Source organism: Papio anubis, chromosome 7 (genome assembly GCF_008728515.1).
Source record: "Papio anubis isolate 15944 chromosome 7, Panubis1.0, whole genome shotgun sequence".
Taxonomy (NCBI): Eukaryota; Metazoa; Chordata; class Mammalia; order Primates; family Cercopithecidae; genus Papio; species Papio anubis.
The window spans coordinates 116875220-117451935 of NC_044982.1; the positions used below are offsets into that span (position 1 = coordinate 116875220).

Here is a 576716-nt window from a genome sequence, read left to right on the forward strand (position 1 = left end):
CTGGCAGCCCAACTTGGCGGCAACAGGTGGCCCGGCGCCCAGGGGTCTAGGAGGGAAGTCGCTCTAGGGGCGGGCTCCGCTGCCCCGCCGCGTTCCCATTGGCCGTCAGGTTCCTTAAACTGTGACTCTGAATCTGTGTCCTTCCGCCGCAGAATTTAGTCCCCCCGAAAGGGCAACCTGCCCGCGCTTTCTGCCGCCGCCACCGCGCTTCCTCCTGAAGGTGACTGCGCCCGCAAAGACGCAGGGGGCGGGGCCCGGGTCGCCGGGAGCCGAGATTGGACAGAGGGCGGGGCGGCGGAGGGATTGCGGCGTCCCGCAGCGGGATAACCTTGAGGCTGAGGCTCCTGCTACTCGCACAGCAGCTGCACGTCCCTGGGATCCACATCTCTTCCAATTTGCAGCGTAGCCCGAGTCGGTCAGCGCCAGAGGTGAGCGGTGCAAGAGGCTGCGCCATCTGTCCCCACCAAGGGTCCGTGCACCCGGCTAGTGCGGAATCCCGGCGCGCCGGCCGGCCCCGGGCACGCAGGCGGGGCAGCGCAGGATCCGGGGCATGTGGGACGCGGTGGAGCTCAGAGACTGGAGAACGGCTCCTCAGAAGTCCCCAGCGCCGTTCCTTCCAGATCAGGCGGGTCCGCCGGCTCCTTTCCCGTCCCAGCCCTACCCCCTCATTCTGGTCCCATCCTCCTGCCCCAATCCTCAATGCGCCTCCATCCTTGCCTGCCTTCTCTCGGTCCCTCGTGATTGATTCCACCCTTGCCTCCCCTTTCTCCGCGCCCTCTGTTCCGTGCTCGTTTGTTCCACTTCCTCCTTAAGTCCGGTCCTTCCACCCACTCCTCTTAAACCTGTGCGTGCCCCTTCGTTCTAATGGCTTCCGTGTAACTTACTGAAACTCGGTTCTGGTTCCCCTCCCGGGTCCATGCTCCATTCATGCGCGACCGCCCTTCCTGCGCCCCAGTCCCCTCTTGCCGCCCCTCCCCCTGCTCGCTGGTCACGTCCGCTCTCCCGCATCCCCCTCCTCGCCTGGCATGTCGCCTCCCTCCCTCTCTGCGCTGGTCGCGCCCGCCCACTTGCTCCGGTCTCCGAGCGCGGTCCCGCGCCCCTTTTCCATCACCGCCTCCCAACTCCCAGCAGGCTCGGGCGGTGCTGGGGCCCCGTGTCCGGGGCGGGCGGGCGGAGGGCTGGGCTGGGCGCCCCGCGCGGCGGGCGGGATGCGGCGGCCCGGGAGCAGCTGGAGGCTTACGTAACGTTGGCCTGCCCCGCTGCCGGGAGGCAGGGCGGCTGCCCCTGCGGCGCGGTGCTGTCCCATGCGACCGGGATTAGATGGGTGGCTTGCGAGGGTCTGGGAATGGCTCGGGACCCGCGAGCTCTCCCGGCCCTTGCCGGGTGGCCACCAGGGACCACGCTCCATCTCGCCGCGGCCGGGCTGCACGTAGCGGCCGCGCCCAGGGTCCACCCCGCTTCACCGGGCGGTGGCCTTGGGCCGCGTAACGGGCCGTAGAAACGTCTGCAGGCTTCGCTGGGGCCTGCCGGCCCTCGCCCGCTCCGCGCCTCTCCGGCACGTTTTTTTTTTTTTTTTTTTTTCGTTTTTTCTTTTTTCTTTTTTTTTTTTTTTCGGTGGTCTCAATTATCCAGCAGGTTTTTTTTTTAACACATGCGCCCTGATTGTGGAACGCGGAGGCCGCGGGGTGGGGTGGGGGTGGGCTCTGGTTACGGAGGGGGCAGGAAATCTGTGGCGTTCACTCAACGCAAACGGTGTGGGTCAAGGGCTCTTTGGGGGTCGGAGTTAGAGACCAGAATGACTGGACGAGTCATAGCCCACCGAGCTCACAATCTTAAAATGTATACCCGGTAATGCTGGGAGTGGGGCACGAGCTTCCTGCTGTGGGAGGGAGGGGGACAGGAAGCCTCGTAAGGTCTCACCAGGTGGCAAGCACACTGGATTAGAAGATGCAGGAAAGCACCTTCCAGTCTGAAGGTCATTTAAAGACTAGTCATGGAAAGGCATCCCTGGGCTTCTTAATCTGCATACTCCAGACCCAGGGCTTGGACCTTTGCTGGTACGGGTTTAAAGTGAGGCCGACAGTGAAGGTCCACGTGGAGAGAGACATCGGGAAGTTGTCAGAAAGGCTTTTAGAATCAGGTTTGACTCATTAATTTCCTGAGACTGATTGAAGGAGTTCAGCCGCTACACCTCAGTTTCCCCTGGGAAAACTGGGAGTAACATTTTCCTCATGATGGTTGAAAGGATTCATGCCTACGTGGATGTTGCACACTCAGTTAAGTGTCTAATCTCTGGCGAAATACCCAGAAGAAAAGCCTGTGAATGAATATATTATTTTCGAGCACAATTACTTAGTCCAGAATTGAGCATAAGGGCCTTGATTCATTATCTTACTGCTGTCCGCAAACGCCTGCAGCTAATCGTGGGGAATCAGGCTCTCTAACCACGTGTCTCCTGGAAACCAGTCCCCCCAGGGATCTGGTTTAATATTGACAAAGTCACTGATAATGTAACTTTCCAACTCTCTGCTTGGAGCAGATGCTCTTTGATCATCTGAGATTGGGACCTCTAGACAAAGGCAGGCAAGGAAGGGCTGAGTTAAGCCTTCGGTGTTCCCCTGTAAGTGGAATACCTCTTAACAGGGGAACATTCCAGCCCTTGACTTGCTCTGCCTGCTGGTGAGATTAGGATTGGAGCCAGGATCAGTAACCCCCAGTTGGCCATCTTGAGGGCGTGGCTACTCCCGAGGCCACAGAGGAGATAGAGGTCAGGACTCCCCGGCTGCAGCATTGTTAGCAAATAATTTGCCCTTTGGTGGCCTGAGGTGCTGTGGGGGCAGGAGTGGGCTGTCTTGTGGGGAAGGGAAATGTAACGCATCACCAAATCTGTGGGGGAGTGGGGCTCTGTGGGGAAGATGACTCAACCTGTCAATTATTCTGCTTTTGAGAGAATTATCTTCGCTGGGTGAGTGGGGAAACTACGTAGTGGTTCTTGCAGGCTTAAAAAGTCCCTTCTCCCCTTTCAGTGAGTCAAATAATGAAGCATGCATTTCCCCTAATTAAAAATGCCTCAACTTCGGAGCTTGCGGTGAGCCGAGATCGCGCCACTGCACTCCAGCCTGGGCGACAGAGCTAGATTCCGTCTCAAAAAAAAAAAAAAAGTGCCTCAACTAAGTGAAAAATGATTGGTCCGGGTCACCTGGTTCTCTGTACTGCCTTAAGAACTTAGGTGCAGAGTGGCAGAGCCCGGTGCCCAGCTAATGCAGTCTGTGCAGCTTCATTCCTGGCCCTTTTGTAGCGGGCACAGCAGCCTCTCCTGGGACATGATTAATGATGACTTAAAGAAGGTTCTTGAACTCATTTCTCAGTTACTGACTTGAGCCAAAATGTATGGATGTTGGTCTCCTGTCTAGCACAGCTGCTTTCATTGTAAGCATTGCGTTAGAAATAATGTATTCATATTTTAGCAAAGAGCATCATTAGCTCTTTAAGAACTGTACCCCCAGTGACTTAGCAAATTTGGTGGCTGTGACTCTAAACAGCTAGCACTTTATGGGAGTTGCTTCTGTGCCTTGAATGTTGTGACACTGATGTGGGGTCACAGGAAAAACCATTTTATTTCTTAAAGCTGTTTGTTTCTTAATATTGAAGCAATGGAAGAAATGAGGAAATGGCCATGGGCAGGAAGATAGAAAAAAATGCAGCACTTACATTACAAACTCACTTTACTTGGGTTTTAGTTCATTTTAAAGCTTCAGGGTTTTTTTTTTTTTTTTTTTGAGACAGTTTTGCTCTTGTTGCTCAGTCTGGAGTGCAATGGTGCGATCTTGGCTCACTGCAACCTCCGCCTCCTGGGTTCAAGCGATTCTCCTGCCTCAGCCTCCTGAAGTAGCTGGAATTACAGGCACCTGCCACCACGCCCAGCTAATATTTTTGTATTTTTTAGTAGAGATGGGGTTTCACCATGTTAGCCAGCCTGGTCTTGAACTCCTGACTTAGGTGATCCACTGGCCTGAGCCTCCCAAAGTGCTGGGATTACAGGCATGAGCCACCACGCCTGGCCTGCTTCAGCTTTTATGAAGGCAAATCCGGATGTGTTATCTTGGCCAAGAGCTAAGACTGAGACCAGAGTACAGGAAAATGACTCATTTGACATTACCCTTCTTTCTGAATCACTCCAAAAGCCCACAGTCAAATCCCAATTTAACTGGTATACCACAAGAATGCATTGCCCCTGTGAGCTGAGTTTTATTGCAACTTCGAGGGTCTTTGTGAGATTGGTTTATTTGGTATGAGGTCTTAAGGATTTTAAGTTGTCCCTTTAAGCATCAGTTCTGATACAGATGGGAATAGAGCTAGACAACCAGATATATGAAGACCATTTGTGATACCACCTTACTTTTGGGGAGCTTGCATTTTTTTTTACCAAGGGGCAGACTGAATAATTGAGTAATTTGAATACTTGGGGCATTGTTAAAGAAGCTGTTGGGGGAAGGTGAGCCTGGGTGAGTGGTGGAGGGTGGCGTGCAGCATCTGCTGGGCTTTCCGGCCTCTTGGTATGTATGACTGCTCAGCTCAGGAGTTGGGGGCTTTAGGGCCCCCACCACCCAGTGCGGCGAAGCCCCGCCCCTGCAGTGGTTTGTGCTTGTCTGCACGTAGGAGGGAGCAAGTCGGCTGCAGTACCTTCGGTGGCCTCTGAGACTCACCTCCCCCACTTCTGTCCGTAGACAAAGCTCCTGGGGAGCTCTAAGCCTCTTTCCTCATGCCAGCAAGCAGTCTTGGAAGCAGGCTGGGGCTGCGGTGGGAGAGATGCCAAGACCAGTTATTCAAGGGCAGTGAGGTTGCCAGTCCTAGCATTTCAGACTGTGGACCAGCACAGCTGCTGGCTGAACACTGCAGTCAAGATTCTCTGAAGGGAGTCCTATCCCTTCCAAACATCTTCAGTTTACTTACAGATAATGTTTCTTCATATTTTATTTTTTTGAGATAGAGTCTTGCACTGTAACCCAGGGTAGAGTGCAGTGGCATGATCTCAGCTCACTGCAAGCTCCGCCTCCCAGGTTCACGCCATTCTCCTGCCTCAGCCTCCTGAGTAGCTGGGACTATAGGCGCCCACCACCACGCCAGGCTAATTTTTTTGTATTTTTTAGTAGAGACTGGGTTTCACCATGTTAGCCAGGATGGTCTCGGTCTGCTGACCTCGTGATCCGCCTGTCTTGGCCTCCCAAAGTGCTGGGATTACAGGCATGAGCCACCGCGCCCAGCCATGTTACTTCAGTTTTAAACAACTGATGTCTCCCTTGGCAATGAATAAAAAAGAACTACTCATCAATGGAATCAGTCAGGGCACATAAGACCCAGTGTGTCCACCATGCCATTTCAGAGGAGATTTGATTGAATTAAGCAGGGAAATAGAGATGTTGTAAACATTGAAACTATCTCGGTATCCCTCTTTGGTTATTAACATTAGATGAGCAGAAAAACAAATGTCACCCATCAGATGGGCAAACATTTAAAAAGTCTGGCAGTACCAAGGGAAAAAAGTGTGGAATGCAGCAACTCAACGTTGATTGATACAGCCACTTTGGAGAGCAAATCAGCCATATTTAGTAAAAATAGAAATAAACATACCCCATGACCTAAGACTTCAATTTCTGGATATATAGAAACTCATACAGTACAGGGAGACATGTACTACAAGAGTAAAGTATTGATTAATAGAGGAAAACTAGTTTAATGGGGAGGGGGAGTGGCCACCAGTAAGGGAGTCCATAAATAAAATTGTCTGTTGTACAGTGGACTAGTGTAACAGTTCAAATGAATTAGCTAGATCCATATACCCACTGGATGGATCTTGAATGTGCTGCTGAGTGAAAAACAAGTTACTCAGTGATATATACAGTGTACCACTTAGGGCATTAAGAAAACCACAATATTATAGGGTTTCAGTATAGATATAGATACACTGTACATAGACTTCAGTGAACTGGAAGGATACAGAGTTCATGACAGTGATTGGGTGTCAAAATGCATGATGTGGCTGGGTGCAGTGGCTCACGCCTGTAATCCCAGCACTTTGGGAGGCTGATGCAGGAGGATCACTTGAGGCCAGGAGATCGAGACCAGCCTGGGCAACATCACAAGATTCCCATCTCTATTTAAATAAATAAAATAGAAAAAAGAGTTCATGATGGAGGTGGAAAGGGTTGGAGGAGCTTGGGGATGGGGAAAAAATGAACTGTATAAAATTATAATTTTTTTTTTTTTTTTTAGAAAGTAAAAAGGGCCAGGCGCAGTGGCTGACGCCTATAATCCCAGCACTTTGGGAGGCTGAGGCAGGCGGATCACGAGGTCAGGAGATTGAGACCATCCTGGCTAACACGGTGAAACCCCGTCTGTACTAAAAATACACACACACACAAAAATTAGCCAGGCGTGGTGGCAGGCGCCTGTAGTTCCAGCTACTCAGGAGGCTGAGGCAGGAGAATGGCATGAACCTGGGAGGTGGAGCTTGCAGTGAGCTGAGGTCATGCCACTGCACTCCAGCCTGGGCAACAGAGTGAGACTCCATCTCAACAAAAAAAAAAAAAAAGAAGAAGAAGAAAGTAAAGAAAATACAGCTCAGCCTTTATTTGTGTTTTTTTTTTTTTTTCCTTTTTTTTCTGAGACAGAGTTTTTCACTCTGTTGCACAGGCTGGAGTGCGGTGGTGCGATCTCTGTTCACTGCAATCTGCACTTCTTGAATTCAAGCAACTCTGTGCCTCAGCCACCCAAGTAGCTGGGATTACAGGTGCGCGCCAGGCTAATTTTTGTATGTTTAGTAGTGACAGTGTTTCGCCATATTAGCCAGGCTGGTCTCGAACTCCTAGTCCCAAGTGATCTGCCCACCTCAGCCTTTCAAACTGTTGGGATTACAGGCATGAGCCACCACAGGCGGCCATGGCTCAGTGTTAATGGTCAGTTCTGGGTGGTAGAGATGCAGATGTTAAAACTTTTTTTTTCTTTAATTCCTAACAAAATAGAAGCAAACCTATAAAGGCTATTGTAGGAAGACCAGTCATACTAACTAGTTCAGTGCTCTTGGAGAGTTGGCACTGCCTTTCCTCCTTTATTGCCCCAACTAGAATGCAGGGCAGCCCTTCCATTAAATGCTGAGCCAGTGCCTCACTTTGCTGAGGCCATAACCCACCTTAGTTGCACTTAAGAGGACCCTAAATCAGGATTCCTGGTTCTAGAGTGTGGATATACCCAGAAACACCACCCTACTTTTAATCCTAGTAAGGAGGCACCATGTCCCAAGGCAACTAACACTTCCCCCAAACCACCTCCTTCAGGCTGAAACCAGTTGTCTGCACCGAGCAGCTGGGATAGAGCCAGGAAATATTCGGCATCTGAGGATACTGAGGGTTCTCTGACTTAGGACTTCTTCACCTGAAGTTGAGTGGTCTTTTGGGGAAGTAGGCCTGTTTAGCATCAGCTGCTCTTCCCTATTCCACACTGTAGCTGGAAATAGGACCTTAGGTTCCTGTTGACAAGTCATTTACTTTTAGCCCTGAAGAAATAAAAGAGCCAAGTGTTTTGTGTGTGTTTTTTTTTTTTTTTTTAAAGCAAGGGAATTTTACTAGAACCTGTAAGTGGGCTCATTTTGTTCTGTGTAGCTTGGTAACACCATACTGCTTTCTGCTGTGGCGCCTGCTGGGGTTAAAGTGTGGGCTTCAGACCCAGGTCTCTTAGCTAGAAGATATCTCATCCTCTGTATCCTGCACCTATATGCAAATATGCTATTGTCATTATCCTTAACTGTGTATGAAGACGGACAGTGCCTACTCCAGACCTTACTAGGTTCTGCTGGCCCATCACCCATTTTGATCATGTTGCTGGCCTAGTTTGATTAGGGCAAATCTTAGAAATTCCATTTCCATTGTTGAGGAAGAGAGCTAGAGAGCAGGCTGACCCGAATGCCAGAATATCATGATGCAAACTTTCTAATGGATGCTGGTGTTCTGAAGAGTTGAGGGTTGAAAGGCCTTCATGATGGCTTGAAGATGTAGGTAGCAAACTGACGTCACAGCAAGGAACGCAATCTTGTGTACCTACTGGCAACGTTGGAGAGAGAAAGTGAGCATCAGGTGCCACCATTTTACAGTTGATCTGTGTGAGGTTGGTATCGGAGCATAATTGGTACAAAGTAAAAATGACTTAGGCAGATGCAGACTCACGGGCCAGGCTGGTTTATTAGGGCAGAATGATTTGGTCCTTTGTGAAAGAATTGGTGGAGTGAAGCGTGAATCTTTCCCAGCGCAACCCAACAACAGTCCTGGCCCTAAGAAGTGGAGCATGGGAGCTGGGTGTGGTTCGTGCCTGTAGTCCCAGCTACTCGGGGTGCTGAGGCTGGAGGATCGTTTTGAGGGTGCAGTGAGCTATAATATATAATGTAATGTAATATAATATAATCATACCACTGCACTCCAGCCTGAGTGACAGAGTGAAAGCCTGTCTCAAAAAAAAAAAAAGGTTGGAGTGGGGAGTGTTGGGTATTTTTTATGATTTTTGTCTCCTGGTTTCTGAAGAATGGCCGAAAAATTGTGTCTGACACAAAGGAAACTAATACAAAGAGCCAGGAACTGTCTGAGATGAGAAAGGAAAGGGAGAATAGGGCACCTGGAGCTGAGCTGTGATTGTGCCTGTTCCAACCTGTAACTCCAGACTAGGGCCTCTTAGAGATGGTGTCTCCTTTCTCACAGAGGAGACATGGCTCTGAGGAAGATCTTACTGCAGGGGCTCGGGCTCAAGAATAAGGCTCCTGGACCTGGGCACTGTGTGTGCTGCTATCAGTGGATACGCCAGGCTTCCACTGCTGGCTGGAGGTTGGCTCTGCATGTCTGTGCCTTCCTAGGAGGAGGATGCAGTAGTGAGTCAGACTGGCATGGGTGGGGCCACATGTCCTGGCAGGCACTGTCCGGGCAACTGGCATGAGGGAGAGGAGTCTTTCCCAGAAGCCCGCCCTGAGAAACCAAGACTGGGCTGCTTTCCTGGAGCCAAGGGAGAGTCCAGTGAGTGTTTTACATACAACTCTAAGTAGGTGGTTGGTGGTGTGGGCAGCTTGTGCTGGGAAGAGGATTTTGGAGAAAGCAGGAGAGCTCTGGCCCTCCCTGCAAGGGAGGCTTCAGGTCAGAGCCTGAGGAAAGACCTGGGCTTGAGGTATGGGGTCTCTGGCTCAAAGAGAGAATTAAGGATGCATGAGATCTGAAGTCTGAATGAACTTGCTGACAGGCAAGCTTTTTTTTTTGACTGCTAGTGTGTAAATCCACTATAGAAATTTTCATTTGTCATTCTTGTACTTATTGGCAAAAAATTAGAGCTTGTAGGCATCAGATTTAATTTGAGATAGTTGAAATAGGGTTTGTGTTTGAGGCCAATATAATTTTATCTGCTAATGGCATCTTCTGGACTTGGAGGCAGCCCTTCTGTACCAGAACATTGTCACAAAGCTTTTACTGTAAAGCTTGAGAACAGACTAGTTTGCTGGATTTGGGCATGTAACTAACAGATTTGAGGCATGGGATTATCCTATGGACTTTTTTTTTTTTTTTGCTTTGAGGTTCTGACTATATTAAGGTTGACCACTTTAAGCCATTGAAACTCTCCTATAATACATTTGTGATGTAGGGCCTAAGACATGTTTGTTTGGTTTTTTTTTTTTGAGACATGTATCTTTGCTACCTTTTAAAAGCAGATTATTCTTGAAGTGCATAGAGCAGCAACCGATTAATGAATTGGTATCTTCACATTTCATTTACTTCCTCCCAACAATTTTATAGGATGCATATAAATATTTCCAAGAAAGGTATACATAATTTCTTACTATAAAAGTATTTTTATTTTATATCAGTAAATTTGTTAATAAAGAGGAATTTTTGTTGTTGTTGTTGTAATCCTACCACCCCAATGACATCCTATTAAAATTTCAGTATATATCCTCCCAGGTCTTTTAGGTATGTTTAATTTGGTGTCCCTTCCCCACTCCCAAAAGGGGAGGGACCAGGTTCTTGTATAGAATAGTGGAATGTTAGTAAATCACGTGTTTAAAGAGACATAACAGCTGAATCTGTAGAGCAGCTGCCACCTGGATACCTGGTTATTAAGGTAATTTTTCCATTACCCCAAAGAGCTTTAGTTACACTCAGCTTTTACCTTAATCCTTGTACAGCTCTCCAGGGCACACTTTATTCAGCTCTGAGCGGTCTTTGCAAGTGAGGCCAAGGAGCCAACCTGAGCCAAAAGGAGAGCATTATGTCACCGGAAGCCCAAGCCCAGAGAACCAAAGGTATGACCTGATATTCAGTGGCCCCAGCCAGGTCTTTACAAGAAGACCCTGATATCTCAGGTCTAAGAAGAGCCAGCTGATGGTTTTTAAAAAGAGTGGAATTAGTTACTCTGACCCACTTATTCAGATCTTATTTTGTTCACAATGTAGTCCCCAGATTGTAGGCCCATTGGAGGCCACAGCAAGACCTTTGTGTTCCACCTGGCCTGCTGTGCCATCTTTCAGTAATGTTCCCTTAACAGCCAGACTTCCCTAAGCCCAGCTGGGAGCTCTGAAGGTATGCGAGCCCCCCCTTAACCATGAGTGTAGGGAGAGGGACCAGGGCGCCCCAGGCTTTCCTGTCAGTAATGCAGAAGTTTCTCAGATTTAGGGACAGGGGAGCAGAGGCATAACTTTGATTCTGACAAAGAGGCATTCAGAGAGACTGAAAGGTCATTTAACAAACACTAGAATGCTTCCACTTACTAGGTGCTAGGAAATACAAAACCATATAGGTCCTGGAAGAGAGGATACATAGTAGATATTAGAGGCTTAGGAAATACAGTTGAAATGAAGAATGGATTTGCCACGTTGAATAGTTAGTTGGTATCTTATTTCCCCATTTTAAAAGTTTTAGAATCTGTGGTTGAGGACTTGTGGCCATCAGTTTTCCATAGCCGACAGACTGTTCACTATTGCCTTCAGAGCTCTTTGGACCTTAACAGGCCTTCTTTGGAGATGGCAGAGATGGGTTTAGATGCATACTCTGCTGGAGCCACCCAGAGAGCCCACAAAGTCAGGGATGAAACAGGGTAAAGGAGTAAGGGTCATATGTGTGAGATGCCTTGATTTGGAACTTTGAGATTTAGGAAGAGATGGGGAAGGGCTAAAGAGGGACTTGTTTCTGAGCCTTGCTTGGCTGAAGCATTTAGGCTAAAGCGTTTTAGAAAGAGTAGCCCTTGGTCTGAGAACTCAAGGAAACAACTTTCTGATGAGAAATGTAGCAAGCTTCTGGTTTACATCCTTACCTGATAGTTCTTCAAACACTGCCTGGAAGCTTCTCCTGAGCCTTTGTCTCTAATCAGCTAACTAAGAGGCTGAGCCAGTTTAGTTGTAAGTCATTAATGAAGAAAGCAAAGGTCAGGGCCATTGTCAGGATTGTGACCTGGGCTAGTTAATTACCTGGAACTGATGGTCTGTGTTACAGAGTGGTGGTATACTTGTCAGGCTTAGAAAAGAAAACAGGATGTGTATCAAAAATCTTTTGGGGAAAAGATTTGACCAGCAACTTTAATTTCTCTATGTTGCAGCTATCCTGTTAATGTAGTTGTGATAATTTTAGAATTATACCAGTGCCCTTATGTTATCCTTGCTTTGCAAATTGCAAATTGCTTTACGTGTCCTAACGTCCTTCTGGCCAACAGTAGATGTGGTTTTAGGTTTAGCCTCCTAGGATGGAAGCTTTTGCATTCAGGGGAATGACTTTGGGTTGGGTGAGGATTGTAAAGAGGCAATGTGGGTGCCCCACGACAAAGCAGCTATTTGTAGCTTTGTGACAACTTGACATACAGAGATCTAGGCTTATCTAGGCACTAAGCTAGGAGTTAGTTGTTTGTATCACTGGAAGATTGGTTATAACTTCCTTCGTTGGAAGCTCCTTCATTGCATGTTAAATGATGTTATTTATAGATAGGGTGGTGGGAAAGCTGTCTAAGTAGATGTCAGCCTAGTGTAAGAGAGACCTGCTTACTGTGGGTGCTTGGGACTGTCAGCAGTAGGTGGGAGGTTTTAACTTGTTCAGTAAGGTCCATTTCCATTGTTCACCATCTTGTGAACCCTTTGTCTAACATGAGGAGCAACCACATAACCACAGCATGTCTGGCTTCCCTGTGGCTTGTGTACAAAGTGTGCTTATTGAGTTAATGTATAAGCAGGAGACACCCTCCTGTGATAAATGGTATATTAACCACTTCTCAGTCTTACCACTCTCTTTCAATTTGTCTGGACCCAGGACCTCAGCAGCCATGTCGAAGCCCCATAGTGAAGCCGGGACTGCCTTCATTCAGACCCAGCAGCTGCACGCAGCCATGGCTGACACATTCCTGGAGCACATGTGCCGCCTGGACATTGACTCACCACCCATCACAGCCCGGAACACTGGCATCATCTGTACCATTGGTGAGTGGGTGTGCCCCTTTCCCAAAAAAAGGGCTTCATGGAAAGTGACCCTTTCTCTCCTGAAAAGACTTAACTAAATGTCCTAACAAACCTAGGTGCTACATGGGATGCTACACAGATTCTTATAAAAGGACTCAGGTCATAGGAAGTTGCAGTAAAGAATTAGTATGTGCACAGGATGGCAAATACAGTTAATAAGAGAGTATTAGACATTTCAAAATTGCTAAGATGGCCAGGTATGGTGGCTCCCAGCACTTTGGGAGGCCAAGGTGGGAGGATTGTCTGAGGCTAGAAATTTGAGACCAGCCTGAGCAACTTAGACCCTATCTCTCCAAAAAGTAAAAACAAAAGAAAAAAAAAAATTAGCTGGGCATGGTGGCATGCACCTGTAGTTCTGACTACATGGGAGGCTGAGAAAAAGATCACCTGAGTCCAGGAGATTGAAGTTGCAGTGAGTCATGATCACACCACTGCACTCCAGTCTGGGAAACAGAGCGAGATCCTGTCTTAGGAAAAAAAAAAATTGTCTGGGTGTGGTGGCACATGCCTGTAATCCCGGCACTTTGGGAGGCTGAGGTGGGCGGATCACCTGAGGTCAGGAGAACCAGCCTGGCCAACATAGTGAAATCCCATCTCTACTAAAAATAAAAAAAAATAGCCGGGCGTGGTGGCAGGTGTCTATAATCCCAGCTACTTGTGAGGCTGAGGCAGGAGAATCGCTTGAACCTGGGAGGTGGAGGTTGCAGTGAACCGAGACCTGACCATTGCACTCCAGCCTTGGCAACAAGAATGAAACTCTGTCTCAAAAAAAAAGAAAGAAAGAAAAAAGAAAAAAACATTGCTAAGAGTAAATTTCAAATGTTCTCACCACAAAAATGTTAAGTACTTGAAGTCATGGATATGTTAACTAACCTGATTTAATTATTCCACATTGTATCCAAACTGTATGTATTGGATTACATAACTTTGTAACCCAAATTATAAATTACCAGTTTATAATAAAAAACAATTTGTTGCAAAAAGAATCCATATGCTTTAGGTTTTATGCTATAGGCAAAATTTAGAGGGTGTTTTCCTTAGCAGGTCTTTGTAGGAGCAACTTACAGACCCAGGAAAGATCTTTTTAATATGTTCTGTGCAACCAAGATTCTGTGGTTGGACATCTGGCTGGGTTTCAGTGAGGGCGGAGAAGGCTGGCCAAATCTTAACCTAGGCTTTTCTGATACAGTGGGAGCCTGCAGAATTTGAAGGAAATGGTCGAAGTGTCCCAGTAAATCAAAAAAGTAAGCTGGCACGGTGGTAGCCTTCCATACACTTTTTAAAGACTTTTGAGCTATTTGGGAGAGGAAAAGTTTTCAGGGAAAAAAAATTCTTTAAACTTAAGCAAACTTAAATGTTTTTCCTTTTTTGAATAATTAATACTTGTGGCTTTAAAACTTTTCCTAATAGGCCCAGCTTCCCGATCAGTGGAGACGTTGAAGGAGATGATTAAGTCTGGAATGAATGTGGCTCGTCTGAACTTCTCTCATGGAACTCATGAGGTGAGCTGTAGCTGGACCCTGTGGCCATTGTGATGGCCTGTAGGAAACAGGGAGGGGGTGCAGTGTTCATTTAGCCACAACGGATTAGGCAGGGATGAGTCTGAGTTTCACAGCCAGTGTGAAGTTTGTCTTTACTAGCCCATCCCTACTCTCCTTCCCTCTTGTCCTGGCGAAGAAACTGGCTAAGTCTCTTTTAGCAAAGAAGACCCCTTTTGTCGCTGGCCATGTTTCTCTCACACACCTCTCCTACCGTTAGCTTTCACAAAGGAAGATATGGAAAGGTTCTCCTGGAAAACCCTCTAAGCCTTAGATGTCCTGGCCACAGCGCTTGACTCTCCTGTCCCCGGGTTTCTGCTACAGCTTGTATTGCCATGGTAAACCATCTAGCAGATCGATTCTGGCCTATCTTATAACCAAAATAACTGGGCAGGTCCATGAGAAGAGTTTCCATTATTCTAAGTTTTGAATGACTGAGCCTAATGCACAAGCACTCGCTGGCGTATAATACCCCTCTTCCTCAGCACTATATTCCCAGCCTGTGCCTTCCCAGGAGTTCTGTACATTAAAATAACACCAGTTAGCACTCTTCCTCAGGAGCCTAGTAGGACTGTATTTGTGATGGGCTCTTTATTACCTGGCTTTACCTATGGACAGAGGCCTTGCCCAGGAGCCAGGTAGCAGCTGTCAGGATGGCTCCATTCCTGCTTCTGTTGCCAGATTTAGAATAAACCCATTCTGAGGAGTTTGGGGTTCCCTGAGGTACCATGACTTATTTATTTTTTTATTTTATAAGACAAAATTTTGCTCTGTCATCCAGGCTGGAGTACAGTGGTATGATCATGGCTCACTGGATCCTTGACCTCCCAGGTTCATGTGATCCTCTTGCCTCAGCCTCCCACGTAACTGGTAATACAGGCATCCACCACCGTACCTGGCTAATTTAAAAAAAAATTTTTGTGTAAATGAGGTCTCACTACATTGCCTAGGCTGGTCTCAAACTCCTGGGCTCAAGTGATTCTCTCAAATGTTGGAATTAGAGGAGTGAGCTACTACCCCCAGCCTGGGATTGTGCCTTTTTAAAACCTTCAGACTTAACCATAGATTTCCCATAGATCATGGGATTTCGTAATGGCATTGATAAGAGGAATCACAGAAGAGGCAGACTTTGTCCCTGTCTTGGCTTCTGTATTTCCTGTTGAGAGTAAAGAAAATGCTACCCTGTAAGGCCAAGTGCCTTATAGAGGTTGCCCTCTGGCATTTGGAAGTTGGTATTAAGTTTGGACTAAAAATAAAGCCTCAGGAAATGCAGTCCAAGAGTGAATTCCTCCTTTTGGGAAACTTGAGACTCTTCATCATAGGTTCCCTAACCTGTGTTCATAAACAGCCTATGGCCTGGCTAGTGGCTGGCCCCTAAATGTCATGGGGACCTGACCAAGTCCAGCAGGCATACCACGCAGGTTAAGACATGTCCCTGTACCTTTTGGAAAATTCTGTAGTTTTCCAAAAGCAAGGGGTCCTTAGCAGGAGTCACCGAGAATTACTACACGTGTTAGCTTAGCTTAAAGAGAGAGAGCTGAAGACAATGGTGGAGGTCTGTTCACTGTTGATCCCTGCTGCTGTAGTCTGCCGTGGGCTCCTGCGTTCGGGGAAAGGAGCAGAAATAGATTTTTAAGAAGTTGACCTTTAAGTAGGCTTTGTGGTTCCTTCATCCAGTAAAATAACACCACATAGCTCTTACATGGCAAGGGGGAGTGATATCTGCTGCACCTGATGGATGAGAGCTGGCTCCGATTTTGGTTTTTTAAACTTTAAGAGGCTTTTTGGAGATTATCTCTGCTTTCACTCCTACTCCCAGATTATAATTAAGATTTTTTTTTTAATTAATTATTTAATTTTTTAAAGATGTCCCTCTTGTGGGTTTATTTTGAAGTTTTAGACTAAGATGAGGTTGTCTCTGGGCTCAATTTGGAAACTGATTTGAAGTTATTCTAATTCGTATAATGTAACATAAACAGTTTCAACCTTACCGTTTGTCAGGGCTGTTGTTTCATATGCACCTTTGACTAGGGGCTGGGATGTACTTTTCTAGTTTCTGACTATTTTAAATGCTCTTCTGAGCAGAACGTTGAGATTACTGTCTTCCCTCTCACTCTGACAGAGGAACATCAAATGTCTGCATCTGATCTTTTAACAGCTTTCTTTTTTTGAGACAGAGTCTTGCTCTGTTGCCCAGGCTGGAGTGCACTGGCACGATCTCGGCTCACCACAACCTCTGCCTCCCAGGTTCAAGCAATTCTCATGCTTCAGCCTCCTGAATAGCTGGGATTACAGACCTGTGCCACCATGCCCAGCTAATTTTTAAATAGTAGAGACAGGGTTTCGCCATGTTGGCCAGGCTGGTCTTGAACTCGTGACCTCGGGTGATCCAACTGCCTTGGCCTCCCAAAGTACTGGGATTACAGGCGTGAGCCGCACGCCCAGCTCTCTTTTGACAGCTTTGGCAACTAGTCTTCAGCCCTCACTTTTGGCAGTTCACATGGGCAAGATGCATTCTTGCTGAACATGTGGTTCCATATGCCGTGTTTTCCAGATTTATTTATTTATTTATTTAGAGAGGGAGTCTTGCTGTGTCACCCAGGCTGGAGTGCAGTGGCACGATCTTGGCTCACTGCAACCTCCACCTCCTGGGTTCAAGAGATTCTTCTGTCTCAGCCTCCTAAGTAGCTGAGATTACAGGCATCTGCTACCATGTCCGGCTAATTTTTGTATTTTAGTAGAGATGGGGTTTCACCTTGTTGGCGAGGCTGATCTCGAATTCCTGACCTCAAGTGATATGTCTGCCTTGGCCTCCCAAAGTGCTGGGATTACAGGTGTGAGCCACTGTGCCTGGCCTAGAAAAAATGACTTTCAGACAACCTAAATGTAGAGCCTTCCACAGGACAGCATTGATGGATGAAACTCTTTACCATGTAACATCCCAACAAAGCCACAGCTGTAGTAGAAGACTCAGTACACCTCCCAGAAATGCTCTAAGAGATTATAATATATAACATAGATTTGAATAATACACCTAATAATTGGTATGTTTATAATATATAGTTTTACATCCCCAAGACCAAAAATGCATGTTTGTGTGAAACACTCATGGTTACAAATATATATTAGGCCACCAAAAAAAACCCCAAGTTTCATAAAGTAGAAATTATACAGACACATTCTCTGATAAAAATTTTTTAATGGAAATTAAGAACAAAGTCAAGAAAACTAAAGTGTGCTTACTTTAGAAAGCAAAGATCTCGGCCGGGCGCGGTGGCTCAAGCCTGTAATCCCAGCACTTTGGGAGGCCGAGACGGGCGGATCACGAGGTCAGGAGATCGAGACCATCCTGGCTAACACAGTGAAACCCCGTCTCTATTAAGAAATACAAAAATAGCCGGGCGAGGTGGCAGGCGCCTGTAGTCCCAGCTACTCGGGAGGCTGAGGCCGGAGAATGGCGTGAACCCGGGAGGCGGAGCTTGCAGTGAGCTGAGATCCGGCCACTGCACTCCAGCCTGGGTGACAGAGTGAGACTCCGTCTCAAAAAAGAAAAAAAAAAAAAAAAGAAAGCAAAGATCTCAAGGTAGATGGAATAAATATTTAACTCAGAACACTAGGGGAGGAAAACCCTAAAAAGGGTGAAGAAAAATAATTTTGTAAGATTATAGCTCAATGAAATGAAAATAAATTTGACAAATTAAGCTAAGAGCTGATTATTTGTGGGTAAAAAATAGTAAAATAGAAAGTTCTGGGAAGCCAGGTGAAGAATGCAAGGATGTACAAATAAGAGTATGAATAGAAAAGGGAATATTTCCTACACATTGGAGATTTTAAAAGTCAAGAAAGACTTATAACTTAATTCCTATAGAGAGAGATGACACTGGCTATTTTCCAAGAAAAGATTAAATAGCCAAAAAGATAGAAAATATGAATAGACCAGTGGCCATAAGAAGTTGAAAAAGTGGGCTGGGCTCACACCTGCAATCCCAGCACTTTGGGAGGCCAAGGAAGAGGGATCACTTGAGGTCAGGAGTTCGAGACCAGCCTGGCCAACATGGTGAAACCCTGTCTCTACTAAAAATACAAAACTGGCGGGGCATGGTGGCACATGCCTGCAGTCCCAGCTACTCAGGAGCCTGAGGCAGGAGAATTGCTAGAACCTGGGGAGGTGGAGGCTGCAGTGAACTGAGATTGCACCACTGCACTCCAGCCAAAAAGTTGAAAAAGTGGCTAAGATCTGGTTCACCTCAGAACATTTAAGTCCAAATGATTTTAGTGGCTGAATTGTCTCCCCTTCAAAATTCAGTTACATTGTTAAACTGTTCCAGAGCCTAGAGAAATACAGAAATCTTCCCACTGTGTTCTTTGAAACCAACATACTCTGATACTGAGATCAGACAAGGACAGTACCAAAACCAGGCAGGTACTAACAGCGTGCTAGACCAGTCTCACTTAGATGCAGAAAACAAATAAAATTTAATAATCCAAATCCAGTAGTGATTGAAAGGAATGTCTTGATCCATGACCAAGTAGATTTTATTCTAGGAGCACAAAATTCTACATTAAGATTAAGTAGAGTTAAGGTTGACTTTTTTTTTTTTTTAAGACGGAGTCTCACTCTGTCAACCAGGCTGGAATGCAGTGGCACGATCTCGGCTCACTGCAAGCTGTGCCTCCCGGGTTCACACCATTCTCTGCCTCAGGCTCCCGAGTAGCTGGGACTAAAGGCGCCTGCCACCAACGCCTAGCTAATTTTGTTTTTGTATTTTTAGTAGAGATTGGGTTTCACCGTGTTAGCCAGGATGGTCTCGATCTCCTGACCTTGTGATCCCCCCTACCTCGGCCTCCCAAAGTGCTGGGATTATAGGCGTGAGCCACTGCGCCCGGCCTGAGTTAAGGATGACTTTTAAACAACCTAAATGTAGCTAAATATAGAGCCTTCTGCAGGACAGCATTGATGGGTGGAACTCTTTACCACATGATAACATCCCAACAAAGCCACAGTTATGGTGGAACTCAGTCCACCTGAGTCTTACCATTATAAGATGATAATAATAGGTAACATTTATTAAATAATTACCATGTACTTTGTCCTAATACTTAATGTATTCTTTTACTGCTCACATCAACTCTGAAGGAAAGGTACCACATCCCCTTAAAAGAAAACAACTATTTCTTTCTTTTTTTTTTTTTTTTTTGAGATGGAGTCTGGCTCTGTCGCTCAGGCTGGAGTGCAGTGGCCGGATCTCAGCTCACTGCAAGCTCCGCCTCCCGGGTTTACGCCATTCTCCTGCCTCAGCCTCCGGAGTAGCTGGGACTACAGGCGCCCGCCACCTCGCCCGGCTAGTTTTTTGTATTTTTTAGTAGAGACGAGGTTTCACCGTGTTAGCCAGGATGGTCTCGATCTCCTGACCTTGTGATCCGCCCGTCTCGGCCTCCCAAAGTGCTGGGATTACAGGCTTGAGCCACCGCGCCCGGCCGAAAACAACTATTTCTATTCTATTCTTTTATTTTTTTTAGAGACAGAATCTCCCTTTGTCGCCCAGGCTGGAGTGCAGTGGCACGATCTCGGCTCACTGCAACTTCTGTCTCCTAGGTTCAAGTGGTTCTCTTGCCTCAGCCTCCCGAGTAGCTGGGTCTACAGGTGCGCGCCACCATTCCCAGCTAATTTTTGTATTTTAAGTCAAGATGGGGTTTCACCATATTGGCCTGGATGGTCTTGATCTCTTGATGTCATGATCCGCCCGCCTCGGCCTCCCGAAGTGTTGGGATTACAGGCGTGAGCCACCGCACCCAGCCTCTATTCAATTCTATTTTGTTCTATTTCTGTTACAAGCCAGTAAGCAAGAAAATATGATAATTTATAAGGAACCCTATAAAAAACAAACAAGCCAACGGTCCCTCATTAGGGAGTATGCCTGAATAAGAAGCTGAAGATTTTCAGATACACGCTTTAGGCAACATTGTCTTTAGAGGCTAAGCTCTGGCTCCAGCTCCCTCCAGCATCCTGTGAATAACAGGCAGGCTTACTTGCAGGTGCCGCTTTCCTGGACAGTGGGGGTTAAAGGACAAGGCCCAGAAAGTGCTGAATTAGGTGCCCTTGTTATCAGCAATATCATATTGATCATGCTGTCTTAGAGCTCTTTCGACATCTTGGCTCTGCATCTTTTTTTTTTTTTTTTTTTTAATCTTTTTTCTTGAGATAGGGTGTTGCTTTGGATAGTAGGGTATCCAGGCCAGAGTGCAGTGGTATGATCATGGCTCACTGTAGCCTTGACCTCCTAGACATAAGTGATCCTCCCACCTCAGCCTCACAAGTAGCTGGGACCCCATGCACCCACCATCATGCACAGTTAATTTTTGTGTTTTTTGTAGAGATGGGGTTTCGCCATGTTGCCCAGGCTCTTCTCAAACTCCTGGGCCCAAGCTGTCCTCCCACCTTAGCCTCCCAAAGTGTTTGGTTTACAGGCATGAGCCACTGTGCTTAGCCTGAGTCCCTCTTTTAAACAAACAAAATGGTAAATGGAAAGGAGGAAAGGCTTAAGAAAAAAGATTGAAGCACAGATTTGTTGCAAGCAAGGAATAATAAAGGGCAGTTCATTTAGAGAAAGGCATATGACCACCTTTCCCCGTCTCCAGTCAGAATCTAGAAAGTGATTGAGGCTGGGCGCAGTGGCTCACCCCTGTAATCCCAGCACTTTTGGGAGGCCAAGGTGGGCGGATCACGAGGTCAGGAGATCGAGACCATCCTGGATAACATGGTGAAACCCAGTCCCTACTAAAAATCCAAAAAATTAGCCAGGCCTGCTGGTGGGCGCCTGCAGTCCCAGACTGAGGCAGGAGAATGGTGTGAACCTGGGAGGCGGAGCTTGCAGTGAGCTGAGATTGTGCCATTGCACTCCAGCCTGGGCGGCACAGTGAGACTGTATTCCCCCCAAAAAAAAGTGATTGAGAAAATCAGGTCTGTGTGACCTTAGCAATGAGTTGTTTAGCTTGGGCCACTGTTAGCTTAAGTCAATAACTTCAAGTTTGCGTTGTAGTTGGAATCAATAGAGGAAAAGCTCTCAGCATTACCACATATATCAGAATGTGACATTGATTGCCAGATCAGCCTTATCCAAACACAAGTTCTAGGCTTTTTGCCCTGTTTATCAGCTTTATTTGCTGAGGGTATTTGATGAGTCTTAGGGAAAAAAGAACAGCCCTGGGGACACAGCTGCTTTTATGATGAGACATGTTTGCACCCATACCTTAATGGGTTTTCGTGGCAATATTCTGAAATTTGCCACCAACGTTTCAAAGATTTGCCCTTAGGGTGAATTACTGCTGTAGTAGAAGTGGGTGGAGGCTGAGGAGATTGGATTAAGCAGGTAGAGGAGTTCTCAGTGCATGGATCGTTCTGAGGATGGAGATAGAGCTCTCAGACATCCACAGGCCTTTCCTGAGTGATCAGCTTTGGCTCCTGGGCAGGGAAATTGAGCTGGATCCTAGTGTGGGAGCACACTTGTCATCTTCCTTCTTTTTCCCCAGTACCACGCGGAGACCATCAAGAATGTGCGCACAGCCACGGAAAGCTTTGCTTCTGACCCCATCCTCTACCGGCCCGTTGCTGTGGCTCTGGACACTAAAGGACCTGAGATCCGAACTGGGCTCATCAAGGGCGTGAGTATTCTGTGGAGAGCGAGGGAAAGACTCAGTAGGCAATATGCCCCAGAGACATGTCCTCCAAAGCGTTGAGATGCCGTGTTTCATCCCAGCACTATGAAGGACTGCAGAGGAGTTGAGGTCTACAAATGAGGATTTATTCATCACTGTAAACAATGTTGATTTGATTTACTTTGCTAGGAAATGGTACCACAGAGGAACCCTTTTTTTACCCCAAAAACCTAAACTTGAGGCTTTCTAACTTGGGGAACCATCTCTTTGTATCTTTTTCCCCATCATTAAGTAGCATAACTGAAACATTATATTGTATTTTCTTAGATTATTTCTGTGAAGTGTACTGAGTTAGAGAATAAGAGCAAAAAACTGTATTATTTTTAGCGGTGACTTGAGCATTGTTCCCTGGAGGAAAGAGCTTTTCCATTGCTTCTGCGGTGATGCTGCTACTGGTGTCTCCAGTTTGGACTCTGGCTTACTCTCTCGCTTACTCCCTAGAGCGGCACTGCAGAGGTGGAGCTGAAGAAGGGAGCCACTCTCAAAATCACGCTGGATAACGCCTACATGGAAAAGTGTGACGAGAACATCTTATGGCTGGACTACAAGAACATCTGCAAGGTGGTGGAAGTGGGCAGCAAGATCTACGTGGATGATGGGCTTATTTCTCTCCAGGTGAAGCAGAAAGGTACGTATGGGAGTTGGAATCCAATTGTCTAAAACCCATCTTTTGTCTCTAAAGTTCCTTGACACAAGGAAGATGGGAAGGTTGGTTGCCTGGCAGTGAGATTGAGTCTGTGTGTTCTCAGGAATCCCTTTTATAACTCATTTATCCTCAAAGACAGGCTTTAATCCAGCATAGTTACATTCTTCTGGTTCCGGAGAACATAGGAACATATATATACACACACATATATTTCTTTTTTGAGACAGAGTCTCGCTCTGTTGCCCAGGCTGGAGTGCAGTGGCACGATCTTGGCTCACTGCAACCTCTGCCCCCAGGGTTCTAGCGATTCTCCTACCTCAGCCTCCCGAGTAGCTGGGTTTACAGGCACCCGCCACCACGCCTGGATAGTTTTTTTGTATTTTTAGTAGAGACGGGGTTTCACCATGTTGGCCAGGCTGGTCTCAAACTCCTGACCTCAAGTGATCTGCCTGCCTCGGCCTCCCAAAGTCAAAACAATCTTAATTCTCCTTTTTTATGGGTGTGGAAAGTGAGGTACAGAGAGGTTAAATGGCTTGCCTAGGATTACACAGTTAGTTGTAGTAGGGTTTCAACTCTGGTAAAACAGCTCCAGCACCCATAATGCACCACTTCCCAGCTCACTGTACTTGGGGGAGAGGTGCCTGCTTCCTGTTGAGCTGTGCCCTCGGTGCTCTGCCTCCCCTGCTTACCCCTTTTCAAAACACAGGTGCTGACTTCCTGGTGACGGAGGTGGAAAATGGTGGCTCCTTGGGCAGCAAGAAGGGTGTGAACCTTCCTGGGGCTGCTGTGGACTTGCCTGCTGTGTCGGAAAAGGACATCCAGGATCTGAAGTTTGGGGTCGAGCAGGATGTCGATATGGTGTTTGCGTCGTTCATCCGCAAGGCAGCTGATGTCCATGAAGTTAGGAAGGTCCTGGGAGAGAAGGGAAAGAACATCAAGATAATCAGCAAAATCGAGAATCATGAGGGGGTTCGGAGGCAAGTCCTCATTGTCCCTGCTCCAGTCCCAGCGCAGCTCTCTAAAGGGCATGGTGTATCCTGTGAATATCTGATTCCCAGTCCCCTAGCCCATCAGAATGTAGACTCCCAAACCTGTTCCAAACCTGCTGAATCACAATATCTTAGTAGAGTAGAAGGCATTGTGTGTGTGTGGGTTTTGTTTTTTTGTTTTGTTTTGTTTTGTTTTTAAAAAGCTTCCTAGGTAATTGAGATGCTGGCAGCTTGACATTGTTCCCTGGGCCTGGGGACCAATATTTGAGAGAACAGGGTCACTGCTCATAGTACCGGGGGCCATGATGCTCTGTTCCTGATCAGAAACACTACCAGTGTTTCCTGGAATGTGGGGACCAGGGGGAAAGATGACAGCAGACACTTAAGAAGGGGCTCGTTTTGGCCCTTCCTGGGGAGCCATGTGGAATTTCAGGGGCTGGTGTCCATGCTAAAACTTATGGCCTCCTGGTCTTCACTTAGAACGCAGCTGGCTCAGTGATCATGCTAACTCTGGTATGGTCCATTCCACTCTCAGAGTAAGATGTGTGGTTCTTCTCCAGGGTCAGATTGCCTCAACTTAGCTTACCCGCTCCACAGTGCTCACGACGTAGAGCCCAGTGGGCATGGCCACCATTTTTGGCATCCTGCTAGGAATACAACTTAGCACTACTAAGATGCTAGACCTACGCTTGTGGATTAGGAGTGTGTTTGGGGAGGGTGGGGGAACAACCCTCTGCACCCACTGTTGTGGCCTTACCGTCTTAGCTTTGTGTAGATATCCTCTGTACCAGGCAATTTGGGGCCCTCCCCTTTGCCATCCTGATAAGCTGAACTTGGCGCTAGGCCAGGCAAAGCCACATTCCCTCTTGCCTTCAGCAGGTTGGAGTGGGCCACCTCACAGGGCAGTCTTCAAGTGTCCTTGACTAGATAAGGCCATGGGTCTTTGTGGTGGAAGCAGTCAGCAGGCCTTGGGTTCCCTGTCTTGAAGTGCTGATTGGAGAATGGAGGCCCTAGAGAGACACCTAACATGCATGGGATTTGGAGAGAAGACCTTGGGAATGAGCCCATTTGGATTTGCCCTCTCCCATTTCTTCTGTCAGTGAAGCATCCATATTGGTGTTGAAGCCCAGCAGGCAGAATTGTTGGCCCGCTCTGGGGGACTAGGGTAGCTGGACTGCCTTGCCATCTGTGTGCATCCATGATGATGTCATGGATGTCTGTCCTGGTACGAGGACATCTAAGTTAGGGAATCCCAGGGAAACTTCTTGTCTACCGGCATACTTGTGGCCCCTGTCTGTATAACCTCTCTCCCCCCAACTTTGTCCATCAGGTTTGATGAAATCCTGGAGGCCAGTGATGGGATCATGGTGGCTCGTGGTGATCTAGGCATTGAGATTCCTGCGGAGAAGGTCTTCCTTGCTCAGAAGATGATGATTGGGCGGTGCAACCGAGCTGGGAAGCCTGTCATCTGTGCTACTCAGGCATGTGACCACCCTTCCCCACATTCTCCTGGGCACACTCACATGTGTGTATGGGAAAGCTCTGGAGGCTGTCTGATCTTTTCCCATGGAATTGTCCCATGTAACACACAGATAATCCCCTTCCCCCATGCACCTACACAAAGCCATGCTCTGTGCACCTACTCACTATCCAGAGGATCAGCATGCTGTCATTTGTCTCTGAAAACAGCCCAAGCCACATCTCACTAATGCTCTGTTCCTCCCAGATGCTGGAGAGCATGATCAAGAAGCCCCGCCCCACCCGGGCTGAAGGCAGTGATGTGGCCAATGCAGTTCTGGATGGAGCCGACTGCATCATGCTGTCTGGAGAAACAGCCAAAGGGGACTATCCTCTGGAGGCTGTGCGCATGCAGCACCTGGTGAGTTCTGGGGCCTGCCCCATCCCCTGGGCTTTGGACTGGGCCTGGGTTGGATGCAAGCTCTGGTGCAGAGCTTTTTAGGTTTCCATATCCTCTTAGGCACAGCCGTTCATTATCCTCCAAGTTACAGCAGCAAGAGGGTGGGGGTGGAGGTGGAGGTGGCTTTCTTTTTTTTTTTTATTCTCCTGTTTTTCATTCCTGCCGACACCCCCACCCCTCCATTTCCTTCTGCTCTGGAGGCATCCTCCTTCACTGGACACCATACAGTTCATTTCACTTCTGACTTCAAGGTGGTGAATCCTTCCCATGGCTTAAGTCCTGGGATACTTCCGCAGTGAAGGGAGGTCTTGTCCCTCTTCCTCAGAGTCAGAAGTTTTGAGTACCTTTGCCCTATTCTGAAAAGGGCTCGGGGCTCCTGCTCCCAACTGCCCTCTTCCTTTGGCTTCCAATTCAGTCCCCCGACCCCCCCATCCCGCAGACAGGCGCTTCCCCAGGGAGCCCCTGTGGACCTGCACTGGAGTCTGTTGCCTGCACTGAGCTGCCTGTGCTGGCCTTGCATGGTGCCTATAGGAGGATTTGCTTTGCTGTGCCATTGGGGTACAGCTGCTGCTCTTACAACAGATCAAAAAGTCAGGTTGAGTGACTGGTGGCAGGGCCACAGATAGAGACAGCAGGGAGGGTGGCTGACCCTGGTGGCCCTGGACTGAGCGTCTGGAGGAGTCGTGGAGGCTCTTTCCCTTCTTTCTCCTCTGAGAGCTCATTCTTCAGGCTCTTCCAGCTTGTCATGTTGAGTGCCTGGCCACTGCTCAGGGTTGGAGACTCAGTCCCTTTGCCCTGTCTATTCCAGCTCTGGAGCTAACTTGGGGATCCCTGATCAGGGTTACATAGGTTTGGTAAAATGAGTGCTGGAAATTAACTTTCTCCCAGTAGTCTTAGGTCAGGCTCAGTGAACTTCAACTTTATCCAGATATGGTTTTTCTTCAGCCATTCTATTCCCTTTCTAGCCAGTGAAAGACCCGCTGCCCTTTGACCTCAGCCCCTCCAAGCCCCCAAGTTTAAAACGCCACCCCCCGCCACCAAAAAAAAACAAACAAACAACTAAAACACCCACCTCGTCTGGGCATCTTCCTTTCCTTTTTCACTATGTGTCCTGTTACTGGGCTTAAACAGCTTTCAGAGAAGAGATGTCATTTCTCTTAAATGCTCTTTCAGTAGCGAACTGAGTTCATACTTGACTAAGGATATTTTCTGGGCTGTCATCAGCATCCTTAGTGGGTTTCCCCATATTGGAATTGGTAGAGGCCAGGGACGGTGGCTCACACCTGTAATCTCAGTACTTTGGGAGGCCAAGGTAGGCGGATCGCTTGAGCTCAGAAGACCAGCCTAGGCAACATGGCGAAACCCTATCTCTACTAAAAATTCAAAAGTTAGCTAGCTGGGCGTGGTGATACACTTCTGTAGTCCCAGCTACTTGGAGAGGGGGTGGTGCTGGGGCAGGAGGATCACTGAACCCAGGAGGTTGAGGTTGCAGTGAGCCAAGATGGTAGCAGCCTAGGTGACAAAGTGACACCCTCTCTCAAAAAAGAAACCAAACAATCATAAAAAAAGGAAACACAAAAAAATCAGTAGAGAGTGATTTCTCTCCCAGGCCCACTTAACGTAGCCTGGGCCTGGCTGACACCTCACCGTTTGTGCGATGTGATTGCTGTTCTGACGCTGAGATCCTCTTGGCGCAGTCTCACAATTGCCCCATGGTAGGAAGGTGTCCCAGGAGACAGTGCCCCTTCAACCACTCACCACTAAAGTGAGTGCCTTTCTGGGTCTCTCCACACGTCCCCTCTCTCTAATTCCCTTACTTAATTGTGTAACTTCATGGCCTCAAAGGTGGGACAGAGGCTGATCTTGACTTAGATTTACTGAACCATGAAATCACTGCATAGAATGTGGAGACCTGAATGTGTTTTTTGGCAAGTCATTTAACTTCTCAAGACCTTATCTGTAAAATGGATTAGATATGTTTAATTATAGCCTTAGCATTAAATATTCATTGCTCTTATTATTAAGTGTCTGATAAGTCTCTGTGTATATGGATGTAATCTTCCTAACTCCCATTACCTCCATTTATAGCTGAGGGTTATATGGCCAATAAAGCCTGGGTTTGAATCTAGGTCTGCTGACTCCAAAGCCAGTCTTCTCTCCTGCAACATCATGCTCTTAGGTCTAGCAGGAGATGAAAACAGGTCTCCATTTGGAGCCTGTCAGTGGGGTCAGAGACTAAGAATCAGGCTCAGCTTCTAAATTTCATGTCCTTTCCTCCATACCCTAGTGTTTCCTATGAACAGACAGATACCTTAGAGCTGCAAGGCTTGGATTGCATGGCAGTGCTCAGAAGATAAGTTACAGGTCTGGGCCAGGCTGTAGCTGCCCCTCCAGGTGGCTAGACCTTTCCTTTCTGTGTCACCAGTTAACACTGGCGAACAGTTCCTTCCCTTCACTGTTGATTGCTTTCTCCTGTGTCTAACTGATGCAGTTAATGACGCATAACTAAGAGCAGTAGCAGGTATGGCTCTGTTTCCTGTTCCTGTTCCCTGTCCTCTGGGTTGCATGCATTCCATTCTGATAAAAAGAATACCTTTAACCTAGTACATCCTGCCACACATCTGCTTCTACTGTGAAATTCATGAGGGGCTATTACCGATTCCTCCCTCACCCATCATTTACTTAGATGCTGGTGATTGCATTATAATCCTCTAAAGCTTACATTGTCTTTCTGATTCTTGGTCTTATCTGAGCAAGTGATCTGTAAATAACTCAGTGGCTTTCTCATGACTGTTTTAATCATTAGATTTTAATCAAGTGTCTTATTAAACGTATCTGCATGCTTCCACAGACATCTGTCTCTTCACATGGCTGTTCAGTGTGTCTCTCACAAGTTAGCCCAAGTTTTCTGTTCTCCTGCTTCAAACTCAGTTGAGCTGCCTTGCTTTGGCTTGGATCCCAGCTTTCCAGCGCTGCTCAATCTGTTTCCATGGCAGGCCATTGGAAAGGCTCAGTGCATCCCTGTGCCTGAAGCCAAGTGAGCGCTCACTGCGTGCATGCATGGAGGCTGGGCAGGAGTCTGCCTAACCAGACAGCCATGTGAGGAGGGAGGGCCTGTTCCTTTCTGTAAGCTATGTCGTGAGGCAGCGTGATCAAGTCCTCTGCCAGGGAGTGGTGTGGGCCCAGCCTGGGCATGTTTTCATGCCACAGTGCTAGAGCCTACTGCCAGATTGTCTCCCTCCATCCCCAATCAAATCCTTCCAGAACGGAAGAGCCAATTTCCCCTGTGTTGGAGGGGAAGTGGCAGCACCTCCTGAAGCAGTTGGACTTTCATCACCCTACCTCCGCATCTGCCTGAAGGACAGATTTAGCCGATTAACCTAAGGTTACCTTCCTCTCTGATTAATTCCCCATTCTGTCTTCCCATGTGTTGTGTCTTGTTTTTTTCCTCCTCCTTCCCTCTTCCTTGTCCCCTCTTCCCCTAAACCTTACAGATAGCTCGTGAGGCTGAGGCAGCCATGTTCCACCGCAAGCTGTTTGAAGAACTTGTGCGAGCCTCAAGTCACTCCACAGACCTCATGGAAGCCATGGCCATGGGCAGCGTGGAGGCTTCTTATAAGTGTTTAGCAGCAGCTTTGATAGTTCTGACGGAGTCTGGCAGGTAGGGCCCTAAGGGCAGGTAACACTGCTAGGATAACCAGCCTCTTGCTTCAGCTGTTCTAGGAGAAGACAGCCAGGCCCAACCTGGCATCTGGGCACAGAGCCTCTTCTTGTCTATAGGAACACCGCCAGGGAGGTCATGGCAGGGCAAGATCAAAGGGTCCTGTGGCTCAGTAGGCACAGCAGATGTCACAGGCACTTGGTGAAGGACTGGTTTCTGTGGAGTCTTGAAATTGGCTCAGCTCAGCATCTCCAGTGACTGGGCTACTCTTGGCCTTTGTCCCTAGGAACATGTTCCTCACCAGCTGTCCGGGTGACTCTTCCCCTCCCTCTCCTTCTGTGACAAAGCTCTGACAAAGCTCTGTCCCCCTCTCGTCCCTCTGGACGGATGTTGCTCCCCTAGATTGCCCGTGAGGCAGAGGCCGCCATCTACCACTTGCAATTATTTGAGGAACTCCGCCGCCTGGCGCCCATTACCAGCGACCCCACAGAAGCCACCGCCGTGGGTGCCGTGGAGGCCTCCTTCAAGTGCTGCAGTGGGGCCATAATCGTCCTCACCAAGTCTGGCAGGTAGGAGGTGGCAGCGGCTCCCTGGGATGCCCCGCTCAGTGGCACCTCTCCTTGGGGGTCCTGGGAGCAGTGCATTGAACAATGCTCAGGTGGCACTGAGCCAAGGTAAGACCCCTCTGCCTGCCACCTTGGGCCTGCAGGGAAGGATTGAGCAGAGCCCCTTCCCTGGGCCCAGAGGACTCTAGGCAGCACACATAAGGAATATCAGAACATTTGGATCAAAAGCAAGTTTATGCTGGAGATTTATTACATAATAGTGCACAGGCTGACTACAAATGGTTATTTGATGTTGAAAATTTAGTAGCCAGGCGCTGTGGCTCACTCCTGTAGGCCGGGCGCGGTGACTCGTGCCTGTAATCCCAGCATTTTGGGAGGCCGAGGTGGGCGGATCACGAGGTCAGGAGATTGAGACCATCCTGGCTAACACGGTGAAACCCCATCTCTACTAACAATACAAAAAGTTAGCCGGGCGAGGTGGCGGGCGCCTGTAGTCCCAGCTACTCTGGAGGCTGAGGCAGGAGAATGGCGTGAACCCATGAGGTGGAGCTTGCAGTGAGCCGAGATCAGGCCACTGCACTCTAGCCTGGGCGACAGAGTGAGATTCCGTCTCAAAAAAAAACAAAAAACAAAAATTTAGTCCTCTTATTTAAAATAGTAAAAGATAACCACTTTTGCTTATTCCAGTTACTATGTGCTCTTTAAAAATTTCAGTTGGGAAAATGAATTTATTTAAATGCTGTTTACTGTGCCTCCATTTGGCGCACTAGTCCCTGCTGTTTTCGAGCCCTAAAGACAAATTGGTTTCCAGCTCAGGAGAGGTTGCTGTGCTATCTTGGCTGACATTCTGTGGGGCCAGGCAGCCAGGCTGAGGACTGTGTGGCCTATGCTGAGCCTCCAACTTGGGATCCCTTCCTTAGCCCAGGACATTGAGTTAATGTCCTTCACTCTCCTAGTTAGGGATTATGCTCCTTGTCCCTGCCCACAGGGCAGCGAGGGTTTCCTGGAGGAGAAGAGCAAACAGGCAGTGCCCACGCACTGAGGAGCAGCAGGTGGGCATGGGCAGACCAGAGAACCAGGACACAAGCTCTGTGCAGATGCCCTCAGCAGAGGGCTGCAGCCTCCCACTCTTGGCTGAACAGCTTCAACCAGTAGGGTTGACCTTTCTTAAAAGGTCCAGTTCTTGCTGTTTGGCTATTTTAAGCTCTAGTCTTCTGGGGTTTCACTCAGCTGGTCCTAGCTTCAGCAGTTGCTTCCCTCTGATGGCCTTGCATATAGGCCAAGCATGAAGTGCAGGGACTTCTCTGCTATGATATGGCTTAAGTTTCCCTGACACCTGTTGAGTGTCCTCATAACTTCCCTTCTGGTGCCCCTCCCCAGCTCCTGAGACACAGCTGCAGCTACAAGTGTGCAGTGTCAGTGTTCAAGAAAGCGCCTGGCACAGGGGCTTCAGAAGGGTCCCCTGCCTTCCAAAGGAGCTTTGGCAGGCAGAGCTGCTCCTGCACCAACACTCCCATTTCCTGTTCTTGCCTGCTGAGTAGCACTTAGATTTCTAAGCCTCACCTAGATACTCAGATTTGACTCTGGGCCTTTATAGCCCAGTTGCTGGACTGTTTCAGGAGCCAGGGGCCATGTGGGACAGGGAAGAGGGCACAAAAGTAGAGAAGCCTGATGTTGATTCCCATGGGGCTGGTCAGCTCTGCTACTGCTCTACATGCTACTTGGCTTGTAGGTGTCACCGGCAGCGAGAGGAATGGGTGCTGGTGACACTGGGCCAGGGCTGCCTGTCTGTGTCAGAGTGTAGGAGGGGTTGTGCCAACCATGGGCTGTGTGAGATAAGTGGGTGAGGCTGACCTTGGGTCAAGATAATCCTGGGTCAAGATAATCCTGGGCCCTTGGCCTGTGGAGTCGGGGTAGAGGGCAGATGGTAGCCTAGCCTGCTATGGAGGATATAGGATGAGGGGCTGCCCTAGCCTTGGGAGGGGTCCTAGGGAGCAGATGTTGAAGAGGCCAGAGCCATCAGTGAGCTGGGTGAGAGGATGAGCTGTTTGAATGCCCTGAGGTACTTCCTGGGGCCTTGTGTAATGGCCTCTTCTGTATGTCCCCCACCCCATCTCAGGTCTGCTCATCAGGTGGCCAGATACCGCCCACGTGCCCCCATCATTGCTGTGACCCGGAATCCCCAGACAGCTCGTCAGGCCCACCTGTACCGTGGCATCTTCCCTGTGCTGTGCAAGGACCCAGTCCAGGAGGCCTGGGCTGAGGACGTGGACCTCCGGGTGAACTTTGCCATGAATGTTGGTACGTGGCTGGAGCAGGGGCTAGAGCCTCGAGGGGTTTAGGGATGCTTGAGCATTGGCTTCTGTGGGACCCTGAAAGTTTGGGGAATAGAAAGGGAAACATAGAGGGGCAAAAGGCCCAGCTGACTGTTCCTCTCCCTCATTGGGAATGTTCTTTCTGAATCTGTCATTCCCGGAAGTCCTAAGCTGAGCCCAGGAGGGAAAAGGGTCCTTTGAGTTGTAGGGTTGAGCAGTTCCTTTCCTCTTCTCTTCTAGTCTGGGACTCAAAGCAAAATTGTCCATTCTTTGGCATCTGCTCATTACTGAGGGTTTTGTTTTTGTTTTTTAAATAAAATTGGCTACAGCTCCTGTGCTGTGGGGTGGCATACACAGATTATGTACTGATGTGGCCATTGTCCCTGTATAAGGTAGGGTATCACCGGATGACAGGAAGCAGCTAGCTCTTGACCCTGGGCAAGGCTTTGCACCCTCTGGAGGATGAAGTGAAAGATGTCCAAAGGTCCCTGCCAACCCTGCCAACCCTGCCATCTGAGTGATAAGGACATTTCAGGGCCTCCCTCCTGTTTGCCTGGGCTGTAAGTTTGGTGCCACCTTGTGGTGTGAGGAAGTAGTGGTCAGCCAGCCTAGTTCAGTGCTCAGGCTATGGGGCAGCTGCCCAGGTGCACACCTGCCTGGCTTGGCTTTTACTTACCAATCTCCCTTCTCTTCCTCCAGGCAAGGCCCGAGGCTTCTTCAAGAAGGGAGATGTGGTAATTGTGCTGACCGGATGGCGCCCTGGCTCCGGCTTCACCAACACCATGCGTGTTGTTCCTGTGCCATGATGAACCTGAGAGCCCTTCCTCCAGCCCCTGTCCCACCCCCTTCCCCCAACCCATCCATTAGGCCAGCAACGCTTGTAGAACTCACTCTGGGCTGTAATGTGGCACTGGTGGGCTGGGACACCAGGGAAGATGATTAGTGCCTCGCTGAAACATGGCTGTGTTTGCAGCCTGCTCTAGTGGGACAGCCCAGAGCCTGGCTGCCCATCATGTGGCCCCACCCAATCAAGGGAAGAAGGAGGAATGCTGGACTGGAGGCCCCTGGAGCCAGATGGCAAGAGGGTGACAGCTTTCTTTCCTGTGTATACTCCGTCCAGTTCCTTGAGAAAAAAATGGATGCCCAGAGGACTCCCAACCCTGGCCTGGGGTCAAGAAACAGCTAGAGAGTTAGGGGCCTTAGGGCAAGGGGCTGTTGTTCCCTTGAAGCTGACTCTGGCCCTGGCCCTTACTTGCTTCCCCAGCCCCCTGGGCCTCCCCAGTTCGCACCTGTCCCCGCCCTCCACTCAGCTGTCCTGCAGCAAACACTCCACCTCCACCCTCCACCTTCCATTTTCCCCCACTACTGCAGCGCCTCCAGGCCTGTTGCTATAGAGCCTACCTGTATGTCAATAAACAACAGCTGAAGCACCTGTTTCTTCTCTTTTCTGCTGGGGAGGGGGAGGTGGTTGAACCCTGGCCTCTGAGCAGGCTGGGAATGGCTGCAGCCTCATGCCCTGCAGTGGAGCTATGGTGGTGTCACCTGCCATCCTGCCCACCTCCTGGTGCAGAGACGCTGGGAAAGCAGTAGCTGATTATCTTAGGGTTACAGGTTGCCCTCTTCAGTGCTGCGGGGAGACCTTAATGGCTTATGTGAACCAAAGATGGGAAAGAGCAGGGACAAGGCCTCCTCCCTCCCACTCTGGTAGGTAAATTTAAATAGCAAAGTGGCCCTGGCCGTGGTTCTTCCACTTCGGTCTCCCTGCAATAGCATATCCCTTATGGAGGCTGTAGGAGAAGTCAGCTCTGGGCGCCTGAGACTGGGTTCTGCTCCCAGGTCCTCAGTTGTGGACCTAGGCTCCCCTTGTGACCCCTCCTGTTTGCTGGTGCTCTCCCACCGTGATGCCGTAGTGCCAAGGGGTTGGGGGAGAGAGTTGGAAATGGGACCAAATCTGGCCTGTGCCTTTTCCCTCTCCTGATCACACTCCCAAGGATCAAGTGACCTGGTGGGGATGGAAGAGGAAAGGGCCTGCAGGCCAGGCAAGTTGGGGAATAGGACCTGTGGGCCCATTATCACTGCTCAATTCAGCCCAGCTCATTGTCACACACTGAGCTGTGCCTCTGCTTCCCTGCCTTTGATTTGTGTCCACCTTCATCCCCTTCAGACTCCTCCAAAAGTGCATTTCCTTAGAGACTGCAATGTTAACTCCAGCAAGAGTGCGTGGGAGCATCCTGGCTCCCGGGCTCGTGGTGGTGACTTGGCTGTCAGACGGTGGTGTTCAATATCCCCTTTGGTGTTCCCCACTCATGGTAAAATTGAAACTTACCCTGGAGCTCGATGTTGGGAAGGGTTAGGTTGGAGAGGGGCCGGAATTGGTTCCTGCAGAGGGACCCAAACTCCAAGACTAGGAGGACAGAAGCGTCCAGAGGGGACACAATACCCTCGACGTGAGGGACAGGAGGTACCGCGCCAGGCCCTGGCCTCCGGGACCTTCCAGTCCCGGACCTTCCAGTCTCGGGGACCGAGCGCTAGGATCTGCTCAGAGCTTGGGGCCCTACCTGGGGAAGGTGGGGAAGGAGGGAAGCTGGGGAAGCTGTGGAAGGAGAGGGAGGAACGACCAATGGGCTGGGCCCGGCCCGCGCGACCCGCCAATGGGCGGGCGGGGCGGGCTCTCGACGGGGCGGGCGGGGTCCGGCGGGCGCTGGGTCAGGGCGCGCGGTCAGGGCCGCTGGGTGCAGGCGTCACGATGACCGCTCTGAGCCGGAGCGAGGCCGCCGAGGCGGGCAGGTAAGGGGTTGCGGCCCGGGGGCCGGTCTCGGGGTTCCGGGGGCCGGTCTCGGGGTTCCGGAGGCCGCCGCGAGGGGCTGCTGCCGCGCGGGGCAGGACGGCTCCTGGGGCTGCGGCAACTCGGCGCGTTCTGCCCACGGGGCAGGCACTTCCCGGCCGCCGGAATGCGGGCTCCGGGCCAGAGCTGCGCCGCGCGCCCAGGCACCTCCCGGGGCCCGCGAGGTGTTCGCGCCAGGACCGGGTGTCCTGCTGCGACCTGGGGGATAAGGGACGGTCCCGGCGGCATCCGGGCAGGGAAAGGCACCCTCCTCGCGACGCCCCGCATGGCCCATCTCCGCCTCGCCACTCTTCATCCTTTCATTTATTCATTCATCATTCGTTCCCCGCGATATCGACTTCCAGTCCTGATTGTCCCCGACCCAAAGGTTGACTTTCCCTGCGGCCCCTGGAGGGCCAGACTCTTTCCTCTCGCCGCCGAATCCGCACTTGTAGCGGCCCGCGGCTGCGGGGAGGCAGCTCGGAGCTGTCTCAGCACGACGCAGCCTCCCCCGGGCGCCAGGCCCATCCCGGTCGGGCGGGCTGGGGCCGGTCTCCTGGCCTCGAGACCTGGTCCAAAGTCGCCTTGGGAGGAAGGGATAAAGAGGCAGGGCAGACAGGAGATGGCGCTGCACACATAACATCCAGAATTGTGGTGTCTGCTCCTTGAGGTCTTGGGGTTCTAGGGGTGACACTATTTGGGGGAACCTGTCAGTTCCTGCCCCGGTCCAGGTTCCAAGCCGCACAGCCTGAGGTCAGGTACAGCCTGGCATCCTCAGCCAGCTAGCACTGGAGCAGGTAGGGTGAATGTGTGAGCCTTGTGTCCAAATCAGCCCGAGAGACACAGGGGTGTGGACCCCAGCGGGGGTCCCTCTGCCGTATCCTCAGAGGGACTGGTGGGGCTCCACCGCGCTGTCATTTGTGTCTCTGCTCTGCTTGCCGCCCCACTCACTAGGCTTGATTGTTTCAAGGTGCCCCTCCTTGCAGGGGGCCAGGCTCCTAGGGAACGAGAGAGGGTGCCCTGGCAACCTGGTGTCTTCACCCCATGTCCACCTGTAGCGGGCTCTAAAGTCTGGCTCCTTTCAGAGCAAAGACTTATGGCCTTGCTAGGAGAGGTAGAATAAAGGGTGTCCATCCCATTCTTCAGTGAGGAGTCAGTGTGCCCCTCCTTCTTTTTTCTTTTTCTTTTCTTTTTTTTTTTTTTGAGACAGAGTCTCACTCTGTCACCCAGGCTGGAGTGCTGTGGTGCAATCTTGGCTCACTGCAACCTCTGCCTCCCAGGTTCAAGTGATCCTCCTGCCTCAGCCTCCCGAGTAGCTGGGATTACAGGCATCCACCACCATGCCCAGCTAATTTTTGTATTTTTAGTAGAGATGGGGTTTCACCATGTTGGCCAGGCTGGTCTTGAACTCCTGACCTCATGTGATCCACCCACCTCAGCCTCCCAAAGTGCTAGGATTATAGGGAATATGGTGTGAGCCACTGTGCCTGGCCCCCTCCATAGTCTTCTGATCAGGCTGGCTGGAGACCATGCTGCAGACACTTAGGTTTAAGTTTTAGTTTGGCAGGCATTGAGTGGGCACCTCTGGGGCAAATGGGCAGGTCCAGAGGGGAAAGCTGACAGAGGCCCCACCGAGCTTCCAGGAGAGTTTAGGCTGGGGCCAAATAGAAGTTCTCCTTCCCAACTTCCCCTTGGGAGAATTTTCTGAATAGCCTGGAGAGGGTAGCTCAAACTCCATCTGTGCCTTGATGTTGCTGGCTGCTTTCAAATTTCTTTCTTTTGTTTTGAGATGGAGTTTTGCTCTTGTTACCCAGGCTGGAGTGCAATGGCGTGATCTCGGCTCACTACAAACTCCGCCTCCCAGGTTCAAGTGATTCTCCTGCGTCAGCCTCCCGAGTAGCTGGGATTACAGGCATGCACCACCACCCCTGGCTAATTTTGTATTTTTTAGTAGAGACAGGGTTTTTCCATGTTGCTCAGGCTGGTCTCCAACTCTCGACCTCAGGTGATCTGCCTGCCTTGGCCTCTCAAAGTGCTGGGATTACAGGTGTGAGCCACCGCACCTGGCCTCAAATTTCTAAATTTAGCAAGTCCCCAAAGCTTCGGCACAGACCAGAGAGACTTGCATTGCTAATTCATCCACCTAGGGTGTTCCTGTGATCCCCTGAGGTTGAGGTCAGCAGTACCCAAGGTAGGTTGCTGCCAACTGGCCTCTTGGAAGCTCTCCCATGAGCTGCTGAGCTGTTAGTGCCTCCTGGGGGGCTCCACCCTGCCCCTAACCTGCTTAGGGTCGCTCTGGTCCTTGCCTGCCACGGACCATGTTTATCAGCTGGAGGGAAGAGCCTTACTCAGAATCAGAAGTGAGTTCTAAGCCTCAGGCTGTTCCTGTTTTGCTGCGACTTGGGACAAATCACTTCCGCTTTCTGGGCCTGCTTTATACCATAAGGTAAGGAGATTGGACTGTACGTTCCCTAAAGGCCTTCTGCATGCAGTCATCCAGTGATTATGCTAACTAGAGACTTCTAGCAACTTCTGGGGAAGTTTGTCTACACTCAGGCTACAGTATTTTCAGCAAACGTGATTGGACAAGTGGGCCTGTGCCTTATATTTTGGTGGAGTGAAAAAATTTGAGCCAGTGAAGCCAAATCCTTATAGCAAGCAGCATGCAGCATACCTGGCTCTTTGCTGATTGCAAATAGGCATTTAAAATATGAATTTGAGCCAGGCACATTGGCTCACACCTCTAATCCCAACGCTTTGGGAGGCCGAGGCGGGTGGATCATCTGAGGTTAGGAGTTCAAGACCAGCCTGGCCAACATGGTGAAACCTCATCTCTACTAAAAATACAAAAATTAGCCAGGTGTGGTGGTGCATGCCTGTAATCCCAGCTACCTGGGAGGTTGACGCTGGAGAATCTCTGGAACCTGGGAGGCAGAGGCTGTAGTGAGCTGAGATCACGCCACTGCATTCCAGCCTGGGTGACAGAGTAAGACTCTGTCTCAAAAAAAAAAAAAAAAAATATATATATATATATATATATATATATATATATAAAATAAAGAAAAATAAAATATGAATTTGGAATCAGAAGTCCCCATTACTTCCAACTAAAGTGGCATCATAGGTATTTCCTAAGTTTTAAGTTCTGGATAAAAACTCCACCAGTGTCTATGATCTCCACCATGAACTCTGTTAAGGAACCTTCACTTTTGTGTATTCCCGCTCTTTTCTCTCCATTTCCCTGTCTTCTGCATAAGCATGTCCTCTTGCTAAGTAATTCAAGCATAAGGACTTGGAATACTAAAATCACAAGCTTAGGAGAAATAATAAAATAAAACTGTTATTTTCCCAAAACAAAAATTTCCCTCCAATTTCCTTCCCAGTTTCGGAAGATGTTTCATTTCCTTTCATAATTTCTCCTTTGCTGTGGCTACCCATGGAAAGCCCTTGAAGTCAAGAACGGTGTAGCGTTCCACTCTAATATCTGGTGTGAGCCTGAACACCAGAAAATAATTTTTCTCCCAGGAAAGTGAAAATCATTTCCCGCAATTCTGCAGCCATCTCTGATGCAAGTATGAGTTTCAAATGAGGTTGACCTTGGCCACTGTGCTGCTATTCACCTGGACTTCAGGATATCAGTCTGTCACCACCTGTCATCACCAACCTTTGAAGCTTTAATTCCCCAGCTATTTGCTGATGTAGGAAAGGAAGGAGAAGGGGGAGGGCAGAAACACCTGAGAATGGAGCTTCCTGTGTAATTAAGAAGTAACAAGCTCCCCAAGGTGCACCTGCCTGCTCCGGGACAGATTCCAAAAGGCAGGCATTGTCCTCAGGGATATAAGCCACTGTAGGAGAAAGTGATTCCTCACCCCTCCTTCCCATGACTATACATTTTTATTAGTTTAGAAATGCACAAGCCGGGCGTGGTGGCTCACGCTTGTAATCTCAGTACTTTGGGGGGCTGAGGCGAGTGGATCACCTGAGGTCAGGAGTTTGAGACCAGCCTGGCCAACATAGTGAAACCCCGTCTCTACTAAAAATACAAAAAATTAGCTGGGCGTGGTGGCGGGTACCTGTAATTCCAGCTACTAGGGAGGCTGAGGCAGGAGAATCACTTGAACCCGGAGGCAGAGGTTGCAGTGAGCCAAGATCATGCCATTGCACTCCAGCCTGGGCAACAAGAGTGAAAAAAAAAAAAAGAAAAAGAAATGCTCCTTCATTGTTTAGGACTGGAGGCGTGTTTTAATAACCTGTGGCGACTGAACCAATCTTTAAAGCCTTGTCCTAAATTAGTGTTTCTTCAGTGATGTTTGAAATTACATTGTTAATTTTTAAAGCAGTTTTTGGCTGGCTGTATTTCTTTTTAACCTGAAGTAAAGATCACATGAAGAATTAGTTTAAATCAAACATGAATCGCTTTTCCTCCTAACATCTATACATGGCACATCAATGGTATAGTAGTTAATTGTAGAGATCCTATTGGTATTTCATTTCATTGGCTCACCGAGCGCACAGCAGCCTGGGCGGTATGCCTGACCAAACAACTGTGATTGATTATTAGAACTTTTTTTTTCTCTCTTCTGTAGAAAAAAAGTTTAGATATTTCTAATTTGTGTTGCAATTAACCGGATTACTCAAAACCTGCCAGTAATCACTCGGGCCACACAAAATGCTATTTTAAAATAAATTTTGAATTTTTGAAGGATTACTTAGAAATTTTATTTTAAAATAACCCAGTGACAATACTTAGAATTGGCATTCCTACTGCGCTTCCTTCATTATTAAACAAGTTGAAACATGTTTATATTCTGAATTGCTAACTTTTTATTGTGGAAAATTTCAAACATATACAAAAGGAGAGAGAATAGTGTAATAAGTGGCATGTACCCATTTCCCAGTTTTAGCAATAATTAAGTCATGGGTAAAGTTTGTTTCATATATATCTCCCTGTCTCCTGGATTATTCTGAAACAAATTGTAGCTATTATTTTATCCAAAAATATTTCAGTATATATCTATAAAAGAGCCTTTAAAAAATATTTCTACAATATCATTATTACATCTAAAAGATGACAGTAACTCCTTAATCTGATAGCTGGTCAGCATTTACATTCCCTCCATTGTCTCATAAATGTCTTTGTACCATTTATTTTAATAAGGATTCAGATGAAGTTTATACTTTAAAGTCAAAGAGTTGACTTTTTTTTTTTTTTGAGATAGAGTCTTGCTCTGTCACCCAGGCTAGAGTGCAGTGGCCAGATCTCGGCTCACTGCAAGCTCCGCCTCCCGGGTTCACGCCATTCTCCTGCCTCAGCCTCCTGAGTAGCTGGGACTACAGGCACCCGCCACCTCGCCCGGCTAGTTTTTTGTAATTTTTAGTAGAGACGGGGTTTCACCGTGTTAGCCAGGATGGTCTTGATCTCCTGACCTCGTGATCCGCCCGTCTCGGCCTCCCAAAGTGCTGGGATTACAGGCGTGAGCCACCGCGCCCAGCCAAGAGTTGACATTTTGAATCTATATATCTTTATCTCTGTAATCTCTTTACATCTGTGGTTTCCTCTTTTCTTCCCTTTCTTTTTCCCTTGCAAATTATTTGTTGAAAAAACCAGGCTATGTTTTCTATAACTTCTTCTGATTTGTTGATGTTGTTTAAACCATTCCTTTGATTTATGTATTTCCTATACATTGGGAGTTGAACCTAGAGTCTTGGTCAGATTCTGATGGTATTGTGTGCGTCAAGAAGCGTATAGTATCAGTTATTTCTCTTTGAAGAATGTTAGCAGCCATTGATGATTATTTCATTCTGACCCATTATTTCATTAGGGACTGGAAAATGGTTATTAGTCTAATCCTACCAGTTTTTCATCATTTATTAGGAGACTCTTTCTATAAAAAGATGTGTTCCCGGCCAGGTGTAGTGGCTCCTGCTGTAATCCCAGCACATTGGGAGGCCAAGGTGGGCGGGTCACCTGTGGTTAGGAGTTCAAGACCAGCCTGGCCAACATGGTGAAACTCCGTCTCTACTAAAAAAAATACAAAAATTAGCTGGGCGTGGTGGCAGGCACCTGTAATCCCAGCTGCTAGGGAGGCTGAGGCAGGAGAATGGCCTGAACCCGGGGGGCGGAGCTTGCAGTGAGCCGAGATCACGCCACTGCACTCCAGTCTGGGTGACAGAGCGAGACTCCATCTGGGAAAAAAAAAAAAAAAAAGGTGTGTTCCCTTTTCAACTATTTGCTTATCCTGAGTTATAGCCAGTACTAGAAAGGCAGAACAAATACTTGACTCTTATTTCTTAGTTTTCAAAATTGTGGTATGGGCTCTAGTATCCACCAAGGTGGCCAGTGAGTCATTTCGGTGTTATTATAATCTCATGGATTTGAACATATTTGATGTGTTTTAATCCATTCTTATTGATGCTCAAATGGTCCCATCTTTAAGTTGGTTCCTGAGTTCTTGAGCCATGACTCCAGGCTTCGATGACTTCCTTAGTTTCTGGTATGATTAGACGTTTTAGGCTCCTTTTTGCATTTCCTCAGTTCTGGAATCAGCCATTTCCCCAAGGAGCTGCCTAATTAGAGGAGTATCTGCTATCATTTGGGGGTCATAGCCTACACTGGGAATCTAATAAAAGTGAAATGCTCTCTTTCCAGAAACATACCCCTTTGTTCAGACCCAGCAATTCTGCCCAAAGTTCTAGGAGTTCACAGATCCGCTCTCCAACTCTTGCCTGGACCTCAGAGGCATGTAATTTACATTAGATTGTCAATCTGCGTCCATAATGATGGAAGACTTGGGAGAATGGGAAATAACCAATTGTCCCCATGTGAAAACAGAAACTGGAAAAGTTAATGAATCTTGCAATACAAGACGATGCAAGAGAAGAGAGAGTTGTGGTGCAGACTTTGCCCTGGTCACACCAGCAGTGGAGATCCAGTTCTATCAAGGAAGGAACATGAGGACAAAGGTTTGTTCCTTGGTGAAGGATTATTAGCTAGAAGGAGGTCCATTCAGGTACTGGGAAGAACTTTTAAAAAAAATTTTTTTGAGACAGAGTCTCACTGTGTTGCCCAGGCTGGAGTGCAGTGGCGCGATCTCGGCTCACTGCAAGCTCCACCTCCCGGGTTCACACCATTCTCCTGCCTCAGCCTCCCGAGTAGCTGGGACTACAGGCACCCGCCACCACGCCCGGCTAATTTTTTGTATTTTTTTAGTAGAGACGGGGTTTCACCGTGTTAGCCAGGATGATCTCGATCTCCTGACCTCATGATCCACCCGCCTTGGCCTCCCAAAGTGCTGGGATTACAGGCATGAGCCACAGCGCCGAGCCAGGAAGAACTTTCTAATAGTCAGGGCTGTAGTGACAGATCTAATAGATGATATTCATGTATAGGCACACATTTTGAAATTCCTGTTGCCTAGTTATAATGTGCCTTTTTTCCCCCACCCACTTGAATATTTATTTCTTTACATGGAGTTTCTTGATATGGAGAACACTGAATAAGGGTTTGATTTGGTTTTTGTCTTTTAAGCCATTCCCAGCCCTGTAGTCAGTGTGATGTGATAGGGCAGCCTAAGCTTTCAGACAGACCTGGGTTCACACTCTTGCTCCACAAGTTACTGCTGAGTTACTACTGGCTCTGAGCCTCCCATTATCCGTCTATAAAACAGACTCACAGCTAACCTGCTTCAGAGGTACTCTGGCTGTGTAATGGCCTGGTACCCAGTAGGTGCTCACTAAAACGTACTTTCCTTTCAGTGCCTCTAACTTTGAGAACCTGAAATGGGGCTTCTTAGTGATAATTCAGCTACAACTCTAAGAAAAGCTACCTCTGTTTTACTTTTCCAGGCACAAAGTTCACTTTTTAAAATAAACTTTTTGTTTCGAGAGAATTGTAAATTCACGTTCAATATTATAAAGTACTACAGAGAGATCTCATGTATTCTTCACCCAGTTTCCCCCAATGGTAACATCCTGAATAGCAATAGAACGTATCACAACCAGAAAATTGACACTGATATAATCCATCTACCTTAGTCAGAGTTCACTAGTTTTACATGCACTCGTTTGTGTCTGTGCATGTGTGTGGAACTATATTTAGTCTTGTGTAATTTTTATCACATGTCGATTTGGCAAAGTTCATTTTTATTTTTATTTATTTATTTATTTATTTATTTATTTAGAGACGGAGTCTCGCTCTGTCGCCCAGGCTGGAGTGCAGTCGCCGGATCTCAGCTCACTGCAAGCTCCGCCTCCTGGGTTTACACCATTCTCCTGCCTCAGCCTCCCGAGTAGCTGGGACTACAGGCGCCCGCCACCTCGCCCAGCTAGTTTTTTTGTATTTTTTAGTAGAGACGGGGTTTCACCGTGTTAGCCAGGATAGTCTCGATCTCCTGACCTCGTGATCCGCCCGTCTCGGCCTCCCAAAGTGCTGGGATTACAGGCTTGAGCCACCGCGCCCGGCCCAAAGTTCATTTTTAAAACCAAGCTTTATTTTTCTGTTGGTTCTGAAAGTTTGCATGTAGTGAAGAATGAGATTTTAGGAATTTTGAATTTCAGAGGTGTCTATTCATTAATAATATCGCAGTGCCTTTGGAACAATTCTTTTTCCTGCCTTCTCCTTCTCCTCCTTTAAAAAAATTCTTTTACTAAATGAAAATAGTTTGTTTATTCTAATTATAAAAATCAGGCAAAGTGGCCTGAATACTTTGTTTTGTTTGAACTTATTCTAACAGGTGTGTAATACTTTTAACATCCAAACCAATAAAGCACTTAAAGGCTGGGCATGGTGGCTCACACCTGTAATCCTAGCACTTCAGGAGGCCAAGGTGGGCAGATCACCTGAGGTCAGGAGTTCGAGACCAGCCTGGCCAACATGGTGAAACCCTGTCTCTACTAAAAATACAAAAATTTAGCTAGCTGAGGTAGCAGGCACCTGTAATCCCAGCTACTGGGGAGGCTGAGGCAGGAGAATCGCTTGAACCTGGGGATCGGAGGTTGCAGTGAGCCAAGATCATGCCACTGCACTCCACCCTGGGCGACAGAGCAAGACTCCATCTCAAAAAAAAATTTAGGCAAAGTATACCAAAAATACAGAAAAGTATAAAGACGAAAACAAAAAACATGTAAAATCCCAATTCGTGGAGGAAAATGTTGGAATTTTAGTGAGCATCTTTCTACATGTATTTTATTAGGCACACTGTTCTACAGAACGCTTTTCCAATGTTATATAATCCTTTCTTTCATGTTCATATAAACTTTTTAATAAGTTTTAATAAATATTGATAAATATTTTTAATGGTTACATAGCCTTCTAGTCTACAAATAAAACACAATTTGTGCCTTATTGATGGACATTTATAGTACCTCCTTTTTTCTCCTCGAACTACACTTTAATGAGCTTTTTTTTTTTTTTTTTTTTTTGAGATGGAGTCTAGCTCTGTTGTCCAGGCTGGGGTGCAGTGGGAGGATCTCAGCTCACTGCAGCCTCCGCCTCCTGGGTTCAAGTGATTCTCCTGCCTTAGCCTCCTGAGTAGCTGGGATTATAGGCACACACCACCATACCCAGCTAATTTTTGTATTTTTAGTAAAGACAGGGTTTCACCACATTGGTCAGGCTGATCTGGAACTCCTGACCTCATGATCTGCCTGCCTGGGCCTCCCAAAGTGCTGGGATTACAGGCGTGAGCCACCATGCCTGGCCAGTGAACATTCTTACTATACATTGTAATTTGTGCTCAATTATTTCCTAGCAATAAATTGTTAGAAATGGAATTTATGGGTGTGACAGGTGTCTACATATAAAATTTATGTACATTTTTCTTTTTTTTTTTTTTTTTTTTTGAGACGGAGTCTCGCTCTGTTGCCCAGGTTGGAGTGCAGTGGCCAGATCTCAGCTCACTACAAGCTCCGCCTCCCGGGTTTACGCCATTCTCCTGCCTCAGCCTCCCGAGTAGCTGGGACTACAGGCGCCTGCCACCTCGCCCGGCTGGTTTTTTGTACTTTTTTAGTAGAGACGGGGTTTCACCGGGTTAGCCAGGATGGTCTCGATCTCCTGACCTTGTGATTCGCCCGTCTCGGCCTCCCAAAGTGCTGGGATTACAGGCTTGAGCCACCGCGCCCGGCCTATGTACATTTTTCATACTGTCCTACCATACAGATATGTGAGACTGTTCATTCACCAATATGTTGATCAACATTAGATAGTATTAACTTTAAAGCTTTAAAATCTAAAAAGTTAAAAAAAAAAAAAAAAAGGCACAGTGCCTCACTCACACCCTGTAATCCCAGCACTTTCAGAGGCTAGCTGAGGCTGGCAGATCACTTGAGCCCAGGAGTTTGAGACTAGCCTGGCCAACACAGCGAGACCCTGTTTCTATAAAAAATACAAAAATTAGCCAGTCTTGATGGCACATGCCTGTAGTCCCAGCGACTTTGGAGGCTGAGGTGGGAGAATTGCTTGAGCCCAGCAAGCAGAGGTTGCAGTGAGTTTTTATTGCACCACTGCACTCAAGCCTGGGTAACAGAGTGAGACCCTGTCTTAAAATGTGTATATCACTTATATCTTTAATTTACTTTACTTTTTTTTTTTTTTTTTAGTTTTTCTCTCCTTTCTTTTCTCTTTTGAGACAGGGTCTTGCTCTGTTGCCCAGGCTGGAGTGCAGTGACATGATCGCAGCTCACTGCAGCCTCAACATTCCAGGCTCAAGTGATCCTCCCACCTCAGCCTCCCAAGTAGCAGATGGGACTACAGACACATGCTACCACACCTGGCTGATTTTCATTTTTTTTATAGAGATGGGGTCTCACCGTGTTGCCCAGGTTGGTCTCAAACTCCTGGGCTCAAGCGATCCTCCTGCCTCAGCCTCCCAGTGTTGGGATTACAGGCATGAGCCACCATGCCCAGCCTTTAATTTACTTTAAGAGCTTTACTGGTTTTGATTTTAAAAGTATTACAAACCTGTTAGTATAAGTTCAAACAAAACAAAGTATATAAAGAGTGAACATTTCCTTTATTCTCCTGGATGTAGTCATGATTGTTTGATGTATGTCTTCAGTATAGTTTTTTTATGTTATAGATTGGCATCATACTGATCTGTATCTACTTTTCTTTTCTTTTCTTTTTTTTTTTTTTTGAGACGGAGTTCGCTTCTGTCACCCAGGCTGGAGTGCAGGGCTGGATCTCAGCTCACTGCAAGCTCAGCCCCGGTTTACGCCATTCTCCTGCCTCAGCCTCCCCGAGTAGCTGACTATAGGCGCTCGCCACTCCTCGGCCTCAAGCAGCTTTGTATTTTTAGTAGAGACGGGTTTCATCAGGGTTAGCCAGGGATGGTTCATCTCCTGACTCGTGGATCCGCCTGCCTCCTGCCTCTCCTAAAGTGCTGGGATTACAGGCTTGAGCCAATCACACCGGGCCTTCTTTCTTTCTTTTTTTGAGATGGAGTTTTGCTCTTGTTGCCCAGACTGGAGTGTAGTGGCACGATCTCAGCTCACTCTACCTCTACCTCTGGGGTTCAAGCAATTTTCCTGCCTCAGCCTTCCAAGTAGCTGGGATTACAGGAGCCTACCACCACAGCCAGCTGTTTGTATTTTAGTAGAGAGGGGTTTCACTATGTTGGCCAGGCTGGTCTTGAACTCCTGAGCTCACGTGATCCATCTGCCTTGGCTTCTCAAAAGTTCTGGGATTATAGGCATGAGCCACTGCATTCAGTCTGTACCTACTTATCACTTACAATACATGTTGGACTTTTTTTTCCATATTAGCACATATAAGAGCTCTAACTTATTCTTTTTTTTTTTTTTTTTGAGACGGAGTCTTGCTCTGTCGCCCAGGCTGGAGTGCAGTGGCGCCTTCTCGGCTCACTGCAAGCTCCGCCTCCCGGGTTCAGGTCATTCTCCTGCCTCAGCCTCCCCAGTAGCTGGGACTAAAGGCGCCTGCCACCGCGCCCAGCTAATTTTTTTTTTTGTATTTTTAGTAGAGACAGGGTTTCACCATGTTAGCCAGGATGGTCTCGATCTCCTGACCTCGTGATCCACCCTTCTCGGCCTCCCAAAGTGCTGGGATTACAGGCGTGAGCCACCGCGCCCGGCCTAACTTACTCTTTTTTATCAATTGCTTAGGAATCCATTATATTGATAAAATACCATTTTGGTATTTCTACATTTTTCCCCATAATTGTTAATCATATGAATATACATTTTTGTCCATTTATTTCCTTACATCAAGTGTCTTAAAAGGAATTGTTGGGTTAAAGAATTTGTATTTCTTGGCTGGGCACGGTAGCTCACGCCTGTAATCCCAGCACTTTGGGAGGCTGAGGTGGGCAGATCATGAGGTCAGGAGATTGAGACCATCCTGGCTAACACAGTGAAACCCCGTTCTCTACTAAAAATACAATAATTAGCCGGGTGTGGTGGCAGGCTTCTGTAGTCCCAGCCACTCGGAGGGCTGAGGCAGGAGAATCGCTTGAACCCAGGAGGCTGAGGTTGCAGTGAGCAGAGATTGCCACTGCACTCCAGCCTGGGTGAGGATGATCATGTCTCCAAAAAAGATTTTGTATTTCTTTTTTTTTAAGAGACGGAGTCTCAAGGCTGTCAGCCCAGGCTGGAGTGCAGTGGCGCCATCCTCGCTCACTGCAAGCCCCGGGTTCACTTATCTTCTCCTGCTCCCAGCCTCCTGAGTAGCTGGGACTACAGGCGCCCACCACCCCGCCTTCCCTCGCTAATTTTTGTATTTTTAGTAGAGACGGTGGGGTTTCACTGTGGTCTCGACCTCCTGACTTTGTGATCTCACGCTCGGGCCTCCCAAAGTGCTGCTACAGGCCGAACACCGCCTGATTTTGTATTTCTTAAGGCATTTGATGTATATTAGAAAGGTTAACTCAGTCTTTAGTCTTATAATGGGGAATAATAAATGACTATTTTCACATCCTTGGTAATACTGAGCACTATAATTTTAGGGTTTACCGATAAGATAGGTAAGATAGTTTTGTAAATTGCATGTTCATATTCTTTGCTCACTTTTCTATTAGTTTGTTTACCTTTTTTTATTGACTTGGATGAGCTCCCTACATATGAAGAATACCCATCCTTTGTCCACTTAAATTTTGATATACAGAAATTTTAAATGTTTATGCAATTAAATCTTTTATGTGTTCTGGGTTTTATATCTTGCTTAGAAAAACTTTTCCTGATATTTAAAAATATTCTCTTTTATTCTAGCTATTTACAGATTTAGAAAATATTTAGGTGTTTTATCTCCCTGGATTATCTTTTTGTGAATGGTGGGAGGTAGCCCCAATACCATTTATTGGACAACTCATTCTTTCCTTACTTGTATGAAACACGTTCTTCGTGATGTGCTAAATTCTCATATACTCATAGGTCATTTTCTGAACTGTCTTATGTTCCATTGATCTAGTAGTCTTTCCTAGGCCAGTTAATACCTCACTACTTAATTAATCTACCTTTGTAATTTGTTCTACATCTGGTAAGGCAAAGCCTTTGCATCATTTTCTTTTTCAAAATTTTCTTACTCTCTTTCACATGTGTGCACACGCACGTGCACCCTGTTGGAACATTTACAAATTAATTTGGGGTAAATTTGCTCCTTTAAAACTTTGACTCAGGCCAGGAGTAGTGGCTCACACCCATAATCCCAGCACTTTGGGAGGCTGAGGCAGGTGGATCACCTGAGGTTGGGAGTTGAAGACCTGCCTGGCCAACATGGTGAAACCCCGTCTCTACTAAAAATACAAAAATTAGCCAGGTGTGGTGGCATGTGCCTGTAGTCCTAGCTACTCAGGAGGCTGAGGCAGGAGAATTGCTTGAACCTGGGAGGTGGAGGTTGCAGTAAGCCAAGATCGTGCTATTGCACTCTAGCCTGGGTGACAGAGCAAGACTCCGTCTCAAAAAAAACAAAAACAAAACCCGGAACAAAATATACTTTTTGTTGTCATATGAATATATATTATTTTCCCACATATACTTTATAACTGTATTGTAGGTCTACAGGAAAACGATTGATTTTGACAAGTTAAAGAATCAGTCATTTGGGAGGTAGCCAATTGCCCCAATACCATTTACTGGACAAGATCTATTGATCTTGTAACCGTTAAAGTAGTAATTAATTCCATGAGTTAATTATGTGTCTACCCCATCACAGTTCTGCCTACTTCAGTGCCCAAATATAAAAATATCTGCGCCACTTTTTTATGATTTGTCGGTTGATTACGTATTGTTCAGATAGTTTATCTGACCATCTTCAAACAATAATTGTCCCTTTTTAACATGTAAGTGAACCTTTTATTTATTTTTCTCGCCTGCGTGCGGTGGCTGGAAGCTCCAGGACAAGGCTGAATAACAGTGGCGAGAGCAGGCATTCCTAGGAGCGCTCCCGCAGTTAGACAATCTGGGGTTCTCCCTGGAGGAGGAGGTCCCAGGACCCAGCAAGCTCCTCAAGACGGGGTCATTGATCAGGAATCTGGGCCCTTGGCCAGAGCCCAGCCTGGGGGAGCCGAGTTGGGAGGAGCCTGGGCAGGGCTCGCGGCCAGTCCCCGTGCGGGCATCCTCAGTCGGGCCAGTTACCATGCGTGGTGCAGGCACCGCACCAGGAAGGCGCTCGGAGGAGGCGCGCGCTCCTTTTCCCGGGGGCCCAGCAGGTGGGGGCACGGCTGCGGCACTCCCGACAGCTCCCCGGCCTGCGCAAGCTTTGGCTGTGACCACCAGCCTCCTGCAAATGGTCAGCTGGGGCCAGCCGGGCGGGATCAGTGCCGCCGCGGGCGCCGCTTTGGAGCCACTAAGTGTGGCGCTGGAATGCTGGGTGCGGCTGCCTTACCAGCTTCCCAGCCCTTTCCAAGGCAGGCGCAGAAAATAGACTTGTGGTTCGTGCCTGTGCTAGCCGAGGGGTGGAGGTGCTGCGGGTGAAGGTGGCTTGGGGAACTGGGGAACCGGGCAGTGAGGCCGTGGCAAGGGCTGTCCCTCTCCCTCCCTGACGGCAAACAACCCCCTCAGGGAACCAGGAGAGAAAGATGCAATCCTATCTACCTGTTCCCAGTATCTCCGTGGTCTTTTCCTGCAAGGGAAGGCAGAGGGCAGTTTCCGAGGGGATGTGGACTGAGCTGGGCTGGGACCAGGTTTCCAGCTGTGCTCAGCAGCATCCTTGCTGGTGGACAGAGACCTGTGCTCACCGGACCATCCCTGGGATGCAGTCACCGGCCTAGGAGAAAAGGAGGAGGAGCAGACCCCACTACTGCACCAAAGTTGTCCTGACCAAAGTTACTCATCTGCAGTGGTAAATTCAGGGGCTGCCTTTGCGTCCTGCTCTTACTTGGCCTCTCAGCAGACTTCAGCTCTGCGTTCCCCTCCATCTTTTGAAACACTCCTTTGGCTTCCATAACAGCCTTACACCTGGTTTTCTACTTTCTGTTGTTTTGTATTTATGTATTTGTTTGTTTATTTTAATAGAGACAGGATTTCACCATGTTGGCCAGGCTGGTCTCAAACTGTCGATCTCAGGTGATCCCCAAACTGCTGGGATTACAGGCATGAGCCAACACACCCGGGTTTTTTTTTTGTTTTTTTTTAAATGGAGGCATGGTCTCGCTCTGTCACCTGGGCTGGAGTGCAGGGCACAATCATAGCTCACTGCAGCCTTGAACTCCCCTGGCTCAGGTGATCCTCCCACCTCAGTCTCCTGAGTAGCTGGGACTACAGGTGTTCGCCACCACAGCCAGCTATTTATTTATTTGTATTTTTTTGTAGAGACAAGGTCTTCCCCTGTTGCTCAGGCTGGTCTCAAACTCCTAGGTTCAAGAGATCCACCAGCCTAGGCCTCTCAAAGTGCTGGGGTTACAGGCATGAACCATTGCGCCCAGCCTCTCTTTCTTGGGCCACTCTCTCAGAATCTCTTTGGAGGACTTCCCCTCTTCCTTCTCCACACAATCTTTAAGATTGTAGTTCCACAGATCCCAGACTTCTCCCTTTCTTCTCTCCTTTTCCCTCTCCACCTCTTTGTCTTCATTGAAATATCATTCACACACCATAAAATTCACTTTTTTACATGTACAAATTAGTAGTGTTTAGTATATTCACAAAGTTGTGCAACCATCATCCCCAAAAGACACTCTGTCTATACCATTAGAAGTCACCCCTCATTTCCTCCTTCCTCTAACCCTAGGCAACTACTAATCTACTTTCCGTCTGTATGGATTTCCTATTTTAGACATTTCCTATACATGGAATTGTACAATATGTGGTCTTTTGTGACTGGCTTCTTTCACTTAGCTTTTTTTTGGGGGGGGGGGATGGTGTCTCACTCTGTCGCCCAGGCTGGAGTGCAGTGGCACGATCTCAGCTCATTACATGCTCCGCCTCCTGGGTTCATGCCATTCTCCTGCCTCAGCCTCCTTGGTAGCTGGGACTACAGGCACATACCACCATGCCTGGCTAATTTTTGCATTTTTAGTAGAGATGGGATTTCACCCTATTGGCCAGGCTTGTCTCAATCTGCTGACCTTGTGATCTTCCCGCCTTGGCCTCCTAAAGTGCTGGGATTACAGGCGTGAGCCACCGCGCCTGGCCAAGAGTTCTTTTAGAACAATTTTAAATTGTAGTTAAGAAAAAGGAAAAAAAAACAACCTACCATCTGGGCATAGTGGCTCACACCTGTAATCCCAACACTTTGGGAGGCTGAGGCAGAAGGATCCCTTGAGGCCAGAAGTTTGAGACCAGCCTGGGCAACATAGAGAGACCCTGTCTCTACAAAAAATACAAAAAATAGCTGGGCATGGTAGCATGTACTTGTAATCCCAGCTACTCAGGAGGCTGAGGTGGGAGGATCACCTAAGCCCTGGGAGGTTGAGGCTGCAGTGAGCCATGCTTGCGCCACTGTACTCCAGCCTGAGCAACAGAGTGCACATTTCAGTAGTGTTAAGTATATTCACATTGTTGTGCAATCTTCAGAACTTTTCTTCTTGCAAAACTGAAACTCTATACCCAAAGAACAACAACTCATTATCCCCTCTGCCCCCAGGCCCTGGCAACCACCATTCTACTTTGTTTCTATGAATTCAACTACTCTAGATACCTAATTTAAATGGATTCATATGTTTTTTTGTGACTGTCTTATTTCACTTAACATAATGTCCTCAAGGTTATAAGGGTTCTCTATATATTTGGGATACTAATCCCTTATCAGACAGATGATTTGCAAATATTCTCTCCCATTCTGTGGATTGTCTTTTCACTTTCTTGACGATATTAACAGCATAAACATTTCTATTTTTGATACGATCTAATTTATCTGTTTTTTCCTTCTGTTTCTTGTGCTTTCGGTGTCATATCTAAGAGATCATTGCCTGATAGGTCATAAAGATTTACGCCTATGTTTTTTTTAAGAGTTTCCTAGTTTTAGCAGATTTTGGCTTTTTTTTTTTTTTTTTTTTTTTGAGACTGTCTCACTCTGTCACCCAGGCTGGAGTGCAGTGGCGTGATCTCAGCTCACTGCAACCTCCGCCTCCCGGCCTCAAACAATTCTCTTGCCTCAGCCTCCTGAGTAGCTGGGATTACAGACATGCTTCCCCACGCCCGGCGGATTTTTGTATTTTTAGTAGAGACAGGGTTTCACTGTGTTGGCCAGGCTGGTCTCAAACTCCTGACCTCAAGTGATCCACCCTCCCCGGCCTCCCAAAGTGCTGGGATTACAGGCATGAGCCACCGCGCCCAGCTGAATTTTGACTAATTTTTGTATACAGTGTGAGCTAAAGGTCATGTTATTCTTTTCCATGTGGATATTCAGTTGTCCCAGCATGATTTGTTGAAAAGACTTTTATTTCCCCCTAAGTCTTGGCATTCTTGTTGATAGCTTCTGTTCTTTGTGTACCCACTTTCTCTGGTGCAGTCTTACTAGCTCGTCTTCTCACTTATAGGCCAGTAACTCAGAAATTTATCCCTCCTGCCTAACCCTTTCTTCTGAGCTTCTTAGTCATATATAGTTTGACATCTCCACTTCAATGTCTCTCACACACGTTCAAGGCTGAACTCGTGACTGTTTCTTCCAACTAGGCTTTTCTTCTAGTCCATTTTTACCTCGTTTAGTCTCAGCATAACAGCCCACTATCCTACTCACTTAAGCCAGAAATCTAGAGTCATACTTGACACCTTCTTCTTTTTACCTCTCATCCAATTCATCACCACGTCAGATCGATTCTACTTGGAAATACATATTCCGAATCCATCCCTGCCCCTCCATCACTACTGCCACCCAGTCCAAGACATCATCTGTCTGCTGAGTTACAGCCTTTCACCTGATCTCTCTCCATGGAAAATTGTAAACACAACAAAGGACGAGAGAGTTGTCCAGTGGATCCCCATGTATCCATCGCCCAGCTACAATAACCAACAACACGAGTCATTCCTGTTTCGTCAATATGCACCCTCCACTCCCTTGCCCCACTTCCTTGGGATTACTTTGAAGCAATTAACACACAAAGTTGATAATATACTTTCCTGTTTAAATCTCCACATTGGTTTCCCATTGCTTTTAAGATAATGACCAAAACCATTATAGAGGCCCATGGGCCCTGCATAATCTGGCCCTGCCAGCCCCTCCAGCCTTGTTGCTTACTACTTCACTGCTCACCTCTGCCCTCCAGACCCAAGGCTCTATTTAGCTTCCTCACACATGCTGTGCACTTCTGGCCTTGGGGCCTTTGTATATGGCAACCCCCCTACAGTGACCCTCTCCACCCAGCATCCCCCTTCTCCATTTTGCTAGCATCCCTTGGAGCTCCAATGCTGTTTATCTTCAGAAAAGTCTTCCTTGCCCTCCATGGTTGAGTCAGGACGCCCTGATAGAGGTCCCTCCTGGGATGGGGGTTCATCTGACCACAGAGGGCCAGTGGCCATCTGCAGTTTATACAGTTCCTGGCCTCTGCTTTTTTCCCTCAGACAACATTTGTTGTCCCTCCTGGGCTGTGACTTTCTCACCCCTTTGCAGAGGAGTCACTGAGGCCCAGAAAGGAAGAGTGGCTTACTCAAGGCCCCTCAGCAATGAGAAGCAGTTTCAGGCCTGCATCCCTGTCTTCCTGTCCCCAGCCCCAGGCTCTTTCAGGACCCCAAGACCCTTCACACTTGCCTATGGTCCTGAGAAGAGCCTGATGGATCCACAAAGCCACAGTGATTCTGAGGTGGGTGTCCCAGGGTGGTTGGGGTGGGCTATCTGTACAGTATCCACGTTGGACAGAACTGACTTGTCTCCAGAGTAGCCACAGCCCCTGGCAGCCCTGAGTGGGGGCGTCTGAGCGGCTCAGCCTGTCTGTGGCCCCCCCACTCAGCAGGCCTGGCCGGAGGGTGGCCAGCAAGAGCACAGGGGCACTCTGTTCCTTAATGAATGCAAGTCTGTTTTTAGACCTGAATGACCAGCTTTTTGTCTGGAAATGGCCAAGCCCCAAGTGGCCTGCCAAGAAAAAGTGGTCTATGAACAGACCCGGGGGTGCCAGCTCAAATAGATGCCGCTGCAGCAGCGGGCATGATGGGATGGAGCCAGCAGCCAGCAGGGCACTCTTTGCAGGGCTGGCTCTGTGATCTGGCTTGTGCTTTGTAGGAAATCCTGGATATCCCCAAGAGGAAAGCTTCCCGGTTTCAGCTGTTTGTCACTGTCTGTCTCCGTGGCGACTGTTCTCACTGCACAGGCCTTTGAGCTCTGGGCAGGAGCAGGCAGCGATTGCTGGCCTCTAACCTCTGGTGGAGGGAGGAGAGGAAAGGGAGGGACCCTGAGCATGGCTGGGCCAGAGCTGCGATCGGGTCGTGCCCCCCAGCCCATGGCGGTGGGAGGCAGTCACTGGGTGTGGCCCAGGTGTAGAGAGGGCCTTGCCGCAGCTGGTGCCTTGGACTGTAGTCCCAGTGGAAAGATTCAGGCATGGAGGACACGTATGGAGCTTTCTGGGTGCCTCTGAGGCCCAGTGGTGCCCCCATCTTCACTTGCGTGGGTAGAGGCCCCTCTAGGTATCCTCCAAGGATGTGATGGGACAGAGGCTAACACAGTGCTCAGTGGCGCTAGTGGGGGATGTGCTGCTCAGTGGGCAGGGCTGTGAGTGTCCCCAGCCCCACCCCAGACAGAGTCAAGACCTCTTGCAGATCCTTACAGTAGCCCTGATGATCTGCAGGTCACAGAGGGGATTATTTTTTTCTCTGTGTGCCATTTTGTAGAGACACAAACACAGAAGGAGTTAATGGGCATCCTAGGGGAGCAGATCCTCTTCGTGCTTTCCTAGACTGGAGGCCTGGCCCGTGGCCCCCTGCTTCTCTTTCTCCGCCTCCTGCCCCCTCTTCCCTCGCTCTAGAGCCAGTCTCCGTGGCCACCCAGAGGTTCTGCTCTAGTGTAGCTGCAGCGTGCACCTGCCTGCTCTCTCTCGCCTGTTTCCTCCTGGCTGCACACCCCCACATCACGGATTTCCCAGTTAGGATTCCTTAGGAAGGGAATCTGACAGGCTGGCTCATCTTTTCACTCTAAAGAGGCTGCTGGTCAGCTTGCGATGGCTTTTCCTGGGCCTGGAGCACACCATGGTTCCACTGCCTGTGGCCAGAGTCACTTGGTAGGTCTTGGGAAGATAGGCCTTTGGCCCTCCACATCCCCGCTTCGTCTCAAAGCTGCTACAGGCAGTGATGGGAGAGCAAGCCTGTTCCTGTCCTGGGTGTTCTCAGAACCCTTCCTGGAAGAAGGGATCGTGACGAGGTTGAGTTCCTGCCCCTCTGGAGCGCGCTGCCAGGAGAGCTGAGTGGAACCCCAACTCACTAAGCCTCACCCCCTTACAGTCAGTATGAGACTCAATTATGGGATTTTTCTCCCCTCCTCCAGTCAGTGGAAAGGACAAAGCAGTCGTCCTAGATATGGAATGTCACCTGAGAAAATAAAAAGGGAGGTGCAGCTTCTATGAAAGTGCAAGACAGCAATAATAACATTATTTTTGCAAAAGAGGGAAATTACCTTTTATCTTCAAGTTTCAGCACGTTGACGATGAGCCTACCTCTCTCCACAGAATCCTAGTTTGCTATCAGGAAAGGTCTTGTCACCCAGTTTCTGACTGTGTGTGGGGACTGTGGCCCTGAGAGCACATAGGGAGTCTCTTGGGAAGGACACAGTGTGGTTCAGAGCTGGCCTCTGCCACCTGGAAAAGCTGGTCTTGTGACTTCCATGGTATAGCCTAGGAAATGGGCCCTCAGGCCTTAAACAGATGAAGGGAATCTTATTGACAGTGGGGTCCCCTGCCTTGCCAAGGAAGTTCCTAAAACTCAAGAGGGCCAGGGTGAAGAAGGCTCAGGAGGGTCAGGACCCCAGTTTCAGAGCCCAGGCAGGCAGATTGGCCTCGGAGAGAAGCCACAAAGAAAGGAGGGGTGGGGGCAGGGTTCTTCCTGTGCTTTCTTAGTTGGCTGGGGGTTTACAATCACTTGGGAACCCTTAAAAGCTAAAGCCGGCCAGGTGCGGTGACTCACGCCTATAATCCCAACACTTTGGGAGGCTGAGGCGGGTGGATCACCTGAGGTCAGGAGTTCGAGACCAGCCTGGCCAACATGGTGAAACCTCGTCTTTGCTAAAAATACAATAATTAGCTGGGCATGCTGGCACACGCCTGTAATCCCAGCTACTCACGGGGTTGAGACATGAGAATCTCTTGAACCTGGGAGGTTGAGGCTGCAGTGACCCAAGATTATGCCACTGCCCTCCAACCTGGGTGACAGAATGAGACTCTGTCTCAAAAAGAAAAAAAAGAAGCTGAACATACACCTGCCTTATGACCTAGCACTTCTAATCCTAAGTGTTTACATACAGAAGTGAATATTTGCGTGCACAAGACTGGTAATAGAATTTTCATAGCACTTTCATAAGAGGCAAAAACTGGAAACTGCCCAAATGTCCATCAATAGTAAAATGAATAAATAAATTGTGGTATATCCATATTTCAAATGCATTGCTGAGTAAAAGCAGACAAGTATGTATGGTATGATTCCATTCATGTAAAGTCCCAAAATAAGCAAAAGCACTCTGGTGCTGGAAGTCAGGATGACGGTTATCCATGGCCAGGAGGGTGTGGCCAATGAAAGTAGAAGCAGCAGCGGGTGGTTCTGGGGGCCTTGTTCCCAGGTGTGTACTCATTTGTGAAATGCATTGAATTGTACATTTACTTAACATGTGCTTTTCTGTATGTAAATAATACTTCAACAACAATTTAATAAATCTATAATTATTTAAATGCTATTCCCAGATATTCTGATTTAACTGGTTTGAGACAGAGCTCAGGCATCATTTTTTTTTTTTAAAAGGACTGCAGGCTGAGCACAGTGGCTCATGCCTGTAATCTCAGCACTTTGGAAGGCTGAGGTGGGAGAATTGCTTGAGGCCAGGAGTTCCAGACCAGCCTGGGCAACATAGCAACACCTTATCTCTATAAAAATAAAAAATAAAAAAAAAATAGCTGGGCATGGTGGCATACACCTGTAGTTTCAGCTACTTTGGGAGGCTTAGGCAGGAGGATCACTTGAGCCCCAGGAAGTTGAGGCTGTGGTGAGCTGTGATTGCACCACTGTGTTCCAGCCTGGGCAACAGAGCAAGACTCCATCTTTTTTTTTAAAAAAAAAAAAAAAAAAAAAAAAGCACTGCAGGTGATTCTAATATGCACCCAGCCGGCTACACTTTAGAGCTAAAAGGAGAGTGTCCTTTTGCCCTGAAGTAGGAGGTGAGCTGAGTGAGAGGTGAGGGTGGCGTGAGGAGACCTTGTCGGGGAGATCTGGAGCAGCCAGTCGGGGGAAGAGTCCCAGGTCCAGCCTACTGAGCTCCAGTTTGCAAAGTTCTATCCAGGACAGATGTCCACAAAGCTTCCTGTCCTTGGATGGCTATTTCCCTGGTTTCTGGGTTTGTACTGTCGGGGCCTGTTGCCATGATGTGTTTTTGTTTGGAAGAGAACAGTGTTGTTTTCAGGTCTCTGCTTGGAGCTCGCTGGGGCCGAGCGTCCTGGCTGGCTGCACAAGAGGGTGGAGCTGTCTTTGGCCTGGCCTTGAGAAGAGTTGGCAGGACCCACAGGGTCCACAAGAAGTCAGCTTGGGAGAGTGCGGTTACCTCCTTGGAGGAGTAGATGCCCAAGGGGACCACCCCACCCCAGCTGTGGGGAAGGCCCTGCCTGTGACCACGCAGGCCCGGCTGAGGTTTGTGCTTCAGCATCAGCCACAGGCTTGGCCACTGCCAGAGGCTTGGATGAGTACTGGAGGGAGGTTTCCCCTGTGGTTAGGAAGGGCTGGGAAGTCTGGGGGAGTGTTGCCAGGGCATGGCCCGCCCAGGGGCGTGCAGCCCACTGGAGACAGGAGGGACCCAGCCTGTGCTTTCACCCAAATACCCCATCCTGCCCAGGCCCTTTATTCTTTCCTTGCACCTCATACCTCCCACCTGAGTTCCTCTTTGATCAGTCAACCACCCAGGGCTGAGTGCCTTGAGGTACCGGACCAGAGCTCCTGGAGGGAAGGGCCCTGCTGTGGGGGACCCCGTCAGCTCCTGTCCAGCCTCTCCCCTCCTTTCCTGCTGGGTGTGTCATTCTCTGTGCTCCCTCAGTCTTATGCCTTGCTTTTTCCTCTCCTTCTCCCTTTTGGGGTGTTCTCTCTCTTTCCCTGTCTCTCCTTCATTCAGCAAACACTGGGTGCTGGCTGTATGCTGGGGATACAGAGATGTACGGGACATGCCCTTGCTGGAGCTCAGAGTCAACTGGGGGACACAGATGTGTAAACAGACAGGCACACTCTGGTGTGGTAAGTGCTGGGGCAGCAGCCTGCAAGAAGCGACAGTGGACCACAGAAGAGGGAGTGAGCCCCTCTGCTGGGGCAAACCAGGGAAGGCTTCACAGAGGTGGTGACATTTCACCTGGGGCTTGAAAGATGACCGGGAACTCCCCAGGTATATAAGCATGAGAAGGGTAAGCAGGTAAGCAGGCAAAGCACATAGGTGTGAAGGGCTGCTGTGGCATGGAAGTGAAGGTGCTGGGCTGCACTGCAGGTGAGGGGATGACTGGGGTGAGGTTGGAAAGCAGGAAGGTCTGGGAGACCAGCTGAAGAAGTGACGGGAAGTGAAGAAGGAGCATCAGCAGGAGAGTGGCAGGATCAGACCCGGGCCCTAGCTGGCCCTCTGGGCAGTGTGCATGTGGGAGAGAGGCAGGCACATGTGCGGTGTACCCGCACAGCTGGAGGCAGGTTCGGTCAGGGAGCTGTTGCCAGCATCTGGGAAAAGGATCGTGGACTGGGCTTGCGTGGTGTAGCAGGAATGAGAAAAGAGATGGTTTCATGGGTTATCTCGGGGGTCGGCGGGGAGGACCCGAGGGCTTGATTGGCTGTGGAGGTGGGGAGAAGAATGAGTGGAGTATTCTGGCCTGGGTAACTGTAGGGAGGATAGAGCCTTTCACAGACATTGGATGCCAAGGAGGAAGCAGGCTTGGGGGGCTGCTGCTGAGCTTACATGCATGGATGCATCTAGATGGCAGGGTGTGAAGCTTGGGAGGGTGTGGGTGTCAAGGTTACAGAGTTAGACTTGGGAGTGACTGCCTGGTGTGGGTATTTGGAGCCCGGGGGAGGTGTGCAGAGCAGAGTGCCTGTATCAGGTGCACCACGAGGCCCCTAGACTCCTGTGTATCTGGGCTCCCACTCATTGCCCTCTCCTCTCCTGCCCTGTCTCCCCATTCTTGACATCTCCCTGTGCTGGTGCCATTCTTGCCCTCTGGCAGCTTCTCAGGCTGAGGAGCTCCCTACCTGCCTCATGATGTGAAAAGGGAGTATTTTTGCTGCCTGGGGCTGGAGAGCAGGCAGACACCTGCTGTGCCCCCTAGGGAGGGGCCTTCCTGCCTTCAGACCAGGCTTAGCTGGGGGAAGGGGCCTCATCAGACGATTTCCAATCTTTTGTACCCCCTTTAATGTCAAAATACTGCCACTCCCCTGCTCCACACCTCTCCTGACAGAAATTAGAGTTTTTTGTGGCTTCTAGGACTCCTGACATGAACTCCACAGCTGGGGCGTGGGGACGGGACGGGATGGGACAGAGCGGGAGGAGATGTGGTTCACGACCCACAGGGCATGAACACCTAGCGTGAGAAAAAGTCTATGAGTAGAGTCTACAGTGGCTGCCCGCAGGGTGGGCGACCAGGCTGAGCCCTGTGCTCTTAAAGCCTCCTCCTTTGCCCTCTGGGTTGGGGCCCAGCTGGTCACTGGCTGTCCCCTGCCTGACTGGTTCTGCTGGTGCGTGCTCAGTGACCACTCTGCCCTGTACTTCTTCAAGTGGCACTGCTCCCATTTCTTTTCTTTTCTTTTTCTTTTTTTTTTTTGTGAGGCGGAGTTTCACTCTTGTTGTCCAGGCTGGAGTGCAATGGCACGATCTCAGCTCACCGCAACCTCCGCCTCCCAGGTTCAAGCAATTGTCCTGCCTCAGCCTCCCTAGTAGCTGGGATTATAGGCATGTGCCACCAGGCCCAGCTAATTTTGTATTTTTAGTAAAGACGGGGTTTCTCCATGTTGGTCAGGCTGGTCTCGAACTCCCAACCTCAGGTGATCCACCCGTCTCGGCCTCCCAAAGTGCTGGGATTACAGGCGTGAGCCACTGCGCCCGGCCTCTTTATTTTCATTTGTCAAAATAAACACTACAGAGGAGAAGATACAACTATTTAGTGGAAAGTGAATGAAGATTGTTTTGCGAGCACTGCAGGTTTCCTCATTTTGGCCATAGGAAGGGTCTCTGAGCCAAGAGCATTATCAGCAGAGAGACAGGAGGAACTGGCTTCAATGGATAAACATAAAGGAGTGGCTTGTAACCATCCCCTTGATCACGTGTAAAGGAGTTGGCTTTTTTTTTTTTTTTTAAGACAATTTCACTCTGGTTGCCTAGGCTGGACTAGAGTGCAATGGTGCAATCTCGGCTCACTGCAAGCTCCGTCTCCTGGCTTCAAGTGATTTTCCTGCCTCAGCCCCTTGAGTAGGTGAGATTACAGGTGCCCGCCACCATGCCCAGCTAATCGTTGTATTTTTAGTAGAGATGGGTTTTCACCATGTTGGCCAGACTGGTCTTGAACTCCTGACCTCGGGTGATCCGCCTGCCTCAGCCTCTCAAAGTGCTGGGAGCCTGCCTTCAGATCAGGCTCAGCCACCACGCCCAGCCAGGAGTTGGCTTTTAATTTAAAGAGACTTGAGAGTTGGCCGGGCTTGGTGGCTGAGCCTGGTCTGAAGGCAGGAAAGCCCCTCCCCAGAGTTGTTGTGAGCGCCTGCTGCATGCTCAGCACTGGACTCAGGGGATTCAGTGAAGGACTAGGCGGAGTCTGTACATCTCCAGGGGCTCACAGACTCTGAAACAGTGTGACAGATGCTGAGAGGAGACTTCCCATCAGGGTGCTGTGAGTGTCTGAAGCAAAGACTCCTCACCTAGGCTGGGGGAGGGCTGAGGGAAAGCTTCTCTCCCTGAGAAAGTCACATTTGAACCTAAGGATGTGTTTGGTTTGGAATCCATGCAAAGACATGATTATCTATGCAAGATTAGATAATCCATACAAGATTATAATTATACCAGTTTCTAAGGCTCAGCTTCCTTTTCTCTAGGAACCCCACTGTGAATATTTCAGATCTGTGCATCCTCTGAGCTCCTGCTGTCCTGAGAACTTGAGTCACACTCTCAAGCAACAGGCTCCCTGCCTCTGAAAGCACTGTCTAAGCTCCTTCCCATTGTCATCCCATTCTATCCCTCGTCCATCCTTTAGGCTAGAGTGCAGGTTCTTTAGAGCTGAGCCTACAGGATTTTTCCCTGGCGGCCCCATGGGTTGACTGCCAGGCTCACGCTGTAACGGCTCAGTGGTCTGACTTGTGTATGCTGCTCCTCCAAGGACTGTCCTGTGAGAGGACTTAGACCAAGCGAGAAACATACATGGAAGAAATAGATGGAATCTACCACACAGTAATTACACACAGACACAGCAGAAATACCACAGACAAAAGAGAAATGACAAATTGGGGAAAATATCACAAAAATGATAAACTAAGGATTAACATTCTCAATAAAGAATTTACAGGTCGGACATGGTGGCTTATGCCTGTAATCCCAGCACTTTGGGAGGCCAAGGCAGGTGAATCACCTGAGATCAGGAGTTCAAGACCAGACTGCCCAACATGGTGAAACCCCATCTCTACTAAAAAAACAAAAACAAAAACAAAAAAATATACACACACACACACACACATATATATACACATATATGTATACACACACACACACATATAAATTAGCCAGATGTGGTGGCAGGCTTCTGTAATCCCAGCTACTCAGGAGACTGAGGCATGAGAATCGCTTGAACCTGGGAGGTGGAGGTTGCAGTGAGCTGAGATCACGCCATTGCACTCCAGCTTGGGTGTCAGAGTGAGAATCTGTCTCAAAAAAAAAAAAAAAAAGAAAGCTGGACATGGTGGCTCACACCTGTAATCCCAGCACTTTGGGAAGCTGAGGTGGGATGACTGAGCTTAGGAGTTTAGGACCAGCCTGGACAACACAGTGAGACCCCCCCCTACAAAAAAATGAAAACCAGCCTGGCGTGGTGGCGGAGGCCTATAGTCCCAGCTACTTGGGACGCTGAGGTGGGAGGATCACTTGAGGTCTGGAGGTTGAGGCTGCAGTGAGCCAAGATTGCGCCACTGTACTCTAGCCTGAGCGACAGAGTGAAACCCTGTCTCAAAAAAAAAAAAAAAGGCTGGACACGGTGGCTCATGCCTGTAATCCCAGCACTTTGGGAGGCCAAGGCAGGGGGATTACAAGGTCAGGAGTTCGAGACTAGCCTGGTCAATATGGTGAAACCCTGTCTCTACTAAAAAATACAAAATTAGTCGGGTGCAGTGACACACGCCTGTAGTCCCAGCTACTTGGGAGGCTGAGGCAGGAGAATCACTGGAACCCAGGAGGCAGAGGTTGCAGTGAGCCGAGATCCCGACACTGGACTCCAGCCTAGGCAACAGCAAGACACCATCTCAAAAAAAAAAAAAAAAAAAAGGCCAGTAACAATTTATACAAATGAAGAAAGAACTTCAATATAAACGAAGAAAGAATTTCACCTGTGAATTGTCTATAAGACAATGAAATTCTAGTGGTTAATAATTATTTGGAAAAAAGTGTTCAACCTACCAGTAAGCAGAAATACAAATGAAGACAACATATTTTCACCTATCAGATTTGCAAAGGTGAGTGAGAGACAATATCCAGAGAAGGGCCTGAATATCGGGAAACAGGCACGCTCATATCGTGCTGATGCCTGGGTTAACTGGAATAGTATCTGTTCATTCTTTTTTTTTTTTTTTTGAGATGGAGTCTCGCTCTATAGCCCAGGCTCGAGTGCAGTAGTGCCATCTTGGCTCACCGCAACCTCCGCCTCTTGGGTTCAAGCAGTTCTCTGTCTTAGCCTCCTGAGTAGCTGGGACCACAGACGCCCGCCACCACAACTGGCTACTTTTTTTGTATTTTTAGTAGAGACAGGGTTTCACTATCTTGGCCAGGCTGGTCTTGAACTCCTGACCTTGTGATCCGCCTGCCTCAGCTTCCCAAAGTGCTGGGATTACAGGCGTGAGCCACCGCGCCTGGCCTGCATCTGTTCATTCTCAATCCACTAATTTCACTTCTGAGAATCTATCCTAGGAATGGACAGTGAGTGACATGGGAAATTTCTCATGAAATCAGGTTAAGCCACAGAAGTAGGGTACACAAATTATAGATTATATAACCATTTATATAGGTTATATATTTATCATACATTTTTTCTTTGGGTGATTTTTGGGGAATCTTTCTTATAGGTGATTTTGATCTTATATTTTTCATATTTTCTATAATGAGCTTTAAAAATCAAGGGAAAAAAAAACCTCTGTGAAATGTGACGTGATGGAACCAAATAAATCCAGAAATCAACTTTGAGAGTCAAGTCTCTAACAAAATCTGTCACTTCACAAGATTGTTGTAGGTATATGTTGATATGTGTGGCAAAATCCTCTCTAAGGTGGAGGACAGAGGTAACCAGGCCACATGGCCATGGCTGGACTGATTTTGTGGGTGAGGTCACTGGCTGTTCACTGTAGTACCGGACACAGCCTGTCCCTCGGCAGGACTCAGTTTTGTAATCTGTACAATGGTATGGTGGGAGGGGGTGAGGCTAAATCAGTTTCTGAGGGTCCTGGCAGGTCTTAGGCTGATGCAATAACTCTGTTCTTGAAGAAGAGAACTTTGGCTGGCCTCAGTCACAGAGCGGAGTGTGACTGAGCACTGAGATTTGTAGGTTCCAGGCTCCAGCTCCTAATATGCTGTGGGACCACTGCACATGACCTTGTTACCTGTTCCTGACCACCATACTGCCCCAGTGTGGCCGTGTTTCTTGGCCATCCTCTCTCTCCGTCAGCCCCTGCGCCCACTCGGTTGGAGCTGGTTTGATGGCTCAGGCTTTATTGATGTGAAGCCTGGAGGAGCGTTTCTTTGGAGGAAGCCAGGGTAACGATTCTTTGGAGCATTTAGTGGAGGCAGGAACTCAAAGGCCATTGGAGAGCCCTACCTGCCCAGGGAGAAAGGATCTGTTCCCTCCCATGCTGTCCCTCAGGGACATTTTTGAGATGGTTTGGCTCTCATCACCAAGCTGTCCTGACTGTTGGAGGTGACTGAGGCCACTTCCTGGTATAAGACGGCTCCTCTCCTCCTGGCCACACTCACCTGCAGGCAGACGGGCGTCCACCTCCCACACCTTCAGCGCATTAGCTCCTGAGCTTCATTTGATAAGGCCTCCTGTGCTCAGCCTCCTTTCCTGGAACCTGATGGTTTACAGTCATGACGCGCGGGTACTTTGGACACTTTTGTTCTCGGCATAAGCAAGTCTCAGGGTCCTCCCTCTCAGTGTGCCTCCTCAAGGGTGGGGCTAGAGGCCTCATTCAGCCTGGCCTACGAGCTGCCTGGCACTGGAGATGAGGTAGACAGGTTGATTTTCCTCCCAGCCCAGGCATAAGCAGAACTTCTGGCTTTTGGGAAACATGCTGTGTGAGACCCCCAATTCCATCAGCCATCCCAGAACCTCTGCCTGTGCCGCTGCCTCTGAACTCTGACATCTTCAGTGTCACCCTCAATACCAGGGCCAGTCCTGGGTGGGGGACAGAGGCAGCGGCCCTGGGCATGGTGGGGCTGGTGGGGAAAGGTGTCCTCATGAAGCCCCCTTACTGATGTGGGCCTGTTTTTCCCTAGCAACCAACAAATGCACGGAAAGACAGCTTCTCTGAACAGTGCTGTGCCCTGCAAAGAGAAACCAGACAGAGTTGAGGAGCCCCCGGACTACAGGTAAGGACCCCTTTCCCAGTCGGAGATACACACAGACTTGGGGGTGGGAAGCCCTCAGGAGGTGACCTGTTTGTAAGAAGACCTCAAGGCTGAGCCGGGCCCCTTTGTAGGTCTGTGAGGTCAGGCACAGGCTGCCCCAGGCTTCTTCCTCCCACCCCTCAGGCCTGTCCCAGTGCACTGGGACCTAGCAGAGTCCATGCTTCTCGGGTTTCCAGCTTCCTCCCTGCTCACCTGTGCCCTGGGCCAACCCAGACAAGGCAAAGGTTTACCTTTTTTCTCAGCGCCATCCCCCTCTCCCAATGTGGTAGCCTCAGTCAGGTCAGGTGAGTCTGTGCCAAGCTTCCCGCAGCAGAGCTCAGGCCACAGGGAGGAGGCGGCAGGGAGGGCAGTCCTGCTGGCATCATGGCCTGCGGCCAGGCCCCGGAGCTGTGAGTCTGACACCTTCACCTCACCCACACCCCAAACTGGTCCCTATTCTGGCACTGCCTGCTCCCCTGCTTACCCCTTGGCCAGAGAAATGGGACAGGGTCTTTGACACCCAGGTGGGCAGCTCCTCAGCATCTCTGGGAGACTGGGCGCACCTCCTGGAGATGCTGCTCACTCGCATCGGGGAAGGTGGGCCCTTGGCGACCCCTCCCTGCCTCCCGCAGTGCCCTCCCCCAGGGATGAGCTGTATAGCTGTGTTCTTTCTGTACTTGTCATTTTGCTGTGTCCCCTAGAGAAGGGCCCTAGTCTCCGATCTCTGCCCCAAGCTTCTGGCTCAAGGCCAGGGCAGAATTGGCACTGAGTACGCATGGGCAGGACTGGGGTTCCTTGTCCCCAAAATGGAATGTCTCCTTTGCAGTCCGCACTGGCCAGAAGGCTTGAAGGGTGAAGAGGTAAAGAAGTGTGGCCGAGAAGGGGTAAGTCTGGAGGCTGACTTCTCACTATTCACCCAGGAAGGGGTCCTGGGCTGCCAGAATTCAGTGACTTTTGGCGCCTTGGCCACCAGGCTGGTCATCAGGAAATCAGGAAGCCTGAGTGGGTGTCCCTTCCTGGGTGGGAGTAGGGTGTCCCCTTCTGCTAATATAAGCTGCCTGTCAGGACCAGCAGCACCAGGAGACAAGCTGTGCTTGGCACACAGCCCTCCATACTCACTGGCTGCTTACTAGCTGCCTCATGCTAAGTCCCCAGCATGGGCCGGGGGGCTGTGGCATTTCCTGTTGGCTGGAGCAGGGCCCCTTTGGCGGTCTCACCTCCCAGGGCTTCTCAGACGCAGCCTGTGTGTTTGCAGATAACACTGAATAAATACAACCAGCAATACCACAAGCTGTTTAAGGATGTTCCCTTGGAGGAAATGGTTCTTAAAGGTGAGCTGTCTCCCTGGTATAGCTGGTTAGGCACCCAGAGTGCCTGGGGCCAGGGGCCTCTGCTCTGGAGCCTCCAAAGCATGACTTAGAAATGGGAACTGGCTGTCCTTTAGATGTGGACCACTCCCCCAGAATGTGAGAAGACAGGGCTGGTTTGGGACATAGCATTGCATTTTTGAAGGTTTTCTTGGGGAAACGTCAGGACTTCGGAATCTCGTGTCTGTTCTGCTCTTACCGGTGACTTCTTCCCTGCTCTGGCCTCTCACTGAGCATGTGGGGGCATTTGCACAATCAAGGCCCTCAGGGCAGAGCAGAGCAGGGAAAGGTCAGGGATTCTGCCTGAGGTTGTGAGATTGCAGGCTTGGAGATCAGGGCAGGAACTTGCCTGGACCCTCTGGAGCATGGGTGGAGAAGGAAGAAACATCCAGCAGGCTGGTGGAGTGGAGGGGCAGTCAGGAGAAGGACCCTTCGATGCTGGGGAATGGACTGTTTGGGGTTTGGGGTCTGTGGTGGGGAAGGGAGAGTCTGAGGAAGATGGGTCCTGAGGCTGGACTCTGGACTCCAGAGTGTGAGGACCCACGTCCTGGGGCTTCCTGGGCTGACCTTGCTTATGGCCATTTTCTCTCCTGTGACATCCTAGTGTGCTCCTGTGCCCTCCAGAGGGACCTCCTTCTCCAGGGCCGGCTCTACATCTCCCCCAACTGGCTCTGCTTCCATGCCAGCCTCTTTGGCAGGGATATCAAGGTAGTAATGAGTGGTAAGGGCTGCCATGATCCTATGAGGGGAGAGCCAGCCTCATGCCTCAAAGTCATGCCTATCTCTCTGCATGCTGGGCCCCGGGTGGAGCCCCTTGCTGGTTGGATGAGCAGCTTCGAGGCATCCCATCCAGTGTCCAGTAAAGTCCTGCCCCTTCTGAAACAGGGGCCCCAATGTGGACCCCACATCTGGCCTGAGCTGGCCTGAACAGTTCACAGCCAAATCATTCTGCCTCTGGGTATTTCAGAAATGCTTTGAGAATCAGAGCGGGATGTCACATTTAGGGGGAGCCATAGTTGTGGCCAAGAAGTAGCCTATGGAGCTCTGTTACTAGGGTATGAGATTTGCCAGAGCCACCATCCTTGGCCTCCTGGATAACAGGGATCATACCTATGTGACAGCCAAGAGTGACACGTCCTGCCAAGGCTGGGGCAGGGTGGCAGGCACAACCGGAAGGGGAGCCTGGATGAGAAGGTAGAAGGCTCAGACACTTCCCCACATGGGGCCAGGCTTCTCCATGTGGCCATGCTGGGCTCACAGCTGGGTCCCTATACAGGGAGCAAAGGGACCATGTCCTTGGGGGTTAGTCCTGAGAGAAGCATCCCTCTCCCTCTCAGGTGGTCATTCCTGTGGTGTCTGTGCAAATGATCAAAAAACACAAGATGGCACGGCTCCTTCCCAATGGACTGGCCATCACCACCAACACCAGCCAGAAGGTCAGTGCACTGGGCCGGCGCTTCCTTGTCAGTCTCCTGCTCCCACCCCCAGCAGCCCATAGTCTGACTTGGGCACATTCCCAGGTCTTTATTTCACCCCACCCTGCAGCTCTCCAGTACGTATTTCAGGCCATACAACAAGTTGGAAGAGAAGCTCCTAGGCAGAGCTCCTATTGGCTCTCACGGCCTGATACTCCTGTGGGCCTGTGCCCAATCCAGGAGGGGGCTGGCTGGCACAGCAAGGGGTCTCATCTCACCCTATCGCTGTCTGTTTTCTTTCCATATCCCAGTATATCTTTGTGTCACTGCTCTCCCGGGACAGTGTATATGACCTGCTGAGGAGAGTCTGCACCCACCTACAGGTATGGAGCTTGGGAGCAGGAAGGCCAGGGAGGTCTCTCAGGCCTGGATGCAGGTGGACAAGGGTGTTGGGGGAGGTTGCCCATCTCTCCAACATAGGGAACAGGGCAGGGAGAGGGGAGTTAAAGGCTCAGGCTCAATGTACAAGAGACAGTACTTGGATTGTGTGTCTATGCTTGCAAGCATGTCTTTGAGGCCAGTGGGCCCCCGTGTGTCCCCATATACAGATGCTCCTTGTACATGGGCTTATGTCCCATAAACCCATCAAAAGTTGAAAATATCATAAGTCAAAAATGCACTTAATAGAGGTACACATTACCTACGGAACATCATAGCTTAGCCTCACCTCAAACATCTCAGAATGTTTTCATTAGCCTAGAGCTGGGCAAAATCATCTCAGACAAAGCCTGTTTTATAATATAACTTATTGAATCCTGTACTGAATGTGAAAAACAGAATGGCTGTATGGTCCCAGCACTTTGGGAGGCCGAGGCAGGTGGATTACCTGAGGTCAAGAGTTCGAGACCAGCCTGGCCAACATAGTGAAACGCTGTCTTTACTAAAAATACAAAAATTAGCCGGGTGTGGTGGCAGGCACCTGTAATCCCAGCTACTTGGGAGGCTGAGGCAGGAGAATCACTCGAACCCGGGAGGAGGAGGTTGCAGTGAGCCGAGATTACGCCATTGCACTCCAGTCTGGGTGACAAGAGCAAGACTCTATCTCAAAAAAAAAAAAACCAACCAGAATGGCTATATAGGTACTTGAAGTACGGTTTCTACAGAAAGCGTATCACTTTTGTACCATCATGAAGTTGAAAAATCCTAAGTGGAACCATCGTAAGTCAGGGACCATCTGTATGTCCAGGCCCTCACTTGTGCTTCCTTAATGCACAGATAGGAACGCGTAGCTGCTTCCCAACATGCCCTGTGATTCTCTCTGGCCTATGGTGAGGAAGAGGGGAGGGGTGGGGCAGCAGGTGGGAGAGTAAGTTGCCTGGGGTTTGCCTTCTGCTCCAGCATTAAATAGGGGGCCCCCTATAGACCCTGGGAGCTGGGCTTCACCTGACACAAAGTGGCTTATCTGGAGGTAAAGCTCTCTTGGAGAGAGCTGATGCTTCCTCATGCCTGACCTTGCCTGTTCCAGATGGACACGTGACTGCTTTCCCTTTCCTCCTCAGCCTTCCAGCAAGAAGAGTCTGAGTGTAAGAGAATTTCCAGGGAAACCTGAGTCTCTGGTGAGAGCTGAAGCTGGGAGCAAAGACTGCTGGACTGACAGTGCCTGGAGCTCTGAGGCTTCTGGGCCTCCCAGGGGGGGCCCACAATGCAAATGCAGAACTGGGGCACCAGGCTCAAGAGCCAGTGGCTATATTATGCCAGGGCATCTCCTAAACTTCCTGCACCATAATGCAGACCCACCAGGGCCTCAGCAGATAGGCTTTCTTTTTTCTTCCTTTTTTTTTTTTTTTTTTGCGACAGAGTCTTGCTATGTCACCCATGCTACAGTGCAGTGGCAACATCTCAGCTCACTGCAACCTTCACCTCCTGGGTTCAAGTGATTCTCCTGCCTCACCCTCCCAAGTAGCTGGGATTACAGGCACTTGCCATCACACCCAGCTAATTTTTATATTTTTAGTAGAGATAAGGTTTCACCATGTTGGCCAGGCTGATCTTGAACTCCTGGCCTCAAGTGATACACTGGCCTCCACCTCCCAAAGTGCTGGGATTATAGGTGTGAGTCACCGTGCCTGGCCGATAGGCTGATTTTCTGAGTAGAACAGAAGTTCAAGCCCCAAAACACTGGCCAGGTTGGGTTGCACACCTGTACAGATGCAGGGCCAGTGGCCCATCCTCTTTTCTTCAGCTGAGTCAAGATGGCCTTCAAGGGGATAAAGATGTCCCTGGGAGCCGGGTGCAGTGGCTCATGCCTGTAATCCTAGCAATTTGGGAGGCCAAAGCAGGAGGATGGCTTGAGCCCAGAAGTTTAAGACCAGCCTGGGCAGCATAGTAAGACCCTGTCTCAATAAAAATACAACAAATAGCAGAGCATGGTGGCACACACCTGTAGTCCCAGCTTCCCAGGAGGCTGAGATAGGAGGATCACTTGAGCCTGGGAGGTTGAGGCTGCAGTGAGCCAAGATCACAACACTGTATTCCAGCCTGGGCAACAGAGAGAGACCCTGTCAAAAAAAAATAAAAGATGTCCCTAGGGCAGAACTCCAAAGACTATCCTTGTAGAACCCAGACAGACTTATTTTAGATTTGCCAAAGATCCAGAAGTTTCCTTTGGCAGCTGGGGCCCTGGGTAGGCAGAGCTGAGTTTCTAGGGCAGGGATGGGGTAGAAATGACCCTAGGGTGTTTGAAGACTCCTTCAGTAACTATTAGTGGTTAACCAAGCATGTGATACGCATAATACCATGTGCCGGATAGAAGGTGAAGTTCCCATTTTTGTGGATGGGGACCCTAAGTTCTTCCTGCTGAGGTTAGGGCTTGGGATAGAAGGAGCCAGAACTTATCCTACCTAAGACATGTTGTGCTGAGCTTTCTTGGCTCAGATCTGAGCATGTATCTGGGTTGCCTCACATCTAAGATCCCACTGTGGTTCTACACTAGCAGTGTTCAAGGACATCATTTCCTGGCAGAATAGCTAGTCACAGCAAGGGAGCAGAGAGGAGAGGCATATGGTTGCTGTAGCAACTGCCCTCCCCACTTGTACCTGCTTCCATCCCTGGCTAGGCATCTATATTTGGTAATATCTGGAGAAAACTCTGATAAACATGGTGTGGGCTCCTTAGGGCAAGTGAGTTCCCAAGGGCCATGGTAAGATAGCTTCTCCTGTCTTACTGCAGGAAGTCCTCATCCCTGAGATGAAGTGGAGAAAGGTATGCCCTTCCTCCAGGTCCCTGTCTCTACCAGACAACATCCCTTGTATCCCTCCAGCATCCGTGGACTCCACAGACAGTTTCTTCCCCTCCAGGAAGCCTTCAAGGTCTGGTAAGTTCGGGGGGCTTGTCCATGGCAACTACTTGCAAAGGCCAGACTTTCTGTCTTCCCAGTTCCATATAAAGGGCTCACCACAGCCAGCAGGGCTTCTGAGAGCTGATTTTTTTTTTTCTCCAAATCCATACAGAAAAATCAAGAACCCAAGTAGCTTCAGAAAACGATGGGAAGTGGGCATGGCCCATGCCGGGCTGGGGTCCTGCCTGCCCTAAGAAGATGCCAAACTGCTCTCCCACTGCAAAGAATGCTGTCTATGAGGAGGATGAGCTGGAGGAGGAGCCCAGGAGCACTGGGGAGCTGACGCTGTGGGATTACCGGCTCCTCAAGGTCTTCTTTGTGCTGTAGGTGACTATACTGGGGAGGGGGACAGACCCACCTGCATGTCTAGGTGTTTGGAACAAGGGCCTTGGAGTGTGGGGAGTTCACTATTCAGAACCGGGAGGAAGGTTCTGAGTCAAATTCAAGTTCTTGGGTGGTATTTGAAGGCCATGTGGCATGCCCTTCTGTAGCAAGAGAAAGGATCTCCAGTTTTTATTCTTGAAACCTTGTAATTTAGGGTTGAGACTATTTGGTGGAGAGGGGCAGGATATGGACATGTTGAAAAGAGGAAAAGCTGCATAGGATTTGGGAGAAGGAGGGCCAGGAAAATTGGAGAGAGAGAGGAAAAGCATGGCCCCTCCACTGCCCACCACTAGGGTAGCTTCTGGAACCCCTGACTTGTCTCTACCTCTGTCTAAGGACCAGTAGAGCAGTGAGCATTGTGGGAAGTGACGTGAACAGCCAGCCCCTGCTTTCCCTCACCTTAGCTCATCAGCCTCCTCTGGCTCTGCTAGCCGGGTTTTGACCATCAACATCAGCACCTGCTGGGGGGAATGGGCCCAACGCCTAGGGAGTCATCATCATGGCCTCCCAGAGGAGGCACAGGAAGGACCACGGTGGCTAGTGTTCTGGCTGTCTGGCCAGAGCTCCCTCCAGGGCTCAGCTGAAGGGCCCAGAGCTCTAGCTGGGCTGTGAGGACACTTCCATGGGGAAGTCTCAAGACCCTTACATGGCCTCTGGGAAGAAAGATGCTGAGGCCTGAACTGGCTGCAGGACAAAGGGCTCTTTAATTCTTCCAACTGCAGGGGTAGCTTGGTTCCCACTGTTTGTGGTGAACTTCCAGAAATGCTCTTTCTGTGGAAGAAATATTCAATTCCGTATTGTCCCTTTCTCCAGGATCTGCTTCCTGGTCATGTCCTCATCCTATCTGGCGTTCCGTATTTCTCGGCTAGAGCAGCAGTTATGCACCTTGAGTTGGAACGGCCCAGTCCCTGGGCACAGGTGAGGCCTTTTCTCTTCCTAATACTTTTGATATTGAGGGTTGAGGACAGGGGCCAAGAACCTCAGGCCAGGCTGCCTGGCTGGACTTGGTCCTGTTTTGAACTGGCTTCTGACCCTAAGCAAGGTTGGGCAGCATGCAGGGTACATCGGTCCCACCCAGGCCCACTCTTGGGGGAAATAAAGTTATCACTGGCCCTTCTGCCCATGTCCGTCTGCCTTCTGGGCCCTTTCCTTGATGTGGACATCTTTCCTGTGTGCAGGTAACAGCCACTTGGCCTTTGTCCCCATTCCTTCTTCAAGAAGAATGTTCTGGGTGCTAAGTCTCCACCAATGTGGTTTACAGTGCTGCTGCGCTAAGACTGCCTATGAAGGAAAACATTCCAGATCCCTCCTCCTCCCCGCAGCTCTTCTCCTCCCTCTATGAGGAAAGTAACTGGCTTCTACGATTTTTGGACTCAAACAAAAAGCCAGAGTTTTTGGAACCAACTGAGGAATTCTGTACACAAAGCTTCAGCAACCACTTAAATGAGAAAAAAAAAAACCACAACAAACTGGGTCCTTGGAAACAGTTCTGGCACACAGGCAGCACACTGGAGGCCACCTCAAGGGACAGAGGCCATGCTTTCATATTTGGAATGTGGCTCTGCCACACAGCTCACCCCCATGGTGAGGTCAGAGGTCAGAACACAAATCACCCATGTGGGCTCTGCTCTCTCCCAACACTCTGTGTTCCCACAGGGCTTCTCTGTGGGCAGCCAGGCACCTGTCAGGCTTGGGCAGGGGCCTGCTGAGAAGCCGTGAATGCAGAGGGGAGGGCTCACGGCCAGGATTCCAGCCAGAGATGAATTTCCATGCTCTGGGCCGGGGCTCTGTGCCGGCCCCTCATGAGGTGGCTGGCTGCATTACGGGGAGATGTTGCCTATGGCGGGGATGGTGGCAGGGGCTGTGAAGAACAGAGGTACCCAAATGCTGTGTCCTCAGCTGTCACTTTCTGGTGAGACAGGTGGAGCAGGGCCTTTGATCACTGTGGTCACAAACCTGGTACTGGGTTTTGCCCTTGTGTGTTCAAACATGTCTAAGGTGTCCCAAGCCCTGGAAATAGGGAAGGGGAGGGTGGAGGCTTGCATCTGAGGTCTTGCTGTCTACTCCCTGCCTGCCTGCCCAGATCTCAGGCATGGCCAACAGCAGCCCATTCGGGGGGCCTGTCTGGGCAGCTGCGTGTGATGGTGTTGAGCCATCACAGGGCAGAGGTCACTGTGTCACCCCTGTAGTCACTGGGTTGCAGGCCATGGAGGAGGGACCTCCAGTCCATGGGGCCTATTCTCCATTAAGGTGGAAGTATCCACTGTGGGCCTGGAACAGTGCAGGAACCAGGCCAGGGGGTCTATCTCATACCTCTGGGGACAGGAAAGGTAGAGGATGAGGAGCTTGGATATAGAGGCGGTTTTGCCTTGGATATTCCTCTTCCTCTATCATGGCCTTCTCTTCTTCTCTGTGCCCCACAACTCTGGCCTTATCACCCTGGGACTCCCATCTGCTAAGATAGTGGCTTTGGAGGTTCTGGAAGGGCCTTAGTGAGGAGGCCAGAAGTATCAGGGAAAGTTGCTGGAGATGGGGTGGGCAGTGTCAGAAACAGCCACTGTTTTCCCCTCTTCAGACACTGAGAGATTAATCAGGGAATGAAATCCAGGTGGAAATTATTTATTGTGGAGCAGACGACTGTCTGTCCTGTTTATGACAAACCCAAATGAGGACCGGAGGGACTACCAGTAAGTGGTCTCTTCATGCTCTCCCCATCCCAGTTTTTAGGATGAAACAGCCTGGCCTTTTGTGTTGCTTGCACCAAATCTGTATGTCTCAGGTGAAACTCACTCTTCCATGAATGGCCATCCTTTTTTTTTTTTTTTGGAAACAGCCCCTTTCACCCTTTCATCAGTCTTTTTTAGGAAAATAACCCTTCTTGCTTCAGCACTTCTCCCTGGTCCTTGCTGAAAGACAGAGATAAAAATCCATTCTCTGAGCCTTGCTAGGTTGTCAGAGGCCATGAGAGGTGCCATTTATAGGTGGATATGCCAAGATGCTGGCGAACTTGGTCTTCAGGTATACTCAGGCTCAGAAAGGGCAAGAGCCATGCTGCAGGGCAGGTGACTTTGGAGGTGCACTTGGGGCCCAGGGCTTTGAGTGGTGTGGGTGTGCCTGTCCTTCCAGATGGTGCTGTTTCTCCCTGTTGTCCCCCTACCTGGTCCTCTGGGGCCACCGTGCCTTCTGCTGTGTGCATTTACAAACGATGTGTATTTTATATAGACCTGCTTGCGATGGCTGATGGTCCTCTAATTCCCTGAATTTGGTTCAACCACCCTTGGGTTGTTTTGCTATGGCCTTTGCCTTTGAAAATATTTTAAAATAAAAAACTTGATTTTTCTAGTGTACGATGGTATGGAAAGTTCATTTTTATCCTCTCACTACTCACTACAGGTACTCTTACTAACATACTCAGCCCTCAGGAGACTGATGGAGCCCAAGTCATTCCTATAGTCCCAAGTACTCTGCAAATCTCAAAGGACTTTAGCTGAGCTGACTTATACCTCAGGTGTATGGTGAAGAGTGAGGGTGGCCACAGCAAACCCCCACAGCCCTCTGCCTCTGTCGGGTGGACACTGGGAATACTTACCCATTTTCTCTGAGCAACTCCAAAGCAATGTCCCTGGCTCAAACAGGACTATGCTTCTGATGCAGTAATTAACGTATGGAGTTCAGAGCCAGAAGACTCGTGCAGCGTTTTCTATGACCCAGAGTCTAGGTAAGGAGGTAAAATTCCAATTTGGGCCATATCACCTGTCTTCTTTCTCCCTGTAATGCCCCCTCTAGTAGTGATTCATTCATTCAATAAATATTATTGAGCCAAGACTACATGCCAGGTACTAAGCTGGGCACTGGAGCCATGAGCATGGCAGGCATGTCTTTGTCCCACGGAACTTAACTTACATTCCATGTACAGGTAGATTCCAAGTAAATATGTAAACAAACAAGATAATTGCAGATAGTGATTTTCTTTTTTTTTTTTTTTTTTTTTTTTTTTTTGAGACGGAGTCTCGCTGTGTCTCCCAGGCTGGAGTGCAGTGGCATGATCTCGGCTCACTGCAAGCTCCGCCTCCCGGGTTCACGCCATTCTCCCGCCTCAGCCTCCCAAGTAGCTGAGACTACAGGCGCCCGCCACCACGCCCAGCTAGTTTTTTGTATTTTTAGTAGAGACGGGGTTTCACCATGTTAGCCAGGATAGTCTCGATCTCCTGATCTCGTGATCCACCCGCCTCGGCCTCCCAAAGTGCTGGGATTACAGACTTGAGCCACCGCGCCCGGCCGCAGATAGTGATTTTCAAGAAGAAACAGCGACATGATGAAGTGTGATGAACAGTGGTACAGAGGGAGATGGCTTTAGATGACATGGTTAAGAAAGTTCTCCAAAGTGACAAGCTGGTGCTTAAAGCATCAGCAGTCAGTCATGAGAGGAGCTGGGAACAACACATTCCTGGAAGAGGGATCAGCAACTGCAAAAGTTAGGAAAGGACATGTTTGTCTCTGAGGAGCAGAGAGACTATCTGCATGTTAGAATCCTAGGATACTAAGTGGGAGAGTGACATGAAAAGAGGTTACAGAGGTCAACGCAAGAAAAAACCCAATGGAAAAATGAGCAAAAGGCTAGACCCAGTGGCTCATGCCTAATCCCAACACTTTGGGAGGCTGAGGCAGGTGGATCGCTTTGAACCCAGAAGTTCGAGACCAAAGTAGAGATGGGGAAACCCCGTCTCTACTAAAAATACAAAAATCAGGCCAGGCGTGGTGGTCATGCCTGTAATCCCAGCAGTCTGGGAGGCCGAGGTGGGTTGATCACGAGGTCAGGAGTTCAAGACCAGCCTGACCAACATGGTGAAACCCCGTCTCTACTAAAAATATAAAAATTAGCCGGGTGTGGTGGTGGGCGCCTGTAATCCCAGCTACTCAGGAGGCTGAGGCAGGAGAATTGCTTGAACACAGGAGGCAGAGGTTGCAGTGAGCCGAGATCGCGCCACTGCACTCCAACCTGGGTGACAGAGCAAGACTCCGTCTCAAAAAAAAAAAAAGAAAGTTAGCCAGGCATGGTGGTACGCACCTATAGTTCCAGCTACTCAAGGGTTGAGGTAGGAGGATAGCTTGAACCCAGGAGGTGGAGGTTGCAGTGAGCAGAGATCACGCCACTGCACTCCAACCTGGGTGACAGAGCAAGACTCCGTCTCAAAAAAAAAAAAAAGAAAGTTAGCCAGGCATGGTGGTACGCACCTATAGTTCCAGCTACTCAAGGGTTGAGGTAGGAGGATAGCTTGAACCCAGGAGGTGGAGGTTGCAGTGAGCAGAGATCACGCCACTGCACTCCAACCTGGGTAACAGAGCAAGACCGTCTTTAAAAAAAAAAAAAAAAAAAGGCAAAGGATTTGAATAGATATTTCTCTAAAGAAGATACACAGATGGCCAATAACCAATGAAAAGATGTTCAACATCACTAATCGTTAGGGAAATGCCAGTCAAAACCACAATGAAGTACCACTTCACACTCATTAGAATGGCCACTCTCAAAGAACAGAAAAGAAACAGAAAATAACAACTGTTGGTGAAGATGTGGAGAATTAGTAACTCTGGGAATGACTTGGGCTAGGTTGGTGAAGATATGGAGAACTGTACTGTTGGTGAGAATGTAAAGTGGCTTAACTACTGTGTGAAGCAGGACAGTGGCTACTCAAAAAATTAAAAATAGAATTACCATACGATCCAGCAATTCTACTTCTGAGTATATAGCCAAAAGAACTGGGAGAATAATCTTGAAGAAATTTTTCTTTTTTTTTTTCTTTAAAGACAGGGTCTCACTTTGTCACCCAGACTGAAGTACAGTGGTGTGATCACAGCTTACTGCAGCCTCGACCTCCAGGGCCCAACTTGAATAAATACTTGAACACACATGTTCATAGCAGCATTATATACAATAATCGAAAATTAGAAGCAACTCAAGTGTCCATCCATGGATGAATAAACACACACACACATATATATTATCTATATATACACACAATGAAACATATATGGATATTCATCTATCCATGGATATGTAAATATATATATACAAAAATATTCAGCCTTGAGAAGGAAAAAAAGTCTGACACATGCTCTAACATTGATGAACCTTGTGGACATTAAGCTAAGTGAAATAAGTCAGTTCAAAAAAAAAAAAAAAGATTCTGGAATCCAGGCTTGTAAAAAGAAAAAAATAAAAACAAAACCCCTCACAAATACTGGGCAGGGTGCAGTGGCTCATGCCTGTAATTCCAGCTACACAGGAGGGAGGATCACCTGAGGCCAGGAGTTTGACACCAGCCTCAGCAACACAGCGAGACCCCATCTCTTAAAAAAAAAAGACAAATACTGTATGGTTTAGCTTATAGGTGTTATGTGGAGTAGTCAAATTCATAGAGACAGAAAGTAGAATGGTGGCTGCCAGGGGCTGAGGGAAGGGGGAAATGGAGAACTGTTGTTTAATGGGTACAGAGTTGCAGTTTTGCAAGATGGAGAGTTCTGGAGATCGGTTGCACAATAGGGTAATGTACTTAACACTACTGAACTATATGCTAAATATGGTTAAGATGGTAAATTTTATGTCACTTTACCACAATTTTTTTAAAAGTTAAAAGAGTTTGGTGGGGTAGGCAGAAGAGTTTGGATTTTATATATTCCCTGGGTATTAGCTCAGATCGGAAAGTTTGGCAGGGCAGATCAGTGGTTGTTGAAACCAAGTGCTTTCCTTTGCTAGAGGAAATAAACACCTAGATATAATACACAGAAAAATATGGCTAATAATCTATAGGCTTTTCAGGGACTTAGAGAAACCAATCCAATAAAATTCTTTAAAGTATGCCCACTCCTCACTATTCCCAGGGACTGATTCATAGCAGCAGCATCACAGAGAAGGCATATAATCATATATTTATCATGGCAAGGAGCTAACTGTATCAGGGAGAAATAACTGCCTTAAATTTGGGGAAACAGAAGGGAAATATATATTATGCCAGAGCCTCAGTTTTGCAACATGGGCCTTAACAGAAAGGAAGGGTCATGGGAGGGGCAGGATTATTAGCGAAAAAGGCATTCAGGAATGAGGGGGACTCAGGGACAACTTCATCCCACTGAGATGTCCTGGGAATAAGAAACTACCCCCAGCCCCTCTCTCAGGTGCCCAGCCAGCCAGCCATGGCCCCTCTACCTGACTGCCAGACTGAATGAGGCCTGGAAGCCCGTGGTGCTCCTCTCTCCTAGCTGCTAGGCCACAGAACCAGGGAGTCCTAGAGCAGAGAAACTTCTCAGAGAAGGATCTCCAGGTTGCCTCAGGACTAGACTGAGAGGCCAGATCCTCAAACTCAATCCAGGGCTGGCTATCTCTCTGAGAAGTGATGACAACTGAGCCACCAGGCGGCAGCAAAGTCCAGCAAAGAGACCCAGAGGTATTGGGGTAAGACTTCATTCTCCCCGGTCAGAGAAAGCTACCCCTGTCCCCTTGCTGCGGAAAACGGGCCCAGAGCCCTTCCTGTCCAGGTCACCTACCTATCCAACAGAAGAAGGGAATCTTCAGGAAGGCTTGTGTGGCCATTTCCCCTGAAAAGAATGGCTCTATCTGCTTCCGCTTTGGTCCTCCTCTCCCTCTTCTCTCATCACCTGGGGAAGGGCCAGCGCCGATTGTGAAAGGACGTTTCAAGGGCTCTCCAGGCTTCCCCCAGCTCTGGCCACTAGGAAGACAGGCGTGGAGAACAAGTGTGTGTGTTTGTGTTTCTGGGCTGCAACGGTGGAGAGCGCAGCTTCTAGGGCATAGAAATCCCAGGCTCTTCTCCAACCTGCCCTTGTTTGGAGTAGCATTTTCTCTTAGACACAGAATTACCGAAATCTGGCTCCTGTGAAGTGTGATTTCATGATGGCAACAACACTCTTTCCGCTCCTGCCTTTATTTAGAGAGCATGGGCTGGACCCCAGAGCAGAGCGTTTTAATGTTTAACAGTTCCACATGCTCTGTCTGCTGACAGGGAGAGGGCGGGAGGCACTTAAGCCTCTCAAATGATATTCTAGAGAAACCTGAGTTCATCCCCCTGCATGCCTGACCTCCACAGAGCCAAGGAACACCTGGCACCCAGCAGGGCCCTGCTTTTGCTGCTGCCTTCGTGCTGGCAGGGCTCCTTGCCTTCCCGGAATGTGTTCCTTCTTGTTTGCCACTCAGTGCTTGGCCCAAAGCCAAACCTGGGCTGCTCGGAATGCCATGCCCCCACTCACTTTTCTCTCAGGATCTGAGACAAGGCTCTCTTCCGCCTGGGAAAAGGCCAGGCCCTCGCTGCAGCCTCACCCCACTGTGCAACTTCTCTAGGCACATCAGACTCTCCACCCACTGAAAGCAGAAGCACTTAGGGAGAGGACAGCAGGGTCTCCAAGAAAGCAGACAGTGTGGCATATTTATATCCTGTTGGTGGCCTTCTAAATTGAGCCAGAGTGGGCAAAGAGTTATTCACAAGCTGTTCATTAACTTGCTAAATGCAGAAAGGTTGGGTTGGGCACCACTCTGGGAAAACATGACACCCCTGCTCCTAGATTCAGTCTAGCATGAAGGCGTGTTAATTGGTGTAGGATTTCTATGGCAGTTTTTCTTTGCTGTTAGTTCCAAATACCAGACTAGTCTGTGTGGCGTGCTCTCTCCAATATATAACTACATTTAAACAATTTATTAAGCACCTTCTGTGGGGTCCCGAATTCATGCTTCTATAGATACTGACACTATAATTTTCTGAGCACTTAATTGTGTACCAGGCACTATATAGGGTGCTTTTTATACTCATTATCTCATTGAAGAGAATCTCAATACACCAATACACTTTTCACACTTTACGCTGTGTAAACTGAGATCAATAGGCCAGAAATACAATACGGACCCCTTCAGGGAGTAACTGAGGAGGCGAGGTAGACAGAATAGCAATGTAACAGTGTAAGACGGGTGAGCCCGTGTAACTACAAAAGGCAGTGGTACGGGCAGACTCAATGGTACAGGGGCATGCAGCATGCGTGGGCCTCAAAGAATGAGTAAGATTTGGATCTGAGGAGAGAGGTGGGGTGATCTTCCCAAAATGTGTGTTTGCGGGGTAACATGAGTTAAAAGTATGGTAGTGCCGAGGGTGGTGCAGATAAAAACTTGAAAGAAGCAGAGTCTGAATATGTATGTGGGCAAAATCCCCAGATCTAAATGCCAGGATGACAAGGACAGACTTAGTCTCTCCGGGGGATGAGGAGCTACTGGAGTTTAGGAGTGAAGGAGAAAAGTGATGGTTTAGCGATACTGGTTTCTCAGTAGAGTATGAGGTGGATTAAAAGTTCAGTAGAAGAGTCTAAATCATGGTTTCTCAACCTCAGCACTACTGATATTTTGGACTGGCTAATTCTTTGTTACAGGGGGTTATCTTGTGTATTGAAAGATTCTGGGTCACATCTTTGGACTCTGCTTACCTGATGCCAGTAGCACCCCCCTACTCCTGGTTACGACAACCAAGTGTCTCCAGAGCAAGCAAACTACCCCTAATTGAGTATTACTGCTTTAGATGGCAGGAAATTAGGGCCTGGACCTTATAATATTGGCAGTTATTTTAATAACTGCGTCAGTCTGTTGACTTTCAGAATAGCAGATAAAAGTAAAAAATGCCACAGGAAATTCATCGTCAGTGCCAAAGAACTTAATGGCATAGAGAAAAGAGGCTTCAGAAGTAGATCATTCTGCCTATTAGAAACCTCTAGAGGATACTCCAAAGCTACAGATAATGTGCTCAAGACTCATTAGCAAGACAGTGCCAGATAGCAGGATTTCTCTCTCTACCTCACCCGCGCAAATCACAACTTACTCAAGGGCCACATTGAGTAAGGAATGCCCCCAATGTACATGCAGGCAGAGAAGCTAATGATCTATAATTTTGCTAGGTTTGCATTCACTCTTCTAGAATTTTGTTTTTGGCAATTGGGAGAGGGGATGAATAGAGACTGGCCTATCAATGAAGAGAGCTGATTTACCAAGATGTGTCTTTGTCTAAAGCAGGAATCAGCTAAGTACAGACTGCTGTACAGCCTGGCCGGCTTTTTGTAAATACACAGTTTTACTGGAACTCAGCCATGCCCCTTTGTTTATGTATTGTCTCTGGCTGCTCTAGAGCTCCAATGGCAGGGGTGAGTAGTTACAACAAATATCATCTGACCATATCTGGCCCTTTAAGGAAAAGTTTGCTGATTCCTGGCCTAAAGGAAAATGCTTTTAGACTCCTAGCGGTGATGGCTTTTTTTTTTTTTTTTTAATGGAGTCTTGCTCTATCACCTAGGCTAGAGTGCAGTGGCGTGATCTCAGCTTACTGCAACCTCTGCCTCCCGGGTTCAAGTGATTCTCTTGCCTCAGCCTCCAAGTAGCTGGGATTACAGGCGCCCACCACCACACCCAGCTAATTTTTGTATTTCTTTCTTTCTTTTTTTTGAGATGGAGTCTCACTCTGTCGCCCAGGCTGGAGTGCAGTGGCGTGATCTCGGCTCACTGCAACCTCTGGCCCCTGGGTTCAAGCAATTCTCCTGCCTCAGCTTCCTGAGTAGCTGGGATTACAGGCACCTGCCACCGTGCCCAGCTAATTTTTGTATTTTTAGTAGCGATGCGGTTTCACCATCTTGGCCAGGCTAGTCTTGACTCCCGCCTCGGCCTCCCAAAGAGATGGGATTACAGGCATGAGCTACCACACTCGGTCTAATTTTTGTATTTTTTTTAGTAGAGATGGGGTTTCACCATGTTGGCCAGGCTAGTCTCGAACTCCTGACCTCAAGTGATCCTCCCACCTTGGCCTCCCAAAGTGCTGGGATTACAGGTGTGAGCCACCGCATCCGGCTTTTTTTTTTTTTTTGGATGGAGACTTGCTCTGTCACCCAGGGTGGAGTGCAGTGGTGTGATTTCGGCTCACTGCAACCTCTGCCTCCTGGGTTCAAGTGATTCTCCTGTGTTAGCCTCCCGAGTAGCTGGAATTCCAGATGCTCACACCTTGCCTAGCTAATTTTTGTATTTTTAGTAGAGATGGGGTTTTACCATGTTGGCCAGACTGGTTTCAGACTCCTGACCTCAAGTGATCCAACTATCTTGGCCTCCCAAAGTGCTGGGATTACAGGTGTGAGCTACTATGTCTGGCCCAGATTTTAATTTTTTTTTCATCAAAATAATTATCATTGAGTGCCTACAATGGGCTAGGCACTGTGGTAAGAGCTTGGGATATATTAGTGAACAAAGCAAATACAGGTCTTTGCCTTTGTGAAGTCTATATATTCTAGTGATGAGGGGAGAGAGACAATAAGCAACTAAGATAATAAAATATAGGCCTGGAGTGGTGGTTCATGCCTATAATCCCAGCACTTTGGGAGGCCAAGGCGGGTGGATCACCTGAAGTCAGGAGTTCGAGACCAACCTGACCAACATGGTGAAACCCTGTCTCTATTAAAAATACAAAAATTAGCTGGGCGTGGTGGAGGGCACTTGTAATCCCAGCTACTTGGGAGGCTGAAGCAGAAGAATCGCTTGAACCCGGGTGGTGGAGGTTGCAGTGAGCTGAGATGGCACCACTGCACTACAGCCTAGGTGACAGAGCAAGACTCTGTCTCAAAATAAATAAACGACATAAATAAAATGATATAGTATGTTAGAAGGTGATAAGTGATAAAGAAAAAAGAACAAATGTAGAACAAGAAAAGGGAGATTGGAAATGCTTATAGGGCATCACAATTAGATGATTATCAGGGAAGGTCCAATAGAGAAGTTGATATTTAAGTAGACTTATAAGAAATGAGACAGTAGGGCTGGGCACGGTGGCACATGTCTGTAATCCCAGCACTTTGGGAGGTTGAGGCGGGTGGATCGTTTGAAGTCAGGAGTTCCAGACCAGCCTGGCCAGCATGGTGAAACCTCGTCTCCACTAAACATAAAAAAGTTAGCTGGGCGGTAGTGGCACACTCCTATAATCCCAGCTACTCAGGAGGCTGAGGCAGGAGAATTGCTTGAGCCTGGGAGGTGTAGGTTGCGGTGAGTGGAGACTGCACCACTGCACTGCAGTCTGGGTGACAGAGTGAGATCCTGTCTCAAAAAAAAAAAAAAGAAAAAGAAAAAGAAAAAAGAAAAAAAGAGAAATGGGAGAATAAGCTTTGTGGAACATGCAACAAGTCTAAAGTGGAAGGGAGGGTGCCTGGCTGGCTTGTTCAGGAACAGCAAAGATGCAGATGTAGCTGGAAGAGAGAGAACAAGAAGGCAGAAGTAGATGAAGTCAAAGGGGAAGGGCTGGGAGATCCTCTAAGACCATTATAAGAACTTTGGCTTTGACTCCCAATGAAATGAGGAGCAGATGAGTGAATAATAATCTTTTGTTATTCAGATTTCAAAAGGATCAAACTTGACTGCTAGGGAGGGAAAGGTGGAAGCAGGGAGATCAGTTAGGAGACAGCCTCCCTTACAAGTTAGGGAGAACGATGACTCTGACTAGGGCGGTAGTAGAGATGGTGGAAACATGCAGATTCTGGATCTATTCTGAATGTACAGATGACAGGACTTCCTGTTAAACTGGATATGGGGTATAATAGAAAAGGAGTCATAAGGATGACTTCATGTTTTTTGGCTTGAAAGAATGGAGGTAGAGAAAACCATGAGTAAAGCTTTTGGAAGGAGACTCAAATGCAGTACTGGACATATTCAGTCTGAGATGAATTTTGGACATCCAAGTGGTGGGGATGTCAAGTGGGTAATAGGCTATATGAGTTTGGGGTTCAGTAGACAAGTCTGAAGTCTGGGAGATATAAATTTGGGAGCCGTTGGCCAGATGTGGTGGCTCACGCCTGTAATCCCAGCACTTTGGGAGGCCGAGGCAGGCAGATCACAAGGTCAGGAGATCAAGACAATCCTGGCGAACACAGCAAAACCCCGTTTCTACTAAAAATACAAAAAATTAGCTGGGCATAGTGGCACGTGCCTGTAGTCCCAGCTACTCGGGAGGCTGAGGGAGGAGAATTGCTTGAACCCGAGAGGCGGAGATTGCAGTGAGCCGAGATCGCACTACTGCACTCCAGCCTGGGTGACAGAGCAAGACTCTGTTTAAAAAAAAAAAAAAATTTGGGAGCTGTTGGCTGGGCATGGTGGCTCACATCTGTAATCCCAGCACTTTGGGAGGCTGAGGCAGGCAGTTCACGAGGTCAAGAGATTGAGGCCATCCTGGCCAACACAGTGAAACCCCGTCTCTACAAAAAATACAAAAATTAGCTGGGTGTGGTGACATGCGCCTATAGTACCAGCTACTCGGGAGGCTGAGGCAGGAGAATCACTCAAACCCAGGAGGCAGTGGTTGCAGTGAGCTGAGATTGTGCCACTGCACTCCAGCCTGGTGACAGAGCAAGACTGTGTCTCAAAAATAAATAAGTAAATAAATAAATAAAAATAAAAAGAATTAAAAAAATAAATTTGGGAGCTGTCAACATATGGATGGTATTTAAAAGCATCAGAGATCTTCAAGGGACTGAGTCTGTAGACAGAAGAAAGAGTGGACAAGTGAAGCCTGTCACACACTGTTAATAAAGATCAGGAAGAAAAGGAAGAACTAGGAAAAGGAAACTAAGGATGCCTGATGAGGAAGGAGGAAAACCAGAAGAGTTTGGTGTCCTGGAAGCTAATTATTTCTTTTCTTTTTTTTTTTTTTTTTGAGACGGAGTCTCACTCTGTCGCCTAGACTTGGAGTGGTGTGATCTTGGCTCACTGCAAGCTCCGCCTCCTGGGTTCACGTAATTCTCCTGCCTCAGCCTCCCCAGAAGCTGGAACTACAGGAGCCTGCCACCACGCCAGGCTAATTTTTTTTTTGTATTTTTAGTAGAGATGGGGTTTCACCGTGTTAGCCAGGATGGTCTTGATCTCCTGACCTCGTGATCTGCCTGCCTCGGCCTCCCAAAGTGCTGGGATTACAGGCGTAAGCCACTGCACCCAGCCAAAGCTAATTATTTCATACCCTACATCAAGGCACAGGCTCTGACAAATGCTGCTCATACATCAAATTTATTTTACTGTGGTTCAAGAAAAGCTCTTTCTCACTTCCGTGTAACCCAGACATTTCCAACTTGGACAACCCCAAATAATTTAGTGTTTAGGGTCATTCTTTCAATATGAAATGGCCTGAGACCCATTTCTAACCACTGTGAGAAGTCCTGAGACCTCAGTTTCTCCAAGAGTTTTTAAGTTTGCTTCTGGGTCTCCTGCAGATGTGATGCAGCCTGCTTGTCCCCTGTCCCCTGTTCCTTTGGCTATTTCCTTTTTGCCTTATCATGTGCCACTCCTCATCCTTCATTCCTCCGAATGATCCACCACCAACATGGTTGAGTGTATCCAAGTTGCATGAAAGGTTTAGTTAATGGAAGGCTGTATCACAAAGCAGAAAACTTCAAATTCAGTACACAGATGATTGCTTAAAGAAATTTAGCAGCCATTCTCTACTACAGTAGGGAGCTTCTCCATGGCCATGTCTTCTAGTAGGCCCCTGTCTCCTGCAATGTTTCTGGAATGCTTCTCGTCTCAGTTCTCTTCATTAACCTTTCCCTACTTCTTTCTTTCCCAGGCCTCATTCTCTTTCGCTAGGGCATCCAATGAAAATCCAAATTTATTTGATTTTATTATTTGGAGTAACTGATCTCTCTTGTATTGTCCTGGCCTACACATGTTAAACCCTGGGAGTTGACTTTTCTTAATCAAAAAGCTTCATCTGGATGTTTACCTCAATGAAACAAGCTCTCTAGCAATAAATTATACCACATTCCTGGAAATCAGAAAGGTTACAGATTTTATTAATAATTTTTCCTGTCTGTTAAGTAAAACAGAAAAAACACTGCCATTAACAACCAGGAGAGACAGTACAGCACAGTAGCTAAGAATATAGGTTCTGGAATCAGTACATGTACATTTAAACTCCTCCAATTTACCTGGACAACTCTAAGCCTTAGTTTCCTCATCTCTAAAAGAGGCATACTAATAGTACTTACAGGTTTATGGTGATTTATTAAATGGGAAACTTCATGTCAAATCCTTAAACTTTCTGACACACAGAAATAGCTCAATAGATATTAGTTTTCTGTTAAGTTTCAAGAAATAAATGTAGCAAATGCAAAATATAATGTTGGCCAGGTGTGGTGGCTCATGCCTGCAATCCCAGCACTCTGGGAAGCAGGAGGATCACTTGAGCCAGGAGCTCAAGACCAGCCTGGGCAACATGACAAGACCCTGTCTCTAAAAAAAAAAAAAAAAATTAGCCGGGTGTGGTGGTGTGTCCCTGTAGTCCAAGCTACTTGGGAGGCCGAGGCAGGAGGACTGCTTAAGCCCAGGAGTTCGAGGCTGCAGTGAGCTATGATTGTACTACTATACTCCAGCCTGGGTGACAGAGCAAGACCCTGTCTCTAAAAAAACTAAACAACCCACCCTCAGTGTTGGTAGGGCTATACAGAACTAGAGATAGGTTTGTATTACAGAATTTTAATGGTACTATATATTGATTCTTTCTTTTTAGACAAATCTCTGGCTATGTATATGATAGGATATAAACTGTTCATATGCTTTGAAATCTTAATCCCACTTGGTATTCAAGGAGAAGATGTGAAATAAGTTACTTACGAAGAATGTTTGTAGCACTGCTATTCATAACAATCTCAAATCAGAACTAACCAAAAAGCCCGGCAGTGGGGAAATGGCTAAGAAAATCACCATCTATAAATGTAATGTAACCCAATGTTACCTTTAAGCACAAGTAAACAGTGATTAGGGTGGGAATTTGTAAAAAGCAGAATTAAGATCGTGCTTAGACATGGCTTACAACTATGGAAAATGTGAAAACCTCTAAGAAGTCAGCAGATAAACTGAAGAGATGTCCACAGTTAGATGTACAAGTTTAGGGAGTTCCCTATTTTCTGCCAGGTTGCTTAAGTTCATCAACCTCTGAGCTTGGTCTTAAGCAAGCATGAACAGTTCTACTGATTAATGTTGCATTTTGACTTCTGCTGCTATGCCAGGGAGGATGATGGGCTGTTTTTTCTTTGATAAACAGCTTCTATGTTCTCATTTATCCATTCAACAAATAACAATGTTTATGTGCCAGGCACTATATGAAACTGCATGGATTCAATAGTGAACGAGTCAGACATGGTCCCTGGCCTCCATGGCTCTTGTGATTTAGTGAGAAGGAAGCACACAACACCAAAAATCGTATGTGATTTGGGCACACTGAAAGGATTCATGATTCTGAGGAATTAACAAGGAAAGCAAACTAGTCAGGTGAACTTCCTCTTTGAGGAAGAGATGACATAGAAGATTCTCTGTTGAGGACTGTGGGAAAGAGCACAGGAGGGAACAGCAAATGGGAAGGCTGGAAAGGGAGAAAAGAATGTGTGTGTTTGAGGAACTAAAAGAAGGCCTGCAGGGCTGGAACACAGAAAGCTAAGGCAAGAGTGGTATACACTGCAAAGAGGCAGGGAAAGTGGGAAGGGACCAGGTTATACAGAGCTTTCCTAAAGACACTGGCAGAATATAAAATGGAGTGGGGGTGAAGAGTATAAGTGAACACTGAAGAGTCCTTTAGAAGCTAGTCTAGCAACCCAGATGAGAGGGCATGATTGTCTCAACCAGAGTGGTAGCATTGGCAATAGAAATACATGGATTTAAAGGATACTTAAGATGTAGAGCAACAGGACTAGGAGGCTGATAAATGTGAAGTGAGAGGAAAGTCAAGGATGACTCCTAGATTTCTGGCTGGAGCTGGGTTGCACAGTGGGGCCATTTTCCGAGGTGGGGAACACTGATGGAGCAAGTTTGATAAGGCAAGAGCAGTTTGGGGGTTTGTTGGGTTTGAGGAGCCTAAGAAATATCTAAGTGAAGATGTCTAGCAGGCAGGTAAATGGATTACAAGTTGAAGTTCAGGAGAGAAGTGTACATGTGAAGTGCGTCAATCAGTCATTGACCTTGGTAGTGAATGGGAGAGCCTAGCAAGTATGTACAGGCTGAAGAGAAGAGGGCTTATGAGACAAAACCCTGAGAAGCTACAGCAAGTAAAGGAGAAACTGGCAAATAAGAGAGAGATCAAGCTGGGTGTGGTGGCATGTACCTAAGTCTCAGCTTCTCAGGAGGTTGAGGTGGGAGGATTGTTTACGCCTAGGAATTCAAGGCCGCAGTGAGCTATGATGGTGTCAGCCTGGGTGACAGACCCTGTCAAAAAAAAAAAAGTGATTTCAGAGAAAACTAGAAAGAGTGGTTTGAGAAGGAGGGTTTCATGTTGCTAAGAGGCCTAATAAAATAGAAACTACTAGTGATCTTAATGAGAATGTTTTGTGAAGTAGTTGGGGCAGAATCTAGATTAAATTGGGTAGAAAAGTGGGAGGGAAGTGAGGAACTGTGATTAACCACAGATACTTCAGAGCTGGCTGTGAGGCAAAAGGCCAATATCTAGAGGAAGACATGGGGTCATGTTTCTATTTATTTTTAAAGATGGGGGAGGCCGGGTGCCATGGCTCACGTCTGTGATCCTAGCACTTTGGGTGGCCGAGGCAGGTGGATTGCCTGAGCTCAGGAGTTTGAGATCAGCCTGGGCAGCATGGTGAAACCTTGCCTCTACTAAATACAAAAAATTAGCTGGGCATGGCGGTGTGCGCCTGTAGTCCCTGGTACTTGGGAGGCTGATGCAGGAGAATTGCTTGAACTTGGGAGGTGGAGATTGCAGTGAGTGGAAACTGCAGTGAGCCGAGATTGTGCCACTGCACTCCAGCCTGGGTGACACAGTGAGACTCCATTCCCTTCCACCAAAAAAAAAAAAAAAAAAAAAAAAAAAAAATTGGCTGGGCGTGGTGGCTCATGTCTGTAATCCCAGAGCTTTGGGAGGCTGAGTCAGGCAGATCACGTGAGGTCACGAGTTTGAGACCAGCCTGGTCAACATGGCAAAACTCCGCCTCTACTAAAAATATAAAAATTAGCTGGGTGTGGTGGCGCCTGCCTGTAATACCAGCTACTCGGGAGGCTGAGGTAGAAGAATCACTTGAACCCGGGAGGCAGAGGTTACAGTGAGCCGAGATAGTGCCATTGCGCTCCCACCTGGGAGACAGAGCAAGACTCCATCTCAAAAAATAAAAATAAAATAAAATAAAAAACAGTAAAGGTGGGGGAGATTTTACACACTTAAATGCTGATGGAAAGGAGGCAGTAGAGAGAAGCTGATGGTGATGATGTGTGTAAAGAAATTGTTTGCAGGATATCCCTGTGCACAGATGGAGGGATTAGCCTTACTCTGAGGTCCCTCTGTAACAGAAGAAGGCACCAAGATGGGCACAGATATAGGTAGGCTTGTAGACCTGGCGCCAGAGAAGTTGAAGGAGTTCATGTCTGACAGCTTCTATTTTCTCTCTAAAGTAGGAGTGAGGGTGGAGGTGAGCATTGTCCAGGTTTGAGGAATGAAGACTGAGATAGCAGCTGTGGGGAGCTGCAGCAGGAGCTGGCTAGGGAAGCAAAGCCTAGTATAGAAAACCTTGCCTGAGCCTGCATCATGGAGAAAGGGTTTTCTTCTAAATACAAGTTGCTTGGTTTTGGTACATGGAGGACAAAGATCCAGGAAACAGCCTTTGTCTTTTAATGCAAACTGCAGGTTCTAAGATTTTTTCCAGAGTAATGATAACTCTTCCCTATTACTGACACTGAAGATGACTATCACTTCGTTTGACACTCTGAGATGTTAATTTTTCCCTACATAAGAAAATTTAAGTGTATTCAGAACTTGATTTTTCCGCCGAGCGTGGTGGTTCACACCTCTAATCCCAGCACTTTGGGAGGCTGAGGCGGGCAGATCACTTGAGGCCTGGAGTTCAAGACCAGCCTGGCCAACATGGAGAAACCCCATCTCTACTGAAAATACAAAAATTAGCTGGGCGTGGTGGCAGGCACCTGTAGTCCCAGCTACTTGGGAGGCCGAGGCAGGAGAATTGGTTGATCCCTGGAGGCGGATGTTGCAGTGAGCTGAGATCACACCACTACACTCCAGCCTGGGTGATAGAGTGAGACTCCATCTCAAAGTGGAATTTCAGCCTCATAGTGGAACTTAGTGACCAATTTTCCCACTATTGTGCAGAGCATCTTTGCTTAGTCCCATTTACTTGATGCAATTCCTTTAAGCCCTCTTTTTTGGAGATTCCCCAGGCTGCTGCTCTTGTTCAACTTCCCATCTTTCATATACATGGAATATGAAAGGTGATTTAACACAGGACGTACAATGTAGGGTTTTTCTTTTTTTTTTTTTTTTTGAGATGGAGTCTTGCTGCGTCGCCCAGGCTGGAGTGCAGTGGCAGGATCTCAGCTCACTGCAAGCTCCACCTCCCGGGTTCACGCCATTTTCCTGCCTCGGCCTCCTGAGTAGCTGGGACTAGAAGGCGCCCACCACCACGCCCGGCTAATTTCCTTTTGTATTTTTAGTAGAGACAGGGTTTCACCGTGTTAGCCAGGCTGGTCTCAATCTCCTGACCTCGTGATCTGCCCACTTCGCCTCCCAAAGTGCTGGGATTACAGGCCTGAGCCACCGTGCCCGGCCAATGTAGGGCTTTTAAGGTGCCCTACACCAGCAGAGCAGTATAAGGAGCTGATCCAAATATGACAATATATAAAACGAGGCCAGTTATTATATAGGTCCTGCTGCCTAGCAGTTAATTCAGATGACAGTTTCTCACTATTAGTTTCTGTAACATACCAGCTGAATATATGAAGTTTAGAAACTGAGGCTAGACTACATTTAACATGTTCAAACGTGGAGTTCTTGCCATTTTCTAGGACAGGGAGAAAGGAATAGGTGGAAAAAGTGTGAGACGAGATGGAGGCCATGTGACTGAGCTTCTGAGTTTATTTATAAAATGAGAATAACAGTACCTGTTGAAACATAATAACATAATAATTAATGAGATTATATATTTCTATAGAACCTCAAAAATGTACAAGGTACTTTATATATATGGTGATATATATAATGATGCATATATAATATGCAAGGTACTTGCATAGTATGTGTGCATAAAGTACCCTGAACAGTATAGAGTGATAAAAAGGTTAGTTGTTGCTATTCACTGTCCTGGAATAAGTTTCTCTTTTGTATATAACAGTAATTATCAGCCATTTTTTACATAGCTGTTTAGCTGCATAGCAATATAGAACTAAGTTTTCAAATTTGTTGTTAGTCTTAAAATGGAACTGAGCAGGACAGAAGGAAGATAAGGTTTATTTTGCAGATGAGAGTACTGAATCTCACTGACAGAGCCTGGATTTGACATTCATGCTCTAACACCATAGCATGTACATTTTTGTAAATAATTTTTTTTTTTTTTTTTGAGATAGAGTCTCGCTGTGTTGCCTAGGCTGGAGTGCAGTGGCGCAATCTCGACTCACTGCAACCTCTGCCTCCCACGTTCAAGCGATTCTCCTGCCTCAGTCTGCCAAGTAGCTGGGATTAGAGGTGCCCGCCACCATGCCCGGCTAATTTTTGTATTTTTAGTAGAGACGGGGTTTCGCCATGTTAGCCAGGCTGGTCTTGAACTCCTGACCTCAGGTGATCTGCCCACGTTGGCCTCCCAAAGTCCTGGGATTACAGGCATGAACCATTGCGCCCGGCCTGCCCCATGTAACTGAGAAATTCTACTTTGTCATTTCAATGGGATGTGTTATTAAAACATATGGTTGATATGGATATAGTAAAATTATAGTCAAAATAATAAGGTACATATCAGAAACATAATCCACTTCATGTGATCTAGTTAGGACCAGTGCTTGTGAACTTCAACATATACCTGGCCAAATGGTTGAAATATTTGTGTTTTAAATACTATTACATAGGAAACCCACTGATACTTACATTTTCTACAACCATTTATAGCTGGGTTTACATATGGTAACCTTTCTTAATTCCATATTGATTCACGGGTTGGACAAGTGTGAGTAGACTTACCGGGCAATACAACAGGATATCTGAAAACAGGTTAGTTCAGTTTGATAATTGCTTAGCCCAGTTTTGAAAAACCTGCTTTCCTTTTGAATATTTTGATTAATTTTGCAGAATAGATCCTTTTGACTCTAAGAGAGAAGGGAATGCAATACCAGCAAAAGATTTTTTCCTATTTTGTGTCATGTAACATGAATGGTATGTGGTCAAGCAGGTGTGTAACCTACCGGGTACTATAGTATCCAGTGAAATACAAGTCAATTCTTAAATTCTCCTGTCATTTATAATGCTAACATTTACAAATGACATACTCAAAATTTCATGAGAAGACACTAATCTGTGGCACAGTCCAATCAGGCTAATGCATTTGGAAAAGGTAATTACACCTTTTTTATAATTATACATATATATATATATACATGTCTATACGTGTGTATATATATTTTTCTATATATATTTAAAAGACAACCTTAGTTAAAAAAAATTACTTATAAGATGAATCTTAGGGAGTTAGGAAAGATTGTTCTCATATGCTTTAACTCTCAGACTGAAGATACTCTGATATTTAAATAAACATACTTTGCATTGTCAGAAAGATAACTTTTCCCAGAGAGGATTTGACTTCAATAGTCCAGATTAGCTGCCTAAGTCAACAGTCACTGTAATAACATTGTTTTCTTATCTTTATCTACACTTGTGGCCTATCAGCGACCTTTGTCAATTCTCTTGCTGTCGCTCCCTCTGTATTTGACCTCTATGGATGACTGCCAGTTCCTAATCTTTTTCCTAGCCCCATCTTCCATTAGGATTGGTTTTTATCCAAAATGTACTGACTTGAAATGGAAACTTTTTTTGATAGCTTTCTCTTTGACTTTTAGTTTCAACTCCTGCTCACTCAGGCCTGCTATGTAACCTGTACTTATTTACCCTTACTGTGTTTTCCCTTCTTGGCTAAAAGGAACCAAGTTACTTTCTCTGTGGTCACTGAGTGGTGAGGTTATTTTGGGTCATGCGGGCTGGGGGCAGGGTTAGGCTGGAGAGGTAGCTGAAATAAGTTTCATGGCTGAAGCTAATCTTTGGTTTTCAAGTCTTATATGCCTTGCAATCTAATTCTCATTAGGAATAGAATTAATGTGTGTACCCAACATGTCATCTGGTTGTTTACTATTTGAAACAACTGAAACACATCAGTGTTTCTGGAGGCATAGCATTTTGTTTTACTCTTCGTTCCACATTTTAAAAATTACATTCCTTGCATTTTTAATTAAGTAAAAGGGCTGAGAAAGGTCACTTTTCTTCCTTTATGTTTAAAAAACAAACCAACTCTAAGTCTGTGAAGTTTCAGATACAAAATCATCCTGAAATTACCATGACATAATTAAAAACAATTCTGCCAGAATTAAGGATAGAGAGGAAAACCTGTAACTATCAGGAAGCACAACTATTTATCTGAAACAACAGGTAGCCTTGGGAAGGTATCAACTATGAATTTTAGAAGCAAATAACTTTGGATATAAGGAGGAAGTGTGTGCATGGCTAATAGAAAAGGCAGAGAAAAGCAGTTATTAATCTAGAGTAGCAAGTCTACCCAATCAGTGAGCAAACTGAGAGGTCCACCAGACATTAATTTTAATGAGGTTACTCGAGATTTCCCCTTTCTTCAAGCATTCCAGGAATCAGATGGAGGAAGATAGGGTAACATCATCTTTATCAAATATTTGCAAACGTTATGCAGATAGCTGGAAAAGCCTGTGCATGGTGAATGGAAGAGATATCACATAAAACCGAATAACTGTCTCATAATATTTAGGTCTTGAATGAAGTTAGCCCTTGATCTGCTTCCAGCCAGTTGATCTCTTAATTATGTAGGCTGTGCAACAAGTTTTTGGTTCTGTTTTATAGTTTTCTTCCCTGCATTCCTCTAGATTTAATATATTCTTGATTTGTTTTACAGATCACTGCTTTTCCTCCAGAAAAAGCCAATGTGGATAAGGGAGACTAAAGGAAATTAATTATATACCAATAAGAAAAGTCTTACTTGAACCTTGTGTGTAATAAATGTTCAAATAAGTTGGTTATAAGGTTTTGGTGTACAATTTCAAGGTATTTTCATAGAACATATTGCTCTCAAGTCAGGGTTAAAGTGAAACGTTCCATGGGGATAACACAGAGGATGATATTCTTTCAGGAAAAAGAGTATTACGCTTTCCTCTACCAGGCATCTTCCCTCAGGCACTGAGATTGCAGCCATCCAACAAATGGGGAAGGGCAGAAAGAGGAGCCTTCAAAAGTCGCAAATATACTTCAATAGTTACTTTTTAGCAAGTGTGGCAATGAGATCTTTCCATTCTCCCCTCTTCTTTGTGATGTATGTAGGGGTGAGTAGCTGTAGCAGTGATTCTGTCTGTTGCCTAAAGAAGTTCTGACACAAGGCCTCAGTGTTACATATCACGTACATCCCACAGTCATAGCTGTTTTGTTGGGCAGGGGCTTTCTCTTCCACAAAGGCCAGTTTGTCTCCTTTTCTGCCTAAGAAAGCTTCCAGTTTCTCTGCTACCTGCTTTGCGTGGACTGAGTTGCTCCTGCTATGGGAATCATAATGAAAAAAGCTATTTTTATCTCGGAGGTAGACCAATAAACTCCAGTGGGTTCCTCCGGCTGCCTGGTTGGAGTTATCATTGATGGCTAAAAATACAACTCTCTTGTGGGGGAGGTCCAGTGGTTCAAGGAACATGGCGATCTCTGCTGGGTTGCTAGTGCACTTGATGAACTGGGTGACTTCAGGGCTGATGAAACTGACATCATCAGAGCAGTCATGAAACTGACTGTTGGCAAAGTACTCAAAGGCAAACCCAATAATATGGTCATTGAGCCAGCTTGGCGGATCCAATAGTGAGACATCTGATTGCCGCAGCAGACTGTCCATGTAACTCAAGACTACGGGGTCCATCTTGTACTGACGAGGGCTGCTCAGAAATTCCAGAAGCTGAACAAGAGCCAGAAGACAATAATACTGTCAATAAATACCTGACTGTAAAATGGGGCTGGAAAATAGTAGTTACTTTTACAGGTTGTGGTAAAGAAATACACAGTTGACCCTTGGACAAGGTGGGTTTGATCTGTGCAGATCTACTTACACATGGATTTTCTTCCGCCTCTGCCACCCCTGAGACAGCAAGACAAATTGCTCCTCTTCCTCCTCCTCTTCAGCCTACTCAACATGAAGATGAGGAGGATGAAGACCTTTATGATGATCCATTTCCACTTAATGAATAGTAAATATATTTTCTTTTCTTCATGATTTTCTTAATATTTTCCCCTAGCTTACTTTATTGTAAGAATGCAGTATATAATACATTTACAAAACGTGTGTTAATTGGCTATGTTATTGATAAGGCTTCTGGTCAACAGTAGGCTACTAGTAGTTAGGTTTTTTTTTTTTCTTTTTTGAGACAGAGTCTCACTCTATTGCCCAGGTTGGAGTGCAGTGGCACGATCTCAGCTCCCTGCAACCTCTGCCTCCTGGGTTCAAGCAATTCTTCTGACTCAGCCTCCCGAATAGCTGGGATTACAGGCATGTGCCACCATGCCCGGCTAATTTTTTTTGTATTTTAAGTAGAGACAGGGTTTCATCATATCGGCCAGGCTGGTCTCGAACTCCTGACCTTATGGTCTGCCCGCCTCAGCCTCCCAAAGTGCTGGGATTACAGGTGTGAGCCACCACGCCCAGTGTATTTAAGTTTTTAGGGAGTCAAATCCTACACCTAGGCCGGGTGCGGTGGCTCATGCCTGAAATCCCAGCACTTTGGGAGGCCAAGGTGGGCAGATCACTTGAGGTCAGGAGTTTGAGACCAGCCTGGCCAGCACGGTGAAACCTCGTCTCTACTAAAAATACAAAAATTAGCCAGGTATGGTGGGACATGCCTGTAATCCCAGCTACTCGAGAGGCTGAGGTGGGAGAATTGCTTGAACCTGGAAGGCGGAGGTTGTAGTGAGCTGAGAGCATGCCACTGCGCTCCAGCCTGGGCAACAGAGCAAGACTACATCTCAAAAAAAAAAAAAAAGTTATATCTAGAATTTTGACTGCATAGGGGGTTGGCACTCCTAGCCCCTGTGTTGTTCAAGGGTCAACTGTAACTATAAGAAATTCTAGCTTATGTGCTGCATGTAAACAATTAGAATGAAAACTGGAAAATTGCCATGTACACAGTAAGCATGAATTTTAAATATCCTCTTGAAGCACAGAAATTGGTTAAAATTATAGCTAATGTTTTACCAAACAACATACCATTAACTGTATTATTTGGCTCCTTAATGAATATGCATAATAACAAATTATATTAAAGATAAATTCAAAGAATCTAAAGAAAAAAAGTTACTAATTATCAAGGGAAATAGTTTCCATTTCAACGTTAATTTTCTTCTTTTTTTTTTTTTTTGAGAAGGAGTCTCGCACTGTCAACCAGGCAGGAGTGCAGTGGCGCGATCCTGGCTCACTGCAAGCTCCACCTCCCGGGTTCACGCCATTCTCCTGCCTCAGTACCTCCCAAGCAGCTGGCACTACAGGGGCCCACCACAATGCCCAGCTAATTTTTTGTATTTTTAGTAGAGACAGGGTTTCACCATGTTAGCCAGGATGGTCTCAATCTCCTGACCTCGTGATCCACCCACTTCGGCCTCCCAGAGTGCTGGGATTACAGGCATGAGTCACTGTACCCGGCCTCAACATTAATTTTCGAAAGATAAGATAAAAATATTGCTTCTTCCTTCCATAATGGAACGTGACAGTGATTAGGACTGTAGTTAAAAGGAATTGTAACTTTAAAAACAGAAAATCATAAGACTAATATAAATGAAATTCATTCCCGATTCTGCCCTGCTATGAGCATGAGTGATATAACATGTGTTTGCCTGTTTCATAGCTTTAGCCTCAAGGGGTATGATAAAGATGACGTAATGTTTACAATATAAGTTAGAACTTCTTTTGACTTCTTTTAAAAGGTAGTATGGGATAAGATTCTGGAAACCTGGGTCTAGTCCTAGTTTTACCACTGATTTGCTGGTATCATCTTGAGCAGTCATTTAAATGACTTTGTCCTTGTTTTTCTAAAAAGGTATATGCCTTTTTTACAGATGGCATATAAAATCATTTAATCATTTTGTATGCCATCTGTAAAAAAGGCATATATCCACCTTACATACCCTAGAAAGTTGTAGAGAAGACCAAATAATTTTACTTGAAGGTACTAAAAGAGTTTAAAAAGTTGTATAGTAGTATTTATCAATTAGATGACATTAGTAAGATAATCAGAAAATCTAGATAGAGCTCCAAACCAATCAAAGCAAATGAGGTTTGAAAACAAATATCCGTTAACATTACCTTGTTTAAATAAAAGAATGACTAACTTAGAGCAGAAGCAAGACAAGTTGTGTGATGAAATTAATATGCTTGTGACCCAAAGTGAGACAAGTCTGATGGGTATGGGATATTTGAGCCTAACAGACTCAACAGAATTAACAGAGAGTTAGGTGTTATGCACTGACCTGGCAGCACAACAATATTTCTGAAAATCACACAGCAATAAACCGTCACATGCAGATTGAGAGTGCAAAACAAAGCCTATTATAAGAAAATGGTAATAATGCTGTAAAAGACAAGACTAGAATTATGACATCAATTTAATCAATTCTGACCATTAGACCAGTTATTTTACCACTTGACTACACTATTGAGCAATAATTTCGTGATATAACCATTTTCGTGTAACAAAATGCTGCAAAAACCTGTATGAAAAATCAATACACCCCTCAAGAAAAAAACCCAAAGTAAATGAAGGGACATCCAACATGGTTTAATGTAGACGCAGTACATCATAATCTGACTACTTGAGAAACAACATAAGGCTGCTTATGAGAAAAAAGAAAAAATATATAATAAGATGGCATGAATTAGGATCTTCTTAAGAAAAAAAGACTAATGGAGAGACATAAACTGGAGCCAAGAATGAAGTTAATGAGCCACAGAGCACATTTGTTATGAGTGGGCCACAAATTTGGCTCTAAGCTTTTTGGCATCTAACCAGACAAAGTTAAACATTCACAATGTCCATAAGATAAAAACAAAGCAATTGCTCAGGAGAGGTAAAATAATTCTTTGTATTATGGTCCGATAGTTTTTCCTCAAGAGATTTTCTTTTTTTTTTTTTTTTTTTTGGAGACGGAGTCTTGCTCTGTCACCCAGGCTGGAGTGCGGTGGCCGGATTTCAGCTCACTGCAAGCTCCGCCTCCTGATTCACGCCATTCTCCTGCCTCAGCCTCCCAAGTAGCTGGGACTACAGGCGCCCGCCACCTCGCCCGGCTAGTTTTTTGTATTTTTTAGTAGAGACGGGGTTTCATTGTGTTAGCCAGGATGGTCTCGATCTCCTGACCTCGTGATCCACCTGTCTCGGCCTCCCAAAGTGCTAGGATTACAGGCTTGAGCCACCGCGCCCGGCCAAGAGATTTTCATAAAAGACATGGTGCATCATAACAAATAGTGCCTCACAATATCCTTACAACAGATGAAACAGTTAGATAGGATTGTTTCCTATAATAAGCTTTACTATCTAGCCTTATGGCAAATGGGCACAGATCAATCAAATGAAAGCAATTTGACAGAGGTTAGGTAATCAGCTTGTCGATGTGACTTGATGTAAGAGTTTATGAATATAAACGCGGAATGACTGCTCCCTGGCTACAGTATCCGTCTCCCATGTCTTTAATAAACACTGCATAGTTGTGAGTGCCAGGTCATATAGCTTGGCAAAAACCCGGAGACTTACTCTCTACACTGCCTGCTGAAATCACACCCACTCTTCAACACCAACCCAACTAGGGAAAGGAGCCTACAAGAAGACTGCCTCAACAGTCAGTCATCTCTCACCTTGAAGGGAATGTCCACAGGCTGGGCTGAGATTTTCTTCAGAAATAGTTTTTGTGTTTTGTCTGTTTGATTTTTAAAATACCCAGTATATAGACAAAATGTTACTTAAGGCCCTAATTCTGTTCCATACAGCATGACAGCAACAGTTTAATTCCAAAAATTCTAATGCAAATATAACTCAACTAGCCTTTAGCCAAACCCATCCTTGGCCAAGAAAAATAACTCTAAACTTCATATTTGAAGACCTGAATTTTAGATTCAATTCTGTTACTCATTGGCTGTGTGATCATAAATAAATTAAATTTCCTTAACTCTCACTTTCCTTTTCTGTAAAGTGAAAATATTTTCTATTTTTATTTTTTATAGTCCATAGTTTTTTTTTTTTTTTTTTTTTTTTTTTAAACACCTACTATGTCATGAATTCAGCAGCCCAGGCTTCTTTCTATTATTTCTCACAAAGTGTGCTTCTCTGAGGCTGGGCACGGTGGGTCACGCCTGTAATCTCAGTACTTTGGGAGGCCGAGATGGGTGGAGCACTTGAGGCCAGGAGTTCGAAACCAGCCTGACCAACATGGCGAAACCTCGTCTCTACTAAAAATACAAAAATTAGCCAGGCGTGGTGGTGGGTGCCTGTAATCCCAACTACTCGGGAGACTGAGGCAGCAGAAATGCTTGAACGTGGGATGGGGAGCTTGCAGTGAGTTGAGATCACGCCATTGCACTCCAGCCTGGGCAACAGAGCAAGACTCTTACTCAAAAACAAACAAAAAACAAAAAAGTGTGCTTCTCTGGGTGGAGCAGGCTAGTGCTTCAGGTGAACCCAGGCACCTTTCTCTTTGGCTTCCTTCTTTTTCTGATCATTTTCCTTCACGATTTCAGGAAGCTATCTCTGTTCTCAGAGTGCTTAATGTGCTCAATATGCACGTTAATTATCTTGGCAAGAATCTTGCCCTTGTTTGTTTACAACAATGCCAACAGCATGCTGGGTATCACTGTAAGCTCTTCCAGTTTGCCATGGTAACACTTGTGGGGCATTCCTTTTTGAATAGTATCCATTCCCTTGATGTCTACAATATCATATTTCTTATAGATTCACATATATGTGGCCAAAGGAACAACTCCATGTTTTTTCCAAGGCCTAGAGAAGATATATTGGATGCCTCTCCTCTTTCCCTTTGTGTTAGTCATTTTGGCGAATTACTGGAAGATGGTGTTTTGGGCCAAAAGGCAGTATTTTTTATTTTTATATTAAAGACAGGGTTTCGCTCTGTTGATCAGGCTGGAGCACAGTGGTGCAATCATAGCTCGGAGCAGGCTCAAACTCCTAGGTTCAAGCGAGTTTCCTGCTTCTGCCTCCAGAGTAGCTAGGACTGCAGGTGCGTACCACCATGCCTGGCTAATTTTTAAATTTTTGTAGATACAGAGTCTCACTTTGTTGTCCAGACTAGTTTCAAACTCCCGAGCTCAAGTGATCCTCCTGCCTGTGCCCCACAAAATGTTGGGAATACAGGTGTGAGCCACTGTGCCCAGCTTAAAGTGAGAATAAGAATACATGACCTTTATCATGTGGTATTTGTCAATATAAAGTAAAGAAACATACATAACTAGGATTTTAAAATACAACATAAGGCCAAGGCAGGCAAATTGCCTGAGATTAGGAGTTCTAGAGCAGCCAGGGCAACATGGTGAAACCCTGTCTCTACTAAAATACAAAAAATAAGCCAGCATGGTGGTGGTGCCTGTAGTCCTAGCTACTAGGGAGACTAAGGCACAAGAACAGCTTGAACCCAGGAGGCAGAGGTTGTAGTGAGCCGAGACAGCGCCACTGCACTCCAGCCTGGGTGACCGAGTGAGACTCCATCCAAAAACAACAACAACAACAACAACAACAACAAAAACAGAAAAAAAACCCCAAGAACAAATAAACAAACAAAAAAAAGACAAAGTGTTCCTAGGTATAAATTATGGCATCAGTAATTTATAACCTAATGACTGATAACTGTAATGTACTTCACTTAACAAATGTTTACTGAGTGTTCTCCTTTGTGCCGGGGGTGGCAATACAGAATGAGAATGAAATAGTTTCTACCCTTACTGAGCTTAAACCTATTTTGTTATAATGAACATATACTGCATATGCAATTCTTTTAGTCAATAAATACCTACTGAGCACCTAATATTAGGTCCTATGGGAGATACAAAGATGTATAAGGTGGTTTGTAGTCAATAAGATAAGAAATCCATAAGAGGCACACATAGAATGTATGGGAATTCACAAAAAGAATAATCTGGCTAACAAGATGAAAAGGCATGAGTGCTTGGATCAGAAATGGCTTTGAGGAAAGGGGCATAAAAGTGGGCTCTTGAAGGGCAAGTGGAGTTGGATGCATGGGGAAGACAGAGAGGCAAAGAAAGTGCTTTCAAATGTGGAGAGAATCCTGAATAGTCTAGCATGGCTAGAATGAAGTGGGAGTAGTAGGGGTACAGGCAAATATTAGAGGATTCTTAGAAGCTAAGTGGTGACAGACTGAATTGCGGTGAAGGAGTTTGAAATTTATACTGGAGGAAATGGGAGCCATTAATGGCTGGGTCAATGCTTTGGGAAGGTAATAATTCAGCCATAATATATAGAACTAATTGGTAGGGGGAAAAATGGAAAGCAGAGCTCAATTAGATGTTTTCTTTTTTTTTTTGAGGTGGAGTCTCAGTCTGTCGCCCAGGCTGGAGTGCAGTGGCGCGATCTTGGCTCACTGCAACCTCTGCCTCCTGGGTTCAAGCAATTCTCCTGTCTCAACCTCCCGAGTAGCTGGGATTACAGGTGCCTGGCACCATGCCTGGCTAATTTTTGTATTTTTAGTAGAGATGGGGTTTCACCATGTTGGCCAGGCTGGTCTCGAATTCCTGACCTCAGATGATCCACCCGCCTCAGCCTCCCCAAGTGCTGGGATTACAGGCATGAGCCACTGTGCCCGGCCCAATTAGATTTTTATTGCAAGTAAAGGTAGGAGGTAATGACCTAAAGCAGGAGAAATGATAGTAGGAATGTGGAGGAATAGATATTGTAGACAGAGCATCAATAAGACTCAATAAGTGATCAGAGGAGGGTAGATAAAAAAGAATTATGAGGCCGGGAGGCGGAGGTTGCAATGAGCCGAGACTGTGCCACTTGCTTCCAGCCTGGGGGATAGAGTGAGACTCCGTTTCCAAAAAAAAAAAAAAAAAGAATTACGAAATGGTCTGAAGGTTTCAGTTGGGGTGAGTGAGACAATGATAATAATACTATCAATGAGGTGGGAGAAAAGGAGACGGAAGGGGACCTTAGCAAAAAACCAGGAGCCATCTAGAATCATTTATGAATATTTCTTTTCTATGTAGTGAGTACTGTGCCTGGCATATCAGAAGTGCAATAAATGTTTGCCAGATGAATGAAATATTTTTAAAGGGAAGTCAGAAAATCTAGATTATGGGAAAAAAAGAAATAAGGCCACTTAAGATTTCTGTATTCTTTGTAATATCCTTATTCTCTGGTTTTGTGTTTTGCCTGTTATCCTTTATTGTTCTGTTGTTACTAGTAAATTTGTTCAGAGTTAAAAGATCTGTGTACTTGGTCTTGGTGGATGGTAAGCAAGACTAGGGGAAGGGCAAGAAAGGTGAGTGAACTGGGGAGCCAATGACCTCCTCATAGTTCTATTTGTAAAATCTTACCAAATATATTATAGCTCTATGTTTTGGGGCTAGGAAGTCTTGGGTCTAGGCTCTGACTTTGCCACTTACTATTTAAGTGATCGTGGGCAAGTTATTCATCCTCTTTCTGGGCCTCATTTTCCTCATCTGTAAGATTAGGTAGTAATAACATAATCACAGGTTGTTACACGAATTAAAAACATGAGTGAAAACACTCAGCATGTTGTCTGGTCTACAGTAGACTCTCAAAAAAAGTTAGTTTCCTTCCCTGTTCCCTATATTTGAGGTGGCAATAATGGACCCCAAAGATTTCTTGAAAATAAAGCACTCGTCTCTTTACATAAAGCCACAAAGTGATCAAAGATGAAACTAGCCATGGCATGACTCTGCTCTTGTGCTTTATCTTTGGCATAAGGAGAGCAAATGTGAAATCCAGGGAAAATTGTTCTCTCAATCTGAGTGAAGCAATGATGTTAATGTATTGTCAGTATACACAAATCCTGTGATTACAGGGGTTAGTTTATTGTATCTTCCGACTTCTGTAACTAAATGAAGCTAATATTGAATTCACTAACTTTTTTTTCTTTTGAGATGGAGTTTTGCTCTTTTTGCCTAGCCTGGAGTGCAGTGGCATGATCTCAGGTCACTGTAACCTCTGCCTCCCAGGTTCAAGCAATTCTCCTGCCTGAGCCTCCCGAGTAGCTGGGATTACAGGCGCCCACCACCATGCTTGGCTAATTTTTTATATATTTTTTTTTAGTAGAGGCGGGGTTTCACCATGTTGGCCAGGCTGGTCTCGAACTCCTGACCTCGGGTGATCCACCACCTTGGCCTCCCAAAATGCTGGGGTTATAGGTGTGAGCTACGGCACATGGCCAGATTAACTTTTAACTGGAGGTGTTACTGCTGTTTCAGTCTGGATTTTTTTTTTTTTTCTTTTTTTGAGACAGGGTCTCACACTCTGTCACCCAGGCTGGAGTGCAGTGGTGCAATCATGGCCACTGCAGCCTCGACCTCCTGGGCTCAAGTGATCCTCCTGCCTTAGCCTCCTAAGTAGCGGGGACCACAGGTGCCTGTCACCACGCCTGGCTAATTAAAAAAAGGAAAAAATGTGGCCGGACGCAGAGGCTCATGCCTGTGATCCCAGCACTTTGAGAGGCCGAGGTGGGCAGATCACCTGAGGTCAGGAGGTCGACACCAGCCTGACCAACATGGAGAAAGCCGGTCTCTACTAAAGAAAAAAAAATACAAAATTAGCTGGGCGTGGTGGCGCATGCCTGTAATCCCAGCTACACGGGAGGCTGAGGCAGGAGAATCGCTTGAACCTGGGAGGTAGAGGCTGTGGTGAGCCAAGATCGCACCATTGCACTCCAGCCTGGGCATCAACAGCGAAATTGACTGAAAAAAAAAAAAAAAAAAAAAAAATTTGTAGAGATGAGGTCTCACTATGCTGCCCAGGCTGGTCTTGAACTCCTGGGCTCCAGTGATCCTCCTGTCTAGCCCTCCCAAAGTGCTGGGATGATAGGCGTGAGCTACCTCACCTGGACTCAATCTGGATTTTTAATGAATGGAAATGCTTAAAAATACTAATTTATAATGGCTATTAATGATAATTGTCTATTTTGTATAAGTATTTATTTTATGGGATTAAAATATATATTAGAGTCTTAAATTAACAAGCATTTTATATGGTATACAGCAATTTTCAAAACTTCAGGGAAAATAAGCCTGTTGGCTATTGAATTAAGTAGTGCTCCAGATAAATTTGTTTTACTGAAAACATACTTCTCCAGAATTGTGATCTTTATTCATTTTTCTCTAATTATTCAGTAAGCGTTCCTTAAAAAAAAGAGAGAGAAACAGCCTCATTCAAGTATGTTTTTTAAAAACATTACAAAGTAAGTGCAGATTATAAAAGTCAGTTGTTTCTAAATGCAATTGCCTTCCTCACTCCCTTTGGATACGATTTTAAGTTGTACCAAACTACAAATGCTCAGAGAGGCATCTATGCTTCTCTAAATGGATACATGCCCATGTGCCAGCAGATAGCAACAAAGTCCAAGAAACAAACACAAGTTAATCACAGAGCATCTTCCTAGAGCTTTAATTTGACCAACTTTAGGGGAAAGAGCTAAACAACTTAATCATTGACTTAAAACATTTAAATCAGCAACTAAAAATATTTTAATTATTAACATAAACTTGGGCATAAAATGCAAAATCAGCATGAAATTAAAAAATAAAATATGAGAGTCTCATAGAACTTTTGCAACTGTGGCAGGCAATTTTTTCTGTTTCATTCAGTTTCCTCTGTTGGCTTGGATACTTCAGGGGAACAGTCTAATAACTACTTACAGCTGATGTGTTTGTGACATAAACCTCAAATTCTTAGGAACCAGATTCCCTAATAATAAAGGAATGAGCACAAGCTTATGCTTTAGCAGCTTAAATGTGTACAGGAGAGAAACATTTATTAAAGCAAATTTATTCATTTGGTTAAAATATATTTACTGATATCTTATGTGTCCCAATTTTGCCTGCCATAATCAGACTGAAAACTGAACCTGGTTACTATATAATGGATTACAGACATCATTCAAGAGTTAGTTTTTTTCTTTCTCTCTCTCTCTCCTCTCTGTTTTTTCTTCCTACCTTCCCCTCCCCCTCTCCCCTCTCCCTCTTTCTTTCCTTCTTTGAAAACGTCTCACTCTGTTGCCCAGGATGGAGTGCAGTGGCACAGTCATAGCTCACTGCAGCCTTTAACTGATGGGCTCAAGTGATCCTCCCATCTTGACCTTCCAAGTAGCTATATGCACTATAGGTGCATACCACCATGTCTGGCTAAGTAAAAATTTTTTTAAAATAGAGGCAGGGTCTCCCTGTGTTGTCCAGGCTCATCCCAGAGTTTTCTACTGTCTTCACACCTCACATCCAATTGACAACAAGTCCTGTTGATTCTATAGCCTAAATGTTCTAAATCTGTCCAGTGCTTTCCATCTTCACTATTATTACCTTAGTCAAATCTATCACCATTTCTTTCCTGACCTAGCCTAAGAGGTCTCCTATTTATACTACTGACCCTGCCAATAAATTTTCCATCAAAATAATTGTTTAAACATTTAAATTAGGTCAGGTCTGTTTCCTGCTTAGGACTCTCTAGTAGCTCACTATCATACTCGGAAAAAAATGAAAATTCCGTACCCTAGTTTACAAAACCCTACATGAAAATGTGGCTTCAGCTATTTCTCCAACCTTATCTCCTCCTATCTCCCTGCTTGTGCACTAAGCCCCAGCCACAAAGACTTTCTTTTTTTTTTTTGAGATGGAGTCTGGCTCTGTCGCCCAAACTGGAGTGCAGTAGCCGGATCTCAGCTCACTGCAAGCTCCGCCTTTCAGATTCACGCCATTCTCCTGCCTCAGCCTCCCGAGTAGCTGGGACTACAGGCGCCCGCCACCTCGCCCGGCTAGTTTTTTGTATTTTTTAGTAGAGACGGGGTTTCACCGGGTTAGCCAGGATGGTCTCGATCTCCTGACCTTGTGATCCGCCCGTCTCAGCCTCCCAAAGTGCTGGGATTACAGGCTTGAGCCACCGCGCCCGGCCAAGACTTTCTTTTTATTCCTCAAATACACCAAGCTTTTTCCCTCCTGAGGGTGGTACAAGTTGTGCCTGGACCTTCTAGGAGTTAGCTCCTTCTGTTGGACAGATCTTAGTTTAAATGCCACTAAGTCACAGAGGTCTCAGGGCAGCCAAAATAAAGAGGCCACCAGTTACTATCACTCTAATTTCAATTCCTTGAATAGCACTGATGACTATGTGATAGTTTTTAATTTATTTATCGGTTCATATTCTTTTTTCCTCCCCCTGCCTCTTCTCTTTCCCTTTCCAAAACAAGAATGTAAACTCTATGAAAATAAGACGACAAGGGGCCCTGTCTGCCTTGTTTGCCATTTTAACCCCAGGGCCTAAAACAGTGCTTGCCAGGCAGGTACTCAATAAATAAATGTAGAGTAAATGAATACATGGGTATACAGCTCAACATAATATAAATCAAGTTCGGCAGAGAAATGTTTACATTTACAGAGTCTGGGAAGTGAAAGGGCCTTTACTATCACTTCTAATTTAATTTCCAACTCCATGCAAGAATTCATTTCTGCTCTCAGGGAGAAAGGTGCAGAACCTTGACTTAAAACTAGGGGTGTGGTATTGGAGCAGAAATAGATAAATCAATAGAATAAAAAAATTCATATGTAGATAAGAAATTTTAAATATGATGATGGAGTCTTTACAAATCAATGAGAGAGTCTGTTCTCGTAGTGTAGTAGAAATCATGTTTGCCTGACAAATCAACAGAGAAATTATGGATTATTCTAGTGTTTTCAGCGTGTTTGTGTGTTTCCCTGAACATTATGTTCCTATAGCAGTGCTGTCCAATAGGACTTCTTGTGACAGAAATTTTCTTCTTTTATTTTTTGAGATGGAGTCTCACTCCGTCGCTCAGGCTGGAGTGTAGTGGCGTGACCTTGGCTCACTGCAACCTCTGCCGCCCGGGTTCAAGTGATTCTCCTGCTTCAGCCTCCCGAGTAGCTGAGATTACAGGCGCCTGCCACTGCGCCTGGCTAATTTTTGTAGTTTTTTAGTAGACACAGGGTTTCACCAGCTTGAGCAGGCTAGTCTTGAATTCCTGACCTCGTGATCCACCCGCCTCGGCCTCTCAATGTGCTGGGATTATAGGCATGAGCCACAGTGCCTGGCCCAGAAATTTTCTTTGATCTGCAAAATGTTCAATACAGTAGCCACTAGCTCCTTGTGGCTATTGAGTTCTTGAAATATGGTCAGTGTGACTGAAGAATTGACTAATTTTAATTAACTAAAATTTAAATAGCCACACGTGGCTAGTGCTAGTATACTGGACAGCTCAGTTCCATAGGCTTTCATAAGTATTTCCTGAAATACCTATGAAGTGAGATTACATGGTTTAAAAAAATAGCTCACATCTGTAATCCCAGCACTTTGGGAGGCCGAGGCAGGCAGATCACCTGAGGTCAGGAGCTCGAGACCAGTCTGGCCAATATGGCAAGACCCTGTCTCTACTGAAAATACAAAAACAAATTAGGCATGATGGTGCGTGCTTGTAATTTCCGTTACTTGGGAGGTTGAGGCAGGAGAATTGCTCGAACCTGGGAGGCAGAGGTTGCAGTGAGCCGAGATCACCCCACTGCACTACAGCTTGGGTGACAGAGTGAGACTCCATCTCAAAATAAAGAAATAAAAAAGAAAAAAGATTACATGGTTAATTAAATTAGGGAATGCTAACTCCTAATGCACACACACACACACTAGAAGCTAATGAGACTTTGACGATAAAAAATTTTAACTTTTTTTGGTATGATCTTTTCCCAAACTTATTTGACCATGAAATCCTCTTTCTTTTTTTGGAGGAATATCTAACAGTACTTTTATTATCTGTGTATTGAAGTATGGGATATGCTTGCTGGATTTTTTAATAAGTAGCGTTGGCACAACTTGTTAACTATTTGATTAAAAAAGTAAAGAGTTTTACCTCATACCTTATATCAAATTACATTTTAGATAGAATACAAATTTAAATATTAAAAAGTTAAAAAATTGTTAGAAAATATTAGTTAATACACTTACATGGCTGGTCAATAAACACATGAAGAGACACTGGACATCAGAGTAGTAATCAAATAAATGCAAGTTAAAATTTCATGTTTTTACCTGTCGAGTTAGCAAAGATGAAGAAAACTAATAAAAACTAGCATTGCTGAGAGATTATGGGAAATGAGTAAATGATGCCTCATTTTGATAGGAGTGTCATACATGCAAGCTTTTTCAAGGGTAATTTGCCATTATATTGGAATTCTTAAGAAATTTATATATGTAGGTATTATACTTTCATACATTTATCTTAAGGGAAACATTAACAATGTGTGCAAAAATTCAACAAGTCACATGGCAGTATTTATAACAGAAAAACTGGAAACAACCTGGAGTTCAAAAAAGGACTGGTAAATTAAATAACAGGGTTTCCACATGATGGAACAGTTTTCAGCCATTACATATAATATTATCAATACAAATTTATTAACAGAAAAATGTTCATAATGTGCTTTGATATAAACATCTGTATATGATAAAAATACACACAAAAATAATCAAGAACGATATCCATCAAGTGTAAATATCATTTTAAGAAACAGGATTAATATTTTTTTGCCTTTTTCCTTCTACCTTTTGATACTGTGCTTTAATTTTTCCCCTTCTCTTAATAATGAACACATAATTAGTAAATACAGTGATTTCATTGAAGAGGAAGAAAAGATGTACCAGTTCCCACTCTTACAATGACATAAAGTATTTCCATTTTTTCAACTTCTGAGTCTTACTTCTGTCCTCTGGATAAAACAGGTACATCTAATCTCTTTTCCATAAATGTTCAAACACAAATATTTAAAAATAATTTGATGTTTACTAAAATTAGAAGATTATGTCCAACTTCTAATGTCTGATTCAACTTGCACTTTCACAAAAGGAATCACATCCAAGACCAAATATGCTTTTTATGGCAAAAATATTTTCAGGAAGGAAGTTCATGGCTTTTTTTTGGGGTTCCAATTTCCCCCAATTAAACATTTCCTTTTAAAACTAAGCCTAAGCCATCTGGAGATCTGTATAACGTGGCATGTAAGAATGACCATCAAGATTTATTATATTACCCTCTTGAGTACACAGATTAGATTTTACTCATCCTTCTACCTTCAGTGCCTGACAAACTAGAGTTTTAATAAATAAATATTTTTCCTGAGTGAGCAGAATACAGAAGTGAAACGTATCTTGAAAAACTCAGGAAAACACAACACTGTTATAAATGTAAGAAATATTCTCAATTGTATTAAACAACATTCCTATAACATCAATATTTCACAGAGGAATTCAGCTCTCAAAGTACAAAATCCACTTGGTGTGACGATGATGCTTGGTAACTCTATTGCTATAAATTCCACTTTATTCTGTCTGGGGCCAAGGGGATAAAACAGGTGACTTTTTAGGATTTCATCTAACACCAAGGCTCTCCATTTATTGCTCTGGAACTAGGCACAGCTATCAATGGCTAAGATGTCATTGACCATGAAAATAATTTTATTCCTGGTCTACCATTTCTACCTCAAGAGTTCCATTTGTAGGCCGGGTGCGGTGGCTCATGCCTATAATCTCTGCACTTTGGGAGGCCAAAGCGGCTGGATCACCTGAGATCGGGAGTTCTAGATCAGCCTGACCAACATGGAGAAACCGTGTCTCTACTAAAAATACAAAATTAGCCAAGCGTGGTAGTGCACAACTGTAAGCCTAGCTACTTGGGAGGCTGAGGCAGGAGAATCGCTTGAACCCGGGAGGTGGCGGTTGTGGTGAGCTGAGAGCACACCATTGCACTCCAGCCTGGGGAAGAAGAGCAAAACTCTATTTCAAAAAAAAAAAAAAAAAAAAGTTCCATTTGTAATTGTGTCACAGTGTTTGTCCTCAATATAAACCTGGTGGATACCAAGTTTTTCTTGTGGTGACTTAGTTTTTGCTTCAAATTTTCTGAGAAATGACTTTACACAATTGCAAACTTTGAAATGACTAGGAGTGAGGGCCAGGTGTGGAGAGGCCATTAGAATTAATAAGACGTCTGTGTAAGATAATATTTTATAAAGGTGTAGATAGAACTTTATTTTAGTACATGTGGTAACAAAGTCTGATAAGGAGTGGTTAAGCTAAAGCCACGATTTACCTCATTTCACAGATAATCACTGTGGTCAGCACACGGCAGCTCTATGCAAACACACTATTTGAAAGAACATAAAAAAAAATGATCTTTTAATCTCATTTGTTCTGAGGATTTCAAATCCTGGCAAGTTACTTTTCTCATAGATAGTTAAAAGGTAAATTGTCATTACAAATTGCTCATTAGTGGGTTTCAAAAATGTGCCTGGCACATAGTAGAGGTTCAATAAATATCTAATGAATGAATGAGTATTCACTGGCCATCAGGGAAAGCAAGCCTAAGGTTTTCAAACAATAATACAGATGCTCAAAATGGTAACTACAGTTGGGACACATTTTTTGGGATCAAGACAATGATCCAGTGCTTATATAAGTTGATTGTGGAGTAAGCCATTTAATTGGGAGCCAGAGAAAGGAACTCTCAGAAATTTTCTGTAAGTAATAAAAATTATTAAAAAGCCTCACAAAAGTATTATTTCTGATTTCAGATAGACCCACTCCTCTTCCTCCTGCAAAACGTATCAGATAGCTGAACCTCAAGTTCTGCATAAACTTGATTTTTCGTATCACCACCCAGATGGCCTCCAATTATTTGATGGACAGAAAGTCACTATAGGCTAGTCACGCTGAAGAAGGTGGTAATGGTGGCCTCTCTGAGAACCTAGTTCTGGAAATTAATTTTATAGGACTCATTTGGATCAGTAATACCTGAACCCCAAATTCAATTTTTTAGAATACGTTTAAAAAGTACATAATTTGGGTACTAGCTGGATTTGAGCAGTAAGTTTTTATAGTCTGGTATTGATCAGTTTCGAAGGAGATGGGCTGCCTGGGCCTTGAGGACTTTCCGTTCTTTGCTAATGTGTTTAAACTAAACTTCTTTCCCATCCAAGAAGTTTAAGGAATTGGCAGAGAGAGAGGAGTTCTGACTTTTAAGTCAGAAATGTAGGACTCACAGGTATAGATGGAATTTGACTGAGGAAGGCCTTGGCAAGATCTGTGAACTTATGGTAAGGCCATTGCTTTATTAGAAGTACTAACAATATCATTTATAATTCAAAAGACTGGGCTAGCCTCTTGACCACATAAAATGTTAACTGACTTCCACACTGGGGTATATATTCCTGTTGAAAGGTATGCAATTTATTCCAATGTGTGTTACTCTAGCCTGGTCAGCACATTGTGGAAATAAAGGAATTTAGCAGACTCTCTAGAGATCACCTCAAGATTTTTTTTTTGAGACAGGCTCTTTCTCTGTCACTCAGGCTGGAGTGCAGTGGCATGAACACTTCAGCCTCGACCTCCTGGGCTCATGTAATCCTCCTGCTTCAGTCTCCCATGTAGATGGGACCACAGGCAGGCACCACTATGTCTGGCTAATTTTCTTCTTCTTTTTTATATTTTTTTGGAGAGACAGGGTCTCACTTTGTTGCCCAGGCTGGTCTTGAACTCCTGGGCTCAAGTGATCCTCCTGCCTCAGCCTCCCCAAGTCCCGGGATTACAGGCCTGAGACACTGCACCTGGCCCAAGATTCCGTTTTTTAAAAATTAACTTATTGGTCTAGTCTCTTCATTCCTATCTTCTCTTTAGATGATCTAACCTGCACATTATTCTAGATTTTCAAACAGAACTCTAATCACATTATTCTACTCCAAAAATTTTAACAACCCTCCATTGTCTACCAAATTAACTACAAATTATAGCCTGGCATTCAATGATTTCCACAAAAATAGCCCCAATCTACCTTTCCTGATTTATTTTCTGGTATTGCTCTCACAGATATATACATCCACAAGCTTAGTCCCTCTGCAGGCCCCGGTTATTAGGAAACAGTGGGATAGTACTGGTTGCTGCCCCAGAGGTAAAGGAGACACAGAAGAAAACAGCCAGCTTCTCATCCCAGCAGAGAGGCTGGGAAGTGAACACTGCTTCATCATTTTTCTGAAACACAGATTTGATGTCATGCTCTAGATTAAAACCATTACACTGAGATATTTTTAAACTTAGGATCCATAGACCAGGATGTGGCTAGAATATCAGGGTTCTGTGAACTTAGACTGGGAAAACAATTTGTTTTCAATAATCAGTAGCTGAAATCTAGCATTTCTTCAATAAGTGTGGACCATAAACTACAGTATTAGCATTCTCTTTTTTTACCAATAGAAATCTGATATTTTCACATTACATTAAAGTTGCTGCAGGCATTTCAAAATACATAGTCATCATTACTTAGAAATTATATAATTAGACCTGCTGCCAGATTTTATTTGATGCATAAAGTGCATATATATCACACATTTAATATTTTAAAAACTTAAAATTAGTTTCCTTTATATTAGTATGTATTCTATTTTATACATTTAAGAACATTTTTCTGAGACTGAGTCTATAAGCTGGACTGCCAACGAGGTCCACTGGGTAAAAGAGGTTAAGAACCTTTTTTGTACTTATCAATTGTTTCTAGTATCATATATAATCTAAACTCTTCACCATGGAATTCAAGGCTCCTCATAATCTGTTCACACCCACTTTATCATCTTCATCTCTGTCCCACCTCTACTCTCCATGCTATGCTCTAGCTATACTAGACAACAATAACTCGTTCTTATCTGGGTCAGATAGACAAGTTTTTGGATTAACCCTAGTTAATAGATAGCAGCCATACACTGTCTTGGTCTTTACCTCATACAGCTTCTCTGCCTGCTAATTCTTTGTTTAAAGGCCTAGTTGTCCCTAATACGGTAATTTTCGATCCTAATAGAGCTGTATTTTAAATATCTTTATATCTCATTACTAATTTAAATGATAAATAACAGAAAAAGATTCTAAATTGGCAAGGCACTGTATGTAGTAATCTCACGGGAGTGGATGTTGGTCTTTGCATCTCATAAATTGGCTTAGCTCTGGATGTTGGTCTCTGCATCTCATAAATTGGCTTAGCTCTGATCATTTTTGGGGACAGATTTGGGGATGGCCTTTGAGCGGTAAGGCTGGAGACAACAGCTAATTCTGGATGGAAGGGAAAGGGAGAGCAGAGATGAGTAATTAAGTTGGACCTGATAAACACTGAGGAATGAACAGTGCTGAAGGGAAAGGCAAGAGTGGCTCCTTCTCCCATTTCCCAGACCAGTTATTCAAAACATAACGCCACTCAAGTTTCTCATTCCATCTCCAAGCCTCTCCATAGTTAAATGACCTCCATTTTAATGTTACAGAGCCAACTCCCTCAACTTCTCTCTAGTTTAGTGGGTCTCAATCTTTAGCATTAGAGTCACCTGTGGAGCTTTAAAACAGTACTGACACCTGGCAAAACACAGAATTTAATTGGTCTAGAGTGGGGCAACAGTATTGGTTTTAACAGTTTCCCAGGTGATTCAAATGCACATACAAGGTTGTTTTCCACTAGTGCTCTCGATCTTGTAAATTAGCCTCCCTCACCCTCGAAGAGTCCACTTCTCGGTTTCGTGTACACTTTTGAGTCTTCTACCTAAACAGAAAACATTCCTGAGGGCCATATTCTCGTTCCTCATTTCTCTCACTTTATAATGATGCTTCTTTAAAGGGAACTCTACAGTACGGTTTCCATCAGATTTTACTTTTCTTTTGACTCTTTCAAACCACCACTGTCACATGCTTTTGCACCCGTTATTCTTTTACCTCCTCTCTTATTTCTTTGACCAGGTACTGGATTACTAGTCTTTTAACACAGTCCTCTAAAAGTGACCCAAAAGTCACCTTGGAAAGGGCTTCCTCACGTTCTCCTCCTACACAACCTGGGACCCCTCTTCTGTGCGCAGACAGCATCCCGTGCATTTTTCTCAATTATCACTTTATTGTACTACTACTGCGGATTCTCTCACGGTCTCCTATATAAAAGCACTTTAAAAAGCTGAGACTATTTCATTCGCCTCTGACATTCTGGAACCCAAGACATGGAAACCACTCAGTGAAAAAGTCTGAGGAATGAATGGAAACGAAGACTTGGAAACGGAGGTCGGGGCGGGGACAATGAGGGTGGGTGGGAGGAGAAAGCGTGCGTGTTTGAAAGGGGGCGGGGGCTGTGACCGGCGGCGCTGAGAATCCAGGTCCAGAATCGGGAGGGAGCACGGATACGCCAGAATCTGAGTGAGTGGGGAAGCGATCCACTGCCGGGACAAACTGAGACAAACCAAAGTGGGGAGGAGGCTTCTTACCTGCCTCGGGCCTCACCACCCCAACCAGCCTTCAGACACCTCTGTATTGGCCGGAAATCGACAGCTACGGTCGCAAACCCAGAGGTTTCTTCCCCAACCTTGCGACATCCCTCTCCAGTACAGGGAGAATCTAAGGCAGAGTTCCCCGCTCTGCCGTAAGGTGAGGAAGAAAAATTTGGGCGGGGCGGCCTGGGGCCTAGGAAATGGGGCGTGTCCGCGCAAGCGCACGCTGTACTCTCCGGTGGCGTCACGTGCGGGGGCGGGACCGGGCGGGACCGGGCGGGGCCGACCCAGGCTGGCAGTAGGGGGCGTGGGAGGTAAGTGCGCGCGCGCCTGCTCGCCTGCAGCCGTGGAGTCGCGCGGGGCGGGGTTGCGTGCGCGGGGTCGGGGGCGCGCGGCCGAAGCGGACAAGGGACGCGGCGACGGTTGACTGTGGCTGTTGAGAGAGTACAGGACAGTCAGGACCGCAAGAGGCGGCGACGGAGGCAGTAGCTGCACCGGCAGAGGCGGCCGCTGGCAGCAGTTGAGGCGGCGGTCCAACGCGTGCTCTCTGGGCGGGGTGCAGCGGGGGATGTTCCTGCCCAGGCCGGGCGGAGTCTCTCTGACAGGGCGGGGGATGCGCAGCGGCCGCTCGCCCGGACCCTGAGGCTGCTGGGCCCACCCTCCCGAAACCGTCCGACCCTCGGTGGCCTCGGCCTCCTCTGCCATCTCCCGCCCGACCCTGGGGCGGAGGGTGGGAGGCAGCTTCCGCTGAAGAGGAGGGGGCTGCGGTGGCCACCGCGGCGGAGCCCGAGGTAAGACCCGCCCAAGCGCTCAGCGGCCCTGCAGCCCGTCCTGGCCCACGTCTCAGCCTTGCTATTTGGCTCCGGTCGGGCCGCCCCGCCCCGTCCCAGCGGAGACGCCCCGCGAGCGGGTCTGCGCCGAGCCTCCCAAACACCAGATCACGGCCCCGGATCCCCAGTAGACCCCACCCCCCGTATCTTCCATTGGCCGGACACCATTCCGGTCCTCCAGCCTTCCCGGAGATTCTGTCACGGTCCCCCCAATCCAGCAGACCCCATTAGAACCCCTCAGAGTCTCTCAGGACTCCTAATGGAGCTTCCAGACTCCGTTACATCCTCCCTTGGGCTGACCTCATTACAGTTCCTGAGACAAAGTCTCGACCGCCCCCTAACCCATTGCGTCCCCCAGCTGCCCCTCGCCCTACCCTTTTTAATAGACCCCCTCCCAGCTCGCTCATCACCAAGCCGACTAGCGCTAACCCTAGCCATCACGGCTTTCAGATAGCCGCTGTCATGGTGCTCTTACTCCCGGTAGATGTGGTGACAGCCGTCACAGACTTTGGCTTCTCTCCCACCACCGACTGTAGCCTCTCTCACAGATCTCTCCTCAAGCAAACCTTGTTATCTTTCTCTTCAGTCGCGATCCTTTCTTTGGTTGAAAGGGCTTTGCCATGAAATCCTGAGGGAATATTTGCTTAGCCTAGTGTATTCCCTCCATTGTGACTTAAGGGGACCGACCGAGACCCATGTTTGGAGGGGTTGGGCTGAAAAAAGCGGGAGGCAGAGTGAAGTTATGGAAGCATGGGGCCAGTTGTGTGTGTGCCATTATAAGGTCACAGAGCCTGCACCTCATCTTGTCTGTTCTGTGTAGAACTGTGAGGTTGTTCAGCTCTGGCGTTTTAGGGACTTCTGTAAGGATTAAATCATGTGGCACTAGTGGATATAACTATGTCGTCTTGTAGTATTACTTCACCTCCTTATCGATTGCTGCAGATACTAGAACTGTTTTTTATTTTTATTTTTAAAGGATGCCAGGGGACTTTTGGATTCACTGTTTTTGGATTTGCTAGAAAAATAAGACTTGTAGCTTTCCTTAATCCCTGAATACTTCGATGTCGGTTTAATAATAAACTTTTGCTGCCTGGTGCTGCTGTCTTGCTTCTCCAAGAAGCAAGTACAGAAATCATGCAGTGTTCACTGAGGTCATTACCAACAACAGCCTTCTCGATAGCAGTAAAATGTTGAATAAAATGTTTGTAGAAGTTGAGCTCCCGAGTTGTCAAGAAAGAAACGTAATGTTCCATCAAATGATCAGTACGTAATTTTAATATTGGTATAAAGATGAAATATAAAGAAGTCTTTGTAGTCATACACACACACACAGTAAAAAATGTTAAAGTAACAGAAGGAGAAAATCACATTAAAATTATAGATAATAACAAGACGTAAAAGCCAAAAGTTTCAGAAGAGTAATGTAGTAAAAAGTTTCTGTTCCGCCTTCATTCTCCAGCCACCCATTTTTCCTCTTTAGAGGCAACCACTATTTCCAGCTTCGTATGTATCCTTTCTGAGATATTTTCAATATATAAACCTATATACATTTATATTTTTAAGACACTATACACAAATGGTTGCCTACTTTACCCTCTATACATAGCCTGTTTTTTTCACTTAGTGCTACATCCTGGAGATCATTTATTAGCAATACATATGGAAGTGCCTCATTTACTGGCTGGATAGTATTCCATTTTTGTGGACTGGAGGTTATTTTTGGTGTTTTGCTTTTACCAACAATGCTACATGCTTTTCTTTTAAATGTATCTGCTGTTATATGTATGTTTAAATAATTTTGTGATTTGAAAAAAATTCCTCATGATTCTTTTAGGTTGAACCTACAGAAAGGATGTAACTAAATGTCTCATTGAACCTCTGAGCTTCCACAGTGTGACTAGCTGTGATAATTATATTTATTAAATTATTGAAGGATTTTAAAGCAGGGGACTGGAATGATCAGATTTGCATTAAAAAAAGTCATTCTGGCTGTAGTGAATTGAAGAGTAGAATAAGGCTAAAGGCAGGAATATTAGGGTTATCCAGGCAAATGGTGAGACTGGATCTGAACTTGGATATTGGGAGTTGAGTTGGTGATTTTATTGTATTTGGGGTTGCGGAGAAGTTGCATAGAGGATAAAATCTAGGATTCTGGCTTGTGCCTTTCACTGAGTTGGGGATTCCCATAAGGAGTGGGATTTTATTTTTATTTTGTCAAGGAAGAGGGATAGGGGGTTAATTTGTGACATGTTCAGTTTAGGTGACTATAGTTCTGTCAGATGTAGATGACCATTAGGCAGCTGGATTTGTGGCTGAAGCGCAGTGTCAGGTTCTGGGTTGATAGTAGTAGATTTTGGAGGCAAAATCATACAGAAGGAAGGAGAAAAGGTTTTAGGATGGAAACCCAACATTTAAATTACAGGTAGAGTTGAATATTTAAATTAGTAAATTACATGATTAAGCTCCTTAAAAAAAATCTGATTCTAGTTTAAGCATTAACAGTGAGATTCACTAATATATGAATTTTTAACAGTTATTTTCCCTTAGTTATTTTAGTACTATATAGTTCCTGAGGGAAATTGGGTAAACTTAGAGTTTGTACCTCAATAGAAGTTAGCAATATAAACTCCATCTTTCCTAATCATTTGGATTATACTATGTGGAAGTTTGTTCAATCTTTAATAACTGCAGAGAAGTGTAGGAGGTTTGAAAATATGATTTCCCAAGAATATTAAGGTTTTTAGTTGGAGTGATTTTTGTTTATATTAACTCAGTTTGAAATAAATATTAGTCAAAGACTTTTCAGACATTTTAAAAACCACAGTATTGACTTAATGTATTGATTCCTAAGTCTAGAACTGCTGTCTACAGTGCTTGCCTTTGCTCTAGACCCTTGTAAAAGCACTGCCACAGGACATCACCACTTTGATTCACATTTCACAAACACTTCAATCCAAACATTTAGGAAACAAAACTCTTCCTGCCTCTTTCCCCCCCAAAACGATGGGGAGAGATTCCTCATGAAACCTTCAGGAACCTGGGAATTGCCCTCAGCTTCACTCTGTAGTTCACTGCCAACATCCAGTTTGTTACTGTCTAGTACGTTTTCCCTCATGATATTTCAGGTCATTCCTTGTTACTTTTTGTTGCCTCTACCTTATTTTAACTAAAAATATCTGTTTATTGGGCTTCTGTAATGCTGAGTGGTCTTCTTACGTTCTGTCTTCTGCCTCTTGTTATGCCCTCCAGTTCATTCTCTTGACTGCTGTTGGATTAAGCGTTCTAAAATGCTCTTTTAGCCAAGCTCTTTCAATTGTGGGGAAGAGACTCAAGTTACCTTAAGTAATGAAGTGCTTATTGAAAGGAACCATACACTGGGGAACCCAGGAAAAGTTAAACAACTTGCTCTCAAGAACAAGAACCTAATAAAACTTACTCTCAAGAAGAATAAGAACCTAATAAAGCTGGAGACTTCACTCCAGTGCTGCATTGTTAACTTGTCCTAGATACCCTTTCTTTCTTCTCCAGTTTTTTCCACCATGTCATAGCTTCCATTTATTCCTAATTTCTGCTCCTTATAACTACTATGTGACCCCATGCCAGCATCTCACCTCTTGGCTGCAGTCATTTTAACTTCAGCTCCTGTTGCTAACCATTTCCTTTTCCCTAGGATTTTCTGATTTGAATTCCCAAGAAACAATTTCTTTGGCTCAGCTCTTTTTCTCATTGATTGCTAACAAGTGTGTGTACTTAGGTTATGTCACCATTCTTGGCCATTTATTGTTAGCTGTGTGCTTGTATGTATATATGGGTATGGGGAAAGATCTTAGTGGTAGAAAGTATGGGGCAGTGTGCAGGCTCATTTACCGCGAAATGGGGTTGTGAGCGTGGCCCACACCATAATTTTGACATGTATAGTAGAGATAAAAATCAAATCATGTTCTTCCCTATTGAAAAATCTTCAAAAAAACTGTCTCATTGCTTTCAGGATAGAGTTTAAACTGTAGCATGGCATGTATATGAGATCATTTATAATCTAACTCTTAATTCTCTAGCCTTTCTTCACTTGCTGTCTTCCTTAAATTCTTTAATCCACTCTTACTGACTTTAGGCTTCCTCTCAGGTAATGTGCTTTCTGTCTTATCTTTTACATTTGATGTTCTATTTCCCTGATTTCTGCTTTCCCCTTCCTTTGCTTGGCTAATTTCTGTCTGACCTTTAGGATTCAGTTCAGATGTATATTCTTCAGGAAGCGTTCCTTTACCCCTTTCAGATTAAGTTAGGTACCATTTTTATGTGCTCCTGTAGCACATAGTAATTACTTCTATCATAGCTATCTAATGAAATTGCTTCGTTACTTATCTGTTTTCTTCACTAGGGTTTGACTACTTTGGTAAGAGGGATGATATCAGTGCTTTTTAGTAGGACAAGTTTTTAGATTGAGCATTTTAAAAAATATAAGTTAAAAAAATAAAAAAATAGGTCTCACTATGTTGCCCAGACTGGTCTTAAACTCCTGGACTAGAGCCATCCTCCCGCCTCAGCCTTTGAAAGTGATAGGATTACAGGCGTGAGCCACTGTGCCCAGCCTAAAAATATAAGACTTTATAAATTATAAAATATACAAAAAGTACATAGCTGGTAAATACATAGCTCAGTGAATTTTCACTAAGAACATACCAGTGTAACCAGCACCTACATCAAGATACAGAATATCACTAGAACTCTACAAGCTGCCTCATGCCTTCTTCTAGTCACTAATCCAGCTCATAGAGGATTTAATTTACATGGGAAGTCCTTTAACATATAGGTTTCTGTACCTATTTTGTGTGTATCTTTAGATATACAAGGAATATAGGTATTGGAATTTTGATCCTGTAGAAAGAACATACATAATTTATGTTATAGAAACAATTATGTCATAGTTTCATACAATAGACAAGTTCAAAATAACATAATACTACTAAGGTTTATTTGTGAGATGTTATATTTAGGTAGGTGTTTTTGTTCATACATTTAATATGATTTTGGAGTAGCAGAAAATAGTATGATAGAACAAAGTATATTTGCTGAAAATGGCCTGTGAATTATGAGTGGTAAATATGCTTGGGATAGGTATAGTAAACACGTAAAGCGCTTTCCAAGTAGTGTTAGGCCTCTGGGTTTTAATGTGAATTATGTTGCTGGCATATTTTGGCAGTGGGGTCATCCAGCGGGCAACTGAAGTGTAATTTTACATGTACAGTGAGGAATGGACTAGCTGTCCTGTTATAGACAGCTGGCTTGCTAAAAATTGTGGTTTTTTTTTTTTTTTTAAACAATTAGCAATAATTTTAGAACATAGTAAACTCTAAGATTGTGTAGCTCTTTGAATATATAACTCTATTCTTTTAAATATTCTTTTTCCTTAGATAGGCTTTTATATCTGTGAATCTTAAATCCATTAAGTGGAGAGAATATGGATTTTCAAACCTAGATTTCTAACAGACCTAGATTCAAGTTCTAGCCTCATAACTTTTGAACTGTCATTTATGGGCAAGCCATTTAACATTTGTGAGCTTGTCAGAATTTTCATCTCTCAAATGGGGATGATTGGGAGATGGAGGTGGAGGCAGGAGGATCACTTGAGCCTAGGAGTTTGAGACCAGCCTGGGCAACATAGGAGACCCTGTCTCTACAGAAATGACAAAATTATTAAATAGCTGAGTGTGGTGGCATTCACCTATGGTCCCAGCTACTTGGGAGGCTGAGGTGGGAGGATTGCTTGAGCCTGGAAGGTCGAGGCTGCCTGGAATGGCACGATCTGTAATCATGCCATTGTCCTCCAGGCTGGGCAACAGAGTGAGACCCTGCCTCAAAAAAAAAAAAAAAAAAAAAATTGGGGATAATATTTGCCTCATAAGACTATCATTGGAGTTAAAAAAAAAATTTTATGTGAAGCACCGAGCATATAGTAGGTACTCAATAAGTCTTCCTTTTCCCTCTTGAATACATCTATTTCTTGTTTTATTTATTTATTAATTTTTCTTCTTCTTTTTTTTTTTTTATAAAGACAGTCTCGGCCTGGCGTGGTGGTTCACGCCTGTAATCCCAGCACTTTGGGAGAACGAGGTGGGTGGATCATGAGGTCAGGAGATCGAGACCATCCTGGCTAACACAGTGAAACCCCGTCTCTACTAAAAATACAAAAAAATTAGCCAGGCCTGATGGCGGGTGCCCGTAGTCCCAACTACTCGGGAGGCTGAGGCAGGAGAATGGCGTGAACCCAGGAGGCGAAGCTTGCAGTGAGCTGAGATCGCGCCACTGCACTCCAGCCTGGGCAATAGAGCGAGACTCCATCTCAAAAAATAAATAAATAAATAAAAATAAGACAGTCTCACTCTGTCACCCAGGCTGGAGTGCAGTGGTGCAATCTTGGCTCACTGCAACCTCTGCCTCCTGGGTTCAAGTGATTCTCGTGCCTCAGCCTCCCGAATAGGTGGGACTATAGGTGCGTGCCACCATGCCCGGCTAATTTTTGTATTTTTAGTAGAGACAGGGTTTCACCATATTGACCAAGCTGCTCTTGAACTCCTGACCTCAAGTGATCCTCCTGCCTTGGCCTCCCAAAGTGCTGAGATTATAGGTGTGAGCCACTGCGCCCAGCCTGTTTCTTGTTATGTTTAAATATGAAATCAGTAATTTTTTTTTTTTGAGACAGAGTCTCTCTCCGTTGCCCAGGCTGGAGTGCAGTGGCGCGATCTCTGCTCACTGCAAGCTCCGCCTCCTGGGTTCACGCCTTTTTCCTGCCTCAGCCTCCCGAGTAGCTGGGACTACGGGTGCCTGCCACCATGCCCGGCTAATTTTTTCTAGAGACGGGGTTTCACCGTGTTAGCCAGGATGGTCTCGATCTCCTGACCTTGTGATCCGCCCGCCTCAGCCTCCCAGAGTGCTGGGATTACCAGCGTGAGCCACCGTGCCCGGCCGAAATCAAGAATTTTAAGAATTTCATTGTGTGACTTTTAGAAAAAATGGCTAATCAAAGTTTGTTGCTAAACGAAGTAGATATTAGGACAGTCTGTCTGCTAGTTGTCTTTCAAGTGTGATATTTTTCAATTAAAATATTTCTTGTGGCATTGGGACATTAAAAAAATTTTTTTGAAAAAATATTGCAAAGAAATGCTGCTCTTGATGTCTTAGCATATAGGATTAATGGATTTTAGAATGTATTTGATTCAGTGTGAGTTATCATAACAAAATGTGTTCTGTTTGTTAATGACAAACATTCCTTAAATAATTGACAGATTTTAGTACTATTGCTGTTTGTAGTGTGTAAGTATTTGTTTGAAATCTGTTTGCTTTTATTGATCAGATGATAGTGGACTGAGTAATCTCTGGAATTTTCTTTCTTTTTTTTTTTTTTTTGAGATGGAGTCTTGCTCTGTCTCCCAGGCTGGAGGGCAGTGGTGCAGTTTCGGCTCACTGCAACCTCCGGCTCGTGGGTTCAAGCGATTCTCCTGCCTCAGCCTCCCAGGTAGCTGGGATTACAGGTGCCTGCCACCATGCCCAGCTAATTTTTGTGTTTTTAGTGGAGACGGGGTTTTGCCATTTTGACCAGGCAGGTCTTGAACTGCTGACCTCAGGTAATCTACCTGCCTTGGCCTCCCAAAGTGCTGGGATTACAGGTGTGAGCCACCACATTCCGTCTGGAATTTCCTTTTTGTTTTTCTTCGTGAGACAGTGTCTCACTGTATTGCCCAGGCTGGACTCAAACTCCTGGGCTCAAGCAGTCCTCCCACTTCAACCTCCTGAGTAGCTGGTACTACAGCTGTGTGCCACTACGCTGCCTGGCTAGATTTTTTTTTTTTTTTTTTTTGATGTAAGGGAGAAAGTTCTTAGGTGACTGTGTGGACATGTTTATAAATGATTTTTAGATTGTATTTTTTTGCCTTATTATTATTATTATTATTTTTGTGAGACAGAGTCTCTCTCTGTCGCCCAGGCTAGAGTGCAGTGGCACGATTTTGGCTCACTGCAACCTCTGCTTTCTGGGTTCAAGTGATTCTTAATTCTTGTGCCTCAGCCTCCCAAGTAGCTGGGATTACAGGTGTGTGCCACCACACTCAGTTAATTTTTGTATTTTTAGTAGAGACAGGGTTTCACCATGTTGGCCAGACTGGTCTCGAACTCCTAACCTCAAGCGATCTGCCTGCCTTGGCCTCCCAAAATGCTGGGATTACAGGCGTGAGCCACTTCACCCGACCAATATTTTTGTCTTATTTTGCTTTTGCAACTCTATTTTCTTTTAGTTCTCTTTCTTTCCTCTGCCATTTTATAAATAAGATCTTAAAGAAATAGAAAAGTTGGAAGGGAACACTAATATGTCTATCACTTGAACACTAATATGTCTAACTAGATTCAAAAGATAACGTTATGCCATCCCTATTTGCTTTATTGTTCCCTATGTGATTATGTGTGTGTGTGTGTGTGTATATATATGTGTGTGTATATATATATTTATTTATTTTTTTTTTTTTTAGAGGGAGCCTCCCTCTGTCGCCCAGGCTGGAGTGCAATGGCATGATCTCGGCTTACTACAAGCTCCACCTCCTGGGTTCATGTCATTCTCCTGCCTCAGCCTCCCGAGTAGCTGGGATTACAGGCGCCCGCCACCATGCCTGGCAAATTTTTTGTATGTTTAGTAGAGACGGGGTTTTCACTGTGTTAGCAAGGATGGTCTTAATCTCCTGACCTCGTGATCTGCCCGCTTTGGCCTTCCAAAATGCTGGGATTACAGGCGTGAGCAGCCACCGTGCCTGGTTGTGATTGTATATATTTTTGCAGAACCTTATGAAAGTAAGTTGTGCCTGCATGCCGTGACTCACATCTGTAACCCCAGCACTTTGGGAAGCCGAGGCAGGTGGATCACCTGAGGTCAGGAGTTTGAGACCAGCCTGGCCAACATGGTGAAACCCCGTGTGTACTAAAAGTACAAAAAATGACTGGGCGTGGTGGTGGGCACCTGTAATCCCAGCTACTCAGGGAGGCTGAGGCAGGAGAATCACTTCAGCCTGGGAGGTGGGGGTTGCAGTGAGCCGAGATTGTGCCTTTGCACTCCAGCCTGGGTGACAAGAGCGAAACTCTGTCTCAAAAAAAAGTTACACGTATCGTAACAAGTTTACTGCAAAATACTTAGTATATATTTCCTAAGAAATACATATTTTTCATGTCACCGGTGTACTGTTACCCACACCTAAGAAAAATAATACCCTAATTTAATATTGAATTTATTTATTTATTTATTTATTTATTTATTTATTTTTTTGAGACTGAGTCTGGCTCTGTCGCCCAGGCTGGAGTGCAGTGGCCGGATCTCAGCTCACTGCAAGCTCCGCCTCCCGGGTTTACGCCATTCTCCTGCCTCAGCCTCCCAAGTAGCTGGGACTACAGGCGCCCGCCACCTCGCCTGGCTAGTTTTTTTGTATTTTTTAGTAGAGACGGGGTTTCACCGTGTTAGCCAGGATGGTCTCGATCTCCTGACCTTGTGATCCGCCCGTCTCGGCCTCCCAAAGTGCTGGGATTACAGGCTTGAGCCACCGCGCCCGGCTAATATTGAATTTATATTTGAATTTTCCCAACTGTCCTGAAAAATGTTTTTTTCAAAAGAGAGCTCAGTTAAATTTTTGCATTTCATTTGATTATCTCTTTTTAGTCTCTCAATCTAGGAAGTTCCTTCCCACATTTCTCTTCCCTATGACATTGAAATGTCTTTGAAGAGACCAGTCATCTTGTAGAATGGCCTGTTTTCTAGAGTTTTCTGATTGTTTCTTGGATTGTTTAACTTGTTCTTCTGGTGCTTGTATATCCTGTAAACTGAAAGTTATATTGTAAAGGATTGAATAAATTCATGTTAAAAAGTTTTGGCAAGAACACTTCATAGGTGATGTTGTATATCATGTCGTGTATTATGGGAGGCACATAATATCAGCTGTTCTACTATCAGTGACGTAAGTTTGAAAGGTTTAAGGTGGTGTTTGCTTATGTCTCCATTTTAAAAGTAAATTTTTCCTCCTGTTTTTGTTTTTTTTTTTTTTTTTTGAGACAGAGTCTGGCTCTGCCGCCCAGGCTGGAGTGCAGTGGCCGGATCTCAGCTCACTGCAAGCTCCGCCTCCTAGGTTTACGCCATTCTCCTGCCTCAGCCTCCCGAGTAGCTGGGACTACAGGCGCCCGCCACCTCGCCCAGCTAGTTTTTTGTATTTTTTAGTAGAGACGGGGTTTCACCGTGTTAGCCAGGATAGTCTCGATCTCCTGACCTCGTGATCCGCCCGTCTCGGCCTCCCAAAGTGCTGGGATTACAGGCTTGAGCCACCGCGCCCGGCAAATTTTTCCTCCTGTTATGTACAGTAATCTGTGGGACTGATACTTTGGTAATACACAAATATTCCATTTCTCAGTATTCTTTCTCTAATAATTTTACCATCTTTTTTGATCCTTAGGTCTTTAATTAAGGATTGCAAAATGGTGATTTTTCTAATTCTGTAATTCTTTTTCATTTAATAGTTATTCAGTTAATAAGAGCTTTGTAACCGTTATCAACTGGGAGTGAACAACAGTTCCTATTAAAAGAGAACAGTAAACGCTTAATTTTTTCCTTTTTAGAGGGAGGATTTGTGCAATAGTCATCTATGATCGTAGCAAATGAGGTTTTTAATGGTCTCATGACTTTTGTTGTATTATAGTCATTTGGAGACTTTTTTTTTTGATGCTCAAATTGTCTCAAATAAGGACAATGGGAGCTTCTTCAAACAGGTTCCTGAATTATTTTTTCCTGAACCCATTAGTCTTTGGATGATTCCTTACTTTTGGGTACATGATATCTTGGCTCACCATGGATTTTTCCTGCTTTAGACTTGGAATCAGCAATTTCTCCAAGAAGCTTGGTCTTCTTACAGTGGAGGATTGTATTTATTTATACATTTATTTAATTAAAATTTTTTTTTTTGCGGGGGAGGGGCAAAGTCTTGCTCTGTCACCCAGGCTGGAGTGCAGTGGCATGATCTTGGCTCACTGCAACCTCTGTCTCCAGGGTTCAAGCAATTTTCCTGCCTCAGCCTCTGGAGTAGCTGGGATTACAGGCACGCGCTACCATACTTCACTAATTTTTGTATTTTTAGTAGAGACAGGGTTTCACTGTGTTGACCAGGCTGGTCTGGGACTCCTGACCTCAGGTGATCTGCCTGCCTCAGCCTCCCAAAGTGCTAGGATTACAGGCATGAGTCACTACACCCTGCCGAGATTGTGTTTAGAAACCACTATTTAGATGCTAAGTATGCTCCTTCTTATTGGGCTGTCATTGAGACTCTGACAGGAGGGAGTAAAAAGCATGATATCGTCTTGATAATTCCGATTCCAATTTAACATTATAGGTTTCTTCCTTCTCTTCTCCCTACTCCTCTTCCTCCTCCTCCTTTTGGTTTGTTAAATTATTTTTGTTTTAATCTCCTTTTCGTTGAAAATTGTAATTTTTATTAACATTGACTTATTTGTTTTTTGTAAGTGTTTATAAAATAGTTTCAAAAATAAACGAAAGTGCTCAGCGCGACTCAAAATTTCTTTGCATATCTTTTTGTCCTTAGACTGTGTCCTGCTAAGAATGTACCTATTTGTAAGTAGGACTATGTTTAAAAGTCACTTGAAATAATTATTTTTTCAGTTTGATTGTTACCAGTTTGATATGCAGTTAGGTCTACTTATTTCATTTTAGGATTTGCTTTTCCTGTTTTTAGACTTAATTTGGCTGTGTGCTATGGCGCATGCCTGTAATCCCAACACTTTGGGAGCCTAAGGTGGGAGGTTCGCTTGAGCCCAGGAGGTTGAGGCTGCAGTGACATGTGATTGTGCTGCTGCACTCCAACCTGAGTGACAGAGTGAAACAGTATTTCAAAAAAATAATTAAAAAAAACACCCTTGATTTTATTCTTTGAATATGTAAAGCATTTACATAGTTCAGAAAGAGAAACCATTTAAAAGTTATACTTAGGAATCTCATTTTCTTTGTTTTTAGAGATGAGATCTTGCTCTGTCACCCAGGTTGGAGTGATAGAGCAAGTGCAGTGGCACAATCATTATATCACTACAGCCTTGAACTCTTGGGTTCAAGCCATCCTCTTGCCTTAGTCTTCTGAGTAGCTAATACTATAGGTGCGTGCCACTGTGCTTTGCTAATTATTTTTTTAAATTACGTTTTATTTTAGTAGGGATGGGGTCTTGCTCTGTTGCCCAGGCTGGTTTTGAACTCCAGGCCTCAAACAGTCCTCCTGCCTCAGCCTCCCAAAATGCTGAGATTACAGGCATGAGCCATTGTGCCTGGCCAGGAATCTCATTTTCATCCCCATCTTTTTCATCCTGTTTTCTCACTTCTCTATACGTAACCATTTTTTTAAGTCTTTGATTAATCATTCTAATATTTTTCTTTCAAAAATAAAATGTATGTATTCTCTTTTCATATACCAAAGGTAGTATACCATGTATTCTGTTCTGTACCTCTTCTTTTTTTCCACTTACTATATGCTGGAGAGAACTTCGTATTGGTACATAAGATGTTTCTCATTCCTTTTTATGGAGACACAATATTCTATTATACGGATGTACCATAGTTTTATTCAGTGAGTTTGGTTCTGAAGGATATTTATGTTTAATCTTTTGAACTATGTATAAGTAATACATATTGAATAAATTGATTAAAAATTAAAGCTTTCCCAGCATTTCGGGAGGCTGAGGCAGTAAGATTGCTTGAGGCTAGAAGTTTGAAACCAGCTTGGGCAACATAATGAGACCCTGTCTTTACAAAAACAAACAAGAAAACTAGCCAAGCATTGTGGTGTGTGCCTGTGGTCCTATCTACTGGGAAGGCTGACATGGGAGGATCACTTGAGCCCAGGAGATCGAAGTTAAGGTGAGCCACGATGATCATGCCATGGTTGTAATCCAGCAGCCTGGGCAATAGAGCAAGACCCTGTCTCTTAAAAGAGAAAAAAGGAAAAAGAAAAAAGTTTCTTTCCCAAGTAACTGAGAAGGAGCTGATTTTTTCCAGAAGTGTATTGAAGCTTGCAGAGGTATCTTTGTTCTGTTTTGTTGTTGTTGAGATAATTTTCGGAAAAAAACAGTAGATATATTTTGGTATGGTGCCTAGGTCTGAAGGGACAGTAGATGATTTGCCTGCTTTGTTTCACTGTTTCCTGACTCCTTGAATCATTAGAACTAAAAAAAAGTCCATGTCTTGGATGTTTTCATGTAAGGATACATTCTGTCTTCACTGGTTTTTCCCCAAAATTCCCCTCTTATGTACATCTTACCTACCATTTCCCCTTAACTTTAACCTTTCTTCTGTCTCTTTTTTTGTCTTAAGTCTCAGATTATATATAGGATTCTAAGCATTTAATGTACAACTTCTTACAGTATAGTAGGGCAGAACAAATGTATCCTATGAATGAAAAGAGAAAGAGATCAGGAAAATGCTTAAGGCAGAGGGAAGAGTCTGTTGGGATATAAAGAATTCAATCTCTGGGCTTGTAAATGAGAATTGGTTTAGGGAATCATTCAGATCTAAATTGTCTTTTACTCCATTTAATCAGAATGGAAGTTGTTTCATTTATTGATCAAAATATTTGAGCATCTACCGTGACCAACTTCCTGATGTGTAGGCACTGTGGAGGATACAAAACATTTTGTCATTACGGTAGCTTTTAAAAAATGCACGCTAGGTACCAGACTTATATTACCATATATTAAATTGCCATAGTAGTTATAGGCAGTTGTTATTTTTCCTTTTCATTCATATACTGTTGCTCCCTGACTTACAATGGGGGTTACATCCTGATAAACTCATTATAAGTTGAAAATACTGTAAGTCGAAAATGCATTTATTATACCTAACCTACCGAATATAATAGCTTAGCCTAGCCTTCCTTAAATGTGCTCAGAACACATTAGCCTACAGTTGGACAGAATCATCTGGCAACACAGTATATACTCTTGAGGATCAGTTGTTTACCCTTGTGAGAGCTACTGCTTTCTGCTGCTGCCCAGCATTATGAGAAAGTATCATACTGCATATTGCTAGCCTGGGAAAAGATAAAAATTCAAAATTTGAAGTATGATTTCTACTGAATGCATATTGATTTCGCACTGTGCTAAAGTTGAAAAATTATAAGTTAAACCATCATAAGTTGTGGACCATCTGTATACAAGAGAAGGCATAAAATGTGCAGTTTAAGGGAAATAATAAAATGAATATTAGTGTTGTCATTGCCCAGGTCAACAAACCAGAAGTGCTTCCCTCCAGCCTCACCATCCTTGTCAACATATCCCCCTCAGTGGAGGTAGCTAGTATCCTGACCTTTGTGACTGTTTTTTGCTTTGCTTCATAATTTTAAGTCCTAGCTATACATCCTTAAACAATATAGTTTTCCTTGTTTTTGAACTTCATGTGAATATAATAATACTATGTGTATATTATGTAATCTAAAAAATTAGTTTAGTATTTATGAAATTCTTCTGCTTCCGCTGCTGCCGCTGCTGCTGCTTCTGTTTCTTATTCTGCTTCTTCTGTTTCTTCTGCTTCTTCTGTTTCTTCTTCTGCTTCCACTGCTTCCACTGCTTCTGCTTCTGCTGCTTCTTCTGCTTCTGCTGCTTCTGCTGCTGCTGCTGCTTGCTGTTTGCTGCTGCTTCTCCTTCTGCTTCTGCTGCTGCTTCTGCTCCTGCTGCTGCTTCTTCTGCTGCTGCTGCTTTTTTTTTTTTCTTGCAGTGCAGTGGCGCAATCTTGGCTCACTGCAACCTCCACCTGCCAGGCTCAAGTGATTGTCCTTCCTCAGCTGAGGAGAATCACTTGAACCTGGGAGGTGGAGGTTGCAGTGAACCGAGATCGCACCGCTGCACTCCAGCCTGGGTGACAGAGTGAGATTCCATCCCCAAAAAAGCAACGAACAAACAAAAAATAATTTGAATTTATCTGTAGAGTTCTTGATTTTCTATATATACAATTATGTCATATGCAAATAATGACAACTTTGTCTCTTGTTTCTAATCCTTATACCTTTTATTTTTTTCCTGCTTTCCTTTGCTGCCTGAGATCTCCAGCATAATGTTGATAGGACTTTATAGGGCCATCTTTGTTTCGTTCTTCCTCATCTCAAGGGAAAAATATTCAACCTTTCCTCATTAAGCATGGTGTAGGCTTTGTAGACACCTTTTATCAAATCAAGGAAGCTTCTGTTTTTCATTTGCCAAGACTCCATTAGAGACACGTATAACTACTGAATTGTCTTGGATTTTTTTGAGATGTGGTTGATTATATTGATTGGCTTTCTGATATATCTGTTATTTCTGGATTCAGAGTCTAGAGTGCTCACCATTACACCATGGAACCATCTAATCTGTTATTTCTGATGTTAGTTTTTATCCCTTTTTCCAATCCTGATCCTTTGCTTTTTTTTTTTTTTTTTTGAGACGGAGTCTTGCTCTGTCTCCCAAGCTGGAGTGCAGTGGCTCAGTCTCAGCTCACTGCAGCCTCAGCCTCCTGGGTTCAAGCAATTCTCCTGTCTCAGCCTCCTGAGTAGCTGGGACTACAGGTGCCTGCCACCACGCCCGGCCAATTTTTATATTTTTAGTAGAGACAGGGTTCTACCATGTTGGTCAGGCTGGTCTCAAACTCCTGGCCTCAGGTGATCCACCCGCCTTGGCCTCCCAAAATTCTGGGATTACAGGCATGAGCCACCGTGCCCAGCCTTGTTTTTTTTCTTTTTTTGAGACGAGGTCTCGCTCTTGCCTAGGCTGGAGTGCAGTGGTGTGACTGCGGCTGGCTGCAGTCTTGATCTCCCAGGTTTGAGTGAGTCTACCACCTCAGGATCCTGAGTAGCTGGGTTTGTGTCACTAGACCTGGCTAATTTTTTTTTTCTTTTTTTTTCTTTTTTTGAGATAGGGTCTTGCTCTGTCGCCCAGCGTCTCAGCTTACTGCCAACCTCTGCCTCCCAGGTTCAAGCAATTCTCGTGAATCAGCCTCCGGAGTAGCTGAGACCACAGGTGTGCACCACCACACCCAGCTGACTTTTATATTCTTCAGTAGAGTTGAGGTTTCATCATGTTGGCCAGACTGGTCTGGAACTTCTGGCCTCAATTGATCTGTCTGCCCAAAGTGCTGGATTACAGGTGTGAGGTCCTGGCCCAGACCTGGCTACTTTTTGAAAGTTTTTGTAGAGATGAGGTCTTGGCTGTGTTGCCAGGGTTGATCTCAAACTTCAGGGCTCAAGTGATCTTTCTGCCTCGGCCTCCTGGTATTGGAATTAGAGGTGTGAGCTACTGTGTCTGGCCTCTTTTTCTTTTTAATTTCTTAATTTTGCCGGAGGTTTGCCAATTTATAGTTTTTTTGTTTTAAAATACAACTTCTGGCTTTGATGGCCCTTACTATTTTGTTTTCTCTCTACTTATCACTTTCTCGTTTTTGTCATTTCTTTTCTAACCAATATATGATCACAGCAGTTTGTTTTGTTTTGTTTTTGAGATAGGGGTCTCATTATATCGCCCAGGCTGGTCTCAAACTCCTGGGCTCAAGTAATCCTCCTGCCTCAGTCTCCTGGCTAGCTGGGCCTATAGGTGTGTGGCACCACACACACCTGATCACTTCTGTTATTTCCTTCTACTTTCTTCAGGTTTATTTTGCTATTCTTTTTTATCTTCTTGAATAGATACTCTCTAAGTTTTGTTTTTTTTTCCTATTATACTTATTTAGGGTTATGCATTTTCCCATGAAGTATTGCTTTAATTGCATCTCACAAGTTTTGAAATGTAGTTTTGTTATTTATTTCAAAATATTTTTCATTTACTGGTCACATATATTATTTAGGAGTATATTTTAAAATTTCCAAATACGTGACAATTTTTAATATGTTAGTTATCTATTGTTGCATAACCAGTTAAGCCCAAAACTTAGTGGCTTATTATCCTTTACAGTTTTTGTGGGTCAGGAGTGGTTACACTTGGCATTTCTGCCTTAGTTCCTTTCCATGTGGGTTTTTCCATGAAACTTTTTAACTGTTGTCAGGGCATGGTCAGTGGAATTCCTGAGAGAGAGAGCATACCAGATAGAAGCCATGTTGTCATTTATGACCTAGCCTTACTTCTGCATTCTGGTGATCCAGAGTTACAGAGCTCCATTCATGTTTGAGGAGGAGGAAGCATAGGGAAAAGTGTCAACTCACATTGTAAAATTATATATAGGATGGGATATACACTGGTGTGGCCATCTTTGAAAAATACATTTGTTATGCCCACTCATCTTTTTTATACTGATTTCTATTTAATTGTTTTCAGAGGAAATGATCTTATGGTTTCAGTGGTTTTTTTCTGTTTCTTCTTTTTTTAAAAAATATTTTTATTTTATTTATTTATTTTTGAGATGGAGTTTTGCTCCGTCACCAGGCTGGAGTGCAGTGGCGTGATCTCGGCTCACGGCAACCTCCGTCTCCCTGGTTCAAGCGATTCTCCTGCCTCAGCCTCCTGAGTAGCTGGAATTACAGGCATGCGCCTCCACGCCCAACTCATTTTTGTATTTTTAGCAGAGACACGGGGTTACACCATGTTGGCCAGGATGGTCTCGATCTCTTGACCTGATGATCCGCCTACCTAGGCCTCCTAGTTTTTAAATATTTTTGTTTCACCATCTTAGTATTTCTTTTTCTGGATCTCCAGTTTATATACAGGCATACTTCTGATACATTTAGGTTCAGTTTCAGACCACTGCAGTAAAGCAAATATTGTAATAAAGTGAATATTGCAATAGAGCAAGTTATATGAAACTTCTGTTTTCCCATTGCATATAAGACTTATGTTTATACTGTACTATAGTCTATTTAAAGTGTGTAATAGGCCGGGCGCGGTGGCTCAAGCCTGTAATCCCAGCACTTTGGGAGGCCGAGGCGGGCGGATCACGAGGTCAGGAGATCGAGACCATCCTGGCTAACACGGTGAAACCCCGTCTCTACTAAAAAAATACAGAAAACTAGCCGGGCGAGGTGGCGGCGCCTGTAGTCCCAGCTACTCGGGAGGCTGAGGCAGGAGAATGGCGGGAACCCGGCAGGCGGAGCTTGCAGTGAGCTGAGATCCGGCCACTGCACTCCAGCCTGGGCGACAGAGCGAGACTCCGTCTCAAAAAAAAAAAAAAATAAATAAAGTGTGTAATAGCACCATGTCTACAAAAATATACATACCGTGATTAAAAAATACTTTATTAAAAAATGCTAATGGTCACCCGAGCCTTCACTGAATTGTAATCTTTTTGCTGGTGGAGGTTCTTTACTTCATGGTGATGGCTGCTGACTAATCAGGATAGTGGATGCTGAAAGTTGGAGTGGCTGTGGCAATTTCTTGAAATAAGACAATGAAGTTTGCTGCATCAGTGGACTATTCCTATAATGAAAGATTTCTCTGTAGCATGCAGTGTTGTTTGGTAGCATTTTACGCACAATAGAACTTTTTTCAAAATTGGAGTCAGTCCTCTCAAACCCTGCAGTTGCTTTATCAACTAAGTTTATGTAATATTATACATTCTTCGTTGTCATTTCAACAGTTTTCTCAGCATCTTTGCAAGGAGTAGATTCTATCTCAAGAAACCGCTTTCTTTGGTCATCAATAAGAAGCAACTCATCATCTGTTCATGTTTGATCATGAGATTGCTGCAGTTCAGTCATATCTTTAGGCTCCATTTTAAATTCTAGTTATTTTTGTTTCTACCACACCTGCAATTCCTTCTTCCACTGAAGTCTTGAACCCCTCAAAGTCATCCATGAGGGTTGGGATCAGCCTCTCCCAAACTCCTGTTAATGTTATGTTGACCTCTTTCCATGAGTCATGAATGTTCTTAATGGCATCCAGAAAGGTGAATTCTTTACAGAAGATTTTACGTTTACCTTGCGCAGATCCATCAGGGGAATCACTATCTATGGCAGCTAAAGCCTCATGAAATGTTTTAAATAATAAGACTTGAAAGTTGAAATTACTCCTTGATCCATGGGCTGCAGTGTGGATGTTGTGTTAGCAGGTGGGAAAACATTAATCGCCTTGTACATCTTTATCAGAGCCCTTGGGTAACTAGGTGCATTGTCAGTAAACAGTAGTATTTTAAAGGAATCTTATTTTTCTGAGCGGTAGGTCTCAACGGTGGGCTTAAAACATTCAGTAAACCTTACTGTCAACAGATGTGTTGTCATTTGGTCTTTGTTTTTCCATTCAGAGAGCACAGGCAAAGTAGATTTAGTGTAATTTTTTTGTTGTTCCCTGAGACAGGGTCTCATGGTTGCATAGTCTGGAGTGCAGTGGTGTGATCTCAACTCACTGCAACCTCCGCCTCCCAGGTTCAGATGATTCTCCCACCTCAGCCTCCTGAGTATCTGGGACTACAGGCCTGCACCACCATGCCTAGCTAATTTTTTCTTTTTTTTTTTTTGAGACAGAGTCTTGCTCTGTCACTCAGGCTGGAGAGTACAGTGGTGCAATCTCGGCTCACTGCAACCTCCGCCTCCTGGGTTCAAATGATTCTCCTGCCTCAGCCTCTCAAGTAGCTGGGATTACAGGTGCCCACCATCATGCCCAGCTAATTTTTGTATTTTTAGTAGAGACAGGATTTCTCCAAGTTGGCCAGGTTGGTCTCAAATGCTTGACCTCTGGTGTTCTACCCACCTTAATTTTTGTATTTTTTATAAACAAAGCCTGAGTTTGGCTTTGTCACTAGCTAACCTGGCTTCAGTGCTCTGCTTATCTCTCTGAATTCCTGCCCTATCTTATGTTTTGGGCTTATAGGTCTTTGACATTAGCTCTTTGCAAAGGCTTTTAAGAGTATATATTTTTGGCCGGGCATGGTGGCTAACGCCTGTAATCCCATCACTTTGGGAGGCCGGAGTGGGTGGATCATGAGGTCAGGAGATTGAGACCATCCTGGCTAACACAGTGAAACCCTGTCTCTACTAAAAAAATACAAAAAATTAGCCAGGTGTGGTGGTGGGCGCCTGTAGTCCCAGCTACTCTGGAGGCTGAGGCAGGGAGAATGGTGTGAACCTGGGAGGTGGAGCTTGCAGTGAGCTGAGATCGTGCCACTGCTCTCCATCCTGGGCGACAGAGCGAAACTCTATCTCAAAAAAAAAAAAAAAGAATATGTATTTTCTGATGTATTTAGTTTTAAAACTCTTAGTGGTAGTTGTGTTCTATGTAATTGGCCTTTTTTGAATGTGAAGAAATTAAGGTTCAGAGAGAGAGAGCAGTTCGGGTAAAGTTGTATTACTAATAAATAGCAGACAAGAGTTTGACTTTCAGAAGCTTATTTATGATCTAGGAGTGTGAGGCTTGCATATTCTTTCCCATATATGACTGTAGTCTTAAGGATTTCTACTGTTTCAGCCATGTGGAAATGTCTCAGTTACGGAGGACAAGAAAAGAAAAGAAAAACAAGAAAAGAATAAAGTGTTTAAAAGCTGTTTGGTATAGAAAGCTAGCACCCCATATACTCAAAAAACAAAAATGAAAAAGAAATGGTGAATTTTGTTTGCAAAATTCAGTAAATTTGTCATGTTAACTATATGTATCAATGATTAAAATAGGTATGAAAGTTGCCTTTTTTTTTTTTTTTTGAGACAGATCTTACTCTGTTATGCAGGCTGTGGTGCAGTGGTGAAGTCATAGCTTACTGCAGCCTTGAACTCCTAGGGTCCAGTGATCCTCCTGCCTCAGCCTCCCAAGTAGCTAGGACTATAGGTACGAGCCACCACACGTGGGTAGATGTTTAGATTTTTTTTGTGGAGTTGAAGTGTTGCTTTTTTTTTTTTTTTTTTGCTGAAACTGTTCTTGAACTCATGGGCTCAAGTGATTTTCCCACCTCAGCCTCCCAAAGTGCTGGGATTATAGGGGTGAACTACTGTGCCCAGCACCCAATCATTGTTTATTTATATACAGTATCACACTTAATCTCACAGCAACAATGAACTAAGTGATGGAGATTTTTTTGAAAAAGAATGTAAACATTTAGGGAAGGTCTTTCCAAGATTACACAGCTAGTAAGTATAATGGTAGGATCTGAACCCCTCACTGTGTGACTACAAAGTGCGTGTTTATTTTCAGATTACATTGCAAAAAACCCCAGAGTCTTTAAATGGTTAATGGAGATTATGAAAATATGTTTAACATTTCTATACTTATATGAGAGTCCCTCAGGCTTTTATTTAGGGGCTAGCTTTATTTCAGATAATTCAAGTAAGAATTTGGTTTCTAAGCTTACATAGTATAGAAGCAGTAAATGAGAACAGGGACATTTATAGGTTGTTAGGCTGATAGAATGAAACACTTGTCTGTAAAAGTAAAGCAATCGGGGAATATTGATAGGGACAGACAACCTTGTTTATATCAGTAGTTTTTAATAAATATTACTGTATCATATCAAAATTAACATTTGTTGTGCAATCTAAATTTTTAAGAAATGCATGGTATGTTTAATATACTCTGTTTAAAAAGATATAAAGTTAGTATGTTATAGAAATAATTAATCCAGAGTAAAACTTCTAAAGCTTAGTAGAGAAACTTAAAGAGCTGAAATTTCAGTTCATAGGAAAACTTGAATTTTTAGGATTTCTCTAAAACTTCAGAATAGCTGAAATTTTTACCAGTGGGCTAATTAGTAATTTGTGACTTGCTATCTATCTAATTCTAATGAGCATGCAGTACATAATTATTATTATTATTATTATTATTATTTTTTTTTTTGAGACGGAGTCTCGCTCTGTCGCCCAGGCTGGAGTGCAGTGGCCGGATCTCAGCTCACTGCAAGCTCCGCCTCCCGGGTTCACGCCATTCTCCTGCCTCAGCCTCCCGAGTAGCTGGGACTACAGGCGCCCGCCACCTCGCCCGGCTAGTTTTTTGTATTTTTTTAGTAGAGACGGGGTTTCACCGTGTTAGCCAGGATGGTCTCGATCTCCCGACCTCGTGATTCGCCCGTCTCGGCCTCCCAAAGTGCTGGGATTACAGGCTTGAGCCACCGCGCCCGGCCGCAGTACATAATTATTAATTTGCACTTTTATTTTACATAAAAGTAATTTCAATTCATGTATACTTAGTCTTAATAAGTTATTAATATAGCATTGTTATCTCACAGCTTAACAAAATAGAGGTGAGACTGTTTACTATCTCGCTTAAAGCCGTTGGCACAATACAGTTTTTGATACAGAGTGAATATGACACCTCTTAAAAAGGACCAAAACCCAGGAAAACTTAAGTTTGAACTTTTTAGTAAGTGGTATGACAACATTGCTGTTGATAAGTTGGTGTTTTTTTGCTTTTGTGTTTGAGAGGGGTCTCACACTGTTGTCCAAGCTAGAGTGCAGTAGTGAGATCATGGCTCACTATAGCCTTTGCTTTTGGGGCTCAAGCTTTCCTCTTACCTCAGCCTCCTGAAAGGCTAGGACCATAGCAGTTATGTCACCACACCCAGCTAATTTTTAAAATTTTTTGTAGAGACGAAGTCTTACTATATTGCCCAGACTGGCCTTGTACTCCTGGCCTCAAGTGATCCTCCTCCCTTCCTTTCCCAGAGTGCTGGGATTACAAGTGTGAGCCACTGTGGCCCAGCTCATAAGGTTCTTGAAGGAATAAAAATGACCCATCATGCCAGGCACAGTGGCTCATGCCTGTAATCCTAGCACTTTGGGAGGCTGAGGTGGGAGGATCACTTGAGCTCAGGAGTTCAAGACCAGCCTGGGCAACATAGTGAAACTCTGTCTCTACAAAAAATTTAAAAAATTAGCCAGGTGTGGTGTTGTGTGCCTGTAGTCTTAGCTACTAGGGTGGCTGAGGTGGAAGGATTGCTTGAGCCCAGGAGGTTGAGGCTGTGATGAGCTGTGATCAAGACATTGCACTCTAGTCGTAACAAAGTGAGACCCTATGTCAAAACAAAAACCCAAACCATTATTTTTCTACATTTTTTTGAGTCTTGAGGTAATAAGACAACATTTAATGAGTATTTTGAAGTGTTAACTTAGTTGTCCAGTGTCCCATTCTAGTGAGAACAAGATTTCAGGATTTATTCTTGATTGAGTTCATAAGGGATACTCTGTTTTCTGATCATACTCTTGCCTTTGGAATGTTGTATTGTTGCAAAAGTATACATCATTGACCAGAGAAGGGAGACTGGATGACTGTGGATAAATGAGCATAGACATACATGTAAGTAGAAAAATCAACCCTGGCATATATTTTGTTGATGGTGGGTTAGCTGGACTGTATTTAGATAGTATTTGAAGAGCAGTGTTTTTCAGTAGAGTAACATTTGAGTTTTCCAAACTCAGGGAATGTCTCCATTAGTTAGAACAAAATATTACTGGTAAGAGCAATAAGATAATCAGCAGAAACTAGCATTTTTTTTTTTTTTTTTTTTACTGACTATAGCGCTCTTTTTGGTTGTTGGTTCTTAATGCCTAATGTCAATATTAGCAAGGCTGAGAAGTATACATGAAACAGCTGGTAAAGGAGTGAGTCGAGGGAGGTGAGGGTGCGTATGTCACAGTGGCAAGTGAGGGTGCGTATGTCACAGTGGCAAGATTATAAATTTGATAATGTGTTGGAAAGTAGACCTCTGACAACGGTAGGTACTAAGAGCAGAGATCAGAGATGATCACAGAGGAGGAGATGGAGATGGAAGAGAAAGGAACTCTAGTAGAATATTTGAAGCACTATTAGAAAAAGAAAGGCAAAATAGGCACAGAGGGCATTGACCTATGACAGTAGGCCCAGAGGCTATTGCACTTTTTGGGCAATGACAGAAAACCAGTTAGTATTCTATAGAGTTTATTATAAAACAGTGTCAAGTTGAACATATTAATAATCGTGTGCCAAAGATTTCTGTACCGTTGTATTAATTTGCTGGGGCTGCCATAACAAAATACCACAGATTGAGTGGCTTAAAAAACAGAAATTTATTTTCCTACACTTCTGGTGACTAAAGTCCAACATGAAGGTGTTGTCAGGTTTGGTTTCTCCTGGAACCTCTTTTTTTTGGCTTGCAGGTAGCTGCTGTTTGCTGTATCCTTCCGTGACCTTTTTTTGTAGTGCACACATCCCTGGCATCTCTTGTTATAAGGACACCCATCCTATTGGAGTAGGACTTTTCCTTATGACCTCATTTAACTTCATTACTTCTTTAAAGATCCTATCTCCAAATACACTCACATTGCAGATTAGGGCTTTAACATACAAATTTTGGGAGAACAGCACAGTTCAGTACATAACAACAGTAGTATAAACCCAAACAGCAGAAAAGAATAGAAGGTAAATTTTCTCTAGAGAAAGGCATAATGGAAAAAAATATAAGAAAGAAAGGAGGAAGGTGGGCAAGATGGCTGACTAGACACAGCCAGCTGGAATGGCTGCCACTGAGGGACTGGGACAACTGGCACACTCCTAACAGATCTTCGGAGGGAAGGCACTGAGAGTAGACAGAGGGAAGACACAGATGTTGGGATGAAGTGGGAGGAACCTGGGAACCCTGCACAGGGCTACTATGCACCGGGACTTGTGACTCCAGGGAAACGGGTGAGTTGAACTGGCAAGGAACAATCTGCTCTTACCACAAACCTCGGAATCCTGGCAGGAGGAGCTCCCTCAACCATCAGGGACACTTGAGTTGGCAGGGAGAGCTGCTTGATTCTCAAGCACACTTGAGAAGTGATAGAGGCAGCACTCCAGTCAGTGCAGAGCACAGAGGGTTTGGTGCAGGAGTGTCTGTAGTGGAGCATGGCCAGGGATGCCCATCACCCTAGGCTCGACTTGCTCCCATAGGAGACTTTAGCCCTAGAGGAAGTCAGACCTGAACTCTGCAGGGCAGTCTTGTCCATCAACCTGAGCGTGCTTTGGTCCGCTGGCCTCTCCTGGGGACCCAGCCTGGTTGCGCCTGCTTGCTGTGAAGCCTTGGGTACCCTGAGGACCTGCATCATAGCTCCTGGGCTGGCTGACCTGACTACACTTTAATGCAGAGAGCTCCAGTAGAATAGCCCCTGTGGGCCGGGGCGGTAGCTCATGCCTGTAATCCCAACACTTTGGGAGGCCAAGGTGGGCGGATCACCTGAGGTCGGGAGTTTGAGACCAACCTGGCAAACATGAAGAAACCCCGTCTCTACTAAAAATACAAAATTAGCCGGGCATGTGATGTATGCCTGTAACCCCAGCTACTTGGGAGGCTGAGGCAGGAATATCGCTTGAACCTGGGAGGCGGAGGTTGTGGTGAGCTGAGATCGCGCCATTGCACTCCAGCCTGGGCAACAAGTGCGAAACTCCATCTGAAAAAAAAAAAAAAGAATAGCCCCTGTGAATATGCACCAGCCTGCCTCCCCCCCCCCCCCCCCCCCTTCCCCCTTCCCCCCCCCCCCCCTCCCTGACCACAGGCCCCCCACCACGCACATCACTTTGCTGGTGTGTGTGCACAGGCGGATCTTGCTTTCTCTTGCCTCGCCAGCACATGTGCATGTGCACACTACCCTCTGCCACTGCTGCCAGTGTGAGTGCACTCTGCCTTGCTTCCCCTGGTTGTACTGTAATTGTAGTCAGTGTCTTGGTGGGCACAGGTCCTTTCAGCCCTGCGCTGCCAGTGCCCCACCCCCTTGCTCCTGGAGTGAAACTAGGCACAGAGAACAATGAACCCTTCCCCTGTGAGTGGCCACCCCTGCCTTTGTAAATGTGCACAGAGTGTGCACACAGACTTGCCCCTACGAGCACTACCCGTGCTAACACCACCACCACTGTGACCACATGCATAGTTGCCAGTGGGGCCTGCTTAAGCCTTGCTGCCTCTACCACTGCTACAAACGCCCACACTGAGGCTGACACCCTGGCATCTGCTAGCACACTGCCACAGCTGACAAGTGTGCACCCCACTGTGCTGCCACTGGCACATAGAAACGAGGGCAGATCCCACTGCCACTGCCCTACAAAACTCTTTGGCACCACCCACCGGAGTCTAGTGACCAGTAGTCCAGGGGCACCTTGACACCCTTCTACCCCCAGTACAGTGGGTTCCTAACATTGAGAAGCCAGAGAACAAAATAGGATCCCAATACCAGTCCCCGAGATTTAGAGCATGTAATCCAGGAGTTAGGAGCTGAACCTTGGCCACCTAAAATCTTCCAGAAATGAAGCCAGTTGACTGAACCCACCTTATATACCACAGTCAAACCCTCAAGATCATCAAATAGGATGAAAGAAAAAAAAAAAACCCGTTCAAAGGACAGCATCTTCAAAGACTGAAGGAACATCTGCCCGCAAAGATGAGAAAGAACCAGCGTAAGAACCCTGATAACTTAAAAAGCCAGAGTGCCTTCTTTTCTCCAGACAACCACACTAGCTTTCCAGCAAGGGTTCTGAACTAGGCTGAGATGGGTGAAGTGACAGAAATAGAATTCAGACAATGGATAGGAACGAAGATCATAGAGATGCAGGAGTGCGTTGAAACCCAATCCAAGGAAGCTAAGAATCACAGCAAAATAATACAGGAGCTGACAGATGAAATAGCTGGTATAGAAAAGCATGTAACCAACCCGATTGAGCTGATAAACATGCTACAAGAATTTCATAATGCAGCTGCAGATTTTTATTTTTAATTTTTTAATTTTTTATTTTATTTTATTTATTTTTTTGAGACGGAGTCTCGCTCTGTCGCCCAGGCTGGAGTGCAGTGGCCGGATCTCAGCTCACTGCAAGCTCCGCCTCCCGGGTTTACGCTATTCTCCTGCCTCCGCCTCCCCAGTAGCTGGGACTACAGGCGCCCGCCACCTCGCCCAGCTAGTTTTTTGTATTTTTTAGTAAAGACGGGGTTTCACCGGGTTAGCCAGGATGGTCTCGATCTCCTGACCTAGTGATCCGCCCGTCTCGGTCTCGCAAGGTGCTGGGATTACAGGCTTGAGTCACCGCTCCCAGCCTATTTTTAAATTTTTTTAAAGATAGAATCTCACTCTGGCAGAATCTCACTCTGTCGCCAGGCTGGAGTGCAGTGGCTCAATCTTGGCTCACTGCAACATCCGCCTACTGGGTTGAAACGATTCTCCTGCCTCAGCTTCCTGAGAAGCTGGGGCTACAGGCCTGTGCCATCATGCCCAGCTAATGTTGGTATTTTTAGTAGAGACAGAGTTTTACCATGTTGGCCAGGCTGGTCTCGATCTCTTGACCTTATGATTCACCTGCCTTGGCCTCCCAAAGTGCTGGGATTACAGGCGTGAGCCACCGCGCCCGGCCACCTGTAGGTATTAATAGCAGAATAGGTCAAGCTGAGGAAAGAATCTCAGAGCTTGAAGACTGGCTTTCTGAAATAAGACAGTCAGACAGGAATATGGAAAAAAGAATGAAAATGAACAAACAAAACCTCCAAGAAATACAGGATTATGTAGAGACCAAATCCGTGATACCTGACTCATTGGTGTCCCTGAAAGAGTTGGGGAGAATGGAAGCAACTTGGAAAACATATTTCAGGATCTCATTCATGAGAACTACAAAGGGAAGCCCATCAGACTAACAGTGGACCTCTCAGCAGAAACCCTGCAAGCCGGAAGAGACTGGGAGTAAATATTCAAGATTCTTAAAGAAAAATTCCAACCAAGAATTTCTTATCCAGCCAAACTAAACTTCATAGCATAGGGGAAATAAAATCCTTTTCAAACATGCAGTTGCTGAGGAAATTTGATACCCTCAGACCTGTCTTACAAGAGCTCCTGAAGGAAGCACTAAATATGGAAAGACTGTTGTCAGCCACTACAAAAACACACTTAAGTACTCAAACCAGTGACACTATAAAGCAGCCACACACGTCTGCATAACAACCAGGTAACATCATGATGTCAGTATCAAATCCACACTTACCAGTACTAACCTTAAACATAAACAGGCTAAATGCTCCAATTAATAGGCACAGAGGTGTGTAGTGCATCTCCTATGCAGTGACACCCATGGGCTCAAAATAGAGGGATGGAGAAAAATTACCAAGCAAATAAATGGAAAACAAAAAAGCAAGGGTTGCAATCCAAATTTCAAACAAAACAATTTAAACCAACAAAGTTGAAGAAAGACAAAGAAGGGCATTACATGGTAGTAAAGGGTTCATTTCAACAAGAGAATTAACTATCCTAAATATATATGCACTCAACACAGGAGCACCCAGATTCATAAGGCAAGTTCTTAGAGACCTTCAAAGAGACGTAGACTCCTACACCATAATAGTGGGAGAGTTTAACACCCCACTGACAGTATTAGAAAGATCATCAAGGCAGAAAATTAACAGATATTCAGGACCTGAACTCAGCACTGGATCAGATGGACCTGATAGACATCTACAGAACTCTCCACCCCAAAACAACAGAATATACATTCTTCTCATCACCACATGGCACATACTCTAAAATTGACCACACAATTTGACATGTTTCTCTGCAAATGCAAAAGAACTGAAATCGTAGCAACCACTCTTTTGGGCTACAGCTCAATAAAATTAGAAATCACATCTAAGAAAATTGCTCAAAACCATACAATTACACGGAAATTAAACAACTTTCTTCTGACTTTTGGGTAAATCATGAAATTAAGGCAGAAACCAAGTTCTTTGAAACTAATGAGACCGAAGGTAGAATATACCAGAATCTCTGGAACACAGCTAATGCAGTGTAAAGAGGAAAATTTATAGCACTAAGTGCCCACATCAAAAAGTTAAAAAGATCTCAATTTAACAACTTAATATCACAACTAAAAGAACTAGAAAACCAAGAGCAAACCAACCCCCAAACTTGCAGAATACAAGAAATAACCAAAATCAAAGCTGAACAGAAGGAGATTGAGACACGAAAAACCATTCAAAACATCAGTGAATTTAGGATGTGGTTTTTTGAAAAAATTAATAAAATAGATTGCCTGCTAGACTAATAAGAAAAGAGAGAAGATCCAAATAAACACAATTAGAAACAACAGAGGGGCTATTACCACTGACCTCACAGAAATAGGAATAATCATCAGACTGTTATGAACACCTCTGCATACAGAAACTAGAAAATCTAGAAGAAATGTATAAATTTCTAGATATACCCTCCTAAGACTGAACCAGTAAGAAATTGGACCTCTGAACAGATCAATAATGAGTTCTGAAATTGAATCAGTAATAAATAGTCCTTCGAGCAAAAAAGCCCAAGACCAGATGGATTCAAAGCCGAATTCTACCAGATATACAAAGAAGAGCTGGTACTGTTCCTACTGAAACTATTCCTGAAAATTGAGGAGGAGGGACTCCTCCCTAACTCATTCTGTGAGGCCAGCATCATCCTGTTATCAAAACCTAGCAGAGAAACAACAACAAAAATTTCAGGCCAGCATGCTTGATGAATATCAGTGCAAAAATCCTTAACAGAATACTGGCAAACAAAATCCAGCAGCATGTCAAAAAACTTATCCACCATGATCAAGTAGGCTTTTATCCCTGGGATACAAGGTTGGTTCAACATATGCAAATCAGTAAATGTGATTCATCACATAAACAACTAAAAAACCACGTGATTATATCAATAGATGCAGAAAAGGCTTTTGATAAAATTCAACAGCCTTTCATGTTAAAAACTCTCAATAAACGAGGTATTGAAGGAATATACCTCAAAATAATAAGACAGACCCATAGCCAACATCATACTGAATGGGCCAAAACTGGAAGCATTTGTCTTAATCTGACACAAGACAAGGATGCCCTCCATCACCGCCTAATTCAACAGAGTATTGAAAGTCCTGGCCGGAGGAATCAGGCAAGGGAAAGAAATAAAGGGCATTTAAAGAGGAAGAGAGGAAGTCAAAATATCCCTGTCCATGTGCCTGTCCGTGTCCTTGGCAGATGACATGACTATATTTAGAAAACCTCATAATCTTGGCCCAAAAGCTCCTTAACCTGATAACATCAGCAAAGTCTCAGGATATAAAACCAACGTACAGAAATCACTAGCATTCCAATACACCAACAGTGAAGAAGCCAAGAACCAAATTAGGAACACAAATGCCATTCACAATCATCACAAAAGGAACAAAATACCTAGGAATACAGCTAACCAGGGAGGAGAAAGATACCTACAAGGAGAACTAGAAAACGCTGCTCAAAGAAATCAGTGATGACACGAACTAATAGAAACATTCCACATTCATAGGAAGAATCAGTTTTGTTAAAATGGCCATACTACACAAAGCAGTTTATAGATTCAGTGCTATTCCTATCGAACTACCAATGACATTCTTCATAGGTCTAGAAAAAAAAATATTTAAAAATTGATATGGAACCGAAAAAGAGCCCAAATAGTCAAGGCAATCCTAAGCAAAAACAACAAAGTTGGAGGCATCTACCAGACTTCAAACTATACTACAAGGGGCTACGGGAAACAAAACAGCATGGTACTGGGACAAAAACAGACACATAGACCAATGGAACAGAGGGCTCAGAAATAAGGCACACTCATAACCATCTGACCTTCAACAAAGCTGACAAAAACAAGCAATGGGCAAAGGATTCCCTACTCAATAAGTGGTGCTGGGATAACTGGCTAGCTGTATAAAGAAGATTGAAACTGGATACCTTCCTTTCACCGTGTACTAAAATTAACTCAAGATGGATTGAAGTCTCTAAAACCTGAAACTATAAAAACCATGGAAGACAACCTAGGCACTACCATTTTGGACTCAGGAATGGGCAAAGATTTTATGACGAAAACACCAAAAGCAATTGCAACAGAAGCAAAAATTGACAAATCAGAGAGCTTAGACAAATTGACTAAAAAGCTTCTGCACAGCAAAAGAAACTATTAGTCTACAGAATGGAAGAAAAGTTTTGCAAGCTGTGCATCTGACAAAGATCAAATGTCTAGTACCTATAAAGAATTTAAATTTACAAGAGGAAGACTCACTAAAAAGTGGGTAAGGGACATGAACACATACTTTTCAAATGAAGACATACCTGTGGCCAACAAGCATATGGAAAAACACTCAACATCGCTGATAATTAGAGAAATGCAAATCAGACCACAATGAGATACCATCTCGCACCAGTCAGAATGACTACTATTAAAAAGTCAAAAATAACAGATGCTGACGGGGTTGCAGACAAAAAGGAACACGTATACAGAATTGGTGGAAGTATAAATTAGTTCAACCATTGTAGAGAGCAGTGTGGTCATTCCTCAATGACCTAAAAAGAACTACCATTCAACCCAGCAATCTCATTACTGGGTGTATACCCAAAGGAATATAAATCATTCTATGCTAATAAGACATGTGCACATGCGAGTGTATTCATTGCAGCACTATTCATGATAACAAGGATGTGGAATCAACCTAAATGCCCATCAGTGGTAGCCCATCAGTGGCTAAAGGAAATGTGGTGTATATATACACCATCCAAAAGAACAAGATCATTTTCTTTGCAGGAACATGGATGAAGCTGGAGGCCATTATTCATAGTAAACTAATGTGGGAACAGAAAACCAAATACTGCATGTTCTTACTCATAAGTGGAAGCTAATTGATGAGGTGGAGGGTGGGAGCAGGGAGAGAATCAAGAAAAATAACTAATGGGTACTAGGCTTAATACCTGGGTGATGAAATAATCTGTACGACAGACCCCTGTGATGTGAGTTAACCTGTGTAAGAAACCTGCACATGTACCCTTGAACTTAAAAAAATAAAACCAAAAACCCTCCAAAGTATAATTTCACAATTTAGACCTCACTTTTTACATTTTTAAAGTAGCTTACTGGGGGGATCTTCACATTTTTGGGGTGACTGGTATTAACGCTTTCTGGCCCTTATTGTCTCCTTGAGCTGTGGAGACAGTCTTCATAGGTTAGTGGACACTTCTCTCCTAGGCTAAGTGCTGCATAACTTCCCACTCTCTGTAAGTGGCAGATTATGAAACCCCCAAAGAAACTTCTCATGGCCGTATTTGTCCTTATCAAGGAAAATTAAAATACCCACATTTACCAAAAAAAAAAAAAAAAAAAGCATGGTTAGTTTATTGATTGGTATATTGTTAGTTGATTTATATCATAATAGCACATCTCAGACCAGTTTTCTTCTATATTCTGATATAATGGATGCTGTTGGATTCTGTATTACAACTTCACTATTATATGAATTATATAATGTGAATTAAGGTGTCAGCATCTACACCAGGGAGTGTGTATGTGTTTTGGAGTGTAATCAGCTGAGTAATAAAAGGAGGGTGCAATGGAAATACAGTCTTTGTAGGGATGGCATTACAGACAAACTAAGAATCAGCAGGTAATACTTGTTCCTTGCCTGATCAATCACTATTGAGTGATTTAAAATTCCTTACAGGTGCAGAAATACTTACAGGTAAAAATCTATCTCCAGTGTTAATTTATGCTGAGGCTGTTTACTCTTAAAGGTTTATAAAACATTTTGAAATTCCTCTTCAGATTCTGAAGCCTACATTTTAAATGTTGTATAAAACCTAATAATAGCCAACTAGAAACATTAATGTAGATCCTCTTAAGAGAGATCAAGACATACGGATTAGGACACATTCCACATCACCCATCTTTTCCTTTTGTACCCTTCACAGTAGTGTTGGTTTTCCATAGTGTTCGCTTCCTAGTGTATTCATCTTCAGATAGAAGGCCTAAGATAGACTGTTGAGTATTACATTTTAAAAAATTAAGTTTTAATTTACAATAAAATGTCAAAATTTTATAGTATACAGGTTGATGACTTTGTAAGCAACTAAAAATTTGTTTTAATTGATACTTTTTTTAAAATTTAAAATTTTTATTTTATTTTTAATAGTGCTTATTTTTAGAGTAGTTTTAGGTTTACAGTGAAATGCAGCAGAAAATAGCAGTTTGCAGATATCACCTTGCTCCTCCCCCTGCCCCCCCAGTTTTCCCTGTTGTTTAGCATCTTGGTTAAGTGAGATCCATTTGTTGCAGTTGATAAGCCTTATTAATCCATCATTATTATTTGAAGTCTGTAGTTTACATTAGGATTCATTCTTTGTGTCCTACATCCTGTGGGTTTTGACAGTTGTGTATGACATGTCTGTACCATTACAGTATCATAGAAAATAGTTTCACTGCCTTAAAAATCTCTCATGCTTTACCTTTTCATCCCTTCACCTCCCACCACCCTTTTCAACCACTGTCTTTTTGCTGTTGCCATAGTTTTGCCTTTCCCAGAATGTCGCAGTTGGAATCATACAGTACATAGGCTTTTTGGATTTACTTAGCAATGTATATTTAAGATTCCTCTATCTTTTTGTGGTTTGATAGCTCTTTTGTCTTTATTGCTGAAATATATTCTGTTGTATGGATACTAGAGTTTGTTTATTCACCTTTTGAAGGATGTCTTGGTGGCTTTCAGTTTCTGACAATCAGAAATAAAGCTACCGTAAGCATCCATGTGCAGGTTTTTAAAGTTACTATTTTTTTAATTTTTAGCAACAGTTTCTCACCATGTTGCCCAGGCTGGCCCCAAACTCCTGGGCTCAAGCAATTCTCCCACCTCAGCCTCCTGAATAGTGAGGACTGTTGCCATGTGCCACTGTGTCTGACTTCTGTCTGCAGGTTTTTGGGTGGATGTAATTTTTGTTTGTCTTGCCTTTTGAGACAGTATCTCACAGGCTGGGGTGCAGTGGTATGATCTGGGCTCACTATAGCCTCTATCTTTCTGACTCAAGGGATCCTTTCACTGCAGCCTCCTGAGTAGCTAGGACCACAGGCATGTACGACCATGCCTGGATAATTTTATTTTTTTGTAGAGAAGGAGGTCTCATCACATTGCCCAGGCTGGTCTCGAACTCCTGGGCTCAAGCGTTCCTCCCATCTCAGCCTTCCAAAGTGCTGGGATTACAGGCATGAGCCACCTTGCCAAACCCTGTATTGATGTGAATTTTCAGCTCATTTGGGTAAATACCAGGGAGCATGGTTGATAGATTATATGGCAAAAGTATGTTTAGTTTTGTAAGAACTGCCAAACTGTCTTGAAACGTGAGTGTACTATTTTGCATCCCCACCAGCAATGAATGAGAGTTCCTGTAATTCCACATTCTAACCAGCATTTGGTTTTGTGATTGTTTCAGAATTTTGCCATTCTAATAGATGTGTAGTGCTATCTCATCGTGGTTTTGATTTTCAATTCCCTAATGACATAAGATTTTGAGTATCTTCATTTAGTTATTTGTTGTCTGTATATCTTCTTTGGTGGGATGTCTGTTTATATTTCCCACTTTGCCCATTTTAATTGGGTTATTCATTTCCTTATTATTGTGTTTTAGGAGTTATTGAAGGGGTGTGTGTGTGTGTGTGTGTGTGTGTGTGTGTGTGTATATATGTGTATATATATATAATTGTTTTTTTTTTCTTTGAGACAGAGTCTCACTCTGTCGCCCAGGCTGGAGTTCAATGGCATGATCTTGGCTCACTGCAACCTCTGTCTGCCCCTGCCCCTGCCACCCCAGTTCAAGTGATTCTCCTGCCTCAGCCTCCCGAATAGCTAGAATTACAGGCATGCACCACCACACTTGGCTAATTTTTGTATTTTTGGTAGAGATGGAGTTTCAGCATGTTGGCCAGGCTGGTCTTGAACTCCTGACCTCAAATGATCCACCCAATTCTGCCTCCCAAAGTGCTGGGATTACAGATGTGAGCCATGGCGCCTGGCGTCTTTAAGGTATATTTTGAATACTAGTCCTTTATCACATATGTGTTTTGCAAAGATTTTCTGTGAGTCTGTGGCTTGTCTTTTCATTCTCTTAACAGTGCCTTTTGCAGAGCAGAAGTTTTTATTTTTAATGAAGTCCAGCTTATCAATTATTTCTCTTATGGTTTGTGCTTTTGGTGTTGTATCTAAAATGTCATTGCCAAGTCTAAGATTACCAAGATTTTCTCCTGTACTGTCATCACCAAGCCTAAGTTTACCAAGATTTTCCCCCGTGCTGTCTTATAGGAGCTTGATAGTTTTGTGTTGTACACTCAGATATGCGATCCATTTTGAGTTAATTTTTGGTGAAAGGTGTAAGATCTGTGTTTAGTTTTTTTTTTTTTTTTTTCATGTAGCTGTCTAGTTTTTCGAGCACCATCTGTTGAAAAGACTACCCTTTTTCCATTGACTTGCTTTTGTTTCATTGTCAAAGATCAATTGACTGTATTTGTGTGGGTCTATTTCTGGACTCTCTTTTCTGTTTCACTGATCTATTTGTGCATTGTTTTGTGAGTCTTGATATACTGTAGTTTTATGGTAAGCTTGAAAAATCTTGTAGTGTCTGACCTTGTTTTTCTCCTTCAATATTATGTTGCCTATTCTTGGTCTTTTACTTTTCCATGTAAACGATGTAAGTTTGTCAGTATTCACCAAGTAACTTTGCTGGGATTTTGATTGGGATTGTGTTGAATCTATAGATGAGTTTTGGGAAATTCACATCTTAGTAATACTGAGTCTTCCTCTTCTTGAACATGGTATATCTGCATTCATTGAGATTTTAATTTCTTTTAGCAAAGTTTCATAGTTTTCACATTAGAGATTTTTCACGTATTCTGGTTAATTTTATTGCTGAGTGTTTGTTTTTTGATTAAATTATAAATGGTATTATTTTTAAAATGTCATTTTCCATTCTTTCATGGAGTATTTAGAAATATACTTGATTTGTGTAGATTGAACTTATATCTTTTGAACTTGCCAAATTCAATGATTAGTTTTACTAGTTTGTCTATTCCTTTGGATACTCTGTATATAAAGTCTGATTATCTGAGAATAAAAAATTTTTTTTTTCTTTTTTTGTGACAGAGTCTCGCTCTGGCCCCCATGCTGGAGTGCAGTGGCATGATCTCAGCTCACTGCAACCTCTGCCTCCCAGGTTTAAGCGATTCTCCTGCCTCAGCCGCCCTAGTAGCTGGTATTACAGACACATGGCACCATGCCTGGCTAATTTATGGCATTTTTAGTAGAGATGGGATTTTGCTGTGTTGGCCAGGCTGGTCTCAAACTCCTGACCTCAAGTGATCCGCCCACCTTAGCCTCCCAAAGTGCTGGGATTACAGATATAAGCCACCACTCCTGGCCCATAAAGATAGTTTTAATTCTTCCTCCAATCTTCATGCCTTCAGTTCTTTTTATTGCTTTATGGCACTTGCTGTTACCTCTGGTACAGTGTTGAATAGAAGTAGTAACAGTAGACATAGCTGTCTTGTTCACAGTATTTTCTAGTACTCTTCATTCCTTCTTGCAGATCTAGACTTCTATCTGAGATTATTTTCCTTCAGTCTGAAGAAATTACTTTAGTATTTCTTACTTTATTATTATTTTCATTATAAATTTTTTTTTGTAGGGACAGGGTCTTGCTATATTGCCCAGGCTGTTATTGAACTCCTGGACTCAAGCAGTTGTCCTGTCTCGGCCTCCTGAAGTGCTGGGATTACAGGCGTGAATCACTGTGCCTGGCCGCCTTTGTTTTAATTTGGATAGTTTGTGCTGATCTCTCTGAATTCATGGATCTTTTCTATGTCTCATCTGTTATTAAATCTATTTAGTGAACTTTTCAAATATTATGTTTTTTAATTTGAGAATTTCCATTTGGCTCTTTTTTCCCCAAAATTTCTTCTTCTCTGACAAAATATATTTAATCAATATTTTTCTCTCTATAAGATTATACATAATAATATCTTAATGTTTTTATAAGATTCATTTTAAAGTCTTTGCTCATTCCAATCTGCATCATCTGTGGGTTAGTTTTGGCTTTTTTCTCTTTCCTGTAAGTCACATTTTCACGACTCTTTGACTATCCTGTAATTTTTATTATATATGAATATTAAATGTAAAAAGAGCAATGAAGGCTGGGCGTGGTAGCTCATGCCTGTAATCTCAGCACTTCGGGAAGCCGAGGCGGGTGGATCACTTGAGGTCAGGAGTCTGAGACCAACCTGACCAACATGGTGAAACCCTGTCTGTACTAAATACAAAATTAGCTGGGCGTGGTGGCACACGCCTGTAATCCCAGCTACTTGGTAGGCTGAGGGAGGAGAATTGCTTGAACCTGGGAGGCAGAGGTTGCAGTGAGCCGAGATCGCGTCATTGCACTCCAGCGTGGGCAACAAGAGCAAAACTCTGTCTCAAGAAAAAAAAAAAAAGCAGTGAAAATGAAATTCCTAACTGCTTCTTCCTGAGAAAAGACATGCTAATTCCTCAGACAGATCAAAGGTTAGGGACTAAAATATTAATTCTGACATGGAATTGAGTTATGTATGGGCTGAGCTACAACTGTAGTTAATTTTGGTTTTAAGTGTTTTAAGGGAGGATTCTGTCTTCACTCTACAATAGATCTTGAAATTTAAGTATAGCTAATTTCCAGGGATCTCTCTGCTTTAGCACTGCACTTGACTTTCTACCCTGCAGATCATCTCACTTTGCCCTCCTAGTCTACCCCTAGATTAGTGCACATTGATGTATACTCTATTAAAGCTCCATGGGGAAGAATTTTTAGTTTGTTTTGATTAACTTTACTTGTGGGGTTTCTTTGGAATTTGGTCAGTCTATAGGATTATTCATTCCTGTATCAGTCTATAGGATTATTCATTCCTGTGTTCACCGTGATCTCAGAGTTGAAAGTAGTCACTTGTCTGTTAGCCTAGAAAGGGCTTTTCCCTTTCTGGAATGGTTGTGGGTTTTTTTTTTGTTTTTTTTTTTTTTTCAGACTTCTTTGTATTCTCAGCTCTCTGAGTTTTAAAATTTGGATTTTATAGTTTAGCTTTTTCTTTTTAATATAGTGGAGTGATTCTCCCTTGTGACTTTTTACATTCTAACTGAAAGAACTTTCAGTATTTCATTTTATTAGTTTCTTGTTTAGTACAGGTTGAAAAGGTGGTATTCTAGTAAGTTTTTAATAGCATGAACAAATTTGATGGAATCTGAGATGACTTAAGCCTTGGTTTTCTCATTTCCACTGAAAGCATGGTTAATTTATTATTATTATTATCACATAGTTGCCTAGTCAAATCTAAATTTCCATCAGTTAATTTTTTTCTAGACTTCAGTTTTTATGTGTAAAAGGCAGGCGATGTGAGGGTAAATTTTTGTTTATAGCTTCTTTAATTCTGCAAAAGAAGAGTTGAGTAGTTGGGACACAGACCATATGACCTGTAAAATCTAAAATACTTAGTCTGGCCCTTTGTAGAGAATAAGTTTGTGGACCCCAGAAGTAGACCATGATTAAATCCCAGTGAATAATATTTGAAGTTAAATAACTTGTCCCAGGTCACACAGCTACTTCTGTTTTTTCAGAAATTTGTGGAGAGTCTTTTAATTTTATTAGGCTGTGATACCTACCATATTTACATAATACTTATCATTGGTGGCCTTTCCTTTTGTTTCCTTTCTGTTAGTAGATACCTCAATTCTGTCTGTAAGAGTTGTCCAAATTACTGTATATCAAATTACTTTGTATCAGAAGATTACTGTGTATCAGTGCTAGGTTTCTGTTTTTATAACTCCCCAGGGACTTTTGCTATAAAATCATTGCCACGTTGAACCGTTGTTAAACAGCTAACCTCGGCTATAGGTATGTATTTGTTTGTTCAGTCAAAGTGTGGCTTTTTTAAATCTAAATTTCTTTCAGTTTTTAGGAGGTCATCCATGGAATATATTTTAAGTTAGATTCCTTGAGATGTGAATAAGAGTTATATGTTGACTCTATGGAACAAAGAGCAGGGGTATGCCTGGATATAATGGCTGTTGCAAGATGGTATTATTTTGTTGTAATTTTTTGATGTTCCATGGACCCTGACAATTGTGGTGGTAGTTGGTTGAAATAATGACCTCTTCTGATCCATTTTTATTACAGGAGCCAAGTGAATGATTTTTAAGTATTTGGGGCAAATGTTACACAAGTTGCTGATCTGAGTCTTAATGATATTTAGAGGTGAATGTATTAATGTAGTAATGGACGGTCACACTTGAAAGGTGATAAGTAATGGCTAAGTTTCAGCTGTGGGAACAAATTGTTAACATCTCCAGACTGTCCTAAATTATGTTCATATTATTAGAGGATGATTCAGTAAGAATTGATTACTAACCATGACTGGTCTTAAAGGGAAATATGTCTACTTATAGGGAGGTAAGAGAATAATAATGTCCATGATGGACACTTCAGTTGAGACCATGACTTGTGAACAACGCTATTTGTGACTAGTGCTGTAATAAACATATGAGTGAAGGTGTCTTTTCTTTTTTTTTAAATTTTAGATTCAGGGTGTATATGTGCGGGTTCCTTATAAGGGTATATTGTGTAGTGCTGGAGTTTGGGTTTCTATTGAACCCATCACCCGAATAATGAACATAATACCCAACAGGTAGTTTTTCAGCCTTTCCCTCCTCCCCTTCCCTTCCCACACTCCTTGGAGTCCCCAGTGTTTCATCCTTATGTCCATCTATACTCACTGTTTAGCTCGCACTTAAAAGTCAGAATATTTGGTATTTCATTTTGTTTCTGCATTGATTCACTTAGGATAATGGCCTCCAGCTGCATTCATATTGCTGCAAAGGAGATGATTTCATTATTTTTTATGGTAGTGTAATATTCTATGGTGTATATGTATCACATTTTCTTTACTCAATCTGCCATTGATGGGCACTTAGATTGATGATTGATTCCATAATTTTGCTATTTTGAATAGTGCTGTGATAAACATAAGAGTGTAGGTATCTTTTGGCTGGGCGCTGTGGCTCACGCCTGTAATCCCAGCACTTTGGGAGGCCGAGGTGGGTAGATCACGAGGTCAGGAGATGGAGACCATCTTGGCTAACATGGTGAAACCCCATCTCTACTAAAAATACAAAAAATTAGCCAGGTGTGGTGGCGGGCGTCTGTAGTCCCAGCTACCCGGGAGGCTGGAGCAGGAGAATGGCATGAACCTGGGAGGTGGAGCTTGCAGTGAGCCGAGATTATACTACTGCACTCCAGCCTGGGCAACAGAGCGAGACTGTTTCAAAAGAAAAAAAAAAGTGTAGGTATTTTTTTCTCTTTTATGTATGTTATATATACTACTTTTTTTTTTTTTTTTTTTGACATGGGGTTTCACTCTGTCACCCCAGGCTGGAGTGCAGTGGCATGATTTTGGCTCCCTGCAGCCTCTCTATCTCCTGAGCTCAAGTGATCCTCCCACCCCAGCCTCCCGAATAGCTGGGACTACAGGCATATACCACCACACCTGGCTAAGCAGGTATCTTTTTGATAGAAAACTTTAATTTCCTTTGGGTAGATAGTAGTGGGATTGCTGGGTCAAATGGTAGTTTAATTTTTAGTTCTTTGGGAAATATCCATACTGTTTACCATAAGGGTTGAACTAACTGACATTTCTTTTTTATTTTTGTTTTTTTTTTGAAATGGAGTCTTGCTCTGTCGCCCAGGCTGGAGTGTAGTGGTGGGATCATGGCTCACTGCAGCCTCTGCCTCCTGGGCTTAAGCGATTTTCCTGCCTCAGCCTCCTCTGTAACCTGCCTCTGTAACCTGGGATTATAGCCATGTGCTACTATGCCTGGCTAATTGTTGTATTTTTAGTAGAGACGGGGTTTCACCATGTTGACCAAGCTGATCTTGAACTCCTGATCTCAAGTGATCCACCTACCTTGGCCTCCCAAAGTGCTGGGATTACAGGCTTGAGCCACTGCTTCTGGCCCTAATTTATATTTCTACCAAATGTGTAAGTGTTCCCTTTTTTCCGCATCCTCGCCAACATCTGTTATTTTTTGACTTTTTAATAATAGCCATTCTGACTGGTTTGAGATGGTATCTCTGTGGTTTTCATTTGCACTTCCCTGATGATTAGTGATGCTGAGCCTTTTTTTTTCATATGTTTGTTGGCTGCTTGTATGTCACCTTTTGAGAAGTACCTGTTCATGTCCTTTGCCCACCTTTTAATTAGATGGTTTTGTTTTTTCTTGTTGATTTAAGTTCCTTATAGATTCTAGATGTTAGTCTTCTGTCAGATGCATAGTTTGCATATATTTTCTACCATTTTGTAGGTTGTCTGTTTACTCTGTGGATATTTTTATTTTGCTATGTAGAAGTTCTTTAGTTTAAGCCCTGATTGTCAATTTTTGGTTTTATTGCAGCTGTTTTTGAAGTCTTAGTCATAAATTCTTTGCCTAGGCCAATGTTCAGATGAGTTTTTTTCTAGTTTCCTCCTAGGACTTCTATAGTTTGAGGTCTTACATTTAAGTGTTTAATCCATCTTGAGTTAATTTTTGTGTATGGTGAGAGGTAGGTGTCCAGTTTTATTTTTTGCATATGGCTAGCCAGTATTTCCAGCAGCACTTATTGAATAGGGTGTCATCTCTCCAGTGTTTATTATTGTCAACTTTATTGAAGATCAGTTGATTGTAGGTATGTGGCTTTGTTTCTGGGTTCTCTATTCTGTTCCGTTGATCACTGTGTCTTTTTTTCATTTTTGAGATGGAATCTTACTTTATCGCGCAGCTGGAGTACAGTGGCGCGGTTTTGGTTCACTGCAGCTTCCACCTCCCGGGTTCAAGCAATTCTCCTGCCTAAGTCTCAGTATTTTGTTGTGTCATTGAGTATATCTGTCTTGTCAACAAGGCCTCCAAAATGTGCGGATATTTGTAGAGCTTATAAGTGGACCAACCCATAGATTGAGGCCTGCCCCTCATTCTTTTTTTTTTTTTTTTTTTTAAGACAGAGTCTCAATCTGTTGCCCAGACCGGAGTACAATGGCACAGTCTCTGCTCATTGCAACCTCTGCCTTCTGGTTCAAGTGATTCTCCTGCCTCAGCCTCCTGAGTAGCTGGGACTACAGGCATGTGCCACCATGTCTGGCTATTTTTTTTTTTTTTTTGTAGTTTTAGTAGGGATGGGGTTTCACCATGTTGGCCAGGCTGGTCTCGAACTCCTGGCCTTAGGTGATCCACCTGCCTCAGCCTCCGAAAGTGCCGGGATTACAGGCATGAGCCACCTCTCCAGGTCTACCTCCATTCTTTTTATTTTGAGATGTAGTGTTGCTCTGTTGCCCAGGCTGGAGTGCAGTGGTGATATCTCGGCTCACTGTAACCTCCACCTCCTGGGTTCAAGCAGTTCTCCTGCCTCAGCCTCCTGAGTAGCTGGGACTACGGGCACATGCCGCCATGCCCAGCTAATTTTTTTTTTTTTTTTGTATATTTAGTAGAGACAGGGTTTCACCGTGTTGCCTAGGCTGGTCGCGAACTCCTGAGCTCAGGCATTCCACCTGCCTCGGCCTCCCAAAGTGCTGGGATTACAGGCATGAGCCACCACACCTGGCCCCCTCGCCCTTCCTAGATTCTAATTGAAAGTCAAAAGAGGTACTCAACTGAAGGGTATTCTGAAAGAAAATGAAGGGATAAAAATTCGTGAGTATGCAAATTAAAGAAGAAAAAAGAGTCACCGTTTAACTTTACTTTGCTCCTATATTTACTGTTGGGCTTAAGTAATATATGTTTCTACCTTCTATCACTATCTTTCTCTATTCTCCTGTCTGCTTCCATAACCTTATAAGTGGTTTACCACAAATTACTTAATTGCTGTGAATCTCTTTTATCTAGAGATCGTGTATTGATTCTGTTGATAGTAGGGATTGTGAAGTATAACCCTCTGTAATAGAGTTTCACATGTTTATTCAACAAACATTTTTTGAATTTTTATTAATTTTTGAATGTTGTGTAGCAGATGGAAAGACAAAGAAATATTCTACCCTTAACAAGCCTATATACTAGTAGGGGAGACTATCAAATATATACTAAACAATTACATATACAATTGTAGAGTTCAGTGGCAAGGTTAACCTCAAGAGTCACTACTAAAAAGAAGCTTTCCAGGACCTCGTGCACCTTCTAGTTTCTTTTTATTATTTACCGGCCCCTGTGGTGGCAAAAGTCTAATGCTGATTAGGTTAGAAGTCTTGGTCTTTGCTACCTAAGAACTTGTGAGTTCATAAAGGAGATGTGATATGTACCTTATCAGCTATGAGGCAGTATAAGGCAGTTTGTGAAAGGCAAAGTGGCATAGTGGTTTAAAGCCCAGATTCTAGGGCTGAACTGCTGATGTCCACATCCTGGCTCTACCATGTACTGGCCGGCAACCTTAGACAAGTGGCAAAGTCTATGTACTTCAGTTTCTTGCTGTGTAAAACAAGACATAATAGTGTGCCTTTCCTTAGGGTTGTTATGAGGATGGAATGATTAAAACATATAGTAAATGCTCTGAGAGTGTTTGATGCAGTTATTATTCATTATCATTAATTATTGTCATGGCTCTTATTTGTGCTAAGAGTAGCATATTGGTAAAGAAATTGGGATATGGCTGGGTTTGGTGGCTCACACCTGTAATCCCAGCACTTTGTGGGGCCAAGGTGGGAGGATCACTTGATCCCAGGGCTTCAAGACTAGTCTGGGCAACATAGGGAGACCCTGTCTCTGCAAAAAAACAAAAAGTAATAAAAATTAAAAAATTAACCGGGCGTGGTGGCTCTCACTTGTAGTCCCAGCTACCTGGGGGGCTGAGGAGGGGGGATGGCTTGAGCCAGGAAGATCGAGGCTGCAGTGAGCCATGGGCAACAGAATGAGACCCTGTCCCAAAAAGGAAGAAAAAAAGAGAAATTGGGATCTAGTTTGTAATCATCAACGTAGTAGTTGTAGTATCTTGGGAACATCACATCTGTGGCTTTAGTATTTTAAATCTAGAAATGGGTATAGTATCACATATTTCTTGTTAAATGAAGTAATACATATTAAGCACACAGCACAGTGTCCAACTATATATTCTCAATAAAGAGGAGCTTTTTTTTTTTTTTTTTTTTTTTGTAGGGGAGTTGTTTTTTCCCCCCTGCCCGGCTGTGGTGGCCGGGCCGGATCTCAGCTCACTGCAAGCTCCGCCCCCCAGGTTTACGCCATTCTCCTGCCTCAGCCTCCCCAGTAGCTGGGGCTACAGGCGCCCGCCGCCTCGCCCGGCTAGTTTTTTGTATTTTTTAGTAAAGACGGGGTTTCACCGTGTTCGCCAGGATGGTCTCGATCTCCTGACCTCGTGATCCGCCCATCTCGGCCTCCCAAAGTGCTGGGATTACAGGCTTGAGCCACCGCGCCCGGCCAAGAGGAGCTTTTTTTTTAAAAAAAATGGTAAAATAAATATTACAGAATTTCAGAGAAATACTACTGAGGTGTAGGACATTCTTTATCTCATAGGAGTCACTAGATGCTTGCTTACTTAATATCTTTATGTTGAGAATGGAAGCCTAGTGAGAAAGCTGTTTCTTTTTTTCTGTAAGGACTATCGAAGGGTGATTTGATAGTCCTATAGGCAAATATGTTAAACTAGTAAAAGGAAATTTCAGAATAAATGACTTAGAAAAGAAAATCATTTATAATTGTAGTTTTAATGTCTTTTCACTAAGAATTCTAAGGTTTTTAGTTATTCTGTTAAACTGTGCTTTGTGTTGTACTTATGAGTAAACTTGAGGGGGTTTCTACAGAGTAGAAAATTTGCAGAGTAAAACAATATGAAGGTTTTTTTTATAGCCTTAAGAGATTTTTAATAGAATGAGTAAACATTTGAAGCTTCTGGAATTGTATTATTTAAATGCATAAAAGCACAGAAGCTTTCTAAGTTCTTTATATTACACTGTTTTATCAAGAAAATAAAATCTCATTTTGCAAACAATAGAAATATGTCTTGTGGAGGGAGGGATTTTAAGTTATTTAAAGTACATGTTTTGGTTATAGTCTAGTCTCCATGTGGCGTCCCAGTAGAAGGGCAAAAGGTTAGTTTATTTTGAAACTGTTAAAATAGTGTAATATTTTAAAAATAAATATTGGGGGCTGGGTGCGGTGGCTCACGCCTGTAATCGCAGAGCTTTGGGAGGCCAAGGCGGGCGGATCATGAGGTCAGGAATTTGAGACCAGCTTGGTCAACATGGTGAAACCCCGTTTCTACTAAAAATACAGAAAATTAGCCAGGTGTTGGCAGGCGCCTGTAATCCCAGCTGCTCGGGAGGCTGAGGCGGGAGAATCACTTGAACCCGGGAGGTGGAGGTTACAGTGAGCTGATACCGTGCCACTGCACTCCAGCCTGGGCAACAGAGTGAGACTCTGTCTCAAAAATAAAATAAAATAAAATTAATTAATATTGGGAATAATTTTTAAACCAGATGCTAATATTTGTACTTTTCCCAGGTATTTAGTGATTATGGTAAAATGTAATTTTGAGACAATCTTAATTTATATAGTATTAATATCAATATATTTAATAAGTATATTAAATTAAATATAATATAAATTTATTTAATGAATATAGTTAATAGATTATATCATAAGATTATATTACATAATTATATAATATATAATTATCAATATTACTAATAATTACCTATATATGATATATTAATATATGATTATATACTGTAATATATAATGTATATAATAATACATTTATTGTATGGAATACCAGTTTAACTTCAAATAACCAATCTCTTTTATATTTTTCCCCTCAAATTCCTTTTTACCACAAATAACTAATTTCTTTTTCTTTTTTTTGAGACGGAGTTTCGCTGTTTGTTGCCCAGGCTGGAGAGCAACGGCGCAATCCCAGCTCACTGCAACCTCTGCCTCCCGGGTTCAAGCAGTTCTCATGTAACATAAAGTAAAGTGCATAAATCTTCAGTATTTACAGTTAAAAATTTCTTACATATGTATATACCGGTTATCCACCATCTAGATTAAGATACAGAATGTTTATAAAACTTTGTAAGGCCTTCCTTTTGTGCCCTGCCTATATAACTTCCTCTCCTCTAAGGAAACCATGCTTCTGGTGTCTATATGCATAGATTTATGTTGTCTGTGGACTTCATATAAATGGGATAATTTAGTATGTACTTTTTTATCTGGCTTTTTTCTTTCTTCTTTTTTTTTTGAGACCAATTCTCACTCTGTCGCCAGGCTGGAGTGCAGTGGTGTGATCTCAGCTCACTGCAGCCTCCGCCTCGTGGGTTCAAGCGATTTTCCTGCCTCAGCCTCCTGAGTGACTGGGACTAGAGGCACGCAGCACCACGCCCAACTAATTTTTGTAATTTAAGTAGAGGCAGGGTTTCACCATGTTGGCCAGGATGATCTCGATCTCTTGACCTTGTGATCCCCCCGCTTCGGCTTCCCAAAGTGCTGGGATTACAGGTGTGAGCCACCACACATGGCCTATATTAGTCAACTATTACTGCTTAACCTGAAAATCTCCAGTGGTACACAAGTATTTGTTTCTTGGTTATGGATTTGTGGGTCAGCTGGGACAGCTCTGCTTTGTGTATCTCATCTTCTTATGTGCACCAGTAGGCCAGATGGGGCATATTCTTTTCTTGGTGGTAACACAAGTGCAAGAAGGCATATTCGGTTGTTCAAGCATATTTCAAGACCAGTTTATGTCATGTCTGCTGACCTACTCCTTAAACTCAGTTGTGGTGTAGCCCAAATTCATGGTTGCAGAAGTATATGTCTTCAATGCACATAAGGATAAGTAAGAAGTGAATATTTTTGAACAATGATCTACCACAGATGTTGAGTTTATTTTTCATATCCATTTTGGCCTTTTATATATCCTCATCATAATCTGTTTAAGTCTCTTGCTCATTAAAAAGATTGGGCAGTTGTTTTCTTATTTTTAGCTGTTTTTACAAAAATCTGGATATAAGTCTTTGGTTTGATATGTGTATTGCAGGTATCTTTTGTGCCTTTTTACTCTCAATGGTTTTTATTGAATAGAAGTTCTTAATTTTAATAAAGTCAAATTTATTATTTTTTATGGTTAGTACGTTGTGTGTGTGTGTGTGTTTCTGTTCAAGATCCCACTCTAGGTTCATGTAAATATTCTTTTTTTTTTTTTTTTTGAGACGGAGTTTCACTCTTGTTGCCCAGGGTGGAGTACAGTGGCATGATCTCAGCTCACTGCAACCTCCGCCTCCCGGGTTCAAGCCATTCTCCTGCCTCAGCCTCCTGAGTAGCTGGGATTACAGGCATGCACCACCATGCCCGGCTTATTTTGTAGTTTTAGTAGAGGCAGGGTTTCTCCATGTTGCTCAGGCTGGTGAATGCCCGACCTCAGGTGTTCCACCTGCCTTGGCCTCCCAAAGTGCTGGGATTACAGGTGTGAGCCACCGTGCCTGGCTCGTGTAAATCTTCTTATTGGGTCTATTCTGGAAATGTTAATTTTATTACCTTTCATGGTCTATGATCCATCATAAAGTAATTTTTGTCCATGAATTAATTTTTCTAGACAATCCAGTTGGTTCAGCACCATTGACATAGAAGGCTTTCCTTTCCCCATACTGAATTGCAGTGGCATCTTTGTTTTAAGTTAGAACATCATTGTATAGGAGCCCGTTTCTGGATTCTCTTATGTCTCTCCTTGTACCAAGTACTATACTTTTTGTGGCCTCGTACTAAGTCTTGCTATTTGGTAGTATAAGTCCTCCAACTTTGTTATTCTTTAAGATTGTCTTGGCTATTCTAGGTCCATTAGATTTCAAATACACATTGAGAATCAGCTTGTTAATTTGTTCAGAACCTACTAGAATTTTGTTTGGAATTGTACTGAATTTGTTGGAATTGTATATCATTTTGAAGGAGAGTTGGCTTCTTAATGATACTGAAGTCAGTTTATTGGATATAGTGTATTTTTCCATGTATTTAGGTCTTCTTGCGACCTTACGTATATTTTGCTTTCTTAGATGTGTGGCGGTATCTTTTTAAAATTCATTTTAACTGAGAAACAATTAACATACAATAAAGTGCACAGATCATAAGTGCTCAGTATGAGTTTTGAAAATGGTATACACTGGTATAATCACCACCAAAAATAAGCATAACATTTCCATCAACTCCAGAGAGTTCCCTCTTGTTTCAGTCAGTCCCTTCTTCTCTGCCCCATCTATGCTTTTTAAAACTTTTTAGTTTTTATGGGTACATAGTAGTTGTATATATTTATGGGGTACTTGAGATATTTTGATACAAGCATACAGTGTATAATAATCACATTAGGGCAAATGGGGTATCTACCCCAAGCATTTATCATTTCTTTGTTATAAGCATTTCAATTATACTTCTTTTAGTTATTTTTAAATGTAAAATAAATTATTGTTGACTGTAGTCACCTTGTTGTGCTGTCAAATACTACGTTTTATTCATTCTAACTATATTTTTGTACCCATTAACCATCCCCACTCTCCTCCGCCCCTTTAATATTCTTCCCAGCCTCTGATAACCATCACTCTACTGTTTATTTTCATGAGTTAAAATTATTTTAATTTTTAGCTCCCACAAATGAATGAGATAATACAAAGTTTGTCTTTTTGTGCCTGGCTTATTTTGCTTAACATAATATCCTGCAGTTCCATCCATGTTGTTGCAAATGATGGGATCTCATTCTTTTTTTATGGCTGAATACCAACTTCATTGTGTTATATGCATCACATTTTCTTTATCCATTTGTCTGTTGATGGACAGTTAGGTTGATTCCAAATCTTGGTGATTGTGAATAGTGCTGCAATAAACACGGGAGTGCAGATTCCGCTTTGATATACTGATTTCCATTCTTTTGAGTATATACGTACCAGTTAATTTGCTTGATCATGTAGTAGTTCTGTTTTTAGTTTTTTGAGGAACCTTCAAACTGTTCTTTATAGTGGCTGTATTAATTTACATTCTCACCAACAGTGTACAGGTGTTCCCTTTTCTCTACATCCTTGCCAGCATTTGTTGTCTGCCTTTTGGATAAAAGCTATTTTAACTGTGGTAAGATAATATCTCATTGTAGTTTTGATTTGCATTTCTCTAATGTACAGTGATGTTGAGTACCTTTTCATACACCTGCTTGCCATTTTGTACGTCTTTTGAGAAATGTCTATTCCAGTCTTTTGCCCATTTTAAAATCAGATTTTTAGATTTTTTTCCTGTTGAGTTGTTTGAACTCCTTATATATTCTTGTTATTAATCGCTTGTCAAATAGACAGTTTGCAAATATTTTCTCCCATTCTGTGGGTTGTTTGTTCACTTTACTGATTGTTGTCTTTGCTATGCGGAATCTTTTTGACTTGATGTAATCTTATTTGTCCATTTTTGTTTTGGTTTCCTGAGCTTTTGGGGTATTACTCAACAAATCTTTGCCCAGACTAATGTCCTAGAGAGATCTCCAATGTTTTCTTTTAGTGGTTTGATAGTTTCAGGTCCTAGATTTAGATATTTAATCCATTTTAATTTTGATTTTTGTATATGGTGAGAGAGAGGGATCTAGTTTCTCCCTTCTGCGTATGGATATCCAGTTTTCCAAGCACTATTTATTGAAAAGACTGTCTTTTCCCCAGTGTGTGTTCTCAGCACCTTTGTCAAAAATGAATTCACTATAGATGTATGGATTCATTTCTGGGTTCTCCATTCTGTTTCATTCGTCTGTTTTTATGCTGTTTTGGTTACTATAGCTCTATAGATGGGATCTCGCTCTGTCATCCAGGCTGGGCTGGAGTGCAGTGACATGATCATGGCTCATTGCAGCCTTGACCTCTTGGGTTCAAGTGATCCTCCCATCTCAGCCTCCTTTGCTGGGACCACAAGCTTGTGCAACCACATCCAGTTAATTAAAAAATATTTATCTTGTAGAGATGGAATCTCTCTATGTTGCCTGGCTGTCTTGAACTCCTGGGCCCAAGTGATCCTTCCACCTTGGCCTCCCAAAGTGCTGGGATTGCAGGTGTTACTGAGCACCCAGCCTCAATAACTCTTAGATTTGCCCTTTTGAGGCTATTTTCTAGATCTTGTGGGCATGCTTTATTCTTATGTTATTCTTTTTTCTTTTGTCTTTCTCTGTGTATTTTCAAGTAGCCTATCTTCAAGCTCATTAATTGTTTCTCCTGCCTAAGTCAGCTGTTGAGAGACTCTGATGCGTTCTTCAGATTGTCAGTTGAATTTTTTAGCTCCCAAATTTCTGCTTGATTTCTAAAAATCATTTTAGTCTTTGTTAAGTTTATCTGATAGGATTCTGAATTTCTTCTGTGTTGAGTTTTGTTGAGTTTCCTGAAAACAACGATCTGGAATTCTCTAAAAGGTCACCTATCTCTGTCTAGGTTTGCTCACTGCTGCCTTATTTAGTATGTTTGGTGAGTTCATGTTTTCCTGGGTGGTGTTGATGCTTGTGGATGTTCGTTGGTGTCTGGGCATTGAAGAGTTAGGTATTTGTTGTAATCTTTGCAGTCTGGGCTTTTTTTGTACCTGTCCTTCTTTAGAAGGTTTTCCAAGTATTCAAAGTGAATTGAGTATTATGATCTGTCTTTGGTTATTGTAGCTGTCTCTTCATTAGGATACACCCCAAGCCCCAGTAACGCTGTGGCTTTTACAGACTCATAGAGGTACCGCCTTTGTGGTCTGGGTTAGTTCTGGTAGAATTATCTGGATTACCAGGCAGAGTCTCTTGTTATCTTCCCTTACTTTTCCTCAAACTGGTGGAGTCTGTATCTCCTTGCTGAGCTGCCTGGAATTTGGGGAGGGATGACCCAAGCACTGCCATGACCACCACCTCTTGGACTGCGCTGGATCAGACCTGAAGTCTGCACAATATGGGGTCTTGCCCAAGGCCTGTGGTGACTATTGCCTGGCTACTGTTGATGTTTACTGAGTGCCCTAGGGTGCTTTAGTCAGTGGGTAGTGAATCCAGACAGGCTCCTGTGCTTCTCTTCAGGGAGGAAGGTTCCCTTCTGGCCCAGGGTGAGTCTGGAAATGCTGGCTGGGAGCTAGGGCCTGGAGTTGGGAACTTTAGGAATCTCCTTGGTGCTTTATTTTTCTGTGGCTGAGCTGGTGCCTAAGTTGTAGGACAGAGTCCTTTTTACTCTTTCCTCTTCTTTCCTTAGGCAGAAGGAGTCTCTTCCTGTGGCTACCACCTCCGCAGGCCCGTGGTGAATACTGCCTGGTTACCACTGACGTTTTTTCAAGGCCTGAAGGCTCTTTAGCCAGCTTGTGGTGAATCCTGCCAGACTTGGGTCTCTCTTCAGAGCAGTGGGTTCCCTTCTGGCCCAGGGTGGGTCTGGAAATGCTGTCCATGAGCTAAGGCCGGAAATCAGGGACTTTCGGAGTCTGCTTGGTGCTTTATTTTACTGTAGCTGAGTTGATACCCAAGTTGCAAGACAAAATCCTTTTTGCTCTTCTGTCTCCCTGTCTCAGGCATAAGGAGTCTTTCAAGGTGGCCACCACAGCTGGGAATGCACTGGGTTACATCTGAAGCTAGTATGGTACTAGGTCTCGCCCAAGGCCCATGGCAAGTACTGCCTGGCCACTGCTGGCTACTGAAGTTTATTCAAGGTCCAAGGACCTTTTAGGCAGCAGTTGATAAATCCTGCCAGGACTGGATCTTTCCTTTCATGGCAGCTGGTTCCTTTCTGGTTCAGGGTGTGTCTAGGAATGTCATCTGGGATGTAGAGCCTGGAATGGGGGCATCAGGACTCTGCTTGGTGCTTTACTGTATTGTGGCTGAGCTGATACCCAAGTTGTAAGACAATGTGACTTTCCTCTCCTTAAGCAGAAGGAGGTTCTCCTGGAGCTGCAAGCTGTGCTGCCTGGTGCTGGGAGAGGGGTAATGCAAGCACTGTTTGGGCCGCCCTACCTGGTGTCTCACTGGGTCATGTGCACCTCAAGTCCACTGATGCCAAGTGCATGCAACACCAAAACTTGCCCAGGAATTGAAGTCCTAGTGGCGTAGACTGCCTTCTAAGTTTATTTATGACTCCAGAATACTTTAGCTTGCCATGGTAGGACTAGCCAGAACTCAGGTTCCAACCACTGGGATGGACAATTCCCCTCTGATTAGCACTGGTCTAAATGCTCCCTCCATAGGTACCGACTGAATTCTGCCCTGTGTTGCTTTCCACTGTGATGGGACAGCACTGAGTTTCAGTGCAAAGTCCCACAATCGCTGTGCTATCTCTCCCACAAGTACACAGATTCTCTCTGGACAACATGGCTGCCGCCAGAGGATAGGACAGGGATGGTGTTGGCGGTTCAAGACTGTCTTTCCTACCCTCACCAGTGGCTTTTTCCTTGATAAGATGTTAAAACCAGATTCTGTGATCACTTACCTGATTTTTGGTTCTTACGAAGGTGCTTTCTTGTGTGAATAGTTGTGCAGTTTGGTGTTCTGTTGGGAGTTGGGGGTGATTGCTGGAGGGTTCTATTCGGCCATCTTGCCTCTTCCCTCTTCCCTCCACCTATACATTTTAATTTCTGTCATTGTGGGTTAGTTTTGTCTGTTCATGGGGTAATCATACCTACGTACTTTTTGTTTCTGACTTCTTTCGTTTAACATAGTGTTTTAGCTGTTGTGATATCAGTAGTTTATTCTTTTTTGTGGTTGAGTAATATTTTATTATGTGGATATTAATACGTGAATATAACTGCATATCCATTCTTCATGGTTTAATTTTTTTTTCATTTTCTTTTTTTGTTTGAGAGAGTTTTCGCTCTGTCGCCTAGGCTGGAGTGCAATGGTGTGACCTCAGCTCACTGCAACCTCTGCCTCCCAGGTTCAAGCGATTCTTCTGCCTCAGCCTCCAGAGTAGCTGGGGTTACAGGTGCCCGTCACCACACCCACAAATTTTTGTATTTTTAGTAGAGACAGAGTTTCACCATATTTGGCCAGGCTGGTCTTGAACTCCTGAACTCAGTTGATCCACCTGCCTCGGCCTCCAAAAGTGCTGGGATTACAGACGTGAGCCACCGTACCCAGCCTTATTTTCTTATTTCTTGCTCCATTACTAGGGTTATGGAAACTATCATTTAGCAGTATTCTTGAGGTTAAAGATAGCTGCATGAAATGGCCACTCTTCTTCCATCCATATTGGTAGGCATGCTTATTGAATCAGCATCATTGATTGATTACTTCCTTAGGAAAGGACTTTGATTACTTGCTCATTTTTAAAAGTTAGCCATTGTCAAATTAATGTTGAAAAGAGCTCTTAAAGGAAGTCAAATAAAGCAGTGTATATATATTATGCATGAAAATAGATGAGAAAGGAAAAAGGGGAAAAAGCTATGTAGTGAATTTTAATAAAATGACTAAGCAAGAAAAATGATTGCTAAAATAGATTAATGTGTATGTGAATTTATTTCTTCAACAAATAAATTTTTGAGCTGTGGATACCCATGATGGGAAGGACGAAGTCACTTACATTTTAATGGAGAAATAAGACAGTAAACAAACAAACAAACAAAAAATAAAATATAATTTTAGGTAATACATCAAATTCTTTCATAAAAATAAATCAGGATAAGGGAATAGAATGATAGAAGATGGGGGATAGAGGATTATTTTAGATAGTATCCTAAGGAAAACCGTTGCTGAGGATTCGAAGTTTGAACAGAGACCTCAGTGATATGAAAGAAGGTTCAAGTAGAGGGACCAGGAAGGAAGTGGAAAGATTCTGAATTAGGAATAAACTTAAAAACAGAAAGAAAAAGACCACTGAGGCTTCAGTGGAGTGAGAGAAAGATGAAATTTGAGGGGGTGAAATAATGTGGGCCCTTTTTAGACTACAGTAAGAGCTTTCAGTTTTATTTGTGTTGAGAGCCGTTGAAGTAGAGTGGCATGGTTTGATTTTCCTTTAAAAAGGGTGACTCTGCCTGCTGTGTGGAAAAATAGACTATAGTAGAGCAATGATAGAAGGGAGGATACCATGCTTTTTCACTAATTCAGGTGAGAGAATGATAGGGCTTGAAGCAGATGATAGAGATGGGAATGATAAGAAAATAGGTTCAGGATGTATTTTAAAGGCAGACCTATAGTGCTTATTGATGGATTGAATATAAGAGGAATTTCCTGACAGGATTCCTTATAGGAGAGGGTTTGGAAAATTTTTATAATAGTGCATTAGTCAGGGTAGCCCAACTACTATACCTAAACACCCTCCAAATATCAGCAGCTCTATACAAGTAAAGTTTATTTCTCATTTACATCATAGTCTAATTTAGGTGGATGGAGGTGGGGTGATGGTAGACACTCTTCTGTGTGTGGTCCTTTGGGACCAAGACTCCTTCCCCCTAGTGGCTCTGTGTCCCTTAGGGCCTTTGAGCTTTTCCCCAGGTTGTCTCCATTCTTATAGCAGACTAGGAAAGGCAGATGCTTTTAGAGGGTTTTTTTGGCTCAGCCTGGAGAGAATGTACATAATCTCTGCCCCACATACCATTTACCTAGGGCTTGATCATATGTCCACATGTAACCCCAGGGAAGATTGGGAAATAAAGTCTAGTTGTGTGCCTAGGAAGAGGAGGAAATGGGTTTGTAAAAAGAGTATTTGGCGGCTTTTAAAAAGCAAATTTACTTCTAAATACATAGTTTGCAAAGTTTACATATCTAAATGTTTATGTATCAAAATAAGTTACGTATATGTTTATATATGTGATTAAACATTTGTATGGTAGTGACTATATTTATTTGTGGAACACTCTAATTGTAAGCACTAAAGAATGAAGAAATATTAGGTCATGAACACAAGTTCCCCATAGTTATTTATCTAAAATTCAAAATGTTTAATAACTCTCCCCAGTGATATTTATAGCCATACGCAAATCAGTAATGTTTTCTCAAATAGATCTTGCCTTTGATGTTATAGTGTTTTCTGTATGTACTATGAGACCTTTGGTTTGAGTTATTTTTTCAACATTAAAGTTCAATTTTTTTTTCTTTTTTACTTTTTAAATGCATAATACATTTGCTTGATTCAGTTCTACTTTTCTTTTTTTTTTTTTGAGATGGAGTCTCGCTCTGTCGCCCAGGCTGGAGTGCAGTGGCGCGATCTCCACTCACTGCAAGCTCCGCTGCCTCCCGGGTTCATGCCATTCTCCTTCCTCAGCCTCCCGAGAAGCTGGGACTACAGGCGCCCGCCACCATGCCCGGCTAATTTTTTTTTTTTGTATTTTTAGTAGAGACGGGGTTTCACCGTGTTTGCCAGGATGGTCTTGATCTCCTGACTTTGTGATCTGCCCGCCTCGGCCTCCCAAAGTGCTGGAATTACAGGCGTGAGCCACCGTGCCCAGCCCAGTTCTACTTTTCTTGCTACTGGATGACAATGTATGATCTTTTCTTTTTTTTGGGACAGAATCTCACTCTGTCACCCAAGGGGGAGTGCAGTGGCTCAGGCTTGGCTCACTGCAACCTCTGATTTCCAGGTTCAAGCGATTCTCCTGCCTCGGCCTCCTGAGTAGCTGGGATTACAGGCGTGTGCCACCATGCCCGGCTAATTTTTTGTTTTGTATTTTTAGTAGAGACCGAGTTTCACCATGTTGTCCAGCCTGGTCTCAAACTCCTGACCTTGTGAGATGCCTGCCTTGGCCTCCCAAAGTGTTGAGATTGCAGGCATGAGCCACCACGCCTGGCCTGTATTTTTTTTTTTTTTTTTTTTTTAGTAGAGATGGGGTTTCACCATGTTGGCCAGGCTGGTCTTAAACTCCTGACCTCAAGCGATCCATCTGCCTTGACTTACCAAAGTGCTGGGATTACAGGCATGAGCCATCACGCCTGGCCAACAATGTATGATCTTTCTTACTAACATTTATCAGTAGAGACCTATGATAAAGCACGCATAAAGGCATAAAGAGAAAGGACACTTTTTTTTTTTTTTTTAAATAAAGAAAATAGTCTTGGGGATTTGATAAAAAAGCAAAAACAACATTATGTTTTTTGAAAAGTAATTTATTAACACTGCAGAATACTGTACAGAACACTGCATTAAAAATCTTTAGGGACTTTTTTATTTCTTTAACTGAACTTCTAGTTTAAAGGAAAGTCTTTATTCCTTGTTTTCTTTCTTCACCACAGTTTTCCTCTATAATTAGTCCCTTCTAACTCAGTCCAATGAATAACATCATAAGCTGGCCTATTCTGAACTACACCCTGCTGAACCACAGCAACTTTCTTACGACGTTAGTGTATACTGTTAGCATATACTTTTGAAGTGTCTTCATTGAGATAGAGAATAAAAAGAATATTAAATAATTTTCTATATAAAAGGTACAGCATTGTCTGATTGCTATATAAATGCCAATAATGTGCTTAGTTCTTTACGTGTATTGTTTTATTCTTACGGTCAGCTGTCATTTATATGTATAAATGTTATATGTATAAAAGTTGTCAGAGTACTTACTGGTCAGGCTAAGCTGATACACATATACTAGTGTGTCATACAATAATTCACGTTTTGTTTTTTTCATTTTCATAGGTTTTTGGGGAACAAGTGATGCTTGGTTGCATAAGTAAGTTTTTTTTTATTTTTAATTTTTATTTTTGAGATGGAATCTCACTCTGTCATCAAGGCTGGAGTTCAGTGGTGTGATCTCTGCTCACTGCAACCTCCACCTCCCGGGTTCAAGTGATTCTGCCTCAGCCTCCCAAATAGCTGAGATTACAGGCATGTGCCACCACACCCAGCTAATTTTTTTTTTTTTTTTTTTTTGTCCTGAGATAGAGTCTCGCTCTTGTCGCCCAGGCTGGAGTACAGAGGTACAATCTTGGCTCACTGCAACCTCCGCCTCTCAGGTTCAAGCGATTCTCCTGCCTCAGCCTCCTGAGTAGCTGGGATTACAAGCACCCACCATGCCCGGCTAATTTTTTGTACTTTTAGTAAAGACAGGGTTTCGCCATGTTGGCCAGGCTGGTCTTGAACTCCTGACCTCAGGTGATCTGTCCGCCTCAGCCTCCCAAAGTGCTGGGATTACAGGTGTGAGCCACTGTGCCCGGCCATTTTTGTATTTTTAGTAGAGACGGGGTTTTGCCGTGTTGACCAGGCTGGTCTTGAACTCCTGACCTCAAGTGATTGGCTTGCCTCGGCCTCCCAAAGTACTGGGATTAACAGGCGTGAGCCACTGCGCCTGGCTGAGTAAGTTCTTTAGTGGTGATTTCTGAGATTTTGGTGCACCTATCGCCTGAGGAGTATACACTATACCCCATTTGTTATCCCTTACCCACCTCCCACCCTTTCCCCCAAGTCCCCAAAGTTCATCATGTCATTCTTAGGTCTTTGAATCCTCATAGCTTAGCTCCTGCTTATGAGTGAGAACATACGATGTTTGGTTTTCCGTTCCTGAGTTACTTCACTTAGAATAATGGTCTCCAGTTCCATCCAGGTCACTGTGAATGCCATTATTTTGTTTCTTTTTATGGCTGAGTAGTATTCCATGGTGTATATTGACCACAATTTCTTTATCCACTCATTGATTGATGGGCAGTTGGGCTGGTTCTATATTTTTGCAGTTGTGAATTGTGCTGCCATAAACATGCCTGTGGGAGTATCTTTTTTTGTATAAATGACTTCTTTTTCTCCGGGTAGATACTCAGTAGTGGCAACTGGGTGATACTCTGTTGCCTAGGCTGGAGTGCAGTGGCATGATTTGGGCTCACTGTAAACTTTGCCTCCTGGGTTCCAGTGATTCTCGTGCCTCAGTCTCCTGAGTAGTTGGGGCTACAGGCACGTGCCACCATGCGCAGCTAATTTTTCATACTTTTAGTAGGGATGGGGTTTCGCCATGTTGGTCAGGCTGGTCTCAAACTCCTGACCTCAAGTGATCCACCCGCCTTGGCTTCCCAAAGTGCTGGGATTATAGGCGTGAGCCACTGCACCTGGCCTACTTTTAATTCTTTAAGGAATCTCCATGTTGTTTTTTTTATAGTAGTTGTACTATTTTACATTCCCACCAGCAGTGTAAAAGTGTATTCTCTTTTCACCACATCGCTGCCAACATCTATTATTTTTTTGATTTTTTTTTTTTTTTGGCCATTCTTGCAGGAGTAGGGTGGTATCACATTGTTATTTTGTTTTGCATTTCCCTCATCATTAATGATGTTGAGCATTTTTTCATGTTTATTGACCTTTTGTATATCTTCTTTTGAGAATTGTCTATTCATGTCCTTAGCCTACTTTTGGATGAGATTGTTTGTTTTTCTTGCTAATTTGTTTGAGTTCTTTGTAGTTTCTGGATATTAGTCCTTTATTGGATATATACATTGTGAAGATTTTCTTCCACTCTGTGGGTTGTCTCTTTGCTGATTGTTTCTTTTTCTGTGCAGAGGCTTTTAAATAGTTTAATTAAGTCCCATCTATTCATCTTTGTTTTTGTTGCATTTGCTTTTGGGTTCTTGATCATAAAGTCTTTGCCTAAGCCAAAGCCTGGAAAGGTTTTTCTGACATTATCTTGTAGAATTTCTATTCAGGTCTTAGATTTAAGTCCTTGATCCATTTTGAGTTGATTTTTGTGTAAGGTGAGAGGTTTTCATTCTACATGTGGCCTGCCAACTATTAACATTTTGTTTATTTAGAGATGGTGTCTTAAATATTGCCCAGGCTGGTCGTGAACTCCTGTGCTCAAGCAATCCTCCCACCTCAGCCTTTCAAATAGCTATGACTATAGGCATGCACTACTGTGCCCAGCTTGATAATTTATTTCTTCCATTACATTTTCTTCAACTGAAATAGTACAAAATGTGTTTTCTGTCAGCACCCACTTTTGTTTTTACTTGACATTGATCTGCTATAGGTAAAACTTGGGCTTCTATATTCTATGTAGTAATGATTAGCTGATATGCACTCTTGTCACATCTTATCTCAAATTCTGTTTCTCTGCAATTTTTTTTTAATTCTTTCAGTAAAATAGTGTCCTTTTTTTTTTTTTCCTTTCTGAGAGACATCTGTCCACCTTTGACCTTAATCTCATTTAGTCTTGCTTACCAAGGAACTTTGGCTCACCAGTTAGACCTTCTTTCTCTTTTTCTTCAGTTTTTAGTTTCGGCTTCCTTGCTTGATCCTATTTATAGTCATAGAGTTGTGTTCCCAAGCCCCCTAACTAATAAACATTTCACTCACAATACTCCTGCTTTCTTTTTTTTTTTTTTTTTTTTTTTTGAGACAGAGTCTTGCTCTGTCTCCAGGCTGGAGTGCAGTGGCATGATCTCCACTCACCGCCTCCCGGATTCAAGCGATTCTCCTGCCTCAGCCTCCTGAGCAGCTGGGGCTACAGTCACGTGCTACCACGCCCGGCTAATTTTTGTATTTTTAGTAGAGATGGGGTTTCACCGTCTTGGCCAGGCTGGTCTTGAACTCCTGACCTTGTATTCTCCCGCCTCAGCCCCCCAAAGTGCTGGGATTACAGGTGTGAGCCACTGCGCCCAGCCCTACTCCTGCTTTCTTTGTAGCAGATTTGATCAACATCTGCTAACTACTTACTTGCCACTCTGTGGCTTCCTCCTTAACTTCCGAAATCTTTTTCTGTTTTGTACTTCTTTTCAAGAACACCAGTGATATCCAGAGACCTTTGTCTCAGGCCTAAGCCTAAAATAATAGTATGGAAGGGCTAAAAAAATCCCTTAAGAGATATTTAATTCCATTTTCTTTTCCTGTTTTGCTTGATGTTATTTTGATGTATTATACCAGCTTTTTTTTTTTTTTTTTAAATTATACCAACTTTCTTTTGGCTACTGTTTGTATGGTATTTGTTCTCCTTTAAAAAAAAAAAAAACTTTCTGATTCTGCATCCTCATGAAAATAGCAGATAGTTGAATTTTAAAAATTTGATCTGACCATCTTTGTTTTTTAACTGGAGCATTTACATGTAATATAATATAATTATTGTTGTATTTAGCTTAAAACTTTACTATTTGTTTTCTATTTGATCCACCTATTCTGACTTTTTTCCCCTTCTCCTTTCTTGCTTTCTTTTGAACTCATTATTCTGTTTTTTCACTCTACTAGTTGGAAAGTTACACTTATTTATTTATAACTTTTAGTTTCAAGAGTACATGTACAGGTTGGTTCTTTAGATAAATTGTGAGTTGCAGGGGTTTGGTGTACAGATGATTTTGTTACCCAGATAATAAGCACAGTACCCGATAGGTAGTTTTTTGATCCTCGCCTTCCTCCCACCCTTCACCCTCAAGTAGGCTCTGGTGTCTATTGGTCCCTTCTTTGTGTTCATATGTACTCAGTTTTTAGCTCCCATTTAGAAGTGCAGAGTTAGGTTTTCTGTTCTTGCATTAGTTTACTTAGGATAATGGCCTCCAGCTCCATCCATGTCGCTATAAAGGAACGTTATCTCATTCTTTTTTATGACTGCATAGTATTCCGTGGTGTATCTGTGCCACATGGAAAGTTATACTTAAAAAATCTTTTTTTTTTTTTTTTTTTTTTTTTGAGATGGAGTTGCGCTCAGTTGCCCAGGCTAGAATGCAGTGGTGTGATTTTGGCTTACTGCAACCTGTGCCTCCTGAGTTCAAGCGATTCTCCTGCCTCAGCCTCCCGAATAGTTGGGATTACAGACACACACCACCCTGCCTGGCTAATTTTTTTTGTACTTTTTAGTAGGGACAGGGTTTCACCATGTTGACCAGGCTGGCCTCAAACTCCTGACCTTAAGTGATCCGCCTGCCTCAGCCTCCCAAAGTGCTGGGATTACAGACGTGAGCCACCAGGCCCAGCCTAAAAAAAATATTTTTTAGTGGCTACCCTAGAACAACCGTCAGCAAAATTTTCCTGTAAAGGAGCATATAGTAAAAATTTTTACACAAAAATTTTTGGCTTTGTGGACCAGCCTGGGCAGCATTCCATCTTGCTATAGGGTGATACTTCTTGGGATGATACTTTTCTGGCTGGAAACGTCTGTGGCCAGTGGCGCCTTTGCCTGAGTTTTTCTTGGGTCTGCTGGGCTTGTTCTGCTCACTCTGAATGGCAGGCTGTCTTTGGCTTGCACTACCAGCCTGGATCCCACACCTACCAAAGGTGAGCCAGGCATGGAGTGGCGAGGGTTGTGTGAGTGAGCGAGGAGTTTGGCCACTGTACAGAACCGAGCATGCTGGCTGCAGTGGGGCAGGCAGCTCCGGGTGCAGGCACAGGCGCTGGCCTCCCTGCAAGGCTGTGGTTGGACTAGGCGTACCATAAGCAGCTTCCATTGCTGGCACTGGGGAATGCAGCGGTGTTCGGAAGCTTGGAGATGCCAGGAACCGCAGAGCCTCAAGGAAGGTGTCACAGCCTTGGCTCAGGGACCCCCCAGGTCTGGGCTCCATGAAGGTCCTCAGCTCTTTTCTCCTTCTCTCTTCTCTCCTGTTGCCTACAATGCGATGAGCAAGGGGCGTATTTCAGCCCTGTTTGTGTTATGGTTCTTTTAGCCCTGCCATTCGGCAGGTCCTGAGTTCTTGTTCTGCACCCAGGAAGAATGAGGTATGCGGAGAAGTGGAAGGTGAGCAAGGCGAAGAGGAGCTTTATTGAGTGCTAGAACAGCTCAGAGGAGACTTGCAGTGGGTAGCTCCTCTCTGCAACCAGGGTATCCTGATGAGTGTTCAGCTCTCAGCAGAGTGGAGACCATGGAGTGGGTAGCTCCTCTCTGCAGTTGGTTGTTGCATAACTCTTCAGCTCTCAGCAGAGGAGACCCTGGGGTGGGTAGCTTCTCCCTGCAGCTAGTTGTCCCGTCATCTCAGCTCTCGGCAGAGAGGAGACCCTGGGGTGGGCACCTTTTCTCTGCAACTGGCAGGTGGTTGTCTCCTCAAGTCTGGCTGAGTTTGGGTTTTTATAGGTCTCAGCAGGGAGGAAGTGTGTACTCATTGGTTCATGGACAACCATAGGTGGGCCTGGAGAAAGCACCACAAGTTCCCACTCTGGTCATCAGGTGCCAATGGAAAGCCTTGTCCCCAGGCTTCAGGCCTTCCCTGGCTTGAAGGTGGGGCTTCACCAGGGACCTGCCTCCTTTTGCCCAGGAGCCTGTCTACCTCCTGCTGCTGTTCATGGTGCCCAGGCTGTTTGTGACAGGGGGCGCCTACAGGCCAGCACTGAACTGCCCTCAGTACCCCCTTGGCCTCCCTCTGGCGTTTGTAGGCGCCCAAAGTTTAGAGGGGGCCGAGGTGGTAGGGGACTGGTGTATCGGTGCTATCTGGAGCGTGCGCACACTTGACCACACTGTGACAGTGCCCAGGCTCGGACCCAACCTTGCTCTGAGATTGGAGTGGGTGCTGGGAGTGAGGAGAGGCCAGGCAGTGGGAGCAAACACTTCTGAACCTGCAGTGGCTGGGCGGGGGGCCTTCCCAGGCCTCTGAGAGTGCAGAGATGCCTGGGTCTGCAGCTGCAGGTTGGGCGGCTGCAGCTGTGCCTGGGAGGGTGGGGCTCCTGCCTACTCCCATCCCCCAAGAGCACAGTGATGCCCAGGTCTGCAGCGCACCTGGATGGGTGGCCACAGCTGCACCCAGGGAGCGCGAAACTCCTGCCCTGTCAACTCAGAAGGTGGCGGGGCTCCCACCTGTTCCTGGCTTCTGCTGCCTCCGTGGAGCATGCAGTTCTGGCTGCACCTCCCCCACTGCAGCTGGTGTCATGGCAGTGGCCGCTGTTGATGGGCCGCTGCTGCCTTTGGTGGCACGCACTTATAGTCGCAACTACTCGGGAGACTGAAGCAGGAGGATCACTTGAGCCCAGAAGGTTGAGGCTGCAGTGAGCCATGATTGTGCCACTGTACTCCAACCTGCATGACAGAGACAGACCCTGGCTCTATAAAACGAAAACAAATACAAAAACAAAACAACAACAAAATAAAATGAGTTAATGGAAAAGGAGCTGTAGGAGTAAGAAAAAGAGGAAGACTACAAGAAAAATAACTATGTGAGGACACTTTCAAGAACTAGAAATCGGCTGCTTTAGTCATGCCGTAGTGTGGTGTGTTAAAATGAAGAATGAGGAAAGACCTTTGGATTACCAGCTCTGGAATTTCGTGACTTTTCCAGAGCATTGTCGGGTAGCTTGCTATGTGGGAAGAGTGGTAAGGGAGTAGAAAGTGAGTTCCCAAACACTTGGGAATACAGTGATTTTCAAATACTATTTTCTGGATCAGCAATAACAGAATTACCTACATTTCCTCAACTCATAACTATTGTTGAGCCTGGTAATGTACATTTAAAAAAAATATTTATTTATTTATTTATTTAGAGATGGAGTGTCACTCTTGTTGCCCAGGCTGGAGCGCAGTGGTGTGATCTTGGCTCACTGCAAGCTCCGCCTCCTGGGTTCATGCCATTCTCCTGCCTCAGCCTCCTGAGTAGCTGGGACTACAGGTGCCCGTCACCACGCCTGTCTAATTTTTGTATTGTCCGTAGAGATGGGGTTTCACCATGTTAACCAGGATGGTCCTGATCTCCTGACCTCGTGATCCACCCACCTGGGCCTCCCAAAGTGCTGGGATTACAGGCATGAGCCACCATGCCTGGCCGGTAATATATGTTTTGAAAAAGTTCCCCGGATGATTTTAATGAAAGCTCATGTCTTGCATTTGCAAATACAGATTTTTGAAGTATTTTAACAAGGACTGGCTTGTGATCAAGATGGATTTCTGAGTGGTATTTTGAGACAAACCCTCCTTTTTGTAAAACGAAAACCAAAAAAACAAAGCAGTAATTGATAAAATAACAAAGAAAAAACCAAATTGACAAAACTAGGGCTCAAAAACCGTAAACATTTCTGTGTTTCAGGAAGGAGCAGGTGAGGTTTTGGCTGCTTTGAAGTAATAGGGAAGTGTAATTAGAGTTGGGCTTATTGTTGGAAACAGTGGACCAAGATAGGACTCCTCTGTTAAAAAAGATGTTTCTGAGTTTACTTCCAGGGCTTCCATATTATATAACTTTAGGGATTAGATTGTAGTTACTTAGTACAGTGATCTTTAACCTTTTTGGCACCAGGGACTGGTTTCATAGATGACAGTTTTTCCACAGATGGGGTAGTAGGGGATGGTTTCGGGATGAAACTAGTCTGCCTCAGATCATCAGGTATTAGGTCATCAGGCATTAGTTAGATTCTCATAAGGAGCATGCAATCTAGATCCTTTGCGTGTGCAGGTCACAATAGTGCTTATGCTTCTATGACAATCTAATGCTGCTGACTATCTGACAGGAGGCAGAGCCCAGGCAGTAATGCTCACTCGCTTGCTGCTCATCTTTTGCTGTGCGGCCCAATTCCTGACAGGCCATGGACTGTCACTGGTCCATGGCCCAGTGGTTGGGGACCCCTTGACTTAGCACATCTTCTGGAGTGGTACAGGTCACAGCCTCTCTGGCTGTAGGAAGATTTGCTGCTGACTGCTGCCAGATGCCATAGCTTATATGAACCAAATACTTAGGGATTCAGGAAACTAAACATAGCTATACAACTAGGAACCTGGTAACTCAGAGTATATCCTCACTGTTATTGTAGAGCAGAATCTTCATCTAGACTATCTGTAAGAAAACTGTTTACGAGATAACTGAGGAAATTTGAATATCAATTGATCATTTAATACCAAAAATTTTTAGTTAAAAAATATATTTATGATACTGTGGTTCTCTTAAAAAAGTAGTAAACAGGTTCTCAGTAAGTGTTTGTGTGAAAAACAAAAGAAGTTCCATCAAAAGTCCACTTGTAAAGCTAAATTCTCAAACATACAAAGTCATCTCATGCTAAGGAGGATATGAAATAAACAACCAGAAGAGCAGTTCAGTCTGGATGACGTTTCAATGTTAGTCTGAAAAATATTAAATTACATACTCAGGATTTTCAAAAAGAAAAGGAGTAATAGCCCTTAAGTATAAATAATTTCGGAATGTAAACTGGCAGAAAAAAGATCAGGTGGATTTGAAAATGACAAAAACTTTAGAAGTGAAAAATATAGTTGTAATTTTTAAAAGCCAACAGCATGGTGTTCATGAATGAGAAGAGTCAATAAGATGTCAGTTATGTCCAATATTAATCTGTAAAATCAATGCAGTATTAAAATCTGAAAAGGTTTTTATTCATGATAGTAAACATGTGAACTTAAACATTTTTATGGTAGAGTAAATAGCCAACGTAAAATTTGTAAAGAACAACACATTAAGGTAATGTGCCCTTCAGATACCAAAATTTATTATAGGACTGTAGTAATTAACAGAGGTTCGGGGTGGAAAAATAGACCTATGGAATAGAATATAGAGCCCAGAACAGATTGATAGGTACAAATCCATAGATGGAATCTATTTTTAGTATGCTATGAGATAGGACTGTTAATTTTCTTCACTTCAACTCAGATTAGCAATTGAACCAGTACCACAGTGAAATGTTTATCCTTTCCTAACTAGTTTTTTTTTAATTTTTTTTTTTTGAGACAGAGTCTCACTCTCTCACCCAAGCTGGAGTGCAGGGGTGCGACCTTAGCTCACTGTAACCTCTGCCTCCCAGGATCAAGTGATTCTCCTGCCTCAGGCCTCTGGGTAACAGGGATTACAGGGACGTGCCACCTTGCCTGGCTAATTTTGTATTTTTAGTAGAGACAGGGTTTCACCATGTTGGCCAGGCTGATCTTGAACTGCTGACCTCAGGTGATCCGCCCGCCTTGGCCTCCCAAAGTGCTGAGATTACAGGTATGAGCCACCACCTGGCCTATATGGCTGGGTTTTTTTTGTATGTTCTGTATTAATCTCTGTGTTTGAAAGACCATCTTGGCAAAAGGGAAAAAATAGTTTCTTGATTAGAAGACTGACAAATATATAGTAGTATGAGAGGATAGAGAGTACCCTGGGCAACATGTTGAAACCCCGTCTCTACTAAAAATACAAAAATTTAGCCAGGCAAGGTGGCGCACACCTGTAGTCCCAGCCAGGTTGAGGTGAGAGGATCACCTGAGCCAGGGAGATGGAGGGTGCAGTGAGCCAAGATCATGTCGCTGTACTCTAGCCTGGGCGACAGAACAAGACCCTGTCTCAAAAAAACAAAACAAAACAAAACAAAAAACAAAAAAAGGGAAGTAACTGAAAGTATTTCTTATTATTATTTTTTTAATAGCACATCATCCTTATATGTTAAAGGATGAAATAAATAAGGGAAATATTGATGACACATGAGAGTGGTTTTTTTGGGGGGCATATAACTAACTAATGAAGATGATAAGAAATAGGTTTTATCAGCCCTGGAAAGTGTGTGGGGCATATTTTCTCAGTAGAAGACAGGAATGGAATAAGATAGATGAGGTAAAGATAGGAATAAATTTTGAGTTGGAGAAGCCATTTGAAGGAAATCACTATTTTCTCAGTGAGGTATAAAAGTTGAAATCATTCTTCTAGAAGTGTGATATACTGTATATGAGGTTTGAGAAGATGGGAAGAAAATGCAGAATACTTGTAAGGAATGCAATAAATAAGGTTAGGTAAAAAGATACAGTGGTAGCATTGAAGGACAAAGGGAAGCTGAATAAAATTTGTAGTGGTGCCTAGTTGTATAATTTTGTTAAATTTACTCAGCAAGTCGGGGGAAGGATTCTTTTATTTCTCTTGCCAAACTCCCTTCTTCCCACCTTGTGGGAGGGAGGGAGTCAGAACCTAGAATTCCTTGAAAATATATGTCTATCTCTTTAGTTGGTTTCTCTCATCATTTTCTTGGTTTTATGTAATTTCTCTGTTTATCCATCTTCTTACTGTTTTTAACAAATTTAACAAAATGTTTGCTCCATTGTTGGAATTCTTTCTTGTTTTTGCTTTATCCTTAAGAAATTTTGGGTACAGGGCAATTAGATTTGCATGATTATTCTGTCTTAATCCAGTCTTTGTTAAGTATAAGGAAAGAACTTGGTTCTAATCACAATTTCTTTAAAAACATTTGAGACAGCAGGGGAAACATTTTTCTTTCTACTCTTTGGATTTTTGTATAATAAAACATTGAAATATATGTTTTTTTGGCAAGTTACTATTTTTAGAAAGTGCCTAAATTTGGACAATGAAACTTAATATTATGTGGTCTCAATGAAACTGTTGCTGTGCTAAGACACAAGTTAGTATTTTGTGTTTTAGAAGATGTAATCAACATGCTTGTTAAGCTTTTCTTTCTTGAACATCAGAAAGCAATGCATATTTACTTCTAAATATTTTGCATCTTTTATGTTACAGTTATTTTACCAAGAAAATGGTTTGCACGACTTTGAACATATACTATCCATGCTGATGGGACAGGATCCAATATGAATATAAATGATGGAGGAAGACGACGCTTTGAAGATAATGAACATACATTACGGATCTATCCTGGGACTATTTCAGAAGGGACAATCTACTGTCCTATTCCTGCCAGAAAAAACTCCACAGCTGCTGAGGTGATTGAGTCTCTTATAAACAAACTTCATCTTGACAAAACAAAATGTTATGTTCTAGCGGAGGTAAAGGAATTTGGTGGAGAAGAATGGATTCTCAATCCAACAGACTGTCCAGTTCAGCGAATGATGTTGTGGCCCCGAATGGCTCTGGAAAATCGCTTAAGTGGAGAGGACTACCGCTTTCTTCTGAGAGAGAAAAACCTTGATGGATCGATCCATTATGGTAGCCTGCAGTCATGGCTACGGGTAACAGAAGAACGTCGCAGGATGATGGAACGGGGTTTTCTTCCACAGCCTCAACAGAAAGACTTTGATGACTTATGTAGTTTACCTGATTTGAATGAGAAAACTCTCTTAGAAAACCTACGAAATCGCTTTAAGCATGAAAAAATTTATACCTATGTTAGCAGTATTCTAATAGTTATTAACCCATTCAAGTTTCTTCCTATTTATAACCCCAAATATGTCAAAATGTATGATAACCACCAACTGGGAAAACTTGAGCCCCACATTTATGCTGTGGCTGATGTAGCTTATCATGCCATGCTTCAGCGCAAAAAGAATCAGTGCATCGTGATTTCGGGAGAGAGTGGTTCTGGGAAGACTCAAAGCACAAACTTTCTTATTCACCACCTTACCGCTCTCAGTCAGAAAGGATTTGTCAGTGGAGTAGAACAGATTATTCTTGGAGCTGGACCAGTACTTGAGGTAAATATATAGAAATCTTGTTTTTGATTTTAATTTTAATTTTTATCCTTTGAGGTGGGGGGGGGTGCACCATTCCTGGAGCTATTGCAATACCAGATCAATGTGTGGAGTAGATCAAGCAAGATCCTATTCCATCTCCCTGCTTCAAAAACTCATTTAGAGCTGGGCGCAGTGGCTCGTGCCTGTAATCCCAGCACTTTGGGAGGCCGAGGTAGGTGGATCGCCTGAGGTCAGGAGTTCCAGACCAGCCTGACCAACATGCAGAAACCCGTCTCTACTGAAAATACAAAAAAAAATTAGCCAGGCGTGGTGGTGCATGCCTGTAATCCTAGCTACTCGGGAGGCTGAGGCGGGAGAATTGTTTGAACCCGGGAGGTGGAGGTTGTGGTGAGTCGAGATCATGCCATTGCACTCTAGTCTGAGCAACAAGAGCGAAACTCCGTCTCAAAAACAAAACAAAACAAACAAAATTGTCTTTGGATAGAAGACATTCCAGATATTAAACTGATAAAAACAAAACTACACTTGATCTTAGCCAGAAGGCTGAGAAGCTATAGAAATACTGTTCTTGCTACTCTGGGCACACTGCCTGCAGGGTAGCCCTGCTCCACAAGGAGCAGCAATTTAAAAAAAAAGAAAGAAAAATACTGTTCTTATTCTTAAACATATCTTTAAAAAATATTTGATAGATGTGAGAAGATGGAGTAAAACTAAATAGAAGTGTAGACATTATTTTTAGTAACCAAGAGGAACTGGAGGTGGGAAAGCAAAAAAGGTGGTGTGGAAGATTGAGGAGTGTGACAGTGGTAATTTTTTTTTTTAAGTGAGTGTCTTTGGGTCATTAATGATGCAAAGAAAGAGATGACTGTAGTCATTGTATATCCTCCTGTAAGGGGAGAAAGCAGAGGCAGGTCCTGTCTGTAACTGCATTGTGATGGTTGGTGAGAATATTTTTGCTGATGTATTTGTATTTCTGCAAGCTTAACAGCTGTGCCTAGCATTGAAACTTGTAATAATGTAGAGAATATGGAAAAAAATGTTTAGTTGTGGAATGTTTTACAAGTAATACCATCCAACGTCCAAAGGAAAGATAATACAGAAGGATAAGTACTCCACAATCTCACTTATATGTGGAATCTGAAAAGTTGAATGCATAGAAACAAAGAGCAAAGTGGTAGTTACTAAAGGCTGGGGGAATTGGAGAGATATTGGTCAAAGGACACAAATTTTTTAGTTATATAGGAGGAATAAGGTCAAGAGATCTGTTGTACATCATGATGACTATAGTAAGTAACAATACATTATATACTTGAAAATTTCAGGCCGGGCGCGGTGGCTCACGCCTGTAATCCCAGCACTCTGGGAGGCCAAGACGGGCGGATCATGAGGTCAGCAGATCGAGACCATCCTGCCTAACACGGTGAAACCCCGTCTCCACTAAAAAATAAAATACAAAAAACTAGCCAGGCTAGGTGGCGGGCACCTGTAGTCCCAGCTACTCGGGAGGCGGAGGCAGGAGAATGGCGTAAACCCGAGAGACGGAGCTTACAGTGAGCCGAGATCCGGCCATTGCACTCCAGCCTGGGTGACAGAGTGAGACTCCATCTCAAAAAAAAAAAAAAAAATTTCTTTCTTTTTTTTCTTTTGAGACAGAATTTCGCTCTTGTTGCCAGGCTGGCGCGCGATGGTGCGATCTCGGCTCACTGCAACCTCAGCCTCCTGGGTTCAAGGGATTCTTCTGCCTCAGCCTCCCGAGTAGCTGGGATTACAGGCATGCGCCACCACACCTGGCTAATTTTGTATTTTTGGTAGAGACAGGATTTCTCCATGTTGGTCAGGCTGGTCTTGAACTCCCGGCCTCAGGTGATCCACCTGCCTTGGCCTCACAAAGTGCTGGGATTATAGGCATGAGCCACTGCCCCCAGCCTATACTTGAGAATTTCTAAGAATAGATTTTAACTAGTCTCAGTACAAAAAATGATAAGTATTGTGAGGTAATACATAAATTAAGTAGCTTGATTTTGCCATTCTACACTGCAGACATATGAAAACATCATGTTCTGTACCATAAATATACGCAATTTTTGCTTGTCAATTTATAAAAAAAAAAGGAAAGGGAATATAGTGTTGGTTTTAGACCTGAAAGGAAAAGGTAATATTACTTAGTTGTCTTTTTAAAAGGTATTTTGTAGGTATAATTGAAATACAGTAAACTGTGTATATTTAAAGTGTACAATGTGATAAACTTTGACATGTATATACCCATGAAACCACCACAGTCAAGATACTGAACATATCCATTATCCCCAAAGTTTCTTCATACCTCTTTGTAATCCCTCTTTCACACTCCTTCCCATATACATCCCACCCGTATATGGGAAACCAGTTAAGTTCTTTCTGTCACTGTAGATTAGTTTGCTTTTTCTACCATTTTATGTACATGGAACCACATGGTATGTACCCTTTTATATTTGGCTTCTCCCACTTGGTATAATTATTTTGAGATTTATCCATGTTGTTGCATGTGTCAATAATACATTCCTTTTTGTTGCTAAGGTAATAGTATTCCATTGGATATCACAATTTTTTAAATCTGTTCACTTGTTGATGGATATATGGGTTGTTTTTAATTTTTGGCTATTACATTCAAGTTTATATAGACATACATTTTTTTCTCTTCAGTAATTATCTAGGAATGGAATGACTAGATCAGATGATAAGTATGTGTTTAACTTTTTATTAAGTTCTTTAATTTCTCTTGGCAGTATTTTATAGTTATTTGTGTACAGATCTTTTACATCTTTGGTAAGATTTATCTCTCAGTATTTTTGAGGATGTTATTATAAATGGTGTTCTACAATTTTCAATTGTTTGTTGCTAGTATATAGATATACAGTTGATAGTTACATGTTGATCTTCTGCAACCTGGCTAGACTTAAGTATTAGTGCCATTAACCTTTTTTTTTTTTTTTTTTTTTTTGAGATGAGGTCACCCTCTATTGCCTAGGCTGGAGTGTAGCGATGTCATCATAGCTCACCGCAGCTGCAATCTCCAGGCTCGAGTGATCCTCCCTCCTTAGCCTCCTGAGTAGCTGGCCTTATTGGCCTGTGTCGCTATGCTGGGCTACTTTTTTTTTTTTTTTTTTTTTTAAGTAGCGATGAGGTCTCACTATGTTGCCTAGGCTGACTGGTCCTGAACTCCTGAGCTCAAGTGATCCTCCTGTCTTGGCCTCCTAAAGTGCTGGGATAACAGGAATGAGCCACCACACCTGCCCACCCCCACACCAACTTTTTTATAGATTCCATTGGGTTTTTCATATAGTCAGTCATGTCTGTAAATAAAAAGTTTTTCTTCCTTTCTAGTTTGGATGTCTTTTTTTTTTTTTCTTGCTTGATTTCACTGGCTACTCCAGTATAATGTTGAATAGAGGTGGTTGAAAGCAACGTCCTTGTCTCGTTTCTAATCTTAGGGGAAAACATTTAGTTTTTAGCCATTAAGTTATAATGATAGCTGTTGGTTTTGTGTAAATTCTGTATCAAATTGAGCTTGATTCCTTCTATTCCTAGCTTGTTTAGATCTTTTTTCAGGAATGGATGTAAAAATTCATTCTGTCACGTGTTATTTCTGTGTCTTACTGAGATGATTTTTCTTTTTAACTTTGTTAGTGTGAATTACATCATGAGGGACATTGTTTTCTTTCTCATTAAAAAAATTTTTTTGAGAGTGGATCCCACTGTGTTGCCCAGGCTGGTCTCAATCTCCTGGGCTTCAGTGATTCTCCTGCTTCAGCCTTCCAAGTAGTTGAGATTACAGGCATGCACCATCATGCCTAACACTGTTTTCTTTAATGTCTTTTTTTTTTTTTTTTTTTTTTGCATTCTATCTTTTGCATTGATAGAACTATCAAGTCTCATAGGATGAATTGGGAAGTCTTTTCTCCTCATATTTTTGGAAGAGTTGTGTAGAACTGTTTTTTTTTTTTTTTTTTTTTTTTTACTGTCAGTGTTGGAATTCATTAATGAAGCCACCTGGAGTTGGTGTTTTTTGTGGGAGAATTTTAAACAAGGCTTCAATTTTTAAAGTAGATATAGAGTTATTCATATTACCTTTTTTTTGGGTAAGCTTTGGTAGTTTGTATCTTTCAAGAAATTTGCTTAATCTAAGTTACCATATTTATTGTCATAAAGTTTTATATAATAGTCCCTTATTGGGAACTGCTGCGGCTACCACCGCTGCCGCTGGCTCTGCAGCTGTAGGGGACCCGTGCTGGTATGCAGGTGAAAGGCACTCTTTGCCTGCTGAAAGTTCCCACGGAAAAACTACCGTCTCCTCAGCTCACCATGGTGTACGAAACTGATTTAACTACCGGAGATGCTGGGGCTTCCAGCACTTACCCTATGCAGTGCTCGACCTTGCGCAAAAGTGGCTTCATGGTGTTCAAAGGACAACCATGCAAAATAGTGAAGATGTCAACTTCCAAAACTGGAAAACATGGTCGTGCCAAGGTTCACCTTGTTGGAATTGCTATTTTCATGGGCAAAAAAAAAAAAAAAAAGATATTTGTCCTTCTGTTCACAACATGGGTGTTCCAAATATTCAGACACATGATTATCAACTGATACGCATTCAAGATAGTTGCCTTCCCCTGCCGACAGAAACCGATGAAGTTCCTGAGGATCTTAAACTGCCAGAAGGTGAAGTAGGCAAATAAATACAAGGAAAATACAATGCAGGTGAAGATGTGTCTGTCATGTGTGCAATGAGTGAAGAATATGCTGTAGCCATAAAACCCTACAAATAAATGGGAGCCTTGACCTCCCTGGCTTAAGCAATTCTCCCACCTCACCTTCCCAAGTAGGTGGTATTACAGGCATGTACCACCACGCCTGCCTTATTTTTGTATTTTTTGTAGAGACAGAGTTTTACCATGTTGCCCAGGCTGGTCTTGAGCTCGCAGGCTCAAGTGATCCACCTGCTTTTTGCTAGAATTATAGGCTTTTAAAGTGCTAGAATTACAGGCTTTTAAAGTTTTTAGTATGATCTCTGAGGTCATTAATTTTAGATCATTCTTCTTTTCTAATATATTTATTTAGTGCTGTAAATTCTTTCGTAGGTACTGCTTGTACTGCTATCCCACAAATTCTGATATATTGTGTTTTCATTTTTATTTAGTTTAAAACATTTGATAATTTCCCTTTTGATTTCTTTTTTTGTGACTTATTCTTTATTTTTTTGTTTCCTGCTGTAAAGCCATAATTATATAATCAGTATAGAAAGAAATGTATAAAATATTGTTGTAGAAAATACTGGGTTCTTCGGGAGGCAGAGATTGCAGTGAGCCAATATCATGCCATTGCACTCCAGCCTGGGCAACAGAGTAAGACTCCATACAGAGTAAGACTCCATCTCAAAAAAACGGAAAATACTGGGTTCTTGTCATATGACCAGGAAAGATTAGGCTCGCAGACACATAGAAGGGTGAGGAGTAAAATTATTGAATGAAAAAGAAAAACAACTCAGCAAAGTGAGATGAAGTCCTGCTAACAGACTGTCCACCTCACTGATTTGATCCCAGGTCTTCACACAGAAACAGGAGAGGCCAGGCTCCTCCCCGCTGCAAATGGCATAGACTTCACAAGTCTTCACTCTGTCTTCCTAGTGTGCGGGTTGGTTAGAGATTGTCCTGGAACCTTTTGTTAACTTGGCTGTCTTATTCTCCCCTCTAAAAATGTGCATCTAAGTGCCATTAGAATAAGGATAAGGATAAGGATGAAGACCGATTTTAACTGCCTCCTGCTGACAGGGGCCACTGTTTTGGAAAAACAGCAGTCAGATCTTCCTAGAGGCCTATCTACAGGTTCCCAGCTAGTTCCCAGTGGCCATTGTCCAAGGCTCCTAGTTGGATGACCGTTTGGAGCTAGATGGCCCAGTCAGGGCTATGTTCTGACATACTAATGTGTCCGTGCAGGTGGATGAGGTTATGATTGGTGGTCCACAAGCCTAGGGTAATGGAGAGACCAGGTTGCTGCTGCAGGTTCAGGGTCATTTCCCAGCTTCCAGGATGTCCTGGTATCTTAGCTGTGCATCTCCCAGGACCTGTAGATCACAGGGCAATGGAGGCTGTGACAAAGTCACCAGGGACACCCAAGGTGGAGGACGCAGAACAGCAGAGACAGATCCCCCCTACCACCCCCCCCCCCCTTTTTTTTTTTTTTTTTGAGACAGAATCTTGCTCTGTTGCCTGGGCTGGAGTGCAGTGGCACGATCTCAGCTCACTGCAACCTCCACTTGCCGGGATCAAGCGATTCTCCTGTCTCAGCCTCTTGAGTAGCTGGGACTATAGGTGTGTGCCACCAGGCCCAGCTAATTTTTGTGTCTTTAGTAGAGATGGGGTTTCTCCATGTTGGCCAGGCTGGTCTTGAACTCCTGACGACTCAGATAATCCACCCACCTCGGCCTCCCAAAGTGCCAGGATTACAGGCATGAGCCACTGTGCCTGGTCTGATTTCTTCTTTGAACCATGGGTTGCTTAGATTTGTGTTTAGTTTGTAAATATTTAAATCCTATCTGTTTTTTTTGAAACCTAATTATTTTATTATAAATATATATAAACAAAAATTTTAAAGACACTGAAAAATGTACAAATATACAACTGTATTTAAATTTTTTTCCTTAAAGTTTGTTTACAGCTATAAAGCAAAACAGATGTTACCAAATTAAGTACAAACGAAACTTCAAATCAGTGAACTTTAGATTAAGAGTATTACTTGAAAAGTATGGATGGTATTGTTTTGTTGAAATTAATTTGCTGCTCATGAGTGAATATAATACTTTCTAAAACAATGACATACTTATATGTGTCACTTTAGTTTCTTTCACATAACCAATTCTCAATAAAGATTTGTGAATTTAATTTTCAGGAAGGTGTAAATAATTTGAAATATTTTGATGTATCAGAAAACCAAAATCTGAAGTCTTTATCTTTGGCCCACTGCACGTTATATCTATCTAACCTCTGTATAGACTATATAGATAAATTTGGATTTCACTCTCCCTATATATAAATACATATCTCTACTTATATCTGTATTTTTACTTATAGGTAAATAAACATATATAGATTATGTATATATTTTAAGTTATTAAACTAATTATACATGCTATAAAACGCTCAATGCAGAAACGAATGAAGTAAGAAATGAAAGCCCTTTTGTACAAACATTAGGTTGCTGTAACAAAGGTCAAAACAATAAGGGATTAAAGAGGATAGACTCTTATTTCCCTCACATCATAATACACATGGTATCAATCTTGGGCCGATCTGGTTGATTGTGCAGTGATGGGCATGGGCCCCTTCTTTGTGACTCTGCCATTCTCAGTACATGGCTTCCATTTTAGTCTAAGATGGCTGTTTCCTTTTACCCCACTGATTTTTGGTTCTCATGAAGGTGCTTTTTTTGTGTGTGTAGTTGTTAAATTGGTGTACTTTTGTGTGTGGGGGAGCAGTCAGTGGATCTGTGGATCTGTTCCACATCTTGCTGTACCCCAATCCTGCCCTCTGAGATTCTGTCCCCTGTTCTTGATTTATAATTTAATTCTTTTGTGGTTAGATAACACTGTGTTGTATAACTTGAACTCTTTTAAAGTTATTGAGACTTGTGGCCCAGAACATGGTCTTTCATGATGGATATTTTTTGTGCATTTAAGAATTCTGTATTTTGGCCAGGTTAAATAACACTGTTGTATAGCTTGAACTCTTTTAAGTTTATTGAGACTTATGGCCCAGAAAATGGTCTTTCTTGGTGGATATTTTTTGTGCATTTAATAATTCTGTATTTTGGCCAGGTGTGGTGGCTCATGCCTGTAATCCTAGCACTTTGGGAGGCCGAGGAGAGTGGATCACTTGAGTCCAGGAGTTCAGGACCAGTCTAGACAACATGGGTGAGACCCTGTCTCTACAAAAAAATGGAAAAAAAATTAGCTGGATGTGTTGGTGTGCACCTATAGTCCCAGCTACTGAGGAAGCTGAGTTGGGAGGCTGAGATCAGAGAATTGCTTGAGCTCAGGAGGTTGAGGCTCCACTGAGCTGTGATGGTGCCTCTGCACTCCAGCCTGAGTGATAGAGTGAGACCCTGTCTCAGAAAAAAAGAAAAAAAAAAAAAAAGCTGATAGCCTTTGCCTAGTAAGTCCAACATCTGGGCTTTATCAGGAACGGTTGCTGCTTATTGCTATTTTTCATTTTCCCATGCCCATACTTTTGTATTTTTTTGCATGTCTCTTAATTTTTTGGTGAAAACTAGACATTTTTAAATAATAATAATGTTGCATCTCAAAATGAGATTTTCCCAAGGTTTGTGGTTTTTATTTTACTGTTGTTTGCTTGTTTCATGACTTCTCTGAACTAATTTTGTAAAGTCTGTTATATTTTTGTGCATGAGATCATCAAAAACTGTACTCAGTTATAGTGGTTAGTTATGATTAGACTTGGATTTCTTTAAATGCCTTGAAGTTAAGGCTTCTAGTCTTTACTATGAGGTTCTATGTGCTTGTTGGTTCACCCTTTCAGTACTCAGCCAAGCGGTTATCAACTCTGCGTTACCTTTTACTTCCTGCTTACAAAGAACCTCAAGTTCAAAACACAGGTCTCCTGTGTTTTGTGCGCATGGACATATCCTGGGCATGTGCAGTGCTGTGCGTGCTCATGGCCTTCCATATGCCCATGAATATTTCAGGTGTTTTCAAAGTCCCCTTTGTACATATTATTCACCAGCTTTTCCTTTTAAGTTGTTTGGGTTTTTTTTGTTGTTGTTGTTGCCCCATTCTGTTATTGCCACCTTAAGCATTTACAGTGTTTAAACAATTGCTTCTGATTGTTTTTGACAAACACACATAGTGATGGTGGGTGGGTGCAGTGGGGAGTGTGAAGAGGCTGTTTTCAGCAAGTGATTTCCAAGTAAGGTCAAGAAAGTCTTTATGGCACCACTGCACTCCAGTCTGGGTTGACGGAGTGAGACCCTGTTGCAAAAAAAAGTAGGGTGGGGGGCAGGCACCATGGCTCATGCCTATAATCCCAGCACTTTGGGAGGCAGAGGTAAGTGGATGGCTTGAGCCCAGGAATTCAAGACCAGCCTGGACAACATGGGGAGACTCACCTCCGCCTGCCATCTCTACAGAAGAATACAAAAATTAGCTGGGTGTGGTGGTGCATGGCTGTGTGCAGTCCCAGCTACTCAGGAAGCTGAGGTGGGAGGATTGCTTAAGTCCTGGAGGTGGAGGCTGTAGTGAGCCGGTATAGCACCACTGCACTCCAGGCGACAGAGTGAGATCCTGTCTCAAAAAAAAACAAAAAACAAAACAAAACATACACACTAAGAGATACACACAAAGAACTCTTTGTGAGTTTTTCCAGGGAAATGTCAGATAAGTCAAATTGTGATGATTTTCTTGGGGAACTGGAGTTTGGATGAGTTCCATCCCCGTTGAAGTGGCTTCTTGGGTGTCTTTAAAAAAAACCTCATCATTGTAGGATGTTGGTTTTTCTCTTCAGTGTGCAGCTAGAGAGAAAGGAGTAGTAATAGCACAAGTTAAAATGCCTGATTTTCCTAACCAAGACTCAGCTGTTTTTTCTTGATTAAATGCCACTGCCAAGGGTTCTTGAAATCCTTTGGTTAATTTCCAGAGTTCTTAAAAATTTGAGTTTGACAATTTTTGTCAGCATTCTTGTGCCTTTTATGAAGGAGAGGATGTTTAGAGGTCCTTACTCTGCCATTTTTGCTAATCTCACTCTCAATGATCTTTTCAAAAGATTTAAGTACTAAAAAATATTTTTTGTATTTACTTATGGGGCAACCATTTCTGCTGTTCTTCTTTCCTTATATAGATCCATGTTTTAATGAGATACCATTTTCCTTCTGCTCAAAGGACTTCTTTAATGTTTCTTTTAGTGCAGGTTAGCTTGTGATGAATATTTGCAACTTTGTATATCTGAAATTGTGTTTTTTATGCCTTCTATTTTGAATGACTGTTTTGAGGAGTTAAGTTTTTTTGAAATAAGTAATCTTATATTAAAATTCTATGAATTTTAAAACATTAATTTTTATAACCATCTGTGTACAATTCTGATACAGAATAGTTTCATTACTCTGTAAAACTCTTCTGATACTCTTTATCTTCATACCCTCTGCCCTGCCATACTTTCCTGACTCATGGGAATCACTTGTCTGCTCTCCATTGCTGCTGTTTTTGTTTTTGAGAATGTCATATAAATAGAGTCCTATAGTATGTAAAGTTTTTTATTTTTTTTGAGACCTGGGTTTCAGGCTGTCACCCTGGCTGGAGTGCAGTGGTACAGTCACAGCTCACTGCTGCCTCAACCTTCCAGGCTCAATCAAGTGATCTTCCCACCTCAGCCTCCAGATTAGCTGAGATTACAGGCGTGTGCCACCATGCTGGTCTAATTTTTAAAAACTTTTTGTAGAGATGAGTTCTCCCTATGTTGCCCAGGATAGTCTCAGACTCCTGACTTCAAGCAGTTCTCCCCCCTTGGCCTCCCAAATTGCTGGGATTACACATGTGAACCACCACATGTAAAGTTTTGAGACTGAGTTCTCTCATTCAGTGTTGTATCTTTGAAATTCATCCAAGTTGTTAAAATATGGCAGTTTATTTTACTTCTGAGTAATATTCCGTTATGTAGATGAATCACAGTTTGTTAAATCCTTCATTTGTTGATGGGCGTTTGGTTGTTTTCAAGCTTTGACTGTCACAAAGCTGATGATAATGTTTGTGCTTTGATGTGTATGTATATATAAATTTGTATTTCTCAATAGTAAATAGCCAGGAGTGGTATTGCTGGGTCATATTGTTAAGAGTGTGTTTCTCTGTGAATGTTTTACTTTTTGTTAGATTGTCTTCCAGAGTTGCTCTACCATTTTGCATTTCCACCAGCACTGTATGAGTGTTCTAGTTCCTCTGCATCCTCAGCAGCAACTTGGCATTGTCAATTTTTGTTGATTATTTTAGCCATTCTAATAGGTGTGTAGTAGTATCTCATTGCGGTCTTGACTGAATTTCTGTAATAGCTGGTAATGTTGAACATGCTTTCTCATGCTTATTTGCCATCCATATAACTTATTTGGTGAAGTATCTATTGCAAGCCTACCTCTCAAAATGGCCCTAAATGACTTTATGTAGTGATAAAAGTTGTGTTGCAATCACAGGTTAAGTAACAGGTAAAGCTTCTGATTGGCTGTTGACATTGTAGCCTTGGGCAGAATCAGAAGTGGCATATATGAAAATAGGAGTAGTACATCACACATTCATATTTCGTATCTCCAAGTCCATATTTCGTATCTCCATTCATTTAAATGTCAAATGCATTACATTTTGATAAAACTTATTTTCTAGGTTTTATCAAAATAATGCATTTGACATTTAAATTAATATTTCTTTGATGAAATTTATGTTTCTGTTTCTACATTTTATTAATCTGTGCTATGTGGTTTTTCTAAATTCCTTGTAAAAAATTTTCTATGGTGGAAAGGGAAAAAGCAGAATGAACAAACTATTCTAGGCATTCAGAACTCAGCAATGTCAAGTTTTTTTGTGTATATAGTTTGCAGATGGTTTGGTGATGGTTGAGAGCCTGGGGTCTTTTCCATGACTTACTAAGGTACAGTATAATCTAAACATAATTTTTATCTAAACATAAAAATCTGGAGATTTTTATGACTCTTTGCATTTACTGTTATCATTATAGAATAATTTCTTAAGACATAGTAAAATGTAATTTCACAGAAATTTAAATGCATGCATAGTAAGTAGAGCAGTGGTTGTCAGACTTTGGTTTACGTCTGAACCACTCGAAGGGGGTTTATAATAAGCACAGATTGCTGGACCTTATCCTCAGAGTTTCTCATTTAATAGTTTTGTGAGGGACCCAAGAATTTGAATTTCTAACAAATTTTCAGGAGGTGCTGATGTTTCTGGTCTCAGGACCATGATTTGATGACTACTTGAGTACAGATGTAGTTGCTGGGGCACAAGCTTCGTTGACCTCCTCACCGTGTCTTGTATGTGTGCGTGTGTCTATGTATATGTGCTCTGCACAGTTACAGTTTAGCACAAACAGCTTTGCATTTAGGGAGGTGTTCAGTAAATGGCTACTTTAGGATTTTGGAGTTAGAGGACATGCCGTTCCCATGAGATTATTATAGGAGAAGAAAAAAGCTCTGTAATGAATCATCTCTGTGTCTTTTCTAGTTTTGTTTCTTCAAGTATAATGTGAATGCTCAGGCTAGGGCAGTGGCTTCATTTTTTAAAAACATTTAAATGTTAAATTTCATTGAGCTATATTGAGCTATAACTTACAATATAATGTACACATTTAAAGTGTACAGCTCAGTGAATCTTGATAAATGTATATATCCATGTAACCTCCATCATAGAATTGAACAGTAGATTGTCTTTATCACCCATTGTGCCCCTTTGTAGATATTTCTCAATTCCACCCGGATTCCCAGATAACCACTGATATGCTTCCTGTTACTCTTGTTTTGCCTTTTCTAGAATTTCATATAAATAGATTATATGATATGTACTTTATGCCTGGTTTCTTGTGCTTAGCATAGTGTTTGTTGATATCATTAGTTTACTTTTATTCCTCGCCAGTATTCCATTCCTAGGTACGTACTTTGGGTGACAATTTAGGAAGTTTATAGTTCTTATTCTTTTGTAATGAGTACTCTAGCTTTGTTTTAAATAGGCATAATAAAGTATAGTACATTATGTACTGGAATTTCATTTCATTTATTCTATTTTAAAATTGTAACTATTTTGATGTAATTATTATTTTCCTAACTCCTTGTTACTTCAGTTTAGCAAATTTTTAAAAAAGTAAAAGTATAAATATATTAAGACTTTTTTTAGGGGGGCTTTGGGATGTGAAAGAGAAATCCAAACTGTAAAGAACATTAAGTTTTTAAAATTATGATTTATTTTGGCTGGGCACAGTGGCTCACACCTGTAATCCTAGCACTTTGGGAGGCTGAGGCGGGCAAATTGCCTGAGCTCAGGGGTTCCATACCAGCCAGGGCAACACATTGAAACCCCATCTCTACCAAAATACAAAAAATTAGCCAGGTGTGGCAGCGTAGGCCTGTAGTCCCAGCTACTCGGAAGGCTGAGGCAGGAGAATTGCTTGAACGCAGAAGGCAGAGGTTGCAGTGAGCTGAGATCACACCACTGCACTCCAGCCTAGGTGACAGCGAGACGGTGTCTCCAAAGTAAATAAATAACATAAAATACAATTATGGTTTATTTTACTGAATAGCAGAAAATAAAATCTACTTGGTCTTCTTTCAGTTAATTGCTTTTTTAAAAAATTTTACCTGAACCGTAAATGAGTCTGAACATAAAAGCAAATTGCCCTTTTACTATCTCTTCAGCATTTTGTCTCTGAGCTGACCTAAGCAGCTGACCTAATCCCCCCTCCAAAAAAAAAAAGTTTTTTAAGTGAAACTAATGAGAATTATTTATTTTGACAGGCCTTTGGAAATGCAAAGACAGCTCATAATAACAATTCAAGTCGTTTTGGGAAGTTTATTCAAGTAAATTACCAGGAAACAGGCACTGTACTTGGGTAAGTACTGCTACTTAGCAGGTGTAGGCTTCGGAGCATGTTTTAATTTTTGTCTTTACCCTTTTATAAACTATGTATTGTTCATTCCCAGACATGGTGTCAACATTAAAATTCTTCCCTATCAACTTTTTTCTTTTGGAAAAGTTCAAACCTCAGAAAAATTTTAAGACTAATGTAACAGTCACTCATACCCTTAACATAGATTTGTTAATTGTAGTCAATGTGTTGCATTTGCTTTCTGTATATTATGCATACATTTGCTCTTTTAAAAAATTGTTTTCAAGGCCGGGCACGGTGGCTCATGCCTGTAATCCTAGCACTTTGGGAGGCTGAGGTGGGTGGATCACCTGAGGTCAGGAGTTCAAGACCAGCCTGACCAACATATAGTGAAACCCCATTTCCACTAAAAAATACAAAAATTAGCCAGGCATGGTAGTGCAAGCCTGTAGTCCCAGCTACTTAGGAAACTGAGACAGGAGAATCTCTTGAACCTGGGGGCGGGGAGGTTGCAGTGAGCTGAGATTATGCCATTCTGCTCCTCCATTCTGGGTGACAGAGCGAGACTCTGTCTCTCAAAAAAAATAAATAAATAAAATATTGTTTTCAAGTTGGTATTTTCTAATCTACATTTTTCTATATAACCATATTATTCAAGAAATATAATTTTGTTACAATATTGTTTCTTATTATATAGTCTATGTTCAGAGTCCTCTGGTTGTGTGAGCAATATTCTTTACAGTTTTTTTATTAAATAGACTTTATTTTTTAGAGCAGTGGTAGCTTCATAGCAAAAATAAGAGGAAAAGTACAGCAAATTCTTACGTATCCCTTTAAACCCCCCCTACCACCACCCTTACCTGTGGTTTCACTTTATGCAGTTTCAGTTACCCAAAGATAATTGAGTATAGTACAGTAAGATGTTTTCAGACAGAGACCACATGCACATACATTTTATTACAGTGTATTGTTATAATTGTTCTATTATTTATTTATTTTGAGAAGGGTCTCAATCGCCCACTGGAGTGCAGTGGTGCAATCTTGGCTCACTACAACCTCTTCCTCCCAGGTTCAAGTGATTCTCCTGCCTCAGCCTCTAGAGTAGCTGGGACTACAGGCGTGTACCACCATACCCGGTTAATTTTTGTATTTTTTGGAGTGACGGTGTTTCACTGTGTTGGCTGGGCGAATCTTGGACTTCAGGCATGAGCCACTGTGCCCAGCCCACTTGTTTTATTTTATTATTAGTTATTATTAATCTCTTACTGCAGTGGTCCTCAGCCTTCTTGGTGCCAGGGACTGGTTTCGTCGAAGACAGTTTTTCCACAGACTGGGGGATGGAGGAATGGTTTCGGAATGATTCAAGCGTGTTACATATATCATTAAATTCTCATAAGGAGTGTGCAGCCTAGATCCCTCGCATGTGCAGTTCACAATAGGTTTGACATTCCTATGAGAATCTAATGCCGCCACTGAGCTGACAGGAGGTGGAGCTCAGCTTTGCTCAGTTGCTGGCCGCTCACCTCCTGCTGTGTAGCCCGGTTCCTAACAGGCCAACCACTGTGAGTCCATGCCCTGGGGGTTGGTGACCCCTGTCTTCTGTGCCTAATCTGTAAATTAAACTTTGTCGTAGGCATGTATGTATAGGAAAAAAAAACTCAGGCCAGGCACCCCTATAATTTCAGCACTTTGGGAGGCTGAGGCAAGCAAATTATTTGAGGTCAGGAGTTAAGAGACTCACCTGGCCAATCTTGGCTCCCTGCAACCTCTGCTTCCCAGGTTCAAGTGATTCTCCTGCCTCAGCCTCCTGAGTAGCTGGGACTACAGGCGCCCGCCACCATGCCCAGCTAGTTTTTTGTATTTTTTTTTTTTTTTTTAGTAGAGACGGGGTTTCACCGTGTTAGCCAGGATGGTCTCGATCTCCTGACCTCGTGATCCGCCCATCTCGGCCTCCCAAAGTGCTGGGATTACAGGCTTGAGCCACTGCGCCTGGCCGATAGTATTCTTTATACTTCTACACTGTCTCCAAATGTTTGTCTACCTTATATTAAACTTTATTATTTATATCAACCAATTTTATTTTTCTTGTAGTGCCTATGTTGAAAAATATCTACTGGAGAAGTCCAGACTCGTTTATCAAGAGCATAATGAACGGTACGTATTTTTATTTGTGTAATTAGATGAAGTTAACATTTGTATCATGCAGATTGACTTTTAAGGTCTTTGTGTATTATGACCCTTAATTCAGTTTACGTCATGCATAGCTTTATGCATAATTGCTATTTCTGTCATGGGCAGAACTTTGCAGTTTTTCAGAGGCTGCTAGGAGATCTTTATTTGGTATATAGAACTATTGCAAACTGTCAGAACAAGTAAGTAGTTTCTCAGTTGTTCCTCATTCCTCTTGGTGAGCAATGTACCTCGGGACTTTTCTCCCATTTCCTTAGTGTTCTTTTTCTAACTTGAGAAAAAAATTTTCAATAAAGCTCTTAATTTGATTGTATTACTTGAGGTATACAGGTCTTTAGAGATGATGTATGTGGTATCCCTCAGATGGAGAAATAAGATAGAGAAGTAAATTAATTATTTGTTTCATCCTGCAGTGAGATTTGGTTAAGAGAGGGTTTGACCTACATTCAAATATTGGATATGCCTTGGGCATCTCACTTAACTTCTCTGCTTCTTATTTATTTATTCCCATTTTACAGATGGAAAACTATTAGTAACTTTTTCTAACACATTTTAATGATGATGAAATAAGGGGATATAACTCTTACTTCCTTGGTTTTGGAGAATGAATGAGAGGTGAAGATCCAGTTTTTACAAACCAATTCTCTAGAAGAGTTTGTGAAGGATTGGGTTAATTCTTTAAACGTTTGGTAGAATTCACCAGCAAAGCCATCTGGTTCTGACTTTTATTTGTGTGAAGTTTTGATTATTAATTCAAACACTTCAGTTATTATAGATCTGTTCAGACTTTTTGTTTCATCTGTAGTCAGATTTGGTAGTTTTTATCTTTGCAGGAATTTGTACATTTCATCTAGGTGGTCTAATTTGATGCCAAAAACTTGTTTTATAGTATCCCTTACAGTCTTTTTTGTTTATGTAAGATTGGTAGTAATGTTCCTCTTTCATTCATTCCTGAATTTGATTCTCTGTTTCTTTCTGTGTCTGTCTCATCAGTTTAAAGTTTAATTTTGAAGATCTTTTCAAATAACCAGTCTTTAGTTTCATTGATGTTCTCTCTTTCCTTTTCCTATTTCATTTATTTCTGCTCTGATGCTTATTATTTCCTTTATTCTGCTTGCTTTGGGTTTAGTTTGCCTTTTTTTTCTAGTTTCTTAAGGTGGATGGTTAGGTTATAGATTTGAGATCTTTTTTATACGGGTTTACAGTTATAAAGCCCCTCTAAGGACTGCTTCAGCTGTTTTCCAAGTATTGGGTAGTGTTTCGTTTTTGTGCATCTTGGAGTGTTTTATAATTTTGCTTGTGACTTCTTTAACCCACTGGTTACTTAGGAATGTGTTGTCAAATTTCCATGTATTTGTATTTTGGAAATGTGATTTCTTATTTCACCGCAAAGTGTTTGGAGTAGTTGTATGATTTCAGTCTCCTTAAATTATTGAGACTTGTTTTGTAGTAGACTACACATGGTCTACCCTGGAGGATACTCCATGTGGACTTGAAAAAACATATCCTCCTTATGTTGGCTGGAGTGTTCTATAAACATGTGTTAGGTCTAATTGGTATATAGTAATTTTGAAGTCCTCTTTTTCTTGTTCATCTTCTGTCTGATTACTTTCTTCAATATTGAAAGTGGAGTATTGCAGTCTCTCAGTATTATTGTTGAATTGTGTACTTCTTCTCTTAGTTATGTCAAGTTCTTTTTGTGGCCAGGTGCACTGTCTCACTCCTGTAATCCCAGCACTTTGGGAAACCAAGGCAGGTGGATCATTTGAGATGAGGAGTTTTAGACCAGCCTGGCTAACATGGTGAAACTAAAAGTACAAAAACTAGCCAGGTGTGGTTGCATGCGCCTGTATTTCCAGCTACTTGGGAGGCTGAGTCAGGAGAATCACCTGAACCTGGAAGGTGGAGGTTGCAGTGAGCCGAGGTCTCACCACTGCACTCCAGTCTGGGTGGCAGTGCAACACTCCGTCTCAAAAAAAAAAAAGTTCTTTTTGCTCAATGTTTTTTTGGGCTCTGTTCTTAGACACACATGTATATATTTTAAATTGTTATATCTTCTTGATGGATTGGCCCTTTTGTCATTATAAGATGGCCTTCTTTGTCCCTAGGAGCAAGTTTGGTCTTTAACTTTATTTTACCTGGTATTAGTAATAATTAGTAATTATTGTTTTATCTGGTATTCTCTAGCTTGCTTTTGGATACTGCTTGCGTGATATCTTTTTTTTCCTCATCTTTTTATTTTTAACCTATTTGTGTCTTTGAATCTAAAGCTTGTCTCTTGTAAACAGTGTGTAGTTGGACCATATATTTTGTTTTTATCCATTCTGCCGTTTATCTACCTTTAGAATAGAGCGTTTAATGTACTTAATGTAATTATTGATAAGGTAGGATTATTAATACCATTTTGCTGTTTGTTCTCCTTATGTGTTAACGATTTTTTTTCTTCTGTTATTCTATGCCTGCCTTCTTTTGCATTAAATAAATGTTTTCTAGTGTACCATTTTAATTTCATTGGCATTTCTTTTTATTATTTTTTATATTCTTATTGGTTACCCCAGGTATTGTAGTTAAAATCTTAACTTATAACAATGTTGTTTGGAATACTGACAACTTATTACAACAAACTTTGCTTGTATGTTGCTCTTTTCCTTTCTTGCTCCTTTGTCCTGTAACTGTTATGCAAATTACTTCTTTATGGTGGTACATCCATCAACACATTTATAATTACTGCTTTATGTAATTTTTCAAGTTTAATAGGAAAAAAGTGTTATAAATAAAAAATAGGCCAGGTGCAGTGGCTCCTGCCTGTAATCCCAGCACTTTGGGGAAGCCAAGGTGGGCAGATCACTTGAGGCCAGGAATTCGAGGCCAGCCTAGACAACATGGCAAAACCTTATCTCTACAAAAATTAGCCGGGTGTGGTGGTACACGCCGGAGTCCCAGCTACTTGGGAAGCCGAGGTAAGAGGATCACTTGAAATGAGATAGAGGTTGCAGTGAACTGAGATTGTGCCACTGCCCTCCAGCCTGGACAACAGAGTGAGATCCTGTCAGTCAATCAATCAGTGAGTTAATTAATTTATACTGTCTTTTATATTTGCCATTGTTCTTTATTTCTTCATGTTTAATTGAATCTTGTCTAGTATCCTTTTATTTCAGTCAGAAAAATGAATTGCCTTTAGTATTTCTTGTAAGGCCCATCTGTAGCTGTGAAGTCCAAGTTTGTTTATCTAGCAGTGTTCTAATTTCTCCTTTATTTTTCCTGGATATATACTTCTTGATTGACATTTTTTTTTTCCTTTAAACATTTTGAATACGTTATCCGTCTGCCATGGTTCCTGATGCGAAATCAGCTGTTAATCTTATATTAGGATTCCTTGATGAGGAATTTCTCTCTTGGTGCTTTCAAAATTCTTTATCTTTGCCTTTGAAGAATTTTGGTTTGTCAAAATATGGATTTCTTGGAGTTTATACTTTCTAGAGTTCATTGAGTTTCTTGGATGTGTAGATTAATGTTTTCCATCAAATTTGGAGAGAGATTTTGGCAATTGGTTTTTCAAGTACTCTTTATGTCCCTTTCTTATTTCTCCTTTTAGAACTCCTAGTATGTATAGGAGTCTTTTTTTCTTTCTTTTCTTTTGGTTTTTTTTTTTTTTTTTGAGACAGAGTTTCATTCTTGTTGCCCAGGCTGGAGTGCAATGGTGAGATCTCAGTTTACTGCAGCCTTTGCCTCCCGGGTTCAAGTGGTTCTCCTGCTTCAGCCTCCTGAGTAGCTGGGATTACAAGTGCCTGTCACCATGCCCAGCTTTTTTTTTTTTTGTAATTTTAGTAGATACGGGGTTTTACCATGTTGGCCAAGGTGGCCTCGAACTCCTCACCTCAGGTGATCCACCTACCTCTGCCTCCCAAAGTGCTGAGATTATAGGCGTGAGCAGCCTTGAACTCTTGACCTCAGGTGATCCACCCACCTCTGCCTCCCAGAGTGCTAGGATTATAGACATGAGCGACTGTGCCCCCCATGGGAGTCTTTTTAATGGTGTCCCACAGGTCTCTGAAACCTTGTTTCTTATCCTCCGTTTTTTTTCTTGTGTTCTTTAGACGAGAGTCTGTTAACCTGTCTTCATGTTTTTTGATTCTTTCTTCAAGTTCACTGGTTCTTTCTTCTACCTACTCATATTAGCTGTTAAGCTCCGTTAGATACTTTTTCATTTCAGTTATATTTTTCAATTCAAGAATTCTTTTTTGATTAATTTCTTATGAGTCCTGTATATTAGTCTCTATTTGGTGAGATAGTGTTCTTATATTTTTCTTTAGTTCATTAAATGTAACTTTCTTTAGTTCATTGAACACGTTTAAAATAGCTGATTAAAATCTTGTAAGTCTAATGTCTGGGTTTTTTCAGGGACAGTTATTAATACTTTTTCTACTTTGTATTGGCTATACTGTCTTCTTTCTTTGCATGCCTTATAATTTTTGTTGTTGTTGTTGAAAACTGGATTTTTTTTGGCTGGGTGTGGTAACTCATGCCTGTAAACCCAGCACTTTGGGAGGCCAAGATGGGTAGATCACCTGAGCCCCCATGACTTCTGAGACCAGCCTGGGCAACATGGGGAAACTCTTGTCTACAAAAAATACAAAAATTAGCCAGGTTTGGTGGTGCACACCCGTGGTCCCAGCTAGTAGGGAGACTGAAGTGGGAGAATCACTTGGGCCTAGGAGGTCGAGGCTGCAGTGAGTCATGAGCATGCCACTACACTCCAACCTGGGTGACAGATATCCTATCTCAAAACAAAAATTGGGGCCGGGCGCGGTGGCTCAAGCCTGTAATCCCAGCACTTTGGGAGGCAGTGGATCACGAGGAGTCAGGAAGTCGAGAGACCATCCTGGCTAACATGGTGAAACCCGTGTCTACTAAAATACAAAAACTAGCGAGTGGTGGTGGTGCCTGTAGTCCCAGCTACTGGGCTGAGGCAGGAGAATGGCCTGAACCTGGGGCCCGAGGCTTGCAGTGAGCGAGATCAGCCACTGCACTCCAGCCTGGGTGACACAGCGAGACTCCGTCTCAAAAAGAAAAAAAAAAAAAAAAAAAAAAAAACAAAAAAAAACAAAAATTGGTTTTGTTTTTGTTTTGAAGACAGTCTCACTCTGTCACCAGGCTGGAGTGCAGTGGAGTGCGATCTCGGCTCACTGCAGCCTCCGTCTCCTGAGTTCAAGTGATTCTCCTGCCTCAGCCTCCTGAGTTGCTGGGACTACAGGTGCATGTCACCATGCCCAGCTAATTTTTGTATTTTTAGTAGAGGCGGGGTTTCACCATGTTGGCTGGGATGAGATTACTCCATCTCTTCTGCGTGCGTGATCCATACCTCAGCTCCCAAAGTGCTGGGATTATAGGGGTGTGGCCACCACGTAGCGAGAAAAATTGGATTTTTAAAATAATATAATGTGGCAACTCTAGAAATGAGTCCTCTCTCCTTACCAGGTTTGATGGTTGTTTTTATTCCTACTGTTTGTTTTGTGACTTTTCTGAATTAATTTTTATAAAGTCGATATTCTTTTTGAGTGTGGCTATTGAGTATCTTGCTTATTTAACTTAGTTGTCAGATGTAATAACTTGACAGAGATTTATTTAAATGCTTGGAAACAATAGCAAGTCTCTCGCACTCTTTGCCACAGGGCTCTCTATGTATATTGTTCCATGCCTTCAACACTCAGCTAGGTGTTTTACAAATCCTACCTTAGCCTTTATTTTCTGCTTGTAGGGGAGGTTCAGAGTTAACCAAGGGGTGAGAGTTTATATTTAATCTGTTTTTCTGAGAGCACATGGCCTGGGCATGCCCACAGGGTTCTGCATAAATGGCCTTCTAGATTCCTAGGAAATTTATTGGAGGTTTTCCACAGAAGCCAGTATGAAGATCACATTCACCAGCTTTTCCTTTTAAAGTTTCTTGATTAGCCTATTGTTTTGCCCCAACTTTGATCCTGCTTTAGGAAGTAGGCTGTTCAGCCTCAGGTTTCTTTTTTTTTTTTTTTTTTTTTTTTGAGGCGGAGTCTGCAGCTCTGTCACCGGGCTGGAGTGCAGTGGCGGATCTCAGCTCACGCAGCTCCGCCTCCCGGGTTCCGCCATTCTCCGGCCTCAGCCTCCCGAGTAGCTGGGACTACAGGCGCCCGACACCTGGCCCGGCTGGTTTTGTATTTTCTTAGCCAGAGCGGGGTTTCACCATGTTAGCCAGGATGGTCGCCGATCTCCTGACCTGTTGATCCGCCCGTCTCGGCCTCCCAAAGTGCTGGGATTACAGGCTTGAGCCACCGCGCCCGGCCCAGCCTCAGTTTCTATGGATGCCTCTGGGGAAAAGATCTTTGCACCATGTGAAGTGTGAATGAGTCTCCTAGAGTCAGTCGTGAATATGGCTGCTTACAGGGACCCACCATACAGTTCAAATAATGGTATTTCTTAGGGAATGAGGCTTTGAACAAGCTCAGAACCTGTTCTGACCTTTCTGGTAGCTGCCAGGCTTCTGATCTCCAAGTTTGCAGGCTGTTGGTTTTCAAGGGAATGGAATAGGGCAAGTTAAAAACACTACAAAGCCATTTTTTAATTGAGATTTGGCTCTTTTTATAGAGTAAACACTCTCTGGGTTGTTGCAAGCTTTTGATTAGTTTCCACAGTTCTGAAAAGGTTAATTATGACAGATTTGCCAGATTTCTCATTGGTTTTATGGAGAAGAAAATTTTCAGAGGTCCTAACTTTGTTAATTTTGCTGCCTTCATCCCTCTCTCTTGTATTCCACATCCAAAACATCATTCAATTTTTAGGAGTTCTTAAATGCTGAATTTATCACATTTATGTTAAAAAATGAAGCAAAGCTGATACATTTTACTAATTACTGTTTGCTTCCCTCCTCCCCCTGTTAAATGATAACCATAAATCACACATTATAAAACTACTTCTTTGTTTCCTACAGGAACTATCATGTATTCTATTACCTCTTGGCAGGAGCAAGTGAAGACGAGAGATCAGCATTCCATCTTAAGCAACCAGAGGAATATCATTATCTCAATCAGGTGAAAGTTCATAAAAAGCTTTTTGAAGTATAGGGCAGTATTAAATTTAATGCTTGAAAAGTGTCTTTTTTCTAGTACTTTCTTTCCCAAATCTACAAATGGATATTAGCTAGCATTTTCATACGTGTACTCTACAAATTTATGTGATGCAGTTCTCAAATTTGAGGGTAATTACGATCCTCATATAAATGTTAAAAGCTCAGATAATGTATGTGCTTTTCGTTTTCTGTGAAATTCTTTGGGAAAAAAAAACAATAAGCTGTTTATTGGTACTTCTACTCTATTAGAAAAATGCTTTACTTTTACTAAAGTGATTTGCCTTTTACAACCCCAGGATATTAAATGTTACTAATGATTAATTCTTGTCCTTTGCTAAGGATTACTTGAAACCTAATTTGCATGTTTTGAAGTCTCATACACATACGTCTTTGCATGATACTGTGACATTGACTTAGAATATGACTATTCAAAGGCAAATGACTTAGAGAATTTGGATCTTTCCTGGAAACTCAAAATTCATCCCTAAACTTCCACATTAAGGAGTAATTCTCACTTTTCATTACATTGACTTTACCAATTTTATTATTTCTCATAATAACAAAAATTTTACAACCAGCATTAATGGAATTAGTAAAACAAACAATAGATCATTTAAATAATAGATTGTCTCCCCTTATTTTTCCGTTGTTGGAGGCAAGATGTAATGTCTATGGAAAGAAATTCTTTTATGACAGTTAAAAAAATCCTTATGAAGGTTTTGTAAGCAAATTGACACTGGTGATGGTTCAAAGATAGTATATATTTAGGGTTATGAAAGTTATATCTTTGGCTGAGTGCAGTGACTTACACCTGTAATCCCAGTACTTTGGGAGGCTGAGGCGGTTGAATCACCTGAGATCAGGAGTTCGAGACCAGCCTGGCCAACATCATGAAACCTTGTCTCTGCTAAAAAATACAAAAAAATTAGCTCGGTGTGGTGGCGCACGCCTGTAATCTCAGCTACTTGGGAGGCTAAGGCATGAGATCGCTTCAACTCAGGAGGCAGAGGTTGCAGTGAGCCAAGATCATGCCACTGCACTCCAGCCTGGGTGACAGAGTGAGACTCTGTCTCACAAAAAAAAAAAAAAAAAGAAAGTTATACCTTTGGCTTTCCCCAAGATATACAGTGTGTTGCATTAACTGTTATTTCTTAATTTTGAAACTGCATATATTAATATAAACTAATGACTTTGTATTAATATATTGAGAATTCCAAGTTATTTAAAGTATCAATTTCTGATACAATATTATTAATTTTTACGCATAGAATTAAGTAGCTTTTCAAAAATATTTGCTAATTCAGCTTCTGAATTTTTTCCTCCCCAGTTTAAACTATTTGCATTATATTTGGGTGATTAAAGATTTTCTTTTTTATAAAGTAACGATCTCATAAATGAGCTGATAGTTGTTAGTATTAGAGAACTCTAGAATTTTGCTGTTCTTTCAGATCTTTTTGTAATTAATGACCATAATATATTTATTTCTGTCATAATGTCAGTATTCATAGGATATGGGACTCAGTTTATATAAATAACAGTCACTGGAGCCTATGGTATATATGAGTTGGGTAGTATAGTATACAGTCTCCCAGAATGTGAAAATTTACTTCATTATTTCTTGTTTTATGCTGCTATGCAAAATAACTTTTCAATGGATAGCAGCAGTACTACCTGCACACCACATCTAAGAGATCATTAGAAAATTATAATAACCATTACTTCTACCTAACTAATCTGCCTTACTTTCAGATAACAAAGAAACCCCTCAGACAGAGCTGGGATGATTATTGCTATGACTCTGAGCCGGTCAGTACAAGTACCTAAATATTCTGTGTTCCTGTCAAAGGGTCCTCACATTGCTCATTTGCATCCATCTGAAGATTTAGAATGCAAATCAGCTGAAATACAAATAATCCTAGGAAGGAAGATAAATCAATGTTTCATTTCTTTTGAATGATTGATTTATATCTGTATAGTTTGTTGATTTAAAACCAGTTAATTTACTTTTTTTTGGATATTTTCTGGTCATTAAGACTTAGTCCACATTCAATATTTATTTTGACAAACATTAAATTGATTATATTCCTGATTCTTCAGCATTGCTGTGGATTTGTATGAACTATAGTTTTTTTCCCCTTTTATTTTTTAGTAGTTTCATTACCCATATACTACGAGTAATAATTATTGTTTATTTCAAAAAATTGCATCCTTTATGTTTTATATGTCAACAATCTTTACACATAATGAATGCATGAATATTTTTTTTTGATTTTTTTTCCCAGTAGCAAGAGTCTGTAGCCTTAATAAAATTATCCAAAAATAAGTATTGAAATTCCTATAAATAAGGTTTTTTTTTTTTTTAATTTTTATTTTTTGAGACAGAGTCTCGCACTATTACTGGAGTACAGTGACATGATCTTGGCTCCCTGCAACCTCCATCTCCTGGGTTCTAGCAATTCTCATGCCTCAGCCTCCCAAGTAGCTGGGATTACAGGTGTGTGCCACCAGGCCCGGTTAATTTTTCTATTTTTAGTAGAGATGGGGTTTCGCCATATTGGCCAGGCTGGTCTTGAGCTCGTGGCCTCAAATGATCTGCCCATCTTGGCCACCCAAAGTGCTGGGATTACAGGTATGAGCCACTATGCCTAGCCTATTTTCTGTTTTAAATTGAGTGATTAGGGGGATACATGATGTAATATAGAGCGAATAGGTAAATTTTGCTTTAATTTTTTAAAAATTGTATTATTGTATTTTAATAAGTATATATTTAAATTAGAGACAGAGTCTCACTATGTTGTCCAGGCTGGTCTTGAACCTCTGGCCTCAAGTGATTCTCTTGCCTTGGCCTGTCAAAGTGCTGGGATTATAGGCATGAGCCACCATGCCCAGCTAAATTTAGCTTTATTTGTTATATTTTATGACAAGTTTGTAACTATAAAAAGAACACAAAATTTTAAAAAAAATTTTCAATTAAGTTCTAAAAAGGCTGAAAACACACACTAATCTTCCTATATCTATTAATTAACTAATGAATTAATTTATTAAATATTCTTTCTGAAAACATTTCTTAGTCCTTGTTTTAAAGAACCACAACTTTGATTCGTGCTGCATGTTTATAAACTTTACTAATTGCCAAACTAGCCTATTTCACAGGTGAGAAGATTCAGTATACATGGATAATTTTTTTTTAGATAAATTTTGATTGTATTACTGTTATGTAACCAAGTAATTTTGGAGTTTAGATTTAACATTTTGGGGGAAAAAAACACTTGACATTTAAATTTATAGATTCTGATGTATTTTAACAGAAAAAATTTAAGTTGTTTTGACGTTCTTAAGAAGCTCCCCCTTTTCCTTTTTCACGTACTACACCAAGTGACCATGCCTCCTTGGAAAGCAGGTAGGGGACTGCAAACACATACTGCAAATAGAAGAGATCATCTGTTCTGAGCTTACAGTGAAGCTGTGAACTGATCTGCTACTTTTCAGAGGTAGTCTAAGTAATACTTAAGAATTTGGGGGCCGAGAGTAGTGGCTCATGCCTATAATTCAACACTTTTAGAAGCTGAGGTGGGAGAATTGCTTGAGACTAGGAGTTTGAGACTAGCCTGAGCAACAAGGCAACACCCTATCTCTCCAAAAATTTAAGCCAGGTATAGTGATACACGCCTGTAGTTCCAGCTACTCAGGAGGCTGAGGCAGGCAGATTGCTTGAGCCCAGGAGGTTGAGGCTACAGCGAGACAAGATCACACCGTTACGCTGCAGCCTGGGTGACACAGCAAGACTCTATTTCAAAAAAAAAAAAAAAAAGGATTTGTGCTCTGAAGCAGAATGACCTAACGTGAATATTGGCTGGTTTATTTTCCAGTATCATTTATTTTAGGGGTTAATAATGGTCTTTAAGTTTTGTGAGTCTTAAAGTTGTGCATGTAAAGAACTTGATAGAGTACATAATCCTTAGTAAGTGCATAGCGAATGCCGTTGCCACCATTTAAGTCATCATTACCCATCTTTCCCTTTAGAAGAACTTTGTATCCATAATCTGCTCTTCCCTTAATAATACTTTCGTCACCATTATCCATTTATTGTGTTTGAATATCTATTATAGTTTGAAATTTAATTTCTGATTGTTTTTCTTATGTTAATTAATAAAAGCAAACAGTCAGAGGATCTTTTATTCTTTCCTGTTAGCTCTTCCTCATAATATATATATTTGGGGACAAACTAAACTTTGTTTCCCTGTGAGTTATTAGAACTTATGTGACTAGCATCATAGGTAGAGAGGATTGAGGACTGTTCTGTTGTACTACATTACTTATGTATTTCGTGGAATTGTATAAGTGGTCCCAAGGAGACGTGTAGTTAGAAAATTGCTTTTTACAAGGGACCTATTGTTGCCCTTGTATGGTGATTTAGTTCCATTTAAGGGTTATCCTATTAAATAAGCACAAACAGCAGTGTTGCATGGGAGAGAGCAGGGGATTTGGAACTACATAGATTTTGGTTTGGCCAGCCCTGTTATTTATAAGATTTTTTTTTTAACCTTTGGAAAGTTATTTAACCTGTGAATCTCTTTTCTTGTCTGTAAATGTATATATAATTATCTCCTTGTGTTTTGAGGTTTCAGTAACTCTCATGGTGACTGACATGTAGAAGAATATTTAATAAGTGCTAATTTCCCCTCTTCAAGTGGTAATAATCTATTAAATGTCTTTTTATTTTTATTATTAATAACATCTCAACCTTTGTTTCTTCAATTATAAAATATGAAGAATGAATTAAATACTGGTAATATGTTGGCTGATGTCTGCCATTGTACCTTAAAGCTGATCTGAGGCTGGGCGCGGTGGCTCACGCCTGTAATCCCAGCATTTTGGGAGGCCGAGGTGGGCGGATCATGAGGTCAGGAGATTGAGACAATCCTGGCTAACACGGTGAAACCCTGTCTGTACTAAAAAGTACAAAAAATTAGCTGAGTGTGGTGGTGGGTGCCAGTGGTCCCAGCTACTAGGGAGGCCGAGGCAGGAGAATGGCGTGAACCCTGGAGGCGGAGCTTGAGGTGAGCTGAGATCCTGCCACTGCACTCCAGCCTGGGCAACAGAGCAAGACTCCGTCTCGAGAAAAAGAAAAAAAAAAAAAGCTGATCTGAATAACTTCAATGTAAAGGGTCAGCCAGCCTCACCAAATTCTTTTATTTATCTGAGCCTTGAATTTTAGGGTCCAACTATTAGGTAGGGTTTTAATGGTAATTGCCATAAGTGATAGTCTCAGGACACCTGTGTCCATCATGCTGCAGAGGGATTTGACCTGTATTATTCTGTGGAGACAAAGCTCCAACCTTGGTCACTACTACCTTTACAGGAATCCAAACGTCTATAAATACCTGGAAGCTCATTTCCTGTATGGTAGACCTCCTATAATGCTTTCAGGGATCATGATGCAACTTGGGCAAGATACTCTGAAACCATGTTTTCATCTACTCTGTTTTAAGTATTTTTGCAGTGTAAAGATTCCTACTGCCAAAACCCATCTGTCAGTTTGTAAATTTGTGGTCACACACTTAAACATTGTCTTTCTGGCTTTATTCCTCACCCTCCTCTGCCAGTCTGGTATAAGGTCTCCGCATACTGCACAACTTTCTCTGCGTATATTTTTTCGTTTAAAAAGCACTTAACATCTGGCCAGATGCGGTTGGTCACGCTTGTAATCCCAGCACTTTGGGAAGCCTAGGCGGGTGGATCACTTGAGGTCAGGAGTTTGAGACCAGCCTGGCCAACATGGTGAAACCTTGTCTCTACCAAAAAACAACAAAAAAAAATTAGCAGGGCGTAGTGATACGTGCCTGTAGTCCCAGCTACTCAGGAGGCTGAGGTGAGAGAATCACTTGATCCCAGGAGGCATAGGTTGCATTTAGCCAAGATCGTACCACTACACTCCAGCCTGGGTGACAGAGTAAGACCCTGTCTCAAAAAAATTTAAAAGAAGCACTTAACATCTTTTTTTCTTTTCTTTTTTTTCTTCTTTCCCTCCTTCCTTCCCTCCTTCCTTCCTTCCTTCCTTCCTTCCTTTTTTTTTTTTTTTTTAATTTGTTTTTCGAGATGGAGTCTCACTTTGTCATTCAGGCTGGAGCACAGTGGCATGGTATCAGCTCACTTCAACCTCCACCTCCCAGGTTCAAGCGATTCTCCTGCCTCACCCTCCTGAGTAGCTGTGATTACAGGCACCCGGCACCACACCCAGCTAATTTTTGTATTTTTAATAGAGAGAGGTTTTTACTGTGTTGGCCAGGCTGATCTTGAACTCCTGACCTCAGGTGATCTGCTCGCCTCAGCCTCCCAAAGTTCTGGGATTATAGGCATGAGCCACTGCGCCCAGCCACTTGTCTCTATTTCTTAAAATGGTACTTAAGAAATCATACATTTTTATAACTACCAGTGTAGAGTGCAGGACATAAACTGGAACAATTGACTTTGAAGGTTAGTAAAGACACTGGAGATCACTTAAGAAAAAAGGAGATAAATAACAGGCTTGGTTGGAATCCCAGCTACACTATTAGCAAGCTTCACCACAATAGGAGCAGTTGGCTTAAATTCTGAGCCAATGCTGCTGCTTGTGTGAAAGGGAATCATAACTACCACCAGAGGTTTTATAAGGATCAAATATAATATGGAACTGGACAGTGTCTCATGCCTGTAATCCCAGCACTTTGCAAGGCTGAGCTAGGCAGATTGCTTGAGCCCAAGAGTTTAAGACCAGCCTGGGCAACATGGCAAAACACTTTGTCACTCCAAAAAATATAAAAATCAGATGGATGCTGTGGTGTACACCTGTAGTCCCAGCTACTCCTCAGGAGGGTGAGGTGAACCACTTCAGCCCAGGAGGCGGAGGTTGCAGTGAGCTGGGATTGTGCCACTGCACTCCAACCTCAGCAACAGAGCGAGACTCCATCTCAAAGAAAAAAGAAAAAGAGACAAGATAGTATGATTTCTTAAGTACCATTTTAAGAAATAGAGACACAGTAGAAGAAAATATCTAATTTGACTCTTCTCTTTCTCTCCCTCACACCCACACTAATTGCCTACTGCGTGCTAGGTTTATCCTAGGCATTTGTAAATGAGATAGTGTGTCACCTCATAGAAAGAGCAAGATCTGATAGCATGAAAGAGCATTTGGGTATGTTTGTTGGGGGAATGTAGTGGCATGTTATCAAGTACAAACAAGAACTTATACAGAGCTGACAGAAGGATTGCCTATGTTCTTTCAGTGGAAGGGGTTGTAACAGTTGTTTGTTAGTTCCCTGCCTTATCCTTGGAACGAACCTTACCATTTCCTTGAACTCTGGCTGACCAGTATTTGGATGCTGGGGCCTGAAGGCTTTGTCCAGAACCCTGGAAGGCCTTGGCATTTGTAGGGCCCTCTAGAAGTGACTTGGGAATTAACAGCTGCCTGCTCCCTCTCCAGAAGTCCTCAAACAGTGACTGATGAGAGATGAGATGGTATATAAATACAGTCACTCCCTCACCTTTCTAGGTTTTATATTGTTTCCCAGAGATAACCTTGGGATTAAACTCCATTATGCACTCACAAATGACTTGGGAATTAACAGCTGCCTGCCCCCTGTCCAGAAGTCCTCAAACAATGACTGATGAGAGATGAGATGGTATATAAATACAGTAGCTCTCTCACCTCTGTAGGTTTTAGATTGTTTCCCAGAGATAATCTTGGGATTAAACTCCATTTAACTACTTTCATAGTAGTTACCACAGACTGTTTAGTCTGTCTGCTCTTTTACTTTCTCACTTTCTCTGTGACTTGTATTTGACTCTTGGTCTGTCTCAAGATCTGCCTCCCAGGGAGCTGAGATTAAGATAAAATCATTTCTGTTCTGGGAGATTTAATTTATCCTTAGTTTTTCTTCTATAGTTGTCATCAGAGAAACAGAGAAGGGAATTAATACACATTTTTTTAAAACTATGATTTTGATATTCACTGAGACCACTTCGGGTTTCTAAGAACATTTGATTAAGGATAAGAGCAAATACAAATATATTTCAGTGTACTTTCCACTATTTTATATACATTAATTGTTCCATTCACTTTCAGGGCAGATTAGAACACTGTTAGTTAGAAGAATCATTATTGACACATGTGGAAGCATAGATTCCCTCTGCCTTGCCACTTGTGATAGGAAAAGATTTGTTAAATCATCAAGCGAATGAACTGTTTGTGTTTTGAAAGTAAGGGGAAGAGTAGTAAGAGAGCTTACTTACTATAGGTAAAAGAAGAATGCATTTAAAAATTTATCTTAGGGCCGGGTACGGTGGCTCACTCCTGTAATCCCAGCACTTTGGGAGGCTGAGGTGGGTGGATCACCTGAGGTCAGGAGTTTGAGACCAGCCTGGCCAATGTGGTAAAACCCTGTCTCTACTAAAAAAATATAAGAAAATTAGCCTGGCACGGTGGCACACACCTGTAATCCCAATTACTTGAGAAGCTGAGGCAGGGGAATTGCTTGAACCCGTGAGGCAGAGGTTGCACTGCGCAGACATCGCGTCATTGCACTCCAGCTGGGCAACAAGTGCAAGACTCCATCTCAAAAAAAAAAAAAATTATTTTAATGAGTAGGACATTGGCATGTCAGTAGAATGTCTTAAAACTGCTTATCAAAAACTTTATTGTCATAAAATTAAATGCATGGGTTCTCTGAAAGAACTTGTGAATTTAAATTTTTAAACTGTGCATGTGCAGCTTTCCATGTAGAGAATAAAAATATTGTTAACAGCATTTCAAAACTTTATTTTAAACTTCAGATATTCGTTGACTAATGCTTATGGTGCCTAAAACAGATTTTTTTGTACATGGTAAATACTTGATAAATACTTTTTATAAAATAAATGAGCACTTTATTTCGGAAAAAGGAATGTTTCATTCAATTCAATATATGTTATTCAGTAATTCAATGACTATGTATTTACCTAAATAATGACTTGTTTTTGGCACTGACTTTGCACTGGGGATCTCCAGTTAATAAGACGATTAACTGTTCATATACTTCACTGAGTACTTGAGAGAATATTCCCTAGAAAGATAGGCATTAAAAATGTAAATGCAGATGTGAGGAGGTTTTTGAAAGTGCAAGGGACTGTGACAACATACAGTAAAGGGATTTATAACTCACTTATTGTTTTGAAGATTTAGAGTATGTCTACTACTGTTTGAGGAACTGAAATGCAAGGGTTATGCTTTAAAAGTAGTGTTTTTTAATCTGGTATTCCACAGCATTTTTTTTTTTTTCTTGTGATGGTGTTATGCTGTGTTGCCCAGGCTGGTCTCAAACTCTTTAGCTCAAGCAATCCTCCTACCTCAAGCTTCCAAGTAGCTGGGATTACAGGCGTGTGTGACTATTTACAACTATTTTTACTGACTCATATGACGTGTTTTCTGAGGGTTTTTATACTTTCACATATACTTCTTTCCTTGTTTGATTACCGTGTTGTCTATTATTTCATTAGGAAATAATTACATATATGAAATATATAAATAATTATATATGTATATATCTAGTGTAGATGTAACAGGCTGGGCGCAGTGGCTCACGCCTGTAATTCCAGCACTTTTGGAAGCCCAGGTGGGTGGATTGCTTGAGTCCGGGAGTTCAAGACTAGCCTGGGCAACATGGTGAAACCCTGTCTCTATTAAAAATACAAAAAACTAGCTGGTCATGGTAGGACTAGCTGGGTAATTCCAGTTGCTTGGGAGGCTGAGGTGGGAGAATCATCTGAGCCCGGGAGGTCGAAGCTGCAGTGAGCCAAGATCATGCCACTGTACTCCAACCTGAGCAACAGGAATAAGACCTTATCTCAAAAGAAAAAAAAAAAAAATCTATATAGATCTATGTAGATCTATATAAATATAGATTAGATAGATGTAGCAAACTTCTTTATATTATATAAATCTAGGCTTCACTCTTCAACTAAATTATTGCCTCTTCTAAAATTTATTTTTGTGTCACTAATATCTAGTTCAGTGCCTTACATAGAGTAGGCACTTGTTAAATGTTTGTTGAATAAATAATATTTGCTGGTGGAATTGAGCACTCTTAAATACTTTGAATTTCTGAAACTGTTTAGAACCACTCAAAATTAAACTTGGTATCAGCATACTTACTAAGTACAGCTAGCTCTTTATCTTAACTTTTGAGATCCTAATCTTGGTGATTGTGAAAGGGAGAACAAAAGTAAACTTATTGGCATTTTAGTAGGTATGTGTTTAGTTTGCATACCTATAGTAAGATAAGAGGTCTAATGAATTTGACTAGGCCTAACTATTCTGCCAGCTCTAATTTGCATTTATACATACAGGTACTTATCCTAAATTACCATATTTCTGAATGGCCCACGTTATTTTAAAATATATAATCTTGATTTTTAAACTTTTATTTTGAATAAGCAGGATTGCTTCATGGTGGAAGGAGAAGATTTGAGACATGATTTTGAACGCCTACAACTTGCCATGGAAATGGTAGGATTTCTTCCCAAGACACGAAGACAGTGAGTTTACTTGTTGTATTTTTATACCTCCAATAGAGAACACATGATATGTCTTCGAAAGATTTCTCCTGTTGGTCTTTTAAAATAGTTTTCTAAGTGGTAATCCTCATCTAGTACCTCATCCATCTCGAGCATTATTTCTAATTCCTTTTTTTGTCATAAATTCTTTTGAGAATCTGATGAAAGCTGACACTTTTGTTGTTGTAAAAGGTACATCTTTAACAATTTGCATATAAATGCAGGAATTTATGGTGCCCCTGAAGCCTATCCATAGATGTTACTCAAAACTTTTGCTTTGTAACACTATTTTTATAGCTCTTCATTTTTTGTATATCAGTGATCTCTAATCTTATTAAATTATGCATACTTATCAGAGGCATAGTATTTAATTATCAGTGTATTTCCTCTGTATAGTTTATATCTGTACCATTCTAATAAGTTTTTAAATTGTAAATCTAAACAAATTAAAAATATAAAAAGGTTGAGATAAAGATGAGATAAATTATATTTGAAACAAATTATTTAAAATTAAAGACTCAACCTTGGCTCTCACCAGAAAAAAATAGTTACTTATAACTTTTTTGAGGGGGAGAGTTGTGTTGATGAGTATATCAGATCTGATTATATTGTTAAAAATTTTTTTTTTTTTTTTTTTTTTGAGACAGGGTCTCACTCTGTCACCTAGGCTGGAGTGCTCACTGCAGCCTCAACCTCCCCAGGCTCAGATGATTTTCCCACCTCAACTTCCCAAGAAGTTGGGACTGCAGACTTATACCATCACACTTAGCTAATTTTGTATTTTTTGTGCCATGTTGCCTACGCTGATCTTGCATTCCTGGGCTCAAGTGATCTGCCTTTCTCAACCTCTCAAAGTGCTAGGATTACCAGCAGGAGCCACTGCACCCGACCTCTGTTATTAATTTTTAACCTCATGATTGATGACCCTATACTGAGAGTAGGAGAAAATCACCTCTGCTGTTTTCTTGTTTGCTTGCGCTTACATCATTGGTATGACTCTTTAATTAGCAGACTATTTGCTAGAATCTTTTTATGAGAAGTCAATTAAAATCAAATAATACAATATGTAAGTTGGCATACCAACTCAATTGGTGACATAAACTACAGTTCACTGAAAATTAGTGAATTTCTATTAAAAATAATTTTTAAAAGAAGCTCATGAATTTGTTTTTGTCTTTTGACTTCCATTAGTTATGTTTTGGTTGATAGTTTATTCTTTAATCCAGAATAACATTATGCATTATTTTTTTTAATAGACTTGTATTTACTGTGAGTCATGTGAATGATTCAAAGATTTTAAAACTTTAAATTATTTGAAAAATTAGATTTATAAGTTAAATGGTGATTCAGTACCTCTCAAATGTTGCTAAGGTAATATCTCAGGTTCCTAAAGCAATATCTTTGTTTTAGTTGGAATAGTTCGTAATTTTAGGAAAACATAGTGTTAAATTTTCGTAAGACAAATTTTGTAAGCCATATTTATTCTAAGAAAATAACTGCATGTGACACAAAGCTGTATGTATAAGGAGACTGAGGAGTTTTTCAGTGGAGTGTTTAGCTGTGTTAAATGCCTCTGAGATGTCAGATAAGTTAAGAACATAATATACTGTTCTTAGCTACATGGAGATGCTTGGTAACCTAAGGTTCCTGAATTAACAGGAGTTGATGGGATATATAGCATAAGAGGAGAGATTAATTGTTGATTGGAGGGCACATGCTCTTCTGACTCAGGAGGGAAATTTAGAACGGAGGGTCCATATGAAGTTGTTTCACAGTAGAGGTTAATATACCCCACATTGCTTCATACTTAACACACACACACACACACACCCCCCCCCCACAAAAAACCGTTTACCCCAAACACCGTAATGTGGTATAGGAAAGCATTTTAACAACATAACTAATAATAAAAAATCAGCTAGGATACTTGATTAAAAAAAAATACAGATTCAAGGCCTTTCCTTTGGCAATTCTGATTCAGTGTATCTGAAACAGTATAGGAAAAAAGCATTCCAGGTAGGATAAATAGCATTTAGAAAGGCATGGCCTTTTAAAACACTGTGACAAATTCAGGCAATAGCAGAAGTCTCTTTGAAATAACTATATAAGAAGTGGTGTAATACTTAAGGCCATGAAAAGCATTTTAAACAGTATGTGATACATAGTAAACCCTCAGTAAATTTTAGTAATTATTCCCATATTGCTTATTTTCCAAAGACTAGATACTTCATATTTGTACTGGTTGGTTTGCTTAACTAGAATTTTAGAATGAAACCATCTTTGGGAATGGATACAACTAAGCTATAATTTGTGTTTTTTTCCCCAGGATTTTCTCTCTTCTCTCAGCCATACTACATTTGGGTAATATCTGTTATAAAAAGAAGACATACCGGGATGACTCCATTGATATCTGTAATCCTGAAGTTCTGCCTGTTGTCTCAGAATTATTAGAAGTGAGTGATTACATTCTCAGTTGTCATTTCAAATACTTTGTAACTTTTTATTTTTTATTTTGTGTATTTTGTAGGTGTAAATGGGTTAATGCTTTCTATTAATAATGTTTTTATTAGGCACTATTTTTAAATAGCATTTCCAAAAGATGGAATTTTTCCTGATACCTGCCTCAGTTTGCTATTGAGTGAGGCAGAATCTTTAGAAAATTTGTGTTTTCTCCTTTGCCTCCACTTACTCCAGACATCCATAGTCCCTAAATTTGCTGGATAGGATGAATATTTCCACGCTAGACTGTATAATGTTCTGGGGCTATGCTAATTTTTCTCTTTTCATATTTGAGATTTCTTCTCATACTAAGATTTTGGTTAGATTATTTTGTTTCAAGATGGGGGCATCTGGGTGGGTGGAGAAAAAAGGATACTACTTTTTTTTTTGTCCTTATGGGTTGAATAGGACCTAAAGGTTCTCATCTCCTACCATGCTTCTTCTTACATCAAGGGCCTTTATTACCTGATTCTTTCTTTCTGGAGTGATGATTTATCATATATTCTTAACTTCTCTCTTGCCTACCTCCTTCTCATCTTGCCAGATTTATCCCATCAGATGGGGTGTCATTTCTTACAGGCCCTATTGTCTGGCATAGCAAGGAAATATATGTATATACTAACCTATGTATATACACATATCTATACATATTTTAATATGTAATCATCTGTATCTATATAAAGGTAAACATGAGTTCATGATGATGTCTCCAACTGTAATCCATCTACACATGGATCATTCTGGCCCTCTTCCCTTGCTTATCTGTGAACTCCTGCTTCAACAGTGAGAAAGCTGTCTTCTGTCCTCTGCCATCCATTTACTTGTTTAATTCCAGTATACATGTGTAGTGGTATCAAAATTGTTAACCTGTACCCCCCTGGGAAATGACTTTTTCAACTAGAATACAGTGCTTATGCACAATTCCTTTTACCTTTAATCCTACAGACTTCACTCATTTCCAAAATTACTTAGAACAGCACCTTTTCCTTCCACCCCATTTGTTGAGGTTTCATATACTTGTCATGCATGCTGTTTTCTTGTCATAGTCTATATTCCTTCGTGGAATCCCCCAATCTCATAAATAATTTTTGATATTTGCATATGTTAAGTTCCACTCTTCATGCTATTTGGTTTTTGACAGATGCAGGAAGTCATGTGTCCACTATTATAGTATCATGCAGAATAGTTTCACTGCCATAAAAATTCCCTGTGCTTTACCTGTTCAATCCCTCCCCCTAAACTGCTGGCAGCCACTGACCTTTTTTACTACATATATATATTTTTGCCCTTTCCAGGATGTAATATAATTGAATCATACAATATGTAGATTTTTCAGACTGCTTTGTTTTACTTAGTAATACGCACTTAAGATTTATTTATGTCTGGCTGGGTGTGGTCTCTCATGCCTGCAATCCCAGCACATTGAGAGGCTGAGGCAGGTGAGTTGCTTGAACCCTAGGAGTTCAAGACCAGCCTGGGCAGCATAGGGAGACCCCATCTCTACTAAAAACAACAACAAGAAAACAAAAGCACAAAAATTAGCTGGGCGTGGTGACATGTACCTGTATACCCAGCTGCTTGGTAGGCTGAGGTGGGAGGCTTGAACCCCAGAGGCGGAGGTTGCAGTGAGCTTAGATTGCGCCACTACACTCCAGCCTGGGTAACAGAGCGAGACCCCGTCTCAAGAAACAAAAAAAAAAAGATTCGTTCATGTCTTTCTGTGGCTTGATAGCTCATTTCTTTTTATCATGGAGTAATATTCCATTGTATAGATGTACTATAGTTTATTCATTTATCTGTTGAAGGACATTTTGGTTGTTTCCAGTTTTTGGCAGTTATGAATAGCTTGTTTTTAAAAAAAAAAATTATTCGTCTTCCAAATCTTGGTTCCTAGGCCGCTTCATGTGGTTTAACCTTAAGTGGTCTAAACTGACTCCCTAAATACAGAGCATTTGTTTCTGCTTAGCATAATTTAGTTTTATAGCATAAAGTTAATTGTTTATTAGTTCATGTCTAAGGTTGCAGTGCTCTTTGAGAGCAATGGATACCTCTTTCTTATTTGTCTAACCACCCAGTGTTTATTTTTTCTGTACATTGGGCATTGCTTATTAACTTCAGTGGAATGATAACCTAGCAGAGGAAGAGGCAGGAGAAGGGAGTACTGTGAATTGGAACTAGACCTACTGGAAAGAAATTCTACCAGGAGATGGAGTGTGGTATCTGAAGTTTGTAATTTTGAAGATCATAAAGGCCAGAGAACAGATGGCGTTTTAGTCAGGTATTTCAGGTAATACTTTAGTCAAGGGTTTGGTATTGTGACAGGGCATTGTGGCTACTTGTAAGTCTAGGCAGTTCAGCAGAAACCAGGGCTTCTGTTTCTAGTGCATCCTTTCTTCTTTGGTAAGAGACTGGTAAGAACAATTCAGGCAACTCAAAGAGGAACTCAGGTATGGGTTTAAAAAAAGAGAAATCTAATTCTGAGAATTGGGCTAACCAGTATCAAAGACAATGGCAAATGGCAAATGTGATTTGACAGAAAATCTCACTTTTGAACCCCAGCTTCTTAAATTTCTTCTTGTGTATAATTTGTATTGGTTCTAGGGCTGAGGTTTAGTATTAAGTAGAAAGAAAATAGCTTCAAAATTCAGAAGCTAAAGAAGACACCTATCTCATCTTTAGTTAGTACTTAGAAATTATTTTAGAAAATGATTGCCTCTAGTTGGTTAAGACTGATAATAATAATTGCAATCTTAAGGCTTTGGTTGAGATAGAGTACAAAGATAAGCACATTGACTGGTTTATTTATACATCCAAACTCTTTAGTTGTGATTTAATTTCTCTTCTTCCCATGGTGATTTAATTCAATGGTAAATATAGAAGAACAAATGTTTTTAAAGTAGTGGTTTAATTTTATTTATTTACTTTTCAGTTTTTTTTGGTAGTTACCTGAGGCTATAATGAATGTCTTGAGTCTTTACTAATGCCTATTTGGCATGGATACTTGTGAAAATTATTGAAAGGTGAACAAGCTCCACTTGATAAATTGTAGGTAATTGTGGAAGATGTTTTTGTTGTGAGATATTAGAACTGTCATCATTACCAAAAACTGTTCAGTTTTTAGCAGGTTTATGTATTTTGAGTGTATTTTAACATCTGTTGAAACAATATAAAGAATAGGGTTTTTTTGTTGTTGTTTTTTTGAGACGGAGTTTCATTGTTGTTGCCCAGGCTGGAGTGCAGTGGCGCAATCTCGGCTCACTGCAATCTCTGCCTCCCGGGTTCAAGCCATTCTCCTGCCTCAGCCTCCCAAGTAGCCGAGATTACAGGCATGCGCCACCATGCCCGGCTAATTTTGTATTTTTAGTAGAGATGGGGTTTCACCATGTTGGTCAGGCTGGTCTGCACCTCCTGACCTCAGGTGATCCACCCACCTTGGCCTCCCAAAGTGTTGGGATTACAGGTGTGAGCCACTGTGCCTGGCCAAGAATAGGTTTCTAATTAAATATCAGATTTTTAATTAGGTAAATATGAGAAACTTTGTAGAATGGATATTAAACCCATTGCTACTTGTTCTGTATTAATAGTTTTTGAATATTCTAAAAGTATTATATTTAAGAATTTTTAGAAAATTATAGAGGAGCTGATTAAAAAATCATGAATTGGATAATATTTTCTTTAGGATCCTTACCAAATGTTATGCAAGATTAGTATGTTTTGGGGTTGTGTGGTTATGCGTAGATCTATGTACAATCTTTGTTAGGTTTTTGTGCTAGTTAAAGAGAACTCAGGAAATGAGTTGAGAGTTTTTGTACCCTTGCTCCTTTTTCAGCATTTAGAAGGATCATTAGCAGAGAATAATATGTTCCTCAAGGGTTTGAGAGAGGTCAACCTTATGAGCAACTGTATTTGATATCTTTTTATTTGTTCCATGTTAACTAATTTTCTAGGATTTTCAAATCTGGCTTGAGTTATTTGGATGATCTGTAGTTTTCTAAAAATGATGTATTGGATGATCTGTGATTTTCTAAAAATGATGTTTTGAATGTTTAGAATGTGTTGCTTTTGAGTTCTTTGTAAATAGTCTGTTAATTTCAGTCTTTAAAATTTTTTCTCTATGGTATTAGCTATTTGTGTTTCTTAGTTTTTTTCTTTTGCTTTGTGTGAGATTTGTCTATGTTTTATTTTTCTTTCTTTCTTTTTTTTTTTTTTTTTTTTGAGATGGAGTTTCGCTCTTGTTGCCCAGACTAGAGTGCAATGGTGCGATCTCAGCTCACCGCAACCTGCGCCTCCCAGGTACAGGTGATTCTCCTGCCTCAGCCTACCAAGTAGCTGGGATTACAGGCATGCGCCGCCATGCCCAGATAATTTTGTATTTTTAGTAGAGATGGGGTTTCTCCATATTGGTCATGCTGGTCTCGAACTCCTTACTTCAGGTGATGCGCCTGCCTTGGCCTCCCAACGTGCTAGGATTACAGGCGTGAGCCACCGCACCTAGCCATCTTTCATGTTTTCAAAGAGTTGGCCTTCAGATTGATCAGTTCTAACATTTTACTTGTTACATATTAATTTGTTTTAGGATATTTTCTTCCTTTTTTCCTTGTTATGAAATGTTGCCAGCACACAATATTATATAGAAAACAATGTAATCAACCCGTACTCACAGCCCCACTCAAGTAATAAAATATTGCATATAATTGAAGCCCACTGTGTACCTCTGTCTCCACCAGGGGTAACCACTATTATGAATTTGGTGTTCGTCATTCCTATTCTTGTTTCTGTATTTTCAGTATAGATAGATGTTTTTATAAAGAATATATAGTTTTGCCTGTTTTCAGTCTTTATATAAATGTTATACTGTATGTATTATTCTGAAACTTGGCTTTTTTTCATTCCATAGTATGTTTTTGAGATCTTTCAATTCTGATTTCTATGTTCTAGATTCTTCTTTTTTGTTGTTGTATAAGAGTCCATGGTATGAGGCTGGGCACGGTGGCCCACACTTGTAATCTCAGCACTTTGGAAGGCCGAGGCAGGCGATTACTTGAGCTTAGGAGTTCAAGACCTGCCTGGGCAACATGATGAAACCCCGTCTCTAATCCCAGCTACTCGGGAGGCTGAGGCAGGAGAATTGCTTGAACCTGGGAGGCGGAGGTTGCAGTGTTCCGAGATTGTGCTATTGCACTCCAGCCTGCGTAACAAAAGCAAAACTCTGTCTCAAAAAAAAAAAAAAAATTAGCTGGGCGTGGTGGCATGTGCCTGTAGTCCTGGGCTGGAATGCAGTGGCACGATCATGGCTCACTGTAGCTTTGATCTCCTGGGCTCAAACAATCTTCCCGCCTCAGCCTCCTGAGTACTTGGGAGTTCAGGCACGTGCCCCCATACCTGGCTGATTTTACATTTTATTTCTAATAGAGAGGAGGTCTTGCTGTGTTGTTCAACCTAGTCTTTAACTCCTGAGCTCAAGCAGTCCTACTGCCTTGGGATTACAGGTGTGTTGGGATTATAGGTGTGAGCCACTGTACCCAGCCAATATTTACTTTTAATAATTGCGGAAATATACTTCACAATATAGCTTTGGATTTTATTACGTTTTTTTCTTAGCTTTGTTTTGTCATTTTTGTGTAATCTGGTATTATTTTTGTTTCTTAATGTATTTTGAATAAATCTAAAAGGTTGAGGCCTTTTATTTAAATTTGGTTGTTGATTTTTGGCTTTACTGCATTTTGTTATATGACTAAAATTATTTCCAGTTTTTGGAATTTGAGAGTTGATCAGTGAATGCTCTGAAAGCTGTTGTATTTGCTAGGTAATATTTATCCATTCAATATGATTCAAAGGTGTTCTTTAAAAGATTATTGATCTATCATATGTTATTGGTGGCAGGGTAATGCCTCTTTCTGTCATTTTATAACTCAATCTTCTCCTTATAATCTTTTTTTTTTTTTTTTTTGAGATGGAGTCTGACTCTGTTACCTAGGCTGGAGTGCAGTGGTATGGTCTTGGCTCACTGCAAACTCCGCCTCCTGGTTTCAAGCGATTCTCTTGCCTCAGCCACCTGAGTAGCTATGATTACAGGTGTGCACTACCACATCCGGCTAATTTTTGTATTTTTGGTGAAGACAGGGTTTCCTATGTTGGCCAGGCTGTTCTCGAACTCCTGACCTCAAGTGATCCGCCCACCTTGGCCTCCTAATGTGCTGGGATTACAGTCGTGAGCTACCATTCACAGCTATTATAATCTAATACTTTTTACTGATAAATTTTTATATTGCCTACATTTATGAATGTTATGTTTTTATTATGTATGGATACTTTTATAAAATGTCCTTGTTTCACCACTTCATGCCCATCATCATGACAAAATTCTAAGGTCTGGTAACATTAAGTATAGTCAAGGTTTGGAAGAAGTAGGAACTCTCAGTGCTACTGCTGAAAGAGCTTATTGGTAAAAATTATATATAGGAATTTGGTAGTATTCTGTAAAGCTGAAAATATGTATGCTCTAACCTTCTTCTACTTTTAGATTTGTTCTTCACAGAAACTTTTGAACTCATATGCAACAATATTTATTGTGGTTTATTTTGTAATCACACACAATTGTAAATAGTGTAAATGCCTACAAAGAGGAGAATGGATTACACACTGTGGTATATTTATATGCTGCAATGCTGTATAACAGTTAAGATGAATAAGGTTGATCTAAATTATCAACATGGTATGTGCCTGTAGTCCCAGCTGCTCAGGAGGCTGAAGCGGGAGGATTGCTTGAGTCTGGGAGGTCGAGGCTGCAGTGAATCGAGATCACACCACTGCACTGCAGCCTGAATGGCAGAATGAAACTGTCTGAAAAGAAAATAATAATAAAAAATTATCCACATAGTTAGATCTAAAAAACATATGGGCAATATGATACTTTATAGGTAAACATTAAATTCATTTGATAGTATAGCATAGTGTTTATGAATATATTTAATACATATAAAGTGTAGAAACATGAACTGAAATGATAACATGAAATTCATGATAGTATTTGTCTCTGGGGAGAGAGTGAGAACAAAGGAAGTGTCAACTTTATCTTAAAAGTTTATCATTCATGAATAAGAAGAAACATCTGAAATGTAAGTATTTTTTGGAATATTCCTAGAATTCAAAATTCATGAAGAAGGAATATCTGAAACATAAATTAATATCCTTTGGAATATTTCTGGAATTCAAGAAGTGCTGTCACTTTTTAGTCCTTGCCTCCAGCTTGTGAGATTATGGTTGATCATCTTAAAATGTTTTTTGTACTGTTCTATATTTTCTGTATTCTGCATAGTGAAACATGTTTCTCTGTTATGATCAGAAAGCAAGCTTTAACTTGAAAAAACCCAGTTGTCTTTTGAGTGGGACACTTAAATTCCATTTTGGCCAGTATTAAAATTGCCCAGTGTATTGACTCTTTTCTCTGCTATATAATTGCTAATCTCATTAAGCTTTTCCTCCTCTATTTGGCTTTTTCAAAAGATAATTCAACACATTGTCATAAATCTTACATATTGAGTTTACTTTTCTGTTTTATAGGTTAAAGAAGAGATGCTATTTGAAGCATTAGTTACAAGGAAGACGGTGACAGTGGGAGAAAAGCTTATTTTGCCATACAAGTTGGCAGAGGTATGATGAATTTTCTATGAAATGAAAGCATTCTGGACATTGTTAGAAGTTTAGGTTTGAAGTTTGGGTTTTCTCTTAACAGCAGGAAAATGACAAGGGCAAAAAGTTTTCATTGAAATATTTTCTAGGCCTTTAAATTTGATTGTGAATTTTCCATTGATTTGGAAACTTAAATTTGAATGTGATTGTGAGAAATAGGCTTGCATTTTTCTCCAAGGATCTTAACCTCTTCATCATTTCTAACTTTCATATTACTAATGTGGGGTAGATAGATGGTAGATTAGAATTATAAATGAGCAGTATTTGACCCAATTAATTATTATTCTTGAGACAGTTTCTTCTAGCACATCATACTTTTTTGGTTAACTTTTTCATTGTGGGCTACTTGTTTGCAGTTCTTTCTGCTTGTCTTTTCTTTTTTCTTTATCTCTAAAAGGTGGAGTACCGTAGGACACAGTCTTTGTTTCTTCTTCTCTATATTCTTCATTGAGGTTATCTTACCCAGTCCCATCACTTTAAATATCATCTGTATACTGAGGCTTCTAGGTGATATTTGTTGCTACTATTATACCACTCAGATCTGTAGGGGTAGGAAAATTATTGAAAAGCCACTACTTTATGGAGTAATTTTATGAAAGTGATGACAAATCAAATTATGATAATTATAAAAATTGGACAGGAATATGAAATTAGAATATTAGAAGACAGAGGTGAGGAAATTGTGATTGAATTCTAGAGAATGTTTTTTAAGCTTGACATTGATCCATTTGTCTCATTTTCTGTGTCTCCAAGTCCACATTTCTTCTTATGTCATATTATAGTCTTCCACTTTGAGAGCTTCTTTCTAAACAATAAGAAAGCCAAATCTTTAAGAGTTTTAGGTTTCTTTTATGTAAAATAAAGATTCATTGCTTTTTACATTTTATTTCACTACCTTTTTCTTTTTTAAAAAATTTAACTTTAAGTTCCGGGGTATATGTGCAGGTTTGTTATATAGGTAAACTTGTGTCATGGGGGTTTGTTGCAGAGATTATTTCGTCACCCAGGTGTTAGGCCTAGTACCCATTAGTTATTTTTCCTGATCCTCTCCCTTCTCCCACTCTTTATCACCCCTTGTATGTCTCTGTGTGTTCTCATCATTTAGCTTCCACTTAGAAGTGAGAACATGCTGTGTTTGGTTTTCTGTTCCTGCGTTAGTTTGCAAGGGATTATGGCTTCCAGCTTCATCTATATTCCTGCAAAGGACATGGTTTTCTTCTTATTTATGGCTGCATTGTATTCCATGGTGTATAAGTACCACATTTCTTTATCCAGTGTGTCATTGATGAGCATTTAGGTTGATTCCATGTCTTTGCCCTTGTGAATAGTGCTGCAGTGAGCATATGCTTACATGTGTCTTTATGATAAAATGATTTCTATTCCTTTGGATATATGCCCAGTAATTGGATTGCTGGGTCGAATAGTAGTTTTGCTTTTAGGTCCTTGAGGAATTGCCACACTGTCTTCCCCGATGGTTGAACTAATTTACACTCCCTCCAACAATGTATAAATGTTCCTTTTTGTCCGCATCCCCACTAACATCTGTTGTTTTTCGACTTTTTAACAATAGCCATTGTGACTCGTTTCATTGTGGTTTTGATTTGCATTTCTCTAATGACCACACCACCTTTTTCATTAAAAAATTTTTTTAAATATTTATTTTTATTTTTATTTTTTTATTTTTTTTTTATTTTTTTTAGACGGAGTCTCGCTGTGCTCCCAGGCTGGAGTGCAGTGGCGTGATCTCGGCTCACTGCAAGCTCCGCCTCCCGGGTTCACGCCATTCTCCCGCCTCAGCCTCCCAAGTAGCTGAGACTACAGGCGCTCGCCACCACGCCCGGCTAGTTTTTTGTATTTTTAGTAGAGACGGGGTTTCACCATGTTAGCCAGGATAGTCTCGATCTCCTGACCTCGTGATCCACCCGCCTCGGCCTCCCAAAGTGCTGGGATTACAGGCTTGAGCCACCGCGCCCGGCCTTTAAATATTTATTTTTATTTTTAACTTTAAATGTAACCTTCTGAGATTGTTTTGTATTCCCAGCTTTGTTTTTGTTTATGTTTGTTTGGTGTATTTATTTCTTTTTTTTTTGAGATGGAGTCTCACACTGTCACCTGGGCTGGAGTGCAGTGATGTGATCTCGGCTCATTGCAACCTCTGCCTCCCAGGTTCAAGTGATTTTCCTGCTTCAGCCTCCCGAGTAGCTGGGATTACAGGCACCCGCCACCATGCCCAGCTAATTTTTTGTATTTTTTAATAGAGACGGGGTTTCACCATTTTGGTCAGACTGGTCTTGAACTCCTGACCATGTGATCACCTGCCTCGGCCTCCCAAAGTACTGGAATTACAGGTGTGAGCCACCGCGCCCGGCCGTTATTTCTTTAATAAAAATTTCAGCCCCTTAATCTCAAGCACTGAAATTGAGATATCCATTGGGGTATAATGTGTCATCTGAGGCTTGAGGTTCTCTTCCAAGTTCACAGGTGGTTGACAGGATTCAGTTCCTTGTGATTCTAGGACTGAGGCACCTAGTTTTCTGTTGTTGTTGGATGTCAGTCAGGGGCCATTCTCAGCAATTAGAGGCTGATGTGATTTTTTGCCATGTGACCCTGCCTGTAACATGGCAGTTTGCTTCTTCAGGGTCAGCAGGAGAAGCTCTATTTACAGCAGAACTCAAATCCCTTTTGAAGAGCTTTTTCTGATTATGTCAGTCCTATCCAGGATGATCTCCCTTTGATTAAAAAATCAATTGGTTTGGGTTTTTATATCTTTAAAATCCCTTCATTTTTATCATGTAACATCAGGTTCATATGGGAGTGGAATCCATTGTATTTACAGTTCTGCCTACACTTACAAGGAGGGAATTATACAGAACTTGTACTCCCCAGGGGATGGGAATCTTGTGGGCTATCTTGGGTTTTGGTCAAACACAGAAGTCAGGAGTGGATGTAGAGAGATGAGTTCAGAGGCTGCAATAGTGAGAATGATATTTGCTTTGTAGAATGGTGACATATTGACAGGGAGAAATGTATGGATTTAAAAGAAAAAAAATTGATGACTAAATCAACAGGACCTGGTAATGACTTGAATAATGGGAAGCAAGGCAAACAAAGGAGGTGTCAAGGATGAGTCCTACATTTCTGGTTTACACAGCTGTAAGAATATTGGTACCCTTCAATGAGATAGGAAACACTAAATGAGGTCTTGTTTGGGTGGGAAAATATTACTTGGTATTTGGGTTTGCTGAGGTTAAGCTATGAAAGACAGACATGCGTTTCAGAGAAAAGGGCTGGAAGTATAAAATTTGGAGTACAAAGTAAATAAATAGGTATTGTATTGGCATATCTGGATTCTATAACTATGGTATGTTATAAAAAGGGTACATTATGTAAACCATAGTGTAGTTAGACTTTAGTTTTTATCTTTGTCTGAAGGTCTGTCTTTTAAATTCAACTCATTTATAAAATTTATTGTGATAATGTTTATATGCTTATTCTATGTCTTATATTTGTTGATTTAGTTTTCAAATATTGTACTTTCCCTGAATTTTATCAGATTATCTTCATTTTTCTTTCTGGGGGAAAAATACAGTGGTATTCTATTATATTTTCATTCTACCATTGGTTTTCTTGATAGTTGGTTCACCTTACGCTCAGATTCCATATCCAAGGATTCAACCATTTGCAGATTAAAAATATTCTAAAACTGCACAACAATAAAAAATAATACAGGTTTCTGGTGTTGAAGATAGAGAATTTGATACCAATCTTCTCTCTGCTATGTAGGCAGTTATTTTTTGGTCTAGGAACTGGAAGCTTCTTTTTCCTTCAGTATTCAGAAATTAATTCATCACCTGTGTGGTAGGTTGTAGTATAACTTCTTTTTACAGATGTATAAGCAGTAGCCTAAGAGGTTAAGTAACTTAGTCACGATTATGCAGCTAGAATAAGTAGAAAAACTAGAATTGGAAGATAGTCTAGTTCTTAATCATTACTGTCTATTTTCTTTATACTTCAAAACAGAGTTATAAATATATGCCTGAATATACAAGCTTCAAAATAAACCCCTAGATAATAAATATGTAAATTGCTAGGATTTATATTCTTCTAAGTGCCAAGACTCAATTCTGTAAGACATGTGCCCTACCCTACTCCTCCCCCCCTTTTTTTTTTTTGTAAATTTATGCTTTCTAAATGGTGAAATTCTTGTTTTTTTAAGAACAATTTCAGACTTACAGGAAAATAGAGCAGATAGTATAGAGAATTGTCGTAAACTTGGAAAGCTTAGAGTGAGGAAAAAATAAATTTTGTAACTACATAATGAAGGAATTGTTTCTGTCCTCAAGGATGGAGTAATTCTAGGAGTTCCTATGGGTGACAAGCTGAAGACAACTATCAATGTAATTGTGGTTGTATTAGTGTATGTTTTAAGAGGGTGATTTGGATCCCGCAGAAATTAATGGCTGTTTGCTAACAGATTTGTTCCTCTGCCTAGAATACTCTTACCCACTTTAACTGGCAAAGTCATTTGTTTGTAAACTTCCAATTTTACCTTCTTTCCTAGGGGGAATATATATCCCAATTTTTAGTAAACATGTTTTGAGCTGGGTGACCTACATTTTGTTTCTCTTATCTTTAATGGCAGTTTTGGCCTAGATTCTCTGAGTGGGACTAATTGAATGAGTACATATGGAAAACTTCAATTGACTGGGTGCGGTGGCTCACGCCTGTAATCTCAGCACTTTGGGAGGCCGAGATGGGTGAATCACCTGAGGTCAGGAGTTCGAGACCAGCCTGACCAACATGGAGAAACCCTATTTCTACTAAAAATACAAAATTAGCCAGGCATGGTGGCGTGTGCCTGTAATCCCAGCTACTTGGGAAGCTAAGGCAGGAGAATCACTTGAACCCAGGAGGCGGAGGCTATGGTGAGCCGAGATTGCGCCATTGCACTCTAGCCTGGGCAACAAGAGCCAAACTCTGTCTCAAAAACAAACAAACAAACTTAAGTTATAGATTTTTTATTTTGAGAGAAAAATTAGTTTCTAATTCAGAATAGTAAGTTTCTTTCTTGAATGGGAGCAAAAAACTTTGTCATGGTATCTTAATCATATCATTGTCAATTCTACATGCACTTGTAATCCTTTTGTTTTTCAGGCTGTGACAGTGAGGAACTCCATGGCTAAGTCTCTATATAGTGCCCTGTTTGACTGGATAGTTTTTCGAATTAATCATGCACTTCTGAATAGTAAAGATTTAGAGCATAATACCAAGGTAATGATATATTAGATTATAATGTTTTTCCCTAAAAGCTATTTTAGTAAACTGGTTAATACATGAAATTTAAAAACACAGAATTATATAGAGTAATAAGTAAGAAATCACTTTTATTCATTATTTATTACCCTGTTCAGAAGAATTGTTCTGTGTGTCTTTCCAGACCTTTTTTATTATGTGTTTTTACCTCCCAAACGTGTATATTCAGAGTTGCTTTAAAAAATGTAAATAGAATCATGCTATCTGTATTCTTTCAAACGTATATATATATATTTTTTTTTACCTAGAATCTCTTGAAATATTTTCTGTCTCATTATATATCTGGACCTGGCTATTTAAAAAAAAGTTTTAATATAAATACATAATAAGATGTGTACCATAAATCCATGCATTAAAAATAGATTATTTTTGTTTTATTGTTATAGATAATGCTGTAACAAATATTCTTTTACTTACCTGTGTATTCATTTCTCTAGGATAAAATTATCAAAGTGGGATTGCTGTCTTTGTTTGTTTGTTTGTTTGAGATGGTATCTCGCTCTTACCCAGGCTGGAGTGCAGCGGCGTGGTCTTGCTACAACCTCTGACTTCCAGGTTCAGGCGATTCTCCTGCCTCAGCCCCCTGAGTAGCTGGGATTATGGGTGCCCACTATCACATCCAGCTTATTTGTGTATTTTCAGTAGACACAGGGTCTCACCTTGTTGGCCAGGCTGGTCTTGAACTCTTGACCTCAGGCAATTCACCTGCTTCGGTTTCCCAAAGTGCTGGGATTATAGGCATGAGCCACCATGCCCTGCTGATTGCTGAGTTTAAGGATAGATACATTTTAAAAATTGGACACTTTCCAAAAAAGACTATACATTTCCAGCAGCAGTGTGTGAAAGCACCTGATCCCCTACACCTTTACCCACATTGGATGTTATCAGTATTTAAATTTTCCTAATCTGATAAGGGAATGGTCATTTTATTGCATTATTTTTAATGATAGATAAAAGTTCAGCATCACCTTATGTTTTCTCTATTTTATTTATTCTCTATGTTTTTAAAATATCTTTGTGTTATTTTTGTTTTTTATTTTGTCTTTTTGATACTCCTTTTATTTTTAATTTAATTTTATTTTTGAGACAGTGTCTCACTCTTTTTGCCCAAGCTGGAGTACAATGGTATGATCTTGGCTCGTTGCAACCTCCGTCTCATGGGTTCGAGTGATTCTCCTGCCTCAGCCTCCCAAGTACCTGGGATTACAGGTGCTCGCCACTAGTTTTTGTATTTTTAGTCAAGATGAGATTTCACCATGTTGGCCAGGCTGGTCTCAAACACCTGACCTCAAGTGACCTGCCCTTCTTGGCCTCCCAAAGTGCTGGGATTACAGGCGTGAGCCACCATGCCTGGCCTACTCCTTTTTAGAAGGCATTTATTGTGGATATTTGTGGAGGCCTATAGTTTGATATATATTGCAATTATTTTCTTAGTTATTTACTTTTTAGATTTATTTATAATATCTGTTTTTGTGATTTTATGTTGTAATTTTTTTGCAGTTAATTCTGTCATTTTTCTTGTTTTTAGTTTTGCATTTTGTATATGTATTTTACTTACAGAGGAAGGCCTCTTCTAGCCCAAGATTGTAAAATATTTATTCTTATATTTTTATAATTATAATTTTTTATGTTTAGACTTTTTCTAACTAGAATTTATTTTTAATATGGCAGATGATAGGTATTTAATTTCACATCTAGTTGTATTTTCTGGGCAGCCTTCATGGACTAGTCCACCTTGTCAGACTGATTAAAAATGTCATCTTTTTAATTTAATCATATTGCCTTAAATGTGAAATTGCTCTTATGTTAATTTTTCATGCTTCAGGTAAACTCACAGTCACAAAAATTAATTTAAATTGTAATCTAATTTGTCAAATTGATGTATTTTTGAAGGGCATTATTTTAATTTTTTTAAGGGCCTAAACTTGGCAGAATTAAACAAAATAGTACAGGCTTTAAAAAAAAATCTTACTATTTATCATTCATTATATCAGTTTGCCCATTGTATCTCTTAGCACCAGTGGAGAAAAATTATTTTCATGTAACCAAAATTGTCATACAACTGTATTTCTAGAATGGGTTGGGGTCATGAGAAAAGTGTTTATATGCAGGTATTAGAGCCAAATCCACAGTAAGAAGTTAGCTTATTCCTAGAAGTGAACTAGAAGAATAAGCATTTGTGTTCTGTATTCTACCAAACAGCTGAAAGATTTGAATGTGGTTGACTTTAGGGAGCAGACCTTGATGAGGCAGGGATTGCTGTCTTTCGTTATAATCCTTTTAGCACTATTCAACGTTTTAAACCTCATACTTTTTTTTTTAAATAAATATTTTTAACTTTATGAAACCATATGTTCTGGCTGAGTGTGGTGGCTCACGCCTGTAATCCTAGCACTTTGGGAGGCCGAGGCGGGTGGATCACCTGTACTCAGGAGTTTAATACCACACTGGCCAACATGGTGAAACTCGTCTCTACCAAAAATACAAAAAATTAGCCAGGAGTGGTGGTGCATGCCTTGGTAAACCCAGCTGCTGGTGAGGCTGAGGCAGGAGAATCGCATGAACCCCGGTGGCAGAGGTTACGGTGAGCTGAGATCACGTCACAGTACTCCAGCCTGGGCGACAAATCGAGATTCCGTCTCAAAAAACAAACAAAAAAACCATACGTTCTGACATCTAGTTTCACTCGGTCTTCATGAGGCTTATAAAATATACTAGTTTGGTTATTAACGAAGAATTCTATTTATTGGAATGTAGAAGTCAAAATAGGAAAAATTGCATCGTCTTCTTGATATAGCCAGGAGTAACCTGCCTCTCTTGATCCTTCATTTAAATAACCTTTTGATTTCCCCATACTCTGTTTTTTTCCATTCCCTTTTAGATCTTAGGGATTTCTGAGGTTTCTTAAGATAACAGGCCATTAACCTTGCTTCACACATTTCTGTAATCTATAGATTATATGTATTAACGGTTTGGATGTATTTTTTAATTAGGACAAAAGTAAGATAAAGAGAACTGGAATACTTTTAATTCATGATATATTTTGAATACTGACCAAACACAATCCCCTGTGTACTGCTTTAGAGGAATTGAGCATTTTGTTACTCATGTTGTGGATATTTTTCATTAAATAAATTTAAACATTACTTTTAATCAAAACTTTCTCTTGTTTTACAGACATTGTCCATTGGTGTTCTTGATATTTTTGGGTTTGAAGATTATGAAAATAACAGCTTTGAACAGTTCTGTATTAATTTTGCTAATGAACGTTTACAGCACTACTTTAATCAGCATATCTTTAAATTGGAACAAGTGAGTACCTAAATATGTATACACTTGTCCCCCCATCACACATATCTTTCAGTCATACTCATAATAATTCACTTTATTTTTTCAGACATTTTATTGATTTACATAGTATTTCTATTAAATATTGAAACGTGCCTTTACAAACAAGAATAACAGATGTAAATTGGCTTGGGAAGAAATACCGTTGCCTCTTTGTATATGTAAACTCAACTGATGGGGTTAGAAATGTGTAAGATACAACAGAGTAGTCTGGTAGCTTCAATTGTTTATCATAATATCAGTTATAATATTTTATTAAAAGAATGGAAAGCACATAATAAGCATTTTAAATCTTGTCTTTCAATGCAAATATTGTGGTCCACATATCATTGTAAGCAGATGACAGAGGTTTTATAGTCCCCGAAATAGATTTGCTGGCTGGGCGCGGTGGCTCACAGCAATAATCCCAGCACTTTGGGAGGTCAAGGTGGGTGGATCTCTTGAGCCCAGGAGTTAGAGACCAGCCTGGGCAGCATGGCAAAACCCTGTTTCTACAAAAAATATAAAAATTAACCAGATGGGGTATTGCATGCCAGTAGTCCCAGCTACTCAGGAGACTCAGGTGGGGGGGATCACCTGAGCCTGGGAGATGTAGGTTGCAGTGAGCTGTGTTCGAGCCACTGCGTGCCAGACTGGGCAACAGAATGAGAACGTCTCAAAAAAAAAAAAATTGCTTATATATGCTTATTTGATTGCACCTTTGTTGTTTTTGCAGGGGTGTATGTTTTTTAGAAATGGGTCTTCTTGCTCTGTCACCCAAGCTGAAGTACAGCGGCTTGATCTTGGCTCACTCTGTCGACCTGTGGGGCTCAAACAGTCCCCCCACTTCAGCCACTCAAGAGCTGGGACCACAGGTGCACGTCACCACACCCAGCTAATTTTTGTTTTTATTTTTTATAGAGACAAGGTGTCACTATGTTGCTCAGACTGGTCTCAAACTCTTAGGCTCAAGCGATCCTCCCCCCTTGACCTCCTAAAAGTGCTGGGATTTCAGGCACAAGCTACCACGCCTGGCCTTGAATGAACCTTTGAATAAAAAGATGTGTGTGTTTGTTTTGTTTTGCTTTTATTGCTGGTGTTGATTGTTTTTTTCTTTTCTTTTTTTTTCTTTCACACAGGAGTTTAGAAACAATGGTGTTGATTTTTAATTGCTACCTTGGGCTTGGTCACTGTGTGTAATGCTAAGTACAATCAGTCAGTCCTCCTTATCTTTGGGTTTTACATCCAAGCATTCAACCCATGGCTGATACAAAGCTACTGATACAAACCTGCAAATACAGAGGGCTGACTGTACTAAGCCATTTTATATTAGAGATTTGAGCATCTGTGGATTTGGTATCCACAGGGGGTCCTGGAGCCAATCCCTCGAGGATATGGAGGGCCAACTGTATGTTTGTTTGATTGCTTTGGTCTCTTAGTTCTAGGATGGGATAGAGGAGCTTATTAACAGAATCTCAAGTCAATACAGAGTGTAAATACAAAGAAACTAGGTATGGAGAGACCAAGATGGGTAACTAGATATTTCTTATGAGAATCTCAAGATTGATTAAGTTAGTATAAAAAGAGTGTGCTTTCGGCTGGGAGCGGTGGCTCACACCTGTAATCCCAGCACTTTGGGAGGCCGAGGTGGATGGACGAGGTCAGCAGTTTGAGACCAGGCTGACCAGCATGGTGAAACCCCATCTCTACTAAAAATACAAAAATTAGCCGGGTGTGGTGGTATGAGCCTGTAATCCCAGCTACTAAGGAGGCTGAGGCAGGAGAAACGCCTGAACGCAGGAGGTGGTGATTGCAGTGAGCTGAGATCGTGCCACTGTACTCTAGCCTGGGCGACAGAGTGAGACTCCGTCTCAAAGAAAAGTGGGCTTTCAGTTTCCATGAGAATTATTGGGGTAAAGGGAGGGTCAAACAAAATGTGGACTTTTTCTCCAAACTGAGGTTGAAATCAGTAATAGGTTTACATTGTACCCCAGAATTTGTGTGTGAGGACATAGGCAGACACAGGTTTCATCAAACTGAACTCAAGGGAAATGGTTAAGAATAGAGAATGAACAGAAAGACTACAGCAGCTAGCAGGTCTACAGAAAAGGGGGAGAAAAGATCTACATCATCAAGTCTCCCATCATTGGATCTTGTTGCTCTCTGTCTTAACTTTTTAAAAAAGTGCCTCTATTTTGCTTAAAGGACATAATGGCTGGTTAACAATAACATGACAATATTAGTCCTGGCCAACTTGATGAATGCTTAAAGTTTTAAACATACAACCTTTTAGCTAGATGCTACACTAGAGCTTTGGAAAGATAATATTGTTATAATATTAGCTAACACTTATGAGTTATGTAGTGTTATTTATCAGTCAGTACTATTTTTATTCTAGTTTTTCAGGTGATGTCTAAAGCCAGTATTCAAACCTTAACACTCTGGCTGTATAATATTTTCTTTTAACCAAAAGCTAAGCTGGGATTGCCATCCATGTCTCTTGATTCAGTCCAAGACTCTTACTTAAATCATACTAAATTAATATTCTTTATCTCTTGCAGATAAATACATGTGTTAAAAGGGTGAGGGAATGCATTTTGTTGTCTGGGTTCTATATTTTACAGAGCAGAACATCAATTGCTCTGTGGATCATTAAACAGAACATTGGTTAAGTTGCTTTTGAAAAAAGACAAGTATTCTTTATTGTAAATTGAAATTATTCTTTTCTAGAAGTCTAGATTAGACAGCCAACCAGAAGAAATGCCTTGGCCATAAATGTATTATATAAAAATAAAAAACCTTAGAGTTTATGGAAAATGTGTTCAAAACTACTTGGAAGATGGGTGATTCTCATTTACTTGCTACCCTGAATATCAATGTTTTGGGCAATGTGGTGCAATTATGGATCAGAATCTTGTCAAGTGTCTTATTTATATGTACCTCATTGGTAACTGGTATGAAATGGGTACTCAGTGACTCAGTGATTACTTGTTAAGTTCAGTTGAGTATAAAATCAGTTAAGGTTAAAATATTTAAAAAGAAGATATAGTATCATGGGTACGTTTGTAGGAAAAATCTTCAATATGATGACTGTGGTTTGGTTCTAAATTTTGTCCAAAAGGAGTACATAGGCATGTAGGATGGGAAAGAGATGTAATAATTGCATGCAGGATGTAAATGCTGAAATCAGGTATAAGGTAAAGTAGTTACACAAAGGATGAGGTTGATTGGAACTACCTGAAAGCTGCAGAAATTTTCCAGGGTTGATTCTGGTATATAGCTTCAAATAGTGAGCTGGAGCTCACTAGATTGTCAATGGGAAAATATATTTTAGGCAAAGGTAACATACACATTGTACTTAAAACTGTGGACTTACATGTCGTGCAGAGAAGATTAGAATTTTTCAGACAATGAGAAGCTATTTGAAGTATATTTAGCAGAGGACTTGAATTGGACTGAAGAGCAGTGAACTGGAAAGAAGGAGAAAAATCTATGAACTAGTTGAGGTACTGTCATGTGTCACTTAATGATGAGGATGTGTTCTGAGAAATGCATCACTGAGTGATTTTGCTGTTGCATGAACATCATCCTGTATTTACACAAACCTAGGTGGTATAGCCTACTACACACCTAGGCTATATGATATAGCCTGTTGCTCCTAGGCCACAAACCTATACAGCATACTACACTGAATATTGTAGGCAGTTGTAACACAGTGGTAAGTATTTGTGTATCTAAATGTATCTAAACATAGAAAAGATACAGTAGAAATACAATATAAAAGATAAAAAATGGTACAGTTACATAGGGTACCTACCATGATTAGAGCTTGCAGGACTGGAAGTTACTCTGGGTGAGATGTTGGGTGAGTGGTGATAAAGGCCTAAGACATTACTGTACACACACTGGTTAGACTTTATAAACACTGTACACTTAAGTTACACTAAGTTTATTTATTTTTTTCTTTTTGTAATAATAAATTAACCTGAGCCCACTGTGATGTTTTTACTTTATAAACTTTTTTTGACTTTTTGACTTTTGTAGTAGCAATTTAAAACACAAACACATTGTACAACTGTTCAAAAATGTTTTCTCTTTATATAATTATAAGTCCTTTATTAAATTTTTTTAAAACTTTAAAAACATTTTTGTTAAAAGCAAAGACACGTACATACATATTAGCATGTATACATACATATTACCATATTAGCATGTATACATACATATTACCATAGCATATTAGTATAGGCCTACACAGGGTCAGGATCAAGATGTTGGTAGATAATACGAATTTTTCATGAGATTAGGGATCACTGTTGTATATGCAGTTGGTCCTTGACCGAAATGTTTTTGTGTGGCACGCGACTGTAAAATGGGTGAGTGATTCTGAACTGAATCAAGGTAGTGGTAGAGCCTATAATGTAGACTAAGAGAAGAGACCCAAAGAGGTTTCTGATATTTAAAAGTACAGCTATCCCTGCATATCCATAGGGGATTGGTTTAGGGACCCCCTGCTGAAGAATACTAAAATCCACAGATGCTCAGGTCCCTTATGTAAAATAGCACAGTATTTGCACATAATCTATACACATTCTCCAGTATACTTTAGATCATCTCCCAGTTTCTTATCCTTAATACATTGTAAATGTTATGTAAATAGTTGCTATACTGTTTCATTTCTAAGTTTATATTTTTTATTGTATTTTTTTTCTAAATATTTTTAATATGTGGTTCGTTGGATCTACAAATGTGGAATCTTTTGCAGATATGGAGGGCCAATTGTATGTTTTCTGTTATTTGTATTACTGCCCTCTTTTTTCTTTACTTGCTGAGAATTATTCTTCATTTTATTGATTCATGAGTAAATTGAACAACAGTTGTGTGCCAGGCAATGCGCTAAGCATAGAAGATAGAAAATTTACAGTGCAGGGATCTTATTTGAGGAGCTCATAATCTAGCAAGTTTTTGTTTCATCCATTTTACTTCTGTTTTGTCAGACTAGAAACTTTTGATGAACCTTACCTTGGAGAACAACCAAAAAACCTCAACAACATATATTTGAAGGCATTGGAGTACCTTCACATAAGTTTTACAGGGCCTAGACTGTAAGAAAAAAATCCAGGGAGGTGAGCTCAGCATTTGGGTGCTGCCTTGTTCCTAGAGACATTTTGTTATTTTTGTAGTGTTTCTGATTCTAAAAGGGTCAGGCTTGAGAGTATGAGGAATTGAGCAGAGTTTTCTCCTGACACAAAAGTAAGGAAGAGGCCCTTGGTAATTCCTATAGGCTTTAGATTGAGATCCCCAAAGGGTTATATGTCAGACAAAAGTAAACCAGAAGTAAACCTGGCTTCATATGGACTGAAGCCCAGTTTAAAATCATCTCAGTTCCCAATTAGGTTAAAATAATATAAAATTTGTGGTATTCTTAGCTACCTGCCAAGAGCAAATACAATCTCCACTAGAAGAAGGCATCATCCAACTGCTAAAATTATCTTTATAATTTTTCATATACAGGATCTAACACACAGTCCAAAACAGAGAGAGAGAGAGAGACAGCGACAGAGACATAAATTAGCAGGGCCTGGTGGCAGGTGCCTGCAATCTCAGCTACTCAGGAGGCTGAGGCGGGAGAATCGCTTGCACCTGGGAGGGGTTCAGGGCGGTTCCAGTGAGCCGAGATCGTAATATTGCACTCCATCCTGGGTGACAGAGCGAGACTCCATCTCAAAAAAAAAAAAAGTAGAAAAATAAAAAGCACAACTATTTAATGTTTAAATATAACTAAAATACATGACAGTAAGAGCATATAAGTTAGGAGTAAAGAGAATTTAAGATACTCTAAGATCTTTATATTAAATGCTAAGTTACAGAGATATTATTTCTGTTAGTGATAAGTTAAGGATACATGTTTTCTAGAATTGCCAAAAATAGTAAAAGAATATAAAACTTTAAAAAAATAGAGGATAAGTAAAGTAAAAATACTTAATCCAGAAGAAAGCAAGAAATAAATAAAAGGAATGCCACAAAAGTCAAAGAACAAGTAGTAAGATGTTTGATTTAATCTCACAAATATTGGTGATTACATTAAATATAATTGATTAATTGCCCCAACTAGAAGCTAAAGATTGTCAGACCGGATATAATACAAAACTAAACTAAATTGATTGTTGCTCATGAGAGACATTTTAAATATAAGTATATAGAAAGATTAAAAGTATGAGCAAAGATTTAGCAAACCTTAAGAAAAAAAGCAGTTGTAGCTATATTAATATCATATTTAAAGCATTACTAGAGATAAAAAGGAATATTTAATAATGCTACCCTTTAGCATTATTCACTTCCTTGGGAAGTAGTATACAGTCCAAAATTTAAAAGTACCTGATAGCATAACCTCAAAATATATAAAGCAATAATGAATAAAACTCGAAGAAGAAAAATATATTTGCCATCATAGTGGAATGTTTTAACATACCATGCTGACTTGTTGATAGAATAAGTGTTGAAAAAGTTGGTAAGGATACAGAAGATTTAAAATATCTAGAAGATGAAATTAGTGCCTTTGTGGGCATCCATCACTGACTGTCCTTCAGAGCGGAATGTCAGTTTCCTGCCCTTAGGCCTGAAACCTAATCAATTAAGGATATAGAAGATTTAAACATCAAATATATAACTGATATGCATAGAACACTGCATCAACAGCTGCAGAATGCACTTTTTTTTTCAAGTTTGCATGGAATATTTACAAAATTTGTTTATATCCTGAACCATAAAACGAAAGTCAGATTTCCAAAGATTGAAATGACACAGATTTTAATACCATAATAAAATTATACCTGAAATCAATAGTTAAAAAATAACTGAAAAATACCTATGTGATTAAAAATTAAGAAATATTCTAAATAGCCTAGAAGTTGAACAATTAGAAAATACATTGTACTTAATGACATGTTACATGTTACAACTGTGGGAAATGCCTAAAGCTATACTTAGAGGAACATTTCATAGCTCTTAGATTTTTATTTAAAATCAGTGATCCCTGTCAATTGGGAAGATCAGCAAACTAAACCAGAGGAAAGTAGATAAAATGAAATAATACAAATAAAAGAGGAAATTAATAAAAGTGTGAAAACAAATATACCATGGGAGAGGATCAACCAAACCAAAAGTAATACTTTGAAAGGGCTAATAATATTGATGAACCCCTCAAGGAATTCATCTGAGAGAGAGAGAGAGAGAGAGAGAGAGACAGAAGGATATAAATAACCAAAATCCCAGTGATAGAGGGTATTACTCTGGATCCTACACATATTAAAAAGATAGTCGGACACATTGAATAACTTTATGTCAATAGTCTTACCAAATGATACGAACAAAAGAACTTTTCAAAACTGACAGAAGAAATAGAAAATCTGTTTCTATAACTGTTAATAAAATTGATTTTGTAATTTAAAACCTTTCTCTGAAGAACATTGCAAGCCAAGGTGGCTCCACTGGTGAATTCTACCAACATGAAAAGAAGAAATAGTACCAGTCTGACATAAACTGTTAGGTGGAATGGAAACAAAACAATTCTCAATACATTTTAGGGGGCCAGGATAACAATGATACACACATCTGTTAAGGACATTAGAAGTGGAAATTGTAGGTCAATTTCACTCATAAACACAGATACAAAAATTCTAAACAAATATTAACAAAATCCATCAATATGTACAAAAGGATAATACATTGTAACCAAAGGGAGATTTTTTTTTTCAACATGTGCTTTACATTTAACTGAAACAAGCAATTTAATCATCTGTTAATAAGGAGAAAACACAGTTATCTCTAGAGATATATAAAAAGCAGTTGATAAAACTGCGTAGCTATTCCTTTGTTTCTTTTAAAGTAGGAGTAGAAAATAATTTTCTGATAAGGGACATCTACAAAATACGTACAACTAATATCTTATTGAATGAAAAAGACTGAGTGCTTTTCCTCTGAGACTAAGAACAAAGCAATAATGTTTTATGAGAGTTTTGCTTGTTTGTTTGTTTTTAAGACAAGAGTCTCGCTCTGCAGCCCAGGGTGGAGTGCAGTGGTGCGATCATAGCTCACTGCAGACTTAATCTCCCAGGCTCAAGAGATCATCTTGCCTCAGCCTCCCAAGTAGCTGGGACTACAGGTGCATACCACCATGCTGAGCTAATTTTTTTCTTTATTTTTGTAGAGTCAGGGTCTCAATATGTTGTCCCGGTTAGTCTCAAACTCATGGCCTCAAGTGATCCTCCCAACTAGGCCTCCCAAAGCATTGGGATTACAGGTGTGAGACACTGTGCCCAGCCAAGTTTTTATCATGAACACAAGCACGTCATACAAGGGGAAATCCAAATGGGCAGTAAATATAGGGAAATGTTTTTTCTTTGTTATTTATTCATCAGGGAAATCAAAACTAAAATCACAATGAGATACCAGTAGGCATTCACCAAAATGACTAAAATGAAAAAGACAAGACAATACGAGTATTGGAGAGAGATGTCTATAGGGACATACACTGGGGTGGGTATGTAAATTGCCACAACCGCTTCAGAATGCTGTTTGGTAGTATCTGCTGTGGTTAAACATGTAGTTTATAGTCCTGTGTTTTCACTGAAAAAGTAGGTATAAATGTACACCAAAAATTTTGTGCAGAAATAGTTGTAAGACATTATTTTTAATGACCAGATATTAGAATTAAGAGCAGTGTCTATCAGTAGTAGAGTGGGACTTGACTTGTGCCTATAATCCCGGTGTTGTGGGAGGATTGCTTGAAATTGCTTGAGGCCAGGAGTTCAAGACCAGCGTGGGCAACAAAGAGAGATCCTGTCTCTTAAAAAAAAAAAAAAAAAGTAGAATGGGTGAACAAGTTATTGTATGCAGATACTATTGAGGAGAGAGAAGGAATAAACTTTGAGAATCACTGCTGTAGAGTATTCCATGTGTCTCTGAAACATTAGTTGAGTGAAAAAAGAAAAGAGAGAGACAAAATGAATATGTGTTATGTGATTCCATTTAGATACTATTTATAAATAGGGGAATCTTATTAATTGTATTAGAAGCTAACTTTAGGTAGGAGGGTTTGGATAGTCCTTGGGAAGAGATGATGAGGAGGACTTTTGGACTTACTAGTAATGCCTATAAAAATCATTATGCTCATACTATCTAGTGTGTATATTTTTGATGCTGCAAAAAATTGGGGGAAATCCCTTTCTTACTACCATTTGAGAGTGACCTTTATATGACAATTTCTTACATGTGAAATTGTTAATTAAAATAAAAGAATTAAGTATTTACCTTTCCTAGTTAGAGTAACTATAGTTTATGTTAGGGTTCATTCTTCTTTACTGGATAATAATCAATACAGAAAGAATGATGAAATTTCAAAATCAAAAAGAGCAACAAAAAAGAAGTTCAAAATCACTATTTGCAGATTGGTAGTTGACTTGTGCAAGTACTGTAAGTGAATGCTAAAAAATTAGGTACATGGGATATTTTAGTTGATGCCCAAATATCACTACAGTGCAGAAACATATCTTCTTTACATTCTCAGGTGCATTTTTCCTGAAAAAAACCATCTAAAAAGTAAATGTATCACAGGGATGAATAAAAGAATATATCTCAGTACAGGAAAGAGTAAGAAAAAATGGAGTGCTTTGTAAGATGATTTTAAGTAGTTACTCAAGACCTGAACCTCAAGTTTTTTAACCCTAGAATTCAAAACCTTTTCTTAAAAAAAAAAATGTCCTAAGGATTTTATTTTGCCAAAGTTAAGTGTGTATGAATTCCATATAATTACTGGAGGGTGATGGGGTCCCACTTTTCCCAGAAATTGTTTCATTACATTCATTGTTGATAATCTAGGAAATATAGTCCTTTTTGATGACTTAAAGTCATGTGGGAGATACTAGCCTTCTTTCTTCATTGTATGTTTTTACTTAGTGGAGTCATCAGATAGTAAGACTAAAACAAATCTAGCCCTACATTTTGATTAGAATGAACTCAGAACTAGGATTCTAACAAATTTTGTGGCGTGTCCTTTTAAGAGAAAACAAATACATTGTATTAAGATTTATACAACTGAAATTATACATTCTTTCATTGTGTGGATTGGTGATTTTTAAAAAGCTTAGAATTTTAAGCAGGGTAAAAGCTTTTCAGTATATATTATATACCTGTTTTCTGCAAGATGAATAAATTGTTATTTTGTTTTTTGGTTTTTCTAGGAGGAATATAGAACTGAAGGTATCAGCTGGCACAACATAGATTACATTGATAATACCTGCTGTATAAATCTTATTAGCAAAAAACCAACAGGACTGCTTCATCTTTTGGATGAAGAAAGCAAGTGAGTGTGACTCTTTTCAATTCTGTTATTGGCTGTTTTGGCTTTTTATGTCCTTTTAAGTTTAAACTTTTTTCTTACATTACCAAATAAAGAGCCAATTTTGTGTGTGTGTGTGTGTGTGTGTACAATTTTTTTATATCTGTGTGTTTCTAGGTAATTACGATGGACTTCATTACTTGAATTCATTTTTTTCTTAATTTCTTCTATATTTGTTCTATACACATTGATATCAGACTTGTTGAGTTTGTTTTTTTGGTTACATGTTTCTTTCTTTGTAAATTGAGCTTCACGTATGAGATGTGTTTGCAGTTTTCATGTTCAGCGGAAAAGAATATCGTGATAGGCTGAACGTGGTGGCTTATGTCTGTAAACTCCTGACTTTGGGATGCCAAGGCGGGAGGATCACTTGAGGACAGAAGTGATCCTCTGTCCTTGAGACCAGCCTGGCCAACATGGTGAAATCCCATCTGTGCTGAAAATACAAAAATTAGCTGGGCATGGTAGTACAGGCCTATAATCCCAGCTACTCAGGAGTCTGAGGCATGAGAATCGCTTGAACCCAGGAGATAGAAGTTGCAGTGAGCCAAGATGGTGCCACTGCACTATAGTCCAGCCTGGGCAACAGAGCAAGACTTTGTCTCCGAAAAAACAGAAAAAAGAATATTATGGTAAATTAGTAATGTCTACCATGATCGTACAGTGTAAGTGGCAACATCTGCCAGTTATTTACTATTCCTTGTCAGCACTGTTCAATGTAACTGAGTTAAATATATGCTTCAGAAATAATGCTTTATGTAGCATTCTTCAGAGTATTCTCAACAATCTATAAAATGTAGTTGATTATCCTAAGAGATGGCAAATCTAGATTTGGAGAAACTGAGATGAGGAGGTTGTGAAGTTTTTATGACTTTTTAGTAAAAAATTTAGAAATTGAATTTGTTTACCTGATTTCTAGTTTAATTTGATACTCATTATAACAGGATAGAAAGTATTGAAGATTTACTATTAGAGGTAAGATGATTGTGTAAGGTGGTAGAATAAAAAACTAACAGAAAGAAGACTGCTAACAGTTTAGTGTCACTCTGACCTACTCTATCACTAGTCAACTGCCATTAATCTAAGGAAATTAAAATGTTGTTAACACAAGTAAAAAGTACCTTAAATTTCTGTCCAGAGTTTTGTAAAAGTTTCTTGCGTTACTCTGTGTGCCCCAACATAATTATTATCTCTCATAAAATTGTAAGGTTTGTAATTCACTGTTTGTATACCTTACCTCTGGTATATGTTTATTTGGGAAGGCTTTATAGGTGATTTTGATATTCAGTGTTGAGAACCATTGTGGTTGATAATGCAATGATAAGCGCTTTTTTTTGTTTGGGGAATTTTATAGTAACAAAAAAAAATTTAAGAAACAATCCAAGAGAAAAGATTATATAGGTAGGAAATGGGGGACCTGAGATTCAAACCTGTCAAGTATTTCTGACTAATAAACTTGTGCTTTGAAGTATTACATTGCTTCCCTGTAATATTTAGGTGTTGGAGTCAGAAGTCCAGGATTTGTATCCTATTTCTATTAACTACTGTTACAGAAAAACTCTCAAACCATGTTTTTCCTCTGCTCTCACACCACAGTAATAAACACAGAAGACTTCTGTGACCAAATGTGTGGGGTTTTTTCCGCCACTAACAAGCAGTAGACACCAGCTGGGTATCCTCTATTCACATTTGACACTATCTACCTGGAGGTAGCATCAGATCCCACAGATCGAGGGCTCAGTCCCCAAAACTGCACCCCACCCCGCCTTCAGATACCAGCCAATAACCCATGCTTCCAGAACTTCTGACCAACCAGCTTCTCCTTGAGTTCATTTAATTTGCCCGAGCAGCTTGCAAAACTCAGGGAAAACGAAACAGTGAGGAGATGCACAGGACAGGGGAAGGAGCACAGAGCCTCCATGTCCTTCCTGGGTGTACCACCCTCTAGGAACTCCCACATGTTCAGCTATTCAGAAGCTTTCCGAATGCAGTTTTTTGGGGTTTTTATGGAGGCTTCATTACATACGCATTATTGACAACTGTGTAGAAATGTGATTGGAAAAAAAGTATGATCTCATACTAATAGACTGAGTGGGAAACCCAGTGAGGCCTGTTTGTCTAGATTCTTCTTGGCCTCTCTGTGCAGCATTCTTTTCTTTAGAGTATGGGTGGGACCCTTTCTGGAATGAGGATCTTTTGCTGCACAATCAGATTTGAGACCTTCCTTGGGCAGGTAAAAGGAAGACAGGAGACGGTTAGAGAGAAAGATTCTGTTTCCTGCAGCTTGCTCTTGTGACCTGCTCCTGAGACCTAAAGCACCCCAACATTATAACAAAAGAGTACACCAAGGGCTATGGTAGTTAATAAGCCAGGAACCATGGATGAAAACCTACACACACACACACACATACACAAACACACAAATAAAAGATAAAATCATGTCACAGGCCACGCCCTGGCTTTCAAACATGGATCCTTTACATCATCAAAAGAATATACAACTCAAACATACTGCTGCATTACTAGACTCCCATTCAGTCATTAGTAATTAGTCCAGTTCATTATCATATTGTATGAATATGTGTCCCAGGGAGAGACCACTCAAGTTTGCAGACTTCCTTTCAATCTTGTCAGATTCTAGAAGCAGGAGTGGTCTCCGCAAACACACAACTTTTACCTTTCGAACATCTCTTATAACTGAGCTAAAAGACAATGTCATCTCTTGCTCTGAGCTTCTTTAAATATGTTAATGTAATGTTAGATTTCCCTCAATGTATAACCCATTTATTCATATCTTTACCCTCAGCTACTATTCCTCGTCTCCATTAGTTCCCAAACTTTTCCTCCTTTGGAAGGCACATTAAGAATTGCCACTGTGCTGGTGGTTAGATTGCAAACAGCAATTCTGGTCTAGCAAGTACCTCCTCCTCAGTACCACTCCCCTTTAGATAGGGTAAATTACATGGATGCAGAACTAGTGAGCTGTTTTTATGGCCAGGAAAAATAGTTGCTTTCACTCTTAGCCCCAATTTTGCTAGATAGAGTGAAAGTACAACCCATCGCCATCATGTCCTTAGGAATTTTGACTTAAGGTTTAAAAATGTAGTTACAGTTTCTTGCTTAGAAATCATCCCTGTTTCCAGCGCTTGCGGTTGCAGCCCTGGTCCTAGGACCACTGCATCTGGTAGGGGAGAGAAAAAAAGTTTTTTCTTTTTGAGGTCATCTGGGGAAGAAAAAAATTATAGTTGTTATTCCGGTGTACTCCTCCCTTGGCAAGAATTGGATAGTTATACCAGCATCCTCCCCAACCCCTCTTTCCCAGATAAACCAGGAAAATAAGAAAAATCTAAGGGGATGCTCCTTTAGTCCCACTAATGTTGAGTGTGAGCACACACTCATGAAAGTGTGCAAGCCAGCCCTTCATTCTTTTATCTTCCCCTGTTTTAGACAACCAGTGTTTTAATTGCCCATTCTACTTCTTCATCAAACTGTTACTCTGAGGAGGATTTTTTTTCCCTTTGTTGGACATCGTAGGCTATACTATGTGTTTCTCATTCTGAAAAGATGATGGTTGTCCAAATCCATGCAATATTTTCTGTTTTTTGTTTGTTTGTTTTTTGTTTTTTAAATGGCACTTTGAGCATTTGCATCTTCCACTGGGTAAGGAAAGCTCACTTCAGAGTCAATGACTATTCGTGTCAAGACCCATTTGTAGTCCCCCAGGGTTACCAGCATCGGTCTCACTTACCATCTACATTCAGGGTCTTCCCACCAGGGAAACTGCCACATAGCCATTGGAAGTCTCAGACTCGCTTGCTGACAAACAGAACAGTTCTTACTGGCATTTTGTGCTTGAGAGAAGGTGCAAGAGGACTGTCTAGATTTAGCCCTTCTCAGCACTGCTGTAGTACCCCCATATCTGCTCATTTAATGGACCTATGTAGAAGGGACCCCCTTAACTATAGCATTTACTGTAACCCCATAAATAGATAACAGACACATTCATTGGGCGAATATCCTTATCATCATAAAGCTAGTCTTACGTAGCTTGCATATGAAGCATATCAGCTGCTTCATCTGGGTGGTTCTGCTTGGCATTTCTTGGGAGAGTTGGGCAATCCTTCCTAGAGTAAAAAGATCATACAGTGGCTTTTATCCAGTCCACTATGCTGGCTGTTCCCTTGGGAATAACCTCCTTTGTGTCTCAATCATGTATAGATGTCTGAGATTGCTTTAGTAGTGAGCTGTGTGTCCTACATCAACCCAAACATGTTTTCCACTGTAGCATTTAAAACCAAAGCTACTTCTCCTAATGTAGTTACTCTCATAATCCATTTTAGTAAAGATTCTTTAGGAAGCTAATGATATCAATCTACAAAATGGAACTATTCCTTCACACTATGCCCTCCAGTTTCTGTAGTTACTTCGTTTTGCCCTTCTTCCACATTGACTGCCTTCTTGGTAACCACATGTCTCAGAGGTACTTTGTTGTCCCTGCACAATTCTATCCTTGGAGGGTGTCTTTGAGGCTAGCAGCCTGAGCTCAAACAGACTAAGATCTGAGCTTGATCCAGCTTCAAGGACCAACACAGTACTTTCTTTAAATTTCATTTTAGCTATTATAAATAACAATAATTAAGGGATTATTTATTTATAATAGCTAGTTTTATGGCTGTTTATTTATAACAGCCAGTTCATTTTTTCTTACTAGTTTGCATTTCCTTATGCAGCCAGTGAACCAGTTCCCCAGGAGTTGGAACCATCTCTAAATTCCACTGATTACTTTTACCTTTAATAACTGAGCATAGCAACTATGGCTTCATACCTTGGGTGACCGTGTGGCCACACCAGAACAAAGGTTTCTCATCTTCTACCCTTTTATCCTTTTTCTTCCCAAACCACATGTTTCAGTGAGCCAGGGCCTTTTTAGCAAATCTCACTTCTCTGACACCAGTTATTTGGGAAAAACATTAAAACCATGTTTTCCTCTGCTCGCACACCATAACAGTCAACATGAAGACATCTGTGACCAAATGTGTGTGGGGTTTTCCCCACCAGCAAGCAGTGGACACCAACTGGGTATCCTCTAATTCAGATTTGATACTATCTACCTGGAGCTAGCATCAAATCCCACAGATCGAGGACTCAGTCCCCAAAACTGCACCGCACCCCACCTTCAGACACCAGTGAATAGTCTACTCTTCCAGAACTTCTGACCAACCAGCTTCTCCTTGAGTTCAGTTAATTTGCTGGAGTGGCTTGCAGAACTCAGGGAAACACTTACTTAGATTTACGCCAGTGTATTATAAAGGATATTGCAAAGGATACGATGAAAAGATGTGTAGGGCAAGGTATGGGGGAAGGAGTAGAGAGTCTCCATGTCCTTCTTGGGTACTCTACCTTCGAGGAACACCCGTATGTTCAGCTATCTGGAAGCTCTCCAAGTGCTGTCCTTTTGGGTTTTTATGGAGGCTTCATTACATAGGCATTATTGACAATGGTGTAGAAACGTGATTGGACAAAAGAACATGATCTTATACTGATAGACTGAGTGGGAAACCCAGCAAGGCCTGTCTGTCCAAATTCTTCTTGGCTTCTTGTGCAGCATTTTTTCCTTCAGAATATGGAGAGGGACCCTTTCTGGAATGAGGGTCTTTTAATCTGCAGTCATATTTGAGGCCTCCCTTGGGCAGGTAAAAGGGGAACAGAAGAAGGTTAGAGAGAGAGATTCTGTTTCCTGAGGCCTGCTCCTGAGGCCTAATACACCCCAACATTATAACAGAAGACTCCATCAAGGGCTGTGGGAGTTATGAGCCAGGAGCCATGGATGAAAACATATATATAAACGTATATATCAAAACTACCCTTGGCAGATCTCATAATATCCTTAGTCCTCAGTTTTCTTACATGCAAAAGGCAAATGACAGTGGTAAATGTTGATGTTCTGTCCTATATATCTTAAGGTGTTTGTAAACAGCAACTGAGGTAGTAGAATTACTTTCCTTTTTTTTTTTTGAGACAGGATCTTGCTCTGTAGCTCAGGCTAGAATGCCGTGGTGCGGTTATGGCTCACTGAAGCCTTGACTTTATGGGCTTCAGTGATCTTCTCGCCTCAGCCTCCTGAGTAGCTGGGACTACAGGCACGTACCACCACATCTGGCTAATTTTAAAATGTTTTTTTAGATACAAGGACTCAACTTTGTTGCCCAGGCTGGTCTCAAACTCCTAGACTCAAGCTGTCCTCCCACCTTAGCCTCCCAAAGTGCTGGGATTACATATGAGAATCACTGTGCCTGTCCTGTCATTCTTTAAACAAAATTTCATTGAATGCACATCTTATTATACAAAGACTATAATTTCCTGACCAGTTGCTACTTCACATAGATTTTAACCCAATAATGAGAATGTCACTTCTTTTTTTTTTTTTTTTTTTTTTTTTGAGACAGAGTCTTGCTCTGTCGTGCAGTCTGGAGTGCAGTGGTGCAATCTCGGTTCACTGCAAGCTCCGCTTCCCGGGTTCACGCCATTCTCCTGCCTCAGCCTCCCAAGCAGCTGGGACAGGTGCCCACCCCCACGCCCGGCTAATTTTTTTGTATTTTTTTAGTAGAGATGCGGTTTCACTGTGTTAGCCAGGATGGTCTCTGTCTTCTGACCTTGTGATCCACCCGCCTCGGCCTCCCAAAGTGCTGGGGATTACAGGCATGAGCCGCCAAGCCTGGCCGAGAATGTCACTTCTTTGCTGTGACCTGAAAGCTACTGGGGGTGAGCCATGTGGCCATAAATTTCAGGGAGATAAATTCTGGCTCAATAAAATGAAGAACTTTATAATTATTAGAGCTGATTGGCAGCTGCTTTAACAATTAATATAATTTCCTATTATTATAATTACTTTGCATCATCTGTCAGCATATTGTTGTAGGTAGGATACTAGACTGAATAACCTTTTTATGAGTCAGTCCTGTAGTTATTACCTGTCCTGGTAAAGAATCTCTGTGCTTTAACATTCCAGAAGATGCAAAGGCATGAAATATTTTTTCTCTGCCATTTACCTGTAAAAAAACTAGATTGAAAATAAGTTAGTCACATGTGGGAAGAACTATTTTGGGACTTACCTTGAGTATTTTTTCTCTAAAAATATTTTTTATAGGGAATATATAATGTCAAATATATCCTTAACCGTATTCTTCATGCAATGTGTTTGTAGTGCTCTAGGTGTATGGGTTTAGAATCAGAGGTCTTGGTTTAGCCTTTCTCTCCTACTTAATGGCTGTATGATATGGGGCAGGTTACTTAAGCGAGATTCTGTAGGATGTAGGGTGGCATTGAGGAAGGAGGAATATTGTGTCAGATTTACATATGAATAGGATGTTAGGAATATTATCAATCTTCCCATAGTATTGAAAGTGTCATCCTCTATCAGCAGCAGTGGACCACTTTGATTCTTGTTAGAAATGTAGAATCTCAAGCTTTCATTCCAGATCTGTTGAATCAGTCTACATTTTAACAGTGACTGAAGTTAGGATTAGAGCATTCATTTAGGGCAGCATTTTGTGAATATTGTCTGCTTATAAGAATTACCTTGGGACTTTGTAAATACCACTGATGCTAGTTCATCCACCTAATCAAGTCAGAATTGCAGTAGGTGGGGTGCAGGCATTGGTAGTTTTCAAATCTCTAGAAGTTCTCCTGACACTACCCTGCCAGACAGTCTTTGGGGAACACTAGGTTAAGAGCTTTGATATGAGCAATAATGAATGATTTTCTTTTGTTCCTTTTTTTTTTTTTGCCTGGTAATGTAATGGGTATCCATAAATGTCTGTTGAATACAGGAACTTTCCATTGTTTTTAGTTTCAAGTAAAGACTGTTTTCTTGTCTATCTTCCTTCCTTTGAACATTTCTATTATCCATTTAAGAGTAAGAGAAAATATATCGTAAGCTTTTCAGTTACTCAGATGATTAGAAGGCAAATAAACCTTGACCTAGAGATGATGAAGTGAGCATCCTGCCTTAAGAGAGGCACACTGCTGTGAAGTAGTGAGACATAGGTTTGCAGAGGTTGAGTTGGCCTATGCTTAGGAGCTTGGAGTCAAGTCTTTTTGCTTTGGTGATCTATGCATTTCGGAGCAGAAGGGAAACATGATTAAAGCAATATTATAGGAAAATTTATTTTGATAATATGCTTTGGTGACTTGAAAGAAGATTAGTGAGACTGTTAATAGGAGCTGTGCTGTTGTCTCTGTTTGAAATAGTAAGTTATATTCCTTTGTAAAATGGCTTTAAAGTTTTGGAGTGAGCTAGATGGTGGAGATGTTTTGAGGAAGAGATATTATTTGAATACAAAAGCAGGCCAAGGTGACCAGGAAAATATCAGTGTTGGCAACATAAAGTCGATAATGTTTGTTTAATCCCTAGAGGATGCCTGCTGTTGCTAGATGTTTTTACTAGTTTTATTTAATTCTACTGGCACTGTGATAACTGTTATCTCATTTTGTGGGTTATAAGACCCCTTCTCAAAGAAGGTTGCCTAGTTTGCCCCAGGTCACTGATAGAATGAGTAATCTAAACTATGATTATCTGATGCCAAAGGCCATTCTCTGTATGGTTTGCAATGCATACTGTGTAATTAACTATGTTTGTTGTAATTTTGGAATGATTTTTGCACGTTAGATTTGTATTAAGCAACTTTACAACATCATGTCACATTATTTTTCATATTTCAGCTACCATTAAATGAAGCTATTTTCTGAAACTTTCTTTCTCCTTTTTTGTCAATAATATTTTCTCTATTTGAAACTCTTCCCAGCCTTTAACATCACAATCTTAACACCTCCTATGTCCTCTGTGAACCTTTTCATTATTTACACCATTAATAATTTTTTCCTCTTTTGAACTTTTGTATTTCCATATTTCCTATTATACAATTAAATAATAGATATTTTTTGTGTGATCCCTGGATATTAAGTGCTCAATTGATCAATACAGTCAATGAGTACAAATAACAATTGGTATAGTAAAAAAACGGCTACTTATTTATGCATGAAGGAATAGGAAGTCAAATAATTTTTATGGACTTTTAGGACCTATAAGAATCGAGATATTATTCTCTTATTTGGAAGTTGTTGGCCCCAAAGAGTATATGATTTGGATTTTATTTTCCTTTGGGTTTTACAGTAGTTCAGAACAATGCAATCTAAGCTAAATATGTGATGAGTTAGTTTCTTGGTACTGCTACTTGCAAAGTATGAGTATAGGCAAATCATAATGGTTTATCCCTCATCTGTAAAATAGTAATACCAATATTTATTATTACTTTTTAGCTTGTTATGAGAATCAGATTAGATAATATAGGTGAAAACTTTTGTAAACTGCTTTATGTGTAAGATGACAATGTAATTATAATGTACTTTGAAAAGAACTGTACTAATTACCGTATCTTTCTCATCTTTCTGTAGTGTTATTTTTTCTTTTTTCTTTTTTTAAATTCAGCTTTCCACAGGCTACAAATCAAACATTGCTAGACAAGTTTAAGCATCAACATGAAGATAATTCTTACATCGAATTTCCAGCCGTGATGGAGCCTGCTTTCATTATAAAACATTATGCTGGAAAAGTAAAATATGGGGTAAAGGTCAGTAAATTTCTCACTGAATATGCTTACAGGGCAGAGATGAGTTCTTAACTATGAGACTGTCCCTAGCGCATTGCCCTCTTTGTAGTTTGTGGAGGCTTTTGATCAGTAATAACTGGAGATACTTTATAAGGATACTACTAAAACTTAGATTCTGCTTTTCGGCACGTTACTGTCTTAGGTAAGGTAATATTTCTGTTGGTTTCTGCCTGAAGATAAACCTGATGTTGTCAGTCGATCCCGATAAACTTTTTAGATCTGAAAGAATAGATTGTATCTCTATGTCTCAAGCTCACTGGTTTATCCACATAACTTGTTGAATTTTTCCCTTCTCTGCACTCATAAGGTCTTCATGTCTCTATTCACCATTAGAGATTTGTGAGTTTGTACTTTTCATGAAAATATTGAAACCCTTAACTTTTGTGGAGTGGAATCTTCATAATTTTGTCCATTTCTTGTGTAATTTGTGAGTCTGTGATTCTTCAACTACTTAATGTTTAAGCCTGCTATTTAAGGCATTTAATTTCCCAGGTAAGGCAGCTGATGATATGGAGAATAGTGGAATTAAATGTTTTCTCCTGGGTCTTGAGTTGAGTGTCTTAAGATCATTTATTCATCCATTTATTGATTTATTTAAGAAGTATTTGTTGAACACAGAACATGTGTCAGACTCTGTGCTTGGTGTTTGAAATGGATCTAATGATAAACTAGACAGATGTATTCCTGATTCTCTATACACATATTCATACATATGTGCATACATACATATTGTGTGTGCATATATATGTATATCTATTTATATGACATAGATAAATGGGCTATGTGTTATAAATAAGTGAATGGGTCCTATGAGAGAAAGTAGTAGTGGATTTTGAATTTGTGAATTCATGAACACCTCTCTAAGAAACTTAAATTTTGAGAGATGACCTGAAATAAATGTTACCTTGATGAGGAGTTCGGATGATGAATATTATAGGCCATGAGATAGGAAAGAGTTTGATTTGGTGAAATAATTGAAAACAGGTAAGTGCTATTGGATTATGATGAACTAAGGAGAGTAACATGAAATGAACTTAGAGAATAGACGGGGTTATTGTTCAGGGCTTGTAAGCCAAGTTGAGTTTGGCTTTTATAAAAATTAGTGGCACTGTGATATTATTTTAAGCAGAGGATATGACTTATGTTTTTAAAAGATTGCATTGATTACCTTGAGGAGAAGGGATAGCAGAGGGTACGAGTGGAATCTGGGAGATGAGTTAAGTCGCTTTTTTTTAATTGAAGTGAAATGTTGAGGTAAACTGAAGCACTGGAGTGGCAGTAGAGGTTGTGGGGGATCCAGGTGATTATGAGATATATTTCTGGGGTAAACCATCCACGAACTTTATTGATGGACTCGCAATGAGTAAGTGACCTCTGGCTAGAGCTGATGGGTACTTTGCAGGTACCATTTCCAAAGATGGAAGATACTGGGAGGAATGGATTTTAGAAGAGAAAGTAAGACTATAGCTTAAAAAGTAAAACAAAAGAAAAGCTTGATCTATAGAAAAACTTGAGGATATTGTGCATAAAGTGCACAAATAAAGTGTTTAAATTTCTTTCATACCCCTTCCCAATCATCTCCCCTCAGAGATTACCACTACCGTAATTTTTATCATTCTTAATTTTATTTTCAATTAAATTTCAGATAAATAGAATCATACACACACACACACACACACACGCCTGGGATATTCATCCACATTATCAGATAGGTTGAAAGTAAAAAGATGGAGAAAGGATAAAAGCTGGTGTATATTATTTCAAGACAGGCCGGGCATGGTGGCTCACACCTGTAATCCCAGCACTTTGGGAGGCCGAGGTGGGTGGATCATTTGAGGTCAGAAGTCTGAGACTAGCCTGGCCAACGTGGTGAAACCGCATCTCTACTAAAAATACAAAAATTAGCCAGGCATGGTGGTGCATGCCTGTAATCCCAGCTGCTGAGGAGGCTGAGGTAGGAGAAGTGCTTGAACCTGGGAGGAGGAGGTTGCATTGAGCCAAGATAGTTGCCACTGCACTCCAGCCTGGGAAAGAGAGTGAGACTTGTCTCAAAAAAAAATAAAAAAAAAAAAGAAATCGTAGGACAAAATAGACTTTAAGACCAGAAATATTACTAGAGATACAACGGGACATATTATAATGATAAAAGGGGTCAGTTCAACAGGAAGACATAATCACTAAATGTTTGTTTTTTTTTTTTTTTTTTTTTGAGATGGAGTCTCATTTCGCTCTTTCGCCAGGCTGAAGTGAAGTGATGTGATCTCGGCTCACTGCAACCTCCGCCCTCCAGGTTCAAGCGATTCTTCACCTCCTGAGTAGCTGGGATTAGAGGTGCACTCCACCACTCCCAGCTAATTTTTGTATTTTTAGTAGAGGCGAGGTTTCACTGTGTTGGCCAGGCTGGTCTCGAACTTCTGACCTCAGTTGATCCACCCTCCTTGGCCTCCCAAAGTGCTAGGATTACAGTCGTGAGCCACTACGCCTGGCCAGTCACTTGATGTTATATGTAGTTAATGACTGATTCAAAATATGTAAAGGAAAAGGAAAGCAAAAGTAGACCTAGATAAGTCCACTATCATAATTGTAGATTTCTTTTTCTCAACATTTTTCTAAGGAAAAAGAAAAAATTGTGGATTTTAACACATCTCTCTTAGTAACTCACAGAACAAGCAACACGAAATCAAACAACATTGTTAAACAGCTGACCTAATTAGCATATCATAAAGATAACTTAGAAAATCATTGGATATTTAGAAATTAAGCAAAACTCTTCTGAATAACCCATGATTCAAAAAAGAAATGACAATATAAATTACTTTCAATAAATTATTAAAATTATGATATTTTATACTGAACATTAATGAAATGCAGCATATCAGAAACTTGTAGGATACAGTTAAAGCAATGAATGTAGGAAAATTTATAAATTTAAATGCATATGTTGGAAAAGTTGAAAAGTGGTTATCTAAACTTTTTTTTTTTTTGAGACAAGAATCTTGTTCTATCACCCAGGCTGGAGTGCAGTGGTGCGATCTTGGCTTACTGCAACCACTGCCACCCAGGTTCAGGCAATTCTCGTTCCTCAGCCTCCCGAGTAGCTGGGACTACAGGCTTGTGCCACCATGCCTAGCTAATTTTTGTTTTTTAGTTTTTTTTGAGATAGAGTCTTACTCTTTTGCCAGGCTGGAATGCAGTGGCGTTATCTCGGCTCTCTGCAACCTCCGCCTCCTGGGTTTAAGTGATTCTCCTGCCTCAGCCTCCTGAGTAGCTGGAATTACAGGCGCATGCCACCACGCCCAGCTAATTTTTTTTTTTTTCTAGTAGAGATGGGGTCTCACCATGTTGGCCAGGATGGTCTCAATCTCTTCACCTCGTGATCCGCCCACCTTGGCCACCCAAAGTGCTGGGATTACAGACATGAGCCATCGCAGCCAGCCAATTTTTGTATTTTTAGTAGAGATGGGTTTTTGCCGTGTTGGCTAGGCTGGTCACGAACTCCTGGCCCCAAGTGGTCTGCTCACCTCAGTCTCCCAGAGTGCTGGGATTACAGGTGTGAGCCACCATGCTTGATCAAAAAGTGGTTATCTAAGCTTCTATGTGAGAAACTAGGAAAAGAAGAGCAAATCAGACTCAAAGGAATTAGAGAAAGGGTGTAAAAATAAGACCAGAAATCAGTGCAATATAAAGCAGACACTGAACAAAGAAATCAACTAAGCCAAAAATTAGTTCCTTGAAAAGATAACACAAAATAATATAAATTAAATGTAATAGGAAAATAACTGATAATATAAAAAAATTTATAGATTACAGATACCAGGAATGAAAAAAGAGAACTTTACTACATACCTACAGATATTAGAAGGATATGAACATATTTTGTCAGGAAATTTGAAAACAAAAAATGGATAAATTCCATTAAAAAACATTTTACCAAAACTAACACCAGAATAAATAGAAAAACCTGAACATTATGTTGGCTAAATAATTTGAATCAGTAGTTCAGAACTTTTCCACAAAGGAAATCCCAGGCCCACATGATTTTACTAGTGAATGCTTCCAAACGTTTAAATATACTACTGGTCTTATACATTTTCTTTCAAATTAGACATACCCTTTAAAGATGTGTTAATGGATCTCAAGAAATAATACGAAAGATCTGATCTGGAGATACACATTTGGGCTTCATCATAAAGATAGTGTTAATTTAACGTCATAACTTCACGCCTGTAATCCCAGCACTTTGGGAGGCCGGGGCAGGCAGATGACCTGAGGTCGGGAGTTCGAGACCAGCCTGATCAACATGGAGAAACTCCATCTCTACTAAAAAATTACAGAATTAGCCAGGCATAGTGGCATGTATGCCTGTAATCCCAGCTATTCGGGAGGCTGAGGCAGAATTGCTTGAACCTGGGAGGCAGAGGTTACAGTGAGCCAAGATCAAGCAATTGTACTCCAGCCTGAAAAACAAGAGCGAAACTCTGTCTCTAAATAAATAAATATATAAGATAAAATAAAGTCATAACTGTTGTTCTGATCACTTGATCTAAGAGGGTTGAGTGAAGAAATGAGTGCACAGCCCGGTGTGGCGGCTCACTCCTGTAATCCCAGCACTTTGGGAGGCTGAGGTGGGTGGATCTCTTAAGTCCCTGAGTTCAAGACCAGCCTGGGGAACATGTCAAGACCTAGTGTCTACACAGAATACCAAAGGTTAGCTGGGCATGGTGGTGTGTGCCTGTAGTCCCAGCTACTTGGGAGACAGAGGGGTAGAATTCACTTGAGCCCGGAAGGCAGAGGTTGCAGTGAACTGAGATGGTACCACTGCACTCCAGCCTGGGCAACAGAACAAGACCCTATCTCCAAAAACAAACAAACCTAAAAAAGAGAAATGAGTGCACACTATTAAGCCAACCCTTGAATTTCCAATATGAACTACCAATGAGGACTTAGAAGGGCAGCATAGGAAGCAAATAGTAAACCACAAAGTATGTTCTTGTGGAAACTAGAAGAGAGATTTTGAAGAAGAATGATATGGTCAGTTGATAATGTACTTAGAAATCTAGAAATGTGAAGACAGACTATTTCATTTTGAAAATGAAGGTCAGTGGTCACTCTCAACACTTGACAGTCAGCATTGAAAAGAATCCTAGATTTTTAGGTTGTATAGTGTAGTTATTAATAGGAGTAGGGCAGACTGGTGTTTCAGTTCCTGCCACTGGTACTTACTGTCTCTTTGCCTTTTGGAAAGCTGCTTTACCTTTCTGTTTACTTATCAGTAAATTATGGCTTATGACTATGTCTGCTTTATTGAGTATTTATTAGAATTGGATAGCAATAAGTTATGTAAAACACATAAAGTTCACGCCTCACAGCTTGTCTGCTATCAGTAGTTATTAGCTGCTGATTATGGTGTCAGAGGTTATTTGGATTTGAGTACTCTTACTCAGTTTTTCTAATTTTCTTTTATAATACATATGTTTGCTCTAAGGGTATGTAGGGACAAGCCAAGGACCAAAATTCCTGGCTTGTTTCCTGTTTTTCCTTGTTCTCAGGAGAATAAAGAAGAATTAGGAAAGGAAAGCCCTGAAAGTAATAGGATGAGTGCAAGCTGACTTCTGTACATGAGGATAGATGATATAATACTAGGTGTATTTCTCATAGAATTCTGAGTTAGAGATATTCTATGAAGATGTACCAACTTGGAGTGATTGACTTACCAAATTTTTACTCCTTGCATTTGGTAAGATTATAGTCAATGCCTATGCTGTAATATCAGTCTGGGCCCTTGTTCCCAGAGTGGAAGTTTACTCTCCCCATTTAATTATGGTGCATTTTAACCCATTTTCTTATGTTCTAGCTCCTCCAGCCGCTGTTCTTTGGTAGATGGTTGTTCCTGCCTATTTACAATCCTTCTTATTCAGCTTTAAAAATCTATATGCTGGCTGAGCACAATGGCTTAACACCTGTAATCCCAGCATTTTGGGAGGCTGAGGTGGGGGAATTACTTGAGGCCAGGAGTTCAAGACCTGCCTGGGCAACATAGCAAGACTCTTTCTCTACCAAAATTAAAAAATTAGCCAGACATGGTGGTGTACATCTGTACTCACAGGTACCCGGAAGGCTAAGGCAAAGGATTGCCTGAGTCCAGGAGTTACAAGCTGCAGGGAGCTATGATGGTGCCAACTGCACTCCAGCCTGACCTGAAGAGTGAGACCTTGTTAAAAAAAAAAAAAAAACTGTATGCTGATAATAACCAAATATATTTTCTGAAATCTCCCTGGCACTCCAGACTCACAAATCCATTTGGTTATGAGTGTATGTTTTTGAGCCCTTGCTCTTCCTCTTATTGTGTAATAGGAGCCAAGATATTTCACCTCTCTCTGATTCAGTTTTCTCATCTATAAAATAGGAGTAGTAATATCTATCTGAAAGGATTATTAGGAGTATTAAATGATATTACATGAGACAATACATGTAAAATGCTTAGAAGAGTGCCAGATACATACTAACCTCTAAGTGTTACCTACTATTATTATCCTCACTGGCACAAACTTCTCTTGGACAAAACTGATCTCTTGATCTTCATTTCTTATCCTCATATCTTTTCTTTCTCTAGTCTTCTCCTTATCAGTATATGGCATCTCCATCCACTGAATACCCAACCCCAGATTATAAGTTTTAACCTGATTTCCTCATTTTCTCATCACACCCTAATTAATCAGCAGGTTTTTTGCCTTTACATGTCCCAAATATAACTATTTTTCATTTCTGCTGTTACAGCTGACCAAATCCAAGTCACTAGCAGTTCTTACCTGGTTTACTTTAATATCGAGCCTTCTTTTTTGCATTCTTTCTTTGAATAATTCATTTCCTATGCAGCAACCATGTATAAAACACCAGTTAACTCATGTCGTTACCTTTCCAGGGCTTTCCTTTATACTTGAATAAAATTTGAACAAACAACTGAAGTTCAGAGTCTAAATAGCCTATTTATTTATCTAATCTTCCACTACTTTCTCCTTGTTCCCAATGCTCCAGCCTGTGGTTTTTATTGCTTTTCTCCTAACTTGTCCAGCTTATCATCATCTATAGGTTGTAGGTGTTACCCTTGCTTGCTCTTCCCAGTCTTCTCATCTCTGGCTCCTTCTTGTTATTCAGCTCTCCTATTGCTGTATGTGATACCTCTTTGGAGAGGCTGTCCCTGACCAGAGTTTAACGAGCTGCTATAAAATTGTAGAATATTTATTCTAATTTACAAGTATTATAGAAATCAATAGTTTTAGGATTGAATGAGACCTTATAGAAGACACCCAGTCCAGTTAGCTACCTGGAGCAGACATTTCTTCTATCTCATTGTTCAACCACTGTTCAAACATGTCACTTGCGTTAGTCCATTCTCATGTTGCTATAAAGAAACACCGAAGGCTGGGCAACTTATAAAGAAAAGAGGTTTAATTGGCTCACGATTCTTCAGGCTGTACAGGAAGCAGAGCACTGATATCTACCCGGCTTCTGGTGAAGCCTCAGAGAGGTTTTACTTGTGGTGGAAGGCGAAGTGGAAGCATGTATGTCATACGGCAAGAGAGAGAGAGAACAAGAGAGAGGGAAAAAGAGATGGAGAAGTAGGAGTGCCACACTTTTAAATAACCAGATTTTGGTGAATTTAGAGTAAAAACTCACTCATTACTTTGAGGAGAGCCCCAGTCCATTCATGAGGGATCTACCTCCATGACCCAAACACCTCCCACCAGGCTCCACCTCCACCATGGGGGAATCACATTTCAACATGAGGTTTGGAGGGACAAGCATCCAAAGTATGTTATCACTCATCATCTTGTTTTTAATAAATTTTTTTTTCCCATAAGTAACACTGGTACATTTTTCATGTAGGATTTCCGGGAAAAAAATACAGATCATATGCGCCCAGACATTGTAGCTCTTCTGAGAAGCAGCAAGAATGCATTTATCTCTGGGATGATTGGAATTGATCCTGTAGCTGTTTTCCGATGGGCAATTCTCCGAGCTTTTTTCAGAGCCATGGTTGCTTTCAGGGAAGCTGGGAAAAGACACATTCACAGAAAAGCTGGTAAGTGGCAGTTATTAGTATTCTACCATACTTCATCTTTTTTTTACCTTTCTACTTCTCCACAAAAAGAAGTAGAATTCTTGCTACGAGATTCTCAAGGACAAAAATCCTGGTTCTGTAGTCAATCTAGTGTCATCTCTTAACCGATTTGTGACTAGGAACAGTTTTTCTTTTCTGTAGAAGAGAGTTATACTGCCTTTAAAATTATGAGGATAAAGTCAGAGCATATGTTCATGAAGTGTTCATTTTCTTTTCCTTTACTCTTAGTTCATGGATTTTTAAAAACTTTGAAATTTAGAAATAGATAAAGCAGGATACTTTTTCTGTATGCCTCCCGCTTCAATCATAAAATCTCTCATCTCACGTTCTGTGGGAGGACAACTTCATAAGCACTTTTGGCCTACTGGAAACCAAACTGTTGTTTGCTGTAGCTCTAGTCTTAGGTAGGGCCATTGCTGCATAGTGAAGATTTTGTGATACATATGCAGTTGAGATTTATGCCTTTCAGTAGAAATGTTATAGGGCTCACCTGTGCTTTCAGGACTCCCAAAGCGACTTATGTGGCTTTTTGGGATGTGCACTAGTAGTAAAACTTTTAAGTTTAGCTTTTAAATGTTTGAGACAAATAAATATATTTGAGAGAGTGTATTTCTAAAAATATATATAAAATAATTGAACCTAGTTTCTGTTTTTTCAGATTGTAAAGTATTTGAACTGGTCTTTGTAGATATATAGGGAGAATTATAGTTTGAGAAATAAAAGGACTATTTCAAACCTGCTTTGCCTTTTACAAAGTGATTTCTAAGAGATTATCTTTATAAAAAGTTTTAAGGAAATTTTTTTTTCTTTAAGATGCTTTCTTGTTTATTATGACAAACTTTTAATCAAGAAAACCACTCAAAATTGATTAGTATCCTGCTAAGACATAATTAAGAGAAGAAACTTTTCTTGTATTCACTATCAAAGCCTATTTACCTTATTCACATTATCTGTATATTCCTTTGGCATTTAAAATCTATTATTTGTGAAAGCTAGTTGTTACATATCTGTTATTATCAATATGGGCAATGACATGCAGTGTTATTAATGATAAACCTGTATTTTCTCTACCTTGATAAAGTCTAGATTCCTTATTTTCTAATCTTGTTTTCCCTTCTGGCTAGTACAGAGCTTCCATATAATAATCTCTTTCTGAAAATTTATATTCAACATAACATGCGTATAGAAAAGTACACAAAGCAAAAATGTGTAGTTCAGTGAAGTATCACAAAGTAAACACAACCCTGGAACTACCACCTAGGTTAAGAAACACAACATCCCAGCTACCCAAAATTTCCTCTTGGAAAAAACTTTAAAAGTTTTACTTTTTATAAAGGAAAAGGAACACTCTGGTTTGTTTGCATTTTGAGGCCTGAGCAGATTCGTTTCTGAAAGTAATTGTTTATATTACAATATATCAGTGTCAATGCCAGCATTCACCCTAACATTTTATTTTCTCCACACCGCTTCCTACCTACTCTCTTTTGGTAGGTTTAGGATAAAAACATATTATAAACTTGGAACACTGTATCACTGTAAAAACAGATTGTGCAAATGGTTTAAACGGTAGATCCAGAATTTTTATAATGACCATAAATATTATGCAGTCATATTAAGATGAAATGGGAATTACAGATTAAGATGAAGTAGAAAATATGAAAGGCAGAAAAGGTGAGGTGACCAATTCTAGATGTTGGATGAGAATAAGAGGGCAAAGATAATACTTTCTAAAGAAGAAAGAAGATGTTAACCTGCAGAATTACAGTGTATTTTTATTTCCTTTGATGATATGTTAATTAAAAACTTCAGTGGACTCTTAGTTAATTGTCAAGAAACACCCTGATGGTAAACAGGTGTGTTCACCAACAATACCCTGGATTTCTTCAAGGAATTCCCTGACATTCTTTTCATCAAGCCAGCTGAGCACAAATTATGATATCAAATTAAAATCTACTTTTTACTCTTATTATTGTGTTCTTTTTTTTTATAGACTTTCATATTAAAAGACACAATACCATTTAAGGCCTTTAAATCAAAAGTAATTCAACTATTTTTGAGAAAATGTTACTATAATTGCAGAATGTGTATTATGGTGATCAGGCTGTTGGAAACCATAAAATGTTCTTAGTGGAGTCACATCAATAGGCAGTCTCAGTGAAGCTGCATGGTGGCCCTGCTGAGAGGTAGAATGAGAAATGGCAATGATTTGTCTGGTCAGCAGTGAGACAGTAGAGAACAGATGATCTAGTTGTATCATCAACCTTGCCTGTGATTTCCTCCTCACAAATAAGGAAGAGCCCAGAGTAGAGAATACTATTTAAGGATCATGAAGAAGATATAGCAGAAATCATAACCTGACTGGGAATTATACAGTATGTAGAACTGAGTACAATGATGCTTTATTTGATTCTTTTGGAGTTATTAATAAATAAAAGTATAGCCAAATAGGAATTTAGTCTAAAAAGGCTAGGCAAAGATGGGTAATTCAGCTGTGCCATCAGGATGAGACATGAACAAGAGGGTCCAAAGTATTTTTCAGTTTCTTCATCTACAAGGAGAGAAGCTGAAACCCTTTATATAGTGTCTGCAGATAAGAGAGCTTTAAGGGTTTCCACAGAACCTATTTCTCTTCTTCATCCCACTGAATAGACTATGTGACTCTGATGTACTCCTGTTTGTTTCTGTAAGTGGGAGAAGCGTTCTAGTGACCATCTATTTTCAAAATTGACCAGATACTAAAATTGATTTGGGTATCACCATAAGTCTAAAATCTCTATGCTGTACTTTGTACACAATTCTTCCTAGTACTTAATAGATTTAAATAAACTTTTGTTAAAAAAAAAAAAAGACTATTTTTTATAAATCACTTCTGTATTGGTCAGTATAGTAGGGCAATTAAGAATAAGGATTTTGGATAGACATCAGTGAAATGGTGGGGTAAGGACCTCTAAAAATGTTCTCATAATAGCAATGAGAAAATGGGCAAAAATTGTCAGAACAACTTTGTCAGAACCCTGGAAATTAATCAAAGGTTCACAGTAACCTGAGAAGTGTTTATGTAAGAAAAAAGGCTGAATATCGTAAAGCCAGTGTACTTTGTGGCATTTTAACATGTAATGTTCACATCCCTTCCTCTTCAGATCCATGGTAGCCTAGAAAACCGACAGCCTGGATCATGGTAGAAATCAGCAGTGTGGCAACCACTTGGAGGGAATAGAAGCAATTTGAGCTCCTTCAATGCCCCATTCCCAGAGAATTTTCATTATTCCACCTACTGGGTGATTTCCTGAATACCCTACTTACCACACTGTCTTTGTTTAACCTCACTTGGAGTTTGCCCACTGCGAACAGCCTTTAACCCCCAGGGGCATTGTGCACAGCAAACAGAATCGGTTGTTGAACATCACAGCTGCCTGTGGCAGTAGGCAACAGTTGAGACAACCAATATCTTAACCAAAATGCTTAAAAGGATGAGCTGGGGAATGAGATCTCCATATGACCTTGAAAAGTTCCAACATATTCCTGGGCATCTAGATGGCTGTGCGTATATATGGGGTTGTGTACATGCTCAGGACTATGTGCATTCTCAAGAAAGACCAACAATGTCCTGATTGCTTGCTGAATAACTTTGAGGCTCTGAGCAAGCAGGAAGTGAAGGCCAAGGCAGTTTATAAGCTCCCTAACCAAGTGTCGAAGGTGTGCCTCAACTCACAGACATTGACCATTGAAAAAGCCTGGGAGACTTACTCGTTTTTAGGCAGGTGGTATGTCTCTCTTCAGTCATTGTCTGACCACTAAGCTAACTGAGCAGAGACTTGAATGGTCACATGTGACAAAGAGTACAAACCTTACAGAATTAGTTCAGGAAAATTGTTTTTAAAAACAACTACAAGGTTGTTGTAGCAGTGGCTCACACCTGTAATCCCAGCACTTTGGGAGGCCAAGGCAGGTGGATCTCAAGGTCAGGAGTTCGAGACCAGCCTGGCCACCATAGTGAAACCCCTTCTGTACTAAAAATACAAAAATTAGCTGGGTGCGGTGGCAAGTATCTGTAATCCCAGCTACTTGGGAGGCTGAGGCAGGAGAATTGCTTGAACCCAGGAGGCGGAGGTTGCAGTGAGCCAAGATTGCACCACTGTACTCCAGCCTAGGTGACAGAGCCAGACTTCATATCAAAAAAAAAACAAAAACAAAAAAACCCAAAAAACTACAAGAGACAGCAACAACAGCAAACCCTAGGGATGAGGGAAAATCTAATTTCCAGACTTACCACATTATATTATTTAAATAACACAAAATTATGAAACATAGAAAGTTTGAACTATACACAGGAAGGAAAGAATCAATAGAAACCATCCTCATGGAAAGCCAGACATTGAATTTAATGAAGACTTTACGTTATTTCAAATATGTTCAAAGAGCTAAAGCTCGCAACAATGTCTGAGGAGTTAAAGGAAAATAGGGAATATTACTAAAAAGATAAAAGTTACATATGTGTAAATATTTATGTCAGTAAATAGTTAAATATGAAAGACAGTATAAATGTATTTTTTTACATTTCATGACTCTTATTTTCCCTCCAATATGATTTGGAAAAAAATATAATCACTGAAATGAAATATTGGCTAGAGGAGTTCAACAGCAGATTTGAACAGATAGAAGAAGAATCAGTGAATTTGAAGACAGATAATTGACATTATCCAGCTAAAACAACAGAAAGAAAAAAGAATGAGGAAAAATGATCAGAGCCTCAGAGACCTGTTAGATATCATCAGGCATACCAATTTCTGAGAATCTAGAAGGTAAGAAGAGAAAGGAGTAGAAACAATATTTGAAGAGATAATGGCCATAAACTGTTCAAATGTGATGAAAGAATATTGCCTGTAACTCCAAAAAGCCCAGTGAATTATAAGGAGAATCGATTCAAAGAGATCCAAATTCAGATACATCATAGTAAAAGTGTCTGTGTCCAAAGACAAAGAGAGAATATTTGAAAGCAGCAAAAGAAAAGCAACTCATCTTATACAAACTATCTTCAATAAGATTAACAGCTGATTTATTATCAGAAGCCATTGGGTTTCCTATTACAAACTTGATATGTAAATTTTTTTAAAAACAGAAACCACTGGGGCTAGATGGTAGCAGGATGGCATTTGAAGCTCTGAAAGAGAAAAAGACTGCCAATCAGGAATTCTGTATCCAGCAAAACTATCCTTCAAAATGATGATGAAATTAAGATATTCCCAGTTAAATCAATCCTGAGCAATTTATTACTAGCAAACCCGCCCCACCAGAAGTACTAACGGGAGTTCTTGTGGTTGAAATGAAAGTACACTAGACAGTAACTAATGGATATGAAGAAATAAAGACTGTCATTATTGCCAACTACAGGAAGACAGTATATAAATACATTTTTTATGCTCTTTTTTTCTTCTAATTTTGAAAGATAACTTGCATAAAGCAATAATTATAATTCTTTCTTGATGGACATACAGTTTTAAAGACATAATTTTTAGGACAATAACAGTATAAAGGAGTAGGGAGGGAATGGAGCTATGTGGGAGGAAAGTTTTTTTTATATACTATTGAAATTAACTTGTTTTAAATCCTGACTAGATTCTGTAAGTTCAGATGTTAATTATAATTCCCTTGGCAACCATTAAGAAAACCATTAAGCTATAGTAACAGAAATAACAAGAAAATTAAAATAGTGTACTAGGAAACATCTTATTTATTTATTTATTTATTTGTTTATTTAGAGATGGAGTCTCGCTCTGTCGCCCAGGCTGGAGTGCAGTGGTGCAATCTTGGCTCACCGCAACCTCCACCTCCCAGGTTCAAGCAATTCTTTTGCCTTAGCCTCCCAAGTAGCTGGGACTACAGGCACACACCACCACACCCAGCTAATTTTCGTGTTTTTAGTAGTGATGGGGTTTCACCATGTTGGCCGGGCTGGACTTGAACACCTGACCTTAAGTGATCTGCCCACCTTGGCCTCCCGAAGTGCTGGGATTACAGGTGTGAGACACGATGCCTGACTGAAAACATCTATTTAATAAAAAGGAAAGCAGTAATGAGTAATAGAGAAACAAAAATGTCTTAATATGTGAAAATTAAACAGCATACTTCCAGATAACCAATGGGTTGAAGAAGAAATCACAAGATTAGAAAATACTTTGAGATGAACAGAGGCAAAAACAATACACCAAAACTGACGGGATTCAGCTAAAGCAGTTCTAGGAGGGAAGTTTATATCTTTAAATACCTACATTTAAAAAAGAAGAAAGATCTCAAATCAATAAGCTAATACTCTACCTTAAGAATCTGGAAAAAAAAAAAATAAACTCAAAGCACATGGAAGGAGGGATGTAACAGAGTAGATCTGAAATAAACGAAGTAGAGAAAACAGTACAGAAAACAAAACCGTGTTGGTTTTCTAAAAAGATAAATGAAATTGACAGACCTTGAGCTAGACTTGACCAAGAAATAGAGAAGACTTCAATTTACTAATTTCAGTAATGAAAGTGGGCGGGGGGGCAATTTTATTGAATTTATGGAAGTGAAAAAGGATTCTAACAGTATGAATGGTTATATGGCAACAAGTTAGAACCTAGTTGAAATGGACAAATTCTTGAATACAAACAACCAATACTTACTCCAGAAGAAACAGAAAATTTGAATAGGCCTGTAACAAAGAAAGAGAATTTGTAATAACATCCTACAAAGAAAAGCCAAAGACAAGGGAATTCACTGATGAATTCTTCCAAATATTTAAAGAAGAATTAACACTAATCCTTTATAAGCTCTTCCAAAAAACAGAATATGAGGGAATATTTTTCATACCATTTTGTGAGGCAGTATTACCTGGATAGCAGACATCACAAGAAAAGAATACCACAAACAGACATCCTGTATATATATATACAGGCAAAAATCCTTAACAAAATTCTAACAAATGGAATCTAGCAACAGATAAAAAGTATTATATACCATGACTTATTGGAGTTTACCCAGGAATGCAAGGTTGTTCAACTTATGAAAATGAATCAATGTAATAAAAACCACATTAACAGAATAAAAGATAAAAATCACATCATCACCCTCAGAGACACAGAAAAAAGCATTTGACACAAGCCAACACATTCCTACAAAGACACTGAACAAATTGGAAATATAAGGGAAGTTTCTCAACCTGATAAGGGAATCTGTAAGACACCCAAAACTTACATCATACTTAACGGTGAAAGACTGAATGTTTTCCTTTTCCCCTAAGATCGAGAATAAGACAAGATACCCGTTTTCACCTCTTCTGGTTAACATTGTCCTGGAGGTTCTGACCAGGGCAGTTAGGCCAGAAAATGAAATAATTTGAAAGGAAGAAATTATATAGGTTACAGGTGATGTGATACTGTGTATAGAATATCTAAGAAATCTATAAAAAACATAAAGCCAATAAGTGAGGTCAGCAAGGTTGTAAGGCACGAGATCAATATGCAAAAATAAGTTGTATTTCTATAGTGTAGCAATGAACAACCTGAAAACAAAATTAAATCGGTGCTCATTTACAGGAACACCAATAATAATAAAATAGTTATGATTAAATTTAACAAAAAGAGTTGCAAGACTTGTACACTGAAGACCACAAAACACCTTTGAACAAACCTGAAGAATACCTGAATATATGGAGGGATATCCTGTGTTCATGCATTTGAAGACTTAATATGGTTAAGATGGCACCATGGCCCAACAAATCTACTGATTTGATGCAGTTTGATGCAGTCCCTGTCAAAACCTCCGCTGCCTTTTTGTAGAAATTAACAACCTGATCGTAAAATTGATATGGAAAGGGATCTGGAAATGCAAGAACAAATTTGGAGGACTTGAACTTCCCAATATGTATTAGGCAATGGAGTCTTCCATGTAACAACAAAAAGACAAAGGACAAAAATGGATAAATTGTACTTCATCAAATTGTAAACTTTTGTGCTTCAAAGAACATTATCAAGAAAGTGAAATTACAGTCTGCAGAATAGTAGAAAATACTTGTAAATCATATATTTGATGAAGAACTGGCATCTAGAATATATAGAGAGCTCTTATTACTCAATAACAAAAAAGAAACCAATCTAATGTGGGCAATGGATCTGAAAAGACACATGCAAATGGCCAGTAAACACACTAAAAGATGCTCAGTATCATTTGTCATCAGGAAAGTGCAAATGAAATCAATAATGAGATAGCCATCACAACTACTCGGATGGCTATAATAAAAGATAGGTAATATCAAATTTTAGTGAGGATATGGAAAAGTTAGAAGTCTTGTATACTACTGATGGAAATGTAAAATGATGTAGCCACTCTGTAAAACGTTTTGGCAGTTCCTCAGAAAGTTAAATATAGAATTATATTTGACCCACCAATTCTGCTCCTAAGTATATACTTAGAAGAACAAACTAAACAAAATGTGTAGACAGATATTCTTCACAACATCTTTCTAATAGCCAACAAGTAGAGACAACCCAAATGTTCCATCAACTGATGAATGGATGAACAAAATGTGGTATATGTATACATGGAATGTTATTTGTCCATAAAGGAAATGAAATACTGGTACATGCCACAATATGAATGAACCTTGAAAGCATTAAGATATATATATATATATTTGTGTGTGTGTGTATATATATACAAGTGTATATGTATATATACATATGTGCTGCATATATGTATGTATATACTAATACATATGCTACACACATATGCTACATGTATATGATACATACACACACACACACACACACATATATATATTTTTTGAGATGGAATCTCTCTCTGTCGCCCAGGTAGGAGTGCAGTGGTGCCATCTTGGCTCACTGCAACCTTCACCTCCCAGGTTCAAGCGATTCTCTTGCCTTAACCTCCCTAGTAGCTGGGACTACAGTCACTTGCCACCATGCCTGGCTCTTTTTATATTTTTAGTAGAGATGAGGTTTCACTGTGTTGGCCAGATTTTTTTTTAAGAGCCGTGTTTCGCTGTGTTGCATGTGTTGGAATGCAGTGGTGCTATCACAGTTCACTGTAGCCTCAAACTCCTGGGCTCAGGTACCTTCCTGCTTCAGCGTCTCAAGACTCTGGAACTACAGCACATGCCACCATGCCTGGCCTTTTCTTTTTTTTAAGTTTGTTTTTAGACTTGGGGTCTTGCCGAATTACCCAGGGTGGTCTTGAACTCCTGGCCTTAAGTGATCCTTCCTGCTCAGCCTCCCGAGTGTCTGGGATTACAGGTGCATGCCGCCATGCCTGGTTCTCATTATGATATATCAAAGAAGTACAGTTTCCATATTTGTAATATGGAGTCATATAATATTCTATATTACAAAATGGAATATTGTATGATTCCATTTATGTGAATTGTCCAGAATAAGCAAATCTGTGGAAACAGAACTTAGATTAGTGTTTGCCTAGGGCTAGAGGGTCAGGTATGGAGCTAAGAGACAGGGAGAGCGATAGAGAGTATGGGTGGCTTTTTGTATGATCAAAATGTTCTAAAATTGATTGTGGTAATGTTTATGTAGCTTCATGCATTATACTAAAAGCATTTAATTGTATACTTTAAATCAATGAATTGTTTAGTAGGTGAATTGTATTTCAATAAAACTGTTACAAACATACAAAAAAGAATATTCTAAAGTGCTTTTATTCATAATAGCTTCCAAGTGTTCATCAGTGGAAGAATGGATGACCAAATTGTGATATACTCCTACCATGTAACATTACTCAGCCATGAAAAGAAACAAACCACTGATAGAATGAATGAGTCACAAAAAATCCTGAGCAAAAAGCTACATATGAAAGAATATATGCTGTGTTATTTCTTTGGTTTAAGAACAGGCAAAATGGCTGGGCCCAGTGGCTCATGCCTGTAATCCCAGCACTTTGGGAGGCCGAGGTGGGTGGATCACCTGAGGTCAGGAGTTCAAGACCAGCCTGACCAACATGGAGATACCCTGACTCTACTAAAAATACAAAAAATTAGCCAGGCTTGGTGGCACATGCCTGTAATCCCAGCTACTTGGGAGGCTGAGGCAGGAGAATCACTTGAACCCAGGAGGTGGAGATTGTGGTGAGCCGAGATCGCACCGTTGCACTCCAGCCTGGGCAACAAGAGTGAAACTCCGTCTCAAAAAAAAAAAAAAAAAAGTAATAAATTGTGATAAATCAGAACTTGATTACTTCTGGTGGGATCAGGGGCAAGGGTAGTACTGATAGGAACGGAGATAAAATAACTTGGGGATTGTGATAGAAATGTTCTCTATCTTGATTCAGGATTTTGTGGACGTAAACGTTTGTTTAAATTCATCAAACTGAGTACTTAAGAAAAGTGTATTTTATGTTTGTGAAATAGAGCTTTAAAAAAAATGGCCTTAAGGCTTTAAGTTGACATTACAGAAACTTTTATAGGGCCAAAGATAATTGTAAGGTCTGAATGATACTTTGGAGCTGGGATTGAGCCTCTGTTACATAGTCCGAGTCCTTCAAACCTTCAAAGTTATGAAACTTTTCTGTCACTAAAAAAATTGTTGAAAAATGCTGGTCCTGCATAAGAAAAAATGAGGAACCTTAGCAATCTGTGTTAGGCCTTAGATAAGGTTATAAAGAAGTTAGCTTTAAAAAAAATCAATGCCCTACATCTGCACCATATGTGAGTATGGGTTCTGAATTTATACTTTGTGTTTGGTGCATAACGTCAAACTAAGAAATTATCATCAAAACCAGTCCAGCAACTAGCATAAGCAAATACTAAATAAATCTCTTTTAAGAGTTGATGAGTAGGCTGGAAGCGGTGGCTCATCCCAGCACTTTGGGAGGTTGAGGCAGGCAGGTCACGAGGCCAGGAGATTGAGACCATCCTGGTCAACATGATAAAACCCCGTCTCCACTAAAAATACAAAAATTAGCTGGGCATGATGGCACACCCCTGTAGTCCCAGCTACTCCGGAAGCTGGGTCAGGAGAATCGCTTGAACCTGGGACATGGAGGTTGCAGTGAGCCGAGAGTACACCATTGCACTCCAGCTTGGTGACAGAGTGAGACTCCGTCTCAAAAAAAAAAAAAAGTTGATGAGACTCCTTAGAAAATAATCCCCACTGAAAATATAAACCATCCTAGGAAACCAAACTACCTTGGCAGGGGTTTGGTACATAAAACAAGGAATATCACTTTAAGATTTAGAAATTATATCATAAAACAAACAAGGAATATCACTTTAAGATTTAGAAATTATATCACAGTCTGGAAAACAATGTTCAAAATTATAAAAAGGTATAGAAAGCAGAATGAAAGAACAGGAGAGAGGTTAAAGAAACTAATCTAGGCGTGGTGGTGAGACAAAGCAGTCACCGATACAAAAATACCCATATTTAAATGGCACTGCCACCATTTATTAGATGAAATAGAAAATAGAGTTTGGTGGTTGTAGTAATGTTGACTGATTTTTTTAAAACTCTACATAATAATTTAGTGTATTTTAATATCTCGAGCTCTTATACAGAATACTTTAACACATAATATTCTTGAATTATTTTTGACTAGCAGATTATCAGATTAGCTGTTGAAAGGCGTGATTGTTTAGTGATATCTTCTTCAATTTACAATTTGAATGGAGTCTGACTAGAACTCACTGAGTGTTTTTTCCTCAACTGGTCCCCTTCAGCTGACTGCCAAACCAAGTGCAGTGGAGTCTGAGGCCTAAGCTTTCTTTCTCCAAGCAATCCATCAAGGGGGATTACTGGTAATAATGAGAATAGAGTATTTTTATCGAGGTATCTTTTGAGTAAGAAATGAAGTTAAGCTCGGTTATACTTCTCTTTTTAAAACATTCAACCTTTGTACCTATTGACTTTTTGTATTGTACAAATAATATAGTATTTTACTAGTTTAGTTACTTTTTATTATGAAAAATATTTCAAATTCACTTTATTTTTTAAAAGCCTGTTTCTGTGTATAGTATTATATGATTTATGGTATTAGATTCCCTCTGCATTGCTATATATGGCTGCCTATTCTCTGCATATATAAATTCAATTTAGAGAATTAGAACGAGACTAAAATATGCCCTACAAACCTCTTTGAATCAGTATGAGACTTTAACTTTTAAACTTATTCTACTATGAGATTTTTCCAAAGATTGTTCTCTTGTATCTCATTCCTAATTATACAGTAAAATGCAGTAATAGAACTTCAGTTCATTTTAATGTGTTACTTAATTTGCCTCTATGTTATTATGCACTTTGTCTTCTAAAAGCAAACTTACTTAAATTTGAACATTATACCCTAACTCCAGAGGTGATCTCTGAATAAATGATACACAACCACCACTCTAAAGCCTGGAAACTCTTTATTGCTAATATTTATGGCACTCATCTCCTATTCACTTTATTGCTTAAGTACTCACTTTAAAGAACACTGATCTGGGGCTTTGGTCTTTACTTGAATGTGCTCTCTTCTTTTTCTCACTGGTAGCTGATTTTTATCCTACTTTCCTAAGAATTGATAATGAGGTACAGATTCTTCAGCTTTGTTTTCAAATTTGTAATTACAGAAGTGCTGCTGGGCTTTCCTGCTCTATGGTGCTTTTCTTCATATTTTCATTATTGACACACTTGTTGGAATTCCTACAAGTGTGGGTAATTGCAGGATTTGTGAAAGAATTGTTTAACTTTCAGTAAATTATTTTGGGTATATTTCTCTTTGGGGTTCCATCAGTGTTGCCAACTATATGTTAATTATGTTTGAGACCTGATAAAAATGAGTATTTTTAAAAAATAAATCTTACAAATTGCTTTTGAATTTTTGCTTGTATTGAGAAATTTTTAATATGGTGTTAACTAACAATTTTTTGAGTACTGAAAAAGACACTTTGAATATCTGAAAAGGCCTTTTTTTTTTCCTATTATTTTTAAGCATTTTCCTCAAAATAATTGGACATTCACATATAACCTCTATTATTTGATACATTTTTATACACCCTTAAATAGTTGGCAGCATTGTCCTTGATTCTCTGTTGGTTTGGGCTTATATAATGTCTTTTTCTTTTCTCCATTTTTTTTTTTTTTTTGCTTCCTAAGGACATGATGATACAGCGCCATGTGCAATTTTGAAAAGTATGGATAGTTTTAGCTTTCTCCAACACCCAGTCCACCAGAGGAGCTTAGAGATTCTGCAGAGATGCAAGGAAGAGAAGTACAGTAAGGCTACAAATCCTGATAAGCTGTTATCACATATCCATTTGGAAATGGAAACCAGGAGCATCCTACACCAGGGTGGGATATAGATTCCACGGGCAACATGGCCTCCATAAACCTCTGAGCAGTCTTTGAATATTTCTGTTGAGTCTTTAGTAGTTTCTTTTGAAAATACTGATAAACTTTTTTTAACTGTGGTGATTTTTCTGTTTGCCTGTGATCATTGGATTGTTAATTATACTTGGTTACAGTCACTGGATTGGTTTCTATTTGTCTTTCAAGTAGCCAAGTGATGGATAGGAATCAACAATGTTTTCTTTCCTGCTCATTTAAAAAAAAAAAAAAAAATTGAGGTCTAATTGAAGTAAAAAACTGAATGCAAAGAGAACAGTTTGGTAAGTTTTGACGTATGTAGGCACCCATGAAATTATCTCCAGAATCAAGATAATGAATGTGTTCAGCATTCCCAAAAAGTTTTCTCATACCCCTTTCTAAATCTGGCTGATTTTTGTATTTGCTTATGCTTGAATTTCAACATTAGCAAATGTTATTTTTGTGTATCATTGGTAAATCCACTTAGTTTGATTGCAGTGCTTCAACCAGCCTTTCCTATGTCTGGTTTAGAGCAAAGCCACCGCATTAATGTTTTGACTTGAGGAAGAATAACAGAATCATGGTGCATGTTCTTTTGTTTGCTTTTTTATAAAATTGGTGTAAAAAGATGCCCTTGGTCTCCATTTCCTTTCTTGCTCTTTACTTGTTGTACTTATTCTGCATGAAAATTGATTCTTTTGCCAGTTGTAAGATTAGTTACTATTATTGAGGCACTGCTATTGTGAGAATAAGTGGATCCTTCAAAATACTCAAAGACAACTCAGCAATTTGCGTATAATGGACCTACATAATCTGTTCTGAGCTTTTAATAAATTACCACTGATTTAGTTTGCTAATTTCACAGTTTTCTGGTTGAAATTCCATGAAATTTTACTATTCAGTTGTCAGTGAGAGGAGAATATAAGTAGAATTCCTAAGAGCAAATGTTGTGGATTCTTTTTCAGTTCCTGTTACTGTCTTGGTTAAAAAAAAAAGGGTGTGTAATGTATTTTGAAAAACAGTATTTAAAGTATTTTCTCATTTTAAGAAGAGCAAAGGTAAGTGTTTCATTTTAAAAAGACATCCTTAATATTATTCTTAATTGTTGCTGGTGTTTCTGAGAGGAATGTAACAAATCCTCATTCCAGTTATTCATCTTCCTATTCTGTCTTTTAATCCATGGGACATTATTTAAAATAGTCTATAAATCATTTTGGGGAGCTTAAATTAATTTCTCTTAATTCTTTAAATAGTTGCAAATGGTTTATTTGCTTTGTTTTTTCATGACTCAGCCTAACAACCCCAGACCTGATTGTATGCCAGCTACATACGGATCTTGACTAGGAAGGCACCAGTTTCAGCATAGGCTACATGAAGAAATTGTGCGTCTATGTGTGTTTACTTGGAAATTTCTACTTTTGTGAACGTTGGAGCTCTTCCATTATTTTATGTAATTTATTCCATTTTCCACTATAGTATTAGCAATATACTAATTATAAAAAGGTATCACATTATAAATTTTATTATATGTAAAATTGTAAATTCAAGTTTTGGAAATTGTTCTTAAGAAAACGGGACTACCAGCTTTAGGTAGTGGTGAATTGGTGAGGTGAATGAATCCTCCCACAAGTAACAGCGATAAAACCTGGAAAAAAAATTTTAAAATAACCGAGTATTTGAAAGTACGGGAAAAAGACCAAAAGTAGGCAGAAAGTAGGGAAAAGTTTATTCTTTAAAGGTAGTAAAGCAGTGGGTAAGAATTGTGAATTTGTAGCTTTTTATACAAGGGGTTTTCCTAACTTGCATGGTTTCAGAGATAGAAAACAACCACCACCACCATACTGGCTTATTATGTTGGAAGACTTTCAGAGCAGCTTGGAGTTTAGGAGGAAAATCCTGGAACTGAGAGAGCTGCTAAAGGGCTAAAACACAAATTAAAGTATGAACTCTGCACAAATCCCTGGCTGATAGCTGTGAGTATGCAGGGAAGACCCCAGGAACCGTATTAAAAAAAAAAAAGTGGAAACCAAATAAAAGATAATCCTTGAAAGACATAACTATAATAGATGAGATTTGCAACTTTGCTGCTTTTTAGAAAAACTGAGGAAATTTTCTGCCTGTGCTTAGCTTGTGTGGGAAAAACAAGTCTTTCTGCCTTAATTGGAGTCCCATAGGAAATGAGAGATAAAGGAGTCGGAAAATTATTTGAAGACAGTGGCAGAAAACATCCCTTATTTGGTTAAAAAAAAAAAAAACCCAACATAGTGAAACCCTGTCTCTACTGAAAATACAAAATTTAGCCAGGCGTGGTAGTGCACGCCTGTAATTCCAGCCTCCTCGTGTGGCTGAGGCACAAGAATTGCTTGAACCTGGGAGGCAGAGGTTGCAGTGAGCTGAGATCACACCCCTGCACTCCAGCCTAGGCAACAGAGCGAGACTCTGTCTCAAAACAAACAAATACTAGCTTACAGATCCAGGAAGATCAGTGACCACAAAGCCGGGTAAATATGAAGGAAAACTACACCTAGGCACATTATAGATTAAAATGTTAAAGGTAAAGAGAAAATCTTGAAAGCAGCCTGGAAAATATGTACATATTAAATACAGGGGAATAATGAGATGATTAACACTTGGCTTCTCAGTAAAAATAATGGAGGCCAAAAGGTGTCAAAAAATCATGTTTAATGTGTCATGTCCCCCACCTCCCCCAAAAAAATCTGAGCCAGAATTTCTATATTTGCAGTTTGGGTCCAGACAAGTTAACTGATAGAAGAAAAATTAACAATCTTCAGAAGAACCTAACAGTATCCACTGTTGTTGTGATGTGTTATCCACAATGTCCTGTTATCATGTAGCAAAAGTATCCTTCAAAAATGAAAGTGAAATACATTTTCAGACTAATGGAGTCTGAGAATTTGTCACCATATGCATTCTATGGGAAATGATAATAGAAATTCTTCATGCTCAAGGGAAATCATCCCAGGATCGTAACTTGGGTCTATAGTAGGGGTTGGCAAAATTTTTCTGCGAAGAGCAGACAGTGAATATTTTAGGCTTTGTAGGCCAGTATGGTTTCTGTTGCAGCTACTCAACTCTTCTGTGAAGGGAGCCATAGACAATACATAAATAAATGAGTATAGCTGTGTTCCAATAAAGCTTTATTACGGACATTGATACTTAAATTTCAAACAATTTTCACATGGTACAAAAATGTTCTTTTTCTCCTCAGTTAAAAACTAGGTCATACAAAAACAGGCAGTGGGTTTGGTTTAGGCCATGGACTCTAGTTTGCTGATACATGCATGAATTACTGGCAGGAATAAAGAAGGCACAACTAATAAATATGTATAAAAATATAAATGACTACACATATTTTCTTGCCTTCTCTTAATTAAAAAAAGACTGTTTAAAGTAAAAAATCTGACATTATTTTGACGGTTTAAAATATGTCCACAAATTGATACTCCCCCCTTCATAAGGCATGTGCTGTACTTAGTGACTTGCATCCAAGAAATGGAATGTGGCAGAAGGGACAGTGTGTGACCTTCAATATTAAGACATAAAGATATTGTGGCCTTTCCTCCTTCTCTTTGTTTCTGGTGCTCCCGCCTTGTCTCCAAAGTGGCTCTTCTCTGAAATTTCTCAGGGAGGAAATTAGAGGAGTAAGGAGAAATTGAAGTTTTGGGGAGCATGAGCTACACCCCACTTCCAGAAATGACAGGAGCCCTAGAAAGAAGGAATCAGATGGCAGAAGGAGAACGGGTAGAAAAGAAGAATCTGACTTTAATTTGCACCCATTCTTTTGGCCTTCAGTCCCGTTTGGGATGATTGAGAATATAATGTGCATCAGCAAGATGAAGGATCAGCAGTTGCCAGGGAAGGGCTGAGGGCTTACTCCACCTCATTACTCTCACCTTGCTGACAGTGCCTATTTTAATGTCCCTAACCTCAGGTATCAATATGGTCATTCAGATGATTGAAAATTTAGTGGATTGTCTGATCAAAATGGAATTAAATGCAAATCAATAACAGATATATCTGAGAAACCTTCAAATATTTGAAAAATAAAATGTATATGTAACTAATGAGTTGAAAAAATTTCATAAGGGTAACTTGGAAGTTTTTTGATCTGAAAGATGATGGAAACAACATATTACAACTTATGGACTACAAATGAAGAAGTACTTAGGAGAAAACTTACAGCTTTAAATTCTTAAATTAGAAAAGTAAGGTAAAATAATCAGTGATTTAGGCTTTCACTTTAAGCTAGGAAGAAAAGAGCATATTAGACTCCAAATAAATAGAAGGAAGTAAATAAAACTTTTTTTTTTTTTTTTCCTTCTGAGATAGAGTCTGGCTCGGTTGCTCAGGCTGGAGTGCAGTGGCACCACCTTGACTCACTACAACCTCTGCGTCCCAGGTTCAAGTGATTCTCATGCCTCAGCCTCCCAAGCACCTTGGGCTACAGGTGCATGCCACTGTTTTGCTTTGTTTTGTTTCGTATTTTAGAGATAGGAGCTCGTTTTGTCACGCAGGCTGGAGTGCAATGGCACAATCATGGCTTGTTGCAGCCTTGACCTCCTCGGCTCAAGTGATCTTCCCACCCCAGTCTCTCAAGTAGCTGGGTCTACAGGTGCATGCCACCATGCCCTGCTAATTTTTAAATTTTTATTTGTGGAAATGGAGTCTCACTGTGTTGTCCAGGTTGGTCTCAAACTCCTGGCTTCAAGCAATCCTCCTGCCTTGGCCTCCCAAAGTACTAGGATTACAGATGTGAGCCACTACATCTGGCCTAAAGCTGGTTTTTTGAAAAGAACAATGAAGCTGATAAATTTCTAGCCCAGCATGGTGCAGTAGAACTTTCTGCGATGTGGAAATGTTCTCCAGCTACACTGTCAGTACTGTAGCTGCTAGCCACATGTGGCTGTTAAGCACCGAACTGTGTCTGGTGCAGCTGAATAGCCACATATAGCTAGTGGCTACTGTATTGGACAGTGCAGTTATAGCTATTTTGATCTAGAAAAGTAAGAGAAGACACAAAGCTATTACCTAGAATGAAAGAGTGGCCACAATTGTAATTTCTACAGAAATCAGAAGTTTGACAAAGAGATTATGAACATTTATGGCAATCAGTTCAACTGACATGAAATGGAAAAATTCCTTGAATGTCAACGGTTATTAAAATCAACCCAAGAAAATACAGAAAATATGAATAGTGCGATATCTTTTTACAATATTGAATTCTTAACTAAAATTTTCCCCTCACACAAAGTTCAGGCCCAGATAGGCTGATTAGTAATTTTATTTAAGAAATGACTATTCTACCAGTTCTTTTCAACTCTTTCAAAAAACAGAGGAGAAGGGAACACTATCCAAATCATTTCATGAGGCCAGTGTTATTATTCTGTTACCAAAACAGCAGTCTTAAAAAACTACAGACCAATATAACTTCATGATGGTGGATATAAAAATAATAATAGCTGGCTGAATTCAGCAGTATATTAAAGATAATATATGAAGACCACATGGAATTTATTCCAGGGATGAGAAAGGTTGGTTTGACCGTGTTAACCATATAAAAAGAAAGCCATATATGATCGTCTCAGTAGATGGAGGAAAAGTTTGTCTTACCACCACACTCATTCTATTTTGAAACTTTAGTTGCCTAGGAATAGAGACCAGCTTCCTCTACTTTATGAAGAACATGCATGAAAATCCTACAGCAAACTTCATACTTAATAGTGAAAGATTGAATACTTTTTCCCTAACATTAAGAACAAAGCAAAGACATTTTTTGCCACTCAGATTTGACATTTACTAAAGGTCACAGGTGGTGCAATAGGCAACAAAAATAAATTGTACATAGATTGAAAACAAATAGTCAACAAATTCATTGGAAAAGTGCTCTTAAAACTAAAAAGTGAGTTTAACATTTTTACAGTAATTATAGAAAATTGTAATACCCTAGCCATGAGCACTTAGAAAATGATTTACAAATTCCATTTACTATACATCTATGGCGGCCAGCCTCCTAGATGTCACAAGCTTTTATAGTCTTCTCCTGTATTTTACAAGAGTTGGTCTGTGTGACAGAAAGCACATGGCAAAAATGATGGTATGTCACTTTTAAGATTGCTGTAAAAGACTGCAATTTCCTTCTGGAGTACTGCTTCACTTGCTAGCCCTCTCTGAAATCGCTGTCTCTTAGAGAAACAAGATGCTATTTGTGAGTAGCCAAAACTCAGTATGAACTGAGGCTTGTCACCAACTATGTGAGTGACCTTAGAAGTGGATCCTTCATTTCAATGTTGAGATGACTGCAGCCTTGGCTGATAGCTTGAATACAACCTCTTGAGACACCTTGAGTCAGAACCACCCAGCTAAGCCACTCCTGAATTCTTGTTCCTCTAAAAACTATTTGAGATGATAACTTGTTTTAAAGTACTGGATTTTGGAGTAATTTAATATGCAGTGGATAATTAACAGAAACATGAAATACTTGGGGATAAATTTAACAAATATGTGTAAGAGTTGTACGTTACTAGGAGAAATTGAAGAATACAGTGAAGAGAGATACATATTTATGTTTGTATTTTTGAGATGCAGCTCTCTCTCAGATGGATCTATAGATTGAATACAACCCAGTAAGTATAATAGCAGATTTTTGGTAGAAATTAACAAGCTGAATCTAAACTTTATAGAGAAATGTAGAATACCCAAACTGTCCAAAACAATCTTTAAACAGAACAAAGCTGGATAATTTACATCATGTGATTTTGAGACTAAAATATTCATGACATTGTTCTATTGTTGTTAAGGATCAATAGATTAATGAACCAAATACAAAATACAGAAGTAGATCTACACATAAACAGTCAGTTGATTTTCTGTTAAGGCACCAAGATAATTTAGTGGGGGTAAGGGGTAGTCTTTTAAACAAATAGCACTAGAACAACTGGATATCCATAAGGTATAAGAGAACTTTGGCCTTTATACATGTAAGTTAACTTTGAAATGCGTCATACAGCTCTTTGTAAGGACCAAAATTATTAATTTTTTATTAAAATAGGAAACCTGAGAAATTTTTGTAATCTTGCGACAGGCAAAAGTTTCTTAGATAAGACATAAGACTATGACTATAAAAGGAAAAATTTGACAAATTGGAGTTAGCTTAACAATTTGAAAACTACTTTTCTTAACTGCTGTTGAGAAAACAAAAAAACATACCACCGCCTGGGAAACAGTATTTGTTACAATTTGTAATATTCATACCTGATAATGGACTTGAAAACAAAATATAAAAACTCTAAAATAACAAGATAAACAGGCCAGTTTTCAAATGGGCAAAAGATTTGAACATACACTTCCACAAAAGAAGATTTGTCTGTGTTCTCATGAAAGATGTTCAACTTTGTTATTCATTATGGAAAGACAAATTGTAATCTGAGTAAGGTCACTAATACCCTCTATAGGGGCTAAAATATAAGAAGTTGAAATACTAACTGATAAGCATGTGGAGCAACTGGAGCTCTCATACTGTCTCTTGGCAGTGTCAAATGGTACCATTATTTCCGAAAACAGTTTGTCAGTTTTATAAAGATAAGCATATTTTTCCCGTATGTTTCATGAATTCAAATCTCAGTTATTTACCTGAGAAATCAAAGTATATATTCACAAAAGACTTTTACAGATGAATCTCTAAAGTGTTATGCTAAGGGAAGGCCTATCCTCAAAGCATACTGTTTTATTCCATTTATACAAAGTTCTGGACAATACAAGCCAATCTGTATGGAGAGCAAGTTAGTGATTGTCTTGACCCGTAAGTACGTGTGGGAGATTGTCCAAGAAGGGACATGAGGCAACTTTGGTGATGATGGAAATGTTTTGTATCTTTCTTTGGTGGTTATTAGTGTGGTGAATGCATTTAGCAAAACTTATTTAACTATGTACTTAACATATATATGTTTAACTGTTTGAAATTTTTAGTCCAATAAAAAATGGACATGTCATTAATTACATGTCATTAAGCCTGATACAAGTTACAAGTAAATACCTAGATTATTTTTCGTGAAACTAAGAATATCCAAAATAAAAAATTGTATATGATCAGAACTACTGGTTGCAGATGGTTTGCAGAGACAAATATAGAAGATACTGGCATGCATTTTGGTGAAAACTGAAGGGAAAGTGGGGAGCTCTACTGCTCTTGAATTAACATAATCTTTTCAAGTTTAGGAAATCAGTATAGGTAAATAAATTGAACATGTGCCTTAAGGACAACCACAGTAATAACAATTTTTATCTTTTAAGGTAGCATAAGAAACCTTATAAAGTGAAAACCAAGAAGGGAAAAAATGAAAGAGTGAAATAAATGAAAAACATGAAATAAAATGCCAGAAACAAGTATTATTTAAAATTAATGTAAATGGTTTACACTCACCAGTTAAACTCTCAATGAATTTTTCAATAGTTTAAGTGATAGCTACATGATTTTTAATTAAAGTGGTGAAAATAAAAGGATGGACAGTGATGTACCAGGCAAATATGAATGATAGCAATTAATAAAGCTAGACAGTAATCTGAACAGATGTTCACCTATATATATTTCTGAAATTTAGTTGAGAAAGACAGAAGCTGAACCCACTAGAAAGTTTTGATATTTAATAAAGAACTTGATAAATGTATATATAAATCTAAATAAGCAACAGTTTTATAAAACTTATACCTAATGTTCTTAATGAAGGAAAGGAAACAAGATGAAAGTAAGTATTGGGTAGCAATAACATCCCTAATGAGAAGGGGATGACTTTAAAACATTTGAATGTTCTTGTACTCTTCAGGGAAAGAGAAGAGATTATTAGTTTAGAATTCATGAGTATGTTAAACATTTAAGGGTAAATAAAGCAGAGAGTGTATACAATTTGTGGAACAAAAGAAGTCAAAATACAAAGGAAACAATAGAAGCCTGAATAAAAGCATATAATAGTTAAGGTAAATAAAAAAAAATAAACTAAGATGTCAGAAAAAAATTCCAGATGTATCCATTATAGCAGTAAGTTAAAATGGAGTTAAAATGGACTGAACTGAACAGTTTAAAAACCATTATGAATTAAGGAAGATGAGCAAAATTTAGCTGTAGAATGCTTACAAGGACAAACCTAAAGCATATGAACACAAAAAAATTAAGAATATTAGGAAAGACTTATATCAGAAAACTTATCCTTATTCTCTTGTACATTTTCCCACCTCCTTTAGGTAACCACAGATTGATTACTATAAGTCATCTTTACATTTTCTAAAAATTTTACTCAAGTGGGATTACACAGTGTGTATTTTATGTTCTGATTGTGTTATGCAACATAGTTATGCATGTATTCATGCATATTTTTCCATGTATCAGTCATTTGTTGCTCAGGTGTGTTCCATTGTATATGTATATACACACATTGTATTTAATTTATGTGATATATGTATATAATTGTGCTTACTGATTTATTGATATAGTTAAGAGTTATATATATTGTTAGAGCTATTGTGAACAACAGTGCTATAAACATTCTTTTTTGAGTCATTTTGCAGACATATATTTTTATTCCTCAGTAAATACTTATGAGTGAAGTTACTTCATGAAATAGGCATATGTTTAACATCATTACGAACTATCAAATTTTTGGCATTTTTAAGATGTGCCATGTTCTTAGGGCTTTATTTGTGATGATTACTCAGATGTCATCCCATTGTTATTCCTTCATATGTCGTGTACCTTTTTTTCCTTTGACTTTATATTTGGCATTCAGCAATTTGATTCTCATGTCTCTAAATATGATTTATATTAATTTTCTTTGGGATTTGCTGTACCTTTTGGACTTTCATTGTTTTTCATCAAATTTAGACAATTTTTGGCCAATATTTTTCAAAAATTTTTTCTGCTGCAATTTCTTTTTTCCTTCTGAAACTCCAATTACATGTTGTTACAATATTTGATACCATCTCAATATAGCTATTTTCAAATTCTTTTTTTCTAATTCGAACATATAGGAGATCTTGGGATCTGATGGGTTTGTTGTTGTTGTTTTTGAGATGGAGTCTTGCTCTGTCTTCCAAGTTGGAGTGTAATGTCGCAATCTTCGCTCACTGCAACCTCTGCCTTCTGGGTTTGAGTGATTCTCCTGCCTCAGCTTCCTAAGTAGTTGAGATTACAAGTGCATGCCACCATGCTGGGCTAATTTTTGTATTTTTGTGGAGACAGGGTTTTCCCATGATAGCCAGGCTGGTCTTGAACTCCTGACCTCAGGTGATGCGCCCACCTCTGCCTCCCAAAGTGCTGGGATTACAGGTGGGAGCCACTGCACCTGGCTGGATGTGGTGATTTTTAAATGGGATCAGGGAGTGGGCTACACAGGGCTTCATTTTTTAATCTGAGTGATCCATCATAAGTGTTTAGTATATTATTATTTAGGCCACTTTTATGTTTAAAATACTTAATAATTCATGAAAAAATGGTAACCATTGCCTAATGTATTGTCTAGAAATTTACTCCTCTTTCTTCTGTCTCCTCCTTCTTTCTTTTTCCTCCTTCTTTGAGATGGAGACTTCTTCAGCCATCCAGGCTGGGGGTGAGATGTTGCAATCATAACTCACTGTAGCCTCAAATTCTTGGACTCAAGCCATTCTCCTTGAAGATTGTTTGCAAGATTGTTTCAGCTCTTCTGGATCCCTTGTATTTCCGTGTTAATTTTAGGATTAGCTCATTCATTTCTACAAAAATAATTATCTGGAATTTTAATAGAAAATGCATTGATCTGTAGGTCAGTTTGGGGAACATTGACATCTTAACAATATTATGTTTTCCAATTCATGCACATAGGTAGCATTCCATTTAGTTGGGTCTTTATTTTCTTTTAATGATGTTTTATAGTTTTCAGTGTAGACATTTTATGCTTTTAAAAATGTCATTTCAGAATATTTATTGCTATTTCCGCCCCTCCTCCCCCAACCCCGTCCCCACTTCCCACTCCCCACTCCAAGGCAGGGTCTCAGTCTGTCGCCCAGGCTAGAGTGCAGTGGCACAACCTCAGCTCACTGCAACCTCGACCTCCGGGTCCCAAGCAATTCTCCCACATCAGCCTCTCAAGCTGCGGCTATAGGTGTGAGCCACCACACCCGGCTAATTTTTGCATTTTTTGTAGAGATGGGGTTTCACTATGTTGCCCAGGCTTGTCCTGAACTCTTGGGCTCAAGTAATCTGCCTGCCTTGGCCTCCCAAACTGTTGGCATTACTGGCATGGGCCACTGTGCCTGGCCCATTTGCATGATTTAAACAGAACAAAGAGTCTTCTGTGGATTTTCAGTTTCCCTCATTCATACAGAAAGATAACAATCACTTCATGTGGATATAGTGTTGACTATGTGCCAAGCACTCTTCTAAGCACTTTTATATACATTTTATTTTTAGTATAGATGAAGTCTGAGTTGGCCAGCTGGTCTTGAAATACAGAGCTCAAGTCATCTGCCTGCCTGGCCTCCCAAAGTGCTGGGATTACAGGCGTATGCGACCACGCCTGGCCACCACTGTATATTTATTTGTTTCCAGTAGTTTTGTAGAACTCGTTTATTAGTTCAAATGAGCTTTTTTTTTTTTATCTGCCTACAAGATTGTCATCTTGAATAGAGATACTTTTACTTCTTTTTTGCCAGTGTATCTTTATCTATATTAAATGTTTGTGTGTGTGTTATAAAAATTGATAGCCTTATGTTTACAGAACTTACATGTTTATCATATGATTTGAAGAACATTACATTTTAAAAATATTGGTAATTCTTAAGCAGTTTGTCTATTATATTCATTGTATTTATCTGTAATGTTAATTCTCAATACATTGATACTCATTGTATTTATCTGAACGTGTCAGAAACATATTGCTAAAAAATGATGCATCAAAATAAGAAATGAACTTGTGCAGTCGTAAAAAGAACAAGATCATGTCTTTTGTGGGAACATGGATGGAGCTGGAGGCTATTGTCCTTAGCAAACTAATGCAGGAACAGAAAACCAAATACTGCATATTCTCACTTATAAGTGGGAGCTAAATGATAAAAACTTGTGAACACAAAGAAGGAAACAACAGACAGTGAGGTCTAGTTGAAGGTGGAGATTGGGAAGAGGGGAGGAGCAGAAAAAATAACTATTGAGTACTGGACTTAATACCTGGGTGAAATAATTTGTACAACAAATCCCCATTACATGAGTTTACCTTTGTAACCTTCATGTGTACCCCCCGAACCTAAAAATAAAAATGAACTTTTACACTCTGGGCCTTCAGTCCGGTCACCCTTGTATTTCCTGAAGTTAATGATTCAATGAAAGAAGAAATAAAAGATTTCGTTATTAAATTTTCTAATTGGGTTCACTGTTAACTAAGATCTGTGACAGTTATGAGACTTGGGTCATATAATTATTTAGATATTTCTGAAATATTTAGCAAATACTCGTTATTAAATTTCATCTGTCTTTAGAAAAATTGTTTCACGTTTCATTTTTCTTCACACTGATTTGAAATGTTCTGTTTTTTAAATTTTGCTAGGTATAACCCGGAAAAATCCCAGAACACCTCTTTCTGATCTCCAGGGCATGAATGCTCTAAATGAAAAAAACCAACAGTAAGTGTGTTTGGTTTATGTTTTCAAAGACATATAGAAGAAATAACTAGCATTCTTGTTGATATTTTTGTGACTTTAAAAGTACGAAGTAATTCAGGTGTTGTTTTATTTCTTAAATCTTTTATAAGTAGTGTGATAACACATTAATAGGTTAAAGTTAACAAAATTTGTTTACAGTTGCTTCTGGTAAAATGGCTTTACAATTTGGAAAAAGTTTCTTCAGAATAATTTAAAATGAGCTCATATATTTTAATTGCTGAGACCCTTCGTGCATTTTATGTCTTTTACAAAATTTAAGGGTTATTCTGCTGCTTTCTGTGGAGAAATCTTATTGGGAAGTAATAATCGAATAGTTTGATTTACATCAAACCATCTAATACCTTTTTTGGGTGAGTGCGATTAACAAAGCTTACCTTTTACTATTTTCAATGACGAATTCCTGAGAACAATTTGACAGTAACAAATATAAATAATTTTATGAGTTCATAAAGTCTCTTTGTTTTTTATGTATACTATTTGATAAAGACTGTAATTTATATGAGGAGAAGAACATTGTTTCTAGAATGCATTCTCTGTGTTTTAAACATCATCAAAAAATTGAGCTTCCTAATACTCTGGTAATAAGGATGGTCTGTCATTAAAATGAAGGTATAACTTCACTGATCATTTTTTCCAATTGAGTTACTATGTCTTTCTAATACATAATTGTCACTTCTCTGCTCAATAACTTTTTCATGACTCCTTATTGTCTATTAAAAGTCTAGGTTCAATAACTTCATGTGCAAGATCTGTCACAGCCCAAGTATCTAGCCACAAATATATTCACTTCGAATGCCACAAATTAAACTATTTGCTATCTTTATATTGTATGTCCTTTGTTTTCTTAACAGTAGTATTTGACTAATTATGATATCTACCACCATATTTTCATGTTAAATATTACCCCAAAACAAATTAGATAGTTAACCTTGACCTGTGTACCTTCAGTTTCATCTGTTGGCAGTATTCTCACCCTGGTCATCGGATGAGAACCCAATTTTCTTGGTTATATAAAAAAGAAACCGTGATATGCCTCATTTCACAAAGCAGTTAGTGGTTTTAAGTTTCCTAATTTCTAGTTCGTGTTTCTTTCTTTGTACTTTGCATTTTGGATACCTGAAGTGGTCTGTGTGGGTTTCTGGTTCAGCTCCAGACCACCACAATAAAATGAATTCTCAGTAAAACAAATCACACAGATTTTTTGGTTTCCCAGTGCATATAAAAGTTACATTTACACTATACTGTAGTCTGTCAATTGTGCAGTAGTATTATGTTTAAAAAATATATACCTTAATTAAAAAATACTTTGTTGCTAATAAAACTAACAATCATCTGAGCCTTCAGTGAGTCATAATCTTTTTGCTAGTAGAGGGTCTTTCCTTGATGTTGATGGCTGCTGACTGATTAAGGTGGTGGATGCTGAAAATTGGAGGGGCTATGGCAATTTCTTAAAATAACACAATGAAATTTATTACATCAATTGCCTCTTCCTTATAGGAAAAATTTCTCTGTAGCATCCAGTGCTGTTTGATAGCATTTTAACCACAGTAGAACTCCAGAATTGGAGTCAATCCTCTTAAGCCCTGCCACTGCTTTATCAACTCAACTTATGTAATGCTTTGAATCCTCTGTTGCCTGTTTTTAAAAGAATTTTTTCCTCAACAGTCCTTAACCACAGAATACATTGTCATTTCAACAATTTTCACAGCATCTTCACCAGGAATGTATTTTTCTGCTGCATTTTTTCCTCCGTCTCCCTCCCTCCCTTCGTTCTTTTCCTTCCTTCCTGCTTTCCTTCTTCCCTCACTTGCTTCCTTCCTTCCTCTCACTCTCTTCTCTCTTTCTCCTTTTGTTCCTTTTTTTTTTCTCTAAAGCCAGAGTAGCACTCATGTTTTTAAATGAGAAAAATATAAGTGCACACACAAACCATCTTAAGTGCAATATATGATTCTCCCGTTTGGGAAGACGCATTATCTTAGGGATAATGATTCACTGACTTTTTTTAATGGTTTAGCACAAAATAATGAAAATACAAGCATTTCTAAAGGATTTATTGATTACATGCCATTTATATATCTTGAATAAATGCTCTAAGCAAATGGAAGCTGAGATTTATAAATATGGACAAATGTGAGATTGTTGTAAGTAGCTATCTCCTGATATTTATTTTTAAAAAATTTTAGTTCACTCATAATAATTATACATATTATAGGGTACAGTGTGATGTTTTGATACCTGTATACATTGTATAATGATCAAATTAAGGTAATTACCATATTCATCTCAAATATTTATCATTTTTTTGTGGTGGGAACATTTCTCTTTCAAAATTTTCTTTTCTAGCTATTTGCAGGTATATAATACCTTATTGTTAACTATAATCACTCCATTGTTCAATAGAAGACCAGAATTTATTCCTCTTGTCTTACTGTAACTTCATACCCATTGACCAACCTCTCCCCTTACTACACTGCTCCACCTCGTTACCTTTTCCAGTCTCTGATAATCACTGTTCTATTCAGTACTTCTGTGAGAGCAGCTGATTTAGATTCGACATATGAGTGGGGTTATGCAGTGTTTGTGTTTCTGTGTCTGGCTTATTTCAGTTAACATAATGTACTCTTATGTTTGTCCATGTTGTCCAAATGATAGGACTTTATTCTTTTTTTAATGACTGAATAGCATTCCATTGTGTGTATATACCACATTTTCTTTATCCATTCATTTGTTGTTGGATCCTACTAGTTTACCTGGAGAGCCCTCCATTAATTATTACGTACTTTACCTGGGGAGCCCTCCATTAATTATTACGTTACAATCACTGATAATTTTGTGTTTTGTTCATTGCTACATCTGCAGTGTCTAGAGTCTCATAAGACTTAGTAAGTTTAATGCGTGTGTGAGTAGTGAGTGTGTGTATGTGAATAAGACCTTTCAGGAGGAAATTAGATATTCCATAGGATGGGATCGTCTATTAGGATTACAGATTCCTACAGTAGCATTTGAAAATTCTAAAATCTAACAAAGAGAGAAGATATTATAATCCATTATATTAGTTACTAGTTGTTGAATGATAATATATTTAAAGATGTCAACTACATGATGTGCTCATCTACATGCACATTTGTATGTGAATATGATGGAATTCATAGGAATTTGTTCTGAATGAGACAAAGGTTAGTCCCAACTGATTGGCAATCATTTGCATGAAATCATTTTTTTATTGGTTTAGCATTTTTTTTCTAAATTTTAACTTTAGTATTTAAAGTTTTATTTTATTTAAGCAATATAGTGTTAATTAGAGAGGTCTTGATTAACTAAAGCAAATTCTGTTTTTTACAGTGATACATTTGATATTGCCTGGAATGGCAGAACTGGGATTCGCCAGAGCAGACTATCAAGTAGCACCTCCTTGCTTGATAAAGATGGAATATTTGCTAATTCAACTAGCAGCAAACTCCTGGAGAGAGCCCATGGAATTCTCACGTCAGTACTGATCAGTAATGTGATTTTTTTTTTGGTCTGGTTTAAAATTTCTGGCAGGAAAAAATGAAGGAGGGAGATGGTGAAGTGTTATTTTCATGGGAAGAATTTTGACTGAAACAAGACTGAAAGGTGTTTAGGTAGCATTTACAGCCATGAATCTCATGTGTTGTAAAGCTTGTGTTTTTGTTGATTTTTCTGCCCCGTATTACCAGGAGAATCGTGACTGAATATATTTATTATGGAGATGATAATAAAGGTCTTATTGTTTAGACAGGCCCTACCTTCAGAGAAAGAAAAAACTATTAGCTCCTTTTAGGATTCCCAATTTTTACTACAGGTCTCCTTTAATTCTAGCAGTCTTAACAAATTAGGCAAGAAAATCTATAAATGGTGAATGGTTGAGTGATACATGACACTTATCCAAGCTTTCCATTTCTCATAAACTGATTATAGAGTTGAAGACATAGCCATAACCATACTCTACCATGCTTCATAGAGACCCCATCTCTCCAAAAAAATAAGGAAAAGAAAAAAAATTAGCCAGGTGTGGTAGTGCATGCATGTAGTTCCAGCTATTCAGGAGACTGAGGTAGGAGGGTCATTTGAGCCAAGGAAGTTGAGGCTGCAGTGAGTCTTGATCTTGCCATTGCACTTCAGCCTGGGTGACCGATTAAGATCCTGTCTCTGAGAGAAAAAAAAAAAAAAGGAAAAAAAGTTATTAATTATTAACATTAACATATTTTAGACATTTCCCAAGCATATCGTTTGACCACTAGCAAGAGGTGTGACTGAATTGGATTCCGTAAGCCTTGTCTGAATCACTGCTTAATAATGTTAATAGGTTCTATTTATGTAGGTCTTGCTCTAGCCCAGAGATATACATTAACTCATTTAATCCTCACAATAACTTTTAAGTTATAGGTAGTATTGTCATCCCCATTTTACATTATTACATAATGAAAAGTTAAAGATGTTAAAATCATACCTTAACAGATGGTAGACCATAGATTGTTGTCCAGGTCTTTCTGACTTCCCAGCCCATATTCATAAGCGTTGGACTTTATTCCTTCTTTCTGTGGCCATAAAAAAAGCTAAAAATAAAATTAAAAAGACTTAAGTATGGTATTGAGGTTTGAATAAGGAAAAAAAAAATGAGTGGAATAGAAGAATTTTTAATTACCAAAAATGGAAGATTACATTTTGGTGATAAGTATGTTTTTAAAAAATTTATGAAACAGACATCTCACTTAGTCTTGAAATGATAGAAATAAGTCTTCTGTAGGTACAAGAAGCTACTAACAACTGAAGAAAATGAACCTGTAGCTTAGAATGTACAACACAGTGTTACTAATCATCAGGTGTAAATCTGTTTATACTTATATAACAAGGCAGGTGTATTTTCCTTGTTTATTCTTCCTTCCCAAGGTGCCTGCTTGGCTGAATCAGATAGTGTTTTCATATAGAAGACCTACAGTCTTGATAGTGGGTATATAATCTGTTGTTTGAGGAGAGACCTTGAAATCTTACTTCTCTACAGTAGCTTTTGTTTCTGTTTTTGTTTTTATGCAGTAGCTTTTTTTAATGAATGATTTATCTCTATAGGAGAAACAAAAATTTCAAACCCAAGCCTGCCCTTCCAAAGGTGAGTACTATGAAAACTCTTTTTGTATTGGTATTCTGCTACACAATTATTTTTTATTACACATACAATCTTCATACATCAAAAACAAGAAATAACCTTATTTGTATCCAAAATAGTGATTGTGCACTTAGTTGAATCCATTTTAGAAATAACACTGTTATGAAATGGCTAAGCCTAATGGTTCAGGTAAATATTTATTTGTGGTATATACCATTTTCTAGTATTTTAATAGCTCCTGAATATAAATGTTGTTCAGTTATTGCCTCTTTATTTAAGGTCTTTTCATTTCTCCTTGAGCCAAGTTAAGGTCAAATTCTGAATTGTACCTGATTTTAAAATAATTTGTTTAGTGCTTACATAATCCAATTATCTATAATAAATGTTTGCCAGGTTTTTCTATAAAGGGACATTGTCTTTTCAGGCTTATGGTTTCTGATATAACTAGTTGGCTCTGCTGTTGTAGCAGAAATGCGGCTATAATTTGCATTCCAATAAAACTTTATTAATGGATACTGAAAATTGAATTTTATATAATTTTTCACATGCCATAAAATATTATTATTTTAACCCATATAAACCATATATAAATAATGGGAAGGGTTTGGTGAGCAGTACTTGCCCCTCTGTTAATATAGCTCTGGTTTTTTATTTTTTTGCGGGGATTGTTGTTTCATTTTGCTTTGTTTGTTTTATTAATGTTTATAACAACTTTATTTGTAATAGCAAAAAACTGGAAGCAACTCAAACTTTCATCAACAGAAAAATGGATAAATACATTGTGGTATATCCATATAATTGAATATTTAACTCACCAATAAAAATTAATAAACTATTGATGCGTGTAACAACATGAATGAATCTCAAAATAATTGCACGCAATAGTGGATACTGTATATAAATCTCAGAAAATATGAATTGCAGTGACAGAGAACAAAGGGGTGGTTTTAAACACACACACATTTCCAGGGACTACAGCCCCCTGGATCAATGCAGATAAGTAGTTGAAAAGCACACTCCCCAGTTAATTTCTGGAAGGGGTTTGTCTGTGTACTTTTGTAGCTGTTGTTTGAGGATTGGGCTCCTCTCTAGTCTGTATCTGGTAGCCACAGGCAAACAAACAGTAGACCCCTGGGATAGTGACTGAGTTCCAGCGTTTCCTGAGTTTTTTCATCTGACTTGCTCCAGCAATAAAGCTAGAGCAGATTGTCTCTATAGATTATCCCTGGAAGGAGTTTATTCATGGATTGATCACAACTGCCACAGCTCCCTCCCAAGGGATGGCCTCCTTAACCATATAGTTCTGGGAATAGTTCTGGGAATTGATGGGACACTGAATTTCTGAGTCTCTAGACCAGTGAAAACAAATAAATGGGCCCACTTTCTTCCCCCAAGATGAGATAATGCAGTCTGATCTAAAATGTAGGCATTTGCTAGAATTCCTCTCTCCAGCGTAGTGCAGAGAGAATCCTACTTTCAGCTTCACCCTGAGGATAGAAGGAACTGGAACACACTTTTAACACTTCAGCCTTTTTAGCTGTGTCTAGAGGGAATGACTTCTCTCTTACATGTTTTGAGGTACTGACAGAACTTGGCACATCCTAATTTCCTGGAGGCAACAAAAAACAAAGGCAGCAGTTTGGACAAACACAAAGGTTTGAGAGTTACCTTAGAATTTCTGGCCAGACTGACTGGTTAGGTCCTTCTACATGAAATGGGACTGGGAGAAGCTATTAGGTTATCTAATGTGCAGAAAACACAGAGGGTAAAGGCAAATGAAGAAATGGGGAAGTATGTTCCAAATAGAGAAACAAGATAAATTCAAAAAGTACCAGAAGGAGAAGAAAGAAAAAGTGAGATAAAACAGTTTCAAAGATGTAAAGGCAGAAAGCTACTCAAGTCTGGGGAAATAGAACTCCAGATCTAGAAAATTCAAAGGACACCAAATACTATCAATCCAAAGAGATCCATATTAAGGTACGTTATAATCAATTTGTCAAAAGTTAAAGACAGAGTATTTTTTAAAGAGCAACAATGAAAAAGCAACATGTTAAGTACAAGGGTCCCCCACAAGACTATCATCAGATTTTTCATGAGAAACCTTGCATGCCAGAGGTAGTGGGATTCAAAATCCTCTGAGAAAAAAGACCTGCCAACCATAGTACTATGCCCAGCAATTTTGTCTTTCAAAAATGAAAAGGAGAGATAACAACTTTCTCAGACAAACAATGGCTAAGGGAATTCAGCACTGCTAGACCTGACTTACAGGAAAGTAGAACTCTATTTTCTTGAACTTCTTTCTTGAGAGTTCTCTAAACAAAGTTCTTCAAGCTAAAGGACAGTGGTACCATGAGAATATGAAAGCAGAAAACTCACTGATAAAAGTAAGTACACTATCTAATTTAAACATTCTAATTATGTAATGCCAGTGTGTAAATCAATGATATCTCTAGTGTAAAGGTTGAAATACAAAACTGTTGAAACAATGGCAGTTACAAAAGTTTGTGAAGGGACACAAATTATAAAAAGATATAAAATGTAACATCAAAGAGATAAAACATGAAGGGTGAGTAAAAGTGTAGGATTTATGCGTGCAATGAAAGTTTAGTTTTTATAAGCATAAAATAGCCAGTTGTAAGTATATGACTGGCTTTTATGTAAGCCTCAAGGTGACCACCTTTAATGGATACACAAAAGATAAAAGGATGGAAGTCGTACCACTATAGAAAACCATCAAACCACAAGGGAAGACAGCAGTAGTGGAAGAAAGGCTCTACAAAACGATAAAATAACAAACAAAGTGGCACTAGTAAATCTTTACCTATCAATAACTGGTTTGAATGTAAATGGATTAAATTCTCCAATTAAAAGACACAGAGTGCCTGAATGCGTTAAAAGAAGAGAGACTCATCTATATGCTACCTGCCAGAGACTCACTTTAGCTTTAACAGTGTACAGAGAATGAACATTAAGGGATGGGAAAAAATAGCCCATGCAAATAAAACCTGAAGAGACAGCAGCACTATCCTTATAACAGACAAAATAAAGTCAAAAACTGTAGATGAGATAAAGAAGGTCAATATATAATGATAAAAAGGGGTCTGGTCATCAAAAGGATGTAACAATTTTAAATATATATGCACCCAACATTGTAGCATCTAAATGTATAAAGCAAACATTGAGACTTCTGAAGAGAGAGATAAACTACAATACAGTAATCCTAGGGGATTTCAGTACCCCACTTTCAACAATGAACAGACCATCCACACCAAAAATCAATAAAGAAACAGTGGATTTGAAGAAAACATTGGACCAAATGCATTTAATAGACATATACAGAACATTTCAATCAACAGCAGCAGAATACAAATTCATCTGAAGCGCACATAGGACATTCTTCAGGAGATTACAGGCGTGAGCCACCATGCCTGGCCAGTAATAAAAATTCTTTCATAAAAGAATAGTCTAGGACCAGATAGTTTCACGATGCAACACTACCAAATATTTAAAGAAAAATGAGTACTAGTCTTTCTCAAACTCTTTCAAAAAACTGAACTGGAGAGAATACCTGAAACTCATTTTACAAGGCCAGCATTACCCTGATAGCAAAGCGATACGAAAATACTACAAGAAAATTAGTTCAGCTACTATGGAGAAAGAAGTTCGGAGATTTCGCAAAGAATTAAGAGTTGAACTCCCATTCAACCCAGCAGTCCCATGACTGGGTGCATGCCCAAAGGAAAATAAATTGTTCTACCAAAAAGACACATGCACCTGTACGTTCATTCACAGTAGCAAAGACTACTGTGAATAGCGCAGATATCCTCATCAAAATGCCATTACACCATATTCAATACAACATTTGAAAGGATCATTTACCATGATCAGTTGGGATTTATTCTTGGGATACAAGAATGGTTCAACATATGCAAATCAAGAAATGTGATTTACCATATTAACACAATGAATAGCAAAAACCATACTATCATCTCAACACATGCAGATAAAGAATTTGACAAAATTCAGCCTTTCATGATAAAAGCTCAACAAATTAGATGTAGAAGGACTGTTCCTCAATATAATTAGGCAATATGTGACAAGCCCACAGCTGCCATTATACTCATTGGTGAAAAGTTGAAAGCTTTTCTGTTAGGATCAGGAACAAGAAAAGGATGCCCACTGTCACCGCTTCTGTTACACTTCAATTCAGTGTATTACTGGAATTGTTAGCCACAGAAATTAGATAATAAAAAGAAATAAAAAGCATACAGATTTAAAAGGAAGAAGTGATATTGTGGTTGTCAACAGCATAAAGTTGTATAGAAAATCCTCAGGACCCCACTAAAAAGCTGTTAGAACTGATACATAAATTCTGTAATGTGCTTCAGTAATGTTTCAGGATACAAAGTCAACATACAAAAATCAGCAGTGTTTCTTGCTTTTTTTTTTTTTTTTTTTTTTTTTAAAATAGAGACAGGATATCACTCTGCCACTCAGGCTGAAGTACAGGGGCGTGATCGTAGCTCACTGTACCTTGAACTCATGGGTTCAAGCAATCCTTCCACCTCGGCCTCCTCAGTAGCTAGGACTGCAGGTGCACACTACCACATCTGGCTATCAAATTTTTTTTTTTTTTTTTTTTTTTTTTTTTTTTTTTTTGGTAGAGTCTTCTTTCTCTGTGTTGCCCAGGCTGGTCTTGAAGTCTTAGCCTCAGATGATGTTCCTGCTTTGGCCTCCTAAAGTATTAGAGTTATAGTCATGTGCCACTGCACCCAGCCTAAAAATCAGTAGCATTTTATAAACTAAAAATGAACTATCTGAAAAAGAAATTAAGGAAACCATCCCATTTACAATAGCATCAAAAAATATAAACTATTTTATAGTAAACTTAACCAAAGATGTTAAAAATTTGTATACAAAAAATCATAAAACATTGATGAAATCAGTGACAACGCAAATAAACAAATGATGTCCTGTGTTAGTGGATTGGAAAAATTAATATTGTTAAAATCTCCATGTTGCCCAAAGTGATTCACTGATTCAGTGCAATCCCTATCACATTCCATTTTCATTTTTCACAGAAATAAAAAAAAAATCCTGAAATTCGTATGAATATACAAAAGACCCCAAATAGCCAAAGCAATCTTGAACAAAAAGAACAAAGCTGGAGGCTCACACTACCCGATTTAAAAATATATTAGAAAGATATTATAATCAAAACAGCATGGAGCTGGAAGAAGAAAATATACATTAACCAATGGAAAAGTATTAAAAGCTCAGAAGTAAACCCGTACATTTATAGTCCGTTGACTTTAAACAAAGGTGCCAAGTATACACAATGAGTAAAGTACAGTCTCTTCAATAAATGATGTTGGGAAAACTGGATATTCACATGTAGAAGAATGGAATTGGAACCATATCTCACCCCATGTAAAAAATCCAACTCAAGTGGGTTAAAGACTTAAATATAAGACCTGAAACTGTTAAACTTGAATGCAGATTGTTCGAACTGTGCAGGTCCACTTACACATGGGTTTTAAAACATAAATACAGTCATACTTATCAGTGGGATCTACATCTGCAACCAAATGTGAATCAAAAATATGGTATTTGTGAGATACAAGATCCACCCTTATGGAGGACCAACTTTTTGTACCTATGGGTTCTGCAGGGCCGGCCATCAGACTTGAGTATGTACAGATTTTGTTTTCTCAGCGTGGTTCTGGAACCAATCCCCATGGATACTGAGGGACAACTGTAGAATAAAACATAGGGGGAAAACTCTATGACACTGTTTTGGACATTGATTTCTTGACTCTGACCCCCAAAACACAGATAACAAAAACAGTAATAGACAAATGCATCAAACTCGAAAGCTTCTGCACAGCAAAGGAACTAATCAACAGAATGATAAGACAAACTGTAAATGGGAGAAAATATTTGCAGACTATGCATCTGTCAGTGAGTTCATGTCCAGAATATATAAGGAGTCCAAACAACTTAATAGCAAAAAAGCAAATAATTTGATTTAAAAATGAGCAAAAGACTTAAATAGACATTTTGCCAAAGAAATGTCTTAGGGCCTGAGGATCAGCCTGCTCAGCAGCCCCACTCCTGACAATGCAGCTCCTGTGATCATCAGATTTGTGCCCTCCCTGAGGGCCTGAGGATGGGCCCACTTGGTTGCCCCACTCTTGCCAGCACCACCCCCATGACGAATGGATTTGTACTCTTACCACAGGTCCTGAGGACCAGCCCACCCAGCATCCCCACCCCTGATGACACTGTCCCTACAACTGGCTGAACTGGTGCTTTTTATGTGCGCCGTCCAGAGCCAATGGACTGGTGTGTATCCGATGATGCAACCTACAGAACCACCACGCTTTGTATGTGTACCCTGCAGGGTCTGAGGGCCAGGCTGTCTGGTAGTTCTGCTCTGCTTCTGGTGACACTGCCTTTTCATTTGCTTGAACAACCATGCTTTGGACATACACCCTTGGCATCAAGATCGCTTGCGTGGTGGCTTTACCCACAGCCACACTGTCACCCAGGCTGGAGTACAGTGGTGCGATCTTAGCTCACCGCAGCGTCTACCTCCCAAGCTCAATCAGTTCTCCTGCCTTAGCCTCCCAAGTAGCTGGAAATACAGGCATGCACCACCATGCCCAGCTAATTTTTCTATTTTTGGTAGGCAGGATCTCACTATGTTGCCTAGGCTTGTCTCGAACTTCTGACCTCAAGCAGTTTTTCTGCCTTGGCCTCCCAAAGTGCTGGGGTTAAAGGCATGAACCACTGTGTCTGGCCCACTGCACTTTAAAACAAACAAACAAAAATATGCAGGGTCTCATTATGTTGCCCAGACTGGACTTGAACTCCTCGGTTCAAGTGATCCTCCAGCCTCAGCCTCCCAAATTGCTGGGATTACAGGCATATACCACTTGCATGGCCTGGAACTGTCACTCATGCCTTGTTCATGCCCCCCAGGACCAGAGGACTGGCTTGCTTGGTGGCACCAACATAGTACTGGAATAGCACACCAACTTTGTAAACACCCATAACCTAAGTCACTGAGACAGTAACATCGGATGTTGACTACAGCTAAAGAAATTACACAGAGACTACACTGCTGCACCTACCTAGAACCAAAGCCAAAGCACCCTACCCAATTACCACCCTAGGATCCATCTACAGGAAAATGTCTTCTATGAAAGTTACCCGATAAAATTGGAAGAGGCAACTGTTTCACCAAATGGCACAGGTCAATACAGGGACCCAAGAAATATGATAAGATAACTACCAGATAAAAATATGCAAAAGAATAAAACTCACTGGTAGAAGTAAATTCAGAATCAAATTTAGAACCAGTAGAGGCAATTTCACTTTCAAACTCAGAATATATAATTAATGTAATGGTGGCATATAGTCTTTTAAATATCTAGTATGAAGGTTATAACTCAAAATGGTCAGTGATGTCTATAGCTCAATTAGATGTTGAGTAACACATGATTTTAAAAAGATGTAAATTAAGGCAGCAAGTTATAAATTGTGGAGGGATGGGGATAAAAGTCTAGCGTATTTGTATGCAAAGTTATCATCTGTTTAAAATAGTCCATTATAAATATAAGATTTTAAAATGTAAGCCCCATAGTAACCTGAAAGAACAAAACGACAGCAGATACATAAATAAGAAAGAGAAAAGAATTAAAGCTTAACACTCCAGAAAACCACCAAAGCAGACAGATAAATAGTAAGAGAGGAAGAAAGGTAAAAATATATATATACACAAAACAACTAGAATACAATTAAACAAAATGGCAGGAGTAAGTCCTCACCTATCAATAATGACCTTGAATGTAAATGCATTAAATTCTCCAATTAAAAGATACAGACTAGTGGAATGAATAAATAAACAAGACCCAACTATATGATGCATTCAGGAAAATCACTTTACCTGTAAAGACTCATAGAATGAAAGTGAAGGAATGGGAAATGATATTATACACAAAAGAAACCAAAAGAGAGCGTGAGTAGCTGTAGTTATGTCAGATAAAATAGACTTCAAATCAAAAACTGTAAAATGAGACAAGCAGGCCATTATATAATGATAAAGGGGTCAATTCAACAAGAGGCTATAACAATTGTAAATATATATGCAACCAACACCCAAGCACCCACAAATATGTGGAGGAAATATTATTAACCCTAAAGGGAGAGAGAGATAGCAATACTGTAATTATAGGGGACATCAACACTCCACTTTCAGCAATGGATAGAACAGCCAGACAGAAAATCAGTGAAGAATGATAGTTAAACTGCACTCTAGATAAATGAACCTAACAGACATTTATAAAACATTCTGCCCAGCAGTTGTAGAATACACATTTTTTTCGGAGACCGAGTTTCGCTCTTGTCACCCAGACTGGAGTGCAGTGACATGATCTTGGCTCCCTGCAATCTCCACCTCCCAAGTTCAAGCGATTCTCCTGCCTCAGCCTCCCAAGTAGCTGGGATTACAGGCATGTGTCACCACGCCTGGCTAAGTTTTTGTATTTAGTAGAAATGTGGTTTCACCATGTTGGTCAGGCTGGTCACGAATTCCTGACCTCAGGTGATCCACCCACCTTGGCCTCCCAAAGTGCTGGGATTACAGGCATGAGTCACCATGCCTGGCCAACATTTTTTTCATTAGCACATGAAACTGTCTTCAAGATATATCATGTGTTGGGCCACAAAACAAGTCTCAGTAAGTTAAAAAATTTCAAATTGGGAGCCGGGCGCAGTGGCTCACACCTGTAATCCCAGCACTTTGGGAGGCCGAGGCGGGCAGATCACGAGGTCAGGAGATCGAGACCATCCTGGCTAACACGGTGAAACCCCGTCTCTACTAAAAATACAAAAAAATTAGCCACACGTGGTGGCAGGCGCTTGTATTCCCAGCTACTCAGGAGGCTGAGGCAGGAGAATGGCATGACCCGGGAGGCGGAGCTTGCAGTGAGCCGTGATCACACCACTGGGATCCAGCCTGGATGACAGAGTGAGACTCTGTCTCAAAATAATAACAATAATAATAATAATAATAATAATAAAAGAAATTTCAAATTGGGGAGTATCTTTTGTGACCATAAGGGATTAAACTAGAAATCAGTAATAGAAGGTTTTTTAGAAACTGTATACAAATAGTTTTTGAACAACATGCTTCTGAACTACAAATGAGTCAAAGGAGATACTAAAAAGGAAATTTTGAAAAATTTAAACAAATGAGAATGCAAATGCAATGTACCAAAACCCGTGGTCTACAACAAAAGCAGTTCTAATGGGGAAGTTTATAGCAATAATTGTCTACGTCAGTAAATGAGAAAGATCTCCAGTAAACCACCAATAACACTATTCCTCAAGGAACTAGGAAAAATGAGAACAAAATAAACCTTAAGTTAATAGAAGAAAATAAATGATAAAGCTCATAGCAGAAATAAGTGGAATAGAGACTTAAAAAATACAAAACATTAATTAAGAGTTAGTGTTTTGAAAAGCTAAAAATCGACAAATTTCTAGCTAGACAAAATTTTAAAAGGGGAAGATTCAAATTGAGAGATGTGAAAAGGTGACATTATGACTGATATTACAGAAATATAAGGGATCATAAGAGCCTGTTACTAACAACTATAAGGCAACTATTTGGAAAACCTAGAAGAAATGGGTAAATTCCTAGTCACATACAACCTACCAAAATTGAATCATGAAAAAATAGAAAATCTGACGAAACTGGTAACGACTATGAGTTCAAATCAGTAATAAAGTTTCCCATCAAAGAAAAGTCTAGTACCTGACAGCTTCACTGCTCAGTTCTACCAAACATTTGAAGAAGAGTGAATCTCAGTCCTTTTAAAATTATTTCAGAAAAATGGAGAGGAGAGAATTCTTCCAAACTTGTTTTCAAGCACTTGATAAGAAAACCAGACAAGAACACAACAAAAAAGGAAATTATAGGACAGTGTCTCTGATTGAACATGGATGCATAAATCCTCATGGAATTAAGAAACCAAATTCAAAAGCACATTAAAAAGATAATTTATCATGACTAAATGGGATTCATCCCAGGGATGCAAGAATGGTTTAACATATGCAAATCAATTAATGTGATACATTACATTAACAGAATTAAGGGAAAAATTATACAGTTATTTCAATAGAAACAGATAAAGCATCTGACAATTCAACACTCATTCATGATAAAAACTCTCATGATATAGACAGAACGAATGTACCTCAACACAGTAAAGACCACACAACAGACTCACAGAGAACATACTAAACAAGGAAAAATGGAAAGCTTTTCTTCTGTGATCCAGAATAAGACAAGGATTCCCACTTTCACCACTTTCTCTATTCAACATAATACTGGAAGTCCTAGCCAGAGCAAGTAAGCAAGAGAAAGAAATAAAGGGCATACAAATTGGAAAGGAGGAAGACACTAACTTAATTATCTAATGTTAAATACATTAGTAATTATGAATTATATAGTGCTTGATATTTATACATATTTGTTCCCCAGGAATTAAAAACTGGCTACTTAATGAATGCTAATTAGAATTAAAATGTCATATTGTTTTTAAATAAAAAGTTTCTTTTAACCATAACAAGAACAAAAAGACAAACTCATAGCAGTATATAGTAGAGTTATGGTTCCCAAAGGTTTGGGGTGTAGAAGTGGGATGGGAAAGCAACAACACTGGTCAAAGGATAATGTTTCAGGTAGACAGGTTCTAGTGATCTTTTGCGTAGCAGGTTGAATATGGTTCATAATAATGTATTATATATTTCAAAGTTGCTGTACAAGTAAATTTCAGGTGATCTCACCACAAAGAAATAAGTATGTGAGATATTTTATTTAGCCTGATTTAATCACTACTCAATGTATGCATGTATCATAGTATCACATTGTGCCCCATAAATATATAAAATTATTATTTGTCATTTTAAAAAAGATGAAAAACCAAAAATATACAGTGACCTAAAGTAGATTAAAGATTGCCAGACGCCAGGTGCGGTGGCTGACGTCTGTAATCCCAGCACTTTGGGAGGCCAAGGTGGGCGGATTTGCCTGAGCTCAGGAGTTCAAGACCAGCCTGGGCAACACGGTGAAACCCCGTCTCTACTAAAAATACAGAAAATTAGCTGGGCATGGTGGCGAGTGCCTGTAGTCCCAACTACTCAGGAGGCTGAGTTGCTTGAACCCGGGAAACGGAGGTTGCAGTGACCAAGTTTGCGCCACTGCACTACAGCCTGGGCGACAGAGTGAGACCCCACTCTCAAAAAACAAAAAGATTTCCAGGAAGCAGCATGCAGTGTTTAGGGAAAAGAGAGGAGTTGCAAAGTGGGAGAAGGAACCAAGAAAGCATTAGGGGCTATAGATATGTTCATTATCTTGATTGTGGTGATGGCGTCATAGCTATATAAATATGTCATAATTTGTATACATTAAATACGTGCAGCTTATTTTGTTTCAGTAAAGCTATTGGAAAAAAGATCATTGAGGGAAAGAAATTTAGACTCATACTAACTTTTTGACCTTTTTACTTATTGAATATATATGTTTTAAACTTCTTACTACTTTTAATTCATTTTAACTTTTTATTTAAAATATCTTCTGTTTACACAGTCTATGCTAGATAAGATATATCCCTATCCTGAGGAATTTTTTGAGTGTGTGGTAGGAGACCAAATATCCTCAACTCACTAATTTCATCCCAGACTAAGTTCTCTATTTAAGAAGTAGGGATGAGTTAGGTAGGGATGGAGTGTGGATGGGTGGAAGTAGTGAGTGGAAGGGATGACATCTAGGTTGGGTTTTGCAGGATAAGTCAAAACAATCTGAGATCCTTGTTATTACAGGGAGCCTTTCCATCAAACCTGTTGACAGGAGCCACAGTCAGCACTTAGTTTGTACAACTTTGTCTCTGAGATGACACACTGCTGTTCACTTTTGGATAACAAGTTAGCCTAGTTTGAATGAGACAAGCATCCACTTGAAATGCAGAGGCTGTTTTCATGAGCTCAAGTTCATCCTTCCACAAGATGATAGCTCTGTTTTGGTAGTACTTTCCCATTTTTCTTGTTGAATTTATTCCCTCATAACTTGAAACTGTCACTTGTATTAGATCTACTTTTCTAACATCACCTATTTTTTTAATTACATTCTTTTTTTTTTTTTTTTTTTTTTTTTTTTTTTGAGACGGAGTCTCGCTCTGCCACCCAGGCTGGAGTGCAGTGGCCGGATCTCAGCTCACTGCAAGCTCCGTTAATTACATTCTTTTAGTGACAGCTGCATAGCCCAGTTGTACATTTGTACTTTGATATCTTCCTTGTCTCAAAATTCATGCTCAAAGTAATTTTACTGTGTCGCTCCCCTAGTACATTTTTACAGTCACTTAGGCTCAAATCTTGAATTTATTATTTTTTTGAGACAAAGTCTCACTCTGTCACCTAGGCTGGAGTGGCACAATCTTGGCTGACTGCCACCTCTGCCTCTTGGGTTCAAGCAGTTCTTGTGCCCCAGCCACCCAAGTAGCTGGGATTACAGGCATGCACCACCATGCCCGGCTGGTTTTTTTTTTTGTTTGTTTGTTTGTTTGTTTGTTTTTTTACTAGAAACAGTTTTGCCATATTGACCTCACTGGTCTCCAACTCCGGGCCTCAAGTGATCTGCTTGCCTCGGCCTTCCAAAGTGCTGGGATTACAGGTGCGAGCCACTGTGCCCAGCCTTGAAGTTAATTTTATTACCCATTTTAGTCCTTTTTAATAACATGAGAAATACCTTAGTTTGTTTGGGCTGCTATGATAAAATGTTTTAGATTGGTTAATTTATAAACGAAAGAAATATATTACAGCGCAAGAGGCAGGGAAGTTCAAAATCAAGTTTTCAGAGTTGATGCCTAGTGATGGTCCATTCCTCATGGAATGATACCTTCTATGTGTTTTAACATGGCAGCTCTTTTGGGCCTCTTCTATCAAGGTACTAATACCACTACCCAGCTACTTCCCAAGGGCCCCTCTCCTTTGCCTCCTAGTACTATCACACCAGGATTAGGTTTCAATATATGAATTTTGGGAGACTCAAGCATTTAGACTATAATCAAGCAATATCTTATTAATCTTTTTGTCTACAGCACCTTGCACAGCAAGTGTAGATAATTGTTGAAAAAAATAATAAACTGGTTAACTAAGCTTAATAAACTCAACCATAATGATGGAATTAAGAAAGGAAAGAAGTAGACAAGGAACTGAAGCCCTAAGAAAGGAAATAACTCTGTATCCCTTTACCTCTAGATTTATGGTCATATTTTATCTTTTTTCATAAACCTTATGCACGATCGAATTATTTTTTAATGTCCCAATAGCCTGAACTTGAATGCAATGTATCCCTAGCACTTACAACAGAGCCTGACCTGTAGTAATGACTCTGAACATTTGTTGATTGACCAGGTTATTGTTAGGTATATGGGAAAAAGTCTTATCTCCACTTGATAGGGAAAGTATTGCTCAAAGTTCGTTAGTTGCTAGCTTTTTTTTTTTTTTTGAGATGGATTTTCATTCTGTCACCCTGGCTGGAGTGCAGTAGTGCGATCTCAGCTCCCTTCAACCTCTGCCTCCCAGGTTCAAGCGATTCTCCTGTCTCAGCCTCCCAAGTAGCTGGGATTACAGTCACCATGCCTGGCTAATTTTTGTATTTTTAGTAGAGATGGTGTTTCGCCATGTTGGCCAGGCTGGTCCCAAACTCCTGACCTCACGTGATCCACTGTCCTCGGCCTCCTCACGCCTGGGATTACAGGCGTGAGCCACCACACCTGGCCAGTTACTAGGTATTTAATTCATTCAAACTAATATTTATTGAATCCTACTCTGAACCAGACACTATTTTAGAAATTGAGGGTACAGGGATGAACGGTACAGTCAGAATTCTCTGGGAGGTTATCTTTTATTTATTTTTTATTTTTTGAGACAGTGTCTCGCTCTGTCACCCAGGCTGGAGTGCAGTGGCGCAATCCCGGTTCACTGCAGCCTCTGGCCCTGAGCTCAAGCAATCCTCCCATATCTCCACCTCCCGAATAGCTAGGACCGCAGGCACTCGCCACCACCTGGCTAATTTTTCTACTTTAAGTAGGGAAGAGACCTTGCCATGTTGCCCAGGCTGGTCTGCAACTCCTGAGCTCAGGTGATCTGCCTGCCTTGACTGTGCTGGGATTACAGGCCTGAACCACAGTGCCTGGCACTCCAGGAGGTTATTTTTTAGAGAAGAAGAAGACAATATACAAATTAACAAATAAATGAAAAAATAATTTAGATGATATTATATGCAGTGTTGAAAATTAAGTGACATGTAATTGACATAGAAGTGGGCTATTTTTTTTCAGTATTTAAGCAAGAACTTTCTGAGAAAGTTACATTTAAAGTACAAATTCAGTGCCAAGTAGAACCAAGTCTTGTGAAGGCCTGGCAACAGAGCATTCCAAGCAAATGAAAAAAATTGGAATGACTCTGAGGCAGAAATGAATGTCATGTTTGGTTTTACAAACTTTTACAATGTACCTGACAGCAAAGATTTTTTAGTAGTTATTTTATTTTACATAGTCCCTCTGGTGTTTTTTTCATAGTGAAAAACAATTTAAACTCAAACTTTATTTCCAAGGTCTTTTTCTCAGTAGTATCTTAAAAGTGGAAGTGGGGAAATTATTTTAGGCTTCAATGCTAATTTGTTTTTACATAAGGGTAACCTGTGAATTCTTCTAATTGATTCTTGACTAGTATGAAAAATTATTTTTCATGAGTATACATACAGTGAAGTTGTGATAATTCAAAAGTGCTAATAAAAGTAAAACAAAACTGTGTAATATTTAGCACAAATACCCTTTTTACATGTATGTTGTTTTACATGGCTTTTTTTTTTTTTTTGATCAATAGTGTTTGCAAATATTTTCCCATGTCAGGAAATATAGGTTTACAGTAACTTTATGAGCTGCAGAGTATTCAGTTGTGTAAATGAAGCATACTTTATATAAATAATTCTATATAATTGTGTATCTATAATTTTTCACTATTTTTGAAGTATATTATTATAAAAAACATAGATCTTTTTTGATAACTCCTTAGAATAAATATCTAGATTTGAAATTTCTCATTAGGAAAGTTATAATAATTTACATTCCTAAGAACAGTGGGTATATAGTGTATGTTTCCCCACCACCTCATGAATACTGACTCTTGTCAGTCTTTCTTGTATTTGCCAAACTGATGCAGAAAACCTTTTTTAAAAGAAATGACATTTTCCTTCAATACAGGTGAGATTGAATGGATTGTGATTTTGTTACTTGCCATCTGTACTTTGAGAATTGCCTCATCAGATCATCTGCCCTTTTTTTTATTGTGATATCTATTTAAGAATTTTTACAAGTTTTTTTTACATACAGATAATAAACCTTTTCATTTGTAGGAAATAACATTTCCTTAATTCAGGTTGTTTACATGTGTGTTGTACTTCTTTCAATTTGCATGGTTTTGTTTTTTTAATGTTTGTATTGTCAAAATAAATACCTTTAGACTTGAAAATTTGTCATGTTTTTAACACAATCTTGTGTTTCTCATACATTGACTTTATACTACTTTTTAAATGACATATAGTTTACATCTGTATAGATACATTCTTTCCATTTACAAACTCACTACCATAAATATTGTGTGGTTTAACTATCTTTGTATACTTTAGTTGCTTCATGTCTAACTCCTATTTTCCTAATTTATAGTATAGTACATCATGATGAGGCTTAATAGGGACTATGCTTTGTTTTTTTGTTTTGTTTTGTTTTTTTGTTTTTTTGACGGAGTCTTTCATTGTCGCTCTGGCTGGTGTGCAGTAGTGCGATCTTGGTTCGCTGCCACCTCTGCCTCCCGGGTTCAAGCAGTTCTCCTGCCTCAGCCTCCCGAGTAACTGGGACTACAGACACACGCCACCATGCCTGCCTAATTTTTCTATTTTTAGTAGAGATGGGGTTTCACTATGTTAGGCTGGTCTCGAACTCCTGACCTCGTGATCCGCCCACCTCAGTCTCCCAAAGTGCTGGGTTTGCAAGCATGAGACACCGTGCCCAGCCTATGCTTTGTTTTTGTGTATGTCCCTGGCACACCGACTGTCGCCCTGGTATTTAGTTGTTGTCTCTGTGAGTCAGGATTCAGTTTGAGATAACAATAATTACAGTAGATATTTTTAAGTAGAAAGGGAATTAAGTAGGCACTTACAAAATCATTAGAAGTCACAGGTTAAAATAACATTTGCAGGAATGTCGCTAGATGTAATTAGAAAGCTAGGAAATCAGGAAGCTGTCAGTGCAGCTGCTACTTGCAGGTATATACTGCCTGTGGTGTAATTTAGCCATCTGGCAGAAACTACTACAACTATTTGCTCCAGAGCTAAGCTGCATTTAGTATAGTTGTGATGACAACACAAATGTTCTGCACTCTGCCTCTGAGCATTCACAAAACTAGTGTCTGGAGGCTGGAACTACAGAAAAAAGGTACATAAAGTATGTGCATTTTTGCTAGCAGAAGCAGAACTAGTAGCCAGAGCCTCTTCCTCAGTTACACCTTCCCAGTTTCACATGTGGGCCTTTTACTGGTAAACTTAAACGATATCCAGAACTCTAGATGCAAGAGAGTTTGTGAAGTGTACTTTTATTTTTAGAGAATAGAATGAATGTTGGATATCAGTCTTTCATATTCATCACAGTCATTTAAGATGGGAAATGATCATATAGATAGGAACTGATGAAAACTGGCTGAGAATTTTGGCTTATTGTTAGATTAATTTATGTGAGCAATTTATTTTTTCTCTTCTTTCAGCACTTGCTAGAAGTAAATTCTTTAAAGCACCTGACAAGACTGACACTACAAGATCGCATTACCAAGTCTCTTCTTCATTTACACAAGAAGAAAAAACCTCCCAGCATCAGTGCCCAGTTTCAGGTTATTTCCTGTTTTGCTTAAAACAAATAAGAATCTGTATCTTTCAGATTGTCGTTGAAAGGTTAAAGTGATCTGCAGGGTACTCGAATAGGATTTTAATTTATGTGACTAAAAAGCCATATATTACTGATCATTTGGGAAAGAAGAACCAAAGATGAAAAAAAAAAAGTCAGATGCCTTTGTTTTTCATCCACATATGTCTGGATAATGGCTATCTGAATATTTGTTATTTTCAGTGTGAGGAAAAAGCAGAAAATTGATGTTATAAACAAATCTGCCTTTAAACCCTGCTGCTTAGATAATGTCACTGTTAGCATAATGATGTATGTTTTTTTTTCCCTGCTTAAACCTCATGCTGCTACCATTGATAGTTAGCTAAATGAGGCTGAAGGGCTTTTTTCTGTGTATTTATTTTACTTTTGTCTACATAGAAATCCAGTTCTTGTTTGCAGGGCTTTTAGGAATAAATATGATAATAGTTAACCAAATTTCTTCCAGAATAATTGTTTTCAGATTCCTTTTTAAATTGCCTCTTCCATTCTTCTCAAATCATCTATCTCCTAAGATCTTTTCATTTGGTAGATATTTATGAAAATAAGCAAAATATCTGGTAGATAACAATGCTTTGCATAATTTTACTCTATTTCATGTTTATATCACAGAACAATGCTCACTGTTGAATAAAAATTTCCTTATTCGTGATAGATGTATCTGTATATGTTAACACTTTTTAAAATGCTTCTTTTACAGCTAGGATGTTTGAACATAAATTATCTACTAATGTATCATTGTGTGATTTATAGGCACAGTTCTTCAAATTGTGGGCTAGAAATGTCATTTTATTTTAGGTAATTCTCACCATAGGCCTAAAGGAAAATTTGAATCTGTGAAGGCTGTTTGGTCACATGCTTTCTCTTTAAAAAAAAAAAAAAAAGAAAAAAAGCAAGATCAAGGAGCCGTATAACTCATATGTGCAAATAAGCTTAAAGGAAAGGGAATTGAGTATAATGAAATCACTGCCATGAATTTTAAAAATCCTTCTTAATAATCATATGGGTTAATGGCATTTGGTCGGGAGGAATGAGAAGATAGTGCTTAGGGACGTCTGTCTTTACCTTGCTGCTGTCCTCACAATCCAGACTTTGTAGATTAGAAATGCAAAGATTAATGGGTTATAGAAAAAAAATCATGTTGAGTGATATGTTTATTAATATACAACATAAATATGAGTCATAAGCAGACTTAATACAATGGTTAGTTTATTAGCATATTTCTCCCTGATTAGCAAATCCACATGGGAAGCCAAATTCTGATCAAAAGGTAATTTGGTGAGCTCAGTGTCTGAAAAGGGAACATTAATCTCACGATTATGAAAGGTAGAATTATTAAGCTGTTAAGTGTCCTTTGTTTTGTTACCTTGGATCTTTTACAGATGCCATGTATACCGAAATCATTCTTTAATTTGAAGAATACCATATAGCTAGTACAATAAAAACTTAGTTATAATCACAATCCTATTGTGTCTTTTAAAATCCTTCCAAATTTATATATTCTTAATTTATATTCATGAATTATATTTAATTTTTAGAAAAAGTCCTCTTTAATATTTCTAATAGACCATTAAGTTATTTAAAAAGTAATGAGTTAATTTTTGATTATTTGGAAAATATAGATGAGCAAAAACAAGTGAAAGTCATCTACCATCCATAGATAATGACCAATGTATAGTATGTTTTCCAGGCCCTTTGCCAAAAATTTACACATATGCATTTTCTAATAGGTGTTGTCTAAGTTTTTTTCCAATTGTTCTAGGATAATTACTATTATATTTATTATAAAGGTGAGGAAACCAAGTAGCAGATGAGGAAATTGCAGGTGATCAAAATGGATGGCACCCAGCCGTCTTTGACTCTGTGCCCTTCCTTGAATGCTTATTTTCATGAAAATGATATCATAGAACTCACAAAGGATTAACTGATACAGAAATTGCCCTTCTGCTATAAACAATCAGAAATTGGACAAAAGATATTATGAGTCAGATATTTTCAGATATTAGACAGTAAGCATTACGGGGTTCCAATCTGTGAGAATAGGGGAAATAAATGAGGAAAGCCCCAGATTAACACCTAAAGATAATTTGCTACAGCTCAGGAAGAAGAAACCCAAACAAATGCCAGTGGTCTTGCTAACTGAAGAGATGGAGATAGAAAGGTAGAGGCAACTAGAATTTGTGAGGCAGAGTAAAGAGGAGAAGGACATTGTATGAAGGGAAAGAGCTAGACTGCTGAGGGGTCTCCTTGAGTCTCTGTGACTGACTACTGATCTCTGCATATGTGGGTTAAAATTCCATGAGATTGGGGAAAGAATGATTATTCTAATCACCTGAATCCTGTAGACCTAACAATTTCTGGTATTTATACAGGATTAGAGGAGTAGTTTTGTTCTCATCAGCCAGAGTGAAACGACCTTTTATTACATGAGGCATTAGGTAGAATCCTCAGAAAGACATTGTTTTAGCAATGGGACCAACATAGTCCTAATGTAAAGACTGCTCTGGCCCTGCTCTCACAAAACTAAAAATCAAGTTTTGAAAGAATCAGACTGATCCTAAGTAACTTAACTACATGTTAAGAAGAATGTTTGTCACTCTTTAAAGGAATACAACAAAATCCAACAATGTAAAACACACTGTCTAACATCCAATGAGAAATTACAAGGCAGAGAAAGAGTCAGGAGAAAAATAACCCATAACAAGGTGGGGAAAAAGTCAGTATTTAGAGACAGACTTTAAAATGATGAAGACGATGTAAATAGTAGGTAAGAATGTCAAATTAGCTATAATGTATCTTTTAAATATGCCCAAAGATATAACAAAAAATATGAATATGATGAGAACAAAATAGATTCTTTATTTTGGAAGATGATGACAGAGTCTCTGGATACTTCCTCAGGAGATAAGAGTTGTTCTGTCCTCTCCTTTCTTTCACTGCCTGTTGGAACCAATAAGGGCCATTTGTATTATGAAAAAGAAAAAAATGAAGATATGAAAAAGACTAAAATGAAACTTTTAGAGATTAAATATGTAATATTTGACAATAAAAAATAAACTGGATTAACATCTGTTAGTTCAGAAGTAGTAAATTTGAAGTCATAGTTTGTTAAAGCCCAGAGAAAGCAACAAAGATGTAAAAAAACGAAAATAGGCCGGGCGCGGTGGCTCAAGCCTGTAATCCCAGCACTTTGGGAGGCCGAGGCGGGTGGATCACGAGGTCAGGAGATCAAGACTATCCTGGCTAACATGGTGAAACCCCGTCTCTACTAAAAATACAAAAAACTAGCCGGGCGTGGTGGCGGGCGCCTGTAGTCTCAGGTACTTGGGAGGCTGAGGCGGGAGAATGGCATGAACCCGGGAGGCGGAGCTTGCAGTGAGCTGAGATCACGCCACTGCACTCCAGCCTGGGAGCACAGCGAGACTCCGTCTCAAAAAATAATAAATAAATAAATAAATAAACGAAAATAGCAATAACTTATGAAGCAATATGATGCAGTCTAACATAGGTGTAATTGGAATCTCAGGAGAGGAAAGGGAGAAGGACACAGAAAAACATATTTGAAGAAATAATGACCAAAATATTTTCTGATTTGATGGGGAAAAAAAAAAAAACTGCAGAGATCAAAGAATCTCAGTAAACCACAATCAGAGCAAACAAAAACACACCAAGGCACATTATATCAAATTGCTAAAACCAGTTAAAAAGAGAGCATCTTAAACTTAGCCAGAGGGAGAAAAGAGACATTTTGTGTAACAAAGTGAAGATCATCAGAAACTATCAAAGCCATGAGACAAGAGAGTGATATCTTTAAAAGACCAAAAAGAGAAGAAAAGTCACCCTAGAATTCTATGCGTGGTGAAAGGTTAAGTAGAGACATTTTCAGACCAAAAAAGCTGAGATAATTTATTACCAGCAGATCTATAATATCAGAAATGTTAAATATGAAAGAAAAATGATGGGAAAACCACATGGAAATTTGAGTTTACACAAAACATGAATAGTGCCAGAATGATAGAAATGTAGGCTAATATTTTAAAAACACATTTTCTTGGACAGACGTGGTGGCTCAAACCTGTAATCCCAGCACTTTGGGAGGCTGAGGTGGGCGGATCACCCAAGGTCAGGAGTTCAAGACCAGCCTGGCCAACATGGTGAAACCCCGTCTGTACTAAAAATACAAAAATTAGCTGGGCTTGGTGGTGTGTACCTGTAAGCCCAGCTACTCAGGAGACTGGGACATGAAAATCTCTTGAACTCGGGAGGTGGAGGTTGCAGTGAGCTGAGATTGCACCACTGCACTCCAGTCTAGGCAACAGAGCAAGACTCTGTCTCAAGAAAGAAAGAAAGAAAAAAAAAATCCTTTTCTCTTTTTAAAATAATTGGCTATAGAAAACAAAAATAATAGTATATTGTGGGGTAGAAATAAAATGTATAATAAAAGTATCCCAAAACACGTAAAGTGGTACTAAGTGGAAATATACTGTTGTTAAGCTTTTACACTATACAGAACATGGTATAGTGTTATTTGAAGGTAGACTGTGATCAAGGTGCAAATCCTAGAATAATCCTTTTAAAAAGAGTTAACAGTTAGTAAGGTGGTAGCAGAACTAAAATGGAACCATAAAATATACTCGATAAAAAAAGGAAAAAGAAAATTCAGACTGATAAATAGAAATAGGTAACAATGTGGTAGACTGTAATGTATATTTTCTGTATTATTTCAGCCTTTTGGTAAATTACCACCTTCACTATACTCTAAAACATTCACTCTTGAGAGTTTGTCTTCTGCAGGCTAATGTTAGATTTTAATGGGTCAGTCCCTTTGACCACCAAACTTTCAAAGTAGGTAAAGCCTTAAGTTATGACTGGGATGATATAACTTGATCATAAAGCAAAGAACTGTGCAGTGTTTATACATGGACCTGTATGTCAAAGTCTGGTCACTTCATAGCACTATGTCTCTACTTAGTAGTTTTTTAAAAGAAGTTGTGTGGCTTTCTCCTAATATAATCGGTCATACACGTTGTTGCTTGTTATAGCTACTAAAACTTACTGATAAAGCTGCTGCTCCTCTCCATACTCAGCTGCCTAGGGATCCACAGGTTGCTAGGAAATATATCTGCCATTGTATCAACAGTCAACATACTCTTTGCTTCAAGTAGGGGAAACTAAATTTTTCTCTTCCTAGGAGTCTTTCTAACTGTGGGTATAAGGAAGATGTAGAATACATTAAGCTTGTTTTTTTGTAAAAGTGTGAATTCCCTTGGAAAAGGCTGATTGGTTTGAAGAAATTAACCAGCTTTTAATTTATAGCTCTAAGAATTTAGTCATTAGTCAAATTAAACCCAAGCTGATATTCTCTGGACATATATGTGTATATTAAGTTTTCTTTTTTTTTTTTTTCTTTTCTTTTTTTTTTTTTTTTTTTTTTGAGACGGAGTCTCGCTCTGTCGCCCGGGCTGGAGTGCAGTGGCCGGATCTCAGCTCACTGCAAGCTCCGCCTCCCGGGTTTACGCCATTCTCCTGCCTCAGCCTCCCAAGTAACTGGGACTACAGGCGCCCGCCATCTCGCCCGGCTAGTTTTTTGTATTTTTTAGTAGAGACGGGGTTTCACCGTGTTTGCCAGGATGGTCTCGATCTTCTGACCTCGTGATCCACCCGTCTCGGCCTCCCAAAGTGCTGGGATTACAGGCTTGAGCCACCGCGCCCGGCCCTTAAGTTTTCTAGAATAGCTACATATTACTTTTATAATAAGAGGAAAAGCCATCTAAAAAAGATTATATTTTTTTAAAAGATAGTTTATAGCAGCAGGAAGCAGATTGGTAGTTCCCTGGGGCTGTGACTCAAGTGGTTATTGACTGCAGATGGGCAGAAAGGAGCTTTTTGGGGGTGATAGAGGAGTTCTGAAACTGGACTGTAGTGATAGTGGCATAACTGTGTAAATTTACTAAAACTCATTGATTTGTGAACTACAATGTATATATTTTAATAGTATGTAGATTTTATTTCAATAAAACTGTTTAAACCAAAAAAGTCACCATTAAAAGAAGAAAAAGAGCAAGACTAAAAATGGACTCATATATGTAGTATATGAAGAACTATTAAAAGGAAGAAAACCTAATAGACAAATGGACAAAAGTCTCAAATAGGCAGTTTATAAAAGATGATATCCAGAAGGCCAATACACCTATGTAAAACCTGTTCAATATTATGATTCATGAGGGAAATGCCAATTAATACCACAAAGCAATGCTGTTACATACTCGCCAACATGGCTGAAATAAACTGATTATACAACATGTTGGCAAGATTGGGGAGCGTTCAGAACTCCTATATGGTACTGTTGAAATGTAGATTGATACAAGCATATTGGAAAACAGTTAATGGCCAGGCGCGGTGGCTCACACCTGTAATCCCAGCACTTTGGGAGGCCGAGGCGGGCGGATCACGAGGTCTGGAGATCGAGACCATCCTGGCTTACACGGTGAAACCCCGTCTCTACTAAAAATGCAAAAAATTAGCCGGGCATGGCGGCAGGCGCCTGTAGTCCCAGCTACTCAGGAGGCTGAGGCAGGAGAATGGCGTGAACCTGGGAGGCGGAGCTTGCAGTGAGCCGAGATCGTGCCCCTGTACTCCAGCCTGGGCGACTGAGCGAGACTCCATCAAAAAAAAAAAAAAAAAAAATTAAAAGACAAGTATGTTCATAGCAAAATTTTTCATAATAAGCTGGAAACAACAAAATACTCATCTCTTAATGGATAGTTTAATGGTAGTAATGCCAAATAATGGATCACTAATATACAGCCCTGAAAATTTACAGAAGGCCGGGCGCGGTGGCTCAAGCCTGTAATCCCAGCACTTTCGGAGGCCGAGACGGGCGGATCACGAGGTCAGGAGATCGAGACCGTCCTGGCGAACACGGTGAAACCCCGTCTCTACTAAAAAATACAAAAAACACTAGCCGGGCGAGGTGGCGGGCGCCTGTGGTCCCAGCTACTCGGGAGGCTGAGGCAGGAGAATGGCGTGAACCCGGGAGGCGGAGCTTGCAGTGAGCCGAGAGCGCGCCACTGCACTCCAGCCCGGGCGACAGAGCGAGACTCCGTCTCAAAAAAAAAAAAAAAAAATTTACAGAATATAATTGTATGCAACAAATACAAAATAGTACATGGTTTATTTTTCCATTCATATGAACTTTAATAGTAGGTTAAACTAACTTATCATCTTAAAAGTAAGAATAATAATTACCCTTGGTTGGGGTGTGGAAATATGAGTACATAGTTTATGTACAGTGACCTTGCTAAATTAAATGGGATGAGGCACAAAGGGCTTCTGAGATTCTGATTTTATACATATATACACACACACACACACACATATGTTTAATTTGGGCTCTAGTTACAAGAACATCTTTTGTAAAAAGTCATAATCTACACTTATGATTTTAATATTTTATGTGTATTATTATTGTCATTATTTTGAGACAGCGTCTCATAAAATGTTGCCCAGGCTGTACTCCGACTTCTGGGCTTAAGCTATCCTCCCTCCTCAGCTTCACAAGTAGCTGTGGCTACAGGCATGTGACACTGTGCCAAGCCCTATGTGTATTATACTACAATAGCATTTGCAAGAATAATGAACACTGAAAAGTTTAAAAATTTGTATGCTGATGTAATAAATTTCACAACAGTAACAGAGGTCTATATATAGTTCTAAGACTTCTTTGTTTTACTTGAACTTGTGAAATGTCGACTCCTAAGTAGACTGTGACAAGTTAGGTTTGTATATTGTAATCCCTAGAGCAGCTACTAAAATGCAGTACAAAGATAGCTGAAAATTAGATAAATTAATATGGAATATTAAGTATATTGAACAGAGGGGAGGGGCACCTCACCAAAGAAAGTACACAGATGGCAAATAAGCATATGAAAAGATGTTCCACATTATATGTTACTAGGGAATTGCAAATTAAAACAAAAATGAGATACCACAGCACAGCTATTGGAATGGCAAAAGTCCAAAGCAATGAGAACACCAAATGCTGGTGAGAATGTGGAGCAACAGGAACACTCATTCATTGCTTGTGGGAATGCCAAATGGTGCAGCCACTTTGGAAAACAGTTTGACAGTTTCTTATAAAACTGTATTTTTACCATATGATCCAGCAGTAACAACTTCTTGGTATTTACCTAAATGGACTGAAAACTTATGTCCACACAATAACCTGTACATGGATATTCATAGCAGCCTTATTCATAATTGGTAAAACTTGGAAACAGTCAAGACGTCCTTCAGTAGGTGAATGGATTAACAAACTATGGTACATTCAGACAATGGAGTATTATTCAACACTAAAAAGAAATGAGCTTTCAAGCCATGAAAAGGCTTAGAGGAACCTTAAATACATATTACTGAGTGAAGGAAGCCAATATGGAAAGGTTACATACCATAAGATTCCAAATATATGACATTCTGGAAAAAGCAAAACTATGGAGATAGTAAAAAAGATCAGTAGTTGCCAGGATCTAGTTGGGGGAGGATGAGTAGGCAGAGCATAGAGGACTTTAGTCAGATTAATCTATATGATAATGCAATGGTGAATAAATGTCTATATATTTGTTTAAACCCATAGAATGTCCAACATAAAGAGTGAACCCTAATGCATATTATGGACTATAGTTAATAATCATGTGTCAGTATTGGTTCATCACATATAACACAGTAATGCAAGATGTTAATTATAGGGGAAATTGTGCATGTGAGGGTAAAGGGGCATGTGGGAATTCTCTGTATGTTCTGCTTATTTTTGCTGTGAACCTAAAACTGCTCCAAAAGTCTTATTTTAAACAGGCAGGGAGTAAGAGGAGGAAGGGAGGAACAAATGAGAGAGGACAAACAAGAAGGCCAGTAATAAAACTGGTAGCCCTAAATCCAACCATACTAATTATTAACAATGTAAATGCTCTAAACAGTCCAATTAAGAAATGGATATTATCTGATTGGATAAAATAAGACCTAACTGTATGACTGTATGTTATCTACAAGAAACCTGTTTAAATACAATGATACTAAAGGGTTAAAAAATGAAAAAAATAAACCATGCAAACAAAAACCAAAAGAAAGCTATAGTGACTATAGTAGAGTCAGACAAAGTAGACTTCAGAACAGAGAAAACTACCAAGGATAAAGGGAGATAATTTCATAATGATAAAAGGTGCAATTTACAAAGTCTTACATGTGTATTCATCTAATAACGGAGCTCCCAAATATCTGAACCAAAAACTGATAGAATTAAAAGAAAAATGGACAGATCTGCAATTATGCTTGAAAACTTCAGCATACCTCTTGGTAATTGATAGGGTAAGTAGACAATTAGGAAGGACATGGAAGACTTGAATAGAATGATTAACCTACTTGACCTAACTGAAATTTATAGAACAGCCTAGCCAAGAATTGCAGAATATACATTCATTTTAAGTGCCCATGAAATACTTGCCAAGGTAGATCATAAACTAGGCCATAAAACCTTAATAAATTTGAGTTAAAATCATACAAAATGTTGTATTTGTAATAGAATTAAACCAGAAAGCAAAGAAAAATATCAATCCCCAAATATTTAGAATATATAAAACAGACTTCTAAATAATACATTTTTTAGAAGAAGGAAAATTTTTAAATATTTTAAATAAAATGAAATATCAAAATTTGTGCAGTGCAGCTAAAGCAGTGCTCCAAGGTTAATTTATAGCACTAAATACTTTTATTGAAAAAGGAGAAGTGTCTCAATTCAATAATCTAAATTTCTACCTTATAGACTATAAAAAGAATATATGAAACCCAGTGCAAGCAGAGAGAAGTAAATAATAAAGATAACAGCAGAATTCAATGAAATGAAAAACAGAAAAATAGACAAAAAAACAAAAAACAAAAACAAAAAACACTGACACCAAAAGCTGGTTCTTTAAGCAGATCAAAAAAAAATTTTTTTTTTTTTGAGAGAGTCTTACTTTGTTGCCCAGGCTGGAGTGCAGTGGCACCATCTCGGCTTACTGCCCTTACTTACCCACACCTCCCAGGTTTAAGTAATTCTCGTGCCTCAGCCAGGCACCACCATGCCTGGCTAATTTTTATATTTTTTTTAGTAGAGACGGGGTTTCACCATGTTGGCCAGGCTGGTCTCAAACTCCTGACCTCAGGTGGTCCGCCCGCCTCGGCCTTCCAAAGTGCTGGGATTATAGGCGTGAGCCACCAAGCCTGGGCTGAGCAAATCAAAAAGTTGATAAACTTCTAGCCACTAATCAGGAAGAAAGAGAGAACGTACAAATTACCATTATCAGGAATTTAAAAAGGGATATCATTACATACTCTGTAGACATTTAAAGTAAAGCAAGGGAGTACTACCTTAGTGGATACCCTCCTGAATCATTTTAAAAGTTGTAGGATACATGAGTTTGAATAAAATTGTTTCATGAAATGTGAAGAAAAGTGAAAAAAGGTTCTACATTTGATTATTCTGAAATACATCAGCGATATTTACTATTTCCAGGCTGTCTGCTTTAATACTAAACTACCATCCTTATCCTTAGTTATCCATAATTTAACCAGTATAAGAATATACACAATGTGCTTTTCAAAAACAAACCTCTTGCTATGTGTGCCTCTACTTTTTGAATGTTTTGCCAGCATATTGATTACATTTATATGTTACTTGTTAGTAGTTTGGAATGGGAGAGTATGATAATTATATTGCTTTCTGTTGCAGACATCATTAAGCAAGCTAATGGAAACACTTGGTCAAGCAGAACCATATTTTGTAAAATGTATCCGCTCTAATGCTGAAAAGGTAAAAATGTCCTATAAATGAGAGCACATATCTCGGCTTACTTCAGACTGAGCTTTAAATACTTTTAAGCAGAATAAGTGGAGGGGAAGCACTAACTATAATATTTATAAGGAAAATAGTGTTTTATAAATACTTTCAATGGATTTTTCCATATTTACCTGCTTGTAAGGTGTTTATATGGATTTGATTTAGCATCACCCAGAATTTGAGAAGCAAATACGTCTTGAAGTCCTGTCAGAAAAGAGTTTTCTTTTCTTTTCTTTTCTTTTCTTTTTTTTTTTGTTTTGTTTTGTTTTGAGACAGAGTCTCATTCTATCGCCCAGGCTGGAGTGCAATAGCATGATCTCACCTCACTGCAATCTCCACCTCCTGGTTTCAAGCAATTCTCCTGTCTCAGCCTCCCAGGTAACTGGGACTACCGGTGTGCACCACCACACCCAGCTAATTTTTGTATTTTTAGTAGAGACAGGGATTTGCCACGTTGGCCAGGCTGGTCTTGAACTCCTGACCTCAAGTGACCTTGGCCTCCCAAAGTGCTGGGATTACAGGTGTGAGCCACCACACCCAGTTGTAGGTTATCTTGTTACAGATTTTGTAGTGATTGGACTATGTGGCCTCTGGGGGTGATTACATTCTTTTTGAGCTTTTAAGGTCCTCTCTCTTCACAACCAGAGAAGCCTGGAAGCTTGGTTTCTTTCTTTTCCCTAGGGTTGGGCAGTCAGAACTTCTCTGAAGCTACCAGCTGAGAGGTGAGCTTGCCTTACCTATCAGCTTAGTTGTTATATATCTTAACCAGACAACCTCCAATCAATCTCTAGATACTCAACAGTTAGCCATGCTTATAAACAGATAATTTGGAGATCTACTGTTCTGGGTTAATCTTTTTTCCATTTGCTTTAGCTGCCCTTAAGGTTCAATGATGCCTTGGTACTTAGACAGCTTCGATACACTGGAATGCTGGAAACAGTTCGAATTCGCCAATCAGGATACAGCTCCAAATATTCTTTCCAGGTTCTGTTTTTATAGTGATATTTACATATTTAGACACATCAAGTAAATGATTCCCACATATCTTGCTTATTATTTCTTTAGGGCTTACTTATTTCTCTTAATTCTTCCTTTCCATTTCACGTTTTGTATACGGAATTGAAAAGGGATAGACAGTATTTACTTTGATTGAATGGCAGCAATCTCATTAAGATTATTGTAATAGAATCCAGTACTTGGTTATTCTCATTTGATCAGAATGTTTGCTAATACTAAGTTTACTCCTGATATAACAATTCTTTGCACTGACCTCTCCAGTAACTGAAATATTTCAATGAGAACTATCTAGTGAAAAGATTCCATTTGGTTTTTCCTGAAGTTTTCTCAGCAGGATTTTCTTTCATAGTAAGCTGCCAAGAAGGCTCACAGCTACTCTTATCAGCAATTGCTGCTGTGGGTATGGAAATTGTATTGAAGCTGTTCAGCAACTGAGCAAGTCTTTGCTGTTACTGGGACAGAAAGCCTCATTCTCAGTTATCCTGCCACGTTTGCTTTTTTTTTCCCTGATAGAAATTTTAGGTGCTTGTTAAATAACTTTTTCTTTGGTCTTCTATAAAGCTTCCTCAAAAGGGATAATTAGCCTCTGCCCTTTTTTTTTTCCTCTCATTCCCTTTTGATGATATGATATGTAGAACCCAATATCTTTCTCTGCCTCCTATGTTTTTCGAATTAACCTTTTATTATATCTTAAATTAACATGCACTTCTTGGTTTCACCCTGTTTAAAAGAAAGAGGAAAAGATTAATAAAATGATAATTAGTTTAAGGTCTTGTTTACATATACTACTTTCTGATTTTACAATTTTTTAATTATTTTTCAGGATTTTGTGAGCCACTTCCATGTACTTCTTCCCCGAAATATTATTCCATCCAAATTTAACATTCAGGATTTCTTCAGGAAAATAAATCTTAATCCAGATAATTATCAAGTTGGAAAAACCATGGTAAATATAATCTGTATAGCTCTTGTCAAAATTGAGTGCATTTATTTAAAAAATAATAATTTTTGCCTATGAGATTGTTTATTTAAAAGATAGTGAATCAGATATCAAAAGACAATTGGTTAGACCCAGGTTTTTATTTAATTATATAGTCAGTATTAATCACAGAGCTCTGGCCAGTGCTGTAGTTCTAATTTTAACTGCCTAAAAATCATCTTTCCATAGATGTTCTACTGTAATCTCCAAGTCAGCTTGCCCAAGATGAATTTAAGATTCATCTGGTCTTAAATTTATCAAATACTTTCTTTCTCTGTCATCCCTTTTCCAGTTTCTCAGTCTAGAAACCATAATTGTCTTTAGCATACCATTCGCTTTAATCCTTTCACAAAGTTTTAGGGATTTTTTTTCCTTTTACAAAGAGATTCTCACATCACTTTCTGTTTCTCCATTACTACTGCTTCCATTTTATTTTTATTCCTTATCTCTTCTCATCTACATTGCTTATACAGTGAACAGCTTACTTACCTGATTCTAGTGTATTTGTCATTCCATTTATTCTACTCATAATTTTAAAATTATTATCTTAATATACTTAGTTCTTTATGTCTGCCTCCTGCTTGATAATAACCCCCTCATAACCTCCTCATTAAATACAAACATCTTTCTCTTTTTTGAGAACCTTCATATTGTGGCTTCACATTACTTAATATCTTTTTTTATGGAGATTAATTGTCCCATTGTCTCCTGTGCATGCCTTTATTATTATTTTCAACTGTTTGTGTTACTCAGGTGGGATCTTTTGTCTCTGGCCCTTATTAGTTTACCATCTTCCTCTTTGGGTATATAATATCTACCTGCTCTCAAATGAGAGGTATAATTCCTGTTTCTAAAGGGATATGTCTCCTTCACCTTTGCAGCCTCCCAAGCCCTAAACATTAGTGGAATGAAGGAGTAAATAAAATAAACTTATTAATAACTTTGGACAGTGAGAAGCTTAATGCACTCTGGATTTCAAAAAGACTTATCATTGGTTTATTCATGATATGATTCAAGCTTCAAGATCTGTGGTTTTCAACTTTTTTCCCCACCGCAACACCTTTGAAAAATATGATTTATTACCAGTAATACATTTACTTATAGCAATGGTTTCCCCAATGGAGTAATGTAGCATAATCTCTGGTGCTGGAATTTTGATACTCTTGCTGACCTTGTCATTTCTCTCTCCCTTCCTCCCTTGCTTACTTTCCTTTTTTTCTGTCTTTTTATTTTTTTTTTTTGAGACCGGATCTCTCTATTTTGCCATAGAACTTGAACTCCTGGGCTTAAGCAACACACCTGTTTCAGCCTTCTGAGTAGCTAGGAGTATAGGCATGTAGCACCACACCCAGCTCACCTTCCTTATTCTACTGTCTCCATTTCAATTTGAGAAGGACTACTTTGGATAAATCTGTAGGAATATTTATCAGTACTTCATTTACATGCCTGCCACTGTGTTCTTCTCTAAAAGCTTATCACAGAAAGGATGATTCATGAAATAAATTTCTCATTTCTTCTTTCACTGCATTCCTCATCTTCCTTTTGGTAGGTCTTTCTAAAGGAGCAGGAACGACAGCACTTACAAGATCTGCTTCACCAAGAAGTGCTCCGCAGAATCATATTGTTGCAGCGATGGTTCAGGGTCTTGCTGTGTAGGCAGCATTTCCTCCATCTGAGACAAGCATCTGTTATTATCCAGGTGAGAAGCAAAGGATTCTTTGCATGAGATTGACTAATTTATTTGGCCTTTGTTTAGTAACCAGAACCTTTTTACTGTAAAACATTTTCAATAATAATGTAAACTTTAGAAATGAGAATATGTCATACCCACTTTTGAAGTGCTCATAACACCCAACAGATTATCTGGCATATAATAGACTATTAATAAATATTGATTCCATTGAATTTAAATTAAATTGAATTTGTAGTTATAATGTCTTGTGAGGTCTGAGTAGGGGCTAAGGAGTTACCTAATATTTGTTGACATAGTTGTTTTTATTTAACAGTTTTTGGAGTGATGTTTGAGAGTTTATATATACTGTTAGTTTTAGACACTCATTTTGGATGATAGGTACCTTGTTTTACATTTATTTGTTTTATTAATGCCCTCATTGATTTATATCATTTCCATAATACCTTTTCCATTTGTGCAAGAAAATCTTTAGTATCTTCATCTTTGGAATGTGTGTCAGGATTACCTTAAACCCATTAGTGTTATTTGGGCAAATTGTAACAAAAGAATATAATATGTTAAAATTATTAATAATTTGAAGGACATGAATCATCCAAAAACTTTAAATTAAGTTCTGTAATTAACTCCATCAAGGTTATAGTATTTAAAATAGCTGTTTTAGCCAAACATATCTGGAAGAGAAAACTTTTTTCTATTTATCTTTTTCAGTTGCACTTTCTGCTTTTATAGAAAACTAATTTTTTTATTTTTTATTTTTTTGAGACAGAGACTCTCTCTGTCGCCCAGGCTGGAGTGGAGTGGCGTGAACTCAGCTCACTGCAAGCTCCACCTCCCAGGTTCATGCCATTCTCCTGCCTCAGCCTCTTCAGTAGCTGGGACTACTGGCGCCCACCACCACGCCCAGCTAATTTTTTTTTTTGTATTTTTAGTAGAGATGTATTTTAGTTTCACTGTTAGCCAGGATGGTTTCGATCTGACCTCATGATCCGCCTGCCTTGGCCTCCAAAAGTGCTGGGATTACAGACGTGAGCCACCGCGCCTGGCCAGAAAAGTTATTTTTCATCACCAAGAATTTAGCTGCATAGGCACTTAACCTGTAATTATGACATAAGAAATTTATTCTCTTTTTTTCCTGTGAAAATGCAATGTAAGATATGACAACCAGTTTCTGTTATTTTGTCTTCCCCACAGAGATTCTGGAGGAATTACCTAAATCGGAAGCAAGTCAGAGATGCAGCTGTGCAGAAGGATGCTTTTGTTATGGCTAGTGCAGCTGCTCTTCTCCAAGCTTCCTGGCGTGCTCACTTAGAGAGGCAGCGGTACTTGGAGCTACGGGCTGCAGCCATCGTTATCCAGCAGAAATGGAGAGATCACTATAGGCGTAGGCACATGGCTGCTATTTGCATACAAGCAAGATGGAAAGCCTACAGGGAAAGTAAAAGGTACCAAGAACAAAGGAAAAAAATTATCCTTTTGCAATCAACATGTAGAGGATTCAGAGCAAGACAAAGGTAATCTCTATACTATACTATAATACTTGCTTTTTTTCTTTCTTCCCAAGTGCTTTGTTTATACCTCTGCGTTAACACTTGTCTAATTTGTATTAGAATTGGTTGTATACAATTTCTTTTCCACTATACTGTGATACTTTTACTGATTTTAACCCACATTGTATTGTCTATAATGGAAGTTAAATAAGGTTTTATTGCATTAAATTGGATCGAAAATCTACATGGTCTGTGATCATAACTGCTAAGAATTAACTTTTACATTAGGCCGAATCTTACAAAATTGGCAATATTCAACTGTTTTTACTTTCAGAAACTGTAATTTCACACTTAAATTAAAATTTCACTTTAGTTTGAGGTTTACTTTAAAATAAAGCTAATATTAAAGTGAGAGCTTTACTTCTGAATTAGTTTACATTTTGACTGAAATGCCCAGGTAGAAGTTATACACTTAATGAAATATCATCTGACTCATGGAAATAGGAAAATTGTAAAATGTGCATTCAAGTTAATTTAAGAAGTACTTAGGTATTGTAAAAAGATTTTATAACTGCATTTTTTCTTAAATTCTCAGGAAGTATGTTCTCTTCAGTGGTAACTAAGATATTTCTGTAACCCATTTTGTCTGTTTTTATATAGATTTAAAGCTTTAAAAGAACAAAGGCTAAGAGAAACAAAACCAGAACTTGGATTGGTGAATATTAAAGGATATGGATCTCTGGAAATTCAGGGTTCAGACCCTTCAGAATGGGAGGATTGTTCTTTTGACAACAGAGTAAAAGCCATAGAGGAATGTAAATCTGTAACAGAGAGTAATCGAATTAGCCATGAAAGTTCGGTGGACTGCTTGAAGGAGTCACCAAACAAGCAGCAGGAGAGAGCCCAAAGCCGGAGTGGTGTGGACTTGCAGGAAGATGTGCTTGTAAGAGACAGACCCAGATCCTTGGAGGATCTCCATCAGAAAAAAGTAGGCCGGGCTAAAAGAGAAAGTAGGAGAATGAGAGAACTAGAGCAAGCTATATTTAGCTTAGAATTGCTGAAAGTTCGTTCTCTTGGTGGTGTTTCTCCTTCAGAGGATCGCAGATGGTCTACAGAATTGGTGCCTGAAGGCCTTCAATCTCCACGGGGTACACCTGATAGTGAGAGCTCTCAAGGAAGCTTGGAACTTCTGAGCTCTGAGGAAAGCCAAAAGAGCAAACTAGAATCTGTAATTTCAGATGAAGGAGACTTGCTGTTTCCATCACCTAAGATATCCAGCAGTCCAAAATTTGATTCACGGGACAATGCCCTCAGTGCCTCAAATGAGACTAGCTATGCAGAGCATTTGAAGGATGGAACTATGAAGGAAAAGGTGGTCTGCAGTTCTGAGTCTATTACCTGTAAACCACAGCTGAAAGACTCCTTCATTTCAAATAGTCTGCCTACTTTTTTTTATATCCCCCAACAAGACCCACTGAAAACAAATTCCCAACTAGACACAAGTATCCAAAGAAACAAACTATTGGAAAATGAAGACACACCAGGGGAAGCTCTTACTTTGGATATCAACAGGGAAACTAGAAGGTATCACTGCTCAGGAGAAGATCAAATTGTTCCTCCTTTGAATACAGAGTCTTCTAATCCTATACTTAAGAAGTTAGAAAAGCTAAACACTGAGAAGGAAGAAAGGCAAAAGCAGTTGCAGCAACAGAATGAAAAAGAGATGATGGAACAGATTCGCCAGCAAACAGATATTTTAGAGAAGGAGCGCAAAGCGTTCAAGACAATTGAAAAGCCAAGAATTGGAGAGTGTTTGGTGGCACCATCTTCCTATCAGTCAAAGCAGAGAGTAGAGAGGCCATCCTCTCTCCTCAGCTTAAATACCTCAAATAAGGGAGAACTTAACGTACTGGGGTCCCTATCAGTAAAAGATGCAGCTCTTGCCCAGAAAGACAGCTCCTCTGCTCGCTTACCCCCAAAGGATAGACCTGTCACCGTGTTCTTTGAAAGAAAAGGAAGTCCATGCCAATCTAGTACTGTTAAGGAATTATCCAAGACAGACAGAATGGGTGCCCAGCTGAATGTAGCCTGTAAACTCTCTAATAATCGCATTTCAAAAAGAGAACACTTTAGGCCAACTCAGTCTTATAGCCACAATTCTGATGACCTTTCCAGAGAGGGAAATACTAGGCCCATTTTCTTCACTCCAAAGGACAATATGAATATTCCCCTGTAAGTGAAATGTTTATTTATGTTTATGTATAAATGGGAAACTTCTTGGAGTATTTTTATTAAGGTGCCTTGTTCTGCTCCAACTGTTTGTGTAAAGTGGCTGCTCAACTTGGCCATTTTCTCTTTGTAAAAATATTCCCTAATTGTTGACTCTACCATCACCTGAAGTTGGTTGTAGTTATACCCTAGGAATCCTTGACTAATCATGAATAGCAGAGTAAATACTGGGTTCCTCCCCATTAAGTGAGAAGCATTTGTGAAGGGCAGTACAGTGCCTGTAAACATAGTAGGCATTCACCGAATACTGGTTGCTTTACAGCTGTGAGGTTTAGTAGTCCAAGGTTGTTCATTTCAGGCTTTAAAGAAGTTAATTTGTTTTGTTACAGCTGTCGGCCTATTTATGATCATCATTACATTCATTTTACTTCTTTGTGTGTGATAAACACATAACATAAAGTTTCCCATCTTAACCATTTTTAAATAATACAGTACAGTAGTGTTAACTGTTTGTTTTGCAGAAGATCTCTAGAACTTTTTCTTCTTGTAAAATAAAACTCTGTACCCATTGAACAACTCTGCTTTTCCTTCTAGCCCCTGCCAACCATCATTCTACTTTCTGTTTCCAAGAGTTTACTTTTTATACCTCATATAAATAGAATTTCTTTTTTTTCTTTTTTCTTTTTTTTTAATAGATGGAGTCTCACTCTGTCACCCAGGCTGGAGTGCAGTGGTGTGATCTCAGCTAACTGCAACCTCTGCCTCCTGGGTTCAAGCAGTTCTTCTGTCTCAGCTTCCTGAGTAGCTGGGACTACAGGTGCACGCCACCATGCCTGGCTAATTTTTGTATTTTTAGTAGAGACGGTTTCACCTTATTGTCAGGCTGGTTTCAAACTCCTGACCTCAGGTTATCCACCTGCCTCTGCCCCCCAAATTGCTGGGATTACAGGTGTGAGCCACCATGCCCAGCCCTGAGTAGAATTTCTTTATACTTTTTTAAACTAGTGGTAGTCATGAGAAAAGCATTTTTAAGTGGTACATAAAAACAAATTTAACAAAATTGAAGATACTTGTATTGTCTTTGTATTTGGTAGATTCTTTTGGTTCTTGTGGGAGAATGTCATTGAAATGAAAGGAGGGCTGTATCTTTGGGCTAAGAAAATAAATTTTACATTAACAATGAAAATAACCTTTTCTCTCCTTTTATGTATAACCCGAACATTTAAATGTTCCACCCTTTAAAATTTCATATGGATTTTAGAGAAATCCTTTGTAAATGTGGGCAAGAGATGATCAATAATTTATTTTTCCACCAAGAGTTTCTATAGTATTATAAAGTGCAGTTGAGCTTAGTGACAGCTTTAAGTATTATTCCCACCCATTAATCTACAGATTTCCCAGAAGTTCAAAGGCTCTGTGTAGCATATGCACCTATAAGAGAGTGTTAAAAACATATTCCCTGTCATTCTAAGTTTAGTGATACATGCTATTCCATGCATATCTGTGAGTGAGCTCTTTAATATTCTTCTTTAATGTCTGTTAATTATGACATTTATGTGTGTGTTTGTATTATAGATGTATACACTTACAAAGTAGCTGTTGGGATCCATGAATTTGTTTTGTAGAAAACTTAATTGTAGATTCCAAAAAATATTAATCATCCTTGTGAATTATTTATCTTATTTTTCCAAGATACATAGTTGTAGGTCTATTTGAGCTGATTTCCTTTATTGCTTTATTAATGGTCTACTTATCTTTAAAATTATTGTATATTAGATTATATTAAACTCTACAGATAAAATTCATACTTTAAATCTCGTCCTATTGTATAAGTAATTCTAGAAACATGAACATTTTGTAGAATCATAAATGTTGGTGCTTCTGAATTATGTAGTCTAGTTCCCACATGTTATAGATAAGGCCACTGGGGCCCATAGAGGTGAAATGACTTATTCAAGATCATATATTTAGAGAAATGGCTGGGACTAGAACTTGCATTTTATCATTAAGGATCGGCATTGGGTTTTATGATTAGAAAGTAATACTAGGTTAGTGTCCCTTTTGTACTGTAGTGGATCATGATGAGTACACAGTAGTTTTTAACTGTTTAATGAGAGAGGACAAAAAAAATCATAGTGAAGTCTAAAAATTGCTGTGAGTTAAAAGGTTAATTGCAGTGGTCAAGTACTATCAAGATTCTATTAATCGTTGTTTCTCTTTGGAGGATAAATGAAGGTCCAATAGGCTCAACTGTGGCAAGAGTGATTTTGATAGCCAGAAGAGAATCCTTTAGGACAAGCTAGGATTGCTAGGCTTACATATATTACATACAAAAAGGGAGATCTCTGTGAAGACTTTAGCTAGCAAAGATTGCATCTATTTGTATTTGTTTCGGGCTTATTGCATAGAGGCAAAGGGCAAGATAATTTCTTATGTCTCCTAGACTTTCTTTTATAAAAATTAAATGAAAGATTTTGAATGGAAGAACAATTAATCTACCAACTAGTATCATAAGTTAGTGTCTAATTTTAGCCAGCACTATGCTTGGAAGTAAGATATGATTCTCAAGGAGCTTACAGTTCTACTCAGGAGAGATTATCAATATGTTGTTGTTGAGACTTATGGTACTGAGTTAATATAGGTAATTGGGGCCATGAAGGTGCAGGTTATATACACTTTTTCATCAGATTCTGACATCTATTTCTGCCCAGAATTTAATGATAAAATAGTCTCATCATACAGTTATTCAATCAAAATTAAGTTTTCATAAGCTAACACTGTAATACCTGTATGGTCTGGAGCATACTTTAAGTTTGATAACAACTTCTTATCCTGCCAGTGTTGATTTTATTCTATTCAACATGAAGCCTTTTGTTTGTTTTTTGGGTTTTTTCAGACAGAGTTTCACTCTTGTCACCCAGGCTAGAGTATGCAGTGGCACGATCTTGGCTCACTGCAACCTCTGCCTCCTGGGTTCAAGTGATTCTCCTGCCTCAGCCTCCCAAGTACCTGGATTACAGGCACCTGCCACCACACCCAGCTAATTTTTGTATTTTTAGTAGAGACGGAGTTTTGCCATGTTGACCAGGCTGGTCTCAAACTCCTGACATCGGGTGGTCCGCCTGCCTCGGCCTCCCAAACTGCTGGGATTACAGGCATGAGCCACTGCGCCCGGCCTCAACGTCAAGTTTTAAAACTCAGACAATGGACGAAAGCTACAAAGAGAGATTTCAGAAGGAGTTTTCTAACCAATAGGAACTATCTCAGTATAAAATATAATGAGATCCTCATCACTGGATGGCTATTTTTCAGATATTTTATAATGATTAGATGGAAAGGCCCCTTGTAAGACTAGTATTCTAAAGATTCAGGAATTTGGTATTTTCCTTTCCTCATCATCAGATCTATTTTATTTCTTGAGTTTTATTTTGCAACTAGTATTCTTAAACATGTCATATTCATAGTGGAATATACCCACTGATCATCAGGACAAGGCCTCTAGTAATTCAGTCATATGTGTAGGCTCAGGATTATTATTACTAATTAGCTAAGCAGAAAAAATATGACTTAGTGTCTTGGGAATTGACTAAGACCTGAAAATATTTATAGAATTTGCTGGAAGTCTTTAACCTGGCTGCCATGGGATATCTGCCAAGAACTGAAACGTAATTTCATTGTTTTATTTAAAGTGTCAGCAAAGAAGCCTTAAACAGTAAAAATCCTCAACTCCGTAAAGAAGATGAACCAGCATGGAAACCTGTGAAGTTAGCTGGGCCAGGCCAAAGAGAGGTAAGTATTGGGTCTTGTTTATCTATCTTCTATGCAAAAGAGATGTACATTATTTTGGAAATTGTTATTCTTGTAGGTAGAGCACCTCATCTACCCATTTACTCCCAAGTGTTTTTAGAGAAAGAAGCCATGAGCTGAGATTGTTATAATTATGGAGGTGTACTCCAGGCAGGGAATGGTGCCTAAGAACCCAGTTGCTAAGAAAAAGAAGGCAATTTGTGCAAGTGACTTTGTTGACTTATTATGGCAGTGAAAGATGACTTCTTTGGCTATGTAGAACAGTGTAGATTTAGCTTTCATTCTCGTCCTTCGTTCAGAGTAATGTATCAAATTCCTTTTGGTCATCCCTGTCACTTCTCCTAGTGGAAAGGGCATGGTGGGGTGGAGGGATATTTCAAGAAATTCATGAGCCCTCTGATGTCTTTCATTGGCATCATCTCACAAAGAAAAAAAAACCCAAACATTGTTGTGTTGTTTGTTTTATCATTTGGTCAAGCAGGTTGCCAGACCGGCCCATAAAAAGAAAGCTCGAATGGCGCGGACGCGCTCCGATTTCTTGACTAGAGGTACTTTTGCCGATGGGGAGGGGGATACAGAGGAAGATGATTACGATGACATTATTGAGCCCCTTCTCTCCCTTGACCAAGCTTCTCACTGTGAGCTAGGGCCTACACCCAGCCTGGATCAGGCCTCTCACAGTGACTCCGAAATGGTAATTTTACAGCAATATAAGAAAAATAGCAAGCAAATCTGATGGAAATAGTCTTTGCTAATCTAAAGCTAACCTTCACAGCTTCTTCCCATGTAATGGTTTGTACATGGGAAACCTCAGTGAACACAGCAACTAAGCTAAACCTTAATTTAATAGAACTCAAATAAATGGCACTTTAAAAAGGTATAAATTAGGCAAAATTAAGATTATTTGACTTAGCACTAATGTAGAAATTTTCCATGTTGTATCTTAAAAGGTCTAGAGCAGTGGTCCTTACATTTTTTCTGTAAAAGGTCAGATAATAAATATTTTAGACTTTGTGGGGCATGTAGTCTCTATTGCAACTACCTAACTTAACAACTTAACTTAGCCACTATAGTGTGAAAGCAGCCGTAGACACTAAGTAAACAAATGGGCATGACTGTCTTGTAATAAAACTGCAAAAACAGACAGTAGATTGTATTTGACCTGTTGTCCATCGTTTACTGATCCTTGGTTTAGTTTACTGATCCTTGGTCTGAAATAATCCAGTAGCTTTTAGCTACAATGCACTTTTACATTTTTTGCCTGTAAACTTGCTTCCTCCACCTCACTTTTCACTGATAAGAAATAAACATGAATTTTTAAACATATAGTGAGCAAAAAGTGTCTTCCTGGACCAACCCAGCCAAATAGAAGGCTATATATAATGTGAATTTGCATTAATCACACAATATAACATTGGTGTTGCGTTTGAATAAAGCTGCACTATTTTAAGCTAAGAATATAACTATATCATCTTCTCAGCCCAAATCAGGTGTATATGTGGTTTGACAAGTATTAGTGTATTGATAGGTATATTAAGGCAAAGAGTTTCATTTTGGAATTGTCCTAGAAATATATAATGTAAGGACCATATGTCTAATATGAACCAAAACATCACTGATGAAGTGGAGTGAAATAACGTTTTATTTCCATGCATATCTGTAACTGAGCTCTCTAATATTCTTTAGTGTCTGTCAATTATTGGAGAAAAATTTTAGAATGATCTTTATTTGACTCATTAAATATTCTATCTTTGAACTAAATTTTAAGCTGTTTGAATTGTCCAAGATTTAGTTAATTGAAATTTCTCCTATTGTCCAGAATAATCTTGTTGCCTTTTTTTTTGTTGGAGGTATACCCAGTTTTTAAGTGACAAAACTGATGTTTTATGAAGGCAAAAACAACAAAAAGAGAAGAATGCAGGACAAGTCCCCTGATTAGATAAATGAGTCATTAACCTGAGCCGAACTGTAGGATTACAGAAATTGGAAACATTCTGTGTATCTGTTAATATATATAATTAGAGCCAAAATCTTCAGTGTAGAATAAAATAACAGCATTTTAGAGGTGCCCTGTATTTGACTTATAAATAAGGAAATATACTGTGTTATCTGATTAACAGTTAAATACAAAATTATGTAATGGAATAAACTAATTTTAATGAGAAGTCCTGCTTTGTCTAGTATACATAGATTTATTGTTTGCAGAAAAACTTTGGCATTTATGACTGCTGTTTTGTTCCTGAGAGTTTCCTTTGTAACAACCCTTAGTCCTTTTGGTGATAGACTTTTTTTACACTGGGAACTTTTACTGAGATGAACCAGGAAGTTGGGCTTTCTGCTTGGAGCATTCAGCTCCTTTCAGTGTTCTAGCCTCTGTTCACCTGCTTGACGGTCACTGCATGCCAGTAGTTGTAGAGCACTTCCCTGCACAGTGTGTTAGTCATGTCTCCAGCTTTCTCCTTTCCTTCTCTTTCATCACGAGCTATTTTAGGAACAGGTGATGGTGCTTGTTTCTTGTGGACACTGCATGAAGAAGCTTTGCTTTGTAGAATATGCGGATAGATACTTACTGGGGTTGGGGATGGGCTGGGTAGGAACAATTTTTAAATGTGTTTCTCTTTTTATTTATCTTGAGAATATTCCATGTTCTAACATTATCTGATATTGTGAAGATGAAGTTGTATTATGTCTAAATAAAATCTACTGCTGTCTCACAATCCAGATATTTTCTGGATTTTAAATGGATTTGATTTTCTAGGTACATGGAGTTTTAAAAACTGGATTTTTTTTTTCTGAACAAACTGATTTTATTACTCTGAAGTGTATCATTAAATCTTGGAAGAAATTGTTGTATGACCTTTCTAATTGTGAAGTAACTCAATCTAATGGGATAAAGACTTTCACAAATGAATTGAAGGAGATTTCATAAGCATTACCTGTTGAGTTTTTAAATTATTAATCAGTTGTTACCTGCTCTGGGAGGGGAAACAAGTGTAGTAGTTTCCCTCCTTAGTGACTTTGGTGTTTTTTAACCTCTTACTTCAAACTCTGCCATTTGAATAACTGTTTAGTTTCTGTATGCTGCTCTCACTCCATTTTTATACACACCATGTTGGCATTTATTCAAGAAGAATGGCATGTTCTGCTAAACATTTTTTTTTTAAGGTAACTTTTATATATATTTTTAGTTTCTCCGTTTTCTGGATGGTAAGCGGGTTAGTAGAATAATTTCTATTCCTTATTTATAGGATTAGTATTAGAAACATTATACTTTTCTCTATACAGTTTTCTTTTATCATCCCCTAAATTTAAAGCAATCATCTCTATGGATATGACTCCTGAATAGCTCTCCAGAATTTCAATCTTTATTACTTCCAGCATAGTAAAATTAAATTTCTCATTATTCCCCCCAAACTGCTGTCACTTCTTATATTCCTGTTTCTGCTGTTCTCTGAGATACTCTCTAATCCTTATCTGTGTTGAATTTTCTTTCTCTCTGATGTCTATTCCATGGACTGCCAGAAAAACCTGTTGATCAAACAAAGCTGTTTATTAGCTTATTACAGTAAGAAAAAACCCACTTTGACTGTATCTTAGTAATATCTCACAAGGGAGAAGTCAGGAGAGGATATTCATAAAGTTTTAGGACCTGGGCTAGGTGATTTTGAGGTCGGTCTTGCATGGTAGAAAACTGCTTGTTATTGAACAAAGTTTATTACATAAGAGTTTTGGATTGTCAGCCTTAAGACAGCAGCCACACTGTTGACTATACACTTAGTATTCATATGTGTATTTTATTCCTCTAAAAAAAAGGACCAGTTTATAGCATTGAACTATCTGTTCTTTGAAGATTTGGCAGAATTTTTCTATGAAACCACCTGGGAGTGGTACTTTTTTGTGGTGTAGTTCCTTGATAAGTTTTCCTTTTTTTCTTCTAGGGAAATTTGTCTTTTTTAAACCTTTTATGTAACAGGGTCAATTTTGGCGAACACTTTTTTCTTATAAAATTATCAATTTCATCTAACTTTTCAATTTATTTGCATAGAGGTCTGGAAAATAAGAGCTGAGCACAGAGGCATGTGCCTGTAGTCCCAGCTACTCAGAAGGCCGAGGCAGGAGGATAACTGGAGCCCAGGAGTGCAAGGATGCAGTGAGCTGTGATCGTATCACTGCACTCCAGCCTGGGCAACAGAGCAAGACCCTGTCTCTTAAAAAAAAAAAAAAGATTTGTTAGACCCAAACAGTACTCAGTCTAAGGCTAATTATTCTTAACTATTGAGGTGAGATCCTCTGTACACTTTGCCCAGTGCCCTGGGAATCATAAAGTTATGTCCTCTGGCTCTTGGGCATAGACACTATTACTGACCTTTTGTGAGTGATGGGCTCAATTACCTTTAATCCTTTGAAGTGATCTTTTTCCTGGTCTTGGGTTGTTTTCTCATACAAAGTGTTGATTAGTACTCAAGCTGAATATTCAATGTGGACCTTCTGTAGATCTCTAGAGTTCTGTCTTTGTGCTTTTCACTCCTCTCCAGTACTCTGTCTTTTGGTCTCTAGTCTTCATGTTCACTTTGGACTTTCAGCTTCATGTGTTCCACTGAGAGTCTGTCAAGTTTCACCTGGTTTCCCTCTCTCTGCATCACGGCCTAGAAACTCTCAAGGCAGTAAGATGGGACAAGTGTAGGACATACTTCCTTTTTTCCCCATCTGTCAGGGATATCTGTCCATCGTTTTAAACATTGCGGTTTCATATTATTTTGTCTGGGTTTTTTGTTGGTTTCATGTAAGAGGGTAGACTAGATCCCTATTACTTCATCTTTGCCAACTTAGGGTATTTCCTCTTTCTGTTAATAAGGCCATAGTCACGCAGTCCAAAAGACTAAAGAAAGAATATTATAACTACAGAAAAATGAAATATTAGGAAGTGACTTGAATAGATAACAAGAAATTCTCTCCTCAGGACAGGATTGTCTTTAGAGGGACACATTTTAAACAAATGGAACAAGAACTGCCAATTAAAAATCAGGTCACAGTTTGATAGCCTTATAAGTTGTTTATAATTTAGACCATTAATGATGGTAATGAGCCTTTATTCTTTTGTCTTTTGGCTCTTTAAAAATCATTGTATATTCCATCTCTTTTAAATTATTGATTAGATACATGAAGAATTTATAATAGCAAATTAAGCCATAAAAGTAATAGCCACCTTTTGGGATAAATAAAAGGAGATTTGAAAAACAATAGTTAGCACTCTAAATTTATTAGATCCTGTATCTTTTCTCTCTGTCTTTAAATGGTTTTCACTTTCTTGCCTCTCCACTTGAGATTCCTTTTTAAATTGTCAGAAAATATGAACTGGTAGATCCTGTTTATTTCATTGACCAAGTCCTCTTTATTTCAGATTACTTTATATAGAGTTTTCAGTAGGCTCTATTATTTCAATGAATCTCTGAATAATATGAATGTTTTTGTGTGTTTTTAAATAGCTCAATTCTATAACCTGAATTTTAATTACAGTGCTATCATATATTTACTTGGCATTAAATCTTTCACATATGTAATTATTACAGACATCACAGCGATTTTCATCAGTTGATGAACAAGCAAAGCTTCATAAGACTATGTCTCAAGGAGAGATTACCAAGTTGGCAGTGAGACAGAAGGCTTCAGATTCAGATATAAGGTATAAAGTATACATAGAGTTAATAGGGGTAATATAATTTTATTTGATAATTGACTATAGTTAAGTACTGAGCTTTTTTAAAAAACCGGAATTGATAGGCCACTTTTGAAATTAAGCTTATTTACCAGTTTTTCAAGAAATGGTAAGTACCTACTGTTTATAGGCACATAGTAGTTCAGATATGTATTGAAGAGAAGAGAAGAAAAATTTCCCTCAACCCTCATAAGTTCATGGTTGGGACAGAATCCTGTAACAAAAGACAGATTAACAAGAGAAAAATACGCAAGTTAGTGCATATAGTATATGCACGTCATACAGAGGAAAAGTAACTCAAAACAGTGGTTTAGGAATCTGACTTATATATTGTCTTCAACAATGAACAATAAATTTTAGAGAAGTGACAAGACAAAGATAAGCAGTTTCAGGCTTCCAAAGGTGACAAAACTGTGGGATGGTAAATTTATGGGGAAACTAATGGAGTAAAGTTAGTAGATTCCTCTGATGTCATTTTTAGCTGATAAAGGTCTACACTGTCTCCAGTGATTAACTTCTGTCCTTGTTGGTAGAGAGGGAAGAAAGAACACCTTTACAAATTTATATCCTGCTTTTAGGGGAACAGTAGGGTAGAGAGCTTTTCTGCATCTACTTCTTAATTGCCTTTAGCTTAAAAATATTTATCTCAGAGAGGAATACTTTGGGGTGGCACATACTGGTTCCTTTCAATATAATGAGCTTTATCTCCCTCTATACTTAGCAGTATGATTTGGGGAAAGTCTCCAAATCGTTATATGACTTATGGTATTTTGTTGTAAAAGAGGCTGAGACTAAATAAGATTTAGTGTTACTTAGATGAGACTAAATAGATGCAAGCTTTGGACTTGGATTCTGTTCTGAGGTAAGTATTTTAGAAATGGAACCAAAAAGAACTTTCGGGAGATAATTCTTTTCTCTTTAAGAGAGCTTATGGAATTTTTATTTTTCAAATAAATATCTTTGTCCCTCATTATGTTGTATAAGCATTTGGGCCTCACTGAAAACTTATAAGATTATGTTGAAATTTTTCTGGTTCATAACCATATTAAAGACCACTTTTTCACTGACTGTAGAGGTATAATTTAAGGTAACCCAAATCCAGAGCAGATAATACTGGAAATCAAATATTGAGAAATAAGATATAACACAGTAGAAGAACATACATCTGGAAATAATAGATTATGTATATTTAATTTCCACATCCTCCCCCACAATTACTAAAATGACAAAATCTACAAAGGACTGTTCTCCCCTTCAAAAAAACTCAGAAGTGAAGACAACTGCAATAAAACTATGGAATCCAAAAAATAAATGGACTTTAAATTTTAAATATGTTAATACATACGAGAAAGCCAAATCCTAATCCAGCTGAGTAAAGCTGAGAAAGATACATCTAACTGGTTGACCTTCCCTAATTATAGCAGAACAAGAAATTTATTATCTGGAAAGTATAAAACAGAGTATCTCTGGATCTGGAGTTTACTAGGTAAAATTGAGGGCTGGGGCACATATTTGGAACATAGGGATTTAATGACTGTTTACTTACAGAATGTTAAGATTTCCCAGCCTTCTTCATTTCCCATACCCTCTGAGCAAATGGTTCAAAGAGTTTACTATCAGGAGCTCTCCCTGCAAAGTCAACCAACCAGATAACCCTATAAGGAAGACCATACTTTAGCAGCCCCACCAAGGCACATTAGAGCTTCCAAGCAGCCTTTTTTTTTTTTTTTTTTAACCCTACTTTAAATATTAATCACATACCACTGATCACCATACATTTGAGGAAATACCTTATATTGAAACCAAAACTAACAGATAAAATACAACTTGGAAGAAATCAACTATGCAGGGAATAGAACACTTCAAGATAGACAACTATAACTATCAACAGACCTTCTGCATAACAAATACAATTGTATTCATGAACCCAAATGGTGCGTGAAAGAGAAACGTTCATAATAAAAAGAGCTTTTGAAAATTAAAAATATGATAACATAAATGAGCAACTCAAGAATCAGAAGGAAAGTTGAGGACATATCTCAGAACGTTGAGCAAAAAATGAAGAAATGGAAGAGATGGAAATATTAGAAGCTCCATTCAGGAGATCCAGTGACCCAATGGTAGGAACTTTGGAAAGATAGAGCCAAGAAAATGGAGGATAAATTATTAATAAAATAATTCGGCCAAATTTTACGGAACTGAAGGACATGATTTTCCAGATTCGAAGATGCCACTGAGTGCCCAACGTAATGAATGAAAACAGACCCATACCAAAAGACATGTTATGAAACAAAAGAGACAAAAGGAATCTCTGTTATGATGAAAGTAGCTTTTCAAATAACAACTGCACAGCAAGCAATGAGGGAAACCACTCCAAATTGGAGCAAGTTAGAAGGCTCTGGGAGAGATTTTTTTCAATAAGATGAAACTGAGAAAGTACCTAATATATTTGAATGTATTGAGAGTTGATAGAAATGGGGAAACACGTGGAGGTGAATTGTATATAGAAAATGAGCAAAAGAAAAATCAGTTTTCATGAGCAAATTTTAAAAATCCTCTAGAATAAAGTAGATCGTTTAGGGAATTACATCCCTTAACTGAATATTATTTACATAATAAAAATAAATACTGAGTATTATTAAAAGTAAATACTGAATATTGATCTAACTAAAATTACAGTATAATTCTTTCGGGAGCACATGTTTGTGGTGGGGTTAGGACTGGAATGGTGGAACATGCCTAATCATTATCTGTGGCCATGAGTATGATAGTTACAGAAGCACGTTAAATATCAGAAGAATTAGTTAAAGCAATTCAAAAGTGTTGCCTCTAGGGAGCAGAAAATGGGGTGAGCATGGCGGAGAGATACTGTTGTTTTTAGTAAGTCATGTAGAACAATTTCTCTTTTTAATGTATAAATGTATGAGTTTAGTAATAAGCTTTTTAAAAAAAAATAAAAAAAGGAAAAGAAGAAGGAAGAAAGAAAGAGCATGGGCTTCAAAACCAGATAGACTTGATTTTAACTTCCATCTCCATCGGACCTCTAAGCCTTAGTTTGCTCATGTGTAAAGTAAGGATAATAATACCTGTTTATCACAGTAGTTGTGAAAATTAGAAATATCATATGTAAAGCATAGTGCTTGTCACCTAGTACATACTCAAAAATTTTTAATTGAATGAACAGACAAATAAATAGATAAATGAATATACAAATAAACCTCCAACTATGAGGTCAGTAACTACATGCCATTGTTATTGCAAGGTACTTCTTTGATGTATATTATGAAAGCGTATATAAGCACTAAGAAGAGGCAATACAATATAATAGATGTGGTTCTGAATTTTTCACTCACTGTGAAACTTTCGGAAAGTTACCTCATATTTAAGTCTCCAGTTTTTCATCTGTGTCATATTTATACTAGTTTGTTAAAAGCAAAGTTGTTACTATCACCTGGTCTTTAAGAAAAAAGATAAAAGAAAAATTGATATTATAATTAAATTTTGTAAGCACTGTGCCTGGAGCATGATACAAGTTCAAATAAGTGACTGTTATTAATAATACTAATAACTCATGAATATAAAATAGTGACATTAAAGCTTTTATTATATACTGGTGAGTGGAAAGATTTAAAATTCTGTGTGCATCATAACAGTGATGTAAAACTTGCCATACTTATGGATGAAGACTGGAAGGAAATGACAAAAAAAGGTAAACTAATGTTTTTTAGAGTGGTAGGATTATTAGTGATTTCTTTAAAAAGTATTTTCTTTGTTGTTAAATTGTGTATATACTGAATCCAAGCTGGATGGGGGACAAGAATGAAAAGAAACCAGTTTGGGAATTAGAAAACTTGAGTTAGAATTCTAGCTCCACTGCTCTGTGGCTGTTTTATTTTAGAAAAATTATTTAACTTCTCTGGGTTTTGTTATTTCTATATTCAAGATGTTTCCTCATCTGGATATAGAAATAACAAAACCCAGAGAAGTTAAATAATTTTTCATCTTCCAGGTGAAGTTTAAATGCAAAAGTAAAGATAAATATACTTAATTTAAATGTGAAGCTTAAATGAGCTAATATACATAGAAGGTTTGTAAAGCTTAAAGTGATATATACAAATATTACCACTGAGATATTCTAATTTCCATTTTTACCTTTATTTCTTTAAACAGACCTCAGAGAGCTAAGATGAGATTCTGGGCCAAAGGGAAACAAGGGGAGAAGAAGACGACTAGAGTGAAGCCTACTACCCAGTCAGAGGTTTCACCAGTCTTCACAGGCGCAGATGTGATTCCAGCTCATCAGTTTCCAGATGGTAAAAGTGACAAAAGAGTGGAGCTTATGTTCATAATTTCTGTTCACTCTTTCCGAAAGTTTGCTATTCCTGTAGTATTCATAATGTCAATTCTGTTGGCTGGATGTTCTAATGAGATAGGACCAGCATTGTTAAATCCTTCCTTAACTAAAAAATAAAGTTACATTTTTCCTACAATAGAAGTTCCCAAAAAATGTGTCACAAAACAGTGAAGCAGCAACCACCTCAAAAATGACTGTGTATCATAGGTTAGTCTTAGTTTTCTAAACTGTAAAAATGTAGCCATTATTCATTCATTTAACCTATGTATTACTGGTTATAGCTAATAGCAGCTAATATTTGAGTGCTTATTGCATGCAAGGCACTGTAGTAAGCATGTTACGGTTATTAAGTCAGTTGCTCCTCACAACAGTTTTTTGAGAGTTGGTATACTTATTATTCCCAATTTATGGATGAGAAAACTCAGGCACAGGAAGTTTTTTTATTAGGCCAGGCACAATGGTTCACACCTGTAATCCCAGCACTTTGGGAGACTGAGGTGGGCAGATCACATGAGTCCAGGAATTCAACACCAGCCTGAGCACATAGTGAAACCCCATCTCTACAAAAAATATAAAATTTAGCCAGGCATGGAGGCGTGTGCCTGTAGTCCCAGCTACTTGGGAGGCTGAGGTAGGAGGATCACTTGAGTCTGGGAAGTTGAGGCTACAGTGAGCTGTGACCACACCACTGCACTTCAGCCTGGGAGACAGAGTGAGACCCTGTCTCAAATAAATAAAAAAGAAAAGTTATTTATGAATGTACAGATGGTAACTGGAAGAGCTAAGAGTTGAATCCAGGCAGTCCTGCTCCAGAGTCCACAGTCTTAACCACTGTGTTGTATATTAAGTACTTGCTATATTTCAGTATCTAGCAGATGCCTGGCACTTTATAATAGTTCTTATTTTTCAATTTTAGAGACAAGGTCTCACTGTGTTGCTTAGGCTGGAGTGGTGTGATCATAGCTCACTGTAATCTCTAACTTCTGGGCTCAATCTGTCCTCCCATCTCAGCCTCTCAGAGTGCTGGGATTACAGCCATCAGCCACCATGCCCAGTCCCATAGCTCTTATTTTAACTTTCTGGGCATGCAGCATAACACATTTGAGAAGTACTCAACAGTTAGTTCATCTTTCAGAAAACTGACCTTTCTAAATGGGAAAATTACTTATTCTCCATGTTATCCTAATGTTAGAAGATTACCCCTTCTTCTCAAGCCTTTTCTCAGGTATGCCTGAGAGTTGTTAGCTACTATGTAAAGATACCAACTATCTTCAACAGGGGTATACATCCAAGGTGGGTGTATGGTAATGTGGGTGAAATACCAGCATTGACTAAAATAGAAAGAGGTCCTCGGAAGAAAGTCTAAGGCAGGATAGAACAGACCCAGTTAAAATAAGAAACCAAAATCTTCCCATATCTGGGATAAAATAGAGGAAACAAGGAGGAAAAATCATCAAGCTTCCCAGAGGGATGGATGGGCTTGAGCTCTCTATGCCAGAGGAAAAAATGGTGGAAAAGTAGTTAGACCCCTGTTTTTGTATCTTACGGCTTTGCTTCTACCAGTTGACAAATGGATGTGGATAAAACCAATAACAAGTTAAATGAATACTACAGGTTTGGGAAACTGGGAATTCCCTGCTATTGAGTGACTAAAGTGATCAATTTCATCTGGTTGACAGTCATCATTCGAAGTTTTTTATTTCCCACAATTATATATTCTTTGCTGCTCATTCTTGAGAAAGAAGTATAAAGTCTAATTGAAAATTCATATTATAAGCAAACTTTGTTGTGTGTTTGCTTCATAATGACACATGTATAAAAGTTAGGATTATAGCTTTTTATTTGTATTTGGAAAAAATGTATTAAGGTAGCCCTTGTTTTTAATGCTAATATGGGATTATGGATAATTTCTTTAATAAATGTTTATTTTATTAATAAGAAAGATACTGACTTTGCTAAATAAAATAATTAGATACTTAATATATCTAAGCTGTATAACAGAATTAAAATCAGTTGATATATGTTTGAATATAGTTATATCCTATATCTTTATATTCTTGACTCTCATGTCATAGTTGAGATTGGGTTTGTCTCAATTCCTGCCTGAGGTGGTATTTAGCATGTAGGAGGCTACTTTTTTCCTTTATTGGTAAAGTTAGTTTAGATGGAATCAGGATATACCATTGGACAGAAGGTAAAGAGCATACACGTTGGGAAGACAAGCATGTGAAATGAGAGGAGGCCAACATTCTCATCAAGCTCCAGATAGGACTTTGGCAAATCTGGTCTAGTTCTAAATTGTAATGGGCTACATGGAATCTAATTTCTCTGTTGTAAACATTTGCAGAGAAAAATTATAGAGAAAATAAATTGACAGTTATGTGGGGGATGTTTAAGAAAATCCTAAATGCTGAAGAGACCCAAGCAGAAGTAAGCCAGTTGAGTTACTTGACTCCCTAACAGGTTGCCAGCAATCACCAAATGTTATCACAGAAGTATTCAGGACTTTAGACTGTAGTAAAGAAATAATAATAATTATCAAACTCCACTAGTTTGTTGGACTTGTATATAGCTACACATGTTGTTTCAAACGTGTAGCAAAGCTATGACTTTGTTAACAGTGAGTATTTAATATGCTAGTATGGTTGTATATTCTCTTCTTTTCTTTGGGACTGAGGTCTTTGGGATCTAACTTGGTGTCCTGCAAAGCATTTCTATCCAGGTTTTTAATATCAGACCTCAGCTTCTTGGGAGATAGGATATCATTTCCCTTCGAAAAATGGTAATTTTTAAATACATTTTCTGTACAAATGTGCCATCTGGATTTATTGCGTAGCTGCCTGACTTCAAACATTAATGTTACTTTGCTTTTCATATATTTGCATGTTTCCTTCAGTGACTTACTAAAGGAACCTTAAAAAGAAGGATGTGAAGATTATCAATATATTTACTAAATGTGTCCTTTCGGGTCTTCCATCTTGAATTGTAGAATTAGCTCAATATCACCCAACACCTCCTTTGAGCCCAGAACTGTCTGGCAGTTGCCGGAAGGAGTTCAAAGAGAACAAAGAACCTTCTCCAAAGGCTAAGCGCAAGCGAAGTGTGAAGATTAGCAACGTGGCTTTGGATTCTATGCATTGGCAAAATGACTCTGTCCAGATCATAGCAAGTGTCAGTGATTTAAAAAGCATGGATGAATTTCTTCTGAAAAAGGTACACTTTATTTGCCAAGTTAGACCCCTTAGCAGCTCTGTCTATGAAATACTTGTGTATATCAGGATATATCCTCTAGATATCAAAATTGCATAGGCTTCCATGCTTTAGATGGTCTGTTCTTTACCAGAAAGGTGCAAATAATAGGATATGCATTAGTCAGACTGGGTAGACAGGATTTAAGGTTGTAGGCTTTAGTAGTGACTTTAATTTTACTAAAATTGTCCCAGTTCATATGGGAAGGTGCAACTTGTTGCACGTGAGAGTTTTCTTGTAACAGAACTATAGAATCATACAATGTTAGAAGGGACCTTAGAAATCATGGAGTAGTAATTATAGTTTGACTATCTAGTCATACTTTTACCTGAGTCCTATAATAGCCTGTGACTTGCACTTTGAGGACAGTCATTGTGGAAGAGACAATACATGGCTACTGTTGTATTTACTTCTTTTCAATTAGTTGATTGTGTACCAAAACTGGTTTTGTGGTTCCCAGATGAATGACCTAGATAATGAAGACAGCAAGAAGGATACACTAGTGGATGTTGTATTTAAAAAAGCCCTGAAGGAATTTCGGCAGAATATCTTCAGCTTTTATTCATCTGCATTGGCGGTGAGTTGGACTATGTTAGGAGATATTTAGTAGTTCAGCATATGAAAAATTTGACAGTGCTGTGGAAGATAATACAAAAGCCATGATTCACAAGAGATTTCTCCAGTTCCTTGTTTTTGTTTTAGGGATAGACAAGGAAAAATGTACTGAATGGTTTCAGATTAAAAGCTTACTTGAATTTCCTTGAGTAGCTTTTTCCCACCTTACAGCTGTTTTTTTTCCGTCTTTTAAGATACTGACTTCAGATGTCCTGGGTATGATTCTGTTTTTCCCTGTGACTTTTCATAATCCTTTTAGCTGTATTGCTAGGCTATAATGTCTAATTTTCCTGTGTGAGGAATGCATTATATGTTTTCTTTTAATGGAATTAGGGCAGTTAGTTTATGGTCACTGATTTCTACTTATCAGTTTATATCACTTTGATATTTACCTTATACTTTCACATGATATTGGTCATGTTTTAGAACATTTATTTTTGGTGTGTGCAATTAATGCTTTGGTCTAGAGAAGCATTCGTGTTTACGAATTATCATATTCTGTAAAATAATTCATATTTTATTGGCTTTTCATTGTTCAATATATTCACTGTGAAGAGAAAAATCAGGAAAACTTCTAAATTTATACTCTACTTGGCTGGGCACAGTGGCTCAAGCCTGTAATCCCAGCACTTTGGGTGTCTGAGGCGGGTGGATCATGAGGTCAGGAGTTTGAGACCAGCCTGGGCAATATGGTGAAACCCCGTCTCTACTGAAAATACAAAAATTAGCTGGGTATGGTGGTGTACACCTGTAATCCCAGCTACTGGGGAGGCTGAGGCAGGAGAATGGATTGAATCTATTCAGTGGCTTGAGGTGGAGGTTACAGTGAGCCAAGATCATGCCACTGGACTCCAACCTGGGTGACAGAGCAAGACTCTGTCTCAAAAAAAAGAAAAAAAAAAAAAAAAATTCCGGATCTTATTTAAATAAAAGAAATTCTATTTCAGTTTCTTGCAAATAATATGATGTTACTCTGGGCATGTCACTCTTCTTTGGAAAAATAAATTGGTTACTTAATATATCCTTAGGCAACAATTCAAGTATTCATTCTTTCAATTTTAGAGTAGAACCATCTAAACAAGGTTCATTTCTGGGGAGGTAAGTAATTAAGAGGGATGCAAATAAGCTTTATAGCTACATAAAATTAAAAAGTCACATTTAGAAGAGAAATTCTCGAGACTTCCTCAAATTATTACAGTTCGGTTTTTTACTAAAATTTAACATGTTTTATTCTGCATTCATCCCATACTAGAATGGGAGTTTACAAATGCCACAGGATCTCATGGGCATGCTCATTAGAAATTGTATCAGGATCCTCATCTTTATTCTAAATACTACCCCATTACAAGTGTAACCGTTCCTCTATATTTAAAGAGTTTCTTTATAAAACCATACGTTTCTTTTCTTATTGCTTATAGATGGATGATGGGAAAAGCATACGGTATAAAGACCTCTATGCACTATTTGAACAGATTCTGGAAAAGACAATGAGGCTGGAGCAGCGGGATTTACTGGGTGAATCTCCAGTGAGAGTTTGGGTCAACACTTTTAAAGTGTTTTTAGATGAATATATGAATGAATTCAAGACTTCAGATTACACAGCTACAAAGGTAAATGTGATATATTTTGATCACTAAAAGGATTTAATTATGAATTCTTTTTAAGAGCATTTGGGACCTCTTGTATTTGAGAAAAACATTACAGGGAACATGTCAGCTTAGCGCCACTTTAGATCCTCCAAACTTAATTCTGTCTTACAATTTATCAGACCATATTTTCTAAACCATCTGCAATCAATACATTGTTCACTGAGTTAAAATATAGTGTTCTGCCCTCAAGATTATACTCTTAGCTTTAATAGGGATCGGGGTGGGGCGCTGGCTCGTGCCTGTAATCCTAGCACTTTGGGAGGCCTTGGTGGGCAGATAACTTGAAGTTAGGAGCTCGAGACCAGCCTGGCCAACATGGCAAAAACCCGTCTCTAGTAAATACACAAAAATTAGCTGGGCATGATGGCAGGCGCCTGTAATTTCAGCTACTCAGGAGGCTGAAGCAGGATAATCACTTGAACCCAGGAGGCAGAGGTTGTAGTTAGCCAAGGTCACGCCACTGCACTCCACCCTGGGTGGCAAAGCGAGACTCTGTCTCAAAAAAAAAAAAAAAAAAAAAAAGATCAGTATCTGAATTTACTTTTGAAAAATTATAGTTAAAGATGTGATTCATTGTATTACCCAGTGGCCTCTTTATAAAAACCTACAAATTATATTTATTCTTGAATTAAGTTTTAGGAAAATATGTGTTTTGGGAAGTCTATATAATAATAATAACCTTTTTATTTTGAGTGCCTATTATAGCATGAGAATTGTACTCGGTGTTGTATATTTTATTTAATTCTTGCTTCAGCCTTATTAAATAATTTTTATAAAATCCATATTACAGAAGAGACATCAGGCTTAGATAAAGTTATCAATGTGTTTCTTTTCAGTACCCCAGATGAAATAATTAGATACCTGTTCGCATCAAGAATACCATCAATATTTTATATTATATTCCATTTTATTTTTAGTTATTCTACCTTATATGTATTTAGATTTCCAAAACCTCTTCAATCCCATTTTTGAAGTTGTCAGATATAAAAAAGTTCTGGAAAGTTCTTCAGTTCCAGATCTAGGTTAAGGTATTTATTTTATACTGAAGAAGAGTCTTACTAGGCTTGTACTGCCTTTGTTTTTAAGTTAAAAGGTTGGGTTTAGATTGTTCTGTACTGGCTGGGCACAGTGGCTCACGCCTGTAATCCCAGCGCTTTGGGAGGCCTAGATGGGTGGATCACGAGATTGGGAGTTCAAGATCAGCCTGGCCAACATGGTAAAACCCCGTCTCTACTGAAAACTACAAAAATTAGCCAAGCGTGGTGGCAGACACCTGTGGTTCCGGCTACTCAGGAGGCTGAGGCAGAAGAGTCGCTTGAACCCGGGAGGTGGAGGTTGCAGTGAGCCACGATCGTGTCACTGGACTTCAGCCTGGGTGACAAGGCGAGACTCTGTCTCAGAAAAAAAAAAAAAAAAAAAGATTGTTCTGTACTATGGTTATCAGGAAATGTCATATGTAAAAGAGTTTTTCCATGTCCCAAAGGTTACCTTTTTGTATATATATTTAGCTCCATGGTAGTTTTCTAGAGCTAAAATATGGGAAGTAAAATCTTTAAAACAATCGGCTGAGTGCAGTGGCTCACGCCTGTAATCCCAGCATTTTGGGAGGCTGAGGCGGGGGGATCACAAGGTCAGGAGTTCAAGATCAGACTGGCCAACATAGTGAAACCCTATCTCTACTAAAAATACAAAAATTAGCCAGGTGTGGTGGTGCGCACCTGTAGTCCCAGCTACTCGGGAGACTGAGGCAGGAGAATTGCTTCAACTCGGGAGGCAGAGGTTGTGGTGAGCCAAGATTGCACCACTGCCCTCCAGCCTGGGCAACAGAGCGAGACTCCGTCTCAAAAAAAAAAAACGAAAAGAAAAAAATCAGCTGGGCGTGGTGGCTCAAGCTTGTAATCCCAGCACTTTGGGAGGCCGAGCAGGTGGATCACGAGGTCAGGGGTTTGAGACCAGCCGGGCCAACATGGTGAAACCCCGTCTCTACAAAAAATATAAAAATAGCCAGGTGTGGTAGTGTGTGCCTGTAATCCCAGCTACTCGGGAGGCTGAGGCAGGAGAATCACCTGAATCTGGGAAGCAGAGAGCCTAGACTGCACCATTGCACTCCAAGCTGGGCGACAGAGCAAGACTCCGTCTCAAAAAAAAAATCAATTAATGATCAATTAATTAATGATTAAATAATAAAATAATTTATTTATAAAATAAAATAATCATTTAAATTAATATGGTGGTGGCTTCTGGGCAGAACTGAGGTTTAAAAAAGAATAATCTCTAAAGTGTCCTTCCGTTCTGTTGCTGTTATTGGCAATTATGTTTTATCAGATTTTAAATTTTTTCTCACATTTGCTTATTAGCACTGCACAGTACCTCTTGGAGAATAAAGAAATAACTATTGTGTTACCTGTTGAGCAAGTACCTCAACATTTGCAATGAAGTAAGAAAGTATGTTAGTCTTTGTTATCACAATTTCTGTATTTCTCCTGTCCCCCTGTCAGGTGCCAAAAACAGAAAGAAAGAAAAGAAGGAAAAAAGAAACGGATTTGGTAAGTTATAATCTGTTTTTTAAATTAAAAAAGTAATTTTCAGATCAGTTGTCTGAGGTATATCATACAATATTTATGTGGATATATTTATGAAATAAGTTTATCAGGTACCTAGGCAATAATCATATTTATACCTTTACAAAAATTTAGAATGATTAGATGTGACTGGACTTGTTATCAATGATAGCTGGCCAGGCGCGGTAGCTCAAGCTTGTAATCCCAGCACTTTGGGAGGCTGAGGCAGGTGAATCACCTGAGGTCAGGAGTTCGAGACCAGCCTGGCCAACATGGTGAAACCCTATCTCTACTAAAAATACAAAAAAAAATTAGCCAGGTGTGGTAGTGGGTGCCTGTAATCCCAGCTACTCGGGAGGCTGAGACAGGAGAATCACTTGAACCCGGGAGGCAGAGGTTGCAGTGAGCCGAGATTGTGCCACTGCACTCCAGCCTGGGTGACAGAGTGAGACTCTGTCTCAAAAAAAGAAAGAGAAAAAAAAGTACAAGAGCTAAACACTGTATAGAAAGCTGCTATTTGTATATGTTTTTAAAAATTTTAGTATCTGCAGTCACACACAGACATATACACACATATAAAATATCTGGGAGTATACTGATAGCAGTGATTATTTCTATGAAGAGGAACTAGACAGATTGGATACAGAGATAGGAAAAATACTTATTTTGCTTTGTGTTCCTTTTGGTCAGGGGTTTCTATTATATCCATTCAGAATGAAGTAATTTTTAAATTGACATATTTTACATATTTTAGGGGTACATGTGAGTATTTGTTACATGAATAAAATGTATAATGATCAAGTCAGGGTATTTGGGGAACATATCACCTTGAGCATCATTTCTGTGTGTTGGGAACATTTCAAGTCCTCTCTTCTGCCTACAGAATAATTTTTAATGAAAATTTTAATGAAAACAACTTTAATGTTAGAGTTTAGTAGAGGAAAATAATGTTTGTGTGATTTATAATTAGAGGAGTATCTGTGAGAGAAGATGTTATTATCTGGGAATATTTGAGATAACATAGAATAAGGCCATATTATGAAACTAGGATGGACGAACCGTGAGTTGAGGTATTTTTTTTTCCTTCCCCCCTTGGTTTTTTTTAAGTTAGTTGATTATTTACTTAATTTCTTAAGAAAAAAAATGACTGCCAATCTTCTTGTGCCAGTATGGTTTGATACAGGCGATGGTGTCAATCAGGATTAATGACATTCTTGGTCTAGTTCTGTTTTATCAGCATAATTTTTTAAAATTTCGAACTAAAGTTTTTTCAGTTGAGAAAGTCACATAAACATAATTTAAAATTATATACATTATAAAGTAGACCTCTTCCCTAGCCCTTCTTCCCAGAGATACTGTTACCAGTTTTTTGGTGGTATTCCAGAAATACAGTGTCCCTATAAAATCATTTATATATAAATCATTTATATATAAATGATTATATATATTTTATACACATACATATTACACATATATTCCTCCTCTGTTTTCAGGATATTCTGAGTGGAATTATGTTGTTACTTTGTTTATAGTAGATTTATTTATTACTCATTTTAATTTCTTTAAATTTTTTATGCTACTGGGGTTTTTTGTCCTTAGATAAATTATTTACATTTTTTTTTTTTTTTTTTTTTTACTTTTTTCCATTCCTTTCTTGTTTCTTTCTTCTTTTTGAGACAGGATCTCACTCTTGTTACCTAAGCTGGAGTGCAGTGGTACGATGACGGCTCACTGCAGCCTCACAACCTAGCCAGGCTCAAGTGACCCTCCCACCTCAGTGTCCCGAGTAGTGCACCACCATGCCTAGCTAACTTTATTGTATTTTTCTGTAGAGATGGGGTTTCACCATGGTGCCCAGGCTGGTCTCAAACTCCTGGGCTCAAGCAGTCCACCTACCTCAACCTCCCGAAGTACTGGGTGGTGTGAGCCACCATACCTGTCAATTTATACCTTTTTTCCAGTACATTTTCTTTCTTTCTTTCTTTCTTTCTTTTTTTAAGACTAGGTCTCGCTCTGTTGCCCAACCTGAAGTGCAGCAGTGTGATTGACATATCACTGCAGCCTCAACCTCTTGGGCTCAAGCAGTCCTCCCATCTTAGCCTCCTGGGTGGCTGGGACCACACACACATCTATCATGCCTAGCTAAATGTTTTTTCATTTTTTGTAGAGATAGGGTCTCACCATGTTGCCCAGTCTGGTCTCAAATTCCTGGGCTCACGTGATTCTCGTGCCCCAGCCTCCCATAGTGCTGGGATTACAGGCATGAGCCACCACACCTGGCCTAGTTTGTTTATTATTTCATTTTTTTCCTACAAAAATATTTAATCATTCTTGAATTTATTTTAGTCTCAAGATCGAGTTATGGACCAAGGCACCAAGGGATCATGCTTTTTTTCTTTAATAGTATAATAGTATATCAGTTGTCTGCCCACTGTTTAATGATATATTTCTTTTTCACTGGTTTGAAATACCATTTTTATAGTACAGTTGGTCCAGCACATCCATGGGTTCAACCAACAATGAATCCAAAATACTTAGAAAAAGAAATTCCACAAAGTTCCAAAAAGCAAACTTGAATTTGCTGTCCATTGAGTGAATCCACAGAAATGAAATGATGTATAGGCATTGTATTAGGCATTGTAAGTAATCTAGATATAAAGTATATGGAAGGATGTGCAGATATGTCTAAATAATATGCAAATACTGTGCCATTTTATATAAGGGACTTCAGCATCTGCAGTTTGGTATCTGCAGGGGGTTGCTGGAACTAATTCCCCACAGCTTCTGAGAGACAACTGTATATACTCACATCTTAATGTATTTGGATTTAATTTTTTAGTCTCTCTTTTTATTCATTAATGTGTTTATTCTTATATCAGTACCAAATCTCTTAAATTACTTTTATTTTATCAAATATATATGTACATGTATGCCCCTATATACACATGACTCTAAAAAGTCTTAAAAGCTATTTTTGCATATTTTCCAGCTTAAATATTTTGCATATTCCAGCTTAAATAGAAACAATTACTATTCCTTAAATATATCATTTTTTTAAATTGTGTTTGCTCAGTTCTTTGTGTTCATCTCAAGCATTCCCTCCTCTATGAAACCTTTTTTCCTATGGAACCATTTAATTGCTCCTTTCTTTGTGCTTCCACTGTGCTTTGGAACTTTTACCACCTTTTTTTTTTTTTTTTTTTTTTTTTTTTACCACTTTTACCGTGAAAGTAATACATACTTTCAAAATCACTGCTCCAGGTCTCAATTTCTTGATAACCATCTTAGCTTGCAGGACAGTAAAAAGGACAAGAGAGCCCATAATGTTAGGCATCACTTGAAAGTGTCACTCATCACCTATGTTCACATTTCATTATTCAGAGCTACTTATGCAGCCATTTATAGATGCAAAAGAAGCTGAGAAGTAAAGTTTAGATAGATTATCACGTGCCCAGATAGGGCTTGGGAAATCTGTATTTAAGGAAGAAAGAAAGAATGGATGTTAGTAGGCAGTTAGCATTCTTTTCCACAACAACTGGTTCATGCCAGTTCCTGACACATAGTAAGCATTTATAAATGTTTAGTTGAATGAGTAAATGTTGAATGACTTGAAAGGCTTTCATGGTCCCCGCTACACTGCTGTCCAGCCTTATTTTTCACTACTCTCTACCAACTTGTTCTAGCAGCCATAATCGTCTCACTGTCCTGGATCAGTTCTTTTTGTTTCATTTTGGTTTTACCTTCCTTCCCTTCCCTCCTCTCCCCTTCTTTTTGTTTGACAAAATATAATTGCAGCGTTACAGAAAAGTTGCAAGAGAAGTACAAATAAACTGTATCCCTTAACCCAGATTTATTTAGATTCCACCATTTGCCCCAGTATCATTCCTTTATAACAAGAAATTTGTTATACTTGTTATGCCTTTTTAATCTCTTTTAATCAAGAACAGTTCCTTAGCCTTTTTAGTTTCCATGACATTGGCATTGTTGAAGAACATAGGTCAGTTATTTTATAACATGTTTTTCCATTTGAGTTTGTCTTATATTTCCTCATGATTAGATTCAGGTTACACATTTTTGGCATGAAACACCACAGAAGAAATGCCATGATTTTTCATTGTGTGATATCAGGAGATATATGATATCTCTTTGTCCTATTGTGGTTGATATCTGCAAGGATATTTCACAAAACTCAGCAAAGTTACTATTTTCCCTTATAATTATTACCTTCTGGGGATATACTTCAGACCATGTAAATAAATATCCTTTTATTCCTCAAACTCTTATTAGTGTTGTTATTCCTTGATGATTCTTGACCGAATCAATTGCTGTGATGGTTGCTCAATAGTGATTTTTTAAAATTCCATCATTCATTCTACATTTATTAGTTGAATTTTTGCTCTAAAGACAAGCATTCCCTTTTTATTTATTTAGCTCAAAGGAAGTCCCACTGGACAAATTTGTGATAGAGCATCAAACTAAATGAGAGTAAAACTATTGAATAAAAGAAGAATTCCTTAGCCTGCACTGATATAATTTATTTTTACAGTGTTTTTTCTAATAGATATATTTTTACCATTCAAACTTTTTTTAAATTATATATACTGAGAAGTCTAACTCCAACCCACAACCTTTGTCTTCTAGTGGTAAATTTTTGTTTGTTATTTAACTTTCTAGCGTTTCTTTCTCCAGTATAAACTTTCTCACATAAAACATAGCATGTTATATAATAACAGCATAGTATTCTTTTGTGCCTTGCTTTTATCGTTGAACAATGTATTCAGAAGACCCTTCTTTATCTATGGTAGACAGAATTCTAAAGATGTTCCCTCCAAGGTTCTTGTCACCTGGTTATTTATTCACACATAATCTGGGTACTGCTGCGAAGGGACTTCGCAAATAGAATTAAGATTGCTAATTAACTCACTTTAACATAACAGTTTATTTTGGATTATGCAGATGAGCCCAATGTAACCACATAGGCCCTTAAAAGCTGAAGAAGAAGGCAGAAGAGTCAGTCAGAGAGATGAGGTAGAAGATGATGTGGGAGACATAGGTAGAAGAAGTCAGAGAAATACGAGCATGAGAAGGACTCAATCCTCTTTTGCTGTCTATGAAGATGGAGAAAGGAGGGTGTTGAGCAAGGGAATGTGAGTGGCCTCTAGACACTGAGAAAAACTACCAGCTAATAGCAAGGAAATAGGACCTCAGTCCAACAACCACATGGAACTGAATTCTACCAACAACCTGAATGAGATTGGAAGCAGATTGTTCCGCAGAGCATCCAGAAGGGCACACACCCTTGTCGATATCTGATTTTAGCTTGGTGAGACTAAAAGTCTCTGACTCTGAGAAGTGTCAGACTTCTAGCTTACTGAACTGTGAGATAACAAATGATAGGTGTTATTTTAAGCCACTGAATTTATGGTAATTTGTGGCAGCAGCAGTAGAAAACTAATACAATAGCTATACACAGAAATCTATTTCACAACTGGCTACCATTCCTTACTGTACTATTAGGCTGCTTCTAGTCTTCTGCCATTACAAAGAGTGACACAATGAATAACCATGTGTGTATGTGTTTGTGATGGACTCCTAGAATTGAAATTACTGGGTCATAGGGTGAATGCATTTATTTTCATAAATATTGCTTCATTTCTCTGATAGAGGTAGTCTCATTTTGTAGTTTGTATCTCTACACAGTTTTTATTTGCTTTTCTCATACTATCAGTGAGATTGAGTATCTTTTCTTATGCTTAAGTACCATTTACTTTTTTTTTTTTTTTAACTGCAGTCTGTATGTTTTTGTTCATTACCCATTTTCCTTTTGGTTTTGGTCTTTTCCATCTCAATTTGTAGCAGCTCTGTGCATTAGAGAGATTACCCTTCGTAATATAAGTTCAAAGTATGTTTTCCTGGTTTGTCAGTCTTTTCACTTGGCTTATTATATTTTTTTGCCATGTGGAAGATTTTTAAGAAATTAAACTTATGAATCTTTTTTTTTTCATAGCTTCTAAATTTTGAGTCATAGTTAAGACTTTCGTCACTACAGGGTTATAAAGGAATTCTCAGTGTTTTCTTTTAGTGGTCACATTTTTTACTTTTAAATTCCAGTCTTTATGGAATTGTCCTGGGGTACAGTGTAAGATATGAATCTAATTTTGCCTCTTATCAGTGGCTACCAACATCATTTATTTTATTTATTTTTTTATTTTTTATTTTTTTGAGATGGAGTCTCGCTGTCGCCCAGGCTGGAGTGCAGTGGCCGGATCTCAGCTCACTGCGAGCTCCGCCTCCCGGATTTACGCCATTCTCCTGCCTCAGCCTCCCCAGTAGCTGGGACTACAGGTGCCCTCCACCTCACCGGCTAGTTTTTTTGTATTTTTTTGTAGAGACGGGGTTTCACCGTGTTAGCCAGGATGGTCTCGATCGCCTGACCTCGTGATCCGCCCGTCTCAGCCTCCCAAAGTGCTTGAGCCACCGCGCACGGCAACATCATTTATTTTAAAGTTCATCTTTACTCATCAACTTTGAGATGTCACCTTTTTTATATTCTAAATTTCCCATTATGCTTGGATTTTTTTTTTTTTTTTTTTTTTTACAGAATCTCGCTCTGTCACCAAGGCTGGAGTGCAGTGGTGCGATCTCAGCTCACCACTACTTCCGCCTCCCGGGTTCAAGCGATTCTCCTGCCTCAGCCTCCTGAGTAGCTGGGACCACAGGTGTGTGTGCCACCACGCCCGGCTAATTTTTGTATTTTTAGTAGAGACAGAGTTTCACCATGTTGGTCAGGCTGGTCTCAAATTCCTGACCTTGTGATCCACCCACCTCGACCTCCCAAGTGAGCCACTGCGCCTGGCCTGCTTGGATCTTTTTTATCCTGTTTCGTTAGTTGATCCAAATAGTCGTGAGCCATTCCAACTATTTGATTGTCTAGTTTGAGCAGAAAAAAGATCTATTAGTACTTCTATTTCTACTACCTTATATTTATAAATTAATGTAGAGAGAACTGACATCTTCATTATTTTGAATATTTTCCTCTGATTAAGTCTATTTTTGTGTCCTTCAAGAGGGTTTTAAAGTGTTTCATATATAGGTTTAAAAAAAAATCTTCATGTTACATACATACATTTATTTATTTAAGAGATGGGGTCTCACTGTGTTGCCCAGACCAACCTCAAACTCCTGAGCTCAAGTGATCCTCCCACCTTACCCTCCCTCGTAGCTCAGACTACAGGCACACACCACCACGCCCAGTCATGTTACACTTACTGTTGAATGTTTTATCTCAGCTCGGATAATCACTATAGTTAACAGTATCCTGTATATCCTTTTGTACTAGATCATTAATAAACATATATCGTCTATATAAACTCGAGACTACGTCTAGTTTATATATGATCCAGTGTTTCAAAGTGCAGTCTACAGTAGTTTCTGGTAGACTTTTAGGGATTTTATGGTATCACAACTGTTTTCATAATAATAAAACATCATTTTCCTTTTTCATTGAGTTGACACAAAAGCAAACATGGGTAAAACTGCCGTCAACATGAATCAAGGCAGTGCCTGCAAACTTTGTTAATGGGCGTTATAATTTTTTACAGTCACACACTTATAGTTTAAGAAAAATAGAGAAGCTTTACTTAAGAAGGTGAAATAATAAAAATGTTAATTGCATTAAATTTTGATTCTTGAATTCACATCTCTTTAATATTCTGTGTAATGAAATGGGAAAGATGCAAAACCACAATATGATGGTTGTCTCAAGAAATTACTTGTACAATTAGATTGCAGTCTGATCTAGTAGCATTTTTTAAAATTGAGATAAATTCATATAAGAAAATTTAACCATTTAGCCATTTTGACTATGTAAAGTGTACAATTTAGTGGGTTTTAGTATATTCACTATGTTAAGCAATCATTACCACTTTATAGTTTGAGAACATTATCCCAAAAAGAAACTGTACTTTCTGAACACTCACTCAATCCCTCTTCTCTCTTCCTCCTAGCCCCTCACAACCACCAGCTACTTTCTGTCCCTATGGATTTGCCTATTCTGAACATTTCATATTGACTTAAAAAGTCATATATATGGCCTTTTGTGTCTGCCTTCTCTCACTTAGCATAATGTTTTCAAGGTTCATCCGTGTTGTAACATGTGTCAGTACATCATTCCTTTGTAAGGCTAAACATTCTGTTGTATGCATATATAACATTTTATATATCTGTTTATTAATTGAAGGATATTTCAGTTGTTTCTGCTTTTTGTTTGAATAATGCTTCCATGAGAATTCATGAACAAGTTTTTGTGGCAACATGTTTCTAGCCACTTTTTTCATAGAACATTATTTTTACTTAAACTATTCATTAAGATTTTGGCATGAGCAGTTATCCTGTCACTTCAAGGAAAACAGCTGACGATACTTATTACCAGTGATGAAACTTGTGAATTCAAGCAAAACTTCAAATTTTGGAAAACTTGTGTCTGCCAAGTTTTCTAATGAGGTCAGTGATAAAGTTAAGGACTATGACTTTCTACTAGTGTATAATGAAATGTGTCAACATTTGGAAGTTTAATTTAGTGAATCAGTATATTCCAAATGATCAACACGTACCACTATAAAATCATGTATAGGTAAAATGTCCAAATACAAAATAGACCAGTTGGTATTGTAAACCAGCTTTCTTGAGGTAAATTTACTTAACACAGATTTATCCCTTTTTGTGTGTACAATTCAGTGATTTCAGTAAATTCACAGTTTTCCCATCATCTCAATCCAATTTTAGAAAAATCCCAAAAGGATTTTCATGCCAGTTTACAATCACTGCTCTTTACTAGCCTCAGGCACTACTACTCTCTGTTTCTATAGTCTTGCCTTTTCTGGATATTTCATGTAAATAGAATCATACACTGTGGTTTTTGCATGTGGCTTTTTAGCATAATGTTTTTGAAGTTCATCTGTATCATTGTGTTTATCGTAGTTAAGTCTTCTTTAATGCTAAATAGAATTCCATTGCATGGATATGTCATGTTTTATTTATCTTTTTTATCAGTTGGTAGACATTTGAGTTGCTTTGTATTTTTGGCTACCATGAGTAATGCCACTATGAACAGTTGCGTACAGGTTTTTTTTTGTGGACGTACATTTTCAGTTATCTTGTGTATAAACCTGAGAGTGGAATTTCTGGGTCAAATGGCAACTCTATGCTTCCAGTTTTCAGAAACTTCCATGCTGTTTTCCAAGTGACTGAACCACTTTACAATCCCACCTGCAGTACCTGAGGGTTGTAGTCTGTCTACATTCTTACCAACATTTGCTATTATCTACCTTTTTTGTTATAGCCATTCTGGTAGGTATGAAGTAGCATCTCATTGTGGTTTTAGTTTGCATTTCTTTGATAACTAATGATGTTGAACATCTTTTCATGTGCCCATTGGCCATTTGAACTGCTTCTTTGATGAATCATCTATTCAGTATTTTGCCCATTTTTGAGTTAGATTGCCTTATTATTGGGTTGTAACATTTCTTTATATATTCTGAGTAGAAGTCATTTATCAGATATATGATTTGCAAATGTTTTCTCTGAGTCTGTGGTTTATCTTTTTTTCTTGATGATGTCTTTGAAGGTTGAAGTTTTAAATTTTAATTAAGTCCAAAACAATAGATTTTACTGTCATAGGACATGAAGGGTTCATTGGTTATGGTTTTTTACTTAACTTTTAAGTTACCATTTGTAAAGTTTTGGTGCCGTATTGCTATCTGAAAGGACTGTTAAAATATTACTCCACTGACTCAGAAGAGTGAGGGGGGTTGGGAAGGGGATGGCTGATGAGAGATTACTTAATGGGTACAATACACGTTATTTGAGTGGTTGATACCCTAAAAGCCCTGACTTCACCACTATGCAACCTATGCATGTAACAAAATTACATTTGTACCACATACATTTATACAAATAAAAAAATTTTAATTAAAAATATATTCCTTCATTTTCCACTTTCATATCTGTATTAAGCTAGATTTTCTTCGTATATTTCAAACTGAACTGCATATTGCAAACTGAACTGCATATTGCAACAGATTGAGTGCAGAAGTAGATGTGAGAATCCAGGTGTCTTTTATTAATTCAGACATTAAAGAAATTTACAGAAATGTAAAACAATACCCCTTTTGCCACTAATTTTTTTTTTTTACTTTAAAGATATAGTTGTTTTTAATTAAAATGCTATGTTCATGTGTAATACCTTTATTGTTAATTTAAAATAAATTAATGTATATATACTTTAAATTTTTTTCAGCTTTAATTGCTAGCATAGTAAATATCAACAGATGTAACTCATGTAAACAAAAGCTCTCTGAGGTCATCAGTAATTTTCAACTGTAAAAATTTCCTGAGATTACAAAAAATATATATATTTTAGCTGGGAGCAGTGGTTCATGCCGATAATCCCAGCACTTTGGGAGTCTGAGGCAGTCGGATAACTTGAGATCAGGAGTTCAAGACCAGCCTGGCCAACATGGTGAAACACTGTCACTAATAAAAAAATCCAGTGTTTATATAAACTATCCAGACACAGTGGCAGGTGCCTATAATCCCAGCTATTTGGGAGGCAAAAGCAGGAGAATTGCCTGAACCCGGGAGGCGGAGGCTGCAGTGAGCTGATAGCACCATTGCACTCCAGCCTGGGCAACATAGCAAGACTAAGTCTCAAAAAAAAAAATGAAAAAAACAAAAAAGTCAAAAAAAGAAAACATACTTTGAGAACTGCTGCTTTTAATGTAACATTAGAGTCATACAAGATAGCTGTTACATGTCTGTTGTGTTGTTTTCTGTTTTTCATATAATTTGGTCATGTTTATCTAGATTGTTAGCTTTTGGAAAGCAGGAAAAATATATTTTATTTTTATGTTATTTCTCAAAAGATCATACTTGTCCCTCTAGAATTAGTGCCTAGTGAAGACTTAACAAGAGATTGAAGGATTTCCCACCATGTTAGGGCAGCATTTACTGTTTTGGCTTTAATATAAGTAGCTAAATTTTCTCATTCAGGTGGAAGAACACAATGGTCACATCTTTAAAGCCACCCAATATAGCATCCCTACATACTGTGAATACTGTTCTTCTTTGATATGGATAATGGACCGAGCCTCTGTTTGCAAATGTAAGTATGAGAGATCTTTGAGGAATATTTTTAACCACTGACATTTCTATTTCCTTGAGTTGTCTTATTATCCTTTAGCATAAAGGAGTTATTTACACTACCTAAATTTTTAGCCTCATCTCTTGCTATACTCTCTTCACCTATTCTTTGTATCTAAACCAGACATTTTGATGTTATTTGGTCACTGAGAGCCTTGTACATGTAATTCACTCTGTCTAAAATGGTCTTCTCCCAGATTTTAGTATGACTTCATATTTCAATTACTTCATGCCTACACTCAAATCTCACCTTCTCAGAGAGCTCTCTTTTCTACCCCCAGTTTAAATGCTACCCTGTCCCCAAATTCTCTATTCTTTTTTTTTGAGATGATGTTGCTCCATCGCCCAGGCTGGAGTGCAGTGGCATAATCTCAGCTCACTGCAACCTCTGCTTCCCGGGTTCAAGCGATTCTCCCTGCCTCAGCCTCCCAAGTAGCTGGGATTACAGGCACATACCACCACGCCTAGCTAATTTTTGTGTTTTTAGTGGAGACAGGGTTTTGCCATGTTGGCCAGGCTGGTCTCGAACTCCTGACCTCAGGTGATCCACCCGCCTTGTCCTCCTAAAGTGCTGGGATTACAGGTGTGAGCCACTGTGCCCGCTCCCCACCCCCCAAAATTCTCTATTCTTTTACTCAGACTTAATAGTCTTCATAGAACTCATTACCACCCAAAATTACATTAAGTATTTGTTTTCTTGTTTTTCAGTCTATGCCTCTAAAATATATGCTCTATAGGTCAGGAAACTGATTTGTCTTTTTTAAAAAATATATATCATCAGTACCTAAAACAATGATGGCACATAGTAAGTTTTAATAAATATTTGTTGGTTAGATAGACCTATAGATGGATGGATGGATGGATAAATGAATAAATTCTTAGATTATAGTCAGAAAGGTACTTTTCCTACTGTAATCCTTTTAGCAGATTACAATAGAAAAATATAAATATATAAAATATATAAATATATAATATATATTATTTCACGTATAAATATATATATACAAATATATAAATCCTAAAATGTGAGTAGAGATTCTTTGTAGATCAACTTGGTTCTGGCTCACAGTGGACCTTTAGCCTCCACTCATTTTATACATCTGCTCTGGTGCTATTATTAGTTCTGTGAAGCTTCGCTTTTACTAGTGGGCTAAAATTGAATGAAGCAAATACCAGGAAAGGACCAGATCCGGTATGACAGCAGTTTGCCACAGAAAAATTGCCACTATTACTATATATTTACTTATTCCATGGTTCAACAGCAGTTTTGCTTTGGTTTTATTATCAGTAGTCTAAAAAATCATAATGAGTCTGAAAATAGGAAGTAGTTTGAAATGTATTTGACTCTTTAGTGTAACTATGATTCTTGTAGGTTTAGTTTCTTCTGTAACTTAAAGCTAAAAATTTAAATGATTTTCTTTTTTATGACTGTTGGGTTGGTTTGATTTTTTTTTTTTTTTTTTTTTTTTTTGAGATGGAGTCTAACTTTGTTGCCCAGGCTAGAGTGCAGTGGCACAATCTCAGCTCACTGCAACCTTCGCCTCCCAGGTTTAAGTGCTTGTCCTGCCTCAGCCTCCCGAGTAGCTGGGATTACAGGCACCCACCACCACGCCCAGCTAATTTTTGTATTTTTAGTAGAGACAGGGTTTTACCATGTTGGTCAGGCTGGTCTGGAACTCCTGACCTCAAGTGATCCACCCGCCTCGACCTCCCAAAGTGCTGGGATTATAGGCATGAGCCACTGTGCCTGTCCTGATTTGATTTTTTAATAGATTTAGCTAACTTTCTTTGTTGTTATCCTGATGATTTCACCAGTACAGTGACATGGCCTCCCTTACCTGATCTTGGCCTTCAGAAGCCTACAAGTTACATTTTACAAGCTGAAGAAAGGATATTCAGGTATTGGTACACAGAAGCCAGAGCTGGTATAGCAAAATGAATAAGCAGCTGTATTCTCAGTACCCTCCTCTTAATGTGCCTCTTCCTATTCACCAGCTGCCAAGCCACCCTGGGTTATCACCACTTCTCTAAATTATTTTAGCTCTGAACCTTTTCTTTATCCCATCTTCCCAGTCACAACTGAATATTCTTCATGTTCTGGTTCTTCAGAGCTCTGTTCTGAACCTTTAGAGATGATAAATAAGACCTTTCTTATATCTTATTGTGCTACCCAATTTGTTTTCATTTCAGGAAGGGTCTTTGACATTAATGCCTTCCTTATCTATAGGAATGATTCTTACTAGGCATTTCTGAGATTTTAGTATGTTGTAGAGCATATATGTGGTGGAACATGAACACTAATTTGTGAATCAAACCACAAATATAAGTATCCTGCTGGAATTTATTGGGGAGTGGTACTGTGTAGCATAGGAGCAGGATGAGCAATTTTGAAAGAACAAAAAGCTTTTTCATTGACTGTGGCTAGAAATTTTGATCATGTTTTCAATGTCATTATACCAAATAGAATGGGCTAAAATTCTTTTTAATTATACCATTGTACAAAGTATGTATGTCATATTACTTACAGCAGTCTAACATTTAAAGAAAAATAGTAAGTCTAAAATAAAGTATACTTGATAAGTTCTTATCATTGATGTGCCGATTTCTAAAACTGTTGCATTCCTCACCTATTTTTCAGTATGCAAGTATGCTTGCCATAAGAAATGCTGTCTGAAAACCACAGCCAAGTGCTCTAAAAAGGTAAGAAATTATCTTCTTATCAGTAATAGATAACAGACCTGTTGGTCTTTTGTGCCTTATGGAAATAAATTAAGGCCTTTTTGGTAGTTTTACAGAAAAGTGGTTTTTAAACTTTTTGACCACAAATCACAGTAAGAAATATGTTTCATGCCATGATCCAGTTCACATGTTTGGTGATATATGTACAAAACTAAATTGATTTTCATAGAATTACTTTACTATTACTATATGTGAGTTACTAAATTAATTTCATAAGCCACAATTTGAAGAACACTGCATTGAGGTTTCATACTTCCTTAAACACTCATAAATCTTCCTAGGAATTATCCTTAATGCAGTAAGCTACAATTAAAGATCAACAAATTTAAACATGAATAGCAAAATTCACCAGCATGGATGGTTGTTGTTTTTACATATATCTCTTGGGTACACAGAGATCTAAAATATACTGTACACATACTGTTTGATACCTTATGTTTCAAGGAAGTAATCTTTTTTAAAAAATTCAGGCTTTTATTGATGTATGATCACAACATTTTCTTGTTCATTAATCACATACTGACAGTTGTTACAATAGCATGTAAATCTGAAATATAAATGTGTGTCCATGTTGTTTGCAGTAGACCAGTCATGGTAAAGTACAGAGAGAAATTTGATTCAGGAATTAAAATGCAAAGAATATGAGTGAGACATTTGCTTCCAGCTAAGATGAAGTAGCTTGTGTCAGACCAATACTAAAAATGTTTGTTGGCAAGATCAGGGAACTGCCCAGGGAAATTGTACCTTAGGAGACTAGATTTTAGAGAGAAGAGAATGCAGAGTAGTGAATCTAGATCTGTGAGATCTTTTTCTTCTAGTGGAAATTGTTCAATTTTTGCTGTAGGACAAGAAACCAATATTCTGGGCAGAAGGCCACATTTAAGATTCAGAGAAGCCAGCAGAGCATTTAGCAATCTCATAGGACTTTAGAGACAAAAGTTGAAATCTGGGACTGACAGGACTTGAGGGACCATGATCCAGTCATCTGCAGAAGGCAACCTGAAACTCAGAGGTTTTCCACTCAAGGCATTTTCTTTTTTCAATTCTTAAAGTCTAAGACGTTAATCAGAAAAGAAGACTGAAGTTTTCTGCAGTCTCTCAATGCTAAGGAGAGAAAAATTAGAGTTACAGTATCCCCTTTTGAAGAGAGGGGCCCTAGGCAGTACTGTAGACTCTCAATGAGACCTCTGCAGAAGTGCACTCTAGGAATGGGGGTAAACTACTGATAAACTGAGCTTAACAAAAACTACAAACTAACTTTGAGCCACTCCTTGAGTGTATTAAGGTGATCTGCTCCTTTTTCTAATAAGCCACCCATCAGAAAGAATAGGGTGAAGCCTCTCTAGAAAGATAACATCATCCAGAGCCTTTGTAACTTTTTTCCATATAATCTCAGACATAAAGAAATAAGACTAGGGCCAGGCGCGGTGGCTGAAGCCTGTAATCCCAGCACTTTGGGAGGCCGAGACGGGCGGATCACGAGGTCACGAGATCGAGACCATCCTGGCTAACATGGTGAAACCCCGTGTCTACTAAAAATAATACAAAAAACTAGCCGGACGAGGTGGCGGGCGCCTGTAGTCCCAGCTACTCGGGAGGCTGAGGCAGGAGAATGGCGTAAACCCAGGAAGCAGATCTTGCAGTGAGCTGAGATCCGGCCACTGCACTCCAGCCTGGGTGACAGAGCGAGACTCTGTCTCAAAAAAAAAAAAAAAAAAAAAGAAATAAGACTAAGAGAAAAACTAGTGGGCAATATCAACAGACTTACAGATAACCCAGTTAGTGAATTACCAGATACATATGTTAAGGGATTTTTAATTAATATGTTTAAATAATAGATACAAAGATGGAGAAGTTAGCCAAAGAACTGAAATACAGTTGGCCCTCTGTATCCATGGGTTCCATATCTGTGAATTTAACCAACTACAAGTCAAAAGTAATTGGGGGCCGGACACGGTGGCTCATGCCTGTAATCCCAGCACTTTGGAAGGTTGAGGTGGACAGATCACCTGAGATCAGGAGTTCAAGACCAGCCTGGCCAACAGAGAAACCCCCTCTCTACAAAAAATACAAAAATTAGCCGAGTGTAGTTGTGGGCAGCTATAATCCCAGCTACTCAGGAGGCTGAGGCAGGAGAATCGCTTGAACCTAGGAGGTGGTTGCAGTGAGCTGAGATCCTGCCACTGCACTCCAGCCTGGGTGACAGAGCAAGACTCCATCTCAAAAAAAAAAAACAGTAATTGGGAAAAAACATTGCACACAGTTCCAAAAAGTAAAACTTCAATTTTCTGTGTATTAAATACTACGTTGAATCCACAGAATAAAATAATGTGAGGCATTATATTAGGTATTATAAGTAATCTAGGGCTGACTTGAAGTATACAGGAGGAAGTATATCTGTTATATGCAGATACAGCACCATTTTATATGAAGGACTTGAGTATCCATGGGTTTTGGTATCCGTGGGGGGCAGGGAGGGTGTCCTGGAACCATTCTCCAAGGGATAACTGTATATATTTAAATATATATTTTTAAAGAATCAAATAGAAATTCCGGAAATGCAAAATGGAGTTAAAATTATAAACTGAAAATATAGGTTTAATCGTCATAGCAGAAGAGAAGTTTGGGCCAGGCGTGGTGGCTTATGCCTGTAATCTCAGCCCTTTGGGAGGCCAACTTGGGTGGATCACCTGAGCCCAGGAGTTTAAGACCAGCTTGGGCAACACGACGAAACCCCGTCTCTACTAAAAATACAAAAATCAGTTGGGCATGTTGGCACATTCCTGTAGTCTTAGCTACTAGGGAGACCACGGCAGGAGGAACACTTGAACCTGGGAGGCTGAGGCTTCAGTGAGCTGTGAGCGTGCCACTATACTTCATCCTGGTAACAGAGTGAAATCCTGTCTCAAGAGAAAAAGAGGAGAAATTTGGTGAACCGAAAGATAGGTTGGTAGATATATCCAGGCATGGAGAGCAAAGAGAATGGAGAAATACAGAAATAGATGTGAGAGACATAGGGGAAAGAATGAAGGTTCTTAAATGTATATAATTGGAGTCCAGGAAAAAAGTAGAGAGAACAAGGCAGAAGCAACATTTTAAGAGATAATGGCCAACACAGCAAGTCACAGGTTCATAAAAACCTTTTAACCTAAAGTGGGACAAATATAGAGAAAACTACACCTAGATGTGTACAGTGCTCCAAACAAACAAACAAAAAAATTTCTTAAAAGCATTCAGAAGGAAATAAGCATTACCTAAAGGAGCAATGAAATTGCTTGACAATTGACAACTGAATTCTGGACAGAAGTGATGGAAGCCAAGAAAACAGTGACTTGTTATCTTTTAGTGTAAAAATAAAGACAACCCAGATATCTGTACCCAGTGAAAATACCCTTCAAAAGTGAAAGTGTTGTGAAGACATTTTCAAACAGAAGCTCAGCAGCAGACCTGCACCAGAATTTGTCACCAGCAGATCTACACTAGAAGAAATACTAAAGGAGGTTCTCCAGAAAGAAGGAAAATGGTCTCAGATGGAAACAGAAATAAGGAAGGAATGAAGAGCAGTAGAAAGAGTAAATAATATGCATAAACATAAATGTATAGTGGCTGAAAACAGTCATAATGTCTTGTGGGGCTTAAAGTGTATACAGAATTAAAATGCATGACAACAACACAAAAACAGTTGGTTAAGTGAAGTCAAAATATTCTAAGGTCTCTGTGTCATGTGGAAACTGGTAAGCATGCTAGAAATATATTAGACTTAAATATTTTGTGAATATTTGCTAAAGTAACCACCAAGTAAAAGAATATATAACTTAAAAACTAATAAAGACAATAAAGTCGAAAAACAAAAGTAGTTTATTAATGTATTATAAAAGAAAGTAAGAAATTAGAGAAAAACACAAAACAGGTTGACAAAGAAAAAATAAATAGCAGATTGACAGATATACATTGAAATATATTGGTGATCACATTAAATGTTAAAAGGGTAAATGCTCCAAATAGGAGACTAAAGTTAAAATCAACTGAAAAATCTCAGTGATATGATATTCATAAGAGACATACTTAAATATAAAACTATAGAAAGATTGAAAGCAACAGGATAGAAATAGATGGCATGCAAAGAATAACCAATAGAAAGATGTTATAAAGTGTACTTTAAGGCAAGAAGCATCACTTCAAATAAAGGTGTATCATAATGAAGGTTCAAACCATCAGGGAAATACAAAAATTCTAACATTATAAGCCTCTAATATTTAGTTTCAGTATCTGGAAGACAAATTAGGAAGGATACAAGTGATAAGAAAAATTTGATGTAATTGGCATATATTAAACTCTATGTCCTACAGCTGCTAAATGCACATTCTTTTCCAGTGCATGTGAAACATTTGATAAAATTAATCATGTGCTGAACCATGGAGCTAGTCCCTGTAAATTTCAATGGATTGAAAATATCGGTAGTATGTTCTTTGACCACAGTGGAATTGAGCTGTAAATGAACAAAAAGATAAGTGGACAATTCTCAAATGTTTAGAAATTAAGCAGCATATTTCTAAATTTTCTAAATTACAATAAAAGTGGAAAAACATTTTGAACTAAATGGTAATGGGTATGATATAACAAAATACATGGAGTACAGTTAAAATTATCCTAAGAGAAAAACTTACAGCTTTTAAGTGCATACATTAGAAAGTGAGCAGGTTTGGAAATGATCTTAACTTTCATCTCAAGAAGGTAGGAAAAACCTCCAAAAACCCATCTAATTAAACCTCAAGACAGTGGAAGGAAGACAATAATAAAGAAATAAATGAAATCGAGATCATTTGTACAGTAGAGGAAAATCTACAATGCCAAATTTTGGCTCCTGGAAAAGAATTAAAAAAATAAGTAAACAAGAAAGAATAATCAAGAAAAAAAAATTTTTTCAAAAGCAGCAATTGTCAATATCAAGAATAAAAATGTGGATATCACTGCAGATACTGCACAGATTAAAAGGATACTCTGAGGCGGGTGGATCACAGGGTCAGGAGATCGAGACCATCCTGGCTAACCACAGTGAAACCCCATCTCTACTAAAACACAAAAAATTAGCCAGACATGGTGGCATGCGCCTGTACTCCCAGCTACTAGGGAGGCTGAGGCAGGAGAACCGCTTCAACCTGGGAGGCAGAGGTTGCAGTGAGCCGAGATTGCGCCATTGCACTCCAGCCTGGGCGAAAGAGCAGGACTCCTTCTTAAAAAAAAAAAAAAAAAAAAAGGCTGTTATGGATAAATTGATACCAATAAATTTGATAATTAACATCAATTGGACAAACTCCTTTGAAAATACAACTCAGTTAAACTAACTCAAGAAGTAGGAAATCTGATTAAAATCTATTAAAATAGAATTTGTGGTTTAAAATCTCACAAAGATATCTCCAGGCCCAGATTTCACCTTTGAATACTTCCACATATTTAAGGAAGAAATAACACAAATCTTTTTATAAACTCTGTCAGAGAAATGGTAAAAGAATGTGTCATAGGCCGGGTGCGGTGGCTCAAGCCTGTAATCCCAGCACTTTGGGAGGCCGAGACGGGCGGATCACAAGGTCAGCAGATCGAGACCATCCTGGCTAACACGGTGAAACCCCATCTCTACTAAAAATTACAAAAAACTAGCCGGGCGAGGTGGCAGGCGCCTGTAGTCCCAGCTACTCAGGAGGCTGAGGCAGGAGAATGGCGTAAACCTGGGAGACGGAGCTTTCAGTGAGCTGAGATCCAGCCACTGCACTCCAACCTGGGCGACAGAGCAAGACTCCGTCTCAAAAAAAAAAAAAAAAAGAATGTATCATAACTTTTTTTCCCAACTTGGCTTATGAGAACAGAGAAACCTTCAAGTCAAATATAAAGGATACTGTAATAACAGAAAATTACAAGTCATATCTCATAAGCATAGATGTAAAAGTCTTAATCAAAATATTAGTACATTGAATCTAGTGATCTATAAAAATGATAATACCTCATTCCATAAATGCAAGGTTGATTTACCATTCAAAAATTAATGAATGATTTACTACACAGTACAAATAAAAGAATAATCATCTCAATAAATACAGGAAAAGTATTGGGTAAAATTAAAAACTCATTCATTATTCAAAAAATCACAGAAGATATATATATGGATGGATGGATATGTATATAGAGAGAGAGCTTGGATCTAAAATACATAAAAAGCATCCACAGATCAGTAGCAAAGACAATTTTCATCTCTGTAAAAAACTGAGCAAATGTACTTCACAAAAGTGGATTTCTCTTTTCTTTTCTTTTCCTTTTTTTTTTTTTTTTTTTGAGACAAGTTGTCCAGGCTGGAGTGTAGTGGTATAATCTTGGCTCAAGCCAGGCACGGTGGCTCAAGCCTGTAATCCCAGCACTTTGGGAGGCCGAGACGGGCGGATCATGAGGTCACGAGATCGAGACCATCCTGGCTAACCCAGTGAAACCCTGTCTCTACTAAAAAATACAAAAAACTAGCCAGGCGAGGTGGCGGGCGCCTGTAGTCCCAGCTACTCGGGAGGCTGAGGCAGGAGAATGGCATAAACCCAGGAGGCAGAGCTTGCAGTGAGCTGAGATCCAACCACTGCACTCCAGCCTGGGAGACAGAGCGAGACTCCGTCTCAAAAAATAATAATAATAATAATCGTGGCTCACTGCAGCCTTGACTCAAGTGATCCTCCCACCTCAGCCTCCTCAGTTGCTGGGACTACATGTGTGCACCACCATGCCTGGCTAATTTTTTTGTATTCTTAGTAGAAACAGAGTTTTACCATGTTGCTCAGGCTAGACTTGAACTTCTGGGCTCAAGCAATCTGTCTCCCTAGGCCTCCCAAAGTGTTGGGATTACTAAAACTGGATTTCTCCATAACCAAAAACATACAAAAAGGTCTCCAGCGTCACTAATCATCAGGAACATGCAAATTAAAACACAGTGAGATATATCATATACTCATTTGAATGACTAAAATGGAAAACAAAACTTTTATTTTTTTTTGTTTGTTTGTTTTTTTTTTTTTTTTTTTTTTTTTGTAATCTCGCCCGGCTAGTTTTTCGTATTTTTTAGTAGAGACGGGGTTTCACCGTGTTCGCCAGGATGGTCTTGATCTCCTGACCTCGTGATCCACCCGTCTCGGCCTCCCAAAGTGCTGGGATTACAGGCGTGAGCCACCGCGCCCGGCCAACAAAACTTTTAATACATTGCTGGTAGGAGTGTAGGTTGGCCAATACACTCTTTAAATTATTTCGTAGTGGCCGGGCGCGGTGGCTCAAGCCTGTAATCCCAGCACTTTGGGAGGCCGAGACGGGCGGATCACGAGGTCAGGAGATGGAGACCATCCTGGCTAACACGGTGAAACCCCGTCTCTACTAAAAAATACTAAAATACTAAAATAATAAAATAATAAAATACTAAAATAATAAAAAATACTAAAAAATAAAAAAAAATTATTTCGTAGTATCTATCAAACCTTTTAAGCATAAGCATTTCTCATGACTCAGCAATACCCCTGCAAGACATACACCCAACAGATATACATATGTATTTGTGCCAAAGCACAATATGAACATTATGTGAAACATACCAAAACTTAGAAGAAACGTGTCTATTAGCAGTAGAATGAATAAATAAAATATACTGTCTTTATATAATGGAATAAAGTCTACTAATGAGATTAAACTATTGATACTCATGCAATGGGTGATTTCTGCATTTCCAACTGACGTACCTGGTTCCTCTCATTGGGACTGGCTGGACAGTGGGTGCAGCCCACGGAGGGTGAGCCGAAGCAGGGCAGGGCATCGCCTCACCCAGGAAGCACAAGGGGTCAGGGGATTTCCCTTTCCTAGCCAAGGGAAGCCATGACAGACTGTACCTGGAAAAACAGGACACTTCCGCCCAAATACTGTGTTTTTTCGCACAGTCTTAGCAACCGGCAGACCAGGAGATTCTCTCCCGTGCCTGGCTTGGCGGGTCCCACGCCCACAGAGCCTTGTTCACTGCTAGCACAGCAGTCTGAGATAGACCTGCGAGGCTGCAGCCTGGCAGGGGGAGGGGCGTCTGCCATTGCTGAGGCTTGAGTAGGTAAACAAAGTGGCCAGGAAGCTCGAACTGGGTGGAGCCCTCCACAGCTCAGCAAGGCCTACTGCCTCTAGACTCCACCTCTGTGGGCAGGGCATAGCTAAACAGATGGCAGCAGAAACTTCTGCAGACTTAAACATTCCTGTCTGACTGCTCTGAAGAGAGCAGTGGTTCTCCCAGCATGGTGTTTGAGCTCTGAGAACAGACAGACTGCCTCCTCAAGTGGGTCCCTGACTCCTGTGTAGCCTAACTGGGACACACCTCCCAGTAGGGGCCGACAGACACTTCATACAGGCGGGTGCCTCTCTGGGATGAAGCTTCCAGAGGAAGGATTAGGCAGCAATATTTGCTGTTCTGCAATATTTGCTGTTCTGCAGCCTCTGCTGGTGATACCCGGGCGGACAGGGTCTGGAGTGGACCTCCAGCAAACTCCAATAGACCTGTAGCTGAGGGACCTGACTGTTAGAAGGAAAACTAACAAATGGAAAGGAATATCATCAACATTAACAAAAACGAAATCCACACCAAAACCCCATCAGTAGATGACCAACATCAAAGACCAAAGGCAGATAAAACCACAAAGATGAGGAGAAACCAGAGCAGAAAAGTTGAAAATTCTAAAAACCAGAGTGCCTCTTCTCTTCCAAAGGATTGCAGCTCCTTGCCAGCAACAGAACAAAGCTAGATGGAGAATGACTTTCACAAGTTGACAGAAGTAGACTTCAGAAGGTCAGTAATAACAAAATTCTCCAAGCTAAAGGAGCGTGTTCTGACCCATCACAAGGAAGCTAAAAACCTTGAAAAAAGGTTAGACGAATGGCTAACTAGAATAAACAGTGTAGAGAAGACCTTAAATGACCTGATAGAGCTGAAAACCATGGCACAAGAACTTTGTGACACATGCACAAGCTTCAATAACTGATTCAATCAAGTAGAAGAAAGGATATCAGTGATTGCAGATCAAATTAATGAAATAAAGCGACAAGACAAGATTAGAGAAAACAGAATGAAAAGAAAGGAACAAAGCCTCCAAAAAATATGGGACTATGTGAAAAGACCAAATCTACGTTTGGTGTACTGAAAGCAACGGGGAGAATGGAACCAAGTTGGAAAACACTCTTCAGAATGTTTTCCAGGAGAACTTCCCCTCCTAGCAAGGCAGGCCAACATTCAAATTCAGGAAATACGGAGAATACCACAAAGATACTCCTCAAGAAGAGCAACCCCAAGACACATAATTGTCAGATTCACCAAGGTTGAAATGAAGGAAAGAGTATTAAGGGCAGCCAGAGAGAAAGGTTGGGTTACCCACAAAGGGAAGCCCATCAGACTAATATTAGATCTCTCTACATAAACCCTACAAGCCAGAAAGAAGAGAGTGGGGGCCCATATTCAACATTCTTAAAGAAAAGAATTTTCAACCTAGAATTTCATATCCAGCCAAACTAAGATTCAAAAGTGAAGGAGAAATAAAATCCTTTACAGACAAGCAAATGCTGAGGGATTTTGTCACCACCAGGCCTGCCTTAGAAGAGCTCCTAAAGGAAGCACTAAACATGGAAAGGAATAAGTGATACCAGCCACTGTAAAAACATGCCAAACCGTAAAGACCATCAATGCTATGAAGAAACTGCATCAATTAACAGACAAAATAACCAACTAACATCATAATGACAGGATCAAATTCACACATAACAATATTAACCTTAAATGTAAACGGGCTAAATGCCCCAATTAAAAGACACAGACTGGCAAATTGGATAGAGTCAAGACTCATCAGTGTGCTGTATTCAGGAGACCCATCTCAGGTGCAGAGACACATATAGGCTCAAAATAAAGGGATGGAGGAAGATCTGCCAAGCAAATGGAAAGCAAAAAAAAAAAAAAAAAAAAAAAAGCAGGGGTTGCAATCCTAGTCTCTGATAAAACAGACTTTAAGCCAACAAAGATCAAAAGAGACAAAGAAGGCCATTACATAATGGTAAAGGGATCAATTCAAAAAGGAGAGCTAACTATCCTAAATATATATGCACCCAATACAAGAGCACCCAGATTCATAAAGCAAGTCCTAAGAGACCTACAAAGAGACTTAGACTCCCACACAATAATAATTGGAGACTTTAACACCACACTGTCAATATTAGATCAACGAGACAGAAGGTTAACAAAGAATATCCAGGACTTGAACTCAGCTCTGCACCAAGTGGACCTAATAGACATCTACAGAACTCTCCACCCCAAATCAACAAAATATACATTCTTCTCAGCACCACATTGCACTTATTCTAAAATTGACCACATAGTTGGAAGTCAAACACTCCTCAGCAAATGTAAAAGAACAGAAATCACAACAAACTGTCAATCAAATTAGAACTCAGGATTAAGAAACTCACTCAAAACCACACAACTACATGGAAACGGAACAACGTACTCCTGAATGACTACTGGGTAAATAACAAAATGAAGGAAGAAATAAAAGTGTTCTTTGAAACCAATGAGAACAAAGACACAATGTACCAGAATCTCTGAGACACATTTAAAGCAGTATGTAGAGGGAAATTTATAGCACTAAATGCCCACAAGAGAAAGCAGGAATATTCTAAAATTGACACCCTAACATCACAATTAAAAGAACTAGAGAAGCAAGAGCAAACAAATTCAAAAGCTAGCAGAAGGCAAAAAATAACTAATATCAGAGCAGAACTGAAGGAGATAGAGACACAGAAAACCCTTGAAAAAATCAGTGAATCCAGGAGCTGAGTTTTTGAAAAGATCAACAAAATTGATAGATCGCTAGCAAGACTAATAAGAAAAGAGAGAAGAATCAAATAGACGCAATAAAAAATGATAAAGGGGTATCACCACCGACCCCACAGAAGTGCAGACTACCATCAGAGAATACTATAAACACCTCTATGCAAACAAACTAGAAAATCTAGAAGAAATGGGCAAATTCCTGGATACATGCACCCTCCCAAGACTAAACCAGGAGAAAGTTGAATCTCTGAATAGACCAATAACAGGCTCTGAAATTGAGGCAATCATTAATAGCCTACCAACCAAAAAAAGTCCCAGACCAGACAGATTCACAGCCAAATTCTACCAGAGGTACAAAGAGGGGCTGGTACCATTCCTTCTGAAACTGTTCCAATCAACAGAAAAAGAGGGAATCCTCCCTAACTCATTTTATGAGACCAGCATCATCCTGATACCAAAGCCTGGCAGAGACACAAGAAGAAAAAGAGAATTTTAGACCAGTATCCCTGATGAACATTGATGCAGAAATCCTCTATAAAATACTGGTAAGCTGAATCCAGCAGCACATCAAAAAGCTTACTCACCATGATCAAGTTGGCTTCATCCCTGGGATGCAAGGCTGGTTCAGTATATGCAAATCAATAAACGTAATTCATCACATAAACAGAATCAAAGACAAAAACCACATGATTATCTCAATAAATGCAGAAAAGGCCTTTGACAAAATTCAACAGCCCTTCATGCTAAAAACTCTCAATAAACTAGGTATTGATGGAACATATCTCAAAATAATAAGAGCTATTTATGACAAAGCCAGTATCATACTGAATGGGCAAAAGCTGGAAGCATTCCCTTTGAAAACCAGCACAAGACAGGGATGCCCTCTCTCACCACTCCTTTTCGACATAGTGTTGGAAGTTTTGGCCAGGGCAATCAGGCAAGAGAAAGAAATAAAGGGTATTCAATTAGGAAAAGAGGAAGTCAAATTGTCCCTATTTGCAGATGACATGATTGTATATTGAGAGAACTCCATCATCTCAGCCCCAAATCTTAAGCTAATAAGCAGCTTCAGCAATGTCTCAGGGTACAAGAATCAATGTGCAAAAATCACAAGCTTTCCTATACACCAATAACAGACAAACAGAGAGCCAAATCATGAGTGAACTCCCATTCACAATTGCTACAAAGAGAATAAAATAGCTAGGAAACCAGCTTACAAGGGATGTGAAGGACCTCTTCAAGGAGAACTACAAACCACTGCTCAAGGAAATAAAACAGGACACAAACAAATGGAAGAACATTCCATGCTTATGGATAGGAAGAATCAATATTGTGAAAATGGCCATACTGCCCAAGATAATTTATAGATTCAGTGCTATCCCCATCAGGCTACCAATGACTTTCTTCACAGAATTGGAAAAAACTACTTTAAAGTTCATATGGAACCAAAAAGGAGCCCACATAGCCAAGACAATCCTAAGCCAAAAGAACAAAGCTGGAGGCATCACACTACCTGACTTCAAACTATACTACAAGGCTACAGTAACCAAAACAGCATGGTACTGGTATCAAAACACATATATAGACCAGTGGAACAGAACAGAGGCCACAGAAATAACACCACACATCTACAACCATCTAATCTTTGACAAACCTGACAAAAACAAGAAATGAGGAAAGGATTCCCTATTTAATAAATGGTACTGGGCAAACTGGCTAGCCACATGTAGAAAGCTGAAACTGGATCCCTTCCTTACACCTTAAACAAAAATTAATTCAAGATGGATTAAAGACTTAAATGTAAGACCTAAAACCATAAAAACCCTAGAAGAAAACCTAGGCAATACCATTCAGGACATAGGCATGGGCAAGGACTTCATGACTAAAACACCAAAAGCAATGGCAACAAAAGCCAAAATAGACAAATGGGGTCTAATTAAACTAAAGAGCTTCTGCAGAGCAAAAGAAATTACCATCAGAGTGAACAGGCAGCCTACAGAATGGGAGAAAATTTTTACAATCTACCCATCTGACAAAGGGCTTATACCCAGAATCTACAAAGAACTTAAACAAATTTACAAGAAAAAAACCCCATCAAAAGTAGGCAAAGGATATGCACAGACAGTTCTCAAAAGAAGCCATTTATGCAGCCAACAGACACATGAAAAAATGCTCATCATCACTGGTCATCAGAGAAATGCAAATCAAAACCACAATGAGATGCTATCTCACACCAGTTAGAATGGCGATCATTAAAAAGTCAGGAAACAAAAGATGCTGGCTGGAGAGGAGGTGGAGAAATAGGAATGCTTTTACACTGTTGATGAGCATGTAAATTAGTTCAACCATTGTGGAAAACAGTGTGGCAGTTCCTCAAGGATCTAGAACTAGACATTCCATTTGACCCAGCGACCCCTTTACTGGGTGTATACCCAGAGGATTATAAATTATGCTACTATAAAGACACATGCATACATACGTTTGTTGTGGCACTACTCATAATAGCAAAGACTTGGAACCAACCCAAATGTCCATCAGTGATAGACTGGATTAAGAAAATGTGGCACACATACATCATGGAATACTATGCAGCCATAAAGAAAGGATGAATTCATGTCCTTTGCAGGGACGTGAATGAAGCTGGAAACCATCATTCTCAGCAAACTATCACAAGGACAGAAAACCAAACACTGCATGTTCTCACTCACAGGTGGGAATTGAACAATGAGAACACTTGGACACAGGGTTGGGAAAATCACACACCGGGGCCTGTCGGAGGGTGAGGGTCTGGGGGAGGGATAACATTAGGAGAAATACCTAATGTAAATGATGAGTTGATGGGTGCAGCAAACCAACATGGCACATGTATACCTATGTAATAAACATGCACGTTCTGCATATGTACCCTAGAACTTATAATAAAAAAAGAAACATCTATTAAACAATTTTCATTAAAGCCTTAAAATCAAATCTTGACCCTAGGTATTCAAAAGAAAGAAGTTAAATCAATTAAAAATTATCAGTTGTATGTCATAGAGCAAATTAGAACAGGTGCAAAATTAATATCTTTGTATTATTAATTACCTAGGTATTGTATTCTAACTTGCTTTGCATCATTTTCATACTGTTATTTTTCCATGTACTTTCATGTACTTTTACATATCAATAATATTCATTAATGTAAAAAGTGCAAAAGAAAAAAAAATTTATTGATGCAAACAATGTTGACTGAAAGCTAGAGACAAAGGAGTACATTTAAACAAAGTTCAAAAATAGATTAACTCTAGGTGCACATACTGTGTTTTTCCATTTACATAACATCCAAAAGCAGGTAAAACTAATTTTTAGTGACAGAAGTACAGATACTGGTTATTTGTGAAGGGTAAAGGGCATGGTGGCTGGAAGAGACCTAGGGGAATTTTAAACTGTTGGTAATATTATGTTTCTTAATTTGGGTCTTTGTGAAAATCCTTTAAGCTGTAACTTGCAATGTGTGTATGTCATAGCTCCATAAAGATTTTATTTAAAATACTCATGAAGTTAGTTTAAATGAAAAATAACTATGAAACAAAAACTATTAAAATATATTTTTAGAAAAGTACTCAGAATTAAATTTTTTTCCATTTAAAATAGTAAAATTAATTTGTTTCTTCATTTCAAGAAATAGAATATTCTAGCATGTTTGCTTTAGATTATTCTAGCATGTTTGCTTTAGATTACTTAGTTTCAAATCAAATGTTTTAAAAGTTTTTGTTTAATACCTAAAAATATTTTGTTATTTTGCTTTCACAAGTTATAACATTTCTAATACCATAGGGATTTAAATAAACAGAATATGTATTTGCACATCTGTGTCCCAGCATTAGGAAAACATTTGGCTAAAATTTAATCATTACAGCAAGCCTTATTGTATTCTATTTCTATAATAATTTTTTCAGTATTTGACATATACCAGGTTGTCATGCTGTGTATGTTCAACGTAATGTTTACAACAACCTCTGAAGTAGAAAGGAGGTATTTCTGCTGCAAACGTGAAATAACCTAGCCAAGTTCACATAGTGACAAGGCAAAACTTTTAATATGCATCCTCTAAATATTCCAAGATTGTGTCCATTCTGCCTCAGACTTGGAAATGCTTTTCAGAGATGTTGTCTCTGAAATTTAACATATGTCAAAATAGACATGAAATTAATGCTCTAGGCCGGGCGCGGTGGCTCAAGCCTGTAATCCCAGCACTTTGGGAGGCCGAGGTGGGCGGATCACGAGGTCAGGAGATGGAGACCATCCTGGCTAACCCGGTGAAACCTCGTCTCTACTAAAAAAATACAAAAAACTAGCCGGGCGAGATGGCGGGCGCCTGTAGTCCCAGCTACTCGGGAGGCTGAGGCAGGAGAATGGCGTAAACCCGGGAGGCGGAGCTTACAGTGAGCTGAGATCCGGCTACTGCACTCCAGCCTGGGCCACAGAGCCAGACTCCGTCAAAAAAAAAAAAAAAAAAGAAAAGAAATTAATGCTCTAAGAATTGAGTGCTGGAATGCAGAGTATGTAGATATATTAATGATGCAAAATAATCCTGATAATACTGATACAAACTAATAAACTGATTATGCCATCCCTTATTTAAAATTATCTGGTGGCTTCCTTTCCATAGCTACTTTGCTCTGCCCAACTTTGTAGTTTTGTATTTCCTGTGCCTAAAAGATCCTGCTTTCTTTACTTACCTATTACTTGCTTTCCAACACTAAGGTTTAACATCACGTCTTTTCAAGATCATTGGTTGTTTGTTATCCAGCCCAGTCTTTCCTGATCTAGCTATCTCTCTTATGTGGTTCCATAATACTTAATAAATCTATTTATAATTTTACTTATCTTCACACACTAACTCTTTTTCTTTTGAGACAGTTTTGCTCTTGTCACCCAGGCTGGAGTACAGTGGCGCAATCTTGGCTCACTGCAATCTCTGCTTCCTATGTTCAAGTGATTCTCCTGCCTCAGCCTCCTGAGTAGCTGGGATTACAGGCACCCGCCACCATGCCTGGCTAATTTTTATATTTTTAGTAGAGATGGGGTTTCACCATATGGGCCAGGCTGGTCTTGAACTCCTGACCTTAGGTGATCCACCTGCGTCGGCCTCCCAAAATGCTGGGATTACAGGTGTGAGCCACTGCTCTGGGCCTAACACTACTAGTCTGAAGCAGAAGGCCTTGATTTTTTTTTCTTGGTGCCTAACACGTAAATGACAAATTTATGAATGTAAGGCTGGAAAGTAGAAATTAGAATCAGTTCAAGTAAGTTCTTGAGTATGAGACTCAAGAATGTTTGCACTTTAGTTTGCTATATACTAATTAGCCACTAAAGGTTTTTGAGGATAATAAAACATTATATATACTATAGAATATTTTAAAAGGGGAAATATGAATATGGGGAAAACTGGCCAAGAAACTGTTGAAATAGTCTAATTGGTTAGTGATACAGTTTTGAGCTGAGGTGATGACACTTACAAAGGAAAAAATAGAGACGATGAACTGATTGACTTGGCAACTGGTTGGGTGCAGGTTAAAGAAGAAAATGGAATATACAGTTAGGGAAGGCCAATGGTACAGGAGAAGGAAAGACAGATTTGCAAAACAATTTTCAGTCTCAGAGATAATACCTGCCATTTTTGTTTTCAGTGAATTACTTCAAATAATCTTGGGTAAGCTGTTCTGTTGCAGTCACATAGGATATAAAGTAACCTATAGGTTAATAAAGTATGATATTGGCCGGACGCAGTGGCTAACACCTGTAATCCCAGCACTTTGGGAGGCCAAGGCGGGCAGATCACTTGAGGACAGGATTTTGAGACCAGCCTGGCCAACATGATGAAACCCCGTCTGTACTAAAACTACAAATACCAGCTGGGCGTGGTGGCACGCACCTGTAGTCCCAGCTACTCAGGAGGCTGACGCATGAGAATCACTGGAACCTGGGAAGCGGAGGTTGCAGTGAGTTGAGATCGCATCATTGCACTCCAGCCTGGGTGACAGAGTGAGACTCTGTCTCAAATAAATAAATAAATAAATAAAGTATGATATTAGATACACTCTTCAAGTCAATACAGAAGAGCTATAACAGTAGTCATGGGCTAATCTGTGTGTTCCTCTACCTTTAATTATGAAATCATTTTTCAGTTAAACTTCCATAAAGTTTATATAAACATCAAAGCATTCTTATGCTTAAGAACTTGCTGACAACTCTAATTCTTATCAAATCAGTAGATTTTCTAGTGGTATCTGGTAGGTGGTCAAGCTGTTTGCATATAAAATCCAACCCTTTCCCCCATGCCCAAATCCCAGCTTTGCTTTTGAAGCAAATTTTTGACAGGAGAAGCTGTAGCCCTTTGCCACTGCCTTCATTCTTCACTCCATTATTTTCTTTTGGAGATTCTGGTGGAAAAGGATTGAAACTAATCTCACTTATTTATACTTAGTTAAACATAATTCCCTTTCTCCCAACTCTTCTAACTATGCTCATAAAACTTCAGAGAAATAAAAAGTAGCTCCTGGTAAAGAATTGGTTAAACACGTTTCAAGGTGTTAGAATGCATTTGGAAACTAAAAATTATCTTTTATTTAGTATGATCCAGAGCTATCATCTCGACAATTTGGGGTTGAACTGTCCCGTTTGACCAGCGAAGACCGAACTGTTCCTTTAGTGGTGGAAAAGCTCATAAACTACATTGAAATGCATGGACTGTATACAGAAGGTATTTATCGAAAGTCTGGTTCGACTAATAAAATCAAGGAGCTTCGACAGGGTCTAGATACAGGTAAGATAGTGCCCTCTAAATCATAATGAAATACTTTATTTAAATAGGTCATTTCATGCTCTTCAAGTTTTCATTACATGTCGATCCTTTCCTTAGCAGCCGGAAGAATGCGTTCTTTTCTGTGGCGCTTTGTTATCATTTTTTGGTTTTCTAAAGAGTCTTTGGTTTCATTTGGTCAATTTAGCAGACATATATTGAGCATATAATTTGTACTTGGGACAGATGTCATTTAATTTTTGTAATAATTCAGTAAGATTGTGATACCTCTGACAAAGAAGAAAACTAAGGTACAGGGAAATTAAATAATGAGCTGCTGATGATGATGCAAGGTGCTGTACTGTTTTTATAATATTCACAACAATCCAATGAATTAGGGATATTATTATCCCCATTTACAGAAAAAGGAACTGAGGCTTACAGAGGATCTTGCCCAAAGACTCATCACCAATAAGTGACCAAATTGGAGTTAACCCCAGATCTTCTGAATTCATAATGTTTCCCCTTTCTCTTTATGATTCTGACTCCCAGGGGTACTCTTTCCTGTGTATCATCTTGCCTGCCTACATTGATGACAGTTACTCAAACTGATAGTGAGTTGAGCATGTATCTTTGTAGAGCTGTAGTTTTAGTACTGGAATTCATGCTGGGGATTGACTTTAGTTTCATTCTCAATTTCTACACTTTATCACTGTTGGGAAGGAATAGATCTTTTTGAACCAAACAGAGTACAAAGTGTGTCCTTGTGTGGCCAAGAACCTGTGTACAGTGCTGTTTCTTATGAACAAATCAATGAGAAATGAGTATGAAAATAATAACAATGTCTGGTAAGACTCCTTCTTACCAGTTCCGTCTACAGGAAGGTTCCGTCTACAAGAGACTTGGTCTGCTTTAGTTTACAGGCAGTTACTGACTTTGTCTCTGATACCTTGAAATAGCACAAGTGAAAATCAGTCATCCCAAATCTTCGCAGTCATCTAATCTGTATAACCTTAGGGAGTTTATAAGTGAAATGGGTAAATGTGTTTTCTTTACATTTTCTAAGCTCAATTATCACTGTCCTTTTATCTCTAAGAATTACTTAAAATCAGCCTTACTTTCAGAAAATGTCCTGTATGCGTTTTTTCATTTGTCATGTAAAACATTGCTACTCAAAGTGTGGTCTGAGGACAAAGCCATAGCAAGAGAAATACAGAAATTGAGAGCAAGCATGTAGAGACGTTTATAGCAGTTTAACAATACTTCAGCATCAAAATATTTTATGTATTTATTTATTTATTTAGAGACAGTTGCTCTGTTGCCCAGGCTGTAGTACAATGGTGCAACCTTGGCTCACTGCAACCTCTGTCTCCCGGGTTCAGGCAATTCTGCCTCAGCCTCCCAAGTAGCTGGGATTACAGGCGTGTGCCACCACACCCAGCTAATTTTTATATTTTTAGTAGAGACAGCTTTCACCATGTTGGCCAGGCTGCTTTCTGTCTCCTGACCTCAAGTGATCTGCCCATCTCAGCCTCCCAAAGTGCTGGGATTACAGGCATGAGCCACCGTGCCTGGCCATGATCTTTTATTTTACACACTTCACTCCACAGCAGATTTAGAAAACAAATCAACAAGACGTATTCTTTCACCACAGTTAGAAGCACAGTTCCAAAGCATGGAATTACATTGTGGAAAATAGGTTAGTCAGTTTGATTAAGAAACATGAAGCCGACCAGGCATGGTGGCTCACGCCTGTAATCCCTCCACTTTGGGAGGCCGAGGCAGGTGGATCACCTGAGGTTGGGAGTTTGAGACCAGCCTGACCAACATGGAGAAACCCCAGCTCTACTAAAAATACAAAATTAGCCAGGCGTGGCAGCACATGCCTGTAATCCCAACTACTCAGGAGGCTGAGGCAGGAGAATCACTTGAACTTGGGAGGCAGAGGTGGTGAGCCAAGATCACAACATTGCACTCCAGCCTGGACAACAAGAGCGAAACTCCATCTCAAAAAAAAAAGAAACCTGAAGCCTTCCTTTAATGATGATAGTTTGTAAAGTGAATTATTTGAATCTCTTTGCATGTTTTGGCTTTGTTAATCTAACTCTTGTCTCTGAATAGATGCTGAGAATGTAAATCTAGATGACTATAACATACACGTCATTGCAAGTGTATTCAAACAATGGCTTCGAGATTTGCCCAATCCTCTCATGACCTTTGAACTCTATGAGGAATTTCTTCGAGCTATGGGTAAGCATAGGCTTCCTGGGTTAGAGAGAAGGCCTGTAGTTGGGAAAGAAATGCCACCTTCAAGCCGTCCTCTAGTGGTTTAATTATTATAGATCTAAAGGTAAACTTTTGACAGTGAATACAAAACTGCCAATATACTGTCACCTATTCATATGTTGACTTTTTAGAGACTCATCAAAATGTTAGTGTCCTAAAAATGTTCTGAGTGAGCCACTTGGTTGCTTCTTACAAAGAAATTGAAAGACGGGGGTTATAAAACAGATTAAAATATTAAAAATAAGAGTTTTAAGATTAGGCTTATGTTCATTTAAATTGGAAATCTAGGCAAGAACTATGTGTAAAGCTGGCTGTTTTATGCCAAGCCTAACAGGTTTCAGAGTGTAGTTTCTCAGTGCTATAGGTGCATAGGATATTGATAAAGGCCTTTCTAGAGGTATTTAGGCCCTGAGGATTCATAAATTATGTTGAATTTAATGAGAAATCAATCTGCTACACAATGACTGAAAAACTAGAACATCTCTTTCCCCTTGCTGTTATTAAGGATTACTGTGATACAGGTTCAAACTAAGGAGACTGTTTATGAATACAGAACTCAAGCTAAAGGAGTTAAATAGTTAGTTTGAGTTGCTCTTCTCCAGCCTTACAGGTACAACTACTCCTGAAACTCTATAGCCAGCCTCCTTTGCTTCATAGTGTCTGGGAGGAAGATACACTGTATAAGAGGGGATATTTAGTCTTAGTTTCTGCTCTTAATGTTTTTAGGCCTTCAGGAGAGGAAGGAGACAATCCGTGGTGTATACTCTGTGATTGATCAACTCTCCCGAACTCATCTCAATACACTGGAACGCCTCATCTTTCATCTAGTCAGGTAACTTTAAGAAGCAAGGAAACGATTTTTAATAGTTTCTCTTGGATTATTTTACATAGATAAGGAATTTCTCCTTTGGAAAACTGACAGGTATTTATATTTTTTCTTCTATTTATAAAGTCAGTGTCTCAAACAGGTGGTTAGGATACCTTGGAGCAGAAATCTTCAGCTGAGCTGGAATGCATGGCAGTTGCTTTTCTGCCCTTGTTTGAACCATGTAGCAGCTTCAGCCTCATGGTGGCACTGTGTAGTTTAGCCTGTTTTCTAACAGCTGAACTAGAAAGGATATATAATCTACTGAAATGACCTAATTCATATGAGGGGTTCAGATCGTTCTCAGAAATTAACTGACCAAAGAGGTGTCAGGAGTAGTGTCTCTTCCCCTGTATGTAAATATCAGCAGTAGTTGAGAAGAAAGCCATCTTTATTTGTGGTTAAAGCTTCTACTCTGCATTCTTTTTTGTTGTTGTTGTTGTTGTTGAGACACAGTTTCACTCTCACCCAGGCTGGAGTGCAGTCTCAGCTAACTGCAACCTCCGCCTCCCCAGTTCAAGTGATTCTCCTGCCTCAGCCCCCTACATAGCTGGGATTACAGGCGTGCGCCACCACACCTGGCTAATTTGTGTATTGTTAATGGAGACAAGGTTTTGCCATGTTGGCCAAGCTTGTCTCAAACTCCTGACCTCAAGTAATCTGCCCACATCGGCCTCCCAAAATGCTGGATTACAAGTGTGGGCCACCATGCCTGGCTGATTCTGCATTCTTTGGACTTCAGTTCATCTAGTGATCTTGGCCTGGAGCAGGTAGGTCCCAGATTTCCCTTGGGAAGCTATCGGCTGACCTAGACTGCTTCAAGGAAAGAACAAGTGAAAATACATTTTCCAGAGACAAAGGAACAACTTGGGAAAAGTCTGCAGACACTTAAACTTACTAGAAGTACTTATATCCTTCTAGTACTATGCAGTTCATGTCATACTGTCTTCTTTTGCTCATCTCTTCTGCCCTTTCCTTATGGTGCTCCCTTTTTATCCCTTAGTCACTTGTTTTTTGTTTTGTTTTATTTCTTAGGATTGCTCTACAGGAAGACACTAATCGAATGTCTGCTAATGCTTTGGCCATTGTGTTTGCGCCCTGCATTCTCCGCTGCCCTGACACCACTGACCCACTACAAAGCGTACAGGACATCAGTAAGACTACCACGTAAGGCCAGTTACCATAACCTCTACAAGACCTCAGGGACTTCTGACTACGTAGTCACTGTATCCAGATATCAGACATAGTGAATGGGTTCATAAATTCAGGTGTTTTTAAGAAGATTGTTGGACACTGCTGGGTTTTCTTATGCTGAGGATGCAAACTCCTGGATTCAACTGAGCATCATTTGTCTTAAAGCGTCTTATTTTTTAAATCTGGCTTTTCTTTAGGACTGCTTATAGTTTCTAAATAGGTTTTAGATTTCCATTTTACCAAATTATGAACACTTAGTATCTTCCTGTAATCTAGCCTAACTGTGGTCTTATGGCTCTGAATCCTTTGGTCTTAATACTTCAGTATTCTTGTATTTCACCTTGGTCTTTTTTCTTGGGGCTCTGCTTTCCTTCTAATGTGGTTTTCTTTTGCTCTCCTTAATCTTGACTGCAAAAGGAACTTTAAAAAAATATGTCACTGTTTGGATCCCATCCCCATAGAGTCTGATTTAATTGGTTTAGGGTATAGCCTGGGCATTGAGATTTGTAACTGCTCTTTATTTTTTATTATTTATTATTTTTTTATTTTTTTTGAGATGGAGTTTTACTCTTGTCGCCTAAGCTGGAGTGCAATGGCACGATCTTGGCTCACTGCAACCTCCACCTCCCAGGTTCAAGTGATTCTCCTGCCTCAGCCTCCCAAGTAGCTGGGATTATAGGCATGCACCACCACGCCTGGCTAATTTAGTATTTTTAGTAGAGACAGGATTTCACCATGTTGGCCAGGTTGGTCTCAAACTCCTGACCTCAGGTGATCCACCTGCCTCTGCCCCGCAAAGTGCTGGGATTACAGGCGTGAACCACTGTGCCCGGCCGTAACTGCTCTTTAGATGGCTTCTAAAGTGCAGCCAAAGTTGTGAACCACCATTCTAAACCTTGTCTCTGAGTTTGTCAAGCAAGGGATGTTAATTTTTTCCTTCATCTTTCAACTGTCTAAAACAAAAACAGTCTGTGAGTGCTATACTTTATTTACATTCTTAACAGTTTTTTCTCTTTCCTCCTGTTTCAGTTGTGTGGAGCTAATCGTTGTGGAACAAATGAATAAATACAAGGCTCGTCTCAAAGATATCAGTAGCTTGGAATTTGCTGAGAATAAGGCAAAGACCAGGTTGTCACTGATTCGTAGATCAATGGTAAGATGCAAGACATGAAATAATGGAAAAATGGGAGTTGTCTTGGGAATTTAATTGTGCATTTGTGGTGTATACAAGGATTATTATCAGAATCTTTTTTATAAAACAACAAGTAAAAAGTCACCAAATCTCGGGGTGCTATGGCTTCCTCATGTTTAACCTGCTCTTTGGTTACATTATAGAATCTATGTGAATAAGTGTGTAGCATTTTTCAAATCAAGTATTTAGATAAAATGCTGGTGTCTTAATAATCTGCCCTGCTTTCTTTTCATGTCCTTTCTATGAAAACGTAGTCCTTTTCTAACTTTTTTCCCTACTTCCTTCCACTGTCTGTTCCCAGCTTTAATCGTGTCACTTTTGGTAGTCCTGCCAAGACTCCTGGGATGTAGAGAATTTAATCATTTGTAACTGAATTTAAATGGAATCATTTGATTCTTAAGTAAATGGAATTCCATCTGTGAGTTTACTGTAATGAAAAAGTATTTCTTTGAGTTTAAGGTTAGGTTTTGAGACAGTCCTTGTAAAACTGATAATTTATTTCCTTGGTTTGCCCACTTTTTAATATCTTCCTTTGCAACCAGTAACATATAACTCCAGTTCTCAATGATCACTAATCAATAGCATCGGCCCTATTGATTAGTGCTTATTGAGAACTGGAGTTATCCATATATGTTACTCTGAAGTCAGTTTTCAGGATAACTGGAAAACTGCTGCATTAAGGTTTAGTTATTGCCCATTTGCTACCCTTCCTCTCAGTTGTGAAATAAAATTGTGACAATGAGCACGCATTTCAGATTCCCAGTAAATCTCTAAAGAGAAGGAGGCTTCATCATGCCCTCATTCTTTCAGGGGTCCAGCAGTACTTCCTCCCATATCTTCACAGTTTGCATTTAGATTAGCACTAAAATAATTCTTTTTTCTTCCTTTACTATTTAATCTCCCTGGCACTGAATAAGTGCTTAACAAAGGTCTGTTGATTAAGGTAGCGAAGGGTCTTCTGTAAAAACAAACATAAGCATGGGCTTTTTGCAGGCAGTAAAGATATTAAATAAAACTCATCATAGGATACTATCTAAATCTTTTCCCCAGAAATTAAAAACAGAAATCCCACTTAAAAGTGAAACATTTCTGTAGTATGAATTTTCAGGAGCTCAGTTCTGAGAGGCCCAATGTAGTGGTGGCTATCCAGGCAGGAAGGGAAGAGCCTTTTGCTATAAACCTACTTTTCAAAGCAGATAGATAAGCTGTGCTTTTTTCCTGTGTTGCAGAAGATGGATATTCAGTCCATTGCAAGATTAAACCTTCTCTTTTAATGGGGCAATGACATGTACATTCTAACCTTCTGCTTTCCTTTTCATGTCCTTCCTAATCCAGAAACCTGTACTAATTGCAGTTAGATTCATGAACATTACCCGCAATTCAGTCTCGGTATGTATTAATAATGCAATGTGTCACAGCCACTCTACATTATTGTCTTTCATTCATCCAGGAATTGTTCCGCTCTGTCTATCATTCATGCCTGTCCACCCTCCATGTTTGGCCCCAAGTCAGGTTCTACTTTTTGATGAGCTTTCACTTACTTTTCTCTTAATCTCTTTTTTTAGATCCTTCATTTTCCTTCCTCTGTATTGTGTAGTTGAACAGCATCCATTTAAAATATATTGGTTTCTCCTCTTTGTCAGATGAGCCTCCTTTTGGGTTTCTTCTTTGGTTGAATCATTAAAAGGTGAAAGTTAAAAGCATTGAGATATCAAATTAATTTCTGCTCTTTGAGCTGTGTTCCCAGCATCTTCTCTACTTTATTATTTGAAATACTTATTATTACTTTCAGCATCTCCTATCATTAGTAATGCTTATTTGTCCATTCATATCTGTCTAACTCTGATGGTGTCCTCCCAGATGTAGAAATATGGTTCTTATCCACTTAGCATTTATCAAACAGAGCTACAAATAGGAGTGAACTAATCCAAATTGGTGGACTAGTTCTAGACTTAAATATTATGGTATGCTAGAACTCATACCAGGATCTCATTACTGGTATCCCTCTTCAGTTCCATTGATTATACAAAAAAGGAATGGGATAGAAGGCTGAGAACACCAATCTGTGTGGAAAACTGTCCACCTGTGTGTAACCATTTTATTGAGGAGGCTTAACTTGTTGAGGTACTAATATAAATCAGTTTTTCTTTTTGTCTATAACTGCCTCTCAACTCCAGCCTGTCCAACTTCCCTTTCCCACTGGATGTCAATTACCTTAACAGCATCTTGAAACCAATTCTATAATTTTCAAAAATTCATTTCATTCTAGTATTTAAGAGTCAGTTCTCTTAATATTAAAACTTCAGTCAGTTTTAAATCCAGTGCTCGTCTCACTTCCTCCCAGGGCAGACTAGACCTTTACCTGGAACTTAAAACTTTGGGGGTAGGTGGGTAATTTCTGTTTGTCAGACACTTCTGCCCTTCGTCTTTCTTGACCCTTTCTCCCCTGATGTTGAGACTAGGAGGAGTGATAGGGGAGGCAGAATTCTGTATGATATCCCGGTATTGAGATGGCAGTCCACTTTCTTTGTTGTTCAACACTGCTGTTCTGGCTCATTGTCAGTAGGCTAAGTAAAGACAAGTAGTAGCTCCAGTTTACCCCTGTTGAGTCAAGATGAACTCAGATCTATCCCATTTCTGTAGGCACTGATAGTCCCTTGCAAGATTTGGTTACATCATCTGGCTAAACCCTGGGTGTTGGCATTCACACCATATGGGAAGCTGTCAAACTCACAGGGCAGTTACAAGTTTTCCAAAATTCTAATATTTATTTGAAAGCTCGAAATTTACTCACTGACAACAAATATCGCCATTTGTTTCACTTGCAGTAACAGATTCCCTTCATACAATTTCAAAGAAAATGTGTACCACTTAAGAAGAATAATCAAACTTTGTCAATTATTATAAATACTGTTTCATTAATAAAGCAGCTAATTTTGCTTGCAATTCAAAGAATTGCACAAATACTCTTTGTTGAGGTAACCATCAGTATGTGACAGAATGGCTGTATGTGTAATTTCCAGTTAATCATACAGAAAATTGAAAATAGGTAATTTAGCAGTTAAGAAGTAATAAAATTAATTTATACGTCTTGGTCAATGACATGAAATGAAACTGATTTTTTAAAAACTAAATGTGTGGTAGCAAAAGAACATGAAGACTGCTAGAACCGTTTGGTATCATTACCTTGATTCATGTAAAGGTGACAGCAGTTGAACCCACAATTGCTTTTATGTAATTAGCACAGATGTCAACAAGTTAAAATGGCAAATAGCCTCTTAGTATAATTATGAAAATAATTTTAACATTGTAGACCCTTTGAAATGGTTTTGAGGACATCATTACACCCCAGCATCTTTGCTGGGGTTCTATGGGGCTACACTCTGAGAACCACTGCACTGTATTACGTATAATACTACCGGCTCACTGCACTTCACAGAAATATTTGTTGAGAATAATTCCTTTTCATATGCAAGATATAAACACATACAAACAGATACTAGCTGTGTTTAAAGTGCTTACTAACCCTGATTATCTGGTGAACCATAACTACAGGCAGTGGGATATGATTTTTGAACAAGCTTGGATACCTAATTATAACACCACACAAAACAACCAGTCTTTTCCAAAAAAGCCTTGGATAAAGGATCTCTCCTTACCAGGAAAGCAAATTCCTCAGGAAGTAGTCTGATAATTCATTTCCTTCCTATTTTTGTGACTTAACAAGACACTCAACAGGGATCGTCCATCTTGCCCTGAAGTGCTATTTTTAAGTAAAATTTCATTAGGGTTCTGAGATTTGTGTTTTAGCTAGCTATATATTGTTCTGTCTAGATGATGCACAGTTCCTCCTCCTCACACATTTAACCCATAGACAAACCCTAGTAACATGTACTTTCTTTGGGTCTTAAAGTATCGTGACTTTCTGCATGAGGGTAATATATGTCTTTTTCTAAACAGTCATCAGGTTTATTAAAGGCAATGCAATTCATTCTTTCATTATCACCATGAGTCTCTTTTACTGTTTAGGCTTACTTCGATTTATAGTATTTAATTTCTTTGTGCCCATCAATCATGCCTTGCCATTCCTTCTTGCATTCTTTTGCTATCATGAGCCTTACAGAATTTTCAGAAGAAATCAAAACTCTCCTCATAGGCCTTATTCATCCTAACACTATGGCATATCTTCTATTTGTCTCCATGGTTATCTTCTTAAGTCTTAGGAGAAAATGAAAAAGTGAGTTTCAACTGATTCCCTCAAATAGGGATCCTGTTTCCCTCAAATAGGTATCACTGAGATCCCCCACATTAGAGCATTTGACTCTCAATATTTGTGTTACAGTCTAAGAAGCCCATAATGGACTGGTCTCACAGAATTCTAACCCAAATTAAATAATTAAGACTGTCTGTTTCAGAATATCATTCTTAGAAAAAATAGACAATAGAATTATATACAGACTTCCTTAGACAGAGCATGATAAATCTATATGATTAGGCGGTTGAATTTGTGGGTATTAGAAAGCATGTCCCAAAAGGAAGGAGGGAGAGATGGATCAGACAGTACTGTGTGCCAAATATGGTGAAAATACCAAGGAAGAAGTACTTAATTCTGCCTGGTGGCACAGGGTAAGGCTGTAGAAGGGAAGCTAGCTCTTAAGGGATGAGTTTAAATTAATCAGATGGAGAAAGACCTACCAGTTAGTATAAGTCAACAAGGTTTAATTCTGTAAAAGGCTATGTAGCTTGCATATAAACTTGTATATGTAATTGTGCAGAAGGGAAACCTTAAGTTAAAACCAAAATAGGCTTTGTTTTGAAGCAAACTCTAAAACATTAGTACTATGGGGCCTTGAAGAGTGAGCCAGGACTCACAAGGTCTCAGAGTTTAGTACTTAATGTAAATTTTGGTGCTTTATATCTTATATTTGTGATAGGGAATGGGAACTAATGTTAGCTACTATTTTTTAGCCATAAAAACAATTTCCTCCTGGGTCATCTTCAAAGTTCTCAGTAAGAACGGCTGAAAAGGGGCCGGGAGTGATAGCTCCCAGAACTTTGGGAGACTGAGGCTAGTGGATCACTTGAGTTCAAGGCCAGCCTGGGCAACACGGTGAAACCCCATCTCTACCAAAAATACAAAAAAAGTTAGCCAGATGTAGTGGTGCATGCCTATGGTCCCAGATACTTGGAAGGCTGCGGTGGGAGGATCGCTTGAGCGCGAGAAGCAGAGGTTGCAGTGAGCCAACATAGCACCACTGCACGCCAGCCTGAGTGACAGAGCGAGACCCTGTCTTAAAAAACAAAAACAGACGAAATAGCTGAAAAGAATCCTAAGACTATTTTATTTTGTTTTATTTTTATTTTTTATTTTATTTTTTATTTTATTTCAGAGTGTTGCTGTTGTCAGCCTGGGCTGGAGTGCAATGGCACAATCTCGGCTCACTGCAACCTCTGCCTCCCCAGTTCTAGCAGTTGTCCTGCCTCAGCTTCCCAAATAGCTGAGATTATAGGTGCCCCCCACCACGCCCTAATTTTTGTATTTTTAGTAGAGACGGGGTTTCACCATGTTGACCAGGCTGGTCTCAAACTCCTGACCTCAGGAGATCACCCACCTCGGCCTCCCAAAGTGCTGGGATTACAGGCATGAGCCACCACACCCGGCCAAACAGACTAATTTAAAAAGAAGAAGAGATAGCAGAGTTGTCTAAGAACTTCCTCTCATAAAAACACCAGAAATAAATAGTTTCACAAAGAAAAGGTACCAACTCTTTAAACACATAATTACAATATAATTTAAGCTGCCTCAGAGTAGAGAGGGGAAAAGGTCTTTTTTAACTAAAAGAGTCTAACACTGATCCTCACCACCCCGCCCCCACACACACGCATACACAAAGAAAAAACCAATAAAAATTGCGTATAGAAATATTAAAAGCAGCAGAGCACAGCATGGACTCTGGACTAGACTTTTGGGTGTAAATCCTAGCTCTAATTTACTAGTAGTTGTGACATGGCAAATTATTTAATCTCCATGCCTCAGTGTTCTTATCTATAAATTGGTTAATAGTACCAAACTTAGGATTAAATGAGTTGATTTTTTGTTTGTGTTTTAATTGAGACAGAGTCTCACTCTGTCACCCACGCTGGAGGGCAGTGGCACAATCTTGGCTCACTGCAACCTCTGCCTCCTGGGTTCAAGCGATTCTCATGCCTCAGCCTCCCGAGTAGCTGGGACTACAGATGTGCACTACCACACCTGGCTAATTTTTGTATTTATTTTTAGTAGAATCAGGGTTTTGCCATGTTGGCCAGGCTGGTCTCGAACTCCTGACCTCAGGTGATCTGCCCTCCTCGGCCTCCCAAAGTGGTGGGATTACAGGTGTGAACCACCATGCCCAGTCTAAATTAATATTTTAAAACCATTAAGAACTATGCTTGTTATGGAACTCTCTCTATAGAGAGAAAGAGAATTCTATACACACACCCCCATACACACAGAGATAGCACCTGATATATACATGTAGGACTGCCTCATCTATGAATATTAATTCAAAAATCCTAGGTTAAAATATCACCGACACCTTGGGAGACCAAGGCGTGTGGATCCTTGAGCCCAAGAGTTTGAGACCAGCCTGGGCAACATGGTGAAACCCCATCTCTACAAAAAAAAAAAAATTAGGCCTGGTGGCAAGCACCTGTAGTCCCAGCTACTAGGGAGGCTGAGATGAGAGAATCACCTGAGCCTAGGAAGTCAAGGCTGCAGTGAGCCATGATAACACCACTGCACTCCAGCCTGGGTGACAAAGGGAGACCCTATCTCAAAAAAAAAAAAGAATTAAAAAATAAAATAAAAATGAATCAGCAAGCAGAATTCAGTAGCCTATAAATATAAAAATATAAACCTTGACCAAGGAGGATTTAACCTAGAAATGCAAGGATGACTCTATATTAGGATAGCTATTAATGTCATTCACCATGTTTGTTGATCTGTGGAGAAAAATTGTATTATCCTCATAGATATTTTAAAGGCATTTGATATATCAGCATTCTTTTAAAAAACATTTTTATTAAAACAGGGATATCTTATATTCTTAGCATGATAAAAACATACCTGAACCCAAAATCCAACATCTTGCTTAATGGAAGAACACTGGAAGCATTCTGATTAAAATCAGAAAAGGCAAGGATATCCATTATCCCCACTGTCATTTGACATTGATCTGAAGGTACTAGCTAAAGCAATTAAGAAAAAAGAATTGGAGATATAAAATTTTAAAGAAGTAAAATTATTACTATTTCCATTATGATTATATACATGTGAAACTCAGGAAAATCAACTAAAGAACTTAAAGATGATAAGAGAATTCTGATGTCTGAGTACAATTAATAAATTTTACTTATACAAGCAACCACTTGGATGATATGATGGAAGAAAAATGCCCGTTTATATATTGTACACACACACTTTAAACATCAACATCAAATATCAAAGAATACACTTAACAAGAAATATAGAAGATTTGTACAAAGAAAGCCTTAAGGCCGGGCGCAGTGGCTCACGCCTGTAATTCCAGCACTTTGGGAGGCTAAGACGGGCGGATCACAAGGTCAGGAGATTGAGACCATCCTGGCTAACATGGTGAAACCCCGTCTCTACTAAAAAATACAAAAACAATCAGTCGGGCGTGGTGGCGGGCGCCTGTAGTCCCAGCTACTCGGGAGGCTGAGGCCGGAGAATAGTGTGAACTTGGGAGGCAGAGCTTGCAGTGAGCCAAGATTGCACCACTGCACTCCAGCCTGGGCAACGGAGCAAGATTCTGTCTCAAAAAAAAAAAAAAAAAAAAGCCTTAAAACCTCAAATGTTACAAAAGAAGACTTAAATACATTTGGAAAGAAAGGCTAAATTTTGTAATGGTGTCAGTTCTTCTAAAGTAGTCTATTCATATATTGTTTCAATACCTACTAGGAGGGAAAGAGGATATTTTCTTAGGCTCAACTTTCAGACTCATATGACTACCATGGGCTTCACTTGGCATCAGAATCACTTAGGATATGGGACTGGAAGTACAGCATGCTTGCAGAGAGCATAAGATCATGCTCGTGTGGGAGCCCTTGAAGCAGTCCACACAACCATCAATGAGTTATCTTTGGCCTCTAAGTCACAACTCAGGTGCAAGGAAAAAGGACTTCACATCCAATGGACACAGAACTATTCTGCCTTGGAAGTTTTATGCCTATACAGGAATTAACCTCTTATAAAATTCCATAGACATTGTTTCCAGCGTCCCCACAAGGGGTATGTCCAGTTACAACTGACTCCACTTTCAGGGAATTCCAAATATATGGCTTCCTATGGGATATTTACAATTTATCTTTACTTCTTCTCCAGATGCAGTTTATCAATCAGATTAATTTTTGCCAGAGGTGATGTTGCTTAATAACATCATTTGCAGCCTGCCTTTATCAAGTTTCCAGGGGTCCTGAGCTAGAACATTGACCAAAGATCAGTTCTTACACAGACAAGGAAAGAGTTTTATAACTCTTTACTTACAAATGTGGTCTCAACAAAAATAGCAAAAGAATACTTTGGGGACCTTTACAAGTTGATGCTAAAATTCATGAGAAAATAAAGAAGCAGAATAACTGGGAAAATTGTAAAAGAGAAAAATAAAGGATTATAATGTGAGTGGCATTTCAAAGGTCTGGTATTCACTAAATGATGTGGGGAAAATGAATATCCATGTAGGGAAGAAAAGAAACAAACAAACAAAAAAGCTGAGTCAGGCCAGGCACAGTAGTTCATGCCTATAATCCCAGCACTTTGGAAGGCCAAGGCAGGAGGATTGCTTGAAGCCAGGAGTTTCAGATCAGCCTTGGCAACAATGCGAGATCTCATCTCTACAAAAAATTTAAAAAGCCGGGCATGGTGGCACATGCCTGTAGTCCCACATACTGGGGATACTGAGGTAGAAAGATCCCTTGAGCCCAGGAGTTGAAGGCTGCAGTGAGCTGTGATTGTGCCACTGTACTCTAACCTGAGCAAGAGTGAGACCCTGTATCTTTAAAAAAAAAAAAAAAAAAAAAAAAAAATTCACATCAAAGACTAAAACATAAAAGTAGCTCTGGCACTATCCTGGCAGAGGTCCTCACTGCCCTGCATCCTGTAGACACTCAAGTACCCTACCTCTCTACCTTAATACTGCCAAAATACCCAAGTAGTTTAACTCAGCTCAAAGGGCAATTGGGAAAGAGCTCAAGGGGAAATCAGAAAAGTTATCACCTAAACCTTTTCATGCAAAAGTTGAAACCAAGCCATAAAAGGTGGCTGAAGGGGATACATCTTTAGGGTGAAAAAAGTACAAATAGAAAGGGAAAACGGGAGCAAATGGAAAGAGATTAACCAGGAAACATTTATCTTCATAGAACAGAAACTGAAAACAAGCAAGAAAGAAGCTAAGTGTGATTAAAGATCTCTTATCAAGTCAGGGGTCCCAATATCTCACTGTACAATTCAGAAGAATTTTTAAATTATTTTATAAGTGTACCTTTTTAGAGCTCTGAAAACACAGCTTTTAAGAAGAGAACTCCACTTCCTCCCATTTGAAAGGAATGAATTAAGTGCTAGTTTATTTTTCTGTACAAACTGAGAATAATTAGCTCTCTATAAGCCTAATAATGTCTTAAACTGCTTCCTGATCTTGGCTGTCTGTCAAAAGTATATTATCTGTGATGTCTTTGGTAGTGGTAGTCCAGTCCAGATTTTTCTGATAATCCTGTTAATGTGCTGTAAAGGATTGGAAATCTGGGTATTGTGTATAATATTAAATTGTATTTAGTACGACTTGAGACCTCCTACTTATTAACAGTTGAAGATAATTGTATTTTGATATTCTCATTTTAGGAACAGTTTGCCTGCAACGTTTAAGCCAGGAAGTCACTGGAATAGTTACTGAGAAAAAGGATGACAATATGGCTTTATATTTTTTCCAGTACTTGCATTAAGAGTTGGGTACAAATTATTCATGTAGTCTGTGATCAGTCAAAACCAATACAATCCCTATTATGATAGAAAAATATAATGTTGGACAGGGCTTTGCTATTATATAAGACTATTAAAGAAAAAAGTTGAAAGGTTCAGCAACAAAAACCAAGTATTATTGTGTGACAAAAATGACCATAAAGAAAGTAAAAGGGAAGTGATGTACCATAAGAAAATATTTTCAATTCCCATTTCAAAGTCTAATTTTTCTTAATGAAGAGAAGCTCCTTATAAGTAAATAGAAAGATTAGCTACCCAGTGAAAAATGAACAAAGGATACTATAAACCACTTCTCAGTGTTATCTACAGATACTTTTCAGGGAGGTCTACAATTATTTTTATGATACTGTCAAGAAAATATTTGCCTTTTTCACTCTGTGACACTTACACTGATGGGAGAAAAACAATTATGGAAAAAAACACTACAAGAGAATATACAGTGAGCAGGGATCCAGAAGAAAAAATTCCAGTTTGAAAAAAGTAAATTCATGCTTATTATAGGAAATTGGGGAAGTGAAGGATATTATTCCAGTCAGGAAACTACTGTTAATAATTTAGTGTATTTGTAAATTTTGTATTACTCATTTTTAAAACCAATGGTATACAACCTTATGTACTGTTTTTAACACAGTATTAGTATTTTCCCATGTTTCTAAAAGCTCCATGTAATCAACTTTTTAAAAATTACTTTAGTCTTTGTAAGATAATTCTAGGCTGTAGGAGTTTCCATTTTTCTTTGTTTTGTTTAATGCTTCTTAAAATAGATCAGATCTGTTGAGCTTGTTTGATTTTCTTCAGCTATATTAAGTGATTTGCAGCTAACTCATGGTGAAATACTCCAGTGGCCAGCTAATGGTATGAACATTGAAAAAAGGCAGCTCTTTTATTGAATACTGCAATGTGGACACTAGGAATAAACTCAGATTTTCAAGCTTCTTGAGGCTTTTAAATCATATTATTTATTCATTTGGCTATAAATAGTCAACGTCAAATGGAACTGGATGATGTCCTGGAATTTATAGCATAAAGAATACTTTGTCATTTTTTGTTCAATTTGCAGACTGATCTTCTGTTTTGAGCTTGTTTTTCTTAACATGTTTTTTCCTTGTTGATTTTAGAACGAAAAGTGGAATAGCAATATTGTAATCCTCCTGATTTTATCCCATTATGTGTTTTAGTTTTGGAGGAGTTAGCCTGAATGCCCTTAGAACTACCCTCCAGCCTTTACCTTATCACCTGCACTAGATCATGGGTTTCTGTTTTTAAAACAGCACTTTTCCTTTCTTTCTTGCCAAAACCAACTCAGAAATTTGTCAAAGTGACATAATTTTCAATGGATATTCGTGTATTTCCATAAATAGCTAACTTTGAAAAGGAACTCTTAACTATCTTTTTTATTGCAAAATATAAAACATACTGAAAAACACAGAAACATAAATATTCAGTTTAATGAATTATTATAAATGAACATCCACATACCACCCCAGCTCAAGAAATAGGATGTTGCCAGCATCCCCAGAAACTCTCCTCTTTCCCTTTCTAGTCATAATCCTCTTTCTCCTCCAGAGGTAAGCAGTAACCTGATTTTTACATTAATGACTTCTTTTGTTTTATTTTTTGTTTGCTACTAAAATATGTGTCCCTGAGCACCATAGTTTCGCTTTACCTAATTTTGAGCTTTATATAAATGGCATCGTATAAGATGTATTATTGGCCAGGCGCGGTGGCTCAAGCCTGTAATCCCAGCACTTTGGGAGGCCGAGACGGGCGGATCACGAGATTAGGAGATCGAGATCATCCTGGCTAACACGGTGAAACCCCGTCTCTACTAAAAAATACAAAAAACTAGCCGGGCGAGGTGGCGGCGCCTGTAGTCCCAGCTACTCGGGAGGCTGAGGCAGGAGAATGGCGTAAACCTGGGAGGCGGAGCTTGCAGTGAATTCAGCGACACTGGAGTTCATAGTGCTGGGGTGACAGAGTGAGACTCTGTCTAAAAAAAAAAAAAAAAAAGATATATTATTTTGTCTCTGATTCATTTCAGTCAACCTTATGTGTGTAAGACTTATTCATATTTTGTTTAGTTGTAGCTCATTTTCATAACTGTATAGTTTATCAGTGTATGCATATACCACAATTTAGTCTACTGTTGATGGATATTTGGGTTGTGTTTTGGGGAATTATGATTTTAAGAGACTCATACATGTATTTTTTGTTGGCGAAATATACAGGAGTGGATTGCAGGGTCACAGGATATATTTATCTTCAACTTTAGTAGATAATGCCAAACTTTCTTCCAAAATGGTTGTTAATATGTTAGCAGTGTGTAGGAATTCCCAATTGCTCCACCTGCCCCCAGCACTTTTATTACCAGATTCCTTAATTTTAGCTATTCTGATGGGTGTGTTATTTTTAAAAATTATATTTTTTATTGTGACTCTAACATGTATAATGTGTATGTGTATATACATGTTGGCTATTTCTATATCCTCTTTTGTGAGGAGCCTGTTCAGAGCTCTTGCCTGTTTTTCTAATTGGGTTGTCTTTTTCTGATGTTCTGTAGGGATTCTTTATGAATTCCAGATACAAATCCTTTATTGTTACTTTTGTTGCAAATTTTCTTCCATTCTATGGTTTGCTTTTTTCCTTTCTTTTTTGATGAACAGAGGTTCTGGATTTTAATGTTGTTAATCAGTCTTTCCCTTTGGGATGAATACCTTTTAGGGTCATGTTTAAGAAAATTTTTCCTTTCCACAGTGCCCTGCAGTTCCCCTTTTGTTGTAAATTGGGAGCCTTTTTATGTGTGGGTCTGTTTCTAGGGGCTTTGTTTTGACTACCTTTGTACCAACACCACCACTATTTTATTTACCATAGCTTTCTAAAAATATCCGGTAGAATAAGTCATCCTACCTTCTTCATTGGTGTTTTGACTATTCTTGGCTGTTTATATTGCCATATAAATTATGGAATCAGCTTCAAAAAATTATCTTGGGATTTTTATTAGGATTGCATTGGATCTATAGATTGCCTTCTGGAGAATTGACATTTTTACGATACTGATTTTTCCCATCTGTGAACATGATATATCTCTTCATTCATGTAGCGCATTAGCTACTTTCAAAAGTGTTTTATAGTTTTCTGTGTTGAGATTTTACACATCTTTAGTTTGAATTACTGCTAGGTATTTAATATTTAAATGCAATCATAGGTATTATTTTAAAATTTTTATTTTCTGTTGTATAAAAATACAATTGATTTTGGTATTTTTCATCTTGTATTCAGTGACTTTGCTGAATTCACTTATTCTAATAAGTTTTCTGTGGATTTCTTTGGATTTTCTACCTGTACAGTCATACCATTCATGAATAATGATAGTTTCATTTGCTCTTTTATAATCCTTATACCTTTTCTTTCTTTTTCTTGTGTTAGAACCTGCAGTATAGTGTTGAATGGAAGTGGTAATAGTGATCATTACTGGCATGCTCCCAGCCCTAAAGGAAAAGCTTTCAACCTTTTACCACCAAGTGTGATGTTTGCTATAGAATTTTTGTAGGTACTTTGTGAGATTAAGTATGTGCCCTTCTGTTCCACGTTTTCTAAGAGTTGTTATTGTGATAGAATGTTGAATTTTATGAAATGCCTTTACTGCATGTATTGAGGTTTTATCAGACTTTTTTATTGCATTGATTTGACACATTACACAGAGTCCATTTCTAATGTTAAACCATCATTATACTACTACAATAAATACAACTTTTCATATATTTAATATTTTTATATTACATTTTCTATATTACTTGATTCTGTTATAGTTAGGATATTGTTTAGGATTTTTGCATGTGTTTATGAGTAAAGTTAAGCCATAATAATCCTTTTTTGTTTTTGTTTTTGTTTGTTTGTTTTGAGACAGGCTCTCACTGTTATCACCCAGGCTACAGTGCACTGGCATGATCTTGGCTCACTGCAGCCTCAACCTCCTGGGCTCCTGCCTCAGTCTTCCATGTAGCTGAGGCTACAGGCACGTGCCACCACGCCTGGCTAATTTTTGTATTTTTTTGTAGAGAAGGGGTTTTGCCATGTTGCCAAGGCTGGTCTTGAACTCCTCAGCTCAAGCGATCCACCTGCCTCAGCCTCCCAAAGTTCTGGGATTGTGAGCATGTGCTACTGCACCTGGCAGTAATCCTTCTTTTTAATGTATTTGTTTTGTTTTGTTATCAAAGTTACGCCTGACTCTAAAGACAAGTTAGGGAATAATTTTTAATTCTGTGGAAGAATTTGTTATTTCTTCTTGTCTGCCACTGAAATCTAGGCCTAGAGTTTTTGTTTTTGGAAAGATTTTGATTCTGGATTCAATTTCTTTAATATTATTCACATTTCTAATTTCTTCATTGATGGTATTAATTAGATTTTTGTAGAAATTTCTCCACTTTGTCTAAAATTTTATACTTATTGACATCAAGTTGTTTTTAGTAGTCTCTTACCCTCTGGGTCTACAAGATTTGTAGTGACGTCCCGTTTTTCATTCCCACCTTTGGTTATTTGTGACTTCTCTCTTTCAGTCTTGCTAGAGTTTTAAAATTTTTATTCGCCTCTTCAAAGAGCTACATTTGACTTTGATTGTCTTCATTCTAATGTTTGTTTGCACTTTTCTTTATTGCTTTTGTTGCAGGAGGAATTTATTATGTTGTTCTTTATCTAGTTTCCTGAAATAGATTCTTACATCCTTAATTATGAATCTTTCCTTCTTTTCTAATGTATGTATTTAAGGCTATAACTTTAAAGTAGACAGAGCTTACATGGGTTTTTATATTGTTTCATTCAAAATATTTTCTAATTTCCATTGTGATTTCCTCTTTGACCATGGTTTGTTTTAAAGTCTATTTCTTAATTTCTGAGTGTACAAGAATTTTTAATTTTCTCTTTGTAACTGCATTATTAGAAAACTTGTTTTAAATTACTTTAATGGTCAGATAAATTATTTCAACCCTTGGAATTTTGTTGTTTTGCTATGTGTGCTTTAAAGTGAGTATTCTGTAGTTAGATACTGAAGTCTATATATGTCTGTTAGATTGCTTACATCAAGTTCAGTTTTACATCATTTCTGATTGCATGTGCACACTTGTTCTGTCAGTACTGATTATAGTCTATTTTTCTTTAAGTATTTCTGTCAATATTTTACTTTAAATTTTTTTGAAGCAATTAAGTACATACATATTTGGAAATGTTTTATCTTCATAATATGAACCTTTGTCATTGTGAGGTATACCTCTTTATCACAGGTAACACTTCGTAAAGTTTACTTTGTTTGTGGTTAACATAGCTGTACTAGCTTTATTTTGGTTAGTATTTGCATGGTATGTCTTTTTTTTTTCCCCATTTCTTTACTCTCAGCCTTTCTGAATTCACATGTCTTTTATAAACATCACATAGTTAGGTTTTCTTTTTTTTTATACGGCCTGACAATCTTCAAATTTTAATAGGAGCATTTCATCTATTTACATTTAATATAATCACCAATATATTTGGGTTTAAAATCTGCTTTTTATGTGCTTTTTATTTGTCCTACCTGATATATGTTCCTTTTTCTTTTCTTCCTTGCCTTTTTTGCTCTTTCTTGCATTTTTTGACTACTTTTTTATTCCATTTTTTTTGTTTGTTTGGAAGTTTTACACTTTTACTATTATTTTAGTATTAACCAAATGGTGAAAACAGATCTGTGATCTATCAGTGTCTGTTAACTAGTAGTTTTATCTTTTTCCTAGATAATACAGGTGCTTTAGTATGCCTTACTATGATATGATTTTGTTGCTCTTATTGTTGTGTATCTTAATTATCTGTATGTTTTAAATCCAACACATCGTTATTGTGTTTTATGCAGTCACTGTTTAGACATACTCACTTTTCATTGCCTTTCATTATTTCTCACACCTCTAACTTTTCTTCTTGAGACATTTTCAATCTTCCCTTCAATATTTCCTTTAGTGCGGGTCTGCTGGTGTCAGATTCTCCCCATAGTCTGTCTAAAATGTCTTTATTTCACCTTCATTCCTGAAAATTATTTTCTATATATAACAGTTAAGCTTGGCAGTTCCTTTTTCCTTTCATACCATGAAAATATTCCATTGTTTTCTGCATTCCATTATTTCTGTTGAGAAACAGACTTTGAATCTAATAGTTGTTCCTTTTTTGCAAGTAATTTGCTTTTTGTAACTGCTTTTAAGTCTTTCTTTTACCTTAGGCCTTTAGTTTTTAACAGTAGTTTGTCTAGGTATAGACTTCTTTTCATTTCTCTTTCTTAGGGGTTGTAGGCTTTCTTAAATTCCTAGGTTAATATCTTTAACTGCTTTTAAAAAATGCTCTGCCATGATCTCTTCAATATTTCTTCTGTAGGATCTCTCTTGTCCTGATATTTGCCCAGGCTGGAGTGCAGTGACGTAAACTTGGCTCACTGCAACCGCCTCTCGAGTTTAAGCAATAACCTTAACTCAGCATCCTGAGTACTGGGACTACAAGCGCATGCCACCATGCCGAGCTAGTTTTTGTATTTTCAGTGGAAATGGGGTTTCTTCACATTGGCTAGGCTGGTCTTGAACTCCTGACCTCAGGTGATCCGCCCGCCTCAGCCTCCCAAAGTGCTGGGATTACAGGTGTGAGCCACTGCGCCCAGCCATTCTTTTACTTTCTTTTGTGAATTTTTCCATTCTTTCGTTTCTTCCTGCTTGGTTCAGGATTTTTCTTTTGACCTAATTTCCAGTCCACTATTCAACTATGTCTTCCTATCTCCTTCAGCATGTTTATTTTAAATCCCATAGCCACCATATCTGGAGTCTTTTAGGGTTTCTGTTTTCTGTCATTTTTACTAGTTTTTGTTTACGTTGTCTTGTCTCCTTTTGTGCCTGTTACCTTTGATTATTTGTCAGAGTATTTGAAACATTATTTTTAAAATATTTTGAGGCCTAGGATAATGTTACTTTCCTCCACAGAATGTTTTCATTTTTTTCTGCCTGGTCCTAAAGTATTAGCAATCTGAGATTACTTTAATTCATTTTTAGGGATTAGAATTTTCTGGACCATCCAGATGACTTGAAGCTAGACTACAGTATCTGCGAGGACTTTTGTAATTTCAGTTTACTCTTAGTCTAAGAAACAAACCTTAGGGATCCCAGTGTCAGGCACGGAGGTTTTGCCAGGCAGCAACTTACACCGTTGAGTGGGTCTGGCTCCAAATTTTATTCTCTACCCCAAGATGATGGCAAACTTTTTCTGTAAAGGACTAGAGAATATATTTTAGGCTTTGTAGGCCAGTCTCCGTCTCAGCAATCTACTCTGCCATTGTTCTGAAAAAGCAGCAATAAACAATAAGTAAATTAATGAGGATGAACGTATTCCAGTGAAGCTGTATTTACAAAATATGTGCAAGGCTAGATTTGCCACACAGGCCATAGTTTGCCATCCTCTGCTGTAGCACGTCAAAAGCTCTGTTTAGAGTCACAGCCACCTCTGACATTTAGATTAGCGCTAAATGCTGGACTAGCCTCTCCTTAAATCTATCTGGTTAGCTCTTCAATGCCTTCAAGCATATGTTGAGTTTTTATGTTTCTTAGCAGGAGATTAACTTGGAAAGTTTAGTTTGCCACTACCAGAAGCTAAAGTCACATATAAAGTAACCAATGTTTGAAAAAGAAAAAAAAAAAGGGAGAAGCAGCAATGAGATTTTTACACTCTAATCTCAAGAATAGAAGTTTCTAAGAAAATATTATCTCGCTAGCACCCTGTGTTATATAAATGACTACATTTTGTTTTTGTTTTTCAAAACTGAGTTTTAGAACATACTTCTATGGTCTTCCTAGAGAGATTGTACATTCCAAGGCTAAAGTTATAGAGCACTGTTATTCATCAGAACTTACTATGATGATAGGAAATGTATATGTATGCCAGTCAGTGTAGGGGTCACGAGCTACTTGTGGCTATTGAGCACTTGAAATGTGGCTAGTGTGACTGCAGAACTGAAATGTTACTTCAATTTTAATTAATTAAAAAAATATCCAGATGTGGCTATTTTGTTTGGAATGGATGCAGCTTATATTAAAAGAAGAATCTCATCTCAGTACACAATGGTTTCTTACACTCCCACCTACCGAAGTATCCATTTTCCAGCACTCTTGCAAGAAATATTTTAACTTAAATGTATTGGATGAATGATGTCTCACTAAATATCCTAGGCCTTGCAGAATGTTTCCATTTGTTCTTACCATTCACCTGGTGTGATGGAAGTACACTTGTTATCCTAAAAGATCTGCATGAAACTGATGCAGTCACTCAATTTACTTTCTAATGTGAATTTTTCTCTGCAGGGAAAGGGGCGTATTCGTCGAGGAAACTATCCAGGTCCATCGTCTCCTGTTGTAGTTCGGTTGCCTTCTGTGTCTGATGTCTCAGAGGAGACCTTGACTAGTGAGGCAGCCATGGAGACTGACATCACAGAACAGCAGCAAGCAGCTATGCAGCAGGAGGAGAGAGTACTGACTGAGCAGATTGAGAACCTACAGAAGGAGAAGTGAGTATCCAGGAGGAAGGGGAGAGACAGTCATTGTCTGTTTTCATTTCCTTCCTTCTATCGTTTCTTTATTTTTTCTTATTTATTATCTCCTGTGTGTTAAACACTGTGTCAGGTGATACAGGAGATGTTGAAATGACAAAGACATGTTGCCTGTACTCAGGTAACAGTGTGAAAGTTGTTCCCTCTGGGAAGCTAGTTCCATGAGCTGGAAAACCTGAGGCTGCTACAGTGATGGTCTGGAGAGGCTGACTGGGAGGAGGACACAGTATCCACAGGGCATGTCAGTCTTAGTCACGATTCATCTAGCAGTAACAGTGGGGAGCCAAGATGAGGCACTGGAGTCCTAACAGGTCAGAGACCAGCCTTCACGAACAGATTTATTTTGCAAAGAAGAGTAATTCTTAGGCTAAGCCAAAGTCCCTTTCAAGAATGGGCATCATTCACAAATCCATGAAGGAAGGTTACTAGCCAAAGATCCATATGGCCATGGGAACAGCAACTAGATGGTCATAGTAATGCTATAGCCCTAGAGAGTGCTAGGATACTGGATAGGGAAATTGGTTGCAATTTAGGGGAGAGACAAATAAGAAGCTCTTTTACCTCCATTCATTACTGTTGCAGGGATTGGGTGACATTATGCCTTGGGGATAATATGAACATGCCATGGTTCTCCCTAAAGGTGCTGTGTAATAGTTCTGGTCAACATTGATGACTCTTAGAAAGTCTTAATGGGATCTTTATTCCTGAGTTCCAGGATCACAGGTCTTGAGTTTGACTTATAAGGGGATATGAGACTGTTAAAGTACTTTTTTGGTCTCTCATGATTGATTCTGGAATATATATAGGCCAGCTAAAAAAGCAGCTGGGGCTCAGCTGTAAAAAACATGATAAGGCAAAGATGATGTACATTGACCAGGGGCTATTTGCTAGAAGAGTGACCTGAAAAGAAGACGCAATTCGGCTTTGATGCAGATGATGTTAGGTCTTGAAGGATTCATAGGAATTTTCAAGTAAGGGGAGAGTCCCTAGAAAAAGAAAGAAGAACGAGCACAGTCTCAGAATGCACATGACCTCAGACAATTGTAATACTGGTGATACTATTCTTGAAATGATTGTTCATGGATCTCAAGCTAGGTAAAGTGGAAGTAAAGGTAAGGGGCTCTGTTAGGGAAGAGACTTGATTAGAAGGTGAGTAAGAATTGGAAGGATAAGGAGGTTGTGAACAGGGCAGAATATTGGATTCATAGTTGGTGTATTCAGGTAATGACAAGCTCCAGCATCTGCCCATTGGAGAAAGTAGCTTAGCAAAAGTGGAGGAAAATATTGTTAGAAGTTGCAGACATAAAAGAACTTCAGTGTTAGGATATTGAGATGAATTTTTACAAAGATATTAATTGAATAGATCAGGTGATGTCAAGCATTAGTGAGAAAGCAAGGTTAGGAGCTGAGTACCAAAGACATCACGGAATGTGGGGCATTACTGAGAGGTAGCTGGGTGACTGTGATGAAGAAGGAAGACTAGAGAATGCGATAACTAAAGATGGCATAAGCTTCAAAGGACAGAAAAGATCAATCAGTGTTTTTCTTCATCTAGAGGTCTCTGTGGTGAAGGTAGAGGATATAGTCCACAGCCAGTTAGTAAGCTTCATGGAAAATAGTTTAGGAGCTGGAAGGAATCTTAGAGGTTATCTAATTTAATCTCTTTGTTTTGTGGTAGGAAGCTGAGGTCCAGAGAGAGAAAGGTACTTTCCTGATGCATTATGGATATTATGAACAAGGTTAGAGCCCTGATCTCCTGATTATCAGTCCAGAGTTCACTTTACTGAAAGATCTCACCACGACAGCATCTTCACCCTACTCTTACCCCTATTATTGGTCCTAGATTGACTATGATTTTGTCCTTTAGTCCATATAGTTTTAGCGTTCACCATATTTGGCATCACCACCTGGATGGGGACAGTAAAAATGGACTCTCTTTGCTTCTTAGATTCCTGACTTTCATGGAGGATCTTTTTTTCTGTTATCTTCCTTCCACTTCCTATCAAATATGCTAATGGTTTCTTGATTGTATCTTACAGGGAGGAGCTGACATTTGAGATGCTTGTACTGGAACCCCGTGCCTCTGATGATGAAACTCTTGAGTCTGAGGCCTCCATTGGGACTGCTGATAGCTCAGAAAATTTGAATATGGAGTCTGAATGTGCTATCTCTGAGAAATCAGGTAAGTGAACATGGTAGACCAAAGATGCCAGATTTGTTTTGCAAAGGAGGAATAAAGATTCCGAAACTAAGACAAAGTCTTTCAAGAATGCACTGACCATACATCAGCAGTAACAAAGTCCTGAGGAATTTTGTCCTTTTATCCATATAGTTTTAGCCTTCATCGTTTGGCATACAGGTCCTTATCACTATCTGGATGGGGATAAGAAATGTAATTGTCTTTGCTACTTAGATTCCTGACTTCCATGGAAGGTCTTTTTTTTCCTGTTGTCTTTGTAAAGCTTCCATATACATTGTTTATCAAACCAACTCTTCAGTGTGATTGAGTTTTGTTTGTTTGTTTTGTTTTGTTTTGTTTGGTAATTTAATGTTTTATTCTGTACTTACCACAGAGAAAAGCCAATAATCACAATATATGTTGTCTTACTGACCCATGACCCATTTTCTGAGCGTGGCAGGAATTGTGCCCCACTGTGAGGTGGGACTATATACATATACAAAGGAGGTGTTTAACTGGGTGGCATGTCTCAGGGAGATGTAGAACTTATCTACATATCCCGGCAGTTTTTAATATGATAGTGACTGTTCTAGGCCTCCACTGGTGGCATAGTCAAACACCAGATTTCCTTGAGGATGATTCTGAACTGCTATATAGAGAAATGGATGGTGAGCTCTCTTTGACTATGACTGTGCCCATAGTAAGTCAGCCTGGAACCTCCAAATCTTATCCCACCCAATTTCATGTGTGAACAGTGACACCTATTCATTACATGATGATTTGCTTTAGAGGGCACTGTCATTTACATCTTTGGTCTCTTTTTTGCCTCAGAGAGAAGCTTAGCCCTTAGCTCCCTGAAGACAGCTGGCAAGTCTGAACCTTCCAGCAAGTTGCGAAAGCAGCTTAAAAAGCAACAAGACTCTTTAGATGTAGTGGACTCTTCAGTCTCCTCTTTATGTCTGTCTAACACGGCATCGTCTCATGGGACCAGAAAACTATTTCAGATTTATTCCAAATCTCCATTCTACCGAGCTGCCTCAGCTAATGAGGCCCTGGGAATGGAAGGACCATTGGGCCAGACCAAATCCCTGGAAGACAGGCCTCAGTTCATCAGCAGAGGAACCTTCAACCCAGAAAAGGGCAAACAAAAATTAAAGAATGTGAAAAACTCACCTCAGAAAACCAAAGAGACCCCAGAGGGAACAGTCATGTCTGGCCACAGAAAAACTGTGGACCCAGACTGCACCTCCAACCAACAGCTAGCACTCTTTGGAAATAATGAATTTATGGTCTGAACCGGCAGATGTGTGTCCCTCCGTGGCTACAGAGTGGTAAACACATCTCACCTTTGGGGCTGCGTTTCATCACCTCGTCCACAATAGTCCATCCTAATTGTGGTCCTGCCTCTTTTCTAAGCATATGGCTAAGACTGTATGTGCTGAATTCCTGGGCCTCCTGCAGAAGCAGAAAGCCTGCTGGGGATGGTGCCAGCTGTGCCTTGGCTGCTGTATTTGAATTGAGATTTTACTAAACAAAGCCACCTAGGGCCTGGGGATTTGGGTCAGTTATAGTTGCCTCTCCCCCACCCTCTTTTCCCTTCCCAAAGGTGGGTGTCGAACTAGGGGGGATATTGCTGACCTGAGGGACCCTCTCATTTCTGACATTTGAAGAAAACGTATAAATCTTTCTTAACTATGAAAGCAAAAGCCTTTGGGTTTATTTTGGGATAGTTAGGAGCTGGGGTAGAATATAATTTTTTTCCAAAAACTTATAAACAAAAAGCCTAATCCCTCTATTTTAAGATTTCTGAAAAAACACTCCATGTTATATTCTGGGGAAAGCAAAAAAAGTGATTGTTTCTATTAAGCCATCAGAGCGTGTCTCAGATATCTTGTTATATGGTGAAGAAGAGAATACCTATTTTGTTTTTGATGATGTTTGATGTCATAATAATCAGTGCTGGTTTGACTCCTATTTAGTTCCTGCCAAATACATTGCATGGGCTGAAGTGTCAGTAGCCATACTGTTCTCATATTTCCTGGTCCTAGGATCAGATTCTTATACTTTAATTTTTAGTTTCCCAGAGACATGGTGATCCCTAAACTTATGAAGGTTCCATCCTAAGCCATTCAGGCTTTTCTCTTTGTATAGATTAAACCGAAAACCACATATGAGCCTCTTCATCTGCTGGTGGATTCCCACCACAGACTCAAATAATGTGACCGTTTAGTTAGTTCTCCAAAAACATTCACATACAATATTGCATGAATAAGTGTTACAGAAAGCTGCCAAAAAATAAAAAGGTTTTTAATATGACCTATCTAACTTTTATCTTCCTTTTCTCAGACCATCAGTATTAAATAGATGGAAAAAAATCAAGGACTACTTGAAGCTATTTTTGTTAATATTCTGGTTACTGAAGTTTATTGTAAATATGTATGTATAGTAGGCATATTTCTTTTTAACCTTGTGCTTCCCTCCTTCCCATGGAATTTCTTCCCACAGATTAGGGGCCACTGGACAAGGGGATGAGAGCCATTCATCCCTGGGTTGAGGGAATAGTAAGACATCATTTTCACCACTGGGTGGTCTTCATACACATGAGTTATAATAACATTTTAAGTATCTTAGCATTTGTGGGAATAGAAATCTGTTTTTGCTATTTATAATATATGAAAAATGAAACATGATAGCCTTTCTCGAGATAAGTATGTGAAATGTTTATTTTTAAAGTTACTAAATGCATCTTGTCTTGCTACTACATGCACTGCTCTGAAAAAGAGCCTTTACCATCTATAACCTGTATTTTGGTTATTCTTCCTTTTCATACTTCTTTGAAGTTGTGGAAATATTAAGTCTTTTGTTAAGGCAGAGTCTCTCCTGTTACACAACACTGAACCTCATGCCACTGCCTCAGTGGTTATTGGCCAGCCCCAGAGGTTAGACTTGGAGCATAATTCTGAGTGGCAGCTAAAGGTAGCAGGAGTTTTACCTCTCCCTGCTTTGGGTTCAGAATTGAGCCAGAGAAAGGAAGCTTTTAAAATCTCCAGAATAATGATGGTTAATGAGCAAATGTTATGCTTTATATCCCACAGACATCTGCCACCTTGTTTGTCTTGTCCTGAGGAGTAATAAATGTTAAGCTTTTAAAAATCTGAATTTCAGAGAATCTCCTAGAGGACAGAGGAAAACCCCTCAGCATGGTGTGTCATAGTGGGATTGCTGGTTCCTTCGCCCCATGCCAGGTTGCACAGTCTGTGTTTCAGTGTTCTTGGGGGAGTAGTGTGCTGCTGGGCATTAATTGTTACTCTGCACTTACTCCAGAATGTTGGTTAAATCCTGTATTTAAAAAAAAAAAGAGATTGCCCTTATCAGATAATTTCCTGTGGCCCAGAGGAATGGCCAGGAGAAGACATGTTGGCACATGTTCTTCCTTCTAAATCTTTGTGGGATTTTTTTGGTAAAATAAGTTTTTTGGCAGTTAAAAAATGACTGATGTAGGTCACTTTATAGGAACTAGCTGATGGATGTTAAGAGACTTTATAATTTTTCTCAGGGACCTGAAACTCCAATTTGGGTAAAATTCAATTTAAAAAAAAAAGAAAGAAAGAAAGAAAAAACTTGTTTTTTTCAGTTGCTAGATTTATGTGGATTTCTAGTCATTTAATCTGCCAGGATTGGGGTGGGTGGGTGAGGAGGAGAGATCCACCAAATTGTAAGAGTGGAGAGCAGTGTGGGGCCCTCCCTTTGAGGGAAAGCCGTTGTTTACATAGGGTAATAGGCCTTGTTGGCCTGATCAAGAGATGAAGCCATAACTCCCAAAAACCTTCAGAACCAAATGCTGTGTCTGCATCCATCTGTTCTCACTGGCCCTCTGCATGGTAAAGTTATGTCACCACAAAGTGATGCCGCGTTATAGTCACTTATGAAACTTAGCCCTTCATATGCATCACACTTGTGGTTCCGTAGTGCTTCTCCTTTGCTTGTTTGCTTTGATCTGCATGGCAGCAGTGGGGCAGCTCCACATTTGGAGCCCATACTCCAAAATGCAGAGCACTCTACTTCTAGCACACATTCCCAGCCCCAAACAAAACCTGAATTTTCAACTCTGCCCATTAAAGTGAATGTATCCCTGTAATTTAGTATGTACTTATTATGGAAAATGTAACAAAAGCAGAGAAGTGTGATTTCATTCTGTATCACAAATTGAAGCAAATTAACAGCAAATCCAGCAGGATTCAGGGAGGCTTAGTTTACAACGTATTTTGTACCTCCTGCCATTTAAATTATTTTGCCACTCTGGGCTTCTGAAAACACAAAGGGAGATACAGCCCTCCAACTATGAGCCTTGCAGAGAGAGACAAAAGGGCCAGAGGTCCTGGGATGGAATACTAGAGCCCCCATCTTCTCTTGCTTTGGAAACCTGCCAGAGCACTTATCCTGCTGGAAGATTAATGCAGACTCCGTTCTGTGTTTCATAACGGTAGAGTTGTTTTCACCATCAAAAACAGAGGGTCACAAAAACAGAGGGTCAGAAGTGTGCTGAAAAGATGTGGTCCAGCAGGGTTCTATAGTCCCACCTCAGTGCCTGTGGTCTGTGTTTTTAACTGTTAACAAGCACTTTGGTAAACTAGAAAGAAGAAAGGATTCTCAGGATGTGTTCAAAGCTAAGAGAGTTTTCATTTTAAAAAGAAACATACTCTATGGCTTTCCTCATCCTCCTCTCTTTTTTCTTCTTGGTGGGAAGCTGGATGCGGGACATGCATCATTCTGTATGGACAAATGTGTTACGTCCACCCATACTCTTGTGACAGCTCCCCAGCACTGTCCCCCAATACCGTGCTGGACTTGGTAGTAAAACTCCGTGGTATCTGTGGGAGTCCTCTTTTTCTGTGCCCTAGACTACTTTTAACAAACACTTTTCTCTGGAATGACTCCCACATTTAATTGGGTATTGAAAGGGTAACAGCAAAATGATGATTGTGGAGATGGATCTGTTAGGTCTCATATTGGTCCCCTGGTTGAAACTTTTTTCAAAAAAGCCCCCACAATGGGCCTGTCACCTTGCTAGTCATCCATTCTTAATGCCTATTTATCAGCCCTCTGAGGTCATATAAAAGTTGCACCTTTTGAACCACAAGTATTTGTATTTACTATGGGAAAGGTGTGGACTACAGATTAGTATTATATTTAATGGATTTTAAGTAATTTATAAGTATGCTGAGTGTAAATTTTTAAAGAACTGTATTATAAAAGGACATATCCTGTGAAATGTAACATTTTACTGTTTAATAGAATAATTCTATAAGAAGAATGATTTGTCTCACCCACGGAACTGATTACATTCCGGATGCAATCAACAGGCACTTTGTAATTTCCTTTTTGTTTTTTTTCTTTGCGGGGGGTTGAGGGGTAACAAGACATCATCTGTATAAAGTGCAGTTTGTGTCACTCAAAATATGCACTGTATGGCTACACAAAAGCAGCTTGATGAACAAATCACCCTATGGCTCATTAAAGAACAAAGCTTCCAGAAGCAGCAATATGTGTGGTTTGTTTTCCAACCATCCTGGCTCCCACTCCAACTATTCCAACCCAACTCCAAGAAACAGCAGTGACTTCTTAGTTACACTGATGTGTTTTCAGGAAAGGACTCAACCCACAGTTGACAAAACACAGAGGTGGTAGTCACTGGAACTCAACTGAATTCAAGTAAAGGTGTGATTCAAGGTGTTTTTTCTGTAGTGGATGCAGGCTGCTGGCTGTCAAGACTTCGTTTAATCGGTTTAAGGCTAGAAGGGCAGGAAAAGCAGTAAATCTGCATTTAGGATCCTCCCCTAAACTGGCCACTTGAAGAAGTGGCAAAGTTGCTAATACAGGGCTCAAGGATTCTCACTGAAAAGCAAAGCAACACATTGCAATAGAAACAGAAATTTTAACTCAGTTTGTCATTTTTGTTCTGCCACCAACTTTTACTGCATGACTGGGAAAGGCATTTGCTCTCTCTGAATGTTAGTTTTCTTATCTGGAGGTCAGTTCTGTTTCCCAAACTCCCATATTTGGAGAACTCCTACTGACCCACAGGTTTTAATGTAAAAGGCAGTTGTCCTGGGAAGTTTGCTCTGACCCCGTGAAGTGGGTTAGAGGTCTGTGTTCTCAACAGCTGTCAGTATTCATGGTGTCAAACACTTGCCTGTCTTGCTGACTCTTAGATCCCAGCACCTAACAAAAGGTGCTGGGCAGATATTGGATGAGAGGATTGATTAGGATCAGTGGTTCCAAAATGCCAAATCAGTTCTAAGGTTACATGGGGAAAAAAACCTGTTGTGATTTTTTTTCCCTAATGCCAAATGTATTCAATTTTTAAAATTCTGGGGTCATCCTTCTCACTTGTTTTTACATTAAATTTACATTTACATTTTTGCATTAAATTTACATTGAAATATGAATAGTGAGTGTTGTTTAAAATTCCCTTAGTTGCCCATAATAAAACCTGCAAATACCATTTTTATTTATTTTTATTTTTTTGAGGTGGAGTCTCACTCTGTCACCCAGGCTGGAATGCAGTGGCACAATCTCGGCTCACCGCAACTCCCACCTCCCAGGTTCAAGTGATTCTCCTGCCTCAGCCTCCCAAGTAGCTGTGACTACAGGTGCCTGCCACCATGCCTGGCTAATTTTTGTATTTTTAGTAGAGACGGGGTTTCACCATGTTGGCCAGGCTAGTCTCGGACTCCCGACCTCAGGTGATCTGCCTGCCTTGGCCTCCGAAAGTGCTGGGATTGCAGGTGTGAGCCACCACGCCCAGGCGAAATACCATTCTTAAAACTTGCCCCTGAGATTACGGAGTCAACAACTATTGTGATGACAAAGACCTGAGAACAGAAAGGTACATAAGGAGAGGCAAGTTATACAGTGACCAGAGCTTTGGTTTGTTTTTTAAAATTGCTTTTGCCCCTAGAATCGGTGGCAGTACGATGTGTTAGAGCCAGAGATAGAACTGTGAAAGTAGATAAGGTGCATGTAATATCTGATTGTTGAATCTTGTAGGTATGTCAGACTCACAGTCAAGGAGTGTATCGCCCACAGGCATTGTCCTAGGTGCTTAGGGCACATTAGTGAACAAAGATCTCTGCCCTGTGGAGCCTGCATTCTAGTGGGGAACACCAGTGATGTCCACCAGATGGAGACTAGTCATCCGCAATACCTGGGTTGACTATCGGGTTGCACTTCTTGGCATCTTTAAGTCTTTCCCTGCCCTTCCTACCTTGAAATATCCCCTTGTGGGTAGAGAAGTGTCTTGTGAATCTAAAAACTGGCTTCGTTTGAAAAGGCCCAGATAGTCCCACAGGGACTACCTCTGTGGTGCTTCATAGCCAAAGACATTGGCATTAAGGGAAGAAAAAAAAAAAAAGCTTTTGAATTATCTCTTCTCCTAATAAGGAGCCTAAATGCAATGAAAAAGCCATTACTCATCAGAATTTCAGTAGAGCCAATCTGCAACAAAAAGTTGAATAATGGCTGTCATCCTAGGTGGTTTACAGACAGGAATTTGTATTCCTGTCTGTAAGACATGCTGAAAGCTGCACCAGATTAGGAAAACAGACGCCACTTTGTATTCCAGGTGAGATGGACTTAGTACAGAAATTAGGATCTGACAAAGGTCAAAGATACTCCCACAGGTCAAGAAAGCCAATACAAATCTCAGCTAAAAGTCCCAGAGTTCTCAAGAGCTTGCCTGGAAGCTAGTGCAATTCTAGCCAGGAGGCTGCTGTGAAATCTATTTTCCCACGACGTGGCTGCAGTGTCTCCAAAGAAAAATGGCTTCTCTTTTTCCTAATGCCAAATTTAATCAGTTTGTCATTAGGGGGAAAAAAATGTCCTGTGAGTGCCTTTCATTAGCAAGTCCTAGGAGAAAGGGTTTCTGGGACATGTAGTTCTTTCCTGGCATCTCTGCAATGAAGAAAAGCCCTTAGAAGTGGGGAAGGGGGTGGTATAGATGCCAGATTGACAGCAGACAATCCAGCTTATGTACTTCCTCTAATTCTCCAAGACTTCTTCTTGGAGAGCCCTCAAATCTCCTTCCCAATGTAGATGTGCTATGCTCACACATCCCAGATGCTAGCCTGTGAACTTCAGCAGGCTACCTTTGCAGTCTTACCATGTCCCCCAAAGCCAAACTGTAAGATAAATATGCAGGACTGGTCATGTCATATTTCAACCATGTGTCTTACTAAGGTGGCTTTGCTCAGGCCTTAGCTCATATGGATAAAACCTTTGATAGGGAATTGGACTGTATAATGGCATTATAGACATTAGATGACTGGATTAACTGAGGCCACTCTGATACTTTCAAAAGTTGGAGAGAATCTGAAGTAGTCTGGGGGCTGAAGTAAGAAGCGCTTCAGCTGGGTAGCATTTCCCATACTCTTTCCTTTCTGGCAACAGCCCTAGCTGTTCTCAGTTCCTGAGTAGATAGGGCATTTCTGTCAGCTAAGGGAGTTCAAACACAAGCCAAAGGACAGGGAACCCCTAGGATTGCTCACACTTCTCACATGACCCTTTCTGTCTTGATTTCAAGCGCTTATCCTTTGAAGGCAGAAAATGCGACAGAATTGTTCAGTCTTTCATTCCAAAAGTGAAGGGGGAGTGGGAAAGAGGCAGTGCCAGACTTAAGCAGCATTAGGTAGAGTCACACCAAGGTTTGAGTCCTCTCTCAACAGTTTTTTCATTTATAAATGGAGAAAATTAGCCCTTCCCTCAGAGTTAATCTGAGGATTAAATGGCAATTTTAAAAGTGCCCAGCTCACTGCCTGCTATTAATGTATGCATTGCCTGATCTATGTTAATGTGTTAAAATATTATTTTCACAGTCATCTGGGTCTGTCTTCGAAAAGGATTAAGTTTGGCCAGGGTGCAGTGGCTCACACGTGTAATCCCAACACTTTGGGAGGCCAAGGTGGGTGGATCACCTGAGGTCGGGAGCTCTAGACCAGCCTGGCCAACATGGAGAAACCCCGTCTCTACTGAAAATACAAAATTAGCTGGGTATGGTGGTGCATACCTGCAATCCCAGCTACTCAGGAGGCTGAGGCAGGAGAATCACTTATACCTGGGAGGCGGAGGTTGTGGTGAGTCAAAATTGCACCATTGCACTCCAGCCTGTGCAACAAGAGCAAAACTCCGTCTCAAAAAAAAAAAAAGAGAGAAAAAGAAAATGATGAGGGTTGTCTGAGCTGTATCTTTCCATAAGGACCTAAGAAGTGATGAAGAGTCCCTTTCACAAAAAGTACCTGTAGCTGCCTTATGTTGAGTTGCAGGGTGTTGACCTTTACTTAGGAAGGAGATGAGGGAGATAGGAGATAAAGGTTGAGACATGCTGCGGGTGATGGGATGCCATCTGGAGAGAAGCTGGGTGGTTGAATTCTATGGGAGATCCACTGGGCTTGAATTCATTGCACCTGGTCTCTGACTTGGAGTGGAACCCAGAGGGAACTCAAAGACCTTGCACTCATTCCTTCAGTGTCCTCAAAGGGAGAGCCTTGACAACACTCATTTTTCTGTTTTTTTTTTTTTTTTTTTAACTTTTTAATTGAGGTCTAACAAAATACAGTAAAGTGCACAGCTCAATGAATTTTTACCTATGAATACATTTGTGAAACAACTGCCCAGATCAAAATCAACATTTCTAGTATACAGGAGGGCTCCCATGGGCCCTCTCTGAATCAATCCCCTGCGACCCAGAAGTAACCACTATTCCAACTTCTATTACTGTCAATTAGTCTTGCCTGTTCCTGAACTCTGCATAAATGGAACTTCTGCCTGGTTTCGTTCATTCAACTTTTATGTCTGTGAAGTTTACCCGTGTTGCCACATGTATCCATAATTCATTCTTTTAAAGTTATTTTTCATTATATGAATATACCACAATTTGTTAATTCATCCTACCATCAATGTACAATTTGGGGCTATTATGAATAAAGCTGCTATGAATATTCTTACAATATCTTTCAGTGGGCATCTCTGCTGGGTAGACACACCTACGAGGAATTTCTGGGGCAAAGAGTAGGCAAATGTTTCATTTCAGTAGATTGTTCTCCAGAGTGCTTGGAAACATTTCACCTCCACCCCCGCTAGTTTTTGAACATATCACAAAGGAGCTTCTCCATTGGAGTATTCCCTATGGTCTTGCGGAAAAAGAGGAGCTCGATGCGTTCCGCAGTGATAAACCTCAAAGACGGGAGGAGCAGGAGCAATTTCCCAAACCTGAACAGGAGAGAGGACGCCATCAGTTTTACGACCAGCTTCTGAGCACTAGTCCTTGGAGCAGTGCCCTACCAGGAAAGGCAAGGGAGGAAGCAGAGGAGAGATGAGGTCCCCAGAGTAGGTCAGGAGGAATTTCGACGAAAAGCCGCATTCAGGCCGGGCGCGGTGGCTCACGCCTGTAATCCCAGCACTTTGGGAGGCCAAGGCCAGCAGATCACAAGGTCAGGAGATCGAGACCATCCTGGCTAACACGGTGAAACCCCGTCTCTACTAAAAATACAAAAAGTTAGCCGGGCGTGGTGGCGGGCGCCTGTAGTCCCAGCTACTCAGGAGGCTGAGGCAGGAGGATGGCGTGAACCCAAGAGGTGGAGCTTGCAGTGAGCCGAGATCGCGCCACTACACTCCAGCCTGGGCCACACAGCGAGACTCCGTCTCAAAAGAAAAAAAAAAAAAGAAAAGAACTATTTGCTAAGACAGGAGTCCACAACACAAAAGACAGATGGTGAAGCCCCAAGAGACAGATGGGGGAACCAAACCTTCCCTGGGTAGGTCTGATGGCCAGGGTGAATGCCCAGCATCAAGGAGGCTACTCCACACTGGGCAGCCCCAAGCTCCCCTCACCGGGAGTTTCCGGGAAACCTTCCCCACCACTCAGTGATCTGCTGGACTTGCTCTGCCAACCTAAGGCCTTCCTTTCTCTTGCTAGTGCCAAGTGAGCAGCACTGAGCAAGTCATATACCCCTCCCATCTGCCTTCCCTGCTTCTGTTTTTCTGATCTAAAGAGTGGGAGGAAGAAGACATAACTATAAAGTCAGTTAGAGAATGTTTTTTCCAAACTGCAGGTATTGCCCCACTTAGTGGGTCTGAAATTAAATTCAGTGGGTCACAATCAGCCTTTTCTAAACCAATAAAAGAGAAATATCAGGTAAATTGTACAAGGTAAGGGTAGGAATTACTTCATGGAACTTCACTTCGGTGTCTGTGTGCATATCAGGGGGCGATGGTAATTGTGTTTCTTCCTGGGTGTTGCAGTTTTTAAAAACTGAAATAATACGCTGGATTAGAGAACCCCAAACCACTATCTTCACACTCAATTCTGCTTGTAATAGGCAATGAACCACTATGGAAGGGGCATAGGAAATCTTAACCAGCATTATGAAATTTGACGCATAACCAATATGCCAGGACATCTCTGGGGGCTGGTTCCAACAGAAACTTGGCAGAGAAAGGCTGCTGGTTTCTGAATGTCTCTGATGCCCACTCTTCTTCAGATGCTAAGTCAAGTCTTAGTAGTAGCAGCGTTCTCCCTATGCTCATAAGCAGCACAAATCTTCCTGTGCTGTGTGGCATAGACTTCGTATACTGTGACTTTTCTTAAAAGGAAATTACCTCTTCTCCTTGTAATCATTTCTTAGATTAGAGATGATGCAAGGATGCCCATATTAGCTCACTTCTTCAGAAAGAAACTGCTGGGAGCCCCAAAGAATGCAGATAACATGGTCTAAAATAGCCAGTAGATGCCTGAAGGCCAAGTGTTCCAAACTTGCTGAGGCTCCATGACAACTGCCCATGCTGGGCCAAACAGCATAGTCCCAGAGCACTGGCTCCTGCCCTGCCCTCACCCAGCCACACTCAGCCTGCAGCAACTCTCCTCCAAACCTAGCCAGGGCCATCCATGTGCTTGGCATCTCTACAGGATGCTCAGTGCACCTCCAAAACACCTTATCATCTTCCCTCAAAACCGTCTTTCCTCCTGGCTTTCCTTTTTATTGTTTTAATAACGTCTTCTCCCAAAGAGCTCCTCTTCCCTCATTCCTTACCTTCACCCAAACACTGGGTCTGACCTATTCCAACTCCTAGAGTCTCCCTTCCACTCCCCCGGCCATGCCCAAAGATCAGAACTTCATGGAACCACCTGGAAGGTGGCAGTAGCTGCCACCCCCTTCCCAGTAGTATCCTCTGTACCCATGGCCATGCCCGTCTGCGTGAAGTCCAGCCCTGTGTATGACACACTCCTGCTCGGAAACCTGCAGTAGCTGCTCTCTGCCTCCCAAGTCAGACGTGGCCTTTGGCTGGCATTCAAAGTCCTGAATGGACTGGTCCTGGCGTACTTTTCTGGCTTATTCTCCCCATTTCTCACTGGCAGGAACCTGTTATACCTTCAAGGTGGGCTCCTGTCCTAACAACATATCATGCTTGCCCCTCTCTCCCTTTGCAAATGATGTTTTCTTTTAGACTTCTTCCTTTCAAGTCCAGCCCTGTCTCCCCAAAGTCCCTCCCAATTCTGCTTTACGCTTCCCATGCCAAAGGGTCTCTGTCTCCTGCAGATTCATGCAACCCTCAGTACCTGACTAGGGCAGTTTGCATCTTCAGTGCGGTCACTGCTGGTTGTCTCTGGAAGGCAGTAGCTTTGTCTTATGTACATCTTGGTCCCCACCCCGGGACCTGGTACTGTGCCTGGGACACAGTAGATGTTTGCTATGTGCCGCTGAACTGAGACCCTTGTGCTGTCTAATCAGTGAGCCCTGGGAGGGTGTGGGAGAGGCGGGGAAAGGGTAGAGAGGGCAGGGACAGATGAGTGGGTGGGCGCATGCTCAGGTCACCTCACGGGCTGGCTGGGGTGGTGGGCCTTGCTGTGCTGGCTCAGCATCACTTGGGACTGGTCCTGCAAGGCCTCTACGTGCTCAGGATCCTTCAGTCCCCGCGTCTCTGGGGAGAAGCAGCACCAGTGAGCTTAGCACAGGTTTACAGCTGTTATAAGGCTGGCCATGAAGTGGTGGCCCAGGGCTCTGGCTGCAGACATGGGCGTGGGGTCCTGTGGGGTGGGCTTTGCCAGGGCCAGGGGAGCCACGAGGGGCTCTGGTGGGGGCTCAGGGTCTCCCAGGGGCTCCCAGCCTGCCCTGTCCCCTCACAATCAACCAGGAGTGGCCCCAAGGAGAAGGGAGTCCAGCTTCACCCCTTTCCTCCCGCCCCCCAGGATAGAGGCCTACACACATCTGCACACATGTGGGTAGTGCAGGGAGAGTGAGAGGCACAGGGAAGTCACCAGAATTCCTATTCAAGGCTTAGACAGAGACTCAGCTACCTGGCTTGAAGAGGACCAGGGCCTTCATGCAGGCGAACTCCGTGGGGTCCACCGCCAACGCCCGGAACCGAGAGATAGTTTCCCGCAGGACACGCGTCTCCATGCTGGCCAGTGTGAGCCGACCCTGGGCACCACCGGCAGCAGAGGCCTCAGGCGGTGCCAGCAGAGGACAGCTGTCCAGAGGCAGAGACCACTGGATGGCCCCGAGGAGGAAAAGTTCACTCCACGCCTCTTCCAGCAGGATCACCTGTGCTCAGAAAGGGATGCCTGTTATGGCAGACACACAGCTTCTCTGGCTCAGTCTGGAGGCTCTGCCACCATCTCAGGCACCCAAGGAATAGAAGTGCTGTCCTGGGACTCAAGAATGCTCTCCTGACATCAGCCAGGGGCCCAGAGCTCTGGGATTTGGCACCATCTGGCTCAGCTGCCTACCATCCGAGACACTGGGTTCCATCCAGTGCTGCAGCTGGGACATTTAGGAACGCCCAGAGCCATTTGAAGTTGGGCAGCCTCAGAGACTTGCCTCATGAGTGTCCTAAGTTGAGTGTATTCAAGAGGCGTGGCCTGACTCTTCTGAGCTGCTCCACCCCAGCACACAGACTGGCTGAGGGCCTCAGACCCTCCTCGTGCCTCTCCTCCTGGCTTTCCCGAAAGATCTGCTTGCCCTTTAGAAGCTGAGAGGGATGGCCCAGAGCCAGAGAGACTGGACTAAAATGCAAGCCCTGAAGTCACAGGCACTTGTGCTCCAAGGGGGCCTAGAGTCAGCCACTCAGGCTGTTCAGGGTGTGTAGGTCACTTGTCACCCACAGAATGTCTGCAGGGCCTGAGGGTCTTCCAGAACTTAAGAAGACCCTGGGCCCTGTGGGTCCCTGGCCACCATCATCTCCTAGGGGTGCACCCCGACCATCATCCCTGTGCTGGAGATGCATGCACCCCCACTGTTACCATCCCTGAGATGCACCCCAGCCACTGCTGGCTCAGAGGTGTGTGTGTCCCCAGCCATCACCATCCAAGCTGTGTGCACCTCCATTCATACTGGCATGGGGATGTGTGTGCCCTGTCTGGGTGACTCGAGTGGGCCGCCTGACCCTAGCCCAGCCTAGCTCCCCAGCAGGCAGGCCGGTCGGTACCTGATCCCGGAAGGGCAGGCTGGAGAACACAGGTAGGTTCTTGGCCCACTTGACGGCCATGAAGAGCAGGCGAGCTGAGGTTTCATGGATGCTGTCCAGGCCGCAGGGGGAGGAAGAGGAGTATGGAGAGGAGGGGAACTCGGGGTCATTGCTGGTGACATCAATATTCTCATCAGCTGTTGGAGGAGGAGGTTGTGATCTTAGCATCTGCTTCTCAGGAGGTGGCAGGGAGTGCTTGGGGCCCGGGGAAGTGAGGATCAAGGCGAGGCGCTGCAGCCCCACTGTGACCCGGGTAGCCAAGCCTGCTGTGCTCTCAGCCGCTCTCCCACTTACCATCCTCTGGCTCCAGCTTAGCACAGGTTTCGGCTGTTATAAGGCTGGCCATGAAGTGGTGGCCCAGGGCTCTGGCTGCAGACATGGGCGTGGGGCCCCGTGGGCTGGGCCCTGCCGGGGTCGGGGGAGCCACCAGGGGCTCCGGCCGGGGCTCAGTGCTGGACTCCATGCTGTCCAGGCGGACCTGGGCTGTGCTTCGGGGCTGGCGCTCGTTCTGCACGGCTGGGGAGGCAGGAAGGGTCAGAACGACACGCCAGCCAGTCCCGCTGCCCATCTCTTGTCACGTCCCCCCGGGCCAGCGCCCTGCCTCACCGTCCTGGTTCATGCCCGCCTGCAGGCACTTCTTCAGCCGGCAGGCCTGGCACTGGTTGCGATGCGCCTTGTCCACAGGGCACATCCCTGCCCCCACCTGGCACCTGCAGGCGAAGACGAGACCCCGGGGGTCAGTGTCCCTCCCAGGTCCTGAACCATGGCTTTGGACATTTTTGCCCAAGCCCCTCCTCCCCTGAACGCCCCCTCACCCCTCCAGAACCCCTCAGGGGCAGGAGCCCAGCAGGGCCCACCGCCCTCACCTGTAGATGAGCCTCCGCCGCACGCTCCTCTTGAAGAAGCCACTGCAGCCGTTGCAGGCATAGATTCCGTAGTGCTTCCCGCTGCTGCTGTCTCCGCACACGCGGCACTGGAGCGAGGGGCTCACGCCTGAGGGGCAGGGGGCAGGGGGCAGGGCTGCACGCTCCCCTCCGTCCCTCAGGTCCTTTTCCCAGTCCTCAGGCCCCGTCCACCCGCATTTGAACAAACCCACGCGTGACTCTTCCATCCGGAGAAGTGTCTCCCTCATTGTGCATCCACACCCCAGCCCCCAGCCCCATTCCCTGCCCTCTCTCCTCCCTGAGTGGAATTTTCAGCAAGAGTCCAAGCCCTGGCTCCACTTCCCCAGCTCCCATCCCTTCTCTGTGGGTGGCTTCAGGCTGCGTCCTCCCACAGAAACATTCTTGTCAACACCACTAGGGACCTCTGGGCTGTTAAACCCTAAGGGCGCTTCTCTGTTCTTTCCTTCCCCATCGGCTGGGCTGTCCTGTCCTGGCTCTGCAGCCTGCCCGCCCCCAACCCCCCTCCCCACCCCACTGTGTTTCTAGGAATCTGGGTTTGCCCGCAGGCTACCCCACCCTTGCCCACAGCCGGTGGGGCTGGGTCTGAGTTGCTCTGGCTCCTTCCATGGTTCCTGGGAACCTCTGGCCCTTACCCTGCTCCCCAAGGGCCCAGACCTGACCCTACCTCCAGGAGAAGCCATACCTGTTGGATCCTCCCCCAGGCCCCACCTGCCTGGAGACTCCTTCCTGGAGGCAGCCCCAGCTGCAGGCGCAGCTGCAGCCACGGTGGAGCTCATCAGAGCTGTTGGTCTGGTGTTGGTGGGTTCCAGGGCAGCCTCTGCCTGCCTGTGGGAGGCCTGGGTTGCTGAGCCGGGCCCAGCCTCTACCTCAGTCCATGAACCTCTGTCTCTCTGCGCCCGTCTCTCTTCTCTCTCTGCTCCTACCTCTCCGTGGCAGCCCCCTCTGCCTTTGTCTCTCTCCCTGTCTCTGTGTCTCTCTATGGGTCTCCGCCTCTCTGTCTTCCTGCCTGAACTCTGTCTGAACTCAGGAGCTGCCCCAAGGTTCCGAAGCCCCTCACAGCAGAGGCTCTGGCTTGAGGAGATTTCTCCCGGGGCAGCCGCTGGATACAGTTTATGATCCTCTTAATCTTTACTGTCTCCATAGGGGATCAGTCGGCCACACCTGCAGCATTACCAAGGTGCCCTGGGAGCCGGTCAGTCCTGCTACCCCATGCTGGTTCCTGGGCTGCCCAAGGTCCCCCGGGGCCCTCCTGCCCTATGTGCTCAGATGTTCACCATTCCATGCCACATCTTGAAGAGATGTATGGACTCCACTTTTCCCAAGGACTTTAAATCTTTTTTTTTTTTTTTTATACAGAGTCTCGCTGTGCCACCCAGGCTGGAGTGCAGTAGCGTGGTCTCAGCTCACTGCAAACTCTGCCTCCCGGGTTCAAGCGATTCTTCTGCCTTAGCCTCCCGAGTAGATGGGATTACAGGCGCCTGCTACCACGTTTGGCTAAGTTTTTTGTATTTTTAGTAGAGATGGGGTTTTGCCATGTTGGCCAGGCTGGTCTCGAACTCATGACCTCAGGTGATCTGCCTGCCTTAGCCTCCCAAAGTGCTGGGATTACAGGCGTGAGCTACCGTGCCTGGCTGGACTTTAAATTCTTTTGAGCTGCTTGGCACACGTCCGAAGGCAAGTGTGTGGCCAGTGTGTGTGCCTGTGCCTGTGCGGGTCCTGACTGAGACACTCCCCTTGGGTCCTAGGTAGCTCTGGCTCTGCCCCCCGAGTTTCTCACTCCAATCCCTTGGAAAGAGACTGCTTCAGGCTCACAGTTTGAGGATCCGGCCCCCACCAGAAGGCTAGCAGTCCCCAGACGCCTGGCACAGAGGATGCTCCCAGAACTGTCCCCCGTAGGGTCTGAGGCTGGCCTGGAGGAAAGAGGCTCGGAGCTCCATCTGGGGGGTCTCCTTCAGGCCTGTGAGGGAGCAGAAGAGGAGCTGGCAGGCTCTTCCCTCACCCGCCTGGAGAGTCAGGCCTGCAGGACAAGAGCCGGTGAGGACATAGCCACCTTAAGCCTGGCCACGGGCTCTCAGGAGGCCTCCCCTTACCCCCGAACTCAGCCTCACAGTTCCGCCGGCCTCTCGCCACGCCAGCTCCTGCACTGCCCCCAGGCCCAGCCTTCCCAGCTCAGGCCCAGCGATGCCTCTGCTCCTGTGGGAAGGAGAGGGAAGGAGGAACCTATCTGACATCCTTGTCTTATAGCAAGCCCCGGGCCCCCGCAGGGAGTGTGGAGAGAGCAGAGGCAGACCCAGGTTCAAGTCCCTTCTCCATCACCAGCCAGCCTTGTGTCCCTGAGAAAGTGACTCAACCTGTCCAAACTTCAGTTCCTCACCTGTAAAACAGGATGAGGAAAGCACCTGTCCTATGGGTATAGTTGGGGAACTAAAGACAGTGGTTCAGGAAACATGTTTCAGCGCCTGGTACTCAGTGAGAACCTAATAAATGGTGCGTGCAGTTGATATTGTTATTATTCTTGGGGTTATTGAGAAGATCACACTCAGCAGCCTTTTCTTGCCTGCTCCTCCGCCCCCAGCCCCACCTGCCGGCCCCCTCTCTGCCCGGGACAGAGCTGAAAGCCTATGCTGTCCTGGAAGGGACCACTTGTTCCCAGCAGACCAGAGCTCACCTCTGGGTGAGCTGGGGTGGGGTTGGTCCAGCCTTAGACCCCAAGGGGAAGCGGGCAGAGCGTGAAGCTTCTAGAAGGATCACGGAGTTAAGGGGACAGGGGGCGGGGCCTAGCCCTTATGTAAGTGGGGTTAACCCTCCCTGTGACAGAGAAGCACAATTGGGGATTTGGGAAGTCAGCTCGAGGGGCTTTGCAGGGTAATCCGCTTTCTGGGGCCTCAGAAGATCGAGGCCACCGGGCCGGGTGCTCTCACCTGTCCTCCTCTCCTCCGTCCTCACCCCTCCCTGCCTCCTCTGCCAAAAAGCCCCTCAGGACAAGGTCTCCAGCTCCACCTAAGACCGAAGCTGAGGGCATCCTCCATGAACTGGACTGGCCACTGCCTTCTTCCCGAAGTCGCTCTTTCCCATCTCTTCTACAACACGGGTCTTTGTCTTGAACTTGTCATCGCCTCCATGTACCCAGAGGCTGGTCCCAGCAGCCCTTCCCGCTCTCTCCTCGGGCAGTCTCACACATCCTCACAGCTTCCACGGCCACTTCACATCACTTCCACTGTGGAGTCCAGCTCCACATGCCCCAGACCAACCCACCCCCAATTTATCTGCACAGAGGTAGTAACCCCAGGATTGGGGAGCCGCCTGGAGCAAATGCGTGCAGGTTTGAAAATGCCTAAGGCTGAGCTCAAGGGCCTAAGACTCTGGTGTCTTATCAGCAGCCAAGGACAAGCTGATGACAAAGGTGCATCAGAGACGAGACATGGAAACTCAGGACAGCGCTGCGCTGTCGCGGGAGCCAGGGACGGGGAGGAATCAGCAATGGTGGCGTCACCACGCAAGTGTTCCGTGTCATGCAGAAAGCAAGCATGCTGAATTCTTACACAGATCCTTTAAACCTCACAGCAGCCCTGTAAAGGAGCTGTTCTTACTAGCCTCAACTCATGGGTGGGGAAAAACAGAGTCAGAGAGGTTAAGTAATTTGCTTCAGGCCACACAGCTAGTGAGTGGTGGAGGAGGCTGGGGATGCACATGAGGATTTCGGACTGGGCCTGGCACCACACTCGGCTTTGCCCCAGGACACCCTCCCAGGTGGGGCAGCCGCCTCCTTGAGTTTCAGCAGCAGGAGGAGCTGGTGCCCTGGGAGGGAACATGATTCAGGAGACCTGGTGGTGGGGAGGGAGCGTGGCTATGAGGGAAGGAGACGGGGCTGAGGGGTGGCAGTGGGGGTAACATTAAGGAAAGATTTCTTTTCTCTCACAAATTGAGATATTTAAAGAAAAATATTTCAGGAATGCGGTTCCTTTTAAAATGAGAGCTGGCCGGGCGCGGTGGCTCAAGCCTGTAATCCCAGCACTTTGGGAGGCCGAGACGGGCGGATCACAAGGTCAGGAGATCGAGACCATCCTGGCTAACCTGGTGAAACCCCGTCTCTACTAAAAAATACAAAAAACTAGCCGGGCGAGGTGGCGGGCGCCTGTAGTCCCAGCTACTCTGGAGGCTGAGGCCGGAGAATGGCGTGAACCCGGGAGGCGGAGCTTGCAGTGAGCTGAGATCCGGCCACTGCACTCCAGCCTGGGCGACAGAGCGAGACTCCGTCTCAAAAAAAAGGAACCACATTCCTGAAATGAGAGCTACAGAGGAGAAAGAGCCAGGAAGAGAGGTGAGGTGGGTGTACCTCGAACCCTGCCCCATACCCAGCTTCTCTGGAGAGACACCTGCAGGCTTGAGGGGGCAGCAGCCGGCAGGAGAGGAGGGGCTGCTCCTGCCTGCAGAGAGCCAGGGCTTAAGGGCAGGCTGGGGCCAGCACCCCTCCTCTCAGAGCCTGGCTGTGTGGGCTTGGGGAAGTTATTCTGCCTCTCAGTTTCATGCGCTCTGGAATGGGTAGGATGGTGTCCCGTTGGGTAGTTGTGGTGGGATTGAAGGAGGTGAACTGAAGGGGAAAGGGTAGACGGAAGGGAGGAGGAGGCAGGGGCAGGGCTGTTGGAGGAGAGCGCTTCCTTCTCTCAGGGGCAGCAGGTACAGGGGTGGCCGCTGAGCTGGGCTGGCTTTGCCCCTCCTGCTCCATCTGCCCAGACCCTTCCCATCCCTGAAGGCCAGTCCAGGGCTCACCTCCTCCAGGCTGCCTGCCCTGACTCCTCAGGCCGCCTGTGCTCTCTGAGGGAGAGCTTGTTCGGGTGCAGATCTTGTCCTTATGTTGAACCTCACTGCAGGTCAACTTTCTCTCCTCCATCCAGATGGAAGATTCCAGGGAACAGGCTTAGAGTTTCAGGTTAGCTGGGGATGACGATCCCAAGGCACTTAATGGACAGAGAATCTGTTTTCAAACTTGTCTGTATTTCCCTATATTCTATAGTGGCTATGTATTACCTAAAAAGGCAAAAACAAAACAAGCAAAGCCACACAAGAAACCTAATCCCATCCAAATGAAAGCCCCCTGCAGTGTTCGACCTGCCCGTTTTTACGCTGTTTATTTTGACTGTATTCTGTCACTCCATCATGTGGATGCCAGCCGAAATCCTCGAGGCGGGCCCTGGGTTCTTTGGCAGGTCAGGCCAGCCAGAGCCATGCCCTGTGCACTGTGCTGGGGGAGAGGAAACCAAAGCCCAGCAGGGCCTGGGGGCTGGGGGGGTCTCCCCGATCTGTGATCACCAGCTGCTGGGGCAGACGCCAAAGGATTACTCAGCCCAAAGCCCTGAATCTGCTGACTAAGCTGCCAGAGGCCACCTTATCACTAATACAATTATTCCCCCAGGGGACAGGTCAGCAACTTCCTCTGACTCCCAGGATGCCTGGGCCGGGTGGGGGTGGAGTGAGAAGGCGTGACACAGGCATCAGGACGGACCTCTCTCTGCACCCTCAGGGCCCTGGCAAGGAATCCTCTGTCCTAGCCTCTCTAGGGGGAGCGGCTCTTCTGGCTTCTTGTCTGGGGCAAGCAGCCACAATACTGGGTCCCGGGAACAAATCCTCCAGGATTTCTTTTTTATTTTATTTTATTTATTTATTTATTTTGAGACGGAGTCTTTCTCTGTCGCCCAGGCTGGAATGCAGCGGTGTGATCTTGGCTTACCGCAACCTCTGCCTCCTGGGTTCAAGCAATTCTCCTGCCTCTGCGTCCTGAGTAGCTGGGACTACAGGCGCCCGCCATTATGCCCGGCTAAGTTTTGTGTTTTTAGTAGAGACGGGGTTTCACCATGTTGGTCAGGCTGGTCTTGAACTTCTGACCTCAGGTGATCCACCTGCCTCTGCCTCCCAAAGTGCTGGGATTACAGGCATGAGCCACTGTACCCAGCCCCAGGATTTATTTTCCTTCCTTCCTTCCTTCTTTCCTTCCTTCCTTGCTGCCTGCCTGCCTCCCTCCCTTCTTTATTTCTCTCTTGTTCTTTCTCTCTCTCTCTTTTTGAGACAGAGTCTTGCTCTGTCACATAAACTGGAGTTCTGTGGCGAGATCACAGCTCACTGCAGCCTCAATCTCCTGGGCTCAAGCGATCCTCTCACCTCAGCCTTCCGCGTACGTAGCTGGGACTACAGGTGAACACCACCATGCCTGACTTTTTAGTTTTTCTTAGGGATGGGGTCTCCCTATCTTGCCCAGGCTGGTCTGGAACTCCTGGGCTCAAGTGATCCTCCTGCCTCAGCTTCCCAAAGTGCTGTCACCATGCCTGGCCCAGGATTTGTTTCTTAAACAGTCACCCGCTCCCACAAATTCCTGCCTACCTCCCGAATTCCTGCCCCCCACCCCCAAGTGTCTTCACCTTCTTTGAAGCATAGCTAGTGGTGAGCACATAGGCCCTGGAGCTGAGGTCTCAGCCATCCACTCCAGGAAACTATCCCTTGGAAAATTTCACAAAGATTTAACTATATGATGCCCTGCAATTTCAAAACAAATGGCTCACGTTATGTTCCCGTCGCTGGCCTGCCTGTGGTTCCACTTTGAGACCAGAGATCATCTCATGAAGACAAAACCCCTGCCCCTGCCAAAAACAGAAGAGGTCAAGGGAGCCAGTAGTCCCAGCTACTCAGGAGGCTTGAGGCAGGAGAATGCATGGAACCTGGGTGGGGTGGAGCTTGCAGTGAGCCAGATCTGGCCACTGCACTCCAGCCTGGGGCACAGAGCAAGACGATTCAAAAAAAAAAAAAAAAAATAAGTTATGCTCCCTCCGTACAGTGGAATCCCATGTAGCCACTGCAGCTGGTGGTGTTCCTATATTCATTTACGTGGAAATACGCCCACTATGTCTCAACTTCAAAGCCACTTACAAAACAGACGTGGATAGTCTGATTTCATGTGGCCCAGGGGAATTTCCGGCTGAAGATCATGGGATGCTTTTCTCCTTGGCAGGAACTAAATGCATCAGTGGTTTCTCTTTCTAGAGCAGGGAGTGGAAGGTGCAGGGCTCTGGGAGGCAGACACCAGCGGGAATGTTTCTTAATAAAGCCTCTTTCTTTTCTTTTCAAGATAACATTTAGAAATGATCTGATATTCCCCTGCACAGTTTTCCCAGCCGTTGGGCCAGTAAAGTCTTTTTCCCCTTGAAGTCTTCTAAAGGCCTAAGCAGAGCTGGCGGGGGCCCTGCCCTGTCCTGGGACAGGCAGACAAAAAGCAGCCTGTCTGGAACATGCACCATCTGTTGCTCCACCCTGGGTCACCTCTTCCTCCTTTGTACCTGAGATGACTGACAGGGACGACCTCCAGGTTAGCTTGGCCTGGCTCCCAGGCACCGTGCGAGGTGGGCGTCTCAGTTCTGTAGCAGAGCTGTCACCAGACGCCACCACAGACATTCTCCCCACAGGCAAATATTTCTATTTCATTTGAATGTTTAATACTACACATGTATTACAGCTCTAACCTGGATAAAATAAAGTTCTTTGTATTTTAAAAAAGGAGAATGGCTAATTTGAAATCAATATTACCTATAATAATGATGATAGGAAACATTTATAAAGAAATTCAGTCTTTATGTGTGAAAATGAAAAGCTCTCTATGCTTTCATTTTCTCTCCCTCTTCACCCAAGAAGAGGACCTAAATCTCTAGCGGCTGCTCTGGCCTGAGCCTTGGCTGCTCGGAACAGCTGCAGCCCCCATTGCAGAGGCCGCCCGTCCACCTGCTGCACCAGGTGTAAACCCTTTAGTTGCTGGGCCATGGGCAGATCTGGAGACCCTGGGAAGGGCCAGAACACCGGGGGCAGGCTGGGGCGGGCAGCTATTTGAAAACCAGTACAGAACTATTTTTAAAAGTTTAACAACAGGTACAACCACACCAGGGTACATGAGCTGACTGACCAGTTAATTTATGCTGGTGGTGAGGACACCGTGGAGGAACAGCAGGCAGGGCTGTGTCCAAAAAGTTATCGGGCTCTCAGGCTCAGAGTATGCAGTCTTTTTTTCTTTTCTTTTTTTTTTGAGACAGGGTTTCAGTCTGTCACCCAGGCTGGAGTGCAGTGTGGCATGATCATGGCTCACTGCAGCCTCGACCTTCCGGGCCCAAGCAATCCTCCTGCCTCAGCCTCCTGAGTAGCTGGGACCACAAGCGTGCGCCACCACACCTGGCTAATTTTTAATTTTTTTGTAGAGATGGGGTCTACCCTATGTTGCTTAGGTTGGTCTCAAACTCCTGGGCTCCAGTGATCCTCCTGCCTTTGCCTCCAAAGTGCTTGGATTACAGGGTGTAAGTCACTGTGCTTGGCCTATAATTATAATCAAGATAAAATAAAGCTTTTTTGTCTTTTTAAAAGAGACTGGTTAGTTTGACAAAAATATGAGCTGTAATAATAATGGAAAATATTTATTAAGAAATTTTATGTGCCAGACACAGTTCTAAGGGTTTATATGTGTAAACTCATTTAATTCTCATGACAACACAATCAGATAGGCATTATCATTGTTATCCTTGTCTTATAGATGAAACTGACATTATAGAGAAGTGTAGTAATTTGTTCAACATCACACAGCTAGTAAGTGACACAGCTAGGATTCCAACCCAGGCAGATGAGCTGGTTATGTTATGAGAATTTATCTGCTCAAGTGAAAGGGAGAAAAAATGGGATATCATTTTAAAAACACCAAAACTTTCAAGCATTTAATAAAGAAAATCTTCTCCATACATATCTTGCCTCTCTAGGTGGGCTTAAGGAGAAAGTACATATTTTGGATTGTGGAAAGTCACTTTTGAACGGGTATTTCTATTTCCAGCTTTTCTACCAGATGCACATTCTTTTTTTTTTTTTTTTTTCCTCTTGAGACGGAGTCTTGCTCTGTTGCCCAGGCTGGAGTGCAGTGGTGCGATCTCGGCTCACTGCAAGTTCTGCCTCCCAGGTTCACGCCATTCTCCTGCCTCAGCCTCCCAAGTAGCTGGGACTACAGGCACCTGCCACCGCGCCCGGCTAATTTTTTGTATTTTTAGTAGAGACGGGGTTTCACTGTTAGCCAGGATGGTCTGGATTTCCTGACCTCGGGACCCGCCCGCCTGGCCTCCCAAAGTGCTGGGATTACAGGTGTGAGCCACCGCGCCTGGTCCCAGATGCAGATTCTTAAACTCAAACTATAATAAAATTTACAGAGAAAAGCCAAAGGGTTTCTCTGTGGGAGCCTTTCTTGTTGTCTATGTTCGCTTTTAAAGGCACAGCTCTAGGACTGCACGGGTGTGATGGGGAGTTCCTGTGGCGGGTGTGTGCATGTGTGTACACACGAATGCATATGTCGGGGTAAGAACCTGTCGCATAACCATGGAGGGAGACCTGAGATGACTGGCTTGGCACAGAGATGTGCGCGGCCTGTGTTGTGTCTCTTGTGCTTTATCCTTGAGGTCTCAGACAACATCATGACAGCTGCAAGGATTTATAGAAATTTCCCCAATCCAACTGTTTAGATTCCACTGTAACATTTGTTGTATTTTCCTTTGTGACTTTTGATACTGAAGTAAGCTATATTTTCTGGCATTCTTACCTATATTAATTAAGTAATGCTAAATTGAGGTACCACATATCCAGTGTCCCTCCACAGAGACAAAGGATATGTTCTTTAGGAGGACTTTTAGCAAATGCATATGCTCAAAGCAATTCTCCCTAAGACGTGGCACAGGGTCCCAGGTAGACCAGCCGCTGCTCCTCCTTCCAGCCTGGGCTGCATCCCGACCCCTGCCCCATGCTCTGCCCATGGTTTCCTGGACCTCCGAATGCAGCACACTCCTTCCTAGTGGCCTCCAAAGGGCTTTGGAAGGCCTGCCCGGAATTGAATTTCTTATATAAACCCTGCATCATGACATGCCAAGATGTTGCTGTCAGTCACCAGGCATTGGAAATAGCTAAATAGATTTTTAATCAATAAATGATGGCACATTTTCAGGATGGCTTTTTTTCTGCCATTGAAAGGGACTGTATGAAAAAATGTTATGATGAAATAGTAAGGTACAAATTATTACAAACATGATGGTATTTGTATGCAAAAACAAAAATAGCTCTAAGTCAGAGGCATGGTGAATAATATTAAGTTCAATATATTAAATCAGTATTGAATTACATTTAATATATTAAATATATTAATACCAATGTTATATTTTATATTAAATATAAAATACATTAAATGTACCAATCTCGGCTCACTGCAACCTCTGCCCCTTGGGTTCAAGTGATTCTCCTACCTCAGCCTCCTGAGTAGCTGGAATTACAGGTGCGAGCCACTACGCCTGGCTAATTTTTGTATTTTTATTAGAGACAGGGTTTCACTATGTTGGCCAAGCTGGTTTCAAACTCCTGACCTCAGGTGATCTGCCCACCTCGGTCTCCAAAGTGCTGGGATTACAGGCGTGAGCCACCGCGCCCAGCTTATTTTATCGACCTTTTATGTTTATTTAGCATAAGGAATGGTTTATTTGATAGCATTTTAAAAAAAAAAATTTTTTGAACCCAGGCTGGAGTGTGGTAGCGCCATTATATCTCACTGCAGCCTCAACCTCCTGGACTCAAGCGATCCCCCCACCCAGCCTCCCAGGTAGCTGGGACCACAGGTGTACACCAGCACACCGGCTAATTTTTGTATTTTTTATTGTAGAGACAGGATCTCACCATGTTGCCCAGGCTGGTCTCAAACTCCTGGGGCTCAAGCGATCCTGCTGCCTTAGCCTCCTAAAGTGCCAGGATTACAGGCGTGCACCATGCCTGGCCTGATAGTCTACTTTCAAAGGCTAACTTACTAAATCTGTGATCTAACATTTTATTCCTGGAACGCGATCTTAAGGCGAGGCTCCCAAATTAGACATGGAAACTTCAAATAACTTCTGGGCCAGGCGCGGCAACTCTCCCAAGCTCAGGAGTTCAAGATCAGCCTGGCCAACATGGTGAAACTCCCTACTAAAAACACAAAAATTAGCCGGGCATGGTGGCGCGTGCCTGCAGTCCCAGCTACCCGGGAGGCTAAGGCAGGAGAATTGCTTGAACCCAGGAGGCGGAGGTTGCAGTGAGCCAAAATCATGCCATTGTACTCTAGCCTGGGCGACAGAGTAAGACTCTGTCTCAAAAACAAACAAAAACAAAACAAAAACTTCTGTGGAAGTCTGGAATTATTTTGAAGATAAAATATTTAAAAACAAATATATACAATTAGAATACATTAAGGAGTTGTTATTAGTTTGTTATGACAATGGTATTGTGGATATGTTAAATTAAAAAATAATTCTGCTAGAGATATACTCTGAGGTATTTACAGGAGAAGAGAGTCAATGTCTTGGATTTGCTTTTAAAAATGTTGGTGAAAGGTTTTTTTTTTTTTAAATAAATGAATGAAGAGGGAGTAGATGAACTGAGGACTGAAGTTGATAGTTATTGATGTGGGTGATGGGTACATGGGTATCATGGACCTTTTATCTCTAATTGCAATTTGCGATTGAAATATTACGTAATAAAAAGTTTAAAATATGTACACACACATACAAGCCGACTACATGAACAATGAAACAAGAGGTACCACTGATGACTTTGGACGCTCTAGAGGCTCCTCAGCTTCCACCCTTCCCATCCTACTCTGTCTCCACTGCCCATCTTCACTTTGCCTTGCAGCTTTGGAGACTCTGAACTGAACCGGGTGATGCGGCAGGCAGGAAATCCCCGGCGCTGCTGGGGAACTGCCGGGTCAGTCGGTGTACCAGCGCCGCCTCCTGGAAGGAGAAAAAGCGCAGCGAGCGGGGCGGTGCCACGTTGCGCTTCCTCTGACCTCGAGTGCTAGCTCTCTCCTTCCCGCCTCTGGCTACTCCCGGTGCTGGCTCCGCTCGGCCTGTTCTTTCCCTCTTTCTCCAACCGACTCCTCCTCACACTTCAAGATCAGCTCCAAGGCCTCTCCTGATAGCAGACACTCTATCATCGCTCCCCACATCCCAGGCCCTATCAGAAACGATCTTACTCCTTTATTTCTTTGCGATCGCCCGGCTCCTCCAATCTGCACGGAAGCTTTGTGAGACCAGGGTCTTGTCGATCTTGTTTAAGGGTGTGACACGTAGAAGGAGCCTGATAATTATTTGTTGAGCGCCTAAGTGGATGTAAGCTTGTCCTAGTCCCGGCAGCCTGCGGCGCTTCGGCTCTCTGCCCTCCCGGGACTGGGTCCCAGCAATTGAGGGTTCTAGTGTGTCCGGAGTTGGTTCTTTCCGGTGGGTTCTTGGCCTCGCTGGCTTCAAGAATGAAGCCACGGACCTACCTTCCCAGTGAGTGTTACAGCTAGCTCTTAAAGCTGTAACACTCACTTTGGGCACAGACCCAAAGACTGAGCAGCAGCAAGATTTACCATGAAGAGCGAATGCACAAAGACTACACAACTTCAGAGTGGACCCCAGCAAGTTGCCCCTGCTCGCTGGGCGGTGGCCATCTTTTATTCCCTAATTTGTCCCTGCCCATGTCCTGCTGATTGGTCCATTTTACAGAGCACTGATTGGTCCACTTTACAGTGCTGATTGGTCCATTTTATAGTGTGCTGATTGGTGCATTTTACAATCCTCTTGTAAGACAGAAAAAGTTCTCCAAGTCCCCACCTGACCCGGAAATCCAGCTGGCTTCTGTCATCAGCACTCACGGGGCCGCACCCTTGGCCTATGCGGCCATTTATTCGGCCATGAGAGGTGTAAAATGTGTTTTAATAAAAGATATTTACCTGGCCAGAACCTAAACTGATCGAAGCAATAAGCTACTCGGAAGGGAATGCTATTGTCCTACGGGGCTTTCCAGACTGCCACAATGATGTTCCATTCCCCAAAGAAGCAGCATCCCTTGGCATAAGACTGTGGTTTCCACGGCGTGCTCAGTGAAGCTGCTGGGAAGGGTGGGTCCTTCTGCAGTCTCTACTGGGACTCCCTCTGCTTTCATCTGTTTTATAGTTGGATTTTGTTTGAAGAAGTTTTTTTTCTCTTCCTAAAGAGTGACAAGTGGGTTGCAGTGAGTCTCAGGTATGAGACTGTGCACATTAGCTGGGTGGCCTCGGCCAAGTCTCTTCACGTCTCTGGACTGTTACTATGAGGAAATCATGGAGCTAATAGTGGAGCTTCAAGTCTGGGTGAAGGCAGAGGACCGAATCAGAGGACCTCTCAAGTTCTGTCTCAGATCTGATTTATTGTACCCAGAGTCACAAAATAGCAGGTAGTTGGATCCACTTGGAATACCCTGAAAGGCCACAAGATGGAAGTGTTACTCCATGAGAAAAGTTTGGCCTGCTCTGCACTGTTTCATCCCCCAATTTGTAGCATAAGAGACTTGAGAATTTCTTCTTTGGAATTGTAGCAAAGTAAACACTTCACCAACACGCACTTGCATCTTCAGGCAGAGGATTTAAGCTCTTACTAAAGAACCCCAGCGGTTCCCTATAGCGTTTCATGCTCAACTTTGTTTTCTTCTATCAAAGCACCAAAGAGGGGTTGAGCTACAGTCGGGAGACTGCCTGACGCGGAGGTGGCATCCACGCCCCCTGGGAGTATCGCCCCATTGTGTCCTGATACACTGGCTCATGTGTGTCAGAGCTCCTGACATATCGCAAACACCCAGTAAACAGCTGTTGAGTGGAGTGGATGTTGGATTTATTTAACTGAATCATGTACTTGGCATTAAAATGTACAGTGCCCTCTACAGACGGTTTTCATGTTCCCACAGGAACTGTTGAGATGATTTTTATTTTTTATTTTTTAGACAGAGTCTCGCTCTGTCGCCCAGGCTGGAGTGCAGTGGCGTGGTCTCAGCTCACTGCCACCTCTGCCTCCTGGGTTCAAGCAATTCTCCTGCCTCAGTCTCCCGAGTAGCTGGGACTACAGGTGCCTGCCACCACACCTGGCTAATTTTTTGTATGTTTAGTAGAGACAGGGTTTCACCGTGTTAGCCAGGATGGTCTCTATCTCCTAACCTCATGATCTGCCCACCTCGGCCTCCCAAAGTGCTGGGATTACAGGTGTGAGCCACTGCGCCCCGCCAGGAACTGATGAGATGACTGGAAAATGGCTGGAGACAGACGCTTTGTCTAGAATTTGGTTTCCTGTATTCTAGAAGTGATTGCCTCAAGGCCCAGATTCCCAGGATCTGGGGATCAGCGAGCAGGAAGGGCATTTACTGAATCAGGCCTCGGAGCAAGTGTCAGGTGAATCCTGGCAAACCTACTATGGATGAGGGTCTCACCACAGAAAGATGAGATTCTGTGCACACGCTTGGTCAGGAACCTCTGTCATGTTACACTTTGCTGGTAGATAAAGAAAGTATGAAAGCAACAGGATTAGGCAAACTTCACTCCGGCAGGAAGGATGTGCCTTAGCAGCAGACACTAGGAATGGAGGCAGGGTGACATGGAGGAGCGAGGGGTGTTGACTTCTCATGGCCCTGCCAGTCAGGGGAGCTGGAAAGGTACTTGGAGGAGGTGGTACAGAGGTGATGACTGGGGTCACCTGGCAGACAGTGTGAGTGATGATCAAGAGCGCATGGCTGGGCACGGTGGCTCACGCCTGCAATCCCACCTTTGGGAGGCCAAGGCAGGCAGATCACCTGAGGTCAGGAGTTTGAGACCACCCTGGCCAACATGGCAAAACCCCGTCTCTACTAAAAACACAAAAATTAGCTGAGCGTGGGTGGTGGGCACCTGTAATTACAGCTATATGGAAGGCTGAAGTGGGAGAATCGCTTGAACCCGGGAGGTGGAGGTTGCAGTTAGCCAAGATCACACCACTGCACTCCAGCCTGGGTGACAAGAGCAAAACTCCGTCTAGAAAAAAAAAAAGAAAGGAAAAAAAAGGTGGTTCATGCCTGTAATCCCAGCACTTTTGGAGGCTGAGGCAGGCGATTGCTTGAGCTCAGGAGTTTGAGACCACCCTGGGCAACAAAGTGAGACTCTGTCTCTAACAAAAAAAGGAAGGAAGGGAGGGAGGGAGGGAAGGAAGGAAGGAAACAAGGAAAGAAGGAAGCAAGGAAGAAAGGAAGGAAGGAATGGCAGGGGAGAGGGGGAAGGAAGGAAGAAGGAAGGAAGGAAGGAAGAAAGGAAGGAAGGAATGGCGGGGGAGAGGGGGAAGGAAGGAAGAAGGAAGGAAGGAAGGAAGGAATGGGGGGAAGGGGGAAGGAAGGAAGAAGGAAGGAAAGAAAAGGAAGGAATGGGGGAAAAGGGGGAAGGAAGGAAGAAGGAAGGAAGGAAGGAATGGGGGGGAAGGGGGAAGGAAGGAAGAAGGAAGGAAGGAATGGGGGGAAAAGGGGGAAGGAAGGAAGAAGGAAGGAAGAAGGAAGGAAAGAAGGAAGGAAGGAATGGGGGGAAAGGGGGAAGGAAGGAAGGAAGGAAGGAAGGAAGGAAGGAAGGAAGGGTGAGTGAGTGTATGCCCGGAGCCTAAGAGCCAGAAAACTTTTTTGGACGCAGCCCTGCCTGCTCTTCCCCCCCAGTGTGCTCACCACCAGCATAAATGAACTGAACTCTGAATCCTGGCTGGACCATCCTGTCAGGGCCTGTGCATGGAGGAGCCCTGGTGACCACCATGAATGGCCTGGACAGGTCCTGACTAGCTGTTTGCTACCTTGATGGCCTCCCTGACCCTTGTGGCAGCCAAGGAATGTTCAGCCCTTCCTGAGTGGGCGACTGGGGATGGAGCACCAAAAAGGCTGTTTTGAATTATCCCATGCTCCACGCTCTTCGTTATTCCAGTGTGTGCATACTCGAGTAACACTCAGATGTCTTTAAAAAGGAAATAATTATTTCACTGCCCTTCAATGTTGAATTAAATAATGTTTAATTATAATATTATGGACATAAAACTAAGTAGAAGGGGTATAACTGATATAATTGTACCATCAAAATGAAATTGCTAATTAAATCAAAGCACAACTTCAAAACACAGGGTTAAAACCAACAACTTTGCTAAGACAGAGAATGCTGGGCTGAAATCCAGCTGCTCCTCATGGCGTAGATAGAGGAACTCATCGGATGGCGGGCGTTCTTGCGGGCTAGGCGCGTAATAACAATGAACTCGCCACTCTTCTCTGCCATCCTACTGCATTCTTCCCATATTAGCTCAGCTCGTTGCAATTAAAGCAATACTACCTGACTCTGCTGCTGGAATTAAATGTGGTATTGAGATATAAGATAATTGACTAAACAGTGGTATATATGTTCACCATTATTTTAAAAGGTTATTGTTAAAAACACAAAATTTAAGAAATTCTCATTGATAACTTGAGACTCCTGAAGAATACTGTTTTATTAAATTCTCTCCCCAGGTTGAATTCCCAGGCATGGAGTTATTCAGTGAAAGCATACGTTCAGCTTCACGGCTCTAGCCTCTAATGCTAATGGTTTTACCCAGGAAATTGGTGATTTGCGCACAAAGCAGATGCACGAATCCATAGCTTACATCCGACTGCTGGCCTTAGTCAAATCCTGTTGCTCCTCTGCCCAAATCCCTTATTGGCCAGTAATCTCACTCAGAGTGAACCCCAAGTCTTTCCCCCGGGCCCCACGTCATCTGACTACACCTCTTCCCCTGCTCTGCCTTGTCCTCCTGGATCCTGAACCCTTTGCACAGGCCCTGCTGCTCAGGGCTTTCGCACATTTCCCTGCCCTACAGGGGACACCCTTATCCAGATAGCCATGTGGCTGGCTTGTTCCGCGTCCCCTAACCATCTATTTCAAATTGCAGGTCCAATCCCGTCTCTACCACTTCTTATCCATGTTTTCTACTTTGCTTTGTTTTTGTTTTTGAGAGTGTCTCACTCTCTCATCCAGGCTGGAGTGGCTGGCGTGCAGTAGCAAGGTCATAGCTCACTGCAGCCTCCACCTCCTGGTCTCCCACCTCAGCTTCCCGAGTAGCTGGGACCACAGGCACATGCCACCATGCCTGGCTATTTTTTTTTTCTCATAGAGACAAGGTCTTGTTACGTTGTCCTGGCTAGTCTCAAACTCCTGGGCTCAAGCGATCCTCCCACCTTGGCCTCCCAAAGTGCTGGAATTGCAGGTATGAGCCCACATATCATGCCTGACGCACCACGTAGAGTGTCCTCATTTATGTCTTTATTTTCTTTCTCCTTCTTTAAGATGGAAGCTCCCTGGGGACAGTCTTATGCCACCTGGTTTACTGCTACATATTCAGTGCCTAGCATAGTATCAGGCACAGGGTAGATGCTCAATTAATATTTGTTGAATGAATGAATGGGCGAGTGAATGATTACCATGACTGGGGAGGATAGAGGCAGTTGAGATGCAGTGAATCCCAAGGGAGAGTAGCTGAGTTCTGAGGCAAACAGAACTGAGTCAGGAGCAGGCTGAGATAGACTCATATTCCTTCCCTTGAATGTGGGCAGGCCTACGGTTGGCTTTGACCAATATAACAAGGCAGAAGTATTGTCTGAATGATTCATACCACTCTTACGAGGTCAGCCTCTTGCAGCACCTGCCACACCATCTTCCTCACACCCTTATATCAACAGGAAGACCCTGAATCAGTCTTGACTTGACTTGAAATTGCCACAAGGAAAACAGCATGCCGGCTGGGTGTGGTGGCTCACGCCTGTAATCCTAGCACTTTGGGAGGCTGAGGCAGGAGAATTGCTTGAACCTGGGGGGTAGAGGTTGCAGTGAGCCAAGATCATGACACTGTACTCCAGCCTGGGCAACAGAGCAAGACTGTCTCAAAAAAAAAAAAAAAAAAAAAAAAGAAAGAAAAAGAAAAGAAAACAGCAATGCCTCTGGCTCTTATCAATGGGGCCAAACTTCAGAATCAGCTTGCAGGACCCAAATCTGGATGGAGGGGCCGAAAATGGGAAGAGCTGGAGTCACCAAGAGTGACGGCTACATTGCAGTGGTGCTTCTCAGCTGCCTCTTGCCGCTACAAAGGCCTATTTGTGGCTTTCCAGTGTACCTCCAGGACAGGCAGGGGACAGGGACGACTGCCCATCCCCAGGCTCAGCAGACCCCTCTGAGGTCACTGAGGTGGGCCAGGTAGTGGAGTGAGTGAGAAGAGTGAGCCTTTCCCTAGGTTAGTGTGCCAGGGGGTCCAGACGCAGGAGGGATGCTTAAGCCCAGGCCTAAGAGATCTGGCAGCTCTCACTTCCTTCCTCTTGCCTATTCTTCATCCAGAGAGACCCTTGTGAAGAGGCCAAATGGAGAGGGAGAAGCAGGGGACAGGGCGGCAGCAAGAACTGAGGCCCCCTTGGCAAACTATTCCAGTCATCTCAGCCTGATCATCAGACCTGCGAGTGAACCAGCCAGCCTGGATGGCCCAGCCCCGGCGGACTTCATGTGGAGGAGGAATGAACTGTTACCAGTGTCCGGACCACGTTCCTGACCCAGTGAATCATCAGAAATAATAAAATGGTTGTTTGTTACAGAGCAAGAGATAACGCAAACGGGGGCATTACCCGAGTGTGTCGGGTGGGTGCAGGGGGCGCGGTTCTGGGCTCAGGTGAGTCGCAGGCAGGGAGGGTGGCGGAAGTTAGACTGGCGGCAGTGTCAGGGCACAGGTGGAGGGAGGAGCCGCCACTTCTGCTGTCAGGGTGAAAGTGCTGAGGCTGACATTGGCATCAAGTTCTAGCACATTGGATTCTTTGGGTCCCACTGGTTTTGTCCCCCACCTCCTTGGCCAGCGTCTAAACAAGATTGACCCTGGGCTTAGAAGAGATTTTTGGAATCCACACATACAAGTGGGACATAGAAATAGAGGTGGCTCCCGAAGCATTTTCCCTGGAGGCAAGAGTGTTTGTGTTTGTGTGTATGTATATGAGTGCGTGTGTGTGTGTGTATGTGTGCGAGTTGCATGTGCGTGTATATGTGTAGGAGTGCATGTGTGTGTGCATGTGTTTGTATGTGTATGAGTGCATGTGTGTGCGTGTGCATGCGTGTGTGCATGCTTGTATGTGTATGAGTATGTGTGCATGTGTGTGCATGTGTATGAATGTGTGTGTACGTGTGCATTTGTGTGCATATGTACGTGTGTGCATGTGTGCATGTGTGTTTGTGTGTGCGTGTCATAGGAGAAGCCCTCCTGGTGTCCCCAGGCTCTTATTCACGAAGCCACAGTGATCATCAGCAGTATCTGCTGCGATGAACGCCGCACGCTCAGGGTGTCAGTCCTGGCTGAAGTTGACTTTTAAAGAGAGTTTAGTCTTCTACGTGGTGGATTCATGTGATTGTTTCGGAAAGGCTGCAGCATGCAGAGGAACCAGCATAAGCTTTGAAACCAGGCAGACTTGGGCTCAAATTCCCCAGCCACTTGCAACCTGTATGATCATGAGCAAGTTCCCTCACCTGGCTGAGGCTTGGTTTTCCCAGCCGTAAAGCAGAGAGACCTGCAGCACCCAGCTGTTGAGGTGGCTATGAGTATGCAAGGCGAGGTTGATCATGTTGCACAGAGGAGGCGCGGTAAGTGTAAGTTCCCTAACAGTCTGGTTAGAAATAAAATCTGTAGCATTACCCATTCCAGGTCTCAGCAAATGGAGAGTCAAATGCGGTGTCCATTCATAGGCTGTTCGCTGCAGAAGTCTGATGCAATAGGTCTCTCTATCTGCAAGTGTTTTAGGTTGCACAGCGTTTTGTAAGTTCCATGAGATTTATGTATTTCCAATGCCCCAAACACTGCTTGGCACACAGTGTGTGCTCAATAAATATTTGCTGAATAAAGGGAGGGTGTACAACCTAAACCCATTTTAAGGAGTAGCTCCTCAGTGGGCCAAAGATGAACAGACACTGTGGCGTTTGAACTTCTGCTGTCCCTTTCTAGAAGCTTGTGCTTGGTAAGGGTGTAATAATCAGACATCCCAGGTTGTCTCACCCACATCCATCCTGTCTTTCTTCTCTGCTAATGGAACCCCCATTGGTCACAGCCAAGGGTAACAATCCCTTCTGTCTTCCTAGCTTCCTCTGCAGCCACAAATGGCCATGGAGCCCACTTTGGCCAATAAGATCTAAATAGAAGTTTGTGGGACATAGGATAGGGTTCTGGGAATGTATTTGCTTTCTTGGTAAACGGAGATACACAACTGCAATGGCCCTTCCTGCTTTCTTCCCTGAAGATGGATGTGATAGGTGGAGCAGGAGAAGCTGCCTTGCAACCACAAGGAAGAGGCCAGGAGAGCTGCAGAGAAGCTGATCCTGAAGCTGTTGAGTTGCAGACCTAATCCAACAACTGCCTCCCTTTGAACTTCTTTTTTTATTTTTTGAGATGAGGTCTCACTCTGTTGCCCAGGCTGGAGTGCAGTAGCGCAATATCGACTCACTGCAGTCTCCGCCTCCTGGGTTCAAGCAATTCTCCCACCTCAGCCTCCGGAGTAGCTGGGATTACAGGGCCATGCCACCATGCCTGCGTAATTTTTCATTTTTAGTAGAAGGACTTCCTGGCCGGGTGCAGTGGCTTATGCCTGTAATCCCAGCACTTTGGGAGGCCGAGGCGGGCAGATCACCTGAAGCCAGGAGTTCGAGACTAGCCTGGCCAACATGGTGAAACTCCGTTTCTACTAAAAATACAAAAATTAACTGGGCATGGTGGCATGCACCTGTAATCCCAGCTACTCGGGAGGCTGAGGCATGAGAATCGCTTGAACCTGGGAGGCAGAGTTTGCAATGAGCCAAGATCATGCCGCTGCACTCCAGCCTGGGTGACAGAGTGAAACTCCGTCTCAGAAAACAAACAAACAAAAAACCCACCAACAAAAACAAGTCCCCAAGTCAGTGCAGTCAAGGTTTCTCTTTTGTGTGGACAGTTGAGAGCCTAAATAATACACCGATTATCTGATAAAAAACAATAAATCACCTATGCATGAGCACAGAGGCTTAAAACCACTTCAGAGTCCCTAAGCATCATCAGTCAAATGGTGAACTAGTAGATTCAGACCTAGCACCTAGACTTCACAGAAGACTGTTTTATAAAGAAAGCAAATGACTCAGAGGTCACCTGCTCACCTTCCCGGTAAATACAGGAAACCCCGTAGCATTCTGAAGGGTGAAGTGCCTCACTTTTCAGTGCGGTCCTTGGACCAGCAGCATCAGCATCACCTGGGAGCATGTTAGAACTCGGGCCCCACCCCAGACTAACTGAATCAGAATCTGAAATTCAACAACATCCCCAGGCAATTCATGCGCACGTCAGAGTGGGACATACTCTTCTCAGTGTTTTCAGCCTTAGCTAGAATTCCCTGGAGAGGTTTCAAAATACCCATGCCTGGTCCCCACCCTCAATCAACAGAAGATCAACATATCTGGGAGTAGGGTCCCCATATCACTTTTAAAAGAAGTTCCAGTTGATTTCATTAGACAGTGAGGCTTAAGGAAGACCTAAGCCAGACTGTCCCACTTAACAGCTTGATCACATTACTTCTTCTCTTTGGCCTCAATTTATTTGTCCATAAAATGGCCCCACAAGAGTGCTTCCTTCATGAGTTGTGAAGATGAGAACTGAGTGCTGTAGAGGACTCGGACGATACCTGGCATCGAGTGGTGCTCCACCGGTCGGGGTTCCCCAGCCTTGATGAGGGCAAGGATCACCACACAGATTCCTGTCTCCTCTCCTGGGACCTCCCCTCCCCTCCACTGGCTCCATTGTCCACTTTGGGAAGGCTTGTTCTTTGCTTCGTTAACCCTTTCTAATACTGTGTCTTCTTTTCTAGCTGTTTGTAAATCCGCTTCTCTCTCTTTTCTTGGTCAGAGATACCAAGGAAACTGTTCCTAATCAAGTGAAGTAAGGCGCCTTATTAGATCACACTTGAGTCTACTAAGTATCCCTCCTCTTCTTCTCCTCCTCTTCCTCCTCCCCTCTTCCTTTCCTCTTCCTCCTCCCCTCTTCCTCCTCCTCCTCTTCCTCCTCCCCTCCTCCTCCTCCCCCCCGCCTTCCCCTCCTCTCCCTCTTCCCTCCTCCTCCTCCCCTCCTCCTTCTCCTTCTCCTTCCTTCTTTATTCTTCTCCTTCTTCCTTTCTTCTTCTTTCCTCGTCTTCTTCTACAGGGTCTTGCTTTGGAGTGCAGTGGTGTAATCAGAGCTCACTGCAGCCTTGAACTACTAGGCCCTAGTGATCCTCCTGTCCCAGCCTCCTGAGTAGCTGGGGCTTCAGGAATGCACCACTTCGCCTGGCTAATTTTTATTTTATTTAGATATGGGGTCTCACTATGTTGCCCAGGCTGGTCTTAAGCTCCTGGGCTCAAATGATCCTCCCACTTCAGCTTCCTAAAGTGCTGGAATTCTTTATAGGTATGAGCCACCATGCCCAGCTAGCCATTCTTCTCAAACCATAATTGGTAAATGATTCATTGAAAAAAATTCAACAAATTAAAAGCATTTGTTTGTGCACATAATTTACGTTGCTTACCTGCAAGGTTGAATGAGCACCCCGGGTAATTCTTATTAGATAAATTTGAAAAACACAGCAAAAAAAGTTAGTTGTCTTTCTGCCGATCCCCTTTTTGTACTTTATTTCTGCCACCCACAACTTTCTATTTTAGGAAATTTCAAACCTCAGAGAAGTAGTATAATGGACACCACATACTTTCACTAATATTCACCAAAATACATCTTACCTTATCTGTGTGCATGCTCTTTCTCTATACACACATGTGCATGTGCGTGCGCGCGCACACACACACTCACACACTCACTTTTAGTGACCCATTTGAAGGTAAACAGCAGATCATGACCTTCCTGCTAAGTACTGGAGGATCATGTATTCCTGTTTGGCCAAACACCATCCTCACGTCCAAGAAGCTTTACATGGATTCAACAATGTCTTTTTTTTTTTTGAGACTGAGTCTTGCTCTGTTGCCCAGGCTGGAGTGTAGTGGCATGATCTCAGCTCACTGCAACCTCTGCCTCCCAAGTTCAAGCGATTCTCGTGCCTCAGCCTCCAGAGTAGCTGGGATTACAGGTGTCCGCCACCAGGTCCGGCTAATTTTTGTGTTTTTAGTAGAGACGGGGTTTTGCCATGTTGCCCAGGCTGGTCTCAAACTCCTAGGCTCAAGCAATCCACCCACCTTGGCCTCCCAAAGTGCTGGGATTACAGGTGTGAGCCACTGTGCCCGGCCAATGATGTCATCTTAAATACAGCCCATATTCAAATTTTCCCTCTCCTAAAATGTTCCTGATCACTTTTTTGGGGGTCTTACTCACTTTCTCTTTTTTTTTTTTTTTTTTGAGACAGGATCTCACTCTGTCACCCAGGCTGGAGAGGAGTGGCTCGATCTCGGCTCACTGTAACCTCTGCCACCCAGGCTCAAGTGATTCTCCCACCTCTGCCTGTTGAGTAGCTGGGATTACAGGTGTGCACCACCACACCCAGCTAATTTTTTGCATTTTTGTAGAGACAGAGTTTTGCCATGTTGCTGAGGCTAGTTTCGAACTCCTGAGTGATCCGCCCACCTTGGCCTCCCAAAGTGCTGGGATTACAGACATGAGCCACCGCCCCCGGCTCTGTCTCTTAAAGTGTCTTTTCCCACTGTTCAGCCGCTCTGATTACCGGAAACATCTCATTTTGAACCAAGTCTGACTCCTGGTCACATCCCTGCCCTGGTCAGCTGGAGGAGTCCAGGTTCTTGTCCCCTGTCCCTGACATTCCTTGAAATTGTCTGAAGGTTGAAGACAGTTCTCCTTCCAGAATCCCTCCATCCTGGTCACCATCCTACCATCCTCTGGTTTTTTTCCAGATGGTCAATAAACCTTATGACATGTGGTCCCCAGAACTGGAGGCGGAAGGTCCCAGCCTGGGTCTGACCCTCGTGTGGAGCAGGCTCACTGCCTCCCACTGGGTGCACTCCTCCAGAAGCCACCTCAGATCACATTGGTCACACTGAGCCCGGGTAGGATCGACAGCACCGGGCTTTTTCAACCAGTCCTTGTGCGATTGTTGCCCAGTGACTGAAACTGATGTGGAGAAAGAGGATGGAACTAGTATAGGCTGGAACCATATAACATGCCAGGCCCTGGGGAGATGGAGGCGGCAAAGAGACAAGCCTCAGCCTTTAGGGTGAGTGGACTGTGGAGTCCTAGCACCACTGAGTATTAGCTGGGGTACCAAACCTCTCCGAGTCTCAATATTCTCATCTGTAGAAGGAAACAATATTTGAACTTCATAGGTTTGCTGTGAAAATGAAACGAGCTTGTGTAAGTGTGCTCAGCAGAGTGGCCGGCACCTGGTGGACTCCTGTATCGAACTGTTGAAGAATAAATGGAATTTGGGGGTGATGGTTGCCCAACACTGTGGCTGCTTTAAATACTAGTGAGTTGTACGTTTGGAAATGGTTAAAATGGAGGCCAGGCGCAGTGGCTCACGCCTGTCATCCTAGCATTTTGGGAGGCCGAGGGGAGCAGATTACTTAAGCTCAGGAATTTGGGACCACCCTGGGTAACATGGTGAAACCCTGCCTCTACTAAAATACAAAAAATTAACTGGGTGTAGTGGGGTGCACCTGTAGTCCCCGCTACTTGGGAGGCTGAGGCACCAGAATCGCTTGAGCCCCGGGGGCGGAGGTCACAGTGAGCCAAGATCACGCCACTGCACTCCAGCTTGGGCTACAGAGTGAGACTCCGTCTCAAAAAAAAAAAAAAAGTTAAAATAGTGAATTTTATGTACAGTGGATTTTACCATAATAATAAATAAAGAATAAATGGAGGTTTTTCCAGGCAAAAAGGTGGATGGGAAGGGTTGGCGATAGCATTTTAGGCATAGAACTGGTTTCTGAATTATTGATGAAATGCCGTCCAGGGCAGAGTCTGTAGCAGAACTTGTAGGCTTTGCTAGAGACTGCTCTCTAGGCCGGGGTGGCCTTCAACTGGCATCACCATCTCAGTCACGTTTCACTTTATTTCACACCAAGATCACCTGAAAGATTTTTGTTCAACACTTAGCTAAAATCAAGACCCAAGTGAAGTCAGCTAGAGGGAGATGGAAGAAGATTAATTCAAGTTAGAGATGGAGCCCCACCAAACCAGCAGAGTGGGTGCCAACCTATTCTGCACAATGTAATTACCTGCAGCAGACTTAAAGAAACTCATGTGAGATTGCACCCTGGGCGCGGTGCACACCCGTTAAGCTTCTCAGGTGAGTCTAACGCAGCCTAACGCAGGACCCATGTGAGTGGGTGGGCTCGTGTTCTTTCTAAGGCGTGTCTCGTTCTCTAACTGGCCCAGCTCCACCTTAAGCACCCAGAGCCAACGTCTACAAGCCGCTGACCTCTCAAGGGGCCGAGTTTTCTTTTTAGAGGGGGCTATTTGCAGGAGAACAGAACGTGAATAAGACCAGAGAAAGCAAAAACTTGTCAAAAAGGCAGATATTTCAACCGGTTTATTGTATCTTTACAATAATAAAAATAAATTAGTCACACACAAAAATAGTCATTTTTGCTGAAGAGAAAACAGACCACATTTGCTCACATAATTTGCCTTCTGCCCTTTACCTGCTTACGTAATAATTTAACACTCCAGAGGGGACATGGAGGCGATGGAATATTTAGTGGGTTCCTTGCTCCTGGCTGTGCAGTTCACAGGCCAACCATAGGCCTTGGCCCCAGAATCCCCAGCAGGGACAGTGGAGGTGTCAGGGCAGTAAATGCCACCACTTCCCTCTCAACCTCTCCCTGTCCCCGCCAGCCACCTGCCTCATCCACAGCTCTAACCAAGCCTGCCGAGCAATTGACGTTGCCAGTCTAACAACGGGGGCAAAGCAAAGAGAAAGGGATAGCAGACACCCTCCCATTTCCTTCTCCAAATGTCTGTGGATGAGGGGAAGGCAGATTAGATGAGGAAATATAATATTTAAGATGAAAAAGTAGCAATCAGGTTCAGGTACAATGCTACCTGAATGAGTCGAAAAGCAGAGTAATTTATATTTGGCCTTCAACCTCAGGGAGCTGGACTGATGAGCATACTAAACAATTGTAACTATGGACTGAGAAAAAGACATCATCGTACAGCGACGTTCCAGGAGGCTGGGTTAGTATGATCAAATGCTTTCACACAAATGTGGATTGCATATGTAAATAAATACCTACCAGGTGCCTTTAAAATTAACACATTCTAAATAATAGAACTATTTTGGTGTAGTGACTCATTCTGCAGATAGAGTTCAGAATACATATTTCCTATAAACATCTTGTATTTACAGAGAACAAAATAATAAGTTATAACAAAGTATATCCTTCTGTCAACTGAGTCGTGGGGAAGGAGTCAAGGCAGGGGGTGTTAGCTTGTGTAGCAGGTGGCTTCCCTCTCGCAAGAGAAAGGACTGAGAAAGTTGACTGGAAGTTTTCACCCTCTTGTGGTCACTTATCCTCAGCACGATGGACACCCCCATCATTATCTGCTGAAACGAACAGGAATGGGGGGTAGTTCAGGGTGGAGGGAGTTACTTAGCCTGTGCGAAGGTGCAGGAACCCAAGGCGAACTGAGAAAGAGTGATGGTTATCTACAGGGTCCTAGACAAGCCTTGGCTCTGCTTCCACCACGGTGAGTGACCCTGGGCAGGCAGCCCCCAATCCTGTTGCTCAGCTACTCCTCGATGCAGACGGCGGCTCTGACCAACTTGCCAGTGTTTCTCTGAGACATGAGGCCACATTCAGCTCAGGATTTCAGTCCCACAGTGGGCTCCCCATGGCTGACAGGGTGGCAAAAGTCAGAAATGGAAAGTGCATAGCTGTGTACTTGTCTTCCCCCACCAAACAAATCACCTAAAGCTCTTCTACTTATAGACTCCCCTAAGCCCCGCGTGGGGATGGCCCTGGGCATTGTTGCCCAGCCAGATGCTTGAATCCCCTCTCCAGCATCCCTGGCAAACGGCCTCTGCTGCCACCTTCAATGATGGGTGGGTCACCACCTACCAGAGTCCCTCCAACTTGTGAGAAGCTGGGTCTCTGCAGGAGCTAAACTGTGCCTCCCTGTAGCTTCTTGGTCCTGGTCCTAGGAGAGCTCTCCTTGTGCCCTAGTCCCTTCTCCAGCCTGAAGGTTCTCATGAAGTCCTTCGTGCTGTTTCTGAGAGTCTGCACCCTTCATCGGGACGGAGCATTGATAAACTGATGCTATAGATGATCGGTTTTCTTCTTAAAATATGGTTCCAGCAAATGCAAACAAAATGTGATGTGACCCTGACCAGTTTTCTCCTTACGCAGCCTGCATGTCTGTGGGCTTTGTTTTTGCATGGTTCCATCCCACTTTCTTGACTCACACTGAGCTTAGTCAACAGAAATTCTTGCCTCTCTCCCACCTTGTATTTACAGTTTTTTGTTTTAGTCAAAATATAGGATTTTGTGTGGATTCCTGGTGAATTTTTAACATCCAAGTTTTATTCTAGTCTCCCTGATCTTTTTGGATCCAGCACGTGTCACCCAAGCCATTAGCTCTTCAACTTCATGTCATCCATACATTTTGTGAGGAAGGCATCAATATTTTCCCATCTAAACCATATTAAAATGGTTTATAATATGGCAAGGATCAAATACTAGTCTCCACCCACAAGGCTGATATAGATTATCCAGCCTGTTTTAAGGGAAGTCATGTTTCTTTTTACCACTTATATTTATGTCTTCCTCCTCATTAGAAAATTGATATTCCAACCTAAGGTGGCTATCCGAATGAAGAAAACCCCACAATATTGGTTTAGAAAGGTCCTGGTAATATCTGGACTTCTCTGTCTGCCACAAAACTTGATGAAAATACATCAAGCTTGTGTCTTCTCTTTTCTGTCCCTTTGTAAGGCCATTCTTTTTAAAGCAAAAAGAGTGTGAATGCTAAATACTTTGAGAATAAGTAGATGACACATACTCAAGAAAATAAAGGAAAAACCCTCCAAGAACTCTGGGCCAGAGAGGTAAAGGGACAGGTGGGCACAGTGCTGAGACCCCTTGTCATGTTCTAGCTCCCTGGAGGTGGGGACAGGCTGCCTTGCTCTCCCTGGGGTCCCCAACAGCTCGCAGGCCGCGGGCACAGAGCATGCCCCACAGAACTGAACTGAACTGACTCCCTCTAGGGGCTGGCTTTACATGGCTTTTTTTTTTTTTTTTTGGTGTTTTTTGTTTGTTTGTTGTTTCATTGTAGTATTTCTTAGGCTATCCCTTTTCTACGGAGAGAACCGCAAGTCATTGTGAGGGTGGAAAGAATCTATTGTACTAAATGTCCTTTGCCTAGGCTGCAAGAGGCACAATTTCCTTTTTCAACGGGTGAAAGTAAAATAGCAAACTATTTTTGTTTGGACTTTGTTGACTTTTGTGAGGAAACCGTACAACAGCTTTAATTTATCTAATTTTAAAATTCAGAGCAGGAAAGGAGGCAATCTAGTACACAGGTCAAAAAAAAAAAAAAGAACAGTATCGAAATGTAAATTTCAATTCCGCATTACGGCCAGTTAAAGGAACACGGGACGATCAAGAAGGAGATGACAGTGACAGAAGAAAGGAGAAGGGGAAATAATGAGCACCAAGAAAGCAGAAAGAGATATATTTGGAGGGAGATGGCCACCGAAATCTGGGCTTTTCTTAGATCTTCTCCAAGGAAAGTCATCACTGGAAATACTCAAGGCCCCAATTATATGCACTGTGCTAGGGAGAAAGACATTCAGATGCTGAAATGAAAAACTAGGGAATTAGTAAAAATGGGATCTCTAAGACAAATAAATTGATCAAACTATCATAATAATAAACTTCAAATAATCTATAACCTCTCCAGAGATGAACTCCAAGAATAGCTCAATGGTTTGTTGAAAAGAAAAAAAAAAAAAAAAGAGACCGCTGGTTTATGCACTTTCTCCCCCAGGGAGACATGGGGTTGATATATTGACTTCTCTTCAATCGCACAGTTGGCAGGCTGGCCATTCTCATGGAGGGTCATTCTCCTTTTAAAGAATGGTTAGGTAACCTTCAGCAGCCATAGGGCACTTTTGACATAAAGAGAAAGCCATCACTGACCCAGCCCAGCCACGAGAATTCCTGAGTTGGAAGAACCAGGGTGTTCGCCTCCCACTCAACAGAGAATTCCCTTGAAGGACAGAGAGCTCCCTCACGTGTCGTGGCCCTTGCCTCTGTTGGGCGGCTTTGATGGCTAAAAGGTGTTCCTTTAACTTGGGCTAAAACAGCCTTTCTCTCTTCCACTCATTGATCTGACCCTGCCCTCCAGCAGGAAAAGAAAACCTCTTCAAATGATTGGCTTGCTAGGCAAGATCTGAGAGCAGCTGCATACAGGAACAACTCCCCTCGTGACAAGAAGCAAAACAAGTGGCGAGTGGAAAACAGCAGGCCCTGAACAGCACCGGTCAATATGCTTGGCCTCTCTGGTCTCTTTTCACTTCGTCAGTGTGGGAGCCTGGGCCTCTGCTAGGCTGCTTATCCGTAGGAGTTCCAAGAGAATCAGGAGAGATGGCGATGCTTTTGGGAAATGATGCCTGGGGCTCCCCAGAAGGGAAGCTGGGAAGCTACCCATAGAAAAGCCAAACAGAATTTCTGAAAGCCCCAGGTTAGTGGAAGCCTAATGAGCGTGTCAGGCCAGGTCGCCATACTGCTTCCAAAAGCTGCAAACCATGATCACAGTAGCAGATTTGCAGCTAAAAGAGCAAATGGGGGAAACAGTTTGCTAAGAATCCAGGCTTGCTTTAAAAGGGAAATATGCCCAGGACCGTAAGACAAATTTTCTGTAGGTTTACAATCTGTTTAGCTTTGCCATATTTCTTAATGGGTAAAACCTACATATATTCCTCTTAACTGGTTTTCAGAAGATCCACCTTTCAACATACACTGCATCCTCCTTCCAGGCCTGCGGCCTCTGGGACTGGATAGTTGGGGGAAGTGAATTGGAAGAGATGGGGAGGGGCCCACAGCTCCTTGTCCCAGGCCAGCCGCATTAATGCAGATCTTGATGCTAAAGTCTGGGGATTGGGGGTATGGACTGTGAGTCATGGGGGAGGGGAGGAATTTGTGGCCACAGAGAGAAATTCATAAACAAGACCAGAAGGAGACTTTTTCTAACATGGCAGTGTTTTGGCTGGGACAGGTTGGCTGGACTCTCCGGGGGCATGGTGAAGAGCGTGGGGGAGGCAGCCGAAGCAGGGCAGAGCCCAGGCCGCAGAGCTGTGTGCTTCAGAAGTTGGCTCTGCGGTGGGGAAGGCTCCGCGGCCAGAAGGACCCTGGCCTTCGATTCCTCGGGAGGAACAGCACTTGGCATGGAGTCAGAATTTCAGGCAATCACCTGCTTCCCCCAATGGCTTTCTTGTTTCACGGACAGTTTAACAAAGCCTGCAGAGTCCCGTAACTAGGATCTGTAACTTTGAGGGGAAGGGCAAGTAGGAACAGGCATCCAAAACAACTGAGTGCTGGGATAAAGGCTTGACCAGAAAGATTTCAGGGGCCTGGGCTTTGTTTGCATTCTGGGAAACTTCTCAGCCTCTTGGTCAGAAATGAAGCCACACCCTTCACATCTAAGGACAGGCCCCAGGCTGGTTCTTGGTAGATGACTGGGGCAGGAACTCAGCTCTTCCACTGGATGGGTGAATATACCTGGCAGGTCAGTTACCTAAGTTGAGCCTCAGTTTCCCCGTTAGTAAAATGGGGATAATGAGTCACCCCCTGCCTCTCATTCTGGGATGTTGTGAGCTGCTAAGGAGCTAGTATCTGTGAATACACCTGTTAAATAAAGCACAATATTCATGTGAGATATTTGTGTCATACGGCAGGAAAACAGTCTAATGTCTTTGAGAACGAAAACAGGCACAGCTGGGCTGAGGTCACAGAGGGATGCACGCGTGTCAGCAAGGCTTAATGGGGCGCTGGGTTGGGGGCACTGCCTCCTTGGACTCTCCAGGGCGCTAAGTTTAGAAAGGCCAGTAGCACCAGGGACGGGGCAGCGCTCAGTCAGTGGCCCATCTGCTGACTTGAAGGTGCCAGATGGGAGCAGGGCTGAGAGCTCCATGTACTTCCCACTGCTTGGCTTTCAAAGGGCACCATTAACAGGTGCCAGGTCCAAGGAGGGGAATATCAGTACATGGTGATGCTTAGAGGACCAACTGTGGCTTTCAGACATTCTGTGTACAAAGCCCCTGGGTACCACGGGGTGCATTCACCGGAGGCAGGGGCGGTGACTAAGTTGGTTGGCAGTGCCTGGGCCAGGCGGCCTGTGGTGGAGCAGCAGCCAGCCAGGCGCACTGCTGAAGCCCCCGGGACGGCGGTGATGCTGCCCTGCTGATGGGGGTGCAGGGGTGTTATCTGCTCCCCAGGAAGCCCGTCTGCCTGTTGGCCACACGGGTGCAGGAGGCACAGCAGGCGGTCTTGTAGTAGTTGTAAACACAGAGTCTTGCCTGGACCACCACGTTGCAGTTGTAGTACTTGTCCTTGCAGTTTTCGTCTGTAGCAGAAGAGAACAAATAGAAGACTCCCTGAGCACAAGAGGCAGCCTGGACCAGTGGGAAGAGAAAGGGCGGTGGCTGTGGCTTTAACCCCTCACTGCTGTTTATTACCTATGTGGGGTGTGAATGTGTGCCATGGGCTCACAGGTTTTTCTCTTTCTTTTAAACATTATAAAGGAAATAGGTATAGAGAATAAGTTACTCCTCTGTGTCCTCACTTCTCTCTGATCACTTCCTCCTTCATCCTCATCACTCCAGAGGTAATCAGAAGTCCCACATTTGGCGTTTCTTATCCCCAAACATTTCTTTACACTTAAACTCTATATGATGGAGTCCCTCACCACTCTGTGACATTTAAACATAAAAAAGATACATATTATATAAACTCCTTGGCAACTTGCTCAACGTTGAATTAGTGCGATTCATTCATATTTAATGAATGCTATAAATATTTTCATTATTGAATTTTCTTGTATATATAATCCACAATTTAATCATTTTCTATGGATGGACATTTAAGTTGGACATTAATCCAACTTTTTTTTCCTAGTGCAAACAATACTTTTAAGTAGTTTTGTTACATTCTCTGTCTGGGCCTTGCTGGGTCATAAGGTATATCCAACTTTGCTAGATACAGTCAGTTTGCTCTCCAAAGTCGGTATAACTTTTTAAGTTCCTGTGTTCCTGTCAGCGGAACGGAAGGATTCTCTTTTTGCCATATGTTTTAGTTTTTGCTGAGCTAGTGAATGTGAAATGATTCCCATGTGAGGCTGAACATATCATGTATATTTGCCATTCAAGCTTCCTTTTCTGCGAATTGCTTTTCTGATCTTTTGCTCATTTTCTGATTTAGTTAACTTTAAAAAATGATTCACGAAAATTCTTTATATCTAATGGATCTGATCCTTTGTGAGTTAGGTTATATGTGCTGCAAATATCTTCTTCAGCCTGTGACTTTTCTGATCACTTTGCTTCTGGTGTTGTTTGATAAACAGAGATTTTTAATTTTAATGTAATTGATATTATGTTTTCCTTTGTAGTTTGGAATTGTTGGTTTCATTTAAAAAACCCTTTTGTATTCTGAAATAAAATATAAATTTCCCCATTCTCTTCTAAAAGTTTTAAATGTTCTTTTCACATTCATTTGACTAATCCGCCAGGAATTAGGGTTTGTGGTGTGTATGGTATGTGTAGGATGAGAGGAGGGAGTTCAGTTTTCTTGTTTTTTTCTTTGTATATGGATAAACAATTGTCTCATGACCATTTATTGAATTTTTCATCTTTTCCCCACAGATTCATAATGTGACCTCCATCATATATCACGCATCCTTTATATGTTCATTTCTGGGCTCTCTATTCTGCTCTCCTGGCTTTTTTTATCCATCCTGGTGCCAATATGCCTTGATATGTGGTAGGAAAAGTCCCTCAACATGGTTCATCAAAACAGCCTTGGCTCTTCTTGGTTCCTTGCTCTTGCTCTTTCATATAAAAATTTATTTTATTATTTCATTTTATTTTATTTTATTTTGAGACGGAGTCTCACTCTATTACCCAGGCTGGAGTGCAGTGGCTCTATCTCGGCTCACTGCAACCTCTGCCTCCGGGTTCAAGCCTTTCTTCTGGCTCAGCCTCCCGAGTAGCTGGGATTACAGGTACACGCTGCCACACTTGGCTAATTTTTTTTTTTTTTTTTGTATTTTTAGTAGAGACAGGGTTCCACCATGTTGGCCAGGCTGGTCTCCAACTCCAGCTCAAGTCATCCACCCGCCTCAGCCTCCCAAAGTGCTGGGATTACAGGCGTGAGCCACCGTATAAACTTTAGATACAGGTTGTCAGAGTTTGCTGTGAAAAACCTTGCTTGGATTTTGATTACTGTTGCTTGAATTTATAGATTACTTTGGGAAAGAACTGACAATATACTTCTCAGCTGCTTGCTTTTTAAAATATTACTAATAAATATATTTAGATAATTTTTTTGTATCATAATATCTACCATCTTCTTTTTTGGGGTGTATTTTGTCCCATGTGCTGGAACATATTTAAATAAGTCATTTCCTTCTATTTATAGAAATGTAATTGCTTCCAATTTTTTTTTCTTTGAGAAGGAGTTTTGCTCTTGTTGCCCAGGCTGGAGCACAGTGGTGCCATCTCGGCTCGTTGCTCATGAGGCAACCTCTGCCTGCCGGGTTCGAGTGATTTTCCTGCCTCAGCCTCCTGAGTAGCTGGGACTACAGGCGTGTGCCACCACACCCAGCTAATTTCATGTATTTTTAGTAGAGACGGGATTTCACTGTGTTAGCCAGGCTGGTCTCAAGCTCCTGACCTCGTGATCTGCCCGCCTTGGCCTCCCAAAGTGCTAGGATTACAGATGTGAAACACCACGCCCGGCGTGCTTCCAACTTTTATAAGTTACAAGAAATTGTACAGTTCATTCAGTAATTCTACACAATTCATTAAGCCCATTTTTTTTTTTTTCCAGAGATGGGGTCTTTCTCTGTTGCTCAGGCTGAGGTGCTATGACTGTTCCTAGAGGCAACCACAGTTTGGGTTCCTGGGCTCAAGTGATCCTCCTGCCTCTGCATCCTGAGTAGATGGCACACCCGGTAAGCCCTATTCTTTGTGTATGTGTGTATCTGTAAATTTTTGACAGCATATTTTTAGTATATATTCCTAGAAGTGAAATTATTTAAGTCAAAGGTAATGAGCGCTTTGTATCTTCATAGATATTGACAAAATTCTCTCCAAAAAGATTACACCAAGTTACAAGTTGGCACTTGACTTGTTCCCCACAAGTTTACCAACACTGAACAATGTCAAATATTTTAAAAGTTTGCCAATTTTATGAAAAAACATGGACTCCCATTATTTTTAAAATTTGCATTTCTGATTACTAGTAGCTTGAGAATTTCTTCAGCCTCTTGTGGTAGATTTTTTTTTTTTTTTTTTTTTTGAGACAGGGTCTCACTCTGTCACCCAGGCTGGAGTGCAGTGGGTGTGATCATGGCTCACTGCAGCCTCGACTTACTGGGCTCAGGTGATTCTCCCACCTCAGCCTCCCAAGTAGCTGGGACTACAGGCATGCACCACCACACCTGGCTAATTTTTATAATTTTTGTAGAGAAGGATTTCACCACGTTGCTCAGGCTGGTCTCAAACTCCTGGCCCAAGTGATCTACTGGTTTCAGCTTCCCAAAGTGCTGGGACTACAGGTATAAGCCACTGCACCCGACCTTGTGGTGGGTTTGTTCATTTCCTTTATCCTTTACAAAACTGGACCATTTGTCTTTTTAAAAAATTGAGTGAGTTCTGTCTATATTGGGGATTTAATTTTCTGTCTACTTGAGTGACATTTATTTGATTTTAAGATGCTATCAATTGTAGGATGATTTATTAACGTCACTCTGGGATAAGATGAAAGATTATATGCAGATTTCAAAAAGCTGACAACAGCACACACGTACCCGTGTACTCAGGTACTATTTTCTTCTTCAGCATCGTCATCAAAATGTGCACCTGAGCATTCTTTACCTTCAGAGCCTACACAGATTCTTGCTCTCAGCAGCCCTCCGGGATATGCCAGAGTGTGCGTCATCACTCTGGCTTGTGGCCTGGACATCTTTAGTAACGTTGGCGCTGACAGGTATAATTTTGAGGCACATCAAAGAATACCAAGGCTTTGTGTACATCTTCTGTTTTGTCAATCTCATAGTTTCCCTTTTTTCTCTAGTTGGATTTTATATAATTAGAAGCTAGACAATTCCCCCCGCTTGAAAAGACACCATAGACAAACATAGAAGACAAAAACAGTGGCAACACATTTTGTAGCACATTGTATTAGTTAGAAGCCTTTGACAAAGTGAGGCAGCTGAGTGACAGCCCTTCAGAGTATATGATTTGCTTATGCCAATCATTCCTGGCTTTGAGAGTTACACAATCAATTCCAAGGACCTGGTGATTTTGACGGTCTTTAGTTATATTATCTGGCCTGAGACAAACAGGAAACTTTGTGTGTATAACTTTTTTTTCTTTCTTTCTTTCTTTTCTTTTTTTTTTTTGAGACATGGTCTCACTCTGTCTCCTAGGCTGGAGTGCAGTGGTGTGATTGCACCTCACTGCAGCCTTGACCTCCTGGGCTCAAGTGATCCTCCTACCTCAGCTTCCCAATTAGCTGGGACCACGGGCGTGCACTACCATGCCCAGCTAATTTTTAAGCATTTTTTGTTGAGATGCAGTCCCACTATGTTTCCCAGGCTGGTCCTGAACTCCTGGGCCTAAGCAATCCTCCTATCTTGGCCTCCCAAAATGCTGGGATTGTGAGCCATTGCATCCAGTCCAAGATACTTTCTTCTAGCATTTTTACAGACTGTTTTCTCTGTTACAGTCTTTAATCCATTAGACATTTATATATCTTATATTTTTAAAGGGATCTTCAGTGTGGTCTCAATACAATGGAAGTCTCTCCTCTCCCCACTTACTTATCATTCCCCCTTCATCAAACTTAACTTCCCTTTATAAAGGAGTCTGTTTCAGAATTCTGCATTATAACATTGGTATATGGTATGCCTATATTATATATTAGGTTTGTGCAGCTTTGAAAATAATGGCAAAAACCACAATTACTTTTGCACCAACCTAATAGTTTTTGTTTCTGTAGCTTTATAATATGTTCCAACATATGGCACATACAGCTCCCCTTGGGAACCTTCTTTTGTCATCTTTATAGTATTGAGTGTTCCCATTCAGGAACATGTTAATGTTTCTATCTATTCACATTTCCTTTTATATTCGATAGCAAGGCTTTCTTAATTATTTATTTTTTCTATATAGATCTTATAAACTTGTTAATTTTCTTCTTATGGAATTTATGGCTTTTTGATAGCTACTGGGAATGGTCATCCCTATAACTTTAGTCATGCGTCATTGATGGGACATAGGAAGCTTTTAATTATAAAGCATCTATGCCGTCATTGACACATCCTCCCTGGGATAGGAAGGATGTTAGGTCAGTATACTAAAACCTTCAATTTGGTCCACAGCAGGAGGAATCTACCCCATGAAAGCTTATTGATATATTAATACATTTCCTTTGATGTTATTGTGAAGACAGAAAAGTAAATACGTTCTTAGGAGACTGTGAAGAAGCCTACTGAAGGGGCTCGGTGCACCTCCATCCTGGAACCAGCGCTGACTACACCTGGGGATGCATTCTGAGTAGATTTCAGATGGGGTTTTAGGGCATCCAGTATGCCTCTGGAGATGCATCTTCACCCACCTCACACTTCCTATCTGCCCAATCTATGTGCGAGGTGCCTTCTTTGGTTTTCTGGGTGTACTTGCGCTCCCCTGCTGGGATGGGCACCTTCCTCGTGAACCGCAGCCCATGAGAGGGCCTCACCTCCCTAACGCTCTCCAATGCTTTCCTCCAGGGAACTGGCCCCTATTTCAAGGGTGCAGGTTGGGGTCTTCTGAATTGCAACACTGTTGTTCTTTGCAGGACTCTGACCATTGTGCGGCCTAGATCTTCCTGCTGTCACTCCGCCTCCTTGAGTCTGGTCACTGCATCTCTCTGGACTCAGCTTGCACTACGCCCCTCTGAGAGATGGTCAGACCCTCCATCACTGTCTCTACCAATTCTTGGTCTCCTCCCCTTCCTCCTTTTTCTGCCAACTCCCTGCTAAGCTCCCAGAATCTCCCCACATGGTCCAGCCTACACTGGTCTGCACCTACAATTAAAAGTTGACATTTTACTACTTTGACCTTAAGGATGATAGAGCCAAATCTTTGAAGGCGTTACCATTTTAATCAATCCACACTGAAGTGTATCTCTTGGTGGGTGGCTTAGACAGCCATCCACGCTATGAATGATCATCTTAAACTATGAAACTCATACCAAAAGCACTTTGACCCTCTGAACGCCACGACTGTGTGCAAAGTCACAGAAAGCCTAGAAGAGGCTTGTTATTGTCACACCAGAGAATTTGACAAGCTTAAAAAACACAAACCTTTCCCCCACAATTGAAATCTCTACTTACCAACTTCAGGGACACAGTCCTGAGGGTTACAAGATTCTCTCTCCTCTGGTTTCAACTGAGGGTCACAGAGGTTACTTAGAGTCATGTCATCTGACAGACACCGCACTTCCCGGACCCGAAAGCCACCCTGGCAGCTCTTGGAACACTGTATGGGAACAAAGGGAAAAGGTCAGATTTTTGGGCAGACTAATAGCTCATTACACTGGAGAAAGACAACACTGGAAAATCTCAAACATTTCCAAAAGGAGATAGAATATGAAAACAAACTCCCATGTACTTATCAATCAGCTTCAACAATCAACAACTCATGCCAGGTGTGTCCCATCCATATCCCCAGCCCTCCTGCTCCTCCCACTATTTTGAAGCAAATCTAGACATCTGATCACTCTTCCATATAATTCAGGCTGCAGCTCTAAAAGACAAGAACTCTTAACAATTACCACAATATCATTATTCTACCTAGAAATTACAATACTTTCTTATTCTCTTCAATATAGACTCACTGTTCCTACTTCCACTTATCTTGTGAATCCTATAGATTTTTATTCTTATTTTTATTTTTTGAGATGGAGTCTTGCTCTGTCGCCCAGGCTGGAGTGCAGTGGCATGATCTCAGCTCACTGCAACCTCCGCCTCCCAGGTTCAAGCGATTCTCCTGCCTCAGCACGCCCAGTAGCTGGGATTACAGGCATGTGCCATCACGCCTGGCTAATTTTTGTATTTTTAGTAGAGATGGGGTTTCGCCATGTTGCCCAGGCTGGTCTTAAGCTCCGGACTTCAGGTGATTCACCTGCCTTAGCCTCCCAAAGTGCTGGGATTACAGGCGTGAGCCAATGCGACCAGCCAAGATTTTTTAATACAGATTTTTTTTCCTTTAAAAATCAGGATCTGCATCAGGTCTGCAAGTTGCAATTGGTCAATATGTCTTGGACTCTTTCAATCCATAGGTTTCTCTTCCAGTGTCTTTTTCCTCCTTGCACTTAAAAAGCTTTTGGTTGCAGTGGGGTGGGGTGGAACTGAGTCATTTGTTCTGAGGTTTCCCATAGTCTGGATTTTGCTGACTGTGCTCCCATGATGTAGTTCGTGTTCCTCTATGCTCTATATTTCCTGAACACTGGAAGCTGGACCTAAAAGAGGCCTTAATAGGTGCAGGGTATTTGTGTGTGTGTGTGTGTGTGTGTGTGACTACTTCCCAGGGGCTGCCTCTCTTTTGGAGATGTTAGTGGCCACTGATGTGCAATGCTCAGATCCATTAGTTTATTGGGGGTCTGGAATTCTAATTCTAATTCTATCATTTTGCCTTTTATTAGCTGGAAATCTTTCATAAAGAATCCTTCCCTCAGCACCTTTACTCTTTGGTTACCCAGTGGTATGTTGTTTAAGAAACAGAGTATAAACACTTGAATCTTTCCCTTCATTTACCGGTTTTCATAATAGTAAGTTGGTTCCCTAACATCCTATAATGATGGCCTATTAGTTTTTGAAAGTATTATAAACTTATTGTAAATGGATGGATTTAAACACATATAATGTGTTTCATCCAATCTAGGGTACTCTTCTTCTTACCGATGCTCACTGGCTCACAGGAGCCTCTACAAGTTGACTTTGGGATGCTTTGGACATGAGCTCCGGTGTGTTTATGAACTTCCTTGCTGTCTGCTAGGAAAGGATATCCCAACTTAACTTACATATATGCTGCCTCAGGTCTGGAAGCAGCCACCCCTCTGAATCTCTAGGTTGGTCACTGATTCTAGACTCTCTCAGTGGGTGAAATTAGAAAAGAGTTTTAGAAAGATAACTTAATTTCTAAGTTTATACTGACACTTCCAATTCAAATTAAGGACAACAGGCTTTTTATTGAGGCCTTAAGTCGTACAATATCTATCTTGTATCTGTATCTACTTTCTCCTAAGTTGAACATCCTACTTCTCAAGGATATTGGGGCTAAAGAAATTATACTATCATCTAATTACTCATTTACCTTCTCACACATTATATGCCCAATCATCATATCCAGTACAATACTATCACCAAGAATAGGATAATTGCAAACAGTGTGAACATTTTTCTGCAGTAATTTTTTTAGGGATAGAATGTCAAACTACTATGTATTAAAGTTACTTGCAATAGTGCTGATGCCACCAACTGGAAACATATTTAGATTAATTTGTTTCATTGTATTTTCAGTTCTGGGGGATTGCTTTTTAAAAATTTAATTTTCCTTTATAATTATCTAAAATATTTACTTAATTCCAAACTCAAATTTGTAAAACAAGTTACATTCAAAGAAGTCTAGCTTTCATCAGTCTTTGCTATTATAGTAACCATTGACTTCATATTTTCTAAATTTGCATCTAAAAATTTCCCTTTTTGTGGCATACAGACCTATCAGTTTTGACAAATTCATACAGTTGTGTATCTCGATTGCAAACAAGACATGAAATCGTTTCATTGCAGACAAAAAATTCCCGTGCTGCCCAGATTGCACAGATGTGGTCAGTCCATCCTCCAGCAGGCACTGATTTGGCCTCTGTCTCTGTAGCTTTTCCTTTTACAGAATATTACATAGATGGACTCACACAACATGTAGTTTTTGGAACCTGGGTTTTTTTTACTTAGCAAAATGCACTGGAAGTTCATCTATATTTTTGTTGCTGAGTTTTTGGTTCCACTGTGTGGATGCACCATGGTTTGTCCGTTCACCTGTTGATGGACATTTGGGTTGTTTCCAGCAGGTGTTTTTGGAATTTGTCTCCTTTGACTTGGCTCTTTGTAGACTCTCCAAATCAGATGACAAAAGAAAACTGCGATCTATTATTGTATCCTCAAGCCTTGGTCAACATCAAGATAACTAAATTCCACTTCCCAGAAGTTGACAGAACACCTTTTCAACCCACCTTCTTCGTTCCCATCTGCCTCTGAGGTGTGGTTTGCTACACAGCCAAAGGGCTGTTATCACTGGAGCAGACAGACACTTTTGAAAATGGAATTCTCAACTTTTATTCATATATTTTCTAAGCAAAATTCCCTTTTATCACCCTTGGATCATTGCGAGAAAGGCTCTGGCCCCCCTACTCTGGGCTCACTACAGCCTCTGCTTGAAGATCTTCAGTGATGAGAAGCAGAATGACCTTCCCCCACTTCCCACCCTGACCCACAGAACTATGCCAGTGGTCACCTGGGATGGGGCCGTCAGGAGGTTTTCTGGTCACCTGCAATGATGGTGAGGAGGTTTTCTGTTTTAGGAAGTTTCTTGAAAATGTACTCTTCAACTTGAAAAACATGAATCTTATCACTATATCCAGCCTTTCCCCTTTCATTTCTTAATGACTTATTTCTGTATTTATCAATCTCTCTCTTTCTTCACTTACACACTACTTCCCTCCTTACAGAAAGGATTTCACATGACTTGAGAAAGACTTAGAGGGTCACAAGATTTTTAAAAAGTGAGAAAACTAGGACTAAAGGAAGATAAAAGTAGGAAAAAGAAAGCGAAGCCACAGGAATATTAGCACACAAAATCTACTTTGCAGGATCTGGTATACTCTCTCTTTGAGGTGAGGCATAATTTTGGCTTTGAGCTTCCTTGTAGCCAGTTCAAACAGAAAACAGAATCAGTCCCACAATCCATAATCCAAAATGTCTATAGGATTTTTAAAAACTGTACACACACACACACACACACACACACACACACACACACGTAGTAATTAAAAAAAAAATTTTTTTTAGAGATGGGTTCTTGCTAGTTGCCCTGGCTGGTTTCAAACTCCTAGCCTCAAATGATCTTCCCACCTTGGCCTCCCAAAGGTGGTTCATTACAAGCGTGAACCACCACGCCTGGCATCAGATGTAGTACTTTTAACAGCACCCTTGAATCCTCAATCCTCTACGGCGGCATTGCTCAAAATGCAGTCTAAAGACAACTCCATCCAACACACCTTAGGAACTTGCTAAAAATGCCAATCCTCGGCCAGGGTTGGCCCAGAGTTGATCTTGTCAAACAAGATCCCCAGATCTCACACCAAAGTGTAAGAGTCACTGTTTCTACAATTTAGAAACCAAGATCATCTAGGTCTCAGGCCTCACCCACCAAGGGGAGTACCTCCACCAAGGGTGGCTCATGGGGTACCCCAGCAGCCACCACCTAAGGTAGATTGCTGTAGGGAATCTCTTTCAGGGCTGAACCCAGTGCCTGGCGCAGAGGGGTCTATAGGAATTCAGATGGGGGACAGTGTGCCAATGCAACCTCCATCAAGGGCACCATGACTTACCATGCTCCATTCGGTGCTAAACCATTTGGCTCCGCAAGGCTTGAGGTGGCAGGATTGCTGGCTGGGGGGTTTTTCCAGGAAAGAACATTCAGAGGGGTCCAACACTTCAAAGGTGTCTGCATTCTTTCTAACACAAATCACCTCCCTCTGTTGTGTCCCACTCCCACACTCGATGGAACACTGCAGAAAGAAGCAGAGAAAGATGAGCGTCACATGATGGAAAGGGGGCGGCAGCTACTGTCCATCAAGGGATGCTTATGATGGGCACCGTCAATTCTACCACCAACTCTGGGAGGAAGAACCCATGAGATCTTGGAAATGTTTCTGGAGGAGAAGTGGCATATGGATTGCAATTTCCTAACAGTTCTGTCTCCAAATGCAGACTAGGTGCCCTGATTGTCATACCTGGAGGATGCTGGTCACTAAGATCTTATTGTCTTCTGTGCTGAGAGGGAAATAGTTTACCATAAACCCTCCTGCAGGAACACACCAGCCAGGTCATTTGGTTGTTTCTGTCCCGTAGACTCTGACACTTCTCACAGAAAGTAAGACAATGAACTGACATTCTTATCTGTTATTTTCTTAGGAGGTGGATACTGTGAGTGAATGAACTCCTAGACTCTGCACACCTGTGAACACCCAAAGCTGAGAAGAAGACCTAAGGCTTGGGAAAATGTACCCTATGGTCAACCCTCCCATTCCAACAGGGCAGCCAGTGGGAACTGTAACAGAGCCCAATCTTCTTGTTTCCTAATGTGATGCTGAAATCTGCAACACGGAGTAGTGACCCCACAAAGAAGCCAGGCAATTCCATATGTTGGTGCATTTCATTCGTTTATGGAAATAAAATGCATATAACTGTTTGCTCATAAATTATCCCATTTAGTATCTATTACTTTGCAAAAGGTTTTTTTTGTTTGTTTGTTTGTTTTGTTTTTTTTTTTTTTGCTCATGTTTGGTTTACTCAATACTTTTGTTTTTTGAGACAAGGTCTCACTCTGTCACCCAGGCTGGAGTGCAGTGGTGTGATCATGGCTCACTGCAGCCTCAACCTCCTGAGCTCAAGTGGTCCTCTCACCTCAACCTCCAGAGTCGCTGGGACCACAGGTGTGCACCATCTTGCCTAGTTCTTTTTTTTTTTTTTTTTTTTTTTTGAGACAGGATCTCACTCTGTCACCAAGGCTGGAGTGCAGTGGAGTGATCTTGGCTCACTGCAACCTCCACTTCCCAGACTCAAGTGATCGTCCCACCTCAGCCTCCAGAGTAGCTGGGAATACAGGCACATGTCACCATGCCTGGCTAATTTTTATATTTTTTGTAGAGATGGGGTTTTTCCATGTTGCCCAGGCTGGTCTTGAACTCCTGAACCCAAACGATCTGCCTGCCTTGGCCTCTCAAAGTGCTGGGATTACAGGCATGAGCCACCACACCAGGCCTTTCCTGACTAACTAAAAAAAATTTTTTTTAGAGACAGGGGCTGGGCATGGTAGCTCACTCCTATAATCCTAGCACTTTGGGAGGCCAGGGTGGTTGAATCACCTGGGGTCAGGAGGCAGAGGCAAGATAATCGCTGGAACCTGGGAGGCAGAGGTTGCAGTGAGCCAAGGTTGTGCCACTGCACTCTAGCATGGGTGACAGAGCAAGACTCCGTCTCAAAAAAAAAAAAAAAAAAAAAAAAAATTGTTTTTAGAGATGGGGTCTCATTATGTTGCCCAGGCTGGTTCTTGAACTCCTGGCCTCAACCAATCCTCCTGCCTTGGCCTCCCATCATTCTGGGATTACAGGCGTGAGCCACTGTACCCAGCCTCTTAATACTTTTTGATTTAAAGTTGTAAAGCTGTGGTCTGTGTGCTTTTATCGACTTTAAAGAATCTACTACCTTTATAAGAAGCCTGCAACAATGTCTGCAGTTCAAACTCTAAATATTAGCTTTATTGTCCATAGGCAGCCACACAATCAAATAAAAATAGGGAGAAAGAAAAACCCCTATCTATGGAAAAAAAATCACAAAACCCCCGAATCAAACAAATGATGAATTAGTCACACAGGGCATGAATTAGCAGAGGCCATCAGTTTCTGCTTTGTCTATGCCTTCTTTTTTGCCATCTTCGTAGCATTCAAAAAACTATAAGTTTTTTTATTTAAAAAAAAATATATTTTTTGGGATGGAATCTTGCTCTGTTGCCCAGGCTAGAGTGCAGTGGTGCGATCTCGGCTCACTGCAACCTCTGCCTCCCAGGTTCAAGCCTCAGCCTCCTAAGTAGTTGGGGCTACAGGTGCGAGCCCCCATGCCTGGCTAATTTTTGTATTTTTAGTAGAGACAGGTTTCGTCATATTGGCCAGGGTGGTCTTGAACTCCTGACCTCCAGTGATCTGCCTGCCTTGGCCTCCCAAAGGGCTGGGATTACAGGCATGAGCCGCCGTAACCAGCCAAAAAAAACCAAAAACTGTAAGATTTCCTATTCTTCCTACTTTCCTATTTTCCTCCATGTTAGTTTATGATTTGGAGTGTATTTGTGTCTTGGCCTTTTCTTTTTCTATACATGTCCTTTTCCTTTTCTATTCGTGTCTTGTCCTTTTCTCAAGTGCTGCAGGCATTGGAAGAACTGAAGGCAGGAGAAGAGCCACAAACTGCAGCAGGCAAAGGTCTGGCCTCTCCCACAGGAGGAATGAGGATGGGGCAGGGATGGGCGGCAGGGGTGGAACACTAGGCCGAAGTCAGGAGACATGGAAACTAGAGTCTAGACAGCGTCGCTAAATAGTTCTGTGTCTCTGGCCAAGACATTGCCCTTTCCCAGGTCGCTGTGGTCTTATCTGAAAAGCGAAAGTGAGGGGTTTGGAAACATGATCTGAAACACCCCTCAATGCTATGAGATCCTACATCTGTACTAAGTGTGTGGCAGAACAGAAGACTGCACACTTTGATCAAAACCTGTCGTTATCTTCTGCTATTTTTGGCAAATCTTTGAAGAGATTGTGTACTTAAGGGAGAATGAGCACGTCTCAGTCTTCTCTTACTGTAAATGCTCAGAAATGGCAGAATGTGTGTGTCTGGAAAGTGAATGAATGTATTTATGTGTATCTGTATCTGTGTATGTGTGTGTAGTCGCGCATGAGACAGCATTTGAAGACAAGAAAGGGCAATCAGCCTTGGTGGACCAGAAATTATGGGGAATCTTTGAATACTGAAAGATAGATGAGATCAAATTGAAGAAGGAAACTATAGTCCAAATGTACACAGAGGAGGAGTTCTAGCAAAGATCATGTGCTTCATTCTGTATTGGTGGTAGATGGAGATCAGGATGGAGGTCTCAGGACAATGAGTGATTAGCTGAGTTACTGGCCAAGAGCAGCCAGGGTGGCCTGACTGTGCCAAGGAAGAGGAAGCAGTGAGTCATCTGCCAGAAGCATTCGTGTCAAAGTGCAAAATGAAGTCATTTTCAGGTATTCAAGGGCTCAAAAACCTTACCACTTACAAATCCTATTTGAAAGACTTTCTGGGTTATAGTCTTTAGCAAAATAAAAAGAACCAGGAAGAAGACATAGGATATAAAAGGAGGTGCTCGCAAAGACACCAATAAAAGCTGTTATTACTAATGGATGCCAGGTGTCTTTTAGGGACGATAACAATGTGTTGGAATTCGTTGTACAACTTTGTGAATTTACTAAAAACCAATGAATTGTATATTTTTAAAGGTTATGGTATGTGAATTATATTTCAATAAAAAAGAATCTTTGAGGGGAAAGGAGAAAGCTATTTTAAAATTTAAATCTATATTTTCTATAAAATTAACATTAATCTGGAGCTAGATCCAGATAATATCAACATCTTTTTGGAGATATTGTAGATCGAGAGAAAGAGTGGAGGTAAATAAAAGGGGAAAGCTTCTATTTTCTTTTAGGAGAGATGTGGTTTCTGATAACTTGACATTAATGGATACATAAAAGTTAAAATTCTGTGCTAAAAATTTGAATGTTATCACAGAAGATATACCACTAGAAGATTTATGACTTCCAAAATGTTGGAGGGGAAAAAATGGAATTAAGAAAACCTGACTAGTAACAAACATGTTGAAAGGAAAGAGGAAAGAAGCAAGAAAGCATGACAACAGAAAACACAAAATAAGATGGTAGCGAAAAGTCCAAACATGTAAGTGATTACAATAAATATAAATGGTTAAAATTTAACTCTTAAAACACAGAGGTCTATAGATTGGGTAAAAATAAAGACAAAAATAGTCCTCCATATGAAAGACATACCTTAAAAATACATAAAAAGTTTGAAAATTAAGAAATTGATGAAGATATATCAGGTGAAAATAAAAAATGAGAAACAAGATGGAGGAATTCAAATAGCACACAAAATATAATCCACAGAGAAAAGCATACATGACACAAAGTAATATTTAATAGGGATAAATGCTTTCAGTGAGAAGTGATGGCAATTATGCATGTTTCTGTACCTAAAGAATTCCTGCAGTTGCACTTTGGTGGATCATTGATTCGTGAAAAGATGAGAATAAAAATATCCATTGCAATAAATGCAATCAATAAATGCAATCCAGACCCAGAGGCAGACAAAATGGCTGCTCCTGAAGACTAGAAACTGTGACAGATCTCAGAACTAAGACAGTCTAAAGTTGCAGTAAACTCAGAATTGATAGAGAAGAAAGGAAATAATTCTGGGCATAAATAATAGACTTGGTAGACTCTTATGAGTAAGAGTTGGGCTACTGTGCCACCAGAGTAGAAAAAGACTCCCTAAGCTTGATATACTCCTAGTTTCCAGGGATCTGGGAAGCAGCAGCAATGGAATATATGCCTTTCTTGGTGGAGTCAGAAAGACTCTAAAGCCAGAAACTCCTTGGTCTCTGCCTCTCTGTGGACTTATGTCTCATTTTCTCAGACTGGCTTTTTGCACAAGCCTCAGTAGGGCCACTGCCAGCACTTGAGCTCACAACCTCCTAGTGAGTCTCTTCCCTAAAACACAAATGAAAAGTCCCCGGGAAGGATTCTGTTTGGCTCAGCTTGGGTCACATGTCCACCTGTTGGGTCACACGTCCACCTGTTGGGTCACATGTCTACCCCTGGACTAATCACTGTGACCAGGTTGGTGGGGTATTCGAAATGCCAACTTTAATTCAACCCATATGGTTGGAAGGAACATTTATTTTTATATTCTGAAGTCAGTTAATGTTTAAAACTTACCTTTCAAGAAATAAGCATGCTCTTATTTAATTTTCTTTGGGGAGTCACATTCCTAGGGCAGGGAGTTTCTATCAGGCCCTGATATCCTTATAAATCCAGAACCAAAACCTTGGCCACATTAAATTGTATCTTGACCCTTTTGGACAACAGGGCAACCAATCCTTTGTTTCTAATCTTAGCAGAAATAAAGGTTGTCTTTGCCAGGGTTCATACAACTCTTAGTTCTTTGAGCTTATGTATAAGTCAATAGGAGGCCACAAGAAAAAAGGCCCTGAATCCTGCTCCCTTCTCTTCTAAGAATGGTAGACATATGAGTTCAATTGTACTGCTTATTTCACATGTGTGACTATAATGATCTGATATGATTTCACACATCTATGGATATTTGGTATAACTGGTGTACCATATGTAGTCACTGCTGAATTATCTTTGGGGTTTAGGTCCTATGTATTTTACTACCAGTAATGAGATAGCAATTGCTGGCAGAAAAAATAAACATAGAGCAATGGGAACTAATATTTATTAGGTATTTCTCATATCCCAAGCAATAGATAACTCTCTTTATGTATAGCATCTTACGAAAACCTCATAACAACCTTAGGAGGTTGGTATTATTATCTTCATATTCAGATGAGGAAACAGGCTCAGATAGGTGAAATCACTCACCTAGAGCCAGAAAACTAATGAGAAGTCAAGCTGGGATCAGTTAGCAAATGTGTCTAACTTTGATATTCACCAGAGTAGCACTGGAAGTACTTGAATTCTTTCTGAATTCTCTATATTTTAAGAAACATTAAAGGGAATTTTGAAAAGAAAAACATTTCCCTATGCTTTTTGCATAAAAACCCTATGTTGAAGTGGGAGAGATGATAGCGTTTGGATATCTTCACATTCTATTTCTCACTTGCCATTACGCCATATGCATTTTCACATCGTCCTAATGATCACTGTCATTGTCACCTTATATTTTACTGAGTTATGATATGCCATAATATCTGTAACCATCCTGCTGTCATGAACATCTCTGCTGAAAAACTTTTTTTTTCCTATTGTTAATTATTTCCTTAAAATGAAACCCCAGGAGTGGGGTGACTGGGTTAAGGCAAATGAACATTTTTATGGTTCTTGACTTTTATTGCCAAATTGCTTTCCAAAGGGCTTGTATCAGTTTACAAGGACAAGGCAGCGCATTTTTTTCCAAGGTCGGTTTTTAAAGCTACTTAAAAGAAATAAAATTCTATATGGAGCCAGAGGTCTTGATAATGTGTAAATCATGATCATAAGCCAAACAGTCCTTAGAGAACTAGCCAGCCCTGGGAGCCAAATGCTAAGTGGCCCAAGAACTCCAATACTGATGGTAATCAAGACAAGGCAGTCATTTCCACATTTTCTTTGTGGGGTTCATGTTCAATTTTGGAAGAGTGAGGGAAAATGTAATTCTTCAATTATTAAAGTATTCAGTATTATTTATTCTTCCTAATGAACAATTCCAACTTTTAAAATTTCTGCTTCTGACACTGTCAGAAACGGAAAAAGCTGGCTTTAGTAACAGGAATAATAATAGAAGCAGCCAGCATTTCTTGTGTGTCAGGCACTGTGCTACATACGTTTTGTACATAATTTCATTTCTTCTAAAAATAACCTCATAAGGTACCATCATTGCCAGCATTTTATAGATGAGGAAAGCATGCTAGGCCATAAGCTCCCTGAGGGCAGGGATATTTGTGTTGCTCACTGATGTAGCCTAAGTACTTAGATGAGCACATAGTAGGTGCTCAATGAATACTGTTGACCGACTGAGGCTCCAGAAATATAAATAGCTTCTCCAGGGTCACAGGTAGACAGTGGCACAGCTGGGATTCAAAGTTGGGACACCTGACACAAAGTCCTGGTTCCTAATCCCTCTGGTATCCTGCCTTTTGCCTGGCACAGGCAGACGTACCCAGTTCTGGCCACTCACCTGACTCCAGCTCCCGGCAAACCACTCCACCTTGCCTGTGCAGGGTCCGTTGTCACATGGGGTGGCCTCTGCCGGTCGGTTGTTCCCACAGCCCTCCAGGGGCAGGCTGCTGACATGGTTGGTCATGCACACCACCGAGCGTGTTCGCACTCCGGCCCCACACTCCGCTGAGCACTGTGAGACAGGGGAAGGGCACATTAGTGGGGAGGCCCTGGCAGCTGCTGAAGCCACTTTCAAATGATGGAAAGGAGGATGGAATGCTTCATTTTCCTGCCATCTGTTTCCCCTAGAAATATCTGACAGCTTCTCGTGCATAGCCTACTCCATTACGAGATATCAGTATGACAACGCCCTGTCTTAGATTTTCTGGGTTGGGCTTCATTCCAAATTCCAAATATCCAATCTCGCCACTGCAATTAATACACTTATACTTGTTAGACTATCCTTCCCAGCTTTTGCTTTCAAAAATATATTCAGCTTGGCTGGGTACGGTGGCTCACGCCTGTAGTACCAGAGCTTTGGGAGGCTGAAGTGGGAGGATTGCCTGAGCTCAGGAATTTGAGACCAGCCTGGACAGCACAGTAAGACTGTCTCTACAAAAATTCAAAAAATTGACCAGGAGCAGTAGGTGTGCACCTGTAGTCCCAACTACTCAGGAGGCTGAGGCAGGAGGATCGCTTGAGCCCAGGAGTTTGAGGCTACACTGAGCTATGACTGCACCACTGCACTCCAGCCTGGGCAACAGAGTGAGAAGACCCTGTCTCTAAAAATAAAAATAAAAATAAAAATATATTCAGCTGAAGAAGAATGAGTACATGAAAACCTGGGCACATTTCTACCTGCTAGTAGCCAAGTCTGGGCTGGGAAAAGAGGGGGACTTGAGTCTGTCACCTCAATATTGCTGCCTGATATTAAGGTAAATTGTTCTAGTTCCTGAAGGCCACAGCTATGAGAGGATTGGGAAACAGCTTGGTATAGAGGGAGAGCTTGGATTTGGAACTAGGTGCATCAGTGTTGATATCCTCACTAGCTATGCGGCCTGGAGCAAGTGACCCAGCCCCTCCTACCTTTGGCATGCTCATCTAGACAACTGGCATAGAAACACATTTCTGGCAGGGCTATGGAGACTGTATAATATGCTTTGCAGGCAGGGGGTGCTCAATAAATGGTATAAGGGGCTTCAACTCCTACATTCCCACTCCAAGATAGAGAAACAAAGCCTCATAGGCATAAAATCTTCACTTACAGCCAAATAACTATTAGTGATTTTTCTACTACAATCACACAGTCCTCTCCTAGGAGACAGTGAAAACATTCCTGAATCATAGCCCAAAGCTCTTAGAGCATTTTCCATCTGTCTCGACATACTTTGGAATGTGCCCTTATTTTGGTTCTCATCTTATCTTGTCTTTTCTTTTTTTCAAGACACGGTCTCGCTTTGTCACCCAGATAGGATTGCATCACCCAGGTGGCGTGATATCAGCTCACTGCAGTCTCGACCTCTTGGGGTCAAGCGATCCTCCCACCTCAGCCTCCTGAGTAGCTCCAGGTGCTCACCACCATGTCCAGCTAATTTTTGTGTTTTTTGTAGAGATGGGATTTTGTCACGTTGCCCAGGCTGGTCTCGAACTTCTGAGCGCAAGATCCGCCTGCCTCGGCCTCCCAAAGTGCTGGGATTGCAGGCGTGTGCCACCACACCTAAACTTCATCTTATCTTTTCAAACATTTTTTGGGCATCCTCAGCTGGGTGTCCTACGGGTATCTTGAATCCAGCATGTACACCTTCGCCACTGTTACCATTCCTCCTCTTATTTTTCTGATTTGCTTTCAAGTTTCTACCTGGATTTGAAAGTTGACTGTTCTCCTAACCTCTTGCTTCCAACATCTAGACAATCATTAGGTCTCACAGACTCTAGTTCTGCCACATTTCTCTAATCCGTCTTGTCCCTTTCCACCCATGGTTCCCAGCACAGTTTACTTTCTTACCCTGGACTATGGCTGTAGCTTCGTGCTCAACCTCACCAGCTTTTCCAATGCATTGGGTTGCCAGGTGTTGAGAACTCCATGCTAAAAATTCCCTCTGAAGTCATCCCATTCCTAACAGAAGTCACATATGGACTTCCCAACTAGCATTAAGGGTTTTCTATACTATGGCCCTAATTGACCCAATTCTTCTAGACTAATTTCCCATTATCCTATCCCACATACCTCCTGCTGGACAGACTCAGAGTGGCTGCTATTCCCTGATCACATAAAAGGCTAACAGAGTCCTTGCCCCTGCCATTCCCTCCACCCAGCATGCTCTTTCCCTTCACTGGACAGATCAGAAGCCTTTAAGGTTCAGCTCAAATACCATCTCCTCCGTGAAAACTATGTTGACTGCCCAATTTAAGATGTTCTTTCCAGTCTTGGAATTCTCATGGCACTCTATGTGCTGCTTCCTGCCTTTGTATTATGGTTATTTGTGTCCTGTCTTTTTTTTTTTTTTGTCTTTGCTGAAGTAGGCTTGGTGAGAGCAGGAACTAATGAATCATCTCTAATTCTTTCTCAGGTCAGTGTCTTACTCATGAGTAAATCCATGAATATCAGTTGCATATAGACTTGGGCCCTGCCTTGTTCATCTATTAGCACTTTCCAATCCTAGACGTGGCCCTTTAGCACATGACCAAAGCCCTTTCTAAGGGTTTCTGGGTCTTTTCTTAAAAATAGAGTCAATGTTTGAGTTCTACCCATATTATTTTAGAAAATAAAGCAATAGAATTTTAAATAAAAATGGAGAAAAGGGAAAAACAATCCTTACAACCTTATTTCCTTATCAAAATTTCCACTTTCATTTTTGTATGCTGCCATCTAGTCTTGTAAAATCACATGTTAGTATGAGTGATCAAACATTTACCTTTCCACTGCTAAGCTGGGCCTGACCCCTCAGGGAAGAAACTCCCTCTGGAGCAAAGGGCTTGAAGGTGATCAGAACATGCCACCCCAAAATGTGTTGCTTTGGCATATTGAGTATTTTGAGCTGAAGGCTATTGAGAAATAGCAGATGCAGGAAGAGCTCTCTGCCTTCCCCCTTTCTGCCTAAAAACCAGTGCATAAAATTCCCATGAGAAAGGTGCCCTCCCAGCACTAGGAAGAAGAGAACATTCTCGTCATTGGAGAGGGGAGTTGACTCCAAGATGAGTCTGCAAAAATAAACTTTAATAAAATAACCCTTGTCTTCTGTCAGTTTCCCCCATATTTTTCTTAGTCAATTTCTCACAATTTACTGTCCCTAGAAGCCCCAGCCCCTTTACTTTTTCTAATCACTTCTCCATAGTTTATCACCCTTTGTTAAAATGGTATATACTCCCTCAAGTCTAATTGCTTCTTTGGGATTGTCACTTCTTTCCTATGAAGCCCCCCATGCCACTATAAAAATATTAACATCAAATAAAATTGGTATGCTTTTTGTCTGTTAATCTTTTGTCAGCTTAATTCACAGACTGCAGCCAGAGAACCTAAGAATGTAGAGGAAACATTTTTCCTCCCCTACAGGTGTGCAGACATTTTTCATGTCCTTTGCTCTATTTAGATTGTTATCAGAAATCTGGGACAATGACTCAGTCCCTTAGCTTAAAATTTGTTACAATAATTGAAATATTCTAGGCTACAGGATTTGTCTGTTTGTTTGTTTCAGCCATGTATGATCTGGTTTTCTTCCTAACTTTAAAACTCAAGGTATTTAAATATTCTTGTAAAGAATACAAGGTAGGCCACGTGTGGTGGCTCACACCTGTAATCCCAGCACTTTGGGAGGCTACGGTGGGCAGATCACCTGAGGTCGGGAGTTTGAGACCAGCCTCGCCAACATGTTGAAATCCCATCACTACTAAAAATCCAAAAATTAACTGGACATGGTGGTGCACACTTGTGATTCCAGCTACTTGGGAGGCTGAAGCAGAAGAATTGCTTGAACCTGGGAGGCGGAGATTGTAGAGATGCAGTGAGCCAAGATGGCGCCACTGCACTCCAGCCTGGGTGACAGAGCGAGACTCTATCTCAAAAAAAAAAAAAAAAAAAAAAAAAGAAGAATAAAAGGTAAATAGGATTTCAGTTATCTTCATGTTTCCAACCCTTAGACTACTTCTTTCCAGGTAATTTCCATCTGATTAGCTAACTTAATTTTCTGCTTTCAAAACCAAGTAATGCACATGCATCTGGGAAAGTGTCTCCACATCCCCATGTACTTAACTTAAAAGAAGAATGTGAAGGACCATGCCAGTGCCCAATGGGAGGACATCACATGGATGAGGCCTGCAGAGGAGTTTCATTTTATTACAACACCTGCAGTGAAAAGCCCAACAAATGTAAATATGAAAGGAGCTCCCCACACAGAACCTGGCCTAGGAAGCTTTTCAGCAGAAGCAAGGGGAAGAAATCCCTACCAGGGAGTAGGGACTAACCTTCCAGGTGAGGCTCCAAACCACACCCACCCACTGTCCTTAAAGGATGTTCCTAAAAGAAGGACCCAATCTGCTTTGCTAGTCAGAAGAGGACATGACTTGTAATTGAACTTCTGGGCTGATAAAACACAGAAGCACATGGAATTCCTAAGCAACCCTCTGGTGGGGACTGCCTTCTCACTCCAACAACAGTTAAGTCCTAAACTTGGCCCAATTGGCCCCTAAGGGACTATAAGGCTCTAATGACTATTCTTGAACTTCAGCTTTATGCATCATTTCTTGTAATTTAAATGATTCAGTATTTTCTTCCTGGAAAACTTTCTTAGAAATTAGGTGTTACCAAACTAACGCTGGTGGACTTTCTAAAACTGTTTTTTCCTGTTGTGATTGAAAACTGCACATGTGCTTAGACCTATCATTGAATTGTAGAACCGAAAAGTCACGATGCTTACTTCTGATATGGCCCACTCTCAATTAAAAGCAGCTGAAAAGATGTTTTTAAGGTGAGTCATTAAGCCAGAAGAACTTTGTGTCCCTAGAAGTTTAAGAGAAGATTCAGACTGGGGTTACAACCTCAATTCATTTAGGTAAAGATTAATTAATTTTAAATTGGGCAATAAGACACATTCTGTACTCTTAAGTGTTTGCAAACTTTAATTTTCTTTGGTTTCTCCCTCTTGAGCTTATTGAATCAGAGGCTGTGTCTCATTCATGACTGGCATGGAACAGGTGCTCAACACATGTTCATTCCCAGTAATAAAAAATTTCATAGTTCAGACTGAAGCTTAACAAGGCCTTTTTTTACACAAAGCAACTATTCAAAAGTGGAAGACTGCCATCCGCTGGTCATGCCAGGGGCTGAACATTTTCTAAGACCAACTGGTGGCCCAAAGGCCCCTGGTGACATGGAGCTGAAGAAGAATGAAGCAGCCCAAAGGAAACCCTTCCCACTGTGCCAACCTCATCTAGGTCATAGCTTCAAATATGTTACTGCAGCGGTTACTCAGCAATGTTACAGTTGAAAAAACTGAAGCTCAGTTAGTCACTAGCTGGCTCAGGGTCAAATACAAAATAAGTGGTGGTCATGGAGATGACACCAAAGCCAGTGTACTGGTGTCCCACTCATCTACTCTAAAATAAGCATGAACATTTAGAATTCATCATCTATTCTGAGGGTAGATAAGGCAAAAATTATTTACTTACATCATAGCACCCAACTTGCATGATTTAGAACATCTTTTCCAAAACGAACAAGAGTTCCCTGAATAGAATAAAGTGCTCATTCTTTGCTCTATTTATAATTTTAAGCCAAGTTAGATTCGGCAAGAACTTATGTTGAGATACAAAGCAAAATTACTTTAAGAGGAAATCTGCAAGTCATTATTGGAGGGGAAATAAGTAGTGTGGAAATCTTTGGAAAATTGATATGTAGCTTTTTACTGTTCTAAATAAACATGGGAGACACACAGAGGAATGAACCACTGCAGTTATTTTCCCCAGAGTACGTATTGTGCTCTGAACCCACTGCCTTTTCAGAGAGCGGCAAATGTAGAGACATGGAATTTACAAACTAAAGAATCACGGCAACAAAATGACTGTAAAAGCGCTCTCAGTTGCTGCTTGGAAGACTACACTGAAATAATCTTTCTGGAGAACAATTAGCTAAAATGTATTAAGAGTTCTAAAAGCATTCATAATATTTTCCCATATTTTAACCTGATTCCATGTCCCCACTATTTTACAGAGATAAGAAAAGGTACACATAAAGATTAATGCACAAGAACACTTACTGAAGTCTTTTAAAATATTCTCTTTTAAACAGTAAAACATCACCCGTGTATGGAGGCTTATATCTGTAATCCCAGCTACTCAGGAGGCTAAGGTGGGAGGATCACTAGAGCCCACGAGTTCAAGGCTTCAGTGAGCCATGATTGTGCTGCTGCACTCCAGCCTGGGCAACAGAGCAAGACCTGGTCTCTAAAAAATAAAAATAAAAACTAAAAAACCCCAAACATTTAGACATAGGAGATTGTTTCAATCATGTAGTTCTATAGCTTATTATAATAAAAATCACGTTTTAAAGATTTTATGCTTATAATAATTAAGTGAAAAGAGCAGGTGACCAAATTATACATACATTATGATATAAAGATACATTTATATCTTTAAAATATGTATGAGGAGAAAAAGCTATGTAGGTAAAGTATGTATGAGAAGAAAAAAGCTTGAAGTACAGCTTAAAATAATCTCAAATTTTCTTTTAGTGAAGAGGTTTGGAGCATACTTTTCCAAATTTCTCATATTCTTAAAACAATACTGTGTTACTTTATAACCAGAAAAAAATAAACATTATTTAGAAAAAGAATCATTCCAATATAAAAATGAAAGCCCAGCATCATTCTTTTCATCCATTTGCTGATATAGGAAATCCATCACGTTTCCTGAGAACAAAATGAGTTCAGAAACTAAAGCACAAAAGGACTAGTTGAAGAAACTAGGAATTTTTAGCCTGGAGAAAGTGGAATGAGTCCCTCGATGGCTGTAGGGTTGTCCTTTTCTAAAGGACAGTGGGACTTAGTAAGAAACACTTTGGTTCACTGTAAAAGGAGACCTCTTGACACCTTGAGCTGTACAAGAAATAGATGTAATTGTCTGGACACAGAGTGAATTTCTGATCAAGGGTTTGGGCAAGAGCTGTGGCCTATGTCAGGGACTCTGCAGAGGATTCCTCATGCTGGCAAGGAGGCTGAGCTCACAAACACCTTCCCCCACTATGTCCGCAGTGCCACGAGCTAATGTTGGGGATGGGAGGCTTCGAAAATGGGGATACACAGAAGAACTAGGATGAACTTTCCTGGACTCAGTTTTAGGGCAGAAGCTTGAGTCAGTGGCCAGCAGCACTTACTCTCCATCTGTTTCTCTTTGGTTAGAGCTTCCCAGATGGCCAAATTAGTGTCTGCTCCTGGGACTGGGGACACAGTCAGATGCTCATCTTGGGAGCTCAGTATTTGCACCAAGGGCTCTCCATCTGGGGCCATCCTGGGGCTAAGGAGCAGGGGCCGCATGCCAGGAGGTGTGGGGAACCCACAAGAAGATGAGTCACTAGGTAAGAATCTCCAGGACCATCTCTGGAGGTGGAGTGAACGCTGCATTTGCAGGCTTGTTCTTTCTCTTTTGCTGGATAACACACCCTATGGAAGTGGATTGTTATGGTGATGAGAGGGACAAAATGAAGAAGGGGCATCTTACACGGTGGAGGGAGAGAAAACCTATGTGAACGCCTCTAGGGGTGGTGTTCAAAATACTCAATAACAGGTGCATGGTGGCCATTGACCGGTCAGAATGGACACTGACCATTCTGACCAGTTGGAGCCAGCCAATGTGGCACTACGGGGCATGTCTGTTGATATCCCCAAACTGTGAAAGGGTCCTTCTTTGAGTCTGAGATACTACGGTTGTTGTTCTCATGATGCTGGGAGTTGGGATGGGTGGGGGCTCATGGGCTGCATCATGTCTCCTAAGATCCAAGAATATGGCTGCACTCCTCTGTCTTTTTTATGGCCTTGTTACTCAGAGTGTGGTCCCTGGACCAGTGGCCTCAAAGACCCCGGGAACCTATTAGAAATGTAGACTGTGGCCAGGTGCGGTGGCTCATGCCTATAATTCCAGGGCTTCGGGAGGCTGAGGTGGCAGATCACTTGAGCCCGGGAGTTTGAGACCAGCTTGGGCAACACGGTGAAACCACAAACAAATATAAAAAATTAGCCAGGGTGGTGGCGTGCACTTATAGTCCCACCTATGTTGTGGGGAGGTGGGGAGGGGGTGCTGAGATGGGAGGATCACTTGAGCCCAAGAGGTCGAGGCTGCAGTGAGCCAAGATTGCACCACTGCACCCCAGCCCAGGCAACAGAATGAGACCCTGTCTGAAAAAAAAAATAAAGAAATAAAGAAATGTAGATTCCCTGGCTCCACCCCACACCTGCTGCCTCAGACCTGCACTTCAATGTGGTTCACAGGTAACGTGTACGCATGGGATTCTAGCAAGGGAAGTGGGGCAGAACTAGTGTATCCAAGAGGTAGGCTGCTAACCAAGGTCAGAGATAGCCAATCACGTCCTCAACCCAGGTAAACTCCCTAGATCTCCTGGAGAATCCAGAACCTGGACTTGGTGCCTCTGACAGCTATGCAGCTGCCCTGGGCAAGCCCTCTGACTGTCCCCCCGCCCCCATGCCCGCAAATCCGCTGCTTCCACCAGGAAAGGAAGCACAATTCCTTACCTCCTTCCTCCTTTCTCCTCCCTGTCCCAAGGTATGTTCTATAATTTGTTTAGTGTCTTTTCTCAAACTTTATTTTTGATGGTGGTAGAATACACATAGCATAAAATTGACCATTGTAACCACTTTTAAGCCCACACCTCCAGGGCATTAGGTGCATTCATGCTGTTGTGTAACCAACACCACTCCAGCTCCAAAATCCCCTTTTCATATAAATCTTCCTTTTGCCTTTGATAGATGAATTTAATCTATGACTGTTTTCCCTTATATCCAGGTAACTGGTGGGCCACTGGTTAACTATATATGTCTTTGAGTTATTCTTTGACACCTGAGACCCCCCATGGGAGGCCAGGCTACTGGGGAGGGGACGGGGTGTGGGATGTTTTGAGATGGCAGAAAGCAGTAGAGGGGCCTGCCATTGCTGAGTGTCTATGAGACACCAGGCACGTACAAGACATATGAACGATGGGATGTAATTATTCACTTTGCCTAGTGTTATGGAGTAACCACATGGAGTGCTAAGGAGAATTCAGTCAAGTTTTTCACACCCACTCCTCACCTTTGGACCCCCTCAGTCCTCACGTAAGGATAGAAAGCCTACGATAATTCCTCTCTGGGCCTTTTTTTTCCCCCCTACAAAGCCAGAAATCAGTCTTGGGAATCTGAGCCAGTGACTCACCTTCGTGTGGTTTTGGAGGCACCTGACAGACCTTGGTCCCCGGCGCTCTGCCTGTCACACTCACCCTTTCGCTCCACTCGGTGAGGAACCAGCTCTTGGCACAGGGTCCCATGTCACAGTTCTCAATGTCATTTGGCCGGAGCTTCATGTTGCATTCCTCATCGTCAACCACATCCCCGATGTTGCTCACACACTTCACATCACGGGTCCTCTGTCCCACGCCGCAGGGCACTGAGCACTGAAACACAGCACACTGACGTCAGGGGAACCAGCAGCTTCAGCTCTGGGAGAGAATCGCCAGAATGGAGCCAGCAGCCTTTGTGACCAGCCCCATGAGACTGAGGCTCTTTCATGCATGTCACCATCTGGGGCAGGGATCTGAGCCCTAGAAACAATCCTTTCCTACAAGACCTTCTTAGATGCCTCGCCTACTGTAAACTAAAAATAAAATCCTAAGCCTCCCAGCTGACTGAGTGGGCCTCCTCTTGGCCAAGGAGACCCCAGAGAAACCTTTAAAACTGATTTCCTGGCCATGACAGGATGGGAGGCTGGACACACCCTGTCATACTGCCTCCCTTTTGCAGTCGAGACACAACTGACCAGCATTAATGTTAAGAGAGAAATCATAAGACTGACAGAATGGACTCTCTGTGGCAACAAGATACCAAATTATAAACAGGACCCAATGCCATGGCAGGCAAGGGTTAAGTCATGCACTTCTGCCCTTAAAGAATACACTATGTTCTAAGTTGCCTAGGAGGAAGATCTTAGGATTCATGGCTTACATCCTGTTTTGACTGAAGAATATTATTGTCAGTCTCTCCCATTTTATTGTGAATTCTTCAAACTGTTGACACACTGATTAATATGTAACCTGTGGACATTGAAGAGGACACTGGTTTGTTTGGTTTGTTTCCAAGTCATAAAGTTTTGCTGATTTATTTCTCACTCATGAAGTTTTATTGACTGTCCTGCACTTAAAACATTTTAGCCTGTATGTCGTCATCTGTAGCCAGTGATTGCAACCTCTGTGCTGTACCCTCCAATGAAAAAGACAACTCCGATTCGAGGGGTCCCCCTCTCCTCTCCTAAACTTTCTTCTAAAAGCCTTTCAACTTGTAACAGACTTTGGAACACGCCCAACGTTGTTCGTGTGTCTTCTTGGGTTGATCCTTACATTGGCTTCCAATAAATCTTTTATCAAATTATTTCTGCCTTAATAGTCTTAATTTTGACAGACACTACTCTATTCTTCCAGGCCTCCGTCTTTTCATCTATAAAATGGGTGGGGAAAATTGGAAGGAGTTGGCTCTACCAGCAGTTGCCAACCTTCACTTCACCATGACTCATAGAACAGATGAGGCCAGTATCACAGGGCTCCCTGGGCTCACCCATAGTTGGCTGTGGGCAGCATACACTATCCTAAACTCTATTCAACTATTGGTACATCCTGTGGTTTGCAAAAACAGCCATCCAGACCCCCACAGGAGGGATGGGTTCCCTCCTGTGGAACTCAAGGTTACCCATCTCAGGTCTTGGTGGGCTGGAGAGTGTGGTGGGAGCTGGAGAGGGAGCTATGGAGCGGGCTGCCCTGCCTGCGTACCGAGGTCCAGTCAGTCCGGATCTGCCACTCGCTGCAGATCTTGAGTTGGCAAGTGCTGGTGGTCTCGGGCTTCTCCAGGTGCTGGCAGCGGTAGGGCTGCACTGTCAGGCTGCGGTTGGCGTACACCTGGCGGCACAGAACCTGGCGGTGCTGCATGCCCAGGCCACAGGTCTTGCTGCACTCAGACCACTCCCCGATGTCCCAGCTGGTTCAGGAATGAGAGAGCGAGAGTAAGAGACAACCTTCAGTCAACAAGAAGTGAGCGTGAGCCCGCACCAGCGTACACAGAATCATCAGAATCACCATGGGTGGAGTTTCTTACTAGAGCATTGCTTAAAAGTCAGCCTAGGCCAGGCGCGGTGGCGCATGCCTGTAATCCCAGGACTTTGGGAAGCTGAATTGGGAGGATGGCTTGAGCCCAGGAGTTCGACACCAGCCTGGACAACATGGCAAAACCCGTCTCTACAAAAAATACCAAAGTTAGCTGGGTGTGGTGGTGTGTGCCTGTAGTCCCAGCTACTTGGGAGGCTGAGGTCGGGGTATGGCTTGAGCCTGGGAGATTGAGGCTGCAGTGAACCATGATTATGCCACTGCACTCCAGTCTGGGCAACAAAGCAAGACCCTGTCTCAAAAAAAGAAAAGAAAAAGAAAAAGAAAAAGTCTGCCTAAGGGTCATCTGACTCTGTAAAGGAAGATAAATTTGCTTGACACTTGACATGGTATTTACCAGTGATTAGGGCCCAGATTCTATAAAAAGTTACAGAAAACTGAAAAGGTACAAATGATTTTTATCTAATAAAAAAACCCCTCCAAAGGTTAGTGTTATTACCCTGTAGATCATTAACTCACTTTTGCTACTAACTTAGAAATCTTATTCTAGTATTCTTTATTTTTCATTAACAATTCCCACATCAGTTTCATAAACCCTCCTCTGTCATCTGCTCTGTTATTAGGTTAAACAAGACATCAGCCCATGCTCATCATATACTTGGATGAGAATTATATTTTTATTAGTCTGAAAATTGGGTTTTGACCCGCTTAGGGCCCTTTCCCCTTGTTCTTCTTCAAGTGTCCCATTTATCATTCAATAACCAGTTCAAGGCCAGGCGTGGTGGCTCACGCCCATAATCCCAGCACTTTGGGAGCCTGAGGTGAGCAGACCATTAGTGCTCAGGAGTTCAAGACCAGCCTGGCCGACATGGCAAAACCCCGTCCCTACAAAAAATACAAAATTTAGCCAGGCGTGGTAACGTGCACCTGTAGTCCCAGCTACTCGGGAGGCTGAAGCGGGAGAATTGCTTGAACCCAGGAGGCGGAGGTTGCTGAGATCGTGCTACTGTACTCTGGCCTGGGCAACAGAGCTAGACTCCGCCAAAAAACAAAAACAAAAACAAAAAACCAAAACAGTTCAAGACCTCTCCCGAGACACTTTTCTTGGCCTCTCCAGGCTGATGTTTTTGTGACTTGCATTATCCTCTTTCTGTAAACAGCTCACCTACGACACTAACTACACCGGCTTCTCATTCTTTGCTTCCTCCTTTGTTTTCCTTACCAGGCTCAAACCTAATTGCTCCAGCTTTGCCAAGGGTGGGCTTCCCAGAAGTGGGTTGACTTGCTAAAGACTATCAGCTCCTGAGTTCATCCTGAAAGACAGGTATGCCTGCTAAACAGACTGCATTTTATGCATGGACCAAGTCTTGGATTTCTAAATTAGATTTAGACTGACTTATATCTGCTCCTAGAGTCCTGTGCTCAAGCGACCTGAAGTGACCTGGTAATAGGTGACCTAAAGGGAGGGGCCATCTTACAAGGCTGGGCAAGGGAAGATGTTGCAGGGCTCCTCCTCGGGGGTCGGCTTCATGCTGGAGTCACAGTAGCTCTCAGGAGCCTCTTCATGAGTGCTTCTGTGCACACAGCGGAAAATAGGGTACTGCGATCCTGCAACAACAGGAGAATATCTGAAGGACAGTCCCACACACTGGAAAGTTGGGCTATGGGTGGAGATGCACAGAGATTCGGGTGCTGATGAAGAGAGGGCACAGAAACAGTGAGGACAATTCACACACACATGCACACTTACACTCCCCCTTCGTTTGAGGGTTTACACACACCTACCTCACAGGGTCTTTGCTAGGCACTGTGGGGGTACAAAGAAGAACCTGCCTTAAAAGGGAAATGATTATAGACTGAACACAAACAGTAACTTTTCTAAGGTTCTCTGGAAGTGTCAAAGAGAAAGTGTCCTGAAAGTGTCAAGCTTCATTCTAGAGAAAGAATTGGGCTTGGGTAGACGTGTGCCTGTGTATTTTGGAGGGAGGGGGCTGTCTAGGTCATTAAACTGGAATGAAAGTACCTGCATGACAAAGTAGCCTGCTAGACCAGGTACATTTAAGGGACAGGTTGAAGTGCAGAAGTAGAAGATTCAAGAAAGGGCAGAAGAGCAGCTGCTTCCCCCTTTGGCAAGCATCTTACACATTCTTCTAATAAAGTACCCATCCAATGGTATTTCAGTGATCTGAACATATGTCTACTTCCCATGAGACAGTGAGCTTCTGAGGGACAGGGCTACCTCTTTTTTTTTTTTTTTTTTTTTGAGACAGAGTCTCGCTTTGTCTCCCAGGCTGGAGTGCAGTGGTGCAATCTTGGCTCACTGCAAGCTCTGCCTCCCAGGTTCACGCCATTCTCCTGCCTCAGCCTCCTGAGTAAGCTGGGACTACAGGCACCTGCCACCGCGCCCAGCTACTGTTTTGTATTTTTAGTAGAGATGGGGTTTCACTGTGGTCTCGATCTCCTGACCTTGTGATCCGCCCGCCTCGGCCTCCCAAAGTGCTGGGATTACAGGTGTGAGCCACCGCGCCTGGCCAGGGCTACTTCTTAATCTCTGTAGCCCCAGTACCTACGAGAGTAGCCAGGTGATCAACAAATGACTGTTGAATGAATGTTGGAATGGTGTTGAATGAATGTTTATAACAGTTGTAGTTTTTTTGTTTTACTTTCACTGGATTAATAAGGATACATCTACTTTTGATAAAAAGTCAGAATTTGTTAAATGGAATGTCTAACTCTCAATTTAAAAAAAAAGCTGATTCAATTCTGCCTTCCTCTCTCTGCTGCCACCTGGTGGCAACACTGAGCTATTACTAATGGACGTTTATAACGTGAGACATGTAACCCCTGAACCTGACGTCTGAACAAACCACGGGAAGATCCTTCTTCACAAATAACTGTCTTCCCCACAGTCCAGGCCAGTATACAACTCCTGCCGGGAAGAATGTTGTACTTTATTCTACACCTCTGTCTTATCTCTGTTGCTAATTGGCCAGGCATTCGTACTTTCTGAAGCTCCAACTCCTTACAATTTTAACTGCAACATAGGGGCTATCTTTTAACATAAACGTCTCAATATTTCATCAGTCATGAAACTGTTTCAGTGGTTTTTCAAGCTTATCTTGTATGACACACTGAGCCAGAGGGTAGTAAGAAACTTGACAGTTTGCAAGACAGTGTTGAATCTGAAACAATCATTTGTTTAAATTACCCGGCAGTAAAAATTTACAGTGTGGCTATAACTTGAGACCATTATTTAAAATAACGTACCAATTAAGCACAATTATTGGCTGAGTAAAAGGCAGTACTGACTGTAAAGTTAATGGGAAGCAAAAACTTTTTGTGGAATTAGTTTGTCCAGCTACAGATCTCCTTCCATTAAATAGAACAGATTTTTAATTAAATTCAACAAACATTAAGTACACTGTGCAGTTATAAAGGTTAATATAAGGTTCACAGCTTGCAGTGGGGCTCAGCTATTAAGGGATTAAGTAAAGGTCTTATTTAGCCTATTCCTTTTCCTTCAGACCATGTGGGTTTAGCTTTTCCACTTAGATGTTTGTGGATAGGAAAGCAAAAGGAACTATCTCAACCACTTGGCACTCAAATAAGGGAGAAATCAAATTTTTTTAATCAAAAGGATACAGGCTACCATAGGAATGTTCTGTGTCTTGGGAAGATAGGTCCTGCTGGGGTTGTCTAGCATCTGGCTGCTGCTTGTCTTCCCTTGACATTTTATGGCGTTTATGGACATCGTCCATGGTCCAGTTTCATGGAAATGAACTCAGAGGCCCTCTGGCTCTCTGAAGGTGGGAAAATGCCAGATCTATACATCTTTTTTTTTATTTTTTTGAGACAGAGTTTCGCTCTGTCGCCCAGGCTGGAGTGCAGTGGCACAATCTCTGCTCACCACAACCTCCACCTCCCGGGTTCAAGCGATTCTTCTGCTTCAGTCTTGCAAGTAGCTGGGGTTACAGGTGCCTGCCACTGCGCCCTGCTAATTTTTGTGTTTTTAGTAGAGACGTGGTTTAGTCATGTTGTCCAGGCTTATCTTAAACTCCTGACCTCAGGTGATTTGCCCACCTTGGCCTCCCAAAGTGCTGGGATTACAGGCGTAAGCCACTGCGCCTGGCCCGTATCTACAATTCTTGAGTCTAGTGACTACAGTGGTTTCTTTCTTTGGGTCAGTTTTAATATCTTTAGAAAGGGAGACAGCACCTGGCCACCTCCCATTGTTCAAGATTGCAATTCAATCATTCCTCTACTTGCTAGCAAGCAGGAACAAGGTGGTGAGGTCAGGAGTTGGCTGGGCTTCAGGCAGCAGGAAAAATATCCGGGGTCAGTTCGGTTGCCTTCTATGCGGACATGTTGATCAAAATAGAAATATGTCATGTTGAAGGGGGGAACTGTACATGGGTAATTAGCAGATAATAAATGAAGTCAGTGAATTCAGGGGCTAGTGTAGAGGTCAGTGGGACATTATGGAAGAGAGACAAAATAAAGAATAAGAAAAAATTAAATGACTCTAGACTTGGAACTGTAGGAATCAAATGAAACAAGCAAAGAGTGTGACAGAGGCCTGATCAATGGCTGTGTGAGTATGGCCCACTCTTGGATGCCAGCAACAGGGCCCCTCCCTGAGATGGTGATATCACAATGCTGGAAGCACTTTGACAAAGGGAAATTCGACCATGAAAAGCACAGAAATGTGTGGTGTGGATAGCTCCACCAGGAAGGACTAGAGAAGGGTTTGAACGAGGGTATGTGTGAAAATACACAATGGGATCACAAGGGGAAAGGACTTATTCTGTGCATAAGTGACTTGGACATTGCTGGGAGGCTTGGGATTTCCTGGTCACTTGCCATGACTGCTGATGACCATTAGATGAGCTCCATATCTGTGCCTCTGCATTGCCTCACCTACCCTGCATGTCTGGTGCCATCACCGCCTGGGAGAGAGCAAAGGAGAGGCCTCCATGGGGCAATGCCACTTGTCACATGAAAGAAAAAGGAACTAGGATTGCCAGAGAAGGGAGAGATGGGAAACAACACATCCCTAGGTTTGCTTTATTTCCAAGGCACCGCTTCAGTATCTCTTGGGCCTGAGAACTGGTGCCATTTACTGGGTAAAGAACAGATAGACATGTTGCCTCAGACCTTCTGAGTGGCAGATGCTGAGTGTGTGTGTGTCTGTGTGTGTGTGTACATGCACACATGGGTGTATATGGGCTAAATATCGAAAATGGGTCTTGTGCATGCTCAGTCCAATACCTCACACTCTTGTGAATCTGTGTGTGTGTGTGTGTTTCTGCAATGCAAAGGACAGAAGATTAAACAAAATCATATGGAAATCTAGAGAAAAAGATTTTTTATTTTTTATTTTTTATTGTTTTTTGGGACAGAGTCTTGCTCTGTCACTCAGGCTGGAGTGCAGTGGCATGATCTTGGCTCACTGCAAACTCCACCTCCTGGGTTCAAGCAATTGTTCTGCCTCAGCCTCCTGAGTAGCTGGGATTACATATATGCATCACCATGCCCAGCTAATTTTTGTATTTTTGGTAAAGACAGGGTTTTGCCATGTTGGCTGGCTGGTCTTGAACTCCAGACCTCAAGTGATACACCTGCCTTGGCCTCCCAAAATGCTTCGATTACAGGTGTGAGTCACCATGCCCAGCCGCTTATTCAGTTTCTAACAGGTAAATCCACATGCTTTATGCTATGTTGACAGAACATGGGGCAAAGGCAATAACAGACTTGTATATCTAGGATGCAATAAAGATGTAAAATCTACCCTTATGTCTTTTCTAGTAGCTCATATATTCCACATGTGAAATGTGGTGATGATATATTCGTTTTTTCAAAAAACACAGGAGTGCCTACTGTGTGCTCGCTATGATGCCAGGTGCAGAGGCTGCAAAGTGTATATTCATGGAGACAGCCAAGCCAAGCAGGGCTGGGACAGAAATGTGTCCTGAATTGCTGTGAGGTCCCAAGGATGAAGTGCCTACCTGTTCTTTGCAGAATCAGGAAGGTTTGCAGAGGAGGCAGTCTCAGAGCTTGGAGTATGAGCAGGACTTTGCTGGCCAGATACCAGAGTGTCGTAAGGGAGGGATACTAGCATATAGCGAGGTAGTAACAGTTATGTTTTGCTTTCAGCCTATCAAAACTTTACTTTATTTAAATTTCAACTCCATATCTCAGTGTGGATCACACAGCTGGGGATGGATTGTGGGGACAAAAACTGGAATGTTTGGTTATGAGTTTGCTCCATTAGAGAGATGTGGGAGCATCTGAACCAGCACATGCGTTTGCCCTCATCTCATGCTGCTTACAACGCAAGGCCTTATGGGCTCTGGACAGGGTGACAGAGAATCTTCTCCCCATGACACTGTTGGTAGAAAACCACACAATGACAATTTTTATCCTTTTTATGACTTTCCCTGTTTTCACCTAGTTCTGAGTGTATCTGGGTCCTTTGATGGGCGTCGTCATACCATTACCTAAAGGTAGAATATTTCAATAATAATACATTTTTATCTTGGGTTCCTATATCACTTACGTTATATAGTGCTTACCTCTATAATATCATGGAGTCTCACCAAAATGGTTTTGGCCTTAATGCAGAAATATTTCTAGCTTTCTGCCTCTGTCAAGACATATTTTATAGGCATTTAATTTTTCCTCACAAAGTATATAAAAGAAGTTGGTCCAATGAATCTACAGTCCAAATTCTTTGCACATTTATTAAGTATGAGCATAATAAAATTTGCACAATAAAACCTCTATAAATCAACACTCCAGTTACCAAATCATTATGGAATCGCAGAGGTTCCAGGCAGGAAAAGCTCCAGCCCCCAAGAAGAACCAAAGACCTAAATTCTAGTCTCAAAAGCCACTAAGTCAACGCTCTTATGAAAAAGATAAAAACTTTAGAAGTTGTCATGAGAGATTTTTCAGTGTGCTAATTTTGTGAGACGTTCCAGACTTTGTACTCTTAGATACAAGTACCAAAAGAAAAGAAAGGAAATGAAAAGAAAAGAAAAGAAAAGAAAAGAAAAAGAAAAGAAAAAAATCCACCCCAAACCAATGTTCTGGGATATCACACAGTTCCCCAGTTTGCGGAGATTCCTGGGGAGTACAGCCTTCCTGTTTCTTTAGCAACCTCCCCTCAAAGAACAGCTGTTTCAGGGGATCAAACAGGACTTTACTACAAACGGGAGGCTATTATCATATATATGAAGGAAATTATAACTACATAGTTCATAGATGTATCTTTGCAACAAGTCAGCTTGAAACAGAAGCAGCACTGATTCCAACCTGGAAATCAACCTGGTATAGAATGTCAGATAAAGGGTTTCTGGACACCACATTCCACATCTATCTTAACTTCAGAGTTTTCAAGGAAACGGGACCCTGGGTCCACTTCATCATCCTGATGTGACCCCTGTAACACTGCCATGTTTTGCTTTCAACCTATCACAACTCTGCTTTATTTAAATTTCACCTAAACTGTATCCCTCTCCCAAATCCTACAACTCTATGTTTTCTTTTGTTTGGAGAGACACCCCATGCTTCCTCTGGTGTGTGGACTCCCTTGTTGTGAGGGGTCAATAAAGCTGACTTTGTTGGGCTTCAGGTTTGTCCTTGGTGGTCCTAGCTGATCAGGTTAGAATAATGGATGAATACAGGGTTGGGATTTTACTGGGATAGTATGGGAGTTGTGAGTCTTGGTCAGTGTAAAAGCCAGCTAACTAATATGCCAAGCCCCCAGAGTATGTTTTATTTTATTCTTTTTTTCCTGAAATCCTGAGATTTGAGAATGAGTTTCAGCTGGGATTTGTGTAAGTCTTCCACAACCCTGACTCGGAGATTAAATTTTAGATCTTGAAGTATGTGAGTGTATTCTGTTTATTAGTGAATATATGTGCGCAGCAGGCCGGAGTTGCTCAAACCCCGCACATGCCAAAGACAGGCCCTTGACCAGCTCCTGAGAGAGAACCTCTAAGCCCTTGGAATATGCCACCTGATAAGAGTGTTTTTTTATGCCTGAGGTCTTGGGCCCCGTGGTATTGGTTTGGCTTCTGGGGTGGTAAAGGGAGAGTAACTAGTGTCGCTCATGTGGGAGCTGTGTACCTAGATGAGAGACTCCAGTAAAAACCCGGGACACCAAAGCTCGGATGAGCATCTCCGGTTGGCAGTACTTGGCATGTGTTCTCAGTCTCTGAGTTACATCATTTCTGAGAGAATTAAGTGCATCCCGGTGTGACTCTGCTGGAGGGGACACCTGGAAGCTGGCGCCTGGCATCTCCTGGACTTTTTCAATGCGCCTTTTCCTCTATTAACTCGAATCCCTGCCCTTTGACTGTGATGAATTGTAACAGCTCTTCTGGGTCTTGTAAGTCCTTCGAGCCAATCAGTAAGCCTGAGGGTGGTCTTGGGGGCCCAACACAATCCGTCACACCCGTGAGCCATCTCACAGACAGGCTCACAGAGGTGACGGTTTGCCATGTCCCTTGGGCCAGGGTCCCCAGTCGGTCCAGTCCATGGCCTGTTAGGAACCAGGTCGCACAGCAGGAGGTGACTGGTGGGTGGGCGAGATCAGTGGTGGCGTTACCTTCTCATAGGAGTGTGAACCCTATTGGGAATTGTGCAGGCAAGGGATCTAGGTTGCGCGCTCCTTATGAGACTGCAATGCCTGATGATCTGCGATAGGGCAGTTTCATCCTGAAACCATTCCCCCCACCCCGCCACCATCCACGGAAAATTGTCTTCCACAAAACCAGTCCCTGGTGCCAAAAAAGCCAGGGACCACTGCCCTGGGCCACCCACACATTCCTTGCTTAGAGTTCTGCAGGGATCCACATGTCCCCCACGCAGGCTCACCTTTCCCACAGGTCGTGGAGCATTCTGTCGTCCCAAGCTGCTTCCAGTTGTGATCCCGGCTGCGCCGTGGGAGTTGCGGTGCTGGTGGCATCAAGTTATCTGGTCGACGGGGAGAAAATCTGTCCGGATGCCTGACTGGGAAGGTCTGTGCCGATTCTGAGGTGAACATCTCAGGGGCCTCCCCACGCAAGTCTTCCTTCTCCTCGTTCCTCCCTTTCTCTTCTCCCTCCTCCTGGCTCCTGCCTTCTGTCACCAACTGGCCATTGAAGGGGTCCCCTAGGAGAGGTGAGCGTCCACACACAGAATCAGGATCAGTTTAGACCCTGGGTTGTAAAGAGGAAACTGCTTCAACATTAGACGCTGTGTAGCATGAGATCATTTCTAAGTCACAGCACATAAGCACATCTGTTTAAAATAAGCGGACACCCACTAGTGCTTTCCCTCACATGCAAAGCACTTTTGAAAATCAATAAGAGAAAGACAAATGTTGCAGTAGGAATAGTAGTTGTGAGCCACAGACAGTTCACAGAAAAAGAAACACAAACAGCTAAAACCCATGCAAAAATCCTCAACTTTACTCATAACTCCATAAATACATATGAAAAGAACACCACCACCACCTCTATTTATCCAACACCAAAGACTGGAAAGTTTGGAAACCCTTAAATCCCTTAACTCCTGTTGAAGGTGCAGGAAAATACACTTCCAGTCACTATGGATGAGCCTGCAAACAGACGCATGGTTTTGGAGGGAAATCTGGCATTATCTATCCAAATTTTAAATGCACATACCCTTTGACCTAACAATTCAGTTTCTAGCACATCTGTTCCACAAATATTTTCTTTTACATAAATCTGAATACACAAGTATGGTTACTGAGGTATTATTTGAAATAGCACAACAGTAGAACAGACACAAATGTTCACCAGTGGTACTGGTTAAACTACGTTATGCTACAAGTACAAAATGGAATACTATGTGATTTTTGAAAAGAATGCAGCAAATATATATTCTGACATGAAGAAATGACTGAATATTGTTTGGTGAAAGAAAAAAGCATAACACACACACATACACAAAGGTGTGGCAGGTCACTTTTTTGAGATACTAATTTGTATTTGATTTTCTATCTTTATTTCTCCACCTCCTCCTCCAGTTTGAAAGAGTAGCCAAGTCCTTAGATGTTATTGCTTTGTTTTTGTGCAGGACAGAAAACAAAAGCTGCTAGAGGTCAACAGCTTTCCCTTCCAGGAGTGCAAGCCTAGGCTTTCATTAAGAGTAAAGTGGATGTCCCTGAGGGGCCAGCCCAGTGAGAGGAGGAGGGCACATTTTGAGAGAGAGAAAGAGAGAGAGAGACAGAGAGTAAGAGAGAGAGAGAGACAGAAAGTAAGAGAGAGAAAGAGAGAGACAGAGAGTAAGAGAGAGAGAGAGAGAGACAGAGACAGAGAGCAAGAGAGCAAGAGACAGAGTGTGACACAGAGACAGACAGCGAGACAGAAAACCAGAGAGAAACAGAGACAGAGAGCAAGAGAGAGACAGAGTCAGAGAGCAAGACAGGGACAGAGACAGAGTATGAGAGAGACAGAGACAGACAGCAAGAGACAGAGACAGACAGCAAGAGAGACAGAGAGAGAGCAAGAGAGAGACAGAGACAGACAGCAAGAGACAGAGACAGAGACAGAGTGTGAGAGAGACAGAGAGATAAGAGACAGAGAGCAAGAGAGCCACAGAGACAGAGACAGAGAGGAAGAGAGACAGAGAGAGATAGAGACAGAAAGTGAGAGAGACAGCGAGAGAGACAGACAATGAGAGAGACACAGAGCAAGGGAAACAGATACAGAGGCAGAGAACAAGAGAGAGACAGAGACAGAGAGCAAGAAACAGAGAGAGACAGAGAGCAAGAGACAGAGAAACAGACAGAGTGTGTGAGAGAGCGCGAGAAAGAGAGAGCAAAAGAGAGAGACAGAGAGCAAGAGAGACAGAGACAGAGAGTTAGTGAGCGAGAGAGAGAAAAAAAAGAGAGAGGAGGTTTTCAAGGTGGAGGAGAGATAGGAGTCTGGAGTCTTGGGTTTCCTGAGTGACATGGATCCTTAGGTGTACCAGACAATGTCCAGTGTCCCAGGAGGAAGCCACACCTGCAGTGGGAGAGGGGACCTGGCTGCCAGCCTCACCAGCTTCCTGTGCCCCCCATGCAGGTTGGAAGGAGCAGAGCCCTAACCTGAAAGCCCCATGAGGCTGTTCCTGGTGGCACCTCAGCAGAATTAGTATGGACAGACCACCGGGGGGTCTAGCCAATGCTTTGGCTTGTCTAAGACTCTAGATCTTTCCTTATATCTGGGGTGAGAATGTGTGTGTGTGTGTGTGTGTGTGTGTGTGTGTGTGTGTGTAACCCCCAAGCAGACTGCGATTGAATTATCTACTGGTTTCAAAGAAGGGTGAAGTTGAGGTCAGATTTAAATTGACTAATGGAAAATAATAATATGCAATGTTCCTTGCACTTCTGAGATTGTAGATGATGATTCAAATGACTGGAAACATGTTTGTGTATGCATAGAAAAGGGCTAGGCAAAATCCCACCAAAGGGTTAGACTCCCTCTGGGAAGGGCACAGGGTTGGGAGCTGTTGATTTTTTTTTTTTTTTAATAGACTATTTTTTTAGAACAGTTTTAGGTTCACAGCAAAAGTGAGTAGAAAGAACAGAGTTCCCATACACCTCCTCCCACCACACAGGCACAGGGTCCCTAACTACCATCATCCTACATAAGAGTGGTACATGTGTAACTGATGACCCTACACGGACACGTCATTATCGTTTAGAGTTCACAGTCCATACGAGGGTTCACACCTGGGGGTGCACACTCTGTGGGTCTGGACAAGTGCATAGTGACAGGCATCAGCCAGTGTAGTATCACACAGAGTAGATTCACTGCCCTGAAATCCTCTGTGTTTCACCTGTCCATCCCCCTGTCCTCCCAGCCCCTGGCAACCACTGATCTTTTTGCTGTCTCCATAGTTTTAACTTTTCTAGAATGTCATATAGTTGGAATCAAACAATAGGTAGTCTTTTCAGATTGGCCTCTTTCATTTAGTAATATGCATGGAAGGTTTCTCCATGTCTCTTTGTGACGTGATGATGGCTCATTTATTTGTGGCCCTAAATAATATTCCATTAGTTTTAATCTATCCACCTATTGAAGGACTTCTTGGTGGCTTCTAAGTTTTGGCAATTATGTGGCAGTTGCTTTTGACTGTATATATTTCTATTTTGACAGAATATTGTTCAAGTATGTATCATTTTAATACAAAATAAGAAGGCAAATTCTAGGGTTACTGTAGAACACAGTTAAAACTACAAGGGGGTGGTCGGGTGCGGTGGCTCACACCTGTAATCCCAGCACTTTGGGAGGCCGAGGTGGGTGGATCACGAAGTCAGGAGATCAAGACCATCCTGGATAACACAGTGAAACCCCATCTCTACTAAAAATACAAAATAGCCGGGCGTGGTGGCGGGCGCCTGTAGTCCCAGCTACTTGGGAGGCTGAGGCAGGAGAATGGCGTGAACCCAGGAGGCAGAGCTTGTAGTGAGCCGAGATCGAGCCACTGTACTCCAGCCTGGGCGACAGAGTGAGATTCCATCTCAAAAAACAACAACGACAACAACTACAAGGCAGCTGGGTGAGGTGGCTCATGCCTGTAATCCCAACATTTTGGGAGGCTGAGGTGGGAGGATTACTTGAGCCCAGGAGTTCAAGACCAGCCTGGGCAACATCGCAAGACCCCATTTCAGCAACAACAACAATAACAACAACAACAACAATGACAGTAATTAGGGCTTTCTCAGCATTTTTTTTTTTTTTTTGAGACAGAGTCTCACTCTGTCACCCAGGCTGGAGTGCATAAGGCTCACTGCACCCTGTGTCTCCCAGGTTCATGTGATTCTCGTGTCTCAGTCTCTTGAGTACCTGGGATTATAGGTGAGTGCCACTACATCCAGCTACTTTTTGTACTTTTAGCAGAGATGGGGTTTCGCCATATTGTCCAGGCTGGTCTCGAACTCCTGGGCTCAAGCAATCTGCCCACCTCAGCTTCCCAAAGTGCTGGGATCACAGGCATGATCCACCGCACTGGGCCTCTCAGCTTTTTGCCAGGGCTTTCTTACTTAGTTGGCTATTATGCTTCATGGTTTAAAATATGACGTGCAAATATGACCAGCAAAATCAGGACCAGGTATGTTGATATAAATGAGAACTGTCCAAGATGTTGTTGGACAAAAAAATTTAAAAAGTCTTTTCAGTGCCTTGTTCTGGGCTCTACGCTAGGATGGACAACGAATTTATTCAATCTCTTACCATGTCCTCTCCCGTGCCAAAAACCACCTTGTAGGGTTTTTCTTCTATTTTGCAGACTGGGTATGTGTTCAGAGAGGTTGCTGACTCACCTGAGGGTACACAGCAAGAAGGTACAGAGCTAGATTCCAACTCTGCCTCCGGACTCCAGTGACATGGAAGAGGAAGCCTGGTCACAATGCCCCTGCTTACCAACTTTTTACAGGCGACCCCTGCAGACCTGCCCTGTCCCAGGGAGCTGATCCCAGAACCCCCATGCTATTCATGAGCTGAGACCCATCAGGTCTGACAGAAATCATCATCATCCTGATAGATCTCAAATAGTCTGTCCGATTATCCCTGTCAACCAGCAATCTTATCCCTGTAAACCAGCAAACCAGACCCCAGAAATCTTATCCAAATTTGGTTTCTCAAACTGTGGATTGCTTCTGGACATGACACAAAAATTCTCTGTAGTGCAGAGTTTGCTGACTTGGAGTCTGGACAACACACCCACCCCATGTGCTGGGGATGCACCGGCTGTTGTCCTCCCGTCTGTAGCAATCAGATAACCTGGTTATCCCATCCAAAGTTCAGAGAAGGGATGTGGCAGGTTTGGCATCTGTACCTTTATTTTCTTCTAGGATATGGATTGGACCAAGTAACCTCTCAGCCATATAACAAGCACAAAGTATGGTCACACGGGCCCTCCTCAGGTCACTGCCCAGGTGTGGGACCAGGACAGTTATTAACTTATTCTTCCTAAGCTTCCATTTCCTCACTCTTAAAATAAGGCTAATAATAGTACTTCCCTCCAAGTACCTCCCTCTGTCATGAGAATTCAAAGAACTAATCTATGCAAAGTGCTCAGCACAGCAGTCTCTAAGCCCTTGCACACAGCAAGGACTCAGTGTGTGTGAGGTATAATTACCATGAATACTTCCGCAGACCTTCCTATTTTAAGGACGGAAAAGACTGTCTGCATTTGGGTGGTGGGCTCCATCATCCTCTGGTAGAGAAATGTCTGCAGACACAGAGAGCAGTCCCATGCCCAGTGCCAGCCGAGAGAAAGCTGCCTGCTCTGTCCATAAGCAGAGCCCACCAGGAAGACTCAACATGGATTGTTAGGTGTGAACTCATTATTCTTGTCTTATAGGTTAAAGTATTATTAACAGAAACAAAAGGGGAACCAAGAGAAAAGACATACAGTAGACAGATAATGGCCCCCTAAAGATGTCCACATCCTAATCCCTGCAATCTGTGAACATACTACCTTACATAGCAAAAAGGGACTTTGCAGGTGAGACTAAATTATAGATTTTGAGAAGGAGAGATTATCCTGGATTACTTGGGTGGGCCCAGTATAATCTCAAGGGTCCTTATAAAGGAAAGAGAGAGGAAGATGAGAGTCAGAGAGGAGATGTGATGAGGCCAGGGTCAGAGAGAGATCTGAAAGTGCCGTCCTGATGGCTTTGAAGGTGGAGGAAGGGGCCAGGAACCAAGGAAGGCAGGTGGCTCCTAGAAGTTGGAAAAGGCAAGGAAGTGGGTTCTCTCCTAAGAGCCTCCGGAGAGAGTGGCCCTGATGACACCTTCATTTTGTCCAAGTGAAACCCACTTCACACTTCTAACCTCCAGAACTTTAACAGAGTAAATGTGAATTGTTTTTTCTTAATTTTGAGATAGGGTCTCACTCTGTCGTCCAGGCTGGAGGGCAGTGGTGCGATCACAGCTCACGGCAGCCCCAACCTCCTTGGGCTCAGATGATTCTCCCACCTCAGCCTCCTGAGTAGCTGGGATTGTAGGCACACACCACCACGTCTGGCTCATTTCTGTTTTTTTTTTTTTTTTGTAGAGACAGGGGTTTCTACAAAACCAGGCTGGTCTCGAACCCCCGGGCCCAAGTGGTCCATCTGCTAGATCCTAAAGTGCTAGGATTACAGGCATGAGCCCCCTTGCCCGGCCTGGAAACTAGCATAAAGCATTTCAAATGTTGAACTGGCAGGGCAGACCCAGGATGCTCATGCCATTTTTGAATCGAGTAAATGAAACAGTTTCAAGGCTCAGACAAATGGTGAAGCCTGCTCCACTGTCAAGGCCCCTTGGCTTTGAAATATGCGTCCCTAGATTTTCTCTGTGTTGGATGCACAAGAATTGAGAGAGAGAGAAGGCTTTACAAGGAAATGACCAGAGTCCCTGGCCACAAGACAAGGGATTCTACCTGGTCTCCTGTGGGGTGGCACCTGGGGGCTGATGGCGTTGGTCCCCATGATCACGTACTCGTAGTGCACGCCTGGGTTTGGCTGTTGGTGTATCATCTGCTGACACAAAAATCAGTGTTACTGCACTTGGCACGTACTCACACCCCTTCTCCTGCTGGCTTGGGTTTCAATGGCATTTGCAGAACTACTGATAAATGACTGGATTGGTTCACTCTAGTAACGCATCTAGTAACATCAGTGAACCTGTAGCAGATTAAACGAAGTTATTTCCAGATGGCTTTTTGTCATTTACTTTTGAAGAATGAAGAACTTAGGTTGAGCAAATCAGAAGAAAAGCAAGCTAAGAGTCAAGATTTTCTAAACTCCAAAGGAGAAGACGGAGCAATGGTAGCAGAACCTTTCTGTCCTTAGATTTTGCTCAGTGCTCTCAAAACGTCCAACACAGATAAATACGTGTACATTGCAGGAGACCTGTTTTAACACTAGGTGGCGCGATAAAGTCATGCAAACAAGCAGCAGACCTTCTGGACAGAGTCATCCCGGGATCCTTCAGGTTCCTTCAAAGTTCTCGACCTGGCTGGTGAGGCCGATCCCCAGGTCTCTCCCTCTCATTCACGGAAAGCCCCAGAAACACAAAGAAATGGGGTCAGGAAAGCAGGTAGAAGGGACCCAAATCTTGCTGGGTCATATCCTCTTAGGAATGATGACAAAAATAGGACAGCAAGCAGGAATCTACATAGGGCTGTGGAAGTCAGCAGCTGAACATTAACTGGGCTGAAAACGTATTAAATGAGCATGGTCCAACAGAAAACGTCCCTCCTTATCGGATTTTGAGCACACAGTCCTTGCTGCCCATGGCTTTCCTGATGGGAAGCAGGGTGGTGGGCTAAACCGAGCAGCCGAATGAGAACCCACGGTGTAAATATGAGCTGTGCAAGGAGACACGGTCAGGTCTGGTGTCTCTGTCTCCGCTGCTTTATAAAGCAGCTCTCCTGCTGACCAGCTGTGTAACCTAGAGCAAGCCCCTTTGCCCCGCAGTTTTTGATTTCCTCCTTGGGAAAGGAAGAGGTTAGAATCTTGTCACTCTCAAAGATCCCTTCCAGCTAGAGGCATCTCTGAGTCTCTCCTGCATAGTGGGTCCTGTGTCTGTTCTTCCCGTTTACCACTCCCTTACCCACTTCCTCTTACCCACTCCCTACTGACGAAATGGGTCTTCATTTTATAAATCACCCACAGGAAGGCAGACCTGAGAACCCCCGGGATTCTCCTACCCAGGAACCAATATCAAACCATCGGCGTTGCAGAAACATGGCGGTGGGCACTGAATCCCCGAGGGACACAGTTGTGTGACCTCAGGTTCCTGCTGTGTATCCCTCATCCCCTTACTCCCTTTTCACACAATCTTCCTCTCGGTCTGCAGCTGGAAATCCTCCCTCCCTCTCCGGTGCCTCTTCTGCCTGAGCATTCTGCCAGTGCAAAACCTTGTCCCGTTTATGAAACTGCTGTTGGCTTCCATTCCTAGACCACCCACGGCAGGCTTTTAACAACCTGAATTTTTACCTCTGATGCCATTTGAAATGGATTCAGAGTCAACCAACCAACTGGACAGTCTAAAAAAAAAATCCAAAATCTACAACAAGACTTCCTTTGTAATTTCGAATCCACTAGGCCCAAGAGGAAAGGACATAGAACCCTGTGTAGGTGGAGAAGTAATGACAATGCAATTAATAATATGTCTAAAATTCTGACACAGCAAATATGTTAATCAGCTTAGCTTTGGGGACAGAAAGAATGTGTATACTCATGGGTGATCTCATTCTTTTTATCCAAATGTTATTTCAAGCTTTTATTTCTTATCACCCTTTATTTCCTGATCTTTTAAGAAGACTGGATTCTAGTGGTTTCCTTAAACGTAAAGACCATTTAAAACTCTTGAGCAATTTAATATTTCAGTTTCACATAAAATAAATTAAGGTTTTGTCTTCTATGAAGCAGGGAGCTTCTAGTGAACCTCTCTACTGTGACTCTGAGCTTTATTGTTTCATCTGGAGGGCTCTGGAGCTCTCCTTTCTTCATGTGCTCTCAGAGTTTGAACAGGGCTGGGAGCTGGGAGCGGTCCTGCCTTCCTTTAGGCTCTTGCTTTCTTTTGCCATAAAAAGAAAACATGCCAAATTAGCATTATAAGGAAAGTGCCTGGAGGAGATCCAATGCTCATGAAATAAAGGGCATGTTTTGCCTCTGATTTGGTTCAACAAGTAAAGTTGGTTTTACTGGGTCAATAAACTCCGTAGGTAATAAGCATCTGGTGGAGTTGGAGGTTTCTATGAGCTAGGCCCATTCAGAAGTAAAGGCAAAGATAAATGCCAAGCATTCAAGGGGTGCCTCTAACAGGCTCTGCTCAAAGGGTTTTTACAGAGTATGGGCAATGATTTGTTGCTTATTTGTTCAGAGTATGTTCCTTTGAAGTGACAAGATTCAAAATCCAAAGAACAGTCCAGAAACATCCAAACTCACGTAGACATCCAAGATCTCATTGGTGGGACCTTCGGCCAAAAAGGACTCTCCAGCAGTGCTCGAAATCTCATTTGGACGCTTGTAGGTGAACATGGTCCCTCCGCCCTCGTATTTTCCTGGTCGATCAATTGCCCAGTTCCCATTGATGATGGAGCGTCCAGAACGACTTCGCAAGGCTGTTGAGAAAAATGAGACAGTTCTTCGGGTAAGCCCAGGGTGTGCACAAGAAACAGAACTGACTCCCCCAGTTTCTGGCTTCTTCATTCATCAAGGTTTTTGTTAGGATCCACTATGTGCCAGGCAGTGATCCAGGCCCTGGGGCACCATTAGGCATCTAGATGACATTGCCTTGGGCTTCATCACTTCTTCAACCCACTCTAATCCCTTCTATCACTTGGACTTAGTATAGAAATGCAGGGTGGGGGCTGGTTAGGTGAAAAGGATGTGGAAGCTGGGAGGGAAAGGAGAAAGAGGAGGAAGAGAAAAAGGGGGGAAGGGAAACGGATTTATATTATATACCATTATCTAGGTGAGAGGTTGCACATTGGCAGCCCACGAGCTGATTTTGGCCCATAGATGGGTTTAGTTTGGCTTCTCTGGTGTTATTAAAAAAAATAACTGAGCCCAAATTTAAGAATTGAAATATTTCACATAAAAAATTTAGAGTTCTGGCTTCTCTTATAAACGAGGAAGACATGTTAACATTGGCTTCACACTCCCTCGTCGCAGTAATCGGCTGGAGCCCAGGATGGCTGCTCCTCTCTGATGGGCCCTATATGCTCTGATTTGCCCCAGTCCCCACCCCTCCCTGTTGCCCCCCAACACTGAGGCTAAGTCTCAGTTTATTACCCCTTTATTTGTGAATATGGGTGATTTATATCATTTATCATACTTGTATTGTTCTTTTTCTTATCCAATTTTTTTCTCCCCCCACCCCACCTTTTTTTTGAGACAGGGTCTTGCTCTATTGCCCAGGCTGGAGTGCAGTAGTGTCATCCCAGCTCAGTGCAGCCTCAACCTCCTGGGCTCAAGGAATCCTCCTGCTTCAGCCTTCTGAGTAGCTGGGACTACAGGCACGCACCACACCTGGCTAATCTGTGTGTGTGTGTGTGTGTGTGTGTTTTATATATATATATTTTAAGAGATGTGTGATATATATATATATAATTATTATTATTATTATTATTTTTAAGAGATGGGGTTTTGCCATGTTGCCCAGGCTGGTCTCAAACTCCTGAGCTCAAGCGATCCGCCTGCCTCAGCCTCCCAAAGTGCTGGGATTACAGGTGTTAGTCACTGTACCTGGCCCAGAATTTTTCTTATAATTCTCTCTACTTACATGTCTAGTACAAGTGGCAAAGCTAAAGCAAAGAGGGTCATATGATTTTCTCCTTACCTGGTCAGCTTCATTCATTTCTGTGACCTTCCTGACTTCCTGAGCATCTGAGGCCGTGGGCAGTGTTAGATACCCCACATGCACTGTCAAATTTAACCATCACAACATTGCAGAGCAGATGTTATAATCCCCATTTTTCAGAGTGGCTCAGAGATGGGAGGGAACTTGTTCAAGTTCATGAGGCCCATCGGGGTCAGACCTGTGATTTCGAGTCTGTACTCAGGAAGGGGGTATGAAAGGAGAAGGGGGCAAGGAACAAGGTGTTGGAGTTAACAGGAGAAGAAAGGGTGGCATCTGGAAATAGAACTTCTTCAGCTACCCTTGGCACCTGGAAACCCACAAGCCAATGGAGGACTGGTTTAGAGAAGGTCCTTTTTTTCTTGAGATGGAGTTTCGCTCTTGTTGCCCAGGCTGGAGTGCAATGGTGCGATCTCGGCTCACTGCATCCTCTGCCTCCCAGGTTCAAGCGATTCTCCTGCCTCAGCCTCCTGAGTAGCTAAGATTACAGGCACCCGCCACCACGCTCTGCTGATTTTTATATTTTAGTAGAGACGGGATTTCACCATGTTGGTCAGGCTGGTTTTGAACTCCTGACTTCAGATGATCTGCCCGCCTCAGCTGGGATTACAGGTATGAGCCACCGTGCCCAGCCGAAGGTCCTGTTTTAAGTGCTACGTACATAGTGGACTGTGATGGTCACTGGCTCTTTGCACCTTCGGTTTATAGAATTGCTAAATTTAACTTTTTATAATTTGTTATGGAAAATTGTATACATATGCAAAGTAGTGTGAACAATATAATAAACCCCCATGTACCCATTGCTCAGGTTCAACAAGGATCAGCTCATGGCTTCCCTTGTGTCACATTGCAAATATGTATCCTTCAGCTTTTCAGTAGGTACCACTGAAATATAAGAACTTTTTCTTAAACTCATTTTTTCAGCAGCGTTCCTACAATGGGCCTTCCCAGAGCTCTGGCCTGCAGAATCAGAAACTGCACAGAGGGGCTGGCGTGGCCCAAATTCCAGCTAGGCTCCCCCTGCAGACTCCACGCTGGGCTGGCTGGTGCCATGGATGCAGGGAGGGCAAAGCTGCAGACGTTTCACTACTGAGTTACAAGATCAATTCAGCTTATTGAGTGACAAAAAAGGGTCAAGGGTAGAAAATGAGGAAGAATAGATTTGGGGCTAGTCTTTATGAAGAACCACACTTCTTCAAAAGTGGTCTGGCTGGGCACAGTGGCTCACGCTTGCAATCCCAGCAGTTCAGGAGGCTGAGGCGGGCAGATCACCTGAGGTCGGGGGTTTGAGACCAGCCTAACCAAAATGGAGAAATCCCGTCTCTACTAAAAGTACAAAATTAGCTGGGCATGGTGGCACATGCCTGTAATCCCAGCTACTCAGGAGGCTGAGGCAGGAGAACTGCTTGAACCTGGGAGATGGAGGTAGTGGTGAGCCAAGATCGCACCATTGCACTCCAGCCTGGGTGACAGAGCAAAACTCCGTCTCAAAAAAAAAACCAAAAAACCAAAAAAACAGTGGTCCATACAAATGTCTACCATTTTCTCACTTCCCACTAATTCCTTAACCATCTTCAATCTGGCTCCTGCCCCTATCATTCCACTGAGGAAATTTAAAATTAGTGTCACCAAGACCCCCACGTTGCTAAATCCAATGGGTGTTTCCCAGGCCTCTTCTTTTCAGATGTCTTGGCAGCACTTGGCACTATTCCATCCTGTCTGAAACTCTCCCCCTGGCTTCTGGGACACCACACTCCCCTTGCTTTCCTCCTGCTCTCAGGCTGCTCATTTCTGTTTTCCTTTCTGTCTCATCTTTCTCTACCTGGCTATTAAATATCAGAATTTCTTAAGGAATGAGTAGACCTGCTTCAGGCACTGTATTCCTTTAATGAGCAGTTTCCTAGGACCATGATTTCAACTACCGTATGTGAATGACTCACAAATTTATGTCGACAGGCCAAACTTTGCCTCTGCCCTTAGAATTTCATATGTAATTACCTCCTTGCCAACTTCAGTCAGACGTCTTGTCTAAGGCTGAACCCAGCCAACCCCAGCCTCAGTGTTTCTTATCTCAGTAAATGGTACCACCATCCATGTAATCACAAACCCACGAATCATCCTGGATACCTCCTCTCTTCCTATCCCCTGAAATCTAACCCATTATCAAATCTTATTTAACCATCTCCGCCTGTCTTCATGTCCACTGCCATGATCCAGGGTCAGGCCACCATGAGATCTCATCTGGACTAATAAAATATCTTCTAATTGATCTTCCTGTTTCTCTTCTGTTCAGCTAGAACAGTATTTTCAGAATATAGATTAGATCACCAACGATGGCTCAAAATCCCAGCACTTTTGGGGAGGCCCCAGGCGGCTGGATCACAGGTCAGGAGATCGAGACTGTCCTGGGCCAAACATGGTGAAACTCTGTCTCTACTAAAAATACAAAAAATTAGCCGGGCATGGTAGTGGGCACCTGTAGTCCCAGCTACTTGGGAGGCTGAGGCATGAGAATGAACCTGGGAGGCGGAGCTTGCAGTGAGCCGAGATCAAGTCACTGCACTCAACTCCATGACAGAGCAAGACTCCCTGGTCTCAAAAAAAAAAAAAAATATATATATATATATATATATATATATATCTCTCCCACCATAGAGGCCTCCTTCCCCAGATGCTGCGGCCCAGCTTCATCTTGCACTGTTCTTCTCTCTGTGCTCTGCTCCTGGGCCTTCTTTTAGCCCACCTACAACATCATCTTCCCTCCACAGTGCTGTCCCTTCTTCCAGAAATGCTCCTCCCTCAACTCCAAGTCCTATTCATTCATTCATTCTTCTTCTTCTCTCTCTTTTTTTTTTTTTTTTTTTTAAAGACAAGGTTTCACTCCTGTCTCCCAGGCTAGAGTGCAGTGGCACGATCATGGCTTACTGTTCACTGCAACCTCCTCCTCTCAGGCTCAAGCAATGCTCCCGCCTCAGCTTCCCACAGGTGCACACCACCACAGTCGGTTAATTTTTGTATGTTTTGTAGAGATGGGAGTTTCACCATGTTGCCCAGGCTGGGTATTGAATTCCTAAGCTCAGGCGATCCTCCTGCCTTGGCCTGCCAAAGTGCTGGGATTACAGGTGTAAGCTACTGCGCCTGGCCCTATTCATTCTTTAGATGTCCATTTCTCCAGGGCAGTCTTCTCCCACCCCCAGTCCAGGCCCTTCTCTTCCCTGCCATGGTCTAAGAGCTGCAAGAACCTTTCCTTCAAGGCATTTAATTCAGTTTAATTCAGTTTGTCCATACACTTACTGAGATAATTATTTGATCAATGTTTGTCTCCCATTACACTGCCAGCTCCAAAAGATTTCATCACCATTACAGTTTGAGAGTCTAGCATAGTGGTTGCCACGTAGTAGGAACTGAATGTTTACACAGCAGACAAGGGCAAAGAGCACAAAAGAAAAGCAAAGAATAATAAATAGGCAATTCACAGAAAACCAAGTACAAGTACTCCATAAGCAAATGAAAAGATGCTCTGCCTTACTTATAATTCAAGAAATGAAAATCAAAGCCACAGTGGGATCATCCTGACCATCCAAATTAGCAAACATTTAATATTGCAAGTATTGCCAGGAGGGTAAGCATGCAAATACCCATGGCATTGCTGGTGGGAATATAAACAGACTCAACCATGTTGGAGGGCAATTTGATTACACGGCTAAAACTTTAAATGCCCATACACCCTGACCCAAAAACTCTACTTCTAGGAAACTACTTGAGAGATAGACTTCTGTAAGTATACAAAAATGTTTGTAACAAGGATATTATCTGCCGACTTTTTTAAAATAGAGAAAAAAAAAAACTCACGTAAATGTCCATCCATAGAACATTGCTTAAGATGGTTGTAACACCGGCTATCCACACAATGGAACACCCAGTGACTCGAAAAAGAATGAGCTAGGTCGGTGTGTGTGGGTATGGAAAGAATTCCATGATACATTTGTGAAAGAAACAAAAATTCAGAACAGTGTGTTAGGTACAATCCTGTTGGTGCACACTTTTAAATAAAAGAATAGACGTAAGATATATACATCAAATGTTTAGAGAAGGATAGTCATAAAACTATTAACATTTAGGACAGGAACTGGGCTTTATGTTGGGATGGGAGATGAGAAGCGAGACATTTATTTCTCATTTGATATCTTTTTACTGCCATTTACAATTTGTTTTACCATATGCATGTATTACCTTCTTTAAAGTTTAAATATTTTGGATCAATATGATGGACATGGTACAAGCAGAAATACCTGTGAAAGGTATTTTCTCTTTTTTATAGCTTCTTCTTACAATCCCATTCACAGTATCAAAAATGCAGAATTGAGGTAGGTTCTGGCTACAATTTTATTGCTTTTAATGGGAATATCGTAGAAGAGGTTATCATCTGGTAACTAAAAAGTCCATTAAAGAACCATTTGAAAGACTGCACAGGAGGAATCTGCAAGGACCTCCCTATGAGATTAAAAATTGGGACCTTGAATCTTTTTTACCATCTATTACTTTTACTCACCCATTTCTAAAGGTTTGGGTTAATCTTGAATCATACAATAGCAAATACTTTTTAAAATGCCACAACAGATTATTAGCAAATGTGGTCCTGATTCCATAGGTCCATGAATTGGCTTCTGAAACAGCTCAAAAACTAGCCCCTATCTGGCCTTGCATATCAAAAACAGCTGTGGCTACAATTTATATGCCTGCAAGCAGTTCCAGGGCTAGGAATGGCAACCAGAACTACCTCACAAAAGGGTGCAGGTGGCTCCGGGCTTTTGCTAGAGGCTGTGTTCACTGAAGGTCAAGCTTTAACAAAGCCTTTTTGAAGGGCAACCTCATAGCTATGTCAATATAAAGATACTTTCACTTTCATTTGACATTTGGGTTTTATTCCTTTTTTTTTTTTTTTTTTTGAGACAGGGTCTCAGTCTGTCACCCAGGCTGGAGTGCAGTGGCACCATTATAGCTCACTGTAACCTCGAACTCCTGGGCTCAAGGAATCCTCCTGCCTTGGCCTCCCCAAGTGCTGGGATTACAGGTGTGAGCCATCATGCCTGGCCCCTTATTCCAGTTTTGGTGTTGGGCAAATATTTTTAGCTTAAACTGTGAGCACCAACAATGCCATTCTCCAAGATTCAGGCAACAAGAGCTTATATATGCAAGCCCTGATTATCATATACTTTAATCCCATAATCGTTTATGATTTAGGTTTTTTTTTGAGACAGGGTCTCACTCTGTTACTCAGGTTGGAGTGCAGTGGCACGATTTCAGCTCACTGCAGCCTCTGTCTCCTGGGTTTAAACGATTCTCCTGCCTCAGCCCCTTGAGTAGCTGGGATTACAGGCGTGTGCCACCACACCCAGCTAATTTTTTTTGTTTGTTTTTTAAGACAGAATCTCGCTCTGTCGCCAGGCTGGAGTGTAGTGGCACAATCTTGGCTCACTGCAACCTCCACCTCTTGGGTTCAAGCGATTCTCCTGTCTCACCCTCCCGAGTAGCTGGACTATAGGCGCCACCATGCCCAGCTAATTTTTGTAGTTTTAGTAGAAACAGGGTTTTACCATGTTGGCCAGGATGATCTCGATCTCTTGACCTTGTGATCTGCCTGCCTCGGCCTCCCAAAGTGCTGGGATTACAGGCACAGGGGTAAGCCACTGCACCCAGTCTTTGTTTTTGTATTTTTTAGTAGAGATGGGGTTTCACCATGTTGGCCAGGCTAGTCTCAAACTCCTGACCTCCAGTGATCCACCTGCCTTGGCATCCCAAAGTGCTGGGATTACAGGTGTGAGCCACTATGCCTGGTCATAATCCTATAATCTTAATGCCCATTGTGATGATGACCCAACCACTTGTTCCTACAACCAAAATAAAGAAGCTGGTTTCCTCACAGCAGACACGTGACAATGATCTAGATGTCTGTTTCCTCCTTTGAGAAATGAAGGTGAAGTTCTTTCTAGTTTCTGGCTGGGAGATAGGTTAGCTAAAAAAATTAAAAAAAAAAAAAAAAAAGTTTCTCCTAGCAACAAATCCCAAATTTTATAATGTTTCAGCAGTTCTTGGAAACCACACTAAGTAGCCGAACAAACAATATTGAAGTGGTCAGACATCACTGGCCACCAGTACAATGCCAGCTGGAGGTCGGAAGCCTGGCTTCTTTGCCATTTCTGGTCTAAAATATGAGCTTCCACGGAATTCCACACATGGGCATGAACCCAAATGGGTCTCAGAATGTGTGAGCTAATGTGGATACCCTGAAAATGAAATACAACTCTTCTTATACTGCCTTGGAAGGTTCTGTGAATTTCACCTTTCTTTTCACTAACCTCCAACTGAAATTTAGCATTTAGTTTTATTATGAATGTAGGTAACAACCATAATAGTATGCAGGACTGTGACTCTATCACCGACAGAAATCACATAGATATTCATGGGACATTACAGAAGTTACTGATATTTTGAAATATTATTTAAGAACTCATAACTATTTTGAAATTATGATAATTATTAGATCCTCTAGGAGGTCTCCTATTTTAATGTTAAAGAAGCACATGGCTGGGCACAGTGGCTCATGCCTGTAATCCCAGCACTTTGGGAGGCCTAGATGGGTGGATCCTTTAAGTCCAGGAGTTTAAGACCAGCCTGGGCAACACAGGGAGACCTTGTCTCATCTAAAGTAGAACAATTAGCCAGGTGTGGTGGTACACACCTGTGGTCCCAGCTACTTGGGAGGCTGAGGCGAGAGGGTTCCTTGAGCCCAGGAGGTTGAAGCTGCAGTGAGCTGTAATTGCACCACTGCACTCCAGCCTGAGAGTGCGACCCTGTCTCAAACAGAGTGGGACCCTGTTTCAAAAAAAAAAAAAAAAAAAGAAAAAGAAAAAGAAAAAGAAAAAAAAGCCACATTATTATATAGCAAATTTGTTTTTTAAAGAGTATTTTGATGGCCGAATGCAGTGGCTCATGCTTGTAATACCAGCACTTTGGGAGGCCGAAGCAGGCAGATGGTTTGAGAGCAGGAGTTTGAGACCAGCCTGGGCAACATGGAGAAACCCCATCTCTACAAAGAATTAACAAAATAGCCAAGTGTAGTGGTACACACCTGTAGTCCCATCTACTCAGGAGGCTGAGGTGGGAGGATTGCTTGAGCCCAGGGGGTTGAGGCTGCAGTGAGCTGAGATCGTGCTACCATACCCCAGCCTGGGAGATGGAGTGAGACCTAGTCTCAAAAAATATATATTTTGATAGTTGTATTTCAAGAGAATTGGTTTCCTTTGTACTCTTCCGTATTTTATTTTATGAGTTTAAAACACTGTTCTGAGAAGGTACCCATAGACTACCAAGGAGTCCTGCTTTCATCTGGATATTCCTGTTTAAAAATTCTAATCTCCAAAATGTCCTCCTTTCCTTCTGACCAAAATGGCAAACACATGCGGTAATGTATTAAAATTCTGTTAAAAGAAAAGCAAACATTTCTTCTTAGGTAGACCAAGTCTAGTTTGATGTAATGTTCAAATTATGGTTTCGGTTAAACAAATATACGCAGATATCACACAGTAATTTTTCTTCAGTCAGATTCACTTTGGTATTTTGAGTTTGGATGGACTCAAACCTGTGTGAGTTTCTAAAATATGAGGTAATACATTTGGACTGAAAATCAGAGAGGATCAGAGAAAGAAGGCTAGCTTTCTCTTTGGCACTCTAATCACAGGCTGTAAGGGGTTTGAATGAAGGGAAATGCCAAGGCTTTGTTCTTATTTCATTGCTAAATTATAGCAAAGTATATCTAATTCTCATTCTTTAAAATATTAGGCTTGATTTATTCTGACTCCAAATTTCCTTTGAATACTTACTGACTTTAAAGAACGTTTGTGTGGTTTAACTTTAAAGAAAGTTTATGTGTGGTTAAGCCTCAAATAATGTTGTATGAAATTGATCCCACCTATGGTATAAGAAGAAAATAAACTGGTCAAAAAAGTACTGGGGGCTGTAAAGGTACAGCTCGTGACTTCGGGAGCTGAGTCCATGGAGCAGTCAGACACATGCTAATACAACGTGACCAGAGAGGCTGGTAAAATGTCCACAAGATGCAGAGGCTCTCAGAGAGGGGGTGGCATTTGAGCAGAGATTTGTAAGGAGAGGAGTGGGTCACCAGACAGAGGATGAGGAAAGGGCACTGGGGCCTTGAAGAATGGCATGGACAAAGGCAGAGGCAGGAGGGGGCATGACCTCAGAAGGATGGAGAAGGGAAGTTGTGGGGTGCTGGGAGTGTGTATAGATGGGAGCCCTTGGAGATGAATTTGGACGGAAGACATTGGGCAGACTGTGAGGGCTGATTGTGGGCACTGGGATGCCTAAAAGATTTTTGATCAGGATATGACAACTGAGATCTGGTTTTAGGAGCCTACACTGGCAGCTGAATAGGAAGATGGGTAGCGTGTGATACCCAAAGTTCATTCATGCCACAAACAGTCCTCACGTACCTACCATACCTCTGCCAGCCCATGGACAGAACCAGCCCTGCAACTGTGGCCATCTTGGGCCACGCTCCCCTCTTTAGGCTGAGCTGTCCACTTGCCACGAGCAGGGAAGGACTATGTCTGCCCTTTAGAAGGAATTCCAGGAGGCTAATTTTGCCAATGGGTCTCATTATAGCCCAATTTATCTAGAAGAGAAACCTGATATCTTTCTCATCCCAAAGTAGTTGCTTCCCAATCCCCCCCTCTAAAAAAAGAAATTGTTCTCCCATTACTCAGATTCCAGTTTTTGCAGTTTTTTTTTTTTTTTTTTTTTTTGAGACAGGGTCTCGCTCTGTCACCCAGGCTGGCTTGTAGTGCCATGATCATGGCTCACTGCAGCCTCAACTTCCCAGGCTCAAGCAATTCTCCCACCTTAGCCTCCTGAGTAGCTGAGACTACAGGTGTGCACCATCATGCCCAGTTAATTTTTTATTTTTTGTAGAGACAGGGACTCACTTTATTGCCCAGGCTGGTCTCAAACTCCTGGGCTCAAGTGATCCTACCACCTTGGCCTCCCAAAATGCTGGGATTACAGGCATAAGCCACTGTGCCTGGCCTACTGTAATTTTCAAGGGGCAGGAGCCCTGTCTCAGTTAGTACCTGACCAAAAGACACTCAATAGATATTGCCAAGTGATGCTGGCAGCTCCCTCTCATCGTGGGTGGGCGGGGGGGGGGTGGTGGGTCTTGTTCAAGAGCTAGTCACTTAATGGCCCCATCTCTGCTCCTCTGTTTCCTGTGCTGCCACCTCCTGCTTCTAACTCTCATCCCTAATCTTAGTGTCTACGCCCTGTTCTTTGACGCTTAATCAATTGCTTTTGTGATTTTTTTTTTTTTTTTTTTTGCTATCCTAAATGCTGTATTTAAGTTTTCAAGTTTTTTTTTTTTTTTTACCTCAGGAGCAGAAAGGTGAATTAATCAGACTCTTTAGCCTGAGGCAATTTTATTGTACAAGATCCGCCTCTGCTGTCTCGTCTTATTTTATTTTTCCCTTTATGCCAGATTCCACCACCATCAGTCCCTGCCTGTCCCAACAAGCACCTACACTAATGTGATACAGATATGTAATTTACATAAATGTTACTGGCTTTTCCCTTTGCTTTTTATACTGTCTTTGTTGCTATAATGTCCGTCTAGATAATTGCTTTCTAACTGCCATATAGAATTCCATGACCTTTCACCTACCTCAGTTTACTTATCCAGTCCCCTAGGCCTCTGGAGCCTGGTTTTAAATTTCCTTGTTACAGTCCACAGTGTCAGTAAAGAGCTGATATTTAGGGATGACTCACTGGGTATTTGTTATAAAACACCAGAAGCCAAGAAGGCCCATTTTCTTTTTTTTCTCTTTTTTTTTGAGACGGAGTCTTGCTCTGTTGCCCAGGCTGGAGTGCAGTGGCGTGATCTCCGCTCACGGCAAGCTCCACCTCCCAGGTTCATGCCATTCTCCTGTCTTAGCCGCCCAAGTAGCTGGGACTACAGGAGCCCGCCACCACGTCTGGCTAATTTTTTTTGTATTTTTAGTAGAGATGGGGTTTCATTGTGTTAGCCACGATGGTCTCGATCTCCTGATCTCGTGATCTGCCCGCCTCGGCCTTGCAAAGTGCTGGGATTACAGACGTGAGCCATCGTGCCCGGCAAGAAGGCCTATTTTCAAAAACAAAAACCCATCAATAGGAAGAGGAAAAGTATCTTATCAGGGCTCACATACATATGTAAAAGGCAGCAACATGTGCCCCAGAATGCATCTTCCTCCCGGCACAGAGAGGGAAAACTGGAGGTGCCTAAAAAATAAGATATCAGAGGTGGGGTCAGAATTCAGCCTTTATGCCTTCTGGTCACCTGGTCAGGTCAGCCCCAGAAGTCCCCATGGAGGAACATCTGTGGTGATCTCATGGAGCTGAATATCAGGATTCTACATGAGGAAAGTCCAGGATTCTATGTGAGTGATCAGACCACACGAGGAAAGATGCATCCTGTATATACTGTAAGGGGGAAAGCCCCAAGAAGTGATACTTGCTTGGTTTGAGGGAGGAAGGCCCTGGAAGTCGGGTGGAAGGGTGATAATGTGCAGTCAGACGTGCACCATGGCTGGGTAGGATAACAGCCCACTGGCTGGCCTGGCATCAACCCACAAGTACAGTCAGTTATGATCTAAAGCACTGGTCATCAGACTACAAAAAAGCAAAACCAACACACACACACCCCCCCCTCCACACACTCTATAAAACAGGAAAGTGCCCCCCCCTTTTTTTTTTTGTATTTTTAGTAGAGACGGGGTTTCACCGTGTTAGCCAGGATGATCTTGATCTCCTGACCTCATTCATGATCTGCCCGCCTCGGGCTCCCAAAATGTTGGGATTACAGGCGTGAGCCATCGTGCCTGGCAAGAAGGCCTATTTTGACACCAAACAGGTGTCACTTCTTGGGGCTTCCCCCCTTACAGTATATACAGGATGCTTCTTTCCTCATACGTTCTGATCACTCACATAGAATCCTGAACTTTCCTCATGTAGAATCCTAATATTCAAAACAATTCCGGTTTAATTATTTTGAGTGTTGAGTTGTGATTCTCGCATGCGATACTCCTGCAAGACTGAACCATTTATGTCTCTGGAGTTACAAGGGTTATGTATCTAATAATGGCAGCTTGTCCACCCACTCACTAGTGAACAAAAAGAATTCAATCAATACTCCTGTGCGATTATAGCACAGTACTGCAGTGCAATCCTACAGCATGACTGCACTGTAGTGTGGATTTACTTCTTTATGTGGTAACTGCATGGCCAAACATATCCTATACTGGGTTGAATGGTGTCCTCCCAAAATGCATATCCACCCAGAACCTGTGAATGTGACCTTATTTAGAAATAGGATCTTTGAAGATGTTATTTAGATGAGCTCATGCTGCATTAGGGTGGGTCCTAAATCCAGTATGACTGGTGTCCTTAGAAAAGAAGGCAATTTGGACAGGCAGACACAGAGACACACAGTGAGAATGCCACATGACAATGAAGGCTGGGACTGGAGTTAGGCAGCCACAAGCCAAGGGAGGCCAAGGATTGCCAGCAAGCACTGGAAGCTGATAGAGAGTCACGGAACAGATTCTTGCTCTAAGCCCCCAGGAAGGAACCAATCCTGCTGACACCTTTATTTCAGAATTCTGGTCTCCAGAACTATGAGAGAATGAATTTCTGATATTTTAATCCACCCAGTTTGTGGTATCTTGTTATGGCAGCCACACATAGCTAATACACATCCCTGTTATCTAATTCATGTGTGTGCTTGCTTCAGGGTTGGAATGTTTGGCGGTTGTGGAGTGGTAGGTGTTTTGATTGGCTTGCAACAGACTGAAACACCAATATTTGAAGCCAGTGTTAAATAGACCTATCCTAAATACAGAAACAAACAAACAAACAAACAAAAAAACAGGGCCTAATTCCAAATCTTAAGCTCCAAATCTGTGGCTAAATTGCGATGACATTAGGGAGTAAGTGGAAGGGTTGCTCTCAATGTCATGGGACAGCTGATGTTTTAAATTTTATTATACTATGAACCAACACAGGATAGTTCTTTCTTTGATTTTACAACACACACACAAACATATACACACACAATGGCTTCCACATTCTGTTCTAATTACCTGCTCTCATTAAAAAAAATATAAACACATCTAAATTCCATTCCTGTTCTAGGCACTGTAGAATCCAAAGCCCATTCAATGCTGGGAATTTGGGTAATTAAAAAAAAAAAATCTGAAAGTTAGTGACTAAAAATAGGAAATTTGAAGTATAAGCTTGAATCCAATGAAAAGATGCAAGATTGTGAGGGGAATTTCAAATGATCCATTCAGAGTTATAACCAACAAGGCATTGTCGCCATGGGTTCCAAGATGACGGCACGAATTCATTCTTGACTACCAAACAAACTGCTAATGGCAGAAGTAGTTAACCTAAAAAACACAGGATGTACATAGATGCTAATTTAATATAAGGGTTTTGTAGAGACACAAATGAACCCAAACTTTGGTGTTTTTGAGTATTAGAACTCCAAGCAATAACTGAATATCAATTTTAATGTCCTTTGGGAACCGATGTACATAAAAAAATTCCGTTTAATTATTTTGAGTGTCGAGTTGTGATTCTCGCATGTGATACGCCTGCAAGACTGAACCACTTATGTCTCTGGAGTGATAAGGGTTATGTATCTAATAATGGCAGCTTGTCCAACCACTCACTAGTTGAACAGGTAGGAGACATTTCTGTAACAGTAACAATTCAAGACATTATTTTTATTTGTATTTATTTATTTTTCATCTTTTTACTTTAGGATTGGGGGTACATGTGCAGGTTTGTTATGTGGGTAAATTGCGTGTTGCGGGGGTTTGGAGTACAAATATTTCATGACCAAAATAGTGACCACAGCAACTGGTAAGTAGTTTTTCGATCCTCACTCTCCTCTCACTCTCCATTTCCAATTGGGCCCCTGTGTCTACTGTTCCCCTCTTTGTGTCCATGTGTACTCCATGTTTAGCTCCCACTTATAAGAGAGAACATGTGGTATTTGATTTTCTGTTCCTGCATTCATATGCTTAGGATAATGGCTTCCAGCTGCATCCATGTTGCCGCACAGGGCATGAACTCACTCTTTTTTATGGTTGTGTAGTATTCCATGGTGTGTATGTACCACATTTTCTTTATCCAATCCACTGCTGATGGGCTTCTAGGTTGATTCTATGTCTTTGCTACTGTAAACAGTGCTGCAATGAACATATGAGTGCATGTGTCTTTTTGGTAGGATGATTTATATTCCTTTGTGTATATATCTAGTAATAGGATTGCTGGGTTGAAGGTAGTTCTGTTTTAAGTTCTTTGGGAAATCTCCAAACTGCTTTGCATAGTGGCTGAACTAGTTTACATTCCCACCAGCAGTGTATAATTGTTCTTTCTTCTCTGCAACCTTGCCAACATCTATTATTTTTTGACTTTTTGTAATAGCCATTCTGACTAGTGTGAGATGGTGTCTCATTGTGGTTTTGATTTGCATTTCTCTAATGATTAGTGATATTGAGCAGTTTATTGGCTGTGTGCATATCTTCTTTTGAGAAGTGTCTGTTCATGTCCTTTGCCCATTTTTAAATGGGGTTGTTTGTTTTTTGCTTGGTGATTTGTTTAAATTCCTTATAGATTGTGATATTAGACCTTTGTCAGATGCACAGTTGGCAAATATTTTCTCCCAGTCTGTAGGCTGTCTGTTTACTCTGTTTCTTTTGCTGTGCAGAAGCTCTTGTTTAATTAGGTCCCACTTGTCTATTTTTAGGTGAAATCAAATAGATACCAGCTGGAATGCAAAATCAAATTAGGAAGATAAATCATAAGATTTCAAGAAATTGTGGTCTTGTGGTAGAGGAACCCTGGGCTAACTCCTTACTCCCAGGTATTACCTTTACTAGGGCTTCATGGGAAAGCCTAAGAGGCACTGGTGGAGTGGGTTTATCTCTATCCATCCCAAGAATCTGAAAATAGTACTTCCATCTATCTTCTGCTATGTTCCTTTATAATTTTATTTTACTTAAAAACTTTTTTAAAAAATGTAAAATGTCAAATATACTAAAAGTAATCAAAACAGTATAATAAATTCTCAGGTACCCATCACCAAGCTTCAAGAATTATCAGCATTCAGCCATTCTTGTTTCATCTATAATCTACACCTCTGTAATTGCTTCATGATTTTTTCACTCTCAACACGTCTCTCAGGGGCAATAGTTTTGTTCTTTCCCCAGGAAGTACTCTCTCGAAGAAGATCTCAAGAATATAGTTTTTTTTTTTTTTTTTTACTTGTCTGCTTTAATTCCATTTCCAAACTGGGTTAAGGAATGCAAGGTGGAGCTCAGAATGGAATTAACCCCCCTTGCAGAATGTTGCTGCAACTTGTGGTATTCAGCACCAGGGGATAGTAAGGTCCAGGAGATAGTAGGGACCCTAGCAGGATAGTAGGGTCATAGGGTATAGTTCTAGAGCCATGATCCTCAAAGCATGATCCCTGGACCAGCAGCATCAGCATCATCTGGGAAATCTGAGAACTTGTTAGAAATGGAAATTCCCAAGCTCCACCCTAGACATCCTGAACCAGTCTCTGGAAGCGGGGCATGAAATATGTGTTTTAACAAGCCTTCCTGGTGATTCCGTTGCATACTCAAGTTGGTAGCCACTGTTCCAGAGACATGAAGAACATGAGACACGAGCAACTGCAAGAATCAAGGGTATGATACCTAATCTATGTTCTCTGAATATCCATGTGCATGCTGGCACACACATACATACACATGCTCATATAGGGATATTCTTATTTAAAATAGTCAAAAACTTATTTCTACATGAAAAATGGGATATAGGCATTATCTTTTTTTTTTTTTTTTTTTTGTAGAGACAGATTTTTGCTCTTGTCGCCCAGGCTAGAGTGCAATGGCGTGATCTCAGCTCACTGCAACCTCCACAAGCGATTCTCCTGCCTCAGCCTCCTGAGTAGCTAGGATTACAGGCATGTGTCACCACGCTTGGCTAATTTTGTATTTTCAGGATAGACAGGGTTTCACCATGTTGGTCAGGCTGGTCTCAAACTCCTGATCTCAAGTGATCCACCCACCTTGGCCTCCCAAAGTGTTGGGATTACAGGAGTGAGCCACTGTGCCTGGCCAGCATTATCTTAAGAAAAGAAAATGCCAAGGCAAAACTTCAGCATCCTTTTAGCTATATTTAATTTTGTTAATTCTGCTTTTAAATTTTATGAGTCATGTACAATAGACACTCCTAATGCTTACCCATTAACCTATCCTAACCTATCCTAAAAGTCCACCCAATACCTGCACCACCCTGCCAGGCATTTTTAGTCATTCAACAAAGAGTAGTTTAGCGCCTACTATGTGCCAGGCACTGTTTTAGGTGCTGGGGATAGTAGCAGTGAGCAAAACAGACTCCCCACCCCCCACAACAACCACCATACATCCTTGCCCTCATGAAGCTTACATTTCAGTGCTTAGATAAACTACGTTCATCTCATAATCCTCTGGGACAGGGTTTTGTGGATGAGAAGAATAAGTTCAGGAAGGTTAAGTATTAAGGTTGGTGCAAAAGTAATCGCAGTTTTTGCCATTAAAAGTAATGTCAAAAACCACAATAACTATTGCACTAACCTGATACTTTGTCCAAAGTCACACAGTAAGTAACTATCGGAGCTATGACTTGACCCCATATCTGCTTGTCTTGTTCTATGGCCCGCCCTCTACTCCACATTGGAACAAGGAAATAAGATAGTAGGTGTGGGGGCAACTGGACAGTCAGCTTCTCACAGGTTCTGAAACATTGTCCAGTACACTTTTTTTTAGGTTTCACATCCATCTACAAATCCTTTTAACTAGTTAGGCCTGTTAAAAAGTCAGTGCTTTCCCTTTAGTGTACTATCTTTAGTCATTTCTAATCTATTATTTAAGATGGCTCAAATTACCCCTGTAGCTTGGCAGAAGTTGGAAATGAATTTATCTGGGGTAGAGGCAGGATGAGAGACTTAATATCTAAATTCTACTTTGATGTCCAAATTGGTGGCAAAGCTCACAGTAGTCATCTGATTCCTCCCTAATGATACTGTGGTTGTCATGGTGATGGGAGGGGATTGTGAAATATCACAATGAAGCCTTATATAAATCTATTTCTTTTTTTTTCTTTTTCTTTTTTTTTTTTTTTTTTTTGGGGGTAGTCACAAGCTGTATCATGGGCTGGGGTGCAGTGAGGCGTGAGTGATCTCATGCACCTCGAAGGTTCACGCCATTCTCTTGCCTCAGCCTCTTGAGTGGCTGGAGCTACAGGCATGTCCCGCCACCGCGCCGGCTAGTTTTTGTATTTTTAGTAGAGGCGGGGGGTTTCACCATGTTAGCCAGGGATGGTGGTCTCGATCTCCTGACCTGTTGATCCACCCACACCTCACATTCCCAAAGTGCTGGGATTACAGGCTTGAGCCACCGCGCCCGGCTATAAATCTATTTCCAGGCTAGATGGGAGACATTCGAGGATGACATCAATAAAACGTAAGATGCTGTAAGATTATGTAAGCCAGACTATGTCTCTTTTTCAGAACCCCAAGGGGAAACAGCTGCTGAAAGAATCAGCAACATAGGTGTGGGCAGAGGGCCATGTGGGCACAATGACCTCCATACAGCAGCCTCTGGGGCCCTGCAGAGGATACTAGGAGCTCATTAGGAAAACAGCAGGAAGGACCAAGGCAGTTCCTGAGGGCAGTTCCCAAAGGCCAGAGGGTAGCCACATGGCCCTGGAACAGGGGGAATTTAATGCTTGTCAAGGACACTGTGGCAGCTGTCCTGCCCAATGGGAGGGACCAGAGCATATGGGGTTCTAAGATTACAATGATGGCATCTTAGATTAAGATGACTCCAGTCACTGTTTTCTACCATTACCCAAAAGCCTTTTAAACTAAACTTCCCAGGTTACCTTGGTTTGAAAAGCCTGGGCTGTCTCGTTATTGATCATAATATTAACAATTATCATAGCATTATGTTGATTCGACAGTTAATTCAACTTTTACAGATGTAAACTTGATGTTTTAAAATTTATTAGTTTCACATCCTTGAAAAATTCCCCTTCCCCAGCCTTTCGTCCCTGATAACCACTGATCTGTTCTCCACACCTATGGGTTTGCCTTTTCCAGAATGTCGTAACAAATGGAAGTATAGAGTATGTGGTCTTTTGAGTCTGGCTTCCTCCACTTAGCATAATGCATTTGAGAATAATCCATGTTGTGTGCATCAGTGGTTTATTCTTTTTATTGCTGGAGTAGTATTCCATTTCATGGATGTACCCTAGGTCAGCCATTCCCTAGTTGAGGAATAGTTGGGTTATACTAGGTTAAAGGGTTGTGAATAGAGGCTTATCAATTTTATTGACATTTTCAAAGAACAAGTATTTTGTTTCTTAATTTTCTCTATTGTTTTTCTGTATTAAATTTCACTGATTTCTGCTCTTATTTTTATTATTTCCTCCCTTCTGCAATTCTCCCTTCTGCAAAGCAAAATCCAAAGAAATATGATTTGGGATTAACTTGTTCTTCTTTTCCTAGTTTCTCAGGGTTGAACATTACATTACTGATTTGAACTCTTTCTTCTTTTCCAGTATAAGCATTTAATGCCATAAATTTCTGCTAAGCACTGCTTTAGCTGCATCCCACACATTTTGACATGTTGTATTTTCACTTTCATTCAGCTGCAAATATTTTCTAAGTTGATGTGAGAATTCCTCTTTAATTCAGTGATTGTTTAGAAGTGTGTTGTTTCATTCTCATGTTTCTTTTTAAATATTTGGGGAATTTCTAGATCTCTTTCTGTTACTGATTTCCAGTTAAATTCCATTATGATGGGAAAAGCGATGTTCATATTATAACTATATTAAAAATTTTCAAGTCTGTTTTATGGCCCAGAATATAGTTTATTTTAGTGACTGTTCCATGTACACTTGAAACAAATATGTGTTCTGCTGCTGTTGGTTGGAGTGTTGTATAAATGTCAGTTAGGTCAATTGTTAGGTCAATTATTTTAAGAAGAAGACTAAAGTCTCCAAGCATTATTGGGGATTTGTCTATTTTTCCTTTCAATGCTATCAGTTTTTGCTTCATGTGTTTTAGAGTTTCGCTGTTTAGATGCACATACATTTATGGCTGTTATGTTTTCTTGGTTAATTTCCCCTTTATTATCATGTAATTTCCCTCTTCATTTTTGGTAATTTTTCCTTGTTTTGAAGTCTACTTTGTGTAATATGAATATAGCCACTCCAGCTTTTAATTGATTAGCATTTCCCCGATATATCTTAAAAAAAATTGTTTCCTTTAAATCTATTTATATGTATCATTACATTTAGAGTGGATTTCTTATAGACAGTATATCATTGGGTCTTTCTTTTTCAATCTAATCTGATCATCTACATTTACAATGAGTAGTGATTAGATTTCGCTCTATTTTATTACTCTTCTTTTTGTCACCTTTTTTATTCCTCTGTTATTTTTCCTTTCTTTTTTGTACTTGCATAATTTTTAGTATTCTATATAATTTATCTATTTGCATGTTGGTCATATATCTTTGTACTATTTTTTAGTTGTTGTCTAGGTGTTGAAATATGCAAACCTAATTTGTCATAGTCTACTTTGAGTTAATATTTACCATTTCAAACAAAATGCAGAAATTTTAAAAGCAACAATGGGGAAAGCTCTGCATGTGTGGAGGCTAGGAATATAGGGGACTTTTCTGTACCTTCAATTTTTCTGTGAACCTAAAACTGATGTAAAAAATAAAGCCTATTTTCAAAAAAAATCTGAAACCGAACAAACACAAAATAAAGGTCCTTTTACTCTCCCCTATTTATGTTATATTTGCCACGTGTATTTCATCTACATATATTGAAATTCTCCCAATGTTACGTATATTTTTTTGCTTTCAGTAATCACGCCTATTTTATAGAACTTAAGAGGATATGACTTTGGCTTTTTCTTTTAACCTCACAATAATCTTGGTAAATAGGTAAGCAGATATAATGAAGTCCATTTTAGAGGCAAGGAAACTAAGTTAGATACTTGTCTGCTCTGACGCAGCTGGCAAAGAGTTGAACAGGACTCAAACCTATATCCTACTTCTTTCCCCTGTACCAGGCTGCATTTTGTTCCTCATTTGTAAGTTACAGCTTTGATACAGAACTAGAGTCTGTGTGGCACAGAATGTATCAGGAAATTGTAAAGATATATTGGCAATGAGAACTAGGTTTCAGACCTGCTCTGCTCACTGCAGGTCATAAGGAAAGAGCTGAATCCAGGCTTAACACTCAACTTGTGAATGCAGAGCTTGGGAACTTTCACAAATAATAATAAAGTATTTTTCCCCTTGAAGATACCATATGAGCCAGATGAGGTGGGTCTTACATCCTCTATGTGGCACCAAGATAATAAGCCAAAATTGACCTGGGTCTAGTTTCTGAGGCACTGGGTCAACCACATTCTGGCTGATGCTGTTCATGTTCCCAACCAATAAACAGATTAGGTCCATGGTCATTTATCTTGGCTCTCCTCCATTTGGGATTTGCTACTTCTATTCATCAAAATAATCAAGATTCCAACTACAGATGGCTGAGTAAAATAATCATTTCTGTGGAAATCCTATTTCCCTTCCCTTAAATTGGTGGTTTTTAAAACTGTGTTCCTTAGAGTCCAAGAGATTTTCATTAAGTTTCCAGATTTCTACAAAGTGTCCTCAGAGGTCATCCTGGAACAGAGGGTGGAATGGAGTGGAGGGGGGCACCTCCCTGTTGCTTTGTTTTAAATATTTTATGTTATTTGAACAAACAGTTCCTTGGAATTAAATAAATTGGAAAACTTCCACTTTGGAGCATTGACTCAGCTCCCCAGGATGGGAAAGAGCTTGAAGTTTATCTTAGTCTACCTCTGTGTGGAAGGCTTGAATTCATCATCACCAAGTGACATCCAGCCTGGATCTGAGCAGCTTCAGAGGCAGGGGATTCCCCACATCCCTAGCAGCTCATCCCGTCTTGACTAGTCCTGATGCTTTTACTCCTCCGTGCATCACCGCTTCTCAAACTTGGTGGCCCATGGAAGCACCTGAAAAGTTTTTTTTTTTTTTTAAACTGATGCCTGGGCCTCACTCCCAGAAACTCTGATTTAATGGGTTCGGGTACAGCCTGAGCAATGGGAGATTTGAAAGTTTCCTGGTGATTCTGATTTGTAGCAAAGTTTGGGAACTGTTGCCTTAGATAAGCTAAGATCTACACCCTACACGTGTCCACTGAGTGCTCTTACTCTTCCCTGGAAAGCAGGGATAACAAGTCAAACTATCTCCCACATAAGAACCTTAAGAAAATCTGAAGACAGCTTCACTTTCTTCCCAGCGTTTCCAATTAAAGTCCCGGTGCTGCCTAGACACCTCCTCCTGCCACATGTTATCTGGCTGATCTATGCTGTCTATAGACCAGTGAGGAGCCCCGCAGAAGGTAATAACTAGGATGGGTCTGATCATGGCACGGAAGAGCAGAACCGTGATGCCCCTTCTTCTCCACAGTCCCCTTCGATTGCTGCAGCTCAGCTTTCCATGGAATCCCACCTACCTGATAAAAACACTTTGATTTTTTTTTCACACAGGTGCTGCTGCTAAACTTTTTTCCCCCCATCTTGCATTTGGTCACTGATTCCTGGCTAAGGCCTAACGACAACCAGAAAACCAAATCAGCAGAACCTGCAGGCAAGTCACCCTTATATCCTGTAGCATTTTACAGTTCGCAGAGTAAATTCACACACCTTATTTTAATTATCCTCCCCCTAGCTGTCCTTATTCCAATCCCGTTTTCCAGGTGAGAAAGCTAGTTTTAGAGCAAAGAATAGGCGTGCCCCCAAACCACATGGTGAGTAAGTAGCAGAGTAGGGGATGTAATCCATTTTGTGATCTGTACACCACGCGACCCTACCTCCCACACAACTGCACAGTCCATGGTAGGCCAGGGACGGGACCTCACAGCAGGGAAACCTCGGCTTAGTGCTGCCGCTTCGTGTGGCAGTGTTCCAGGGCCACCCACGCTCTGCGCACAGTTGTGTGCAACACCATAACCGCAGGACAGGGGTCTTTGCCACAGTGCTGAGAAAATAGGCCAGGTTTCAGGGCAACGCTATTTGCCCCTCACTTTAAGTCCTGACAGAAATTAGGTGGTGACTCAAAAACTTCCTTGGAGAAAGACTGCCACATACATGGCTCAGCCAAAAACAACAAAACAAAACAAAACACCAAAAAACACTCCAGGTCAGAATGGCAATCCGTTTGGCAAAAATTCCTAACCCAGCTCAAGATGAATTCCTTGCTGCATATACATGTGATGCCTTTTTCTCCTTTTGGTTCCTGACGTGGCTTTGCCCTAGGACCGAAAAATATCTAACAGCCAACACTTAAACGATATACCCTTTCAGTTAGTTTCTATATAGTTTGGTTTTCTGGTTGCACGTTTGGTATATTCTCAGGGCTCTCTCATTCAAACTCCCATTACTGACCCTACTACAGGTCTTCATTTCACTTATTTCTTGGATTGGACTAAAGACAAGGCCGATAGCCCTTGGCCCGGCACTGGGCATGGAAGGTCCCAGGTGCAGGCAATAAGGAGGGGTGTTGTCTATAGAGGATTGAAAAACAGTCATAAAACTGTCTAGAAGTCGTGCTTTGTATTATCATCGTGTAAAATACTCCCCTGCTGGGTCAGAGCACTACCACTCTCCCTCCTCCCCAGCCTTGGCAGGTCACCGAAGACGTTCAGTCACAGACTTCAGTCCCAATCTGCTAAGGCCTGGGATCTGTTTCTGTCCTGTGTCCCGTGAGTTTGGCAGGACAGAAGTCACATCTAACCAGGCTCAGCAGGAGACTTCCACAAAACTTCCCAGACAGTACAGATGGAAGGGAACTCAGTTAACTCTGTTAAAAACAAGATAGTTCTAAAAAACGATGCAGCTTCTATGGCAGAACCAAAAACCAGAGCAAACTGGATTTTAAGAGACTCCAAGAATATACTCTTGCACAACACAGTGGTTATTCCCAAGCCCTGGAAAGTATCAGGCTGGAAAAAGAGGGCATGAAATTGTTTTTATTTGAAAGGCATTTGTTTGGGAAGAGGATGCCTTCTCCAAGCAAAATGTTAGCTTGCTTGGTTAGAAGTTAATTACAGTATTCATTACTTAAAGTAAGCCTGGAATTTTGGCTTGAATTCTTAGGAACCTATGATTCAGGAGGGAAATGACCTATTCAACCCCAGGCCAGTGAGCTAAAAGTTAATCTGATAACTGCCTTGTTCAAAAGGGCCCAAGAGATAAGAAATAAATCCCCGAGGGGTAAAAAACAAAATTGTGGTTTTAAATCCAGGAACATTATCTTAGAGATATCAGAATGTTTGTTACCGAGATTGGAGCTAAATGAGGAAATGACTTAAAAGAATAAAGTGGTTAGTTGCCTTGGTTCCCAAATTAATAATGTCCTTGTTCTTTTGATATCTCCGATATTCACATGTTGGTTTAATTAAAATATTTGGACCCTAAAGTGCAGTGCAAGCAAGGAAATCATGCATTTGGTATGTGGCTTTAATGGACTATAGCTTATTCTAATCTGTCTTCAAAAGCAAACTTTATCCTTGTTGGTCATCTTCAGTCAGCCCTGTCTTCTGGGCTGGGTACTACTGACTAACTCGTGTGGGCCACTGGACATCACAGCTGTTTTTCAGTTGTCCCATCCTTGATGCCTATTTGACCCTTAACTTTGGGTTTCTCCCAGGGTTGGAGTCTCAGCTTGTGGTTTTCGTGCTGCGTGAGACTAACCTGATTGCTGGGACTTCTAGGCTCCCCGTTTCACCCTTCAGAACTGCCCTCCCATCTCAGCTCAGAGACCCTAACTCCTGCCTCCTTTTGGATTATCCTCCATCAAGCATCCCTTCTCCCTCCCACCTCTTATCTCCCACTCTGCCAACTCCTCTCTATCCTCCAGGAAACATATTCCAATTATCCTAGCCTTAAAAAAGGAAAAGACAAACCACATCTTGCCTCAGTTCTGGCACCCCTTAATCCTCCTCCTCCTCTTCACCATCAAACTTCCTAGATAACATTCACTCTGGCTGCCTCGCACCTGCAAAGGTCATGCGAGATGTTGTAGCTGCTAGATCCAGCTGTCTCTTTTCTTACATCTCACGTTGATGGCATGTTAACCCTTTTTGCTAGAACGTAGACTGCTTCTCCCCAAATCTCTCATCTTCGACTCCAGGGCATTGCATCCTCCAACCTCTGTCTACCTCGGAGCCAGTTCCTGGTTCTCCTCTCCAAAGGGAGCCGGTGCTACAGTCTTTAGAAGGTGGCTATGCTCACCACTGTCCACCAACAGTTACCTTCTCTGGTCAATTTCTGTTTTTCTCTCCATTCTATCCCGTGGACAATCCCAACAATCCACAATTTATATCTTTTGTCCTGAGTTCCAGCACCAGGTTTCCCCAGCCTGTTAGAGATTTTCCCTGTATGTTTTATAAACACTTCCAGTTCAACATGTCCCAAACCAAACACACCATTTTCTCTCCCATCCCTGCCTCGTCTTGTACACTAGCTCACGTGTCCTCCCAGTCATCAGGCTGGAGACCTCTGGGTTCCCCTGGCTCTTCTTTTACCCCAGCAGTGAATTAACTACAAAACCCCATTTTCCAAGCAAGCTGCATCCTCATTCCACCATATGTAGTCAAAACTTCCACACCCCAGGTCGATGCCCACACTGTCTTGTCTGGAAGGCCAGCCCCACATGAGGAGAGTGCTGAATAGAAAAAAACTCCGTTTCAAAACCTGCCACTTACCAGCTTGGACCTCAGTATCCTCACATGCAAAATAAGGGGCTAGACAATCTGTGAGGCTTTGTGATTCTCTGGATGCAATTCCTCACCATGTCTGCATGTCCCAAAGCCTGTGTATCCTTCAAGATCCTTCTCCTCTCAAAGCATTCTCTGCCTCTCTCCCTGCCACCCCAACTAGAGGTAATGTCTCCCCACTCTGGATGACTGTCACAGTTTCTATATTTCTTACAGGGGGTTTAATCACTGATTACTAATCTCCCTCATTAGATGAACTGCCACTAACTCTTGGAGGGAAGGGTTCATGTCTTGCACTTTTTCTTCTTCTTTAGATTCTCCTTGTATGTAGTAGATGACCATGATGTAGTCATTGAATGAATGAATGACTGCAAAATCTTCCCCACTGATGAAGAAGCTGCCGGAGCTTCTCATTTCCTCCTGGCTGCTGTCCTGACACAGGGCTGGAATAGCTTGCCTATTCTGAGAACTGGAATAAGGGGTGGGCCAGCCTGGCAGCTGCTGAGAGTGTTGGTCTATAAGAGGCTCTAAAACACCTCCAGGACAGCAACATCTCACCAGATATGCAAGAAGATGATGGAACTCCTGTACATGGCAAGAAGAATGTCCTGGATAAGCTGCTCGGGGTTAGACGAGACACTTCCCTCCCCAACAAGGCAACACTTCATTAACAGCAGAAGTCAGTCCAATTCCATCTGAGGAATGTGGGTCTGGTTATCTGTGGCGTTTTAGTTTTGTTAGTTGCAGTGTGCAAATTGGGTGCTGCCCGCCTTGCTCTTCCTCTCCACACACAGGGCTCAGCCTGTCCTCAAAATGAAAGTTCAGGCTGGGTGCGGTGGCTCATGCCTGTAATCCCAGCACTTTGGGAGGCCCAGGTGGGTGGATCATGAGGTCAGGAGATCGAGACCTTCCTGGCTAACACGGTAAAACCCTGTCTTGACTAAAAAATACAAAATATTAGCCAGGCGTGGTGGCAGGTGCCTGTAGTCCCAGCTACTCGGGAGGCTGAGGCAGGAGAATGGTGTGAACCTGGGAGGTGGAGCTTGCAGTGAGCCGAGATCGAACCACTACACTCCAGCCTGGGTGACAGAGCGAGACTTTGTCTCGAAAAAAAAAAAAAAGTTGAGGAAGTATTTGAAGACTCAGTTTGAGGGACACCTGCTGTGGGCTGGCTCCGGGTGTCCATCCCTCTGGCCCTGCTCCTTTCCCTGCAAGACCCTTCCATTCTGCCAGTTCCTTGACTGCCCTTCAGTGGCTTAGGATTATCTTCATTCTTTGGCTTCTGCATTTTCCCTTCCAAATTCTACCCATTCTTCAGGGCTGGGCCCACATTCCACCTCCTCTACACTTCCTCCACCCTTGATCACTTCATATAGCACTGGTTTCTCTCTGATTTGAAGGCCCAAAGTGGACTTTTTATCCTTCCCTAGGCCAAACAGTTTACATCAGAGTCGGTGAAGATGGTATCACTATGTACTTCTCGTTCAGAGTGGCTAAGGCTTGCCATGTCTGCACGTCGCAGTCTGGATTCAAACTTGGGTTTAGGCTACAACACACTTGATGTTTTCACTGCCGTCATGCTTCTCCCTGGTCTGTCATACAAATCATTGTAGCTAGGGGTTGTAGCCAACTGGTCCATGTATGTCCAGGACCAAGTGCCTGGTTCATGGTGGTTGCTGGACACATGCATAATAACTGAATAAATACTTAGCTCTGAATTATATAATACAGGGTTGTATTAGTCTGTTCTCACGCTGCTAATAAAGACATGCCTGAGACTGGGTAATTCATAAAGGAAAAGAGGTTTAATTGACTCACAGTTCCACATGGCTGGGGAGATGTCACCATCATGGTGGAAGGTGAAGGAGGAGCAAAGTCATGTCTTACATGGTGGCAGGCAAGTGAGCATGTGCAGGGCAACTCCTCCTTATAAAACCATCCGATCTCATGAAACTTATTCACTGCCACAACAGCAAGGGAAGACCCATCCCCATGATTCCATTACCTCCCACCCAGGCCCTCCCACAACACGTGGTAATTATGGGAGCTGCGATCTGAGATTTGGGTGGAGACACAGGCAAACCATATCAAAGATGAATATAATGTGCTATCTTGTCACTTAGCAATTTTCATGTTAGGGTGCTAACTCTAAGAAAACTGGTTTCTTGGGGAGAAATCACTTTAAGTTCTGTTAAAAACTTTGTAGAGTTTTTCATTAAATATTGGCTAAAATTTGCCAAGATCCTTGCCCCCTCACCAGAGACAGGGGCCGAAAATAGCGCTGACAATAAAGAAATTAAGGAGGCTCCCCAGGAATTAGACCCATCTCTATCTACCCCAGGCTGTGGTAGAACCTTAGGCCTGCAGCTGAGCCACGCAGCTGGACTCAGTGCCTACATATCAGAGTACCAAGCCCCTGAGGCCCTGTTCCCAGTGCTATGTAAGACTCTGTCCCCTCTCTTTGCTGTATCTCAGGTTATAACCACTCACAGGTTCCTCCCTTGCTGACTCAGGCCACTAACCAGGAATGACTGAGTGAAACATTAAGATGCCAATGGATAGCTGAGCAAATGACATAAGCTAATGGAAGTATGTTCAATCTCCCTTGTAATCTAACACAAATTAAAATAATAAAACTGTATCATTTTCACCTGCCATATAACAACATCAGAAAAATTAAATGATAATAGAGATTTCTGGGTCTACATGATGAGACAATCACATAAGAACAGAAGCCTAGCTGGGCATGGTGGCTCATGCCTGTAACCCTAGCACTTTGAGAAGCCCAGGCAGCCAGATCACCTGAGGTCAGGGGTTTGAGACGAGCCTGGCCAACATGGCAAATCCCTGTCTCTACTAAAAATACAAAAATTAGCTGGGTATGGTGCATGCCTATAATCCCAGCTACTCAGGAGGCAGGAGAATCCTTTGAACCCAGGAGGCAGAGGTTGCAGTGATCTCAGATCACACTACAGCCTGGGCAACAGAGTGAGCCTCCATTTCTTTTTTTTTTTTTTATTATACTTTAAGTTCTAGGGTACATGTGCACAACGTGCAGGTTTGTTACATATGTATACATGTGCCATGTTGGTGTGCTGTACCCATTAACTTGTCATTTACATTAGGTATATCTCCTAATGCTATCCCTCCCCCCACCCCCTCCCTACAATAGGACCCAGTGTGTGATGTTCCCCTTCCTGTGTCCAAGTGATCTCATTGTTCAGTTCCCACCTATGAGTGAGAACATGCGGTATTTGGTTTTCTGTTCTTGTGATAGTTTGCTGAGAATGATGGTTTCCAGCTGCATCCATGTCCCTACAAACGACACAAACTCATCCTTTTTTATGGCTGCATAGTATTCCATGGTGTATATGTGCCACATTTTCTTAATCCTGTCTGTCACTAATGGACATTTGGGTTGATTCCAAGTCTTTGCTATTGTGAACAGTGCCGCAATAAACATACGTGTGCATGTGTCTTTATAGCAGCATGACTTATAATCCTTTGGGTATATCCCCAGTAATGGGATGGCTGGGTCAAATGGTATTTCTAGTTCTAGATCCTTGAGGAATCGCCACACTGTTTTCCACAATGGTTGAACTAGTTTACAGTCCCACCAACAGTGTAAAAGTGTTCCTATTTTTCCACATCCTCTCCAGCACCTGTTGTTTCCTGATTTTTTAATGATCGCCATTCTAACTGGTGTGAGATGGTATCTCATTGTGGTTTTGATTTGCATTTCTCTGATGGCGAGTGATCATGAGCATTTTTTCATGTGTCTGTTGGCTGTATGAATGTCTTCTTTTGAGAAGTGTCTGTTCATATCCTTTGCCCACTTTTTGATGGGGTTGTTTTTTTCTTGTAAATTTGATTGAGTTCTTTATAGGTTCTGGATATTAGCCCTTTGTCAGATGAGTAGATTGCAAAAATTTTCTCCCATTCTGTAGGTTGTCTGTTCACTCTGACGGTAGTTTCTTTTGCTGTGCAGAAGCTCTTTAGTTTAATTAGATGCCATTTGTCAATTTTGGCTTTTGTTGCCGTTGCTTTTGGTGTTTTAGACATGAAGTCCCTGCCCATGCCTATATCCTGAATGGTATTACTTAGGTTTTCTTCTAGGGTTTTTACGGTTTTAGGTCTAACATTTAAGTCTCTAATCCATCTTCAACTAATTTTCGTATAAGGAGTAAGGAAAGGATCCAGTTTCAGCTTTCTACTTGTGGCTAGCCAATTTTCCAAGCACCAATTATTAAATAGGGAATCCTTTCCCCATTTCTTGTTTTTGTCAGGTTTGTCAAAGATCAGGTGGCTACAGACGTGTGGTATTATTTCAGAGGGCTCTGTTCTGTTTCATTGGTCTATAACTCTGTTTTGGTACCAGTACCATGCTGTTTTGGTTACTGTAGCCTTGTAGTATAGTTTGAAGTCAGGTAGCATGATGCCTGCAGCTTTGTTCTTTTGGCTTAGCCTTGTCTTGGCAATGCGAAGGTTGCAGTGAGCTGAGATTGCACCACTGCACTACAGCCTGGGCAATAGAGTGAGCCTCCATTTCAAAAAAAAAAAAAAAAAAAAAAAAAGAGCAGGGGCCAGAAACCTTTCAAAACTAGGTGTCAGATTTGCTCATTTACTCAAACTGTTTTTTAAGCACCCATTAATGTGCCATGTGCTGAGTGCATACAATAGTGGACAGAGAGGCATAGACTCTGCCTCCTTTGAGGGAAACCAGGTTGCTGAAAGGGAGAATGGTGGGAAGGGAGTGCAGTGGTCAGGGAAGACCTCTCCTAGGAGGTGCCTGAGTGTGGGGAAGGAGCCAGCCTTGTGAAGAGCTGGGAAGTGCATTGCAGAAAAAAAGAACAGTCTGTGCGAAGGCCCTGTGGTCAGAATAACTTGATTTGAAGAAATGACAGAAAGCCCAGTTGATGACTTTTGTCCTCATGAAGAGACATAATTATGTTGGTTCTTCTGGAGGTAGATGGGTTACAGGGTGGCAATAGCATTCTCAAGTAACATTGTGCATAGAAGGGGCAGAAGTTGGCTCACATGAGAATCAAGAAATTTAACGAGGCTGAGCCCCCAAATTCAGGGTCTTAAATCTAATACAAATTATTAACCATCCTTCCCTGGGCCTCCCTTTCCTTACATATAAAATGTTAGGATTGAATGAAAGATCTCCAAGGACTCTTTAAGTGAAAAATTCTTTTAAAAGATTCAATTTAATTAAAATAATGAGTTCAGAATGATGAAATGAATCAATTAACTAAGAGTTTAAATATGACTATGAGCTCTAGAGGCTTGATGGCAACTTCCTCCTGCCTTTCCCTGGTCCTGTTACAACATTCCAGGCTGCAGGGTCCCTGGACGAGGCCTGCCCTCAAGGAAGAATTCTGAGGAGCAGGAGCAGCAAGCAGATGGGAGCACCTGACCCTTAAGGAGGAAGTCATGGATGGATCTGCAGACAGATTTCTGAAGACTGTCAGTTCAGAATACCTCAGATGGAGAGGAGGCCTGGCAGGGGGCATCTGGTCCGAAGACGCTTTTCAGATTTGATTTATAGGCTGTGCAGCAGTGTTACCTCTGGCAGTTTTATTTTCCATATGTTTTTCATCAACACAATTTTAATTTTTTTTTAATCACAGAAGCAATTCACGATCATTAAAAAAAATTTAAGCCTCCTAAAAGAAGTGGAAGGTCTCACTTCTTCTTCTGCTTAGCCCCAATCTCACTTCACTCCACAAGATAACCACTTTTAACAATTGGTGAGAATTCTTCCAGATCTTTCTGTGCATGTGCAGACAGGCATAAACAAAATTATATAAGTTCATATGTATTTTTTAATACAAAATGGGACCCTACTATAATTTTTTTAGCCCACTATCATTTTAAGGATCTTCATTTCATGTTGTTAAATATAGAGCTAGTCCATTATTTTTAATGGTTAAAGAGTGTTTCATAGGATGGAAATAATATCACATTTAATCATTTTTCTATTGCTGGATAGTTAGGTTGCATTTAATTTTTTCAGCTTATAAAACTGGTTGCAATGGACATTCTTGTAAAGGTCTTTGTGCTCTTAATGATTATTTTGCTAAATCAAGGCTTTGCATACTGTGGCAGATTATACTCTCAACACTTGGTGAGAGTTGTGAACTTTTCCCCCAGTCCCCTACCCCATATTGTATTTTGCCATCATTTTACATTTCTGTAATCTGCCAGGTAAAATTGTACCCCAGTGTAACAATCTAAATAGTCCTGATTACTAGTAGGTATAAGTATCTTTTAATATATTTAAAAATCACTGGTACTTTTTCCCCTGGGAATTACTTGCATACATCCTTTGCCTCTTTTACATTGGGTTGTTTTATCTTTTCTTAGTGAACTTCAGGAGCTTTAAAAAGTATTAAGGATATTAGCTATTAGCCCTTTGTTGAGAAATATTATTTCTCATTCTGTCATTTTTTTTTTTTTTGAGATGGAGTCTCGCTCTGTTGCCCAGGCTGGAGCACAGTGGCGCAAACTCAGCTCACTGCAAGCTCCACCTCCTGGGTTCATGCCATTCTCCTGCCTCAGTCTCCCAACTAGCTGGGACCACAGACGCCCACCACCACACCCAGCTAATTTATTTGTACTTTTAGTAGAGACGGGGTTTCACCGTGTTAGCCAGGATGGTTTCGAACTCCTGACATCGTGATCCGCCCGCCTCGACCTCCCAAAGGGGTGGGATTACAGGCATGAGCCACCGCGCCTGGCCCCTGTCATTTGTCTTTAATAGTGTCTTTTGACATACAGAAGCCTCCAATTCTTATTAAATCAAATTTGTAAACCTTTTTAATGCTTATGGAGGCCAAAAGAGTTCAGTTCTTGTCAGAAAGTCTCTTCTCACCACATAACTTAAAAATATTTTCCTGGGATATTTTTATAGATTTTATTTTTCTATATTTTCTTTTGGCATATTTATAGTTTTTATCTTGGTATATATTGTGACACAGAGATCTAACTTTTTTTAAATAATCATAACTAATTATCCTAATGCTGATTATTGAGTTGTTTCCTCAATTATTTAAATGTGCTTTTATCATATACTACAAACCGGGTCTATTTCTAGATTATTTCATTTCATTACAATCTCTTTGGTATCCCTGCGCCTTCCCCACAGTGTTTTAATTGCTGTGGGTTTATAAAATTTTCCTATCTTGTAGGACACATTTTCACTTCATCTTTATTCAAAACCTTTTGGCTACTCTTGAACATTTGCTCTTCCAGATGAACTTTAAAATTAGGTGATTTTCATGAAAATTCCATTGGAATATTGAGGAGCTTTAAAAATTGAATTTATGGATTAATTTGGGGGAAACTGATGGCTTTTTAGTAAGGAGTTGTCTTAGACTGAAATATTTTGTTTTGTCGTTTAAATTTTATCTCCTTTAGTAAACTTTTTTTTCCCCTATGGTTCTTGTACATTTATTGTTTCATTTATTTCAAATATTTTAATATTTTTGTTGCTATAGTGAATGGCATCTTGTTAAAACTACATGATCTATATGGTTATTGCTTATATATAGGAAAGCTATTGAGTTTTAAATGTTTACTTGATCTGGACACTGTCATGAATATATGATTAGGTCTAACAGTTTTTCATAAATTGTCAATAATTTTGTTGTGAAGAAATCATGTCATACATAAAGTGGGTTTTATCCTTTTTCTACAACCTTTATACCCCATTTATTTTTCTTGTCTCATTTCATTGGCTGGAACCTTCATAGTGATATTGAGTATCCTTATTTTTTCCTTGAAATAGGATTGGCTCTCTTGTTTCACTTTTAGGTATGATGAATACTATTGAACTCCAGTAGACTTTCCTTATCAAATCAAGGAATTTTACTTCTATTCTTAGCTTTTTATTAATTTATACAGATTGGGTGGTAAATATCAAGTAATTTTTCAGTATCAATTAAGATGATATTTTTCTCTTAAAATCTTGGTGCAGTACTATTCACAATAGCAAAGACTTGGAATCAACCCAAATGTCCATCAGTGACAGACTGGATTAAGAAAATGTGGCACATATACACCATGGAATACTATGCAGCCATAAAAAAGGATGAGTTTGTGTCGTTTGTAGGGACATGGATGCAGCTGGAAACCATCATTCTCAGCAAACTATCACAAGAACAGAAAACCAAACACTGCCTGTTCTCACTCATAGGTGGGAACTGAACAATGAGATCACTTGGACTCGGGAAGGCGAACAACACACACTGGGGCCTATCACAGGGAGGGGGGAGGGAGGAGGGGGGAGGGAGGAGGGGGGAGGGATTGCATTGGGAGTTATACCTGATGTAAATGACGAGTTGATGGGTGCTGATGAGTTGATGGGTGCAGCACACCAACATGGCACAAGTATACATATGTAACAAACCTGCACGTTATGCACATGTACCCTAGAACTTAAAGTATTAAAAAAAAAAAATCTTGGTGCAGTAATAGATATTCTAAAATTAACCAATCTTTTTATTCCTGGAATTATTTGGATTTTTAAAATTGACTACAATTTTCCCCCCACAAAGTTTTTCTGATGAGATTGGCCATGAAACAATATATTGTTTCGTCATATTAATATAGAAAACTCATTCCATCAAGAACAGAATTCTAGACCTGCCATCTCTCAACCAATTCCTGTTGCTTGGCACTTTCAGGCATGGAAGCTCTTGAAAGTATGGCACAGAAAGCTGTAAGACCTCAGCATGGACTCAGGTTTGGATGTGACTTTGGCAAACTCTGGGCTGTCCCTGTCAAGTAAAATGTGAAATGTCTAATGCAGAGAAACAAATGGAATAACTGGCTTTAAAAAAACCACTTTACTGAGGTATAATTGACATTTAAAAAGCTGTACCTATTTAATGTATATGATAAGCTTTAGAGACTGTGACGTCACCACAATCTATGCCATAAACACATTAATCACCTCTAAAAGTTTCCTCCCATCCTCTTTATTATTGCTATTTTGTGACAAGAATACTTAAAATAAGATCTACCCTTTTAACAAATTTTTAAGTATGCAATACAGTCTTGTTAACCGTAAGCCCTATGCTGTATTGAAGAGCTCTAGGACTTACTAATCTTTTATAACTGAAACTTTGTACCCTTTGGATAACACCTCCCATTTCCCCCTTCCTGCCAGGCTCTAGCAGCCATCACTCTACTCTTCGCTTTTATGAGTTTGGTTATTTTAGATTCCTCATATAAGTGGTATCATGTAATATTCATCTTTCTGTGCCTGGCTTATTTCACTTGGCATAATGTCCTTCAGGTTCACCCATATTGTCACAAATGTCAGAATTTCTCTCCCTTTTTAAGGCTTAATAATATTTCATTGGGTGTGTGTGTGTGTGTGTGTGTGTGTGTGTATTTCACAAGTTCTTTATCCATTCATCTATCGATACACATTTAGGCTGCTTCTGTGTTTTGGCTATTGTAAATAATGCTGCAAGAAACATGGGAGTTCGCTGATCTCAATTGAAATCAGGATCTCCTGATCCTGATATACATACCCAGCGACCCAGGGATTGCTGGATCATATGGTAGTTTTATTTTTCATTTTTTGAGGAACCTCCATACTGTTTTTCATAGTGGCTGCACCCATTTATATTCCCACTACCAGTGTGTAAGGGGGCACATTTCTCCGCATCCTTGTCAACACTTATCTTTTGTTTGATAATGGCCACTCTAACAGAGTTTATTCTCCTCCCTCAGATTCTACCTTAGCACCCAGCTGACTGCATTCCAGATGGTTGTTTAACCTTCTGTCTCTCCTCCAGACTGAGTTATCCAAGGGCAGGAGTGGTACTTATTTATCTGTGTGGCTCCAACATCTACTGCAATAGGCATCAGGAAGTGACAAGCACCAAATGATTTTCAAGGAGTGTGCCACATAGCCCCCAGGTCCTGGGGCAGTCCTGAGGGACTCTGCAGTGTGAGAAGGGGCCGAACTGAGGAGGTAGAGGCCCTTGGCCCCCTCTTCAGTGAGAGAACAGCCTTCTGTGTTTCATTCATGTGCTAAAGTGGGGGTTCTGTGCCATATTTCATCTATAAAATATCTACCCCCATAAAAACAATAAAAAGGATTATTTCTACCATATTCCCTTTCCACGCATACATAGAGAAGAAAAAACTTCAAAGATGAGACATCATATCTTGTGCTGCAAAATGAAGTTATATTTTGTAACTGGAAAGATATGATGTTCTACAAATCACCAATAACATCTCCCCTGCAAAATACTTAACTCAAATGCAGATTTTGCAAACACCGTAATTTTCAAAATCCTAAATGTTAATCAGTGTTACCAAAGTTGCCCTCTCTTCTTTCATTTACCTAGTACACTTTGGACTGATCTGAATTCTGCAGCATTCCTTTTCTATGGTGTCCATAATCACCACGTGTTCCCTCCTCTCCTGCCATCTGGATCCCAGTGCATACTCTTTCTTTACAGTGGAGCCCCTTGGATGTGCCCTACTTCTTCCCCTGCCTGCTGGCCCTGGGATCCTCTGGCAGAGGCTTCTGGGAGACAGGTGTGTCTCTATGTCAATGTGCCTATGCACCCACTTCCCCTGAGCAGGAGTTGTCCTGAAATGGAGACCAAGTTTGACCACTGAAGCTGCTGTGTCCCAGCAAGTCCCACCCCCAACCAGCTCCTTTACGCCCTAATTTCATGCACCCCTCACAGATCTTCTTCATGCTGCTGTCCTCCATCCCCTCTCCATCATCTCACCCTCCTGCACAGCTCCTCCACCTCGTTTTCTGATTCGCTTCTTTCTAAGCTCTCTGATTTAATATTCCTTCCGGTATTCTCTCTGGCACATTTTCCCTCATGCTTCTCCATTCTATACTATAACTTGTATCTGTGGGCTCTTACCAGTGGCCACTCAAATCATCCCCTTTTGCTCCTTCCCCAACTCTTATCACCCAGTTGCCAAAGGGCACTCCCTCCTTCCTTTCTCCCATTCTTCCCACCCTAGAAGCTGTGCATTCTGAAGGCTGCCTCTGCAAGTTGCATGGACTTGTGACTGCCCTGCACACTGCACTGTGATAGACCTGGACACTTTGTGTTGTATTTTCAGGCTTGGGGTGGACTTGTGGCTGGGAGTGGTTTTATATCACCTATAGGCCTCTGTATTAGTTCTCTCCTTCATTCTTCCCTATAGATCATCTCCCTTTCTCTCTGCTTGCCTCAAAGCCCTGAGTGGAGTGGGCTGGAAGGAAGCATGAGTTTTCCTGTACTTGGATTTGGTATTCTTTCTCTTTTTAGTTAAAGTTACTTTTAACTCACTGCCCTCAAGGTATGCCCAGGGTGTGATTTTTGTGTCTTTTCCTTTCTCCCTTTTTTGATCTATATCATCTGGGAAGGAAATATTGGGATGTGGGCATCTGGCTGCCACCATTATCTTCAGCTACTTGGAAGCCCCCATTTTCTCCTTTTAACTGATAATAGCTATGCCATAGTTTCAATACGCATTTCATATTGAAATGTGATCCTGAATGTGTTGGGAGGTGGCGCCTAGTGGGAGGTGTTTGGGTCATTGCGGGTGGATCCCTCAGGAATGGCTTTGTGTCCTTTTAGCTATAGTGAGTGAATTCTCTTCTGATGAGATGGTATTAGTTCTCATGAGAAGGGATTAGTTCCCAAAAGAGTGGGTTGTTATAAAGTGAGGTTCCTCCTCCTGTTTGGTCCCTCTCTTCACATAGGTCTGCTTCTCCTCTGACCTTCTCCACTGTGTTGTGACATAGCACGAAAGCTCTCACCAGAGACCACAGCCATGCTCTTGAACTTCTCAGCCTGCAGAACTATGAGCTAAATAAACCTCTTTTCTTTATAAATTACCCAGTCTCAGGTATTTTTAAAACAGCAACACAAAATGGCCTAAGAAAAGGTACCATAAACAGGAATTTTCAACAAATTAGATACTTTATATAATACTAGTAAAACTAGCTAACATTTATTGAGGCCTCTCTGTGCCCCAGGCATGTCCTGCATGCTTTATCTGTATTAACTCATTTAGTTATCACAATCATTTTACCTCTGCTATTTACATTTTACAGATCAATTAAGTAACTTGCCCAACACACACTTATTCTCTTCTATAATCTTTACAAAGTCTCTGGGTAGGCATTATTAGCTTCATTGTATAGAACAGAAGCAGAAGCTCTGACAGGCTGGGTAACTTGCCCAAGGTCACAGAGCTAACAATGAGGAAGAGTCAAGATTTGAATCTAGTTCTGAAGGTATTCTTCTCCCTGGTGAAGGAAGAAGAAAGCAACATCTGTCCTGTCTCCTGAGTGTGTAGAGGCTGTGGTTTCCTGGGTTGGCTGGGACTCAGGCCACTTTCTTACCTGCCTCTGTGGTGGTCACCATCATCTGTACCTTCACTAGGGGAGAATGGCTCTGCAATCAGCAAAACTCACCATTATGGGAAATGTTACAATCAAATACCCTGGGCTCTAACACACACATACATACACACACACACACACACACGCACATGCACCCACACAAATAAATATGTTATATATATATATATACACGCACATTATTAAAAACAAAAAATCTAATGCCTGCTGCCCATATTACAGCGTCTCAAGAAAATTACAGGTATCAGGAATGGAACCTGCACACACACATACATACCCACACACTCATACATCCACACACACACACCCACACACAATAAAAGGATAGAAGAGAGAATCTGTAGATTAGAGAGGCTTAAAGGACTTAATTAAAAATGGGCCAGGCTAAACCCTAATGCCTAGGGATGCATACTTGGGTAATAAAATTACAAAGAAATGCAAGGAAATGATTTCTCTAAAAGTCAGGAGAGGAAGGGAGGGAGCAAAGATTGGGACACAGCCTGTGGAGGGGCTTCTGGGACTAGCAGAGTTCTAGTTCTTTCCCTTATAATAGCTCATTAAGCTACACATGTGTTCCGTGGAAGGTTTTGGAAAGAGGGCTGTGAGGAGACAGAATGAGATATGAATTCAAGAGGCACAGAAGGCAAACTTCAAATTAAGAGAGAGCCAGGGCCGTCACGTGCACTGCTGGTTCCTTGGCGCACCTCTCCATCTCCTGTGGGCTGCTGCACTTAGGGCCATCCCGGCAGCCAGGTGCACACGGCTCCAGGTGGATGCAGGGGAGCGTTCTGGGTGGTTTGCTGTGGTCCTGTGGGGTCTAGTGTGGTGGTCTTCGGTGCTATCAAGGGGCTATGGACTGACTCAGAGTTGTACTTCAGGCTTCTCCTGACAAAGCTACACAGAGTTATAACAGCATGTCCTGAAAATTTCAGTTCAGTTCTTGGTAGCTGCACTTTTTCTTGGGATACCATAATATGGGCAGCAATTGCTGCATTTCTTGTTTTTAACAGTTCTTTTGTTTGGAATCAGACATTTTTCACTCAGTTAAAATCTGAAATAACACATTATTTCTTACAACTGCATATGAATTCCCAATTATTTCAATAAAAATTTCAATTAAAGTATGCAGAGAAATGAAAAGTTAAATTGCCAGGCAACTTGCTGAACAACTGGAAGGAAAATGTTTAATCCTTGCAAAAGCTTAACCATGTCAAAAGAAAATACGTTGACCCAGAGTCATACTTAAAAGATGCCAGACCTTTATTAAAAGTCATCAGAGACAGCAGATCTTAGAGTCAACTGATGAAAAGCTAAACAGATCCAAACCTATATTTTGGGATAAAATAGATTATAAAGAGAAAGAAACTGAAAGAAGAGAAATCCAAGTATTCTGAATGAGATGAACTAACCACGACATGATGAGAAGGATAAAGCCACCAGAACATAGATGGAAATCCATTCCGTCTCTCATGGTTTTTCCAAATAGAGGATCTGACCAAGAGCATTTCTCACATGCTTTCCACCAAAGGGTCCACCTTCATCTGAAAGGAGATCTTTATGTTCGCTTCTACTCAATGTCCAACCTTGACATTGGCTTTTCTTTTCTTTTTTTTTGAAATAGGGTCTCACTCTGTCATCCAGGCCTGAGTGCAGTGCTGTATGATTCTGTTCTCATGCTGCTAATAAAGACATACCTGAGACTGGGTAATTTATAAAGGAAAGAGGCTTAATGGACTCACAGTTCCACATGGCTGGGGAAGCCTCACAATCATGGCAGAAGATGAAGGAAGAGCAAAGGGATGTCTTATATGGCGGCAGGCAAGAGAGAGTGGGAGCCAAGTGAAAAGAGAAACCCCTTATAAAATCATCAGATCTTGGGAGACTTGTTCACTACCATGAGAACAGTATGGGGGGAACCGCCCCCATGATTCAATTATCTTCCACTGGGTCTCTCCCACAACACATGGGAATTATGGGAGCTACAATTCAAGGTGAGATTTGGGTGGAGACACAGCCAAACCATATCAAGTGGTGAGATCATGGCTCACTGCAACCTCCTGGGCACAAAGCGATCCTCTCATCTCATCTTCCAAGTAGCTGGGACTACCGGTGTGCACTACAACACCCGGCTAATTTTTGTTTTTTTGTACAGACCAGGTTTCACCATGTTGACAAGGCTGGTCTTGAACTCCTGGGCTCAAGCGATCTGCCCGCCTTGGCCTCCCAAAGTGCTGGGATTACAGGTGTGAGCCACCGCGCCCAGCTGGCTTTGTTTCTTTATCCACCAATTTAGGATCCTTGCTGCTACTGGATCTAAAGAGACAGATCATGAGACTTGGACTTCCTTTTCCTTCTGCCCCACCAGAAAGAATGTATGGACCACCCCAGGATGCTTCCTCTTAGTAGGAAGCATCCTGGCCTTCCACATCCTTTGATAGCAATAAGAAATGTCTATCTACTAAAAGGTTTTCCTGATTTTCCTCCCCCATAGGCTAGGTCTTCCCCCACCCTCCCCACATCCTGAAATTATTGAGCTAACATCAGGGTTGCTTTCATCTTCAAACGAACCTATCACTAAACATCCATAACCATAGCAAGAACTTTGAGACCTTTTTATCTCCCTTTAAAAGCAATTTGGACTTCACTCTCATTATCTGTTTAGGAAACTGCTCTTCCTTAAGTTATTATTCTTTGTCCACTTGGAAGTTTTATGGAATTATAATTTCAGGAGACTGACTTGTAAATAGTTTCTTTAAATACTTAAAAGCTAGCTTTAAACATTAAAATATGACCTAGGTCAGCATTTCCCCAAATTGTCTTCCTTGGAACATGAGTCTCTTCAGAGAACAATGCTTCTTATTACCAGGAACACAGCCAGCAGACGTCATCTGCAGCACCTTGGTGCCACTCTCTGCCTCCCCACTTTCTCCTGCTGCTTCCCTTTAAGTACCCTCAGAGGTCAGAGCTACACTCCCACTCAGAGATCTCGTAGTTCATTCCCTCAAGCACAGAGGAGGAGACACAGAGTTGACCAACTTGAGAGTTGGGCTCTAGTGGCTGAGCTGAGGTCACCCTGGCCAGCTCTGGACCTACAGCTTACTGGTAGCTCCCTGCATACTGCAGAGCTAAATCTTCCAACTCGGTGAATGAAACGAAACAAAAAACAAATCAAAACAAAAACAAAAAGTCTACAGTGAAAGAATATATGTCTTGCCATAAAGTATAGCTTTTACTCTGGCTAAATCACCTTGGCATCCAACAATGTAGAAGTGGGGAAAAAAGTCCTGTCGTGTTTTGAGGGATGGTCTGGAATCATAATTCCAGCAAGATGACCTCATAATCTATGTAATTCTTTAAAGCCATAGCAGCAGTTCAGTTTAGAATAATAGAAACACTGAAATTAACTCATCTTCAACTTACATGTGCACATACACCCATGTCTCCTTTATCAGTTTGTGCCTAGATGTTCTGGAACACTCATTTGTATATATTAATGTCCTGGTATTTTGTTACTCTTAAACTAATTATAAGGGAAACTGGCCAGATGGAGGCTCTGGTCATTTGGATAGAGAACATACCCCTGTGATTACTTGTTACTTTTGGTGAACGTCCCAGCTGGAATGTTGTTATCCCTCCCAGAGAGGTTAAACATTCCAGCCCAACCACACTGCTGTGTTTGGCTACTTGAGGTTTCCACCTGGACGACCTGATCTTCGGGAATCTTGATCCTGGTTTCGTTCTCACTCCCCTGGGGATATGCTATGCCAATCTCTCATGTATTTACCGTGTCCAGCTGCCCGGAGTCCATCTGAGCCTCCCAGCAGTGGTTCACTAGGGATCCCCAGGGCAAGGCAGTCCTGTGCTAGACAAGGGAGAGAATGTCAATCTCTTTCACACCCTAAAAAAAAGAGAAAAACTTTCCAGGGGAGGGAAGAAAAGGCACAGTTCAACTCATCATTACTAAAAGAGACCATGTGTTGAGAGCTGACTGCAAGCCAGGTCATCTACCAGGAGTTTAATCCTGTAATCATTCCCACTTTAGAGATAGGGATCATAAAGGTCAGAGAAATGAAGCAATCTGAGCAAGGCTGTGCAGCCAGAAAGTGATGGCACTGACCTCACTCACCAATGCCTGGATCTAACATCTGTGCTTCCCGTCCAGACAAGCTGTCCCTTAACAATCAGCTAACACCTGAACAGGCATGGTCTCCAGCCAGGTGAAGGCCCTGCTGTGAGTAGCAAGATGGGTTGATGATAAAGCAAGGCGAGTGTATTCTTTTCCTATTTGCTGTTGTAACAAATTACCATACGACTTAGTGGCTTAAAGCAACACAAATGTATTATCTTTCAGTTCTGAAGGTCAGAAGCCTGAAATGGATTTCGCTGGGCTAAAATCAAGGAGTTGGCAGGGCTGTGTTCCTTTACGGAAGCTTTAGGGGAAAATTTGTTTCCTTGCCTTTCCAGCTGCTAGAGCTGTATTTCTTGCACTTCTTAGTTTGTGTCCCCTTCCTTCATCTGCAAAGCCAGCAGTTCAGCCTCATCAAATCTCTTTCTGACTCAACTCTTCTGCCTGCCCCTTCTACCTAGAAGGAGCCTTGTGGTTACACTGGACTCACCTGGATAATCCAGCATAATCTTTCCAACACAAGGGTCTTCATTAGGACTTTAATTCCATCTGCAACATTAATTCCCCTTTGCTAGTGATATGGCTTGGCTGTGTTCCCATCCAAATCTAATTTTGAATTCCCATGTGTTGTGGGAGGGACCCGGTGGGAGGTAATTGAATCATGGGGGTGGGTCTTTCCCATGCTGTTCTCATGATAGTGAAGAAGTCTCACGAGATCTGATGGTTATTATAAGGGGGAGTTTCCCTGCACAAGCTCTCTTTGCCTGCCACCATCCATATAAAATATGACTTGCTCCTCCTTGCCTTCTGCCATGATTCTGAGGCCTCCCCAACCATGTGAAACTGTAAGTTATTAAACCTCTTTCTTTTGTAAATTGCCCAGTCTTGGGTATGTCTTTATCAGCAGTGTGAAATGGACTAATAAACCATGCAACTTAACAGGTTCACAGGTTCTGGGGAATAGGCTGTCGACATCTTTGGGGGGCCATTATTCTGTCTACCATAGCGAGTATCAATAAGACTTGGTTCTCCTTGCCATCTCAGGTCCCCACTCCCCAGTTAGGCTTATGTACAGACTCTTGGCTCTCACCCTGCTAGACAACCTTGTGACTGTCTAGAAGTACAGACTCTGGCACCATCCCAGGAGGTGGGGAGTGGCAGCTGCAGCTGCATGCCACAAGGATCCCAGATTCTCAGCAAGGATTCTGGGCTTTCGTGATTCCGAAGAAAGAGCCAGCAACACCAAAGAGGACAGTTCCACCAAAAGATCTTAAAAAATGTGAGGCTCAGGCAATTACCCATTAATCAAAAAGCCTTAATACAACTCCAGGGCCAGAGCCAAGGGCAAGGATGGTCCTTCTGCAAAGATCACTCTGGCTGAAATTTGCCTTATTTTTCCACCAAAGATTGACTTTGATGCTTAATTGAATCTGATTCCACTGGGATGAAAAATCTTAACTGGAGAGGAGTTTGAGGGCATTTACTCTATTTTATGTATCACCAGTGGGAAGTTTGAAGAGGCAGATTTGCGTTACATACCAAGGACTTTTGAAGAGCAAGAGCTGTTCTGGGTTGAAGAGGCTGCCTCATGAAGAAGTCAGCTCTAAGCCTCCACTCACGTTCAGGGACGGGGAAGAACGTGGTCTAAACAGGGAGCTCCAGAAAGGATTCTGGACTCAGAACCCAAACTGGAGGGAAATAACACCCGAGGAATCTCCTCCATCGTCCAGAAGAGGTGCTGGCACTTTCATGTGTACTTCTTCTCAATCCCCATGACCTCAATAAGGGTGATGGTATCAGTGCCATTTTATGAATGAGGAAACTGAGGTGACGCCTGCAGTCTTGCCCCAAGTGACACATTTAATCCAGCACAGAGCTAGGAGGACAGCGTGGGTCTTTTTCTATCCCACACACCTCTCTGGTTAGGAGTGAAGCCTGGAGGAAGTTGGCTCTCCTTTGTGGGTTACTGATTTTATGACAGCACTGAAGGGGAAGGCTTATTTTGTATATGGAGGCAGCTTTATACAACATGATCTCCTTTCGTCCTCTCTACCTTCCTCTTATATTCACTTTATATGTGAGGAGAAGGAGAGTCACAGAGTTCAAATAACAATGCTGAAGATCACAGAGCTGCTCAGTGGCAGACGCAGAATTCAGAGCCTGACTTGAGGCTCCATGTCTGGGGCTCTCTCTGCTGCCCCTTCACGGATGCTGCTTCTGGAAGCCCAGAGCTACTGAGCATCCCGAGGAACCAGATGGTGGCTCCCAGAGCAGAGAGGCCATACCAGGTTCAAAATCCATCCTTAGTCTGACTTTTTTTTTTTTTTCTTTTGAGACAGAGTTTTGCTCTGTTGCCCAGATTGGAGTGCAGTGGCACTATCTCCACTTACTGCAAGCTCCGGCTCGCGGGTTCACGCCATTCTCCTGCCTCAACCTCCCGAGTAGTTGGGACTACAGGCGCCCGTCACCATGCCAGGCTAATTTGTTGTATTTTTTTAGTAGAGACGGGGTTTCACCATGTTAGCCAGGATGGTCTCGATCTCCTGACCATGTGATCCGCCCACCTTGGCCTCCCAAAGTGCTGGGATTACAGGCGTGAGCCACCGCGCCCGGCCTAGTCTGAGTTTTTGAGGGTTAAAAACACTTTGTAGACATTTCCAGTAGCATTATTAGTATATTTTGGTCACATTTTAGATAAACTATCTTTCAGAATCTCATTGAGGAGGAAGTAAACTGAAGAGTTCTACAGGGCCTTATGGATGGAGTTGCAGTGTGTGGATCCCTGGCTCTTGCCTGCCAGTCAAAGATGGACAAAAGGCGTTGTTCCTGACTTTTATCTCATGGGCCAAGATGGAGAGGATGCAGGGAAATGGCCTTGCTCAAGAAGAACCATATGCACGTGGTTCTGGAACATCTGTCACAATGGGGAATGAAAATGTCAAAGTAAGCGAATAATTGAAAGAGAAAAAAACACTGGCAGGCGGTGATTATTCCAAGATGTTAACATTTTGCCCTCAAACACAGGTTTTAAAAAATTACAGGCACCTCTCTCTCTTCTCTCTCACAGACACACACACACACAGACACACACACACACACAGAAACAAAACAAAAAAACCCAACAACAAAAAAGAAAAAAAAAAACCAAAACAATGAAGATTATTAAACAGGGAACCTAACAGAAGAACGTTATTATTTTTAATTACAGAGGTTTTAATTTTCCTTTTTCATCTATTATTTTTGCAAATAAGCTTCTCATCTAGGCTGGAACTGATAATGAAAAGTTGGGGAAATATTTTATTAACTGGAGTAACAATAGTTTTACACATTAGCATTTTACTTTTCATTTTTACGAATCAAATGGAATACTGAGTCTCTTAAAAAATTAGGACACAATTCAAAATATGACATCAGGATTAATTCAGTGGAGCATGTAAATGTACTCATCTTTAGGGTGAAGTCTGGGTCCCAGTGATGACTAATTCTACACAAGCTCTTAAAGGCTGAAAGGAAAATGTTCTTTGCAACCTTTGGGAACTATAGAAAAATTAACAGAAGAATTCTGGATGGGGCTCAAGACAGAAGACTGGCTTGTAAAGTCTTCCCACCAGTCAATAAATCAAAATCATATGCTAAATGCTTTATTGCATGCGGAGCGTGCAGTTGGGAACTGTGTAGAATTATGAAGAATGGGAAAATACAGATTTGTGCTCAAGGAGCTTTTGAATTAAAAGGGAAGGTAGAGGCAATTGTTACACAGAATACATCTCAACACATTCGAGCAAAACAAACATCTACAAGACATTATAACTGAAGCCACAACTGCAGCCTAAAACAGACTTGGCTAATAACAGACTTAGCTCACAAAAGACTCTCAATAAATGTCAGGTGAATGAATGAATAAGTGAAAAAAAATGAATAGGTTAATTTACATATTGGCATAATTTGCATTAGTAATTTCCAAATATTTGTATTCAAATATTTTTGATTGATGAATGGTTGATACAGATGAATTTCTGAGGTGCTGGTTTCTTTTTTTTTTTTTTTTTTGAGGCGGAGTTTTGCTCTTATTGCCCAGGCTGGAGTGTAATGGCACGATCTCAGCTCACTGCAGCATCTGTCTCCCGGGTTCAAGCAATTCTCCTGCCTCAGCCTCCTGAGTAACTGGGATTATAGGCACCCACCACTACGCCCAGCTAATTTTTGTATTTTTAGTAGAGACAGGGTTTCACCATGTTGGTCAGGCGGGTCTCAAACTCCTGGCTCACGTGATCCACCTGCCTTAGCCCCACAAAAAGTGCTGGGATTACAGGCATGAACAATGGCGCCTGGCCAAGATGCTGGTTTTTAAGGTTAGCTTGTGAGTCAGCCCTTTTAGTGGTTTTTCATGGTCTCTTATGCTTGTTTTCTAAAAACAGAAAGTGCTGTCAAGAGGAAGCAATAATGCTCTGGTTACAGCTTCCTGGTCCTAACAGCAAATATCTCATAACTTCTAAAAATTAAAGCATAAATTTTCATATAGAATAAAATTTAAAACAGCAAAACCTAACAACATTAAGAGGTGGACTCCATAGTCCTTAAATAACAAACGATTAAAGAAGGTGGACATCTAGTGAGAAGTATGTAGTTTAATTTTGATTCTCCAGGGGTTAATAGATGCCACTTGCCTCATGCTCAGAGTTGACTATGAAACTTTTATCAACTAAATGTTGGAAGAAGAGTGATATCCAGCTTTGGTACCTGCTAAAAGGTAGGATATGTGACTGTTCATTGCCCTGGTTACTGTTCATCTGTGTGCTGGTCGAACTCTCCTTTAAGATGGTCAACTGGTGTTGACTGAGATATTCCTAACTCTTAACCAGTTTTCGGACCCCTACCAGGCATTCATTTAGTGTGGGGGTCAGCAAAACACAGTCTCTGAGCCAAATATGGCCTGCCACCTGCTTTTGTAAATAAAGTTTTATTGGAATCAGTCACTGCTTTTGCATTAACAGGAGAGTTGAGTAGTTGTGACACTGTCCATGGGACCTGCAAAGCCTAAAATATTTCCTATCCAGCTGTAAATCTTCAGTTTTCCTGCTACTGCTTCCCCCCACAGAGATTGGAACAACAGAGTGCACCATGTCCTCCACCACTACTGACTTCCCCTTCCCCCCAGAATGGTGGGGGATTCCCCCTCTTCCTTTGTCCTTATAACCCAAGCTTAGCAATATGGTGTTTGTGGGTAAAACATCATGTCATTACTCTCACTATCCCATGTGTTCTGATTTCATGGTTTATATCAACAGACAGAGACTGATGAAGTGATGAAGAGGCAGTGCTCTGGCCATCTCAAAACAAAGGTGCTCCTATGTGGAGGGAACAGCTGTCCTCTTTTTTCTGGTCTGGTATAAACTGTATATCCCTGATTCAGTAGACAGAGAGAGAAACAGTTTCCTTCTCACCTCAGTCCTCAAAATCACACAGACCACACTCTCCAAAGCAATACAATCAGGTATTAACAGCACAAATGCAACCAGTTAAGCATGTAAATATCAATAGATGCCTCAAGTAGTTTGAGTTAAGAAGTGAATCCAACTTATACATCATGGGTATAGAGTTTCAGTTTTGGAAGATGAAGAAAGTTCTATGGATGGGTGCTGGTGATGGTTGTACAATAATGTGAATGTGCTTAATGCCATTGAACTGTACATTTAATTGGTTAAAATGGTAAATTTTACATTATATATATTTTACCATAAAGTTTAAAAAAGTTCTTATTAGGGGAAGCTGGGTGAAGAGTATACGGGAACTGTATTCTCTCTGCAACTCTTCTGTAAATTTAACATTACTTGAAAATAAAAAGTTTTAAAAAATGTACATATTTCCATTTACTTGAAAAAGTGTATCTGAAAGTATGGTCCTTAAGATCCTTTCAGGGGATCTTTGAGATTAAACCTATTTCCATATAACCCTAAGATGTTATTTGCCTTTTTTTCTCTCACTCCTGAGTATAAAGAGCATGATAAGTTTATTGACATGGTTTCAGATTTCCCATTGCAGCTAACCTTTAAGAAACTACCAGTTTTCTAGTTTGGTATCATATCAAAAGAGAAGATTCACAATGATCTGAAACGGCCACTAAACTACATCTCCATTTTCCAACTACATATTTATGTGAAACCAGATTTTCTTCATATACTTTAGCCAAATGACCTATCACAATAGATTGGAGAGGTAGATATGAGGATCCAGCTGTCTTCTATTAGGCCAGACATTAAAAGATACAGTATTTGCACATTGTAAAATGATGCCGCTCTTCTCAAAATGTTTTTGCTCTGGGAAATAGTTACTTTCAAAAAACTGTTACTGTATTACATAGTGAGTTTATTATTGTTATCTGAAAGCAAATTAATACATAATTCTCAAATTTCAGTTTAAAATGTGAATACTGTAAATATTAATGAATAAATTCATATGAACAAAAGCTCTCTCGGATCTTCAGTTTTTAAGAGGAGAAAAGGGTCCTGAGATGAAAACATTTGAGAACCACTGAGAAAACAGCAAAAACAAAAGTGTCACATATTGAATTTATGCAATTTAAATACTCTTATTTCTTTAAAAAAAAAAAAGGAAACCAAGCTAGAAATCATAAAACAGAAGTATGTGAATTCAAGAAAGAAAAACACACATAAGAACCTGAGATCTGGTCTCCAAGATATTTTTGAAAATAAGCAAATATAATAAAAAACCAATAAAGCCCAAATAAGAGAATATATCAGATGATGCTGAAATTATATGTGAATTTGATATGTAATTCTATACTACTACATTTGAAATTCTCCATGAAAAAGATATATTAAAAATTACCAAATTAATTTAAGATGAACAAGAAAACATGACAGACTCACAGCCATAGAAGAATTGTTAAAAGTTAGCAGTAATTTCTTCCAAAAATATTCTAGTGCCAGATGTTCTTTATTGGTGAGTTTTTATAGAAATATGAAGGAATAGATCATTATATAAGCTTTTCCAGAGCACATAAAAATTGGAACACTAACCTAACCTCCACCTCAGAGAGGTAGCATAAAATGAAAACAATAGGCCAATCTCACTTTGGAATACAGATTTTAGAAATACCAAATAAGGTCCTAGCAAACTGAATTCAACAGAACATTAAAAAAACCATTGAGCAAGATGAAACAGGGTATAATCCAGGAATGCAAGGATAATATAGAAAACTCTAGGGCTGGGCGCGGTGGCTCATGCCTGTAATCCCAGCACTTTGGGAGGCCGAAGCAGGCAGATCACAGGTCAGGAGTTCGAGACCATCCTGCCGAACATGGTGAAACCCCTTCTCTACTAAAAATACAAAACAATTAGCCGGGCATGGTGGCGGGCACCTGTAGTCCCAGCTACGCGGGAGGCTGAGGCAGGAGAATGGCGTGAACTCAGGAGGCAGAGCTTGCAGTGAGCCAAGTTCACGCCACTGCACTCTAGCCTGGGCGACAGAGCGAGACTCTGTCTCAAAAAAAAAAAAAAGAAACGAAAAGAAAACCCTAAAGAAAAAAATAATGTAGGTAGGTGCCAAAATGTTATTTAAAACTCATCCTGGTTAAAAAAAAAAAAAATTACAAAATTGGAAATAGACATTCTTACCCCAATGATGAGCATGTAGTTATACATTCAATTATAATATTTATTGAGCATACATCCATTTTCCTTGCTAGTAAAAATTAGGGGCATTCACATTAAAATCAGAGATAGGTTAAGGATATCTGCTATTCAGAGTGATTCCTCTTGGAAAGGAGGAGGCAATATTATAATTATTTCTATATGGTATGATTATATCATTAGAAAATGATAAGAATCAACTCAAAATACTCAGAATTTATAAAAGCTCAACAAAGTTACCAGACAGAGGTAAATATAAAAAAATCCATAACTTTTCTGTATATTGAGAAGAATTTTGGAGATAAAAAGGAACAGATTCCATTCTTGTTGTCATCATCATCATCATCATCATCATTATACCACAGCAAAATATGATTAAATACCTATGATGAATCTTTACAAGAAATGCAGAGAATCTATATGGAAAATAAAATTTCACTGGCAGATATAAGCTATTTGAATAAATGGTAATAAATGCTATGTTCTTAGACTGGATGGTCTTGTTGTTGTTTTGAGATGGAGTCTTGCTCCATTGTCCAGGCTAGAGTGCAGTGGTATGATCTTGGCTCACTGCAACCTTGCCTCCTGGGTTCAAGTGATTCTCATGCCTCAACCTCCTGAGTAGCTGGGACTATGGATACCTCTCACCATGCCCAGCTAATTTTTTGTATTTTTAGTACAGACGGGGTTTCACCTGTTGGCCAGGCTGCTCTTGAACTCCTGACCTCAAGTAGGTCACTTGGCTTGGCCTCCCAAAGTGCTGGGATTACAGGCATATGCTACTGAGCATGGCCAGACTGAACATTTTAACCATGTCTACTCCTCCCAAACCAATTTATAGATCTACTACACTCTGGGCATGATTCAGGTTCAAATTCAAGGATCACGTTCCTTAAGACATTGACCACCTAACTCAAATAGCAGCCTGCTCTTCCAGCGAGCACTCGTTCTCCTCTTCCCCTGTTTTATTTTTATAGCATGTCTCATCATCTGAAATTACCTTTTTGTTCTTTTGTCTCCAATCTCCCCAACTAGAATTTTATAAATGCCATCAGGGCTGGTGTGCCCTTTTCTCTAAGTATTCCCTGTACCCGGAACTCCACCTGGCACACAGTAAGGACTTAGTATATGCTTATTGTATGAATTTAACACAATCACATGAAAACACCTATAGGATTTTTTTTCCTTACCTGTTACAAAATGGTTTCAAAAACTCACCTGGAATAATGCTAGATTGTCTAAAAATTGTCATTGAAAAGAATCAAGGCTGGGTGTGATGGCTTACACCTGTAATCCCAGCACTTTGGGAGGTCAAGGTAGGCAGATTACTGTAGTCCAGGAGTTTGAGGCCAGCCTGGCCAATATGGTGAAACCCTGTCTCTACAAAAAATACAAAAATTAGCCGGGCATGGGGGTGTGAGCCTGTAGTCCCAGCTACTTGGGAGGCTGAGGTGGGAGGATCTCTTGAGCCCATGGGGGTTGAGGCTGCAGTGAGCCGTGATTGTGCCACTGCACTCCAGCCTGGGCAAAGCGTGAGACTGTCTCAAAAAAAAAAAAAAGGAAAGAAGTAGCAAAAGAGGGAAGAATTGCCATGCCAGATACTAAAACACATTTTAAAGCTATGATAATCAAAATACTCTATGTGGTACAGAAATTATTTGACAGACAAGTGGAATACAATAAATAGTAAGTATGCGACTTAGCATATTCTACACATTCCAATGTTAAATAAATGAACCACTCAACAAATTGGTTTAGAAAATTGGCTAAACATTAGGAAGAAATCTACCTTCTCATTTTATACTATACCCCAAGGTAAATGTTAAAAATGTTGAGAAAAAAAAAAAGAAGCCAGGTACAAAACAATATATGCTGTATTATTCCATTTATATAAGGTTCTTCTAAAAACAGACAAAAACTAATGTATGGTGTGAACAGTCACGGTAGTGGTTCTTTCTGCGGTGGGAAGGTTAGTGACTGAGAGGGGACACTGGAAGGGGCTTCTGGAAGCTGATCAAGTTCTATTTCTTCATCTCAGTACTAGTCACGTGACTGTGTTCACTTCGTGAAAATTCATCAAGCTGTACTTACAATTTTGAATAGAGAACTTTTCCTGTGTATTTATACTAAGCATTTCAATAAAAAGCTTATCCAACAGATAAGTAAGTGCTAAGCCAGCCAATGGCTCTGGTCAGACACTAGGCTTTTGGCACTTAAACAGGTGTCTCTTTTTCACTTGTGCTTTGAGAAGAGGGGATAAAGTTATGTGATGAAAGTTTTAACTTACTTAATTGTAATGAATTCAGCAGGTCCATAAGGACCTTGGGTTGAACCATGTCTTCATCCTTTCCAGGAGAGGTCTAATATCACAGGGGCTCCAAGGGTCCCTATGCTGAATGGTACTGAGAGCCCATGCCCATGACCCTCACGTGCTGACAGCAGAAATTTCATTGTTCTCTGAGGCAAGCTGAACACTTTAAAGACCAACACATCAGAGAATAGGAAGTCAGTATTCATATTAAAAGTAGAATGTCTAATAGCCCAATCCTCAGACTTGCCTACGTCTGAAATACAAGCGTTGATCAACTTCTGTTTGCCCCCATGAACATCTTGGTACCACCTCAAGTCAATGAGCTGAGTTAGGGGACAGTATATTTACTGGACACAATTTAAACAGTGCTTAATCTTAGTTCACTATCAGTTAGTTATAAAGGCATGTGCCATGTAAAACTTTTTTTTTTTTTAAGACGAAGTTTTGCTCTTTTGCCCAGGCTGGAGTGAAGTGGCACCATCTCAGCTCACTGCAACCTCCACCCCCTGGGTTTAATCGATTCTCCTGCCTCAGCCTCCTGAGTAGCTGGGATTATAAGCTCGTCACCACACTTGGCTAATGTTTGTATTTTTAGTGGAGACAGGATTTCCCCATGTTGGCCAGGCTGGTCTGGAATGCCTGACCTCAGGTGACCCACCTGCCTTGGCCTCCCAAAGTGCTGGGATTACAGGCATGAGCCACCATGCCCAGTGTGCCATAAAATTTTGATACTGATTGTTGGCTTGATAAGTCTAGAAAAAAACTGTCTTTTGCTTTGGAAAGTTATTTATTGTCTAGACAAAGTCTCAAAGCACAATTATGTGGATCTCTAACCATATAATCCTGGACTAATTTGTATAATAGTAACAACAATTAAAATGCCATAGTAGGGTTGGGAGCAGTGGCTCACGCCTGTAATTCCAGCACTTTGGGAGGCCGAGGCAGGCGATCACTTGAGGTCAGGGGTTCAAGACCACCCTAGCCCACATGGTGAAACTGTTTCTACTAAAATACAAAAATTAACTGGGATTGATGGCACATGACTGTAATCCCAGCTAGCTGGGAGGCTGCGGCAGGAGAATTGCTTGAACCTGGGAGGAAGAGGTTGCAGTGAGCCAAGATTGCGGCACTGCACTCCAGCCTGAGCAACAGAGTGAGATTCCATCTCAAAAAAAAAAAAAAAAAATACACACTAGTAATGACATCTGATGTTTATTGAGTATTTTGTGCCAGTCATCGTGCCAGATGCTTTACCAGTTTTATCTTATTTAACCTTCCCAACAACCCTATGAGATAAATATTATTATCAATTCATCTTACAGGTAAAGAAAATGACATATGGAGAGGTCAAGTAAGTGACTGAAGGCCACAGAGCCAGGAAGTTGTGTTGCTGAGAGTAGAACTCTTAACTTGCACAATTCTGCTCATATTGAAATGTTTGAGACAGTACTTTGAGTCCTTCGGCCAGTAAAACTGATAACTCAAATTTTTCTTAAAATTCCAACTGAGTCCCAGCCATGCACAATTTTGTAAGTTGAGAGGCTAGCAATGATGTGGTGTATTTATTTAGAAGAAATCTTAATGCAGCTGATGAAATCCTTTCTCTCTGATCAACACATTTTTACCCTATCAATAGAAATGATCTTACAGGGTAATGTTGGTCTTCTGGCAGCAATTCTAAAAACTCGGCAAATATGTGATTTGTTAGGGATAATTAAAAATCAAGGAATTCAACTTAAAGGATTCATGTAGGACAGGCTCTATGCTGCCTACTGAGAACCTGCTGTTTGGATTGGGACCTTTGCATGGGAGAAGCCTTAGACAACCATTTAGCTTTGGTGTTCCCAGAACTTACCAACAAGACAGGAAAGGCTGGACTAGGTTTCAAAAGTACTGCTTTAGAGACAAGGGAAGGGATTTAGCTTCTCTCAAATGCAACCACTCCCCTCTTTTTAAAGAGGACTGATTACCTCAATTTCCAACTCCCAAAATTACTTATCCATGTTTTCTACTCTCATTTGCTCCAGATCATCTCAAGTTTCCACGCACGGTTTATCATTCCATGATGTAGCAGTACTGTGGTGTGTATTATATTCTTCTATCACAAGGTACTCAACCTACAGTCACTGATTAAAAACATACACAAAAACTCTAGTTTTCTAAGATGGTCATATTTACTGTTTGGAATCACAGAGCCCACCGACATAGCAGTATCCTTGTTACTAGTCACTTCCCCTCCCTCAGACTCTTCCTTTAGGCCAGGCCTTTTTACAGCAGCCTGTCCCCCTCCTCCTCTGACTGTCCCAAACTGTCTGTAGAGCAGAGACAGGACCCTGTTACAACTCTCCTCCAGCCAAGCACCTTCAGATTGAATACAAAGGATGTGGTTCAGGATGAAACAGGTCTAGCCGTATCCTGTATTTGCAGTCTCAAATGTCCAGGTGACCCTCACTTATTTCATAAGGCACTAAGTCCAGAACACGCCTCACATTCTTCCTTCTCTGCACCTTAGCTCGTGCTGCTTCTTCAGATTGAAATGCTATTTCCCCTATTTCTTCTGAGAAAAGCCTACCCATCCACCAAAACAAGGGTGGGCAAACTACAGCATGAGGGCTAACTTCAGCAGCTGGCTTTTTCGGTATAGTACGTTTTATTGGAGCATAGGCATACCCATTCATTCACATATTGTCTATGCTGCTTTCTCACTACGCAGCTGAGTAGCTGTAACAGAGACCAAATGGCCTGCAAAGCCCAATATATTTACTATATGGTTTTTCCAAAAAAAAGGTTGCCAACCCCTGCTCTACAAGCCCAGTTTAAATACCACCTCCCCAGATGTCTCCTCTGATTATCCTATTAGAGTTAATTTCTCCATCCTTTGCACTTCCATAGCACTCGGTCTCTTTTCAAAGTCATCAAAGGATTCTCAAATGGATAGTAAATGCCTTTCAGGGAAGGGGCCATGTATCATTCAACTCTTTCCCTTCATAATATATTGTACACAGTAGGTGCTTATAGATATCCATTGAAATGTTTAATTATCTTGCAGGAATAGCAATTCAGACAAAGGGCAATGTTTAATCAAAGAAAGCAAATCAGTCCTGATTCACACTAAACACTAGATAATAAAGGGAAAAATAAATATTGATCAATGAGACAAATTCTGCCCCCAAAGCATAACAAATATAGGCGTGACTATAAGGCCACAAAGAAGTTACAGGGTAGGGCTATGTGAAAGTATATTTTCCAAGGAAGAACACGAATATTGACTCAGAATGCAGACAGAAGGGGTGAGTATTTCCCATGCTGACATTTATATGGTTTCTAATTCAGAGAATAGTGTCTGGCTTGGGGACACAGTAGGGTAGAGTTAGGAGATGCCAAAAGTTATTCTTAAAGCTGTTGATGCTAAAACAGCCAGAGTAAAGCTAATAAAGGCGGTTCATGATGAGAGGGAGAAAGGAGGCTTATCTTCAAAGCCCACCCCTTCAGTGACTTATCTGCAAGAATTAAAGGTTTAGAAGAAGAGCAGAATGTGCCTACAGTTCTGCTTAATAAAACAAGGGGAAAGGGTGCTCAACTTCTCCCATGAGAAGGTAAGGCCTGAAGAGAGAAGAGGGCAATCTTAGAAGGCAGGTTTCACATTTCCGAAGCTCTGATGCTCATGAGGAAGGAAGAGAGGCTCCCAGTGAGAACAGTAACCATGGAGAAGCAAAGGGTGGGTCGTCCCCAGCTGTTGGTTAAGAAATCTTCAAGATTACTGTTTTTCTCAGGAGTCACTTCTCTTTCATTAAGTCAACTATATTTACTAAATGTTGTTTAAACCTTAGCTAATCTCTTCTTGGGGCTTAACTTTTATTAATTCCCCAATGTGGCAGCTGAGTGATCTAACATATCACAAAAAAGCAAGACTTTGATTCAAAGAGGGAAGGCTTAAATGCACTTCCAAGTGGGTTAGGGAATAGACGGATCTAGGGACAGTGTCATCCCCACTGGACTTGCAGATAATGGATTCTCAGCTATTATCCTAATCCAGGTAGGAGACCTGGGAGCGATTAACAGCCCTGCTGAAGATGCTGTCCTTAGGCGCTGCTGCCTAGAGTGGGCTAGGAGACAGTGTTACTCTTCATGCAAGGATAGAAGTGTCAAATCACTTCCATAAAAATTCAAGACTCAGCCAGCTCAACAGCTGTTTCCTGCATTTGAGCAAAGTATCCCATTAAGTGTAGGAAAACAGGTGTGGGCATTTTGCATATTTCTGAGACAGACCATACAATTAAAAGCAAAATCAAACCACAGCTTAACTATTCTCCCACAAAATGAAAGGCAAATCCATGTACAAACAGGCAAACTCAATCTTACATTTCCAGGGTAGCTAGGTGCTAACTATCAATATAAAGCAGAAAATGTGAAACAATGAACAGAAGGGGGTGGGGCAGAGTTGATTTCCTTTTGTTCCAGTATATCTGAAAGCTTTTCAAGGCAAAGTGACTCTGAAAGTGAAAAGAAAGCCCCTGTAAACAGACGTAAGGACATCAGAGCTGTCCTAAATCAACGGGAGGTGCGCTGTCAGACACAAGGTGGAAAGTATGTAATCCAAAAGTAAGTCCAGGAGTGCTAAAACAAACAACAGCATCTTTCCAAATCACAGCAAGAGGGCACAGTCTCTTTGGCATGGAATCTTTGTTTTGTGAATATTTGGTTTTGGACAAGAGTCATAAAAGCTTGTGGTGAAGAAAAGGCAAGAACTGAGTCCAAATAAAAAACAAATACTCAATGATCACTTTCCTCATCTACCAGCACTGACGAGGAACATTCAGCCAGGAGTCAGGATATCACTTTGAGTTGCTTGTGACTTAACCATCTCCTGGGGCTGCCATGACCTGCAGCAGGTAACAAAGCCCAGCTCAGCATCTTGTCCTGATGCCTGAGAGCAGACCACTGGTGCCTATCATATCACCTGCTTAAATACTTTTTCAAAAACACACTTGAAGTGTTGGCGAGAATGTGGAGACATTGAAACCCTGGTGGGAAGACAAAATGAGGCAGCTGCTGTAGAAAGCAGTTTGGCAGTTTCTCAAAAAGTTAAATATAGAGTTACCATATGACCCAGCAATTCCACTCCTAGGTATATACCCAAAAGAATTGGAAGCAATGACTCAAACAGGTAGTTGTATGCCAATGTTCATAGCAGCATTATTCACAATAACCAAAAGAGGGAAACAGCCGAGGTGCCCATCAACAGATGAATGGATAAACAAAATGTGGCATATACACAAAAATGAAATGAAATTCTGGTACATACTACTGCAGGGATGGATCTTGAAAACATTATGCTAAGTGACATAAGCCAGACACAAAAGGACAAATATTGCGTGATTCCACTTGCATGAGGTTCCTGAATAGGTCAGTGCCTGAGGCAGAGAGTTGAAGTTACCAGGGGCTTGGAGGAGGGATAAGAGGGGGGCTATTGTTTATTGAATACAGCTTTTGGGATAAGAAAATATTCTGAGGCTGGGTGCGGTGGCTCACGCCTGTAATCCCAGCACTTTGGAAGGCCGAGGCGGGCAGATCACGAGGTCAAGGAATCGAGACCATCCTGGCCAACATGGTAAAACCCCATCTCTACTAAAAATACAAAAAAAAATTAGCTGGCCATGGTGGCACATGCCTGTAGTCCCATCTACTTGGGAGGCTGAGAAAGGAGAATTGCTTGAACCCAGGAGGCAGAGGTTGCAGTGAGCTGAGATCATGCTACCACACTCCAGCCTGGGTGGCAGAGCGAGACTCCGTCTCAAAAAAAAAATTCTGAAAATGGATCATGGTGATAGCAATGAATGTACTTAGGGCCACTGAATTATATAACATCATTAAAATGGTAAATGTTATGTTTATATATATTTTGCCACAATAAAAAAAGAAAAAAACACACACTTGATGTTTTATTTCTCTAAAATGTTCTACTCTTTTTAAGAGCTGGATACTCTTTTAAAAGCTAGTTCCAGAAGAAGTCTGCTGAGGCAAGATGGTGCAAGTCTAGTGATTAGTAACTATGGAGATTTAGCCCAAGGATTCCCAAAGGGAGCATGGGATGCATGATTGTAATCAAGTTTGAGGTAGCAGTGGGGACAGGGATGGAACAGTGAGGAGGGTGCAAGATGGCTGCAAGGAATTTAGTGGAACATGTCTTTCTTCCAATGGTTGGGGAGGGAGAAGTCACAAATATCACCCCAACCCGCCATATTTTTCTTGCAAATGGCCACAGTCATAAACATGCAGTGAAGGTCATAAGTGAGGCCTGTGCCCGGGTTCAAGTCCTGACTCCACCACTCACAAATTGTTTACCACAGGCAGGTCCCTCAACTATAAAATGGAGATGATGACATTAGTTCCCACCTTGTGTGAGTGTTGTGAGGACTAGAAGAAGGAGGTGGTGGACCCAGGATTCCAACTGTCTAGTGAGTAGCAATATGACTCCAGTACCATGAGTGACGTCTCATGATCAAGAGGGGCTAAGATGTCTGAGCACAGAGCCCCAACACTGGCTGCACACCATGCATGGGCCTCAGGAGAGCCAGCACGGCCTTTATTTCTGCATCCACACCACTCAGCACAGTTCCTGGCTCATGGTGTGTACTCCAGAGAAGAATGTCTAAGGCTGGCCTGTTTGTCTTCAAGGAGTGCACGGTCTCACCGGGAAGAGCATAGACATGTAAACAGATAAACTACAGTAAAATATACATAAGTGCCAAGCTGGAGAGATGATCAGAGTTCTATGAGAATCTAAAGAAAAACTGACTTTCTTTGCTTTTCTTTTTTTTCTTTCTGTCTTTTATTCTTCTGCCATGTATTAAGAAAGCAAGAAAGGACTCCAAACGCCACAGGGCTGGCTATAAAAAGGCATTTTAAGATGGTACTTCTGTTACTGGGGCTGCCTCACAGCCGTTCAGAGATAAGCAATCTAGGGGCCCACTACCAAGAATTGAGTGAAATCTGGAAAGTAAACCAAAGGAGGGGGATTGGACTGGAAGCTAAGGATTCAGAGTGAGCTGATGAATGTGAACTTAATGGTACATAAAATGGTCATTCCAAGAAAACCTTAGATATTTATTGTTATTTTAAAAACATCATTCTGAAATAAGTGACCTACAAAACTTCAGCACTGAAAGGGATCTTAGTGATCAAATAGGCCAGGGTTTCTTACTTTAGCACTATTGAGGTTTGGAGCTGAATTATTCTTCATTGTGGGAGCTGTCCTGTGCACTGTGGAAGGGTTAGCAGCATCCCTGGCCTCTATCCACAGATGCCAGCAGCACCCACCTCCCCCCTTCTCTGCCTTCACTGTAACAATCAAAATGCCTCCAGCCATTGCCAAATGTATGGGGAGTGGCTGCAAAATAGCCCCTAGTTGACACCTACTGACATAGGGAAAAGGCCTTCCATCTAGAAAGGACATTGGAATCACCTTAAAGTTTAAAAATAAATCCTGAAGTCCAGGCTGTCAGGCTGTGCCCCTGACCAATTAAACATGCAGGTGGGACTCAGGCATCATAATAGTTCAAACATGCTTCACACAGCATGCCTCCCACAGCATGCCTCCCATGACTGCAATGTGCAGCCAGGGTGAGAAGCACTGATCCAGGGAGATATGGGAACTGATAGTGTTGACATGCTGGGTATTTTACCTACATTTTCTCATTTAAAGTTAATAGTTCTATGAAAGTGTAATTGTTTTCCTATTTTCCCTGTGGGGAAACCAAATCTCAGAAAGGTTAAGGAACTTGTCCAAGAGCATCCCAGCTGGAAACAACAGCTCTGCAAAGACCAATTTCAATAGGCAGAGCTGGACTGTAAATGGAAGACAAGGCCAAGAACTGGAGACTAGATAAGAGCAAGAGCAGAGAAATGCCACTTAGATCACTGGATGCGGCCTGGGGCTGGGTGAGTAAGGTGGGGAGGCATAAACATATCATCACACATTTATACTCCTAGAGAAATCATTCTCTGATTAGAATGAGGTCGGCACAGGAGACGTGCAGAAGAAGCATATCTACTTTTCTTTCTCTTTTTGTTCTTCTGGGAAGAGGCAACTACTCCAACAGTCAGTTGGATGCAAAAGCCATAAGAACACACAACTGTAGCAGTTAAATCAGGTAGGCTTTTGATGTCTAAGAAGAAAGGTATATAGCCGGGCATGGTGGTGGGCTCTTATAGTCCCAGCCACTTGAGAGGCTGAGGCAGGAGAATGGTGTGAACCTGGGAGGCAGAGCCGAGATCTCGCACTGCACTCCAGCCTGGGTGACAGAGCAAGACTCCGTGAACAACCTGCTCCTGAATGACTACTAAGTAAATAACAAAATGAAGGCAGAAATAAAGATGTTCTCTGAAGCCAATGAGAACAAAGACACAATGTACCAGAATTTCTAGGACACATTTAAAGCAGTGTGTAGAGGGAAACTTATAGTACTAAATGCTTTAGTACTTATAGTACTAAAAGAGAAAGCAGGAAAGATCTAAAGTTGACATCCTAACATCACAATTAAAAGAACTAGAGAAGCAAGAGCAAACACATTCAAAAGCTAGCAGAAGGCAAGAAATAACTAAGACCAAAGCAGAACTGAAGGAGACAAGACACAAAAAAACCCTTCAAAAAAATCAATGAATCCAGGAGCTGGTTTTTTGAAAAGACCAACAAAATTGATAGAACGCTAGCAAGACTAATAAAGAAGAGAGAGAAGAATCAAATAGACACAATAAAAAAAATGATAAAGGGGATATCACCACTGATCCCACAGAAATACAAACTACCATCAGAGAATACTACAAACACCTCTATGCAAATAAACTAGAAAATCTAGAAGAAATGGATAAATTCCTGGACACATACACCCTCCCAAGACTAAACCAGGAAGAATTTGAATCCCTGAATAGACCAATAACAGGCTCGAAATTGAGGCAATAATTAATAGCCTACCAACCATAAAAAGTCCAGGACCAGATGGATTCACAGCCAAATTCTACCAGAGGTACAAAGAGGGGCTGGTACCATTCCTTCTGAAATTATTCCAATCAATAGAAAAAGAGAGAATTCTCCCTAACTCATTTTATGAAGCCAACTTCATCCTGATACCAAAGCCTGGCAGAGACACAACAAAAAAAGAGAATTTTAGACCAATATCCCTGACGAACATCGATGCAAAAATCCTCAATAAAATACTGGCAAACTGAATCCAGCAGCACATCAAAAAGTTTGTCCACCAAGATCAAGTTGGCTTCATCCCTGGGATGCAAGGCTGGTTCATCATACGTAAATTAATAAACTTAATCCATCGCATAAACAGAATCAATGACAAAACCACATGATTATCTCAATAGATGCAGAAAAGGCTTTTGATGAAATTCAACTGCCCTTCATGCTAAAAACTCTCAATAAACTAGGTATTGATGGAATGTATCTCAAAATAATAAGAGCTACTTGTGACAAACCCACAGCCAATATCATACTGAATGGGCAAAAACTGGAAGCATTTCCTTCTAAAACTGGCACAAGACAGGGATGCCCTCTCTCACCACTCCTATTCAACATAGTGTTGGAAGTTCTGGCCAGGGCAATCAGGCAAGAGAAAGAAATAAAAGGTATTCAATTAGGAAAAGAAGAAGTCAAATTGTCCCTGTTTGCAGATGACATGATTGTATATTTAGAAAATCCCATTGTCTCAGCCCTAAATCTCCTTAAGCTGATAAACAACTTCAGCAAAGTTTCAGGATACAATATCAAGGTATGAAAATCACAAGCATTACTATACACCAATGACAGACAAACAGAGAGCCAAATCATGAGTGAACTCCCATTCACAATTGCTACAAAGAGAATAAAATACCTAGGAATCCAACTTACAAAGGATGTGAAGGACCTCTTCAAGGAGAACTAGAAATCACTGCTCAACAAAATAAAAGAGGACACAAACAAATGGAAAAACATTCCATGCTCATGGATAGAATCAATATTGTGAAAATGACCATACTGCCCAAGGTAATTTATAGATTCAATGCCATCCCCATCAAGCTACCTACGACTTTCTTCACAGAATTGGAAAAAACTACTTTAAAGTTCATATGGAACCAAAAAAGAGCCCACATTGCCAAGACAATCCTAAACAAAAAGAACAAAGCTGGAGGCATCATGCTACCTGACTTCAAACTATACTACGAGGCTGCAGTAACCAAAACAGCATGGTACTGGTACCAAAACAGATATTTAGACCAATGGAACAGAACAGAGGTCTCAGAAATAACACCACACATCTACAACCATCTGATCTTTGACGAACCTAACAAAAACAAGAAGTGGGGAAAGGATTCCCTATTTAATAAATGGTACTGGGCAAACTGGCTAGCCATATGTAGAAAGCTGAAACAGGATCCCTTCCTTATATCTTATACAAAAATTAATTCAAGATGGACTCAAGACTTACATGTTAGACCTAAAACCATAAAAACCCTAGAAGAAAACCTAGGCAATACCATTCAGGACATAGGCATGGGCAAGGACTTCATGACTAAAACACCAAAAGCAATGGCAACAATATCCAAAATAGACAAATGAGATCTAATTAAATGAAAGAGCTGCACAGCAAAAGAAACTACCATTAGAGTGAAGAGCAACCTACAGAATGGGAGAAAATTTTTGCAATCTACTCATCTGACAAAGGGCTAATATCCAGAATCTACAAAGAACTTAAATTTACAAGAAAAAATCAACCCCATCAAAAAGTGGGCAAAGTATGTGAACAGACATTTTTCAAAAGAAGCCATTTATGCAGCCAACAGACACATGAAAAAATGCTCATTATCACTGGTCATCAGAGAAATGTAAATCAAAACCACGAAGAGATACCATCTCACACCCGTTGGAATGGCAATCATTAAAAAGTCAGGAAACAACAGGTGCTGGAGAGGATGTGGAGAAATAGGGACACTTTTACACTGTTGGTGGGACTGTAAACTAGTTCAACCATTGTGGAAGACAGTGAGGTGATTCTTCAAGGATCTAGAACTAGAAATACCATTTGACCTAGCGATCCCATTACTTGGTATATACCAAAAGGATTATAACTCATGCTACCATAAAGACACACGTACCCATATGTTTATTGCGGCACTGTTAAAAATAGCAATTGGAACCAACCCAAATTTCCATCAGTGATAGACTGGATTAAGAAAATGTGGCATATGTACACCATGGAATACTACGCAGCCATAAAAAAGGATGAGTTCATGTCCTTTGTAGGGACATGGATGAAGCTGGAAACCATCATTCTGAGCAAACTATTGCCAGGACAGAAGACCAAACACTGCATGTTCTCACTCATAGTTGGGAATTGAACAATGAGAACACTTGGACACAGGAAGGGGAACATCACACACTGGGTCCTATTGTGAGGAGGGGATAGGGGAGGGATAGCATTAGGAGATATACCTAATGTAAATGACGAGTTAATGGGTGCAGCACACCAACATGGCATGTGTATACATATGGAACAAACCTGCACGTTGTGCACATGTACCCTAAAACTTAAAGTATAATAATAAAAAAAAATGTACACCTGAAGTGGCATAATCCAGTGGAGCTGAAGGCTGTTTCTTGTCATTGCAAGGAAATTGCAAGGAAAACTAAAGAGTTTTGTTAAGCAGTCACTGATACATATTAGAACCTTGAGATAAAGCAGGGAAAATATGTATTAAAATATGTATTAAATATCATGCTAGGCAATTTGTGTTTATCCTACTGAACCCTCATATGCCTCTAAGAGAGAACGCTTTTGTATCTGTCTGCCTGTCTGTCCCGTGCCCATGCACACTCAGAGGAAGCCTGCCTGACCACAGCCTGGCAGCGGGCTCTGCTCCATTTGGAGAAAAGGACTGTTGCAAAAAACAGATGAAAGTAATTGTGGAGGAAAGCCACTGAATGCACCTAGAATAAGCAACTATCCATTATCTTTATAAATATAAACTGACAACTAAGGATTGATCATCAGACATTTAGAAGAAAACTAAACAAAACAAGGGCAAGTTTTAATAAAAATTCTTAAAAGCTAGTTATAGAAAGAAAAATCCTTATTTTGGTGAAAGGTATCTGTCAGAAAACCAACAGCCATAAAAAAATGGACAAAATTGTGTATACCTATGTAACAAACCTGCGCGTTCTGCACATGTACCCCAGAACTTAAAGTATAACACAAAAAAAAAGATTAAAAATTTTCACTACAGAGTAACAGATAATTTAAGCAGAATTGAAATGTAAGATAAAGGCTAATATTTTGGATAGATATCACCAAAAAATGGTTATTACTAATTATGTATATGAGTTCTTAAAATCAATAAGAAAACCACAAGTGCAATTTAAAAATGTCAAAGTCATAGAGTATAAAGAACAATAAAAATTAGTGGTCAGGAAAATGCAAATAAAAAATATCTAGTAAGAATTAAGTACATTTGTAATTTTAGTTTTTTAAGGGTATGAAGAAAGAGTTCTTTCATGTGCTTCTGGCAGGAGTGTAAATTGGTACAACGACTTTGGAGAGGAATTTTGCTTTATTTTCCAGAATTTTCAGTGTGCATTCCATTTGCCCTACAAATTCTCCACCAGGAGTCTATCCTACAGAACTATTTATATAAGTATGAAAAGATATACATATTAGGATATTCATGGAAGCAGTACTTGTTAGAGAACCTTTAAGTTTTCTTCTCCAAGAATTAGCTCAGTTTCTTCCAGAAATAACTTTTCCAGTTATTTATCTTGGGCATTATCTTTCATGCTATAGGCTTAAGAAAATGTCTAGTGATCCTTGGTTACCCATTCATGTTATTTCAGTTATCCACTGGCATTTAAGACAAAAGCAATGTGAAGGTTTCCTGAGAACCCTCTGCACCTTGTGAGAGTTTGTTAACAGGCTAAGTTCTACAGAGTCAGAGAGTGGGGTACCAGTCAGCAAGCTGCCCTTTCTCCAATTCCACAATGAAGACAGAAGTCTTGCAGCACCCACCTCTCATCCATGTCCTAGTTCCTTTCCGTATTTGGATGAGGAGGCAATGCCAGCATTCTGAACGTGTGTGTCTGCTGGGAGTGGGGGTGCCTGTTCCACAGACAGGTTTTTTCACTTCTTTCCCCATTTTCAGTCACATTCTCCCCTTCTCCCCTCCCTTTTACCTGCTGTCTTCCTCATCCCAGACCCCCTCTGCACACCTGGGCTGTGATTTCCTCTGCTCTGTTAGTGAACATTCTCCCATTTGCTTTCTGTCTTCCAAAAACCTGTTAAAATCATTTGCTCACTGATGCCCCCACTCCAGTCTTCTTGGTGGTTTTAGGTCACTTTTTTTTTTTTTTTTAATTAAATCCCTTTAGTATCATTTTGAAGGAATCTTTGGAGAAAGGGAAGAAAAGCTCACGTGCTCAGTTTGTCATCTTGAACCAAAATCCTAAAGTATTATTTGTAATGTTAGAAAACTAGAGGCAATCTAAACATCCTTCAGTAGGGAAGTACGTAAATTAATAATGCTACATCCATTGTATGGAATACTCTGCACTAAAAAAAATTAATAACTTAGCCTTATATGTATTAATATAAAAAGATACCCATGATATGACATTAAAATAAGGACACAAATTGCAAAAAGTATGTGTAGTAATATCAATTTTAGAAAATATCTATTTATTGGTATTTACAGAAAGGGCTGGAGAATACACAATGAACTGTGAACAGTGGTTATTTACTGTCAAGTAGTCTTTACACTTGAAGGCAGTAGTTCAAGTGTGAAGTTTGTATAAAGAGGGAATTCTACCTTTTTGCTCTATTTCATTTGTCTTGCTTGAAATTTTTACAGTGAACATGCAAAAAATATTAGAAATTAATTGTCATACAAATGTAAGACATCATAGTATTTAAACGTCCAATGTTTCCCATAAAGAAAGCTGTTCAATGAATAAATTAAAGCTTGCAAATTATAGGTGATCCATAATACTTGACTTTTTTCAATGCTGACCATTATTGTTATTCAAAACTTTTAGGAGAACATGCTTAAAAGTAAGCATACTGCCAGTTTATTTTTGAAAGCCTACAGATCTTTAAAAATTCCTTCCAAGTCTAAAACTCTATGACAGTCTAACATGTTGGCAGGTAGTACAGGTCTTGTATAATCAATTTGTGCTTGGGTATGCTTTTATGTCTGATTTCTTAACTGTTGTATAATGACATTAGTAAACTGAACTGACTGAACTATGCCAAACTTTGATATTTCAGCTAAAATAATTTTACAATATCTTTTATTAAGAAAAAGGCAAGTAATACAAAATGTCAATCATTTAAATAAACATTTTTTCCCCCAAATGGCAGAGTTCAGAATAATTCACATACAAAAGGAGAATTCATAGCTTACACTAGATAAAGGAGTTCTAAAGTCTTTCCCATTAAAAAAAAATTTAGGACTCTAGAACACATGAAAGTCTATATTTTGGAGCATGTAAACAAATTCAAATAAACAGAAATTTGGAGCTCAAGTCTGCAGAGTTTCATTAGTTTACAACCTCAAATGAGATGAATAAACATCTTATCTCCTGAAATATGTGTACCATTAAATGTTATGATTTCTCTAGCTTTGCTTGGAGAAAAGAGTAAGCATTGTGGTGAGTTGGCCTCTTCCCCCAGCTCTACATAGGCCACTCCTCCTATGAGTTATGGCTGGGAAGGGGCCAGACCCAAGGCCTTCAGAATCTGAGTCTAGTAGGCTAGACCTTGATGGTCAAACTAAATTAAGCCAGAAACTCAGAGTTAAGTTTAATGTACCATCACTATAAATGTATCAGCCAATGTTTCTGGAATACATACCTCCTTTTTCTATTTAGTTTTTAAGTTTTAAATTTCAATTTTTATATCTTAACTCTATAATTACACCTTTAGTAAGTTTTAGTAAGTCTAAAGCTTTTTGAAATAAGCAAAGTATTAATAAATAATGTCCAGTGTTAAAGATCAGAAGGACACGTATGTGAAAATGCTTTGGAGATTGAAGTATTATATATGTGTGGTATGACTACTATTATGAACTAAGTGAGAAGCCTAGGGTGAGAGGAGGGACAGGATCAGGAAAAATAGGGGTACTGGATTTAATACCTGGGTGATGAAATAATCTGTACAACAAACCCCCATAACACAAGTTTAACTATGCAACAAACCTGCATTTGTACCCTTAACTTAAAAGTTAAAAAAAAGAGAATCCTAGGGATGCTCATTTAAATATTGAGGGCTTTAAAAATCATTTAAAATGAGTTGATTCAAAAAGAATAAAATACTAAGGAATACAGCTCACCAGGGAGGTAAAAGATATCTGAAACTTTAATTCAAAACACCACTCAAAGAAATCAGAGATGACATAAACAAATGGAAAAACATTCCATGCTCATGGATAGGAAGAATCAGTATCATTAAAATGGCCATACTGCCTAAAGCAATTTACAGATTCAATGTTATTCCTACCAAACTCCCAATGAAATTCTTCACAGAACTAGAAAAAACTATTTTAAAATTCATATGGAACAAAAAAAGAGCCCAAAGGCCAAGGCAATCCTAAGCAAAAAGAACAAGGCTGGAAGCATCATGTTACCTGACTTTAAACTATACTACAGGGCTACAGTAATCAAAACAGAGTGGTACTGGTACAAAAACAGACACATATACCAGTGGAACAGAATAGAGAAATAAGGCCCAGAAATAAGGCCACACACCTACCACTATCTGATCTTCAACAAAGCTGACAAAAACAAGCAATGGGGAAAGGACTCCCTCTTCAATAAATGGTGCTGGGAGAACTGGCTAGCCATATGGAGAAGATTGAAACTGGACCCCTTGCTTACACCATATATAAAAATCGACTCAAGATGGATTAAAGACTTAAATGTAAAACCCAAAACTATAAAACCCTAGAGGACAACCTAGGTAACACCATTCTGGACACAGGAACTAGCAAAGATTTCATGATGAAGATGCTAAAAGCAATTGAAACAAAAGCTAAAATTGACAAATGGGATCTAATTAAACTTAAGAGCATCTGCACAGCAAAAGAAACTATCTACAGAGTAAACAGATACCCTACAGAATGAGAGAAAATATTTGCAAACTATACATCAGACAAAGGTCTCATATCCAGCATCTATAAGGAACTTTCACAAATTTACAAGAAAAAAAAAAAACCATTAAAAAGTGGGCAAAAGACATGAACAGAAGACATACTTTTCAAAAGATGACATATGTATGGCCAACAAGCATATGCAAAAAAGCTCAATATCACTGATCATTAGAGAAATGCAAATCAAAACCACAATGAGATACCATCTTACACCAGTCAGAATGGCTATTAATAAAAAGTCAAAAAAGAACAGATGTTGGCGAGGTCATGGAGAAAAGGGAACACTTATACACTGTTACTGGAAGAGTAAATACTTTCCAATCATGGTGGAAAGTAGTGTGGTGATTCCTCAAAGAGCTAAAAACAGAACTACCATTCAACCCAGCAATCCCTCACTGGGTATATACCCAAAGGATGTAAACCATCCTACCATAAGGACACATGCATGCATATGTTCACTGCAGCACTATTCATGATAGCAAAGACATGGAATCAACCTAAATGCCCAACAATGACAGATCAGAGAAAGAAAATGTGGTATATATATACCATGGAACCCTATGCAGTCATAGAAAAGAATAAGACAATGTCCTTTGCAGGAACATGGGTGAAGCTGGAGATCATTATACTTAGAAAACCATGCGGGAACAGAAAACCAAATACCACATGTTATTACTTACAAGTGGGAGCTAAATGATGAGAAGACATGGACACACAGAGAGAAACAACAGACACTAGGGTCTACTTGAGGGTGGGAGGAGGGAGAGGATCAGAAAAAATAACTATTGGGTACTAGGCTTAGTACCTGGAGATACAATCTGTACAAAAAACCTCTGTGACATGAGTTTACCTATATAAAAATCTGCACATGTACCCCTGAAGCTAAAATAAAAATAAAAAATAAGATTAAATGAGGTGATTAAATCATCATCTTCAGCATTAATAATACAGGTCTGCCTTTTTCATAGAAATCTATTTTCTATTGTTACTGGGGAATCTGTCATTTAAAAAAAATACCAAATATTTCACAGGGAAAGTTTTATTTGCATTACAAATAACTAAAGGTAATTCTAGAAACAACAGGAAACTAAAAAAAAAAATTGTAATCCTAGCACTTTGGGAGGCTGAGGCGGGTGGATCATGAGATCAAGAGATCGAGACCATCCTGGCTAACATGGTGAAACCCTGTCTCTACTAAAAATACAAAAAATTAGCCAGGCGTGGTGGCGGGCACCTGTAGTCCCAGCTACTCAGGAGGCTGAGGCAGGAGAGTGGCATGAACCTGGGAGGTGGAGCTTGCAGTGAGCTGAGATCGCACCACTGTACTCCAGTCTGGGCGACAGAGCAAGACTCCGTCTCAAAAACAAAAAAAGTTCTGAAATCTTGAAAGCAATGATACAAACATGAAGTGTTCATTTCCTTTATATTGCTTATTCTGCAGACCAAACTTATGCAAATAGCTGAGTAAATTTTGTGTATCGAATCAAGTTTTATAGAAAATACTGTTTTCATAGCCAGAATTCATAAGGTAAGAAAACCAGAACCTTCATTGTTACCTAGAAAATTGTGAAGAAACCTACCACATATCTCTTTGGAAAAGGTTTCAGTGTTTGACAACGTACAATGTAAAAAATAGCTGTCAAAGAGTTCAGAACAGCTAGATATACCTGGTAATGGTTTCTATATGATCTCAAGCAATCTCATGTATATTTACTTTTAAAATATACAGACTCCACAGAGCAGGAACAGTGGGTTTGGTAAAGAGAACACCTGTGAAGAGAAAAGGGCCATAACCAATGTACACTTTAAAAGGGTGAATTTTATGGCATGTGAATTATAGATCAATTTTTTAAAAAGAGGAGAATACACAAAGCACCCCAGGTGATGTAAGTGCTATAGAAGGAATCTCTGTTTGTCACCTCTGGAATCTGCTTTCACTAGAGCCTGCTCTTTTGTTTCTGTTCTCTCTCCTTTGCACACAGGACCTCATGTAATACTGCCATGGATGCTACCAATTTCATGTGCACCCCACTGATCTCTGAGCACAGGAAGTTGAACTCGACTTTTCGAATCACCTCTCCATTGACTTTTTTCTTTTCTTTCTTTTTTTTTTTTTTTTGAGATAGTGTCTTGCTCTATTGCCCAGGCTGGAGTGCAGGGGCACGATTACAACTCACTACAGCCTTGATCTCTTGGGCCCAAGTGATCCTCATGCCTAAGCCTCCCAAGTAGCTAGGACTATAGGCATGTGTCACCGCATCTGGCTGATTTTTAATTTTTTTTGTAGAGATGTAGTCTCACTAGATGTTACGCAGGCTGGTTGCGAACTCTTGACTTCAAGCAGTCCTCCCGCCTTGGCCTCCCATAGTGCTGGGATTACAGACATGAACCACCCTGCCTGCCCCTCACTGACTCTTGGTACTTCCATTTTCCCTCTGCCTTCCCTTCATCTATTTTAGGGAAAGAGGAAATGTTTATTCCACGATTTTGATGGAATCAAAACTGACAATCTCTCTGAGACAAAAGAAAGGGAATGAACATTTTTCAACTGCCTAATAGGTGTCAGGGGCTCTGCTGAGTCTTAAATATCTGCTATCCTATTGAATCGCATGACTACTTATAAGGTGAAGATTCTTATTCCCATACTCCAGATGAAAACAACAAGGCTTTGAGAGCTTCCTCCATTCAGACATCCAGTGGATATTCACCCAGATGTCTATTTTTTCTTCAGGGGGCACAGCTTGAAAACTGCTTACAGAATAGAACTAACTATAGCCAAGGAAAACGTACTAACAGCAACACAAAACTAATAAAAGTGGCATTGTTTGCCGGTACATTTGAACACAATCACACTTCAAATCATCCCCAGAAGAACATTTCCCATTCTAGGAGGCATGATGTTTATGGAGATGTGATCTCATAGCAGTACAAAAGAAAGGAGGAAACACACAAACACTATTTTTCACTATTAAAAAGAATATACAAAGCACTCACTGGGAAACTAGGTTTTCTGCCACTCTAGTGGCTCCTGGGTTTGCCAGAACAAATTGAGCAGTTTTTCTTTGATTGGGTTTGTCTCAGAGTCCCATCTGCCATCCCTTTCTCCTCCCCCCAATAAAACCAAGTTAGTTTTGGCTGCATTTGACTAGATGGGGAAGGAAGAGCTGCAGAATATGGAGCTCCTGGGTCTGGAGTTAACTTCTGGGTGATCCTGATATTTGAAAGTTGCAGACATAATAGTCTTCAACTGCTGCAGCCATTGACTGCTGCATGGCCAGTGGCACACCAGAGGAACTCAGGTTCCGAGGCTGCCCACGGATATCATCTCTTGACAGGCTACCACACCTGGAGCTAGACTGCCTGGGTCTCAACCTCACCTCCACCTCGTTATGGCATGGTGACCTTGGCAAAGTACATAATCTCTCTGTGCCTGCTTTCTTACATGTAAAATGGGGATGGGAATAGCTTCTTTTCCCTGTTGAGATAATTCAAAGATTGAATGCGTGTAAAGCATTAAGAATAGTGCCTGACACATAGTTTGTGTTAGGTGGGTAAGTTCCTGTTCAATAAATAATTAAAAGATAAAAATGAATATTGCCATTCATTAAGTAGCTTAAACAAATGGCTCCCTTATATTATTTTGTTAAGTGATTTGTACATGCTTACATGTATTAGAAATTCGTAAAAAGTAATTTGTTCAAGACCAGGCGTGGTGGCTCATGCCTGTAATCCCAGCACTTTGGGAGGTCGAGGCGGGCAGACCACTTGAGGCCAGGGGTTCAAGACCAGCTTGGCCAACATGGTGAAACCCCATTTCTACTAAAAATACAAAAATTAGCTGGGCGTGGTGGTGCATGCCTGTGGTCCCAGCTATTCAGGAGGCTGAGGCAGGAGAATCACTTGAACCTGGGAGGCGGAGGCTGCAGTGAGCTGAGATCGCACCACTGCACTCGAGCCTGGGTGACAGGGTGAGATTCTGTCTCAAAAAAAAAAAGAGTAATTTGTTCCACCGGTTTGTGGTTTTTATCAGATAGAATGCAAATAGCTCAAAAGTCCAGAAGGAAGTATCAATAAAGATCTTTTTGCAAAAATGGGTTAAAAATGGCCTCTCAATATTGATATTGCCCAAAATGATTGCTGGAAGATTCCACAGCTTTTCAGAAGAC

The 576716-nt window shown here is 41.3% G+C and overlaps 6 protein-coding genes and 1 pseudogene across 33 annotated transcripts in view; 3 read left to right on the top strand and 4 right to left on the bottom strand.

Annotated features, from left to right (window-relative positions):
• Positions 1 to 202: 202 nt before the first annotated feature.
• Positions 203 to 33304, top strand: PKM (pyruvate kinase M1/2). 6 transcript variants are annotated; one of them, XM_009210535.3, is made up of 12 exons: positions 2801 to 2965; positions 10211 to 10327; positions 12318 to 12484; positions 13934 to 14025; positions 21592 to 21723; positions 22219 to 22405; positions 23130 to 23400; positions 24743 to 24893; positions 25139 to 25291; positions 28825 to 28991; positions 31677 to 31858; positions 32572 to 33304. In XM_009210535.3, exons 1-12 carry the CDS (start codon positions 2916 to 2918, stop codon positions 32676 to 32678), a joined length of 1776 nt encoding a protein of 591 aa, XP_009208799.1. In that variant the 5' UTR covers positions 2801 to 2915; the 3' UTR covers positions 32679 to 33304. The 6 variants fall into 6 exon arrangements, with proteins under 6 accessions (XP_009208801.1, XP_003901199.1, XP_009208799.1 ...); XM_009210536.3 differs by lacking the exon at positions 28825 to 28991 and adding an exon at positions 29394 to 29560; XM_009210537.4 differs by lacking the exons at positions 2801 to 2965; positions 10211 to 10327; positions 28825 to 28991 and adding exons at positions 203 to 428; positions 29394 to 29560.
• Positions 33305 to 34573: 1269 nt separating this feature from the next.
• Positions 34574 to 74979, top strand: GRAMD2A (GRAM domain containing 2A). 2 transcript variants are annotated; one of them, XM_031669223.1, is made up of 12 exons: positions 34574 to 34659; positions 64959 to 65051; positions 65896 to 65953; positions 66325 to 66400; positions 67041 to 67144; positions 67774 to 67872; positions 68163 to 68234; positions 69411 to 69467; positions 71080 to 71224; positions 71361 to 71571; positions 72446 to 72550; positions 72811 to 74979. In XM_031669223.1, the coding sequence occupies exons 1-12, from the start codon at positions 34619 to 34621 to the stop codon at positions 72812 to 72814; spliced, it is 1065 nt and encodes a 354-aa protein (XP_031525083.1). In that variant the 5' UTR covers positions 34574 to 34618; the 3' UTR covers positions 72815 to 74979. The 2 variants fall into 2 exon arrangements, with proteins under 2 accessions (XP_031525083.1, XP_003901193.1); XM_003901144.5 differs by lacking the exon at positions 34574 to 34659 and adding an exon at positions 57368 to 58486.
• On the bottom strand, positions 72318 to 116728 carry SENP8 (SUMO peptidase family member, NEDD8 specific). 9 transcript variants are annotated; one of them, XR_001904446.2, is made up of 4 exons: positions 116537 to 116728; positions 79175 to 79356; positions 75222 to 75346; positions 72318 to 74538 (listed from the first exon to the last, which is right to left on the bottom strand). XR_001904446.2 is itself a non-coding variant. In XM_017960751.3 (3 exons), the coding sequence occupies exon 3, from the start codon at positions 95591 to 95593 to the stop codon at positions 94955 to 94957; it is 639 nt and encodes a 212-aa protein (XP_017816240.1). In that variant the 5' UTR covers positions 95594 to 95629; positions 111043 to 111096; positions 116537 to 116728; the 3' UTR covers positions 94256 to 94954. The 9 variants fall into 9 exon arrangements, 7 of the variants coding, with proteins under 7 accessions (XP_017816240.1, XP_031525085.1, XP_017816238.1 ...); XR_001904447.2 differs by lacking the exon at positions 75222 to 75346; XM_017960751.3 differs by lacking the exons at positions 72318 to 74538; positions 75222 to 75346; positions 79175 to 79356 and adding exons at positions 94256 to 95629; positions 111043 to 111096.
• MYO9A (myosin IXA) lies at positions 115298 to 416428 on the top strand. Of its 12 annotated transcripts, none has more exons than XM_031669215.1 (44): positions 115298 to 115388; positions 183077 to 183987; positions 197533 to 197627; positions 199716 to 199778; positions 206776 to 206875; positions 208663 to 208719; positions 217367 to 217464; positions 219809 to 219935; positions 227545 to 227634; positions 232828 to 232944; positions 236164 to 236298; positions 246555 to 246676; positions 256200 to 256341; positions 264268 to 264463; positions 277630 to 277749; positions 290424 to 290499; positions 293881 to 294024; positions 295627 to 295666; positions 312554 to 312676; positions 323489 to 323569; positions 324470 to 324580; positions 325437 to 325559; positions 327142 to 327291; positions 328477 to 328796; positions 329433 to 331004; positions 334691 to 334790; positions 335287 to 335502; positions 340379 to 340491; positions 344695 to 344837; positions 347868 to 348091; positions 348588 to 348704; positions 350161 to 350352; positions 352890 to 352937; positions 364002 to 364113; positions 366790 to 366851; positions 384373 to 384565; positions 386663 to 386791; positions 387554 to 387659; positions 388728 to 388859; positions 389916 to 390039; positions 391414 to 391467; positions 408466 to 408668; positions 410750 to 410892; positions 411721 to 416428. In XM_031669215.1, exons 2-44 carry the CDS (start codon positions 183148 to 183150, stop codon positions 412182 to 412184), a joined length of 7917 nt encoding a protein of 2638 aa, XP_031525075.1. In that variant the 5' UTR covers positions 115298 to 115388; positions 183077 to 183147; the 3' UTR covers positions 412185 to 416428. The 12 variants fall into 12 exon arrangements, with proteins under 12 accessions (XP_031525075.1, XP_021797490.1, XP_021797491.1 ...); XM_021941798.1 differs by lacking the exon at positions 115298 to 115388 and adding an exon at positions 115608 to 116022; XM_021941799.1 differs by lacking the exon at positions 115298 to 115388 and adding an exon at positions 115608 to 116022 and having other exon boundaries at positions 335290 to 335502.
• Positions 184370 to 184542, bottom strand: LOC116276228 (annotated as a pseudogene).
• A 3986-nt stretch (positions 416429 to 420414) lies between the features above and the next one.
• NR2E3 (nuclear receptor subfamily 2 group E member 3) lies at positions 420415 to 427390 on the bottom strand. Its single transcript, XM_021941792.1, has 8 exons — positions 426997 to 427390; positions 426276 to 426402; positions 426016 to 426119; positions 425704 to 425925; positions 425371 to 425546; positions 424241 to 424487; positions 423759 to 423864; positions 420415 to 421155 (listed from the first exon to the last, which is right to left on the bottom strand). The coding sequence occupies exons 1-8, from the start codon at positions 427088 to 427090 to the stop codon at positions 421023 to 421025; spliced, it is 1209 nt and encodes a 402-aa protein (XP_021797484.1). The 5' UTR covers positions 427091 to 427390; the 3' UTR covers positions 420415 to 421022.
• A 24310-nt stretch (positions 427391 to 451700) lies between these two features.
• Positions 451701 to 576716, bottom strand: part of THSD4 (thrombospondin type 1 domain containing 4) — a 680084-nt gene continuing 555068 nt past the window's right edge. For all 3 annotated transcript variants that reach the window (XM_031668519.1, XM_021940676.2, XM_031668520.1), the window contains 10 exons: positions 504492 to 504667; positions 501977 to 502073; positions 495434 to 495709; positions 488032 to 488161; positions 486224 to 486428; positions 484685 to 484858; positions 475226 to 475399; positions 468058 to 468237; positions 463784 to 463928; positions 451701 to 457750 (listed from right to left, as the gene is read on the bottom strand). In XM_031668519.1, coding sequence (XP_031524379.1) covers positions 457608 to 457750; positions 463784 to 463928; positions 468058 to 468237; positions 475226 to 475399; positions 484685 to 484858; positions 486224 to 486428; positions 488032 to 488161; positions 495434 to 495709; positions 501977 to 502073; positions 504492 to 504667 — 1700 coding nt within the window. In that variant the 3' untranslated portion in view covers positions 451701 to 457607. The remainder of the gene's footprint in view (positions 457751 to 463783; positions 463929 to 468057; positions 468238 to 475225; positions 475400 to 484684; positions 484859 to 486223; positions 486429 to 488031; positions 488162 to 495433; positions 495710 to 501976; positions 502074 to 504491; positions 504668 to 576716) is intronic.

What these genes read in the sequence shown, in the direction of transcription:
- PKM (XM_009210535.3), top strand. Translation starts at nt 2,916, where the DNA reads ATGACTCAACCTGTCAATTATTCTGCTTTTGAGAGAATTATCTTCGCT. An exon ending in TCTCCAGGTGAAGCAGAAAG is followed by an intron (nt 22,406 to 23,129) that starts GTACGTATGGGA and finishes TTCAAAACACAG; the next exon opens with GTGCTGACTTCCTGGTGACG. An exon ending in GTTCTGACGGAGTCTGGCAG is followed by an intron (nt 28,992 to 31,676) that starts GTAGGGCCCTAA and finishes ACCCCATCTCAG; the next exon opens with GTCTGCTCATCAGGTGGCCA.
- GRAMD2A (XM_031669223.1), top strand. Translation starts at nt 34,619, where the DNA reads ATGACCGCTCTGAGCCGGAGCGAGGCCGCCGAGGCGGGCAG. An exon ending in GAGGCCGCCGAGGCGGGCAG is followed by an intron (nt 34,660 to 64,958) that starts GTAAGGGGTTGC and finishes GTTTTTCCCTAG; the next exon opens with CAACCAACAAATGCACGGAA. An exon ending in CCACCAACACCAGCCAGAAG is followed by an intron (nt 67,873 to 68,162) that starts GTCAGTGCACTG and finishes TCCATATCCCAG; the next exon opens with TATATCTTTGTGTCACTGCT.
- NR2E3 (XM_021941792.1), bottom strand. Translation starts at nt 427,090, where the DNA reads ATGAGCTCCACCGTGGCTGCAGCTGCGCCTGCAGCTGGGGCTGCCTCC. An exon ending in CGGCGGAGGCTCATCTACAG is followed by an intron (nt 426,120 to 426,275) that starts GTGAGGGCGGTG and finishes CTTCGCCTGCAG; the next exon opens with GTGCCAGGTGGGGGCAGGGA. An exon ending in GCCTGCCCTTCCGGGATCAG is followed by an intron (nt 424,488 to 425,370) that starts GTACCGACCGGC and finishes TTCTGAGCACAG; the next exon opens with GTGATCCTGCTGGAAGAGGC.
- MYO9A (XM_031669215.1), top strand. Translation starts at nt 183,148, where the DNA reads ATGAATATAAATGATGGAGGAAGACGACGCTTTGAAGATAATGAACAT. An exon ending in TGCCATACAAGTTGGCAGAG is followed by an intron (nt 227,635 to 232,827) that starts GTATGATGAATT and finishes TTTGTTTTTCAG; the next exon opens with GCTGTGACAGTGAGGAACTC. An exon ending in CTAAATGAAAAAAACCAACA is followed by an intron (nt 290,500 to 293,880) that starts GTAAGTGTGTTT and finishes TGTTTTTTACAG; the next exon opens with TGATACATTTGATATTGCCT.